The 576,716-nt window shown below is 45.0% G+C and overlaps 2 protein-coding genes and 1 non-coding gene across 9 annotated transcripts; 1 reads left to right on the top strand and 2 right to left on the bottom strand.

The window, feature by feature from the left end:
- Window positions 1-40,878: 40,878 nt before the first annotated feature.
- RAD51 (RAD51 recombinase) lies at window positions 40,879-135,179 on the bottom strand. 5 transcript variants are annotated; one of them, XM_077464898.1, is made up of 11 exons: window positions 135,031-135,163; window positions 123,367-123,506; window positions 105,426-105,515; window positions 101,411-101,548; window positions 94,152-94,269; window positions 93,957-94,048; window positions 80,497-80,591; window positions 72,304-72,417; window positions 67,256-67,385; window positions 42,080-42,201; window positions 40,879-41,967 (listed from the first exon to the last, which is right to left on the bottom strand). In XM_077464898.1, exons 3-11 carry the CDS (start codon window positions 105,498-105,500, stop codon window positions 41,844-41,846), a joined length of 1,008 nt encoding a protein of 335 aa, XP_077321024.1. In that variant the 5' UTR covers window positions 105,501-105,515; window positions 123,367-123,506; window positions 135,031-135,163; the 3' UTR covers window positions 40,879-41,843. The 5 variants fall into 5 exon arrangements, with proteins under 5 accessions (XP_077321024.1, XP_077321022.1, XP_077321026.1 ...); XM_077464896.1 differs by lacking the exon at window positions 123,367-123,506 and having other exon boundaries at window positions 135,031-135,179; XM_077464900.1 differs by lacking the exons at window positions 123,367-123,506; window positions 135,031-135,163 and adding an exon at window positions 134,888-135,013.
- A 95,262-nt stretch (window positions 135,180-230,441) lies between these two features.
- On the bottom strand, window positions 230,442-230,523 carry TRNAS-GCU (transfer RNA serine (anticodon GCU)). The gene has a single exon. It is a non-coding gene; the product is annotated as a tRNA-Ser (tRNA).
- Window positions 230,524-230,807: 284 nt separating this feature from the next.
- KNL1 (kinetochore scaffold 1) lies at window positions 230,808-519,077 on the top strand. 3 transcript variants are annotated; one of them, XM_077464894.1, is made up of 27 exons: window positions 230,809-230,901; window positions 267,369-267,415; window positions 283,574-283,613; window positions 298,296-298,355; window positions 305,020-305,081; window positions 326,323-326,375; window positions 363,801-363,831; window positions 384,070-384,104; window positions 384,235-384,287; window positions 390,122-396,040; window positions 397,376-397,423; window positions 397,581-397,719; window positions 401,747-401,802; window positions 411,430-411,528; window positions 417,770-417,885; window positions 418,055-418,145; window positions 418,235-418,351; window positions 438,441-438,528; window positions 439,332-439,403; window positions 439,594-439,633; window positions 440,064-440,165; window positions 456,891-456,991; window positions 469,900-469,965; window positions 500,078-500,187; window positions 503,584-503,702; window positions 510,064-510,186; window positions 517,089-519,077. In XM_077464894.1, exons 2-27 carry the CDS (start codon window positions 267,387-267,389, stop codon window positions 517,183-517,185), a joined length of 7,866 nt encoding a protein of 2,621 aa, XP_077321020.1. In that variant the 5' UTR covers window positions 230,809-230,901; window positions 267,369-267,386; the 3' UTR covers window positions 517,186-519,077. The 3 variants fall into 3 exon arrangements, 2 of the variants coding, with proteins under 2 accessions (XP_077321020.1, XP_077321021.1); XM_077464895.1 differs by lacking the exon at window positions 397,376-397,423; XR_013264900.1 differs by lacking the exons at window positions 500,078-500,187; window positions 517,089-519,077 and having other exon boundaries at window positions 230,808-230,901; window positions 510,064-510,094.
- Window positions 519,078-576,716: the final 57,639 nt, after the last annotated feature.

The following is a 576,716-nucleotide window of genomic DNA, read 5'->3' as shown; positions in this document are numbered from 1 at the left end:
ATTCGAAATTATTTCAACATGATTTGAAATTATTTCAACCGCATTCGATAATATTTTGTGACCCGACTTTAGGGCCATGTATCTCGGGGTCACTTGGTGCTAGAAACTCCAAATTTGGATATGTTGTACTGCTAGTACTATTGTGTTTGTATACCAAATTGAGTTTCTAGCTATAAGTGACCCCGAGATATGTGGCCCCAAAGTCGGGTCGCAAAATGCCATTCTCTGCTGCAGAAAAGTACTTGACTTATTGCCTATATCTATGGGTCACTTGGTGCTAGGAACCTCAACTTGTGGCAGGTGACGTGGCAACTGGCCAATCCACAACTTGGTCATGTGGCACCCGTGGCAGGTCACGTGGCACCCGTGGCCAGTCAAGTGGCACCCGTGGCAGGTCACGTGGCACCCGTGGCCGGTCACGTGGCACCCGTGGCAGGTCACGTGGCACCCGTGGCCGGTCAAGTGGCACCCGTGACCGGTCAAGTGGCACCCGTGGCAGGTCACGTGGCACCCGTGGACGGTCACGTGGCACCCCTGGCAGGTCATGTGGCACCCCTGGCAGGTCACGTGGCACCCGTGGCAGGTCACGTGGCACCCGTGGCCGGTCAAGTGGCACCCGTGGCAGGTCACGTGGCACTCATGACGGACAAGTGTCACTCATGGCCGGTCACTTAGCACTCATGGCCGATCACGTGGCACTTGTGGCAGGTGTTGTCGCAAGTGGACAATACACAACTTGTGGCAGTTGATGTGGCAAGTGGACAATACACAACTTGTGGCAGGTGATGTGGCAAGTGGACAATACACAACTTGTGACAGGTGACGTGGCAAGTGGACAATGACATACAGCATATGTACTTGCCTTAAGATCGACATCCGTGACTTCTTCAATCAGGCATGCTGACAACTTCATTGATGTGATAAATATAAATGAAATAAGATGTGTGTGTTTTTTTGCACTGGTACACTGCAAGTATGAAAAGTTGATGTGACAGATATATATAAGTAAGTAACTAACCATCTTCCAAAATTTCTAATTCAAATAGAAAAAAATATATAATTTAATACAATAAAATAGAAAGAATATACAACCATCTTCTGAAATTCGAATTTCAAATAGAATGAATTAAAAATTTTAAATTAATTAATTTTAAATTTGGATAGAAAAGATTATAATAAAATAGAAAGTTGACTAGAAAACAATAGAATAGAATATATTATATTTTATTCTGTTCTTTTCTATTGTTTTTCTAGTCTATTCTTTTATATTCTATTAAAATCTTTTCTATTCAAATTCATTCTATACGAAATTCGAATGTCTAAAAAAAATTATATATATATATATATATATATATAAATTTTTTTTTTTTCGACATTCGAATTTGGTATAGAATGAATTTGAATTTGAATAGAAAAGATTTTAATAGAATATAAAAGAATAGACTTATTATAAATCTTTTCTATTCAAATTCGAATTCATTCTATACGAAATTCGAATGTCTAAAAAATAAATAAATACATTTTTATATATATATATATATATATATATATATATATATATATATATATATCATTTATTTATTATTATTTTTTTTTTTCACATTCGAATTTCGTATAGAATGAATTCGAATTTGAATATAAAAGATTTCGATAGAATATAAAAATAATATAATATATAATATAATATAATATAAAAAGAATAGACTAGAAAAAGAATAGAACAGAACAGAATAAAATATAATATATTCTATTCTGTTCTATCGTTTTTCTAGTCTATTCTCTTTTTCCATTCTAATCTTTTCTATTCAAATTCAAATTCATTCTATACGAAATTCGAATGTCGGAAAGAAATATATATGTATTATAAAACCACCATCTTCCGAAATGCGAATTTAGTATATAATGATTTCACCAAATCACCAAATTTGGGGTTTCTAGCACCAAGTGACCCTGAGATATGTGGCCCCAAATTCGTGCTTGACATATTGTCCATATCAGAGAATGACATTTTGTGACCCGAATTTGGGGCCACATATCTCGGGGGCCACACTCTAGCTGTAAGTGGCCCCCGAGATACATATCTTGGGGTCACTTGGTGCTAGGAACCCCATAACTTTTGGCAGGTGATGTGGCAAGTGGACAGTCCACAACTTGGTAACGTGGCACCCGTGGCCGGTCAAGTGGCACCCGTGGCAGGTCACGTGGCACTCGTGGCCAGTCAAGTGGCACCCGTGGCAGGTCATGTGGCACTCGTGGCCGGTCACGTGGCACTCATGACCGGACAAGTGTCACTCATGGCCGGTCACTTAGCACTCGTGGCCGATCACGTGGCACTCATGGCAGGTGTTGTGGCAAGTGGACAATACACAACTTGGGGCAGTTGATGTGGCAAGCGGACAATACACAACTTGGGGCAGGTGATGTGGCAAGTGGACAATACACAACTTGTGGCAGGTGACGTGGGAAGTGGACAATACACAACTTGTGGCAGGTGATGTGGAAAGTGGACAATACACAACTTGTGGCAGGTGACGTGGGAAGTGGACAATACACAACTTGTGGCAGGCGATGTGGAAAGCGGACAATACAAAACTTTTGGCAGGTGATGTGGCAAGTGGACAGTCCACAACTTGGTAACGTGGCACCCGTGGCCGGTCAAGTGGCACCCGTGGCAGGTCACGTGGCACTCGTGGCCAGTCACGTGGCACCCGTGGCCGGTCAAGTGGCACTCGTGGCCAGTCAAGTGGCACCCATGGCAGGTCATGTGGCACTCGTGGCCTGTCACGTGGCACTCATGACCGGACAAGTGTCACTCATGGCCGATCACGTGGCACTCATGGCAGTTGATGTGGCAAGTGGACAATACACAACTTGGGGCAGGTGATGTGGCAAGTGGACAATACACAACTTGTGGCAGGTGATGTGGGAAGTGGACAATACACAACTTGTGGCAGGTGATGTGGAAAGTGGACAATACACAACTTGTGTCAGGTGACGTGGGAAGTGGACAATACAAAACTTGTGGCAGGTGATGTGGCAAGTGCACAATACACAACGTGTGGCAGGTGACGTGTCAAGTGGACAATACACAACTTGGTCACATGGCAGGTTACGTGGAACTTGTGACCGGTCATGTGGCACTCGTGGCCGGTCACGTGGCACTCGTGGCAGGTGTCATGGCACTTGTGGCAGGTGTTGTGGCAAGTGGACAATACACAACTTGTGGCAGGTGATGTGGCAAGTGGACAATCCCCAACTTGGAGTTCGGGTTAGGTTTAGGGTTAGGGTTGGGGTTAGGGTTTCCCCTTGAAGAATAAGGCTTGGACTCAGTGATAGAATAAAAATAAATAGAAAAATAGTATTTTAAACTATTCTGTTCAATTGTTTTTCTAGTCTATTCTTTTGTATTCAAATCTTTTCTATTCTAATTCATTCTATAAGAATTTGAATTTCGGAAGATGGTATATATATATATATATATATATATATATTCATTCTATTGTGTTATTATTTTATATTCTATTTTACTGTATTCTTTTTTAGAAATCGATTTATATTTTTTCGATTTTTATTGAAATTTGTTTTCAAATTCGATTCGACTAGAATTGTTTTCGAATTCGATTCAAATTGTTTTCTAATTAAATTTTTCCCAAATTTGAGTCGAATTTCGGCCAAATTCGTTAGCATTGTAATTCGGTAATTCGGATGCATCCGAATGTCTGAATAATGAAAATTCGTCCAAATTTCGAATCAGAACGAAACGAAATGCACATGTCTAATATATATATAAATTGATCAATCCTGCTGATGTACTGACGGCCTATTTAAATTCTTGAGGCCCTAAAATGTCAGGGCAGTACAAATACACCCCAAATGACCCCTTTTTGGAAAGTAGACAGTCCAAGGTATTTAGCAAAAAAAGGCATGGCAGGGTTTTTTAGATTAAATTTTTTGTCAATTTTTTTGTACATCTGGTTAACACAGCAGTACAGAGTTTAATAATATAACAGTTTTTTTTTTTCACAATTTTCTTTTTTTTTTGTAAAGACACAGAGCAGAGCAATATACTGTTACCATAGTAACATTGTACTACTCTAGTGAAGCAATCAGAATTTATTTCTTTTTTGCACACGATTGCAGCATTTTACTGAATGTAACAGAGTCATTGTTTGTTTTGTTGTGATTATTCTAAGCTAAAGCTAGTCACATGATACATAGTTACATAGTCATGTTGAAAAAAAAAAAGACACAAGTCCAACCAAAAAAAATAAAAATACAATCCCACATACACAAACCGACACCCACAGTTGATCCAAAGGAAGGCAAAAACCCCCAGCAAAGCATGCTCCAATTTGCTGCAGCAGGGGAAAAATTCCTTCCTGATCTATGAAGCAATCAGATTTTCCCTGGATCAACGTTACCTATAATTATTTTTACCTAGTTAGTTATAGTGTGTACATTTAGGAAAGAATCCAGGCCTTTTTTAAAGCAAATCGACTGAGCTTGCCAGAACCACCTCTGAAAGGAGTCTATTCCACATTTTCACAGCTCTTACCATGAAGAAACCTTTCCGTATTTGGAGATAAAATCATTTTTCCTCTAGACGTAAAGAGTGCGCCCTAGTCCTCTGATGACCTTAAAGCGAATAACTCAACACCAATTCACAATATAGACCACTTTTGTATTTGTACAGGTTGATCTTATCCCCCTTACTCTCCTCATCCCAAGAAGGAATAGATTCAGTTCCTCCAATCTTTAATCTTTCCTCATAGTTGAGCTCCTCCATGCCTCTTATCAGTTTGGTTGCCCTTCTCTGCACTCTCCAGTTCCCCGATATCCTTTTTGAGAACTGGTGCCCAAAACTGAACTGCATATATTAGGTGAGGTCTTACTAATGATTTGTTATAGTTACTTGGTAAAGACTTTGATCCCTTTTTAAATGGGCACCACATGGGCCCTGCGGAAATCCAGTAGTATAAATACAGTCATTAAGTCCATAAAAATTAGAAAACAATGGCCTTGAAATGACAGAGCTCAATTCTTTTAGGATCCGTGGGTGGATGCCCTCTGGTCCAGGTGCTTTATCCACCTTTATTCTGTCCAAATATTTCTGGACCATATTACTTTTGAACCATTGTATATCATTTGGGGCTGTGTCAATACCACCCCCATTGTGGACATGAGCTCCCCCATGCGCCTTTGTATACACAGAGCCGAAGAAAGTATTTAATAAATTTGCCTTCTTTGTCCCCAGTCACCCACTCTATACACATGGGCTTTGATTGGCCCTGTCTGTACCATGTGATCAAATTGATCAACCACAGCTAGCAACACAATTGTACACAATGGATGGCATGAAAGGAAGCTATCCATTGGGTACAACCATTATGTGACCTGCTGTGATTGGTCACATGGTACTGGAAGTGAGCTGGTACACTAATCAGTCATCAGGTGTGTCCCGTGGACACAGCCGGTGACAGATCACACCGGTTTCTGACAGGATGTCATATGCCGTCCATTCAGGATGGGAAAGCACCCGGTTGTCATTCTGCTATAGACCGGGCAGGAAGGTGTTAAGGGGGCTCTGCCTTGTACTTACAACTTAACCCCTTTTTTTGCTTTGCCCTTCACAATGAGCATATCTCCACAGGGGTCTCCAAAACCTAGGCTCTGAACCTGTAAAGTTACAGGTAAGCCCCACATTTACCCACCAAGATCTGGGTACAGAGGAGTCCACTAATCAAATGAACCACAGTGGCTATGGTACAGCCAAATGAAGAAATCCAGAGAGAGCAAGAGTGTCAATGGAAGACTTCCCTCAGTAGAGACAGGAGGGCCACCATGCAAAGAAACTAATCTGAGGCTAGCTGGGAGTAGTCATATATGAGATGAGCTATAGCCATAGATCTTGATGCCATCACGCATCAGCTGGCTGGCTTGAGCCACGGCTGTTTTGAATTGTTTGTATACCGCTCGTGTTGGATGTCATTGCCGATGGAAAAACTTAATTTTGAATAAAACTTTGAGTACTGCACCATGAACCCTCTCTTTTCTATTCCAATATATACACTTTTGCATGAAGTGTTTCCCTTGGAGGAACCAGGAAAATACCACAGCAGTGCTGAGCGGGAGTAGGAAGGCGGCTTTTGTCATCGCTGATCGCTTCATCTGTTGCCAAATCTACGCCTCCTGTGTGTGCTTGTATGATCTCTATAATTTGAGATCGACCTGATCTGGTAAGTGGCACTGTTTGCTTTGAATGAGGAACAGAACAAAATCGTTAAAACTTTATTGAGGCTCCATAAAGTTGTGTGTTCGGATATAACAACTTACAGCAGTCTATGGACTATATTATATAGGTTTGTTCTTTTTCTGAAATTGTCACTAAGTGTTCAATCACAGTTATATATTTTTAGTTTCAATTGCTACATTGTTGGCAATACATTTATCATGTAAACTTTTGTTCAGGGTCATCTGGCTAGTTTCTTTTGTCATGATTTAAAGAGTAAACAGTTTATTGATAATAAATGGCTTCAGCCAAACACTAACCATAAGTGAAAGAAAGGTTTATCATTCATTCTCTAAAAAAAAAAAAAAAAAAAAGACCAAGAAATCCTAAATTCTTCCAGGGTATGTAAACTTATGAGCACAAGTAAGAGAGTGTGTGTGTGTGTGTGTGTGTGTGTGTATATCATTATATTAGGGCTGTGGAGATGAAATATTAATTCCTCAGTTAATTGATCAAAATTCTTTTGATCGGTACTCACCTCTCCGCTGGCTTCCGGGTCTTCAGGGAGTTCCGTCGGAGATCCGGTGACGCCATGGACAGCGACATCACTGGACTGTTCCCCCTTCCCCAAGTGCCTCTGTCTGCTAATGAAGGGAAGGGGGGAGGAGTCCGGTGACATTGAAGTTCTGATTGAACGTAACACGTGGGGGGGGGGGGAGCTATGAATTACATCACCCGCTGCGGCCCTACGGAACGAACGCTTTATATGCTGTGTTTTTATCATCTTTATGTGAGTAGTTTGTGTTTGAACACAAAAATTTAATCTTATACTTAAGCAGTGAGCACTCAGATCTTTTCTTTCTACCCATGACCTAGCATCCTTGCTGAGATCTAAGGAGACGCGAGAGAAGTTTATGGTCCATGTTAACCCTTTTGATACCTGCTTGCATGACCACCTGTTTGCACAGGGGTCCATGCCATAAGGTGAGAGTGATTATTTAGACCGGAAGTGGAGGGATTCTCACACTACTGTTGAAAAAAAAAAATTACTTAAGTCAGTGCTACAGTTTGAATTTAAAACGTATTTGTGTTAACTGTGAAGTTAAGTCGTAGATTGTAGAAACTAACTAATGTCAGGTGATTGTATATAGTGCATACCACATTTACCACTGACTAATGCAGAGTTGCAATGCAAGGAGATCAGCCAAAAGTAGTTGGCTCTGTATGTGGGTTATAATTAAACAAAATTAGTCAATCGATTAAAAAAAAAACGAATAAACATGAAAATTTTAATCAGTAACAGCCCTACTTTATATATATTTTCTCAAATAATACTTTTAAGTAAGACCAGATTTTAGTTTGTAAAAAGTTGCAGTTCAAAATGTTAATAGTATATTCACCAACCTAACTAAACTTTTGTATTTATTTATTCTCCATTGATGGGAACTGTATTTCATATTCATAACCAAATTGTACACCAGACAAATTAGAGACCATCCCCTAAACCAGTCATAGCGAACCTTGGCACCCCAGATGTTTTGGAACTACATTTCCCATGATGCTCAACTACACTGCAGAGTGCATGAGCATCATGGCAAATGTAGTTCCAAAAACATCTGCGGTGCCAAGGTTCGCCATCACTGCCCTAGACCATAATCCCTCCTATCGCTATCCTTTTCAATTTTAGCTTTGTGTCATCTAGGAGATTGAATGCCTTTCCCAGGTCTGCCGTTTCAAGTATATTGATAATCTCACTAAAACAGTCATGCAGCGACTGAGTCTCTGAAGAGGCATGCCTGGGTGTCTTCTCGTAAGCACATGGCCTTATTTCATCTGTCATGTCAAGGGTAGGGATGAGCTTCGTGTTCGAGTCGAACATACTTTCGACTCGAACATCGGCTGTTCGTCCGTTCGGCGAAGTCCGAACATTTTGGTCCGTTCGCGCCAAATTCGTGTGGCGCTCACGGCCCACAATGCACTGCGATGGCGCAGTGCATTGCTGGCTCATGATTGACCAAGCATGCACTGTGACCCCGCATGCTTGGCCAATCGCAGCGCCAGCAGCGAGGAGAGCCATGATTGGCCACAGGCAGGATGCCTGTGGCCAATCATAGCTCAGGCTGTGTAGTACACGCCCCACACTATATAAGGCCGCCAGCGCGGCGGCCTTGTGTAGTGTGTTGGCGTCTGAAGCAGTGGGTGTTCTGTGTACCTTCAACACAGTACACACCGATTGTTTTCGGCCGATTTTCGATCTTGCTGTTGTGTAGTGGTTGTTGTCTGCGTGCCCTGACCGCAGTATACACCGCTATATTCACCTCACCTATATAGCTAGTGATCTATCTTTTATAATGGAGCTTGCAGTCAGTAGTGTTAGGAGCTTGTGCGTGCTGTCTGCGTGCTCTGTACCCAGTACATACCGCTATATCCACCTACATAGCTGTTCTCTATTTGAGCCCACTTGCCATCTGCAGGAGTTATTGGAAGTTGTGTGTGCCTCCAGTACAGTATACATCTGTATATACCCCTTTATCTCTGGTGTTCTATAATAAAGGCATCTGCAGGAGTTAGTGGGTGTTCTGTGTACCTTCAACACAGTACACACCGATCGTTTTCGGACGATTTTCGATCTTGCTGTTGTGTAGTGGTTGTTGTCTGCATGCCCTGACCGCAGTATACACCGCTCTATTCACCTCACCTATATAGCTAGTGATCTATCTTTTATAATAGAGCTTGCAGTCAGTAGTGTTAGGAGCTTGTGCGTGCTGTCTGCGTGCTCTGTACCCAGTACATACCGCTATATCCACCTACATAGCTCTTCTCTATTTGAGACCACTTGCCCTCTGCAGGAGTTATTGGAAGTTGTGTGTGCCTCCAGCACAGCACAGTATACATCTGTATATACCCCTTTATCTCTGGTGTTCTATAATAAAGGCATCTACAGGAGTTAGTGGGTGTTGTGTGCCTCTAGCACAATATACACTACCCAACTGCTTTTTTACCCAACTCCCTTCAGACCATTACCATGTCTGGAAGGCCAGCAAGGAGAGGCAGACAGGCGCGAGCCGATAAAAGAGGGCAAGCAGGCTCTGTATCTAGAGACAACAGTGCTGGTCGTGGACGCGGTGCATTGTCATCAGCACGTGGCCATGGGACACGCTTGTCCTTCTTTTCGGCAACTGGACATGTTGAGCCACAACATGCCAACGACTTGGTAGAGTGGATGACCAAGCCCTCTTCATCCTCCTCATCCTCTCTCACCCAGTCTCAGGGTACTAGCAAAGCAGCTGCCAACGCATCGTCTTCCCTCCTCTCAATGTCATCATCAGTGACTCCTTCCCTAGACCCACCACGTCCTCCTGAGGAGTCTCCTGAACTCTTTGAGCACAGTGTTGGGTACATGCTCCAGGAGGATGCCCAGTGTTTTGTGGGCTCTGATGATGACACTCAGCTAGAGGAAGGCAGTAGCGTGAGCGCAGAGAGAGGGGATGCTCAAGAAGGACAGCAATCTGGCAGTCATGTTCCACAAGCTGCAGCATACTGCCAGGTTTGCTACAGCGATGAAGAGGGAGGGGATGATGAGGGCACTGACTCCACGTGGGTGCCTGGAAGGAGAGAGGAGGAGGAGGAGGCACATGTCCAACGAGGCAGGATGCCCTCCGGGGGCCAGCTTAGGGGCAGCACACCGACTGAATCACACCGCAGAGCTCCGCCTGTGCAGGGCGCTGCCTCTGCGCGTTATTCTAAAAGTTCTTTGGTGTGGGCCTTTTTTGAGACGAGTGCATCAGATCGCACCGCTGCTATTTGCAACATATGTCTCAAGCGTATCTCGCGTGGCCAAAACATCAGCCGCTTGGGCACCACATGCTTGACCAGACATATGTTGACCTGCCATGCAGCTCGTTGGCAAGCGTACCTCAAAGACCCACACCAAAGAACAAAGCGGACCTCTCCTTGCTCCTCATCAGCTGGCATCTCCAACCCCACTAGACCTTCAGTCCTCTCTGAAACCTGCTCTGAGAGGAATGAAGGTGTAGAATTAGGTGTGTCACAGCCAAGTGCTTCCGGGAACTCTGCTAGCGGTACACCCACGTCCGATTATAGCAGACAAATGTCCCTGCCCCAGCTGCTGGACCGGCGAAAGAAGTTCACTCCCAGCCATCCACATGCCCAGCGGTTGAATGCTAGCTTGGCTAAATTGCTAGCACTTCAACTGCTGCCTTTTCAGTTGGTAGACTCTGCCCCCTTCCGTGAGTTTGTACAATGTGCGGTTCCTCAGTGTCAGGTCCCCAAACGCCACTTTTTCTCACGGAAGGCGATTCCGGCTCTCTACCGGCATGTGGAAGGCAATGTCCTTGCCTCGCTGGACAGGGCGGTCAGCGGTAAGGTGCATATTACCGCTGACTCATGGTCCAGCAGGCATGGACAGGGACGTTACCTGTCTTTCACAGTCCATTGGGTCACTCTTCTGGCAGCTGGGAAAGATGCAGGACAAGGTGCAGTAGTGTTGGAGGTTGTTCCGCCACCACGCCTCCAAAATGCTACTATTGGTTGTGACACACCTTTCTCCTCCACCCCCTCCTCTTCTTCTTCCTCCATGGCCTCTTACAGTGCTCTGTCCTCAGAACCAGCGGTGCTTCGTAGGCGTTTCACGGGCTACGCAAGTACGCAGGCAAAACGATGCCATGCCGTGCTTGCGCTGGTTTGTTTGGGGGACAGGAGCCACACTGGGGCGGATGTTTTGTCAGCTCTGCAGGGGCAGGCCGAGAGGTGGTTGACGCCACGCCAGCTTAAGCCAGGAATGGTGGTTTGTGACAATGGCACCAACCTCCTCTCCGCCCTCCGACAGGGACAACTGACCCATGTGCCCTGTGTAGCTCACGTCCTTAACCTGGTGGTGCAGCGGTTCTTGGGCAGGTACCCCGGCTTACAGGATGTCCTGAAGCAGGCCAGGAAAGTCTGTGTGCATTTCCACCGATCATTTAATGCCTGTGCTCGGCTGGCTGAGCTCCAAAAGGCGTTGAACCTGCCCAAGAACGGCCTTATATGTGACATGTCCACCAGATGGAACTTAACGTTGGCCATGCTGCAGCGGCTGCACACGCAGCAGAGGGCCATCAATGAGTACCTGTGCGACTACAGCACCAGGACAGGGTCAGGGGAGCTCGGTTTTTTCTCACCACGCCAGTGGGGCATGATCAGGGATGCATGCAGTGTCATGTCACCGTTTGAGGAGGCCACAAGGATGGTGAGCAGTGACAGTGCATGCATCAGTGACACTGTACCTCTTGGAGCATACGCTGCGTGGAATAATGGACAGGGCACTTGAGGCAGAACAGAGGCAGGAAGAGGAGGACTTCCTTGCCTCTCAAGGCCCCCTTTATCCAGTCTTCCTGCTGTGCCACCCATCACACAGGAGGAGGAGGAGGATGATTGTGTCAGCATGGTGGTGGAGGCTGGCACTCAGCATCAGCAGCAGTCTTGTAGGGATGATTTACAGTCCCAAGAAACACGTGGACTTGTACGTGGCTGGGAGGAGGTAGCTGCGGATCATGTTGTCCTTAGTGACCCAGAGGACTCCGGACCGAATGCCTCAGCTAACCTACGCTGCATGGCCTCCCTGATCCTGCAAAGCCTGCGGAAGGATCCTTGTATTCTTCGGATCAAGGAGAGGGACCATTACTGGCTGGCCACTCTCCTTGATCCACGGTACAAGGGTAAGGTTGCCGACCTTATCTTGCCATCGCAGAGGGAGCAGAGGATGAGACATCTCCGGGAGGCCTTGCAGAAAGGTCTGTGCAACGCGTTCCCAGAGACTGGGAGGTTACAAACTCCTGGTCCTGGACAACGTGTTGCTGAGGCATCGGTCAGAAGGAGCGGTGGAGAAGGTGGCCGTCTGACTGATGCTTTCAGACAATTTTTTAGTCCGCAGCCCCAAGGTATGATTGGTTCCAGCACCCATCGCCAGCGTCTGATTTACATGGTGCAGGAATACATAGGGGCAAGGTCAGACTTGGACACCTTTCCCACCGAAAATCCTCTGGCTTACTGGGTCTTGAGGATGGATCACTGGCCAGTATGCAATTGAGCTACTGGCCTGTCCTGCATCCAGCGTTCTTTCGGGAATGCACCTTCAGTGCTACTGGTGGCTTTGTTACCGATCACAGGGTGCACCTGTCCACCGAATCAGTTGATCGACTGACCTTCATCAAGATGAATCAGTCTTGGATCACCCACAGCTACCAAGCACCTGAAGCTGATGTAACAGAATAATTTTTTTTGAAATATCACATCCCTTCAAGACTGCCTATGCTGATGCTGAGTGACTGTCCTGTTAGGTTGATTGTCTATCCTCTTCCTCCTCCGCTGATATGTTGGAAGAACATTTCTGGTTCTGGGTGATGCCATCAGCCCAATTTTTCTGCCCCTGTTTAACAGGGGCGTTTAAGTACAATTTTTGATGCAATGCTTTGCAGCAGGGCTAATTCCTGCAATAAAACTAGAGTATATGGAAGAGGTTGCAGTGTGGTGGCACCAGCACCAGTGCCTAAGGCCAAATTTTTCTGCCCCTGTTTAACAGGGACATGTAATTACAATTCTTGATATAATATTTCACAGGAGGGCCCCTTCCTGTGCCCATCCAGAGTAACGGTGAGGACTTATAGTGTTGTGGCACTAGCACCCCAACCCCCAAAGGTCAATTTTTCTACCACTGTTCAACAATGGCATGTAATTACAATTCTTGATATAATCGTTCACAGCAGGACGCTCCAGCGCCCACCAAGAGTCACTTTGAGGGCTTACAATGTTGTAGCAAAACCAACACCTTGTTCCGCCATTTCTGCAGAGCATATAGGGCAGGCCCCTACTTTCAAACATCCAATTTACAAACATCTCCTACTTGCAAATGGAAGGAGACAACAGCAAGTGAGATGAAAAAAGATGGACGACAAAACAAATTATACAGGGGTGATAACCCTTCCCTATGTTTTCCAAAAAGCTTAAAAAAAGTTTTTTTGACTGGAGCTACACTTTAAAAATGTACCAGTTGAAAATTACAAACAGATTCAACTTAACACAACAAACCTACACAGTTCCTGTCTTGTTTGCACCGCCTGTATACTGCTGTTCTGAGTATATAGGGCCTGGGGGCCACACGCATTTCCTTTTTTTAATATGGGTACAGGGTTCCCCTTAATATGCGTACATGACCCAAATAGGCTGGTAATGGGCAGGGAGGGCTACCCATGCCATTTTTCTCAATGATTTTCAACCATATTGCAGGAACCAGATATAACATTAAAACCGCAAGCAGTTTTAAATGGTGTTATTTCCGTTTAATGTCATTTTGTGCAGGGACTGTTCTAAACACGGGAAACATGTGGCACTTCACAGGCATACTACAGACACCCCCCAGGCACCATATTTAAAGGAATATTTAACTTTTTTTTTCACTTTAATCGTCATTAAAATCAGTGCTCCCGCCAAAACGGCCATTTTTAAAAACATTTTAGGCATTGACCCATGTCCCCTGGGGCAGGAGCCAGGTAGGTCCCCAAACCCTTTTTAGGACAGTATCTTGCATATTAGCCGTTAAAATTAGCAATTTTAATTTCGAACGTTCGAGTCCCATAGACTTCAATGGGGTTCTAAAGTTCGTTCGAATTTGGGGTCTGTTCGAAAGTTCTGGTGCGAACCGAACCGGGGGGTGTTCGGCTCATCCCTAGTCAAGGGATTTCTGTCCCCTGCTGTAGCTGCAGTGCAGTTTCTTGATTCAGCTGTGGCAATCAACATTCTGGTCTCTATAATCCTACTTTCTGCATGAATATGACACAGGTAGTATGTGGGTGGTAAATCTGTCCTGTGTATTTCTTTATGCCTAGTGTCACAGAGGCTGGTATTGCTGTCATTTGCAATTTAACTGGCACTGTATTCTGTAAGCTTCTCTCTCCCTGGACTTTGGGTGGGAATCGACAGGGGTGGAGCATTGTGAGCCTGTGCTCCAAGCGCTTTCATGCCCGTGTGAAGTGTGAGCCACCGTTCTGCTCTGCTTCTGAAATGTGTGACCAGCATCCTTGGCTATTGCTAATTTGGGCCACAGTGCCACTACCCTCACCCAGGGGTAAAGACCAATTTCCAGCAATGGCCATTTTTATGCAGCCTGGTTTAGTCTTTTCAAGTACGGCTCAAATTTTACTGGCCCTCCCTAAAGCTCGATTCACACTAATGTGTTTTTTTGATGCATTTTGCAGAAATGCAGGGAAATTTTTTAACATGAGTTCCTATGGAACATGTTCACATCAATGCATTTTTTTGTGCCTCTGTGTTTTTGGAAAGGTCGAGAAATTTTTTCCCCCCGCAAAATGCAGCATTGTGCATGTAATAGAATTCAATGGTCCTGCATCCAAAATGCAAGTAGCCCTTTTTTACAGCGATTTGCGTTTTTTAAATTTATTTTTTGCACAATGTACAGTATATAGCTGGTTGCTAAAGAGGGGGCCGGTAAACCGCCACGTCCTTCACAACTGATGAGACCCTTAAGCAACAACCCCCCAGCCTGCTACTGCAGGCTCAGTACGTCAACAAGCAGTATAACGTAAAAAGAATAGGAGGGGAGGGTGCTGTACCAGTTGGTGAACTACAGAGAAAATGATTTTACAGTGAGTACAAAAAAAAATCCTATTTTCTCTTATGTTCACCGACTGACACAGCTCCTTTCTTATACCATCGGGATGTCCTCAAGCAGTGCCAAAACGAAGGTTGGGAAAAACGCATAAAACTTCACCCACAATGGCATGTGGGAACCAGTATAAAACATTACCCACAAAAACAGTGTGGGAATAGCGAAGAACTTTCTTTTCAAATATACGTTTTTATTAATTTCAAACAATGCCCAACATGGGCACGGACATATCATACAACATAGAAATGGGATACATAAGGGGGAGGGAGGAAAAGGGGAATACATAGTAAATATATTACCGAGAGCAAGGAAGAGGTAGGTACACAGTATACACTTTACGTGGCATACCAATCATAACTCTATGAAAGACCTAATTCAATCTGCCATCTGGTGATTACCGCCTATCTAAGCATAAAATCTTCATTAAGAAGCCAGAAGTGTATTCAAGAGCTAAGTCCGTTCATCTCCCTCATCTCTTGCTCTCGTCAGAACCTCAGTACCCCGGTTAAAGCCCAGTACCAGAGGGCAGAGGCCATCGGGGGTGGGGGAAAGGGACACTAAAGGGGGAAGGTGAGGGGAGGAAAAAAAAGGGGGGGGGGGAGGGGGGATTCTGGTTGATTTAGGACTGCCCTAACCTATATGTAGTCTATAATGCCGACCATATTACAAGGTCATAGCAGAAGAATTTTTTGAAGTATAGCCTCAATACAAAAAAATTATTGTTAATATACAATGTACCATCATCCAGTAGTAATTCGAGAGAAGGAAAGGTAATTTGAAAGTTGTGGGAGTGGGAAGGGAGCTGTACAAATAAATCTCCTTATACCAATTCCCAAACCAAAATACCAAAAAGAAATGTTGGACTATACTGGTACTAAATTGGATACGTAAAGATCAGAAAATATATAATGGAATTTCATATAAATTTTAATACAAAAAATAAAGCAAATTTACATAACACAAGAAGAAAAAAATTATTACAAAGACATATTTAAAAGCTAGTACACCCCAGGTTCGTATGTACAGTTACTCATGGTGGAGTTCCATTCTAGGGGTACAGATGGGGAGTTCCTCGACTAGTTTCGCAGAGTTTTCCGCTTCATCCGGAGGAGGTCTAAAAATTGGATATACATTAAACAATGCGTACCTATTAATAGTTAATATAGTTGTACAGTCGTATGAATATATAGAAGAGAATAAACAAAAATAAATATAAACAAGAATATACAATTGTGTTTACAGAAAGGGGATTATAAGAGAAATTTATTACCTAGGAGGTAAAAAAAATAAATAAAAAAAAACACAAAAGGGGGGAGGGGAGAGGGAGCAAGCATACCAAACATAAAACAGGAGTGGAGTCCACTCCAAAAATTTCCCCCACCGGCAGACATGGGGGATATAGTGCATATGATGGAGAGAGAAAAGAGGGAAACTTATAATAATATTTATGATCCTATAACTCCTGTTTTAGGTATAGAATATGAAGGTCAAAAAAAAAAATGACATAATTTGGTATAAATGTTACGGTAAGTGACGTTGGCCAATGTATGTTTGGGGGTTTTTTGACCCAAAGGGTTAAATATGTGCTTTAGCTAACCACGCTAGCTGTAAAACAGAGAGGGGGGGAGGGGAAAGGGACAAGGAGAGGGGAAAAGAAAATCCAAATAGTATGATGAAATATGTTGTAGAGCTATAAATTAAATTATAAAGCTCATTAGGACTAAAAATATACCTGACAAGGGGGGTATCCCAATGGTATGATCGGTAGTATTAATTAGCCACAGTATTAAAAGAGATTACTGCCAGTAATTACTAGGTATGGAGGTCAAGATATTCCACACCCATCCAAGAATGGTCAACGGGGGTGAGGACTTCTCAAGTTCAGTAGTTCCAAAAGGAAGTAGAATGTTCCTATAAATAAATATATATAGAGGAATTGGGTCTTATATAAAGAGTGCCTCATATAGCCATACATAGTATAGATAAGTGGTAAATTGGGGAATGAAACAGTCTAGCAAATAACCACATACCTGGTAGTCTAGATAGCATAAGTCAAGCTGAGAAACAACAAGTTCCCATCCATCACATGGAATGCAAGCCCAGAACAGCGGTCAATCAAGACCGCTGTTATATGGGATCCCCAACGGATGTGATGTCAGACGCCGCCGCCGTTCACGCCAGTGGGAAGCCCATCGTCACACCGTCAACACCTCCACACTAAACAGGTGGGCGCCAATCAGGCGTCACACCGGAAGTTAGTAATTTCATATATAGTAATTTCATATATAGTTAGCGCTGGAAGTGCGCTGGGGAAGGGCGGAAGGCAGATACACCGATGTCCAGCCCAAAAGAACCAGCAAGCCTAGAAGGAGGGGAAGAGAAAGGAATTAACTCCCCCTCCTGGCCAGGAGGTGTACATGTCCGCCAGGGGGAGAAAGGAGAGAGAACCGAACAACTCCAAGGAAAAGACAAACGATATGGTACAATCATCCAAATAAGGGCAAAAAAAAAATTTTTTTTATTTAAGTAAAAACATCTCCAATAGTACAATTATAATAGAACGAAATACAATAAACATAATAAGACAATATATATACATAATGGATTAAATTTACAATGTTAATACAATATTACAAATTGGCATAAGGGGTTACCAAAGTCATCAGAGAGGACAATGAAGGGGTGAATTTTATGCCACTGGTTTTTTTTTACTGAGACCATTAAAGATTTATACGCACGTAATCTCACGTTTAAATTCATGTTTAGTAAGGATCACACTAATTCCAATTTGGAACGACAACTCACTGAAAGCACTAAACATTTTTCTATAGCGGAATTTAGGGCACTTCGTGACCTTATGCTCCTATATGATGAGGGTAATACGGAGGATTCCCTCCCTTTGCCTCCTTCCTTCCCTCACCTCCCCCACTCACCTGAATCCAACCCTTCTAATGTATCGAATGCTATTCCTAAAAAATTCCGTTTACGCTCACGCCGATTCCCTGACCTTACCACCTGCCCGGCTATTTGGACATTCCTTCAAACTACTATTAAGGACTTAAAAAACAACAGTGGCATAAAATTCACCCCAATTTGGAAACCCCAACAACTTCGGGCACTTAGATCCCTACAGAGACATTCAGACCTAATAGTGAAGCCATCTGACAAAGGAGGGAATATTGTTTTAATGACTCATCATCAAAATAAGAATATGTGTATGACCATTCTGAAAAATAATACTTGGTACTGTCCGATCGAGCAATCAGTTACCACACTTTTCTATCAGGAACTCGTGGACCTTTGCACTGGGGCCCACAATTCGGGCCTCATTGACAAAGAGACCTTTGAGTTCCTGATACCCAAATTCCCCATTGTCCCGACGTTCTATGCCCTCACAAAAATCTTAAATGCCCCCCAGGCAGGCCTATTGTCTCGGGCAGGGGTTCCCTAACAGATAATTCCAGTAAACTTGTTGATGCATACTTAATGCCACATGTACGTAGTCTACCATCCTACATTAAGGATACTACCGACTTGCTACAACACCTCGATGGGATCCAGGTGCCTCCGGACGCCCTCCTCGTGGCGATAGATATCGAGGCTCTTTACTCGAGTATCCCCCACGAGTTGGGCGTCCGGATAACTGGATCCTTCTTGGATGAACAGGACCTTAACACATGGCCATTTAATAAATTCATTTTGTCTTTATTACAATTTATTCTTACCAAAAATGTCTTTTTAGTTGATGCCCAATATTATCTACAGACCCAAGGGGTCGCAATGGGCACATCATGTGCACCCGCATATGCAAATCTTTTTTTAGGAGGTTGGGAGAGATATGTCCACTCTTGTGATCAATTAACTCCTTTTCTAGAAGATGTTTTACTCTGGTACCACTATCTAGATGATCTGTTCCTGGTTTGGACAGGCACTAGGGATAAATTCTTACAATTTATCCAAACCCTAGGTAATAACCAATTTAATTTAAAATTTACATTCCATCTAGATCTTGAAAGAATTTATTTTTTAGATCTTCTAATTTTAAAACATCCTGATGGTACTCTATATACGGATTTATACCGTAAACCTACAGCAGGAAACACGCTCCTTTATGCCACCAGTGCCCATCCGAAACCATTAATACGCAGCATACCTTATGCACAGTATCTGCGTTTACGCAGAAATTGTGCGTTAGATCTAGATTTTAAACTACAAGCTAATGCGCTGCGGGACCGCCTCCTGCTGAGAAGATACTCTAGAACCTGCCTTAGGAAAGCCTTCAACAGAGTAAACCAATATTCTCGCAATACACTTTTACATCACCGACCCAAACCTATTGAGAAGGAGTCTGTTAGATTTATCACCACGTACTCTGGTCACCATTCAAACCTTCGAGACATCCTAAATAGGAATTGGCACCTACTTACTGACCACCATGTACTATCCAAACTGGTCCGCCCTACTCCTGAGTTAGTTTTCCGTAGAGCACGGTCCCTCAGAGACCACTTAACTAAAAGTCATTATACTGCACCATTATCACCGGGACATAACCCCCGAGGTACATTCAGATGTAATGAATGCCCTCGCTGCCCATGGATAAAGGAAGGTTATAAGTTTATATTACCTAATGGTGAAATACTGTATTCACGCACTTTTTCCAATTGTAGTACTAAAGGCATTATCTACATGATGATTTGCCGATGTGGAGCATTCTACATCGGCAAAACAATTTGTGAGCTCAGACAGCGTATTGGTGACCATCTATATGACTCAGGTAATGGGAAGCTAACAACGATTGGGAGACATATCAGCCTTTACCATCGGTTTGACACCTCTGTTGTCCAATTTTTTGTATTGGAGGTGGTTCCCCCCAGCCCTAGGGGCGGTGATTGGGACCGGACTATCCTCCAGAGAGAAACCCTCTGGATTGAGCGTCTTGAGGCCACTCGCCCTCCCGGGTTGAATGAAACCATTTCATACAAATATTTTTTGTAATTTAGAATTTATTAATTTTTTTTCCCTTCATTGTCCTCTCTGATGACTTTGGTAACCCCTTATGCCAATTTGTAATATTGTATTAACATTGTAAATTTAATCCATTATGTATATATATTGTCTTATTATGTTTATTGTATTTCGTTCTATTATAATTGTACTATTGGAGACGTTTTTACTTAAATAAAACTTTTTTTTTGCCCTTATTTGGATGATTGTACCATATCGTTTGTCTTTTCCTTGGGGTTGTTCGGTTCTCTCTCCTTTCTCCCCCTGGCGGACATGTACACCTCCTGGCCAGGAGGGGGAGTTAATTCCTTTCTCTTCCCCCTCCTAGGCTTGCTGGCTCTTTTGGGCTGGACATCGGTGTATCTGATGCCTTCCGCCCTTCCCCAGCGCACTTCCGGTGTGACGCCTGATTGGCGCCCACCTGTTTAGTGTGGAGGTGTTGACGGTGTGACGATGGGCTTCCCGCCGGCGGGAACGGCGGTGGCGTCTGACGTCACATCCGTTGGGGATCCCATATAACAGCGGTCTTGATTGACCGCTGTTCTGGGCTTGCATTCCATGTGATGGATGGGAACTTGTTGTTTCTCAGCTTGACTTATGCTATCTAGACTATCAGGTATGTGGTTATTTGCTAGACTGTTTCATTCCCCAATTTACCACTTATCTATACTATGTATAGCTATATGAGGCACTCTTTATATAAGACCCAATTCCTCTATATATATTTATTTATAGGAACATTCTACTTCCTTTTGGAACTACTGAACTTGAGAAGTCCTCACCCCCGTCGACCATTCTTGGATGGGTGTGGAATATCTTGACCTCCATACCTAGTAATTACTGGCAGTAATCTCTTTTAATACTGTGGCTAATTAATACTACCGATCATACCATAGGGATATCCCCCTTGTCAGGTATATTTTTAGTCCTAATGAGCTTTATAATTTAATTTATAGCTCTACAACATATTTCATCATACTATTTGGATTTTCTTTTCCCCTCTCCTTGTCCCTTTCCCCTCCCCCCTCCCCCCCCCCCTTCTCTGTTTTACAGCTAGCGTGGTTAGCTAAAGCACATATTTAACCCTTCGGGTCAAAAAAAACCCAAACATACATTGGCCAACGTCACTTACCTGATGCACAGTCTCTAGCAGGTAACATTTATACCAAATTATGTCATTTTTTTTTGACCTTCATATTCTATACCTTTTATACTTCATTATAAGATCATAAATATTATTATAAGTTTCCCTCTTTTCTCTCTCCATCATATGCACTATATCCCCCATGTCTGCCGGTGGGGGAAATTTTTGGAGTGGACTCGACTCCTGTTTTATGTTTGGTATGCTTGCTCCCTCTCCCCTCCCCCCCTTTCCCTTTGTGTTTTTTTTTTTTTTTTGTACCTCCTAGGTAATAAATTTCTCTTATAATCCCCTTTCTGTAAACACAATTGTATATTCTTGTTTATATTTATTTTTGTTTATTCTCTTGTATATATTCATACGACTGTACAACTATATTAAAGCGGGATTCCACCCTAAAGTGGAACCTCCGCTGATCGGAACCCCCCCCCCCTCCGGTGTCACAATTGACACCTTTCAGGGGGGAGGGGGGTGGAGATACCTGTCAAAGACAGGTATTTTCACCCACCACCGGGCATAGACTCCCACGGGAGTCTACGCCATTTCCTGCCCTGCCGCGCTGTCTGCTGGGACACACACGGGTCCCAGTGACAGCGCGGAGATTTCCTATTGCGCAGCGCGGCTCACGCATGCGCAGTAGGGAACCGGGAAGTGAAGCCGATTCGCTTCACTTCCTGATTCCCTCACCTAGAATGGCGGCGGCAGCAGCCGAGGCCCGAGCGGTCGATCGGCCTCGGCATCACTGGAACCCGGGACAGGTGAGTGTCCATTTATTAAAAGTCAGCAGCTGTAGTATTTATAGCTGCTGGCTTTTAATATTTTTTTTTTTTGGCAGAATCCCTCTTTAACTATTAATAGGTACGCATTCTTTAATGTATATCCAATTTTTAGACCGGATGAAGCAGAAAACTCTGCGAAACTAGTCGAGGAACTCCCCATCTGTACCCCTAGAATCGAACTCCACCATGAGTAACTCTACATACGAACCTGGGGTGTACTAGCTTTTAAATATAATAGGTCTTTGTGTAATAATTTTTTTCTTCTTGTGTTATGTAAATTTGCTTTATTTTTTGTATTAAAATTTATATGAAATTCCATTATATATTTTCTGATCTTTATGTATCCAATTTAGTACCGGTATAGTCCAACATTTCTTTTTGGCATTTTGGTTTGGGAATTGGTATAAGGAGATTTATTTGTACAGCTCCCTTCCCACTCCCACAACTTTTAAATTACCTTTCCTTCTCTCATATTACAAGGTCCTCAAAGATACTCCTTCGGATGAGAATATGAACTGGTGCCAGAGCGCCCATGTTTTCCTAAATTTTTCCTGCTGTTGCCTCCCCGTGAGCACCAGGTCTTCCAGTTTACTAACATCCTCCACCCTACGAATCCAGGACGCCACCGATGGAAGGGCTTGGCTTTTCCAGTGGAGCGGTATACATGCTCTAGCAGCATTTACTAGGTGACATAGAATGGATTTTTTGTACTTTTTAGTAGACATGGTATTTACGTGCAGGAGGAAGAAGGCCGGGTCATTGGGGACATTGTACTCCTTAAATTTTTGAATAATGGTCCGGACTGTGGACCAAAAGTGAGACAACTTCAAACATGACCAAAATATATGCAACAATGTGCCCTGCTCTTGTCCACATCTCCAACAAAGCGCAGAGGTGTTCGGATAGAAGGAATGTAGAGCCTGAGGGGTTAAGTACCATCTCGTCAGGAGTTTGTAGTTAGTTTCCTGTATATTCGTACAGATGGTAGACTTTAGGGCTAATGTTACAATACTTTGAGTCTGGCTCGGAGTAAATGTACAGTTCAATTCCCTCTCCCATTTTGTCAGGAAGGTCAAATGAGCGTCATCCACGGGTGTTATAAGAAGGTTGTACATTGTGGACAGCGTTCTCTGAAGCACCCCGTTACCAGAGCAGTATTCATCAAAGGCGGTCAACGGTTCGTCAAATCACAGGGGGGATTGGAGAGCTCGAAGAAAGTGTCTAAGTTGGACAGCAGTCCAAAAAGCTAGTTTATAGGGTCCTGATGTGTTACAGAGCGGCTCTATAGACGGCCAGTCCCCATTCGTCCAGAAGTGTAGTACTTGTGTGCACTTGCTATTGGACATGGCCTTCAGAAGTTGGGGGTCCAGCTCTGGCGAGAATTGCCTATAAGAGGATATAGCGGAGAATTAGGCGTGGATAACGACTCTTGAGTAAATCTGTGACCCCACCCGGAGTGTCGTCCCTATCAGGGGATGTCTCTTCATGTGGGCTGGGAGATGTTTATAACAGCAGGCAGCCCCCTGTAGTGGCACCTGCATCTGGGCTTGTTCCAGACGGATCCACAGCTTCAGATCTTGGTGTCAGCACCAGTCTATAATTCTACCGCGATGCACCGCTTGATAGTATTTCTTTACATCCGGAACGGCAAGGCCGCCGTAGAGCTTGGGCATGGAGAGTAAAGTCCGGGCTAGTCTCGGTTTTCTATGTGCCCAAATAAAGCCAGTGAACCGACCGTGATCCTGTCTAAAAAAACATCGTAGGGACCAAAATAGGAAGTGCTTGCAGCAAATATAAAAATTTGGGCAAGATGCACATCTTAAGAAGATTACACCTGCCAAACCAGGAGTGAAGGCCCTTATTCCAGGATTCTAATAGGGTCCTGGTTCTGGCCAGCAGGGGAGGGAAGTTAAGTTTAAAGATGTGACTTAGATTTGCAGGGACAAAAGTCCCCAGGTACGACAGAGCCGTGGAGGTCCATTTAAAATTAAAGCTGGAACGAAGCCCTCGCATGGTCGCTTGCAGCAGTGCTACCCCCATGGCCTCCGATTTAGTGTAGTTAATTTTTAGATTAGAGATCTGCCCGTATTCCTCGAATTCCCGGAGGAGATTTGGGAGGGATATCACGGGATTGGAGAGGGAAAACATCAGGTCGTCCGCATATGCAGAGACCTTGAATTGGGCATCACCCGCAACAATGCCTTGGATATTGGGGTTATTCCTAACTTTACATAGAAAGGGTTCTAAGGAAAGGGCAAAAAGGAAGGGCGACAATGGGCAGCCCTGCCTGGTTCCATTTTTAATTAGCAGGGGCTCCGACAGGATCCCATTCACTTTAATTTGTGCCGTTGGGGCAGCATATAATTGGGCTATCCACCTAATCATTTTCTCACCCAAGCCTATATGTCGGAGGACAGTGAACATATATACCCAGTTAACCCTATCAAAGGCTTTTTCTGCATCTGTATTTAAGAAAACGGAAGGGGTGTGAGTCTGGTTCACGATGTGGATCAAATTCAAATACCTTAGTTGTGCTGTCTCTGGCCTCTCTCGTAGGGATGAAACCCACCTGATCTAGATGGACTAGGGCCTGTAAGTGTCCGGCCAACTGGGTTGCTAATATTTTGGTGAATAGTTTAAGATCAGTGTTCAACGAGATCGGTCTGTAGCTACTACAGGCCATGGGGTCCTTGCCTTCCTTGAGGATGACCGTGATATGGACTCGAGTGGTATCAGTGGCGAAGGTGGCTGTGTTCCTTATGTCATTAAAAAAGGTCACCATATGAGGGCTGAGGGTGGGGAATAGTGTCTTATAATACGGGAGAGTAAAGCCATCCGGTCCAGGTGCTCTCCCAGGTTTAGCCGTATTAGCGCCAACTCCAACTCTTCTGAAGTTATCGGGGCTTCTAACTCAGCTACGCTGTCAGGTGACAATGTAGGGATCTGACTGGAAGTTACATACGCCTCCATCAGAGTTTGTCCTCGCGGTGAGGATGGTAGATTGTAGAGGGTATTGTAAAACTTTTTGAATGCATCCGCTATCTGATGCGGGAGGCCGACATACACGTTCGCCTCTGACCTAATTTGAGGGATATAGGTCTGTGTCTTAATGTCTTTGACCGCCCACGCCAGAATACGCCTGCATTTATTTCCGGATTCATAGGCTACGAGTCTGCATTGTTGTAACGCTGCCTTGGCCTTGTAGCCAAAGGAGGTCATTGACTGGACTCCAAAGAGAGGAAAGTTCAGCCTCCACGGATGGATCCAGGGAGGCTTTGTGTTTCAACTCCAAGACCTGGAGTTTGGCCAGAAGAGAGTCCAATTGTTTCCCGGTTTCCTTTTTGATTCACGAGCAGTGTTTAATCAGAACACCCCGAATAACCGTTTTGTGTGCTTCCCACACTGCCCCCGGGGAGGAGTCAGCTGTTGTGTTCATCTGAAAATAGAAAGTTCCCGATTCACCTCTTCCAGTATCTCCGGTTTCTGTAACAAACTTTCGTGAAGACGCCAGAAGCGTGCCCTCCGGGATGGATTGGCGGACATCTTGTAGATCAACATAGTGGGGGCATGATCCGACCATGTCCTTTGACCTATAGAGGAGGCCTGGACCGCATGCAGTTGTCTATGGGGTATAAGAAAGTAATCAATTCTTGTGTAAATTCTGTGGGGAGAGGAGTAGAACGTATAATCCCGTTCACCCGGGTGTTGTAAGCGCCAGATATCTACCAATTGTGACTCATGGAGACACCTGGTGATGCGTTTACGGGCACTAATAGGTAGGGAGGACGAACCAGCCAAAGTGTCCACCTCCCCCCCGTAGCAGTTGGCCCTCCTGAAAGTCAGTCAATTTAGTCAAAATACGTCGCACAAACGCGCCTTGACCTTCGTTTGGGGCATAGACATTCGCTAGTGTCAACTGCACATCTCCCACTAGACCTTTAAGAAAGACATAACGCCCTTCCGGGTCTATCCTGGAATCCGTAAAAGTCCAGGGTACTTTACAGGAGATGAGGATGGAGGCTCCCCGCGATTTAGTTTTATTAGTGGAGTGGTACGTCAGAGGAAAGAATCTGTTCTTGAGGACTGGCAACCTATCCTCTGTAAAGTGAGTTTCCTGGATATAGGCTATATCAACTTTTGCTCTTTTTAAGTCATGCATCAACATACGGCGTTTCTCTGGAGTGTTAAGACCTTTCGCATTTAAGGAGTATAGCGTTAGGCTGTCCATCCTCAATCAGAAGAAAAATAAAATAAAAAGGGGGGGGGGGGGGGTAAGAGTGGGATAGGGAAGGATTAAAGGCACAGGGGGGGAAAAAAAGGGGGGGGGGGAGGCAGCGGGGCTGAGGCAAGCTTAACTGCCCCCCCAAGCCCAGAATCAAAAACGCTGCCAGGAGAAGTGTTGGAAGGTAGGGTCTGAACAACGGGGGATAAGGGAAGGGTAGAAACTAAAGACAAGCAAAATGCTTGTTTGGCACGCCTCTACCAGAAATGTCCGAGAGCGTGCCAGCCTATGTGGGGAAGCGACCTGGAACAGCCAAGGAGGGGAGCCCCCGACTCCTCATAACCCTTGGAGCTGTACGGGCATGGGCTGCTAGTATCTGTAGGTTCCCCCCCAGCTCGTCTCCCCGACCCCAAGATGGGGTGGCGAGGGGAGGGTAAACGTCAGGAGCCGCCCATTCCGCCCGAGGCCTACGCCCCAGAAACAACCACTCTTGCCCCCACAGTAAGGGGGTCATGTAACACAGGGGGAAACAGCATCGGGGCCAACCGAGGTTATGTCACCGGAAACAAGGAGGATCACAACAAATTGCCCACCAGCCCCCCCGCCCCCAAGTAAAAATTCCGCCCCATGAACTGAAAGGCCCCCTCTCGGTCCCCCAGCGGGCAGGGGGGGGCAAGCAGCTTGGAGCAGTGTGGCGGGTACCAGGCGCAACGCACCCGCATCAGCACACGCCACCCCGCTCAATTGGGTTTACTGCCTGGTGACAACCCCTCTCAGCCATACATGTAGCAGTATCCGGCAAGCTCCAGGTATATAAACATATGGAACCAGAACCCAGCAGAAACTTATATAAAACAGAGGAAAACAATATAACATTAGGGATGCATCTTTAACAACCAGGTATCCAGGGGAACACCTCTGCCAAAGTATCCCCATCCCCCACCAGTCGGGGGGGGGGGGGGGGCAGCCACCCCACCCTGAAGGAGGAGGGGGGGGGAATCACAAGTGGCCCCACCACCACCCCGGGAGGGCAGCCCCCCCCCCCCAGGCAGGGGAGGAGGAGGAACCCCCACCCCGGGCATCCTGCATAAACAGACACAAAGTCGAGGCAACCCCCCAACCCAAACAGTACGTCGGCAGAGCCAGTGTCCGGAGCGTTGCCTCAGTCAGATTCAGCCCGGCAGACTCCGAGGCGCCGGAGGGGCAACATCCCACTGTCAGGGGCAAAGGGGGGGGATGGGCGGAAAGGGGAGAGAACCCACCCTCTCAGGAGTCCATCCCAAGTCAGTAGGCTCCATATACCGGAGCATTATAAACCCCCACCAGGTCCCTCAGGACTCCCCGGGCGAGCCAGTAAATAAACACCTTAGCCCCCCCCCCCCCCCCCAACCCACCACCCCGCAGCGCCCTGCCGCCATTACAAGTTCAGTGTCAAAGCAAAGAGGGTCTCCTCTCCGGACATCAACGTACGGGGCCCAGAGGGGTACAGCAAAGCAGGGCAGAGATCACCAGTATATCAGAATTCAAGTTGTCAAAGTGCTGGAGGCTCATCTCATAACTCACGTGCCCCCTGCGGCGTGGTCGCTCGAGATCCACGGCGACGTCTCTCGGGGGTCTCTGTGGAGCCGACCTCCATGAGGACTGTAGCCTGGATCGCCCCCCCCCGGCAGAGGGAGAAACATCAGCCAGTTTGGGAGACTTACAGGGTCAGCGTCCAAAAATGCGAAAAGAGCCAGGAGATCTGGGGAGCGGAGGTGGAACGACCGCTGATCCTTCTTGAAAATCACTGCTAGGGGGTAACCCCAGCGGTAGGTGACCCCCCTCCGGCGGGCAGCCTCCAGCACAGGGCAGAGCATGGCTCTTCTCTGTAGGGTAGCTCTGGAGACATCAGGCAGGATTTTAACAGATGCCCCATCGAAATCCACATCCCCGGTTTCCCACAATCTGCGTAGGATCAGTTCCTTGTGGGAGTAGTGATGAAGACAGCAGATAACATCCCACAGCCTATTGACGTCCTGCGATTTTGGCCCCAGCGCCCTGTGAATCCTGTCAAATTCCAGGGTCTGCGGCAGCGGTGAGCCCGGTAGCATGCGGAAGATGGCGGTGGCCGTAACGGCCAGGTCCTCTGATCCGGTCGCCTCCTGGAGACCCCGCAAACGGAGTTTATTCCGTCTGTTCCTGTCTTCCATTTCTTCTTGATGGAGCTGAAGCAGGGTAGCGGCATCGATGTGGGCATCCTGGAGTCTCTCCAGCGCACAAACCCTGGATTCCAAATCCGCCACCGAGTTCTCCCTCGCCGCCAGGCGCTCTGTGATGGAGCTCAGTTCGCCTCTCACCTCCTGTAGCTCTTTGCGGTGTTGTGTCTCCAGGCGGCCGATAAGGGATTCGATATCCGTCCAGGTAGGGAGGGCTCTGAGAAGCGCCCACAACTCCCCGTTCCCCTCGGTTCCCGCAGCAGTCATTAGCAGGGGTGCGGAACTCGATTGCAAGGCAGGAGGAATGTCTGAGAGCGAGTCCGAGCCCAGTGAAGCAGCCAGTGAAGACGGGCCACTCTCCAGTGTCTCCTCTCCCTCTGCACGTGCGGCCGCCATCTTTTGCACGGGAGGCAGCCGGGGCTGTGTTAGAAACTGCGTGATCGGCCTGCCGGACTCCCGCAGTCTAGCCTGCCTGGACTTTCCCTTGGTCTTGTGCTTCCTCGTAGACATGCCGCGATCAGGCAATGGGTGTGAGGATCATAGTAGGCTCCGATAGCCAGGAGGAGAACGGGAGCTCGGGAAACACACGTCCTTACTCCGCCATGTACAGGCCACGCCCCCAGCGAAGAACTTTTATACCCACAAAAAAAATTGTGTGGGAATAGCAAGACCAGCTATAACCACAAAAAAACAGAGTGCTCCTCAATCCGGGAGTAACTACCTACAGACCGTGTCAAAACTTGCAGTAACAATGAAACATTCCAATTGCCCTGGTGGAGTGGGCAGTGACCAGAAAAGGGGGCACCTGCCTCTTCGAGGCATAGGCCTGCACTACAATCTGTCTGATCCACCTGGAAATGGTGGCCGACGAGACCGCCAAACCTTTTTTCTGACAAGCCACCGAAACAAGGAGTCTGACTTTCCGAAAGGGAGCCGTAACACCCTCAGAGCCCGGACCATATCCAGGGAATGGAGGGCCACCTCCTTAGGATGTCGGTTTAAGACAGAGAGATGGTAACAATGTCTTCATTGATGTGGAACGCCGAAAACCACCTTCGGCAGAAAAGAAGGTTGTGGACGCAACACCACCTTATCCTTGGGGATAACCAGATAGGGTGACTCGCAAGACAAGGCCACCAGTTCTGAAACCCTCCTGGCTGATGTAATGACCACTAGAAAGACCACTTTCTGGGAAAGGGTCAACAGAGGGATCTCTGATATTTTCAAATAGCGGTTTCTGAAGGTGCCAATAACACCAGGTTCAGGTTCCACGGGGGCAACGGTGGATGCACCAGAGGAACATGTCGGACCCCTTGAACAAAAGTGCTCACTAGAGAGTGAGACACCAGGGTTCGCTGAAAAAAAACAAAAAAAAAACAAAAACAAACGACAGCTAAAGTCGACATTTTTCCTTTAAATGGTGCTTAAAGCCAATTTCTGGTCTACTCCCTGCTGTAAAAACAGCAGGATCCTGGAGATAAAATAGGAGCGTGGACACCAACTCTTCTCCTCACACATGGAGATGTAGGCCTATAGGATAGGATATATCTTCCGTGAAGATTTCCGTGCTCTCAGCATAGTTGGAATCACAGAGTCTGAAAGACCCCCTGGCTCTCTTGTAACGTCAGTTGCCATAGGGCAGTGATGGCGAACCTTGGCACCCCAGATGTTTTAGAACTACATTTCCCATGATGCCCATGCACTCTGCAGTGTAGTTGAGCATCATGGGAAATGTAGTTCCAAAACATCTGGAGTGCCAAGGTTCACCATCACTACCATAGGGTGTCCACCACCAGGCGCACTTGGTCTGCGTACCAGGGACGCTGCAGCCAATCTGGGGCAACCAGTATTACTGGAATGCCCTCGGCCTCTACTCTGCGGAGCAGACGTGGTAACAGTTTCAGCGGAGGAAAGGCATAGATCAGATGGTACTGATCCCAGAGCCACCAGCGCATCTGACGGAACTGCTTAAGGATCTCTTGTCCTGGATACGAATCTCGGCACCTTCCGATTGAGGCAGGAGGCCAGAAGATCCACATCTGGTGTGCCCCATCGCAGGAACAGTAGCCTAAACACCTCCAGATGCAACGCCCATTCTCCTGGGTCCAGCATCTGGCGACTTAGGTAATCCGCCTGCCAGTTCTCCATTCCCGGGATGTAAATGGCCAACAGGGCCGGTACATGTCACTCTGCCCACTGAAGGATGTGAGCGACCTCACATCCTTCAACGGGCCGAGCTGCTTGTTCCTCCTTGGTATATGCCACCACCGTGGCGTTGTCTGACTGGATCCTGATCAGACTCCCTCGAAGTCTTATCGACCATGTGGAGAGGCATAGCCTGATCGCTCGCAGCTCAAGCACATTGATCAGCAGCTTGGACACCCACCTGCGGTTCATCAGCAGTTTTACCGTGGCTCTGAGAGTTCGCAGCTTGTCTGAAGGGAGATAGACTCTTGCTTCCATGAAGTCCAGCAGTAGGCCTAGGTACTCCAAACGCTGAGTCGGTACAATCATCGACTTTTTTAGTTTAACAGCCACCCAATTTCCTGCAGGGTCTGCATGGTGATGACCACATCCCCCTCTAACTCTGAGGCGGAAGATGCTCACAGGAGGAGATCTTCTAGGTAACCCATGATCGCGATCCAGCAACGCCAAAAGAGGAGCCAATACCTTGGGGGCTGATGCCAAACCAAAGGGGAGAACCACAAACTGGTAGTGGGCTTGCCCAACTACAAATCACAGAAATTTCTGATGGCGAAGGCACTGATTCCATTCTTAACCTCTGTACTTTTACAAAGTAATTGAGAGCTTTTAGGTCCAAAATTGGACATATCCTTTCCTTTTTGGGATTACAGATTTGAGTAGAACCCCTGGAAACGTTCCGACTCTGGAACAGGTACTATCACCCCGTAACTCAGCAGGTCCCTTACCGCCCCCAATAGGGCCTCCCGGCGAGTTGGGGGTATGGGTATGCTGGAGGGGAAGAGTGTTTTGTGGCCAAGAGAGGAACGCCATCTTGTAGCCTGAGGAAATCAGATCGCAGACACATTGGTCGGACAGCTGAGAGGCCCACTGGGCTGCAAACTCCCGAAAGCAACCCCCCACCGGTGTTGCAGGCGGTGGGGGGGGGGGGCAAACCTTCATGCGGTAGCCCTTTTGCTTGCAGGCTTGTGGTTCCAGGGATACTTTTGTCCTTCAGGGGTCATCCTGTCAGGCTGGGGATGCTTAGCCAAAGCCTGGGCGGACGAAAAAGCTACTTGTGAGCGGAAAAAGAGGCCCTTGCCTATGGCGTGGCTCCTTAGCCTTCCTGGCCTGTGGCATTTTTAATGTCATCTAATGAGTCTCCAAAGAGCCGCTTTCCAATGAAGGGTAGATCCGTCAGGGCTTTTTTTTTTTTTTTTGGTCAGACCCCCAGCATTTTAGCAAAATCAGGCCCCTCAGCACCACTGCTGACACTGAAGCCCTGGATAACTGAGGATGGGTATCCAGGGCTGCGTCAAAAAACGTACCCTAAGGCCTTGCACTAACTGGTCTGCTAGTTCCGCACAGACAGGAGAAGCCTGTTGCTCCCCCAATTTGCAGTGCAAAAGTTTTGCCCACTCAGTGTCTGTGACAAGTGCAGATGCCAGTACTGGTCGCATTGCTGACACCACAAGCATAAACAAAGAACGAGCCACTGCCTCTGCCTTCCTGTCCGTGGGGTCCTTAAAAGGCAGGAGTCCCCTCTACCGGGATCGTAATTACTTGGTTTAACCTGGATACTGGGGGGTCCATGGCCGGAGGAGCTGACCACTTTTTGAGAAGGCTCTCCTCAAAAAGGGGCAACGCACCTCCATGTATTTGGGGACCAAAAAGGTCCATTGCGGTCGACCCCATTCCTTGCATATGAACTTATCTAAATAAGTCAGATACGGAAACACCTTAGGTGTACGGGCTAGCGTACGGGACCCAAAAGGGACCACTACATCAGCAGAGGGATCTGCTGGCTCCTGAATATTCAAGGTATCAGGCACAGCTGTGATAAGTGCTCCAATAAGCGCTTTATCGCGCACGGCCTCGGACGGGGAATCATCCTCACTGTCCGAACGGTCCTGGTCAGTATCGTCTGAAACAGGAGGCACCAGCCGCAGATAGGCCCAAGTCTGCGTCAGAGCTCTCCCCGGACGGGGGGCATTTTTTACCACCTTTGCGCCCATGCACCGCCTCCATTTTGGCAACAAACTAAGGACCGCCAACAAAGGTTTCAGAGGCACTGCACTGTCTGCAGGCGAGCCGGTTGGAATTCCCTGGATTTCGGGGGAACACACACCAGTTTCTGAAGCCATGCTGACCCTACCCTGTCTGCCACCTGTTGGGGACATAGGACAGTGAGGGCCCCACCCTCCTAACGGCTGCAGACTGAGGAGCCCCTACCGCAGGACTCACCACCCTGACCTACAGACATCCAGGGTGCATCTACCCAGCGCAGTCCCCACCCCAGGTGAGAGTCCCCCCCCGGGGAGCCCCTCTATGGCACACACACCACTCAGCAGCATCCCCCACAAGGAAAGGGGGAGGGAAAATAGGGAGGTGAGGGACCCCTGAATCGACCTCCCAGGGAATGCCCAGCTGCTCAGCCCCACTGAGGCAGGGAGAGCTGTACTTACCAATCTGACTGACACAGACATCAGTAGCTCGGTCATATGTGTGCCCCGGGCCATTACGCCCACCGGCTGCCCCTGGAGCAGGGGGCATGTTGTGGGCGATCCAGCGTGGAGCTCTGGTCTGCACACGCTCACTGGTCAGGCTGGGGAGACTACAAGGATAAAGAGTATCCAGCCTGTCACCCAGCCGGCTGTTGATAGCAGATCACAGGATCTTTCATCTTGTGCAAAAAGCAAACTTCTTCAGAAAAATCCACGGACCAATGGGTTCCTAGGTCCTTCTTCACTAGGCAGAAAAAAAAAACTGAGGCTGCAGTAGCAGGCTGGGGGGTTGTTACCCAAGGGACCGGCCCTTGGGCAGAACTAGAAAGTTATAGTTTTATTATAACATATTAACATGTTCTGCCTAGTCCTCTCCTGAAGGTGGCGCAACAACCCGATGGTATAAGAAAGGAGCCGTGTCAGTTGCCGAACTTAAGAAAAAAAAAATGCTATACAAATGTGTAAATGACACTGGCAGTGAAGGGGTTAACCACTAGGTGGCAGTGTAGGGATTAAGTGTGTCCTAGGGGCATGTTACTAGCTGTGGGGGTGGCTGTGTTTCACAAAACACTGATCTCTGCTCCAATCACAGGGAGCAGAGATCAGTGACCCTGTTGCTAGGCAGAACGGGGAGATGCTTGTTTACTTTAGAATTTCCCCATTCTTCCTCTCCGTGAGACAATCGCGGGTATCCCCACGACGATTGAGTCCACGGGACCCGCAACCCAACTCACGGAACTTCCCGCTGGCGTGCCCCCGCCTCTTACATGGAGCAACATAGAGCAAAGGGAAAATGTATAGGTACGCGATTCTGCCTGTACGTGCCCTTCTGCTGACGTTTAACAGCGTGAAGCGGTTCATTTAGTCATTTTTGCAGTGTCTGGTGTGGATCCAGGTGACCTTTCCTTCAAGTTTTGCACAACTGTACATTAAATAGATTCTGTATTGAGTCTCCAAACATTTCCTTATATATAAAGGTCTCTTAATCCACAAGTCACCTGACTTTAGTTTTAGATCCTTCCAAAGTTTTAGGATCTGGAATTGGAGAGAAAATACATAAATGAGTTTGTCAAAAACCTTAAAGGATCTCTGCGAGATCCGAATGGAGGACTTGAGCTGCTGAAACAATCGAAGCAAAGTGATTAACACTCCCAAACCAAATCCCATAGGGAGAGAGTCCAACATCCCCTTAGGGGCTTGATAAAATATAAGAAAATATTCAGGCAAAAGTCTTTGTTTCTTAATCTACTTTTTCACTACACTGTAGACAGTAGGGAGTGTAAAAATAGAACCAACTTCTAGTAAGGACTCTCCTATAAAAAAAGATTTCCTCTGTACTTACAAACTACTTCTGACAGCACGTTTTACTGTGTGCCTTTGCAGTAGCATTTGCCACTGGACATCCTGAAAACATGTCCATACAGACAAAATGCATACTCTTATAATCCTGACTTGGGCATCTGGATATATCTTTTTGCAATCTCTGAAAGGGATGTTCAGCTTTTGATAACAGGTAAAACAAGAAGTGATAATAAATAAAAAAAAAAAACCCTGGAGAACCCTGGCTCTAGCCCATGCTCATTTACCAAGTTACCCATAACTGCTTGTGCCTGATGACACGGTCCATCTGTCAATCTGTAGAAAAAAAAAACTGACTGGCAGACAAAAAAAAAAAATCAAATTTTTCCAAAAGCCCGTTTCATAATAAGTTACCCCCTGTGGACCACTTGTTCTTCTTGTTCTGGGATACTTAAAGTTGAATTATTAAGGCCAGAACTAGGGTGGAATCTGAGTTTCACAGACCCAGCAAGCGTCCGATGGCTGTAAATGCAGCATCCTTCAACACCTGGTCTGCATCCATGTGTGAATTTTTAATGTCAGTATAGCTAAATGAACTTTGCATGCTTGGTTAGTTTACCTGCCGAAGTTAAATAAAATAAAAAAAAAACTTCTGGCCCTTTAAATGGAACTAAAAGCTCTCTAATTCTCTATGAATATATACTCTTTATAGCTCAGTTTTTGTTAAAACATGGAGCCGTTTGAGATGGGGGGGGAAGGATCCAATGACACTGAATACAAGGTAACCTTCTGGGTGATAAACTGCACACTCAATATGGGTATTGCCATCCTCTATAAAACCAGGATCAAATCTACAAAAAAATTTAATATCTGGGTCTTCAGGGAGTGTCCTGCACTGGGCTTACAGCAGCCAATTCCTACATCAATTTAACCATTTGCCAACCAGCCACCATTATACTGCGGCAGGTCGGCATGATCTTGCGAGCAGTCATAGCTATACGTCGGCTCCTTTATGCAGGATAGGAGGCACGTGCCTGATAAACGGCGGGGGTGGCGAGAGGCAGAACAGGGACGTGTGTGTAAACACACAAATCCCTGCTCAGAGGAGATGCAGATGAGTTCCTAATAGCTAGGAACCACGATCTGTCATCTCTAGTCAGTCCCCTCCCCCTACAGTTAGAACACTGTCAGGGAACACAGTTAACCATGTGATCACCCCTAGTGTTAACCTCTTCCCTGCCAGTGACATTTATACAGTAATCAGTGCATTTTTATAGCACTGATCACTGTATAATTGTCAGTGGTCCCAAAAATATGTCATAAGTGTCCGATGTGCCTGCCATGTTGCGGTCACGAATTTTTTTTATAAAAAAGCAGATAACCACCGTTACTAGTTTAAAAAAAAAAAAGCCATAAATCAATCCCCTATTTTGTAGACGCTATAACTTTTGCGCAAACCAATCAATATACACTTATTGCAATTTATTATCAAAAATATGTAGAATACATATCGGCCTAAACTGAGAAAAAAAAATTAGCTTTTCTTTCCAAAATTGGGGATATTATAGCAAAAAGTACAAAATAGTGTTTTTTCCAAAACTGTCGCTTTTTTTGTTTATAGCGCAAAAAATAAAAACCCGCAGAGATGATCAAATACCAAAAGAAAGCTATTTGTGGGGGGAAAAAAAAAAAAAAAAAAACAGAAAAGGACATCAATTTTGTTTGGGTACAGCATCGCATGACCGTGCAACTGTCAGTTAAAGCGATGTAGTACCGTATCGCAAAAAGTGCTCTGGTCATTGAGCAGCCAAATCTTCCAGGGCTGAAGTGGTTAATACATGTGTTTTTCCTTTGTTTCCAGCCTCCTCCAATAAAGGCAATAAGGTGGCTGGATTAAAATGTACACATTTTCTCATTGTTAGATTTGTACATAAACAAATTCATATTTTGAACCTTTCATTAGACCTTTAGTTAGCTCTACATTTGCTGTGCAGAATATGGGACCATTAAAAATTTGACCAAAACATCTTAATTTGTCTAATTGCACCTTTGCATAAAGCTACAGCTCTGATATATCGGGGTGAACCCTTCCTTACTGGGTCCAGATATATTACAATGGCTTGCTTTCCATCATGCCGTTTGTGTAAGAACTCCAGTTTCATGTTTCAAAAAGACAACTTTTTCCTGGCAATATTATACATTTCTCATTGCTTGCTCTGTTAGTTTCCATCTGACGTTTTCCTGATGTCATAGCATAAGTATTCTGCTTATATCATGGTACTTACAAGAAAAAGGGGCACGTCCTTTCACTATCCACACATTCTGGTTTGGATTTGAAAAATAAAAAGACCAAGTTTCTTTATATGACAGAACAGAAAGCTCTCAGCCAGATAAAAAATAAACCTATAAAACTGGCTGCAGGTGGCATCTATCCTAACACAACAATTTGTGTAGTACACGGTTCAATGTAACCTTAATTTTACCATGTTTGGAAAACAGATTTAAAAATAATTGTGATCACATGGTTTATCATTAACTTAATTAACCTGGCACATTTTCTTATAAATGTTTTGTCAAAAAAAAAAAAAAAATTGGCATGGTGTCCTTCCAGCTTAATCGCTGATCTCTCATCCCAGCAAACATTCTACATTCACACACACACACTAATCTCTCTCTAAAATAGTTAACGTTTCCCTATTTGTACACAACTCATGCATATCATTCTCATTTTCTTTTAACTCTAATATGTCCCTGCTTTAAAGTCAGCTTTCCTTATTTTGTTCTTAGATCCTTTGATCATACAAGCTAGAGTGTGTGACGTATGGGATGCAGATGGGCAGCCATAGTGCTCATCTCCCCTCTCTGACAACATATAAAGTATTCGGTTTTAACTTTTTTCTAGTTGTAGTGCCTGACCCCAAATTCATCCCACAACTAATCAAAATGCCCCCGTCTGTCTAGTGTTGTCACCCTTGATCCATCCTGCTCACATTAGATAGCCGTTTCCTCTGCATGATTCTTAGTCCCTGTGGACTTTGGTAATCCAGTTACCCATTGTGGATCCCTGTCCACTATAACCATTAATCTAGGGGCTCAGTATAGGCAGAACTGCACCTTCGATTCATTTTTTATAGCACTGCTCTTGCGCTGGTCATTTTTTTTTTAGGGTCTCTTACCCTTCATTCTCACTTAATTTAAAAGCGTATAATGGCTGGCCAAGACTTTTCTCTACTTGAGCCTATATACTCTTGCCTCTACTACTTTAACAGATGTGTATACTATATTTACGTACAGCACTATTCTTCCCTTTATCTAGAACACTCCGATGGACAGTAGACATGGACAACATAACCACCAATCAATACAGTTTAAGGGGAGTAAAATAGGTACCCTTTAGCCCAAAAATGCCTTACTGATCAAGGAAGTGTGATAACTCAAATGTAATCAAAAGGCTTACCTCAGCTGGCTGATTATCAGAAATTCCCAGATCAACTCAAGCTTGTTTTGGATTCTTGGGGTTACCTGTAAATCCCCTCCTAGGCAAAGCTCCCCATCTGACATGGGATTTTATAGCTAGGCAACACCTATCCTCATATTGATTAGCATTTCCAAATTATTAATAAGTCCTGCAGTAGGGAACAGTTATCTGGAAAGATGCGGAGTGTATCTTTTGTGTCTGTTCCCTACTGCAGTAGTTTTTTGGAATAGGAGTTGCCCATCTATATATTTCCTAGTCAGATTTTTAGTGGCATTTGCGTAGTAATGGCTTTCTTCTGGCGACTCGACAATGCAGCCCATCTTTCTTTAAGTGCCTACTTATTGTGCATCTTGAAACAGCCACACCACATGTTTTCAGAGAGTCCTGTATTACTATTCAAAGTTATTTGTGGGTTTTTCTTTGCATCCTGCACAATTCTCCTGGCAGTTTTGCCTGAAATTTTAGTTTGTCTACCTGACCGTGGTTTGGTTTCAACAGAACCCCTAATTCTGGGAAAGGGTAGTTGAACAGTATAAAACAGGAAATGGATATAAATAGATAGCCAATGAATTGAGAATGAACACATATATATACACAAACACACACACACACATTGCCGCATGTCAGTCCTGACTTTGGGGGCAATTTCAGAGACTACTGTGCTGGTTGTTGCACAGAGGTCTATACAAATCACACCCAAAGTTGCCAACAGTAGTACAGAAACTAGTACTGGTTTGAAATTCAATATGGTGTACAGTGGAACAGAAATTCCCCTCCTGGACACCATGCTGAAAATCAACCAGATGAAAATTGATATAGTGATCTCCATGTTAAAAGTACCAATTGCAACCAATTGTTACATTTTGACAGTTTTCACCCTCAAACTGTTTTCAATTCTATTCCTAAGAGCCAACTTATGAGGGTTCAGAGAATAGTTAGTGATCCACAACGTTGTGAAGAAAGATTGAAAGAAATGGAAGCTAAATTAACAGAAATGATCCCGAAGCGTCAGTAAAAGCGAATGTGTAACTCTAAATAAGATTAAAATAAAAACACACTAAGAATACCTTTTGTTACACAATTTCACCCATTTTTACATATGGTCTTTAATATAATTAAGAAACACTGGAATTCATTAAGGGAACGTTATCTCACTGTAGAAGAGTTCTACAATTTACAATTACCTTCATATAGAAAGGGTAGGCCTTTGAGAGATCGATTAGTAAGATACGATCAATTTTCTGCTCTTATTCCCAGGATAACTTTTCTGGAACCAAAATATTTGGGATAATTTCCATGTCTATCATGTATCCAATGCAATTCAATGATAAAGGGAAAAAGCATATTGCATCCACACAAAGGCGTTGACATCCCAATCAAGGGCTACTAAACCTGGCAATCATCATACGTGATTTATGCCATAAAATGTCCTTGTGGATTATTACGTATTGGTGAAACAACCCAAAAACTTTAAAAGATTGTAAAGCCAGACATACTCAATTAGAGATAAATTAATGCAATTAACACTAGCTAGACACTTTACAGAAGGGGCATACAAGTTCCCTGTTAAAACACATGGTGTTGAAGGCATTAACAAAAATAGGAGAGAAGGCGATTGTGAACTAAATTTTAAGAAAATGGGAGGCTCATTGGATAAATTTTCTTAATACCATCACTGCAAAAGGCTTTGATCAAAACGTTAGATGTGTTCTGATCTGAGGAAGGGTGTAAGCATGTGAGCCTGAAACTGAAATCTTTGAGCTGTAACTTCACAAAAAAAGTGCAGCAATCCTCTGGAAAAATAAATTATATACACACACACATTATATATATATATATATATATATATATATATATATATATATATATATATATATATATATATATATATATATATATATATATATATAATTATAATTATTCAGGATTTATATAGCGCCAGCAGTTTGCCCTCATATTGTAAAGCGCTGCGCAGACCGTACACTTACAATACAAATACAGGCGGGATAAGAGGGCCCTGCTCGTTAGAGCTTACAATATATACACACACACACACAGGTTGCTGCACAGATGTCGGCACAAATTTCACCCTGAAGTTGCCAAAAGTAGTACAGAAACTACTTTTGGGTATCAGTGCGGCAACGCAAAGTCTGCAGGCACTTTGACATGTCAAATCACTGCAATGTGAACCTAGGCTTAGAAAAGTTTTAGGCCAGGTCAAGTTCAACTCAAAATCCATCCACCTGCTTTAGTTACTGAAATTATAATTTGCAACTGCAGTGTTTACCTACATGACTTACTGGTGAATATTGGCAATAAGGAAGCTTTAAAGGCTGTACCAGAACTTGCAGGACCTGAATAGAGCTTTCTACCAACCATAAGGTTAGTTGGAAGGTGCTTACAAAAGTAAAGGTGCATTTTACTTAAATTCATAACATTTATCAATTGTTAGAAATGATGGTTTCAGAAGGATGTTTTCTGTTAAATTTAGCCCAAACAGAAAAACTGTTACACTGACATGTGCCCTACAGTAAATTTGCAGCTATAGACAATTGCATCAAGATCAGAAAATCACTTTCTATAAAGTTGATAATTTGAGGCACCACCTAGTGGTTATACCAATTTATCTTTCTTTTTTACTGTTAAAGCAGAACTAAACCCTTCTATCATTTAGCATCTATTTCCACAAACAGCATGCATTACAGTGCAGCTGCTGATTATGCGTTGTGAAAACCGATGCAGTGTGTAGTTTAAGGTTTACTTTTTCGTATCTTTATTGAAAGGTCACAAAATTATATTTAATTCAAGCTTTGTTGTGTACTGCATTGGCAACACACTGCTACTTTTCCTCAGTGCATACGATTTCTGCATAGTGGTTTGAACTGAAAACATCAGGCAAATTACCGTGTGTATGTTGGGACTGTGTTGGACAAGTTTTCTCTGCAAATATAGTATAAATGGGGGGCCTTACAAGCTGAAGACAGAATCTTAGTAAACATTTTGATATGTAGTTACCATGGTGCTGCAGAAGTGATCAGCTATGACACCAGCCATTTAGGGGGTCAAAAGTTCACCCAAGAGCCCACATAACTGTCACAGCTAATGGTTTTGTTCCTCTTTAAAAAGAAAAAAAAAATATAGAACAATGATCAATGCAAAAGTATGAAATTATTATTCTATTTATTCCATTTTATCAATATATACATTTACACATCAAATCTAAAACAAAAGAAAAAAAACTTTTTACAACATCATATAAAGAGGGATGTCACCTGAAAATTCTTATGTACAGATTTAGATTCTGTTGCCGAAAGAGGTTGTTGCTCGCAACAGTTAATTTTTTTGTAGTTTACATTATAAATTAGAACGATTTTAGGTGATCTAGCATGCAGAAACCGCCACGCACTGTATTCGACTCCAATGTATAAGGTGAATATTATACTGGCTTCAGCTCAGATCGTACGATTAAGCCCAATGGGATGGGATGTGAGCTGCAGCCACTTGTTCATTCACCTTATGCTGGAGTTGAATACAGTGTGTGGCGGTATCTGCATGCTATATTACATTACATTACATTTTGGAGAAGCGCTCCATTTTTACCAGTACCTGAATATAGAGTGTAAACTTAGGAGACTGATACTTGGAGGCGCTGATCTCTTATGGCGTTTGTTAAACTGTTTTAAGCGATTGTGTATTGCTCGTGGATTTAATAGCTTGCCCTGAAAATGTAACTATTTGTGCAAATAAAGTATCATGTACACTATCCTCGCTAGTCACTATGGGTGGGTATTGAGGTTTTAACTCCATTACTATTGTAGACAGTGTATTGAAAGAGGAGATCAAGAAAAATAAGTCCAAGTAATGCAAGTGACGTGAAAACAATTAATGTACAGTAAATTCTGTTTTGTGCCTGTACTTTGTTCTGTGAGCAAGATCAAAGATTCACAAAAAAAAAAAAAAAAACCACACAATTCATGTCAGTTGAAATGTTACACACTTGGTTTTAGGGACATTAACTATACAATGCATATTTTCTTCAATGGCAGTTATCTTGATATCCCATCCTCTGTACATTCCTTTCTGCAGTATGAGCAAGCCGTGTTGCATTTATATGGTATTTGTGAACATTCAGTCCTTGGCATCACCCACTCCATCTGCATTGATTGCAAACATTGCCTCAGCCTCAGGCAGACATGGAGAGTCATAGATCTTACAGATTCTGGTCTCTCCTCTACCCTTCCGTAAGTACAGTCTAAAAAAACAAAAAAAAAAAAAAACACGAAAAGTTATATTTATTGTGCGCAACACCACTAGGAATATAATAGCTATAAAATAAAACAATGCAACTTTTGCTTATGTCATACCTCGTTGTAGATGCATGTGCAATAATATTTCCTCCAATGGGCTTTTTAGGATCAGCAGCAAACATGGCGGCTCCATCCACCTGTGCTACAACCTGGTTTGTAATCACAACAGCCACTCCAAACTTTGAGAGAAAACAACATTTGTTACGCAATAAAACCCCTTTGCATTATATTATATTATACACACATGCATATATACACACACTGCGATTCTGTACTTGCCAAATATTCTGCAGAATTCTCCCTCCCCAAAGTCGGGCTGCAGCCATTTTAACTGGGAAGCTGCTGCCTGTTCACTTCCTGAATTTATACACACAGCTCTGCAGCTTTCATTGGCCCTCTTATGACTCACGCCCCCCCCCCCCTCCCTTCCTGGCAAACTCTCATATGAGAGCGTGAGAGAGCGCTGTGCATGTTGTCATAAGCCTAGGTTAATGACACGAAACAGGAAGTGGGCTGTATAAGGAATTTACTGGCAGGAAAAAAAATGTTTTACTATCCAAAGTTAAAACAAGGGCAGAAGATTTAATAGATGGAAAAAAAATGACTGAAGATCCGCTTTAATGTCTAGTGCTATATGCAGATGCCTAAAGTTTAACATGCAATTCAACATTGCACAGATCAGTAGAGAAACGGTAACCACACAATCTCCCTTGAAATTCCACACTTTGGTCTCCGATGCCCATCATAGTTGATAGGTGGATTCATGTTGTGGCCATACAGCGCTGAGGTTTAGAAATATATGCAGAGACCGAAAAAAAGACTTGGGCCGATTTACATTTTGACTGAAGATTCTAATTTTGTTAATATAGTCTGGATTCCCCCACAATCTTACATTTCTAAAGATACACAGCAGAAAGCAGACCTATTTTCCTATGACAGGTTTTATTGTAGGGAAGGAATGGATCTTAAGTGGTAAAAAAAAAAAAGAAAAAAAAAAAAAGGTTTTTTTTTTACACTTTCATGCATTGTACCTCTATGTGCCTGAGCCCAATCCAGAGCGGTGCATGAGAGCAGCAGCTCTCGCTCTCCTTATATGCTTAGTGAGACAGCAACAGGAGCCATTGGCTCCTGCTACTGTCAATTACAGTCAGTGAGGGGGCAGGGCCAAGCCACGCTCTTTGTGGTCACATAGTGTGTGGCTCAGGCTTGCTATAGAAGGGGCACTCAGTCGGGGGGGGGGGGGGGGCGGAGTCAGGAGCATCTGCAGGAGGTCCCCAGAAGAGAATTGTACAAAACCATTGCACAGAGCAGGCAAGTATAACCGGTTTCTTTAAATAATAATAAAAAAAAACTATCCTAAAGGATAGATTGTACTTTTTGTACATTTTCTTCAACAACTATTTTACAAGAGGGGGAAAAAAACAAAAAAATAAACACACAGCAAAATAATTGCTATGCTGACAATCTATGAATGGAGGGACAGATGAGAACAGTGAACCATTCTCTGTAAATCAATGCAGTTTAAGTAACACTGTACTATAGATAACCAAACCACCAATAAGTACAGCTTGTTGAAATCCGATCACTGATTGGATTATTTGCTAGGAGTTGGTATACTTACTATATTAAATAGGCTTGTTTGTGTTCAAAATACTGGATAGAGGTTTTCCAACCCAGTCAACAAGCAAGGAACTTGTGGAAAACTTTGGCGGACCCAATTTCTTGTACAGTAATTAAGCTCAAGCTGGAACAAAAACTGCAACAACCAACACACAGGCAAATGGGGACTTTAGAAAATATTGTCCATAATATTTATACACCAGGTCAGAAGTTTTAGGCTAGCAAGTGCACAGTATTTTAGTAACTGTAGAAGTTTTCTACTTTGATCATACAAAAAAAAGGCTCAATTTACAAAGCCAGCACACCAGAGTAAGAAGTTTAACTTTTACACAACAGGTCATACTTACCTGCTCTGTGCAATGGTTTTGCAGAAGAGGGAGAGGGGAGAGAAGCACCAAGCAAGCTCTTGGTGTAGTACCGTTTTAATAAGTGAAAAGTAAAAATATAAAAATTAGCCACTCACAGAGATGCAGAGCAAGTAGAAAGCTCAGAACATCAACGGGGGTGGGAGGGTATCGCGCACGCCTATCAGTCCATGCAGAAATATTTGGACTGGGCTATGAAAAATAGCTGCTATTCTGCAGCCTATTGCCTAAAAGATGTATAGATGTAGGTTTAAGCGCATGTTTGCACAGGTATATGGATTTGTAGATTGATATTCATAGTAGCATAGATCTCCTTTGTTTTTAGCCACTAAAAAAGTTATTTTGTTGGTTGCTGTCGCATTAAGAATAGGCACCCTCATTTTGATTTTGGTTTGATACCACACTTCAAGTAAATATTAGAGGCCGGGGGCGTGGCCTGGCCGCCATGGTGTAAGGAGCGGTGAACGGGAGCTCCGCTTGCCCAACATCCGAAATGTAATATCCTGGGGCTTACACTACCGCAGATAAACGCTGTCCCCCACCCGCAAACGGACTTGCACCTGAGGGGAACATGTCTCCACCCAAAACTAAGCCAGCCCCCCCCCCCCCCCCAGACCCGGATGCCAGAGTGCTTGAGGACATTTCAGATTGCAAAAGCGCACTTATGGGCAAGATAGAGGAGGTAAAGATAGATGTTTCCCTGCTGAGCCAGGATCTCCAAAAACTCCAGGAAAGAGTGACAGAAGCGGAGACCCGCATTAGCCACATGGAGGATGAGGTGCCGCCATTGCAGGTGACCACAGAACGTTTACAGCATCAACTCTCCACGGTGATGGCCACGCAGGACAACATGGAAAATTGCCTCAGATGCTGCAACCTGCGATTTGTTGGTCTCCCTGAGGGTGAGGAGGGCTCATTCCTGGAAAAGCTACATTTGGCCACGTGGAATTCTCCACCTCATTCATAGTGGAAAGGTCACACAGGCTGGCCGCCAAGCCGCCTCCTCAGGGAGCTCCGCCACAGACATTGATAGCTAAAATGCTAAATTACCGTGATCACGACATAGTGCTCCGTCCCACCAGACTAGAGGTCGACCGATATATCGGCCGATATTTGCAGTTTTTTTAATTAATCGGCATCGGCCGATTGTGCTGATAAAAAGCCGATTTAGAACTGCAGCAGGACTTTGAAATGACTTCTGTAATAGAAGTCAGTATAAGGCTTCATGCACACGAGACGCAGATGCAAACGCTGCTGGACACATGTTAAAACTGGCGTTTAGAAACGCGCGTTTTGCCGCGATTTTTACCGCGATTTAGCGGCGTTTACGTCTAGAAGCGTTTAGTTAAGCTAACATCATAGACCCTCCCCAGCTCAAAAAAACAGTATTAACTATTTCAGCAATTTTGTGAGACCAGAGTGAGTAGCAGCAGCTGTGAGAGCTGCAGTGTACTTGTATTTAGCGTGTCACTTGCCACGGCACCTGCCACAAGTTGTGGATTGTCCACTTGCCACATCACCTGCCACGTCACTTGCCACGTCATCTGCCACAAGTTGTGGATTGTCCACTTGCCACGTGACTTGCCACATCACCTGCCACGTCACTTGCCACGTCACCTGCCACAAGTTTTGGATTGTCCACTTGCCACGTCACTTGCCACAAGTTGGGGATTGTCCACTTGCCACATCACCTGCCACGTCACCTACCACAAGTTGTGGATTGTCAACCTGCCACGTCACCTGCCACAAGTTTTGGATTGTCCACTTGTCAGGTCACTTGCCACGTCACCTGCCACAAGTTGTGGATTGTCACCTTGCCGCGTCACTTGCCACAAGTTGTGTATTGTCACCTTGCCGCGTCACTTGCCACAAGTTGTGTATTGTCACCTTGCCGCGTCACTTGCCACAAGTTGTGTATTGTCACCTTGCCGCGTCACTTGCCACAAGTTGTGGATCGTCAGCTGCCACGTCACTTGCCACAAGTTGTGGATAGTCTACTTGCCACGTCACTTGCCACATCACCTGCCACAAGTTGTGGATTGTCCACTTGCCACGTCACCTGCCACAAGTTGTGGATTGTCCACTTGCCACGTCACCTGCCACAAGTTGTGGATTGTCCACTTGCCACGTCACCTGCCACAAGTTGTGGATTGTCCACTTGCCACGTCACCTGCCACAAGTTGTGGATTGTCCACTTGCCACGTCACCAGCCACATCACCTGCCACAAGTTGTGGATTTCCACTTCCCACGTGACTTGCCACGTCACCTGTCACAAGTTGTGGATTGTCCACTTGCCACCTGCCATGTCACTTGCCACAAGCTGTGGATTGTCCACTTGCCACATCACTTGCCACCTGCCATGTCACTTGCCACAAGATGTGGATTGTCCACTTGTCGCATCATCTGCCACATCACTTGCCACATCACCTGCCACAAGTTATGGATTGTCCACTTGCCACGTCACTTGCCACATCACCTGCCACGTCACTTGCCACAAGATGTGGATTGTCCACTTGCCACGTCACCAGCCACGTCACCTGCCACAAGTTGTGGATTGTCACCTGCCACAAGTTGTGGATTGTCCACTTGCCACGTCACTTGCCACATCACCTGCCACAAGTTGTGGATTGTCCACTTGCCACGTCACCTGCCACAAGTTGTGGATTGTCCACTTGCCACGTCACCTGCCACAAGTTGTGGATTGTCCACTTGCCACGTCACCTGCCACAAGTTGTGGATTGTCCACTTGCCACGTCACCTGCCACAAGTTGTGGATTGTCCACTTGCCACGTCACCTGCCACAAGTTGTGGATTGTCCACTTGCCACGTCACCTGCCACAAGTTGTGGATTGTCCACTTGCCACGTCACCAGCCACGTCACCTGCCACAAGTTGTGGATTTCCACTTCCCACGTGACTTGCCACGTCACCTGTCACAAGTTGTGGATTGTCCACTTGCCACATCACTTGCCACCTGCCATGTCACTTGCCACAAGATGTGGATTGTCCACTTGTCGCATCATCTGCCACATCACCTGCCACAAGATGTGGATTGTCACCTGCCACAAGTTGTGGATTGTCACCTGCCACAAGTTGTGGATTGTCACCTGCCACAAGTTGTGGATTGTCACCTGCCACAAGTTGTGGATTGTCACCTGCCACAAGTTGTGGATTGTCCACTTGCCACAAGTTGTGTATTGTCACCTTGCCGCGTCACTTGCCACAAGTTGTGGATAGTCTACTTGCCACGTCACTTGCCACATCACCTGCCACAAGTTGTGGATTGTCCACTTGCCACGTCACCTGCCACAAGTTGTGGATTGTCCACTTGCCACGTCACCTGCCACAAGTTGTGGATTGTCCACTTGCCACGTCACCTGCCACAAGTTGTGGATTGTCCACTTGCCACGTCACCTGCCACAAGTTGTGGATTGTCCACTTGCCACGTCACCTGCCACAAGTTGTGGATTGTCCACTTGCCACGTCACCAGCCACATCACCTGCCACAAGTTGTGGATTTCCACTTCCCACGTGACTTGCCACGTCACCTGTCACAAGTTGTGGATTGTCCACTTGCCACAAGCTGTGGATTGTCCACTTGCCACCTGCCATGTCACTTGCCACAAGCTGTGGATTGTCCACTTGCCACATCACTTGCCACCTGCCATGTCACTTGCCACAAGATGTGGATTGTCCACTTGTCGCATCATCTGCCACATCACTTGCCACATCACCTGCCACAAGTTATGGATTGTCCACTTGCCACGTCACTTGCCACATCACCTGCCACAAGTTGTGGATTGTCACCTGCCACAAGTTGTGGATTGTCCACTTGCCACATCACCTGCCACAAGTTGTGGATTGTCCACTTGCCACGTCACCTGCCACAAGTTGTGGATTGTCCACTTGCCACGTCACCTGCCACAAGTTGTGGATTGTCCACTTGCCACGTCACCTGCCACAAGTTGTGGATTGTCCACTTGCCACGTCACCTGCCACAAGTTGTGGATTGTCCACTTGCCACGTCACCTGCCACAAGTTGTGGATTGTCCACTTGCCACGTCACCTGCCACAAGTTGTGGATTGTCCACTTGCCACGTCACCTGCCACAAGTTGTGGATTGTCCACTTGCCACGTCACCAGCCACGTCACCTGCCACAAGTTGTGGATTTCCACTTCCCACGTGACTTGCCACGTCACCTGTCACAAGTTGTGGATTGTCCACTTGCCACATCACTTGCCACCTGCCACATCACCTGCCACAAGATGTGGATTGTCACCTGCCACAAGTTGTGGATTGTCACCTGCCACAAGTTGTGGATTGTCACCTGCCACAAGTTGTGGATTGTCACCTGCCACAAGTTGTGGATTGTCACCTGCCACAAGTTGTGGATTGTCCACTTGCCACGTCACCTGCCACAAGTTGTGGATTGTCCACTTGCCACGTCACCTGCCACAAGTTGTGGATTGTCCACTTGCCACGTCACCTGCCACAAGTTGTGGATTGTCCACTTGCCACGTCACCTGCCACAAGTTGTGGATTGTCCACTTGCCACGTCACCTGCCACAAGTTGTGGATTGTCCACTTGCCACGTCACCTGCCACAAGTTGTGGATTGTCCACTTGCCACGTCACCTGCCACAAGTTGTGGATTGTCCACTTGCCACGTCACCTGCCACAAGTTGTGGATTGTCCACTTGCCACGTCACCTGCCACAAGTTGTGGATTGTCCACTTGCCACGTCACCTGCCACAAGTTGTGGATTGTCCACTTGCCACGTCACCTGCCACAAGTTGTGGATTGTCCACTTGCCACGTCACCTGCCACAAGTTGTGGATTGTCCACTTGCCACGTCACCTGCCACAAGTTGTGGATTGTCCACTTGCCACAAGTTGTTGATTATCCACTCGCCACGTCACTTGCCACGTCCCCTGCCACAAGTTGTTGATTTTCCACTTGCCGCGTCACCTGCCACGTCACCTGCCACAAGTTGTGGATTCTCCACTTGCCACATCACTTGGCACTTGCCACGTCACCTGCCACAAGTTGTGGATTGTCCACTTGCCACGTCACCTGCCACAAGTTGTGGATTGTCCACTTGCCACAAGTTGTTGATTATCCACTCGCCACGTCACTTGCCACGTCCCCTGCCACAAGTTGTTGATTTTCCACTTGCCGCGTCACCTGCCACAAGTTGTGGATTGTCCACTTGCCACGTCACCTGCCACAAGTTGTGGATTGTCCACTTGCCACAAGTTGTTGATTATCCACTCGCCACGTCACTTGCCACGTCCCCTGCCACAAGTTGTTGATTTTCCACTTGCCGCGTCACCTGCCACGTCACCTGCCACAAGTTGTGGATTGTCCACTTGCCACGTCACCTGCCACAAGTTGTGGATTGTCCACTTGCCACAAGTTGTTGATTATCCACTCGCCACGTCACTTGCCACGTCCCCTGCCACAAGTTGTTGATTTTCCACTTGCCGCGTCACCTGCCACGTCACCTGCCGCGTCACCTGCCACAAGTTGTGGATTCTCCACTTGCCACATCACTTGGCACATGCCATGTCACTTGCCACAAGTTATGGATTGTCCACTTGCCACCTGCCATGTCACTTGCCACAAGTTGTGGATTGTCCACTTGCAATTGCAATTGTTTAAAATATTTTTCTAATGGTTTTTCATCATTTGCAATAATTTTTGATATTTTTAATGTAAAAAAAAAAAAGGTCACCTTTAAAAACGCATATAAACGCAAACGCGGCTAAACGCGGTAGCGGCGTTTTACCGCGTTTTGCGTCTGAAACGTGGAAATTTTTGCTTCTGAACGCATTTTTTTGCTTCTGGAAAAACGAGATTAAAAGCAACTGCATAAAAACAGAAAAAAACGAGACTGTGTGCATGGACACATAGAACAACATTGAATGAGTTCAGGGGCAGTTGAAAAAACTGTCCAACTGCATCTGAACGCGCGTTTAACTGCGTCTCGTGTGCATGAGGCCTAAGTTGCCTGAGTCGTCATAGAAACGTCTTCCTCCTCTGGGCAGGCTGCCAAGAAAAGAACAGAAAGATACAATGTTTACACTTCAATGAATGAAGTAATCTCTGTGTGTAGAAGTTCTCAGTTTAACCATTTAAAGACTAAATCTTTTCTGACACTTGTTGCTTACAAGTAAAAATCCTGTATTTTCTGCCAGAAAATCACTTAGACCCCCCAAAAATTATATACTTTTTTAGCAGAGATCCTAGGGAATAAAATAGCGGTTGTTGCAATGTTTTATGTCACACGGCATTTGCACAGAGGTCTTTCAAATGCATTTTTTTGGGGAAAAAAATACACTATTTAAAAAATAAAAATAAAATAAAAACAGTAAAGTTAGCCCATTTTTTTTTCGTCCAAAAGTTTTGACTACCTGTTTTTATTTAATATATAGGTTTTTTTTTTTTATCTAAATCATACATACAAGTAAACTGATTGGAGGTTTGTTTTGTTTAATAAATGTTTAAATGTAAGACATTTTCTGTATCACTTATGAAGGCTGCTTTCACACTGGAGCGGGCAGGCGTTGATGGTTAAACGCAAGTTTTAGCGGCTCTTTACCATCATTTTAGCGGTGCTATTTGGCTGCTAGTGGGGCACATCTAACCCAGCTAGCGGCCAAGGAAGAGGTTAAATGCGCCCGTGAAGCACTGCTGCCAAATCGCATTGCATGCACTTCGGCAGTGGTGCCCATTCATATCAATGGGCAGGAGTGGTGGAGGAGCGGTATACACCACTCCAAACGTGCTGCTTGCAGGACTTTTTTTTAAGATCCTGCCAGCGCATCGCTTCAGTGTGAAAGCACTGTCTTTCACACAGACTGCAGGGGAGCCATTTTGCAGGCACTTTACAGGCGCCATTTTTAGCCCAAAAGCACCTGAAAAACGCCCCAGTGGGAAAGGTGTGTTTAGATCAAGGGGGATTAAAAATAAAATAAAAAAGGAAAAAAATAAATAAAATCGGCCTAACATAATCGGCCCAAAAAAATAAAAATAAAAATAAATCGGCATCATATAATCGGCTATCGGCCGCCATGATTTCTAAATATCGGTATCGGCATCGGCCAGAGAAAAACCCATATCGGTCGACCTCTACACCAGACTAAAAGGAAATATCCCATATGGAAATCGCGTGATTAGAGTCTTCCCAGACTTTTCGGCGAAGGTCCAAAAGAAGAGGGCCCTCTTCACTGAAGCCAACACAACAAAGACACACAGACAACTGAGGATCTGCAACTACTCCTACGCCATGCTTTTCTCGGCCAGACTGTGTGGTTGGCAAAGACCGGGTATACTTTGACACCCCCGATGCTGCACTTATGTGGATGGAAAACAGAACGGCTCCTAACCGTGAACCCGCCTGAAGACATGCCTGCGAATCACTTGACAGGTAACATCTACAGTGATCCCTGAACTGGTCCCCTCAAACATATCCTTGGGCTCATCCCGACCTCTCTCATGAGGTACTGTGTCCCCCTTACCCCTATGACTTTATATGCCCCAATTCCCTGTGGCCACACAACTGGTGCAAACCTTTCTCTCATCTATGGTTATCACCCACGAATACCCCCCTCCAGGAACATCCTGCCCTGACTCTGATGTACATACTGGAACACAGCCCCGTGCTATATATTCAGCATGGCAAGCCGATGTACACCATGACCCCCGGGATAGGTAACCGACTGCTTTCAAACAGACACGTCCCCTATGGAAGAAATCCTGAGCACCCAAACCTGGAGTCTAACTCCCCATGCTAATGCTGGTTTTACAGCGAATAATCACCTCCCTAGTTATATGGCTCATAAGAAGCCTCGTTTTACTACGCATTGATTGCACTGTTTACTTCAATGCACAAGCGTGGTTTCTCTGGTTTATCAGATCTCGGTGTGCTAGGGCAGCCCTGGGCTTGCAGTGGTGCCAAGTCAGCCATTCCAGAGTGTTATTAAAGTGTTTTTTACTTTCTATAGTTTCCCAGTTATATATGGTGTTTACACCTGAAGAGTGATGTCAGTGTGCTGTATTGGGTACATGTTTCATATGGATATCTGTTGCTACTATATTATGGTGGACCGCACTGCTCAGGGCATGCCTGCTTCTCCAAGGCACCGGGGGGGGGGGCAAGCTGCGTACGAGTTGTGATGTACCACGGGGTAATATGTACAGATACCGGCTATGACTAGTGCGACATGTATTACCTGGAATGTACGGGGAATCCGAGCTAAACCCAATTGCAATGCAGTGTTGTCCCACCTCAAACAAAAAGCGGATATTATGGTTCTAGTGGAAACCCACCTTACAGGCCAACTTATGCTCACACTGAAGAAACTGTGGGTGGGCTGGGTATACCAAGCCCCGCATACCATCCAGAGGAGTTGCCATATTAGTGGCCAAACAGACGCAATTTACCCTGCTGCTGCTCAAATATGACCCACAAGGCAGATATTTATTCTTGCACCCTAAAGTATATGGCCTGGAGATATTAGTTATGGCAATATACATCCCCCCCACCCTTTCAATTCGCTGTGTTGAATGAAGGGTTGGCGTTCATGGCCCAATTTCCCAAAATCCCCACTATCTGGCTAGGTGACTTGAATAATATCAATAGAGACCTTGACAGACTCACGACTGACCCCTCCGATGCTCCTACCCAATCACTAACTAGATTTGGCCGATTTCTCGGTGCACTGGCCCTTGTAGACACTGTTTCCCATTGGAATGGAGGTTCTCCTGCATTTCCACTACAAACACAATGTCGCATATAGACCTCATTCCGATCTCCCAGATCCTCCTTCCCAATTTAGGGAGTGTAGGTTTCAATCCCTGTGTTATGTCAAACCAGGCCCCATATTGGATTGAACTCCAACCCAACACCCCACACACATCCTACTCCTGGAAACTCAACCCATTTTGGTTGAAGGTAGTCCCCGTCTTGGATATAGCTGGCAGCGAGTGGGAATATTTTCAGACAAACAAGGACACCGCACCGGTAGAATTAATTTGGAATTGGTTCAAGTCTCATGCCTGGATGTACTTATCTCACATTTCCAGATATCATGAGTGCAGAGAGGGGGCTGGACGACTGTTGGCCTATTTGGCTCACATGGACCATAATCCTCCAACAGTGGTCACTCTTCGAGCCTCGGATGGGTCCTTACTATCTGACCTCAAGGAGGTTGCTCGGGAGTTCAGAACCTTCTTCGCCAATTTATACTCCTCTACCGGCAATGACCACGGGGAAGTGATGACTACACTCTTTTTTTTTTGCCACCTCAGTTTATTCGGGAGACTCAATTCACTTTTAGGTTCATCTATATCTCCTCCCACATTACACATCATTGTGGCTTATTTATTTAAATGTATTCTATTAAATAGAGTTGATTTACCAGTAAACAGCCAAGATATCGAGTCTCTCTGCCTACGGCTCTTCTTAGTCTAACCACCATAGTTATTTATCTTGTTCTACACCTAGGTGTTTTAATCTACCCGCTTCTCCCCTCCCCCGCCCCCCCTCCTCTCAAACCCACCCCCACCCCTCATCGCATATAGAAAAAAAACACACTAAACAACAGGGAGGAGAAAAGAAAGGAAGAAAGGGAAAAAAAGAAGAATGTACAGACTACGAGACACACAATCTTTCTCGGCTACCTATAAGGGAATCCCCAATTTCATCAATCCATCGCTCCATATCCTTTCAAACTTCTTACTATTACCCTGTTTAGTATAGAAAACCCTTTCATTTCTAATTATTTTCCCTATATTTGTCAGCCATGTTTCAGGTAATGGACTAGAATGTGACTGCCAGTTTTGAGCAATTAGCCTCCTTGCCTGAAAAAGGCATCTAGTAACTGGTGTAAATAAGTTTTTATATCCCTCCGGTATAGCCAACAAGCAGGTCCTCACTGTTGCATCCAATGTCAAGCTAAAGATTTCATTTATGTGCTCTATTACCCATGTCCAGTATCTAAAAAGCTTCGGGCACCTCCAAAACATATGGATGAAGTCTCCAACCTGACCACATCTAGGACACTGATCATTATCTCTCCACCCCATTTTAAACATTTTCCTAGGTGTATAATATACCCAGTGAAAAAAGAAGAGTTGGGAGGCTTTTTGTGCCGGAGAAATAGAGACCTTGGTTCCCTGATCCATTATCCACTCCCAGTCAGGTATGGACGCTGGTCCCACGTCCCTCTCCCATTTCCTGTTACTTTTGGTCATACCGCTTCGATCTAACAATATATCCCCCAACCTAGTATATATAAATGAAATCAAGCCTTTAAGCGTATCTCGAGACATGATTTGAGATATCACCGGGATCTGGATCAGCTGCATCTCCTGCGATCTAAATTGGGCCTGAATTGCGTGTCTGACCTGGAGATATTTATAAAATGAGTGGTTTGATAAAGAGAATTCAGATCTTAAGTCAGCAAATGACCTAATAAGTGAACCCTGAACCATTTGCGCTAGCTTATGTATCCCTTGAGTTTCCCATTCCTTAAATCTTTCAACTTTAAATAGCTCATCTAAATTCCTATTATCCCATAGGGGAGCCAACACGGATACCTTCTGGTATCGCAATAAGGCCTTGACTGTTTTCCAGAGTTTAGTAACCTGAGTAGTTGTTGGGCAGTGCATATTAAACGAATTTGCCTCTAACGCCTCCATAAGCGTATTGTGTGGACATCCTAGCATTAATAGCTTGTGGCAGGGATTAGCTTCATTTATTGCTATTGCTCCAGCTAAATGCTGCAACTGGGCCGCTAAGTAATAGAGTCTAGGATATGGAATCGCCAACCCCCCTTCTTCCAACGGCAGTTGCAAAGTCCGTAAGCTAATCCTCGATGGACCCTTTTTCCATATAAGAAGTCTAAATAAGGATTCTATTTTCTTAAACCATCCTTCCCCAATCCATAATGGTGAGTTATGAAGGAAGTACAGAATTTGAGGGAGCCATACCATCTTAACCAAATTGCAGCGGCCCGCCATCGAGAGGGGGGGACTACTCCAAATATCGGCCTTTTGTTTTAACTTTACTAGGAGGGAAGATAATCTATAAGAGTTTACATCCCTAGTAATCCATACCCCTAGATATTTAAACTTCTCAACCTGTTTCAAATTCAGAATATCCTGGGGAGCGCAAATAAACCCCCGTTCCAGTGGCAGCAGAGCGGATTTATCCCAATTAATGGTTAATCCTGATATAAGACCAAATTCTCTAATCATCTTCATTGCCACTTTCAATGAGGTTTGAGCATCCCCCAGGAAAAGCAAAATATCATCGGCAAACAATGCAATTTTTTCCTCTACCTGTCCTCTCCTAAATCCCTGTATATCAGGGCTAGCTTTAATGGCGATGGCCAATGGCTCCACCGCCAAAACAAACAATAAGGGGGAGAGGGGGCACCCCTGCCTCGTTCCAACAGAAACGTCTCAGAGAGCTCATTATTAATTTTAATTTTCGCTCTTGGGTCTGTATAAAGCAATTTTATCCATTTAAGAAAGTTTGGTCCAAACCCAAATCTAATAAGCACTTTAAATAGATATATTCATTCGAGGCTATCAAATGCTTTGGCTGCATCCAGAGTCAAAACTGCTCTGGAGCTTCCATTGTCTACTGGAATCTGGGCATTCAGAAACAGTCTACGGATATCGATACTAGTAGATCTATTCGGGATAAAAGCCGACTGGTCGGGGTGAATGAGCTTATGGATACTTCTTTTTAGGCGTGTTGCAAGCACCTTTGCTAATATTTTAACATCTGATCCCAAAAGCGAGATCGGGCGATATGAGGCCGGGTCCATAGGATCCTTATCCTCTTTAGGGATAACCACTATAGTGGCTTCCAACATCGAGGAAGGCAAGGCTCCACACTCCAAGGACTGCCTCAATGTCTCCAATAATTGTGGCAGCAGGACCTCCCCATATCTCTTGTAGACCTCGATTGGTAATCCATCGGGTCCTGGTGCTTTTAAATTAGGCATCTCTGCCACCGCTCTTTGGAGTTCCTCGATAGTAATTGGGGCCTCCAATGCTGCTAAGTCTTCTGCTGTTACTGTTGGCATATTCAGATTCCCCAGAAAGGCAGCCATAGCTCCCCCTTCACTCCCCCCTTGGGATTTATATAGTGAGCTATAGTAATGATAAAATGTGTTAATAGAGGATGGTTCAGAAGTAGTCTCTCCCTCTGGGGTCCTAATTGATAATATCACTGAGGGGGCCGTATTCACTTTAACCAGCAATGACAGCATTTGCCCCACTCTCTCTCCCTCCCCAAAATTTGCTTGTTTCTGCAATATACGTCTATTGTCCGTCTTATGCCTAATGATTGTCTTAAATTCTTGCTGTTTATCATGCCAAGCCTTCTGTGTAATAGGATTCGGATTTATAATATACTGTTTCTGTCTCTAATACCGCCTTAGTAGCTTCCTCTGTTTTTTCATCTCGGCCCTGTTTCTAGCGATTTATTGAATAAAAAGACCTCTTAAAAAGGCCTTTAAAAAGTGCCAAACGACCCCCACTGATGCTGTGCCCATATTAACATTAATGAACTCTTAACACGGTTGTCACCCGATCCGTATCCTTCATTAGTTCCAACCATACGGGGTCCATTTTCCATTGGCCAGAATATTGTTTCTTACCTACACAAAGTGTCAGTATTAGGGGGGAATGGTCCGAGACTCCTCTCGGGCCATATTCTACCTCGTCCACTGGTAACATCGCACTGCTATTCACCAGAGCCATGTCAAGTCTTGATAATGTAGAGAAAGTTGCTGAGTAACAAGAATATTGTCGCTCCCGCGGGTACCGAGTGCGCCACGCATCGCATAGGCCAGCTTCATGTAGGAAGCGAGCTAACCTCGTTGCATCTTTCACCGTTGATGTATTTACAGTTGGGAACCTATCCAAGGATTTATGCAAAACTTCGTTAAAGTCCCCTACTGCTATCACAGGGATATCAGGTTTATCTATTACAAAGGCTAATAACTCATATAAAATCTCCAATTTAAATGGAAGAGGGACATATATGTTGGCTATCACGTAGGGATTATTTTCAATTTGGCAATATAAGAAAATGTACCTACCCTCTACATCTATACAGCTATTATAGCAAGAGAACCGAACCACCCTATCAACAAGGATGCTAACCCCTCTTGCATAGGTTGAGAATACGGAATGAAACTGGGTCTGGAGTTTCCGACCTTGTAGACACCGAATCGTATCACCCGTTAAGCGAGTCTCCTGGAGGCATAATAATCCGGGTCCTTTACCCTCTAAAGCTGACAAGACCACTTTTCTTTTGGTCGGATCTCCCAGGCGCCGCACATTCCACGATACTATACAATTCTTTTCACCTGCATCACTACTTAACCTATAAATTGGGCAGTTTTGAAAAAGACAGTAAAAAAAAGGTGAAAAAAGTGTATAAATATATTAATACCAAAAAAAACCTTCCCCTTTTTTCCCCTTTTACATACGTGTGCTCTATATAGTGCATAATATTTTCTCCCATCCCCTTCCAAGTAGTGCATCTCCAAATTTGTGTATCCTTGTATTATTTTTGTTATTCCCTTACCCCACCCTCCCTTCCCAACTCTCCCACCCAAATTTGTGTCCTTGTGTTTGTTATTATTCCCTTTCCCCACCTTCCCATCTCATCTCTCCCACCTCCCCTTTTACCAAACTCCCTCTCCCACCTCCCTCTCCCACCCCCCTCGCCCCATAGGGCTACCCCCTAGGGGTACATTTGTGGCCTTCTTACAACACTCCCACCACTCACCCATACCAATCCTACTGAGTGCTCTCACCCAGAATCTTCAACCACTCATGGGAACCCTTTGTCCCCCCACTACAAATACCTACTTGTACTCCACACACCCTTACTGCTCAACCCCTGCCCCCCACCTACATTGTGCACAATACCAATGTAAAAATTTACAACAAACTTACCCCCTATTCCTATCCACCCCCCCCAAAAAAATATATACCCCCGAATCCCTTGAAATCCACCTAACTGCCCTGTAATGTGTATTTATAGGTCTTTTTACTTTCATCTAACCATTGGGATGCTTCCTCTGGCGTGTTGAAAAAAAACGTCTTTCCTAATGCAGTCACCCTTAGGCGGGCTGGATAGAGGAGTGCATACTCTAACTTTAATTTAACCATTTCTCGTTTGACTGCTATAAATTCAGCTCTTTTCTGAAGGTCAGGGGAAAAAAAAAAAAAATCAGGATACAAAGAAACCCTAGCTCCCTTAAACCTAATGTCTCCCCTCATTCTGGCCTCTCGCAGTAGGGACACTTTATCCTGGTAATTAAGGATCTTGAGCATTATAGGCCTAGGGCGCTCCCCCATATGGTGGGTTTTTACCGGGGTACGATGTGCCCGTTCTATTGCAAATATCGGGGTAAATGTTGCCGCCCCAAAGAGTTCTCGGAACCACCCCTCAAGAAAACCTATCAAATTAGTCCCCTCACAGTGTTCAGGGAGACCTAGCACCCTGATATTGTTTCTTCGATTTCTATTCTCCATCTCGTCGAGTTTATCCGCTTGTGTAGTAGCTGTTTTTTTAAGTGAATCAATTTCCAGCCTCACCTCATCCTCCATCGCACCCATGCGTTCCTCGAGCTCGGTAGTTCTTGGTATAGTCCTATTCAATTCCTGTCTCAGACAATAGTTCCTCCTTTATATATCTTAACTGTTCATCAAAATTGGATATCGAGTTTTTACATTCCTTAAATGCGTTCAAAATGTCTTAATGTGGGCTCCTCATCCAAATTGCTCGGCATCGGTACATGGGAACTACTTAGCTTTGTTTCCAGATTTATTGTTGCTATTGGTAGTTTTCCTCCACCCCCCTCCCTTATTGCCCCCCAATTTAGCAGCTGGTAAAGTGGGGTTGGCCAGAGACTGGCCTTGACTCCTATCAGCAGAAGAGTTTTTGGTGTCTATGTAAATTTCCCTGCTGAGAGCTTGATTTGCTGGGTGAGGCTGGGCCAGAATGGGCATAACGCTCCAATTTTGCCGCTGCCGACATCTGATTGGTTTTGTCCTTAGCGGCACGGGTGATTTGTTGACCCTCTGCGGGTATTTGCTCCTCAGGGGATCTTTTTCTTGACATGATTAAATTAGATGGCCACAAACGAGCCCACCTTGCAAATCAACTTCCACTTATCAACTGATCAAGCAGGGAAAAAATAATAACACGTTCTTAGAAAAAAAAAAAAAAAAAAAAAAAAAAAAGGGGGGGGGGGGGGAGACAGACCTCTGACCTCCAGCCCCAGCAATGACCCCGCAACAGATTCAGTGCTATAGCAAAATATTAGTATTTGTGTATATCAGCATATATTCAAAATACAGCAGTTCCAATCAGTAATTCGCTTCAAAAGTAATTAGGAACAAAAAGGACCAGAAAGGAAAAGGAGCACTTATCTTGGTTGCTGATTCATAGCCACATAGCGTTCCACAGGTCCATGCAGGGCATCCAAGTTATCCAGATCTTTCTCTCTCTCCCCCAGAAAATCAAACAAGCAGTGCTGTCAGTGTAGATTTCAATTCACTGCCTCTCGTCTCACCAGCCACTCTGACAACTAGTCTGAAGGGAAAGCAGAGAGCAGCAAGCGAAGGGGGAAGAGCGGGGGAGAGGGAGCTCTACACAGGAGTCCCCTCTCACCTACACACCGCGCACCAGCCAACCCGCCGCCCAGAGCCTAAGGTGACGGGCACGCCAGACGTGTCCGCGCACCAAGCTCGAACGGAGCGGAGGGAGAAGCTCCACAGCGTCACGGGAATCCAGGAGCCGCTCGAGATCTCGCAAGATCCCCAGCGAGACTCTCGGCCCCTGCTCCGATAGCCTGGCACGGACAGCAACAGTCCCCGTGCTCCAGCAAAAACCACTCGGACTTGAAGGTAACAAACCACAACAGTTCAGTTTAAACAGTCAAGCATTTGAACGATATGTGCCTAAGCATAAGAGCCTGAAAGCCATACAGGCGCTGTATACTGAGGGGCCTTAGGCAGCATCAGGTAACCCAGGGGGGGATCAGAACGAGGACATCAGAACAGGCAGGGCAACGAGGGGCAGAGCAGCGCCATGCTCTCACTCCTCACACACATCCACTCCCATCAACATCCGGCCACACCCCTCCCCATAACCTACACTACACTCCTTAGTAACACAGATCTACCCACGCTCACACAGCCCCAAGTTGAGATGTTAGACACACCTATCACTAAGGAAGAAATGGTGAAAGCAATGTCCCTACTTAACCCATCCAAAGCGCCTGGCTCAGATGGCCTCCCCACTCGAATTCTACACTGCTTACACTGAGATTCTAGTCCCCAAACTCCATGAACTTTTTGCCCACATATTCAAATCTGGATTACCACCTTCTGAGTGAAGCTCATATTGTGCTTATCCCCAAACCTGGTAAAAATTTAGAACTTCCCGAATCGTATCGACCAATATCCCTACTCCAAGGTGATATCAAGATCCTGGCGCTACGTTTAAACACAGTGATCCTCAATTTAATCCACCAGGACCAAACGGGATTTATGCCCGCCAAGAACACTGCCTACAACCTGCTGAGGCTTTACATGAACATGCAGGCCAGCCATGACCATGTAGGATCCAGAGTTGTTGCGTCTCGACGCTGCAAAGGCCTTCAATTCAGTCGAGTGGAACTACTTATGGTCATGTCTGGCTAGATTCGGACCCAAACTTATTAGATGGATCCGCCTCCTATATCAAAATCCTAGCGCCAGGATCCTGGTCAATGGACAGAAATCGGAACCCTTCTCTCTGGCTAGGGGCACAAGCCAGGGCTGCCCCTTATCTCCCCTTCTATACGCCCTTGCAATAGAGCCTCTTGGGTCTGTGCTTAGAACGCACCCGGATATTCAGGGCCTACGGTGTGGGGATTTAGAGGAGAGAATCATCTTATACGCAGATGACATGTTAATGTTCCTAGCAGATCCTGGACCCTCCCTCAATGTAGCTCTAGAAATCATCCAAACTTTTAGCTATTATTCCGGATTAAAGATCAATTGGGACAAATCCCAAATTTTACCTATAGAGATAGATGTCCCCTCAGCTCACCAGGCCTCTACCCCACTATTTAGAGTAAGCTCCATGAAGTATCTTGGAATCAGTCACTAGATTTCCTGAAGATATCAAACTCAACATAGAACCCCTAATAACTAATCTAAAAGCCAAAATAGTAACATGGGCCAAACTGCCTTTGGGTGTAATGGGGCGGATAAATCTAGTAAAAATGATCGTTCTCCCCGGGCTCCTATATGTTCTATGGCACTCCCTGATCTACCACTCAAATTATTTAAATCCATTGAGGCTATTCTCAACTCCTCTGTTTGGGGCGCATCCCAACAAACTCTCCTGGCAAGCCTTGAAGAACCCCATTGAATTGGGAGGGGCTGCTCTCCCCGACTTTAACCTGTACTATCTGGCAGCCCAATTATCTCACTTCTACATAGAGAAAACTGACAAACTTTGTTACATGTCACTGGTCTGTTTCCCTGGCCCCCCCGGACTCACCCACCCATTCCAAATTATCTTCCAAGACCCTATTAATACATATGTGCTCAGTAACCGAAGAGGGTTACTATACCACCACTGCAAGATTTGAGAGGTGACGAAACAAACTAAAACTGCCCAGTACACATTCCCACACACCCCCCTATGGAAAACCCCGGTCTGCAGGAACTACAAAATATACCCGACTACACTGTGTGGCTGGGTCACGGGGTGAGATATCTGACACCTATGATGGTAGTATCCTGAAATCCTTTCAACAGTTCAAAGATGACTTCTCGCTTCCCAACTCTATGCATTTTCGCTATCTCCAGCTCCGCAACGCTCTCCGGGCACAATTCCCGGACACAACCCCCAACACAGAATGTTTAAATATTTATATTTTGGTGGGACAAGAACCTCACAAATTAATCTCAGCGCTATACAAGTCCCTTCTTCATCCATCAGCAGTGATACTTGCAGATAAACTGAAAGACCGATGGGTGGGCTGGAGGAAGACACAGACGAATGGGAAGAGGCACTAGACACATGCATGAAGACTATCTGACCGCCTGACAACTTTATATAGTGCACAGAACATACCCGACCCGGATCCGCCTGGCTAAATACAAATCTAGCTATAATCCCTTATACCCCAGGTACAGCAGCCCCTCTGGTACGTTCTTTTACATACTACGGTCCTGCCCTGTAATACAGGACTACTGGTCACATATTGTGCAATTTATCCACGATGAAATGGGATCACCTCTAACATTATGCCCCAAACAATGCCTTTTGGGGATATTCCCAGACCTGACTCCGATAAATTTCATAAAATATTCCTTCAAGAATCGCTCTTTAAATCGCTAGACTGCTTATTGCCAGGAAATGGCTTCAGATCATGCAACCATCAATCCAGGAGTGGAAAGTAGGGTTTTCAATAGGGTTTTTCCCATACAAGATATATGCCCACAGAGGTTGCCCTGCTAAATATGGCAAAATCTGGGATGCCTGACTGGGGAATGCTGCCACTTGCAACACACTACCTGACTGAAATCTTGTATAACTCTACATACTATGTTTTAGCTCTTCTCTTAAACTCCTAGGCCCAAGCAACTGCACTGTGGCAAACATGTTAAATGACTGCACCCAGTGGCAGCCCGCCCATAAGGGGCACCTGGGTGCCGCCCCCGCAGGCAGTAAAAAGAAAAATATTTTAAAAATAAAAAAAATGAAATTTAAACATGACCCTTTAAATAATTTTTTTTTTTTTAAATGTCCTTATGTGCACTGCGTCCCGGCGCCGGGCGCAGTGCAATATGGGAAGCGCTACGTCAATGCAATCACAAGATTGCAGACGAGGCGCTTCATTTGGCCAAAAAAATAAATAAAAAAAAACTTGCTCTGTGGCGTGGTCAAGCACGCCACAGCTTCCGGGCGGGCGGGTGAGTGCAGCGCAGACTCATATCCAATGAGCAGCGCTTCCGACGTCACTCATGGAAGTGACGTTGGCACTCATCCGCTCAGTCCAGCGGCGGAAGGAGGCGAATGAAGTGATGTTCGGCGGCGCTGACTGCAGCCCAAAACCCCCCTTGCTTATCAACCTCAACATTCAGTGAGCAGACGGCAGGACCTCCCCCCCCCCCATCCCCCGCTGCAACTAGATTCATTGTGTTCGTCTGTTTGTGCCGCTTATCAAGGGGGGTGGGGTGGTGGCAGGACAGAAGCAGGATGGCAGCACCCCCCCATAATTCCTAACTTAAGCAGTTACATTTAGCAGAAAATGGCCAGTTATAAAATAAATGGACATAGATTAGATATATTACAAAAATGTGCTGGTACTCTGGGAGTGATGGCTGTTAACAAGCTCTAGAGATAACCTGGCATCAGAAGATAAATTTCAATACCTGTCTTCCCATACGATTTCATTTATTTAACACATTTTATGCATGTTATTTACCCCTTAACAACGTGACTGAAGATGGACCAAATTTTCCCCACCTGCTGCCCATTCACACCTGTACCTTGTAACACTAACAAGTTTTGCAAAAGGTGAAAAAAAGGAAAAGTAAAAAATTTTGCAGACTGGTATTACCCATAAGTCAGTTGGACAGCAGCACACATCCCCCCGCTTATGGAATGTATTCACTTTTTTGGAGGTTGGACAGCAGCACAACACCCCCCATCCCCACTTATGAAATTCATTCATTTTTTGGGTGGTTGGATGGCAGTATGATCTCAGAGAATTCATACCGGTGACTGATGCTCGCAGTATGTAGTCATACCTCTGGCCCATGACTGTAGTATGATCTCATATTACTGTATGGGACGTGCAGAGCGCCCCGTGTATGGGACGTGCAGAGCGCCCCGTGTATGGGACGTGCAGAGCGCCCCGTGTATGGGACGTGCAGAGCGCCCCGTGTATGGGACGTGCAGCCTGATATATGATGTGCAGAGCGCTGTGTATAATGTGCAGCCTGGCATATGATGTGGATTATATAAGGGGTGTGACTTATGCGAAGTGGGAGGGGCCAGTCGTGGAGGGGTGGGGTCTTGCGCGCCGCCCCCCCCCCCCCCCATCCTAAAACTTCACCAGCCGCCACTGACTGCACCATGTTTGAACCAGTAGAGGAACGTTCATGACCTAATAAGATATGCAGGAAGTTATTGCGCTTATGTACCCTAACCGCCACATCACAAGTTAGGATATGTATCATTTTATGCTTTGCTGATGTATACCGTGTAAACTGTCTTTGCTCTTCTCAATAACCACTTTGTTACTTTTAAAACAAAAAAAAAATTAGAGGCCAGGTTTGGACCTTAATTGGATGATTAATTGGTATGACCAGATATTTGTCTCGATATTGACAGTTCATACATTTTCATCGTAGCCTGGTCTCTCCACGTCCTCTGTGGCCGCATGGTGCCTCCCTCCCCTGGGAGTGTGGACGGTTTCTAAATGTCTTTTTCACTACTCGGCACCGCAATAACCCCCACAAAAATCCTATTGTTCCATATATTTATTAGAAAACTGAACAGACTGATGACATTAGGTAAATGGATCACAAGCCCATGCAGGGAGATGATAGTATGCCAGTGAGGTACTGTGATGGGTTCCATAGAGGACTGCTAAGCTTAATGGAATAAATGGCTGCTTCCAAGCCTGCAGCTCCCGGGGAGGTGAGCCCCAATGGATGCCAAATCTATAGCATACCGAGAAATGACATCTGCAGTCAGGGTTCATAACTTCTCGCCAGGGGAAACCCCAGGAGCAGGCAGAGCTGCTCCACTATGGGGACCGTACTGTGCGGGCAACCGAGGATGCCCATCAATCCGGCATCCATTGGGTTCACAGCCTAACCCCAGGAGTACATAGTTACATAGTTAGTCAAGTTGAAAAAAGACACAAGTCCATCCAGTTCAACCTTAAAAAAATAAAAAAATAAAAAAAAATAATAATCGCACAATCCAGATACCCAATTTTATGCCCACAATTGATCCAGAGGAAGGCGGAAAAAACCCAGCAGAGCATGCTCCAATTTGCTACAGCAAGGGAAAAAAATTCCTTCCTGATCCCCCAATAGGCGAAAGGATTTTCCCTGGATCAACTTTACCTATGTTAGTACCTAGTTATATTATGTACCATCAGGAAAGTATCCAAGCCTTTCTTAAAGCAATCTACTGAACTGGCCAGAACCACCTCTGGCGGGAGTCTATTCCACATTTTCACAGCTCTAACTGTGAAGAAACCTTTCCGTACTTGAAGATGAAATCTCTTTTCCTCTAGACGTAAAGAGTGCCCCCGTGTCCTCTGGGTTGACCGTACAGAGAACAACTCAACACCAAGTTCACTATATGGACCCCTAATGTATTTGAACATGTTGATCATATCCCCCCTTAATCTCCTCTTCTCAAGAGTGAATAAATTTAGTTCCTCTAATCTCTCCTCATAGCTGAGTTCCTCCATGCCTCTTATCAGTTTGGTTGCCCTTCTCTGCACTTTCTCCAGTTCCCCGATATCCTTTTTGAGAACTGGTGCCCAAAACTGAACGGCATATTCCAGGTGAGGTCTTACTAATGATTTGAACAGGGGCAAAATTATATCTCTTTCTCTGGAGTCCATACCTCTCTTAATACAAGAAAGGACTTTGCTCGCTTTGCAAACAGCAGCTTGGCATTGCATGTTGTTATTGAGCTTATGGTCTACCAAAACCCCCAGATCCTTCTCCGCTATGGATTCCCCAGTTGTACTCCCCCTAGCATGTATGATGCATGCATATTCTTAGGCCCCAAGTGCATAACTTTACATTTATCAACATTAAACCTCATCTGCCACATAGTCGCCCAATTAGACAGTGTATTGAGGTCGGCTTGTAAATTGGAGACATCCTGTAAAGACGTTATTCCACTGCATATCTTGGTGTCATCTGCAAAGACAGAAATATTACTTTTGATCCCAGACCCAATATTTATAAAGATGTTAAAAAGTAAGGGTCCCAACACTGAACCTTGGGGTACACCACTGATAACCTTAGACCATTCAGAGTAAGAGTCATTAACCACTACTCTGAATTCTGTCTTCTGGCCAATTTTCTATCCATTTACAAACTGATATTTCCAAACCAGTAGACTTTACCTTACACATGAGCCTTGTGTGGGGAACTGTATCAAATGCTTTTGCAAAATCCAAGTATACCACGTCCACCGCCACCCCTCTGTCCAAGGTTTTACTTACCTCCTCATAAAAAGAAATCAGATTTGTCTGACAACTTCTGTCTTTCATGAATCCATGTTGTCTGTTGCTTAAAGTGTTTTTGTTCAGCAAGAACTCGTCGATGTGGTCTTTTATTAAACGCTCCAGTATCTTCCCAGCTATAGAAGTTAAGCTAACAGGTCTATAGTTACTTGGTAAAGACTTTGATCCCTTTTTAAATATAGGGAGTAGCTCAAGGGTTATTGGCAGCTATTCATTCCACCAGGCTCAGCAGAGTCAACTATGGAACCCGCAAGTCTCAGTGCCTCACTGGCACTCTGCCATCTCCCTACATGGGCTTGTGAGCCATTTATCTAATGCCATCAATCTGTTCAGTTTTCCAATAAATGACTGCTGCTTGGAACGTCTAATCTGTCGCTACCCACTTACTGGAACAGCGCTCCCTCTGCTGAATTTTGGGAGTTCTAAACTGCCCACTAGATGGCGCTTCTATACACACACATATACGCATTGGGGACATTACATGCAATTTGGACAGGAATGTTCCTGTTTGCATGCAATTCTTTGCAGTGCAATTTGCGCCCATTGGTTTTGTATTGATACAAATCGCACTGGAAAGTATTGGTTTCGGTAGCATTTGGGCGAGTACCGATAATCGTTCAAATGCCTGGTATTCAGCACCCATACTAGCATCAGTGCATCCCTATTTGAAATCAGACATTCAACAAAATCAAAACATCTAATATTTTTATTGAGTTATTTGTAATTTATGAGGACAAGGCGTTTTTTTCCCCATTCAATTACTGCACGTGTCAAATTTACTGCATTTTCTTGAAAGTCATTTGTTTATTCTTTGAATTTGCTGAATCTGCCTTCAGAGTCAGTTCATTCTGTTGCTGAATCACACAAAACCTACTGCACATTCAAGATGTTTGCCTTGCTTAAAATTCTCAAATTAGAGTACAAACCTCATCAGCAAGTCTTAGTAGCATTCTCAAAAAGCGGGCCAAATGCATCTGTCTCGCTGAAAGTTCACCTCTTCCTGAATAATCCGTCCTATATAAAGCAGTAGCACTGTCCACGATGAGAAGTGCATACCTAGAAAAATAAAGACGATAAGAAAAATAAACACACAAAAAACAAAACTAAAAACTAAACATTTAGGGCAGGTTTACACTGCACTGGTGCGGCCCTGGTGCCAAATAAAAGCACAGCTAAGGTATGGGTTGTGTGGGTTAGCTGTGCTTTATCATAGACTTCCATGATGTCTTGCTGTTTTAGTGCGATTTCAGAAAGCGCACCAAAGATGCAGCAAGCGGAAGTTTGTGCGCTTTCTGAAACTACACCAAAATATCAAGACCTTGTAGAAGCCTATAGGAAAGCACAGCTACCTGCATGAAAAATGCAGGTTAGCTGTGCTTCAGCAAAGAATGTGAAGCTTATAACAAAAAAAAAAAAAAAAAAAAAAAAAAAAAAAAAAAAAAAAAAAAGAAGAAACCCCCCCCCCCCCCCCCATGGTTGGCATGGTTGCGACTGTCGATTTACCTGTCAATGACGTAGGCGGAGATTTTATGTGAAAAAACACATGTTTTAAGCTATCAGTTCCGAGACCAGCAACACCAGAGCACTTCAATCCAAACATTTGGGCACTGAACCAAGCAAATTCATAGCCTGGACAGTGCATTTCTTTGGTAGCAAATCTTAATAATAAGGAGTATGGACAACCACCGCAATCTGAGAACATGCTTTACCCACTTGTTTACACCTCCACAGCAGGTTTAAATTTAAGTAAAGGGGATGAAGTACAGGTCCTGAAAAAAAATAAAAAAAAATAAATAAAATAAAAAGTCCTACAAAATTTTGTTGCTGGCCTTTCAGAAAAGCACCTGTCGAAAACCCTGGTCCTGTCTGAAACTCCTGATGGATCTAACAGCGGGCACTACAAAGTGCCCCAATCCACACAAGTCCCTCCCCAGTGCCTTATCTGAGGTCTTTCACTTTATTATGGAGGCATGTGAACTGGGACAAAAGTGTCATTCATCCCATCCTAAGCATAATTCATGAGGAGATCTCCAACTCACAGAAACCTCCCCTACACAACACCCCATGTCCACAGATACAATCATTACTGCCCTCATTCAACCCTGCTAGTATTAATGAGGTTGCTAAACTTTTATCTAACATTCAACCACCAGTCCCCCGGATCCTGCTCCCTCGCAAATACGCTCATCCTTGGACTCGATTTGACACCAACTCACATCTTCAACCTCTCCCTCTTGTGGCATCTTCCCAAAAGCTCTACAACATGTGCTAGTCACCCCCACTTAAGCCCTCACTGGACCACAACAATTTTAAACAACCTACGTCCCACATCCTAAAGCCCCATACACACAAATTTTCTGCTGATTTTTTCCTTCAGATTTACCAAAACCATATAATATATGAGGTCAAACCTTAGGAGCTTACATTTGTATGCAATCAGGCAGGCCCTTGCACTACATGGTTTTGGTAAATCTGAAGACAAAAATTAGCAGAAAATCTAATAGTGTGTATGGGACTTTACTCGCCGCCTCCTCCAAACTTCTTGAAAGACTGGTCTACAACCGACTGAGTGAACATCTGACCAGGAACAAATGTCTTGATCCTCTTCGGTCCAGATTTCGCCCTCAACGCTCCACGGAAACTGCTCTACTCAAACAACCTACTAATGGCTAAAACCAGTGGACACTATTCTGTACTACTTCTCCTGAATCTCTCTGCTGCCTTTGACAGTGGACCACCCCCTCCTCAAAGTCCATTCCTTTGGAGTGATACTGTACTCTCCGCTGGTTCTCACCCTACCTATCCTACCGCTCCTCGCGCCTGACAAAAATAGTTCTAGCTAAATTTAAAAAAGTAGATGCATGCCATCATTTCACTGAGCTCTGGACAAGGCACTACAAATGGAAGTCATTTTTTCTAAGTGAAACTCCAATCTTTTCCAGGTTAAATGCAATTAAACAAAATCACTAATTTCATCCTCAAGTAGGATCTGCGTGCTTGAACACGTCATCAGTTCCAGTGTTGTAAAAAATATGAAAAAGCAGTGGGCCAATCATAGGAGAAAACCATTTTTCTCTGGTCTCTGTATACATTGTGTGCACATTAGTCAAATATTTGAGGATTAGTCTCATTATTGAACTAGTGCTCTTGCACAATGCAAAAGGTTAAACCTCAAACTTGAATATTTAAAGAAAAAAAAAGTGAGGTTTTGGCTCTTAGAATATCTGTGTGTGCACAATTATTGGACAAGTATTAGTTTACAGAATTATGCAACTAAAAAAAGACTAGAATTTTTCCCATGTCACTTTTTTGTAATGTTAACCACTTAAGCCCCAGGCCATTTTGCTGGCCAAACACCAGAGCACTTTCTGCGATTCGGCACTGCATTGCTTTAACAATTGCACTTTTGTGCGACGTGGTTCCCAAACAAAAACTGACGTCCTTTTTTCCCTACAAATAGAGCTTTTTGGTAGCATTTGATCACCTCTGTGGTTATTTTTTGCATTAAACAAAAAAATAGCGACAATTTTGAAAAACACAAATTTTTGCTGTTCGTATAATATACCTTAAATATATATATAAAACTTTTTTTCCTTAGTTTAGGCAGATACGTCTTATTCTACATATTTCTGGAAAAAAAAAAAAAAAAAAATAATCGCAATAAGAGTTTATTGATTGGTTTAGTTATAGTGTCTACAATATAAGGGATAGTTTTATGGCATTTTTATTTATTTATTTTACTAGTTATGGCAGCGATCTTTATCGTAACTGCAACATTATGGCTGACACGGACAATTGTGGCCTGATTTTGGAACCACATTTATACAGCGATCAGTGTGATTTTTTTTATTAAATTAAATTTTTTATTAAAATTGCATTGATTACTGTGTAAATGTGACTGGCAGTGAAGGGGTTAACACTAGGTGGTGCTGTAGGGGTTAAGTGTGTCCTAGGGATGTGTCCTAGGGATGGGCTAGCTGTGACAGTGATCATAGCTCCCCATCACAGGGAGCTTGGATAAGTGACACTGTCACTAGGCAGGACGGGGGAGATGCTCGTTTACATTAGGGGCATAAATCTCTTACCCAATTGTGCACACATTGTAATTTTCACAGTTACAAGCAATACATGAATTTTCTGTCCAGTTAGAAAGTCATAGCCGGTTGTAGACTGAAATAGGAGTGGATTTCTTCATATTTCATAAACTGCTTGTCACAATCTATCAATTTTGTTAAAGAAGGGTAGCGTCCACTATTAAAACAGGCAAGGATCTATTCTTTTGGAACTGCACTTTTGGAGGTGGCTCTACAAATGTTAGGGAAACACTGCAAAATACAGGCTACAAAAAAACTTTACTAACCCAGATTTTACCCCAGAGTTCTAGACAGACAAGGCTTGGTGAACACCCGAGAAATGTACCACTTTCTCAAACTTAACATGCGAACGAATTTGCTTTTATAGTCATTTCTTGGAATGTTGACAGTTAAAAATAAACATTTTCCTCAGAGCACCCAGTAATGTAAGCCACACACACACACACACACACACACACACACACACACACACACACACACACACACACACACACACACACACACACACACGGTACCGTGGCACCCTGGTGTGCTGCCTCAAACTTAGGACATGGTTGGGGGGAGCTGGAGACTCAAGTGGAGTTCCCTGTCGCATCAGAATGCCCCCTATTTCACATCAGATTGGGCTAGGTCAAATTTATGCACAACTTAAAAGGGTGCCATGAATAAAAAAATAAAAATAAAAAGGTTAAAATACTCCATTACAGAGGGACGCAGGTACAAGGATCAGAAAACTGCTTCTTAATTTCCCATAAGATGGTTGCATGGTTTGACTCACCCTATAAATTCTGATATCAAAAGCAGCATTGCCAACATGTAGCTGGCAAAACGGAAAAGCAATTATGCTAGCTTAAGATTTCTTCCTTCACTATATTTAATCACTTCCCAACTGGCGCACGCCGATGTACGTCGGCAGAATGGCACGGACAGGCATATAGGTACGTCCAGTTTTAAATGCCGCCCTGCCATCGCAAAGTGTGCCGGTCGGGACCCCCGCGAGTGCGGTCGCGGGTTCCGCGGACTCGATAGTCTCACGGGGCGGCTGAGTGATGAGATGCCATTGCAAACAGCATCTCCCCGTTAATCTCTGCTCCAAAATCAGGCCACAATTGTCCGTGTCAGCCATAATGTTGCAGTTACGATAAAAATCGCTGATCGCCGCCATTACTAGTAAAAAAAAAAAAAAAAATGCCATAAACTATCCCCTATTTTGTAAATGCTATAACTTTTGTGCAAACCAATCAATCGGGTATTGCGTTTTTTTTTTTTACAAAAAATATGTAGAATAAAATAAAAAAGTAAAGTAAAAAAAAAGTAAAAAAAAAAAAGTTTTATATTTTGGGGGGATATTTATTATAACAAAAAGATAATGTGTTTTTCAAAATTGTCGCTCTATTTTTGTTTATAGCGCAAAAATCGCAGAGGTGGTCAAATACCACCAAAACAAAGCTCTATTTGTGGGGGGGGGGGGGGGGGGGGGGGGAAGGACATCAATTTTTATTTGGGAGCCACGTCGCACGGCCACGCAATTGTCAGTTAAAGCGACGCGGTGGCGAATCGTAAAAAGTGGTCCGGTCTGAAAGTGGTTAAACACATGAAACCAGGTTTTCTATGGTGAAAGTCTCCCATGAAAATGTCTGGTTTTAGAACATGGAGAAGCTGGAAATTAGAGTTGATGGCTTCTGTTCAGCTTTGTTGAAATTTTGCAAAAATAAGTGACGAAATCGATAAGACCAACTTCATAAACTGGTAAGAAGTAGAGCCACTATTAGAAAATTAGCAATACATACATTTCAAGCTTTTCCAAGCCACAGATATAGATATGTACATTTGCACGATGTCCTATACATTGCATCAATAGAAACAATGGTTAACTTTACCTGGATTCTGCCATCATGGCAGATGCCTGATATAAAAGCTGGGTTTGATGGTCTGTGTTAAACGCCCGAGCATAAGCCACATTATCAAGAACATCACTGCCGGACAACCCATACCTATTAAGGTAAAAAAAAAATATATATATATATATTATATATAATAATAATAATAATAATAATAATAATAATAATAATAATAATAATAATAAATCACAGGCCGAAACTGTGCAATTTCCTTTAGAGCCCTTTCACACTCAGTGCCCAGGTGTCTGCGGTAATATACCACCATTTTTAGCACTGCTTTACCGTCGCTTTTCAGCCAATAGTAGGGCACTTTTAACCCACGCTAGCGGCCAAAAAAATAAATAAAAAAGGGTTAAAAAGCACCAGCTAAGCACCACTGCAGCGGGCAGAGGCGCTTTAGGAGCAGTGTATGCACTACCTCAAAGAAGCTGCTTGCAGGTTTTTTTTCATGTCCTGCCAGCACACCGCTCCAGTGAGAAAGCCCCATGTCTTTCACATTGGAGTGACAGGAGGCGCTTTACAAACGCTATTTTTAGCACTATAGTGCCTCAGTGGGGAAAAAGGTCTAAATAAAATCAAATATTTATATATAATATACATACTTACAAAAAAACCTTCATGCCTAAGCCTGATCAGACTACTAGTTCTGTGATAACCAGAGACTGAGCTGAAAGTCAATTAAAAGGGGAACTTTCTCATTGAAAGGAAGAGAGCAGCGCCGATCTAAGCGCAATAAAATGAGTTAAAGCTTAGTTTTAAAAATACACTCACATTTGAGCAGTGGTAATCAGGCATTGGTTTTGGTTGTTCTGTCAGCTGTCCTGGATGTTCCCTCGGTTCCAGCTGGGCGCAAGTCATGGATCAGTCCCCGCCTGCTCTGGTACCGTCCGTAGCTAGAGTCAGAGCCGGCACGTCAAAAAGGAATCGTCAGACGCTTGAGAACAGGGGGCGTGGCTTAAGTGCTCTCAGTCAGAGCATGCATACACCATCAGGTATGTGATTCGGCCATCATCGGCACAGTTTATGTAGAGAAAGGGGGTGGGAATCGGCGGGGCCAGGCAATTTGTGTTCAATGAGATTTGTCACAACGCCAATTTGTAAGTATATAACTAATGAGCCTCAACTCATGTTTATCCGCAACACAGAAAAACAAAAAAAGTTAATTACTTCACTCTATTTTATTTTTAACTCATTCCATTCATCTATTTAAATTTTTTTCTGTATTTTGATTTTATTACTAGCTGATTTCAAGATTAAGAAGGGATTGAAAAAAAAAAAAATAAAAAAAAAAAAAAAGATACCACATCCCAGAATTATATGTAAAGCAAAAAAAGGGCTGGGGAATACAAACCCAGGGAATTTTACCGGTATCAGATCAGAAAAATATGCAATCAAATAATAATTGCTAAAAGTATTTATCCAACATACATCAATAGTTAACAAAACGACATACAACCATAAAACCAATAGTGAGGCCGGACATAGTATAGAACATCCCCAGGGTTACCCCACTTTGATACATAAAAGCATGAATGCTAGGCTGCGATTATAATATAGGGGAAGACCCAGCTGTCATGGTGCACGTTGGCACCAATGACAAAGTCAGAGGCAGATGGAGTGTCCTAAAGAATGATTTTAGGGACTTGGGAGCTAAATTGAGGAAAAGGACCTCCAAGGTAGTATTCTCAGGAATACTACCAGTACATCGAGCCACACCAGAAAGGAAGAGGGAGATTAGGGAAGTAAACAAGTGGCTCAAAAGCTAGTGTAGCAAGGAGGGGTTTGGGTTCCTGGAGGACTGGGACAACTTCTCAGTCGATAACCGGTACTATAGAAGGGAGGGACTGCACCTAAATGAGGAGGGTGCAGATCAGCTGGGATTAAGGATGGCCAAAAAGTTAGAGGGCTTTTTAAACTAGGCGATGGGGGGGGGGGGGGGGGGAGGGTTCAGAGATAGTCAGCGTGGAGCATATTTCAATATTAGGGGCATTAGTGGTAGGGAATCCAAAGCACATAAACCCAAGGTAAATATAGTAGCAAGTCCTAGTTGTAATCTTGGAACACCCAAGAGGATAGTATGTGACTGGTCAAAATATATTAATACATTAAAATGTTTGTTCACCAATGCCAGAAATCTGCCAAGCAAAAATAGGCGAGTTGGAAGCTCTGGTGCATCAGGAGAGCTATGATGTAATCGGTATTGCTGAAACTTGGCTTCATTCCTCACATGACTGGGCTATTAATATTCCTGGCTATGCACTCTTTCAGAAAGAGTAAAAAGGAAAGGTGGAGGGGTCTGTCTGTATGTGAGAAGTGATCTCAAAGCGAGTGAGAAAGAGGACCTGGTGGACGGAGAGTGTGAGGAGTCTGAAGCATTATGGGTGGAACTGCATATAGATGTGCGTAGTTCAAAGTTAATCATTGGAGTTTGTTATAGACCACCCAATGTTATTGAGGAGGTGGAGACTCGGCTCCTTGCACAGATAGAAAGGGCTGGGACAGTGATAATAATGGGGGGATTTTAACTACCCAGAAATTGACTGGGGTAATGGCACTGCTGGGACAGTTAAAGGGCAAAAATGTGTAAACCTATTACAGGACAATTTTATGGTCCAGTTTGAGGCCCCAACTAGGAATGATGCTCTGTTGGACCTGGTAATCTCAAACCATGCAGAACGTATTACTAATGTTCAGATAAAGGAACATCATCGGAGGGGGAATCAGTAGGTTAGTGCATCTTTACCAGGGGAACCTTATGAAATCCTTTGAAAAACTTAGGCAGGAATTTGGTATTTCTAACAAAACGTTCTATATATTTGCAATTGAGACATGGGATACAAGCACAGTATGGTACACTTACTATTGAGAGGACGAAGACCTCCCTGCTTCAGGGATTCCTTGATCGAAGGCAAACAAAGGGCCAGATTTCCAGGCTATATATAAAACTTAAGGATAAAGTTTTGAAAGGAGAGGGACCCGACAAGAGCAGAAGGGGATGGGTGGCAGACCTGGGACCGATAAGGCAAGAACAATGGGACGAGATTCTAGCACAGGGGAGCCTGGTGTCTATCTCTCCATCACAGCGTATGTCCCATAAGCTTTTTTTATATAGGGCATATTATACCCCTAAAAGAATGTGGAAAATAAGTAGAAAACCTAACGAGGATTGCCCCAGATACGGACCAGGAGATCTTCTTCATATGGTGTGGAAGTGCCCAAAACTGTATCGGTACTGGATAGAAATTGTACATAGAAACAGGATCTTTAATACCACCCTGAAACCAGAAGGCAAGATTTGTCTATTGGGGATCATGGAAGGGGGTAGAACTTCTGCTGTAACAAAGACATCTATATTAAGATGCCTGTATCAGACCAGACGGTTAATTGCGATGAACTGGCAGGCAAAAAGCCCACCAGTACTACAAGCATGGTTAAATGCCATAAATTCTACAATCTGGTGTGAACGAGCAATGCTTATTAGACAAAATAACATAAAAAAATTTAAGGAGCTATGGAATCCATGGTTGAGGGACATTGGTTACCCCCTGGATGGGACAGCGGAGGATTAGACTTAACGCGCACGCACTCGGTTTGGGTTTGGTGTGGGTTGGGAGCTTCCTCGATGTTCCTTATTTCTGTCCCTGATGTGCCCTGTCATCTCACTGCCGGCTAACCAGAATAGGGTTGGCCGGGGCTAGCAGCACGTGTTCGAAGCATGGCGTTTTGGGGGGGGATGTTTAGCAGGCGGGTCAGGGACAACTAGTATGTCGTGTATGACTCCGCCTGCGTTGCTAGGTAAATTTTTGATGAAAGAATTTGTACTTTTTGAACTGACATATGTTTTTTCCCTTTGTTTGGAAAATCAAGTTTTATGTAAAAACTTGACCACCGTTGTTGTGACCACCGTCCATTTCAGATGTAGGAACGACTTCCCGGACTGAAGTACCGGGGACACCAGATCAGGGAATCCCTGACTAACTGGCTCACCCGAATCTGTTGATCCAGGAACAGAGATTTGTCCCATTTTGTCAAAATCTCCTTCTGCAGGACTCTGGTGTCGAACTGGGCATATGGTACTGCCTCCCGCATGCAGAAGCGTAGCGATGACCACTTGTGGTTCATCAGCAGTTTTACCGCGGCTCTCAGTCTGCAGCTTGTCTGGAGGGAGAAAAACTCTCGCTTCCATGGAGTCCATGCGGTCTGCATGGTGATCGTCACATCCTCCTACAACGCTGAGGCAGAAGATGCTCTCAGGAGGAGATAGTCTAGGTATCCCACGATCGCGAGGGGGCATGGCCTGGCAAACGATGGAGTAAGACGTGTATAGAGTGAGCTCCCGAGCGCCAAGACTCCTGCTACCTATCCTGTGAATAACGCAACAGCCCAGACCCAGCAAACGATACCGTTTACCCGAGTGGACTGTCCGGAAACCATGTCCCCGCCGAAGCAACAAATCGGAGCCGCTGACAAGCTAGCTCAGTTCCGTAGACCGGGCGGGGACCAACAGGCCGAAGATGGCGGACACGTGCGCGGGAGCGGAGCGGCACGCTCCGGACACTGCCAAGGTACTAGATGCTATTGCGGGTCTCCAGGGCACACTGACTGCAAAAATTGACGAGGTAAAGACCGATATCTCCTTTGTTCGGCAGGACATGTCTAAGTTGCGGGACAGGGTCACGGAACCAGAAACTAGAATAGGGGCGGCAGAAGATATCCTCCAACCGTTGAGACACACTGCAGAAGACATGCAGAGGCAAATCCAACTGCTGCACTCACATCCCACGATCGTGGGGGGGCTGATGCCAAACCAAAAGGGAGAGCCACAAACTGGTAGTGCGCTTCATTGACTACAAATCGCAGAAACTGATGCCGGAGCATATGGGTATGTGCAGGTATGTATCCTGGATGTCCAAGGATGCCAGGAACTCCCCTTGATGGAGTGCAGCGACTACTGAGCGAACTGATTCCATTCTGAACCTCTGTACTTTCACAAAGTAATTGAGGGCTTTTAGAGCCAAGATTGAACTTACCCCTTCCTTATTGGGGACTACAAACGGGATTGAGTAGAACCCCTGGAAACGCTCCGATTCCGGAACCATCACCCCACGACTCAGCAGGTCTCTTACAAACCCCAAGAGGGCCTCCCGGCGAGCCGGGAGTACGGTATGCTGGAAGGGAAGAATCTGTTTTGCGGCCAAGAGAGGAACTCTATCTTGTAGTCAGAGGAAATCAGATCGCATATCCATTGGTCGGACGGCCGAGAGGTCCACCAGGCTGCATACTCCCAAAGGCGACCCCCCCCCCCCACCACCCGTGTTGTTGGTGGTGGCAAACCTTCATGCGGTAGCACTTTTGCTCGCAGGCCTGCGGTTCCAGGGACGCTTTGGTCCTTCAGTGGTCGTCCTGTCATGCTGGGGATGTTTGCTCGAAGCTCTGGGTGGACGAAAAAGCAGTTTGTGAGCGGAAAATGAGGGCCTTTGCCTACGGCGTGGCTCCTTAGCCTTCCTGGCCTGTGGGAGTAGAGTACTCTTACCACCTGTGGCATTTTTAATAATGTCATCCAAAGAGCCAGTCGCCAAGAAAAGGAAGATCTGTCAGGGCTTTTTTTGGATGCCTGGTCAGCAGACCAGCATTTTAATCAAGCCAGGTGCCTCAACACCACTGCTGACACTGAAGCGATGGATAACAGGGAAAGAGTATCCAGGACCATGTCACAAATGTACTACAGGCCTTGCACTAGTTGGTCTGCTAGTTCCACGCAGACAGGAAAAGCCCATTCCCCCAGTTCTCGGCGCAACAGTTTTGCTCACTCAGTGTCTGCGACACAAGTGCGGATGCCAGAACTGGTCACATGGTTGACCCCACAACCGTAAACAAGGAACGAGCCACTGCTTCAGCCTTCCTGTCCGTGGGGTCCTTAAATGCAGGAGTCCCCTCTACCGGGATTGTGGTTACTTTGTTTAACCTGCATGGGGGGGGGCAACCGGAGGAGTATTTGGGGACTGAAAAGGTCCGTTGGGGGTCGACCCCATTCCTTGTAAATGAACTTATCAAAATAAGTCAGATGATACGGGAACACCTTAGGTGAATGGGCTGGCTTACGGGACCCAAAAAGGACCGCTACATCAGCAGAGGGATCTGCTGGCTCCTGAATCTTCAGGGTATCATGCACAGCTGGGATAAGTGCTTGTTAGCACCTTTGCGCCCACGCACCGCCTCAATCTTGGCAACGAATGAATTGAGGACCGCCGACAAAGTGTCCAGGGGCACTGTACATTCTGCAGGCGAACCGGTTGCAATTGCCTGGATTTCGGGGTAAGAAACACCAGTTTCTGAAGCCTTTCTGATCCTACCCTGTCTGTCACCTGATGGGGACTTAGGACAGTGATGGTCCCACCCTCCTAACCACTGCTGGCTGAGGGGCTCTTTCCCGCAGGACTCACCACCCTGACTGGTTCTGCGCTGTCCAGCTAGTAGTGCCTGTGTTCCCTGTCAGCTCCCAGGTGCACAGGAGATCACCGTCATCCAGAGCAGCTGCTTATGGCACTGAAACTGATCTACGTGTTCAGGCTCAAAGAAAAATGGCTGCCGAGCGTCCAGTATAAAGGACAAAACAGGGAAAATGGACTCCAGGCTACAGGAGAGCATTCTGCTTCTTGCCCTCACCTAAGATGGCCACTGAACACTGAAATACCATGAGGGACAGTGACAGAACGGCGAGGAACAGCGCTGCAGGGATCAGACACAGCCTCATCAGACACCCCCAGGGAGGGGGGGGGGGAAATAAATAAATAAAAACACACCAGGGCACAGCCAGCCCCTGCACGACACACACCACTCAGCAGGCACATGCAGCATCCCCCACAGGGTGGGGGGGGAGATGGGGAGAAAAGAGAGGGAGGTGAGGAACCCCTGAATCAACCTCCCAGGGAATGCCCAGCCCCACCAAGGCAGGCAGAGCTGTATTTACCAGTCCTGAAGAGCTGAGAGATATTCCATCACAGACTCTCCGATCAGTACGGGGTGGCTGCTGGCCACAGCACACTGATGCAGATATCAGTAGCCCAGTCATGTGTGCCCCGTAGCATTAAAGTTCACAACCACCTCTGGAGCTGAGGTACGTCGTGGCCGACCCCAGTGCGTAGCTCTGGTCTACATACGCTCGCTGGCCAGGCTGGGGAGACTACAAGGATAAGGGTATCCAGCCTGTCACCCAGCCGGCTGTTGATAGATCACAGGATCTTTATTCTTGCGAAAAAAGCAAAGCTTCTGCAGAAAGAAAAAAAAAGAAAAAAATAAAAAAAAATAAACTCGGACCGATGGGCCCGCAGGGTTCCTAGGTCCTTAATCACTAGGCAAAATAAAAATAGGCTGCGTGGCAGGCTGGGTGGGGGGGGGGGGGGGGGGTAGCTACCTAAGGGACCACCCCTTGGGCGGAACTTCAAGTTCTGTGTTTTTCATAACATGTTATGCCTAGTCTTGTCCTAAAAGTGGCGTAACAACCAAATGGCTAAGAGAGGAGCTGTGTCAGTCGGTGAAAAAAATAGGCCCGGTCCTTAACTATAGGTACTTCTATAGCGTTACCAATTTAAGCAGCAGTTTACATATATTATAATTTACATTTGTCCCTACCCTCAAGGAGTTTACAATCTAAGGTCTCAAACTCAGATACATACACGAACTAGGACCAATTAACTACCAGCATGTCTATTCAGTGTGGGAGGAAACCCACTGAGGCACAGGGAAAACATGCAAACTTCAGGCAGGTAGTGCCTCATAGTTGGGATTCAAACCAATCACCCTAGTGCTAACCACTTAGCCACTATATTATTTAAAAAGGTACTTTTATAGCGCCGTCAATTTACGCAGCGTCCCCAACTCACATTCATATACTAGGGCCAATTTAGACAGAAGCCATTTAACATATCAGCATGTCTTTGGAGTGTGGGAGGAAACCTGAATACCCAGAGGAAACCCACGCAGGCACAGGGAGAACATGCAAATTCCAGGCAGGTAGTATCCCTTTTTACTGCCAAGCAAGAGTGCTACCCACTACACCACTTACATTTCTTATCTTAATTACCAAGTTCCCATTTACATATAATTTTCGTACCTGAAAAAAAAAAAGAAAAAAAAAAAAAAAAAAAAAAAAAGGACTAAAGTATACAGTACCTTTCAGCAACAGCAAGCAGCCTTTCCGGTCGAAAAGTGCCCTCTGTGTCTATGTACATGGCTTTCCCTTCACCACCACCTCTGTCAATTGGGAGCTGAAAAACCAGAGGCGTGTACAATATAACCGTAATGATTAAAATACAAATCTCTACAAAATTAAAGAAACTCTTTGAAAACACATGAGATCTCAATGGGGAAAAATATCATGCTGGATATCTATACTGATATGGACTAGGTAAGGTGTTCGGAGCGAAAGGATGCCACATTGTTTGATGGAAATTAAAAATTATCAACCTACAGAGGGCTGAATTCAAAGACACCCCAAAAGTCGAAGTGTAAAAATGATGCAGCAGGCTAGTCCATTTTGCTGAATCTTCTTTGCAGCAAGCCAAAATGGTACACCGTTAGTTTATGGGACATGAACATGAAAAATTGAAAGTGCTCATTTTAAAGGCTTATACGCAAGTTAGTCATAAAAAATGGTTTGGGGACCCAGGTTCTGTCCCAGAGGGAAAAAAAAAAAAAAAAAAAAAAATTTTGGGAGCAGTGATTTTTTTTAATAATGCTTAAAAGTGAAATAAAAATAAAATATTACTTTAAATAGTGTGTGCGCGCCTGTGCGGGGTGTCTATGGTATGCCTGTAAAGTAGCACAGTTTCAGTGTTTAGAACAGTACCACAGCAAAATGACATTTCTGAAAGGAAAAAAAGTCAGTCAGTCAAAAACAGATAGCGGCTGTAATGCAATAATTTGAAAAAAAAAATAAAAAAAAAATAAAAAAAAATACAAAAACTCATGGGTTCAGTCCCTGTGGGTCTGGTATGAATATTAAGGGGAACCCTAAACAATTTTTTTTTAAAAATGGCGTGGGGGTCCCCCCAAAATCCATACCAGGCCCTTCAGGTCTGGTAATTAAGGGGAACCCTGCTCCAAAACAAACAGGACGAGAATGATATTTAAAAGGAATCATTTTCTCTTTAAGCTTTATTAACCACGTTGCGCCCGCTCTAAAGCCAAAAGACAGCTACAGAGTGGACGCTAACTGCCAGGAGGCCGTCCCTTACTTCCCCAATGCACGCCACCGCGGGCACGCATGGGGGAAGTTTTTTGTTGGCCATGTCCCTCGGACACAGCCAATCACAGATCATACTAAATAGCCAATCATAGCGGCCATTTAGCACTCGATGGGCCTGTCCAATGGGAGGTGATCTCATATGTAAACATATGTAATCATCTCTCATCACCAAGTCCTCCCCTCACACAGAGACAGCATGTGAGGAGGGAGAGCTTCCGTGCTGCAGCTGCGTCAGTGAGTATACACGCACACACGCCCACCCGTCCCCAGTGCCACGTATTAGTGCCATCTGTCATCAGTGGCACGTCAGTGTCACGTGTCATTGCCTTGGTGCTCCAGGGCCTTCAAAAGTGTAATAGGTAGTCAACAAGTTAGATGCGTAATTTATGCTCCTAGAACACGTGATGGAGCTCCCTGCATTTTGGGTCTCTAAGTGGCCAGGCTGTGAAAAAGTCCCACACATGTGGTATCGTAATACTCAGGAGGAGCAGCAGAATTTATTTTGGGGCTTCATTTGTGGTATACATGTGCCATGTGAGAGAAAACCTATTACAAATGACAATTTTGTGGGATAAAAAAAATCATTTTGCAAAGAATTGTGGGAAAAAAAAAAACAACACTATGCCTCTTACTAAATACCTTGGAATGTCTACTTTCCAAAAAAAGGGGTCATTTGGGGGGTATTTGTACTTTCCTGGCTTGTTCGGGTCGCAAAAAATGATAGGCCACCAGTACATCAGATGTGATCAATTTTTTATATGATTCGCACCACAGCTTGTAGACTCTCCAACTTTCACAGACTAAATAATATCCACCAATTTGGGTTATTTTTACCAAAGATATTTAGCAGTATAAATTGAGGACAAAAATTTGTTTGGGTACAGTGTTGCATGACTGAGTAATTGTCAAAGTGTGAGCACCGAAAGCTGAAAATTGGTCTGGGCAGGAGGGGTGTTTAAGTGTCCAGTAGGCAAGTGGTTAAAATCACTGCTGCCAAAAAACGTCAGTCCCGTCCCCTGGGGCAGAACCGAGGTCCCTAAACACTTTATGTCAAATTGCATACAAGCCTTCAGAGTGAGCACTTTTGGTTTTTCATGTTAACGTCACAGACTTTAATGGTGTTCCGCGGCAAAGAAGCGAACAGCAGGCTCATCCCTAGTACTCTGTTTATATGGCCCATACATTCTTGTATTCATGCTTCACAAAGTCGGGGCAGGCTCCTAATGAGACAACGGTGGGTGTCCTGGGGTATTTCCTCCCAGATCTGGAGCAGGGCATCACTGAGCTCCTGAACAGACTGAGGTGCAATTTGGCAGCTTCGGATGGACCAAAACAATGTCCCAGAGGTGTTTGATTGGATTTAGGTCAAGTGAGCGTGGGGGCCATTCAATGGTATCAATTAATTTTCCAGGAACTGGCTTCATACTCCCACACGAGACCAGGCATTGCTACGCACCAGGATAAACCTAGGACCCACTGCACCAGCATAGGGTCTGACAATGGGTCCAAGGTTTTCATTCTGATACCTAATGGCAGTCAGGGTGCCATTGTCTAGACTGTAGTCTGTGCATCCCTCCATGGATATGCCTTCCCAGACCATCACTCACCCACCACCAAACCAGTCATGCTGAATGATGTTACAGGCAGCATAAAATTCGCCACAGCTTCTCCAGACCCCTTCACGTCTGTCAAATGTGCTCAGAGTTAACCTGCTCTCTTTTGAGAAGCACAGGACACCAGTGGCGAACCTGCCAATTCTGGGTGTTCAATGGCAAATGCCAATCGAGCTGCACAGTGCTATGGGCAGTGAGCACAGGGCCCACAAGAGGATGTCGACCCTCAGGCTACCCTCATGAAGTCTGATTGTTTGGTCAGAGACATTCACACCAGTGGCCTTGCTGGAGGTCTCTGGCAGTGCTCATCCTAACCTTTTCACAAAAGAGCTACAGCCCAGTCCAGCTCTCAAGAGTAGCTTTCCATTACCTGGAATTTCCTCCATGCTTTTTAAACTGTGCTGGGAGACACAGCAAACCTTCTGGCAATGGCATACTTTTTTTCCAATGGTCGTTGGAAAAAAACAGCCAAGGCTGATATCTGTCCCTTGATGGTGCTTAAGGCCAACTTCTGGTCTACCCCATGCTGTAAGAACAGCAGGATCCTGGAAGCCACCCAATCTCCTCACACATGGAGATATAAGCCTTCAACAAACGATAGTATATCTTCCAAGAATATTTGTGCCCTCGGCCTAGGGGAAATTACCGAGTCCGACAGACTTCGGTTCCTTAGCACCGGGTTTTTAACAGCCATGCCATTAAAAACCAGCAACGGTAAAGCAGGATGGAGTATCGGACCTTGCGATAGGAGGTCTTCTCACATCGGCAACCGCCAAGGAGCATCCTCCACCAGACGTACCAAGTCGGCATACCAAGGATGGCGAGGCCAATCTGGGACAATCCGTATTACTGGAATCCTCTCGGCCTCCACTCTGCGGAGCAGATGTGGTAACAGTTTGAGCAGAGGGAAGGCGCAAGTCAGTACTGCTCCCATGGAGCCACCGTGTCTGACACGTCCGTCCAAGGATCTCTTGTCCCGGACACGAACCTTTGCACCTTTCTATTGAGCCGAGAGGCCAGAAAATTCACATCTGGTGTGCCACACCGCAGGGAAAGAAGCCTTAACACCTCCTGATGCAGTGACCATTCTCCTGGGTCCAGCATCTGGTGACTTAGTGCGCCTGCCAGTTTTCTAATCCCAGGATGTATATGGCCAACAGGGCCGGTACATGTCGCTCAGCCCAATGAGGGATGTGAGCGACCTGCTGTGCTGCAGCCGAGCTTCTTGTTCCTTCTTGATGGTTGACATGCCACCGCCCTGGCATCGTCTGACTGGATTCTGATCGGATGCCTTTGTAGTCTCATCAACCATGTAGAGAGGCATAGCCTGATCCCTCCAAGCTCGAGCACACTGATCGGTAACTGGAATTATTCACTCGAACAGAGGCCCTGGGTCAACCCTCCTCCCAGTACTCCACCCCAGCCAGTCAGGCTTGCGTCCGTTGTGATCACCAACCAAAGAAGAGGCAGGAACGATTTCCCAGACCAAAGGGCCAGAGACCTCAGCCACCAGAGAAGAGAGTCCCTGACTAACTGGCTCACACGAATCTGCAGATCCAGAGATAACGGAGATTTGACCCATTTGGACAATGCAATCCCACGCAACAATGCCAAAATTGGAGTCAATACCTTGGTAAAAACTCGGGGGGCGCTGAAGCCAGCCAAAGGGGAGAGCCAAACTGGTAGTGGTCTTCCGCTACTTCAAATTGCAGAAACCTCTGATGCCTGAGGCATATGGATATATGCAAGTACACGTCCTGGACATCCAGAGACACCAGGGAGTCCCCCTGATGAGGCGCAGAGACTACGGAGCGAACAGATTCCATTCTGAACCTCTATACTTTCACAAAGCAATTGAGGGCTTTTAGGTCCAAGATTGGACGTACCCCTTCATTTTTGGGGACTGCAAACAGATTGGAATAGAATACCTGAAACCTTTCCGTTTTTGGAACAGGTACCATCACCCCACAGCTGAGCAGGTCCCTTGCTGCCCCAAAAAGGGCCTCCTGGCAAGTCGGGAGTAAGAGTATGCTGGAGGGAAAGAGTCTGTTTGGTGGCCAAGAGAGGAACTATCTTGTAGCCCGAAGAAATCAGTTTGCAGACCCATTGGTCGGACAGCTGAGAGGCCCAACAAGCTGCAAACTCCCAAAGGCGACCCCCCACCCATGTGTCAGGCGGGGGCAAACCTTCATGTGGTAGCACTTTTGCTTGCGAGGCCAGGAACGCTTTTGTCCCTCAGCAGTCGCCCTGTTGGACTGGGAGCGTTTATCTGAAGTCCCGGGGGCGAAAAGGCCTCTTTAGAGCGGAAAAAGGAGGGCCCTTGCCTGCGGCGTGGCTCCTTAGCCTTCCTGGGCTGTGGGAGCAACGTGCTCTTTCCACCTGTGACATTCTTAATAATGTCATCCAGCGAGGCTCCAAATAGCCACTTGTCAAGTCCTTTTTAGATGCCTGGTCTGCAGACCAGCATTTCAGCCAGAACAGGCGCTGCAGTACCACTGGTGTATACTGATGCTCTGGAGAGCAAGGGAAGTATATCCAGGGCTGAAGACTGCTGCTTCTCCAATTCACGGTGCAATAGTTTTGCCCACTCAGTAAGGGTGTGCAACACTAATGCCGCAGTCAGTACCGGTCATATTGCTGACCCCACTACCGTAAACATAGACCGGGCCACAGCCTCGGCCCTCCTGTCAGTAGGGCCCTCCCTTCTACCGGGATCATGGTTACTTTGTTTAGCCTGTATACTGGGGGGGTTCACAACCATTTTTGTTAAGGAGGCTCTCCTCAAAAGGGGTAACGCACCGCCATTCTTTTTGGGACCAGACAAGTATTTTCAGGGTATCACACACAGTGGTGACAAGTGCTCCAACTAGCGCTTATTCCTGCGCAGACCTGGACACGGAATCAACCTCTGTCCAATTGGTCCTCGCTAGCATTCTCCGACACATCAGAACAGGGGCCCCCAGTCACTGCGCGGCCCAAGTCTGAATCAGAGCGGGGGGGTGCAGGGGCCGTATATTTAACCCACTTGCACCCACACACCACCTCCACCCCAGCAACTGATGACAAAGCGTCCAAAGGTACTGCACTATTTGCAGACGAGCTGGTTGCAATCGCAGGGGGGGTCTGGGTAAGTAACCTTAGCTTCTGACGCCATGCTGACCCCCCCCTGTCTGCCACCCTTGGGGACATAGGACAAGGTGCTCAATCCCACCCTCCTAGCTGCTAACAGGCTGAGGGGCCCCACCGCAGGACTCACCACCCTGACCGAGTGCTGCGCCGTGCTGCTGCTGATCGCTGTGTCCTGTGTCAGCCCGCAAGTGTCCAGGAACAAAAACCTGTGCTGCTCTGAGTTACAGGAACCAGCACTGGGGAGAAAAACCGCATTGGAGGCTACAAGAAAATGGCCGCTGGACGGTCGTCCTTGCATAGAAAAAAAAAAAAAAAAAAAAGCACAGGGAAAGTGGCTGCCAAACTCGAGAAAATGGCCGCCGACCATGCTTCTCACAGAAAGTACACAGAAAATGGCGGCGATCAGTGCTATGGTGGCAGCACATGCAGAGCCCAAACACCAGCAGAGAGACAGATGACAGCACAGGGACACAGACAGCCAAGCGCAGCCCCCCAATCAAGGATCAGAGCCCCCTGGAGGACCCCCGACCCAGGTACACACCGCACTACAGCCCAGTCAAGTATGATCCCCCACGGGGTGGGGAGGGCAGGGAGCGAGGGACCCCCTAAAATCGACCTTCCAGGGATTGCCCAGCTGCTCTGTCCTGCCGAGACAGGGAGAGCTGTACTTACCGCCTGGACGAGCTGGAAGCATTCCATCACAGACCCACAACGGAGCAGTACATGGCGGCTGCGGGCCACGGCACACGGTGACAAAGACATCCAAAGTCTAGTCATGTGTGTGCCCCGGAGCATGTAGCTCACCGGCCACCCCTGGAGCCTGAGGGGCATGTCGTGGCTGACCCAGCGCGTAGCTAGAGCCTACACACTCTCCATGGCCAGGCTGGGGAGACAAGGAACTAAATTTTACAAAGCCTGTCACCCAGCCGACTGTTGATAGCTCACCGGATCTTAAAATCGTTTTGCAAAAGGCAAACAAAAAAAAAAAAAAAAAAAGGAAAAAAAATCCCAGGACCAATGGTCCCACAGGGAGCCTAGGCCCTTCTTCACTAGGCATAAAAAAAAGGGAGCTGCAGGAAGCAGGCTGAGGGGTTATTGGTTATTGCCAGAGGGATCGCCCCCTGTACTCTCCTGAAGGTGGCATAATAACCCTACAGTCAAGATTAATGGAGCTGTGTCCGTCAATGAACGAAAGGGAAATGGAGGTTTTGGTGCTTCCCCATGGCATAGCTGATCATTGACAGATTCTATGTTGCCTGCAAACTGTTACCCCATCCCACGGATAGACTTAGGCATCTCTCTCGTTTCTGGATATCTGATCCCACCATTGACACTGAAATGGCCAAATTGATCAGGGGATACTGGTTGGTGAACGATGGTACTACTTCCCCAGATAATGTCTGGGACGCATTTAAGGCATATATTAGAGGCCGTTACCAATCCTCCATTTCTAGGGCCCTTAGAAATGCTGCAATTACTCAAGCTGAAACTAAAGCTTGAATGCTCAAGTCCCAATACATTGTTACATCTAATCCCATTACTTGTCAGGACATGCATGTGGCATATCATGAGGTAATGCTTCTTAGGGTAGCCAAAGAAACATCAATAGGCCAAAACACAGCATATTTTTTAGCAGGGGGGAGAAGACAGGTAAGCTTTTGGCTTGGATATCCAAGGAACGGTCAGATGATCAAGGCGCATCAGTGTTGGACCCTGCGGGCATAAAAGCCTGCTTTGCCTCCTGCTACTCAAAATTTTTCTCCTCCAGAGTACAGTATAGCTTTCTAGACCGGGTGACTGTTATCGCCCCTTCAGTAAGAGAACGACTGGATGGCCCGAGTACCCTAGGGAGGTACAAAAGGCGTTAGTCTTCCCTGACTGTAGGGAGCCTATGGGAGCGGATGGTTTTCCCCCAGAGTTCTATAAGCAATATATGGAGGAGGTGGAACCTAGGCTACACAAAATGTTGAATCAAACTTTAAAAAGGAGGGCGATCTGCCACCTTGCATGGCCCAAGCAATTGTGGTGGTGCCAAATCCCAGGAAGGATCCACAGTTGTGTACATCTTACCGACCCATCACTTGGCTTAATACAAAATGCCAAAGTCCTTACTAAGATCCTACTCAAGCAACTTAATGAGGTCACTCACCTTGGGTCCATGAAGACCAAAACTGAAAGGTAAGGGGGATGGACATAGACCTTCAGACTGCACAGTTTTAGCCTCTACATATGATGTTGCCCGATCCAGCGTGGTGGCCTCCCTGGATGCTGAAAAATAGGATTTTTTGTACTAACCGTAAAATCCCTCTTTACTGACCGACACAGCTCCTCTCTAACAAAATGGGTTGTCAGCCCTATCACTGAAGATTACTAGGCAAAGTTGTAACACCACTTGAGAACTTTCAGCTCCGATCAGGGGGCAGTCCCTAGGCTACAACCCCCACAGCCTGCCCTAGCAGACTCAGTACGTCAACAAGCAGTATAACGTAAAGAGAGAAAAAAAAAAAAAAAAAAAGAAGAAGGAGGGGTGGGTGCTGTGTCGGTCTGAATTAGAGAAAAGGATTTTATGGAGAGTACAAAAACACTCACCGACCGACACAGCTCCTCTCTAACAAAATGGGATGTCCCCAAGCAGTGGCAAACGAGGGGTGGGAAAAACAGCATAAAAAACGTCATCCACCATGGCAAGTGGGAACTAGTGAAAATAAACAAAAAAAAAAAAAAAAAAAAAAAAAAAAAAAAAAAAAAAAAAAAAAAAGCAGTGTGAGGAAAAGCCATATAACCGGGTATCCTCAACAGGAGTTATCTCCAAGACCGCCACATTGCGGAAGTAATGCAACAGTGCATAAACATAACAGTACTGCGTTTTTATCGAAGAACCAGGAAAAACGAGCTTGCATGTCCAATTGCAACTACACAGCCGCCTACAAAACTTTGCAGCCAAAACAGGCATCAGCCGACGCACTGACGTCTACATTGTAGACCTTGGTAAACGTATGGATAGACGACCAGGTCACCGCCTTACACACCTGAGCAACCGATGCTTGGTGTCGGAAGGCCCAGGACGTTTCCGCTTGCCCTTGTAGAGTGGGCCGTGACCGGAAAATGTGGCACCTACCCCCTCAAGGCGTAGGCCTGTACTACAATCTGTCTCATCCACCTGGAAAGGGTGGCTGACGAGACCGCAATACACTTCTTTGGACCAGCCACCGAAACAAACAGCGAGTCTGACTTCCGAAAGGGAACCGTGGTAGACAAATACACCTTCAGAGCCCTAACCATGTCGGGAGCATGAAGGGCCACCTCTTTGGGGTGCTTTGGCTTAGGAAAACGATGGTAATACAACGTCCTCATTGATATGAAAAGCCGAAACCACGTTCAGTAGAAAAGATGGTTGCGGACACAACACCACCTTATCCCTGTGGATGACCAGATAAGGCAACTTGCAAGACGAGGCTGCCAATTCTGAAACACTCCTGGCCGAGGTAAGGGCCACTAGAAAGACCACTTTCTGGGAAAGTGTCAACAGGGGAATCTCCCTGATATTTTCAAACGGCGGTTTTTGAAGCGTCAACACCAGGTTCAAATCCCATGGGGGTAACGGTGGGCGCACCGGAGGGACTACACGTCATACCCCCTGAACGAAGGTACCCCCACTAAGGAGTGCGATGCCAGGGCTCGTTGAAAAAAAGCCAGGGCTGAGATCTGCCCCTTGATGGTGCTCAATGCCAATCTCTGGTCTAATCCTCGCTGAAGAAAAAGGATCCTTGCTATGGAAAAGGAACGCGGATGCCAACCATTCTCCTCACACATGGAGATGTAAGCCTTCCAGGTACGATGGTATATATCTTCCTAGAAGAAGATTTCCATGCCCTCAACATAGTTGGACTCACGGAGTCCGACAGACCCCGGTTCTTCAACACCTGGCTCTCAACAGCCATGATGTTAAAGCCAGCGATGGTCAAGCAGGATTGAAAAAAATAAAAATAAAGTCCTCTCGCAACGGCAATCGCCAGGGAGCGCCTGCCACCAGATGCTCCAGATCTGCTTACCAGGGACGCTGAGGCCAATCCGGGGCCACCAGTATCACAGGGAGCCCCTCGGCTTACACTCTGCAAAGCAGACGTGGCAACAACTTCAGTGGAGGAAAGGCGTCAATCAGCTGATACTGATCCCACGGGGCCACCAGTGCATCTGCCCACGGATCCCTCGTCCTGGACACGAATCTTGGCACCTTCCGATAGAGACAGGAGGCCAATAGATCCACATCCGGTGTTCCCCACTTCAGGCAAAGAGGCCTGAAAGTCTCCGGATGCAATGCCCATTCTCCTGGGTCCAGGATCTGCCGACTCAGATAGTCCGCCTGCCAGTTGTCCACACCCGGGATGTAAATGGCCGACAGGGCCGGAACGTGTCGCTCTGCCCATCGAAGTATGTGAGCGACCTGAGCAGCGGCTGCACTTCTTGTTCCCCATTGGTGATTTATGTATGCCACCGCCATGGCGTTGTCTGGCTGAATCCTGATCGGACACCCTTGAAGACTCACGACCATGTGTGGAGACACAGCCTGATCGCTCTCAACTCGAGCAGATTGATCGGCAACTTGGATTCTACCATCGACCAGAGGCCCTTAGTCGACTGAACCCCCATCACTCCACCACAGCCGGATAGACTGGCGTCCATAGTGACCACCGTCCACTTCAGAGGAAAGAACGATTTTCCAGACTGAATCACCGGGGACCTCAACCACCAGAGCAGAGAGTATCTGACTGGTTGGGACACCTGGATCTGTCGCTCCAGGGACAACTGAGACTTGTCCCATTTTAACAAGATATCCTTCTGCAGTACTCTGGTGTGGAAGTGGGCGTAAGGTACTGCCTCAAAAAGGAGGCTACCATGAGCCCCAGTACTCGCATGCAAAACCGGAGCAACGACCACTTGCGGTTCATCAGCCGTTTCACCGCAGAGTCTGCAATTTGTCTGAAGGGAGAACAACTCTTGCTTCCCTGGAGTCCAACAGCAAACCTAGGTACTCCAGACACTGGGTCGGCACAATCACCGACTTCTTTAGGTTCAACAGCCACCCAAATTCTTGCAGGGTCTGCATGATGATCGCCACATCATCCTCCAATTCTGAGGCGGAAGATGCTCTCAGGAAGAGATCGTCCAGGTAGCACACGATCGCAATCCCACGTTTTAGCAACGAGCCACAAATTGGTAATGGGCTTCCCCGACTGCAAAACGCAGAAACTTTTGATGCAGAAGGCATATGGGTATGTGCAGGTACGCATCCTGGATGTCCAAGGACGCCAGGGAGTCCCCTTGATGGAGTGCAGCGAGTACTGAGCGAACTGATTCCATCCTGAACCTCTGCACTTTTACAAAGTGATTAAGGGCTTTCAAGTCCAAGATTGGACATACCGCTTCCTTCTTGGGAACCACAAAAAGATTTGAGTAGAATCCCTGGAAGAGTTCTAGCTCCGGAAAAGGTACAATCACCCCTCGATTCAGCAAGTCCCTTACAGCCCCCAACAGGGTCCCCCCGGCGACCCGGGAATACGGGTATGCTGGAGGGGAAGAATCTGTTTGGCGGCCAAGAGAGGAACTCTCCCTTGTAGCCTGTGGAAATCAGATCACAGACCCATTCCCGAAGGCGATCCCCCACTCGAGACATGGGTGTGGGCAAACCTTCATGCGGTAGCACTTTTGTTCACAGGCTTGCGGTTCCAGGGCCATTTTTGAATGTCCGTGGGCATACTGTCGGGCTGGGAATGTTCTGTCAAGGCACCGGGCGGATGAAAAAGTTTGTGAGCGGAAAAAAAAAGGCTCTTGCCTGCGGCGTGGCTCCTTAGCCTTCCTGGCCTGTGGGAGTAGAGTACTCTTACCACCAGTGGCATTTTCAATAATGTCATCTAACGAGGCTCCAAAGAGCCGGTCGCCAAGGAAGGGAAGATCCGTCAGGGCTTTCTTACACGCCTGGTCAGCAGACCAGCATTTTAGCCAAATCAGGCGCCTCAGCACCACAGCTGACACTGAAGCCCTGGATAAAAGAGGGAGAGTATCCAGGGCCGCGTCACAGACGTACTTAAGGCCTTGCACTAGTTGGTCTGCTAGTTGCAAGCTTTTTAGCACCTTTCTTCCCAGACTACACAAGCATCCAGCGGGACTAAGCTGCAGGACCCAGGCACCCAGTACAACTAAACCCCCAGGTGAGAGCCCAGGAAAACACACACACACACAGACAGCTCAGCACATGTACAGCCCCCCCCCCCCCGTGAGGGAAAGGAGGGGAGCCCCCGAATCGACCTCCCAAGGCAGGGAGAGCTGTACTTACCAGTCCTGAAGAGCTAGTTGACTAACATTCCATGGTAGTCAACTCCTGATCAGTACAGGGAAGACTACTGGACCGGCATACTGACGCAGACATCAGCAGCCCGGTCATATGAATGCCCCAGAGCATAAAGCTCACCGACCACCTCTGGAGCTGAGGTATGTCGTGGCCTGCCGAGCCGTAGCTGCGACCTGCACATGCTCGATTGTTGGACTGGGGAGACTACAAGGATAAGTGAACCAGCCTGTCACCCAGCCGGCTGTTGATAGAAGATCACAGGATCATTCATCTTGGAGCAAAAAGCCAAGCTTCTGCATCAAAAAAAACATGGGACTATGGACCTGCAGGGTTCCTAGGTCTATCTCCTTCACTAGGCAAGAAAAAACTGAGTCTGCTAGGGCAGGGGCTGTGGGGGTTGTAGCCTAGGGACTGCCCTTTGGGCGGAACTCAAAGTTCTGAAGTGTTGAGTTACAACTTTGCCTAGTAATCTCCAGCGATAGGGCTGACAACCCATTTTGTTACAGAGAGGAGCTGTGTCGGTCGGTGAATATAAGAGAAAAGCTTTTTATTCTGTGGAACAGGGATACTTGTGGGAGGTCCTGCACCGGTTTGGTTTTGGGCCTACATTTCCTGGGTTCGGGCTGTGTACAGATCTTCAACGGCCAGGGTGCCTAGAGGAAATGCTCTCTGCTTATTTTTCTCTCCATAGGGGGTTGCCCTCTCTCCCGGGGCTCTTCAACTTGGCAATTGAACCCATGGCTATTTTGCTAGGGTCCGCAGCAGAGGTACAGGTTATAACTATAGGTTCCCTCCAGAAAAGGTCTTGTATGCCAACGACACCCTACTCTACCACAGGGACTGTTAGTTACAGTTAGGTTTGGAAAGTAGTCGGGTGTGTGCATCAACAGGGGAAAATCCATTCTCAATGCAGCATTTTATGCTAGAAAGGCCATACTCCTACAATGGAATCAGTAACAGCCACCCACTAGACAGCTTTGGAAGTCTTTAGTGAATGCAGCTGTACTGCTCTATAATACACATAAAAAAAAAAAAAATAAATAAAAAGGCTCAGAAGATTGGAACTGGCAGTTTTCTGACTTTGGGGGGTGATTCTGCATCAACGGAACGATTTTCCATTGTATGAGTGGCGGGAGAGGTGACCATCTTTTCAGGTAAGAAATGTTATTTTTAAATTGTATACTGGCGACAGGGACACTTTAAAATTAGCACTATAAATATTGTATATATGTAAAAAAACAAAAAACACAAACAAAAAAAAGCCAAACCGTTATACAGCTTTGAGTGCACTTACCTGACAGGTCACTGCCAACGTGTGGCACAACTGAGTCTTTCCTGTGCGGAACTCCCCAAACATCTCTGTAATGGACCCCGTTTCAATACCCCCTGGTTTAAAAAAAATTATAAACATTAGTACACAACACAACACGCTTAGTTATAGAAAATGATAGAACATAAATTACTCCATTCAAGGGGAAAATGTGTGAACCTTGTAGTAACTTGTCCAGCTCCTTAGAGCCTGTTGTAATCTGTATTATTTCAGAACGTCTCTGATGGAATTCTGTTGCTGTAGTAAATCCCATAGGAACAAGTTTAGCAGCTTCTGCCTTCAGAGAGAAAAAAAAAAAAAAAAAGCACAATTGTATTTACAACATGCCAGAAATGTTTTATAGGAAGTTTGAAATCAGTATTGAATAGGTTTAGTCAGCAAAAAGACTAGCTTTAAAGTTACCTTGTCAGGGGATGGCAAAACCTTTAAACAGCAAAACTATGCAACAGAAGACCTCTTCCCTGTGAGGTGCTTCACTTTCTTGAAAAGCTCCAGGAACCACTACTATCTGGCACTTAGGGGCTGTGTCAGACAGCATGGCCAGTGTCATTCCTTCCTCTAAATCCTACAATCACTACTGTGTAGTGTTCTGTAGTCACGCAAGGGGTCTGTGGGAAGAACCAAAGAGTTCCAAGAGGAGCACTATCCAACATACAGAAAGTAATGGGTAGCAGTACCACTTGGAGCTCCTCAAGACTACACAGTTTCAACATTCCACCCAATAGAGAACACAAGCAGAACACAAATGGTATTGCTGCTCGAAAAGGTCTTCCATCTGGGGCGTGGCCAGCGTGCGAGCTGCATGGAAGCTTGGTGAGAGCTCCGTGACACGAGTGGGCATAACAGCGACGATAGCCAGCGAATATAGGTGCTTCCGACAAAGGCAGACTGCGGAAGATCTCCTCAGCACAGCGGAGATGTCCAGAAAGAGAAAGGACGAACGGCGACCGAAAAAAAAAATCGACGGCATTCTTTCCCCCGCTGGCGGAGGGAGGGGGGAGGAGGAAAGATGGCGCCGACACTCGCACAGCAGCAGCAGCGGCCTCCACAGGGAGAGCACACTACACAGACATGCCGGACGCTGCCCCAGATGAGACAACACGAACGGAACATCAGGAGATCTCTCCAGAGGAGGATTCCCCCAGCCCCTCTGGTTCAAGCCCTGCAAAAGCACACCTCAAGCTGGACTTCACAAACCAGGAGGTAAGCCATAAAACGCTTCCCCTAGGCCCTAAGGGAACAGCCATATCTCCTATAGCTGCATTCCCCACTACAAACCAGCCCATCCTGGATACTCAAATTGAAGGTGATGCTATTAACCCTGCATGCCTCGCTTCATACAGATATCCTACAACTAACAAAGCAATTCTCCAGGTAAGTAAGCTCCCTAGGAGACAGAGTGCACAATATTGAGAACTCTATGGGAGACATGACCAACACTATTAATGAGTTAGTAGACGCTCATGATGAAAATGTTTAAGAAAGAGCATGGCTTAAATCTAAAAATCGCAGATTTAGAAGACCGCTCACGGAGGAACAACCTCAAAATCAGAGGTATCCCCGAAAATATACAGCAGTCTGATCTTAAAAACATATGCCACTGAGGTCTTTAACCTGCTACATCAGCCATAGAGCTCACAATAGATCGTATCCACTGGATACCGAAACCGTCGTTCCTCCCTCCACAGATACCGTGTGACGTCCTACTCAGGGAACACTTTTACCACGTTAAAGAACAAATCCTTTACAAAGCGAAGCATCTAGGTCAGCTTCCACATCCATATAACACAATCCAGATTTATGCCGACTTGTCTAAACATACCCTCGATATGAGAAGACAGCTCTCCACGATTACGAAAGCTCTGTGTAATCATAAAATTGATTACAGATGGAAGCAACCATCCAAGTTACTAGTACAGAAGAATAACACCTCCCACATAATAACCTCTGTAGAACAGGGCCTTGGCCTACTTCACACATGGGGTATTATCCCCGAACCACCTCCACCCGTCGGAGCTAGGAAGACTCTGGAGAGACTCAAACCACAGTGGCACTAAAATACACTGATTAGCTCCGGAAACACTGAATTACTGCCTGTAGGACACTGAATTCATCACCTACCCACCATGTCATGAGACCTCAAGTCTTTGGAACAGTTGGCCGTTGAACTTATACCCCACTCTGATGTTGCAGTGTACATTGGAGTATATACCACTGCAAGTTGAGTTTGTTGTTGGGTTCTATTTTGGTTTGTGTTTTTTCTTTCCCCGTTATCTTTTGCACAGCTCACAGCATCCAACATGGTATGCATTTAGTGACTTCACAGCATCCAAACAAATGCTTTCCGGACACCAACTTTGTGAAAATTCATCTTAACTCCAGACAGCAGAATGTCCACATGGAACAACATGGTGTGACGACAACCTCTTCCTTGATGTCTATGCGATCTTAGTGAGTATTACATTTTATCACCTTATTATTGCCTTACCATGGAGTATAAAAAATACTCTCTAAACACCAATGGTCTTAACCACCCAGCAAAAAGTGCGTCAATGTGGCAACTGGCTAAAACCCAGCTCTGTCAAATCTTGTGCAATACAAGAAACCCATTACAAAAAACGGGAGCTACTCCCACATGTAAACATAAGGACTTTACTCATATATTTTAACCGCCCTTAGGCCAGAAGAAGAAGAGGAGTACTTGTTGCCATACACCAAATCGGTAAACTTTCAATTACATGACTATTGTTGATACAAATGGAAGATACCTCCTCATTTTAACTTGTACCATTGACAATACGCTTACTACCCTGGTGAGTGTTTATGCGCCTAATAAAAAAGACAGTCTTTCTGAACAACCTGCTAAGGAAAATTAGCAAATGCCAGAAGGGTGCCTTAATAATTTGCGGAGACTTTAATACAGTGCATGAACAAGAACTGGACACTTCTAATCCAAAAACTAGAACTCTGCTGTTAAATTTTTTTTGAATAAAAGCGATCTCTATGATGTATGGAGATGCCATCATCCTGGAGATCACGAGTATACGTATCATTCCCAGGTGCATAACACCTATACTCGAATTATATTCTCACTGACAAGTGGTTATTGAAACGTGTGGGGGAGTCTGACATGGCGCCCATAACCTGGGCTGACCATGCCCCAATTAGTTTGACTATTCTACCCAGACATTCACAAGCGACTCACTCCTTATGGAGAACTAACGCATATCTTATTAAAATGCCTACATATGCTACCTCCATACAAAACCAGATAACAGAATTCTTAAAACATAATGTGGGCTCGGTGTCAGACTCCGCTACCCTATGGAATACACATAAGGCATTCGGCAGGGGGATCCTCATTCAATTAAATGCTCAGGCTAGGAAAAATAAAAAAAACACGACTCCTTGAGAAACTTACTGCTGAAATTAAAATGCTAGACTCCCAAAACCAGTCCCATCCAACACAGCAACTGAAAAATAAACTACAAATATTGCGACAGGAACTTAGAACGACCTTATTAGTTACATATGAAAAGCATCTTCGAAAACTTAAAGCCAAATATTACCACACTAGTAACAAAGCAGGGAACAACATGTCACTGCAGATTAAAGGCCGATATACCAAATCCAAGATTCCATACATACATCACCCTACCAAAGAAAAATTACAAGATCCCCAAGCCATAGCGAACGCATTTAGCTGTTATTACAGTTCCCTTTATAATCTTAAGGAAAATTTACAAACACCCACCCCAAAGATGATAAAGGACTTGGTAGACACTATTAATCTCCCATCATTAGATACAAATCAGATCTCCGACCTCAAAGCCCCATTCCCAGTAGACGAAATTGCTAGAACCATAGATTCACTGCCTAACAATAAATCTCCGGGACCAGACGGACTAATAGGAGAATATTATAAATTACTCCGTGATGTACTAGCCCCTCAATTGTGTCCACTTTTTAACGAAGCCGCCTCCAAGTCAGAGTTTCCAGCAGAGATGCTACAGGCCCTGGTCATAACACTACCAAAAGCAGGTAAAGACCCCAATGTTCCCCAAAACTTTAGACCAATTTCATTATTGAACATTGATATCAAAATATATGCTAAAGCAATAGCGAATCGACTGATTACTTTACTTACATGCCAGATCTCATTCACAAAGATCAATCAGGCTTCACCAAGGGAAGGCAATCCTCAGACGCGACAAGACGTCTAATTGATGTTATACACTTCACTGAGCAACATCAAACGCTTTCTCTGCTCCTTTCTTTGGATGCGGAGAAGGCGTTTGATAGGGTCCATTGGGGATACTTACAAAACAGTACTACTGAATTTTGGTTTTCATGGTAACATTTTATCCGCTATTCTAGCGCTGTATAAACACCCTTTGGCAAGAGTATATACAAACGATATGTTGGCTAGGCCCTTTGGCATCTCGAATGGAACAAGACAAGGATGCCCCTTGTCCCCTTTAATATTTAATTTGGCCATTGAACCTCTAGCAGAACCGTACCGACGTGAAACTCTGGTATAAAAATTGGATTCCCCATCTGGGAATTACCCTCACTAAAAAGACAAAACACTTATTTAATGCAAACTTTCTCCCTTTCAAGAAACATTTTGAAACAGACCTAACATCACTCAGTAAATTCGAATTTACATGGGCTGGCCGCCAAGCAGCTTTCAAAATGATGACTTTACCAAAATGATTATACCAACTCAGATCTCTTCCAATCTGCATTCCCAAATACTACTTCAGCTCCCTGCAAAGCACTCTAGGAAAGTATTTATGGAATGGCAAAAAACCTGTTGCGCATACCATACACTAATCAAACATAGAAACATAAGGGGGGGGGGGGGGGATCAGCAATACCAGATCTACGGGACCATTATGATGCAACTATTGACCCAAACGCAGGAATGGTTTTTACCTACTCCCAAAACACTGTGGGGGGAAATTGAGAGGGAAATCACACAACAACCCAATATGCAATTCTGGTTGCTTGGTAGAAAATTTAGATCGACCACTCCAGTTCAATACCCACCGACAGTGAAAGTGACAGCAAAAATTTGGCAGAGACTCACTAACTACAAGTGGGACAAAACTCCAACCACAATGTTGAATCCACCTATAAAAAAAAAAAGTGTTAACATTAATTCCTGACCTGTGCATGAACGGATGGAACTTAGATCGTGACATCAAAATTGGATCCCTCTTTAAACGGGGCTCAATAAAACCCTTTTCACAATTATGTAATGATTTGAAGCTTCCGGACTCTGCGCAATTTACATACATTCAAATAGCTCACTGTCTACATCATAACCCCCAACTCAGAGCTCTAGTCACGGTTAAAATATGGTCCTTCCTCAACAACCATACCACCTCAAAGAAAGGAGTAGCAATAATATACCCAATCCTGGGGGAGAAAAACTTACCCAGCAAACTACCCATTTTTCTTAAATGGGAACAAGATTTGAGGGAGGATTTCTCACTTAAGCAATGGATGGCCTCACTACAAAATATATACCAGGCTACAGCCTGTGCTACACTGTGGGAATTGACCCAGAAAATAACTCAAAGAAGATTCCTAACCCCGCCCATCTTAGCAAAATTCAATGGGAACACTTCATCAGTTTGCTGGAGGAACTGTACCCAGATAGGGACTTTATTCCATATTATTTGGGACTGCCCACTCCTACATAAATTATTGGCAGGCAATATCCCAATTGATTGCATCAGTCACAGCATCTTTCACCAGAACTAGCCATCCTGAATATAAATATACATACCATTCCCAAAAAATATCACAAAGTGGTAACACATACTTTTAGCTGCCAGACTATCCATAACTAGGAAATGGAAAACCGACACTCTCCCTACCCTGAAGGAAGTTATTGAGTTAACCCAACTGCATTATACATATGAACTGATAGTCACAAACAAGTCTCTCTATCTTAAAGAACAACAATTATGGGACCCATGGAATAAATGGTACAAGAATTACACTTCCACAAATTAAACATTGCCGTTAATTGAAAACCGAGGATCGTATAGTCAAAAAGGTATGCAATTCCATGTGAGCATTAGTGTATCCCATAGAGTACCACTCATTTGGTAGAGTAAACAAATCACGTGTGTCATGGAAAGCAACAGAATTGCTTCACAATAGAGGGAAGAATACATCATACGTGTATTACTTTATAATTGGTTGTGGAGTAAGAATTGACTATTACTTTACAAGAGAACGCTACCCTATCTAATTTACCCTTACTTATGCGCTGACCCAGACACCCCAGGACACAGCTAGATCCCTACGAGGGGTGTCTTGGGGGGTCATGGATCGGCACAATCGACATCGCTACCTAGAATCCTAGCACTAACCAGCACCCAGAAGGTAATTTGTAATCTCGGCGATACTTACTCTTGTACTAGTCCCTCTTTTGCAAAAACTATTGGATGCTTGTGATTATACTATGCTGTGTAAAATTTGTTACTATATTTTATTTTTATGTAACCCCTGTTTTAATTATATATGCAAAAATTCAATAAACACATTTGAAAGAAAAAGGTCTTCCATCCAACAGGCTCGCTTTAAAATGAACCTGTCGTGCGGGAGATTGCATTTCTAAGCTTACTTTTACAAATGTTGGTTGCTTGACCAACAGGCTGGCCCTCCTCAATACTATGAACTGGAAAAAACACGCACCTATGGACTTTCCCGATCTGCATACCTGTTCAAGGTCAGTGGCTAGGACAGTATTGAAACCAGTGGGTCACAGACAGGCATCTACAATGTTCAGGGGGTCAGCAATGGCAGCATCAACATTTCTCTCATAAGTGTAGTGAATTCATAGTGGAGCACATAGCTCAAGACTGCAAAAGGACATTGTTTCTGTCTCAACAGGGCAGCTTCATACATACAGATTTTCTAATGGTCAAATAAAAACATTGTGGGGCTGGGTACAGACATTAAAGTGTTGTCAAGTCACACTGCACAATAAGATACAAAATAGAGATGATTTAACCAAATCAGAGATGTGTAGCAGCAGTGAATGAGCGTGCTATGTGACTGAAGGAGATCAAAGCTGCAGAAAAGGAAAATAAACTAAAGCCCTTAAATAATTATAGGTAGGGAGCATATTTGTTGTAAATGTGTGTAGCAGGACCAGGAAGCTACAACCATAGCACTGCTGCATCAAAGATATGCTGAAAACATCCAATACATACTGCATATTGGGAATATCACTACCACTGCCATGTTACATTATATGGAAATGGGCAAACATTTTAGCATCAGTCATCCTTTTAAACCAATTGCTGCCCTATCCAATCTATTATATATTGTCCGATTAAGGGTTAATGTCCTGTAACAAAGCATCTATAAACGTAGGAGGATGGTGTCTAACTTACTAGAATTTTGTCAGCTTTGGCCTCACTAATGCCTTTAATATTAAGAAGTTCCTTCTTTGGTGCATAAGCAACTGCTTCTACTGTATGGAATCCAGCTTCTTCCAGTTTCTTCACATCATTTGCATTGATGCCACATTGCTTAACAGAAAAACAGAGACAAACTCATAAAATTTAGTTACAGTCGTGGTTCTTTAATGTGAAATTCAGTTGAATAAATGCTTTAAGCTGTGGATAGACAGGGCTGTGAAGAAACTGCCCTGTTCCAATGGCTGAGACAGAGCCAAAGTACATAACACCAAATTCTAACTTACCTATGGAAAAAAAAATGGCAAAGGACAATGAAAATATAGTGAAAAATGGTGAGCAAATTTTGCTGGGTGAAGCAGTCCAGGCTGTTCTATAAAGCTACACAGCAGAACAAAAAGAACTTGCTTCCTGGCAATACTTCACCATTTCTAACCACCCATTTATGGTATGCCAACATATAAACAAGCTATATAGAACAATAAAAAAAAAAAAAATAAAATAAACTGTTACATATCCATTTTGTCGCGGCCGTCAACATTTTTTCAGAGTAACAAAATTTGAAATTAAATATTGTAGAATTCTGTGCCAAGATGGTCATACATATTACACCTCTGTAGCAGGAGGGACTTGTCCGTGGGGGGCAGATACCTGTCAAAAACAGGTATCTGCTCCCAGTTCTGTGTAAGGAACCACGGCAGCCATCATTTGCATCTCCTCCTTCCCCTCCCCCATCTCTGCTGCTTTCTGGGACACACACACACACAGGTCCCAGAAGACAGTGGCACCATTCAGGAAGCACAGCATGACCAACACATGCACAGTAAGAAACAGGCTGTGAAACCGCAAAGCTTCACTTCCTGTTCTCCTTAGTAAAGTGCCGACGCCTGCACCAGGAGGTCAATGGACGGGTCGGCTTCAGGTGCGGACATAGTTTACTCCCTGTCCTTATATTAAAAAGGCAGCAGCTGCAATATTTGACTTATGCCAACTTAATTTTTTTTTCTCCCCCAGGCTGGAACTCCCTTTAACTACTTAAGGTCCGCCTCCTGTATATATACACACACACACACATGCCGGTACTTTGAAGAGGGAAATCTCGGTAACGGCAGCAGCTGCTGCCACAACGGAGATATCCATCTTTACAGGAGGCGGTCCTGTTTACGATAATGGTGGTCTCCGCGGCGGGTTCACTGCGAGATCACCGTTATCGGCAGTAGGAAAGGTGTCACACCCCCCCCCCGACGCTCTCCCGTGCCCTCCACCGCTTACCGGAGCCATCAGTAGCGAACGGGTCCTTTCCTGTGCTGGGTATGGAGACAAGTGAGGCTAAGGTGGATCCCACTCATCTCTATACCATAGGAGGGCGGAAGCGACGTCAAAACGTCACTTACGCCCATACACGTCTGCAGAATGGCACGGGCAGGCATATTGGCGTACAGGTACGTCCAATCTTCAATGCCGCATTGGCGGTGGCGCGCTCGCGTGCTGGTCGGGACCCCCGTGAGTCCGGTTGCGGGTCCCGTGGACTCGATCACCGCAGGCATACCCGCGATCGTCTCATGGGGCGGCTGAACGAGGAAATGCTGTTGTAAAAAGCATTTCCCCGTTCTGCCTAGCAACTAATGACTCTGATCTCTGCTCCATGTGATTGGAGCAGAGAACAGTGTTCACTAAATTAAAGCCCAGCCCCCAACAGTTAGTAACACACCCCTAGAAACACTTAACCCCTACACTGCCACCCACTGGTTAATCCCTTCACTGCCAGTGTCATTTACACAGGAATCACTGCATTTATATAGCAGCGATTGCTGTATAAAATGACAATGGTCTAAAAAATGTGTAAAAAAAAAATCTCTGATGTGTCCGCAGGCACAATAAAAAAAATAATAATAAAAATGCCATAAATCTATCCCCCATTTTGTAAACGCTATAACTTTTGCACAAACCAATCGCTTATTGTGATTTTTTTTTCCCAAAAATATGTAGAATACGTATCTGCCTAAACTGAGGGAAATTTTTTTTTTTATATATATATTTTTGGGGGATATTTATTATAACAAAAAGTAAAAAATTTATGCGCTCTATTTTTGTTTATAGCGCAAAAAATAAAAACCGCAGGGGTGATCAAACACCACCAAAAGAAAGCTCTATTTGTGGGAAAAAAAAAAAAAAAAAAAAAAAAAGGACATTTTGTTTGGGAGCCACGACCGCGCAATTGTCAGTTAAAGCGACGCAGTGACGAATCGCAAAAAGTGGTCTGGTCTTTGACCATCAAAATGGTCCGGGGCTGAAGTGGTTAAAGGAACATTTTTTCAAATTCCTTTTTTTATTGCATTTAAGTCCAAATATGAGATCTGAGGACTTTTTGACCCCAGATCTCATTTAAGAGGTTTACATTCCTTGTAATAGGAATAAAAAAGTGATTTTTTTTTTTAGTGTAAAAAAAATAAAAATTATATGTGTGTGTGTATTTTTTTTTTTTTTAAAACAGCCCATCCAAACGAGCTCACATGCAGAATATGTGGAGTAGCGCCCACATATGAAAACGGTAGTCAAACCACACATGTGAGGTATCACTGTGATCGGTAGATCGAGAACAAGAATTCTAACCCTAGACATCCTCTAACGCAAAATAGGCAACCTGTAGAATTTTTTAAATGTTGCTTATGGAGATTTGAGGGTAAAAAAGGTTGGACGCCATTTCACGAGCGGGTGCAATTTTGAAGCATGACATGTTCGGTATTCTTTTTTCTTGGCGTAACATCTTTCACAATATAAAAAGTTGGGGTAATTTTACTGTGCGTGTATATGTGCGTGTATATGTGTGTGTACAGGGGGAAAATCACAATTAATTTGGGTACGTTGCATGACCACACAATTCTCATTCAAAGTGTGACAGTGCTGAAAGCTGAAAATTGGCCTGGGCAGGAAGGGGGTGAAAATGCCCAGTATGGAAGTGGTTAAAGAGATGCATTTTCCATGCATTTTTCTCTTCTTTTTTTTTTTCATCGATGAGTGTGAAATGTCCCTTGTATCTGGCCTTCCACAGAACATGAAAATGCAATTATTTTAGTAAAAATAAAACTGATAAATTCCTTTTCTCATCAGCAGTATAAAAAGAGAGAATCTCTTATCAGTGTCTGGCCAAGCACTGGTTAAAGACAAGCGGAGCTTCACATTAATGTGCAATATATGTTGCCTGCTAAAGAACGTTTTTTATTAAGTTGTTATGGGTAAAGGTCTGCATTAAGAAAAAAAAATTATATCTCTATCTATTTTCTTCTCACTATAGAGTTATATTAAGGATCGATCCAGTCAGGTAAAAATTACATACATACATATTGGGTGTATACATATACACATTTGAGTTTGGTTGAGGACACAAAAATGAGTTGGCATGTCCAGCTTTCCAAGAATGTAACTTTTTTTAAATTGGTAAATCTATGGGTTTAGTTGTGCTTGAGGGTTTACTGCTGGGGTTTTGGGCTTCAACAAAATGGCAGCCTCTTGCTGCCCCCGTCAACGAAGGAGCAGTTGTCACCAGGACAGGAAAAAGGCATATAGAAATGTTTTAGCTGGAATTGGGCCTTTAAAATAAAAATAAAAAAAAAGGACCTATGAACTAGACCACGCATGCTTGCAAGCGAAAACATCAATATGACTTACGCAAGCACACGTTTTCAGATGAGATTCTATTCCATTAAAAAAATTAAATAAAAACCACCACACAACGTATCTTAACACCAGAAGACTATAGAAGGCCCTCTCGCAACAAACCAGAACTGAAAATATTTTAAATGTCAATTCAAAGTGCAGAAAAAGTTTGTGCTACGGATGTGAATGCGCTATAAGGGTATACTGAGCACACGGGCAACATTCTAATGCCCTCAGAAGTAATATTTTAGAGAGTTTTAGAGAGTTGCAGGGTTGCCCTTTAACCACCATGAAGACTGAATTGTAGAATGGTTTGACGCTATGCATACTTTACCTCAAGCCTGGATATGGGCTGAGGCCCAAAGGCTTCCTCTTCAGCAGATGCTTCATATTGTGCTTGCATGGCCATTTTTCTTAAATGAAACTGGAAGGAAATATTAAATAAGGTTAAAAACTTAAAATGTCAGTAAAATTTTTAGACCTTTATACAACTTAAAGTGAGCGACATCAAAAAGTCCATACAAAAGTCCTTAACCACATAAGCCCTGGACCATTTTGCTGGCCAAAGACCAGACCACTTTTTTTGCGAATCGGCACTGCGACACTAACTGACAATTGCGTGGTCATGTAACGTGGCTCAAACAAAATTGATGTCCTTTTTCCCCACAAATAGGAGCTTTCTTTTGGTGGTATTTGATCACCCTTGCGGTTTTTATTTTTGCGCTATAAAACAAAAAAAGCGACAATTTTGAAAAAAACAAAACAAACTGCATTTACTTTGTTATAATATCCCCCAAAAATATATTAAAAAAACCAAACATTTTTCCTCAGTTTAGGCCGCAGCAATCAGCGATATCTATTGTGAATGTAACATGGCAGACAGATCGGACATTTGACACATTTTTGGGACCACTGTCATTTATAAAGCAATCAGTGCTATACAAATGCATCGATTCCTGTGTAAATGACACTGGGTTAACCACTAGGTGGCAGTGTAGCGGTTAAGTGTGTCCTAGGGGCGTGGCTGTGTTTTACACATCACTGATCTCTGCTCCCTGTGATTAGAGCAGAGATCAGTGTCACTGTTGCTAGGCAGAACAGGGAGATGCTGGTTTACTTTAGCATTTCCCCGTTCGATCGCGGGTCTCGTGGACTTGATCGCCGTGGGGAGACCCATGATCGTCGGACTCTCAAATCAGCATGTCCAATAACAGATCTCAAATGTAAAACATGAGATCATCTCATTGCCGGCTCTCACACAGACCACAAGTAAGGAGGGAGAGCGACCTGTGGTGCGGCGTGAGTGAACACTACATAAAACACAGTAAATACAGTGCCCAAAATACCCATCAGTGCCACGTGCCATCTGTCACTAATACTGCATATTAGTGCCATCTGCATCACGTGCCATGAGTCATTGCCCTGGTGCTCCAGGGCCTTCAAAATGTGTAATAGGTAGAACAACAAGTTAGATGTGCAATTTATGCTCCTAGAACACCTGATGGCGCTCCCTGCATGTTGGGCCTCTATGTGGCTAGGCTGTGAAAAAGTGACATGTGGTATCACCATACTCGGGAGGAGTATCAGAATGTATTTTGGGGTCTCATTTGTGGTATACACATGCCATGTGAGAGAAATACCCTAATACAATGACATTTTTTTTTTGGGGGGGGGGGGGGGTCTTAATTTTGCAATTAAGAATTGTGGGGGGGGGGGGGGGGGGATTACATTAAAAACCTCACCGTGCATCTTACTAAACACATTGGAATGTCTACATAAAAAAAAAAAAAAAATAATAATAAAGGGGTCATGGGGGCAGGGCGGGGGGGGTATTTGTACTTTTCTCGGTCGGGTTGCAATGAGATGGATCATCAGTACATCAGGTGTGATCAATTTTTTATGATTTGCACCATAGTTTGTAGACCAGCTTTTACACAGACCAAATAAAAGCCACCAATTTGGGTTAGTTTTATCAAACATATGTAGCATTACAAGTCGCGGCCAAAATTTAACATTTTGCTAATTATTTTTTCTTCATAATCACAGAAACAAAGAAAAATGCTTTTTTTCCCCCCAAAATTTTCGGTGCTTTTTCATTTATAGCGCAAAAAATAATAAAAACCCGTAGGTAATCAAATACCAAAAGAAAAAAAAACTTTTTTTTCCCCATACAAAGACAAAATAAATGAACCCTGATACAGCATTACATGACTGAGCAATTGTCAGTGTGAGAACACTGAAAGCTTAAAATTGGCCTGGGCAGGAGGGGGGTTGAAGGGCCCAGTAGGCAAGTGGTTACGGTTTTATACTTATAACAGCTGCAATAGTGCATAGACTTATCCATGGAGCGCTGGGATCAATTGCACTTGGTTTGGGGTGCCAATGCTCGCGGCTGACAGCAGTTGCGATGACTTAAAACATGTAACCTGTAGAATTTTAACGGTAAAATTTGTCGCCATTCCACGAGCGAGTGCAATTTTAAAGCGTGACATGTTGGGAACCAATTTACTTGGCGTAAAATTATCTTTCACAATACAAAAAAATAAAAATTGGGCTAACTACTGTTGTCTTATTTATTTTTTTATTCAAAAAGGTATTTTTTCCGCCCAAAAACTGCGCTTATAAGACCGCTGCACTAATACGGTATGACAGAAAGTATAGCAATGACCGCCATTTTTTATTCTCTAGGATGTTAGAAAAGAAATATATGTTTAATGTTTGGGGGTTCTAAGTAATTTTCTAGCAAAAAAAAGACAGTTTTTAACTTTATAAAACAAATCTCAAAGTGGTTAATGCCAATGGTCACAAAAATGTCAAAATTGTTTGTGTCCGCCATAATCTCGCAGTCATGATATAATAAAAAAAACACCCTGCTATAAATCTATCCCTTATTTTGTAGACGCTATAACTTATGCTCAAACCAATCAATATAAGCTTATTGCAATTTTTTTTTAACCAAAAATATGTAGAAGAATACAATCTGCCTAAATTGAGCATTTTTTTTTTTTTAAACCAAAAGGGATATTATATAATATTTTTACTTTGCTATATTTAGTTGTTATACAAAATAGCACATAATATAAAACCTGCAAGGGGGGAATAAAAATAAAAAGAGGACATCAATTTTGTTTGGGTGCAACGTCACACGACCGTGCAAAGCGACAGTGCCGAATCTCAAAAAGTGCTCTGGTCAGGAAGGGGGTAAAATTTTCTGGGGCTGAAGTGGTTAAGGGGGGGGGGGGTGTACAGTCTCCAGGTTTTTCACCTTAATGCATTCTATGTCAATGGACGCAGCTGCGGGACTCACGAGCACACCTGCATGGGTGCCCCCAGGGAAAGGGGCCCCCCGTGGATGCACCCGATCAGGAGGAGCCAGGAGCGCGGCAGGGTACCCCAGAAGAAGAGGATCGGGGCTGCTGTGTGCAAAGCCCTTGCACAGAGCAGGCAAGTATAACATGTTTGTTTTTTTAAATTGCAATTACTTTAAGACTTGCATAGAAAGGCAAACAAAAGCCACAAGCTCTCAATCACAGGTGGCAGCACAAACAAATGTCCAATCTTATAAAACATTGTGAAAGTTATATAGTGATAAAGACCTCCTGCAGGCAACACTGATATGGGGACCTCGGCGTTAACTGCTTGTGGTACATTAGTGTGAAATAAAACAAAGTACAGTAAAACCTTGGATTGTGAGAATTTGTTCCAGAAACATGCTTGTGTTGGAATTGAACATAATACATCTAAAGTTTCTACATATCTGTTGGTACAACCAAGTCACCAAACACAATCTGCATAGCAGAATGAGTTCTATTCAGTCCACCTGGTGTGCACGAAGCTTCAAAGAGACTTAGGACAATGACGGCGCCGGTCTGTCTGCAAGGACAAAAAGGGACCTAATGAGCGGGAGGGGCGTCCGAGATCGAATCACAAGATGTGAACCCAGTCGGAGCAGTTGCAATTCATGGGCAAACAGACGCCCCAGAGACGCTGATTGGTCCACAGGCAAAGGAGGGTGGGCAATGGGGTGTGGTGTGGCTGAGGTGTTTTTATCAAAAAGGGTTTCATAAAAGAAAGCTGCCTCTCATTTCCATAATGAGGCTCAGCCGCAAAGATCTGATAAGTATTGCTTGTATTGTATGTTATGTATTCTTGTAACTTCTATTGATACCTTATGCAAGCTTTCTTATTTCCTTGGGAAATAAATTAGATTTGATTGATCCTAGACCGTGTATTTGGTTTCATAGATAATTGTTATAGTATTGTGACATTAACGATAGCATGTGCTCAGAGTATAGATAGACTAACTAATCTATAGGGACTAGACAAAGTAATACATAACTGATAATAATAATAATAATAATAGGTGGTATTGATCAGTTACTTCAGCTTGTAATCCAAAGTACTTGTATAATCAAAGCAAAAATGCCCCTATAAGAAATAATGGAAACTCAGATGATTAGTTACACAACCATTTATTCATAAGTCCTTCAGTTTATAGTCCATATAAAAAGCTGAGTTAAACTTACTGGGAGAGCAAATGCATTAACCACCAGATAAAAAGGCAGTCCTCCAGGCCCCATGTCAGTATTAAACAACCATAGGATGTCCCTGTAAAAACATATGCACAATACACAACTTCAAAACCAAACTGGGTGGGAATCCAACTGTCCTGGAAGACTCAGAAAAGGAGTTACCGGTAAGTCTAACTCCGCTTTTCTCTAAGCATCTTCCAGGACAGCCATGAAACGATGAGCCAGAACTTGCCAGTCTAAGGAGGGACAACTACCTAAAGGACCCTACGACCAAACGCCTGCTCCGGAGCAGATAGGTGATCCGGGTGATAATGTTTAAAGAGGAAGTAAACCCTAATGGGTTTACTTCCTCTTTTTTTTCCCTGCAAAGGTAAAGCATAATGGACTACTATGCATCGCATAGTAGCTCATTATGTGTCACTTACCTGACACAGGAGCCAGCGAAGTCGCCGCTGATCCCTGTAGTCCGCCGCATCCATGTTGCTGGTGGCGTCTCGCAGCTCCGACGAATCACAGCGGCGAAGCCGCGATGACGTCACTCCCGCGCATGCGCACGGGAGTCGCGTCTCGTAGCTCCGCCGCTGCCACTCGGCGAAGCCGCGATGACGTCACTCCCGCGCATGCGCACGGGAGTCGACAAATTAGGCAAATCCATTCATGGATTTGCCGCATTTAGTGCGCCTGCGCGCCGCTGTCTACGGCGCATGCGCTGTAGACAGCGGTGCCCATTTTCGGGCAAATATCTCCTAAACCATATAGGTTTAGGAGATATTGCTTGGACCTACAGGTAAGCCTTAATCTAGGCTTACCTGTAGGTCCAAGTTGTTTGGAAGGGTTTACTTCCTCTTTAATGAAGGTCAAAAAAAAAAATTGGACCATGTGGCAGCTCTGCAAAATTTGTTCCATTGAGGCTTCAGCCCTCTTAGCCCAAGACGCAGACAAGCCACTTGTTGAATGATCAGTGACAAAAAGGCAGAGGAACTTCTCTAATTTTGTAAGTTTCAGAAATAGATAAAAAAAAAAAAAAGAGGATAAACAAGGCGTCTGTTTTTATAAAAAGGTCTTTGTGACCTCAAGGTAGACAAGATGAATTCTTCTCACGTCTAAAAAAAAAAAAAAAAAAAAAAAATGTCCTTTCTTGGTTACCCATTGTCGAGTTACAAAAAGTATGGCTGTACAATGTCCTGGGATCTGTAAAATGTACTGGCCACTTAAGAAAATCCTGGATCAGTTTTCAAAACAACTCTATCATCAAAAATTGTGAGGAAAGACTCCCTTACAGAAAGGGCATTTAACTCACTTACCCTATGAGCTGAGGTAATTGCCACAAGGAAAATAGTTTTAAAAAAAAAAGTAACTTAAATATCCTCTAGGGGCTCAAAATGGAATTCTACCAGAGTTTGAAGCACCAAGGACAGGTCCCAGGTTGGACAACTTGTAACCACCACTGGCCTGGACCTAGAAATGAATTTAAAGAACCTAACTAGTTGGATTTTCCAAGAGCGAATTGGAAAAAAAAAAAACAAAAAAACACTGTTAGCTGCCGTCTGTACCTTTAAAGTACTAACTGAAAGACCTTTGTCGCACGCTGTGGAAAAAATTCCAAAATTGAAGTTACATCACGAGTTCAATTTCTTCCAGACCTTGGAATATATGGCTCTAGTGACTGGTTTTCTGCAATTTACCAGAGTCTTTCTGACTTTGTCAGAGAACCCCAGGGCGCTTAGTATCTTTTCTTCAGATACCAGGCGGTCAAGTTCAAGGAAACCACCTGTGGGTGAGACACTGGACCCTGCAATAAGAAGTCTTGTCTCTTCAGAAGACTCAGTGGAGGCTCTGAGACCAGAGTTTTACACGGAAAACCATGGCCACTTGGGCCAAAAAGGGGCTATTAGAATAAGATCTCTCTTCTAGAAGAAACTTCCTGCCGATCAGGCCAATTACGGAAGGCATAACAGAGGCCAAATAGTCGCCAGAGCATCAATCCCCAAAGATTGATCTGCTGTATTCAGAGGAAAAAAAAACTGTTTTGTAATTGTTGCAATTCGCGAACAGGTCCGATTCAGGACATCCGTCGGTGAGACCCGTAAAAATATCAGTATGAAGAGACCAATTTTCTCAACATAACTAGTAGCGGCTGAGATAATCTGCCAGACAGTTGTATCCCCTTCAGGTGCACTGCTGTAATTGAGGCTAGATTCCCTACTGCCCATGATAAAATCTCCTAGGCGATAGAATTATCAGACTCCTCGTACCTCCCTGTTGGAGGAGGTACGCAACCGTAGCAATATTGTTGGATAGAATCTGGAGATTGTGACCTCCGATTTCCGTCTGAAATGCCTGCAAGGCTCTCTGAACTGCTAGAAGCTCTGATTTGATTAAGCTCTTGCTTCCCTTGAGGACCATTCTCCCTGCGCCATTGTGTTACCGAGATGGGCTCCTCATCCCCAGGAACTTTCATCCATTGAGATACTCTGGGATATAGGAATGGACCTTGGTAGACCTCGTTAAGTGAAGGTGTGTCCACCACAAGCTTCTTTTTACAATGGAGGGTAACAAGACACTTGATTCCAGGGAACTTGTGTCTCCGACCCAGGTCCTTAGCAGAAACAGCTGTAATGGGCATTGATGAAATCTTGGCCAGGGAGCTGCAGGAGGTCATCAGACCCACTGCTCTTGAAACCTCTCTCAGCGATACTGACCCATTGGTCTCCATGTCTGACATTTGCATCATTCTTGAGACCTTTTCCTGCGGGTGAAAAACTTTGGTCTACTGAGCAAAATTTGTAGACCAGATATGTCACTTTTGAGCAGGAATTAAGGCAGACGACTTTGTTTATTAACCAGCCTAGAGATTGAAGGAAGTCCTGTACGGTCTGGAGATCAGCTAATAACTTTTGGTACGACTCTGCCACCACTAGAAAGTCATCCAGGTAAGGGATAATAGTTATTGCCTTTAAACCTTAGTGGAGCCAGCACCTCCCCCAACACTTTTGTAAATCTGCATGGGGCTGAGGCCAGACTGAAGGAGAGGGCTTGAAAATGGAGTGTTGAATCTCTGTTTCCCAACTTGACCGCTAGTCTCAAGAATCTTTGAAAGGCTGGATCAAAACGGATGGGCAGATAGGCATCCCTCAAATCCAAAGTGGCCATGAAGCAGTTTGGGTAAAGCAGGTTTTTGATTGAGAACACCGTCTCCATAAGAAAGTGCTTGTACCTGATCGAACAGAGACTGGAGGTTCAGGATAAGCCAATATTTTCCAGACAACTTTCTGATGTCAAATATATAGGAATAAAATCCCTTGCCCTGATCTGACCGGGAAACCGGGATCAGGACCTTTGGATCTATCAAGTCTCAAATTTGGAGACCCAGGGGCCTGTAGCAATTGGTCACTAGGTCCAGGATGAACTGACTTGAGGCGACTGATGGCCCCTGTGGGAGAAAAGCCCTCAATCTTCCTCCCACTGGGAGACAGGAGTCACTGTGGTTTGGCAGGTTGTTGGAGGGATAAACAAGACACCCCTTCTACCTCTGCTCTTATGCCCCATCCAATGCTTTTTGGGCCTATTGTCCCTTTCTCTAGGACCTTGCTGCCTACTACGAAAAAAACCTGGCTTTCCCTTATCCTCTAGAAAGGCCTTCTTTCTATCGGCTGTGCATTCCAGTGCCTCTTGCAGACCTGAGCCAAAAAGATGATTGCCTGTTAAAGCGGAAGTAAACCCATCTATAAAATGGTTTCATTTCCGGCACGTGCCGGAAATGTAACACTTCCATTGGTTGTGCTCTCAACCAAACTGTCAAACCATCCAATGGCTGGTGTCATAACTGATCACATGTGCAGCATCATGGCAGTTGTAGATTAAACAGAGGCCAAGATGGCAGCTTCCTTGGCTGAAAAAGATAGGAGGGTTGACTTACACTTTAAGGGAAGACCACATAGGCATAACTTTGAGGCAGCGTTACCTGACCAGGTTTTAAGTCATAGGTTTATTCTGCCCGAATTCACTAAGGCCGAGGCCCTAGCTGTTATTCTTACCAACTCTGAGGAAGAATCAGCCAAAAACCCCACTGCACGAAAGAGGAGGAGAGGGAAAGATTTCAGAATCTGTTCTCTAGGAGGTACCTGCCAACAAGTGTTTGTATTTTTGTGTCAACCATACTTGATAGTAGCAAGAAGGGAACTATGTACGGGAAAAATTCTAGCGCTTTTTTTTTTTTTTTTTATAAAACCAGGCACAGGTTTATTGATCATTTGAAAAATCCAAAAACAGTATATAAAGACACATGGCTCACACAGGAGATAAACACTGTCGAGGGTTTACCCCTAGTACAGGAAGAACATGCACTGTGAGGAGCAGAATAGCATAACAATATCAACAGCTCACCTACCCTGACAGAAGCCTATCACCTTACACCCCTAGGCACATAATCAGAAACCCATAACGTAACCAGTCTAATCTATACATGTTTCCATGGTGTCCAGCCACCTATCCCACACATTATATTTGGCAGGGCAGCCGCAGTGCCTATATACTAATTTTATGTATGGCAATTTACTGTACATTTCTATGATCCATTCTTGGACTAAAGGAGGAGCCGGGCGCATCCAATATTTCGCTATCAGTTTCCTCGCAATAAATAGCGTTTAGTGTAGAAACGTTGCCAGGTATGCATCAAGATTAATGTCCGGAAACATACCCAGCACACACTTTTGGGTCCAGTTGGAGGGGTGATCCCATATGATCGTTTAAGAAGTTGATTTGTGATTATTTGTGCCCAATATGATTGGATCTCAGGGCATGCCCATATTAAGTGATAAAGTGTTCCAGTGGGACTGGGGCACATAGGACTGTAAACGGGTCGGAATTTAGCCAACCTGGCAGGGGTAAGATATGATTTATGGATTATGTACAATTGCGTGAGACGATCAGGCAATTTCAATGATACTTGCTTAATATTCTCCAACATCTCGTCCAAATCCGACCCCTCCAGCAGACCCAAATCCTCCTCCTATCTGACCTTGGCTCTCTCAGAAATCTGCATCATCGCCCGAGACCTTAATAAATTATACATATTTGAGATCAATTGAGCCAGGTTGTCACCCAATATTAAATCAATCATGGACAATGTTTGGACGTTTGGGAGCCTTCAGCAAACTGGGATCTAAGTCAGTGTTGTAGCTGCAAGTATCAGAATTGCATATAGTGGGGCAGGTCAAACTCCGGCTGCAACGAGAAAAAAAACACGTATTCCAAGTAGAGATGTGTGTGTAGATATATAATACCCCTAGAGGCCCACAGTTCAACCTCAGGGATACCCAGTAGCTCCTGCAGCTGGGGATTGCACCACAGGGGGGTATGCGAGTGGTGGAAGTCTGCGCCGACAACTCCCAGTGCCATCCTCCAAATGTTTCTGTGGTAGGATAAAAGTTGAGTATGGGCGTCTCCCGCCCTCCCCACCCCGAAAAAGCATCTGAATGGGATTATGAGTGTGGAGACCCTCCCCTCTACCCACCAGGGTCTGATCTCTCCCCATCCGATCTGTGCAGGTGATGAAAATGCGAAAGTTGTGCCGCCATATAATAAGTACGGAAGTCTGGGAGGGCTGCCCCCCCCCTGAACAGGGCGGATTCTTAAAGGTATTCCAAGCCAGCTTATGTCTAGATGAGCCCCAAATAAACGTGTTAAGAATATTGTCTAGCAATTTAAAAATCCAGAGTGGGATCATAACCGGGAAGTGCCAAAGCACATAAAGGATCTTGGGCAACAAAATCATTTTAGACAGATTAACCCTGCCCATAACCCCAATAGGGAGACCAGGCCTGGGTATGTGCTTTTAAAAATAAAAACAGGGGTTCGATATTATGTAGGATGTAGTCCCGAGGTTCCCTTGTAATCCGTATCCCCAAATACTGGATCTCGGACACCCTGGATAGTGGGGGAGGGAGGTCGCGCAACGGTCAGACACGTCCAGGGGCAAAATCTGCGATTTGGACCAGTTTATTCGTAAGCCCGAGTGGTTGCCAAACTCCTCTATCACCTCCAGGGCAGTTTGCAGCGATGGTCCTTCATCCTCCAAATACAAAAGAGTATCGTCCGCATACATACTCACCGATTCCACCAGGGAGCCATTGCGAAGGCCGACCACTCCCAGGTGTTGCCGGAGCCTGGCTGCCAGGGGTTCTGCCGCAAGGGCGTACAAAAAAAAGAGGGGGAAAGCGGGCATCCCTGGTGGGTTCCCCGCCCAAAGGGGAAGGGGTCCAACACCCAGCCGTTAACTGCGACCCTAGCCATCGGCTGATAGAGTAATGTAACCCATTTAAAAAAAATTGGGACCAAAACCGAATCGTCCCGGACATTCCCAAAGGTAACCCCACTCGATGGAGTGGAAGGCCCTGGCCGCATCCAAGGACACCACTGCCCTCGAACCCGAGTGGTGCCCTGCCTGAATGTTCATATATAAGCGAAGGATATTCATGGCTGTATTTTTCCCTGGCATAAACCCCGTTTGATCGGGGTGGATAAGTGACAAGATTATTTTGTTAAGTCTGGTGGCCAAAATTTTAGCTAGGATTTTACTATCAGCCTGAAGTAGGGAAATGGGGCGATAAGTCTCAGGGAAGTGGGGGTCTTTACCCGGTTTGGGCAACACTATAATGGTGGCTTGTCGTAGAGTTTCGGGAAGGGCCTCCGATTCAAATATATAATTATATAAAAACTCAATAGTTCCAGTACCAATATGTTAGAGTATTGGGCGTAGAAGTCTAAAGGAATGCCGTCCTGTGCAGGGGCCTTAGCTGAGGCCAAAGAGGCTATCGCCAAGGCAACCTCATCCGTATTCAAGGGGGCCTCAAGGTCCCTGACCTGTTCTATTGACAGCCGGTGAAGGGGAATCCCCCCCCAGGTAAGTCTCGGTCTCCGTCCTTGGTGTGTTCACCCGGGAGGCAAAAATTCTAGTGTTTTTTCTTATGCAAACCTTTGTACATAAACGTCATGTTAGAAAAAAAAAAAAAAAAAAATTGTACCTTTTCTTCTATATCAAGTGTCGTGAACATAGCCTTTAAACACTTAAGCCTGTTTCTGAGATTTGTCGTTTTTAAAACAGTTTTTCCCAAGTGTTCTTCCAGGACAGCCCTTGAGAGATGGAGCTCCTCCCATCGACACAGGAAACACATTGCCACAGTTCAAAAGGTGGTCCCACAGGTCCCTGGTCAGTCGTGTGCGTTTCCTCCGTCGGAGGAACATGTTGCCAGGAACCTGGAGGCCCCTCTCAGGGGCTGCCTGAGAACCTGTAAGCCATAAGGGACCGGGTCCTGTTTTTTGGCTGCAGTAGGGTCCATACATAATTTTTTGTGGCTCGGGTACCGTCCAGCTGAATCGGAGCAGACCCGTTACCCTCCTCCTTCCAGCGCCGAGGTGGCCAGGGGCAGAATGACGCCGGTTTCCCCCAGGAGCGGTGAGTGGAACTTTCCATCTCAGCTCTTTGCCGAGCGTCATTTCTGGCAGAACCGCGTCATTACTGCGTGCCGAGACTTCCGGTTCTCTAGGGCACAAGGAGGAGAGGGAGAGCCAGCGCTGTGCCTGTGAAGTCCCGACCAGCGTCCAGCGATAGAGGACTAGCGGCGGGATCCGGAGCGGCAGAGGGGGACCATGGAGGCTATTCCCCAGGACACTCCGGTGGAGGCAGGCACCAGCCAATCCCAGGTAGGCAGCTGGGCATGCTATTACTCTGGTGGTTTAAGGAGTGGTGGTGTTTGTAGGCTGGGATCTATAGTGCCCCACGGTGGTTAACTCACAGTTAAGGATGTATGCAGTTGGTGGTGATTCTAAGGAGGGACATGGAGCTGACGCTAAAAAATTCTTTGGTTTTCTTATTTTCAGGCTAAAGAGCTACCAAAGGAAGACAAGGCAGGCCCCAAAAAGTGCCCTAATTGTGGGAATAGGTTGTCCTCTGGCTCTAACAAGGCCCTATGCAAGCAATGCATTGCAAGCTTGCTTAAATCTGAGGCAGATTCCCCCTTAGCTAAATTTTTGGGCTCCTTTAAAGAGCAAATGGCGTCGACTTTTAAGTCCCTCTGGGAGTTAATCACCGATGTAGGCTCAGCTGCCTCCACTAATAGAACTGCAATTTCCTCCTCACCATGCTTTACAACACCCAGCTCAGGGGAGCCCCGTATGGTCAGGGAGCCTAGCTCCACGTTGATTAGCCCCGATTCCTCTGACAGATTCTGATTAAGGAAGAGGATCAAGCAACATCTAAAGCCTCAAAGTATAGACTGTCTCTTGAGGAAGTAGATGAGCTAATGGGCGCTATGATACGCTGGAAATTGAGGAGGAAGAAACTCAGTTATCCAGACATGATAAGATGTATGAGGCTCTGGGGAAAAAGAAAGCAAGGGTTTTTCCGATATATAAAGTGCTTTCTGACCTTGTCCTTAAAATGGAAGTAAACCCTTCCAAACAACTTTGACCTACAGGTAAGCCTAGATTAAGGCTTACCTGTAGGTCCAAGTAATATCTCCTAAACCTATATGGTTTAGGAGATATTTGCCCGAAAATGGGCACCGCTGTCTACGGCGCATGCGCCGTAGTCAGCGGCGCGCAGGCGCACTAAATGCGGCAAGTCCAAGAATGGATTTGCCAAATTTGTCTACTCCCGTGCGCATGCGCGGGAGTGACGTCATCGCGGCTCCGGCGAATGGCAGCGTCGGAGCTCCGAGACGCGACTCCCGTGCGCATGCGCGGGAGTGATGTCATCGCGGCTTCTCCGCTGTCATTCGTCGGAGCTGCGAGAGACGCCACAACCAAGATGGATGCGGCGGACTACAGGTAACAGCGGCGACTTCGCTGGCTCCTGTGTCAGGTAAGTGACACATAATGAGCTACTATGCGATGCATAGTAGTCCATTATGCTTTACCTTTGCAGGGAAAAAAAGAGGAAGTAAACCCATCAGGGTTTACTTCCTCTTTAAGGAGTGTTCTGAACTGAATAAAAAGGTTTTCTTTCCTAAATTCCCTTAAGAGAAGGTTCCCTTTTGATGAGAGCCCAGAGGCGGTCTGGAATAAAAATCCTAAACAAGACGCCCCTCTGTCCAAAGTCTCAAAGCAGGCTGATCTGGCCTTTGAGGATATGGGCCATTTGAAAGATCCAATGGACAGGAGAACAGACATTGTCTTAAAGAGGGCCTGGGATGCCTCTATAGCAGGCTTAAAACCAGCTCTAGCCACTTCTTGTGTAGCTAGAAACCTGGAGTTCTGATTGTCACAACTACAGGAACATCTAAAAGCAGGCACTCCTAGGGGGGAGCTTTTGAAATCCTTCCCTATGCTTTTTAAGGCCACTAGTTTCATCTGACGCCTCCACGGACTCTGTAAAATTTACGGCTAAGTCGGCAGCACTTTCAGTGGCAGCAAGGTCAGTATGGATGAAAACTTGGGGGGGGGGGGGGGGGGAGACACGGTGTCTAAAACCCGCCTGTGCAGCGTGCCTTTTACAGGAGACTTAGTCTTCGGGCCTGAGTTAGATTCCGCCTTAGAAAGGACGGGGGATAAAAAGAAAACCTTTCCCGCAAAAAAGAAACATTTTCAAAGAAAGATTTTTTTGTCCCTTTAACCACTTGCCGACCAGCGCACGACGATGTACTTCAACAGAATGGCACGGGCAGGCAAATTGGCGTACATGTACGTCCCTTTAAATTTGCCGCCCTGCCATCGGGAGTGCGCCGCCGGCGGCGCGCTCCTGTGCTGGTCGGGACCACCGTGAGTCCTTTCGCGGGACCCGATCGCCGCGGGCATACCCGCGATCGTCTCACGGAGCTGCCAAATGAAGAAATGCCGTTGTAAACAGCATTTCTCCATTCTGCCTAGCAACTAGTGACGCTGATCTCTGCTCCATGTGATTGAAGCAGAGATCAGTGTTCACTAAATGAAAGCCCAACCCCCCCCACAGTTAGTAACACACCCCTAGGAACACTTAACCCCTACACTGCCACCCACTGGTTAACCCCTTCACTGCCAGTGTCATTTACACAGGAATCACTGCATTTATATATCAGGGATTACTGTATAAATGACAATGGTCCCAAAAGTGTAAAAAATGTCCGATGGGTCCCCTACAATGTCGCAGTCACAATAAAAAAAAAAAAAAAAAACGCTAATCGCCACCATTACTAGTAAAATAAATAAAAAATTAATAAAAAGGCTATAAAACTATCCCTATTTTGTAAACACTAACTTTTGCGCAAACCAATCAATAATCGCTTATTGCGATTTTTTTGACCAAAAATATGTAGAAGAATACGTATAGGCCTATACTGAGGCAAAAAAAAATTTTTTTTATATATTTTTGGGGGATACTTATTCTAACAAAAAGTAAAAAATAATGTGTTTTTTTTCAAAATTGTCGCTCTATTTTTGTTTATAGCACAAAAAATAAAAACCGCAGGGGTGATCAAATACCACCAAAAGAAAGCTCTATTTGTGGGGAAAAAAAGGACGTCAATTTTGTTTGGGAGCCACGTCGCACGACCGCGCAATTGTCAGTTAAAGCGACGCAGTGCCGAATCGCAAAAAGTGGTCTGGTCTGAAAGTGGTTAAAGAACCCTCTAAATCAGAGAAGAATTCAACCCCCAAAAAGCATTGGTCAGGACATAAGGGGAAAGGGGCATACTTTTTAGCCGCCCCAATCAGGACCCCAAACCCCAGTGACGTCAGGGTTCCTGTGGGAGGAAGATTAAGCAAAATTTCTTCCACAGTGGGAAGAGACAACCTCGAACGAGTTTGTCTTAAATATAATAAAAAGGGGTCACGCGCTGGAATTCCACAGCAGCCCTCCCTCAAAGTTTTTGGTGACAAAACTTCCAAGTCACTCAGAAAAGGCCAGGGCCTTACCCTTACTGATAAGGGAAATGGTGGATCAAGAAGTATTGCCACCAGTCCCTATTCAGGAACAAGGGGACGGTTTTTATGCACACATTTTTGTGGTAAAAAAGGCGTCAGGGAGGTTCAGACTAATTATGAACCTCCGACCACTGAATCGCTCCATCCGTTACAAGAGATTTCGGATGGAGTCCATTTATTCCATAAAGAATCTTCTCCAGAAAGATATTTATGGCTACCCTGGATCTAAGGGATGCTTATCTGCATATTCCAATAAGGGAGGAATGCCAAAAATTCCTTCGGATGGCAGTGCAGATAGACACAAAAATTTACCACTTTCAGTGCAGAGCGCTCCCCTTCGGTCTATCATCCTCCCCGAGAATCTTTACCAAGGTTCTCGGAGAGGCACTAGTTCCATTGAGGCTTCAATCAGTCTCGATTATACCCTATCTAGACTACCTGCTTTTAACAGATGACTCTCCGAGTGTGCTTTCTCAGGATCTGGAGTTAACTCAACTCAGCCTGAGTCGATTAAGGTGGATTGTCAGTCAGGAGAAATCCAAGACAACCCCAACACAGGAGATCCTGTATTTAGGTTACTGGATCAAGTCCGTAGATCAGAAAATTATACTGTCGGAAGAAAAGATTTTGAATCTGTGGCAGAGAACATCTTTTCTTCAGTGCAGCCGCAAATGTACGGTGAGCGAAGTAATGTCTGTCTTAGGTCTTATGACGGCAGCCATTCCAGCCGTACAATGGGCCAGGTTCCACCAGAGAGACCTTCAGGGATTTCTGTTGGAACAATTGAAGGGCAGAGATCTGGAGGAGGTATCGATCCCCTCAAAAATAAAATGCTTCCTCTGGGGGTGGAAGGACAGGGAGAACCTAAACAAAGGGGTTCATTGGGTCCTTTCTATCACTTCAACAATGACAACGGATGCGAGCAGCTGGGGCTGGGTAGCCCACCTCGGCTCGAGCTGGGTCCAGGACAAGTGGACCCCGGAAGAGAAATGTTTTTCCTCCAATTGGAAGGAGCTAACAGCAATCCTGAGAGCTATCTTAGCCTTTCAGCCCACAATACAGGGTCACCATCTACAAGTCCATTCGGACAACATGACAGCTGTAGCATATATAAACAAACAAGGAGGTACCAGAAGTCCTCGTTTTGATGTTGGTAGCCAGACGCATTTTCCAGTGGGCAGAAGCCAATCTGGAATCCATTTCTGCAGTACACCTGAAAGGGGAGCTGAACAGCACGGCGGACTTCGAGTCGACAAAAAGTTTCGAACCAAGAATGGTCCTTGCACCCAGAGGCATTCAATCTTATAACAACTCACTGGGGAGAGCCAGAAGTAAACCTTTTTGCGAGCAAAGAATGCAAAGGTTCCCAATTTTTGCTCGCTAAACCCAGGAGATCAGCCCCTGGCAGTAGATGCCTTGCAAACTCCATGGACTTTCAGTCTGGCGTATGCATTTCCCCCTATTCATCTCATTCCGAGAGTCCTAGCAAGATTCCTCACTGAGAAAACCGGTTTGATTCTAGTAGCACCGTTCTGGCCCAGGAGACCATGGTTCACAACGTTGCTACAATTGACAGACTGTCCGCCTCCAAGGCTTCCCTGCAGACAGGACCTCCTGTCGCAGGGACCTCTTTATCATCCACAGGTGGCCACGCTGAGGCTTTCAGCGTGGTTACTGAGGAAATCTTAAGGAGTAAGGGCCTAACAGATGAGTTAATTGCAACATTACTACAGAGTCGCAAACCAGTCACGAGGGCCATTTACAAAAAAGTCTGGAGAAAATTTAATAGCTGGCTGAATAGCCGTGACATAAATACAGCTAATATTCTACAGTTTTTACAGGAAGGTGTAAACAAAGGGTTAACCCCAAGTACTATTAACATACAGATAGCTGCCTTAAGTGTGTATCTAAATGAACACTTACAGGAAAATCCTTTTGTCGCTAGGTTCTGTAAGGCAGTGGCTAGACGTAAGCAGGTCAGAGTCAACAGAGTCCCATCCTGGGATTTAGCAGTTGTGCTAAAAGCTTTCTTGGGGTCACCCTTTGAGCCCATCTCAGAGGCCTCCCTAAGGCTTATTACATTTAAGACAGTACTCCTGGTGGCAATCACTTCAGCCCATCAGTGAAATCCAAGCCCTTTCCATCAGGGAACCATTTCTACAGATCCTAGAAGACAGAGTCATTCTAAAGACAGACCCTGGGTTCTTACCAAAGGTAGCATCTAGCTTCCATAGGTCACAAGATATTGTCCTCCCCTCATTTTGCCAAAATGCAGCAAATGAGAAAGAACGTTTTCATTTATTGGATGTGAGGTGGTGTATTCTAGAATACCTAAAAGTAACAATTCCATTCAGAATCTGACTCCCTTTGTGTCCTTTTTTCCGGGCAGCGTAGGGGGCAAAAAGCTTCAAAAGTAACCATAGCTAGATGGATTAGGCTAGCTATAACAGAGGGGTATAAGGCCTTGAATAGAGATCCTCCTGAGGGTGTGAAAGCTCACTCCACAAGAGCGTTGTCTGCATCCTAGGCAGAAAGAGCTGGTGCCACCCCGGAGCAGGCATGTAAAGCAGCCACATAGTCAAGCTTTTCCACCTTTACAAGGCATTACCGCCTGGACCTATTGTCTAGTCATGATCAGGCCTTTGGGAGTTAAGTCCTCCAGGCCGTGCCCCCCCCCCCCCCCCCCCCAATCTGGCAAGTACTTAGGGATCCTCTCAAGGGTTGTCCTGGAAGAACACTTGGGAAAACTGGATTTAGTACTTACCGGTAACTGCTTTTCCGGTGGTCTTCCAGGACAGCACGATCCCACCCTTTATTTGATTAGTGATGTACTAATGTTATTACCTGTTATGGTTTATATGTTTTGCAGTTCCATCCTTCGGTTCTTGGTGAATGACTGACCAGGGACCGCCTTTTGAAATGTGGCAATGTGTTTCCTGTCGATGGGAGGAGCTCCATCTCTCAAGGGCTGTCCTGGTAGACCACTGGAAAAGGAGTTACCGGTAAGTACTAACTCCAGTTTTATTGCTAGAAAATTTACTAGCAATAACCCCCAAACATTATACATTTTTTTTTCCAACACCCTAGAGAATAAAATGGCAGTCGTTGCAATACTTTGTCACACCGTATTTGCGCAGTGGTCTTAAAAGCGCATTTATTTTGAGAAAAAAAAAAAAACTGGACAGGACCATATCTTTAAGTGACTGATGTACTGGAAAACACTTAGGCTTACGCCCTTGAAGACCCCTATACATTCTATCCTGAACCGGTTGAGATTTTTGTGGTGGCTCAATCTGTTCAGAAGTAAAAACTGCTTTCAACAGTTCTTCAATGTCTTTAACTAGAAATGGGTATCTAGCCGTATTAAAATGTTACCTCCATCTCTGACACGGATTCCTCGTCAGATGAGGAATCCGAGTTCTCCCCTCCTCTGTATCAGAGACCGCATGGGAACTAACGGTCTCTGACACCAAAGGGGTAGAGATCTTGAAGAGACCTAAGAAACCTGGGGTACTGTCCACTGCTACAGACGTGGAAGGGCCCAGCCCAGCAAACCTATTATTATAGGCTTGAAAGGAGGAAACTACCTCCTTCATGGAAACCATGAATTTGTTTAGGTTAGAAGCAACCCCTGACACTGAAGAAATACATGTCTCACATAACAGTTTCCTACAGCTATCAGGAAGCTTGGATCTACAATTTCCACAGGTTTGTCAACATAGGGGAAAAAAAAATAAAAAAAAATAAAAATAAAAACCACACACACACACTAAGAAAGGCATACAAAATAACAATTTCTAAAACATTTGCCCCTGGATATACAATCTCATTACAGCGGAGAAGTACTAACCTTAGGGGTAACAGGACCCGATTGCAGCCGCTGGATCAGACAGAGCGGGTGCACCGTCTACATGTGTGTCCTTAACCTCCATGATGAGAAGGACCACATAGGAGAGCGTTGTAATGAGCTTGGACGCTGTCCGTTTGCTATACGGCCAGCAAAACATCGCCAGCACCTTGTGTTCCTGAGCCAATCCTTTTCAAACATGAAGAGGCTCTGTATCCGGAAGTGTGACATCACTTCCGGTTCTGGCGGCGAGACAGGACGTGCACTCACCACCATCTTGGCACACCCAAAATGGTGAAAAGGACACACGGAATCGCTCTCTGGGTGTACCAAGGTAGATCAGAATGCTGGAAGTTGCAGAAGATTCCCTAATGCAAGTAACCAACAGAAAAACAGGGGGAACCCTTCTCAGACTGCTTAAAAAGCAGAAAATACTGCAGACATGGCCACAACCGGTTTGAGTAATCTGAAAAAGGGGGTCCGCTAACCACAGTAACCAGACCAAACGAAAGAAACATGACGGTGCGTACTCCTGGAGGTCTGGAAACACAAAACAACTGAGCGTCAGGGGAAAGGGAGGGGCCTTTTCGATTGTGTCCGATTTGTGTTTCCTGTAATAGGTGGAGCCAATCATCTCTCGAGTAGCTGTCCTGGAAGATGGGGGGGGGGGGGGGGGAATACATTTTTCAAGCAGCGAACACATACATAAAATGGTATGCGTGCCACACATTAGGTATTGCCGCGACCATTATAGCGAAAGCAATAATTGTAGTACTAGACTGCCTTTTTTACTTTAACCACTTAACCAGCCCATAGCCGAATGATGGCTACAGGGCGGTTGTTTAAGCCCCTGGGGCACGCACTCGAGAGCATCCATGACCACAGAGTCTTGCATCACGGTAAACGGCCGCTCATCGCGACCATTTACCACGTGATCGCTCAGTCAAACGACGGAGTGATCACTTGTAAACAAACCGGCGTCATGTTATGACGCCAGTTCCTCCCTCCCCCTCTCTGTACAGTGGAGGGGGAAGAGATCGGTGTCAGCAGCGCTGTGGGCTTCATTTGCAGTGCTCACATCGCTGCTCACCGAAATTTAACCGCTCAATAGCCCGCCGATACTCTGAGATACCCAGCCATAGACATTTCAATACCCACCCCCCACCTCCCGCCGGTGCTTCTACCGACTCGCCAATACGATCAAGGCCAGAATCTTTTTATTTCAGGCTTCCCAGCCTAGAGGTGAGATGCGGGGTCTTATTGACCCCATATCTCACTGTAAAGGAGGACCTGTCATGCCATATTCCTATTACAAGGGATGTTTACATTCCTTGTAATAGGAATAAAAGTGATCAAAAAATGTATTTTTGGGCGGAAAAAAAAGTCGAACTAAAATAAAGTAAAAATGAACAAAAAAAATAAATAAAAAAATTTAAAGCACCCCTGTCCCTATGTGCTTACATGCAGAAGCAAACGCATACGTAAGTCCCGCCCACATATGAAAACTGTGTTCAAACCACACATGTGAGGTATCACTGCGAACGTTAGAGCAATAATTCTAGCCCTAGACCTCCTCTAACTCAAAACTTGTAACCAGTAAAAAAAAAATTTAAAAAGTAAAGCATCACCTATGGGGATTTTTAAGTAGCGACGTTTGGGCCATTCCACGAGCGTGTGCAATATTGAAGAGTGACATGTTAGGTATCTATTTACTCGGCGTAACTTCTTTCACATTATGCAAAAATTGGGCTAACTGTACGACCACCATTGTATTCTCCAGGGTGTTTGCTAAAAAAAAAAAAAATAGAACCCCAAAACATTATATATGTAATTTTATAGCAAATAAATGATGATTTTTACATGTAGGAGAGAAATGTCAGAATTGTCCTGGGTGCTCCAGAACACCTGATTGTGCTCCCTGCATGTTGGGCCTCTGTATGTGGCCACACTGTAAAAGTCTCACACGTGGTATCGCTGTACTGGGGAGTAATAGCAGAATGTGTTTTGGGGTGTAATTTGTGGTATGCATATGCTGTGTGTGAGAAATAAACTGATATAACAATTTTGTGAAAAAATAAATAAATAAATCTTGATTTTGCAAAGAATTGCGGGAAAAAAATGACAACTTCAAAAAACTCATCATGCCTCTTACTAAATACCTTGGAATGTCTTCTTTCCAAAAAGGGGTCATTTGTACTTTTTTGGCATGTTAGGGTCTCAAGAATTCAAATAGGCCGTCAGTACTTCAGGTGTGATCAATTTTCAGATATTAGCACCATAGCTTGTGGACTCTATAACTTTCACAAAGACCAAATATCCACCAATTTGTACTTATTTTTACCAAAGATATGTAGTAGTATACATTTTGGCCAAAATTTCTGAAGAAAAATTACTAATCTGCTAAATTTTATAACAAACGAAGAAAAATTCATTTTTTTTTTTTTAACAGAATTTTCGGTCTTTTATAGCACAAAAAAAAATATTTAAAAACTGAGCGGTGATTAAATACCACCAAAAGAAAGCCATTTGTGTGAAAAAAAAAAAAAAAAAAAAAAAAAAATAAAAAGACAAAATTGTCATATAGGTCCAGTGTTGCATGACTGAGTATTTGTCATTCAAAACGTGAGAGCATCGAAAGCTGAAAATTGGTCTGGTTATTAAGGGTGTGTAAGTGCCCAGTGGTCAAGTGGTTAATCTATGGAGCTTTTTTAAGCACCTTAGAGTTTGTCGCCATGCCACAATTTTAAAAGCATGACATGTTAACCATTTACTCAGCATATCATCTTTTATATTTCTTCCAAAAGGAGGAAAAAAAAAAAAAAAAAAAAAAGTGATTGCAAAACCGCTGTGCAAATATTATGACATTCAAAAAAAATTGCAAAGACCGCCATTTTATTCCCTAGGGCCTTAGAGAAGGGGGAGAAAAAAAACAAAACAAAAAAAATCCACACACTGTAAGTGGCAAACTTATAAAATCTGCAGGGGATCAAAGAAATAAAAGGAGATTAGAGCTGCTTGATTAATCTAAGTATCGAAAATCGGGATCTTTTTCCCTTCCCGATCTTCAAAACAGCATGTCACGATCTAAGGCTTCATGCACACGAGACGCAGATACACTCTGCTGAACACGTTTTTAAAAGCTGAAACCGGTGTTTAAAAACGCGCGTTTTTCCGCGATTTAGCGGCGTTTTACCGCGTTTGCGCCTAGAAGCATTAAGTTAAGCTAACATCATAGACCCTCCCCAGCTCAAAAAACAGTATTATTAACTAATTTTGTGAGACCAGAGTGAGTAGCAGCCGCTGTGAGAGCTGCAGTGTACTTGTATTTAGCGTGTCACTTGCCACGTCACCTGCCACCAAAAGTGGATTGTCCACCTGCCACCAAAAGTGGATTGTCCACCTGCCACCAAAAGTGGATTGTCCACCTGCCACCAAAAGTGGATTGTCCACCTGCCACCAAAAGTGGATTGTCCACCTGCCACGTCACCTGCCACCAAAAGTGGATTGTCCACTTGCCACGTCACCTGCCACCAAAAGTGGATTGTCCACTTGCCACGTCACCTGCCACCAAAAGTGGATTGTCCACTTGCCACGTCACCTGCCACCAAAAGTGGATTGTCCACTTGCCACGTCACCTGCCACCAAAAGTGGATTGTCCACTTGCCACGTCACCTGCCACCAAAAGTGGATTGTCCACTTGCCACGTCACCTGCCACCAAAAGTGGATTGTCCACTTGCCACGTCACCTGCCACCAAAAGTGGATTGTCCACTTGCCACGTCACCTGCCACCAAAAGTGGATTGTCCACTTGCCACGTCACCTGCCACCAAAAGTGGATTGTCCACTTGCCACGTCACCTGCCACCAAAAGTGGATTGTCCACTTGCCACGTCACCTGCCACCAAAAGTGGATTGTCCACTTGCCACGTCACCTGCCACCAAAAGTGGATTGTCCACTTGCCACGTCACCTGCCAAAAGTGGATTGTCCACTTGCCACGTCACCTGCCAAAAGTGGATTGTCCACTTGCCACGTCACCTGCCAAAAGTGGATTGTCCACTTGCCACGTCACCTGCCAAAAGTGGATTGTCCACTTGCCACGTCACCTGCCAAAAGTGGATTGTCCACTTGCCACAAGTTATGGATTGTCCACTTGCCACGTCACCTGCCACAAGTGGTGGATTTTCCACTTGCCACGTCACCTGCCAGGTCACCTGCCAGGTCACTTGCCACGTCACCTGCCACAAGTGGATTGTCCACTTGCCACATCACCTGCCACAAGTTATGGATTGTCCACTTTCCACATCACTTGCCACTTCACCTGCCACAAGTTGTGGATTGTCCACTTGCCATGTCACTTACCACCTGCCATGTCACTTGTCACAAGTTGTGGATTGTCCACTTGCAATTGCAATTGTTTAAAATATTTTTCTAATGGTTTTTCATCATTTGCAATCATTTTTGAGATTTTTAATGTAAAAAAAAAAAGGTCACCTTTAAAAACGCTTATAAACGAAAACGCGGTAAAACGCGGTAGCGGCATTTTACGTCTGAAACGTGGAAGCTTTTGCGTCTGAACCCATTTTTTTGCTTCTGGAAAAACGAGGTTAAATGCAACTGCATAAAAACAGCAAAAAACGAGACTGTGTGCATGGACACATAGGATAACATTGAATGAGTTCAGGAGCAGTTGAAAAAAAGTGTCCAACTGCCTCTGAACACGCGTTTAACTGCGTCTCGTGTGCATGAGGCCTAACAAGTGCAGAGGGTTCTCAAACTCAAAAATAAATCCAGGCAGCCTGCCAAGTTTTATTACAACATCGAATAGTATGTAGAAACAAAAGTATCTTTTCATTCTTTTATCAAAAGGAAAAAACTCTGGCAAATAGATGAGGAAACTAACCATTTAAAGAGGAAGTAAACCCTGATGAGTTTACTTCCTCTTTCATTCCCTGCAAAGGTAAAGCATAATGGACTACTATGCATCGTATAGTAGTCCATTATGTGTCACTTACCTGACACAGGAGCCAGCGAAGTCACCGCTGTCCCCTGTAGTCCGCTGCATCCATCTTCTTGGTGGGGGTCTCGCAGCTCGTCAGCTGTCATTCGGCTTAGCCGCAATGACGTCACTGCCACGCATGCGCACGGGAGCCGACACGCGTGGCAGCTCCGTCGTTGAGAATGCCGCGCTCAGTGCGCCTGCGCTCCGCTGTCTACGGTGCATGCGCCGTAGACAGTGGTGCCTGTTTTCGGGCAAATATCTCCTAAACCATATAGGTTTAGGAGAGATTTCTTGGACCTACAGGTAATCTAGGCTTACCTGTAGGTCAAAGTGGTTTGTAAGGGTTTACAACCACTTTAAAGACCAAACCTTTTCTGACATTTGTTGCTTACAAATAAAAAAAATCTTTTTCTGCTAGAAAATTATATATCTATATTTTTTTTTAGCAGAAAACCTAGAGAATAAAATGGTGGTTATTGCAATATTTTATGTTACACCATATTTGCACAGGGGGTTTTTTTTTTGTTTTTTTTATGTGAATCATGTTACACTGCGAGAATCATGATCTTTATTCTAAGAAATAAAAAAAAAATTCAAAAAAATACATGATTCCCATTTTAGCCAGAATCATGCAGCTCTACAGAATATCAACCAAAAAAAAAAACCAAATTATGATACAAATGTTATAAAGCGAGTTGCAGTTTAGTAAAAAGCATTTGAACCTAAGTAAAACATGACTTAGTACTTGGTAAAGAAACCCTTGTTGACAAGCACAGAGGTAAGACGTAGCTGGTTTGCACACATCTTACATATCTTCTCAAAATCCTTAAAGAGGAGGGCCACAAAAAAAAAAAAAAAAAAAAAAAAATTTATATATTCATATATACATACATATAAAAAAAATTTTTTTTTTTTCTGCAGCTGCCAACTTTTAATAAATTGACACTTACACTAGGTCTGTCCGGGTATCCGTATGTTTTCACATATTACTCAAAAAGAAGAGAATGACTACCATAATGTAGTATATTAGAAAGTAGTAGCAAGTAAATTTATTTAAAAGTTGCACTTACAATTTCGTAAAAACAAACTGCATGTAAACAATGCCGGTCGGCATATACAGACGGAGCCTTTCTTCCTCAACAAACAGCGTGGTGACGTTACTGCGTACCATCCCAAGTTTCAGCTCCCTCCATAAATTTTCTATAGGATTTAAGTCTGGAGACTGGCTGGGTCACGCCACTACCTTAACGCGCTTCTTCTTGAGCCACTCCTTTGTTGCCTTGGCGCTATGTTTTGGGTAAAAATCATGCTGGAAGACCCATCTTCGGTGTTCTGGCTGAGGCAAGAAGGTTCTCATCCAAGATTTTACAATCCATGGCCCCTCAAAGCAGCCTGTACCTTTAGCAGCCACAAAGCATAAGTGCTTGACTGTAGGTATGGTGTTCTTAAGGTCATAGTGAGCATTTTTTCTTCCTCCAAACAGGGCCAGTCAACTTAAAGAGGAAGTAAACCCTGATGGGTTTACTTCCTCTGATTCCCTGCAAAGGTAAAGCATAATGAACTACGTCACTTACCTGACACAGGAGCCAGCGAAGTCACCGCTGGCCCCTGTAGTTCTGAGCGTCCATCTTCTTGGTGGGTCTCGCTGCTCCGGCGCTGTGATTCGGCCGGAGCAGAGATGACGTCACTCCCGCGTATGCGCACAGGAACCAATACTCGCGGCATATCGCCGCGATCTGCGGCTTACCCAGTGCGCCGCTGTCTACAGCGCAGGTAAATATCTCCTAAATCGTATAGGTTTAGGAGATATTTCTTGGACCTACAGGTAAGCCTTAATCTAGGCTTACCTATAGGTCAAAGTGGTTTGTAAGGGTTTACAACCACTTTAATGCCAAAGAGCTCAATTTTAGTCTCATCTGACTACAGCATTTTCACCCAATCCTTCCCCAAATCATTTAGACGTTCATTGGCGAACTTCAGACGTACTTGTGCCTCCTTGGGGAGGGGGACCTTGCAGGCTCTGCAGGATTTCAATTCATGGTGGCATATTGTGTTACCAGTGGTTTGGCGACTGTGGTTTCAACTGCCTTGAGATCATTCACAAGCTCTTCCCATGTAGTTCTGAGTTGATAGTACCTCACCTCTCTCATTAACATCCTCACACCATGAGGCGAAACCTTGCATGGAACTCCAGACCGAGATCTAGTAATGGTTATTTTGAATTCCTTTCGTTTGCAGATAATTGCTGATGGTCTTGTAGCCCAGAATTATTTTTGGTTGGTAGGGGGGATCAAATATTTATTTTACTCACTGAACTGGAACTCAAATTTTAAAACATTAGTATCATCTGTTTTTTACATTTTCGGTTGATATTCTATCATTTAAAATCCCACCTATGATAAAAATTATAGACCCTTCATTTCTTTGTAAGTGGGCAAATGTACCAAATCTGCAAGGGTTTCCAAGTAACTTTCTTGCAAAAAAAAAAAATACTGATTTCTAAAAGTAAACAAAAAGTGTCAGAACAGGCCTGTTCAAGTGGTTGATGCAATAATTCACCGTGAATTACTTTTAAGACCTGTGAAGCTAAGCAGCAGCTTTCAGTTCAGTGGGTGATACTGCCGCCTCTTAAATGCCCACTACACTTTTTGCCAAACAACAATTTTCTTAGGAACAAATGCCCAGCCACACTGATTTTAAAGAGGCAAGTTCGACAGGTGTTGCTGCCTGTCAACTAAACAAGTCATGTTGAATTTGCTATGCCTGTAACAAAACATTGCAGCATGTCTACAGCCCCTTTCAGTCATGTTATCCTTTAGGTGGGTGGAAAAAACACAGCGAAACTGCCTGTTTTTGCCATCTATGTGAAAGGTCTTACAGTGAGGGTTAGAATATCATTTTCACAGGTTGCTAAAGAGATCATGGTTGTCCTGCTGCTGGCTCTGCCAAGTGGTGATGCATCCAGAACAATGCAGGCCCCATTGGATGAAACCACAGTTCAGAGAATTCCTAGCAACCCTGGTTAAGAATGGCTGGTCTAAGGGCCCAGTTACAGCACCTGCGGTGCAGGAAACGCATGTATCTGCATGCATTTCCTGCACTGAATGGGATCACAATCCTGTCTGCAGATGTGCATGTGTGCCATGGTTATTAGCACCCCTGCTCAGCGTTTCCATAGCCAATGCACTTGGCCAGTGATGCAATGTTCGCTGGCCACCTGTGATTGCTCCTGAGAGACTGAATCTTTTTGTGTACATTGACAGATCCCTGTTCTAGGGGGATAGCAAGATTTCTGTTCTTGATCACTAGGAACAGACAATCTCTCTCCTCTAGTCAGTAGACTTCACCCACAGTTATAAACACCTCCCTAGGGAAACTTAACCCCCTGATTACCCCCTAGTGTAACCCCTTACCTGTCAGTGCCATTTATACAGTGATCAGTGTCTTTTATTAGCTCAGATCACTGTCCCAAAAAGTGTCAAAAGGGTCCGATATGTCTGCCTCCATTCCGCTAAAAATTGCTGAACACCACCTTTACTGGTAAAAAAAATAAATAATCATAAATCTTTCCCCTATTTTGATTAAATATCAAAAGAAAGCTCTATTTGTGGGAAAAAAAGTGCATAAATTTTGTGTGTGTACAGTGCCGCATGACAGTGCAATTGTCAGGTAAAGCGACAAGTGACACATCGCAAAAAATGGCCTGGTCAATAAGGGGGGTAAATCCTTCTGGGGCTGAAGTGGTTAAAGAAGAAATATTATCCTGCGCTACCTATTCTGGCATGTGTAATATAGGTCAAATTTTAGCGGATCGCTGTAGGCAACCAAATCGAAGAAGTCACTTGACCACATGTGATGTCTCCACCCAATGTGCGTCGTCACGGTCACTTGACTTAAATACGGTGGCGCTGCCATTACCGGACATGATGCAGGAGCCTCCAAGCCCCACTGTTAATACGAAATGATGTGATATAATTCATGTATTAATTATTATGTACATATAAGGAAATAGGTGCAGCCACATTTGTTTTTTTTTAGATCCTGTGTTTGGTAGCCCATTGAAATGAATTGCCACCTTATCCCTTTAAACCCAAAGACATTACACAGGTTCTGAGGCCAATTTAATGCAGAAAAGGCACAGAGTTTAATTTCCACCTTAATCCGCCACAAAACCAATGTAATTGATATGTGCAGTGGTTTAAAGGGATGAGGTGGCAACCCTATGTGAACCAGCCCTAAAACCAAGAGTGCTTCATATTTTTATTTTTTAACCACTTCAATACCAGGCACTTAGACACCTTCCCGCCCAAGCCAATTTTCAGCGCTGTCCCAATTTGAATGACAATTACACGGCCATGCTACACTGTACCCAAACATTTTTTAGAATTTTGTTCCCACAAATAGAGCTTTCCTTTGGTGTTATTTGATCTCCGCTGCAATTTTTTTTTTCCACAAAAAATAAACAAAATTTTTGAACAAAACAAAAACGTTTGTTACTTTTTTTGGAAATGGGTAGGTTTTATTCTTCAATGATGGGCACAGATAAGGCTGCACTGGTGGGTCATAGGGAGCACTCATGGGTGGCATTGCTTGGCATCCCTGTTTATAATTGGCCACAAAGGTGCCAGTCAGTGCCCATTCGTGGGCACTGATTAGCATATGTTTTTACATATGGATGGTCATGGGGGATGTACCTGGCCATCCAAATGCTGGGGGCTTCCCTGGTGGTCTAGTTTGGGCATCGGTGGGGGGAGGGGCTGCGCTGATAATCAGCGCAGACCTCCCTGTCAGGAGACCGCTGGTCGGTTCTCCTGTACTCACGTCTGTCAGATGCGAGCGAAGAAAAGCCGATCAACAGCTCTTCCTGTTAAAATTGTGATCAGCCGTGATTGGACACGACTGATCACGTGGTAAAGAGCCTCCGCAAGAGGCTCTTTACAGAGATCGGTGTAGTGGTGTGATAGACTGACAGCACCACTGGTCGCCATGATGCCCCCATGGGGGCGTTGCAGCGGTTATCCTAAAATACATCATATGACGCCCAGTCAGGATAACAACCATCACCCGGCCATCATTCTGCTATAGGCCAGGGAGCTCATTTACAGTTATGGTTGGGAGTGGTAAAACAAGGCAATTTTTTTTTTTAAGTCACCCCTTCCCCCAAACATTACCCATTTAGCTACAAAGACAGCAGACAGGGGTGTACACCTGTAAGGGCGCTTTGCTTCGCAATGGGCAACTACAGACTGCCAAATGCATTGCATGCAGCTTCGGAGCAACATTTAGGTGGCTTAAAACACCTATCAAACCATGCAGAGAGTACAGGAGCCAAAAGCACTCTGCTCTATCAGCCTAGAACTGACCATCCGGCCACGGTGCTAATGGAGTCCAAACAAGCAGGTTTAGAGGCTCAGAGTAGATTGTAACCCTCCTTGGCAGCTCTATACACACTCCACACCCTCGGGCCGGAGCTCACTTACCTCTGGTTACCTATACCCGGCCCGCTGCGTGCGCTCACCTGTCGGCGCCCAGGAAACTCTATCGGTGCGGGAAACACCTTCCGTCACCACACATATAGTGGTGCGACTCTACCGCCCAGACACAGAGTCCGCTGAATGACGGGGAAAAGCGGACTGTCCTGGAATATTACAGCACACTCACTGTCACTCCCGATGTGTCCTCCCCCTCCACACACCGACCCGTCCCTATCGTCCTCTTCAGTAGACACGAATCAGCTGCACTTCGGCTATTACGAATATCCCGCCAAACCAGGCATGACACGTCACACGCCCCACCCCCAGAACTCACTTCCGGCGCAGAGTAGGAGCGTATATGCATCGAACTCCTTGCTGTGACGCTGTAGTGTCATATTTTGCTGCCTATCACAGGATGCGGCGGAAGTGACGTTGCCGCCAGAAATTGCGTACTGCGCATGCGCGATGCGTTCCAAACACTCGCGCCGTGCGTTCCAACATAGTTTCGGCAATACAGTTCAGCGAAACCATCACATAATGTTACGGAAGTGATGTTACACACAACACAAACACTGGGCCGTGCGTTACAACACTAATACTTCCCTTGTTACCTAGTATCATTTTTTACCAACCATGCTGAGCTACGTGCCGTGTTAGGTTTTGCATTGCTGGGACATGTAGTGCCTATCCTGAGCTACATGCTTCAATGTTCAGTGTCCTCATCCCTATCCCCGAGCTTCAATGTTCAGTGTCCTCATCCTTATCCCCGAGCTTCAATGTTCAGTGTCCTCATCCCTATCCCCGAGCTTCAATATTCAGTGTCCTCATCCCTATCCCCGAGCTTCAATGTTCAGTGTCCTCATCCTTATCCCCTTGCTTCAATGTTCAGTGCCTCATCCCTATCCGCGAGCTTCAATGTTCAGTGTCCTCATCCTTATCCCCCTGCTTCAATGTTCAGTGCCTCATCCCTATCCCTGAGCTTCAATGTTCAGTGTCCTCATCCTTATCCCCGAGCTTCAATGTTCAGTGTCCTCATCCCTATCCGCGAGCTTCAATGTTCAGTGTCCTCATCCCTATCCCCGGGCTTCAATGTTCAGTGTCCTCATCCTTATCCCTGTGCTTCAATGTTCAGTGTCCTCATCCTTATCCCTGTGCTTCAATGTTCAGTGTCCTCATCCCTATCCCTGTGCTTCAATGTTCAATGTCCTCATCCTTATCCCTGTGCTTCAATGTTCAGTGCCTCATCCTTATCCCCGAGCTTCAATGTTCAGTGTCCTCATCCCTATCCCCCTGCTTCAATGGTCAGTGTCCTCATCCTTATCCCCGTGCTTCAATGTTCAGTGCCTCATCCTTATCCCCGAGCTTCAATGTTCAGTGTCCTCATCCCTATCCGCGAGCTTCAATGTTCAGTGTCCTCATCCCTATCCCCCTGCTTCAATGTTCAGTGTCCTCATCCTTATCCCCGTGCTTCAATGTTCAGTGTCCTCATCCTTATCCCTGTGCTTCAATGTTCAGTGTCCTCATCCCTATCCCTGTGCTTCAATGTTCAGTGTCCTCATCCTTATCCCTGTGCTTCAATGTTCAGTGCCTCATCCTTATCCCCGAGCTTCAATGTTCAGTGTCCTCATCCTTATCCCCGAGCTTCAATGTTCAGTGTCCTCATCCCTATCCGCGAGCTTCAATGTTCAGTGTCCTCATCCCTATCCCTCTGCTTCAATGTTCAGTGTCCTCATCCTTATCCCCGTGCTTCAATGTTCAGTGTCCTCATCCTTATCCCTGTGCTTCAATATTCAGTGTCCTCATCCTTATCCCCCTGCTTCGATGAGGACACTGAACATTGAAGCATGGGGATCAGGATGAGGACACTGAACATTGAAGCTCACGGATAGGGATGAGGACACTGAACATTGAAGCATGGGGATAAGGATGAGGACAGTGAACATTGAAGCCCGGGGATAGGGATGAGGACACTGAACATTGAAGCTCGGGGATAGGGATGAGGACACTGAACATTGAAGCACAGGGATAAGGGTGAGGACACTGAACAATGAAGCTCTGGGATAAGGATGAGGACACTGAACATTGAAGCTCGGGGATAAGGATGAGGCACTGAACATTGAAGCATGGGGATAAGGATGAGGACACTAAACATTGAAACAGGGGGATAGGGATGAGGACACTGAACATTGAAGCTCGCGGATAGGGATGAGGACACTAGACATTGAAGCTCGAGGATAAGGATGAGGACACTGAACATTGAAGCTCGGGGATAAAGATGAGGACACTGAACATTGAAGCACAGGGATAGGGATGAGGACACTGAACATTGAAGCTCGCGGATAGGGATGAGGACACTGAACATTGAAGCTCAGGCATAAGGATGAGGACACTGAACATTGAAGCAGGGGGATATGGATGAGGACACTGAACATTGAAGCATGGGGATAAGGATGAGGACACTGAACATTGAAGCACGGGGATAAGGATGAGGACACTGAACATTGAAGCAGGGGGATAGGGATGAGGACACTGAACATTGAAGCTCGGGGATAAGGATGAGGACATTGAACATTGAAGCACAGGAATAAGGATGAGGACACTGAACATTGAAGCACAGGGATAAGGATGAGGACACTGAACATTGAAGCAGGGGGATAAGGATGAGGACACTGAACATTGAAGCAGGGGGATAGGGATGAGGACACTGAACATTGAAGCTCGGGGATAAGGATGAGGACACTGAACATTGAAGCTCGGGGATAAGGATGAGGCACTGAACATTGAAGCACGGGGATAAGGATGAGGACACTGAACATTGAAGCAGGGGGATAGGGATGAGGACACTGAACATTGAAGCTCGCGGATAGGGATGAGGACACTGAACATTGAAGCTCGGGGATAAGGATGAAGACACTGAACATTGAAGCTCGGGGATAAGGATGAGGACACTGAACATTGAAGCACAGGGATAGGGATGAGGACACTGAACATTGAAGCAGGGGGATAGGGATGAGGACACTGAACATTAAAGCTCGCGGATAGGGATGAGGACACTGAACATTGAAGCTCGGGGATAAGGATGAGGACACTGAACATTGAAGCTCGAGGCTAAGGATGAGGACACTGAACATTGAAGCTCGGGGATAGGGATGAGGACACTGAACATTGAAGCTCGGGGATAAGGATGAGGACACTGAATATTGAAGCTCGGGGATAAGGATGAGGCACTGAACATTGAAGCACGGGGATAAGGATGAGGACACTGAACATTGAAACAGGGGGATAGGGATGAGGACACTGAACATTGAAGCTCACGGATAGGGATGAGGACACTGAACATTGAAGCTCGGGGATAAGGATGAAGACACTGAACATTGAAGCTCGGGGATAAGGATGAGGACACTGAACATTGAAGCACAGGGATAGGGATGAGGACACTGAACATTGAAGCAGGGGGATAGGGATGAGGACACTGAACATTAAAGCTCGCGGATAGGGATGAGGACACTGAACATTGAAGCTCGGGGATAAGGATGAGGACACTGAACATTGAAGCTCGGGGCTAAGGATGAGGACACTGAACATTGAAGCTCGGGGATAGGGATGAGGACACTGAACATTGAAGCTCGGGGATAAGGATGAGGACACTGAACATTGAAGCTCGGGGATAGGGATGAGGACACTGAACTTTGAAGCATGTAGCTCAGGATAGGCACTACAAGTCCCAGCAATGCAAAACCTAACACGGCACGTAGCTCAGCATGGTTGGTAAAAAATGATACTAAGTAACAAGGGAAGTATTAGTGTTGTAACGCACGGCCCAGTGTTTGTGTTGTGTGTAACATCACTTCCGTAACATTATGTGATGGTTTCGCTGAACTGTATTGCCGAAACTATGTTGGAACGCACGGCGCGAGTGTTTGGAACGCATCGCGCATGCGCAGTACGCAATTTCTGGCGGCAACGTCACTTCCACAGCATCCTGTGATAGGCAGCAAAATATGACACTACAACGGTCTGGATTGTGCTCTCTGTGGTGATGTGTGTTATTTCTAGAGATCGTATGTACTGCCCAGGAGCATGATGGGAAATGAGGAGCTAAACGTATCCACACCAAACAAACAATATCACATGTTGCAGCACTCTAGTCCTTACTTATAGTGACTGCATTGGTTTTCTCTTCACTTGCTCCTGGCTAGGTTCACATGAATGGAGAACTCATGCATAATTGTGCACATTGCTAATTTTCACAGAAAAGCCCGCTCTTCAGCAGACACATGCAGTGTTCCTAATTCATGGGAAAAAAATGTTTTATTTTTGTTTGCTGGAAAACTACTTTAAGCGGTAGTAAAGACGTTGAGTTTTTTTTCTACACCTGTAAGGGAAAAGGCATAATGAGCTAGTATGCACCGCATACTAGCTCATTAGCAAATACTTACCTTAGAACGAGATTTCAGTATCTCACCCAGGCAACGCAAAGGGAGCTGACATGTTCCCTCTGCATGTCTTCCGGTATTGCGGCTCTGGCACTGTGGGTGGCCAGAGACACAGTGTCATCACTCCCATCCGGGAGACTTCTTCCCAGCAGGGTCTGGCGTCCGCCGGACTTTCAACCAAGAATCCCTGGAGCGCATGTGCCAATGAAGTCAGAGACTTATTGCGAGGGGAATAGCTCCTAAACCGTACAGGTAGAACTCTTCTAGCCACAGTTGTATCCCTGCAATCTGCAATCTGACAGAAGTCTATCAGTATAGGGCTAGTTATTCCCTCTATAAAGGTTCGATTCAATGCTTTTCCTGTTCTTTCCAAATACAAAGGTTCCTCTGCTCTTCCATAACATATAACCCCTCTTATGGATGCCTCTCCAAGTGTCACCAGTAACCCAAGGATAATCGCTGCCCCTTTTATCCTAATCAGCTACAGAGTTCCAGCGCATAGGGTAGGGGAGTTGGAAGGGGAGGGAGACTTCACAGGTTTGAGACAAGTCCCACCTTGTGTGAGACCTTCCCTTTGTAGCCGGATTTTCTGAACCTCTTCCTCCAACTGACCCTATTCTGCCTTTAAAACCTTTTTGTAATGGGATTGGCAAATCCAGGTAGACCTCTCTGCAATCCTTATCGCAGTAGGGGTAGTTAGGAAGACTTTGAAAGGACCATCCCACCTTGGGGGGTACCACTGCTTTTTCTTATTACTTTTTGTTAAGACCCAATCTCCCACATGCACCTTTTCATCTTCTTGAATTGGACCTTCTAGGACAGAACCAAAATCTTTAGTACGTCTTTGTCTTAACAACCTAGACATGTATTCTGCTAATGTGTGCTCAGATAGCTCAGTAGGTGTTTCATTTGGTTGTAAGGGTATCTTATATGGCCTTCCATGTATCATTTCAGATGTTCTTAAACCTTCTTTTGTGGGTTTGATATGCATACTGGCCACAGGTACTAGTAGGCAGTACATCTAATTTTTACCTGTTTCTTCCATAGCTTTTCTCTGTTTTTTAGAATGCCATTATATCTTTCCACCAATCCAGCTGATTGGGGATGATGGGCACAATGGTTTTTCACTTGAATTCCCATCACTTCTGTCAAATGTTGTATAGTTTTATTTACAAAATGGGGTCCATTGTCACTGTCTGTGTATCTGCACTTCCTGTCGGGAATATCTCCACCCATTTGGTCACATTTGTCTAATTCAATAAAATCCATGCAAATGTGTTGGAATGGATCTAGCAGTGTGGGGAACTTCCCTTTCCATGGTCTTATGCCTCCCTGAGCACAGTATCTTGAACATATAATGCATTGAGAGCAAAAAGTTTTTTTTAGTAGTTAGTGAAGCCATAGGCTGTACATACCTTATTTAACATCTCAGTCATGCCCCTGTTTGAAACATGTGTTACTCCATGTGTCAATACTGCTGCATACCTAAATAGGGATTTTGGCAATACCGGTTTTCAATCAGGTAACATGTAGATGTTATCTATTATTTTGCAACCTTTTGTTTTCCAATATTATTTCTCCCTCGGAGTGCTTGTGTGTGCTTGCAATTTGCAGATTGCAAGCTCTTTTGGTAACTGTATTGCATCTAGGAGTTCTAGAATGAAGTCCGTGTGTAAAAATGTTTTACCACTGGAGGTGACAATCCCCCTGTTTTTCCATTGTTGTGCAAAAACATGTACTGTTGAAAAGGCATATTGACTGTCGGTGTATATGGTTACAGATTTTCCTTTTGACAGTATGCATGCTGTTGTCAGTGCTACAAGTTCTGCTACTTGTGCTGAATAATGTTTTGGTAATGGCCTAGCTTCCAAAATGTCATCCTGTGTCATTACTGCATATCCAGTTGTATGTGTGCCATCTGGATTTTTCTTACTGGAGCCATCAACAAAAAGTGTCATGTCAGGATTAGATAACGGTACATGTTTCAAAGCACTTTGTGGCAGTACCTTTTCTGCCATGGCAGCAGTACAGTCATGTTTATGACCATCAGTAGGAAGTGGTAGTAGTGTGGATGGGTTTAATGTAGTACACCTCTTTATTGTTAACCTCCCTGGTGGTATGATTCGTTCTGGTTTTAGGTGCTGAAAGTGGTACAATTATTTTGCATGGATATTTGGCGTTTTATATTGTAGTCCTGTAATTCTTAGGAATAACTCTCTTAAATCTGTTCAAACCAGAGTCTAGCAGACATCCCGGGTATGATAAAGTTTATAATATAATAAATAATAATACAAATTATTCAATAATGTAATCAAATCCTAAAACACTGAAAAAGGGACACTTTCTGGTTGCTATGGACAATCTCCAAATTCCAGCCATAAAAAACAGTATTTATAATATAAAAGTGCATGCAGGGCACTGCACAGACCACTAGGGACAAAGGGGGTGTGTATTTTTTTATACAGTACTGTAATCTTACAGATTACAGTACTGTGTGTGTTTTGTGTACTTTTACTTTTTTGAATTTGGTGCCGATCTCCGCTCCTGTGCGCCATAACGTCGCAGGGAACGGAGCTCGGCGGCATTCGGCACTGTGTGAATCGAGCGGAGGACAGCTCGATCACACAGTGCGGAGGACAACGCTGGATCCAGGGGACAAGGTAAGTAACTTCTCCGTGTCCTCCCTGTATCCAGCGATGCGATCCCGAGTCTGGCTTGGGATTACCGCTTATGATAGTAAAATCCCAACCCGAGCCAGACTCGGGATCACCGCCAGGGAGGTTAAGTGAGGTTGTGTCAAAAGTATTCTCATACAGGAAAGGTGTCCTGCTGGGCTCAAATGTGATATCTTTTGTTGTAAAAGGATAACCGATACTGCATGTGGTACTTTAAGTGTCAGCGGGTGATATAGCATTATAGATGCTGAGGCCTTAACTGCTTCAGCTGCAGCTACCATTGCCTGTTAGGGATGAGCCGAACACCCCGTGGTTCGGTTCACATCAGAACTTTCGAATGGATCCCAAATTCATATGAACTTTAGAACCCCATTGAAGTCTATGGGACTCGAACGTTCGAAATAAAAAGTTATAATTTTAATGGCTAATATGAAAGATACTGTCCTAAAAAGGGTTTGGGGACCTGGCTCCTGCCCCAGGGGACATGGGTCAATGCCTAAAATGTTTTTAAAAATGGCCGTTTTGGCGGGAGCACTGATTTTAATGACGATTAAAGTGAAAAAAAAAGTGAAATATTCCTTTAAATATCGTGCCTGGGGGTGTCTATAGTATGCCTGTGAAGTGCCACGTGTTTCCCGTGTTTAGAACATTCCCTGCACAAAATGACCTTTAACGGAAAAAAAGTAATTTAAAACTGCTTGCGTTTTTAATGTAATATCTGGTTCCGGCAATATGGATGAAAATCATTGAGAAAAATGGCATGGATAGCCCCCCCCCCCCCCGCCCATTACCAGCCCCTTTGGGTCTTGTACGGATATTAAGGGGAACCCCGTACCCATATTAAAAAAAGGAAAGACGTGGGGCCCCCAGGCCCTATATACTCAGAACAGCAGTATACAGGCGGTGCAAACAAGACAGGGACTGTGTAGGTTTGTTGTGTTAAGTAGAATCTGTTTGTAATTTTGAACTGGTACATTTTTAAAGTGTAGCTCCAATCAAAAAATCTATTTTTAAGCTTTTTGGAAAACATAGGGAAGTGTTATCACCCCTGTATAATTTGTTTTTCCGTCCGTCTTTTTTCATCTCACTTCCTGTTGTCTCCTTCCGTTTGCAAGTAGGAGACGTTTGTAAGTTGGATGTTTGAAAGTAGGGGCCTGCCCTATATGCTCTGCAGAAATGGCGGAACAAGGTGTTGGTGTTGCCACAACATTGTAAGCCCTCAAAGTGACTCTTGGTGGGGGGCTCTGGAGCGCCCTGCTGTGAACGATTATATCAAGAATTGTAATTACATGCCATTGTTGAACAGTGGTAGAAAAATTGGGCCTTTGGTGGTTGTGGTGCTGGTGCCACAACACTAAGTCCTCACAGTTACTCTCGGTGGGCACAGGAATGGGCCCTGCTGTGAAATATTATATCAAGAATTGTAATTACATGCCCCTGTTAAACAGGGGCTGAAAAATTGGGCCTTAGGCACTGGTGCCACGACACTGCAACCTCTCCCATATACTCTAGTTGTAGTGCAGGAATGAGCCGGCTGCAAAGCATTGCATCAAAAATTGTAATTAAATGCCCCTGTCAAACAGGGGCTGAAAAATTGGGCCTTAGGCACTGGTGCTGGTGCCACGACTTTGCAACCTCTCCCATATACTCTAGTTGTAGTGCAGGAATGAGGCCTGCTGCAAAGCATTGCATCAAATATTGTAATTAAATGCCCCTGTTAAATAGGGGCTGAAAAATTGGGCTGGTGGCACTGGTGCTATGACACTGCAACCTCTCCCATATACTCTAGTTGTAGTGCAGGAATGAGCCCTGCTGCAAAGCATTGCATCAAAAATTGTAATTAAATGCCCCTGTTAAACAGGGGCTGAAAAATTGGGCTGGTGCCACGACATTGCAACCTCTCCCATATACTCTAGTTGTGGTGCAGGAATGAGCCCTGTTGCAAAGCATTGCATCAAAAATTGTAATTAAACGCCCCTGTTAAACAGGGGCTGAAAAATTGGGCTGGTGGCATCACCCAGAACCAAAAATGTTCTTCCAACATATCAGCAGAGGAGGAAGAGGATAGACAATCAACATAACAGGACAATCACTCAGCATCAGCATAGGCAGTCTTGAAGGGATGTGATATTTAAAAAGAAAAATATTCAGTTACATCAGCTTCAGGTGCTTGGTAGCTGTGGGTGATCCAAGACTGATTCATCTTTATGAAGGTCAGTCGATCAACTGAGTCGGTGGACAGGCGCACCCTGTGATCGGTAACAAAGCCACCAGCAGCACTGAAGGTGCGTTCCGAAAGAAAGCTGGATGCAGGACAGGCCAGTAGCTCAATTGCATACTGTGCAAGCTCTGGCCAGTGATCCATCCTCAAGATCCAGTAAGCCAGAGGATTTTCGGTGGGAAAGGTGTCCAAGTCTGACCTTGCCCCTAGGTATTCCTGCAACATGTAAATCAGACGCTGGTGATGGTTGCTGGAACCGATCATACCTTGGGGCTGCGGACTAAAAAATTGTCTGAACTCATCGGTCAGACGGCCACCTTCTCCACTGCTCGTTCTTTTTTTTTTTTTTTTTATGCCACGTCAGCAAATCCTCTAGAGAGACTTAAATCAACTTTGCGTTCATCACTGTCTCTTTTTTTTTTAGTCTTCACATCATTGTAGCATTATCTTTAGTTTTTTCTTGTTTTTTTTTATTTTTATATAAATTTATTTCTTATTAGCTACAAATAATTTATTCACATTCCTCTTATAATTATTTTACCCCCTAACCTTCCCTCCCTCCCTAACCCCAAAATGTCAGTAATTTTTCTCTTTCAGTGTCTTCTTCTCTTAAGGCTGGGTTCACACTGCTGCGGGGGGAGATCCGGATGTGATTCGCACCGCAAATCACATCCGATCTCCGTAGCGATGCGAGTTCAGCCATACAGATAGTATGGCTGAATTCGCATCGCTCCCGCAGCAAACTCGCACGGGACCCTTTTTTGGGTCCGCAACAGAATCGGATCGCATGGGGGTTCTAGCCACTACAGTGGTGTAGTGGCTAGCACTCTCACCTAGCAGTAAAAAACGTCGCTGGTTCAAATCCCGACCACGACACTACCTGCCTGGAGTTTGCATGTTCTCCCTGTGCCTGCGTGGGTTTCCTCTGGGTACTCCAGTTTCCTCCCACACTCCAAAGACATGCAGATAGGTTAATTGGCTTCTGTCCAAAATTGGCCTTAGTATATGAATGGGGACCTTAGATTGTGGGCTCCTTGAGGGTAGGGACCATTGTGAGTGTGCAATGTACAGGGATAGGGGTAGACACTCACTTAGGTTGAACTGGATGGACTGGTGTCTTTATTCAACCTTACTAACTATGAAACTATGAATACGGCATGGGAGATCCTTGGTTTTTTATTATTCCAAATATATTTGCTCATTAGGGATTTCAACTTTAGAAAGTAACTGGGAGGTATTGCGATCGGCATCATCTGAAATTTATATAAAATTTTTGGGAGAATAAACTTTTTAAACACATTTATTTGTCCCAACCAGGATAGTGGTCTATTGGCTACCCTTCTGAGTTCAGATTTAATTTCATTTAATAATGGGATGTAATTTAATTGGTAAATCTTTTCCAAGGAGCGTGCCAATTTTATTCCTAATTATTTCAACTCTTTCCCCCACGTAAATTTACATTGCTCTTGGATCAGTTGTACTTCTTGTTTACTAACATTTATGTTAAGAATTTCAGATTTCATTTGATTAATTGAAAAATTTGAGTTTCCCGTAATAATCCAGGGCCTCAATTAACTCAGGCATTGAGTTTTTAGGTTTACTGATATAAAACAATACGTTGTTCGCATATGCTGCAAGTTTATGCACCTCCTGTCACGCAGTGATTCCTGCAATTTCTGGGTTGTTTCGGATCGTCGAGAGCAAAGGTTCCAGCGACAGCACAAAAAGAAGGGGTGACAGTGGGCAGCCTTGTCTAGTCCCGTTTTCCATCTCAAAGGGAGGGGAGGGTGACCCATTTATCTTTATAGTTGCTGTAGGATGGTGATACAGTGTTTTAATCCATTGGGCCATCCTTGGTCCAAAACCCATTTTTTAAATTGTCTGAAAAATAAATCCCCAGTCAACCCTGTCGAAGACCTTCTGAGCATCCGTCGACAGTAGTAAGGCCGGGGGTCCCGTCTCCTCCCTTTGAGATAGCAACAATAGGGTTCTCACAACCCTGCAACAAGCACCAACCAGATTGTAGGAGAAACAAAACATACATCTTATGTCTGACATACAACAGCTAAATGTCCCATCTGCCGCACATATTATCATCATACACACGGGAGGTCAAGGACAACAGCCCCGAGGGTCGGGGTCTCAGGCATCGTCTGAGGGGGGGGGGGGGGGCAGGCCCATCTTTAGTGTGTAGAGTAAGCCTCAACTGGAGCAGCTATCAGAGCTCCGCAGCCACCTGTCCCAAATCTTAGAAAACTTCTCTGGGCAACCTCGGTTAGAATAGATAACCTTTTTATATGGTAAAACATTGTTCACAGCCCTCTTCCACTTCTGGACCGTAGGGGAAGTAGGTCTGAGCCACAGCAGGGCTATCTGCAACCTAGCAATAAAAAGGGTCTCCTGTAAAAATGTCCTAAAGTGTTTGTCCTCCTCAGGAAGAGGAACAAGGCCAAGAATACACTGCCGTGGGCATAACGTGAGAGGGGAGTCCATGTTATCATGGAGGAACTTAATCACTTGTGCCCAGTATCTCTGAACAGGCGGGTAAGACCAAATGAGATGATAAAAGGAGCTGTTAGCATCTCCACATCTGGGGCATGTGGGGTCAACGTCCAACTTAAATTTGGACAGGCGAGCGGGGGTGAGATATGTGCAGTGGAGCATATAGAGATGAGTCAGCCTATCCGACATTTTGGGAGAAACCACCATGGACACTGTTAGTATGTCTCCCCATTGGTCATCCTCCATACTCCCAACATCTGCCTCCCAACGTGCTTTCAGCTGGTAAACTATTCGTGGCCTGAGGGGTAATAAGGAGTTTATAGAAACAAGATATCAGTTTCCCTGAGGCCGCGTACACACGGGCGGACTGTTCGCCCAACTTTGTTTGTCAAACAGTTTCGGCAAACAGTCCGCTCAAAATTAGCATGGACGGACATGGCCACACACGGCACTTTTTGAGCGGACTGTTTCAGCGAACTGTTTGACAAACAGTTCGCTCAACTTTTGAAATGAACGGACTCGCCCACGTAAGGCGGAGGCAAATCCGCCCATTTCGAGCGCGTGTACAGGTAGGCGGGGCCCGCGAAGGAGACGTCGCGGGCTCCGCCGCCTGGAATGGACTTAAAGGGGAACCCCAACGCCGAAAAAAATCGGCGTGGGGTCCCCCCAAAAGTCCACAACAGACCCTTGTCCGAGCACGCTACCCGGCCGGCCAGGAAAGGGGGGCGAGCGAGCGCGCCCCCCCTCCTGTGCCGTACCAGGCCGCGTGCCCTCAACATGGGGGGGTGCCTTGGGGAAGGGGGGGCCGCGCGGCCCCCCCACCCCAAAGCACCTTGTCCCCATGTTGATGAGGACAAGGGCCTCTTCCCGACAACCCTGGCCGTTGGTTGTCGGGGTCTGCGGGCGGGGGGCTTATCGGAATCCGGGAGCCCCCTTTAAGAAGGGGGCCCCGGATACCGGCCCCCCACCCTATGTGAATGAGTATGGGGTACAATGTACCCCTACCCATTCACCTGTGAAATAAAGTACAAAAAAAACACAACACAGAGAAAAAATATTTTATTGCACAGCTCCGGGGGTCTTCCGTCTTCGGGGGTCTTCTCGCCGGACTCCTCCGCTATCTTCGTGTAGCTCTTTTACTAGCGGAGGAGCCCGGCTTTCTTCCTCCCCGCCGCCGGCCTCTTCTCCCGACTTCGGGGGTCTTGTCCCCCTCTTCGGTTCTTCTGCCGGGCCACCGCGCCTTCTTATAGCTCTTTTACAGGCGGTGGCCCGGTCTTCTGTCGCCGCTGCCTTCCGTTCTTCTGTCGCCGCCTTCGGTTCTTCTGCCGGGCCACCGCGCCTTCTTGTAGCTCTTTTACAGGCGGTGGCCCGGTCTTCTGTCGCCGCTGTCGCTGTCGCCGTCGCCGCCTTCCGTTCTTGTTATTCTTCTTGTTCTTCTTCTTCTTCCCCAGGAGATGTTGACACGTCGCTCTCTCCGGCCGGAATGCCAGAGCCGCGCTGTGCGGTCACTTATATAGTGACAATGGGGCGGTGTCACATGGTATATGTCACATGGGTTGGTCACATGGGTTGATGTCACATGGGGACTATGACATCGTAAGGGGGCGGGGTCACCATGTGACCAACCCATGTGACATATACCATGTGACACCGCCCCATTGTCACTATATAAGTGACCGCACAGCGCGGCTCTGGCATTCCGGCCGGAGAGAGCGACGTGTCAACATCTCCTGGGGAAGAAGAAGAAGAACAAGAAGAAGAAGAAGAACGGAAGGTGGCGACGGCGACAGCGACAGCGGCGACAGAAGACCGGGCCACCGCCTGTAAAAGAGCTACAAGAAGGCGCGGTGGCCCGGCAGAAGAACCGAAGGCGGCGACAGAAGAACGGAAGGCTGCGGCGATAGAAGACCGGGCCACCGCCTGCAAAAGAGCTACAAGAAGGCGCGGTGGCCCGGCAGAAGAACCGAAGAGGGGGACAAGACCCCCGAAGTCGGGAGAAGAGGCCGGCGGCGGGGAGGAAGAAAGCCGGGCTCCTCCGCTAGTAAAAGAGCTACACGAAGATAGCGGAGGAGTCCGGCGAGAAGACCCCCGAAGACGGAAGACCCCCGGAGCTGTGCAATAAAATATTTTTTCTCTGTGTTGTGTTTTTTTTTGTACTTTATTTCACAGGTGAATGGGTAGGGGTACATTGTACCCCATACTCATTCACATAGGGTGGGGGGCCGGTATCCGGGGGCCCCCTTCTTAAAGGGGGCTCCCGGATTCCGATAAGCCCCCCGCCCGCAGACCCCGACAACCAACGGCCAGGGTTGTCGGGAAGAGGCCCTTGTCCTCATCAACATGGGGACAAGGTGCTTTGGGGTGGGGGGGCCGCGCGGCCCCCCCTTCCCCAAGGCACCCCCCCATGTTGAGGGCACGCGGCCTGGTACGGCTCAGGAGGGGGGGCGCGCTCGCTCGCCCCCCTTTCCTGGCCGGCCGGGTAGCGTGCTCGGACAAGGGTCTGTTGTGGACTTTGGGGGAACCCCCACGCCGATTTTTTTCGGCGTTGGGGTTCCCCTTTAAGCCCATTCCAGGCGGCGGAGCCCGCGACGTCTCCGTCGCGGGCCCCGTCTACCTTCACACGCGCTCGAAATGAGCAGACTTTCCTCCGAGCGGGAACAGTTTGCTCATTTCGAAAGTAGCCTACACACGGGCGGACTGTTCGCTCAAACACAGTTTCAGCGGACAGTTTTTCGGAATTTCCGAAAGACTTTGTCCGTCAAACTGTCCGCTGAAACTGTCCGCTGAAAGCCCACACACGAGCGGACTGTCCGCCCAAACACTGTTCAGCGGACAAGGTTGGGCGAACAGTCCGCCCGTGTGTACGCGGCCTGAGTCATCCCCAAGCACCAGATCCGTTAGGGCCGTGGAGTCCAGAAGTGGAGAGGAGCACCCAAATTGAGTCTGAGCTGCGTGACGGACCTGCAGATAACGGAATAGCTTATGGTTGGGAAGGTCATATTCCTCCTTAAGCACCTGAAATGTCTTTATGCCCTGAGCTCCGTATAACTGAGACAGATATACTATCCCCCTACATATCCAAACCTTGTAATCCGGGACACTCAGCAGCTCGGGTAGGGAAGGATTCTCCCACAGAGGTGTATGAGTGTGTAGGATGGGAGCCTCAGTTAACTTCTGCGCCCCCCCGCCAAATTCTGCTATGGTGAAGGAGCATGGGTCGACCAGCCCCCAATCGTGAAAGGCCCCTATGATTGCAAAATAAGATCTGGAAGGGGTGCGCCACCACTGTGCACACTAGGATTGAGTATCGAACCCTATCACAGGTATTGATATAATAAAAGTGGGATAGCTGGGAAGCCATATAGTAGGCTGCCAGGTCAGGTAATGCCGCCCCTTCCAGATGTGCAGGACATTTGAGAGTCTGCCAGGCCAATTTATGCCTGGAAGAGCCCCAAATGAATGAGTTTAGGATCGATTCCATGTCTCGGAATATATGAGCTGGGATAGATATTGGAGCGTGCCAGAAAATATAAAGTAGTTTGGGGAGGAGGATCATTTTCACAAGTCCCAACCGACCCATGACCCCAAGAGGAAGCCTAGACCAGACCTGAGTCCTATATTTTAAAAAGGCAAATAGTGGTTTGACATTCAAGCGGACGTAGTCCGCAAGGGAACGAGAACACTGTATTCCCAGATACTTAATCCGGTCCGTACGCACAAGGGGAAGCGCCGTCTGCGACGACGTGGGGGCAGTCGCATCTATGGGGAGAATTTGGGATTTAGACCAGTTAATGCGGAGCCCCGAAAAATTACCGAATCTTTGTATCAATTCCAAAACCGCTGTTAATGAAGAGCCCACATCTTCTAGGTACAACAGCATGTCATCAGCGTAGAGGCTGAGAACCTCCGACAACCGACCCCTGCAGAGGCCCCGGATATCTGGGTGTGCTCTGATGGCAATGGCCAGAGGCTCCACAGCCAGCGCGTACAACATAGGTGAGATAGGGCATCCCTGGCGCGTACTGCGTGATAATGGAAAGGGATCAGAGATCTGTCCATTCACCAGTATGCGAGCAGTGGAGGCCTGATAAAGGAGCTGAATCCAGCGCACAAATCTAGGGCCAAAGCCAAACCTACGCAGGCACTCCCACTCCACTGAGTCCAACGCCTTAGCGGAGTCCAAACTAACCACTTCTCTGGCACCAGGGTTATCATGTGGGGCCTGTAGGTTCATAAAGAGCCTCCGCGGGTTAAACGCCATATTTTTCTTAGGCATAAAGCCAGTCTGGTCTGTGTGAATAAGGTGGAGGATTACTTTGTTAAGTCTAAGGGCAAGAATTTTGGTTAATATTTTAATATCTAATTGCAATATAGATATTGGGCGGTACGATTCGGGGCATAGGGGATCTTTGTCCGGTTTCGGGATTAGAATGATCAGGGCTTCACTCATGGTACGGGGAAGTGAACTGGTTTCAAATACATGGGAATAGAGCATGTGTAAATTTGGGACCAACACCTCCTGAAACTGGGAGTAAAATTCCCGAGGGAGGCCGTCGGAGCCCGGGGCCTTGGCCGGCGCCAAACATGCCATGGCCTCGGCAATACATTCCTCAGTAATGGGGGCATCAAGAAGCTCAACCTGAGAGGCCGTGAGAACGGGGAATTCCACCTCATTCAACAGGGCCCGCAGCTGTTCCGGAGAGCCATTGGCTCCCGAAGCATAGAGATCCTTATAGAAGTTTCGGAATTCCCGAGCTACCTCCACTGGGTCAGACAATTTCTCCCCCGTGGCAGAAGTCAATTGAACCACCACTGGGGGACTATGGTCCAAACGGGCCATGTATGCCAGTATCCTCCCTGCCCTCTCTCCATACTCATATGTTTTCTGCTTACTATAAAAAATAGTTTTGCCAGATTTTTCATAATGTAGGTGGTCAGTAAGTCTAGAATGTAGGCGCAGCCTGGCAGAGTTCGAGGGCGTGGGATCCGCCACAAACTCCTTTTCCAGCTCCTCCAGCGTCTCCTCAGCCCGCTGTATAACCAGCCGCGAGGAGGCCCTGTGGCGGTTAATGCGAGTTGACAGCATCATGGGAGCATGTAACTTAAAAGCCTACCAAACCGACCCAAACGAGGCCGTAGCCACATTAGTCTGGAAATAGTAGGCCCACTCCCGCTGAACGGCATCCAGATCGGGAAGGACCGTCAGCCAAAACGTATTCAGCCTCCACAGGCGAGCAACGGGGACAGTAGGTAGGTCAATACAGGCCCAGTAGGGCGAGTGCTCTGATAGGGTCCTGGCTCCAATAAATACGGGAGCAGGGTAGGGGAGAGCAGGATCATATCTATACGGGACATGGCATGGCGAGCAGGTGTAAAGCAGGAATACGCTTTGTGGGTGGGGTGTTTATATCTCCATGTATCCGTCAAGGCCAGCTCAGATAGGAACCTTCCGAATCTAGTGCCCGAGGGGCAGGGCAGGTGCGTATCAGACTGGGTAACCCTATCTAGAGTGGGATCGATCACTGAATTGAAATCACCCACCCATATGGTAGGCAGCTTAGGGTGCTGCAGCATGAATTCGACCCCCTCCCGAAGGGCCCCAAATTGAAAAGGGGGGGTATATAGAAGGCCAACAGGAGGAACTCCAGCCCCCCCACCGTAACATGCAAGAAGAGATATCCCCCACGCCTGTCAGACTTCAAGCTGTGTAGGTGGAACTGGGTATGCTTAGCCACCAATACGGCGACCCCCCTGGAATTATTCGTGTAGGGAGCATGGTACATCCATCCCACCCACGGCCTCTTAAGGGACATCTGTAACTGCCCTGTCATGTGAGTTTCAACCAACACAACAATGTCTGCATGCATCTGCTTAATACCTGACAGGACAGCCACACGTTTCTGCCTGGCCCCCAGTTCCCGCACATTCCAGGTGACCAGTTTAAGGGTACCCATCTCTATCTGTGTACTTTATACAACACAGGTGGATCATCTGTGGGCCACCCAAAGTGGAAGCCCGCATACCCGTCTGCATATAGGGAACCAGCCACCCCCACCCCCCCCCTCTTCCCAGAACCTCTCCCGAACCAGATAAAACAGGACAGATAAAATAGTCCAGCAGATCAGCAGTCAGACACAATAAGAAAAAATGTAAAAACAGACATATAAGGCAAATGATGGTGAAAAATAAACTAAGCCAAACAGCTAAACAGTGCACGGAAACGGTGCCTACTCGGGACCGGCAAGACAACCCGAGCTCCACGCTTTCCTCCTTTACCGCGTGGGCCGAGGCCGGCCAGGGAAACTCAGCTTGAACAGTCAGTGATGCGCGCCTCCGGCCACAGCAGACATTTTGGAAGGCACATGAGGACAGGTAAGGATGAAGGCCGGACGCACCCAACACCAACAAGGGGGACGAACAAAAGTTAACTGTGCTGCACAGCCAGGTAGAGACACACAGCATCGAACACCAACAAAAATCGGGGTTCAGGAACCCGGCTGCAAAAACCATCCACAAAAAGAAGGGGACCAAAACAAAGTGCAAAAATAAAGTTAAAATTAAAAAGGGAAGGATGAAGTTATAAACGTAGGGCACTTGGCAGGGAGTGGACAGTCAGCACCAAGAGTCAAGGTTGCCATACAGGGCTAGTCACAGGAGGAGAGGGAGAGGGACAACTGCCAGAAGTTACTCGCATAACGAATAGTATCCATCTCCCACAATGTCCGGTGAGTACAGGGCAGCACAGGGAGCAAAAGTACCTTAGAAGTAGCGGGTTCAGGCTCGGGCATCAGCAGGGGCCTGGTCCAGCCAGGAGAGTACCGCGGTGGGATCCTCAAAGAAGTGTTTTTTTGCCGTCTCGGATAACCAGGAGCCTCGCAGGGAACAGCATCGCGTAGACCAAGTGGCGAGCACGGAGCCGGCGCTTCACCTCAGAGAATTGCGCCCTCTTCCTCTGGACTTCGGCGGAGAAATCTGGAAACACTGCAATGCACTGGTTCTCATAAGGGATATTACCCTTCTGCCGGGTGAGGCGCAAGACCACATCTCGGTCCCGGTAGTTCAGCATTTTTGCTATAAAGGTACGAGGTGGAGCGCCCGCCGGCGTGGGTTTGGAGGCCAAGCGGTGAGCGTGCTCCACTGCGAAGGTAAAGGAGAAGGCCTCCCTCCCAAGGTGGCAATCAGCAGGCGCTCAAGGAATGCGGGGGGGTCCGATCTTTCGGCCCTCCCTGGCAGCCCCATGAACTGAAGGTTACACCGGCGTAGCCTGTTTTCGATGTCGTCTTGTTTGCTCAGCACAGCATTCAACTGGTGCTGCAGCCGTTCGGTGGTTACTTGAAGGGGTGGAATGTCATCTTCTACCTGCCCAATCCTGCGTTCCGTCTCACCAACTCGTTCCCGCAATTTGTGTAGGTCCTGTCGGATAAGGGATATGTCAACCTTAACTTCCTCTATTCTGGAGGTAAGAGTAGTGCGACAGAGTGTAACGGCCTCAAGGATACGAGCAGTATCATCTGATGGTGGGGTATCCTCACTCGGCCCCGACGCGGCACCATCTTCCTCCACAAGGTCCGGGCCGTCCGCCCGGAATTTGCCAAGCTTCGCTAACGCGCTCTGGGGTCTCTTGGTCGGCGACATGCCCAAAAGGTGTATGTTGACAGAATATGTTTTCCATGATATCCCTTAGCTCCTCTTTGTTATTTTCTGGGACAGACCGTACTCTCAAATTTTGTCTTCTATTTCTATTTTCTTGATCTTCAAGTCGGTAAAGAATTTTCCTCTGATTTTGGTATACTATTTTAACTTGCTCCTGCACTTTGCTTAGGTCCTGAGCTTGTGTATTGATTCTTTCTTCTACTACCTCCACTCTTGTTAATAAATACCCCAGGTCGCTTCTCAACATGCTTATATCCGATTGAATAGCATTCTCTAGCTTCAGGAGCATCTCCCTCATCATCCCTTTTGTTGTCACCTGATCATCAACACTTTGATCTTCACTTTTACTTAATTCCAGTTCACTCTCCGTTGTCAATTCATCCCTAGATTGATCCGAGATTTCCCCTTTTTTTATCCATCCCCTTTTTCTTCTCGGGTTTAGGGGGCAGCTTTTCCATCCCTCCACCCCTCGGACTGGCTCCTTGGGTCATGTATTGATTTATAGTGCTTTCCGTAGTTATATTTTTTGGGGTCTTAGGGCCGCCGCCCTTGGCGGTTTGTTTTGAGGATTTACTCATGGTGTCTTTCTTTACCTCTCTTGATCGTTTCCCCAGTTTGTTGGTCTTCTCGTCTCCCAACTACTCAACAGGGGACTCTCACAAGATTTCCCTTTTTACTTTCCTACGCGGCAAATTATAATACTCCCCTTTGAGCGGCCCCCTTCTTTCTTGTTATCTTATTTTACTGGCCCTTAGAATTTTTATTTTTAAATAGTATATTTTTAACCATCCAGCTTCCTTCAAGAAGAATATTTTTTTCTGTTTATTTATCAGGGGCGTATCTTATTATACAGTTTCTTCACTTCTTATTTTATGGGATGAAAACCAGTGTTTTTATATATCTTCAGTATTTATTGCAGGTGATCGCCAGCTTAGTTGTTCCCTTCAGGGTATCCTTATGATATCCGGATCATCAAAAGTTTTATACGTCGCCTATTTCGCTAGTATATCTCGCAAGCAAACTCCTCAACCACTATGCGAGTCTGTGATATAGCATTCATTAACTTAATCCTGCTTTGCCAAGTTTGTAGTATAGCCAGCTATCTCTTCACATCATCTATAATATCTATCCGAGGTTTACAGTTTTCCACTCAGACCTTAACCTCATGTGAGAATCCACAGTAGTATTCAGCTTGTGGTCATCTAGACCTTTCTGCAAGGCCTCCCCGGAGATGTCTCATCCTCTGCTCCCTCTGCGATGGCAACCTTACCCTTGTACCGTGGATCAAGGAGAGTGGCCGGCCAGTAATGGTCCCTCTCCTTGATCCGAAGAATACGACACAGGCTTTGCAGGATCAGGGAGGCCATGCAGCGTAGGTTAGCTGAGGCATTCGGTCCGGAGTCCTCTGGGTCACTAAGGACAACATGATCCGCAGCTACCTCCTCCCAGCCACGTACAAGTCCACGGGGTTTATTGGGACTGTAAATCATCCCTACAAGACTGCTGCTGAGTGCCTGCCAGCCTCCTCCTCCTCCTCCTCCTCCTCCTCCTCGCCACTTATATAGGGACAAGGGGCGGTGTCACATGGGCTGATGTCACATAGGTTGGTCACATGGGGACTGTGACATCGTAAGGGGGCAGGGTCACCATGTGACACCAACCCATGTGACATAAAGCCATGTGACACCGCCCCTTGTCCCTATATAAGTGGCCGCGCAGCGCGTCCCTGGCATTGTGGCCGGAGAGAGCGTCGAGTCAACATCTCCAGGAGAAGAAGAAGAACGGAAGGCGGCAGCGGCAACAGAAGACCGCCTGTAAAAGAGCTATAAGAAGGCGCGGTGGCCCGGCAGAAGAACCGAAGAGGGGGACAAGACCCCCGAAGTCGGGAGAAGAGGCCGGCGGCGAGGAAGAAAGCCGGACTCCTCTGCTAGCAAAAGAGCTACAAGAAGATAGCGGAGGAGTCCGGCGAGAAGACCCCCGAAGACGGAAGACCCCCCGGAGCTGTGCAATAAAGTATTTTATCTCGTGTGTTGTGTTTTTTTTTGTACTTTTATTTTACAGGTGAATGGGTAGGGGTACATTATACTCCATACTCATTCACATAGGGTGGGGGGCCGGTATCCGGGGGCCCCCTTATTAAAGGGGGCTCCCGGATTCCGATAAGCCTCCGCCCGCAGACCCCGACAACCAACGGCCAGGGTTGTCGGGAAGAGGCCCTTGTCCTCATCAACATGGGGACAAGGTGCTTTGGGGTGGGAGGGCCGCGCGGCCCCCCCTTCCCCAAGGCACCCCCCATGTTGAGGGCACGCGGCCTGGTACGGCTAAGGAGGGGGGGTGCTCGCTCGCCCCCCTTTCCTGGCCGGCCGGGTAGCGTGCTCGGACAAGGGTCTGTTGTGGACTTGGGGGGACCCCCACGACGATTTTTTTCGGCGTTGGGGTTCCCCTTTAAGTCCATACCAGGTGGCGGGGCCAGCGACGTCTCCTTCGCGGGCCCCGCCTACCTGGAGACGCGCTCAAAATGAGCGGACTGTCCTCCGCGTGTGTGGGCGAGTCCGTTCATTTCGAAAGTACGGCGGACTTAGTACGGCGGACTTAGTACTCCGTATTAGTCCGCTGAAAAAGTGCCGTGTGTGGGCAAGTAGCCCGTTCGAAAATTCCGAGTGTGTACGCGGCTTTAGATATACCCGTCTTATGTTTATGCCAGTAGACCTACCGGGTATAAATCCTGATTGGTCAGGCTGAACAAGTTTATGTACAGCTGTTTAGTCTAGCCGTCAAGACCTTTGCCAAAATGTTTTGTATCCGAGTTTAATAAAGGGATGGGTCTATATGAGGCTGGGTTAAGTGGATCTTTATTTTCTTTAGGAATCACTATTGTGGACTAGGGATGAGCCGAACACCCCCCGGTTCGGTTCGCACCAGAACTTGCGAACGACCCCCTCGTTCGGTACGAACGTTAGAACCCCATTGAAGTCTATGGGACTCGAACGTTCGAATTGGAAAGTGCTCATTTTAACGGCTAATATGCAAGATAGTGTCCTAAAAAGGGTTTGGCGACCTGCCTCCTGCCTCAGGGGACATGGGTCACTGCAAAAAAAAGTTTTAAAAACTACCGTTTTGGCGGGAGCACTGATTTTAATGACGATTAAAGTGAAAAAAAAAAGTGAAATATTCCTTTAAATATGGTGCCTGCGGGGTGTCTGTAGTATGCCTGTGAAGTGCCACGTGTTTCCCGTGTTTAGAACAGTCCCTGCACAAAATTACATTAAACGGAAATAACACCATTTAAAACTGCTTGCGGTTTTAATGTTATATCTGGTTCCTGCAATATGGTTGAAAATCATTGAGAAACATGGCATGGGTAGCCCTCCCTGCCCATTACCAGCCTATTTGGGTCTTGTACGCATATTAAGGGGAACCCCGTACCCATATTAAAAAAAAGGAAATGCGTGTGGCCCCCAGGCCCTATATACTCAGAACAGCAGTATACAGGCGGTGCAAACAAGACAGGGACTGTGTAGGTTTGTTGTGTTAAGTTGAATCTGTTTGTCATTTTCAACCGGTACATTTTTAAAGTGTAGCTCCAGTCAAAAAAACTATCTTTAAGCTTTTTGGAAAACATAGGGAAGGGTTATCACCCCTGTATAATTTGTTTTGTCGTCCATCTTTTTTCATCTCACTTGCTGCTGTCTCCTTGCGTTTGCAAGTAGGAGATGTTTGTAAGTTGGATGTTTGAAAGTAGGGGCCTGCCCTATATTATAGCGGTATGTACTGGGTACAGAGCACGCAGACAGCACGCACTATCTCCTAACACTACTGACTGCAAGCTCTATTATTAACCACTTGTTAGCCCAATGTTTGCATAAAGTGAAAGATGAAGTTATGCTGAGTAAATAGATATCAAACATGTCACTCTTCAAAATTGCACATGCCCGTGGAATGGCGCCAAACGTCGCTACTTAAAAAATCCCCATAGGCGACGCTTTAAATATTTTTTTACTGGTTACATGTTTTGAGTTGCAGAGGAGGTCTAGGACTAGAATTATTGCTCTCGCTCTAACATTCTCGGCGATACCTCACATGTGTGGCACATGCGAGCACATGGGGACATGGGCGCTTTAATTTTTATTTTATTTTTTTGTTGTTCATTTTACTTTATTTATTTTAGTTTGACATTTTTTTCCCCAAAAATATATTTTTGATCACTTTTATTCCTATTACAAGAAATGTAAACATCCCTTGTAATAGGAATATGGGGTGACAGGTCCTCTTTACAGTGAAATCTGGGGGGTCAATATGACCCCACATCTCACCTCTAGGCTGGGAAGCCTGAAATAAAAAATAAAAAAAAGATTCTGGCTTTGATCGTACTGGCGAGTTGGTAGAAGCACCGGAGGGCGGTGAGGGGTGGGGGGCGTCTATGGCTGGGTATTTCAGGGTATCACCGAGTATGGCTGGGTATCTCTGAGTATGGCTGGGTATGGCAATTTATGGCAGGGTATTACAGAGTATTGGCGGGGTATTGGCGGGGTACTACAGAGTAATAGCAGGGTACTGCAGAGTATTGGGGGTACTGCAGAGTAATGGCGGGTACTGCAGAGTATTGGGGGGTACTGCAGAGTAATGGGGGTTACTGCAGAGTAATGGGGGGTACTGCAGAGTAATGGCAGGGTACTGCACTGCAGAGTAATGGCGGGGTACTGCACTGCAGAGTAATGGCGGGGTACTGCAGAGTAATGGCGGGGTACTGCAGAGTAATGGCAGGGTACTGCACTGCAGAGTAATGGCAGGGTACTGCACTGCAGAGTAATGGCGGGGTACTGCACTGCAGAGTAATGGCGGGGTACTGCAGAGTAATGGCGGGGTACTGCAGAGTAATGGCAGGGTACTGCAGAGTATGCACTGGTATTGCAGAGTATTGGCAGGGAATTGAGTGGTTAAATTCGGTGAGCAGCGATGTGGGCACTGCAGATGCAGCCCACATCGCTGCTGACACCGATCTCTTTCCCCTCCGCTGTACCGATCGGTACAGAAAGGGGAGGGAGGAACAGGCGTCATAACATGACGCCGGTTTGTTTCCAAGTGATCACTCCGTCATTTGACGGAGCAATCACGTGGTAAACGGCCGCTATGAGCGGCCGTTTACCGTGATGCGCCGGGTCCTATGGACCCGGCGGTCACGAATGCTCTCGAGTGCGCACACCTCGGGGCACGCGAGAGCAGAATTCTGGGAGGCCGTTAATTAACGGCCTCTCTGAGTTAAACAACCGCCCTGAAGCCGTTAATCGGCAATGGGCAGTTGTTAAGTGGTTAAAGCTAGATCACTAGCTATATAGGTGAGGTGAATATAGTGGTGTATACTGCAGTCAGGGCACAGACAACAACCACTACACAGCAGCAAGATAGGAAATCAGCCAAAAACGATTGGTGTGTACTGTGTTGAAGGTACACAGAACACCCACTGCTTCAGATGCAAAGTAACACACTACAGGAGGCCGCCTTAAAGGCGGCCTTATATAGTGTGGGGCGTGCACTACACAGCCTGAGCTATGATTGGCCACAGGCAGGATGCCTGTGGCCAATCATGGCTCTCCTCGCTGCCGGCGCTGCGATTGGCCAAGCATGCGGGGTCACAGTGCATGCTTGGCCAATCATCGGGCAGCAATGCACTGCGCCAACGCAGTGCATTGTGGTCCGCGCGCGCGTCACTCGAATTTTGACGCGAACGGCCAAAACGTTCGGAATTCGCCGAACGGCCGAACAGCCAATGTTCGAGTCGAACGTACGTTCGAGTCGAACGTACGTTCGACTCGAACACGAAGCTCATCCCTATTGTGGACTCCATCATAGATAAGGGGAGCTCTCCCTTCATGGCCGACCAGTTAAAAACCTTCAACAATTCAGGAAGAAGCACCCCTCCATAATGTCAGTAAATTTCAATAGGCAGGCCATCCGGTCCTAGGGACTTCTGTCCCGCCATTTCCTGAACAGTCTGCTGTATCTCCGCTAATGTGACAGGACTGTCAAGTGCAGCCCTATCCTCAGAGAGACAAGAGATCGTCAGGTCTCTAAAAAAAAAAAAAAAAAAAAAAAATTTCTTCCCCCTTTTTCCTCCTGCTTGTATAGTTTCTCATAGTCATTTCTAAAACTGTCCACTATGTCCGTAGTATATGTGGATGTCCTACCCTCACCAGTGGTAATCATCGGTACCACCAATGATGGTGAATTTGTTCTAAGCGGGCCAACATCTGGCCAACGCTTTCCCCTTTTCCAAAAGCCATGTTTATTCTCTGCTTTTCCTAACCGTATTAAACGATAGTGTCTCTGTTCAAGCCCTGAAATTCCCAGGTGTCGGGTCGTTGATATATCGTTCTTCTGTTAATGACACTTTTTCTGATGCCAGGTCTTCCCCTTCTTTTGATTGTTTTATTTTTGCTGGATCAGTAAGCCTCAGAGGAAGGCCTTGAGTGTATCCCAGACTACCCCCTGGGGGGCTGTGCCAGTGTTCAACTCTACGCATTCTCTTAGGGCCGTTAATACCGCCTGTGGTTCTCCCATGAGTTCCAACCAGGAAGGACTGATTCTCCATTCCCGATGGCGACTTCCCTCCCCTACTTCCAGTGAGGCTGTCACTGGGGAGTGGTCCGAAAGGCCTCTTGGCATATAATTTAGGTTATTTATCATAGTAATCACCTCATCATTGCCAAGTGTCATATCAATCCTTGATAGTGTAGAGTGTGTACTGGAGAAGCAAGAGTAGCTCCAGTATTTGGGATTTCATATTCACCAAATATCCTTCAGGCCCATCTCTCCCATAAACTGGGACAGTCGGACATCCGTTAACCCTCCCCATTGTATCCCATGGGGGAGCCTGTCTGCTGTCTGGTCAATGACCATGTTGAAATCTTCTACTACCAAAACAAGAAGACTTGGCTTGTCCAGCACAAACTCCACTAAATCAAGTAGGATCTCAGTATTAAAAGGAGGTGGTATATACACATTAGCCAATACAAGTATTCTATTCTCTATCTTATAATGTACAAACATGTAACACCCTTGTTCGTCAATCCTGCTTTGCATACAGTTAAACGTGACGCCTGTATTAATCAGAATACTTACTCCACTAGAAAGAGATGTGGACCTAGTGAAACTCTCCCCATCCCAGTTGGGGTATAGAAATATTAGTGAGGTGTGTCTCCTGCAGGCATAGAATTGTGGCCCCATAAATTTTTGCCATTTACAACACTGCAGCTTTTTTTCCCCTGGGTCTCCTATGCCTCTGACATTCCAGGAGCATAAAGTAATATTTTTTCTCTTTAGCAGTGTATCTTTAGTCATTAGTGCTAAAATGTTCTTGTTAGTTTTGTGACTGTGTAATATTCCTTTACTTATTAGTGCGTGCCATCTATTATTCATAATTTTTACTTGTGATATCTTACTGTTTGAGTGCAATTTGTGGAAATCATTTTTGTCTTTAGTGTATATCTTACATTCTTCCCTAAACCTTTCAAACGTACTATGCCATACATACAAGACAAACCAGTCACACCCTCCACTTCTCTTGTTTTCGTCACTCATCACCTCACTCAGTTTGGCCAGGGGCCTTCTATTGTGACCTATCCATACACACCTCCCTTTAAATATTGTCATTAAGAATTTAGTGCTATCTCTTCCCCACTCCCTAACTCCCCCCCCCCCCTAAAAAAAACACACATATGTAATATACAGTAGAAGAAAACCTTTTGCTGCACCCCTTGATAGAGGGGGTACTGTGCTCTTTGTTCTCCTCCTTTCATACACCTCACTCCCACCTCCACCCCCCCCCCCCCTCCCTCAAGAGAGAGGAAGGAGGAGAAGCAAAAGAAAAAACCCACACAAGGCAAACAAAGAGGAAAACACAAATTATTAAAAATCACTTCTCTCTCCTCCTCCCTTTCCCTAGTGATATATTGTGATGTGTTCACTCATGTTGAGAAGTAAAGCAATGCAGCAATCCTAGTCCTCTAGAGTCTCTCATTATGGGATGTCAGCCACTCCTCCACCCCCTCAGGAGTGTAAAAAAATATAGTCCCCCCCCCCCCCCCAAAAAAGCAGTTACTCTTAGTTTAGCTGGGTATAGTAGTGCATATGTTAAATTAGCATGATGTAGCCTGCGTTTTACTTCCACAAATTTAGCTCCCTTCTTTTGGAGGTCTGGTGAAAAGTGGTGATAAATAGACACCCTAGAGCCATTATGAAGTATTTTGCCCATTTCTCTTGCTTTCTGTGTTATAGTCACTTTGTGTTTATAGTATAGTAGTTTTGCCAAGAGGGGACTTGGAGGAGCTCCAGGTTGGGAGGGCCTAGCAGGAACTCTATGCACTCTCTCTATTGCAAGAAATGATGAAAAGGGCTCCTGCCCAAATGTGTCTCTAAGCCATTATTCTTGGAAAGTGGCAGTGTCTGCACCCTCACTGTGTTCTGGGAGGCCTACTATGCGTATATTTTTTCTTCTTATCCTATTATTCATTTTGTTTTCTTGTTTGAGCAGCTGTTCTTGTTACTCTCATCTCCCGTTTAAGGGGGGCCAGATCGTCCTCCACCAGGCCCACTCTCCCCTCCAGGGCTGTGGTCCTCTCCTGGACTTTAAGTCATGCCTGACAAAGGAGAGCTCATTCTGAATTGTTTTAAGTTGGACAGTAATTTCGTTCAGGGAAGCTCTACCGGAAATAACCGCTGCAGCACCACTGTTAATGTTGGCTCAGAATCTACTGAAACACCAGTCCCAGACGATACTCCCAGGGCCACCTCCACTACCTGACTCTGGGACCTCCTCACTGGATCACTCACTTCCATTTGCATTGGAGCTTGACTCTGCCCTTGGCTTTTTTTTCTTACCCCTGTAGCCCCAGTCTGCCAGTTTGCCTGGGCCTATTGACTGTAGGGTATTTTTGGGGGGAGTCTGGCCTGGTGCCTGGCCTGGATTATGAGCATGTTTCTCAAGTTTTGCTACTGCTTGGCTTATTTGGCTTGCCTTTGTAGGACGCTGTGATGGCATGATATTTTACTCAAAAGCTGAGGATGAGAAGTGTACAGCTGTTTCAGTCCCTCCGCTTGTCTGTACTGGCCCTAACTGGGGTAGTACAGCAGGTATTTGATTGAGTTAGTTCAATAACAGTGTAGGGAGGGAAGGGCAGTTAGATCAATAATACAGTCCATAAATCCCACCTCCTTCCTTCACATGTACCCCACACAATGCAGATTTCCCCCTTTGCCTTTCCTCTTATATATACATAGAGAAAAATATTGGTTATTTCTCACCCATCCAGAGGGTCCGTTCCAGCGAAAGGGTTATTCACTTCCTGCTATCCCAAGCTGAAAATGTAGGAATAAGGTGATAGATGGAAGGACATCCAGGTAAAGCTTTTGAGATTGTCCCCAGAGCTTGCTTTTAATTGCCTGCCCTCTGTTTAAACAGGGATGGGGGGGGACCCTCAAGATCCTGGTAGTCTCCCCAGCCTGGCCATCGGACGTGAGCAGACCTTTAGCTACGCTCTGCCCCGTCTGATCCAGGGGCGGCCAGTGAGCTATATGTTCCGGGGCACACATATGACCAGGGTACTGCTGTCCGTGTCAGTGTGCCGTGGCCGACAGCCACCCTGTACTGCTCGGGTGATGGGTCTGTCTGTGGAATGCATCCAGAAATCCCTACAGGAGGGGTAAGTATGGTTCTACCTGTCTCTGCAGGATGGAGCAGCTGGGCATTCCCTGGGAGGTTGACTTGGGGGTCTCTCACTCTCCCTTTCTTCTCTCCCTGTTCCTTCCCTCCTCCCCATGCTATGGGTGGCTGTGTGACTGGGTACATGTGGGTGCGGTGCACGTACCTGGCCAGGGGTTCTCCAGGTCCTGACGGGGCTGCGTGGGGTGTTGGGGGTCCACTCATCCTCTTCCCTGTTTCTTGGCCATGGTGGACTGTTTTGTTGTGTATGCCATGTAGGGAGGCCGCCTCGCAGACCGTGGCCATTTTTCTGTAGCCACAGCCAGTTTTTTCCCTTTGGCCATTTTCTGGAAGCCATTTTCCCAGCTCCCTCAGATGTTCTTTGCTGAGGTGGCCGGTGGCCATTTTCTAGTAGCCTCAGCTTGTTTTGCCTCTAGAGCTGGGTGTTTGTTTCCTTCTAGTACAGCATGCTTTTTACACAGAACATTTCGTGGCTGACACAGGGGAGAGCGGGCGGGAGCAGCACAGCGCAGTGCCTAAGTCAGGGGGGTGAGTCCTGTGGGGGGCTCCTCAGTCTGTGGCAGCTAGGAGTGTGAACATTTTGTGTGACTTGCCTTAGGTACCTAAGTGGTGACAGGTGAGTGTGGGTCAGCATGGTGTCAGAAGCTGTCGCTTCTTCCCCAGACATCCCTGTTATGGTAACCGGTTCCCTTGCACCTGCGGTGCCTATGAACGCTCTGTCGGCGGTCCTGGAGGCCTTTGTTACCAGGGTGGTAGTGGCATGCGGGCACAAGGGGGGTAAAAAAATGCCCCACCCCCCCACCGTCTTCTGGGGAAAGCTCTGATTCAGACTTGGGTCCCCCTGTGGCAGGCGGCCCATGTCAGAGGATGCGGACCAGGACCGTTCAGATAGTGAGACTGACTCTGTGTCCTGGTTATCGCAAGAAAAAGCTTTTGAAGGAGCACTTATCACAGCAGTGCGGGATACCCTAAAGATGGAGGATACGGCAGGGGCATCTACAGAGGTGACAGTCCCTTTTGGGTCCCAGAAGCCGGCCGCATGGCTAAAGTGTTTCCTTACCCAACTTATTTTGATAAGTTTATTTACAAGGCGTAGGGAAGACCGCAGTGTGCCTTTTCAGTCCCGAAACATATGGCGCTGTGTTACCCCTTTGAGGAGAGTTTCCTGAAGAAATGGACATCTCCAATTGTTGACCACCCCGGTATCCAGATTAAGTACGGTTACCACGATTCCGATGGAAGGGACCCCTGCTTTCAAGGACCCTGCCGACAGGAGGGCCTAGGCGATGGCCGGTCCATGTTTACGGTGGTGGGGTCAGCATTACGCCCAGTGTTAGCCACGGCCCTGGTGTCACAGAAGCTTACTGAGTGGGCTAAATTTTTGCACCGTGAGTTAGAGAAGCAACAGGCTTCCCTGGTCTGCGTGGAGCTGGTGGACCAGTTGGTGCAGGGCCTTAAGTATGTCTGTGATGCGACCTTAGATACAGCCCCCTTGCTCTCTATAGCCTTAAGATCAGCAGTAGTGCTACGTCGCCTGATTTGGCTGAAATGCTGGTCTGCGGACCAAGCATCTAAGAAACCACTGGCGGATTTTCCCTTCCAGGGAGAGAGGCTGGAAAGAATGGGTTGAGCCTTGTGCGCTGCTAAAAACTAAATGCTATAGAGACTGACACTCCCCACACCATCCCACAATGTGATTGAATGAAAACCTGTGGTGGCGGCCGGTATGACAGCAGAAGGACAAGCAGGGGCCACAAGAAAATGGCGGCGGCCGCCGCAATATAAGTCAATGTTGAATGTCAGCCAGTCAGATATCCCAGAGGAAGTCACGAGGATAGTGACGAAACCGGTCGGATTTTGACTGCCTGACGCACAGAAAGGAGGCTTTATATAGTATTTAAGCCCTTAAGGTGAGGGCACACCTGACGGGGGAGGAGAGCACAATTTGCATGAAGTCACTTGGCACTTTAACCACTTGCCTACTGGGCACTTAAACACCCCTCCTGCCCAGACCAATTTTCACCTTTCGGTGCTTTCACACTTTGAATGACACTCAGTCATGCAACACTGTACCTAAATACATTTTTGGTCCTTTTTTTCCCCCACAAATAGAGCTTTCTTTTGGTGGTATTTGATCACCTCTGGGTTTTTTATTTTTTTTCGCTATAAATGAAAAAATAATGAAAATTTGGAAAAAAACACATTTTTCTTTTTCTGTGATAAAATTTAGCAAATTATAAATTTTTCTTAATAAATTTTGGCCACAATTTATACTGCTACATATCTTTGGCAAAAATAACCCAAATTAGTGGATATTATTTTGTTTTTGTGAAAGTTAGAGAGTCTACAAGCTGTGGTGCGAATCACACAAAATTGATCTGATGTATTGGTGGCATATCTAATTTCTTGTGACCCGAACAAGCCAGGAAAGTACAAACATCCCCCAAATTACCTCTTTTTTGAAAGTAGACATTCCGAGGTATTTAGTAAGAGGAATGGTGAGCTTTTTCATGTTGTCATTTTTTCCCACAATTCTTTGCAAAATGTAGATTTTTTATTTAAATTTTTTCCACAAAATTGTCATTGTAATAGGTTATTTCTCTCACGTGGCATGTGTATACCACAAATAATGCCCCAAAATAAATTCTGCTACTCCTCCTGTGTATTTCGATACCACATGTGTGGGACTTTTTCACAGCCTGGCCACATAGAGAGGCCCAACATGCAGGGAGCACCATCACATGTTCTAGGAGCATAAATTGGACATCTAACTTGTTGACTACCTATTACACTTTTGAAGGCCCTGGAGCACCAGGACAATGACACGTGGCACTGATGACAGATGCCACTAATACGTGGCACTGATGACATGTGACACTGACAGATGGCACTAATATGTTGCACAGATGACACGTGGCACTGATGACAGATGGAACTAATACGCGGCACCGATGACACGTGACACTGATAACAGATGGCACTGATACCTGCCATTGATGACACGTGACACTGATAGCAGATGGCACTGATACGTGGCACTGAAGACTGATGGCACTAATATGTGGCACTGATGACATGTGACACTGATATGGCACTGATGACAGATGGCACTATGTGGCACTGATGACAGATGGCACTTATACGTGGCACTGATGACAGATGGCACTGGGGGCAGATGGCAGTGGGGACAGATGGGCACTGTATTTTTATTTTATTTTTTACACTGACCGCTGCAGAGATGCAGCGGTTCATCTCTCCCTCCTCACACGCTGTCTGTGTGAGGAGGGAAAGCCGGCGATGAGAGATGATCTCATTTGTTTACATATGAGATCATCTCTCATTGGGCACGCCGATCACGCTGTAAACGGCCGCTGTGATTGTCCGTTTACAGCGATCTGTGACTGGCTGTGTCCGGGGGACACGGCCAGCAAAGAACTTCCCCGATGCGTGCCCACGGCGGCGCACAGAGGGGAAGTTGAAGGGAGGACCAGCGTCCGCACTGTAGCCGTCTTTTGGCTATAGCACGGGCGCAAAGTGGTTAAATATAGACTGTTTTGTTTTTATTTTATTTTATTTTCAATTTAACATTTGATGGACTTGCATGAAATGCATTATATTGATTTATTAAATATAATGCACCGCTGAGGACATCAATGACGAAACAGGTACGACGGAGCCACACACACTGGTGGTGAACAGTGCCACCATTGGACACCACTAGGACCTGATAGTTGTTTTTATAATTGGTCTTCACTAACTGTTTGTTTTTGCTGGCCGCAATATTTTTAATCTTTTTTTGCAATTTGTATTTTTAATTGTGTATTTTTTGTACAAAAATTTTTTGCAGATTTTTTTTGATTAATTTGTGGATTTTTTAATAAATTAATCTTGGTGATAAAAAATACTGCACCATGGGAGCTGCTTTTTGTTCTTTCTGAGGATCCATCATATCGCCAGAAGCCATAATTCTAAAGGGGATTACCCTGCGCATAAAGAATATGGAGCAGTGAAAGGAGGAGGTCGAGCTGAACGGAGACAACCGGATACTGAGGGACTACATGCACTTGACCCCTTTGGGGTGCAGGGATTTGGTGAGTGGGGACCCAAGTGGGTGAGCACGGAAGTCACTGGATTACCTTGACCAAGCACTAAAGTCACCTTTAGCCTGTTTGATTACCATCGATCTACCTCATAGTTCCTGTGAATTGACACATATTGACTGAGCACATTATATATATATATATATATATATATATATATATATATATATATATATATATATATATATATATATATATACAGCTGAAAGCTTCATGTGGCACATATAAAATAGTTTTTGTGCACTTTGTACTTTATGGACACGAGACATATGGTTTTGCACTAACTTTGGACATTATTGATGTTGGATGTTGCTCCTAATTTTTCTCTTATACATACAGTGGACTCGTTGGTTGATAGAGGAGCCTCCTTATTAAGTATTTGCACGTATATATACAATTTTTGATATTTTGGATACTTTTATTTTAATTTTATTTTTTAGTTTATATATTATTATTTTTTATTTACCTTCCATTCGTGCAATTCATCTCTATACTCTGTAATTGCCTGATATAATATTATGCGGTAGTGTGAACATATAGGACGGCATGTTCAATCCTAGCCTATTTAGAGAGTATGGTGTGCACTAATACAGGGTAAATTTCATGTACATTATTTGATGTCCATTTTGGACAATATAACCTAATATATCTAATTCTGTGTGAGGGGACACTCACTGTATGTTTTTCCTTGTGTTTTTCAACATTAGAGGAGACATAGTGTGACTCTGTCTCCCCTTTACCCAGAGGGTTTTTTCCTCTGAATGTTATATTTTCTGGAGAATAGTTGGTTTTGGAGACCCCTTTAATTCCGATATAGCTTACAAAGCATGAGGTAGCGCCCTGGGCCCTATTCTTTTTATATATAATAATATATATAATAATTGATTTATTCACGTTATATTATTTGGAACTCACAGAGCAGGTGCGCTTTTTTCCTATATATTTGGCACTGGATATATATATTCATATATTTATATTTTCATATTTTTATATCATCAGATTCTATATAATTTTATATTGATATATTTGCATTTCATTTGATTAGAACTTTATTGGGACAGGAATATATTTATAATACTAGTAGGTTGTATCGTAGTTCAGCCATTCTGCAAAGCACAGCGTGACACATTTATATTGCATTTGCACAGATATATATATATAATAACATATTTGGAGCCTCGCTGGATGACATTATTAAGAATGTTACTGGGGGTAAGATGTTACTGGGGGTACGTTGCTCCCACAGTCCAGGAAGGGTAAGGAGCCATGCCGTAGGCAAGGGCCCTCCTTTTCCACTCGGAAGCGGATTTTTCGTCTGCCCTGGTTGGCAGGTAAGCGTTCCCAGTCCGACAAGGTGCCCACTAAGGGACTAAAACATCCCTGGTTTCGCAAGCTGAACAAGCCTGCGAGCAAATCTGTTACCGCTGACTCTCGGGTAGGGGGTCGCCTTCGGGAGTTTGCATCTTGGTGGACCTTCCTACTTTCCGACTAGTGGGTCTGCGAACTGGTTTCATCAGGATACAAGACAGATTTTTTTCCTCCAACCTTCGTCTTCTTCTGGCTCGTCGGGAAGCCCTGTTCGGGGCAGTACAGGACCTGCTACAACATGGATGATAGTGCCCGTACCGACACCAAAAAGGTTTCAGGGATTCTACTCCAATCTGTTTGTAGTCATAAAGAACAAAGGAGTCCGTCCGGTCCTGGATCTCAAGGCCCTCAACAGCTTTGTGAAAGTTCAAAGGTTCAGGATGGATCCGTGCTCGCTGCACTCCATGAGGGGGATTATCTGGCATACCTGGATATCAAGGACACATAATTGCATATCCCCATATGCATCAAGCATCAGAGGGTTTTGCGATTTGTGGTTGGGGACGAGCACTACCAATTTGTAGCTCTCCCTTTTGGCGTGGCATCAGCACCAAGGGTCTTCACCAAGGTACTAGCCCCAATTCTGTCCTTGCTAAGGCAATGAGGGATCGCAATCATGGGTTACCTGGATGACCTTATTCTGAGGGTAGCTTCAGCCTCAGAATTAAGGGAGGATGTGGCAATCGCCATGCAAACTCTTTGGGAGTTTGGTTGGGTTCTGAACCTCCAGAAGTCTGTGTTCTTGCCCACTCTATGCCTGGAGTACCTGGGCTTGCTTCTGGACTCCTCAGAGGCGAGAGTCTTTCTCCCTTCAGACAAGCTGCAGACTCTTCAAGCTGCAGTGAAGTTGTTGGTGTCCCGCAGATGGTCATCGCTGCGTTTTTGCATGCGAGTCCTGGGTCTCATGGTAGCCATTTTCGAGGTGGTACCGTATGCTCAATTCCACACTCAAGCTTTACAGAAGGAGATCCTGTCCAAATGGGACAAATCTCAATTGTCCCTGGAGTGTCAAATTCAGGTGAGCCAGCTAGTCAGGGATTCCCTGCTCTGGTGGCTGAGGTCTCCGGGTCTTCGGTCCGGGAAGCCGTTCCTTCCTCTTCATTGGATGGTGATCACAATGGACACCAGCCTGACTGTTAGGAGGGAGTTTGGGGCGTACAGTCAGCTCAGGGTCGCAGGACCCAGGAAGAATCCTGCCTGCCGATCAATGTGCTGGAGTTTCAGGCGATCAGGCAGTGCCTCTCCACATGATCTATTCTGACTCCGATTGTTGTGAAGCGATCTATCCCTTGTGAGACTGGCCTGTATAAGCAGATATAATCACTGAAGACAATCCTTATCAGATAGCTTGAACTCAACATTACCGATTTCCATCCACAGATGCTTTATTCTGAACATTAGATTACAGCAGATGACAGGATACAAACAGATGAACAGGTTGTGGTATTGTGCTGTCAAAAGATAATTGTCTGTAGCTTACAATGTAGAATACATGTGCTCTGCTACATGAGGCTAGTTACTCCATTGATGACACAGGAAGTACAAAACACGGGAAGAAGGGTGGAGCATTGCATACAAAGGAAGTATGTCATAACATAAGGGAAAATAACTTGAGAACAAAAGTGCATTACCACAAAAGGTCACTAGATGGCAGCATGTAAACTAAACTTAAACGTTCATAGAAAATGGTTAGGAAAACAATATATATATATAAATTCTATACCCCGTTGGGGCAGCACACTCCCCACCTGGCATGGTAAATTCCACTATATACATCAGAATGGTAGTGATGCAACTGCTGTTATTTCAACAGTGTAATTTGCAACTGCTGTTATTTCAACAGTAATTTGCTGGATGTCTTGAAGACCTGAAAGACATAAAAGAACATGCATGTAATGCAATAACAATAACTTTTAATTTAAAACTTCAAGATATGTCAACTAAAGTTCAAGACCCTTTGTTCTTGAAATCACAGGTAGGATCCAGCAGCGTAGGCAAACAAGTTCATTCTCCAAAGGGCAAGAGCAAAATAAGTTCAGTGATAGATCTTATGAAAGTCTTTACAGTCCTTTGTCATGAAACTTTCACCTCCACTTTATGTACTTTACCGTCATCACTAGGAACGCTTTTTACAATAAGTCCCATGGGCCATTCGATCCCTTCAGCTTGCTGGTCCTTAAGCAGAACAAGATCTCCAACTTGTATGCTAGGGTTCAGCCGTTGCCATTTCCTGCGTCTTTGTAGAGTAGACAGATACTCCATCTTCTGATTCCAAAAGCAGTTGGCAAGGTCTTGTACTCATTTCCACTGGTCATAGCACAGATTTCCTGTTTTAAAGTTTCCAGGTAGAACAGGAACAGACCCAAGCTTCTGGGTAAGAAGAGTAGCTGGGGTAAGGATAGTTGGGGTCTCTGGATCTTTGTCAGGTTCTAGAAGACTGAAGACATCAGCTGTGGTTTCTTTTAGATGATCCAGCAGGAATTCAGGCCCTGTTAACCAAGAAGAATTTGCAAAGACACTTGCAGACACTGGCCTGGTGGCATGATCTGCAGGATTAATTTCAGATGGAACATAATGCCATTGTTCAGGTTTAGATGATTTCCTGATTCTCTCTTTACACAGTTGCTGACATAGATATAGAAACATTTAGTCTGGTTGTATATGTAGCCCAGAACAACTTTGCTGTCTGTGTAGAATCTGACGTCTTATATCTGAATGTCTAGCTCACGCAGTATGAAATCTGCTATTTCTACAGCTAGCACAGTCCCACAAAGTTTGACCCTGGGAATCATGTGTTCAGGCTTAGGTGCTAACTTAGCTTTCCCAAACAGAAACCCTATGTGGGCTTGATTAGAAGAATCTCTTACCTTGAGGTAAGCGACAGCTGCTATGGCCTTAGTAGAGGCATCTGAGAAGATGTGAAGGTCTTTACTCTGACTTGTGGTATACGGATTCCATCTAAGGTATGTTGAGATTGTTTCCAGGACTCCCACTTTGAACGCTGGTTTGGTAGTGGAGCATCCCAAACTTTAATAGTCTAAGAACTGTCTAAGTAAGGATTTACCTTGATTTACCTTGATTTACCTTGGTGATGCCCGTTCCCTGTCATTGTGAGCGGAGGACTCGGCGAGGCAACATCTGAAGAAGAAGAAGAGAAGAACAGAAGAACGGAAGGCGGCGGCGGCGACAGAAGACCGGGCCACCGCCTGTAAAAGAGCTATAAGAAGGCGCGGTGGCCCGGCAGAAGAACCGAAGAGGGGGACAAGACCCCCGAAGTCGGAAGAAGAGGCCGGCGGCGAGGAAGAAAGCCGCACTCCTCCGCTAGCAAAAGAGCTACAAGAAGATAGCGGAGGAGTCCGGCGAGAAGACCCCCGAAGACGGAAGACCCCCGGAGCTGTGCAACAAAGTATTTTATCTCGTGTGTTGTGTTTTTTTTGTACTTTTATTTTACAGGTGAATGGGTAGGGGTACATTGTACCCCATACTCATTCACATAGGGTGGGGGGGCGGTATCCGGGGGCCCCCTTATTAAAGGGGGCTCCCGGATTCCGATAAGCCCCCCGCCCGCAGACCCCGACAACCAACGGCCAGGGTTGTCGGGAAGAGGCCCTTGTCCTCATCAACATGGGGACAAGGTGCTTTGGGGTGGGGGGGCCGCGCGGCCCCCCTTCCCCAAGGCACCCCCCATGTTGAGGGCACGCGGCCTGGTACGGCTCAGGAGGGGGGCGCTCGCTCGCCCCTCCTTTCCTGGCCGGCCGGGTAGCGTGCTCGGACAAGGGTCTGTTGTGGACTTTGGGGGGACCCCCACGCCGATTTTTTTCGGTGTTGGGGTTCCCCTTTAAGTCCATACCAGGTGGCGGGGCCAGCGACGTCTCCTTCGTGGGCCCCGCCTACCTGGAGACGCGCTCGAAATGAGCGGACTTTCCTCCGCGTGTGTGGGCGAGTCCGTTCATTTCAAAAGTAGGGCGGATAGTACGGCGGACTTAGTACGCCGTATTAGTCCGCTGAAAAAGTGCCGTGTGAGGGCAAGTAGCCCGTTCAGAAAGTCCGACGGACATTCTGGCGGGAAGTCTGCCAGACTAAGTACGTTGGACAGACGGCTACGTGTGTACGCAGCTTTTGAAGTGGTGGAGCTGGTTCGGCGTGATTGTTGTCAAAGATCCTTTTCATAAAAGCGATGAAGTGGTCCTTCATTTCAGGCCTGTTCTTTAGTGTTCGTTGAAACGAGTTGAATATGGATAGAGCCTGTTCATGATTGTTTGGGAATTTAACCCTTTCACCACGAAGAGGTAATGGTGCAACCCAGCTGTTAGACTCATCCTGGAAGAATTCTTTGTCCATTATTTTGATGAACTCTCTGACTTCGACTGACAAGGATATTTTGTTGTCATTGCTTGTAGTACAAAACATTGTGGTACCTAGGTTATCATCACAAAGGTTAGGAGTGACATCTGGTACTTGGATGATGTCGAGAGGCTTCTCTTTTACTTTGTAATGGCGAGGGCACTGTTTGAAGTGGGATGCACGTCCGTTTCCTAACATGTAAGTTTTGAAGGAGTGGATCTCGGATCACGTACACATTCTATCCAAGCATACGCTGCCCACGATTACCCAGCCTAGATCAAGTTTTTGTGCGTAAGGGGCATCATCAGGTCCATTGCACTGCTTGCGTACTTTGTGTACTCTGAGAATGTCTCTTCCTAGCAAGATCAAGATTTCAGCATTCATGTCCTTCGCAGGAATTTCATTAACAAGGTGCTTCAAGTTAGGATGGTGATATGCAGCCTCTGGAGTAGGGATTTCTTCCCTTTCATCTGGTATCTAATCACACTCGACTAATGTTGGTAGGGGTATGCCCTCTCCCTTATTGATATGAGAGACCATGAACCCATTGGCCCTAGTACTGAAGGTCTCTTTACGACCAGAACAGGTTCTGAGAGTATACATGATGCGTGTCCCTCTATACCAAAGATCTCAAAGAATTTAGGCTTAACCAGGGATCTGTTGCTCTGTTCATATATTATGGCATACATCCTGATAGCTTCCTCGGGTCGGCCCTTTGGGTATACCTTGACTAGGCATATCTTAGCCCAGCATTTGTGATCTAAGCCTTCCCCACAGACTTCTGTGCATGAAGAAGAAACGTTAGCTGTGGCTGGAGCATGACTTTGTTGCTCCCTGCCATCACTTGAGACAGTTGCTGTCTCAGATAGTCTATCTTTCAGGATCTATGCTATGCAATCTCATTGTTATTATATCACATAATTATTATTCACAGTTGTATTTATACTGCATTGGGTATTGCATATCGCACGCAATGTTGTTTACACTTATCTCACAATAAGTGTGAGATTTTTCTTCCTTTAGCACGGGTTGTTTATATTTACCTAAAAATAGTTTTTAGTTTATTGTGTTTACTTTTTCAGCACTACATTTTTTGTTTCACATTTACTGTAACTTTGTTTGTGTTAGCTGCTAGTCTTATTAGAGTAGCGCAGTGTTTTTCTTTTTTGCTACAAAGATGTTAAATCGCCAAGCAGAGATAGAAGCTCAGAGCAAAGCTCGTCAAGCAGAGCTGGATGTTCAAAGAAAAACTCTTGCGCAAAAGTTATAGCGTCTACAAACTAGAATCTGGAATTTACACAGCTTTTAATTTATGACTGCCTATCTCATTTCTTGAGGTGCTAAAATGGCAGGGCAGTACAAACCCCCCCAAATGACCCCATTTTGGAAAGTAGAAACCCATTGAATTTTTTTTTTTTTGTCCCAAGTGATTGAATAATGACAAAAAAAAAAGTTTACAAAAAGTTGTCACTAAATGATATATTGCTCACACATGCCATAGTTATATGTGGAATTACACCCCAAAATATATTCTGCTGCTTCTTCTGAGTATGGGGATACCACATATGTGGGACTTTTTGGGAGTCTAGCCGCGTACAGGACCCCGAAAACCAATCACTGCCTTCAGGATTTCTAAGCGTGCAAATTTTTGATTTAACTCCTCACTACCTATCACAGTTTCGAAGGCCATAAAATGCCAAAATAACACAAAACCCCCCCAAATGACCCCATTTTAGAAAGTAGACATCCCAAGGAAATTGCTGAGGGGCATGTTGAGCCCATTGATTTTTTTTTTTTTTTTGTCCCAAGTGATTGAATAATGACACAAAAAAAAAAAAAAGTTTACTAAAAGTTGTCACTAAATGATATATTGCTCACACATGCCATAGTTATATGTGGAATTACACCCCAAAATATATTCTGCTGCTTCTCCTGAGTACGGGGATACCACATATGTGGGACTTTTTGGGAGCCTAGCTGCGTACGGCACCCCGAAAACCAATCACTGCCTTCAGGATTTCTAAGGGTGCAAATCTTTAATTTCACTCCTCACTACCTATCACAGTTTCGAAGGCCATAAAATGCCAAAATAGCACAACCCCCCCCCCCCCAAATGACCCCATTTTGGAAAGTAGACACCCCAAGCTATTTACTGAGAGGCATGTTGAGTCCATGAAATATTTTATATTTTGCCACAAGTTGCAGGAATATTACAATTTTTTTTTTTTTTTTTTGCACAAAGTTGTCACTAAATTATATATTGCTCACACATGCTAAGGGCATATGTGAAATTATACCCCAAAATAAATTCTGCTGCTTCTCCCGAGTACGGGGATACCACATGTGGGGGACTTTTTGGGAGCCTAGCCACGTACGGGACCCCGAAAACCAAGCACTGCCTTCCGGATTTAAATATAAAACGCTACCAGAAAAAAACTGTTAGCGATCGCAGGAATCAGGCCTAACTCGGCGAACGCTGCAGTTATGTGTTTTGTAAGTGACAGTGATCGATCGATACTGCACTTGGGTGGGCTGGGCGGAGGGGCAAAACAGGTGCCAGCAGGTATCTGGGCTGATTTCGCTAACAATGCATTTTTTTTGGAACCCAAAACTGCTGGGGACGCTAGTATAGATCTGATCAGATCAGATATTGATCTGTTCAGATTCTATACCACTACGGGAGGTTTATGCTTTGCGCATGGGTGTTAGCGGTACTGGCACTAACCTAGCGCTGCCTGGGGCGACGCAGACCCTGACCCTAAAACCTAGTTGATATCACCCGCCGGGTGATCAGGGGGTTAAACCTTTATTGGGTAATAAATGGTGTGTGCCCTGATACTATAAAAAGCAAACTAACTAACCAGAGTCACCCGTAACACTTATACGGTGATCACTGGTGAAAGGGTTAACTAGGAGCAATCAGGGGGTTCAAATTTTTATTAGGTAGTATATAGGGGTCCCTGGCGCTATATAAAAACCTGACAGGGAACCTAAATAACTAACTGGCTAACCAGCGTCACCAGTGACACTTATACGGTGATCGCTGGTGAAAGGGTTAACTAGGAGCAATCAGGGGGTTAAAACCATTATTGGGTAGTATATGGGGGTACCTAGCGCTATAAAAACCTGGCGGTGAACCTAAAAAAATAACTAGCTACCTAGCGACACTAGTGACACTAATGCAGCAATCAGAAAAATGATTGCTTAGTGACACTGGCAAAAGGGGGTGAAAGGGTTAACTAGGGGCAATCAGGGGGTTAAAACCATTATTGGGTAGTATATCGGGGTACCTAGCGCTATAAAAACATGGCGTGAACCTAAAAAAATAACTAGATACCTAACGGCACCAGTGACACTAATGCAGCGATCAGAAAAACGATTGCTTAGTGATACTGGCAAAAGGGGGTGAAAGGGTTAACTAGGGGCAATCAGGGGGTTAAAACCATTATTGGGTAGTATATCGGGGTACCTAGCGCTATAAAAACCTGGCGGTGAACCTAAAAAAATAACTAGCTACTTAGCGGCACCAGTGACACTAATGCAGCAATCAGAAAAACAATTGCTTAGTGACACTGGCAAAAGGGGGTGAAAGGGTTGACTCTAGGGGCAATCAGGGGGTTAAACCTTTATGGGGGGGTAGGGGGCTACCCTGGACCTAACTGCCCTGACAGTTTTTACTGTCACAACTGACACTGAATGCAGTGATCAGTAAATAAATGATCACTGCAATCAGTGACACTGTGACTGGGAGGGGGGGCGGGGGGGATCGGGGGGGGGTTTGTGTGCCTATGTGTGCCTACATGTCAGTGTAGTGTTGGTGCACACTTACTTTCACTGTTCTCCTCGTAGTCCGGTCAAAAAAACCGCCCCGAGGAGAATGACGACTTCCTCCCTGCCTTTGGTTACTATACACAGCGGGGGAAGCTTCTCATTCGCCAGGAGCGATCGAGAGGGGATGGCTCATCCCGGATCGCTCCTGCAGCGAAACGGACCGCCGCATCCAGCGGGAGGGGGTCCGATCGGACCCCCCACCCGCTGGAAGGCGAGCACGTACATGTACGTGCTTGTGCCTGTCGGTGCCATTGCACCGACGTACATTGCCATGCGGTGGTCCTTAAGTGGTTAAGCTACACTTAGATCGTTTTTTTATTATTACATTTTTTTGGATGGAATTCTTCACCTGCTTACCACACCTGGAGTGAAAATGGTTGTGTATTGATCTGTAGTCGGCTGCACCCGATTGACCGGATTTGAAAATCTCCTCGTGGATACGCGGAAAGTCAAGCAATAAGGCTTATGCATACCCCTGATGACAATTTGCGCTTCTGACCATCTGAGATTTCAGAGGTCCATCCCAGCTGGTAAGAGTTTATTCCTACTGGTGAAAGGAATTGTCACATACAAGCCAAAAGCTGTTTCTCCACGTGGTGTCGTCTTCTTATATATTTTTCTGTTTACAGACAAGAATAATATATATATAGACTTTTGTATGTTGCGCTGCACCATTTGTATAATTTAATGTGCCATTAAGGTGTTTTTGTGTTTTGCTCCTTGAGGTGTACAGCTTGCAATTTTTTTTCTTTTGAAACATGTGAGTGTTGATTGTTCTTTTTTATTTAAAAGATTTAGTGCATCAGCCTGGTCAGTTCTGCTGAAGAGTCCTCTATATGACAGTCCTGCAAGAAGGCTTTGTATTTTGCAAACAGCCGCTGTTGGCGTTCGTATGTGGCAGAAAAGTGATCTATAGAGTCTTAGTTCGGCTGGTTGATTATTCAAGTGTGACAAAACTGACATGCAGTGTGATGTTCTGTCCCATAAGTCTGACAGATTGCTGGAGAACTCACCTCTAGTGGTTTCATAGTTTTCTCTGAGTTTCTCTGTAGGTTTTATTGTACATTTGGGTCTTACACTCTGGCAATATCTGCAGTTTCTGCTCCCTGTATATCTGTGGGTTCAGAGGCAGGATGAATCTGCGTTGGTTCAGCCACAGAAGGGTGCTCAGAGCCTTGTCTGGACATTTTTCAGGCTTTTGCAAGAAATGGTACTGTCTCCTTAAGAAGATGAAGAGCAGCTTAGACAGGAGGGGGTAACACAGTTCAATGTAGAGAAATGGTTTTTAACATTCACATGAGGTGCAGTAAACTTGTGCGACCATGTGCTTCACAAGATGGCGGATGGCACTGAGCTTGATTTCAGATCAGGCGCACACATATATACAGCAGGCTGTGGGAATTCTATACATTTTTTGACTATTCTGACTCTGATTGTTGTGAAGCGATTTATCCCTTGTGAGACCTCTATGACTGGCCTGTATAACCAGATATAATCACTGAGGACAATCCTTATCAGATAGCTTGAACTCACCAATACCGATTTCCATCCACAGATGCTTTATTCTGAACATCAGATTACAGCAAATGATGGGATACAAACAGATGAACAGGTTGTGGTATTGTGCGGTCAAAAGATAATTGTCTGTAGCTTACAATGTAGAATACATGTGCTCTGCTACATGAGGCTAGTTACTCCATTGATGACACAGGAAGTACAAAACACAGGAAGAAGGGTGGAGCATTACATACAAAGGAAGTATGTCATAACATAAGGGGAGATAACTTGAGAACACAAGTGCATTACCCCAAAAGGTCACTAGATGGCAGCATGTAAACTAAACTTAAACGCCCATAGAAAATGGTTAGGAAAACAATATATATATATATATATATATATATATATATATATATATAAATAAATTCTATGCCCCGTTGGGGCAGCACATGATCACGGAGGCTGCAGGGGCATCCGGTCAGGATCCAGTTGGACACCGTCATGGTGGTGGCGTATGTCAATCATCAAGGAAGAACAAGGAGCTCGGCTGCAGCACTGGTGGTCGCTCACATCCTGAGGTGGGCAGAGTGGCACTTTTGCCCGTGTATATTCCGGGCATAGAGAACTGGCAAGCGGACTACCTAAGTCGTCATATTTTGGATCAAGGGGAATGATCGCTGCATCCGGATGTATTTCAGCTCCTTTGCCTAATGTGAGGCATGCAAGATGTGGATCTCCTGATCTCTCGACTCAATCAGAAGGTACAGAGGTTTGTGGCCAGGTCAAAAGATCCCTGGGCGGATGCGGCAGACACATTGGTGACTCCATGGGGACATTATCGGCTGATTTATGCCTCCCCCCCACTCAAACTTCTACCATGTCTGCTACGCAGAGTGGAGGCCGAGGGGATTCCGGTGATTCTGATTGCCCCAGATTGGCCTCAGCGACCGTGGTACGCTGGTATAGTACGAATGGTAGCGGATGTTCCTTGGCAGCTGCCGATGCAGGAGAACCTTCTGTCGCAAGGTCAATACTTCATCCTGCTTTACCGTCATTGGTTTTAATGGCATGGCTGTGGAAAGCCAGGTGCTAAGGAACCAAGGTCTGTCGGATTCTGTAATCTCCACTATGCTGAGGGCACAGAGGTCGTCTTCTCTGAAGATTTATCATCATACGTGGAAGGCCTACATCTCCATGTGTGAGGAGATGGGGTGGCGTCCACGCACATAATCAGTTTCCAGCATCCTGCTGTGTTTGCAGTAAACAGTGGATCAGAAACTTACCTTAAGCACCATTAAGGGGCAGATATCAGCTTTGGCTGTCTTTTTTCAGAGAACCTTGGCTATTCATTCATTGGTGAGTACATTTGTTCAGGGGGTTGGACATGTGGCCCCTCCGGTTCGACCACCGCTGCCTCCTTGGGATTTGAATCTGGTGCTTCAGAAACTGCCATTTGAAAACAATAGGGAGTTCCCCTTATTGACACTCTCTCAGAAAGTAGTCTTTCTAGTGGCTATTACATCTACCAGGAGGGTTTCTGAGTTGGAGGCCTTGTCATGCAAGTCTCCCTGCTTCACAAGGATAAGGCAGTGCTGCACCTGCAGCCTTCGTTTCTTCCAAAGGTTGTTTCAGCCTTTCATCTAAATGAGGACATTCCATTGAGGAGCTCTGGTTGTTATGGGTGGAATTATTCTCTTGCTATTTCCACCCCTCGTTTTTTTGACACTGCTTGGGGACATCCCTAAGGTCAAGATGAAGATGCTGTGTCTATCAATGAATCAAAGAGAAAATAGGATTTGTATACACACAGTAAAATTCTTTTCTCTGAAGTTCATTGACGAACACAGCACCCACCCCTCCTATTTATGTTTGTACTGCTTTTGACGAACTGAGCTGCTGGATGCAGTGTGAGGGGTTATAGCCAGTAGGACCGCCCCCTGGGCGGTACTGTGCAGTTTTGCTGTTTTTAACATGTTCTGCCTATTCCTCTCCTAAAGGGGGGATATAACCCTAAGGTCAAGATGAAGATGCTGTGTCCTTCAATGAACTTCAGAAAAAAGGATTTTACGGTGAGCACAAAAATCCTATTTTTACATCTATATTTTATGGCTCAACACCATTATGAGTGTTTGAAAATTGTGATAACTAGAATTTGTAATGTGCTAACTGGTTAAAATGAAACGGCCAGCCTATTTCCAAAAAAAGACAAAGCACCAATTAGATAAGCCTCTTTGTTTTCTCTAACTAAAAGTGATATTAAAAGTGTGTCAGGAGCAACAAGCCTGTTCTTTCTTTTTGGGAATCCTCTCCAAGCAAGAATTTTTGTTTTTGTTCAAATCGTACTCACATTCCGTACTTGTCATATTCTTAAGATTCACAAAAAAGTCGAAAAACCTCCAGGCTGTACAGTCATTGCAAGAATGTTCAGTCTTGCCATCCCGCTGTCATAATACATTGTTTTCTTGCAAACCATCAGCTAAACTACTAGGCCTTGTCTGTCAATAGAAAACAGACTACGGTTATCTTTGGATGTAAATTCTTCTAAACCTGCGATTCTAACGATTTAGGTGTTCAGGTTGTACAATATTTCATTTATAAACATATAGACCTAGACCCTACATATTACAACTTTCTTCTAGAGTCTATTCAGTTTGCTCTGACTCACAATTTTTTGGTTTACTGATGTCAATTGCCTGAATGGCTGCACATGTAGCAGCTATAGGGGTGGGGTTTGCTCAATGCTAGGCCTAGCTGTTTATGGGGTATTGAGAGGAGCAGTTCCATCTGGTCCTATAACCCTATCATATTAAACCTGGCTCTCTATATGAGCTATGTAGGTGATCTTCTAAACATCTGGAGGTTTTTTTTTTCCCTCTATTGTTACAGTAATCCATTTTGACATCCAGTTCACCTATGTTACAGACCAAGATCAATATTACATCTACATTATGGCCAAGGCCATATTTTACGTTAAACACGCTTTACAGGAATAAAGTGTTTGTTACCTCAAAACTTCATATTCCTGATATGTGCCTGCTGTACCATGTACTTATATGAGAAAATATCCTGTTCTCTTTGTATTGCTTAATTTGTGTGATTGAAATCCCTGGTGTTCCTTCCAGTCCCTCTTCTTTCTGATTAAAATTAAAACACTAATTAACCACTTAAGGACCAGGCCTCTTTTTCGGACTTGGTGTTTCCATGTTTAAAACAGTTTTTTTTGCTAGAAAATTACTTAGAACCCCCAAACATTTTATATTGTTTTTTTTCTAACACCCTAGAGCAGGGATGTCCAAACTTTTTTCAAAGAGGGCCAGATTTGATGAACTGAACATGCGCGAGGGCCGACCATTTTGCCTGACATTCTTTGAACCATTAAAATTCGGTCTAAGCGTGTCCATCCGAGCACTAATACACGGCCCAACAAGAATTCTCTTGCTTTTGTGGCTGTGTGTGGTGAAGAGATGAACTCAAGTGTATTATTTGGATACACCATATTTATTGACGTATAACACGCACCTTCACTTTAAGAGGGAAGCTTCAGGAAAAAAAACCTTAAAATTTTAAATAAAGAACTGTGAAGCAAAACAAGGGTCAGTGTCTATCTGCAGACCCACAATTGCTAGGAATGCAGCGCTTACCATTGCTAGGAATGCAGCGCCCACCATTGCCAGGGATGCACCCACCATTGCCAGGGAATGCACCCACCATTGCCAGGGAATTTCACCCACCATTGCCAGGAATTTCACCCACCATTGCCAGGAATGCAGCCACCATTTGCTAGGAATTCACTCACCATTGCTAGGAATGCAGCGCCCACCATTGCCAGGGAATTCACCCACCATTGCCAGGGAATTCACTCACCATTGCCGGGAATGCTGCCACCATTGCCGGGAATGCTGCCACCATTGCCGGGAATGCTGCCACCATTGCCAGGAATGCAGCCACCATTGCCAGGGATTCACCCACCATTGCCGGGAATGCAGCCACCATTGCTGGGAATGCAGCCACCATTGCCGGGAATGCAGCCACCATTGCCAGGAATGCAGCCACCATTGCCAGGGATTCACCCACCATTGCCGGGAATGCAGCCACCATTGCTGGGAATGCAGCCACCATTGCCGGGAATGCAGCCACCATTGCCGGGAATGCAGCCACCATTGCCAGGGATTCACCCGCCATTGCTGGGAATTCACTCACCATTGCTGGGAATGCAGCCACCATTGCCGGGAATGCACTCACCATTGCCGGGAATGCAGCCACCATTGCTGGGAATGCAGCCACCATTGCCGGGAATGCAGCCACCATTGCCGGGAATGCAGCCACCATTTCCGGGAATGCAGCCACCATTGCCGGGAATGCAGCCACCATTGCCAGGAATGCAGCCACCATTGCCAGGTATTTCACCCACCATTGCCGGGAATGCAGCCACCATTGCCGGGAATGCAGCCACCATTGCCAGGGATTCACCCGCCATTGCTAGGAATTCACTCACCATTGCTGGGAATGCAGCCACCATTGCCAGGAATGCAGCCACCATTGCCGGGAATGCAGCCACCATTGCCAGGGATTCACCCACCATTGCCAGGAATTCACTCACCATTCCTGGGAATGCAGCCACCATTGCCAGGAATGCACTCACCATTGCCGGGAATGCTGCCACCATTGCCAGGAATGCAGCCACCATTGCCAGGAATGCAGCCACCATTGCCAGGAATGCAGCCACCATTGCCAGGAATTTCACCCACCATTGCCAGGAATTTCACCCACCATTGCCAGGAATTTCACCCACCATTGCCAGGAATGCAGCCACCATTGCCGGGAATGCTGCCACCATTGCCAGGAATGCAGCCACTATTGCCAGGAATGCAGCCACTATTGCCAGGAATGCAGCCACCATTGCCAGGTATTTCACCCACCATTGCCGGGAATGCAGCCACCATTGCCAGGGATTCACCCGCCATTGCTAGGAATTCACTCACCATTGCTGGGAATGCAGCCACCATTGCCGGGAATGCAGCCACCATTGGCGGGAATGCAGCCACCATTGCCAGGAATGCAGGCACCATTGCCAGGAATGCACCCACCATTGCCAGAAATTCACTCACCATTGCCGGGAATGCAGCCACCATTGCCAGGAATTTCACCCACCATTGCCAGGAATTTCACCCACCATTGCCAGGAATGCAGCCACCATTGCTAGGAATTCACTCACCATTGCCAGGAATGCAGCTACCATTACCATCAGTGCAGCCATGGAGGGCAGGACGAGCGCCAAAGACATCTTACAGGAGAATCTCCTGTTTACACAACGGCCTCTTTAAGAGAAAGTCCCGCCTCCTTTGATGGACAGTACAGTCATCCAATGGCAGAGACGGGACTTCCTATTACAGCTGCCGTGTAAACAGGAAATTCTCCTCCTGTGTGCACAGCACTCATCCCGTCTCCTCCCTCCGAGGCAGCCGGACTATATATCTTTTGTGGCCCCGGCGCTGGGAGATCGCCGGGGGCCACAAAAGATATATGTGTTTAAACAACCAGGCGGGCCGTTCAAAACCAGACCGCGGGCCGCGATTGGCCCGCGGGCCGGACTTTGGACATGCCTGCCCTAGAGAATAAAATGGCGGTCATTGAAATACTTTTTTTCACACCGTATTTGCGCAGCGGTCTTAGAAGCGCACTTTTTTTGGAAAAAATTCACTTTTTTGAATAAAAAAATAAGACAACAGTAAAATTAGCCCAATTTTTTTTTATACTGTGAAAGATAATGGTATGCCGAGTAAATTGATACCCAACATGTCACGCTTCAAAATTGCGCCCGCTCGTGGAATGGCGTCAAACTTTTAGCCTCAAAAATCTCCATAAGCGATATTTAAAAAATTCTACAGGTTGCATTTTTTGCGTTACAGAGGAGGTCTAGGGCTAGAATTATTGCTCTCGCTCTACCGATCGCGGCGATACCTCACATATGTGGTTTGACCACCGTTTTCATATGCGGGCGCTACTCACGTATGCGCTCGCTTCTGTGCGCAAGCTCGTCGTAACGGGGTGTTTTTAAATTTTTTTTTTTTTTCTTATTTATTTTAATTTATTTTATTTATTTTTACACTTTTTAAAAAAAATAAAATAAAATGGATCACTTTTATTCCTATTACAAGGAATGTAAACATTCCTTGTAATAGAAAAAAGCATGACAGGTCCTCTTAAATATGAGATCTGGGGTCAAAAGGTCCTCAGATCTCATATTTGGGCTAAAATGCAACAAAAAAAAAAAAAAAAATCTGACATTTAAAAAAAAAAAATATACCTTTAAGAGGTATGGGCGGAAGTGACGTTTTGACGTCGCTTCCGCCCTCCTATGGTATAGAGACGAGTGGGGGCCATCTTAGCCTCACTTGTCTCTATGCCCAGCAGACTGAAGGACCCGATCGCCTCCGCCGCTACCGACGGCTCCGGTAAGCGGCGGAAGGTGCGGGAGGGCGGCGGGAGGGGGGGTGGCACCTCTCCCGCCACCGATAGCGGTGATCTCGCGGCGAATCCGCCGCGGAGACCACCGTTATCGTACAGCCGACCGCCGCCTGAAGAGATGGACACCTCGGTTGTGGCAGCAGCTGCTGCCGTTACCGAGATATCCCTCTTCAAAAAATGGACGTACATCGTCGTGCGGCGGTCGGCAAGTGGTTAAGAGAGCACATCGTGGTCCGCTCTCTAGCTATGCTAGGAACTCTGTGTGCTCTCCTCCATTGATCAGACTTGTCCTGACACACCTCCGCTGCACAGCCATTCACTGGAATGTTCAATGGGCTGCTGCTTCTCCTCCCCAGCTCTTATGCAGCTGAGAACAGAGAGAATGTGAATATTTATTTGTAGCGCCGGTACTCCTAATGAGTACGCGCTATGTTTGCAAATTTAGTTTTTGCCCAAAACTGTAGTTGAGTTTTGGGGTTAATCGTGCTAAATTGAGCTTGGCATCCGTTTGGCTGGGCTGTATTATGGTTCTGCCTGATCATAGGTGGGGTTTGCACATGTGAGAGGCCTTAGAACGCAGTCTGGTTGGACGCATTAGGTACCAGTCTCTCTCTCTGAGCCAATCAGTGGGAGTTTGTCTCGCTATGTGTTCCGGGAGAGGGTACTTAAGGTGCTGAAGTCACGTGGTTCTGGGTTCCGGTCTAGAAGTTGTTGCTGACTCCGTTGTCCTGGTCCTCCTGACCAGCCCCCAGAGGCCCTCATGGCCTGGGGTGCAGATCCATCAGTTTTCGAGCCTCGGAACTGGCTAATCTGAGGTGCAGTAACTGGAAGGAGGATTCTAAGGTGTTTCCGGTGCCGTCTCGGGGTTTGAAGAGGCCCAGCAGCTCTACATGTGACCAGGGGAGGACTCTTCAGTAAGAGAGCCACGCACAAGGCTGGCTGCTCAGTAAGAGCCTGGAAGCTGAGCTGCCATGGACTTTGATTGAATCCACATTTCTTATGGTATCGCCGGACAGGCTCAAAGATTATGGTACAGTAAGAAAAGTTCCTACTTCTATCCTGGTTACAACTAAGTTCTTTAACCAAGTCTGTGTGAGAGACTTTGCAAAGCTAGAATTACCTGGTGGCTGCTAAATCCAAGCTCAAGGATTTATCCAACATGTAAAGAGTCCAGTTGTGAGTGGCTATTCCCTGGATTATGTACAGAGAGAGACTTTTATTGAAGTCAGCAGTTCTGAGCACCTGAGCTAAACTTTATCCTGATACCCTCTATTCTCAACTTAGAGACTGAGTTTGTTCAACTGTGTTATGCAAAATAAAAATCCTAACAAGGAATTCAAGTGACTATAAAAAAAACATTACCAGCACCCTTTTTTTAAATATGTAGCACTTACCCCTGAAGGAGCGGCTGAATTTTTCTGGGCTTACGGATTACCTCCACCAGCTCGTACTCGTCCTTGTCTAGGGGTTCCCAGGGTTGATAACCCAATGGGTTATCAACCCTGGGAACCCCTAGACAAGGACGAGTACGAGCTGGTGGAGGTAATGGGTTATCAACCCTGGGAACCCCTAGACAAGGACGAGTACGAGCTGGTGGAGGTAATCCGTAAGCCCAGAAAAATTCAGCCGCTCCTTCGGGGGTAAGTGCTACATATTTAAAAAAAGGGTGCTGGTAGTGTTTTTTTTTAATACAAAAATGTTTTGCACTAAATGGTTTGTTTTACAAGGTGATTGTTTACAATCACTTTTATTCCTATTTTCAGCTGCCACTGTCCCTGCCACTGTGATGGAAGCCAATTTTGCAGTTCTACAAAACCTGTTCTAATGACCATGATTACATCTCTGAGTCAGATGCCATTAGACAAATTTACATAGAATGGTTACCAGGAATCTGTTCCTATTTCTGCCTTTAAAATGCCCTTCACTCTATAGTAGTTTGGAAGGAAGCATCAGGTTTTTGTACACAGTATAATACCAAAGCTAACTGCATTAGTGGCATTTTAGATGAGAACTGTGATATTCTCAAGAGACCTGAATCTTATATGACCAGACGAACAAAAGGTTTTCTATAACAATAGTTTTCCTCCTTATGATCTTAATAAGGTTTTATGAATGCATATTTTATTATAAATTGTTTATTTTTTTACCCTAGATGGTCTCTCTGTATTACTATGGTTTTTCTAGCATTCTGTAGAATAGGAGCTCTAAAGACATCTAGTACCTCCTTTTTATTTTTCCAGTTTTATTGTTTCCTATTGCATTATGGTTAATGATTAATTTATAGTTATGTACACTTTTGAACCATATAAGTTAGTTTACTGTGTATCTAAGGTGGGTGGATCACTAGCGCCAGGCACATGAGCACATGTGCCACATCTGCTGGTGAGTGCCTTGGGTGTACTGAAGCTGTGCCCACCCTTATCTCATTTCAGCATATCACTTATATGCAGCCATTGTTAGCTTCTCTCCCTGTCAGACCTGTAGAACTTGGCTATGTGCTACAGGTCTGACAGGTGGCCAGCAGGAATAGAAGTGACATGTTGAAGAAAAGAAAATGTGGGTTGTCAAGGGGTTGGGACCACCAGCAGTTGCAGCTCAATGCAAAGGTCTGCTGAGTATGTTTCAGGGAGGGAAGGGTGATTTGTGCTGGGGTGGGTTACTTTTTGGAAGGATTAGAATTTCTCTCTGTCCATTACTTACTTTTGACCTCTACAGCCTGTGTTACTTACTCCTGACCCTGCACTCTGTTACTAACTTCTTACCCCTGCACTTTGTGTATTATGCACTCCTGACCTCTGTACTTTTTGTGGTACGCTCTCCTGACCCCTGCCCTCTGTGCATTACTTACTTTTGACCACTGCCTACTGTGCGTTTTCTGCTATACATTGTCAGAGTTCTAGACCTGAAGTTCTAAACCTTTGAGCTAATCTTTGCATTTTTTTAATACATGTGCAGTTTGAATTGCTCTGAATTGATATAAACATGGGGTCAAACCTTTTACTTTTTATTTTATTTATTTTCTATTTATTTATTACTTTTTTCTTTTTTTTTGCATTGTTTAATGTTTAATTTTCAGTCTTTATATATATTTATTCTTACCCCATTCAAATTACTATCATTACTTTTTATTTCTCATTTTTTCCTATCCAGGTGTTGTTCTGGGTAAAACTATAAAAGTCCCAGTTTATATGGAAAAAAAATCTTCTTCCCCCAATAGGGGACTGCAGACCTGTTTTCACACCACTCCTGCAGGATCTCTACAACACTTTATTGAATAGAGATAGACTGGGGTATATACCTCGAGCATTGGCGGAGTCAAATATACCCATATGGTCCTGTACAATTGTTTGTTCTTTTATCAAATGGTGCCCAGCGGCTATTGTTATATATGTTAACAGTATTGTAAGTATTTTGAAATTGTGTCTGTTTAACTATTTTTTTGTACCCGTCACCACCTGTTTAGATACTATATAACTGTGCTACCCTGTTCCTTGCCATTTATAAGATTCTACAGAAACATTGTATCCTCACACCCCTGAAGAAGGACATGCTTTTCCAAGCTCTGAAATGCGTAGGGTGTTTCTGTTCAAATGAATGATACGACATAGCATCAATACTGGTTGTATATATACCTGTTGGTGTACTTTCTAATGTATACTGTATATTCAATTACCTTTTGTTGGTTTTATGTAATAAAATAATTTGTATACTATTATAATTTGTACGTGCCTTAAAAGTCCACCCTCAGGGGACCCCCTCTTCTTTGTTGTGATGTTTTAGGATGTGGCACAACAAATTTACGTGACCCTGTCATACCCTCTCTTTTGTTTAAACATAATTTTAGACCTGAATTTTGGACATCTAAAGATATTAATGTATAGAAGTGATCCATCCACCCCACAAACTAGCAAGAGAAGGTTCATCATAAGGCACATCTATGCATATCACTGCATTGTAGTAGACTTTAACCACTTCCGGACCGCCCACCATGGATATACGTCGATACTTTGTTGTTAAAAATCGTTGTTATGGCAGCAGATAGCTGCCATAACCCTGGTATTTTTCTCCACAGTGGGCAACTGGCTTTCAGATAAATGTGGTCTCTGTGGCGGATTTGCCGTGAGATAACGTTTCTCCTTTTTTTCTTTTATTGCATTTTAGTGTAAATATGAGGTCTGAGGTCTTTTTGACCCCAGATCTCATATTTAAGAGGTCCTGCCATGTTTACATTCCTCCCTCGTGTGCAGAAGCGAACGCATACGTAAGTCACACCTGCATATGAAAACGGTGTTCAAACTACTCATGTGAGTTATCGCCATGATCGTTATGCCCTGTACACACAGTCGGACTTTCCGATGGAAAATGTGCGATCGGATCGTGTTGTCGAACAATCCGATCGTGTGTGGGCTCCATCTGACTTTTTCCATCGGAATTTCCGACACACAAAGTTTGAGATCTGGATCTAAAACTTTCCGACAACAAAATCCGATCGTTTAAATTGTGATCATGTGTAGACAATTCCGACTGACAAAGTGCCATGCATGCTCAGAATAAATTACGAGATGAAAGCTATTGGCTACTGCCCTCTTTATAGTCCCGTTTTACGTTGCTTATGTCACCTCGTTCTGAACGATCAGATTTTCTGACAACTTTGTGCGACCGTGTGTATGCAAGACAAGTTTGGGGCAAAATCCGTCTGAAAAGATCCGATGGATTTTGACGTCGTAAAGTTTGGGGTTCTAAGTAATTTTCTTTTTTTTTCTTCTCACAATCAAAATTTTTTTATTGTTCAAGAAAGTTGAAAACATTAATACAATAAAGGTATAACAAGTATATGAGAGAGAAACTGGTTTTGCATTGTTACAATATATATTGCTGATTGGTAGTTATATTGATATGATATAATCGTTGAGTGTACTAAGAAGGAAAAGAAGAGGGTGGGGGGGGGGGGGGAGTTTAGGAGAAATAATAAAGGGTGGAGAAGAGAAAAAAAAAACCCCAGTTGATAATAACAATAATAGGGGTAAGGGAGGAAGGTGAGATAGGAGCCTAGGTTAGGGGGGACCGAAGAGCAAGACAGTCATTTAGTGTATAAATATATACTTATACAGCATACCTGGTAGTTATAGAGCTACAAGTCAGAAAGAGACACCCCAGATTCAGTGAGATATATTAAGGGGGTAGTGGTTAACTGCTTTATCAGAAATGTTAAAGACAACTTCAATCTATTCAAAGATAAGAGCCTTTATGCTTCATGTAAGGGTACTTGGTACTCGTTTGAGAGGGTGAAGAGTAACCAGGGTGGCCAGGTTTCATGGAAGCTATTGCTGCTTTACCATTCATTGCTAGTATTTCTTCCATCCTATACATGTACTGTACTCTGTCTGCCCAGTCCCTGATTGTTGGGACCCGGGTGGTTTTCCAGTGAAAGGGAATTAAGCTTTTAGCTGCCGTAATTAAGTGTCTGCATAAGGACTTCTTATATTTACTTATCGTATAAGTATTGATATGTAATATGCAGTTGCATCTAAGATCATTGTTGTGTCGGTTATGCCGCGTACACACGATCAAACAATCCGGTGGAAAAGTCCGGGAAACTCAAGTCCGCCAAACAATCCCCCCGTGTGTAGCCTCCGGCATACTTTTTTGACCCGAAAGTACGGCGGACTTAGAATGCCGTGTTGCACACCAATCTGCCCGCCGTACTCGCATTTCGGCGGACAATCCGGCCGTGTGTGCCAGTCCGCCGTACTTTTGAAATGAGCGGACTTTTCCCGCCCGGAGAAAAGTCCGCTCATTTCGAGCGGGTCTCCAGGTAGGCGGGGCCCGTGAAGGAGACGTCGCTGGCCCCGCCGCCTGGTATGGACTTAAAGGGGAACCCCAACGCCGAAAAAAATCGGCGTGGGGGTCCCCCCCAAGTCCACAACAGACCCTTGTCCGAGCACGCTACCCGGCCGGCCAGGAAAGGGGGGCGAGCGAGCGCCCCCCCTCCTGAGCCGTACCAGGCCGCGTGCCCTCAACATGGGGGGTGCCTTGGAGAAGGGGGGCCGCGCGCCCCCCCCACCCCAAAGCACCTTGTCCCCATGTTGATGAGGACAAGGGCCTCTTCCCGACAACCCTGGCCGTTGGTTGTCGGGGTCTGCGGGCGGGGGGCTTATCGGAATCCGGGAGCCCCCTTTAATAAGGGGGCCACAATGCCAGGGACGCGCTGCGCTGCCACTTATATAGGGACAAGGGGCGGTGTCACATGGCTTTATGTCACATGGTGACCCCGCCCCCTTACGATGTCACAGTCCCCATGTGACATCAACCCATGTGACCAACCCATGTGACATAAAGCCAAGTGACACCGCCCCTTGCCCCTATATAAGTGGCAGCGCAGCGCGTCCCTGGCATTGCGGCCGGAGAGATCGTCGAGTCAACATCTCCTGGAGAAGAAGAAGAAGAAGAAGAAGAAGAACGGAAGGCGGCTGCGGCGGCGGCGACAGAAGACTGGACCACCGCCTGTAAAAGAGCTATAAGAAGGCGCGGTGGCCCGGCAGAAGAACCGAAGAGGGGGACAAGACCCCTGAAGTCGGAAGAAGAGGCCGACGGCGAGGAAGAAAGCTGGACTCCTCCGCTAGCAAAAGAGCTACAAGAAGATAGCGGAGGAGTCCGGCGAGAAGACCCCCGAAGACGGAAGACCCCCGGAGCTGTGCAATAAAGTATTTTATCTCGTGAGTTGTTTTTTTTGTACTTTTATTTTACAGGTGAATGGGTAGGGGTACATTGTACCCCATACTCATTCACATAGGGTGGGGGGCCGGTATCCGGGGGCCCCCTTATTAAAGGGGGCTCCCAGATTCCGATAAGCCCCCTGCCCCGCAGACCCCGACAACCAACGGCCAGGGTTGTCGGGAAGAGGCCCTTGTCCTCATCAACATGGGGACAAGGTGCTTTGGGGTGGGGGGGCCGCGTGGCCCCCCCTTCCCCAAGGCACCCCCCATGTTGAGGGCACACAGCCTGGTACGGCTCAGGAGGGGGGGCGCTCGCCCCCCCTTTCCTGGCCGGCCAGGTAGCGTGCTCGGACAAGGGTCTGTTGTGGACTTGGGGGGGACCCCCACGCCGTTTTTTTTCGGCGTTGGGGTTCCCCTTTAAGTCCATACCAGGCGGCGGAGCCAGCGACGTCTCCTTCGCGGACCCCGCCTACCTGGAGACGCGCTCGAAATGAGCGGACTTTCCTCTGCGTGTGTGGACGAGTCCGTTCATTTCAAAAGTAGGGCGGATTGTGCGGCGGACTTAGTATGCCGTATTAGTCCGCTCAAAAAGTGCCGTGTGTGGGCAAGTAGCCCGTTCGGAAAGTCCGACAGACAGTCTGGCGGGAAGTCCGCCAGACTAAGTACGTCGGACAGACGGCTACGTGTGTACGCGGCTTTAGGCCAAGAAAACCTTGGGGGATAAAATGCTGATAAAGTAAAAATGGCACTGTACGTGGGTCCAAGGACCCACCAAAAGGTCGGTAGTTGGTCAGGACCATGGTCCTAAGCAAGTGCCGACTCTGTGGGGGCACAGTAATCCACCGGACCCATTTGGCTTATTTAAGTATTTTAAACAATAAGAATACGAAAAATTAGCACTTAATAAAAAAACAAAATATATTAGATACAAACTGTTAATTAAAAATAACTTTCCAGCTCAGACAAGAAATTGGTTTAAGCCAGTCCCTTGCCCCCGGGACAGGCCAGGGAGGACCTGGATATAAGTTAACAACTCAGATGCAAATGTACAATATCACGTGAGGCTGATATCATCCCTGATAACCAAGAGGGGCAAGGTCACATGGCCCATAATAGGCACCAAGTGGACCCATTCCCTAATAAGTAACAGTTGGCTATGAACAAAACGGAGATATCTGCCAGCTCTTCAATTGCGGTTACCCCTCCCCAAGGACTGCCATCCATCAAATTGGGCATCCCAGGGTGGCATACCCGCACTTGATATTGCCAACCACATTTAAATGTAAAACAACATTCAAGTATTCAATTGAATTGTGACCTAAAAATAAAACATAAATAATACCAACAGTATGGTTCTAAAGAGCCTCTCTGTAACTGTGTGGAGACAGAACCAGTCTCAGCAAACGCAGCCCAAACAGACTACAGTGGACAGGAACAAAAAATTCAGTCCCAGGTTGAAATTAAAACCCAGAGTTCAGGGAAATTCAGTTCCTCAGCCATTGGGGATATCCTGAAAGTGTTGAGCTTGAAGAGAATGAAGGGCCTGGGAGCCTTGTTGAGATGCCTGGGATGGCTGGTGGTGAGGCTGAGAAAACCGTGGGTGGGAGGACGAAGAGGATGGGCAAGCTTGAGTTGATGGAAGATCCAAGTGTAGTTCCTGAATGTGACGTCTCAGATCAGGTAAGGAAGATGCTTGCAATTGGCGACCTTGATGGGAAAAAGAAAGCTTAAAAGGCAATCCCCATCTGTATTTGATGCCATGGGTTTGCAGGATTTGTAGATATGGCTTAAAGTTTCTTCGCTTTGCGATTGTAACTGGAGACAGATCTTCAAACAAGTGAAGAGAATGGTTTTGAAAAGAAAAGTCAGGACGTCCCTTGGGATATTTTTTTAACCCTTTTAATGCCTAAGCCTATTTCTGACATTTGTTGCTTACAAGTTAAAATCCGTTTTGGTTGCTAGAAAATTACTTAAAACCCCCAAACATTATATATATATATATATATATATATATATATACATTTTAATAAAATGGCGATTGTTGCAATATTTTATGTCGCACTGTATTTGCACAGCGGTCTTTCACAATTTTGTGGGAAAAATACACTTTCATGAATTAAAAAGACAAACTAAACGGTAAAGTTAGCCCAATTTTTTTGTATAATGTGAAAGATGATGTTACGCTGAGTAAATAGATACCTAAAGTGTAATGCTCTGAAATTGCGCACACTGGTGGAATGGCGACAAACTACGGTACCTAAAAATCTCCATTGGCGGCCCCTTACACCAGAGTTCCTCCTTAAATCATGCTCTGCAGCATTTTCCTTTACATCTGAATTCCTTTGCAAGGGGGAATCCTGCAGACTCTGATGTAAAGGGGAATGCAGAAACTATGATGTTGGAGGGGGATATGGTTAGAATCTGGTGACTAGATACCACCTTCCACAGAGTGAATACACTAAGGTGGGGGGGGGGGGGTTACTAATATAAGGGGAAACCTTTATATCAGTGCCCGCTTACTTTATTGTATTCACTCCCCCGTTACATCAGTGGCCCCCCCAATCAGACTTGCGTGATGGCGCTGTCACTGACCTCTTCTCATGTGCACCGTGCAGGGCTCCGTTAGACAGCTTCAGGTTGGTGGCTCTGGTTTTATTCTATAGTTTCATCTCCACAGTCCACACACATATGACCCCTCCCGTAATCCCCATCCTGGCGGCGCTCTCACTCTTGATTCCTCTCCATACTCCCCATCAGAGACTGCAGACATGATAAAAAACAAGAGATAGTCAGAGATTGCAGACATGATACAGAGATAGAGGCTGCGGACAGGATGCAGGAGGTGGTTAGAGGCTACCGACATGTTACAAGAGGTGGTCGGTACATGCGCACATGATGTAGGAGGTGGTCAGAGTATGCACACAGAGAGGTTAGTCGTGTAGTAGAAACACACAGAGGGGTCAGTTGTGTAGTAGGAGCACATCCATGTATCCATGTAGGGGGAGCACACAGTGGGGTGAAGTCCTGATAAGAGCTGTCACAGGAGGGCCCTTACACAGGACACATGGCATGCAGGGCGGTGAGGTTGGCACACTCAGGGTGATCAGGCAGGGTGGAGAGGTTGGCACACACAGGGGGAGAAGGTGGGCCCTGTCCCCAGGAGAGAAGGGGGTCCCTGTCCCTAAGGGAGAAGGCTGTCCTTGTCCCCAGGGGAAACGGGGTCCTTGTCCAAAGGGGAGAATGGAGTCCCAGTCCCCAGGGGAGAAGGGAGTCTTTGCCCACAGGGGAGAAGGGGTCCCAGTCCCCAGGGGAGAAGGGGGTCCCTGTCCCCAGGAGGGAAGGGATCCTTGTCCCCAGGGGAGATAGGATGCCAGTCCCCAGGAGAGAAGGGGTCCTTGTTGCCAGGGGATAAAGAGGTCCCTGTCCCGGGTAAGATAGGGTCCCTGTCCCCAAGAGAGAAGGGGGTCCCTGTCCTCGGGAGAGAAGGGTGTCCCTGTCCCCAGGGGAGAAGGGGTTCCCTGTCCCCAGGTGAGATATGGTCCCTGTCCCCAGGAGAGAAGAGGGTCCCTGTCCTTAGGGGAGAAGGCTGTCCCTGTCCCCAGGAGAGAAGGGGTCCTTGTTCCCAAGGTAGTTAGGATGCCAGTCTCCAGGGGAGAAGGGGGTCCCAATCCCCAGGGGAGATAGGATGCCAGTCCCCAGGGGAGAAGAGGGTCCCAGTCCCCAGGGGAGATTGGATGCTAGTCCCCATGGGAGAAAGGGGTCCTTCTCCCTAGGGGAGAAGGGGTCCCTTTCCTCAGGGGAGAAGGAGGTCCCAGTCCCCAAGAGAGATGGGGTCCCGTTTCTCAGGGGAGAAAGGGGTCTCAGTCCCCAAGAGAGATGGGATCCTTGTCCCCAGGGGAGAAGGTGGTCCCAGTCCCTAGGGGAGATAGGATGCCAGTTCCCAGGGGAGAAGTGGTTCCCTGTCCCCAGGGGAGAAGGGGTCCTTGTCCCCAGGGGAGAATGGGTTCCTGTCCCCAGGAAGGAATGGGTCCTTGTCTCCAAGAGAGAAGGAGTCCTTGTCCTTAGGGGAGAAGGGGGTCCCAGCCCCCAGGAGAGGAGGGGTCCCTGTCCCCAGGAGAGAAGGGGCCCCAGGAGAGATAGGATGCCAGTCCTCAGGGTAGAAGGGGGTCCCTGTCCTCAAAGGGAGAAGGGGGTCCCTGTCCTCAGGGGAGAGGGTGTCCCTGTCCTAGGGGGAGATGAGCGTCACTGTACTCGGGAGAGAAGGGTGTCTCTGTCCTCGGGGGAGAAGTGTGTCCCTCTCCTCAGGGAAGAAGGGGGTCCCTGTCCCCAGGAGAGAAGGGGATCCCTGTCCTTAGGGGAGAAGGCTGTCCCTGCCCCCAGGGGAGACGGCGGTCCCTGTCCCCAGGAGAGAAGGGGTCCTTGTCCCCAGGGGTGAAGGGGGTCCTAGTCCACAGGTGAGAAGGCAGTCCCTGTCCACAGGGGAGAAGGGGTCCAGGTCCCCAGGGGAGAAGTGGGTCCTGTCCCCAGGAGAGAAGGGGACCTTGTCCCCAGCGGAGATAGGATGCCAGTCCCCAGGGGAGAAGAGAGTCCCTGTCCCCAGGAGAGAAGGGGTCCTTGTCCCCAGGGGAGATAGGATGCCAGTGTCCAGGGGAGAAGAGGGTCCCAGTCCCCAGGGGAGATAGGATGCCAGTCCCCGGGGGAGAAGGGGGTCCCTGTCCCCAGGGGAGAAGGGGGTCCCTGTCCCCAGGGGAGAATAGGTCCTTGTCCCCAGGGGAGAAAGGATGCCAGTCCTCAGGGTAGAAGGGTGTCCCTGTCCTCAGGGGAGAAGGGGGTCCCAGTCCCCAGGAGAGAAGGGGGTCCCTGTCCCCAGGAAGGAAGGGGCCCTTGTCCCCAGGAGAGAAGGGGTCCTTGTCCCCAGGGGAGAAGATAGTCCCAGTCCTCAGTAGAGAAGGGGGTCCCGGTCCTCAGTAGAGAAGGGGTCCCTGTCCCCTGGAAAGAAGAGGCCCCAGGGAGATAGGATGCTGGTCCTCAGGGTAGAAGGGGGTCCCTGTCCTCCAGGGGAGAAGGGGGTCCCAGCCCCCAGGAGAGAAGGGGTCCCTGTCCCCAGGAGAGAAGGGGCCCCAGGAGAGATATTATAGAAACATTTTGCATGCTATTAATGCCACTATTTTGTCTATAATTGTATAATGTATGGCCAGCCTTACTGTGGACGGCGCTGTCCGTTGGAAGATCGCCCCCCCCTCTTTCCCTCGCCATTGGGCCAATTGTAAAGCACAGCGCAATTTGAACATGCGCAGTAGGGAACCAACTGTGAAGCCAAAAGGCTTCACTCCTGGTTTCCCTTAGTGGAGGCGGCAGCACCCGACAGCCGAACTGAAAATCAGCTGGGGTGCCAGCATCACGGGCTTCCTGGACAGGTAAGTGTCCATATATTAAAAGTCAGCAGCTACAGTATTTGTAGCTGCTGACTTAACGAGGAGTTTCGCCTGCGGAAAAATGTTTTTAAGTGCTAATTTAAGGAGAATAAGTATCAATAATTGGTGTCAGTGGGAACAAAGGAACCCAGGCCCTGCATTAGTGTTGAGTAGTTAACTTACCCCTTCATATGCTTCTGCCCTGCCTCTCTCCTCTGGCAGGCCAGAGTTTAGCAGCGATTGTTGGGAAAATTAGTCTGCCCTCGCAGCAGTGTTGCCAACCGCCCGTAGATTTACGAGCAGCCTGTAAATATAAGCCCATTTTGTGGGGGGGCCCGTAAATGTCCATTACGGGCAGTGGTGCCCGTAAAAAAGATGGCTGTGAGCCGACCATGTAATTGCGCATGCACAGTTCCGAAGCTCTGGGAAACTGCCACATACACACGACCGGACTTTCTGTGTAGAATAGGTCCGACTGAATAATTTGTGTGTGGCATAGTCCGATCTTTTTTCTTGAAAAAATTCGCGACGGACCTAAAAAAAGAACATGTTTCAAATCTGTCCGATGGACTCAATGCCTATGGAAAAAACTGTTTGTCTGTATGCTGGTCTGATGGACCAAATATGACGCAAGGGCAGCTATTGGCTACTGGCTATTGAACTTCCTTTTCTAGTCCTGTCGTTAGTCATCAAGTTCAAAACGAACGTGATGATGTAAAGTCCGTTTGTTCGGAAGTCCATCGTAACACCGTCGAAAGTCCGTGGTCGTCTGTATACAGCATTACCCACTCGGCTGGCGGCACATGCTCAGTAAGGTAATGGGACCGTCTGGTGCCATTTTTGAGTCCACTCATTCCTAGCTGTGACACAGCGACCGTCGATGCGCCTCCTGCACTCACCGCCATAGAAGAAGAAGAGGGGAGTGAGGAGGAGAGGACGACATTAAGATAGTGAACCTGTAAGATTGGCTGCAGAAGTTCTAACAACAGTGGGATTCAGGACAGAGGAGGAAAGGGCCAGGAAGATTGGCTGCAGAAGCTCTAACAATGGTTACACTGGTGAGCGGGAGCAAAGAGGTTCTGCAGCAGTGACACTTCAGTTATAGCTGCATCTATAACCCAGCCTAAAGTAAACCTGTTAAAGACTGGCTGTAGAAACACTTACTAATTCCTGACACTGTTAAGAGAAAGCAAAGAAGTTCTGCAGCAGTGCCGCTTCTGTCTTTGCTAGAACTGTAACCCAAATCTAAAAATGAACCTGTAAAAGACTGCAGAGACACTTATTAATGCCTTACACTGAGGAACAAAGAAGTTCTGCAGCAGTGCCACTTCTGTTTTTACTAGATCTGTATACAGTGGGGTCAGAGGATGACAGACTGAGACATGGCATTACTGGAGGGTGAAGGCATGACATGCAGGGCACTGATGCGCTGCCCTGTGGAGAGGTGAAAGGGGCACAGGAGCAGGACACACTGATGTGGAGAGTGTAATATGATGGTGGACAGAGGGGGAGGCTACTGTGGGGGTGAGGACACTATCATGTCTACATCCTCTGTCACCTCCTGTAGTATGTCCGCAGCCTCTGTCCACCTCCTGTGGTATGTCTGCAGCCTCTGTCTACCTTCTATAGTATGTCTGCAGCCTCTTTCCACCTCCTGTAGTATGTCCGCAGCCTCTTTCCACCTCCTGTACTATGTCCGCTGCCTCTGACCATCTCTTGTATCATGTCTGCAGTCTCTGAGGGCGATCCTAGAAATGAGTCAAGAGTAGAAGTGCCACCGGGATGGGGGTCACGGGAGAAGACAGACATGTATGGACTGTGGAGAGGAGACTATACAATAAAACCAGAGCCGCCAAGCTGCTGGAGCCGCCTGACTGAGCCCTGCACGGTGCACCTGAGAAGAGGTCAGTGACAGCGCTGCCAGGCCAGTCTGAGGGGGGTTACTAATGTAGGGGCGAGTAAATACAATAATGTAAGGGGGCACTGATATAAAGGTCCCTCCTATATTAGTACCCCCCATCTTAGTGTATTCACTCTGCAGAAGATGGTCTCTAGTCACTAGAGTTCCCCTTAGGCCGCGTACACACGCGCGGACTGTTCGCCCAACTTTGTCCGCTGAACAGTGTTTGGGCGGACAGTCCGCTCGTGTGTGGGCTTTCAGCGGACAGTTTCAGCGGACAGTTTGACGAACAAGGTTTTTCGGAAATTCCGTAAAACTGTCCGCTGAAACCTTGTTTGAGCGAACAGTCCGCCCGTGTGTAGGCTTGTTCGTCAAACTAAGTTCCGCGCATGCTCAGAAAGGATTTACACGCCGAAAGTTATAATGCAGTGTATAGGACGTCGTATTTTTCGTCCCGTCGTACGTGCCGTTCACGTCATCGCGCACGGTTTCAGCAAACTGTTCGTTCGTCGTGTGTGGGCATGTCCGTCCATGCTAATTTTGAGCGGACTGTTTGCCGAAACTGTTTGACGGACAAAGTTGGGCGAACAGTCCCCGCGTGTGTACGCGGCCTTACATCGTGATCTGCAGCGTTCCCCTTTACATAAGTTCCCTTTCACTGTAAGGGGGGATCCCGCAGACTCTGTAAGGGGAACTCTGTGCTGGCTGGGTTATAGTAACCTGACCTTCATGTTAATGGAGAAATATGTTTTTTGACTTTTGTTTAACATGAACACTTTGCTAATACCGTAGCACTAGCTATGTGTTTATAATTCAAATATTGATATGTGAACTGTTTAGCACTGAAAACTGTAATTGTAGGTACTTTTTTTTTGCAGTGCCAGTAAAAAATTTGGCTTTGTCAGGAAATTTCAAGATTATTTTGCTAGTACAAAATTGGTACCGTTTGTAAATTTTGGCGTCCTGCCAGTGAATTTTACTTCGGGGGTTTGGCAACACTGACTCGCAGTGCCAGTTTTAAGTGGAACTGTAAAAAAAAAAAAAAAAAGCCCAGTGTTCAATTTCAGCATCTGCCAAAACTACCAATCTGCTTAGCCATTTGTGCGGGACCACCCACAATCTTCTTTCAATGCATGGGAGTGACATCATCGTTTAAGTGAATCTGTCACCAAAAAAGTTCCACCTAAGCACTTAAAATGTGCCTGCTAATTAACATATGGCTTTAGGAGCCTTCCAAAGCATATGGGATGCTGCAGTCTGCCCAGAAGATGCTAACCCTGAATACTGCCACTGTGGGCCAAAAATGTCAGCCATAAGCCTGAGTTAGGGATTAGTTTAGGCAAAGAGACTGTTGCCTTTGACTGTCATGCCAGATTGCTGTGTGCACCAGTTTTAGAAAATCTCTTTCATAGCCAAATAATTAATACAAATCAGGTGTAATAAAAACAGTAATACAGCTCTTACATAGGGTTCTTACATAGTTACATAGTTAGTCAGGTTGAAAAAAGACACAAGTCCATCCAGTTCAACCAGTGTTGGCAGGTGTTGCTGGAAGGTCATCTCCTGGAGGTGTGTGTCTTTTCCCCAGTTGTCAGAGAAATAGGGTAAGTAGAAATCCCCGGGTGGGGGAGTACAGAGAATCCCAGCTAGTGACTAGGAGACATTGAGCAGTCAGACATCACCAGTGACATTGGTCCCATCGTGGCTATAGGAAAGCACTCTCCTCCTTTTGCCTTGCTAAGCTTGGTTAATATTCCATGTTGCTAGCACACAGCACATACACTTTCCCATCCTGGGCTGTTCTCACCTTGTGCTCCTCCATTCAGGAAATGGCTCACAGCTTCTCCCCAGCCAATGGGAACAGAGGAGTGTGGACTGTGTAAGCCAAAGTACTGGAGCATAGCTGTAGGACCCTAGGGCAGATCGGAGCTGGATTTTGTGGAGGATATGATAATATGACAGGGAAGCTGCTGGGCCCCCTGGAGATAGGGGTGGGGTTGCGATTGTGACCCCTACAACCCCTTATACTACGCCCATGGATCTATCAGCCACCTATCCTACACAAACACCACAATGAGAGTGATAATCTTTGGCTAATTATACACAGTTAACTCTAACCTTATGATCTGTACAGGGCTTTTAACCACTTCAGCCCGGAAGGATTTACCCCCTTCCTGATCAGAGCATTTTTTGCGATTCGGCACTGCGTCGTTTTAACTGACAATTGCACAGTCATGCGATGTGGCTCTCAAACAAAATTGGTGACATTTTTCCCCACAAATAGAGCTTTCCTTTGGTCGTATTTGATCACCTCTGCGGTTTACATTTTTTGCGCTATACACAAAAAAGCACCAATTTTGAAAAAAAGCGCATCATTTTTTAACTTTTTGCTATAATAAATATCCCCCAAAAATATATTAAAAAAATGTTTTCCCTCAGTTTAGGCTGATACGTATTCTTCTACATATTTTTGGTAAAAAAATTGCAATAAGCGTTTATTGATTGGTTTGAGCAAAAGTTATAGTGTCTACAAAATAGGGGATAGTTTTATGGCATTTTTATTAGTGTAGCGCGTGCTCTTCAGGAGCCCTGCGCTACACTAATAAAAATGCCATAAAACTATCCCCTATTTTGTAGACGCTATAACTTTTGCTCAAACCAATCAATAAACGCTTATTGTGATTTTTTTGTTTTTCAAAGATAAAAACTTTACCCAAACTACAGTTTGGTTTGGGGCTATTTGTCTAAATTTGACTTCTGTGTCAGTCTGACTGGACTGTGAGATGTTCAGCCTAGCCACAGGGGGCACTGTCTCTGGTGGCAGGCGTAGAACTATGGTCTGGTCAGGGGCTTAAGCTACTCTTTTTTTCTGAGCCAGGTCAGTGGGAGTGGCCCTCTCGCCATGCCCTCTGGGAGAGGGTATTTAATATGCGGACGTCACGTGGTTCGGTGTTTCTGTCCAGTATGAAGTTCTGATTACATGGTCCTGGTCCTCCTGACCAGCCCCCAGGAAGGCTATGGCCTGAGGTGTGGTTCCACCTGACTTTATTGCCTCGGGGCTGGCTAGCCCAAGGCATGGAAACTAGAGAAGGATTCTGAGGTGGATGGGTGCCGTCTCCTTTTCGGGAGAGACACATTTAACTTCGAGCATTCCAGGGGAGGACTCTTAAGAAGAACACCCCGTACGAGGGTGTTCTTAAGAGCCTGGAAGGGCCAAAGTAACCAAGAGAATCCGGTCTTGTGGCTATCGCCAAGTAGGCTGAAAGTTCCAGGTATCCTACAAGTGTTCTATAGCTTAGTTTCCTACATGTTCTGCAACAATGTCGGTGTTAAAGACTTTGTTCCTGAGTAAGCACCTTGTTGGCTGCTAGGCCTTGTGAGAGAGGGACTGTCCAACCTGAGTGTTCATCCAGCTGCGAATGGCTATTCTCTGGATGCAATAAAAGTAAGCAAGTTCCTTAACGTTTATAGACTTTGACATTGGGAGTACCTGAATTCCTTTCCAACCCTCTGATCCCAAGTTAAAGACTGTTCAATGGTTGAAGTTTGCAAATAAAATAAATTTCAAGTAGATCTATTGTCAGTCTCAAGTTACTGGGTCATCTACCACGGGACATCCCCTAGATGTGCAACAAGAAGAAGCGGAAGGTAATGGTAAGCCCTAAAGATAAAATTGCATTGATTACTGTAAAAATGTCACTGGCAGTGAAGGGATTAACCACTAGGTGGCAGTGTAGGGGTTAAGTGTTCCTAGGGGCGTGTTTCTAACTGTATGGGGGCATGGCTGTGTGTGACACCACACTGATCGCTGCTCCCAATGACAGGGAGCAGACGATCAGTGTGCTGTCACTAGGCAGAGACGGGCAGATGCTGTTTACATCGGCATCTTCCTGTTCTTGAGCTCCGTGACACGATCGCGGGTATCCCCGCGGCCATGGTCACGGAGCTCTCGGCAGGCGTGCGCGCGCGGCGGGAAATTCAAAGTAACGTATGGGTACGTTACTTTGCCCAGCCGTGCCATTCTGCTGACGTATATTTACAGGAGCCGGTCAGGAACCGGTTAAAATGTTGCCTAAACTGTTGTGTTACTATCATGTGTAGCGCTGGCGCTGAAGAGCATGCGCTATGTGTTTTTGAAATTTAATGTTAAATCTAAACCGCAGTTTGGTTTGGGCCTGATTGTTCCAAATTTTGACCTCAGCATCAGTCTGACTAGACTACAGGGTATTCTGCCTGGCCATGGGGAGCGCTGTCACTTCTGGCAGGCATGCTAACACAGTCTGGTTGGGTGCTTTAAGGTTACTTTCTCTCTGAGTCAGCCCAGTGGGAGTGTCACTCTTGCTGTGCCTTCTGGGAGAGGGTACTTAAGATGCGGATGTCACATGTTTGAAATTCCCATCCAGAAGTATATTCTGACTACATGGTCCTGATCCTCCTGACCAGCCCCCAGGATGCCTATGGCCTGGGGTGCGGATCCTCCTGGCTTTAGGTGTCGAGCCTGGTCGGAGGTGGTCTGGTGCCGTCTCAGGTTGTGGAGAGGCCCAGCAACTTCAAAGTTACCCAGGGGAGCCATGGAGGGGGGAGGAGCTGCTGACTAAGATGGCTCCAGGCGTTGTCTTCCCTGGCAGCGGCCAAGGCTCCGGGACACGACGGTCTACCGTTGGATTTTTACGCAACATACTCCGAAGTTCTGGCCCCTGAGCTATTGAATTTATATACTTATTTATTTGAGTCCGTTTCCCTTCCAGATACGCTACGCCAAGCGACGATTATAGTCATTCCAAAGCCGGGTAAAGACCCACATCGCCTAGATTCGTTTTGCCCGATTTCCCTGCTGCAGGTGGACATAAAGATTTTGGCCAAGATCCTCGCGTCCCGATTGTGCTCCCACATTTTGTCCCTTATCCACCCGGATCAAACCGGTTTCATGCCTGGTAAAAATACGGCCATGAATATTCGCAGACTCCACATGAACTTACAAGCCACTCATGACAATGGAGGTACTAGGGCCGTGGTGGTGTTGGACGCGGCCAAGGCATTTGATTCGGTGGAGTGGGGATATCTGTGGGAGTGCCTTCGACGTTTCGGGTTTGGGCCCAAGTTTCTGCAATGGGTCCAGATATTGTATTTTTCCCCGGAGGCGCGCGTGGCGGTGAATGGTTGCCTGTCCGAGCCTTTCCCTTTGGGGCGTGGGACCAGGCAGGGGTGCCCCCTGTCACCGCTCCTGTACGCCTTAGCGGTAGAACCACTAGCTATTTCCCTTAGGTCCAGCGTACATGTTGGGGGTCTCAAGGCGGGGCCCATAACGGAAACGGTAAGCATGTACGCGGATGATATGCTTCTGTACCTTGAAGATGAGGGGCCCTCCCTGAGAGCGGCCCTGGGTATTATTGAAGAGTTTGGTAGACACTCGGGCCTCACCATTAATTGGGCAAAATCGCTGATTCTCCCCATTGACCTCTCTCCGCCGGAGAGGGACACGTCGTCCCTTCCGTTACGTAGAGTGGCCACTATCCAGTATTTGGGGGTTCAGATCACCAGGGATCCCTCCGATTATATAACCCTTAATATAGAACCACTGATCTTATATTTAAAATCCAAAACCCAGTCTTGGGCTAGACTCCCCCTAGGTGTCATGGGACGGATAAATTTAATCAAGATGATTCTCCTCCCCAAATTCCTCTACAAATTCTGGCAGGCTCCCACCCTTATCCCCCTTAAATATTTTAAAACTATAGACACAATTTTAAATTCATTTATCTGGGGCTCTGGCAGGCATAAATTAGCCTGGAATACTCTTAAAAACCCTACGGATATGGGAGGAGCTGCGCTCCCCGACTTTCGTGCCTACTACGTAGCTGCTCAGCTCTCTCACTTTTTTCACCTTCACAGGATGGACGCTCCCAGGTACCAGTCGCTGCTTTGTGGGGGGTCTCCTGGCTGCGCCCATTCCCCCCTACAGGTCTTGTTTAGGGGGAGGGAGTCTAATAGGAGGGGGAGGAAATATGCTCCGCTACTGCTACAGCACAGGCGGATCTGGGGTATCGCACAAAAGATGCTGGGAGCAGACTGGGTGCATTCACATACACCCCTGTGGTACAACTCCCAATTGAGGGAGCTTCGGGGGCTGCCGGGTGCGGACCTCTGGGCCTCCCGGGGGGTGATATACCTATACCAGGTCGTCTCCCCACGGGGGGTGCGTGGTTTCCAGGCACTGCAGAGAGAGTTTGAACTCCCCGCCCATATGCTATTTCGTTATGCACAGTTATCCCATGCCCTTCGGGCTCAATTCGGGGAGGGATTCCCGGATCCACAGGAATTATCGGTAGTAGGTGTTATAGTGGGAGAGGAGCCCACGAAATTAATTTCGACCCTATACAACTCCATTAGAAGACGGTCGGTGGCTGCACTTACGGAGAGTACGAGATACCGATGGGAGGAGGATGTGGGCCCGATCTCGGGGGAGGAGTGGGAGGAGATCTTGAATAAGGTTAAGCAAGTTTCCCCTAGGGTGACAGACATGTTGACCCAATTATATATCCTCCACAAGTCCTACCTTACGCCTGCCAGGATCTGTAGATACAGGCCCTCCCTGGGGCCGGGGTGTCCGCGCTGTGGGTGTCTCCCGTGCTCCTTCTACCATTTAATATGGTCCTGCCCTGATATCCAGGCCTTCTGGCTACAGGTGGTACATTTTCTACACGACCAAATGGGCTCCCCCCTTCTGATGGACCCTAAGGTTTGTTTGTTGGGCCTGGAGCTGGGCGCCCCGGAGGCACCCTCCGATGCGACTTTTACCCAGGAAACGTTGTTCAGTGCGAGGAAACTAATTGCCAAGTTGTGGATGCGGCCCGAGACTCCGACATTCGGGGCTTGGGTAGCTGAGGTTAACTCTAACTTACCGCTGAAAAAAGTTATTTACACACATAGGGGGTGCCCTGGCAAATTTAATAAGATTTGGGATCGCTGGCTTAATGACCCGGATACTTGTGGGAGTTGAGTTCACGGCTGGGTTGAGACTCCCCTTGGGGAGATATACAAACTATAAGATCTCATGTGCTGTCATGTTCCACCTCCTGCTATTTAATTCACTGAATTTTGCAACTCCAATATTGACGCATGTATATCTGACTTTGTTTACATAGCTATGCTCTGGATATCTTGTTGTGATAGTACGGCATCTAGGCGTTCTTGCCGTTGGCTGTTGAATGTACCACTGACTGTAGTTCATTTCTTCCCTGTAAACTGTACCATTTCCCAATAAACTTGTTTTTAAAAAAAAAAAAAAAGATGGCTCCTTGAGGCAGGCATGCTGCTACAGCTGGTGTTTCCCTTCCCTTAGAGCTGAGGAGGAAAGGAGTGAGGCTATGCTTTGCCGAGACTGCTTGACTCGATAAAGCGAGAAAATAAAACTGCAGTTACGGATAGCGAACAGCTGACTCTGACAAGCTCTATCCTCCCCCAAAGTAGTTTCTTCGTTACTTACATAACCCGAGGAGGAGAGAGGCGGCGGAAAGCCCGTGGGGTGCCGTAGGGTGCGGCTGAGGAGAAGGAGGAATGGGAGTTGATCGGAGTGAAGGTCGTGGTGACGGCCGCTAAGGTTGGATGGGACCGGAAACCTGAGATCCTCCAATCGGAAACCTCGAGAAGCTTGGTGGCAGTGTACGGCAGAGATCGGGAAACCTCAGAAATCATCAGGGGACCTCGGGGAAAGCGTAGAGAGTCAGTGATGGGCGAATGTGTGAAGAGGACCGTTTGTTGAGCTGTTACATTACAGGCATTGCTTGGGGTTGTTTGTAGCCCGGCAGAGATACAATTAGAGAAAAAGAAACTAAACCAAGAGATTCACCTTGAGCCGGTCTGCATTTGGAGCCCAAACATCCCGATGGACAGTGGAGGGGGTGAGTGATCAGTGTGCACGGGAGAGGTTGCAAAAAATATAAAATATATAAAAGCTATTTTTTCTTTTTTTTGTGGCGGACAGTAATAAAGCATTAAGAAGGAAAAGATAAGCTGGAGATTTAGGAAATAAGGATTTAGGGGCCTGACTACTAGTTACAACTGTGTAAAAACACTTGACAATATCCTATGAACTCTTATTTATCATATATATTTTTAGTAACTGAAAATTAAATAACGATAGGTGACTTTATCTTGCGAGGTATGAATTTTTATATATCATATATTCTTGGACTGTTAAAGAGGACAGTACACATTGAATGAACTCTGTGATTGGGTGCGGAAGGATTTGTGATCTGGGATGCCCAAAAGTAAGAAAGGTTCTGGAGGGTGATGATAGAAACTGAAAAGGAAATTGTATAGGATTGTAATAGACTGAAAACCTTACTAATAAAAGAAAAGAAAGGTAGAAGATAGATATGGCACCAAAAAGGGGGAATAAAACGCCGCATATCAGTGAGAATAAAAAAAAAGGGAGGGTACGAGTAAAAGCACCACAGGGGCTCAAGCAACGCAAACAACGGATATAAAATAATTTTTTCAGCAATTACAACCATATTCACAACCACGATCTCAACCACAATCACCTCAGACAACACGAAAGCTACAGATATTTCAAGAGGGTTCAAATTTGGGTGAATCATCTTTAACATCTGGGATATCAGGGGAGGAATCAGAAAGCCACCCTATATATATATATAGCTCCCCAAATAGCTCTCCAATAGACACTATGGAAATACCAATAGAAAAAAAAAAGAAGGAGAAGGATAAAGATAAATGGGACATGAAAACATATACATCCTCCCTACCCACTAGGGGAGATATGGATCAATATATCCAAAGACTGTAAAAATTATATAAAACAGAAATTCAAGAGAAAAAAACAGTCATTATAGAAACACAAGAAAAGGTAAAAAGTATGGATATAAGAGTGAGTAGCATTGAAAAAGAACTGAAGCAGGTAAAGGAGAAAATACAAGAGCAAGATGAAGAATTAAAGCAAGCAATAAAAGCGATTGATGAACAAGAACACAGGAGTAGAAGGAATAATATAAGAATAAGAGGATTAAAAGAGAGTGTGAGCACAGATGAACTAGTACCAGTAGTACAAAAGATATTTCAAGAAATAATACAGGAACCAAATAGAAACGGAAATAACAATTGATAGAATACATCGAGCTATGGGTCCAAAAAAAGTAGATTCCGGTAGGCCTGGAGATGTAATATGAAAATTGCACTATGCTCAAATGAAGGATACAATTATGACAGCTGTACGGAAAAATAATCATATACAATATGAAGGGGTACAATTATTATTCTTTCAAGATCTGTCCAAATATACGCTGGACCGGAGAAGAGCAATAAGGGGAGAGTAATTTGCAATATTTTATGTTAAATAAGTGGGATGGTAATCACTTGATATGGAGAGATATTAACCACTTCAGCTCCGGACCAATAAACACCTTAAGGACAAGAGGTCTTTTTCCAATTTCGCACTGCGCTGCTTTAACTGGTAATTGCGCGGTCATGCAATATTGCACCCAAACGAAATTTGCGTCCTTTTCTTCCCACAAATAGAGCTTTCTTTTGATGGTATTTGATTGCCTCTGCGATTTTTTTTTTTGCGATATAAATGGAAAAAGAGCGAAAATTTTGAAAAAAAAAGATATTTTCTTCTTTTTGTTATAAGAAAAATCGAATAAACTAAATTTTAGTCATACATTGAGGGCAAAATTTATTCAGCCACATGTCTTTAGTAAAAAAAATGTCAATAAGCGTATATTTTTTGGTTTGCGCAAAAGTTATAGCGTCTACAAACTAGAGTACATTTTCTGGAATTTACACAGCTTTTAATTTATGACTGCCTATCTCATTTCTTGAGGTGCTAAAATGGCAGGGCAGTACAAACCCCCCCAAATGACCCCATTTTGGAAAGTAGACACCCCAAGGAAATTGCTGATGGGTATGTTGAGCCCATTGAATATTTATTTTTTTTGTCCTAAGGGATTGAATAATGACAAAAAAAAAAAAATTTTACAAAAAGTTGTCACTAAATGATATATTGCTCACACATGCCATGGTTATATGTGGAATTGCACCCCAAAGTATATTCCGCTACTTCTCCTGAGTATGGGGATACCACATGTGTGGGACTTTTTGGGAGTCTAGTCGCGCACGGCACCCCGAAAACCAATCACCACCTTCAGGATTTCTAAGGGTGCAAATTTTTGATTTAACTCCTCACTACCTATCACAGTTTCGAAGGCCATAAAATGCCAAAATAGCACAAAACCCCCCAAAATGACCCAATTTTGGAAAGAAGACACCCCAAGCTATTTACTGAGAGGCATGTTGAGTCCATGGAATATTTTATATTTTGCCACAAGTTGCGGGAATATTACAAACTTTTTTTTTTTAAGTTGTCACTAAATGATATATTGCTCACACATGCTATGGGCATATGTGAAATGACACCCCAAAATACATTCTGCTGCTTCTCCTGAGTATGGGGATACCACATGTGTGGGACATTTTGAGAGCCTAGCCACGTACGGGACCCCGAAATCCAAGCACCGCCTTCAGGATTTCTAAGGGCATACATTTTTTATTTTACTCCTCACTACCTATCACTACCTATCACAGTTTTGAAGGCCATAAAATGCCAAGATGGCACAAAACCCCTCCAAATGACCCCATTTTGGAAAGTAGACACCCCAAGCTATTTACTGAGAGGCATGTTGAGTCCATGGGATCAGGCCTGACTCTGCGATCGCTGCAGTTATGTGTTTAGTGTTTTGTAAGTGACAGTGATCGATCGATACTGCACTTGGGTGGGCTGGGCAGAGGGGCAAAACGCAGGTGCTAGCAGGTATCTGGGCTGATCCCGCTAACAATGCGTTTTTTTGGAACCCTGAACTGCTGGGGACGCTAGTATAGATCTGATCAGATCAGATATTGATCTGTTCAGATTCTATACCACTATGGGAGGTGTATGCTTTGCGTGTGGGTGTTAGCGGTACTGGCACTAACCTAGCGCTGCCTGGGGCGACGCAGACCCTGACCCTAAAACCTAATTGATATCACCCGCCGGGTGATCAGGGGGTTAAACCTTTATTGGGTAATAAATGGTGGGTGCCCTGATGCTATAAAAAGCAAACTAACCAGAGTCACCCGTAACACTTATACGGTGATCAGTGGTGAAAGGGTTAACTAGGGGCAATCAGGGGGTTCAAATTTTTATTAGGTAGTATATGGGGGTCCCTGGCGCTATATAAAAACCTGGCGGTGAACCTAAAAAAATAACTAGCTACCTAGCGACAGTAGCGACACTGATGCAGCGATCAGAAAAATTATCGCTTAGTGACACTGGCAAAAGGGGGTGAAAGGGTTAACTAGGGGCAATCAGGATGTTAAAACCATTATTGGGTAGTATATCGGGGTACCTAGCGATATAAAAACCTGGCGGTGAACCTAAAAAATAACTAGCTACCTAGCGACAGTAGCGACACTGATGCAGCGATCAGAAAAATGATCGCTTAGTGACACTGGCAAAAGGGGGTGAAAGGGTTAACTAGGGGCAATCAGGATGTTAAAACCATTATTGGGTAGTATATCGGGGTACCTAGCGCTATAAAAACCTAGCGGTGAACCTAAAAAAATAACTAGCTACCTAGCGACAGTAGCGACACTGATGCAGCGATCAGAAAAATGATCGCTTAGTGACACTGGCAAAAGGGGGTGAAAGGGTTAACTAGGGGCAATCAGGATGTTAAAACCATTATTGGGTAGTATATCGGGGTACCTAGCGCTATAAAAACCTGGCGGTGAACCTAAAAAAATAACTAGCTACCTAGCGACAGTAGCGACACTGATGCAGCGATTAGAAAAATGATCGCTTAGTGACACTGGCAAAAGGGGGTGAAAGGGTTAACTAGGGGCAATCAGGATGTTAAAACCATTATTGGGTAGTATATCGGGGTACCTAGCGATATAAAAACCTGGCGGTGAACCTAAAAAAATAACTAGCTACCTAGCGACAGTAGCGACACTAATGCAGCGATCAGAAAAATGATCGCTTAGTGACAGTGGCAAAAGGGGGTGAAAGGGTTAACTAGGGGCAATCAGGATGTTAAAACCATTATTGGGTAGTATATCGGGGTACCTAGCGCTATAAAAACCTGGCGGTGAACCTAAAAAAATAACTAGCTACCTAGTGACAGTAGCGACACTGATGCAGCGATCAGAAAAATGATCGCTTAGTCACAGTGGCAAAAGGGGGTGAAAGGGTTAACTAGGGGCAATCAGGATGTTAAAACCATTATTGGGTAGTATATCGGGGTACCTAGCGATATAAAAACCTGGCGGTGAACCTAAAAAAATAACTAGCTACCTAGCAACACTAGCGACACTGATGCAGCGATCAGAAAAATTATCGCTTAGTGACACTGGCAAAAGGGGGTGAAAGGGTTAACTCTAGGGGCAATCAGGGGGTTAAATCTTTATTGGGGGGTGATATGTGGCTACCCTGGACCTAACACTAACTGCCCTGACAGTTTTTACTTTTACAACTGACACTGAATGCATTGATCAGTAAAGAAATGATCAATGCAATGTCAAAAAGACCGCCCCGAGGAGAATGACATCACTTCCTCCTTCCTGTGTAAACAATACACAGTGGGAGGAAGTTCGTCATTGGCCAGGAGCGATCCAGAGGGGGTGGCCAGAAACCAACGGCCATCCCCTCATCACGGATCGCTGCTGGAGGGAAACGGACCGCCGTATCCAGCGGGAGGGGGTCCGATCGGACCCCCCACCCGCTGGAAGGCAGGCACGTACATCTACGTGCTTGTGCCTGCCTGTGCCATTCTGATGACGTATAATGGCAATACGGCGGTCCTTAAGTGGTTAAGGATGAAACTCACATAAATATGTGATGGATAGGTGGAATGGCACGGTATGTAATGTATAAGTAAAATGAGGGTAAATTTTATGGAATATCCCTAGTTACACTAATTTTACAAATAAGAAAAACACATAATTATTTAATATTAAGGATATAAAGACACTAAAAAGAAAAAAATTATTTATTTATTTTATTTTTTATTTTATTTTTTGTAGGTAAACGGAACTTCACTAGCTACACTGATTTTATAAATAGTAAAACACGTAATTATTTAATATTAATGATTTTTTTTTCTTCTCTCTATGGTTGAAGAAGGAGGAAATCCGGTAATAATATAAAAGTAATAGGGAAAGTAGAAGGAAGGTAAGGGAAGAAAGAGAAGAAATAATGAAATAGATAAGGTAGCAGGAGAAAGCCGAGAGGTAGTAGATCTGCATCAGCAGCTTCAGATCCCCCTCAGTAGGGATCTTGCTTTTAGTAAGGTAGACTTATTGAAGTCATTAGATAGAGGATAAGTGGTGTGGAAAGGAAGGGGTAGTGTGTGTTGAGAGTGGAAGTAACAGAGAGAAGGGTTTAGGGTTGGGTTTAAGGGTGTGATAGATTGAGGGATTGGGGGCTGGGGGGGGGGGTGGGGAGGGGAGCTGTGTGGGTGTTGGTTTTTGGTTGGGTTGTTGTGTGGGGTTTTTTTTTCTTCTTTCTCTTCCCTCCCTCCCCTGCTCTAGTCTCCTGGATCTTCCCCTTTGGAATTGGAATATTTTTGTGGATTATTTATTCCTCTATTGAGATATGGGAGGGGTAAAATTTTGTTCCTTCAATGTAAGAGGCCTTAATTCCCCCTCTAAAAGAAATCAAATATTAAACTATCTCCATAAACAAAAGATAGATATTGTTTTATTTCAAGAAACTCATTTTCGTTCAGATCACATACCAAAAATAAATAATAGGAATTATAGATACTGGATACACGATACTTTTTCATATTCTAAATCAAAAGGAGTATCGATTGCATTCCACAGGGACCTACCATATCAAATAATACAAGAATACAAAGGGAAAGATGGCAGATCCCTAATAATAAGGGTAATGCTATATGGTAAAAAGTTTACAATAATTAACCTTTATTTACCTAATTATGAGCAAATTGAGGCTGGAGTGAGGGCCTTGGGGGACGCAATGGAGAAAGCTGAAGGAACAGTAGTTCTGGGTGGAGATATGAATTTTATAATGGATGTAACATTTGACACGACTAATACTCAAACTTATAGGAAAAATAATAAAATAAAGGAGTTTAAAAATTTATTGGGAAAATATCATTTGACTGATATTTGGAGGGCTCAGCACCAAATGGAAAAGAACTTTACTTATTACTCAAATAGTCATAATTCTTATCACAGACTGGATTTTTTTTTGTAAATCAAAGTGCGTACTGAGGGGAATATTTGTCAAGCACGGATCAATCGTGAAAAAGAGCAAAGGAAATCTCAATTATTGTCAGAGATTGAAAAATTGGAAAGGATACATAAGCAGAGTTTGGACTCAGCAGATCGAATAAAATTAAAGGATAAACAAATGGAATTACGAGAGGTGTTTGACGAAGAATCCCTTCGGATTAGAGATAAAAATAGAGTACAGATGTATCAATATGGAAATAAATCTGGGAAAATACTGGCTAGATCATTAAAAGAGCAGCAACCATTAAGTGCGATAGCAAAAATCATGAAACCAAATGGGGAGATGACTTATGACCCAGTAGAAATGTCTAAAACCTTTCACACGTATTACTCTAAGTTATATAATATAGAAGAACAACAAGAGCATAAAAATGGAAAGATAGAACCGATATGTAAATATATAAGAGAAACAGCCCAAGTTCCCTAAAGAAATAATAGAAGAGTTGGAGGAAGAAATATCAACGGAAGAGATTCAACAAGCTATCACAGAGCTGGCGTTAGGGAAAAGCCCAGGTCCAGATGGATACACTGCTAGATTTTATAAAGTATTTAAAAACTTAATAATACCCATTTTAAAAAAGACATATAACTCTATATCCAAAACACAAACATTCGTACCACAAAGTACAGAAGCTCATATTATATTAATACCAAAACCCGAGAAGGATCGTACACTATGTAAGAACTATAGACCTATATCTTTGACAAATATAGATATAATAATTTACTCAAAGATCATATCTAAAAGATTAACATCTATTATACCAGAATACATAAATTTGGAGCAGACGGGATTTATGAAAGGGAGAGAAACAAGGGATAATATTATTAAAACCTGTACGCTGATGGAATATGCTCAGAGAAGTGCCATCCCAGCATGCCTTTTAACCATAGATGCTGAGAAGGCATTTGATAGGGTGTGATGGTGCTTCTTGGAAGAAGCATTAAAACAGACAGGATTGGGGCCAAAAATGTTTGGAAGGATTGTAGCACTATATACTAATTCAAGAGCTAAAGTTAGGACAAATGGAATACTATCAGAGTATATAAAAATAACAAATGGAATGCGACAGGGATGCCCTTTATCCCCATTGTTGTATATAATAGTGATGGAACATCTCATGAAAGCCATAAGAGAAAATTAGGATATCAAAGGGATAAAGATTAAGGATAAGGAGTATAAAATGGCTGCATATGCAGATGACCTACTATTATATATAACAAATCCAATAATAACAATTTCCGAATTTAATGAAAGAATTTGATAGATTTGGGGAATTGAGTAATTTTAAGGTAAATTATGACAAATCCGAAATGCTGAATATTACGTTAGAAGAAATAACACAAAAATTATTGCAAAAGGATTTTCCATTTAAGTGGAAACAAGAAAAGGTTAAATATTTAGGAATATATATCCCAAAAGACCTAAAGAAATTACAAGAATTGAATTATAATACGACATTTCATAGGATAAAGAAGATATTGCAAAAATATGATAAGATAACTTATTCATGCTTAGGAAAAATAAACATAGTAAAAATGGAAATATTGCCAATATTGTTGTATGTTTTTCAAACGATACCAATAATACCTCCAAAAAAACTCATGAGGGAATTGAGGAAAATGGTGGGAAGTTTTATTTGGTCTCATAAAATCGCGAGAGTAAGCAGAGAAACATTAATTTGATAAAAAAAATGGAGGATTAGCATTACCGGTCCGGACTTTACAAAATATTTACAAGCAGCATCACTGATGAGAATAATAGACTGGCAGCATAATAAGGATAATAAACAATGGGTTAGCCTAGAAGAAGATATTGTAGGGATAAAAATTAAATTTCTGCCATGGATAAAACCTAATATAAGACCAAAGGAAAATGAACTACCAATTTTTGTAAAGGCCACATTAAAAGTATGGGATGATATATTAAAAGAAGGTAAACTGTCCACTATGATAGGACCTATGACCCCATTGTTTTCCAACCCAGAATTTATGCCTACATTGAAAGATACAAAGTTCCTAAAATGGAATAAATGGGAGCATGAACGGGTAATACAGATTTTAGAAGAGGGAAATCTGCCAAGTTTTCAAAATCTGGGGCAGGAATTTAAAAATAAATGGCTACAATATCTTCAGCTCAGGACATTTGTAGAACCAATGGAGACAGAAATAAATAGACAAATGACTAAATTCGAACAAATAGTTATAGATAAAAAAAAAAAATGTCAAAAATATTATCTAAAATATACAATTTATTGCTTCCCTCAGGAGATATTAAGGAAATCAAGGGAATAAAAAAGTGGGAGGAAGAAATGGAAAACTCATTAATGGAGAAAGGATAGAAAAAAATATTTGGACAAATACATAAGCTGTCAACAGCAACTAAATATCAAGAAAAGAATTATAAGATAGCATTAAGATGGTATAGAAGTCCAGTGATAATGAATATGATAAATAAAGGGAATACTGAAAATTGTTGGAGATGTAAGACAGAAAGAGGGACTTTAGAACATATATGGTATAGTTGTGATAAGGTAAGAGGGTTTTGGAATAGGATAATGGAAATATATCAGAAAGTGGTGGGAACAGAAATTAATATGGATATAAGGACTGTTTTATTCTCTCTTACACCAAATTTAATAAAACATGGATAGCTAGAGCTATTAAACCATATGACTACGGCAGCAAAGGCAGTGATAGCACGTAAATGGAGAGAAGAAGACAGTCCAATGGTGATGGATTGGGTGTGTGAAATGAACGAAATATATTATATGGAAAAGCAGATAAGAGAGGAAGGTTATAAAAAAAATCAATTATCAAGACTATGCAAAAAATGGGAGGAATTTCGGACCTCGAGGAGTTTGAAGGATTATTTGTAAATAGAGGAAAAAAAAAAGAAGGGGAGGAGACGGAGGGGAGGGGGAAGGGGAAGGGAACATGGATTATGGATGTTGTAGTTGCTGGGAATGGAAATGTATGTTTGATTATTGTAATATGATGTATGTTTTGAAAAAATGTATAAAAAGTAATTTGAAACAAAGTTATCCAGAGGAGGACTCTTCGGGAGAAGGCCACGCAAGGGTTGGCTTCTCAAAAAGAGCCTGGTAAAGCTGAAGGACCTAAGCGAATCCAATCTGGTGCAGTATCGCCGGACCGGCTGCAAGATACTGGTAACACATGAGCGTTCTACAAGTTTTCAAGTTTTCTTACACGTGTTCTACAACAAAGTCAGTGGCAGAGACTTATTCCTACATGTTTTATAACAAAGTCTGTGGCAGAGACTTGTTTCTGACTCAAGCACCCTGTTGGCTGCTAGGCCTGGTGAGAGAAGTACTATTCAATTAGAGCCCATTCACACAGGGGCAACTCCTGATCCGACTTCAGGTCGCCCCTAGTCGCCTCAGGTCGCCTCAGGTCGGACAACATTTAAAAAGCAATGTAAGTGAATGAGAGCCGTCTTAATGCACACTACTGAAGTCGCTCCGACTTCAGAAAAGGTTCCTGTACTACTTCTATCCGACTTGTAGGCGACTGGTACCCATTGATTTCAATGGAGATCGCCTCCAAGTCGGATCTCCGTTTATACGGAGGCGACTTTGACAGAATTATCAGCTCTCAAGAGGGAACTCCACGGCAAATTTCTGAAAAAAATTTGGCGTGGGTTCCCCCTCCGAGAGCATACCAATCCCTTAGGTCTGGTATGGATTCCAAGGGGAACCCCCTACGCCGAAAAAACGGCGTGGGGGTCCCCCCCAGATCCACACCAGACCCTTATCCGAGCACGCTACCCGGCCGGCCAGGAAAGGGGGTGGGGACGAGCGGGCGGCCCCCCCCCTCCTGAGCCGTACCAGGCCGCGTGCCCTCAACATGGGGGGGTGCCTTGGGGGAGGGGGGGCGTGCGGCCCCCCCACCCCAAAGCACCTTGTCCCCATGTCGATGAGGACAAGGGCCTCTTCCCGACAACCCTGGCCGTTGGTTGTCGGGGTCTGCGGGCGGGGGGCTTATCGGAATCCGGGAGCCCCCTTTAATAAGGGGGCCCCCGGATACCGGCCCCCCACCCTATGTGAATGAGTATGGGGTACAATGTACCCCTACCCATTCACCTGTGGAAAAAAAGTACAAAAAAAAAACACAACACAGGGAAAAAATATTTTATTGCACAGCTCCGGGGGTCTTCCGTCTTCGGGGGTCTTCTCGCCGGACTCCTCCGCTATCTTCTTGTAGCTCTTTTACTAGCGGAGGAGTCCGGCTTTCTTCCTCCCCGCCGCCGGCCTCTTCTCCCGACTTCGGGGGTCTTGATCCCCTCTTCGGTTCTTCTGCCGGGCCACCGCGCCTTCTTATAGCTCTTTTACAGGCGGTGGCCCGGTCTTCTGTCGTCGCCGCCGCCGCCGCCTTCCGTTCTTCTTCTTCTCCAGGAGATGTTGACACGACGCTCTCTCCGGTCGGAATGCCAGAGCCGCCCTGCGCTGCCACTTATATAGGGACAATGGGGCGGTGTCACATGGGTTGATGTCACATGGGTTGGTCACATGGGTTGATGTCACATGGTGACCCCGCCCCTTACCATGTGACATCAACCCATGTGACCAACCCATGTGACATCAACCCATGTGACACCGCCCCATTGTCCCTATATAAGTGGCAGCGCAGGGCGGCTCTGGCATTCCGGCCGGAGAGAGCGTCGTGTCAACATCTCCTGGAGAAGAAGAAGAAGAAGAACGGAAGGCGGCGGCGGCGGCGACGACAGAAGACCGGGCCACCGCCTGTAAAAGAGCTATAAGAAGGCGCGGTGGCCCGGCAGAAGAACCGAAGAGGGGGACAAGACCCCCGAAGTCGGGAGAAGAGGCCGGCGGCGGGGAGGAAGAAAGCCGGACTCCTCCGCTAGTAAAAGAGCTACAAGAAGATAGCGGAGGAGTCCGGCGAGAAGACCCCCGAAGACGGAAGACCCCCGGAGCTGTGCAATAAAATATTTTTTCCCTGTGTTGTGTTTTTTTTTTGTACTTTTTTTCCACAGGTGAATGGGTAGGGGTACATTGTACCCCATACTCATTCACATAGGGTGGGGGGCCGGTATCCGGGGGCCCCCTTATTAAAGGGGGCTCCCGGATTCCGATAAGCCCCCCGCCCGCAGACCCCGACAACCAACGGCCAGGGTTGTCGGGAAGAGGCCCTTGTCCTCATCGACATGGGGACAAGGTGCTTTGGGGTGGGGGGGCCGCACGCCCCCCCTCCCCCAAGGCACCCCCCCATGTTGAGGGCACGCGGCCTGGTACGGCTCAGGAGGGGGGGGGCCGCCCGCTCGTCCCCACCCCCTTTCCTGGCCGGCCGGGTAGCGTGCTCGGATAAGGGTCTGGTGTGGATCTGGGGGGGACCCCCACGCCGTTTTTTCGGCGTAGGGGGTTCCCCTTGGAATCCATACCAGACCTAAGGGCCTGGTATGCTCTCGGAGGGGGAACCCACGCCAAATTTTTTTCAGAAATTTGCCGTGGAGTTCCCCCTTGAGCTCATTCTCTGCTTGGCCTCGGCAAAAGTCGCCTGGCCTGGGGCGACTTGTAAGTCGTCCCAAGTCGGGCTTGAAGTCATCACAAGTCGTTTTGAAGTCGTCCCAAGTCGCGCTGTGATCTTAACTCAAGTCGTGTCCAAGTTGCCTGACTCAAGTCGCCTACAAGTCGTGTTGCCCCTGTGTGAATGGGCTCTTAGAGTGAAGATCCAGCTGTGAATGGCTATTCTCTGGATTTATTCAAAGTAAAAGAGTTCTTCTATATTATCTTTGACGCTAAGAGAACCTGGACTTTTCACCTAAACCCTCTGATCCTATGTTGAAAAGACTGTGTTACCAACTGTTTTTTTGCAAATAAAAATCCATTTAAGTGGATCTGTTGTCAGTCTCTGCAGTTTTTGGGCCAGCTACCACACGAAACCCCTAGAAGCATATGAGGTGAGGAAGGTAACGGAAAGCCCATTAAAATCAGCCGCTCCTTCGGGGGTCAGTGCTACAATGTGACATAAAAAATTAAAACTACCACTTTTCTGTTCTCTAGGGCATCTGCTTTCAGAAAATATTAAATGTTTTAAAGGTTTTTTTTTTAAGAGTCAAAAAATGTTCAAACAGAAGATCAAACAGGTTACAGCACGTGTCCAACATGGACCAAATCAAACACACATTGAAGACGAATTTTATACCAAAAAAAAAGAAAAGTCAGACAATCTGTACATCATTACAGAACTTAATATCAGTGACACAGGGTTTCCACCCATAAACCTCCATTGAAGCTGGCTAATGAGTCATTCTCCCACTTATCCCAACTCCTCTCAGGGGTGTAACTGTCTACTCGGTCCATGGTTGCTACACCTTTTTACATTTTTGTGGACAGTTCCTATTAAGGTATGTTCATTTGTACAGGGTAAGTACGGCATTAATTGACTTCTCCTATGATCCAATCGTGGGGGGAGAGGGAACATTCCAGCGCAACACAATCTCTCTCTGCATAGAAGAAGAGGTAGGTCAGCAGTAGCTTTGTGTGCCTAGGCGTTTGGTCATCGTCCTGAATACCCAATAGTACTAATTCTGGGGACAAGCGGAGGCTCAGCTGAAGGCGACCATTGACGGGCTCCATTACTTACGTCCAATATTTAACTATTTTCTGACAGCTCCAAAACATATGGAGGTATGTTCCTATACTGCTCCGACACCAGGGGCCTGTAGAGTCTCTGAGGAGGTATAGTAGACCCTGTGTAAAAATTTTACTTGTATCAGACTTACTCTAGAGGATATCAGTAAGGCGGCGCTATCCACCAGGCAGTCCCTCCAGTCTTCTTTGTCTAGTTCAGGTATGTCTGCCTTCCATTGGTCCCAAAGTCTATCCACCTTAGTGCAGTCAGTCTTTAGTAGGTCCAAGTACAGGGCTGATAGGGGTTTTTCTAGTCTCTCTTGAGCCAGCACCTGTTCAATAGAGTCCATCTCCAATTTAATTGGAACAGGGAACTGGGTCCTGATGCCATGGCGCAGTTGGATGTACCTAAAGTACATCCACCCGGGCAGGTGATGTGTAGTTTGGAGAGTCGTGAATGGTAACAGGACCCCAGCCGCCATAATGCCACCGAGAGTCTTAACCCCATATCTGGCCCAAATCATCGGGTCTGGCACTGTCCTGATGTGTGAAAGGTTAGGATTCCCCCAAAGGGGACATTAGGAGGACCAACTCTGAAGTCCGACAAGCCCTTGCCTAGCCGCCGTCCAGACCTTAAGGGTTGTTTTAGTAGGTAGTGGGAGGTTGTCATAGGCCCGGTGTCCTCTATACACCAGGTTGCACAGCTCCCGCAATGAGCCAAGAATCGCTGCTTCCAGACACACTGCAGCATTACTCTTGGAAAGGACATACTACCACCGGACTGTGACCAGCACAGCCGCGCAGAAGTAAGTTCGATAGTCCGGCATCGCCAAGCCCCCACAGCGGACAGGAAGTATTAGGGTGGATCTGGCTAGTCTGGCTAGTCATTTGTCTGGGGGCAGCACCCCCCCAGACAAATGAGCCCACGCACCTATCCACCTCCGTGAAGAAGGATTTGGGTATCCAGGTAGGACTGTTATGAAACACATACAAAAATGTCAGAAGAAACAGCATCTTCAGCAAATTTATGCGTCTCATAAGGTTCAGAGGCAGGGAAGCCCATGAGGCGCACCTGGTCCGCAGTTGGATCGTGACCGGGCGTAGATTTAGTTCCCCCGAAGCTTGTCAGCTCTCTCCTGACCTGGATACCCAAGTACTTGAATTGGTCAACCCATAGAAGAGGTATGTCCAAACCATGGTCCCGGGCCCCCAGTCTAGGGGAAAGATATTTGATTTGGACCAGTTAATGCGTATACCCGAAAATTTCCCAAATGTATCAAATATTTCTAGGGCTGCTGTCAACGAGTCTCCTGCGTCCTGCAGATATTGTAGGGTATCGTCTGCATACAAAGAGATTTTTTCTTCTAGGGAACCTACCCTCAATCCCACCACCCTCTCCGAATTCCTAATTAGGAATGCTAGGGGTTCAAGTGCGAGTGCGAACAGGGCTGGGGACAAAGGACACCCCTGGCATGTTCCCCTTTGCAACGGGAATGAAGCAGATATCCTGTCATTAGTCCGGATGCGCGCCCGGGGCGCCCGATAGAGCATACGGACCCACCTGAGGAATCGGGGCCGGAATCCGAACCAGCCCAGCACCTCCCACAAGAAGGCCCACTCCACCGAGTCAAACGCCTTTTCGGCGTCCAGTGAGACGATGACTCGCTTACTACTATTTTGGTGTGTAACTGACATATTAAGAAAGAGGCGGTGTTCTGGCGTATAGAGTCCGGGCATCACATAGTGTCCACTCCGTACTGCGCATGCGCAGTATGGAGCAGACGACGCTTCGGAAAATCTCCGAAGCTGAACGGCGCCTGCGCCGTGAGTGGAGGTGGTAGCCCCACCATCCAAGCGGACATAGGGTTGTGAATTTTAGAGGGCCCCTCGCGGGCGAGCTTCGCTCGCCACGCTTCGTGCACGGCCTCGCTGCGCTCGGCTCTTTTTTATTCTAACTCTATGTGCACTTGGATAGTGGGGATAGAACCTGGACTCACGGCGCAGGCGCCGTTCATCCTCGGCAATTTTCGGAATCTGTGTTCCTGTGTACTGCGCATGCGCAGTACGCAGGGGACACTATCTGATGGAGGACGCTATTTGACAAGACAGCGGCAGAGGTTGATGTCGGTGCCTGTTCCGGGAATAAACCCGGTTTGATCCGGGTGAGTCACCTCCCCCAGAACCGTGGACAGCCTATTTGCCAGGATTTTGGCTAAGATCTTGGCGTACAGGTTTAGGAGGGAAATTGGTCGGTAGGAGGAGCTGTCCTCCGGATCTTTCCCTGGCTTAGGTATCAACACCACCACCGCCTCATACATTGACTCGGGGAGTGCCTCAAGCTGGAAAAACTGAGCATAGAGGGACACGAGCCGCGACGCCAACAGGTCATGGTGTTGCGAATAGAACTCCCTGGGCAAGCCATACGCTCTGGGGGTCTTTCCCGCCTGGAGCTGAGAGAGCGCAGTCTGGACCTCCTTCAGTGTGATGCCGGTTTCTAGGGCCGCACACGTCTCGTCACTAAGAGTCGTTAGGGGAATTCCAGTCAGGTAGCCGTACAACTCCTGGGGAAATATTCCACCCTGGTGGAGTACAGGTGCAGGTAGTACTGAGCAAACCTCTGGTTTACATCTTGCGGGTTCCTTACCATTGTCCCATCTGAGTCCCGGACCCCCGCAATGTGAGTGACAGTGAACTGCGCCTTGGCCAACCAGGCCACCAGGCAGCCGCTCTTATTGCCGTATTCAAAAACTTTGTGCGCTGTGTTAAGGAGTGACTTATGCATCCCTTCCACTCTACATATTGATAGCTGTCTTAATGCAAATTGCCATTCCCCATATGTCCCCTGGTCAGGGCGATTCACATAGGCCTCCTCTTTTTGCCTAGCCTCCTCTTCCAACCCCACCAGGGAGCATGTGGCCTTCTTACTGGCAGCCGATATAAGTGCCAAATATTCCCCTCTGGTCCAGACCTTAAAGGCGTCCCACACAACCAGAGGATTAGCACTATCAGCGTTCTCCAACCAGTAATGGCACACTCCCTCCTGCACTGCCTCCTGAACAACTTCATCTTCAATCCATTATCTAGACAACCTCCATAGTCGCTCCCCAGGGGACCCAAAGGATAACTTGAGCAGTAATGGGGTGTGGTCTGAGATCCCCCTGGGCAAGATACCAATGTCTGTGATTCTCCTAAGTAAGGAGTCGGATGCATACATCATATCAATGTGAGACAGGGTTTTAAATGTAGCGGAATGACAAGTAAACTGTTTAGTGGCGGGGTGGGAGTGACGCCAGACATCCGTCAGGGCAAAGTTGCTAGCCCAGTCAGCCAGGCCATGTACCCATCTGGCAACAGAATCAGGCAACAAACAGAGTCTGTCCATGTCCGAGGTGGGTGTTAGGTTAAAATCCCCCATCACCAGGACGTCCTCCACTCCGTACTCAATCACTGCCTGCATTACTTTATATAGTAAGCCTGTATCTGCCGGTGGAGGGAGGTACAGGCCAACTAGAACACAGGGATTATTAGCAATCAATGCATGGAGAATAACATATCTGCCCCCAGGGTCCGTTCTGACACCCAAGAGCTGAAAAGGCAGCTGTTTGTGTACCAGAATGCTAACACCCCTGGAGTAAGTGGAGTATGTCGTGTGATAATGGGACCCCACCCAGGCCTTCTTCAAGCTCAGTATTCGGGAACCAAACAAGTGAGTTTCTTGCAACACACTTATGTGCGGGAAATATTTCTTAATATAATTGAAAACCAGAGACCTCTTATGTGCCGAGTTAAGTCCCCGTACATTCCAGGAGATCACCGAAACCTGAGCCATTGTAGTGTGAGCAAATTAATCTGGATTTTAATGGGGGCTATGTGTGTGGTCACTCCACCTCTCCAGGGGATCAACCAGCCCTCTCGCTCCCCCAACACTGCCCCACACTGCAACCAAAGATGCTATGAATGTATTCATGCCATAAAGGAACAAACAAAAAATTGAATAATAGACTCTTAAACGGGGCTCCACCCTAAAGTGGAACTTCCGCTCATCGGAACCCTGCCCCCCTCCGGTGTCACAGTTGGCACCTTTCAGGGGGGAGGGGGGAACCCATTTTCCTGTCCCGGCGTGCTGTCTGCTGGGACACACACGGGTCCCAGAGACAGCGCGGACCATTCCTATTGAGCTGCGCAACTCGCGCATGCGCAGTAGGGAACCGGGAAGTGAAGCCGCAATGCTTCACTTCCTGATTCTCTCACTTAGAATGGCGGTGGCAGCAGCCAAGAGCCGAGCGATTGATCGGCCTCGGCTGCCGACATCGCTGGACCCTGGGACAGGTGAGTGTCCATTTATTAAAAGTCAGCAGCTGTAGTATTTATAGCTGCTGGCTTTTAATACATTTTTTTTCAGTGAAATCCCTCTTTAACCTTGAAACAATAACCCATGACCAACTTTGAGATCAAAACTTGATCGGCAACGGCCAATTTCCCCCTCCCCCACCCTGCAGCTCGCACCCATAGTAAGACTGCATTATGCCCTATTAACCTGCCCGTAGGCAACCAACTTTCGGGAGGCATGTATTATATCCAAGAATCAGCAGTTTACATCTCCCGAGCTCCCCCAGCAACTTTTGAACAATAGTCATACAATGGGTCTCGAGCCCTGTGGGTGCTAAGAGAGCATCATAGAAGTGAGAGATGCTGCTATAACAGCTTAACCGGTCCTTGGAAATCACCTGGACTGTGCCAGGGGCTCAAACTTATAGCTCCTGTTTTATTAGGAGAGATAGAGGTAGAACTAACTGTAACCTGGCAGGTCAGCGGTCGTGATTCAGTGTAGGAACAAGTTCACTCATCCACACGGGGAGTAAAAACAGCAAATAAAAAGGAAAAAAAAGGACAAAAAAACAAACAAACTGAGTGTTCAACGGAGGTATGCAGCAATCCATGACCTTGTCCTCTGCTTTCAGCTTGTGGTCGGTTTAAAGGTATATCCATACATGTGTGGAGTCAGCCGACCCCGCACCAAGTGGGACAAAGCTGGTCAGTTGTTCAGGCAAATTCAGTAAGATCAATGCACCCCTTAAATCGCGGCCCTCTGAGAAGAAACACAGGACTGGCATAGCAATTCAGCATATCTTCATCCCAAGGGAGGGATAGTTTCAAGCCATTTTGCCGCCTCCTTTGGGCATGTAAAAAACCGGGTCATTTCTCCATCGATCACCCGAAGTTTGGCGGGGAAGAGCACACTATACTTTATGCCCTTAGCACGGAGGCCCGCCTTCACTGCATCGAAAGAGCGCCAGAGCTTCTGTGTCTCAATAGAGAAGTCAGGGAACAGCATCAGGCGGTTGCTCTTGTATGTCAGCTGCCCTGCCGCCCTGGCTGCTCTGCTCATCTCTGTCTCTAAAGTTCAAGAGATGCATAATAAAAGTGTGGGGAGGGGAGCCCTGTGGAGCAGGCTGTGGCGGCAGTCTGTGGGCTCTCTCCACCGCAAAATATGGAGACAGGTGGGTCGCATGGAGTAGGAATCTGAGCAGCTCCTCAACAAATACAGTGGGGTTCTTACCCTCCGCGCCCTCTGCTAGGCCGACGATGCGGATGTTGTTTCGGCGGCATCTATTCTCAGAATCCTTCCTCGGCTCTATGCTCCAGGAGCTTGACCCTGGATTGTAGCGAACGGATGGCACCAGTGTTCTCCCCTACTGCATTCTCCACATGGCCCACATGGTCATCCGGGAGCGAACCTTATCCAAGTCCTGCCGGAGGAGACCTACATCCATCTGTACCTCCTCGATTTTATTGGTCAGAGCCGCCTGGCAGGATGCAATCGCCCACTGACATGTCACAATCGCAGCCATAACCTCAGGGATGCCTGGGGCTGATGTAATCGATCCCTCCTGTGTGTCTGTTTGCGACGCCATGTTGGCATGAGGCGGCCGTTGTGCACTAGGCCTCAGAGGAGCGGGACTAGTCTCCGGCGGAATATCGGGAGGGAATTAAATTTTCTTTCCTCCTTTACCTCAGCCAGGTAGTCTAGACGGCATTCACCGCTGGAGGTGCCAATCTGCAACGCAGGTGAACCGGTGAAAAGAGGTATAGGATTAATGGAGCAGCAGAGCTCTTGAAAGCATGTCTGTTCACTCTACCATCCTGGACACGCCCCCCGTTTTAAAGGTTTAATGTAATCTTCACGCCTAAAATTATTTTTAAACCACTTCTGCACCGCCCACTTTATATATTTGTCATTTGATGTTATATACAGTGGTTATGGCAGCAGCTAGCTGCCATAACCCAAACATTTTTTTAAACAGTGACCAATCTTCTTTCACATAACAGTGGTCCAGGTGGTGGATTCGCCACGGGGTAACTTTTATGGGCAGTGGGTGCCCCCCTCCCGATGCTTCTCAAACGTTTACTCTTCCGCATACCGTAGCCACCGGTAGGGGCAAAAACGATCAAATCCTGTGGTGCGATGGGCAGGAAGTCGAGTGAGGGCAAGATGGCCCCCATATGACTCTATGCCGCTGGAGGACAGGAGCGACGTCTGACGTTGCTTCTGCATAAACGGATAATTTTTTTATTAGAAAATGTAAAATTAAGTTATTATTTATTTATTTTTATGCTTTAACCACTTGCTTACTGGGCACTTAAACCCCCCTCAGTCCCAGACCAATTTTCAGCTTTCAGTGCTGATGCACTTTGAATGACAATTGCGCGGGCATACAACACTGTACCCAAATGAAATTTTTATCATTTTTTTCCCACAAATAGAGCTTTCTTTTGGTGGTATTTAATCACAGCTGGGAGTTTTATTTTTCGCTAAACAAACAAAAAAAGATGCAAAAAAAATAAAAAAAATAAATCATGTTTAATAGTTTGTTCTAAAATTTTGAAAACAGGTCATTTTTCTCCTTCATTGAAGTGCACTGATGAGGCGGCACTGATAGGCTGCACTGGTGGGCACTGATAGGCTGCATTGGTGGGCACTGATAGGCTGCATTGGTGTGCACTGTTAGGCTGCACTGGTGGGCACTGACAGGCATAGTTAAAGGCGGCACTAATAGGCACAGATAAGGCGACACCGATGGGCACAGATAAGGCGGCACTGATGGGCAAAGATGGGCACAGATAAGATGGGTGCCACTAAGGGGCACTGATAGGTACCACTGATAGATGGGACTGATGGGCACTGATAGGTGGCACTGATAGGTGGCTCTGATAGGTGGCACTGCTGGGCACTGATGGGCGGCACTGCTGGGCACTGATGGGCGGCACTGCTGGGCACGGATATGTGGCACTGGGGTGCAGCACCTTTGTTGAGGCAGACTGTGGGCACTGCTGGGTGGCACTGTGGGCACTGCTGGGTGGCACTGCTGGGTGGCACTGTGGGCACTGCTGGGTGGCACTGACAGGGGGGACACATTTTTTATTTAGGCAGGCAAAGCAGGGGGCAGGTGGGCACTGGCAGGGGGCAGGTGGGCACTGGCAGAGCTGGCCGTGATCGGGACTGATGTCCCGATCACGGCCGCCGGTGATTGGCTTTTTTTTTTTCTCCTTGCGCTGTTAGCGCGAGGAGGAATAATAGCTGATTACCCGCTCCGTTATATCACATGATCAGCTGTCATTGGCTGACAGCTGATCACGTGATAAGGGGTCGGGATCGACCCCTTGCACGGATCGGTGATCAGGCGAGTCTCGTAGACTCGCCGATCACAGAGCGTGCCGCGTGCGCCCCTCAGGGGGCGCGCAGGACGCTCGTGCACGGGACTACGTCTATTGACGTAGTCCCAGAAAAGGAGATCCGCGCTGTAGCCGTCATTCGATCTCAAGTGGTTAAATAAGCATAAAATAAAGTGTAAATGTGAGATCAGAGGTCTTTTTGACCCCAGATCTTACAATAAAAAGGCCCTGTCATGCTTATTTATATTACAAGGGATGTTTACATTGCTTGTAATAGTAATAAAAGTGATCAAAACATTTTTTTAAAGGGACAGTGTAAAAAAAAAAAAAAAAGAAAAAAAAAAGTTAAATTAATTAAAAAAATGTAATTCGAGAAAGTGTATTTTTTGCAAAACAATTGAGTTTGAAACACTGCTGCTCAAATACAATGTGACATAAAATATTACAACAATTTGCATTTGATTCTCTAGGGTCTTTGCTAAAAAATATATATATATCTATATATATAGCTATATAATGTTTGGGGGTTCTAAGTAATTTTCTAGAAAAAAAGCAACAAATGTCAGAAAAAGGCCTTGTCCTTAAACACTTGCCGCCCGCCATATAGCAGAATGACGGTGGCAAAGTGGTTTCAATATCCTGACTGGGAATCATATGATGTCCACAGGATATTAAGCCGCTGTGTGCCCCTGGGGGTGGACATCGCAGTGATCGTTGTTGCTGTGTGTCAGTCTGACACACCGCAACTACAATCTCGGTAAAAAGTCTCAGAGGGAGACTCTTTACCATGTGATCAGCCGTGTCCAATCACGGCTGATCACAGTGTAAATAGGAAGAGCTGGCGATCAGCTTTTCCTCACTCACGTCTGTCAGACACGAGTAGATTAGAGCCGATCGGCTGCTCCTCTGACAGGGGTCTGTGCTGATCGATTATCAGTGCAGCCCCCCCGAGGCTGCCCACACTGAACCACCAGGGATGCCACCAGACCACCAGGGATGCCCAGCACCAGGTATGCCACCCTAGACCACCAGGGATGCCAGTCAGTGCCCACAATGGATGCCAATCAGTGCCCACAATGGGCATCACTGATTGGCATGCATTATTGTTTGGCACTGGTTGGCATCCATCAGTATAATACTTTACACTACAATTCCACCTATCAGTGCCCATCCGTGCCACCTATCAGTGCCCATCCGTCAGTGACATATCAGTGCCACCTATCAGTAAGACATATCAGTGCCCATCAATGCCACGTCATCAGTGCCACTTCATTGGTGCCACCTCATCGGTGCCCATCATTGCTGCATTATCAATGCCCGTCAGTGCAGCCCCATAAGTGAAGGAGAAAACGTACTTATAGACAAAGTTTTGTTACTGAAACAAAAAAAACATATTTTTTCAAAATTTTCAGAGAAAAAAAATCCCAGAGGTGATCAAATACCACCAAAAGAAAGCTCTATTGGTGGGAACAAAATGATAAAAATGTTGTTTGGGTACAGTGTAGCATGATCGCGCAATTGTCATTCAAAGTGTAACAGTGATGAAAGCTGAAAATTGGTCTGGGCAACAAGGTGTATAAGTGCCCAGTATTGAAGTGGTTAAAGAGGAAGTAAACCCTGATTGGTTATACTTCCTCTTTTGTTCCCTGCAAAATAAAAGCATAATGGGCTAGTATGTATCGCATGGTAGCCCATTATGTGCCACTTACCTGCAAATGAAGCCTGGGATGTTCCTGCTGGAGGCCGCATCTATCTTCACCCCTCTTCCTTCCAAGGCCATGGACTCCGGCTCTGTGACTGGCCGGAGTGACGTGACGGCCCTTTAGAAACGAGCCTGCTCTTCAGTGTGCATGCGCCGATGACGTCGGCACAAGGGTATATGGTAAATATCTCCCAAACGGTGTAGGTTTAGGTAGGAGATATTTCCAGTACCTACAGGTAAGCCTTCTGGCTTACCTGTAGGTAAAAGTGGTGTAACTAGGTTTACAACCACTTTAACGGGTTAAATATGCTAAGAAGAACAATTGTAAAATGTGACTGGCAGTACAAGGGTTAATAGAAGAAACAAAATACATAAAGATGGTACCTGAACTGAAATTCAATGTAAGGAAAGTTGAATACATTTAAAATCATGAACCAATAGTTAGAAAATAATTTCGACGAGGATGGGATTCGAACCCACGCGTGCAGAGCACAATGGATTAGCAGTCCATCGCCTTAACCACTCGGCCACCTCGTCATCTACAAGCATGTTATTCCTGACTACTCTCCATGCTATTCCTAACTACACTCTAATGCCAACACAAACGTAAACGCTGTGAAGCTCCAGTGTTTGTTATATTTATTGTTCGCACAGCAGATCATGCTAGCCCGACTATATCTGCGCCCCGAGTTATAGTCAGAGTGTACCACCCGCTCTCCGTACTGTACATTCTATACAACGCACAACACAAGTCAGCAACAGCAGAGGATAGGCGGGTCCAGAAGCTTAGCCAATCGGGAGGGGGGAGAAGGCGTGGTGGGTGTGCAGGCGAGTGGCGGTTAAATTTGAAAATGTGTCGGAGTGATTCGGTGTGACCGTCTTCTGCCTGGCCTGAGGTACGGCGCGCGCGGACAGGTAATCCAATGAGAGGCTTTATCACTGTGCTCGGTGTTTGGAGGTGAGGCGCAGTGCGGTCTCTCGGCATGCTCCTTGGTAGACTCTCTGGGACTTGTAGTTCCTCGGGGCCTGCAGGTGTGTGAGGAGCCCCTTGTCCTGTGGGTGGTCAGCCATGTAATCCCTGCTACATGGTGATTTGTCTCTATAGTAACCTCTCCATTGTGTATTGTGGGAATACACGGAGACATTATGAGCTTTATTTTCCCCCATTTCATGTAGATTGAGGCCTACATGACACTTGTGGTCAGTGGGGTTCCCACTGTGTGCACTTACCTCAGGGATGAGCATAGGTGAGTGCTATGACACACAACACAAGTCCTAGTTCCACCAGAACACTGTGTTCCATATCTGTGTACTTTTATTCCGCCATGTTTGCATAATGCACCACATAGGAATGCGCACAAACCTTCATCGCAGATCTCACAGCGAATGGGGCCTATTCAGATCACAATGCACTTAAGAATACGCCTGCAGTCTCTGTTTAATGCATTGTTTTTTTTTTTTTTTTTCCCCTTCAAAGATGGGTTTCCTCTGCACTTCTGTGAGTAACAAAAGGGAAACGATGAGTGCAACCTCCATAGTGGAGTAAACAAAGTGAAAATTTATTAACCATTTGCTTCCAACGTAACTTAGTTATACAGCGGCAGAGCGACTTTCCTGCACTGGATCGCACACCTAGTATGTGATCTTGGACTTCCAGGTAGGGGGGCATATGCCGTGGTTGTCCTGTGATTAGGCACAGCACAAGTCAATCTTTGGGTGCCGGCCAATGGATGTTTGCTGGCACCTGCTGATCAGCTTTGATTAACCGACCACCTACATGCTATTCGATTTTCTGCTGATTTTTGTCTTCGCGTTTACCAAAACCATGTATTGCAAGGGCGTGCCTGATTGCATACTTTTTTTTTATATTTAATAAACATGGCATACTTGCCTCCACTGTGCAGCTCGTTTTGCACAGAGTGGCCGCGATCCTTGTCTTCTGGGGTCTCTCGGCTCCTCGCGCCCCCCCCATTGGACAACCCCTTAGGAGAAACTCTCTCCTGGGGTGTTACTTTGTGGGTGTGCTCCTGAGTTCAGCATTCTTCATCCATAGATGCCGGACTCTGCTCCTGCGGCTGCATCATTGGATTTGATTGACACTAGCAGGAGCCAATGGCTGCTCTGCTATCAATCTATCAACAGCCAAGAACCCCTTAGCCGAGAGACGGCGCGTCCCCGCTGGACAAGTTTGTGGGTTCAGGTAAAGGGGGGGGGGGGGTGGATGATGGGAGGGCCGGTTACAACCCCTTTAAGGTTTGACCTCATATTATATGGTTTTGGTACATCTGAACACAAAAATCTGCAGAAAATCTAATAGTGTGCATGGGACTACACAAAACAGAGCTATGCTATGTAAACAAGGCAGGTTTCTGTTCTGTAAGCAGGGATGTGATGGATTTTCTTTCCTTGCAATGATGAAATCCATCAGATCCCTTTTGACACTATTCACACTTAAGCAGTTTTCTGGCATTTTAGGGCTAGAAATAGCCCCTGTAAAGTGGCATACAAACTGCCTCCCATTCTCTGCAATGGGTGCTTTCACACCTGGGTGGTGCACTTGCAGGACGTTCGGAAAAGTCCTGCAAGCAGCATCTTTGGGGTACACCGCTCCCAAAATGCCCCCGCCCTGCCTGAGTCGTCCACAACATGCCCCATCTAGTCCAGGGCGGCAGGTGAACTATATGCTCTGGGGCACACTCATGACTGGGCTACTGCTGTCCATGTCGCAGTGTGCCATGGCCAACAGCCACCTCGTACTGCTCGGGTCTCGGGTCTGTCTGGAATGCGTCCAGTAGTCCCTGCAGGAGGGGTAAGTATGGTCCCACCTGTCTCAGCAGGATAGAGCAGCTGGGCATTCCCTGGGAGGTTGACTAGGGTGTCTCTCCCTCTCTTCTCTCCCTGTCCCTTACCTCCTCTCCATGCTATGGGCTGGGGGGGGGGTGGCTTTGGGTCCTGGCAGGGGGCTGTGCTGGGTGTTGGGGGTCCGCTCATCCCCTTCCCTGTTTTTGGGCCACGTGGTGTGTTTGCTATGTGGGGAGACTGCCGCGCGCTCCACGGCCATCTTCCTGGAGCTGCTGCCATTTACTGTAACCACAGCCAGTCCCCCCCCCCCCCCCCTCCAGCCATTTCTGCAAGTTCAGTGGTCATTTTCTTGGCACTCTGAGGTGTTTGTTGCTAAGGTGGCCGGAGGACACTTTCTAGTAGCCTCAGATAGTTTTACCTCTAGCTGGATGCTTGTTTCCATCTAGAACAGCACACTTTTCACATACACATTGTGCATGACACAGGGGAGAGCGGACAGCAGCAGCACAGTGTAGTACCTAGGTCAGGGGGGTGAGTCCTGCGGGTGGCCCCTCAGTCTGTGGCAGCTAGGAGGGTAGACCTTTTGTGTGACTTGCCTTGGGTCCCTAAGTGGTGACAGGCGAGTGTGGGTCAGCATGGCTTTGGAAGCTGGCTCTTCTTCCTGAGACACCCCTGTTATTGCAACTGGTTCCCCTGCACCTGCGGTGCCTGTGGATGCTCTGTTGGCAGTTCTGGAGGCTTTTGTTGCTAGGGTGGAAGCGGCGAGTGGGCGCAAGGGGGGGGGGGGGGGGTTAAAATAAAATAAGCCCCCCCCCCCCCCACCGTGTTCTGGGGAAGCATCTGATTCAGACTCAGGTCCTGCTGTGGCAGGCGGCCCCTGTTGAGATGTTTCAGAGGAAGCGGACCAGGACCATTTGGACAGTGAGGATTAGGGCTGCAGCTAACTATTTTCATAATCGATTAGTTGGCTGATTTTCTTGTTTCGATTAATCGGTTAATAACTTAAAAAAAAAAAAAAAAAAAGTGGGTCAAATTGACATTCATTTTCAATCAGTGACGGGAAAATTTAGAAATAATAGAAAACTTCTTAGTCAAAGGAATTTTCAGACAGTGTATGTGGTTTTCGTTCAGATATTGCATTCATTTTAAAAACAAGTGAATATTTCAAACAAAATTCTTTCATTCAGCAAATGTACAAAGATTTTTAGTCTGAATATTCTCATCCGAAAATTGATCTGTGTGACCAGCATAAGGCTCGGTACACGCCTATACAGTTTCTGCAGTGCCTTTTGCTATGCGTTTTTGATTTTTGCGCACCTGATTTTACTGCAATTTGCATTTTTTTATTTATTTATTTTTATTTATTTTTTTGAGCACGTTAAAAAACACAGATTGCTGCAAAAACGCATTACATGCTTTTCTGCAGCTTCTCCATTGACGTATATTGAACCAATACAGCACCATTTCGCGTTAAAAGTCCCTGACCCTTTCAGATGTGAACGTGTCCCATAAGAAACCATGTAAATGATCTGTAGTGCATTTTTGCAAAAAAGCACCAATAAACACATAGTTGTGAACCAGATCTAAGACGTTTAGTAACATAATGGTGTTAAAGAGGGATTCCACCAAAAAAATAAATATTAAAAGCCAGCAGCTATAAATACTACAGCTGCTGACTTTTAATAAATGGACACTTACCTGTCCCGCGTTCCAGCGAGGCCGATCGATCTCTCGGCTGCTGTAGTCGCCATTCTAGCTGAGGGAATCAGGAAGTGAAGCGAATCGGCTTCACTTCCCGGTGCCCTACTGCGCATGCGCGAGCCACGCCGCGCAATAGGAAATCTCCGCGCTGTCACTGGGACCCGTGTGTGTCCCAGCAGACAGCGCGGCAGGGCAGGAAATGGCGTAGACTCCCACGGGAGTCTATGCCCGGAAGTGGGTGTAAATACCTGTCTTTGATAGGTATCTCCACCCCCCCTCCCCCTGAAAGGTGTTAATTGTGACACCGGAGGGGGGGAGGGATCCGATCAGCGGAGGTTCCACTTTAGGGTGGAATCCCGCTTTAAAAACAAAAATTAGCCCTTTATAGTAGAAAAAGCAGATAATCACTACTGTAAGGGGTTAACTTTTTACTGTAGAACAGTGAAAGTAATATTTACAGTAGCGATTTGCTCTTTTTGTACTATAAAGGGCTCATTTTAGTTTTTTGACCCATTATGTTACTGGCCGAATATGAAAATAATCGATTAGTTGTCCATTAATCGATTATTTGTTTCAGCCCTAGTGAGGATGACTCCGTGTCCGGGTCAGCGCAGGAAAAAAGCTCTAGTAGGAGCACTTATCACAGCGGCGCATGATACCCTAAAGATGGGGGATACGGCGGGGGCATCTACAGAGGTGTTGGTCCCTTTCGGGCCCCACAAGCCGGCCCGCGCATCTAAAGTGTTTCCTTACCCAACTTATTTTGATACGTTTATTTACAAGGAGTGGTTGAAACTGCAGCGGGCCTTTTCAGTCCCGAAACGCATGGCGGTGCGTTTACCCCTTTTGAGGAGTGAAGAAATGGACATCTCCGATTGTTGACCCCCCCCCGTTATCCAGGTTAAATAAGGTAACCACGATTCCGGTGGAAGGGACACCTGCTTTCAAGGACCCTGCCGGCAGAAGGGCTGAGGCGGTTGCCTGGTCTATGTTTATGGTGGTGGGGTCAGCATTGCGGCCAGTGTTGGCCATGGCCCTGGTGTCAGACGCTTACTGGATGGGCTAAGTTGTTGCACCGTGAGTTGGAGAAGCAACAGGCTTCATCTGTGTGGAGCTGGTGGACCAGTTGGTGCAGGGCCTTAAGTATATCTGGGATGCGGCCTTGGATATGGCCGCCTGATTTGGCTAAAATGCTGGTCTGCGGACCAGGCATCTAAGAAATCATTGGCGGATTTGCCCTTCCAGGGAGAGAGGCTATTTGGAGCCTCGCTGGATGACATTATTAAGAATGTTACAGGGGGTAAGAGTACATTGCTCCCACAGTCCGGGAAAGGTAAGGAGCCACGGCGTAGGCACGGGCCCTCCTTTTCCACTTGGAAGCAGATTTTTCGTGCGCCCGGGTCGGCAGGTAAGCGTTCCCAGCCCGACAATGTGCCTGCTGAGGGACAAAAGCGTCCCTGGTTTCGCCAGCCAAACAAGTCTGCGAGCAAATCTGTTTCCGCATTAAGGTTTGCTTCTTCCTGACTCCTTGGGGGAGTGGGGGGTCGCCTTTTGGGAGTTTGCAGCCTGGTGGTCTGCGAACTGGTTTCATCTGGATACAAGATGGGGTTTCTTTCTTGTCCACCAAACGGGTCCCCCCCTCCCCCCTCCAACCTTCATCTTCTTCCCGCTCGTCAGGAAACCTTGTTCGGGACAGTACAGGACCTGCTGTTGCGCGGGGTGATAGTGCCTGTACTGACTCCGGAAAGGTTTCAGGAATTCTACTCCAATCTGTTTGTAGTCCCAAAGAAGGAAGGGGTCTGTCTGGTCCTGGATTTCAAGGCCCTCAACCGTTTTGTGACAGTACAAATGTTCAGGATGGAATCAGTTCGCTCAGTGGTCGATACACTCCATCATGGGGATTTTCTGGCATCCCTGGACATCAAGACTTGCGTGTCCCCATAAGGGAGGATGTGGCAATCGCTAAACAAACTATTCGGGAGTTTGGTTGGGTACTGAGAAGAGAATGTTATGGTAGGTATGGCGCTCTTCTTATAGACCAATGGTTACATAGTCAGGTTGAAAAAAAGACACATGTGCATCAAGTTCAACCACAAAAAAATATATATCATATAATCCAATATACCTAATTCTATACCCACAGTTGATCCAGAGGAAGGCAAAAAACCCCAGCAGAGCATGATCCATTTTGCTAAAGCAGGGGAAAAAATTCCTTCCTGATTCCCCCGAGAGGCAATCCTATTTTCCCCGGATCAACTTTACCTATAAATGTTAGTACCCAGTTATATTATGTACACTTAGGAAATAATCCAGGCCCTTCTTAAAGCAATTCGCTGAGCTGGCCAGAACCACCTCTGCAGGGAGTCTATTCCACATTTTCACAGCTCTTACTGTGAAGAAACCTTTCCGTATTTGGAGATGAAATCTCTTCTCCTCTAGACGTAAAGAGTGCCCCCTTGTCCTCTTTGTTGACTGTAAAGTGAATAACTCAACAACAAGTTCACCATATGGACCCCTTATATATTTGTACATGTTGATCATATCCCCCCTTAACCACTACAGCCCCGGACCAATAAACACCTTAAGGACCAGAGGTCTTTTTCCAATTTTGCACTGCGCTGCTTTAACTGGTAATTGCGCAGTCATGCAATATTGCACCCAAATGAAATTTGCGTCCTTTTCTTCCCACAAATAGAGCTTTCTTTTGATGGTATTTGCCTCTGCGATTTTTATTTTTTGCGATATAAATGGAAAGCGAGCGAAAATTTTGAAAAAAAAAAAGATATTTTCTTCGTTTTGTTATAAGAAAAATCGAATAAACTAAATTTTAGTCATACATTGAGGGCAAAATTTATTCAGCCACATGTCTTTAGTAAAAAAAAATGTCAATAGGCATATATTTTTTGGTTTGCGCAAAAGTTATAGCGTCTACAAACTAGAGTACATTTTCTGGAATTTACACAGCTTTTAATTTATGACTGCCTATCTCATTTCTTGAGGTGCTAAAATGGCAGGGCAGTACAACCCCCCCCCCCCCCCCCCCCCAAATGACCCCATTTTGGAAAGTAGACACCCCAAGGAAATTGCTGATGGGTATGTTGAGCCCATTGAATATTTTTTTTTTTTTTTTTTTTTTGTCCTAAGGGATTGAATAATGACAAAAAAAAATAAAAATGTGTCACTAAATGATATATTGCTCACACATGCCATGGTTATATGTGGAATTGCCCCCCAAAATATATTCTGCTGCTTCTCCCGAGTACGGGGATACCACATGTGGGGGACTTTTTGGGAGCCTAGCCACGTACGGGACCCTGAAAACCAAGCACTGCCTTCCGGATTTAAATATAAAATGCTACCAAAAAAACTGTTAGCGATCGCAGGGATCAGGCCTGACTCTGCGATCGCTGCAGTTATGTGTTTAGTGTTTTGTAAGTGACAGTGATCGATCGATACTGCACTTGGGTGGGCTGGGCAGAGGGGCAAAACGCAGGTGCTAGCAGGTATCTGGGCTGATCCCGCTAACAATGCGTTTTTTTTTTTTTTTTTGGAACCCTGAACTGCTGGGGACGCTAGTATAGATCTGATCAGATATTGATCTGTTCAGATTCTATACCACTACAGGAGGTTTATGCTTTGCGTGTGGGTGTTAGCGGTACTGGCACTAACCTAGCGCTGCCTGGGGTGACGCAGACCCTGACCCTAAAACCTAATTGATATCACCCGCCGGGTGATCAGGGGGTTAAACCTTTATTGGGTAATAAATGGTGGGTGCCCTGATGCTATAAAAAGCAAACTAACCAGAGTCACCCGTAACACTTATACGGTGATCAGTGGTGAAAGGGTTAACTAGGGGCAATCAGGGGGTTCAAATTTTTATTGGGTAGTATTTGGGGGTCCCTGGCGCTATATAAAAACCTGATGGGGAACCTAAATAACTAACTGGCTAACCAGCGTCACCAGTGTCACTTATACTGTGATCGCTGGTGAAAGAAAGGGTTAACTAGGGGCAATCAGGGGGTTAAAACCATTATTGGGTAGTATATCGGGGTACCCAGCGCTATAAAAACCTGGCGGTGAACCTAAAAAAAAAATAATAGCTACCTAGTGACACTGATGCAGCGATCAGAAAAATGATCGCTTGGTGACACTGGCAAAAGGGGGTGAAAGGGATAACTCTAGGGGCAATCAGGGGGTTAAATCTTTATTGGGGGGTGATAGGGGGCTACCCTGGACCTAACACTAACTGCCCTGACAGTTTTAACTGTTAGAACTGACACTGAATGCATTGATCAGTAAAGAAATGATCAATGCAATCAGTGACACTGTGACTGGGGGGGGGGGGGGGGGAGATCGGGGGGCGATCGGGGGTGGGGGGTGGTTTGTGTGCCTGTGTGTACCTACATGTCAATGTAGTGTTGGTGCACACTTACTTTTAGTCTTCTCCTTGTAGTCCGGTCAAAAAGACCGCCCCGAGGAGAATGACATCACTTCCTCCTTCCTGTGTAAACAATACACAGTGGGAGGAAGTTCGTCATTGGCCAGGAGCGATCCAGGGGGGGTGGCCAACGGCCATCCCCTCATCACGGACCGCTTCTGCAGCGAACCGGACCGCCCTATCCAGCGGGAGGGGGTCCGATCGGACCCCCACCCGCTGGAAGGCAGGCACGTACATGTACGTGCTTGTGCCTGCCTGTGCCATTGTGATGACGTACAATGGCAATACGGCGGTCCTTAAGTGGTTATCAAGAGTGAATAAATCCAGTTCCTCTAATCTTTCCTCATAGCTGAGCTCCTCCATGCCTCTTATCAGTTTGGTTGCCCTTCTCTGCACTTTCTCCAGTTCCCCCGATATCCTTTTTGAGAACTGGTGCCCAAAACTGACAGCATATTCCAAATGAGGTCTTACTAATGATTTGAACAGGGGCAAAATTATATCTCTCTCTGGAGTCCATACCTCTCTTAATACAAGAAAGGACTTTGCTCGCTTTGGAAACTGCAGCTTGGCATTGCATGCTATTATTGAGCTTATGATCTACCAAAACCCCCAGATCCTTCTCCACTATGGATTTGCCCAGTTGTACTCCCCCTAGCATGTATGATGCATGCATATTCTTAGCCCCCAAGTGCATAACTTTACATTTCTCAACATTAAACCTCATCTGTATTGAACGCTTTCGCAAAATCCAAGTATACCACATCCACCACCACCCCTCTGTCCAAGGTTTTACTTACCACCTCATAAAAAGAAATCAGGTTTGTCTGACAACTTCTGTCTTTCATGAATCCATGCTGTCTGTTGCTTTAAAATATTTTTTTCCTGCAAGAACTCGTCTGTGTTCTTTTATTAAAGCGGAGGTACGCCCTAAAGTGGACCTTCCGCTCATTGGAACCCCCCCCTCCGGCGCCACAATTGGCACCTTTCAGGGGGGGAGGGGGGTGCAGGTGCCTGTACAGTACAGGTATCTGCACCCACTTCCGGCTTAGATTCTGCAGAAGGTATGCCCCTTTCTGCAGAATCTACGCCCCTTTCCGAAGGTCCCCCGCTGCCTGCTGGGAAACACATGGATCCCAGAGACAGCGGGAACCATCCTTATTGCACAGCGCGACTCGTGCATGCGCAGTAGGGAACCGGGAAATGAAGCCGAAAGGCTCCACTTCCTGATTTCCATGCCCAAGATGGCGGCGGCAGCACCTGAGAGACGATCGAGAGATCGGCTTCGGGTGCGGACATCGCGGGCGCGCTGGGCGGGTAAGTGTCATTATTTTAAAAGTAAGCAGCTGCAGTATTTGTAGCTGCTGGCTTTTTAAAAAAAATAAAAAAAAATAAAAACAAAACGGCGGACTCCCGCTTTAATCTCTCCAGTATCTTCCCAACTATAGAAGTTAAACTAACAGGTCTATAGTTACTTGGTAATAACTTTGTTCCCTTTTTTAAATATAGGTACCACATTGGCCCTGTGCCAATACAGTGGTACTATTCCTGTCATTAATGAGTCCCTAAAAATTAGATACAATGGCTTTGAAATTACAGAGCTCAATTATTTTAGGATCCGTGGGTGGATGCCATCAGGTCCAGGTGCTTTATCCATCTTTATTCTGTCCAAATATTTCTGGACCATATCAGTTTTGAGCCATTGTGGATTTGGGGCCGTGTCACTACCACCCCTATTATGGACATGAGCTCCCCCATGCTCCTTTGTATACACAGAGCTGAAGAAAGTATTTAATAAGTTAGCCTTCTCTTTGTCCCCAGTCACCCACTCCAGATTATTTTGTAAAGGGCCTACATGCTCAGACTTGACCTTTTTACTATTAATATATTTGAAGAATTTTTTGCTGTTTGTCCTATCTTTTGCAATCTGTCTTTCATTTTGAATTTTTGCATCCTTGACATCCTTTTTACATATTCTGTTATAACATTTAAATGACACTAGCATATAAAATATATATATATATATATATAATTTATTTATTTTTACTTTGTCCGTGAGCCACATCGGTTTTATTTTTAGCCTTTTAAACTTATTGCCCATTGGAATATACTTTGCCGTGAGATCACAAACAGTCTTTTTGAAGAATTCCCATTTCTGTTCTGTGCCCATTGATGCCAATATTCTCTCCCAGTCTAGGTCCTGGAGAGCAGCCCTCATCTTTGGAAAATTTGCTCTCTTGAAATTAAGAGGGTTTTTTTTTTTTTTTTTTTTTTTTTTTTTTTCATCTTCCCCGTATATGATTTTTGCTTACATCAAATGAAATCGTGGTATGAAATCATATGGTCACTGCTACCCAGGTGTTCCTTTATCTGGACATTAGTAATACGTTCTGCATGGTTTGAGATTACTAGGTCCAACAGAGCATCATTCCTAGTTGGGGCCTCTATAAACTGGACCATAAAATTGTCCTGCAATAGGTTTATAAATTTTTGCCCTTTAACTGCCCCAGCAGTGCCATTACTCCAGTCAATTTCTGGGTAGTTAAAACCCCCCATTATTATCACTGTCCCAGCCCTTGCAGCCCTTTCTATCTGTGCAAGGAGCTGAGTCTCCACCTCCTCATTAACATTGGGTGGTCTATAACAAACTCCAATGATTAACTTTGAACTATGCACATCTGTATGCAGTTCCACCCATAATGCTTCAGACTCATCACACTCTCTGTCCACCAGGTCCTCTTTCTCACTCGCTTTGAGATCATTTCTCACGTGCAGACAGACCCCTCCACCTTTCCTTTTTACTGTCTTTCTGAAAGAGTGCATAGCCAGGAATATTAATAGTCCAGTCATGTAAGGAATGAAGCCAAGTTTCAGCAATACTGATTACATCTCCTGATGCACCAGAGCTTCCAACTTGCCTATTTTGCTTGGCAGTCTTCTGGCATTGGTGAGCAAACATTTTAATGCATTAACATATTATGACCGGTCCCATACTATCCTCTTGGGTGTTCCAAGATTACAACTAGGACTTGCTACTATATTTACCTTGGGTTTATGTGCTTTGGTTACCCTGCCACTAATGCCTCTAATATTACCCTCTGGAATATGCTCCACGCTGACTATCTCTAGCTCTGGACGCCCCCCCCCCCGTTGCTTAGTTTAGAAAACCCCTCCTAACTTTTTGGCCATCCTTAATCCCAACTGATATGCACCCTCCTCATTTAAGTGCAGTCCGTCCCTTCTATAGTACCGGTTATCGACTGAGTTGTCCCAGTCCTCCAGGAACCCAAACCCCTCCTTACTACACCAGCTCTTGAGCCACTTATTTACTTCCCTAATCTCCCTCTTCCTTTCTGGTGTGGCTCGATGTACCAGTAGTATTCCTGAGAATACTACCTTGGAGGTCTTTTTCCTCAATTTAGCTCCCAAGTCCCTAAAATCATTCTTTTAGGACACTCCACCTGCCTCTGACTTTGTCATTGGTGCCAACGTGCACCATGACAGCTGAGTCTTCCCCCAGCCCCTCCCAGTAATCTGTCCACCAGATCCGTGATGTGCCGAACCCGAGCGCCCAGCAGACAACCTACAGTTTGGCACTTCAGGTTGTTGTTAGATTGGCCTGTCTGTCCTCCTAAGAACTGAGTCCCCTACCACCAGAATCTTTCCTTTCCCTTCTGTTGCCCCGACCCCACTCTCACTGGAGGAGTTCTTCCCCTGGCAGCTAGGAGAATCCCTCAGCTCCAGCAGTGCTGGTCCCTGACTGGGATCACCAATGGGTGGTGTTGTGTTTATCCCCTCTGCAGGCTATAACATCATCTATGGAAGAGGGAACATCTCATTTCTTGGATAAGCCCACTAAAAAACAGACTTGATCAAATTGGAAATATGTATATTGGTGTGTGTTTGGTCCCCAGCCTGTGCTTAACTGCTGAGCTTGAGTTTACTACTGATTGCTTCCCTCCGTTTTCAAGGTGTGAGGCTCTCAATTGCCCCTCCTGGATTAATATTGGTGACAAATTGAGGCCAAGCTAAATTAAAATGCTTGTGTTCTACACTCTGTAGTGTGTTTAGTGAATGAATTTGATCAATTGGATCAGAAGTTTATATAATCTAAACAAATAAGTTAATTTAATACGAACAATCTTTTTTTTTTTTTTTTTTTTTTTTTTACAATCGTGTTATTTTAAATCTTCTTGGATACTTAACATGCCCCAATCCAAATATCTAAAATAAAAATAAATGTGAAATAAAGTGCTTGAGTGAAAATGATAGATATCTCTAATCTATCACCACGTGGCTGGTGCTTTATATGATAAATAAAGTGACTTGTGCTCAAAAAAATGTGTCCCGTAATAAAACGGCTTTTTTTCAGGAAAAAGTATATGCGAAGAATCAATGGTGCTCAGTGCTGGGGTCCTTAACAGTGCTCTTATTACAAATTCACTTACCAGAGCGCCTCACCCCTCTGGGGCTATCTCGCGTTCACAGTGTGGCAATCTGTGGCTCCAGGACTTCTATATGATGGTACTAACATTTATTTATGGTCACCATATAAGAAAAAGAAGGGGATGCCCATAGTGTAAATCAGTTTAATTTTTTTTTGAATTTATTGAGATAAATTATGTACTCACATTTAAGTGAACAATTACAGGTGAAAAAGGCCATAAACACGCTATAGCCTCAGACCCGAAGTGACACAATGCCCTTTCTACGTGTTTCGTTATCAGACGTTGACTGGAACCTCTGCCAAACACACATGAATATATAATTCAGAGCCAATCTCACTTCGGCGTGGGGCAAATTGGGGATAAATATTCCCAATTTGATCAAGTCTGTTTTTAGTGGGCTTATCCAAATTATCCAACAAAATTATCTGTGCCCTCTTCCATAGATAATGTTATAACCTGCAGAGGGTATGACACAACACCATTGGTCTATAAGAACAGTGCCATACCTACCATAACAGAAGTCGGTGTTGGTGCCAACTCAACGCCTGGAGTACCTGGGCCTGCTTCTGGACTCCTGCAGGTGGTCATCGCTAATTTTTTTATTTTTTTCTTGCGAGTCCTGGGTCTCATGGTAGCCACTTTCAAGGTGGCACTGTATGCTCAATTCCACACTCGAGTCTTGCAACAGGAGATCCTGTCCAAATGGGACAAATCTCCGTTGTCCATGGATTGTCAAATTCGGGTGAGCCAGCTAGTCAGGGATTCCCTGCTCTGGTGGCTGAGGTCTCCGGCCCTTCGGTTTGGGAAGTCGTTCCTTACTCTTCATTGGTCGGTGATCACAACAGACAGCAGCCTGACCGGTTGTGGGGGGGGGGGGATTTGGGGTGTGCTGTCAGCCCAGGGTCTCTGGACCCAGGAACTTTCCGCCTGTCTATCAACGTGCTAGAACTTCGGGCAATCCGGCGGTGCCTCCACATGGTCAGACTGCAGGGGCATCCAGTTGGGCAACGCCACAGCGGTGGCATATGTTGACCATCAAGGAGGGACAAGGACTCTGCTGCAGCACTGGAGGTCACTCGCATCCTGCGGTGGCAGAGCGGCACGTGCCGGCTTTGTCGGCCATGTACGTTCCGAACGTCGAAAAACTGGCAAGCGGACTACCTAAGCTGTCAGATGCTGGACCAAGGAAAATGGTTGCTACATACAGATGTATTTTGGCTCCTTTGCCTAAGGTGGGGCACGCCAGATGTGAATCTCCTGGCATCTCCACTCAATCGGAAGGTACAGAGGTTTGCGGCCAGGTCAAAGGATCCCTGGCTGGACGCAGCAGACGCGTTGGTGGCTCCATGGGCATTATCGGCTGCTTTATGCTCCCCCCCCCCCCCCCCACTCAAACTTCTATCGCGTCTGCTTCGCTGAGAGGGGGATTCCGTTAATTTTGATTGGCCTTTGTCGGCATACCACGGACGCATAGTACGAATGATGGCAGATAATTCTTGGCGGCTGCCGATGTGAGAGGAACTTCTTTCGCAAGGCCCAATACTTCATCCTGCTTTAACGGCATGGCTGTTGAAAGCAGGTGCTAAGGGACCGAGGTCTGTTGGATTCTGTAATCTCCACTATGTTGAGGGCAGGGAAGTCATCTTCTCGGTAGATTTATCGTGCGTGGAAAGCCTACATCTCCATGTTTGAGGAGATGGGGTGGTGTCCACGCACATACTCAGTTTCCAGCATCCTGCTGTTTTTGCAGTGAACCGTGGATCAGAAACTTGCCTTATGCACCATTTAAGGGGCAGATATCAGCTTTGGCTGTCGCGTTTTTTTTTTTTTTTTTTTTTTTTTTTCCATTCATTGGTGAGTAAGTACATTTTTGTTCAGGGGGTTCAACATATGGCCCCTCCGGTTCGACCACCGCTACCTCTGTGGGATTTGAATCTGGTGCTCTCGGTGCCTCAAACCGCTGTTTTGATAAACATTAGGGAGATCACCTTATTGACACTCTCTCAGAAAGTAGTCTTTCTAGTGGCTATTACTTCTGCTAGGAGGGTTTCTGAGTTGGCAGCCTTGTCATGCAAGTCTCCCTACTTTATTCTCCACAAGGATAAAGTGGTGCTGCATCCACAGCCTTTGTTTCTGCCTAAGGTTGTTTCGGCCTTTCATTTATATGAGGACATTGTGCTTCCGTCCTTATGTCCTCGGCTGTTGCAGCCCAAAGAGGTGGCTCTGCAGATGTATCTGTCTGCTACAGCTCCTTCTTTTTTTTTTTTTTTTTTTTTTTTTTTTTTTTTTTCAGAGGTCGGATACTCTGTTTGTATCGGTGGCTGGTCCGAAGAAGGGTCTGGCAGTCTCGTCGGTCACCATTTCTTGGTGGATCAGATTGTGGTTCAGGCTTACGCCATAACTGGGCGGGCGTCTCCCATTCCTGTCACTGTACATTCTACCAGGGCAGTTGGTGCCTCTTAGGCTTTCTGACATCTAGTGTCTGTTTCTCTGGCGTGTAAGGCGGCGACCTGGTTGTCTGGTCACTAAATTTTACAAGGTTGACGGGCGTGCATCCTCAGATGCTTCGGCTGCAAGGTTTTGCAGGCGGCTGTTTAAGGTTGCAACTCCTCCATTGCAGAGCTCTGGTTGTTATGGGTGGTGTTATTTTCATGCTTTTCCCACTGCTTGGGGACGTCCCTAAGGTGAAGATGCTGTGCCCGTCAATGAATGAAAGAGAATGGGATTTTTTTGTACCTGCCATAACTTACTTTTCTCTGAAGTTCATTGACGGACACTGCACCCACCCCTCCTATTATTTGTTTTGTACTGCTTTTGACGAACTGAGCTGCTAAATAGTGAGGGGTTATAGCCAGTAGGACTGCCCCTGGGCGGTACTGTGCAAGTGTTGATGTTTTTAACACTTTCTGCCTAGTCCTCTCCTCCTAAAGGGGTGATTTATTACCCTAAGGTCAATATGAAGATGCTGTGTCAGTAAATGGACTTCAGAGAGATGGATTTTACAGTGAGTACAAAACCTCCTTTCCTTTATTCCCCCCCCCCCCCCAATATATTATACGATATACCTTTTTAACCTTGATGGTAGGGTTTGTGTGGCATCTCAATATTTTGTTTTCAAGTTGGAGCGTAGTAGATGTGTATTTCTGTGGTATGTGCGATATTCTGAGTTAACTAGGTTGTATTCTATTTGTAAGGACCTGAAGGTTTTTGGAGTTGGACCTATTAAAAAAAAAAAAAAAAAAAAAAAATTTTCACCCAGCTTGAGACGGTTAAAGTGGTAGTAAACTCCCCTATCATTTTCAGCCAAGGCAGCTGCCATCTTTGCCTCTGTTTAATCTTCAACTGCTATGGTGCTGCACATGTTGTTCGTTATGACACCATCCATTGGCTGGTTTGATAGTTTGGCTGAGAGCACAGCCAATGTGCAGTTGGCATTCCCGGCATGCCCCCCCCCCCCCCCCTTTATTTTTTTTTTTTTTTATTTTTTTTTATTTTTTTTCACTGTTTAAATCGATAGCTTTACTTCCACCTTAAGTCGGCTATGATGTGTGTCAAGCTATAAGTAGGCATTGATAGCGTGGAGGTAATGGAGTCCTGAGATGGAGTGTTTAACAAAGCTCTCAAGGCATAAAGTGATGGTGGGAGAAAGTGCTGCCTATCTAGGGGTGTATTGTTGGCTAGCAAGAAGAAAGAGATAAAGATGGCCACCCTTTTTTAAGTTGTATATTTTCCAATTCTTTCCATCTGCTATTGGGGCTTTGGGGAACCATATTTTAATTTGCGCCAATATTAAGGGAGAGTAGTAGTCTTTAAGTACTACTGAAGCCCACTCCTCCTGCCTTCCTAATGTTGATTAATTTGGAGAATGCACAGCTCGCCCTTTTTCCTTGCCAAAGATATCTGTTGATCATAGATTGGGCTTTAATAAAGAAGATGTTAGGTGTTGGGATAGGGATGGTCCTAAATGGATATAGAAATTGTGGCAGCCGTAATGTTTTAAAGGCTGCAGGTCTCCCGGACCAGGATAATTCTGTTTTTGCTAGATCTTGGAGTTTGGGGTGTAGTTCATCTAAAGAATATGGAGTAATTTTTGTTTTGAACAATTTCTCTCTTGGGTGTTAACGTGATGCCTAAGTAATTTTATACTGGTGGTGGTCCATGGGTATAATTGTTCCATCTTGCATCTAGTTTTAGGAGGTATATTGATGCCAAGGAATGTGACTTAGTGTCGTTTACTTTGTAGTAAGATATACAGTTAAACACTTTGAGTGTTTGCTGTATCGAGGCTAATGAGGTCTCTACGTCTGTGATCATGAGTATAACATGGCGCACACCATCAGTCTATTTGCTGACTGAGTTTGTTAAACCTATGTCCTGTAATTTGAGGGTGGTTGTGTAATGTAACTCGCCAGAGGTTCCATGAGGAGGTTGAAAAATTAACGGTGAAAGTGGGCACCCCACCCATTTGTAGTATTAAATGGAGTGGAAAGTGCCCCTGACGTGTAAACCTGGGCAGAGTGCTCGGAATATAATGCCATAATTGCAGAAAATATGGTGCCTTGGAATTCAAACTTAAATATCCTGGCGAGATATCCCCAATGTGTCCAATCAAACGCCTTCTCTGCATCCAAAGCTAGGAGCAGAGAAGGCGTTCCTTCAGATTTGCGTGGTGGATTATATTAATTGGGCACCTAATGGCATCAGTGGCTTGATGTCTTGGTGCGATCAGTTTGGCATATAGTTTCAGGTCATTAAGTAATGAGATCAGCCTGAAATTCTGTGTAAGAGATGGTTCCTTCTCTGGTTTGGGCTGGGTGATTACAAGCGCTTTCAACATTTCTGATGGAAAGAAGGAAGAGGCAGCTGCAGCGTTGAAAGTTTTGGTTAGGTGGGGTGTAAGGATGTACTTGAATGTTTTTGTATTCTCCTATGTATCCCTCAGGACCTGAGGACTTGTTTAGTGGTAGCATATCTATAGCATGAGACACTTCTGGTTTGTGAAGGGAGAATTAAGGTGCTGTAGTTCTGTTGGGGTTAACTGAGGGAGAGACCCTTTCTTCAGAATGCCCTGTATAGCCTCGGGGGTTGGTTAAATGGTATTTGGATTATCTGCCAAATTGTATAGAGATCCATAATAATGGCTAAATGTGTTGGCAACTTTTTGTGGGTGTTGAGGTTTTATCTTTTAGTGATTAGGTGTTTGGATGTATGGCATCTTGGTTTTGTACCTGCAGCCCTGTAAGCATTGTGCTAGGAGTTTCCCTGCCCTGTTACCATTTACATAATAGTTCATATTTTAGATGTCTAGTAGACTTTTCATAATTTCCTAATAGCAATTGAAGATCATAACGGCGTTTGGGATAATTGTTTAGAAATTGAGGGTGTGGGTTTTTATTACTGATTTTCCAAGTTGTGAATTTTGTTTGAGATCCTGTATTTGCTGTGGGTGCTGCCTCTTCCTTCCTGCCCCCAGTTTTTAATAAAGATACCCCTCATGAGGGGCGTGGCCTGAAGCTGCATGCCATAGGACACATCTAGAGAGCTCCGGCTGCCTAGTATCCTAACCTTATCTTAATGGACCGATTTTATTTTTTTTGACCCACTTGAGGGCACTTCTTGCTGCCCCCTCTCAGTGTCTACCCTGTGGGCATGTCGCTGACAAAGGGAGCCCAGGGCGCGATAGCGAAGCTTGGCAAATTCCGGGCGGATGGCCCAGACTTAGTGGAGGAAGATGGCGCCGTGTTGGGACCGAGCGAGGATAATCCGCCTTCGGATGATGCCGCTCGTATCCTGGAGGCCGTTACTCTATGCTGCACTACTCTTACCTCCAGAATAGAGGAGGTTAAGGTTGACCTTTCCCTTATCCAGCAGGACCTACACAAACTATGGGAAAGGGTCGGCGAGACGGAAAGCAGGATTGGGCAGGTGGAAGATGACATCCCACCCCTCCAAGTAACCACCGAACGGCTGCAGCATCAGTTGACTGTTGCACTGAGCAAACAGGACGACATCGAAAATAGGCTGCGCCGGTGTAACCTCCTGTTCGTGGGGCTCCCAGAAAGGGCCGAGGGATCGGACCCCCCCCTGCATTCCTCGAGCGCCTGCTGATTGCCACCTTTTGTTAGAGAGGCTTTCTCCACTTTCGCAGTGGAGTGAGCTCACCGCTTAGCCTCCAAGCCCCCGCGGGCGCCCCGCAACTTCATAGCAAAGATGCTGAACTACCGAGACCGGGATGTGGTCTTGCGCCTCACCCGGGAGAAGGGCAATATCCCGTACGAGAACCAGCGCAACGCATTCTTTCTGGATTTCTCCGCCGAAGTCCAGAGGAAGAGGGCGCAGTTGTCTGAAGTGAAGCGCCGGCTCCATGCTCGTCACCTGGGCTATGCGATGCTGTTCCCTGCCAGGCTGCAGGTTATTCGAGACGGCAAAACACACTTCTTTGAAGATCCCACCGCGGTACTCTCCTGGCTGGACCAGAACCCGGATGATGCCCGAGCCTGAACCTGCTACCTCCAAGGTACCTTTGATCCTTATTAGATATGGGTTTTTCTCTGGCCGATGCCGATATTTAGAAATCATGGCGGCCGATAGCCGATATACGATGCGCATATATATATATATATATATATATATATATATATATATATACACACACACATACATTTTTTTTTTTTTTTTTTTAAATCTAACACACCTTTCCCACTGGGACATTTTTCAGGCACTTTTGGGCTAAAAATAGCGCCTGTAAAGTGCCTGCAAAACGGCTCCCCTGCAGTCTGTGTGAAAGACAGTGCTTTCACACAGGGGCGACACGATTTGCAGCGTGACTCACAGACGCGACCTGCACACGACTTCAGCAGCGACTTGCAAAACGACGACTGTATAGAAGTCAATGCAAGTCGCCTGAAGTCGCCCCAAAAATAGTACAGGAACTTTTTTCTAAGTCGGAGCGACTTGAGTCGCTCCTATTAGAACGGTTCCACAGTACAGAACGGAGCGCGCTTGTCAGGTGACTAAGTAAATGGTAAAGAGCCGCTAAAACTTGCAGCGTTTTACCATCAATGCCTGCCCGCTCCAGTGTGAAAGCAGCCTTCATAAGTGATGCAGAAAATTTCTTACATTTAAACATTTATTAAACAAAACAAACCTTCAATCAGTTTACTTGTATGTATGATTTAGATTTAAAAAAGAAAAACGGTAGCCAAAAAAAATGGGCTAACTTTACTGTGTGTGGTTTTTTTTTTTTCCCCCAAAAAAATGCATTTGAAAGACCTCTGTGCAAATGCCGTGTGACATAAAATATTGCAACAACCGCTATTTTATTCCCTAGGATCTCTGCTAAAAATATATATATAATTTTTGGGGGGTCTAAGTGATTTGGCAGAAAATACAGGATTTTTACTTGTAAGCAACAAGTGTCAGAAAAGATTTAGTCTTTAAATGGTTAAACTGAGAACTCCTACACACTGAGATGATTTCATTCAAGTGTAAACATTGTATCTTTTTGTTCTTTTCTTGGCAGACTGCCCAGAGAGGAGGAAAGTCGTTTCTATGATGACTCAGGCAACTTACACTGGCTTCTATTACAGAAGTCTTTCCAAGTCGTGCTGTTCTATATCGGCCTTTTTATCAGCACAATCGGCCGATGCCGATTAATTAAAAAAACGGCAAATATCGGTCGACCTCTAATCCTTATGCTGCCTCATGCCCAACGGACATACGCTATACGCTAACGGGTTTGCAGGTTTCAACTTTGGGTGGCCCACAGATGATCCGCCTGTTATGCATAATGTACACTGTTAGAGATGGGTACCCTTAAACTGGTTACCTGAAATGTGTGGGGACTGGGGGCCAGGCAGAAACGTGTGGCTGTTCTGTCATGTATTAAGCAGATGCGTGCAGACATTGTTGTGTTGGTTGAAACTCACATGACAGGGCAGCTACAGATGTCCCTCAAGAGGCTGTGGGTGGGCTGGACGTATCATGCTCCCTACACAAACAACTCCAGGGGGGTCGCTGTCCTAGTGGCTAAGAATACCAAGTTCCACCTACATAGTCTGAGATCGGACAGGCGGGGGAATACCTCTTTTTGCATGTCACGGTGGGGGGGTCTGGAGTTCCTCCTTTTGGCCTTCTATATACCCCCCCTTTCCACTTTGAGGCCCTTCGAGAAGGAGTCGAGTATATGTTGCAGCACCCCCACGCTGCCTACCATATGGGTGGGTGATTTCAATTCAGTGATTGATCCCACCCTAGATAGGGTCACCCAGTCTGATGTGCACCTGCCCCGCCCCTCACTGACTAGATTCGGTAGATTCCTATCTGACCTTGCCTTGACGGATACATGGAGATATAAACACCCTACCCAAAAAGCGTATTCCTGCTTTACACCAGCACGCAATGCCATGTCCCGTATAGATATGATCCTGCTTTCCCCTACTCTGCTTCCGTATCAACGGGACATGGGTTTTGGGGTCAGGACCCTATCAGACCACTCGCCCTATTGGGCCTGTATTGGTCTACCCTCTGCCCCCGTTGCTCGCCTGTGGAGGCTGAATCAGTTTTGGCTGATGGTTCTTCCTGATCTGGATGCTGTCCAGAGGGAGTGGGCCTACTATTTCCAGACCAATGCGGGTTCGGCCTCGTTCGGCTCGGTGTGGGAGGCTTTTAAGTTACATGCCCGCATGATGTTGTCAACTCGTATTAGCTGCCACAGGGCCTCCTCACAGCTGGTTGTACAAAGGGCTGAGTAGACGCTGGGGGAGCTGGAAAGGGAGTTTGTGGCGGACCCCACGCCCCCAAATTCTGCCAGGCTGCACCTACATTCTAGACTTACAGACCACTTTACATTACGAAAGATCTGGCAAAACCATCTTTTTTAGCAAGCAAAAAACTTATGAATATGGAGAGAGGGCGGGGAGGATACTAGCCTACATGGCCCGTTTGGATCACAATCCCCCGGTGCTTGTTCAATTCATCTCTGCCACGGGGGCGAAGCTGTCTGACTCAGTGGAGGTAGCCCGGGAATTCCGACGTTTCTATGCTGATCTCTAGGCTTCGGGAGCCAGTGGCTCTCTGGAACAGCTGCGGGCCTTGTTGGATGAGGTAGAATTCCCCATTCTCACGGACTCCCAGGTTGAACTCCTCGATGCCCCTATCACTGAGGAATGTATAGCTGAGGCCATAGCGTGCTTGGTGCCGGCCAAAGCCCCGGGCTCAGATGGCCTCCCTCTGGAATTTTATTCCCAGTTTCAGGAGGTTTTGTGCTTCCTAAACTCCACATGCTCTATTCCCATGTTTTTGATACTGGATTCCTTCCCCGTACTATGAGCGAGGCCCTGATCATCCTCATCCCAAAACCAGACAAAGATCCCATTTGCCCCGAATCTTGCCGCCCAATTTCCCTATTGCAATTGGATATTAAAATATTAGCTAAAATTCTCGCCCTTAGACTTAATAAAGTAATCCTTCACCTTATTCACACAGACCAGACTGGCTTTATGCCTAAAAAAAAAAAAAAAAAAAAAAAAAAAAATCAGCGTTTAACCCGAGGCTCTTTATGAACCTACAGGCCCTTCATGATAACCCTGGGGCCAGAGTAGTGGTTAGTTTGGACGCTGCTAAGGCGTTCGATTCAGTGGAGTGGGAGTGCCTGCGCAGATTATGCTTCGGCCCTAGGTTTGTGCGCTGGATTCAGCTTCTCTATCAAGCCTCCACTGCCCGTATACTGGTGAATGGACAGATCTCTGATCCCTTTCCATTATCACGCGGTACGCGACAGGGCTGCCCTATCTCGCCTATGTTGTACGCGCTGGCTGTGGAGCTTCTGGCTATTGCCATCAGAGCGCGCCCGGATATTCGGGGGCCCCTGTAGGGGGCGGATGTCGGAGGTTCTCAGCCTATACGCTGACGACATGCTGTTGTACTTAGAAGATGCTGGCCCTTCATTGACAGCGGTTTTGGCATTGATACAAAGATTCGGTAATTTCTCGGGGCTCCGCATTAACTAGTCTAAATCCCAAATTCTCCCCATAGATGTGACTGCCCCCACGTCGACGCAAGCGGCGCTCCCCCTTGTGCGTACGGACCGGATTAAGTATCTGGTAATACAGTGCTCCCGCTCCCTTGTGGACTACATCCGCTTGAATGTAGAACCGCTTTTTTCCCTTTTTGAAACACTGGACCCAGGTCTGGTCTAGACTTCCTCTTGGGGTCATGGGACGTCTGGAACTTGTAAAGATGATTCTCCTCCCCAAGCTGCTCTATATTTTCTGCCACGCTCCAATATATATCCCAGCCCATATATTCCGTGACATGGAATCGATCCTAAACTTATTTGGGGCTCTTCCAGGCATAAATTGGCCTGGCAGACTCTCAAATGTCCTGCCCGTTTGGGGGGGAGCAGGGTTGCCTGACCTAGCAACCTATTATGTGGCTTCCCAGCTATCCCACTTTTACTACATCAATACTTATGATAGGCTGCGATACTCCACTCTAGTGTGTGCAGCGGTCACGGATGTGGTGGCACACTCCTTCCAGATTTTATTTTGCAATCATAGGGGGCACGCGGAGGCTGGGCAACTCATGCTTATACATTATAGCAGAATTTGGCGTGGGGCGCAGAAGCTGACCTGAAGCTCCCATCCTGCACGCTCATACACTTCTGTGGGAGAATCCTTCCTTACCCGAGCTGCTGAGTGTGCTGGATTACAAGTAGAGGTCGACCGATATGGGTTTTTCTCTGGCCGATGCCGATATTTAGAAATCATGGCGGCCGATAGCCGATATATGATGCCGATATGTTAGGCCGATTTTATTTTATTTATTTTTAATCCCCCTTGATCTAACACACCTTTCCCACTGGGGCATTTTTCAGGCGCTTTTGGGCTAAAAATAGCACCTGTAAAGTGCCTGCAAAATGGCTCCCCTGCAGTCTATGTGAAAGACAGAGTGCTTTCACACTGAGGCGATGCGCTGGCAGGATCTTAAAAAAAAAAAGTCCTGCAAGCAGCACGTTTGGAGTGGTGTATACCGCTCCTCCACCACTCCTGCCCATTGATATGAATGGGCACCACTGCCGAAGCGCATGCAATGCGATTTGGCAGCGGTGCTTCATGGGCGCATTTAACCTCTTCCTTGGCCGCTAGCTGGGTTATATGTGCCCCACTAGCAGCCAAATAGCACCGCAAAAATGATGGTAAAGAGCCGCTAAAACTTGCGTTTTACCATCAACGTCTGCCCGCTCCAGTGTGAAAGCAGCCTTCATAAGTGATACAGAAAATTTCTTACACTTAAAGCGGAGGTCCACCCTAAAATGGACCTTCCGCTCATTGGAACCCTCCCCCCCTCCGGCGCCACAATTGGCACCTTTCAGGGGGGAGGGGGGTGCAGTTACCTGGATAATCCAGGTAACTGCACCCACTTCCGGGCTAGCTCTCTGCGGAAAGGGGCGTACATTACGCCCCTTTCCGCAAGTGCCCGCCCCCTTCCGCAAGTGCCCCGCTGCCTGCTGGGAAACGCACAGATCCCAGAGGCAGCGGGGACCGTCCTCATTGCGCAGCGCGGCTCACGCATGCGCAGTAGGGAACCGGGAAATTAAGCCGAAAGGCTCCATTTCCTGATTCCCATACCCAAGATGGCGGCGGCGGCAGCACTCGAGTGACGACCTAGAGATCGGCTTCGGGTGCCGACATCGCGGGCGCGCTGGACAGCTAAGTGTCATTATTTTAAAAGTCAGCAGCTGCAGTATTTGTAGCGGCTGGCTTTAAAAAAAAAATAAAAAATAAAAAAAACGTGGAGTCCTGGCGGACTCCCGCTTTAAACATTTATTAAACAAAACAAACCTCCAATCAGTTTACTTGTATGTATGATCTAGATTAAAAAAAACAAAAAAACCTATATATTAAATAAAAAACAGGTAGTCAAAACTTTTGGACAAAAAAAAAAAATGGGCTAACTTTACTGTTTTTATTTTATTTTTATTTTTTAAATGGTGTATTTTTTTCCCAAAAAAATGCATTTGAAAGACCTCTGTGCAAATGCCGTGTGACATAAAATATTGCAACAACCGCTATTTTATTCCCTAGGATCTCTGCTAAAAAAAATATATATATTTGTTTGGGGTTTAAGTGATTTTCTGGCAGAAAATACAGGATTTTTACTTGTAAGCAACAAGTGTCAGAAAAGATTTAGTCTTTAAATGGTTAAACTGAGAACTTCTACACACAGAGACGACTTAATTCATTCAAGTGTAAACATTGTATCATTTAGTTCTTTTCTTGGCAGTCTGCCCAGAGTGGAGGAAAGTGTTGCTATGACGACTCAGACAACTCACACTGACTTCTTACAGAAGTTATTTCAAAGTCCCGTAGAATCGGCTTTTTATTAACACAATCGGCCGATGCCGATTATTTAAAAAACGGCAAATATCGGCCGATATATCGGTCGACCTCTAATTACAAGGTGTGGATATGTAGGGGAATAGTATATCTGTCTCAGCTATACGGGGCCCATGGCATAAAGATGTTTCAGGTGCTCAAGGCGGAATACGACCTTCCCAACCATATGCTATTCCGATACCTGCAAGTCCGTCATGCAGCTCAGACTCAGTTTGGGCGTTCCTCTCCACCTTTGGACTCCACGGCCTTAACGGACCTGGTGTTTGGGGATAACTCGAGGAAACTGATCTCTTGTTTCTACACACACCTTCTTACCCCTCAGGCCACAACTAGAGCTTACCAGCTGAAAGCACAGTGGGAGGCTGATGTTGGGAGTATGGAGGACGACCAATGGGGAGACATACTGACCGTGTCTACGGTGGAATCTCCTAAACTGTCAGGCTGACACATCTCTATATGCTCCACCACGCATATCTTACCCCGGGCCGCCTGTCCAAATTTAAGTCAGACTTTGATTCCACATGCCCCATATGTGGAGATGCCAACAGTTCATTTTACCATCTCATTTGGTCCTGCCTGTCTGTTCAAAGATACTGGGCACAGGTTGTTAAGTTCCTGCATGATCACATGGGCTCCCCCCTCACACTATGCCCACGACAGTGCATCCTTGGCCTTCTTCCTGAGGAAATACTTTAGGACGTTTTTACAGGAGACCCTCTTCGCTGCTAGGATGCAGATGGCCCTGTTGTGGCTCAGGCCTACTTCCCCCTACGATCCAGCAGTGGAAGAGGGTTGTGAATAATGTCTTACCTTTTTATAAAAAAGTAATCTATTCCAACCGTGGGTGCCCAGAGAAGTTCTGTAAAATATGGGACAGGTGGTTGGGGAGCTCCCATAGCTGCTCGAGTTGAGGTACAATTTATATACTGAGGACGAGCCCGGACCCTCGGAATTTGTTCTTGACCACACTTGTGTATGTTGACATTATGTGCGGCAGATGGTGCATTTAGATTTTGCATGTCAGACATAAGATGTATATTTTTGTTTTTCTTGCACACTGGTGCTTGTTGCACTGGTTTTTGTCCATATGTATAATATCATTCTTGTTTATATACTCCAATAAACTTCACCTTGGTTAAAAAAAGATACCCCTCATGAACGCCTTATGGGCATTCCACAATGTAATATTTATTCACATTAATCACTAAAATATTGCATTAAATGTTGTTCCAATCTAGTTTTTAGTAAGTTTTTCCTGTAAAAGAAGTGGGTTAGCTCTCCAGATGGGAACTGGGTTCAAGGGGAAAATGAGTCACTGATTGTCAGCATTATATAAAAAAAATATTTTTTTTTTTTTTTGTGTGGTTTGAACTGGATGGACGTGTGTGTGTGGGTGTGTGTTTTTTTTTTTTTATTTTTTTTTTTTTTTTTTTTTCCCCCCCAACTGAACTATGTAGCACTACAGACGCGTGATCTGACCACGTAATATCATTTATGGATACTGCTACAGTTCTGGGCAAGGTCCATTGATCTACTAGGAATAGATCATTTTGTGCGTATGACCTGTGTGGTGAAGAAGAAAAAGTGAAGTTGTGTGTTTCTAACACACCCACTTTAGCATCAGGCACGAATAATGGCAAATTCAACAAAAGCATTGCTGCTCAACACTGTGTGTATAAAAACACATTAAAGACATGCATATATAGGGCTGAAACAACTAATCGATTACTATTTTCATAATCTATTAATCGGCCAGTAACATAATGGGTTAAAAAAAAAAAAATCTTTTTTATAGTACAAAAAGAGAAAATAATCGCTACTGTAAATATTACTTTCACTGTTCTACAGTAAAAATAATCACTACTAGAAGGGGTTCATCTGCTTTTTCTACTAATAAAGGGTTAATTTTAGTTTTTTAGTTTTTTTCTATCTAATCTTCTATGGGACACGTTTACATCTGAAAGGGTCAGGGACTTTTAACACATAATGGTGCTTTATTGGTTCAATATATTTCAATGATTTGTGTTTTTAATCTGCCCGCAAAAATGCAAATTGCAGTAAAATCACGTGCTCGTAAATCAAAAGGCACTGCAGAAACAGATCAAAAGCAAACTGCATAGGTGTATACTGAGCCTTATGTTGGTCACACAGATCAATTTTCGGATAAGAATATTCAGACAAATCTTTGTACATTTGCTGAATGAAAGAATTTTTGTTTGAAATTTTCACTTCGAATGTAATATCTGAACGAAAACCACATACCGTATATACTCGAGTATAAGCCGAGATTTTCAGCCTCTTTTTTGAGGCTGAAAGTGCCCCCCTCGGCTTATACTCGAGTCATCGCTGTCTGCCCGCTCGATCAGCGTGTCGAGCAGACAGACAGCGGCCATTCTATGATTCAAAAGCCGCGCCTCCGGCTCCGCCTTCGCCTGTGATAGGCGGAACACTGAATTTCCCAGCAGCCTGTGTTCCGCCTATCACGGGCGTCGTCTCATCCTCGTACTACGGACGAGGATGATACGACGTCCGTGATAGGCGGAACACAGCCTGCTGGGAAATTCAGTGTTCCGCCTATCACAGGCGAAGGCGGAGCCGGAGGCGCGGCTTTTGAATTTTACAATGGCCGCCGACGAAGAGGGCACGGGACGAAGGCACGGCACGGCACGGGACGGGACGGGACGGGACGAAGGCAAGGCACGACACGGGACGGAGGCTCGGGACAAAGGCTCGGGACACAGGTAGGCTGGACACACACACACACACACACACACACACACACACACACACACACACGGATGGAGACACACACACACGGATGGATGGAGACACACACACACACACACACACACACACACACACACACACACGGATGGATGGATACACACACACACAGGGATGGATGGATGGATGGAGACACACACACACAGGGATGGATGGAGACACACACACACACACACGGGGATGGATGGATGGATGGAGACACACACACGGGGATGGATGGATGGATGGATGGAGACACACACACACGGGGATGGATGGATGGATGGATGGAGACACACACACACAGGGATGGATGGATGGATGGACACACACACACACAGGGATGGATGGACGGACACACAGGGATGGACGGACACACAGGGATGGACGGACACACAGGGATGGACGGACACACAGGGATGGACGGACACACACACAGGGATGGACAGGCATGTCTCACCCTCGGCTTATACACGAGTCAATAAGTTTGCCAGTTTTTTTGGGGGTAAATTGGGGGCCTTGGCTTATATTCGGGTCGGCCTATACTCGAGTATATACGGTACACTGTCTGAAAAGTCCCTTGACTGACTAAAGTTTTTTGTATTATTATTTCAAAATTTTCCCGTCACTGTGGTTGAAAATGAATGTCAATTTGACTTTAGGGCATGAGACATGAAAATGCCATAGAAATTCTGCCTAACACTTTGCAAAAGATGCATTCACAAGGCATTAGGTGGTAACCTTACTACTTAACCACATAATGCCTTCAGAATGCAACTTTTGCAAAGTGTTAGGCAGAATTTATATGGCATTATGCCCATTGACCTAAAGTGGTGTTTATAAAGCAACACCACAAAAATGCTGGTCAACGTACAATAACACTATGTAATTGTAATCATTGTAGAGTGTTGATTGAGCAGTATTTTTGTGGTGTGTTAACTGTAATGTAAAACATACCTGAGGAGGTAACAGTTTTCAAGGAATGAAGGAACCAAGCCCAACAAAAGCACTGCTCAACACTGTGCAAAAATAATGGCCAATACACCTGAAGGCAGCCATGAGCCATCTCAACATAAATACACTAATACAGCCAAATAAGAACAGTGCATGAGTGCAAAAGGTTGGGGGGCCTGTGTTACGTACTCCATTGCAATGGAGGAAGGTTAGCATATCGACATGCTCTGAAGTTAGGGGTTATTTTATTTTATTTTTTTTTGTCTCACAAAAAAAAGCAACTGAGAAAAGCCTTTCAGATGGGGTTGATGTTGCACTCTTTGCCAGCATGGTCAAGATGGGAAACCTCTTCATTTTCCTTCCACCATTTCAGCGGATTTTCTTACTTTTGAAATGAAATTTATGTGTATCTCATTCCTCACAACTTCACTGTGGGTTTCTTGATCTTGGATGTGACCAGTCATGTCATCCTCGCCATTACGGTGGTGGTCATCTGAATCTGAAGAACCAAGCAAAGTGTCTAATAGAGACACTTGCCTCTTCTCAGAAAATTTCATGTCTGCACTGGCTGACTGTTGTTCCTCACATCGATGTTGCGTTTGCTCTTCCTCCATATCATCTTTTCACTTCAAGAGCAAGAGCTTGGACCTTGAGGTGAACTTTTAAACTATCCTCTGGCAGGAATTTTAGTTTGCGGAATCTGGGGTCCAGGGCTGCTGTAATAAGACATATATTTTCTCCACCATCATCTCTGAATTTAGTTTGCCACTCCCATCTTGATGTCCTCTCCTGTTAAGCAACACTCTGGAAAGCTTTGACTGCCGCTGTCTCGCAAATTGTGCTCTGTATGGATTTCTGGAGGCCCTTTACCAGAGGAGGTAGAGCGGAAGCAGTCACATAGGACTCTCCTCAAGAAAACAGTAGCACACTGAAAAGGCTTCAGGACTTCCACTTCCTCAAGTATGCTCCACTGATCATGTTTTAAATCCAGGAAGCGCTATCCTCGTGGTGTGACATCAGGATCGGAAAGAGTTGGTCACAGGCCACCTCTGTTCAAGTAGGCGGCTGATCATGTGTAAAGTACTGTTCCATCTTACGGATACATCATTTATTAGTGCATGCTCAGGGGTACCCATTTGTTTCTGCTTTGCTTTAACTACTTAAGGACCGCCGTATTGCCAATGTACGTCATTACAATGGCACAGGCAGGCACAAGCATGTACGTGCCTGCCTTCCAGCGGGTGGGGGGTCCGATCGGACCCCCTCCCGCTGGATATGGCGGTCCGTTTCCCTCCAGCAGCGATCCGTGATGAGGGGGATGGCCGTTGGTTTCTGGCCACCCCCTCTCGATCGCTCCTGGCCAATGACGAACTTCCTCCCACTGTGTATTGTTTACACAGGAAGGAGGAAGTGATGTCATTCTCCTCGGGGCGGTCTTTTTGACCGGACTACGAGGAGAAGACTAAAAGTAAGTGCACCAAAACACTACACTGACACATAGGTACACAAACCCCTCCCCCCCTCCCAGTCACAGTGTCACTGATTGCATTGATCATTTCTTTACTGATCAATGCATTCAGTGTCAGTTCTAACAGTTAAAACTGTCAGGGCAGTTAGTGTTAGGTCCAGGGTAGCCCCGTATCACCCCCCAATAAAGATTTAACCCCCTGATTGCCCCTAGAGTTATCCCTTTCACCCCCTTTTGCCAGTGTCACCAAGCGATCATTTTTCTGATCGCTGCATCAGTGTCACTAGGTAGCTAGTTATTTTTTTAGGTTCACCGCCATGTTTTTATAGCGCTAGGTACCCCGATATACTACCCAATAATCATCAGGGCACCCTCCATTTATTACCCAATAAAGGTTTAACCCCCTGATCACCCGGCGGGTGATATCAATTAGGTTTTAGGGTCAGGGTCTGCGTCGCCCCAGGCAGCGCTAGGTTAGTGCCAGTACCGCTAACACCCACACGCAAAGCATAAACCTCCTGTAGTGGTATAGAATCTGAACAGATCAATATCTGATCAGATCTATACTAGCGTCCCCAGCAGTTCAGGGTTCCAAAAAAAAAAAAAAAACGCATTGTTAGCGGGATCAGCCCAGATACCTGCTAGCACCTGCGTTTTGCCCCTCTGCCCAGCCCACCCAAGTGCAGTATCGATCGATCACTGTCACTTACAAAACACTAAACACATAACTGCAGCGATCGCAGAGTCAGGCCTGATCCCTGCGATCGCTAACAGTTTTTTTGGTAGCATTTTATATTTAAATCCGGAAGGCAGTGCTTGGTTTTCGGGGTCCCGTACGTGGCTAGGCTCCCAAAAAGTCCCCCACATGTGGTATCCCCGTACTCGGGAGAAGCAGCAGAATTTATTTTGGGGTGTAATTTGACTTCTGCCCATAGCATGTGTGAGCAATATATCATTTAGTGACAACTTTGTGCAAAAAAAAAAAAAAAGTTTGTAATATTCCCGCAACTTGTGGAAAAATATAAAATATTCCATGGACTCAACATGCCTCTCAGTAAATAGCTTGGGGTGTCTACCATCCAAAATGGGGTCATTTTGGGGGGTTTTGTGCTATTTTGGCATTTTATGGCCTTCGAAACTGTGATAGGTAGTGAGGAGTTGAATCAAAAATTTGCACCCTTAGAAATCCTGAAGGTGGTGATTGGTTTTCGGGGTGCCGTGCACGACTACACTCCCAAAAAGTCCCACACATGTGGTATCCCCGTACTCGGGAGAAGCAGCAGAATGTATTTTGGGGTGCAATTCCACATATAACCATGGCATGTGTGAGCAATATATCATTTAGTGACAACTTTTTGTAAAAAAATTTTTTAGATTTATTTTTGTCATTATTCAATCCCTTAGGACAAAAAAAATAAATATTCAATGGGCTCAACATACCCATCAGCAATTTCCTTGGGGTGTCTACTTTCCAAAATGGGGTCATTTGGGGGGTTGTACTGCCCTGCCATTTTAGCACCTCAAGAAATTAGATAGGCAGTCATAAATTAAAAGCTGTGTAAATTCCAGAAAATGTACTCTAGTTTGTAGACACTATAACTTTTGCGCAAACCAAAAAATATACGCTTATTGACTTTTTTTTTTTTACTAAAGACATGTGGCTGAATAAATTTTGCCCTCAATGTATGACTAAAATTTAGTTTATTCGATTTTTCTTATAACAAAAAGAAAATATCTTTTTTTTTTCAAAATTTTCGCTCTTTTTCCATTTATATCGCAAAAAAAAAAAATATCGCAGAGGCAATCAAATACCATCAAAAGAAAGCTCTATTTGTGGGAAGAAAAGGATGCAAATTTCGTTTGGGTGCAATATTGCATGACCGCGCAATTACCAGTTAAAGCAGCGCAGTGCGAAATTGGAAAAAGACCTCTGGTCCTTAAGGTGTTTATTGGTCCGGGGCTGAAGTGGTTAAGCTTTTTAGTGGCCAGCTCACTTTTTTTTTTTTTTTTTTTTTTTTTTTTTATTTATTTAATGTTCCACAAGGCACTTTGCAGCCTTCAGGGTCTTGCTGATCTGGGGATCCCTCAGGGCATGGTTGACAACTAACTGCAATGTATGACCAGCATACATGCCATGCTTTTCTTCCAAAATACGCAGAGCAGCGACATTTGCAGCATTACCATGGATAACTACATTTACATTGGCCATGGATATCTCAAACTTTTCAGCTGCTTTTCCACCCAGGTAGCAATGTTTTCAGCTGTGTGCCAATCTTCAAGTGTCATAGTGGTTAGATTGTACGATGTAAGATTCCAGTCTTCTTTGATGAAGTGACATGTGACACCCAAGTATGCATCTGTGGCAATGCTGGTCCGTGCGTCTGTGGTGAAGAGCTATTTCTGATTTTACATCTTTGAGTGAATCTTTCAAAATTCTCCTCCATATTTCTTCTCCATCAGCTTAGTGAAATGGGACCTGGAGGGAAGTGTGTATCCTGGGTAAAACGTGTTGATCATCTCACGAAGTCCTTGACAGTCTACAATAGAAAAAGGTCTCGTATCTTTTACAATCATGTTGAGTATGCTATTGGTATATGCAACGGCCATTTGGAGTGTGCAAACAGTGACATCCTTTTTATGAAAGAAGAACTTCTGTACACAGCTTTGCCTCTTCCTTAAGAAAAAAACAACAAAAAAACACACACCCAATAATAAACATTTAGGAACCTGAACCAAGTTTAACCAACATGAATGCTCAATGCTAATAATGTACTTGTACTGTTTATTTCAAAGAGGGTAGGGTAGTAAATGTCTGCAATAAATTAATATTATTGTTGCTGCTCTGCATATTTTGAAAGAAAAGCATGGCATCTCTTCTCTCAGGTGTGCTGATCATACATTGCAGTTAGTTGTCAATGTCAACCATGCCCTAAGGCGGTGGTCATCAACCTTGTCCTCAGGGCCCACTAACAGGCCAGGTTTGCAAGATAACTGAAATGCACCACAGGTGATACCCTTTGCTGCTCAGTTATTGCGTATTCTAGTCTGCATCTCCCCAAGGTAATACATAAAACCTGGCCTGTTAGTGGGCCTTGAGGACAGGGTTGATGACCACTGCCCTAAGGGATCCCCAGATCAGCAAGACACTGAGGGCTGCAGTGCAAAGTGCCTTGTGAAACATAAAAAAAAAAAAAAAAAAAAAAGAGATGGCCACTACAAAAAAGCAATTAGCACAGCAACAAATATGGGTACCCCTGAGCATGCACTAGTAATGATGTATCATCCGTAATTATTTACTAGCAGCATATATTAATTGACCACAACACAATTTGTATTGTAATAATTACTCCCATTGTCTCCCAAAATGGGGGGAAAAAAATACTACTTACAAAGATGGCTTGTTCATTTTGAGGTCGTAGAGCCCCAGGATGTTTTCTTCTGAGGTGCTCGTGCATTGCAGTAGTGCTGCCTTGGTACGCCATTTTGGTTTTGCAGAGGGAACAATGGACCATTTTATTTGGCCTCTGTTTAAAGAATTTCATACTTTTTTTTTTTTTTTTTTTTTTTTTTTTTTGAAGTCATGGTCTGGCTTTTCGTGCTGCATCTGAACTTTCCATTCTCCCCCCCCCCCCCCCATTACCAGGAGGAGCAGCCGCCGCCACCATTACCGGCCTTTACCCATGAGATGAGCGTGACGCGTCAACATCTTTCACGCACGACTACGTATTTTTGTAGTGTGTGTGTGTGTTCTATCTTCTATCCAGCGTGACTCCTCCAGAATTCATTTGGCCTGACAGACTGAATAACTTGCGCTGGGTGTGACGTCAGCTCGCCGCCGCTGGGTGTACCAATATGGCCGCCAGCTCCACGGATCGCATGGTGCGGACCAACTAATCGATAATGAAAATCATTGTCAATGATTTTCATTATCGATTGATCGTTTCAGCCCTACCAATTAACCACTTGCTGCCCAAGCCAATTCTGCCATTTCCATCATACGTGTAAAAAGCTTCCTTTTTAAAAAATTCTAGATACCATATTTATTGGTGTATAACACGCACATTTAGTATAAGATGGAAGTGTCGTGAATTATAATTTTTTTTTTTTTTTTTTTGGGTACTAAAAAATAGCAAAATAAGGGTCATTGCCATCAATGCAGCAGCCTGATCGATGCCCATCTGCAACCTAAAAGGGACAGGGAAGGGGCAAGACGAGTGCTGACAGATTACATACAGTGAGAATCTCCTATGATGGACACAACAGTGGTCCAATGGCAGCCCACAAGATGGGACTTACTATTTCCGAGACCGTCAAGTAAACAGGAGAGTCTCGCTGCATGTCCTGTGGATGACACCCAAATCTACCTCTCCATCTGTCTCCTCACGCATCACCAACTTACTAACAGATATATCGGCCTGGATGTCACATCACTTCCTCAAACTCAACCTATTCCCCACCCCCCAATGCCAAGGTCCTAGCTGTAATCCTAGACTTTTTTTTTTTTTTTGTCTGGAAAATCAGAACAGTGTGTACGGCTTAACAGTAACTTGTAAAGCCATCCACAAACTGGCCCCCAGCTACATCTCTAACCTGGTCTCAAAATAGTAACCAAATTGTCCTCTTTGCTCCTCCGAAGACCTCCTGCTCTCTAGCTCCCTTGTCACCTCATCCCATGCTACCCTTCAGCAATTCATCCAAAAGCCTCTCCCATCCTCTGGAATGCTCTAGCCCAACCTGTGTAACGATCTCCTACTTTGTCTACGTTCAGAAAATCCCTGACAGAACATCTTTTCAGAGAAGCCTATTTGGCCCCCACTTAACTGTACATGTATTTTATCCATCAGCACATCCTCCCCCCCCCCCCCCCCCTCCTCCCACGGTTATTACCTCTTGTATCTCTTGACCTTCCCTCTTAGTTTGTAACCTCTAACTAGCTGGGCACTCTGATTCCTATTGTATTGTATTTGTACTGTCTACACAGTGATTTACAACTTGAGGGTAAGCCTATATAAATCCTGAATAATACCATGTAAGATGATTTGAGATGACTAAAGATGCCCTAAAATTGCATGCACCCATGCAATGACGACAAACTACAGTATCAACATTTCCATATGTGAAGCTTTAAAAGTCTTTACCGATTTTAATAGTTTAGAGTTGCACAGGAGGTCTGGGTCTAGAATTATCACTCTCGCAATGACATATGGCAAAACCTCACGTGTGGTGCAAACTGTTTTTAGGAGTGTGTGCGGGATCAACTTATGCATTGGCCTTTGTGTGTGAGCACTGTGGGACGGGGGGCACTTTAATTTTTTTATTTTTTTTGCTCAACTTTATTGCTATCACAAGGAATGAACTATATCCCTTGTGTTAGGCCCCTTTCACACATGCGGACATTATGTCCGTATTTCATCCATCCGTTTGCGGAGGAAATACGGACATGCATCCCTATGGGATAGTGGGTGTCTGCGGATGAACATCTGCAGACACCCGCTATTGTCAGCCTCTGCAATTGTCAAATTCTGCAGACTGAGGAAAATTCTATTTTTCTATCTGTCTGCAGAGCGGATGGGATGAACATGGACAGATGGTCCGTGCTCATCCGATTTCACCCCCCCCCCCCCCATAGGAGAGCTGACAGGGTGGTCCCTGCACAGTGTGCGGAGACCGCCCTGTCCGCTGCCGGCTCAGTAGGGACAACTGAGCGCTCCCCGCTGACGGGGTGGATCATTACTGATCTGTCCCGTGTGAAAGGGGCCTTAGGGCTTTGAAAGGTTTTCTTTATGGAGAGATCTGTGCTCTCTCCTCTGGCCTCAAAAATATATCTTTAGAGATCAGATTCTGTTTGGAAGTGGTTAATGGCTTGTAAACGATAAACCAAAACCAGAAGTGACAAAATGCTCATCGGTTCCAGTTTCAAAGACCATGCAGATTGGGGATCTTCTGTTCCTCCTTCACCTCTATGGACAGCCGGCGAAACTGCTGTTTTTCAGTCCTGGGCTCCTGGTCTGCCACATGTATTAGCAATGCTGTGGCTCTATAGCTGCTCAGGATCTTAAATTATTCAGCATCGCTGGATGGGTGGGAAAAAAAATATACCAGGGGAAATAACTGCAGCCATGACCCCAGAATAACCACTTTACAGAAACTATCCCACAAATCACTTTTGTATTGCTTTCCTCTGCCTGCTTGTAGACTTCTGTTGAATTTAGTGAAAGCTATTGTACACAAGACAGCTATGACCTGCATTACTGCTTAATATGGACTAAGTAACTCTCACTAGGATCATCAGTCATGTGTCCAAATTTCTATTTGCCCATTTTAGATATGCGTTCAATTGGACACATCATTTTGTTTTAGGATTGAAAAGACAGGTCCAGATTATTAATAATATCTCATTGTTTTCTCATTAGGACATTGGTGTATTCGACATGGAGAACAAAACTATTCTTCCTGACAAGTAAGTGCACACACGTTTTCGGCAGGTTTTTAAATAAATTGTTCTCTTATTAAGCCTAGGTTCACACTGATGCAACTTGACATGTCAAATCACATGCAAAACATGTGGCAATTGTTGGCTCTGCACCGATTCCTAAAAGTAGTTTCTGTACTACTTTTGGCGACTTCGGGTGCAAGTTCAATAGCTGTCTGTACAGGAAATCGCCCCCGAAGTTGGACTGACATGCAGGTATGAAATCGTGCGAGTTCAGCTGAACTCATACCAGTTTAATCCCACAGCAGCGTGAACCTGGGCTGAATGTTTCACAGCTGGGTTTTTACAAATCACTGATGGAATTGACTAAGCCCTCGTTCACACTAATGTGATTTGACAGTTCAAAATTGCATGTCGTGTTTTTCTTTCTTTTTCTTTCCTTTTTTGTTTTTTCATATATATATATATATATATATATATATATATATATATATATATATATATATATATATATATATATATATATATATATATATATATATATATATATATATATATATATATTCATGACTCTGAAAGGGTTCTGCTTTTCTGTGATTTCCTTTGTAACTTGTATTGACTGCTGTTGCATTTAATTCACGAGACTCGCAATCGAAGACCTAAAGCGCACTAAAATGCAGCTTTGAGGTTGTGCTGAAGTGGCCAGTTCACTTAGTCAAGTGTGTTTTTTGATGCAGAGAGAGTATGGTTTCCAATGGCATAGTTCACACCAGTGCAGTCAGTTGCAAACCATCCGCCTGCTCAGTGAGGTTTAGCGGACAGGTTCCCAGCTGAGCAGGCTGGTTCTTGGCGGAGTCCGTCCCATGTGAAAGGGCCCAATGCTGATGCCACTTCTCAGATAACAAAGCTGAAATTGCTGCAGTCTAGTACAGAAAACTTTTTTTCCAAAGTTGCACTGTATGGAGTCCCATTGAAAATAATGGGATTTCCCTTGTCATGAAGTAGGGGAAAAACACAATGCAACTTGTCATAAATCTAATAATATACTAAAATATATACTTGCCTGCTCTGTTGCAGTGGATTTGCATAGAGCATCCTGGATCCCCCTCCTCGGGTCCATCTTCTGTGATCCTGGCCTCTCTCTCCTGTTGAGTGCCCCCACAGCAAGCAGCTTCCTATGGGGGCACCCAAGCCGAGTCACAGCTCCCCTGTGTCCATTCAGCCCTGCCTTCTCTGCTGATTGACTAGCTGACTTTGATCTCAGCGAGAGCAAATGGCACCACTGCTGTGTCTCTCGGATGGCCGAGACACTCGTGGACATCGCTGGACAGAGAGGGCTTTTTTATCTTCATGCAAAGAATGCCTTTACAACCTCCTTTAACCTTTTTGGACCCCTTTTAACACCCAGGATCCCCAAACGGAGGAACTGTGGGAGGAAGATGAATCCCCCCTCAGGGGACCGTGAACAGGCTGATTCCTCTTCCGAGGAGTCAAGTGGGGAAGGATCTTCAGCTTCACATACTGAGAAGTTGCTGGTACATGTTTTTACTGTAATGGTCCGTGCCACATTTAAAATACTGTTAGTGCCCCTCAGGCCTAAAATATATCTAAATGTATTTAATACACCTCATATCAACTGGTGTGGGTTAAACTAAACCAATCCCTTAATTATTAATCCAAAAAATTTGTAATTTTCTATCTGAACCCCAACAAAGGGGTATGTATCATGGAGGAAAAACAAATTTCCCCTAATATTTCAACATGAAGTGAATAATCTATATATACCAATTATATGTGAACAATATACAAATTAGTGCAAAATTAATTCCAAAATTTGTGAAAACCTATGAAAAGAATTCCCCATACATGGGAAGTGTATCAGCTTAAAGACCCAATTAATTATAATAAAACTAAAAACAGAACAAAAGAACCACAGGATAAAAAAAACAAAGAAACGTGAAAAACCTAGACCAGTTTTAACCATTTGCTTACTGGGCACTTAAACACCCTTCCTGCCCAGACCAATTTTCAGCTTTCGGTGCTCTCAAAATTTGAATGACAATTACTCAGTCATGCAACACTGTACCCAAATGAATTTTTTGTCCTTTTTTTTTTTTTTTTTTCCCACAAATAGAGCTTTCTTTTGGTGGTATTTGATCACCCCTGGGGTTTTTATTTTTTGCGCTATAAATGAAAAAAGACCGAAAATTTTGAAAAAAAAAACGCATATTTCTTTTTTTCTGTGACAGAATTATGCAAATTATACATTTTTTTTTTTTCTTTATAAATTTTGGCCACAATTTATACTGCTACATATCTTTGGTAAAAATAACCCAAATTAGTGGATATTATTTGGTCTTTGTGAAAGTTAGAGAGTCTACAAGGTGTGGTGCGAATCCCACAAAATTTATCACATCTGATGTACTGGTGGCCTATCTCGCTTCTTGTGACCCGAACAAGTCAGGAAAGTACAAATACCCCCCAAATGACCCCTTTTTGGAAAGTAGTCATTCCAAGGTATTTAGTAAGAGGCATAGTGAGCTTTTTGATGTTGTCATTTTTTTCCCACAATTCTTTGCATAATTAAGATTTTTCATTTTTTTTTTCCACAAAATTGTCATTGTAATAGGTTATTTCTCTCACATGGCATGTGTATACCACAAATGACACCCCCCAAAAAATTCTGCTACTCCTCCTGAGTATTACAATACCACATGTGTGGGACTTTTTCACAGCCTGGCCACATAGAGATGCAGGTAGCGCCATCATGTGTTCTAGGAACATAAATTACACATCTAACTTGTTGACTATTTATTACTTTTGAAGCACCAGGACAATGACACGTGGCACTGGGGGCGGGTGGCACTGGGGGCGGGTGGCACTGGGGGCGGGTGGCACTGGGGGCGGGTGGCACTGGGGGCGGGTGGCACTGGGGGCGGGTGGCACTGGGGGCGGGTGGCACTGGGGGCGGGTGGCACTGGGGGCGGGTGGCACTGGGGGCGGGTGGCACTGGGGGCGGGTGGCACTGGGGGCGGGTGGCACTGGGGGCAGGTGGCACTGGGGTGGGTGGCACTGACGACGGGTGGCACTGGGGTGGATGGCACTGACGACAGGTGGCACTGACGACAGGTGGCACTGACGACAGGTGGCACTGACGACAGGTGGCACTGACGTGGATGGCACTGGGGGCAGGTGGCACTGGGGTGGATGGCACTGGGGGCAGGTGGCACTGGGGTGGATGGCACTGGGGGCAGGTGGCACTGACGACAGGTGGCACTGGGGTGGAGGATGGCACTGCTGGGGGGAGGATGGCACTTTTTATTTTATTTTTTACTTGAGGCAGAACGGCTGCCGCTGCAGCCGTTCATCTCTCCCCTCTCACACTGTCTGTGCGAGGAGGGAGAGCGGCGCTGAGAGATGATCTCATATGTTTACATATGAGATCATCTCCCATTGGACACGCCAATCACGCTGTAAACGGCCGCTGTGATTGGCCGTTTACAGCGATCTGTGTTTGCCTGCCCCGGGGGACACGGCGAACACAGAACTTCCGCGATGCGCACCCGCGGCGGCGCACATTGTGGAAGTAAACATCAGGACGTCCAGGGACGACCACCCGGACGAACGCGCCTGCTCAACGGCCGTCATTCGGCTATAGGGCGGGTGCGAGGTGGTTAAATAACAAAAATAGTCCACAATAATTCTTCTGTCAAGTGTCCACAAATGTGCAAATTTTCTGCTTCAGGAGAAAAGGAGGTGACTTTTGTGATCATGAATGCTTATTGGTGACTTCCGTGCTCATTCCCTCTCATGGGTCCCCACTCGCCAAATCCACGCACCCCCTAATGGGTTATATAAGCATGTAGGTTCTATTCCACTTTACTATTGGGGATTCCACCGCTCGGCTTTGTCTTCCAAGTTCTTCCACAGGATTTGTACGTTTATAAAGGAAAAAACAATCTTTTATCAGGTGGTAGTTCCTCAAAAGGGAAAGAAACCAACTCTCATGGTGTAGTATGTCGGGTATCCAGAAAACTTTTTGTTGGGGGGGGGGGGGGGGGGGGGGGGGGCGGGCGGGAAACAGGCTATTGCTACATTATATTATACTCTTTACAGGGCTATATTGAAAATAGTGGGAGGACTATAGCCACTAATTTTAAAAATTATTATGTTTTATTGCAAAAATAATAAAAACTTATAATAAAAGTTTTTTTTTTTAAATCAAAAAAGTTATTTACAGATATAAGAAACAATACAAAAAAAAAAAATCTCACAAATCCATCATGTATAGCCTATTGTAAAGCTATTACGGAATGAATTCAAAAATAAAATAAAACTTGGTAAAAAATTATGAATTATAATTTATAAAATCCTTGGCGCCTTAGCGCTAAAAGAAGGTCACCAGCTTGCTAAATCGAAACAGACCCCCTCGAGCGAGCGGCGTGCGTTCCAGCTGCGCTCCAATGTGTCAGGCGAGCCGGAAGTGACGTAGTGTGCGTAATGACGCTGTACGCGTTTCGTCAGATGTCTTCAGCAGCGATACTATGCGCACACACACACACTAGCGTCTTTGAAGGCGGCCATCCCTCCCACTCCCGGACACCAGCCAATCCACAGCCAGGGTGGGGGCACTGTTTTTCTCCACCTCCTTCCTAAACTTAAAATAATAACATTACTGTGGGCAGGACGAGTTTGTTTAAGTAACTAAGTAAGAAAGAGAAGAAGAAGAACTTAATAGGAAAAGGTGTATATATAATTAAAGCAAAAAGTGGAGTTCAATGAAGACGAAATGAAAATCTTGGATCTGGGATTAAAATATGCTCTGGAAAAACATTTGGACAAATTTGAGACCTACATAGATTTAAAAAAAATTATGAGGAAATTAAACTTGAAAAAGCATTTTGCAGCCAATATAGAAAATAAAAGACCAATATCGGTTTATACACAAACAGAATTGAAAAACAAGTCCGTGCTCAATCCAAATACAACGGGTAACCAATGTATGGCGGCGTTCAGCAAGATGGTAGAAAATGACCTGAGGAAACTTAAGGATCATAGTAAGAAGAAATCAAACAAAATATGGAAAACGATAAAAAAGCTAGGGGATAATGAAGTAGTGATAAGGCCCGCAGATAAAGGGGGTGGCCTAGTAATCTTGGATAAAAAAGCTTACCAAGAAGAAATGGAAAACCTATTGAAGACAGAAAACGCATATAAGAAACTACGTGGTAATCTTAAACTTGGATATGAAGAGAAGTTGAAAGTCTATGTAAGAAAAGGGCAACAAATGGGCATCCTTAACCACTTTCAGACCGGACCATTTTGCTGGTAAATGACCAGAGGTCTTTTTACACTTTGGCACTGCGCTGCTTTAACTGGTAATTGCGCGGTCATGCAATGTTGTACCCAAACAAAATTTGCGTCCTTTTCTTCCCACAAATAGAGCTTTCTTTTGATGGTATTTGATTGCCTCTGCGATTTTTATTTTTTGCGATATAAACGTAAAAAGACCGCAAATTTTGAAAAAAAATGATATTTTCTACTTTTTGTTATTAGAAAAATCCAATAAACTCAATTTTAGTCATACATTTAGGCCAAAATGTATTCAGCCACATGTCTTTGGTAAAAAAAAAGTCAATAATTGTATATTTATTGGTTTGCGCAAAAGTTGTCACATCTACAAACTAAGGTACGTTTTCTGCAATTTACGCAGCTTTTAGTTTACGACTGCCTATCTCATTTCTTGAGGTGCTAAAATGGCAGGGCAGTACAAAACCCCCCCAAATGACCCCATTTTGGAAAGTAGACCCCCTAAGGAAATTGATAAGAGGCATGTTGAGCCCATTGAATATTTTATTTTTTTGCCTCAAGCGATTGAATAATGACAAAAAAAAAAATTTTTTTTTTTTTTACACAAAGTTGTCACTAAATGATATATTGCTCACACATGCTATGGGCGTATGTGAAATAACACCCCAAAATAAATTCTGCTGCTTCTCCTGAGTACGGGGATACCACATATGTGGGACTTTTTGGGAGCCTAGCCGCGTACGGGGCCCCGAAAACCAAGCACCGCCTTCAGGCTTTCTAAGGGCGTACATTTGAGTTCACTTCTCACTACCTATTACAGTTTTGAAGGCCATAAAATGCCAAGATGGCACAAAACCCCCACAAATGACCCCATTTTAGAAAGTAGACACCCCAAGCTATTTGCTGAGAGGCATGTTGAGTTCATGGAATATTTTATATTTTGCCACAAGTTGCGGGAAAATTACAAACTTTTTTTTTTTTTTTTTTTTTTTTTCACAAAGTTGTCACTAAATGATATATTGCTCACGCATGCCATGGGCATATGTGAAATGACACCCCAAAATAAATTCTGCTGCTTCTCCTGAGTACGGGGATACCACATATGTGGGACTTTTTGGGAGCCTAGCCGCGTACGGGGCCCCGAAAACCAAGCACCGCCTTCAGGCTTTCTAAGGGCGTTACAGTTTTGAAGGCCATAAAATGCCAAGATGGCACAAACCCCCCCCAAATGACCCCATTTTGGAAAGTAGACACCCCTAAATTTAGGGGTACACTAGTGAGACTAGGTAATAAATGGCGGGTGCCCTGAAACTATAAAAAAATAACTAACCAACCAGCGTCACCTGTAACAGTTATATGGTGATCACTGGTGAAAGGGTTAACTAGGGGGCAATCAGGGGGCTTTATGCGGTAGTATATGGGGGTCCCTGGCGCTATAAAAAGCTGCGGCGAACCTAAATACCTACCTGCCTAACTAGCGTCACCTGTGACACTAATACAGCGATCAGAAAAACGATCGCTTATTAGGCTGGGTTCACACTGGAGCGATGCGGGAACGCCACGAATGCGCGGCGGGTTCCCGCATCGCATGCCTCCCGGCGGCAGTTCACACTGCCCTATGCGAACTGCTGGGAGTGTCAGTGAAATGTTACTGACACCCCCAGATCAGTTCGCATATCGCAGTGCGATCTGCAAACTCGGATCGCATGGTGTGAACACCCATGCGATCCGATTCTGCTGCGGGCCAAAAAAAGGGTCCCGTGCGAATTTGCGGCGGGTGTGGCGGGTGCGGCGAATGGCTGAACTCGAATCGCACAGAGATCGGATGTGATTTGCACTGCAGTGCGGTGCGAATCACATCCGTTCTCATAAACCGCTGCAATGTGAACCCAGCCTTAGTGACACTGGCGACGGGGGGTGATCACGGGGTTAAACCTTTATTGGGGGGGTTAGGGGGGTACCTTAGAACTAAAGGGGGCTAACCCTAACTGCCCTAACAGTTATTAGTCACAAATGACACCCGCCGGGTGATCAGGGGGTTAAACCTTTATTAGGTAATAAATGGCGGGTGCCCTGAAACTATAAAAAATAACTAACCAACCAGCGTCACCTGTAACAGTTATATGGTGATCACTGGTGAAAGGGTTAACTAGGGGGCAATCAGGGGGCTTTATGCGGTAGTATATGGGGGTCCCCGGCGCTATAAAAAGCTGCGGCGAACCTAAATACCTACCTGCCTAACTAGCGTCACCTGTGACACTAATACGGCGATCAGAAAAATGATCGCTTATTAGGCTGGGTTCACACTGGAGCGATGCGGAAACGCCGCAAATCCGCGGCGGGTTCCCGCATCGCATGCCTCCCGGCGGCAGTTCACACTGCCCTATGCGAACTGCTGGGAGTGTCAGTGAAATGTTACTGACACCCCCAGATCAGTTCGCATATCGCAGTGCGATCTGCAAACTCGGATCGCATGGTGTGAACACCCATGCGATCCGATTCTGCTGCGAGCCAAAAAAGGGTCCCGTGCGAATTTGCGGTGGGTGCGGCGGGTGTGGCGGGTGCGGCGGGTGCGGTGAATGGCTGAACTCGAATCGCACAGAGATCGGATGTGATTTGCACTGCAGTGCGGTGCGAATCACATTCGTTCTCATAAACCGCTGCAATGTGAACCCAGCCTTAGTGACACTGGCGACGGGGGGTGATCACGGGGTTAAACCTTTATTGGGGGGGTTAGGGGGGTACATTAGAACTAAAGGGGGCTAACTCTAACTGCCCTAACAGTTATTACAGTCACAAATGACACCAATGCAAAAAAAAAAAAAAAAAAAAAAAAAAAAAAAATGACATTGGTGTCACTGTGACTGGGGGGCAGGGGTAATTGGGGGGGGGTGATCGGGGGGTAAAGGGGGGGTGTGAGTGTGCCTGGCATGTTCTACTGTGTGTGTAGAGTGTTGGTGCAACTCACCGATCCGCTCTCCTCCGTGTCGGAACGAAAAATACCGACACGGAGGAGAGAATACATCACTTCCTCTCCTGTGTTTACATTACAGGAGAGGAAGTGATGTCACGGGGGATTCCTATTCGTCGGGAGCGATCGCGAGGGGGTGGCCATGAACGAATGGCCGTCCCCTCGTCCGGGATCGCTCCCGCACGAATACCGACCGCCGCAGGCACCGGGCGGGGGCCCGATCGGGCCCCCGACCCGCGGGAGGCAAGGGACGTACATGTACGCCAATATGCCTGCCCGTGCCATGCTATCGACGTACATCGTCGTGCGGCGGTCGGCAACTGGTTAATGATAAAGAAGCTGAATATCTGGTGTCAAATTCTACGAAAACACCTGTTATGTATTATAACCCCAAAATACATAAAAGATTAAATAAACCACCAGGAAGACCAATCATAAGCGCTATCAATTCCGTTTTTTAAGATTAGGAGAGTACCTAGATACCTTCTTGAAACCGCTGGTGCTGAAGGGAAAATCCTACTTGAGAGACAGTGCCCAGCTTATAGAACAATTGAGCAATATTAAAGGCACAGAAAAGTATCTACTAGCAACCATAGATGTAAATTCATTATACACTAGTATCGCGCAGGAGGATGGTTTAACAGGAGTGGAAAAAGCCCTATATGAGCATACGAATATGAAACGAGAACAAGTGCAGTATATTGTTGAGGGCTTAAGGATGGCCATGGCCTGTAACTACTTTTGGTATGGACATCATTATTATGTACAGACCATAGGAGTAACCATGGGTGCACGTTATGCACCAAGTGTTGCCGACCTTCTTATGAATATGTGGGAAGAAGAGCACATATATTTGAAGAACATACCCCAGATAAAACTCTTCCGGCGATACATCAATGATCTTGTGATCCTATGGGATGGTACTCCAGAAACATTTGAGAGATTTCTTGTAAGCCTGAACAATAAATATGGCTTAACCTTTAGTGGGAAATACAATGAGCAGAAAATAGAGTTTCTGGACTTAGACATTTTCAAAAAAGAGGATGGCCTTCATACTAAAACTTTTTTTAAAGAGACAGATAAGAATAGCTATATTCCAACTTCGAGCTGTCATCATCCAAAATGGAAAGCAAATATCCCAAAGGGGCAACTTCTAAGGATACGGAGGAATTGTAACTCAGAGGATTTTTCTTTCCAAGCAGACAAGCTAGTTGCACAATTTGTGGAAAAGGGATACAAATATGAATCTCTAGTTAAGATTAAAAATGAAGTTGGAAGTATAAATGGGAACACCCTAATAAAGAAATCTAAGAAGGAAAAGTGGGAATTTGATCTGGCATTTATCACTGGATACAATACACAATACCATGTAATAGAAAAAATAGTGAAAAGATACTGGCCTATTCTTCAAGAGGACAAAGTTCTATCAGCGATCCTCCCAAAAAAAACTAAATTCATCTATAGGAGAGCCTCCACATTACGTAATCTTTTAGCACATAACGTGATTGATGGCCCTAAACCTACTAAATTTTTAGAAGAACTGAAAGGCTTCTACAAATGCAACAAATGTCTGGCTTGCAGGGTTAGTAAACCCCAACCCCGAAGGAAGAAGACTTTTAGATCTAAAATAGATCATACAGAATACAAAATTAGAGAACTTATTACGTGCCGGAGTATACACGTGACATATGTGCTGGAATGTCCCTGCAATCTACAATGTGGGCAGAACCACCAGACCATTGTACATACGAATAAGGGAACATATTAAGAACATCAGAAAGGGGTTCCCCAATCATAATGTATCAAGGCACTTTGATTTATTTCATCAACGAGACCCCTCGAATTTAGTGTTCTATGGAATTGATTGTATAAAACAAAATTGGAGGGGAGGGAATATGACCACCTTAATTTCACAGAACGAGACTAGCTGGATATATAGATTAAATACTTTAGCCCCAAAAGGGCTGAATATTGACACAGATCTTAACTGTTTCATAGCAAACCCATAAAAGGAATGGGGGATGTATTGTATATAAAAATGTCTCTTAAGCTGGCTGTGATGAGAAAATCTTCCCCGAGTTGGGGCTTCTATGTATGAGTCAAATTCCCAAAGGAGCTTTACAAGATAGTATCTGGTTCGTCTAAATGGTGAAAATCACCCCTTTAGACCTTTTTACAAGGTAATATCTGAGTTGGACAAGTTCAAATTAAAATTAACAGCAGATGTGGTTCAACACTGATAGTTGTTAAAGGCAATAAGTTTTAAGCATATTATGGGACACTAGGTAAATGTAAAATACAGGACCTAAAATTGTAAGTGAGGCAGGATATGAAGATAATGACCCTGCAAGAACATCAGGATATTTTACCTGCCCCTCATGCCTAACATGTATAATTATTTATAAAACATTTTTTCCATTGGAGTTTTACAGGGTAATATCTGGTTCAGGGAAATAAGAACTAATACCCTTGAGGCTTCAAAGGACACTAAGTGAGCATTTAGATTAACCATGTGAGCCCCATAATAAATAAGAGGGATAGATAAAACACAAATAAAAAAATATTCATTAGAAATAGGTGTGTAGTACGGGAAACGTATATAATGTTAATGAGAATATGACAAAAATAGAAAGTAGTTTGTAAGTGTTCTAACCCTTTGAGCCTCTTTTATTGTTTTCTATTTTGCTGTAAAAAGTTAAATACGGTAAACACATAAAGAATGAATTTATTTTTATGACATCTCTAAATAGTTTATACGTTCAAATAATGTGATCTAGGAGTTACTTAACCACCTTCAGACCGGACCATTTTGCTGGTAAATGACCAGAGGTCTTTTTACAATTTGGCACTGCGCTGCTTTAACTGGTAATTGCGCGGTCATGCAATGTTGTACCCAAACAAAATTTGCGTCCTTTTCTTCCCACAAATAGAGCTTTCTTTTGATGGTATTTGATTGCCTCTGCGATTTTTATTTTTTGCGATATAAACGTAAAAAGACCGCAAATTTTGAAAAAAATGATATTTTCTACTTTTTGTTATTAGAAAAATCCAATAAACTCAATTTTAGTCATACATTTAGGCCAAAATGTATTCAGCCACATGTCTTTGTTAAAAAAAAAGTCAATAATTGTATATTTATTGGTTTGCGCAAAAGTTGTCACATCTACAAACTAAGGTACGTTTTCTGGAATTTACGCAGCTTTTAGTTTACGACTGCCTATCTCATTTCTTGAGGTGCTAAAATGGCAGGGCAGTACAAAACCCCCCCAAATGACCCCATTTTGGAAAGTAGACACCCTAAGGAAATTGATAAGTGGCATGTTGAGCCCATTGAATATTTTATTTTTTTGCCTCAAGCGATTGAATAATGACAAAAAAAAATTTTTTTTTTTTTATTTTTTTATTTTTTTTTTTAACACAAAGTTGTCACTAAATGATATATATTGCTCACACATGCTATGGGCATATGTGAAATGACACCCCAAAATAAATTCTGCTGCTTCTCCTGAGTACGGGGATACCACATATGTGGGACTTTTTGGGAGCCTAGCCGCGTACGGGGCCCCGAAAGCCAAGAACCGCCTTCAGGTTTTCTAAGGGCGTAAATATTTGACTTCACTCCTCACTACCTATTACAGTTTTGAAGGCCATAAAATGCCAAGATGGCACAAACCCCCCCAAATGACCCCATTTTGGAAAGTAGACACCCCTAAATTTAGGGGTACACTAGTGAGACTAGGTAATAAATGGCAGGTGCCCTGAAACTATAAAAAAAATAACTAACCAACCAGCGTCACCTGTAACAGTTATATGGTGATCACTGGTGAAAGGGTTAACTAGGGGGCAATCGGGGGGCTTTATGCGGTAGTATATGGGGGTCCCTGGCGCTATAAAAAGCTGCGGCGAACCTAAATACCTGCCTAACTAGCGTCACCTGTGACACTAATACAGTGATCAGAAAAACGATCGCTTATTAGGCTGGGTTCACACTGGAGCGATGCGGGAACGCCACGAATGCGCGGCGGGTTCCCGCATCACATGCCTCCCGGCGGCAGTTCACACTGCCCTATGCAAACTGCTGGGAGTGTCAGTGAAATGTTAATGACACCCCCAGATCAGTTTGCATATCGCAGTGCGATCTGCAAACTCGGATCGCATGGTGTGAACACCCATGCGATCCGATTCTGCTGCGGACCAAAAAAAGGGTCCCGTGCGAGTTTGCGGCGGGTGCGACACGAATTCAGCCATACTATCTGTATGGCTGAACTCGAATCGCACAGAGATCGGATGTGATTTGCACTGCAGTGCGGTGCGAATCACATTCGTTCTCATAAACCGCTGCAATGTGAACCCAGCCTTAGTGACACTGGCGACGGTGGGTGATCACGGGGTTAAACCTTTATTGGGGGGGTTAGGGGGGCACATTAGAACTAAAGGGGGCTAACCCTAACTGCCCTAACAGTTATTAGTCACAAATGACACCAATGCAAAAAAAAAAAAAAAAGCAATTGGTGTCACTGTGACTGGGGGGGAGGGGTAATTGGGGGGTGATCGGGGGTAAAAGGGGGGTGTGAGTGTGCCTGGCATGTTCTACTGTATGTGGGGTGTGTTGGTGCAACTCACCGAACCTCTCTCCTCGGTGCCGGAACGAAAAATACCGACACGGAGGAGAGAATACATCACTTCCTCTCCTGTGTTTACATTACAGGAGAGGAAGTGATGTCACCGGACATTTTCATTCGCCGGGAGCGATCGAGAGGGGGTGGCCATGAATGAATGGCCGTCCCCTCGTCCGGGATCGCTCCCGAACGAATACCGACCGCCGCAGGCACCGGGCGGGGGCCCGATCGGGCCCCCGACCGGCGGGCAGGCAAGGACGTACATGTAAGCCCTTATGCCTGCCCGTGCCATTCTGCCGACGTACATCGGCGTGCGGCGGTCGGCAAGTGGTTAAACAAACTCGTCCTGCCCGCAGTAATGTTATTGTTTTAAGTTTAGGAAGGAGGTGGAGAAAAACCGTGCCCCCCACCCTGGCTGTGGATTGGCTGGTGTCCGGGAGTGGGAGGGATGGCCGCCTTCAAATACGCTAGTGTGTGTGTGTGTGTGTGTGTGTGTGTGTGTGTGTGTGCGTAGTATCGCTGCTGAAGACGTCTCTGACGAAACGCGTACAGCGTCATTACGCAACACTACGTCGCTTCCTGCTCGCCTGACCCATTGGAACGCACGCCGCTCGCTCGAGGGGGTCTGTTTTGATTTAGCAAGCTGGTGACTTTCTTTCTTTTAGCGCTAAGGCGCCAAGGATTTTATAAATTATAATTCATCATTTTTTACTAAGTTTTATTTTATTTTTGAATTCATTCCGTAATAGCCTTAACATCTTGGTTAAGCAGCTCCCATGGGGATAGAACACATCTAGATAGTGGCACTCTGGAGGATATGGAGTCTAGTTCCCCATTGAATAAGGAGTGAAACTGCTTTACAATAGGCTATACATGATGGATTTGTGAGATTTTTTTTTTTTTTTGTATTGTTTGTTAGATCTGTAAAACTTTTTGATTATAATTTTTTTTTTTTTTTTTTTTTTTTGCAATAAAACATAATTTTTTTAATTGGTGGCTATAGTCCTCCCACTATTTTCAATATAGCACTGTAAAGAGTATAATATAATGTGGCAATAGCCTGTTTCCCCCCCCCCCAACAAAGTTTTTTTTTTTTTTTTTCTGGATACCCGACATACTACACCATGAGAGTTGGTTTCTTTCCCTTTTGAGGAACTACCACCGGATACAAGATTGGTTTTTCCTTTTATAACGTACAAATCCTGTGGAAGAACTTGGAAGACAAAGCCGAGCGGTGGAATCCCCAATAGTAAAGTGGAATAGAACCTACATGCTTATAACCCATTAGGGCAGTGTTTCTCAAATCCAGTCCTCAGGCCCCCCCAACAGGTCATGTTTTCAGGATTTCCCTCAGATGAAATAGCTGTGGTAATTGCTAAGGCAGTGAAACTGATCAAATCACCTGTGAAAAATAATGGAAAACCTGAAAACATGACCTGTTGGGGGGGGGGGGGAGGGGGGCGGCTCAGGACTGGATTTGAGAAACACTGCATTAGGGGGTGCGTGGATCTGGTGAGTGGGGACCCATGAGGGGGAATGAGCACGGAAGTCACCAATAAGCATTCATGATCACAAGTCACCTCCTTTTTCTCCTGAAGCAGAAAATTTGCACATTTGTGGACACTTGACAGAAGAATTATTGTGGACTATTTTTGTTTTTTAAAACTGGTCTAGGTTTTTCACGTTTCTTTGTTTTTTTTTTTTATCCTGTGGTTCTTTTGTTCTGTTTTTAGTTTTATTATAATTGGGTCTTTAAGCTGATACACTTCCCATGTATGGGGAATAATTTTCATAGGTTTTCACTAATTTTGGAATTAATTTTGCACTAATTTGTATATTGTTCACATATAATTGGTATATATAGATTATTCACTTCATGTTGAAATATTAGGGGAAATTAGTTTTTCCTCCATTATACATACCCCTTTGTTGGGGTTCAGATAGAAAATCACTAATTTTTTGGATTAATCATTAAGGGATTGGTTTCGTTTAACCCACACCAGTTGATATGAGGTGTATTAAATACATTTAGTTATATTTTAGGCCTGAGGGCCACTAACGGTATTTTTAATAATCTTAATATTTTGAATATATAGATTGTAGCGCCAGTAGCCCACATTAATTATTCATCTTATAACACGGTCTTTTGATCAAAGCCCGTGTATTTAGGGAGGCAGCAACCCCTTGATAAAAATAAAAATGAATAAACAAAAAAACTTTTTGGTAGTGCGATAGCACGTATTTATCTTCCTATCTATTGTGTTATTTTCCATAAGCGCGGCTGTTTTCTACATAATCGTGCCACATTTAAGCTACCTTTTTTTAATGGAGTCGGTTGAAGAGCCCACTTCCTGTTTGGTTTCACTAAAGCCTCCTCAAGCCTTGCGTGCCTTTCCTGTCCATTCATTACTAGAAAAGCTTATGTATTCTCAGTGGAATCGCCCAGCTAAGCACTCCTATTTTTTGCACACTCTGCACTGCCAAAAGCAATGTTGCCTTATTCATAGCATACTCTTTCTAGACAACCACATGCTTTGTTTTCTCTGCACATTATATACAATACTCCACCCTGTACACGGTGTTGTAGGTATTAAGCTGACCATAGACAGACAGTTCAAATCTACCTGCTGAACCAGTCAAGCTTCAAACCGTGTAGTGGTAGGCTGATTATAGTCAAGTTCATCAATCTGTGTGTGTGTGTGTATATTTCCAGTGGCTATAGCTGCTAGCAGTAGTCACTGTGTTCTCCGGGCAGGGATGGTTGCAGGAAAGAAAATCACTCAATCTATGGACGGCTTTACACTGTATACCTCTAATCATATAATTGCCAGGCTCTTGAAAAATGATTGCCTCCAGGTGCTCTAATGTGCAGCCCAATGCAGTGCATCTCTTGTGAGCCAGTAAGCAGTAGTACTTTGTAAAGCAAACAGTGTTTGCCAGACCTGGTGATTGGGGTTTTGACATGAGGGACTGGTCACGTATATTTTATTTTTTTGTCTTGTGGGAATTTACTGTATATAGTTTAACTTGTATTCAGATTTTCCTTTTTTTTTTTTTTTTTTTTTTTTTTTTTTTCCTGTCTTTTCAAACTGTTGCAAAACCCTGTCTTACAGCTTAAGGGGTAGTGGTTGGGGTACAGTAAATACAAAGCTCTAACGCATGTTTTACTGTTCCCCCTACCCCACAAGTGTAATGGACATATTGTCAGTTTTTGATATTGTTTTTTGCTTTAATGCAAAAGAAAATCTCTGTAGATTGTAATTTTTATTTTTATTTCTTTTTAAGTGACCTAACTGAACGAAGAAGTCGGAGACGAATTTCCTCGGTAATTATACTGTTAGACGCTTAGTCCTTTTACTCTTCCTGTGGTGTGTCTATAAATGGACTAAGATTATTTTCAAACATTTCACTTTGAGTACCCAACATTTTATCACAAATTGCACAGGAGCGATTTAATATGGACTTGAATTTATGATCTCTCTTCAAAAAAGGCCAGCAATCAGTTTAATTATGGCCCTGGGACATCCTTAAGCCTCATACACATGATCAGGCTTTGTACCAACTTTCCCGTGGACTTTTGTACAAAGGGCATTGGCTGTAAGTTTGTGTTGCATACACACGATCAGACTTTTGGCAACAAACATGAACGTAGTGACGTTTCAACGTACCGATGACGCTTCAAAAGAGGATGTTTAATTACTCCAACGCCACCTTTGGTCAACTTCTGTATTGTCTGATCTTTTGCATTAGTTCTGAGCATGCGTGTTTGTACTTTGTACAAAAGTCCGATGGTTTTGTGTACACACTATCGGACTTATGTCCGTTTTGCACAGCCAACAAGTCTATTAAAAAGTTTGTCAGATGGAGTGTACACACGGTTGGCTGTTGCTCCAAAAGGGCTAATTTGCATGTTTGTTGTCAAAAAGTCAGATTGTGTGTGTGTGTGTGTGTGTGTGTGTGTGTGTGTGTGTGTGTGTGTACGGGCCTTAAGAGTAAGGTTTTGTATATACGGGATGGTTTAATCACCAGAAGGGTAAAGAAAACATCAGCGGTGTACCCCCCTTGTAATAGCCATGACCGTAACCCCACCCCTGAAGGAGGTCCTGAAATGTGCTCCAATATCACTGAAGATTACTAGGCAAAGTTGTAACATAACACTTCAGAACTTTTATTTTGCCTAGTGAAGGAGATGCACCTAGGAACCCTGCAGGCCCATAAATCCTTAATTTTTTTTTTTGTATGCATAAGCTTGGCATTTTGCGCAAGATGAATTATTCAGGCTGGTTCACTTATCCTTGTAGTCTCCCCAGTCCGGCCATCGAGCATGTGCAGGTCGCAGCTACGGCTCGGCAGGCCACAACATACCTCAGCTCCAGAGGTGGTTGGTGAGCTTTATGTTCCGAGGCATACATATGACCGGGCTACTGATGTCTGCTTCACAGTATGCTGGGCCAGTAGTCTTCCCTGTACCGATCAGGAGTTTACTACCATGGGATGTCCCCCAGCTCTTCAGGACTGGTAAGTAAAGCTCTCCCTGGAGCAGCTGAACATTCCCTGGGATGTCGATTCGGGGGGCCCCTCTCCTCTCCCCGGTTCCTAACTCCCCTTCTCCCATGATGCTGAGCGTCACGTGTGTGTGTGCCCTGGGCTCTCACCTGGGGGTTTAGCTGTACTGAGGTGTCTGGGTCCTGCAGCTTGGTCCTGCAGCTTGGTCCTGCAGCTTGGTCCCGCTGGATGTCTGTGGTCTGCCCCTGTGTTGGTGCAGCGCTGTCTGCCACATGTTTTCCCTAGCCTTTCATAGCGCTGAGCGGCGCCAATTTTAAGTATGGGCAAGGGTCAGACATGCTTCTGGCTGCAAGCGGCTATTTTCCTAGTGATTCTCTATTCGAACACTGGCGGCCATTTTCTTGTAGCCAGACCGAGGTTTTTTTTGTGCTCTATCAGCAGTCCCTGTGCCCTCAGCTTGTTTAGTCATCACAGAGCGCTGGGAGGTTTATCCTGTGATTCTGGACACGTGTCAGATTGCTCACCGATCGTGCGACCGGCCGGCCACCGATACAGGTTTGCTATCTCTGCATCTGGGAGCTGGGGATCGACAGGCACTGCTGTAATACAGCGTGGAACTGCTCAGGGGGGTGAGTCCAGTGGGTTAGAGCCCCTCAGTCAGCGGCAGCAGGAGGGTGCGACTGTCACTGTCCCAAGTCCCCCTTCAGGTGGCAGACAGGGTAGGGTCAGCATGGCTTCAGAAACATTGTTTTTTTCTTTCCCCAAAATCCAGGCAATTGCAACCAGGTCAACTGCGGATTGCGCAGTCCCTGTGGACACCCTTACGGCGGTCCTCAATTTGCTTGTTGCCAAGATAGAGGCGGTACGTGGGAAGAAAGGTGCTAAAAAGCGGCCCCTGGGCCCCCCCCCCCCCATCCTCTGGGGAGAGCTCTGACGCAGACTCGAGTCCTGCTGAGGCCGGTAACCCCTGCTCTGTCTTGTCAGACCGCTCTGACAGTGAGCATGAGTCCCCATCTGGGTCCGTGCGCGACAAAATGCAAGTTGGAGCACTTATCACAGCTGTGCGTGATACCCTGAAGATTCAGGAGCCAGCAGATCCCTCTGCTGATGTACCGGTCCCTTTTGGGTCCCGCAAGCCAGCATGTTCACCTAAGGTGTTCCCGTATCTGACTTATCTTAAGTTCAATTACAAGGAATGGGGTCACCTGCAACAGACCTTTTGCGCCCCCAAATACATGGCTGTGCGTTACCCCTTTTGAGGAAAGCCTTCTCAAAGTGGTCGGCTCCTCTGGTCGTGGACTACTTTATTTAACCTGGATACTGGGGGGCAGTATCCAGGTTAAATAAAGTAACCACGATCCTGGTTGAGGAGACTCCTGCATGCAAGGATCCCACAGACAGGAAGGCCGAGGCGGTGACTCGTTCCTTGTTTATGGGGTCAGCAGTGCGACCTGTACTGGCATCCGCACTGGTGTCGCAGACACTGACTGAGTGGGCAAAACTTTTGCACCGCGAATTGGGAGAGAAACAGGCCTCCCCTGTCTGCGTAGAACTAGCAGACAAACTAGTGCAAGGCCTTAAGTACGTCTGTGATGTGGCCCTGGATACTCTCCCTCTGTTATCCAGGGCTTCATTGTCAGCAGTGGTGCTGAGGCGCCTGATTTGGCTAAAATGCTGGCATCCAAGAAAACCCTGACGGATCTTCCTTTCCTTGGCGACCGGCTCTTTGGAGCCTCGTTGGATAACATTATTAAAAATGCCACTGGTGGTAAGAGTACTCTACTCCCACATGCTAAGGAGCCACGCCGCAGGCAAGAGCCTTCTTTTTCCGCTCACAAACTGCTTTTTCGTCCGGACGGTGCTTCGACAAAACGTCCCCAGCCCGACAGGATGCCCAGGGACCGTCAAAAATGTCCCTTGTCCTGCAAGCCTGTGAACAAAAGTGCTACCGCATGAAGGTTTTCCCCCACCCATGTCTCGGGTGGGGGGGTCGTCTTCGGGAGTTTGCAGCCCGGTGGTCCTCCCGGTTGTCCGACCAATGGGTCTGCGATCTGATTTCCACAGGCTACAAGATAGAGTTCCTCTCTTGGCCGCTAAACAGATTCTTCCCCTCCAGCATACCCGTGTCCCCGGGAGGCCCTGTTGGGGGCTGTAAGGGACTTGCTGAATCGAGGGGTGATTGTACTTGTTCCGGAGTTGGCGCGCTTCCAGGGATTCTACTCACATCTGTTTGGACGTACCCCTTCCTTCTTGGGAACCACAATCTTGGACTTGAAAGCCCTCAATCACTTTGTAAAAGTGCAGAGGTTCAGGATGAAATCCATTCGCTAAGTAGTCGCATGGAATCCATCAAGGGGACTCCCTGGCATCCTTAGACATCCAGGATGCCTACTTGCACATACCCATATGCCTTCGGCATCAAAAGTTTCTGCGATTTGCAGTTGGGGAATCCCATTGCCAATTTGTGGCTCTTCCTTTTGGTCTGGCGTCGCCCTACCCCGAGTCTTTACCAAGGTATTGGCTCCAGTATTGGCGTTGCTGAGATGACGTGGGATCACGATCGTTGGCTACATGGACAATCTCCTCCTGAGAGCATATTCCGCTTCAGAGTTAGAGGAGGATGTGGCGATCACCATACAGACCCTGCAAGTTTTTGGGTGACTGTTGAACCTAAAGTCTTTGATTGTGCCGACCCAGCGTCTAGAGTATCTAGGTTTGCTGTTGGACTCCAGGGAAGCAAGAGTTTTTTTTTTTTTTTTTTTTTTTCTCCCTTCAGACAAATTGCAGACTTTCAGGTCCGTAGTGAAAACTGCTGATGAACTGCAAGTGGCTGTAGCTTCGGTTTTGCATTGCGAGTACTGGGGCTCATGGTAGCCTCCTTTTGAGGCAGTACCTTACGCCCAGTTCCACACCAGAGTACTGCAGAAGGAGATCTTGTTAAAATGGGACATGTCCAAATGGTGACCTGTTTCCCCCCTACTTCCCCCTCACTTATCTCCCTGTGTCTGTTCCTTCCTTTCACTGTTTTAGTTTTATGTACCATTTTTGGTGGGAAACGGGGTCTCTACCCTTGCTGGCACAGTGTGATCCCATTGGGGTGCTAGTGAGTGCGGGATTCCTTCTTCCTGATTATCTCTCTAGCTTCAGTATATCCGTCATTTGCCTTATTATTGCTATTGCTTTATTATTGTTATGTTATGCTATGTTACTCCACTCTTTCATGTTGGTGGTTTACTATTTGGCGGATACTAGCTCTACACATATCCTACTTGGCTGTATTTGTATGTTCTTTCATATGTAAACTCAATAAAAACTATTGAAACTAAAATGGGACAAGTCTCAGTTGTCACTGGATTGACAGATCCAGGTGAGCCAACCAGTCAGGGACTCTCTGATCGGGTGGTTGAGGTCCCCGGTGATTCAGTCCGGAAAATCGTTCCTTCCTCTGAAGTGGACGGTGGTCACTACGGATGCCAGTCTATCCGGCTGGGGTGGAATGATGGGGGTTCAGTTGACTCGGGGCCTCTGGTCGACGTTAAAATCCAAGTTGGCGCTCAATCTGCTCGAATTGAGAGCGACCATGCTTTGTCTCCACACATGGTCAGTGAGGCTTCAAGGGCGTCCTCCACGGTGGTGGCATACATAAATCACCAAGGGGGAACAAGAGGCGCAGCTGCTGCTCAGGAGGTCGCTCACCTACTTCGGTGGGCAGAGCGACACGTTCCGGCCCTGTCGGCCATTTACATCCCGGGTGTGGACAACTGGCAGGCGGACTATCTGAGTCGGCAGATGCTGAACCCAGGAAAATGGGCATTGCATCCGGAGGTGTTCAGGCTGCTGTGCCTGAAGTGGGGAACACCAGATGTGGATCTACTGGCCTCCCGTCTCAATCGAAAGGTGCCAAGATTCGTGTCCAGGACAAGAGATCCGTGGGCAGACGCCCTGAGGGGATTCCAGTAATACTGATTGCCCCAGATTAGGTCTGCGTACCAGGGACGCTGGAGCCAGTGTGCCTGTTGGCAGACACCCCCTGGTGACTGCCAGTACGATAAGACCTTCTGTCTCGAGGTCTGATTCTCCATCCTGCTTTACCATCGCTGGTTTTAACAGCATGGCTATTGAGAGCCAGGTGTTGAGGAACCGGGGTCTTTCTGACTCAGTGATTCCAACTATGCTGAGAGCGCGGAGTAGACCTGAAATTGGTGTGAAGCAAAGGACAAATATCTGCTTTGGCTGTCCTTCTTCTTTTTTTTTTTTTTTTTTTTTTTTTTTTTACGTCCACCGTTACCCCCGTGGGATCTGAACCTGATGTTATCGGCGAGTCAAAAACTGTCATTAGAAAATATCAGAGAGATCCCTCTTTCCCAGAAAATGGTCTTTCTGGTGGCCATTACTTTGACCAGGAGTGTTTCGGAACTGGCGCCCTTGTCTTGGAAGTCGCCCTATCTGGTTATCCACAAGGATAAGTCACTGTTTTGTCCGCAACCTTTTCTGCCAAAGGTGGTTTCGGTGTTCCACATTAATGAAGACATTGTGTTACTATCTCTGTGTCCTAAATCGACACATCCTAAAGAGGTGGCCCTCGTATATTAGTCTGCTACGGCTCCCTTCCGGTAGTCAGACTCCTTGTTTGTTTCAGTGGCTGGTCCGAAAAAAGGCATGGTGATCTCATCAGCCACCACTTCCAGGTGGATCAGACCGATTGTAGTACAGGCCTACGCCTTGAAGGGACAGGTGCCCCTTTTTCCGATCATGGCCCACTCCTTGAGGGCAATCGGAACGTCTTGGGCCTTCCGACATCAAGCGTCTGTCGCTCAAGTGTGTAAAACGGCGACCTGGTCGTCTGTTCACAACATACAAAATTCTACAAGGTAGATGTCGGTGCATCGGATGATGCCTGTTTTGGCTGCAAAGTTTTGCAAGCGGCTGTATAATTGCAATTGCACCTTCAGTTTTTCCTGTTTGTTTTTTTTACCCCCCAAAAAAAAACAGTACTTTTTAAGTAAATGCACTGTTGCATTTGTTACCGCGGTTCTGATGCAGTTTGGGGGTATTGACTCCCAGTTGAGGAGCCCCCTGTTTTTTTTTTTTTTTTTTTTTTTTTTTTACTAGTTCCCACATGCCATGGTGGGTGACGTGTTTTATGCTGTTTTCCTACCCCTCGTTTTGGCACTGTTTGGAGATGTCCCAATGGTCTAAGAGGAGCTGTGTCAGTCGGTGAACGTAAGAGAAAATAGGATTTTTTTTTTTTTTTTTGTACTTGGCATAAAATCCTTTTCTCTGTAGTTCACCGACTGACACAGCACCCGCCCCTCCTATTTTTCTCTACGTTACACTGCTTGACGTACTGAAGCTGCAATGCAGGCTGTGGGGTTGTTACCTAAGGGACCTCCCCTTGGGCGGAACTAGAGTTCTAGTTTTATTATTACATGTTATGCCTAGTCCTCTCCTGAAGGTGGCGTAATGGCCTAAGAGAGGAGCTGTGTCAGTCGAACTACAGAGAAAAGGATTTTACGGTGAGTACATAAAAAAAAAAAATCCTTTTTCCATAATGACATGGTGACTACTAACTAGGGTGTCTGAGTGAGCGGGATTACTTGTAGGTGATTTCTGGATATGGTTTAATGAATTTTCCCACTCTTTGGTCGGCTACCAGCAAGTACCAAAATGTATTATAAATATTCCGTACCTTGGTGTGTTGGTTGTATTTAGTGATAATGCGTGTTGATGTGGATGATTTATCCCACATAGGCTTATACAGTAATCCATGTCGATTCAGTTTCTTAACCCTATTGAATGCTTTCTTTAGGCATGTTTTGCTGTAGCCTCTAGCTAAAAGGCAATCAAGCAATGAGTTGGCCTCCCTATGAAAATCTGCTTCCTGTGCACAATTGCGTTTCAATCTTAGAAATTGACTGTATAGAATACTCTTAATCGGTTTCTCAGGATATGAACTTCTGGCATGTAGCAGACAAGCCGACGGTTTCCTATAGAGTGGAACAAATCAGTCCTGTTTCATTGGTGAATATTTCTACATCCAATAAAGTGATTCTCGATTGGTTATAGCTATGTGTAAATTTCAAATAAGAGTTCACTGGTAAACCAGCCAAAAACCTGATCAGGCTTTATTTTGATCCTGCCCAAATCATGAAAACGTAATCTATGTATCGATGCCATGACATAATCCGACCAATCTTGAAAAAAGGTCTCGTTTCCACCCCCCTCAGGTTTGCATAAGAGGGGGCACATTTTGCCCCCATAGGAACACCCTGCACCTGGAGGTAGTGGGAACCTTTGAACATTAAAATATTGTCAGGTAAAACAAAATCCAACATTGCAATAATAAACTCGTTATGTCCATGAGTCCAAATCTTGCTCATTCAGAAACTCCCTCAACACCTCTATCATGCGGTATGGAATTATAGAGAGCCTCCATATCAATCACAACCAACAATCTTGAGGTAACTGAAGTCCATCCAAGATCTTCAGTAATTCAATGGTATCCTTGACGTAAGAGAAGACCCTTCACGTGGGGATAAAAATATTCGTCGACCAATTGACTTTTTCAGTCAGTGTTCCACAGCCTGAGATTATTGGTTGGCCGGCCGGCAGGGTTTGTGAGGCTTTTGTGTACCTTGGGTAGCGCATAAAGGTTGGAGTGGAGAAAACCGTAACCTCCAAAAACGTTAATGTATTAAGATCTATAGTGTTCCTATGATAGGCCTTAATCAATATCTCTATTGCTTCCTGTAGTACTCAACATGAGCATTCGAGACCGATCTATACCAATTGGTATACTGAATGATGTCTAGGCACATTCTCTCATTTGTCTATATCCATTAAAACAAGGTTTCCACCCTTATCGGATGGTTTAACCACAATTTTTTTGTTAGTACTCAAACTTGGTGCCTTTTTCAATTCTTTAGACAGATTCGATGGAGGGCCTGTCTGCCAATTGGATGACTCAATTTCTTTAGTGACCTGAATCACAAAGGCCCATATATTAGAATTAACTTGCAGTACAGGAAGGGACCTTGACTTTGGTCTGTTTGACTTTGGGGCATCAAAGCTAACTCCTGATGGAAGGCTCAACAAGGAAGAGCTCGGAGCCCGGGACTGGGTTGAATTCAACCCATCTGGATTGAATACCCAGCCCTCTTCCTCTGGGTTGCTCTTGTCCCACAGGTCTTGTAAAGCTCTTAGGTCCTCAAGTCATACCAACCAAGTTGGGGTTCTGAGAGCCCGAACCCTGGATTGTTAGCCTCTTTTTCATAGAGAACCTTCAACATTTAGTTGTTTGGCGAGAAATGTAAAGCCTTAATCATTTAAACGTATCCGCGTCTTCATCTGGACAAAGTCAAACCTAGTTGTAACACTCTCTGTATTCATCTTCTGATGGTGAGTAAGATGACACGATATCAAATTTGTCCCAGTTCTCACAATCCACAGAACTGGGGCAAATCATTTTAAACAGAGTTGCTGTTCTCATAGGGGAGTCAATAGCATTAGTATTGAAAAGTGTTGTGGTGTTCCAACGTTGGCTGAGATGGAGATCCAGCCAACGTTGAAACTGAGTTAATGTGCTTAACTGGTGTAGTTGGTGTCATTTGTGGGTTAAGTACATTACTTGAAACGAGTACTGGGTTTGTGCGATTTTGCAACCATTTGTGATAGTGTGCGTTTATCCTTATTGTGATTGTGCCAATCTGGAGCGCCCCTGTGAACGTGTGTGTGTGTGTGTGTGTGTGTGTGTGTGTGTTGTGGTGCAGCCAGGAGGACCGGTGAGTGAGGCACGGTCAGGAGGATTGGGGAGGCACACCTGAAGGGACTGGGAGCTTGCAGTCTGAGATCGGTGCAGGACCAGAAGTGTGGACTGTGGCAACTGGGCAGTGGAAAGATGCAGCTGCAGCCAGGAGGGCTGGCAGGGCCTGAAGGGGGCTAACTGGGACCAGTAGCCATAGTTAGGGCAGCTAGCACAAGGACTTTTATACTACAATTTTGGAGGCTGTGGTCCCAGCCTGCAAAGGGCAATTGCTGAGGCCTGGCTCAGTCAGTGTCGGGCCTAACCAACAAATCGTACAAGCTGTTCCTGGGGAAACCAAGTGATGTGCTGGAGGTGACTAGATGTAAAAGTCTGCAGCAAGTGATGTGCTGGTAGCGTGAGGACTGATGCTCTTCAAGAAAGTTTGTGTAGAAGGAAGCTAAATGAGTATGTATATAGTTGTCCCAAAAAAAAGTTCACTGACTGCTTTATTATGTCCTAGAGTGCCTGAGCGTGAATGCTGGGCAGGGTGATTGACTCACCTCAATTCTCAGCAGCCCCTGCAGGGGTACTGATAATAACCGTAGAGTTGGGATCATTAACAACTAATCTCTGATTTTTGTAATTTTAGCCAGTTTTCTATCCCACTTACAAACTGCTCTTTCCACGCCTATAGACTTTACCTTGCACATTAGCCGTGTGTGGGGGACTGTGTCAAATGATTTTGCAAAATTCAAGTATACCACTTCTGCAGTCACCCCTCTATCCAAGGTTTTACTTTCCACCTCATAAAAAGAAATCTGGTGTGTTTTTGACAACTTTTTTTTTATGAATCCATACGGTCTGCTTTTGTTTCTTAAAATATTTTTTTTTACCAGCAAGAACTCATCTATGTGGTCTTTTTTATTAAGTCTCGCATATCTTCCCGATCTATAGAAATTAAACTAACAGGTCTATAGTTACTTGGTAAAGACTTTGATCCCTTTTTAAATATAGACTTCACATTGGCATGATGCCAATCCGGTGGTACTATTTCAGTCATTGCAGTCACTAAAAATTAAACTTTCTTTAATCGTACATCACGGGACACAGGGAGCCATAGTCAACACTATGTGGGTTATAGGCCACCATCAAGTGCTGGACACTGGCACACCCTAAACAGGAAGATACATAAATTTCTCCCCTCCCCCCCCCCGGAGTATCAGGTTGTTTGTTTTTTATTTATTTATTTTTTTGCCAGTTTCTAAGGTGTTGGTCATGAGGAAAGATGTGATGTGCTGGAGCAATTCTTGCTGGGACTAGCTATGCCGCCAGATCCAGTCAAAGTGTCTTTTGGGCCAAATTGAATGGTACCCTGGCCTTGTGTCCGAAGAGAAATGAGGTTTTGCCCGTAACGCTTCTCTTTTTAGAGAGCTGGACCCCGGGGTCCAGTACTCCTGGTATTTTCAGCCATAAAATTTTACTGACGGGGTGCTATTATGGGTCCAGGAGCGTGGGTTCCCAGAGGGTCCCCAGTTCCTGAAGGTTTAATGGAACCCGTGGTTTTACTGCAGAAAACGATGCTGCGGGAAAGGTAAGTGGAGTTTTTCGAAGGAATTATTTTTACCTTTTTCTTATGTAAGGTCTCCTTTTTACTTTTAAAAAAAAATGTCATGCCTAAGAGTCACCACTGGGGGCTGTATAGAGCACGTACCTTCTCATGCTTTCCTCAAAGATGACGCTGTGTCAGGAAGCAGCAGGCAGACCTCCAGTAAGTTGAGGGGGAGAATTTCTTCCACCAGACACCCCCCACCTGGACAAAGCCGCCCCCCCCCCCCCCCCTCTGCCTGGGAAGGGGAAAGCTAAAAACGTTCGGCATGCCGCTCAGTTTTCATACTGCACGGCGGCTTGTCTAGGTCTCCTCCTGGCCATCCCTCCATCACACAAGCTGATCCCGTTGGATCGGTGGCCCACACTCGCGCGGGAAAGCTCTTTTGAAAGGGTGGGGCTTGGCGTGGCGCTGGCATCCTCCAACGTCCGGAGTGGTTTTTAAAAAGCTCTGTTTTTTTGCTGCTGCAAGATGTCGGAGGGACACAAGAGCAAAGAGGGGCATGTAAAAGGTTTGGTGACAAAGGCATTCCTATTGACACACTTACTATTCGCATCAGGCTGAGCAATAATGGCAGCGGTGGTTGCTGGACTATTTGCTCAAGCAGTGGATGCACTCCTTCTGGTAGTACCTCTGCTTTTGTGCATCAGGCTATGGTTGGAAGGAGGGGAAAAACTCCAAAAGAGGGCTAAAGGGATCTCCCTCAAGCTCTGAAAGCCTAAAACTCCTCTCTATAATGGTATCCTCCCCTGAGAGGGGGTGGCTGGTCAGTGAGCCTTCAGGGGCCATGGAATGTTTGCAACTGTTCATAACGTTACAGCCCCTGCCTATATTTCTTAAAAGGTTTTTTCTCAGCCATGATAGGATGGGAAAAAGGTTAGCGGTTTTAATTGCATCCTAGATTGATATAAAATGCGACCGGTTCCATTTCATTACCCAAGGACCCTCAAACTGAGGCTCTGGGGGTGGAAGAAGATGTTTTCTCTCAGAGGACCGTGAACAGGCTGATTCCTCTTCTGAGAGATCATATGCAGAAAGATGAGCTTCACATTGTGGGTGCAATTTCTTACTGAGTTGGTCTGCTCCACATTTTGTGCTACCCTTAACTGAGTGTCCATTCTTGTTTTGGGTTTGCTAAAGCCTCCTCAAAGCTGTGCATGCCTTTCCTGTCCATTTGTTGTTGGGGAAAGTTTTTGTATTCTGAGTGGGATCACCCAGATAAGCATCTTTTGCCGCCTAAAGTTTTTCACCATTTTTTCTATGGAGGGGAAAAAAAACGTACTAAAGTTGGAAGATACCAAAAATTTACGCTGCTGTATCTTAAGTTTGACTTGTCTGGCAGACAATGCTCAGATGCTTATGGATCCAACGGATAAAGAGTTGGAATTCCTATTAAGCACTTCAGCCCCGGAAGAATTTACCCCCTAACTGAACCAGAGCACTTTAACTGACAATTGTGCGGTCGTGCGTTGCATCCAGACAAAATTAACGTCGTGTTTTTATTTATTTATTTATTTATTTTTTTTTCTCTTATATTCACTGACTGACACAGCTCCTCTTTAGCCATTGGGTTGTTAGGCCACCTTTAGGAGAAGACTAGGCATAACCTGTTATGAAAAACACAGAACTTTTAAGTTCTGCCCAAGGGGTGGTCCTTTAGGTAACAACCCCCCCAGCCAGCCATGCAGTCTCAGTTTTTATTTTGCCTAGTGAAGGAGAAGGATCTAAGAACCCTGGGGGCCCATCGGTCAGTTTGTGTTTGTGTTTGTGTGTTTTTTTTTTTTTTTTTTTTTTTGTGCAAGACAGCAGATCCTGTGATCTGTAATCAACAGCTGGCTCGGTGACAGGCTGGATACCCTTATCCTTGGAGTCTCCCCAGCTTGGCCAGCAAGCGTGTGCAGGCCAGAGCTATGCGCTGGGTCAGCCACGACATACCTTGGCTCCAGAGGTGGTCGATGAGCTTTAATGCTCCGGGGCACACCTATGACCAGGCTACTGGTGTCTGTGTCAGTGTGCTGTGGCCAGCAGCCACTCCGTACTGATTGGAGAGTGGGTCTTTAATGGAATGTCTCCCAGCTCTGCAGGACTGGTAAGTACGGGGGGGGGGGGGGGCTTTCACCGGGGTGGCTTCTGCGCTGGCTGGCTGTGCCCTGGTGTGTGTGTGTGTGTGTGTGGGGGGGGGGGGGGGTTCCCTCTCCCTGGGGTGTCTGGTGAGGTTGTCTGTGATCCTTGCAGTGCTGTTCACTGCCATTTCTCACTGTCCCTCATGGTATTCAGTGTTCAGCGTCCATCTTGGGTGAGGGCAAAGAGCATGCTCTCCTGTAGCTCGGCAGCCATTTTCCCTGTGATTATACCTTGCGTATCGGCAGTTTTTCATTCTAGTGATAGAAAATTGGCAGGCAGTCTATTTCAGTCACCAGCAGTTGTTCCCGGGAGATTGGCTTCTTCACCCCAATATCTTTCTGACAATAGGTCAAACATGGGGGATCCCAGACGCAGATCTGTTTTGCACCCAGGTTCAATGGAGAGATCGACATCTTTAAGAACAAAGGATCCGCTAGCGTATGGAACAGGTGCCTTGGTGTTCCCATGGAATAAGTTTTACTGATTTTATGTATTTGCCTCCTTTTCTGCATGCGTCCACAACGTCTTTGCAGGATCAAGCAGGAAGGGAAGTTATTGATTCTTGTGGTCCAGAAGATCTTGGTATGCAGAGATCATAGGGCCTACCACCACTTCCAGACCTTCTCTGGCAAGGTCCGGTATTCCATCTTTCCCTACAAGCACCAAATTTAACGGTTTGGCTATTGACTATGAAGAAGCGTGGGCTGTAATGTTCAGTAGTATCTACATTAGTTAATGCAAGGAAGCCAGCCTCCATATATGTCTCCTGGTGTGAAACCAGGGGTTGGCACCCCAGGAAATGGGTCATAGGTATATTCTTTGACTTTCTGCAGATGGGGTGAGAAATAAAGCTGGCCCTGAGTATTTTCTAAGGACATGTCTCGGTCTTATCTGTATTATTTTAACGACACTTGCTTCGCATTCTTGGTTCGTAACTTTATTCAGGGGATAACCCTTGGGACTTGAATTTAGTTTTGTCTGCATTACAAAAACAGCTAATCTTTCAAGCTTATGGCTTGGAGGATTCCACCCTCTCAAATTAAAAAGCACTTCTGTAGGGCTGTTAGTTCTCCGTGGGCAGTGCATCACTAAACCTCCATGACTCAAATCTGCAAGACTGCAACTTGGTCTTTAATCCATACATTTGCCCGATTCTCTCCAGTGGATGTAAAGAGACATGAGGATATTGCATTTGGGCGTAGTGTGCTGCGGGCAGGAGTATAACTCTGGTCTCGTGTTGTCTCCCTCCCCCTCTGTTGGCATTGCTATGGGACATCCCACATAGTAACTACTATGGCGCTGTGTCTCATGATGTCCGATTAAAGAAAATGGTATTTTAAAAACGGTTTACCTGTAAAATCCTTTTCTTTTGAAGTAAACCATGGGACACAGAGGTCCCTCCCCTCTTTCTGGTGTATATATGTATTGCTTTGCTACAAAACTTAAGTACTCCTGTTTTATGGGAGGGGTTATATAGGGAGGCAACTTCCTGTTTAGGTTGCGTTAGTGTCCAGCACCTGAAGGTGACCTTTAACCCACAGTGATTACCATGGCTTTGTGTCCCATGATGTACTTCAAAAGAAAAAGATTTTACAGGTAAGCTGTTATAAAAATCCTATTGTGGCTTTGTAATGACAGCGCTCAATTCTTTAAGGATCTGTGGGTAGATGACATTTTTGGTTATGCAGCTTGAGCCACCAGGTGCTACGTGCAGGAAGCCCTACTAAGTGTTTGTGGACACCTTGGCTGCACAGACATGGCAGAGCTCATCCTAATTTGACTGGCATACAGGTAAGCAGCCCCAAACAGATGGTGTGCATTCACAACCACTCGCTTGCACACCTGTACAATTAGGACACGTAGCTGTGAACGTTTGGGGCTGTTCACCTGCACCTGGCGGCTCAAGCTGCATCAAAAAACCTTCCATTTACAATCTATAGACCTCAGCACTTTTATGCATGACGATGTGTATACTACACTTTGTGCGAAATTTTTGTTTTTTTATATGTTTTTTTTGTTTCTTGTAGATCCTGAAAGCACCTAGAAGTCCCCTCAGAGACCTGGGAATTGGCAATGAGCTTTATCAGGTGAGATCAGCATCCATTAACCTTAGCGGAGTGAAATCCTGTAATTTTTGGTCTGTATTTTGCAACTCCCTCCCAGTTCTCTCCAGGAACACACATAGAGGGGAGCATGACTACCACCTGGGGAAAAATATGCAATAGGCAAAGGTTTCAACAGGCGGGCCCCCAGCACAGTCCATCAGTATCTGTGTTTCCTCAACCGAGTAGAAGTGTACTTTTGAACTCTGCTTGGGGGGGGGGGGGGGGGGGGTGCATTTTATTCCTGAATATGTATTTGCAGTGTTAAATATAAATGACCAGTTTTATATGGTTGGGGAGCAAAATATCTAAACCACTTTGGGCAAACTTTGTATTGGGGGAAAAAAAAAAATGACCTAAAACACGGTTTTGCAAATTTTCATGTAGGATTGTATTATAATTTTATGCACAAGAATCCCTTGTCATGATGCAAGCTACCTGCCCTTGCTGCCACAAAGATATTTAGAGCGGTTCACTCTGGTGCAATACGAAAGCTGCTTCGATATGACTTTGCCCTGTGACTTTGGGTTGACTTCCATGTGACTTTAATGTACGGGATCCGACTTTGAGATGAGTGTGGCTTGCCCTTTGACCAAAAAAAAACAATTCCTGTGGCTCTGGTATGGATGAAACCTCAGGTCACATGTTTGTTTAAAAAAATAAAAAAAATTCTCTCGGGACCCATACATGCCATGTGATCTAGAATTTTTTTTTGAGCATAGGGGTTTGTCCCAGCGAAATATGACAAGGTGTGGAAAATTTTTAGGGCCTCTTGCACACTGCAGCTTGAAAACTCCAGTACAGCCTCCCTTTTTTAGCTCTGTGAAATAAAAAATATAGCCCATTAATTGTAATGTGCCTATGCACACAGGCGCTTAACCACTTGCAGACCGGACCATTTTGCTGGTCAAAGACCAGACCACTTTTTGCGATTTGGCACTGCGTCGCTTTAACTGACAATTGCGCAGTCGTGCGACGTGGCTCCCAAACAAAATTGACGACGTCTTTTTTTCCCACAAATAGAGCTTTCTTTTGGTGGTATTTGATCACCCCTGCAGTTTTTATTTTTTGCGCTATAAACAAAAATAGAGCGACTATTTTGAAAAAAACGCATTATTTTTTACTTTTTGTTATAATAAATATCCCCCAAAAATATATAAAAAAACATTTTTTTTCCCCTCAGTTTAGGCCAATACGCATTTTTCTACATATTTTTGGTAAAAAAAATCGCAATAAGTTTTTGTAACTAGTAATGGCGGCGATCAGCGATTTTTATTGTGACTGCGACATTGTGGGGGACCCATCGGACATTTTTGGGCCCATTGTCATTTATACAGTAATCACTGCTATATAAATGCAGTGATTCCTGTGTAAATGACACTGGCAGTGAAAGGGTTAACCAGTGGGTGGCAGTGTAGGGGTTAAGTGTTCCTAGGGGTGTGTTACTAACTGTGGGGGGGTTGGGGCTTTCATTTAGTGTACACTGATCTCTGCTCCAATCACATGGAGCAGAGATCAGCGTCACTAGTTGCTAGGCAGAATGGAAAAATGTTGTTTATACAGCATTTCCTCCATTCGGCCGCTCCGTGAGACAATCGCGGGGATGCCCGCGGCGATCGAGTCCGCGGGTCCCGCGACCGGACTCACGGGGGTCCCGACCAGCGCGGGAGCGCGCCGCCAGCGGCGCGCTCCCGATGGCAGGGCGGCATAGATTATTGGACGTACATGTACGCCAATATGCCTGCCCGTGCCATTCTGTCGACGTACATCGCCGTGCGCTGGTCGGGAAGTGGTTAAGTTTGATACCTACCCACGCATAGACTACCTGATCACCTAGGGACAGCCTGCTTATGACCTTGGACCTGACCAAAGGGTATTGCCATTTGTAATGCCAGAGTGGCCTTTCCAGTATCAAATGATTTATTTATTAATTTTTTTTGGGGGGGGGGGGGGGAGTTTAAATGCTCCGGTCAGGTTTCAACGAGTGATGGGTAAGACCCTTTGGTCCAATCAAGCCTGTTCTGCTGAATAACTGGTTGACAGACATAGTGAGGATTGGGACTCTCACTTACCAAAGGTTCAGGATGTGTTGGCTTCCATCTGGAAAGCCAGGTTTACAGCCAAGCCAAAAGTACTATTGGGCTAGAGGAGGCCAAGTTTCTGGAATATACCATTGGGAGAGATATCTAATCAAGCCCCCAGGTAAACAAAGTTGAGGCTATTCAGAGTTGGCCACGCCCCACCAACAAGAAGCTTGTCAGTGCTTTTTAAAGAATCATTGGCTAATATTGCTTCTTTATTCCCCGTTTTGCCTAACGGGCTGCTCCCCTTATTAGTATACCAAAAGTGAAGGAGTATGTCATGATAAAATAAATTCCGTTGGCATGGACCATAGGCTGAGTACATGGATTGAAAACTGGCTATAAGGGTGAGTTCAGAGCGTGGTTATAAATGGGGAGTACTCAAAATTGTCATGGGTGGGTAGTGGGGTCCCCCAGGGTCCTGTGCTGGGACCATTCCTATTTAATTTGTTCATAAATTACCTGGGGGATAGGGTAAACTGTTCAATCTCTGTATTTGCAGACGATACTAAGCTAAGCAAGGCAATAACTTCTCTGCAGGATGTGGAAACCTTGCAAAAAGATCTGAACAAATTAATGGGGTGGGCAACTACATGGCAAATGAGGTTCAATGTAGAAAAATGTAAAATTATGCATTTGGGTGGCAAAAATAGGAATGAAATATATACACTGGGGTAAGAACGTCTGGGGGAATCTAGGATGGAAATGGTCTTAGTAGATAGGCTCAGCAATGGTATGCAATTCCAAGTTGCTGCTAACAAAGCAAACAGAATATTGGCATGCATTTAAAAAAGGAGGATCAACTCCAGAGATAAACTGATAATTCTCCTGCTCTACAAGACTCTGGTCTGACTACACCTGGAGTATGCTGTCCAGTTCTGGGCACCAGTCCTCAGAAAGGATGTACTGGAAATGGAGCAAGTACAAAGAAGGGCAACAAAGCTGATAAAGGGTCTGGAGGATATTGGTTATGCGGAAAGGTTGCAAGCACTGAACTTATTCTCTCTGGAGAAGACTCTTGAGAGGGGATATGATTTCAATATACAAATACCATGCTGGTGACCCCCACAATAGGGATAAAACCTTTTTGCAAAAGGGAGTTTAACAAGACTCGTGGCCACTCATTAAAATTAGAAGAAAAGAGGTTTAACCTTAAACTACGTAGAGGGTTCTTTACTGTAAGAGCGGCAAGGATGTGAAATTCCCTTCCACTGGCGGTGGTCTCAGCGAGGGGCATTGATAGTTTCAAGAAACTATTAGATAAGCACCTGAACGACCGCAACATACAGGGGGATATACAATGTAATACTGACATATAATCACACACATAGGTTGGACTTGATGAACTTGTGTCTTTTTTTTTTTTTCAACCTCCCCAACTATGTAACTGTGACCCCTGAAGCAGAAGCAGCTTTTGAGGCCCTAAAGCGGGCCTTCTGTAGTCAGCCAGTGTGGTACTTGCTTGACTTTTTAAGGGACTTTGTGGTCCAGACTAATGCATCAGATGTTGGATTAGGAGCTGTGTTGTCTCAGGTTTTCAAGGGGGAAGAACACCCCATTCACCTCAGATTCTCAATGATGGCATCATTTTCAGGTGTGTGGTGGTTTTTACCCAAGGGGGGAAAAAAGGGCTTTAGGTTCTCTCCGGTACTATGCCTTGGGTAGGCAATTTGAACTGGTAACAGACCAGACCATGCTCCATTAACGTTGATGGCACAGAACAAAGACCAATGGGAGGCTAAAGTGGTTCCTGGCCCTTTAGGAATTCACTTTTTTCATTAAAACACGGTCTTTGTTAGAATGGCAAATGCATGGGCTTTTTCCCAAGTGTGCACATGCCTGGCAACTTGTGTCTGCACCCTTGGATTGAAACTAGACAGGGGTGGGGAGGGTGTTTGATATGTAGGGCCATAACTTATCGATTAATCGCCAGCTGATTAGTTGGCCTTCATACAGAATTCGTTACTCGTTTACATATCAGGAAATGCAGTAAAGCACACATAGAGCTCAGTACACCATCCATTCATATCAATAGGTGCCTGTGAATGTGTGAGGAGCAATGCTTCATGGGACATCTAGTCCTGGGCAGGAAGTGAGTGGCTCAAAAGGCAGAAAGTGTTTTTATTTTTATTTTTTAAACCTTGCTATAGGGGCACTCTGTATTATACTTTTGCAGCTTGCTATTGGGGCACTCTGAAGCAAGGAGCCAGAGGTGTCGATGAGGGACCCCAGAAGAGGATAATCAGGGCTGCTCTGTGCAAAACCATTACAGAGCAGGTAAGTATAACATGTTTGTTTAAAAAATATATATATATTATATTATATTAATCACTTTAAAGACTCAGGGAAGATCATCAGCTGAACCCAGAGAAGGTGGAGGCTGATAGACTGGAGGTAATGGAAGGCATTACAATTAAAGTAAACTTTTTACCAGTATTGTGCATTATTTTGAAAAATAATCATCTATGAAAACATTATATAAAAATATATTTGATACAAGTAATATGTATTGTTACTTTCACCGTTTTCACAGTATAATTGAACACCTTTATAGCAGTGATTCCTGCAAACATGCAGTGCAGAAACGGACCAAATACAAACTGCATATGTGTACTGAACCTTATGCTGGCGACACACGTATTGATTTTCAGACGAGAATATTCGTTACAAAAAACATTTTGTACATTCACTGAATGAAAGAATGTAGTTTCTATTTTTCTCTTGCTTTTAACATTCAGTTTTAAAATGAATGTAATTACTGAAAGAAAACCACATGCACTGTTTAAAAATTCCTTTGATCAAGACATTTTCTATTCTGCTCCTTCAAATTTTCCTGTAACTGGTTGAAAACTAACATTGATTTTACCCCACTAACGATTAGAAAATCGAATGAACGTTGTTGAAATGACCAAGTATGGCTAACTTAAGTGGCAGTAGGCGCAGGTAGCTTTTACCAAGCCACATTGCCTATGATAAGGGAGTCGCATACATAATATAGTACAGTTCTGTCTGAAAAGCCACCATACAGTCTCATTCTATTTTCTTTAACCACTTGCTGACCGCTGCATGCCGATATGTCGGCACAATGGCAGCGGTGAGCAAATGGACATACCTGTACGTTAAAGTAAATATGGAAAATGTGCAGCGCTAACTAAATATTCAACATCAAAAGTAAAATTGACATGTGAAAAACTTAGTAACAAAAGTGGAAATATATAGAGGGATAGAGATGTATATCTCGGGTAACGGGTCCTGGTGCGTTCCATAATGTGGAATCCAATAAGTAAATGACAGTCACAGAAATCTTGAGTGAACATCCAAATGTGGCATAAGTGACATAGAAAATCCACCACTAAAAGCACCAGTCGCTTACCCGAAAGCGTGGACTTGTATACACCTGTTGAGTGAAACAGGCTTTGAAAGATGACCAGAATATTCAGGCTCACTGAATGGACAAGACCTCCAAAACTATCGTTTTCAAGACGTTGGCTACAGCGGGTTAATGGTACATGAGCAGATGGGCCCAACCAAGAGGATGAAAAAAGGAGAAAGATGGGGGGTGTGTTTTTTTTTTTTTTTTTTTTTTTTTTTTTTTTTTTTTTTTTCACTAAGCATTCATTCTTCCCAACAATTTCATCTGTAGACTACCATTTCTGTTGGAAAATGCTAGTTGCCTGCTTACCATAATGGTGCTTTGGCTTAAAGGGCAAGTATGACATTTGGTAGAAAGGGAAAAAAACTATACACATCTTCATCTGTGTGATGCTGCAACTGTCCCAAGTCAGCAAACTGAGCGATCGCTCTGATTGGAAGGCAGAAACTGTCTGTGCTGCCCTTCCATTGTTCACTGTAGTGTCAGGGAGGGGGTGCAGCTGGCTGCGGTCATCGGCTGCAATCTGAAAGGTGGAGCCAGCTGTCAATCAGGCAGCCAGGTGGATCCTGACAATGTCAGGTTCCTTCCAGAGCCTGAAGTGGCTTGGCTCTGCCTCATCAGCTGATAGCGGGCAGCAGCCCACTATTGGCTGATGCTGGGTCACAGGAGAGCAAAAGTGCACTCCTGTGACCCACAAGAGAAGCATGATCAAAATGTGTGGTGTTTGCCCCCCCTTCCCCCTCATACTTTTCTTTTAAATCCTTTGGAACCCCCAGACTTGTATGTTAAATATAAGGCATAAAGTGATTCGCTACTAAACATACTTAGACATAATGCTGTATGCTCTGGAATTCTTGGGTTTAGTTTGTGTGACACCCCATGTTCCCCAGGCCTTATAACATTTTTGGAGAATTTCCCTTTTTTTGTATACAAGTTTCCTATTGGGTAACATTTTTGGGTGGATACCCACCTACAGTGTCAAAGGATTCAGTAGAATTTATTGTATGGCAATTAGTTTTTTTAGCTAAAACCAAGCGTTCTCTTCAAGCAGCATGCGAGTGTAGTCTTCAGCCTACCTATTTATTTTTCTCTTCTCTCTGCATCTACTGAGTAGTGAATATTGAAAAAAATGTCAAAGCATGTAGGGTGCAGAAGTTTTTCCTTTTAATCAAAATGTGTTTTTTTTCCCAAACAGGAGCCGACCATTGAAAAGCGGAGAAAAAGCTCTCGGCGAGTGAGTTTTGCAGAGACAATAAGGTAATGGCAGAAATGTGTGCAAATGCCCCATCATTAAGGCTACTTTCATACCGAATCAAAAAGGGCTGGCAACTCAGAAAGTTCTTTATTGGTTACATGGGTACACAGGTACAGGCTGTATCTGATGCGTTTCGGCTAAAGTCTTCATCGAAGCATAAATGTTTGATTTCAAAACTGATATTTATAACAAAGTAAGCACTCCAAATTGGGTGGGCGCATCCTGATCAGAAGCAATTAAACACATGGAGAGAAGAGAGGAAGAAGCACAGCAGGCATATGGAGGACATATCCTGAACAAATAAAGCATGTTCAAAGTGGTACAATGAAAGTATCAAACAATGGGATCATGCTAGAAAAAAATTTGTCCATCCCATCATTCAAGCCATACGGTTTTCTAGTATTGAAAGTATGGATCCACCACACTTCACGCTTAAGCAAAATACGATAAGTGTCACCTTTTTCTTGTGGTGTGTGTGTTGTTTTTTTTTTTTTTTTTTTTTTTTTTAACCTGTTCAGCACCAAAAAAAAAAGGAAAATATCCATTACCATGATGAAAGTCTCGGAAATGTTTTGACACATTTGAGATTTTTAGCATTAATATTAGTACTGTCATTTACATGTTCCGAGATTCTAACAGGCTGTATAGTACACCCAACATATTGCAGGCACTGCACTGAATAACACAAACCACCAATTTAGAATTGGTTAATACTTCTGTTTAATGGTATATGATTTCTTAGTAGAAAAGGAAAAATCTGAAGTGCTTTTTTAATGTCTGACACTGCCTGCAGGTATTATGGCCACACATGTAAGAACCTACAGTGGAGAGCCAGGTCTGTGGTTTGTTTGTCTTGAGAGCAAAACTGGGTGACAGCATGCTACCCAGACTGGGGGCCCTTCTACTAAAGAAATGATACCCCCCCCCCCCCAGATGGCACTATGCAGATCCTTATCAGCATATAGGATGAGAAGGTGTTCTTTAACTGCTTGCCACCTGCCCACTGTCAAATGACGGCAAGGTGGTGCAGCTCTTGTTCTGGGACGCTGTCGTATGATGCGTGCCCAAGACGGCCGTTATCACACGCAGAGCCACGATTGCGCTGTGTTGCTAGGATACGGTGTGACCCCAATCTGTGTAGAGCTGCGTCCGCGGCTCCGTAACCATGTGAGATCAGCTGTGTCTAATCAGTCGTTCGCATGTAAACACGGAGATGCCGGTAATCTGCTCTCCTCGCCTCACACTGACAGTGTGAGGAGAGCCGATCAGCGGCATCTCCTCACAGGGTGACGTCTAGGGATGTAATGAGGGCACCGATCATCCGTGCCCTGATTACAATAAAGAATAAAGTGTAACAATACAGTGCCCACCAATGCAAGCAATCGGTGTCCACAAGTCGATGCCCATTAGGCATGTCAGTCAGTGCTGCCCATCAGTGTTGCCCATCTGTACCGCCTATCCATGCCACCTATCAGTGCACATAAGTGCAGCATATTAGTGTCTCCTCATCAGTCAGTGCCCCCCAGTTCAGCCTCATCAGTGCCCATTGGTGCCGCCTCATCAGCGCACATCAGTTAAGGTGAAAAAATACTTGAATACAAAATTTACTAGGAGAAAAAAGTAAATAACTTTTTTTTTTTTTTTCCTCCCCAAAATTTTTGGTTTAATTTTTTTGTGTTTTTTTTTGTTTTTTTTTGTGAAAACAAACAAAAAAAACACGGCAGTGATTAAATGCTCCATTTGTGTGAAGAAAATGATAAAAAAAATGTGTTTTTGGGTACAGTGTAGCACAACTGCGCAATTGTCATTCAAAGTGCAGCAGCGCTGATAGCTGAAAAATGGCTTGGGCAGTAAGGGGGGGGGGGGGGGTTAGTGCCTGGTAGGCAAGTGGTTAAGAATCGCAACAGTTTTTTGTATTCTAAATAAAATGTAGTGACAAAATTAACTTTATTTATATTGAGATCATTGCGCTGTTTATATGCACTACTATTCTGACTCCTCTCCACCCGAACTCTGTGAAACACTATATTTTTACTTCTGGCTATTGTTTGTGTACTGTAGCCCCTTTCTTTGAGTCCTTTTTGAATCGCTGTACATTCTTGAAAACAATCTTTGTCGGTAGAGTAGTTCTTCTGGCCCTGATTACCAGTGGGCAAAGACTTAATGGTATGACTGGGGTGATATCTATCGGCCAATAAAAGGGAATTCCCTGCACAGGGCTTCCTAAAAGTTCTGGAAGTCACTGTGTTGCTATCCAAGTGCCCCATCAAGGTCAAATCCAAATAGTCTATTTGGGTTGGGTGGTACACACGGGCCAACTAAAAATTTAGAAAGTTAGTATTAATATATTTCATAAAATCACCAATGGCATCACCCGATCTATGCCATACTACAATCAGGTCATCAATGAATCTACTATACCAGACGATATTATTTTTAAATGGATTCTTCCCACCAGCCCATGTAGAGATTCGCCAAAATGGGGGAAAATTTGGCCCCCATAGATGCACCCCGACTCTGACTGTAGTATTGTTCATCAAACAAAGAAGTTGTCAGGAAGAATTCTACTGCTCTACAAATAAACTCGTGTACATTAGGACTGTAGATTACTGTAACATTAAAGATGGTGTTTGATGGCTGGCAGTTCTAGGGAGTGAGGAATGCAGGAATACAAAGATCTAACATCTATAGCAGTGATGGCGAACCTTGGCACCCCAGATGTTTTGGAACTACATTTCCCATGATGCTCAGCTACACTTCTGAGTGCATGAGCATCATGGGGAAATGTAGTTCCAAAACATCTGGAGTGCCAAGGTTCGCCATCACTGATCTATAGTGATCCAGATGCATTCTGTAGACCAAAAAATTTCCTGGGCAGGGGCGCTTTAGGAGCAATGTGCACACCACACCTACAGCGCTGCAAACATGCCTCTTGCGGGACTTGATGATCCGGTGACCCGCTCCAGTGTCCTGAGTGTGCCGGATGCATGTGCACCGCCGAAATTTGCGCTGGCCAAGAGGAATTCTCTGCCGCACCAGCAGTGACACTTAATAGCAGATCCCCGCCTAATGTCCTTTCTGGTGGCGAAAGCAGGGGGGAGGAGACAGGGCAGAAGCTAGCATTTATTTCCACTTCCGGTCTGGTGCACTGGCACCGGGAGTCCGGAAGCAGTGTGTGAAGCCACAAGTGGAGCACTGCACACCCGCTATGGAGGACACGGCGTCTGCAACGTTGGGCACAGGCACCAGCAAGGCTTGGGTAGAGGGCAGCGGATTAAGGCTGCCCATTTCCTTTACCTGGGGTTTCCAGTCTTTTTTTTTTTTTTTTGGCCCTGGTGGTGTTTTCCTGTCTGGGGACAGGAGGCTGTATTTATTTTATTTATTTTTCCCTAGCCCACCTTGTTGTGTTATCCGTGAGCAGAGATTGGGCCTCCCTAAGTTTGCCCTGTGGTTTTTGTCTTTTTTTTTTTTCTCCCTCAGGCCAAAAGCTCTGACCTGGAGAAAAAGATGCCCCTTGTGCAAAGTCAAGATGAGGGAAAATTGGAAAAAAGCCCTATGCAGTACTTGCATTACTATGGTCAAAGAGGAATCTGCTTCCATTTGATGACTTGGTTGCCTCAGTAAAGAAGGAACTACCGTATATACTCGAGTATAGGCCGACCCGAATATAAGCCGAGGCCCCCAATTTACCCCCAAAAAAACTGGCAAACTTATTGACTCGTGTATAAGCCGAGGGTGAGACATGCCTGTCCATCCCTGTGTGTGTGTCCGTCCATCCCTGTGTGTGTGTCCGTCCATCCCTGTGTGTCCGTCCATCCCTGTGTGTCCGTCCATCCCTGTGTGTCCGTCCATCCCTGTGTGTCCGTCCATCCCTGTGTGTCCGTCCATCCATCCCTGTGTGTGTGTGTGTGTCCATCCATCCATCCATCCATCCCTGTGTGTGTGTGTGTCCATCCATCCATCCATCCATCCCTGTGTGTGTGTGTGTGTGTCTCCATCCATCCATCCATCCATCCCTGTGTGTGTGTGTGTGTGTGTGTATCCATCCATCCATCCATCCATCCATCCCTGTGTGTGTGTGTGTGTGTGTGTGTGTGTATCCATCCATCCCTGTGTGTGTGTGTGTGTGTGTGTATCCATCCATCCCTGTGTGTGTGTGTGTGTGTGTGTGTATCCATCCATCCCTGTGTGTGTGTGTGTGTGTGTATCCATCCATCCCTGTGTGTGTGTGTCCAGCCTACCTGTGTCCCGAGCCTTTGTCCCGTGCCTCCGTCCCGTCCCGTGCCTTGCCTCCTTGCCTCCGTCCCGTGCCGTGCCTTGCCTCCGTCCCGTGTCGTGCCTTGCCTTGCCTCCGTCCCGTCCCGTCCCGTGCCGTGCCTTGCCTTGCCTCCGTCCCGTGCCCTCTTCGTCGGCGCCTCGGCGGCCATTGTAAAATTCAAAAGCCGCGCCTCCGCCTTCGCCTGTGATAGGCGGAACACTGAATTTCCCAGCAGCCTGTGTTCCGCCTATCACGGACATCGTATCATCCTCGTCCGTAGTACGAGGATGATACGATGTCCGTGATAGGCGGAACACAGGCTGCTGGGAAATTCAGTGTTCCGCCTATCACAGGCGAAGGCGGAGCCGGAGGCGCGGCTTTTGAATTATAGAATGGCCGCTGTCTGTCTGCTCGACACGCTGATCGAGCGGGCAGACAGCGATGACTCGAGTATAAGCCGAGGGGGGCACTTTCAGCCTCAAAAAAGAGGCTGAAAATCTCGGCTTATACTCGAGTATATACGGTATATGCCACGATTCAGACATTCCATGACTTTGGTTGGTCCGTCGGCTAGTCAGCCTTCCACATCAGAGTGAGTCTTCCCAGGGTTCACTTTCTGTCCCGGTGTTGGAGACTGTCTGAAGGTCCTACTAGGTGAAGACCATCCCCCTGCACTTTCCATTGACAATTCGGAAAGGGGAGAAGGGTGAAGGCGCTGAAGTGGCCCCCTCCAAGTTTAAGCTATCCTGAAAGAAGTTAGTTACATAGTAAGTAAGGTTGAATAAAGGCACTAGTCCATCCAGTTCAACCTGAGTGAGTGTGTCTAAAATTATCCCTATCCCTGTACATTGGATCGCATTAAGGTACTTGTATAGTGCCATCAATTTACACATACATCGCAAACTCGCATTAAGTTGATGGGCTTCTTAGAGCCATGTGTTACTTTTGGCCTAAGTGAAGAAAAAAGGAATGAATGATGCAGGACCGCATGTACACTGGTCTAAGTGAGCCTAAAGTTTGGACTTTTCCAGTTTATTCTGTCATTTCGGATGCCATTAAAGGATGGCAGGAACCAGAGGAAAATTTTTATTTATTTTTTCTTCACAAGAGATTCTTTCCATTTGAGGAAGACCCCTCTGTGGTATAGAAGAAGGTCCCCAGGTTAGATGCTGCCTTCTCCCAGGTTTCTAGATCCACTGACCTGGCCTTTGTAGACATAGGGGTCCTAAGGGATCCAACAGATAAGCGAATGGATCTTACTGAAGAGATCTTGGCAGTCGGTCATGAGCCATTTAAAGCTAGCCGTGGCCACGACATGCGTAGCCTGGAATATTGGGTTAATCACCTAAAGGCTTGTATAGTAGCAGATTCACCCCAACAGGAAATTTTGTATTCTTTCTCTACCTTGTCGTCTGCGGTAGCCTATCTAGCGTATGCTTCAGCTGAAGGAATTAGCATGTCGACTAGATCTGCAGCCCTAACGACTGCGGCAAGAAGAAGATTATGGCTGAAGACTTGGCCAGGTGATGCGGTATCAGAGTAAACTCTGTGGGATTCCCTTTTCAGGTGACCTTTTCTTTGGTCCTGAGCTGAATACTATTCTAGATGGGACTGCCGATGGGAAGCTTTTCCCGATAAAGAAGCAACCCCTGAATGGCTTTTTTCAACCTCAAAGGGTTTGGGAGCAGGACAAGTCTCAGGGGAGGAGGAATTGTTCCACGCTAAAAGCAAGGGTGGAATCCTTTTCCATTCTCCTACGCAAGCCAAAAAAACACTGACTAGACCCTGCAGGTAGGTGGAAGGCTGCAAAGTTTCCTTCCGCAGTGATCAGCCATTACATCAAATCAATTTTATACTGGCTTCTTCTTCTCCCTTCTCCCTTCTCCCTTCTCCCTTCTCCCTTCTCCCTTCTCCCTTCTCCCTTCTCCCTTCTCCCTTCTCCCTTCTCCCTTCTCCCTTCTCCCTTCTCCCTTCTCCCTTCTCCCTTCTCCCTTCTCCCTTCTCCCTTCTCCCTTCTCCCTTCTCCCTTCTCCCTTCTCCCTTCTCCCTTCTCCCTTCTCCCTTCTCCCTTCTCCCTTCTCCCTTCTCCCTTCAAGATTTTCTTGTGACGAATACCCCAAAGAATCCAGTAAATGCTCTGGCAATGAAGTCCTTGTTAAAGCAACTCGTGTAGCAGAGTGTAGTGATTCAAGAATTGCCACCAGAAGAGCTGCTACAGTGTTTTTATTCCCACATTTTTCTTGATAAGAAAACCAACAGGGAAATTCCGATTGATCCTCAATTTAAAATCTCTTAACAAATCTGTCATGTACAGAAGGTTCAGGATGGACTCGATATTTTTTTCATTCAGAAATCTGCTGACCCCATAATGTTACATGGCATAAATAGATTGGGTTATGCAGGTATGCATGCCTTAAATCTAATTCCATTCCCAGAAGTATCTCAGGTTGGCGGTAAAGATATATAAGGCATGATTCAGTATCTGCAGTTCAGGGCCTTGCTGTTTGGGCTGTCATCCTCATCTCAGATCTTTACCAAGGTGATGGCAGAAGCCCCAGCTCCACTTCGTCTTTAGGACAGGGATTCCCTATTTTAGACCTACTATTCTTCGGGAGATTGGGGGGGTGGGGGGGCCACCTAGAGTTGGACTTGGCCCAAGGAAGTTGGTCCAAGAACGAGGCGACAACTGGTGACTGACAACGCCATGGCTGTGGTTTCTCTAAACCGACGCGGGCACAAACAGCAGGTCCTTACAGGCACTGGCAATGGTTCTTCTGTGGGTGGAGAGGCACTTGCTTTCCCTGTCAGCAATCCACCTAAAGGGGACCCTGAACAGAGGGGCAGCTTTCCTGAGCAGGCACCCAATTCAGGAGGCAGAGTGGTCTCTGAATCAGGAGGTCTTTGCAACAATTTCCAGTATGTGGGGACAGCCAGAGGTGGACCTGTTTGCCTCAAAAGGGAATTCACAGGTTCCTCAATTTCCCTAAACAATCTTGACGGATGACTAGGGACGGACACTCTGGTGCATCCATGGGGCTTTCACATAGTTGCATAGTAGGTGAGGTGGAAGAAAGACAAGGCCATCAAGTCCAACCTATGTGTGTGATTATATGTTAGTATTACATTGTATATCCCTTTGTTGTGGTCATTCAGGTGCTTATCTAATAGTTTCTTGAAACTAACTATCAATGCCCCTCCCTGAGACCACCGCCTGTGCAAGGGCATTCCACATCCTTGCCACCCTTACAGTAAAGAACCCTCTACGTAGTTTAAGGTTAAACCTCTTTTCTTCTAATTTTAATGAGTGGCCACAAGTCTTGTTAAACTCCCTTTTGCGAAAAAGTTTTATCCCCATTGTGGGGTCACCAGTATGGAATTTGTATATTGAAATCCTATCCCCTCTCAAGCGTCTCTTCTCCTCCAGAGAGAATAAGTTCAGTGCTAGCAACCTTTCCTCATAACTAATATCCTCCAGACCCTTTATCGACTTTGTTGCCCTTTTTTGTACTCGCTCCATTTCCAGTACATCCTTCGTGAGGACTGGTGCCCAGAACTGGACAGCATACTTCAGGTGCAACCGGACCAGAGTCTCGTAGAGTGGGAGAATTATCGTTTTTATCTCTGGAGTTGATGCCCATTTTAATGCATGCTAATATTCTGTTTGCTTTGTTAGCAGCAGCTTGGCATTGCATGCCATTGCTGCGTCTGTCATCTACTAGAACCTCAGGTCCTTTTCCATCCTAGATTCCCCAAGAGGTTCTCCCCCCAGTGTATAGATTGCATTCCTATTTTTGCCACCCAAATGCATTAATTGAAATTTTTCTACATTGAACCTTATTTGCCATGTAGTTGCCCACCCCATTAGTTCACATCTTTTTTGCAAGGTTATTTCCCTGCTTAGCTTAGTATCGTCCGCAAATACAGAAATTAAACTGTTTACCCCATCCTCTAGGTTGTTTATGAACAAATTAAATAGGATTGGTCCCAGCACAGAACCCTGGGGAACCCCACTACCCACCCCTGACCATTCCGAGTACTCCCCATTTATCACCACCCTCTGAACTCGCCCTTGTAGCCAGTTTTCAATCCATGTACTCGCCTTATGCTCCATACCAAGGGACCTTATTTTGTACAGTACACAATGGGGGAACGGTGTCAATTTATTTCGCAAAATCCAGATACACCACGTCTATGGCCCTTCCTTTAGCTGGCAGCTCACCTCCTCATATAAGGTTAGTAGATTGGTTTGGCAAGAACAATTCTTCATGAATCCATGCTGATTAATGCTGATACCATTCTCATTGCTAAAATCTTTTATATAGTCCCTTATCCCCTCCAAGAGTTTACATACTATTGTTAGGCTAACTGATCTGTAGTTCCCGGGATGTATTTTGGGCCCTTTTTAAATATTGGCGCTACATTGGCTTTTCTCCAATCATCTGGTACCATGCCAGTCAGTAGACTGTCGGCAAAAATTAAAAACAATAGTCTGGCAATTACTTGACTGAGTACCCTCAGGTGCAAACCATCTGGTCATCTGGCCATTTGGTCCCGATGATTTATTAATGTTAAGTTTCCCAAGTCTAATTTTAATTCTGTCTTCTGTTTAACCATGGAGGTGTTGCCTGTGATGTGTATTGAGGATAAACACTGCAGTTTTGGTTACTGATGCCCCCCGGTTGCCATCTCCCCATCCTTTGTAACCAGATGTCCTTCTGCATTCTTTATTGGGACAATATGGTCTGGCCTCCCTTTTTTACAATTTACATAAAGCATTTCTTGGGATTTTATTTTTTTTGCTCTCCTCCGCTATGTGTCTTTCATGTTCTATTTTAGCCGTTCTTATTGCACCCTTACATTTCTTGTTGCCCTGTTTATAAAGTCTGAATGCTGATGATCCCTCAATCTTGTATTTTTTTGAAGGCCTTCTCCTTTGCTAAGCCCCCACCCCCTTCCAGTTAATCCCACAGATATTAAGGAAGATCCAACAAGAGAAGGTACCAGTCATCCTAATTACTCCATTTTGGCCGAAGAGGGCCTGGTTCTCAACCGTTCTGGGAATGGTGACCAAGCCTTGCTAGCATCTACCTCTCAGGCAGGATCTGTTAATCCAAGGTCCAGTAAACCAACCAGAAGTGGCCAGCCTGTCTCTCGCAGCCTGGTATCTGAAGAGCAGCGCCTAAAGAGCAAGGGGTTTTCAGACCGTTTAGTTACAACTTTACTATCAAGCAGGAATAAAGTAACGAGATCCATCTATACGAAGGTCTGGAAGGTCTATAAATCGTGGTGCAATTCATCTGCTCAAGACCCAGGGAGCCTTGTTTCCATCTTAAGTTCTTGCAAGATGAAGCAGATAAGGGACTAGCGGTCAGTAACTTGACGGTACAGGTTGCTGCACTAGCAATGTTGTTAGAAAATCTGTGGCCTCTGAGCCACTTGTGGTCGTTTTTTTTTTTTTTTTTCTTTTCTTAGAGATCTTACAAGATCTATATCGGCACCGGTCAAAGGTTTCCCTAAATGGGATCTGACGATAGTCCTGCAATCCTTAGCAAAGAGACAATTTGAACCTCCTGGAAGAAGCATGTCCGATGTCTCACTCTTAAAACCGGGTTTTTGATCGCCATTCTGCACACAGGATCGGTGAGCTACATGCTTTGTCAATTACCTGTCAGTATTTCCGGAGAGTTGTACTTGGGACAGACCCAAAGTTCTTACCCAAGGTAGCTTCAGTAAGTAATCGTTCACAAGACATTGTGTTCCCAACCCTCTGTGCAAACCCATCAGGGGAGAAGGAGAACTTTTTACAGATGTTATGTAACCTGGGGGGACAGGTAGCAGGTACAAAAGCTTCCTGGGATAATCATGGCTTTCAGGCACAGATACCAGAACGAAAGAAAGAAGAAAAGTAGTGACAAACAGTGAAGTGTTTAATGGTGATAGTTACAAGTCAATAGAGGTGCTGTACAGTGTTCAAAACAAAACACAGAACAAAATAGCCAAACAAAATCCTAGCCGTGTCTCGGCTCTAACTATACATTATGCAGGCCCTAACTACCAGGCTGAGCAAGCCTAACGCTTATCGGTTTCTACATAAACTGCTTAACAGCTTTTTACCAACCTTGTTGCTCACAGACCAGTGTTTTCTGTTTGCCAGGCAGAGAGCAAAGGCTGTCTGCTCAGGTGAGCTTACCAACTGGATCATGGCTCAGATTCCTGAATGTGTACGCGAGGAGCCTGGGAGACATATAAAGCCTGAACAGGACTTTTCCTGGCTCTCTGGGATGCTCTTCTACAGTTCGATGTCAAAAGGATTTTGTTAGGTTATCTAGAAATAACAAAGGATGTTTAGGTGTACAGACCTTTATTTGTTCTGGGCAACAAGAAAGGTTGCAGGTTTCTAAAGTTTCTTTTACTCCCACAGTGGGCACATGCTGGGCGGCAAATTCAAAGGGATGTACAGGTACGCCCTTTTGCCTGCCCATGCCATTCTCCCGAAATTGGCGTGCTGCGGTCAGCAAGTTAAATACCACCAAGCGAAAGCTCTATTTCTGTGAACAAAATTATTAAAATTTAGTTTGGGGACAGTGTTGCCTGACCGCGCTATTGTCATTGAAAGCGTGACAGCACTGAAAGCTAAAAATTGGCCTGGGCAGGGAGGGAGGGGGTAAAAGTTTTGTCCTAAAGTGGTTAAAGAAACCTGATGTCCTGGACCTAGACCGTCTTTCTGTAGCTTATCAGCAGCTAGTTGAGAAAGATTCCCCAGATACTTTCTCTGGTCCTAGCTTTATCTCATGGTTATTCTTAGCAGTAAGACTATTTTCATGATCCTCTCTCCATGACTATGTACACCTCACTTTACCCTGGAGAGTTAACGGTGCTCAAGGGTTAGGCAGATCTGGCAGAACTCTTGTGCCATGCCCCTGAGTCACCTTTGGATGTTAGAGACGATTTTGTTCTTCATCCTTATTTTCTACTGTAACCTTTTTTTCACCGGTGTGTTGCTGAGGTATAATTTCCATCCCTGACTAATCTTGTGGCGATTCATCTGTTTCTCTCTACCCCTTTCTGGGCTGACTTTTTGGGAATTTACCTGTGAGTTCTTTACGGGCTCATGCACACTGCAGCTAAACAGCTGCTTTTTTACAAGCACTTGAGCTTTTATTTCTGCCTATAACAGCTTGCAGATGCTTGTTGCTCATGATTTTTTTTTTTTTTTTTTTTTTTTTTTTTTATATTGAGCTCTTTGAGGCTTTTTTTGAGCATAAGGCCTTATGCACACAGGGCATTAGAAAATAAAAAGAAAATAAAAAGCTGCAAAGCCACTACCAACGCCAGGAAAAATGTGCTTTTAGTACCATTAATGCACATTTAGCAGCATTTCTCTGCCTCTATTCAAAATCCATCGTGATGATCCAACTTGCAGTGTGGCTTGTGCATGGAGGTTCTCAAAGGGGAACCCTCCCCAAAATCATAAACTGGCATAGGGGTCCCTTCAGCCTGGTATGAATTTTAAGGGGAGCCCCCATGCCCAAAAAGTGGCGTGGGGTCCCCCCAAAATCCATACCTGGTCCTTAGCCAAGCACGCAGGTCCGGAAGGGGGGGTGCTCTAAGGCAGGGGGGCCCTGCGCATCCCTCCCCAAAGCACCTTGTCCCCATGTTGAGGACAAGGGCCTCTTTCCCACTACTCAAATGAGGTTTAATGTAAAATAATGCATTTGGGTGGAAAAAATATGAAGGCAATCTCAATACTAGAGGGAGAACCTCTCTGGGAATCTAGGATGGAAATGGACCTAGTAGATGGGCTCAGCAATGGCATGCAAGTAGAATATTGGCATGCATTAAAGGGGATCTACTCCAGAAATAAAATGATTCTCACACTCTACAAGACTTTGGGCTGGCCGCACCTAGAGTATGCTGTCCAGTTCTGGGCACCAGTCCTCAGGAAGGATGTACTGGAAATGGCACGCGTACAAAGAAAGCTAATTAAGGGTCTGGAGGATATTGGTTATGAGGAAAGGTTGCGAGCAGTGAACTTATTCTCTCTGGAGAAAAGATGCTTGAGAGGGGATATAATTTAAATTTTACAAATACCGTACTGGTGACCCCACAATGGGTATAAAACTTTGCAGCTGAAGGGAGTTTAACGAGACACGTGGCCACTCATTAAAATTAGAAGAAGAGGATTAACCTTAAACTATGTAGAGGGTTTTTTTTACTGTAAGAGCGGCAGGGATGTGGAATTCCCTTCCACAGGTGGTGGTCTTAGCGGGGAGCATCAATAGTTTAAAAAAATGATTAGATAAGCACCTGAACGACCACAACATACAGGGATATACAATGTAATACTGACTTGTAATCACACACCTAGGTTAGACTTGATGAGCTTGTATCCTTTTTATTTTTTATTTTATTTTTTCCCCAACCTCACTTACCATGTAACTATGTAACCCTGGCCGGTGGTTTCAAGGTCTGTTGGTGGGGGGCTTATTGAAATCTGTAAGCCCCCTTTTCAATGGGAACCCAGATCCTGCCCCCACCCTGTGTGAGTATGGGGGTACATTCACCCAAAAAAATGTCAAAATAAAAGCCGCTCTGGCGTCTCTTCTGATTTCGTCTCCCTCTGGCGATGTTTTCATCCTCCGGTTCTTATGTCTTCTTCCGCTGCCGGTTCTCCTCTCTGTGGTCTTCTCACCTGTTCTTCCTCCCGACGTTTTCTCAACACTCTTCCGCCCTAGGGTGGGGCCACCCGGTGACCTACTAGAGGCCCAACCCTTGTGATGTTACCGCTCAGGCATAATGAGGTGATGACACCACAAGGGGCAGGACCTTTGGATGACATCACTGGGTGCCCTCGCCCCATGGTTATATAAGTAATGGCACACGGTGGACCCAGCATTAGGCCACTTTCACACTGAGGTGCTTTACAGGCGCTGTAGCAAAAAAATGGGCTCATACGCAAAACATTTTCACGTTTTCAGATGCCAAATGTGGCAAAACGCCAGCACTGCGTTTTGACGCATTTTTAGTTTATAAGCTTTTTAAAGGTGCCCCCCCCCCCTTTTTTTTTTTTTTTTTTTTTTTTTTTTTTTTTTTATATACATTAAAAATCTCATATGTCAAATGATTAAAAAAATTTGAATGGTTTTTCAACAATTGCGCAATCCACAACTTGTGGCAAGTGACACGCTAAATACTCACTCTGGTCTCACAAAATGGCTGAAATAGTTAATACATGCTTTTTGAGCTTGGGGAGGGTCTTATGTTCACTAAACGCTTCTAGACACAAACACCGTAAAACAAGGCATGCAATCGCAGCAAAACGGTCGTTTCTAAACACCAGTTTCAGCTTTTAAAAACGTGTTCAGCAGAGTTTACACCGGCATCTTGTGTACATGGGGCCTAAAGTGGTTGTAAACCCTTACAAACCACTTTGACCTACAGGTAAGCCTAGATTAAGGCTTACCTGTAGGTCCAAGAAATATCTCCTAAACCTATACGGTTTAGGAGATATTTGCCTGAAGACAGGCACCGCTGTCTACGGCGCATGCGCCGTAGACAGCGACGCGCAGGCGCACTGAGCGCGGCATTTCCAACAATGGATCTGCCGCGCGTGTCTGCTCCCAATGCGCGGGAGTGACGTCATCGCGCCTCCGCCGAATGACAGCGGCGGCGCTGCGAGACGCCACCAGCAAGATGGATGCGGCGGACTACAGGGGACAGCGGCGACTTCGCTGGCTCCTGTGTCAGGTAAGTGACACATAATGGGCTACTATGCGATGCATAGTAGTCCACTGTGCTTTGCCTTTGCAGGGAATGAATGAGGAAGTAAACTCATCAGGGTTTACTTCCTCTTAAGGCCTCATGTACACTGCTGCTGGTAAATGGACATTTAGGAGCAGTTGGGCTTTTATTTATTTATTTTTTTCTTTCAGCTGCCCGAACTCTCCTCTGTTATCTTATCAGCACATGTACACAGGATCGTTTAGTTTCTAGGCATTTGACTTTAGAAGCCTTTTTTGAAATGCAAAAAGGTTCAGACAGATTTGGATGTTCAGAACAGCTGCCGTCGTCCTCCCTCCACACTCAGCGGCGCTGCGCTAAGTGTGTGAAACTGACGAGCTACGGGGGAGAGGAGGATCTGTCAGATTTCAGCTTGATGTCGGGGTGGGCGGGACCCAGCCGCTATCAAACGCCAGCCAATGGGATCTGGGCGGGCTGCTACGTGTATGCGGCCCCGCTCCTTTTAAGCAGCCCAATCGCTGGCTGGTGTTTGGTAGCTGCTGAGTCCCCCCCACCCAGCCGGGCCCCGGCTGGGTCCCACCCATTCCGACATTACACTCAATTCTGACAGCTCCTCTGTTACATTTCAGTAACAGAGTGCTGTGTGAAACCTGCCAGTGTCAGTGCCACTTGCTAGTGCCAACCAGTGCCACTGCCAATTAATGCCACCTACCAGTGTCACCGTCAGTCAGTGCCACCTGTCAACACCAATCGGTGCCATCTGCCAGTGACAACTAGTGCCATCACCAACCAGGGCCACCTGCCCGTTCCAAACCAGGGCCACCTGTTGCCAGCCTTACTCTTTCTGGTCAGCCCATAACCCTGATGTAACAGCGTTTCATTGGAGTTATTGACTGGGTGCTCCATTGTGAGTTAGGGATAGGGGGTAAAAAGGAGTGGCCTTACCCTGGGAGCTGACAATCCATACCACTCGAAAAAAACTAAAAAGCTGCCTAACTTTTTTTAGCTGGCTCCTAAATTCAAAGCAAATTTGTCAACCCCTGATATAATATTATATTATATTATAGTGTGTATAATCTCTATTAGGCCTGTTACTGATTCAAATTTTCGTGTTCGCTGAATTTTTTTTTTTTTTTTCTTTTTTATTATTTAATTATAACGCACATACAGATCCAACTACTTTTTGCTGATCTCCTTGCATTGCAACTCTGCATTAGTCAGTGGTAAATGTGGTATACACTATCACCCGACACTAGTTTCCACAATCCCATGACTTCACAGTTCACACAAATACGTTTTTTAAATTCAAACTGTAGCACAGACGTGAGTAATTTTTTACACAGTAGCATGCAATCCCTCCACTTCCGGTCTAACTCACCACTGGCATGGACTCCTGTGCATACATGTGGTTATGCAAGTGGGTATCAAAAGGGTTAACACGGGCCATAAACTTCTCGCCTCTCCTTAGATCTCAGCAAGGATGTCAGGTCATGGGTAGAAAGAAAAGATCTATGTACTCACCGCTTAAGTATAAGATTTTATTTTTGTTTTCAAATACAAACTAATCTCACATAAAGATGCTAAAAACACAGCATATAAAGCCGACAATTGTGTTGCTTTCGTAGGGCAGCAGCGGGTGATGTCTTGCATAGCTCCTCCCCCCTACACGTTACGTTCAATCAGAACTTCAGTGTCCGACTCCTCCCCCCTTCCCTTTGCTAGCAGACAGAGGCACTTGAGAAAGGGGGAGGAATCTGGTGACGTCTATGTCTGTGACATCACCATATCTCCGGAACTTCCTAAAGACCTGGAACCTGGCAGAGAGGGGAGTACCGATCAAAAGAATTTTGATCGATCAAAAAAGTTAGCTATTAATAGAGGAATTAATCTTTCATTTCCACAGCCTATCTATATAGCTCTATCTATATCTCTCTAGTACAGGATGCCATGGTTGTGTCCTGGGCGGTTGCTATATACCACCAGTATTTGGGTTGTGGTCCCTTTAAGGGAGTCGCGGTAGTGTTCAGGGGGTCACCCAGAATGAGAGGAATTCCAGGAATAGTCAACCAGGAGAGGACTGACTCGCAGTCCTCTCTTAATAGAGCGCTATTTGGGACCAATAGTTTTGGGAGGCTCTGAAGTGATATTTGGGTAGGAAAGGGCCTCCACCCCTGACCACAGGGATTCAGCACACAGGGGCTTAAATGCCTCCAGGAAACCGCTCATAAGGAGTAGTGAGGAGGAATAGGTGGTTACACCTGTCATGATGAGCTGTGTATCTGTTTTGTGCTGCTAAAGTTTCAACAAGGACTTTAAACTCTGGGGTGAAGACTTGGCCACAAACTGTATGTGCCTTTGCTTTAATTTTCTTTGTGCTGAAGATGAGCAGACTTTGTTTTATATTTTTGTGCTGAATGAAGGTTTTATTTTTGATTTGCTTACAAATAAAGCCTTTTTGTTTGAACGGTTTATGCACTTGGTCCCGTGGAGCTATTTATCCCCAAAGTTTACAATACATATACAGAAGAAACATGTCTTTATAATTACATGGATTAACCCTTGCAGGATATCACCGGGTGGAGCGGATACCTAGGGGTCTATGGGTGAGGTTAATCCCCACACTATTTAATGACCATGAAGAATTTAAAAGCACATTTTATGCAGATTTTGAAAAAATTCTTCTGATTTGATGACACTTACTATTTATTATATACATAAAGAATTGGCTATGCTATCTGACCAATTAATCAAGGTGGAACAGGACTTGAAAGCCTCAGTGACATATGATGAATTTGGTAAATGTAAAGTCTTGGTGGATGAAATCATTAAGAAATATAGAGCTGATTTGGAAGTCAGAAAAAGAAACCAGTTTGATCGAGACGTCGAGAATTATGAAAGAAAACGAGTTTATCGTTGGTCTAGATCCTACAGCCAACGTGGTCGGCCCGACTATGGAGGCACTAGGAGAGAGGTGTCAGACAACTCGTCGGCTAACACTGACAGATACTTCATCCAATTTTTTTATCACAAGGCCAGAGAGGGGGATATCCTCGTATGCAAACTATGTCCAGGCTGAACAGAGAGGGGGATATCCTCGTATGCAAACTATGTCCAGGCTGAACAGAGAGGGGATACCTGGTCAGGATAATCACCGTAAACCACAAGGCACTCTAGGTCGATCCCAGGATCCCTAGTCTATAACATCTCACGGCATGTTCTCTCATGGATTGATAAATCGTGGTGTCTCCTTCTGTCCTAAAAGCCATCTTGATTCATTTTTACTTGATCAAGACTTATACCATTTATTCTGTAATAGCAGATGGACGGTTCATTTAAGTTCAGGTTCAGATAATGCTTTGATTTGTAAATCTTTGGGTTTAAAAGTAAATCGGTACCCCATACTACCTATGCCCCTGTCAAAACTTTTGTGAAAGAGGTCACTCTGGAAATAAAGGAATCTCTCATAAATGATAACGGAGATCATGTGTCGAATAACTTGGCATTGATGCGGTGATGGACTTGATTAGAGGATGTAACAACTATTCAGACGTGCACATTTCTTTGATAGTATGATTTGGAATAATTTGTCAAACTACTTCCTGTTTTAAGGATCATTTCTTTGTGAAAGGCGTTGCAATGGGTTTGAATGTTGCCCTGCCATATGCTTGTACATTTATAGGAATAAAACGTTTCGAGGCGCACTGGTGAGATCAGAATATAGACTAAGAGAACATGCATCTAAAATGACGTGTCTTGGTAAGAAAAGGAAAGGGTGCTTTCTCTGCTTGAATTGCATCCAATGCAAACTTATACTAAAAGGTAACCATTATGTCCATCCTGAAAATGGGGATAAGGTTGCAATTGAGGTATTTTTTACATGCCAATCCTCCTACACGATCTGTATTCTGACCTACCCTTGTAAATTGCTTTGTCGGTGAAACTACCCAGAACATTTAAGATTGAATCGCACAGCATCGCAGCACCATAAGATTGAAACAACCAGGGTTGCCAGTATCAAGACTTTTTTCTAAAAAAAAAAAGACACCAGGACTCGGACCTGAGGTTTATGGTGCTTGAGGAGATTCCCCCCTGATAAGAGAGGGGGCGATAGAGTTCTGAGACTCAAGCAGCGAGAGGTTTGGTGGCTCAATAGATTACGATCCCTCCCTCCAGATGGAGTTAATGGGGATTATGATTTGTACCTATTTTTATGATGACTTGGTTAGCGATTTTTATAGCATTTTCTATTTTCAGATAGTTGCATCTTGACAATATGGGAGAGATGGGATTTTACTATCATAAGAAGGATGAAAGTGTCATGAAGTCGTGGATTACATGTTGATTGCATTTTTATGCATTATTAATGAAATATTTGCCACATATAATGATGCGTAATTAGGTCTTTATAAGCTGAAATATTGTATGTATCTTTCTATTTAGGCTTGTGTAGGCATTTGTTAGACTATATATATATTTTTTTTTCTTGACACAATGTTTAACAATGATAATTTTTTTGTGTCAAAACCACTTTTGTGGTAATAGGTAGGAAACGAGCATTAATTGGTATGGGGTTAATTCTCTCCATGCGCTTTCTATTTTGTATATATGTATATATGTGTGTGTGTGTGTGTGTGTGTGTGTGTGTGTGTGTGTGTGTATATATATATATATATATATATATATATATATATATATATATATATATATATATATATATATATATATATATATATATATGTATATGTGTGTGTATATATGTGTATGTATATGTGTGTATATATATATATATATATATATATATATATATATATATATAATATATTTGTTCAGGGGAGGTTAACCACTTCCCAACCACCCGCCACAGTTATGCTACGGCAGGTTGCCTCCCCTGGGTCAGCCGTCATTGCTGTACATTGGCTGCTTTAAGGGCACTAGGGGGTGCGAGTGACTGAGCCGATGTGTATACACGGCGGTCACGATGTCCACTGGGTACCCGCGATCGCTTCACACAGGCAGAACTGAGGTCTGTCAATTTTAAACATATCTCCATTGTGTCAGGTGAGAGGAGCCATATCCGTTCCTACTAAGTATGAACAACGATCAGTCTCCTACCCCAGTTAGAAACACTCCCTAGGACACAGTTAACCCCCTTGATCGCCCCCTAGTGTTAACCCCTTCCCTGCCAAAGACATTATACAGTAATCGGTAGCTATTTTTAGCTCTGATCGCTGTAAGTGTCACTGGTCCCAAAAATGTTAGGCTCCACAAATCCATTTCCCCCTTTTTATAAAAAAAATAAATAAAAAATTGGGATATTATAGGTGGAAAAAAGCTGCGCTACTAATAAAATATCTGGAATAACAGCAGCTGGCATCAACCATCTTGGTTAAATTGTAACAAAAATGGAAAAAATATAATGCAGTGCTAATGACAAATTTCATGAAACCATATCACAGTAGTATGTATGGAAAAAACTTAGGGTTAGAAAAACATCACAACAGTGAATATGTGCAGTGACAAAATACAAATGGCCCCAAGAAGAGGAGGCAGACTAAGCTTCGGCACGACCTCTAAGAGCCTGTATGGTGCAAAAAAGCTAATTTCAATAGTGCCTGGGAACCCTGTGGTTTGTGAGACCAACATATGTTGTCCAAATGGTAATATTATACAATTGTAAAAATAGTCCTTGAATACATATACAAGGTGAACTTGCTCCCTTATGTGGGGTGTAGTCCTATTACAAAAGTATGGAGTACTGCTTCTTTAAAATGCTGCTACACCAGAAAGCCTGTATTCATCCATACGTCACCAATGACAATCCATATGCAGGTAATACAGATAAGGTACGCTTACCCCAAGAGATGGACACACACTATACATCGGTGAGTCAAATAAGCATTTGGATCACCTCGTCCCGTAGACCCTGCATCGGAGGCGCTGACAGTATGGAGACGTACTTTGGCCACATTCCAAACGGACAAGCGATGAATGGCTGATATCACAATCACTTCCAAAGATAGCCAAACCCATGAGGCAGTCGAAGCTCTGGAACACTGGATGTATGTAAATCTCGGTAGTATGCAATGGCAGATTTACAATCATATAAAATAGAGAAAAGAAGGAAAAGCTTCCACATTAATCATGAATCAGATTGTAAAAAAAAAAAAGTCCTTTCTTAAAAATTTTTTTTATAAAACCCATCTGGTAAGTCCATAAAAGAATCACAACGAAAACCTATGGTAACAAGAATAGTGACTCAAAAACCCGACATGTTTCGGACCATAGTCCTTCTACTGGGGCATCTGTTATTATAGCAAAAAGTAAAAAATATTTTTTCAAAATTGTCGCTTTGTTTTTTTTTGTTTTTTTATAGCGCAAAAATAAAAATTGCAAAGGTGATCAAATGCCACCAAAAGAGCTCAATTTGAGGGGGGAAAAAGTTTGTTTTGGTACAACGTCTCACAATTGTCCGTTAAAACGGTTCCGTATCGCAAAAAATGGCCTGGCCATTAATTGGCCAAATCTTCTGGGGCTGAAGTGGTTAAACAACGTCCCATGTACATGAAGCCCAAGGCTGGCCATACGTTATACAATTTTTATTTATATATATATATATATATATATATATATATATATATATATATATATATATATATATATACATATTATTATTTTTTTTTTTTTTACCTTCAACTATGTAGTGCAAGGGCCTGCCTGATTGCATACAAATTTTAAGTGTTTAGGTTTGACCTCCATAATAATTTTTTGGTAAATCTAAAGGAAAATTGTATAATGTATGGCCAGGGTGGTGGTGGGAATTTGTTCTCTCTAATCAGTTAATTATGCTACACCGGTTTTGGTGGGTTTCAGTGTTCCTTTCATTGGAGTAGTGGAGAAAAGCATAGAAAAAAAAAAGTAGCAACCTTACCCCTTGGCACCTGTTTTCTGTACTGGATTAATTGAGGATGAATCACTTTTTAGTAAAGCAGCTGGCGGTTATTCTGTTATTTTTGTAATATTTCATTAAACTGGAGTCTTGTAAAAAAAAAAAAAAAAAATATATATATATATATATATATATATATATATATATATATATATATATATATATATATATATATATATATATATATATATATATATATATATATATATAGGCATTGCAAGGTTAGCTTGGGCTTTGTAAAAATTGTATTAAAACGAATCTGAAGAAAACACTCACAAAATGTTTTTCATTTCTACAGAGTTTTCACACCTGAACTAAAACCAGTTGGCTCTGGCGATGCCGACAGTGGAGGTAATAATTTTGTCTTTTTTGCAATCTGTGTGTGTTGGGGTGTTTTTTTTGTTTGTTTGTTTGTAAGGGTTTAAAAAAAAAAAAAAAAAAGGAAAACTATAGTGTGCACAGTACAGTAATCCATAAGATTCACTCAGTGTTTGTTGACATGTATTTTGTTGCGCAGTGTCTAAAAAAAAAATAATAACTTTATCGTCAGTTAGGCAATTTAAGAATTCTAAGATATCGGCGTTAGGAGGTTGAAACAACCACAAAAAACTTTAGGCTGGGTTCACACTAGCCACGGCTCACAGCCTTGGGTCTGGTGCGTGTCAAGTGTTTCAGGCACAAATCCGGTCCAAATTTTTGGCTGAATTTGCACCTGAAACTGAGCAGAAGACGCACGGGATACTGCCTTTGAGAGAGCGGGTCACACTTTCTTGTCATACGAATTGGAAGCAGGGAAACCCGCATCCAGTTCGCATCAATGTGAACCCAGCCTTAATCCAGTTTAACTCTGCCTCCAACCATCATGCCCTGCCTACACCCATTACAATTTGAAGGAACCAAGTTTTTTCTGATCTGTCAACGGGGATGTTAGCTTGGCGACGGAAACTGAAACCTCTTCTAGACGCGTTGAGGGTGGCAAACCTAAAGTATAGCTGGTGATTTCCATCAATGTTAATTGTCCATAATGAAGGGAGCACTGTCCGAATGAGATGCCTGGAGGATCTCCAAGAATTCTGTAAAAACTTTAACATACCCGTCCCGAATATACCAAATTAATGGAAGGAGCGAATAAGAATGAGTGGACAAGGGGGGGGAGGTCTATAGCATTGTTTGGTATGGGTCATTGCAATGTTTTTGTTTTTGCGACCGAAATTTAGTTTGGCTCGTGGTTTCACCCCCTAGAGAGTGAAAAGGAAAATTTTGGGATAAGCCTCGGGTTGGAGGGGACTAAGGAGTTTGGAGAACATGGGAGGAAACAACATGCACACACCACCCCCCCTCTCTCTTCGAGATGAGGGGGAGGGGTTAGATTGGAGACGATGTCTTGAGACCCACCCTTGGGAGTTGGTGGCAAAGCTGGGATCAATGCAGATTCCCATATGTGGGCACAGAGCCGACCTACAGCGGGAGGGAGGTGTAGGGGGGGGGGGGGGTGGAGGGAGGGATGCACCAAATAAGGCGAATAGTCTCACAAGATTTTAAGGTAATGTTTTTCTCCTTTCCTTTTATGGAATATATCTTGATAAAAATTAGAGTAGTTGATGGACTTAAACATTTTGACATATAATGTGAAGGGTTTGAATTCCTGGATCAAGAGACATAAGTTTCTTAGAGCTATTAAACATTGCCAGGCAGATATTGTGTTTCTACAAGAGACACATCTGACTCGGGAAACTAATATTTAAAATATTCTCAACAGATTTCCCTACTTGGCACTATAGCGACTCCCCTATAAGTAGGGCAAAGGGGTCGCAGTAGGTTTCTCAAAGGAAAATAAATTTAAGGTCACTGACAGATCCAGAAGGCCGTTTTTTTAATGTTAAAAGGCAGATTGGGAGGACGTATATACACTCTAGCGAACCTTTATTGCCCAAATAAAATCTGATTCGTTTCCTGAAGCAGATGTTGACTAGACTGGAAAAGTTCAAGGTGGGGGAGCTCATCCTTGCGGGGACCTAAACTTTGGCCTTGACCTAGACAGTATGTCCCTGGCGCAGGTGATGAGTAGAACACAATTAAATGAGAAGTTAAACTTCAGGCTCAAATTATTGATATTTGGCAGGTGAAACATGCTAAAACTAAAGATTATACCTTCTCCCCTGTGCATGGGACTTGCTCTAGACTAGACTACATATTTGTAGATCATAGAACAGTGATGGCGAACCTTGGCACCCCAGATGTTTTGGAACTAAATTTCCCATGATGCTCATGCACTCTGCAGTGTAGTTGAGCATCATGGGAAATGTAGTTCCAAAACATCTGGAGTGCCAAGGTTCGCCATCACTGTCATAGAATGAATGAGTGAGAGATGTGACCATAGAAACAATGTCGCTTTCTGATCATGCTACGGTCTCAAAGTTGGGGATCCCGGATATCCAAAAAGTGCCGTTCACCTGGCAATTGAACGAGAGCGTGTTACAAGAAAAAGAGCTGGGTGAAGTTCGGAAAGAAATGGAATTCTATTTCTCAACGAACGACACTGGAGATGCTTCGCCCCCAGCCCTTTGGGAGTCGCATAAGGTTTATATCAGAGGCATCCTCATCTCCATCGGGGCAAGGAAGAAAAGGGAAAAAGAAAAAAAATATTAGAACCTATTTGAAGAAATTTCCAGACTAGAGCAAGTACATAAAAATCTAGGATGCCAAGTCTACCATGCCTTAATCAATAAGAGGTGATCTCAATGACCTCATGGAGTACGAATCTAGAAGGGAGGTAAATAGAATTAAGTGAGACAAATATTTTTGGGGGGAGAAATCAAGTAGCCACCTGTGTAAAACGCTGAAGGAAAAAAAGGGAAATTTAATTGAGAAAATAAAAGGTAAATCAGGAGAGATGGTATATTCCACAAAGGAGCTAGTGCAGGAGTTCGAAAAATATTAGAGTACATTATGCAGTGAAGGAAAGGGAGCAGCCTGCACAAGAGGAGGAAGAAATCATGTGAGAATTCCTAGATAACAAGAGACTAAAGTCACTATCGGATAGCGTCAGGGGCAGCATGGAGGGACCAATATCGGAGGAAGAAATCTACGAAGCCCTGAAGAAATCACCCTCGGACAAAAGCCCGGGACCAGATGGTTTCATGATGTCCTACTATAAAAGGTACAAAGAATAAATTAGGAATAGAATGTGTCATGGGAAGGGATGCGTTGATGGCATCGATAAGTTAACCTAAAAAAGAAAGGACAGTAATCTCTATTCAGGCTATAGACCAATCTCCTTATTGGACACCGATACTAAATTATTTGCAAGTGTACTGGCCAATAGACTTAAGGATAAGATGCCAATACAGGCGGCCAGGATTGGAGGAGACCCCAGTCTATTCCTGTCGATAGATGCCGAAAAGGCATTTGACAGGATAGACTGGGGATACATGCTGAAATCTCTTGAAGCCATGAGATTGGGCCCCAGAATGGTCCGCTGGATAAGAATATTATACGGAGACCACCAGATGACAGTAAAAGTAAATGGCGTTTCTTCGCATATATTCTCAATGAAAAACTGCACTAGGCAGGGGTGCCCACTCTACCCCTTGTTTTTCAGCTTGTCCCTGGAACCTTTACTGGCATATATCGGGGGCAGCGTAGACATCAGAGGGATTAGAGTGGGAGAGGAGGAGCACAAGCTAGCAGCTTTTGCTGACTGTGCTCTTCTTTATAACAAGGCCCAGGACAACGATTCCCATTCTGTTAAGTCTTAAAAAAAATTTGGGGGAAATCTCATTTTAAATTTTTTAATAAATTGGAGATTTTAAATATCAATATAAAGAAAGTAGAGGAAGAAAAGCTCTTAAAAGAATTCCATTTCCCATGAAAGAAGGATATTTAATACTTAGGAGTAAGATTAACTGATACCTTAAGGAAAATTTATATGATAAACTACATACCACTTTTACCACTGTGCTTTGTCATGGTTTGGGCGAATAAACACCGTAAAAATGATCCCTAAAATGTGTTATAAATTTCAGATGCTCAGATTTTCTGTTTTTCCTGGTTTTTCGATTAAATACACGGTACGGTTATGTTAATGCACTGTTGCATTACTTCCGCAGTTTGGTGCGGTTTTGGGTGATCACTCCTGTTGAGGATACACTTATTTTTGTGGTGGTTTTTCCACTCTGTTTTTTGTGGGTAAAGTTTCACTAGTTCCCACTTGCCATGGTGGATGAAGTTTTTATGCTGTTTTTCCCCACCCCTCGTTTGGCACTGCTTGGGGACGTCCCAATGGCTAAGAGAGAAGCTGTGTCGGTCAGTGAATATAAGAGAAAATTTGATTTTTTTTGTACTTGCAGTAAAATACTCTTCTCTGTAATTCACCAACCAACACAGCACCCGCCCCTCCTTTTATCTTTACGTTATACTGCTTGTTGACGTACTGAGGTCTATCTGCAGACGGAAGGGTTGTTATCCAAGGGACCTTGGGCGGAACTAAGAGTTCTCAGTGTTACAACTAATGCCTAGTATTCTGCTAGTGATAAGGCTAACAACCCAGTGGCTAAGAGAGGAGCTGTGTCAGTTGGTAAATTACAGAGAAAAGGATTTTACGGTGAGTACAAAAAATCCTATTTTCCCACAAAGAATTTGTCCCTCTGAAGGACAAACGAGAACACAGGCTAAAAAGCCAAAAAAAAACTATTCTAGGACTGCAACTGCAACAGTTGGCCGATTGTAGTTTTGATTGGTTAGTAACCTTAAAGATTGTGGTGTACAATTTAGTTCACTTGTAAAGTTTTAAAAAAAAAGGCAATTTATTCTAAAATATCCTTTATGCAGGGGAGCAAAATCTCTAATCCACTCTGAGAATGAGAAGAGATGCTGTAAATACTATTAGTAGAGACATATACTGTATATACTATTAGATGATATATACTGTATATACTAAAAAAAAGATGTATACTATTTAAAGCTTGAATCTGGTAAATATCATCAGATAAAAGCATTTTTTTTAAATTTTTTGCATTAAAAAAAAAAAGTCCCTGGCCCTTTCCAAACATGCTGCAGCTGAAAAAAAGCTTAGATGCGAACGTGTCCCATAGGAAACCATGCAAATGAACTGCACCAAAAAAACACACAGATTTGAACCAGGCCTAAGACGTTTAGTTGCATAATGGGGTTAAAAAAACAAAAATTAGCCCTTTATTGTACAAAAAAACAGATAATCACTACTGTAGGGGTTTAATTTTTTTTACTGTAGAGCTGTGAAAGTAATATTTACAGTTGCGATTATTTGCTCTTTTTGTACTATAAAGAGCAAATTTTTTTTTTTTAAAACCCCATTATGTTAGTGGCCGATTAATTGATTATGAAAATAGTAATCGATTTAATTTCATAATTGATTATTTGTTTCAGCCCTACACTGGTCTACCCAGAAAGGTAGGTAAAAAACAAACGTGGTTTTAAACCCTCCTGGCAAAAAATCCCAAACCACAGGGATGCAAGATGCTAAGTGGGAGGAAAATTGGAGGATTTCCTTCCACAGTGGGGAAAAAAAACTAACCTCCAACAGTTTTGTCAGAGGAGTGATCGAGAGAGGATATGCCCTTAGTTCAACCTAAGACCTCCCACAAGAGTATTCATTACTCAGTTATCCAGGGACCAAGCAAAAGCTCAGGCATTACCTTAACTCATAGGGGAATTGGTAGACCAAAAAGTCCTAATAGCAGTCCCCAAACAGGAAGAAGGAAAGTGTTTTTACTCGCACGCGTTTTTGGTGCGGAAACCTTCAGGCAAATTGCCTGATCTTCAACCTAAAGCCCTTGAACAGTCATACAGTACAAAAAAAATCCGAATGGAGTCAATCTGTCAGTAATCTGCTTCAAAAAGATTTTCACGCCAAAAATAGACCTAAACTACGCCTATCTGCACTTTCTCATCAGGGAAAGCTCCCAAAGAATTTTCCGCATAGTAATATGGATAGGAAAAAGGTCTATCATTTTGAAAGCTGAGCCTTACCCTTTGGCCTCACCTTATCTCTGAGGATCTTTGCCAAGATCTTGGCAGAAGCCCTGGCACCACTAAGACTGCAAGCCATAACAATTATTGCATACTTGGATGACTTGCTGTTCATCGCGCCAACAAAAGAGAAACTACTAAAAGATCAAATGGTTGCACAACAGTGGTTATCCCAGCTAGGCTGGATCAACTGCGAGAAATCAAATCTATCTCCCTTGCAAGAAATCTTGTTCCTAGGTTACACGATCAGTTCAAAAGAACAAAAAATACCCCCGCAAGAAAAGGTTGATTGCATGGGACAACGGATAGCACAAATAGACAAATCTCCCAGATACTATAAGAGACATGTCAGTTTTAGGCCTTGACATCCTCCATCCCGGCAGTCAAATGGGCCAGGATTCACCAAAGACCATTCCAATCCATACTTCTACAATATTTGTGGGGAAAAGACTTTGAGGACAAGGTGGACCTCCCAGAAAAAACAAAGAAAGTCTTTTGGTGGAGAAACCAAATCTATCTACAAGAGGGACTGCTATGGACCTTCCCGATTGCACGCATATTGACTACAGATGCCAGCAGTCAGCGATTTGGGGGGGGGGGTGCATTTAGAGGGGCAATGGGCGCAGGTTACTTGTACTCAACTAGAGAAACACTCGTCCAACTACAATTAACTCAAAGCTGTAGCCAGAGGAATCTCAGCATTCCAAAGTCAGCTCAGAGGCCAACATACACAGGTCAGATCGGACAATACAACCTCGGTAGTGTACCTAAACAACCAGAAGTCCTATGTTGATGAGTTATAGCACAGGAAATATTCTCCTGGGCAGAGGAAAATCTGGAATCCCTTTTGGCAATCCATCTCAAAGGAGTGTGCAGAACAACCTAGCTGCTTTTTTGAGCAGACAGTTAATCTCACAAGAAGAATGGTCACTAGACCCAACAGTGTTTGTGGAAATAGTTTCCAAGTGGGGTCTTCCAGAGATCAACTTATTTGCCAACTAAGCAAATGCCAAACTACAATTTTTTTATTTTTTTTTGTTTTGTTTCTCGCTCAACCTAAGAGATCAGCCAGTGGCAGTCGATGCACTCCACAGTGCATGGACTTTCAGGCTGTTACTCCTTCCCACCTCTATCTGGTCCCAAGAGTCCTCTCCAAATTCGGGACAGCACAGACATCCTTTATCCTAATAGCTGCTTTTTGGCCAAAGAAGGCATGGTTTTCACTTCTGCTATCATTAGCGGATCGACCACCTTGGATGTTACCTTTCAGTTGGAACCTGCTATCTCAGGGCTCAGTACTGTATCCCAATCCAGTCATGTTCAACTTAACGGCATGGTATCTGAAACAGAGATCATGAAGTCTAAGGGTCTATCAAACGGAGTGATAAACTCTGCCACAAAGTCGCAAACCAGTTACAAGGGCCAAATATCTTAAAATCTGGAGGAAGTTTAACCTCTGGCTAACAGAGGACGGAAAAAGAGAATATGATTCTCCAATAATTCTAGAGTTCCTGCAGGAAGGCATTGATAAAAACTTGTCCTTTAAGCACAAATAAGGTACAGATTGCAGACCTATCAGTCAGCAGCATTCCCTACAACAGGACCCATAGGTTTTGCAAGGCAGTCTCTAGACCAGTGCCTTGTTGTTAAAATGTTGACATGGGACTTGTCTATCATGTTAAAAGCAGTCATTAAGGAGCCTTTTGAGCCATTATCAAGGGCATCCTTAAGACTGATAAACCTTTTTAAAACAGTTTTTCTTAGCGCTATGACATCTGCTCACAGAGTCAGCGACCTACAGGCTCTGTAAATTAGAGAGCCCTTTATGCAGATATTGCAGGCTAGGGTAATTCTTAGGACTGGCCAAGCATTTATCCCCAAGGTTACTTTAGCTTTCACAGAAGTCAGGCTATAGTGTTACCCTCCTTTTATAGTAAACCATAGAATCGCAAAGGGCAACTACATCGACTGGATGACAGGTGATGTCTCATAGGCTATTTGGAAGCTACCAAGAGCTTCAGAACATCAGAGGCCATGTTTATCCTCTTTTCAGGAAATCGCAAAGTTAAGCCAGCTTTTAACCACTTAAGCCCCAGACCAATTTGCAGCCAAAGGACCAGGCCCCTTTTTGCGATTCGGCACTGCTTCACTTTGACAATTGCACGGTCGTGCGATGTGGCTTCCAAACAAAATTGGTCCTGGTCCCGGTCTGTGGAGATGTTCTGGCTGTAGGCAGGCAGCACTGTTCTGGATTTGTCCTGTCACCGCATGGTGCTGTCCGACGGCCATCTTGACTGTGAGAAATGCAGGTTCCCCTTTGTGAGCCTCAGCAGCCATCTTCTATAGGATTTTCCTATTGGTTGCATTGGCGGCCATTTTCTTGAAGCCCGAACACTCTTTTCTCCGCAGTTCTCTTGTGACAGCTTTACATGTGCTCACATGCTGTTTCCTGTGTCCACTGTGTATACAGGACACTGGATGGCTTTTCCCTGAACGGTGGTGTAAGCTCTGCAGAACGTTTCACCGGTATTAGACAGCTGCCGCCGACAGTTTCTTCACTCTGCAACTGGGTAACCTCCTAGGGACTGCAGGCACGGCTAGTAGCATTCATGGAACGCCCCAGGGTGGTGAGTCTGGTGCTAAGTACCCCCCCCCCCCAACATGCAGCGGCAGCAGGAGGGTGGGACCTTCACTGTCCTAAGTCCCCTTGCAGGTGGCAGACAGGCTAGGGTCAGCATGGCTTCGGAAACTGGTGTTTCTTCCCCCAAAATCCAGGCTATTGCAACCGGGTCACCTGCGGATAGTGTGGTGCCCATGGACACCCTGACAGTGGTCCTTAACTCCTTTGTTGCTAAAATAGAGGCGGTGCGTACAAGGAAAGGTGCACGTAAGAGGCCCCTGCCCCTCCCCCCCTCTGGGGAGAGCTCTGATGCAGACTCTGTCCCTGCTGCGGCTGGTGACCCCTGCTCTGACCTATCAGACGTGGCTCACCAGGACCGTTCAGACAGTGAGGATAATTCCCCGTCCGGGTCCGTGTGCGTCAAAGCACTTGTTGGAGCACTTATCACAGCTGTGCATGATACCCTGAAGATCCAGGAGCCAGCGGATCCCTCTGCTGATGTACCGATCCCTTTTGGTCCCGCAAGCCAGCACGTTCACCTAAGGTGTTCCCGTATTTGACTTATTTTGACAAATTCATCTACAGGGAATGAGGTCGCCCGCAAAGGACCTTTTCGGTCCCCAACAACATGGCGGTGCGTTACCCCTTTGAGGAAAGCCTGCTCAAAAAGTGGTCTGCTCCTCCGGTCGTGGACCCCCCAGTATCCAAGTTAAATAAAGTAACCACAATCCCGGTTGAGGGGACTCCTGCATTCAAGGATCCCACAGACAGGAAGGCCGACGCAGTGGCTTGTTCCTTGTTTACGGTTGTGGGGTCAGCCGTGCGACCTGTACTGGCATCCACACTGGTGTCGCAGACGCCGACTGAGTGGTCAAAACTTTTGCACTGCGAATTGGGAGAGCAGAATGCCTCCCCTGTCTGCGTGGAACTAGCAGACCAACTAGTGCAAGGCCTTCAGTACGTTTGTGACGTGGCCCTGGATACTCTCCCTCTGTTGTCCAGGGCTTCAGTGTCAGCTGTGGTGCCTAATTTGGCTAAAATGCTGGTCTGCTGACCAGGCATCCAAGAAAGCTCCAGGAGGGACCCATGCTGGATTTAAAGAAACCTCCACAATCAGATCCATCCTCGCCACTGAGGCCATAGGATGGTACCTGGACCTCGATGCAAGAACAAGGTTTTGCCTGTAATGCTTCTCTGAGCTGGACCCTAGGAACCAGGACTCTTTTTGGTCTTGCTACATTTCCTAAAGTTGTCCTAAGGGGTGCTATACAAGGCCCAAAGAAACTGAACCTCTTTTAAAAGGGCCCCAGTCTTTAAGCGTGTTTAAACGCAGCCCGCCGTGATGGGTGAAAGTTGGAATGTGTCTGTTAAATCAGCAGTATCCTGCAGCGAGGACAAGGTAAGGGAAGAAGCTTTGCTTTTTCCTTCAATATACCTTGTATGCCTTTATAAATGTCTCCTCTATAAGGAGTAACTTACACTACCTATGATGTCTTAGTGCAGCTCTGTCTCAGAACATGTGTGGTCCCAGCAGCAGAGTGAGTTCTTACTTAAATAGATCTTGTGGGATTTGGTAAAAAATACAGCAGTTGCTAATACAGAGATGTGTATAAACTTCTATATGGTCGGTGGCTGGTTGACGCAGCTGTATTGTTTAATCACAACCCAGCACTTCCACCTAGTAACTTTGGCAAATGCCCTATGCTTCTGTGGTTTAAAAAAAACTATAAATCTGCTGACAGAACCCCTCCCCCCTTGTAGAGGTGTATAGTACGTTCACCTTACTTTGTGTTGGCCGTTCGGGTCCCCTAATAAGGGGGCCCCCGGATCCCGGCCCCCCAACCTATGTGAATGAGTATGGGGTACAATGTACCCCTACTGATTCACCTGTGGGGGAAAAAAAGTAAAAAAAAACACAACACACAAGGGTTAAAATAGTTTATTGCACAGCTTCGGGGGTCTTCTTGTCGGACTCCTCCGCTATCTTCTGCTCTTTTTGCTAGCTCTTTCACTAGCTGAGGAGCCCGGCTTTCTTCTTCGCCGCCGCCCTCTTCTGACTTCGGGGGTCTTGTCACCCTCTTTGGGGGTCTTGTCTCCCTCTATGGTTCTTCTTTCTGGGCCACAGCGCCGCCTTCTAGCTCTTTTGCAAGCAGTGGCCCGGTCTTCTGTCGCAGTCTTCTGTTCTTCTCTTCTGGAGATGTTGCCTCTTCGCTGTCTCGCTGGTCCCGGCTACCTGGAGACGCGCTCAAAATGAGCGGACTTTCCTCCACGTGTGTGGGCGTGTCCGTTCATTTCAAAAGTACGGCGGATAGTCTGGCGGACTTAGTCCGCCGCAAAAGTACCGTGTGTGGGCAGGTAGCTCGTTCGAAAAGTCCGACGGACAGTCCACCAGACTAAGTCCGACGGATAGTCTGCTACGTGTGTACGCAGCATTACAGAGTTAGTTGAAGGGCCAGTCTCTTCCTTGGGTTCTTTGAAGCCTTTACAGCCTTTTGAATGCGTTTCCCGTCCACGCATTACTAAGAAAGCTTATTTATACCGAATGGGATCATCCGGTTAAGCATTTTTTCCCTTCCAAAGAGACTCGTAAAGCTCTATCCTATGGAAGAAAGATTCACTAAAAGATGGAAAGTTCCAGCAGTTGACGTTGCGATTTCCAATGTGGGGGGGGGGACGGTGGACAATGCGCTTATGCTTAAAGATCCAACAGATAAGAAGTTGGAAGGTCTGTTTAAAAATCCTTTTTTTTTCTTAGCAGGTACTGTTGCTCAGCCTGCAATTGCAGCTATAGGCATCTGTCAGTCCTTAAAGGACCAATTCACAGATGCTCTCAGATGAGCTCCCTGCACAACAAGCGCAGGAACTGGCCGAGCTACCTAAAGCATTATGCTTTGCTGTAGACGCTATGAAGGAATCTATTCACCAGGCGTAACACCTTGCGTTTGTACTTGTACTTGTACATATGCGAAGGACCCTTTGGTTAAAGGGTTGGTCAGCTGAGACGCCTTGTAAGAACCTTCTAACTAGTTTCCCCTTTAAGGGAGAACGATTATTTGACAATGGTTTGGATAAATACATTCAAACAATTTCCAGCGGAAATGGTACTCTTTTGCCAGTTAAAAGAAAATATAAGAGTCTTTCATTTAAACTGATTTCAGCCTCTGCCATCAGACCAGGCATGAAGGAAGACCTGGGGCTACAAGTCTGCAAAGCAGAATACAAGACCTCCTTATGAAGAGGCATCTCCCCTCACCAAGGTGGGGGGCGGGGGGGGGGGGGATGGGAAGACTTCTGATCTACTCAGAAGTCTGGCAAAGGGAGATTCAGGACAAATGGACTCTCTCCACAGTGTCTCTAGCATACGAGCTAGAGCTTTGAGAGTTTCCACCATCTCGTTTTCTGAGATCAAACGTTCCCAAGGATCCAGGGAAAAGGCAATCCCTGTTGAAAGACATTATGTGCTCTACAAACTATTACTACCTTGTCTCTTCCCATACTTATCTAATTTATAAAACCCTACTAAGCACACTGATATAAAGTTACTTATGAAAACACACACATTGCTGCTAGTAAAACATTATCTTATTTATTTCCCATTAAATTAGGAAAGCTAACATAAAGTAATAAAAGGACATTACAATATCACGCAGCTTACATTCAGAACATACAATACAATAATATGAAAGATACTTATCACACGGTCCTCTGCGAGGCTTTGCTGCATCAGCTAGGCTCAGACCAGGACAGGGCCTTCACCATGAGGTTTAGGCCGGAGCCATCTCCCAAAGTAGGCCGAGTCACCACATGGCAGGGTCTCACAGCAAACAGGAAAACATTGTCTGTGTGTGAGCCTTTTCATACAAACATACACACCCACTCGTAGCCACCCCCATTTGCCTTCCATCCAATAGATTTCGCCAAGAGGCATTCCTTCACATGTATGTCCATTCTTCAGGAAGCATGCTGTATTGTCCACTATTGATCAGTGTTTTCAACGATGAGCCACCCAGCTTGATTTTACTCCCTTTGAAGCCTGCAACCACACACACATCACAGCAGGGGGGGTCCGAGTCCAGCTATTGTTCTTCTGATTACAAAGCTTTCATGTGCTTCATTCATTTGAGGCTAAGTGGCTACCTCAACAATGAACAGATAACATAAGTATTATATGAATTCAATCCAACACCTGTTGTAAGCATTAAACCGATTATTGGCTCAAGGGGTGATCAGACAGATTCCCAAACAAGAGCAAGGTTTGAGATTTTACTCAAACATAGTTATGGGGCCAAAGCCAAATGGGGATATCAGACCAAGTCTAGATCTATGTAATCTAAATCGGTTCCCGAAAATCCGCTCCATTTCCACGGAGTCAATCAAGTCAGTCGTTTCCATCCTGCAAGGAGAAAAACTTCTGGTGTCCATCGACATCAGAGATGCATAGCTGCTTGTCCATATATTTCCTCCTCACCAGAGGTTTATGCGGTTCAAAGTAGAACAGAAGCATTTTCAATTAATAGCCTTACCCTTCGGGCTTGCTACAGCACCTCGGGTATTAACTAAGGTTTTCGCCCCCCCTCTAGTCAGTTTAAGGGCACAGGGCATAGCTGTCTTGGCTTACTTAGACAATCTATTGTTAATAGACCAGGCAGTGGCTAGCCATCACAAGCAGTTACCTGGAAGGTTTGGGTTGGATTCTCAACCTAAAGAAATCCTCCTTAAAGCCACTAAGAAGGCTGGAGTATCTGGGCCTGATCATAGACACAGCCCAGAAAAGGGGTGTTCTTGCCTCCCGCAAGGATTAGCTCCATACAGGAGCTGGTGAGGATGATCAGGTTGATGAGAAATCCTTCAATTCACCTTTTGCATGAGGTTGTTAGGGAAGATGGTAGCTTCATTCGAAGCAGTTCCCTATCCTTAATTCCATTTGAAACTGACAGCAGTATTCTGTCTGCTTTTTTTTTTTAATTTTTTTTTTTAGTTCAAATCTTTTTTTATTTTATTTAAATTCACGTTAACAAATACAAACAAAAGACAAAAGTATACAATAATTTCTCATACATACAAATATCCCTTCCCTCCCCCACCCATGCCCCTCTTATCGACCCTCTCCACCTCCACTTCCCCCATCCAATGATATTAAATACACGTCTATATCAACAACATATCGAAAAATATAAATTAAACAATCTACTCTTTCCTTTCTCCCTCCCACCTCCCCACCCCAAGTTCATTCTCTCCTTCATCCATAAATCTTACATCCCTTTCACTCTTGCTCACCTCTCACACCACCTTCTCCATATTTTAACAAACTTCCCATAGTTGCTTCTTTTCCTATATATGTATTCCTCTTTCTCTATCGTATCTTTAACTATTTCCATCCATTCCTTTACTGTGGGTGCTTCTTTCCTCTGCCATTTATACGCAATTCATTTTCTCCCTTGAAAAAGGCATCTGATTACAGCTATATGGATATCCCCCAGAACCTCCTCCTTTTCTTTCAGTCCCATTATACAAATTTTAGCTTCAACTTCTAGTAATAACCCAAACACTTGGTTTATTTTTCCTATTACTCCTTTCCAATATCTGTATAATCTTGGGCATCGCCAAATCATATGTATTAAATCCCCTCTCCGGTCTCCACATCTTGGGCATTCTGCATCCCGCCTACTCCCGAACCTAAACAACTTAAGAGGAGTATAATATACCCTATGTATTAAATACAATTGAGATATAATATGTGATGGAGATAATGAAACTTTCGCTCCCAGCGCCAAAACCCTCTCCCACTGTTCAACTGATATTGGGCCCACATCTCTCTCCCACTTTGCTCTTTTTATATTCTCTATCTCTCCCTCTTGTTCTGTTCTCTTTAACTGCCCATAAATATCTGAGATGACTCCTTTCGATGTATTACTATTTATAATTCTCCTGAGTACAGGCATCCTACTCCACTCCAAAATCCTTCCTCTGAATTGTACCTCCAACGCATGTTTAATTTGTATGTAATTGAAGGTGTGGGCAGGTAGCCCATATTCATCCCTTAGTTCCTGGAATGTTTTCAACCTCCCGTCCTTATACAGTTGCGCTAATAAGTGGATGCCCCTCCGTTCCCATTCTACTAGTCTCCCCATTTTTTTAATTTCCACAAAATTTTTATTTTCCCATATTGGAGAAAATTCCATGTATCCATTATATCCCAACATTGCTTTTACCTCCTCCCAACATTTTACCATCAGTTGAACTGTAGGGCATCTGGACCTAAATGAGTCAGCCTCTACTGCTTCCACAACTGTATCATGCGGGGTATCACTCGCTAGGGGGCAGCCTCTCTTCTCCTCTGCTACTGCTAGATTACCACCTTTCATATTCTGTAGTTGGCCAGCCAAAAAATATCTTATATTGGGTAGTGCCAACCCTCCCAGTTCCCTTGGTCTCTGTAATACTTGTAGACTAATAATTGCCACTCCATTCTTCCATATTACTTCTCTAAACAAACTTTCCATTTTCTTAAACCAATATTTTGGAATCCAAACTGGTGAATTTTGAATTGGATACAATATTTGAGGCATCCACACCATCTTAATTAAATTACACCTTCCGGCTACTGACAAGGGGAGGTTTTTCCATACTCTAATTTTCCGCTTTAATTTTGACATAAGTGGGACTAAATTCCCTGTTATATACTGCCTCGGATCTGGTGTCACATTCACTCCCAAATACTTAATTTGCTTAACTATTTTGATTTGGGATACCTGTCCTGGCAATGGAATATCTAAAGGGTCCACTGGAAGGAGAACAGATTTTTCCCAATTAATTTCAAGTCCAGAGAAATATCCAAATTCTTTCATCAATGTCATTGCCGCTACCAATGAGGGCCCCGTGTCCCCCAGAAACAGCAGCACATCGTCTGCATACATAGCGACCTTTTCCTCTTCATTCCCCCTTTTTAAAACCCTGGATATCCTGCGCCTCTCTCAAGGCTATGGCCAGTGGTTCCACCGAGAGGGCGAAAAGCAGGGGTGACAGAGGGCACCCCTGTCTTGTCCCCCTCTCCAGATCGAACCCCTCTAAGCATTCTCCATTTATCCTCACTTTCGCCCTCGGTCCTGTATACAGCACTCTTATCCATTGCATGAACCTCGGCCCAAATTGGAATTCCGCTAACACCTTCCTCAAATAATGCCATTCCAGGCTATCAAAGGCTTTCTTCGCATCTAAGGACATAACTGCTCTATTCCCCTCATTTACTGAAGGAATCTGTATATTTAAGTAGGCACGCCTCACATTCATATTTGTGGACCTCCCTGGGATAAACCCAGTTTGGTCCTGATGTACTAATTTAGTAATTATATTTTTTACTCTTGTTGCAAGTACTTTTGCCATTATCTTTACGTCTGAGCACAGTAACGATATAGCCCTATATGATGCGGTCTCCAATTGTTTTTTCCCTTTTTTTGCCAACACCACCACTGTGGCCTCCCTCATTGATAGCGGCAACTGCCCCACTTCAAAGGCTCCATTGAACACCTGCAGGAGGGCAGGTAAAAGGGTGTCCGCAAATTTTTTTATAAATCTCTATCGGCAGTCCATCTGGACCTGGGGCTTTCTGGTTTGTCATTTCTGCTGTTACTTTTTGCAACTCCTCCAAGGTCAATGGAGCTTCCAGGCCCTCCCTATCTTCCTCCGATAATCTGGGTAATGTAATGTTATTTTCCCAAAAAATTCCTGCATCTCCCCTTCTACATTGGGATTTGAAACTTTATATAGTTCCTCGTAATATTTTTTAAACTCTTCCACTATCTCAGAGGTTGACTTCCTTATACCGCCCTCCCTATCCCAAATCGCCGGTATTATTGGGGAGGAACTATTTGATTTAGCTATTAACGATAAAACCCTCCCCACTTGTTCCCCTTCTCCAAAGAGGGCCTGCTTCTGGAACTGCCTTTTCTTCTCCTCTTTCTCCGATATAAGTCTTTTATAGTCTGCCTGATTCTCCTCCCACTCGCTATAACTCTCTTCTGAAGGGGCCCTAACATACCTTTCCTCTGACCTCCTTACCTTCTCTTTTGCTTCTATTTCCTTAACTATCCCCTTTTTCTTAATCTGAGATATCTTTTTTTATTAATTCCCCCCTTAGGAAGGCTTTCAGGGTATCCCACATTATTCACAAGGACGTGGATCCTACATTTATACTCAAAATTTTTTTTAAATTCGCTTTTACCCCCTCCATATTATCCATTAATTCCAACCAGAATGGATTTATTTTCCATTCCCTTCTACTGCAACCTCTACCTATTATTACAAGCGTCACAGGTGAATGGTCTGAAATTCCCCTTGGTTCATACTCCACCTCCTCCACCATCCCCAGCGCTTCATTACATAACACCATGTCGATCCTGGACAAGGTGGAGTATGTCCTGGAGTGGCAAGAATACTGCTTCCTTAAGGGATTCCACCTCCTCCATATGTCAACAAAACCTGTTTCTACACAAAATTGGAATAGCAACCCATTGGGTCCCTCCCTACCACCTGCCTTCTGTGGAAACCTATCTATTTTTTGGTCCATTGTCATATTAAAGTCCCCTGCTATTATAACCGGGATTCCAGGCTTGTCTATTATAAACTTCCAACAGTTCGTTTAATATTTCTGCATTAAATGGCGGTGGAATATACACACTAGCAATCACACATACTTTATCTTCTATCCCACAAAAGAGGAAAACATATCTCCCTTTATCATCTATGGTGCTCTGCCTGCAGGTTAGTCCCGACCCAGGATCTATCAGGACACTCAATCCCCTTGAATAAGAAGTGTATGTGGAATGATATTGTATCCTGTACTTCCTATGTCTTAACACACTAATTGTATCTCGATCTAGGTGGGTCTCCTGCAAACAGAGCATCCCATAGTTATCCATATTACCCATAGAAAATACCGCCCGCCTCTTCAACTGTTCCTTCACCCCACGCACATTCCAAGAACAAATTTTAACTCTTTTAGTGAAATTCCCTACTTTACTACTTGATTCCATATTTTTAAACCCAATATCACAGTATCAAACTTCTATTTTCCATTCTGTGTACTTTCTTTATATTTTAACACATGTTCTCCCCCTACTATTTTCCAGTGCTCCCTAATCATATCTCCCACACGTTTTATTCCTAAATTCACTATATTCGATACACACATTTTTAACCCATTTTGTGAAATTTAACAATTTATTACTTTGTACCTCCATCAATCTCATTTTCTTGTGTCCTTTTCATTAACCACCATATTTATTTTTATTTCTATTACAAACATCATCTCTGTGCTTTAATATTTTCCGTGCAAACGGCAATCCTTTACCATACCTTCCTATACCCATCCTTAACCTTTCACCCTCCTTTCTCACACTATCATTCATCCATCCAAACACACCATCCACTCTCCATCCCCCCCCATCCCTTTTCTCTTTCCCTTACCCCACTTGGGGCCCTTCTATGGGGCTTCCAAAGTGACCGTTCTTTCCTCCCAGGGTGATTTAACCTTTCCGCCTACCCACCCTCCCACCCTCCCACCCCACTCATTACTGTGTTTATACATCAAAAATATTCCCCATTGCAGCCGAAAGAAAAAAAAAAAAATTTAAAGGGGAAGAGGGGAGAGGCGAAAAAGCAAAGTAGAAGCATTCCCCTTTAGTCCAAATCGCAATCCGGAATCAATGATCATTTTCTTTCTATTTTCATATTATGTCATTCCCCTCTGTTGAAACTGACACTCATTTTTCTCCAACCACAGCTTGGCTTCTTCTGGACTAGTAAAGAATACCGTTTCCCCCAATGCTGATACTCTTAACCTTGCCGGATAAAGTAGTGCGTAGTTCACTTTAAGATTTTTCAATTTCCTTTTGCACTCTATAAATTTAGCTCTCTGTCTTTGCAGCTCATGGGGAAAAATCCGGATATAGTGAGATCTTCATCCCTTTATATTCAAGATTGCTCAATTCTCTTGCTCTTTGAAGGATAGCTATTTTATCTCTATAAGACAGTAGTTGGATAATTATAGGTCTGGGCTGGCTTCTTCCCGCCATAGTCCTAAACGGAATTCTATACGCCCTTTCAATTACAAAAAATCTTGACAGCTTCTCACTCCCTACTTTATCCTTTATCCAAATTTCCATGAATTTGTTAAGACTGTTGCCTTCACTTTTCTCAGGGAGACCTAAAACCCTAATATTTTTTTCTGCGTATAATATTGTCCATATTGTCCATTTTGTCCATACACACATTTAAATGGCCCTTCATCATTTTGCATCTCCTGTTTCACCGGAAACAAGTCATCCTCCACCTGGCTGACTCTCCCCTCCAGGTCTGTAATACGGACCGCAGCTTTCTGTATCTCATTTTTTTTAAGTTCAACACATCTTCTCTTATCTGTTTTAATTGATCTGATACCTCATCCAGCGATAATTTACATGTATTAACCGCAGATGAGATTTCTTTTAAAGATGGTTCTTTTCCTTTTACAGATATTCCTCCTTCTACACCCATATCAATGTCCTGTCCAATACCCTTCTCTATGGAGGGATTACCCACGGACTCCTGTACTTCCAGTGTTCCACTTGCTACAGCTATGGTGTCTAGTTGGGCTGCTATATTTGCTGTTTTATTTATGCTTTTCACAAATGTTTCTGTCCCCAAGCCCTGGCTCTTCCTTCCAACCGTTTGCACTGCCATTGTGGTCTGCTGCCGCCCCTCTCCCACTTGCACAGTCTTTTTGGGTGTTTGATTTGGTGTCTGATTGGGTGTATGAGCATATCGCTCGAGTTTAGAGGCTGCGGCTGCCGCAGCAGCGCCTGTTAGCCCAGATGAGTGACCAGCCTTCTCCTTTGAACTGCGCAATGTTTGTGTCCCATTGTGTGTGGCCGCCTCCTCCGCCCCCCTTTTCCTCGTCATACCTTATGGTCTGATGTATCTTCCGGGGGGGGGGGGGGGGTGTCGCTCTATCCCTCCTCCCGCTCTACTCCCTCTCTCACCGGGATTTCTACGCGGGATCGATGGTTGCCCGGGGGAGAGCTATCTGCGGCGGCCACCACACTCCTCCACCGCTCGTCCGCTGTTCCACTCTCTGCCGACCGACCGCTCCACTACGTTGCGTAGTCTCAACGTCTCGGCGTCCCGGCTTCTCCTTCCCTCCTCCTCCTCCACACTACCTCGGCTGCATCAGATGCTGGAGCGGGCGGGAGGACTGAGCCCGCCTCGACCTCTCACCCTGACATCCGGTCACGCCCCCTGCATCTACAGCGGCTATATCCTTGATTGATATATTTCAGCCAGTATTCTGTCTGCTTGGAACAAAACGATTCAAGCTTTGGACTTGCCAATGTGGCTGTCCCCATGAGTGTCCCAAAGCCTCAGTTTGTGGTTACTATCTTGGAACCTGCTGAAGGGAAAGTTCTTCTTCAGATCAATTATCTGGAAGGTAGTAACGACAGATGCCAGCCTTTCAGGGGGAGGAGGAGCCTTGCCCATCGACATCCTAGAGATTCCGTCAGTGTATCTGGCTCTAGAAGCCTGGACCTCCAGGTTAAAGAATTGTCCTGCCAGGATTCAGTCTGACAATGTGACGGCTGTGGCATATATCAATCGCAAGGGGTCACCAAGAGTCTCTCAGCTCAGAGAGGTGAACCAGATTCTAACTTGGACAGAAGAGAATGTCCCATGCCTATTGCTTGCTATGCATTCTTTAGTCCAGGGTTTCATGCAAGGAAGTGCTGCAGATTAATCCGCCAGTTAAATCACTCTTAAGCCCTTGGGACTTAAATTTTAGTTTTGTCAGTGTTACAAAAACAGCCATTCAAACTGTTGCAGCATGTTCCCTTAGTCCTTCTGACTAGGAAGCTGATATTTTTGTTTGCTAGATCCTCAGCAAGGAGGATTTCAGAATTGGCTGCTCTTTCTTGTAAGGAGTCATATTTGATTATTCATGGGGACAGAGTGGTGTTATGCCCTCATCCAGGTTTTTGTCAAGTGGTTTCAGGCTTTCATCTGAATGAAGATATTGTCCTGCCAGGGTTTTTTTTTTTTTTTTTTCCCAAGACCTTGTTCCAGGGAAGAAAGGTCACTACATTGTCTTGATGTAGTGAGAGCAATGAAAATGTAGTTAAGAAAACTGCTCTGTTTCATAAGACTGATGTCTTATTTCTTCTGCCAGAGGGTCCTAAGAAGGGACAGGCAGCATCAAAATCCACTGTCGCTAAGTACATTTGGCAAGTTATAATTCAAACTTATGATTTAAAGGGAAAGAGTCCCCTTTTCAAGTTAAGGCACACTAGGCGTCCAGGCCTCCAGGTCTCAAATCTGCAAGGCCGCAACTTGGCCTTCAGTACATACATTTACAAGTGCATGTAAGATGGAATGAGGATATCTCCTTCGGGCGCAGTGTGCTGCAGGCAACAGTATAAGTCCTCAGGTCTGGGGGTTACCCTACGGGTTGTGTCTCCCTCCCCTCAAGTAGCATTGCTATGGGACATCCCACCAAGTAATTACGTGAGACTCTGTGTCCTATGATGTACGATAAATAAAATAGGATTTTTAAAATGGCTTACCTGTAAAATCCTTTTCTTGGGGTACATCATAGGACACCGAGGTCCCGCCCCTCTGTTTTATGGGGTGAGAGTATATTACTTGTATTGCTTGGCTACAAAAACTGAGTGCTCCTGGAAGGAGGAGGGGTTATATAGGGGAGTCAACTTCCTGTATTGGTTATACCGGTGTCAACACCTGAAAGTAGGCCTATAACCCACCAAGTAATTAATTTCATATTATGTCATTCCCCTCTGTTGAAACTGACACTCATTTTTCTCCAACCACAGCTTGGCTTCTTCTGGACTAGTAAAGAATACCGTTTCCCCCAATGCTGATACTCTTAACCTTGCCGGATAAAGTAGTGCGTAGTTCACTTTAAGATTTTTCAATTTCCTTTTGCACTCTATAAATTTAGCTCTCTGTCTTTGCAGCTCATGGGGAAAAATCCGGATATAGTGAGATCTTCATCCCTTTATATTCAAGATTGCTCAATTCTCTTGCTCTTTGAAGGATAGCTATTTTATCTCTATAAGACAGTAGTTGGATAATTATAGGTCTGGGCTGGCTTCTTCCCGCCATAGTCCTAAACGGAATTCTATACGCCCTTTCAATTACAAAAAATCTTGACAGCTTCTCACTCCCTACTTTATCCTTTATCCAAATTTCCATGAATTTGTTAAGACTGTTGCCTTCACTTTTCTCAGGGAGACCTAAAACCCTAATATTTTTTTCTGCGTATAATATTGTCCATATTGTCCATTTTGTCCATACACACATTTAAATGGCCCTTCATCATTTTGCATCTCCTGTTTCACCGGAAACAAGTCATCCTCCACCTGGCTGACTCTCCCCTCCAGGTCTGTAATACGGACCGCAGCTTTCTGTATCTCATTTTTTTAAGTTCAACACATCTTCTCTTATCTGTTTTAATTGATCTGATACCTCATCCAGCGATAATTTACATGTATTAACCGCAGATGAGATTTCTTTTAAAGATGGTTCTTTTCCTTTTACAGATATTCCTCCTTCTACACCCATATCAATGTCCTGTCCAATACCCTTCTCTATGGAGGGATTACCCACGGACTCCTGTACTTCCAGTGTTCCACTTGCTACAGCTATGGTGTCTAGTTGGGCTGCTATATTTGCTGTTTTATTTATGCTTTTCACAAATGTTTCTGTCCCCAAGCCCTGGCTCTTCCTTCCAACCGTTTGCACTGCCATTGTGGTCTGCTGCCGCCCCTCTCCCACTTGCACAGTCTTTTTGGGTGTTTGATTTGGTGTCTGATTGGGTGTATGAGCATATCGCTCGAGTTTAGAGGCTGCGGCTGCCGCAGCAGCGCCTGTTAGCCCAGATGAGTGACCAGCCTTCTCCTTTGAACTGCGCAATGTTTGTGTCCCATTGTGTGTGGCCGCCTCCTCCGCCCCCCTTTTCCTCGTCATACCTTATGGTCTGATGTATCTTCCGGGGGGGGGGGGGTGTCGCTCTATCCCTCCTCCCGCTCTACTCCCTCTCTCACCGGGATTTCTACGCGGGATCGATGGTTGCCCGGGGGAGAGCTATCTGCGGCGGCCACCACACTCCTCCACCGCTCGTCCGCTGTTCCACTCTCTGCCGACCGACCGCTCCACTACGTTGCGTAGTCTCAACGTCTCGGCGTCCCGGCTTCTCCTTCCCTCCTCCTCCTCCACACTACCTCGGCTGCATCAGATGCTGGAGCGGGCGGGAGGACTGAGCCCGCCTCGACCTCTCACCCTGACATCCGGTCACGCCCCCTGCATCTACAGCGGCTATATCCTTGATTGATATATTTCAGCCAGTATTCTGTCTGCTTGGAACAAAACGATTCAAGCTTTGGACTTGCCAATGTGGCTGTCCCCATGAGTGTCCCAAAGCCTCAGTTGGTGGTTACTATCTTGGAACCTGCTGAAGGGAAAGTTCTTCTTCAGATCAATTATCTGGAAGGTAGTAACGACAGATGCCAGCCTTTCAGGGGGAGGAGGAGCCTTGCCCATCGACATCCTAGAGATTCCGTCAGTGTATCTGGCTCTAGAAGCCTGGACCTCCAGGTTAAAGAATTGTCCTGCCAGGATTCAGTCTGACAATGTGACGGCTGTGGCATATATCAATCGCAAGGGGTCACCAAGAGTCTCTCAGCTCAGAGAGGTGAACCAGATTCTAACTTGGACAGAAGAGAATGTCCCATGCCTATTGCTTGCTATGCATTCTTTAGTCCAGGGTTTCATGCAAGGAAGTGCTGCAGATTAATCCGCCAGTTAAATCACTCTTAAGCCCTTGGGACTTAAATTTTAGTTTTGTCAGTGTTACAAAAACAGCCATTCAAACTGTTGCAGCATGTTCCCTTAGTCCTTCTGACTAGGAAGCTGATATTTTTGTTTGCTAGATCCTCAGCAAGGAGGATTTCAGAATTGGCTGCTCTTTCTTGTAAGGAGTCATATTTGATTATTCATGGGGACAGAGTGGTGTTATGCCCTCATCCAGGTTTTTGTCAAGTGGTTTCAGGCTTTCATCTGAATGAAGATATTGTCCTGCCAGGGTTTTTTTTTTTTTTTTTTCCCAAGACCTTGTTCCAGGGAAGATAGGTCACTACATTGTCTTGATGTAGTGAGAGCAATGAAAATGTAGTTAAGAAAACTGCTCTGTTTCATAAGACTGATGTCTTATTTCTTCTGCCAGAGGGTCCTAAGAAGGGACAGGCAGCATCAAAATCCACTGTCGCTAAGTACATTTGGCAAGTTATAATTCAAACTTATGATTTAAAGGGAAAGAGTCCCCTTTTCAAGTTAAGGCACACTAGGCGTCCAGGCCTCCAGGTCTCAAATCTGCAAGGCCGCAACTTGGCCTTCAGTACATACATTTACAAGTGCATGTAAGATGGAATGAGGATATCTCCTTCGGGCGCAGTGTGCTGCAGGCAACAGTATAAGTCCTCAGGTCTGGGGGTTACCCTACGGGTTGTGTCTCCCTCCCCTCAAGTAGCATTGCTATGGGACATCCCACCAAGTAATTACGTGAGACTCTGTGTCCTATGATGTACGATAAATAAAATAGGATTTTTAAAATGGCTTACCTGTAAAATCCTTTTCTTGGGGTACATCATAGGACACCGAGGTCCCGCCCCTCTGTTTTATGGGGTGAGAGTATATTACTTGTATTGCTTGGCTACAAAAACTGAGTGCTCCTGGAAGGAGGAGGGGTTATATAGGGGAGTCAACTTCCTGTATTGGTTATACCGGTGTCAACACCTGAAAGTAGGCCTATAACCCACCAAGTAATTAATTTCATATTATGTCATTCCCCTCTGTTGAAACTGACACTCATTTTTCTCCAACCACAGCTTGGCTTCTTCTGGACTAGTAAAGAATACCGTTTCCCCCAATGCTGATACTCTTAACCTTGCCGGATAAAGTAGTGCGTAGTTCACTTTAAGATTTTTCAATTTCCTTTTGCACTCTATAAATTTAGCTCTCTGTCTTTGCAGCTCATGGGGAAAAATCCGGATATAGTGAGATCTTCATCCCTTTATATTCAAGATTGCTCAATTCTCTTGCTCTTTGAAGGATAGCTATTTTATCTCTATAAGACAGTAGTTGGATAATTATAGGTCTGGGCTGGCTTCTTCCCGCCATAGTCCTAAACGGAATTCTATACGCCCTTTCAATTACAAAAAATCTTGACAGCTTCTCACTCCCTACTTTATCCTTTATCCAAATTTCCATGAATTTGTTAAGACTGTTGCCTTCACTTTTCTCAGGGAGACCTAAAACCCTAATATTTTTTTCTGCGTATAATATTGTCCATATTGTCCATTTTGTCCATACACACATTTAAATGGCCCTTCATCATTTTGCATCTCCTGTTTCACCGGAAACAAGTCATCCTCCACCTGGCTGACTCTCCCCTCCAGGTCTGTAATACGGACCGCAGCTTTCTGTATCTCATTTTTTTAAGTTCAACACATCTTCTCTTATCTGTTTTAATTGATCTGATACCTCATCCAGCGATAATTTACATGTATTAACCGCAGATGAGATTTCTTTTAAAGATGGTTCTTTTCCTTTTACAGATATTCCTCCTTCTACACCCATATCAATGTCCTGTCCAATACCCTTCTCTATGGAGGGATTACCCACGGACTCCTGTACTTCCAGTGTTCCACTTGCTACAGCTATGGTGTCTAGTTGGGCTGCTATATTTGCTGTTTTATTTATGCTTTTCACAAATGTTTCTGTCCCCAAGCCCTGGCTCTTCCTTCCAACCGTTTGCACTGCCATTGTGGTCTGCTGCCGCCCCTCTCCCACTTGCACAGTCTTTTTGGGTGTTTGATTTGGTGTCTGATTGGGTGTATGAGCATATCGCTCGAGTTTAGAGGCTGCGGCTGCCGCAGCAGCGCCTGTTAGCCCAGATGAGTGACCAGCCTTCTCCTTTGAACTGCGCAATGTTTGTGTCCCATTGTGTGTGGCCGCCTCCTCCGCCCCCCTTTTCCTCGTCATACCTTATGGTCTGATGTATCTTCCGGGGGGGGGGGGGTGTCGCTCTATCCCTCCTCCCGCTCTACTCCCTCTCTCACCGGGATTTCTACGCGGGATCGATGGTTGCCCGGGGGAGAGCTATCTGCGGCGGCCACCACACTCCTCCACCGCTCGTCCGCTGTTCCACTCTCTGCCGACCGACCGCTCCACTACGTTGCGTAGTCTCAACGTCTCGGCGTCCCGGCTTCTCCTTCCCTCCTCCTCCTCCACACTACCTCGGCTGCATCAGATGCTGGAGCGGGCGGGAGGACTGAGCCCGCCTCGACCTCTCACCCTGACATCCGGTCACGCCCCCTGCATCTACAGCGGCTATATCCTTGATTGATATATTTCAGCCAGTATTCTGTCTGCTTGGAACAAAACGATTCAAGCTTTGGACTTGCCAATGTGGCTGTCCCCATGAGTGTCCCAAAGCCTCAGTTGGTGGTTACTATCTTGGAACCTGCTGAAGGGAAAGTTCTTCTTCAGATCAATTATCTGGAAGGTAGTAACGACAGATGCCAGCCTTTCAGGGGGAGGAGGAGCCTTGCCCATCGACATCCTAGAGATTCCGTCAGTGTATCTGGCTCTAGAAGCCTGGACCTCCAGGTTAAAGAATTGTCCTGCCAGGATTCAGTCTGACAATGTGACGGCTGTGGCATATATCAATCGCAAGGGGTCACCAAGAGTCTCTCAGCTCAGAGAGGTGAACCAGATTCTAACTTGGACAGAAGAGAATGTCCCATGCCTATTGCTTGCTATGCATTCTTTAGTCCAGGGTTTCATGCAAGGAAGTGCTGCAGATTAATCCGCCAGTTAAATCACTCTTAAGCCCTTGGGACTTAAATTTTAGTTTTGTCAGTGTTACAAAAACAGCCATTCAAACTGTTGCAGCATGTTCCCTTAGTCCTTCTGACTAGGAAGCTGATATTTTTGTTTGCTAGATCCTCAGCAAGGAGGATTTCAGAATTGGCTGCTCTTTCTTGTAAGGAGTCATATTTGATTATTCATGGGGACAGAGTGGTGTTATGCCCTCATCCAGGTTTTTGTCAAGTGGTTTCAGGCTTTCATCTGAATGAAGATATTGTCCTGCCAGGGTTTTTTTTTTTTTTTTTTTTCCCAAGACCTTGTTCCAGGGAAGAAAGGTCACTACATTGTCTTGATGTAGTGAGAGCAATGAAAATGTAGTTAAGAAAACTGCTCTGTTTCATAAGACTGATGTCTTATTTCTTCTGCCAGAGGGTCCTAAGAAGGGACAGGCAGCATCAAAATCCACTGTCGCTAAGTACATTTGGCAAGTTATAATTCAAACTTATGATTTAAAGGGAAAGAGTCCCCTTTTCAAGTTAAGGCACACTAGGCGTCCAGGCCTCCAGGTCTCAAATCTGCAAGGCCGCAACTTGGCCTTCAGTACATACATTTACAAGTGCATGTAAGATGGAATGAGGATATCTCCTTCGGGCGCAGTGTGCTGCAGGCAACAGTATAAGTCCTCAGGTCTGGGGGTTACCCTACGGGTTGTGTCTCCCTCCCCTCAAGTAGCATTGCTATGGGACATCCCACCAAGTAATTACGTGAGACTCTGTGTCCTATGATGTACGATAAATAAAATAGGATTTTTAAAATGGCTTACCTGTAAAATCCTTTTCTTGGGGTACATCATAGGACACCGAGGTCCCGCCCCTCTGTTTTATGGGGTGAGAGTATATTACTTGTATTGCTTGGCTACAAAAACTGAGTGCTCCTGGAAGGAGGAGGGGTTATATAGGGGAGTCAACTTCCTGTATTGGTTATACCGGTGTCAACACCTGAAAGTAGGCCTATAACCCACCAAGTAATTACTTGAGACTGTGTCCTATGATGTACTCCAAGAAAAGGATTTTACAGGTAAGCCGTTTTTAATAATCCTATTTTTTTTCCCCCTCAGACAAATTGCTGACTCTCAGATCTGCGGTCAATCTACTGATGAGCTGCAAGTGAGCGTTGCTCCGCTATTGCATGCGAGTACTGGGGCTCAAGGTGGCCTCCTTCGAGGCAGTGCCTTAAGCCCAGTTCCACACCAGAGTCCTGCAGAAGGATTTTGACAAAATGGGACAAATCTGTTTGTCCCTGGATTGGCAGATCCAGGTGAGCCAGCCAGTCGGCGACTCCCTGATCTGGTGGTTGAGGTCCCCGGTGATTCAGTCCGGAAAAATCGTTCCTTCCTCTGAAATTGACAGTGATCACTATGGAGGCATAGTTTAGGCCGATACGTATTCTTCTACATATTTTTTGGTAAAAAAAAAAAATTCACAATTAGCGATTGGTTTGTGCAAAAGTTATAGCGTTTACAAAATGGGGGATAGTTTTATAGCATTTTTTATTAAATTTTTTTTTTTTTTTTTTACTAGTAATGACAGCGATCGGCGATTTTAGTTTTTTTTTTATTTATTTTTTGGGACTATTGTCATTTATCCAGCTATTTAAATGCACTGATTCCTGTGTAAATGACACTGGCAGTGAAGGAGTTAACCACTAGGAGGCAGTGTAGGTGTTGTGTGGCCTGGCATGTGACATCACTGATCATCCTTCCCTATAAAAGGGATCAGACTATCTGTGACAGCCACACTAGGAAGTAGGAGGAGAGGTTTGTTTACACAGACCTCTTCGTTCTTCAGCTCTGTGACCCGATTGCAGCACACCAGCGGCAATCGGGCCCGCTGGTCCCACGGTCACGGAGCTCTGGACCAGGTCGGGAGCAGGCCGCCGGCGGTGCACTCCCGACCCACGGCTGGCCACTTAAAGAATCACGTACCGGTACAAGATTGTGCCCAGCCATGCCATTCTGCCAGCGTATATCAGCATGAGGCGGTCCTTTAAGCAGTTAATGTGACAATAGCTAGGCGGATAAATATAGCCATCTCTGAAGGGTACAAAACTCTACACTTGGACCCTCCACAAGGCTTGAATGCACAATCCACAAGGGCGTTGGTAACGTCCTGGTTATAAAGAGCCGGCGCTACTCCGGAGCAGATATGCAAGGCTGCCACGTGGTCAAGCATGTCTACGATCATTCGTCACCATCGATTGGATGTTTTTGGTGATTAAGATCAAGCATTTGGGAAGAAAGTTCTCCAAACAGTAGTCCATCCCCCCCCCCCCCCCCCTCTAAAAATTTGAGTACTTCTTCATCCTCTCAAGGGCTGTCCTGGAAGACTATTTGGGGAAAACCGGAGTTAGACTTACCAGTAATTGTTTCCAGGAGTCTTCCAGGACAGCACATTCTCAACCTTTTTATGTATAAAATGAATTTGTATGTACGGTTTAACTATATTTCAACTCCATCCCTCGCTTCTTTGATAAAACTGACAAGATGCCTGAGGGACCGCCTTTAACCACTTCGCGTCCGCTCTATAGCCAAAAGACGGCTACAGAGCGGACGCTAACTGCCGGGAGGACGTCCCTGGACATCCTCCTATTTACTTCCCTAATGCGTGCCGCCGCGGGCGCGCATCAGGGAAGTTCTGTGTGGGCTCCATGTGAGTGTGCAATGTACAGGGATAGGGACAATTGTAGACACTCGGGTTGAACTGGATGGACTGGTGTCTTTATTCAACCTTACTATGTAACTATATTTTGGCCTAAATGTATGTCTAAAATTGAGTTTTGGATTTTTCTTATCACAAAAAGTAGAAAAAAAAAATTCTCAAAATTTTCGGTCTTTTTCCGTTTTTTATCCCGCAAACTGACCACAGTGTCTGGTCTCAGCAGCCATGATACACTGTGGTCAGTTTACAAAGGGGTGGGGAGAAACTGTCAGGATCAGCCAGGTTTTTTTTAGGTGTTACAGGGGTGCAAATAAGACAGGACAAGCATTGTCATAACATGCTTTTAAGGAGCAGGATCCACACAGGTCCCAGAAGACAACCGGGACCAGTGAGGATGTGCAGCGTGACTCATGCATGTGCAGTAGGGAACCAGGCTGTGAATCGCTTCCTGATTCCCTTATCGAAGATGGCAGCGCCTCCACCCAAGAGTCGAGGGACAGATCGGCATCGGGTAAGGACATCGCAGGTGCACTGGACAGGTAAGTGTCCATATTTTAAGTCAGCAGTTGCAGCATTTGTAGCTGCTGACTTAAAAGAAAATAATAATTGGAGGAACTCTGCTTTAACAAACGCTTTAAGGGGGGATATGATCATCATGTACAAATACATAAGGGGTCCATATGTTAACCTGGTGTTGTGTTATTCACTTTAAGCTCATCAGAGGACAAGGGGGTACGCTATACGTCTAGAGAAAAAAAAGATTTTGATCTCCAATTACGGGAATGTTTCTTCACAGTAAGAGCTGTGACAATGTGGAATAGACTCCCTCAAGTCAAGAGCTGGGTCTGGCCAGCTCAGTAGAATGCTTTAACCACTTGGTGGATGTAAACCCAAACCATATATTATTTTTTTTTTTTTTAAGACTCATCTGTTACAGCAGATGTCATGTCCTCTGTGCCCAGTCTTGCCACAGAGAGTTAATCCAGCTCTGAGCAATACTTTTATCTTTTTTTCAGTAAGATAGGCATTTTGTGTACTTCACATCCCCACCTTTCTTCTTCATTTGCTCCAGGAGTGGCTGCTCCACACCTCAGCATGACTGGGTATGCTGAAGTCATGTGGTGACTTTCCTGGGTTTTTACAGGATGTTGGCAATTGTGGGACATAATCCATGAGACCAGCAGAAGTTCAGTGTAAGAAATATCGATGCTTGGCCAAGGAGTTTAGAGGCGGGCGAGGAGTCTGACATCACGACTCAGCCCACCGAGCCCCACCCACAGAACCCTGAGTATTGCAGGGCTCCAACAGCTAAACAGAAGATGTTTGACAGGTAGGGATACATGCAGGAGGCATATATATACTTATAGATGAGCACTATGGAAGTCATAGAAATTATAAGTGGGTTTACATCCACTTTAAGGACCGGAAGGATTTACCCCCTTCCTGACCAGACCATTTTTTGCGATATGGCACCACGTTACTTTAGCTGACAATTGCGCGGGTGTGTGACGATTTACCCAAATACAATTGATGTCCGCCCCCCCCCCCCCCCCAAAAATAGAGCTTTCTTTTGGTGGTATTTGATTATATCTGCATTTTTTTTGTTTTTTGCGCTATAAACAGAGCGTCAATTTCTCCATCTGTTTGGTGGGCCAATATGTACAAACGTATTTTTGGTAAAAAATAAAATGAAAAATAAGCTTATATTGGTTTGCACAAAGTTATAGCGTCTACAAAATATGGATAGATTTATTGCATTTTTATTTATTTTATTTTTTACTAGTAATGACAGACTGATGCTTTTTTGGGAGCCAGTGACACGAATAGTGATCAGTGCAAAAATTATGAACTGACCTTGTATTAATGACACTGGTGGTTGACATCATGGGCGATCAAGGCATTCCCTGGGTGTGTTTACTAACTGTATGGGGGATGGGCTACCTGGGATAACACACAGATCCATCTTCCTGCATAGAAAGACCAGATCTGTTTCATCCCCCATCAGAACGGCAGATCCCCGTTCTATCGCTGTGGGGAACAATCGCGGGCGGACACTGAGTCTGCTTGACCCGCTGATTGGCATGTGCCCGCACAGGGCCGTGAACGAGTCCAACTTACACCTATGGCGAAGGATAACTGCGGTGGCTGATTGTCAACAGGTTAAAGGCCTGGATTCTTTCCAAAATGTAAATAATATAACTGGGTGATAACATTTATAGGAAAATATAATACGGCACACTCTGAATATGACTAGTAAACAAACGCATATTGTGTTGAATGGGAATGAACATAGAGTATAAATAGTATACATAGTATTAATGACCACAATGGGCTGTTGCAGTCAGTAATGTCCATGAAGTATAAGGAAAAATAATTAAAATCGTTAAAATAATTAAAAAGAATTAAAAAGAAACTGTCCACTGTTCCGAGTAGAAATGTAAAAAGTTCTCTGAAAGACAAATGCAAGAGGAACGGCGCCTTCTAAGTGCAGTAAAACGTTGATTTTTAAAAATGTTATTAAAATTGAATACACTCACAAAAGTGGTTCATAGATGGGCATTGTAATTATTTCAACATCCAGTTTAGTCGCCATTAGCTGTAAATCTGGCAGAGGGATAGATGATGTGGATGGTCCCAGGCCCGGAAATACCGCTGGATACGATGTTTCCGGTGGTTGCGGAGCGCAAACACTAGGTACCAGCACTGGCGGGGATCAGCATCACTTCTGGGTTAGCGGGGAGAAGCTCGCGTTCGGGACATGTCCCTTCAGGCTTTATGGCGGCCATCTTAGATAAGGTCCTTTTATAACCCCTAGGTCACTTATTGTTACCATAGCAGCATAAGAAATTGGGAGTAGCAGCATAAACGGGAAGTAAATAAGGTCCCTTAATACCCCCTAGGTCATGTGATTGTTACCATAGCAGCATAAGAAACGGGAAGTAACAAGAGGAGCTCTATATATAATACACAACGTTAATGGTAATGAGTATAGAGTGATGGGGGGTGGGGGGGGGGAGTATACATGCATGAGAATAAACATAGCTAAGATATGGATTGTTGGAATGGTAAAAAAAAAAATGGTAAAAAATGTAAAAATTTGAATAAGAAAACAATAAGAGAATTACGGATTTGATGGACTATAGGTATTACCATTTAATGCAAATGTTAACTAGGACATATCTAGTTTAATTTTAGTTTGAGGAAATTATACATTGGATTATGGGGACATTTTAGATGTGTTTGAATATTAATATTATAAGAGATAAATTATATAATTCGTATTTCAAAACTTGTTTGTTGTATTACAAAATAATGTAAAGAGCGGAAAAAGGGTGGTAAAAATGGGGGCGGGGGGGGTGGTGGTAAAAAAAAAGATACTATAACTAAGTGCATAGAATATAAATTATATTATTATTCTGAATGTGTATAATTTATAACAGAGTATTTCAATGGTTTCATTCAACCCTCCAGGGGATAAAGTGTCCAAAAAAATTGCAATAATTCTCCCTCTCAGTTTTTTTTTTGTTTTTTTTTATAGCCATCAATTGGAGGGAGGGTTTTGGGTATGGCAGGGGTGTCCAAACTACGGCCCTCCAGTTGTTCAGGAACTACAATCCCCATCATGCCTAGTCATGTCTTTGAATGCCAGAGTTTTACAATGCCTCATGGGATGTGTAGTTCTGCAACAGCTGGATGGCCGTAGTTTGGACACCCCTGGGGTATGGATTCCAGCACCCACACTCGTAGACCTGTAGTGGATTGTTCATGAACTTCAAGTCGGGGCACACTGAATTAGGCAGGGACAAACACAATCAGATTTCGGTGTTCCCCAATCTGCTTGCGTAAAGTCGGGATAGTGCGGCCGACATGTAGAAGGCCACAAGGACAGGTGAGGCAATAAATCACGAATTCGGAGGCACAGGTAAAAAAATCAGGTATTTGATGTAGTTTGCCATTGTGTAAGAAGTCTTTCAGTGTGTGCGTTTTATATAAGGACATGTAAAGCATAGAGGCTTCTTACACTGGTACATTCCTCTAATATTGAAAAAGGATGTGAGAGCTGTACTAGTGGTAGAACAAGGGGGTTTCAGCTTGCTGGGTGCTAGTTGAGCCTTAATGTTTTTGGCTCTCCTGTAGGTGATATGGGGGCGATCAGTAACAGTTTTGAGGTAAGGATCTTCTTTCAAAATTGGCCAGTGTCTGTGAAAGATACTTTCCATGTTTTTGAATTTATTGTGGAACTGTGTGATAAACCTAATGGAACGGGGATTGTTGGAGGATGGTAGCTCTTGACACTATCATCTTTGTGGAGATGGTGCTTAAAGGCTTCATCTATGGTGTCTTCTGGGTATCCCTTTTCTTTGAACTTAGTTTTGAGTAGCTGACTGTGGGTGATGTAATCTTGTTCGCGGGTGCAATTATGTTTCAATCTACAGAACTGGCTTTTAGGGATGTTGTTGATCCAACAAGGGTGGTGACAACTCGTGAAATGTAAATGGGAATTTCCAGCAGAAGGTTTGATATAATTCTGTGCACAGATGGTAGTTCCCTGATGGAACAGTTGAAGATATAGAAAGGAGAGCTTGTCACTATCGGTAACTGAGGTGAAGGACAATCCCATGGTGTCATTGCAGTATTGCGGGAACTCTGGGATGAGGGTTTCAGGGCCATCCCAGATGATCACCACGTCGTCAATATAACGACCAAAAAGGACCACATGGGAAGCGTGGGGCTTGTTGGAATGGATGAATTTATCCTCCCCACAACCCCATCGTTAGGTTAGCGTAACTAGGGGCAAACTTTGCCCCCATGGCCATGCCTTTGGTTTGGATATAGAACTGGCTGTTAAACTCAAAATAGTTGTGTGTGAGGCAGAATTACAGTATCTCCAACAGGAGTTCTGCCTGACGTTGATTTAGCTGGGAATCGGAGTCAAGGTAATGTTTTACGCCTGTAGACCCACTGTGTGGGGGATGGAGTTATAGAGCGATACCACATCAAGTAATAGCCAACGGTACGCTGGTTCCCAAGTGTAATGTTGTAATGTCTCAAGTAGATGTATGCAGTCTTTGATATGAGGGGAGATTCCTAACGAGGGGTTGAACAAAACAATCCAAGTAGATGGAGAAATAACTGGTGATGCTCTCATGGCAGCCACAATTGTACAAACAAGTATTTGTAAATCGCTATTGTGTCCCCTCCAGTGTCTCTTCTCCAGAGAGAATAAATTTGGTGCTTGTTGGCGCTCCTCGTAGTTGAGGTCCTCCAGTCCCTTTATTAAATCAGTTGCCCTTTTCACCCTCTCCAGCTCTAGCACATCCCTTCTGAGGACTGGTGACTAGATCTGGATGGAATACACCAGATGTGGCTGGACCAGAGTTTTATAAACTTGACAAGATTGTATTTTGCTCTCTGGAGTATATATCCCCCTTTTTATGCATGCTTTTATTCTGCCAGCTTTGGTAGCTGCAGCTTGTCATTGCGTACTATTGAAGTCTATCTTCCGCTAGGACCCGCAGATCTTTCTCCATCCTCCACGTAGTTTGTGTTTTTATGTTCTTAGCCCCCATCATTTTACATTTCTCAACATTTAACCTCATTTGCTATGTAGTTGCCCACTCCATTATTTTGTTCAGGTCTTTATGTAAAATTTCTATATTCTGCTGTGAAGTTATTTCCCTGCTGTGGCAGGTATGATGGCCGGCATTGCTGACATACAGTGATATCGGAGCAACCAGCCATTGTACAAGATCGCCTAGACAGTGGTTTTATGTTCGCATGTCATGCTTGACTTGCTCTGGTGACCGTGTATTTGTGTGTGGTGTGTTGTGTGTTTGTTTTTGTTTTTTTTTTTTTTTTACAATCTAACACTGTTTTTCAAGGCTTCATTCATGAAACCTTGCTTAGTACTGTGATAAAAAGGAGAAAAACTAGGTGCCAGGTCAGTGTAAGTAAAACCAACAATGCTTTTTGGGCTCGTGCCTCCAAAAAGCCGAAGGTGGACACACCCGATAAAGGAACCACCACCCACACTAGCTGGGACCTGCTAGATAGGCAAGCAGAAGCCCTACAGCGTCACCGGCTCACAAACACAGGACACACAAGGTGTGGAGGTCGCAGGTCGCAACACGTTTCCGAGGCCCCGCCTCCTTCATATTTCAGTAGCCTGAAGAGGTGGGGCCTCGGAAATGCATTGCGACCCACCCCCTCCACACCTTGAGTGTCCTGTTTTTTCTGAAGTTCCTAGAGGCATGTGAGAGTCAGGATGCTGGTGGGCCTTCTGCTCCTCCTATGCAGCGGGTCCCGGCTAGCCAGCAGCCCTCCAGTTCACCCTGTCTACCATCCTGGATCATCACCCATGATACCACAGCACCTCTACATGCAGTTTGCAAGCTTCTTGGATATTGAAATAAAGTTTTGTTGGTTTTACTTGCACTGACCTGGTGCCCTGTTTTTCTCCTTTTTATCTGTTTCCGAGAGAATCCCAAACCTCCAGGAGCTGCTGGCTTGTATGTATCCTGTCCAGTCACCACCTGCTGCCTTTTTACCCTATTGATCTGAGTCGCATTGTGGTTCTTGCCTATTTATGGACTAGTTGAACGTGAATCGTTGTCTATTACTTTTCATGTTCTGTTTTAAATATTTCATATTTTTTATTGTTCAATCTAAATTCTTATATATACAGATTCCATCTTAAAGTGGTTGTAAACCCTTACAAACCACTTTGACCTACAGGTAAGCCTAAATTAAGGCTTACCTGTAGGTCCAAGAAATATCTCCTAAACCTATATGGTTTAGGAGATATTTGCCCGAAAACAGGCACCGTTGTCTACGGCGCATGCGCCATAGACAGCGGCGCGCAGGCGCACTGAGCGCGGCATTCTCAACGACGGAGCTGCCGCGCGTGTCGGCTCCCGTGCGCATGCGCGTGAGTGATGTAATCTCGGCTTCGCCGAATGACAGCGGCGGAGCTGCGAGACCCCACCGAGAAAATGGATGCGCTGGACTACAGGGGACAGCGGTGACTTCGCTGGCTCCTGTGTCAGGTAAGTGACACATAATGGACTACTATGCGATGCATAGTAGTCCATTATGCTTTGCCTTTGCAGGGAATGAAAGAGGAAGTAAACTCATCAGGGTTTACTTCCTATTTAAGTCAGTGAGCACCCTTTCACTTTTTTCAGTAGGTGAATTATTTGCATTTTGCTTACTACTGTGATGCTGTGATTCACAGCTATCACATGGTACAGGGATCTATGTTTGGCCTTGGTACCATGTGACCAATCACCATGATCCTCACTGTAGTAAGCAAGGCATCATGAATGACAGCCTTACTATTGTAACCGTGATCTGTAAACACAGCCGGTTACAGATCATGTCACTGCACAAGGCACCGTTCTGGGAGGATGTACGGATATATCCTTCCAGAACTAGAGGGCATCCACCCCAGCCATTTGTGTACAAAGGTCTAGCAGGAAATGGAAATTGGAGGTCAGCTGCCAGCCCATTTGACTAACTTAAAGGGGTTGTAAAGGTAAATGTTTTTTCACCTTAATGCATTCTACCCATTAAGGTGAAAAAACATCTCGCACTGCCGGCGCCCCCAGTCCCCCCGTTTTTACTTACCTAATGCCTTGAAAATCCCACACTCGCCCCCTCCGTCCTCTTCGCCGCTCAGCCTGGCTGCTGATTGGCTGGAGTGGATGGATTGAAAGCAGCGCAGCCATTGGCTCGCGCTGCTGTCAATGACATCCAATGGCGCAGCGTGCCGGGCGTGGGGCAGTGTGATACAGCGAGCGGCTATAGCCACCGGCTGGATCACAGGAGCGTGCCCGCAGGTGCTTCTCACCATGCGAGGGAGCTCGCATGAACGTGAGAAGTACCTGCGGGAGGAAGCCGAGACAGCCGCTGAGGGACCCCAGAAGAGCAGGTTCGGGGGCCACTCTGTCCAAAACGAGCTGCACAGTGGAGGTAAGTATAAACATGTTTGTTATTTTAAAAAATAAAACATTTTACTTTACAATCCCTTTTAAGCACAAGCTAGCTCTCCTAGCTCATGATAAATGAAAGGCTCTCAGCAGTCTTGAATGACAAAATAAAGGTCTTTGAAAAAGTCTTGGGCCCGTGGATCATTTATTTGACTGGAGATCACTGTAGGGCTCCGATCTGAGGAGCGTTCGAGCGTCACGGACCCCCCCCCCCCCCCCTTCCTTTTTTCTCCTCACTTTTAATTTCCTTTGTTTAATGATGAGCTTGTTGAGTACCATCTAAGTGCCAATAAAAAGGTACCCAATGTTCTTTCGCCTACAGACTAACATCTGGTACTCTGCAATTGTAGAGTGTTAAATATTTTGCTTTTCTTTTTTTTTTTTTGTATACCTAATGTGAAAATACTAATAAAACCATTGAAAGGGGAAAAAAAAAACAGATCTGTTGAAAGGCTGACTGTATATTGTCAACTTGTGTATTTGAGTTTTTGTAACCTAGCATTTATTTTTTTAAATAATTATTTTGCAGGTGTTGGAACAGCTAGGCCGTTCTGTAATGAGTAAGTATAATGGCAAAATATATTTTTTTCTCCTCCTTTCAATAACTTTTGTAAACTATCCATTATTTTTTATTTTTTTAAATAACAAAGTGCCTGTACTTGCCTGTCCTTTTTAGCTCTTGCGCTGCGTGCCTTCTCGCTCTCATAGCAGTAGAGGAGGGTCCCCATTAATGATGTATTAAATGTCTTGATACATTATATTGCTTAAGATCAAGTATTTTGTTAAATCTCTGGAGGGTACTGACATAAATGCAACATTACCAAATCTGACAATGTGTAACCAATTCTGCTAATATCAAATTATCATAAGTGCCCTATCTTTGAAAATGATATGGAATTATACTGGTAATACTCTGCTCATGTAATTTGTCAATATTGTTATAGCCATGGTACCCATGTTTTTGGTTGCAAACCCAGGGTGTACCCCCTGTACGTTTAAAAAATTACAAATAAAAGAATATGCAAAAAGAAAAGTCCGCACCAAGGTTTGGAAACTGATGAAATTTCCCTTTTTTTAGATGTGGAGAGTAGACAGCGCCCAGAAAGATTAGATGAGGTTGCCAGGGAGGCACAAATCGAAGAAACTATCAACCCTAGAATACACTGAATTCTGAAAATGGCCAAGGGTAGGGGTTGGTAGAAAAAGAGCACATCGGTCTGAGACCGGCAGCTCTCCTGTTTGGTACTAGTGAAGCCCAGTGCAGTGATCTGGCCATGGGTTACACATGAGTTGAGGTAACGTTTGTTCACACATCAGAATTTTCCAAAATATTTTAGAGTTGGGTTATAAAACTGCAAGAGTATACAGCCATAACCTTCTAAATGAAACAAACTAGAATATCATGTGCTAAAAAGAGAACACTAGGATCTTTAGGCATTTTGTTTTGTTTAGGAAAAATGTGCCTCTACAAGTAAGCATGCCTATAGCTGATTTTTGACTGATCTAGCCAGTTCTGATGGGGGCCCTTCATATGTTGATCGGTACATCTCAAGCTTTTCCTAACAGAAGTATTTTAAAAGTTGCTTACTCTGCTGATTATTTTATCCCCAAGATGTGCCCATTTTTTTATTTTTTTTAAGATGTCTTTTTGCCCACCCTTTCCCATAGGCATAAACTTTCAGACTTACAAGCTAAATGTGCATGTTTATGGAAACCTCTTCATCAGTCCAGTACAGGCAGTCCATGGGTTACGAACAGGTTAGAGACTGCCGGTAAGTTAAGCTGAAAATGTTCGTAAGTCGGATCCGCAGAACGGCAGAGACATCATTTTACGATGTTCTGTGAAGTAGCTGCGCGTGCGCAAACATCGTTTTCCGATGCTAAAAAGTGGCCGTGCAGAACATCAGACGTCCCATTTGTAAGTAGGAGTCATTCACAAGTCGGACGTTCGTAACTCTGGGACTGCCTGTAGTACCTTTTTTGTCTAATTTCCTTGTGATCCCTTTGAGCACATTCACAAATGGAGGACTGAGGAAAAAGGGTAATGGTTTAAAGCGGGAGTCCCGCAAATGTGTTTGTTTTTTAAGTCGGCAGCCACAAATACTGCAGCTGCTGACTTTTTTAAAATAAGGACACTCACCTGTCCCAGGGTCCAGCGATTTCTTGAACCCGAGGCCCCGGTCCATCCCTCGGTCCTCGGATGCTCCCACCACCATCTTCGGTAAGGGAATCAGGAAATTAAGCCTTGCGGCTTCACTTCGGTTTCCTACTGCACATGCATGAGTCGCGCAGCACAATCCGAATGGTCCCTGCTGTCTCTCGGACCCATATGTGTCCCAGCAGACATCACGGCAGGACAAGAGGCTTAGACTCCCATGGGAGTCTATGCCTAGAAGTGGATGCAAATACCTGTCTTAGGCAGGTATCTGTACCCCCCCCCCCCCGAAAGGTGCCAAATGTGACACCGGAGGTGGGGAGGGTTCCCGAAAAGCAAAGGTTCAATTTTTGTGTTAACCTCTGCTTTAAAGGCAACATCACATGACTGGATTTTATGCATTGGAGCTGGTTAGATAAGGGTATCTGCCAAGGAGGCATTTCACAGTTGCTGCTGCTGGAGATCTGACAAATGGCTGCAGAAGCAGGTAAGTATAGTGTGTGTGTGTGTGTGTGTGTGTGTGTTTGTGTGTGTGTGTGTGTGTGTGTGTGTGTGTGTGTGTATATATATATATACATTGTGTGTATGTAGCACTAACCCCCAAAGGAGCTGCTGGTTATTTTTGTGCTTGCTGTTCCCTTCCGTTCTCCTTGTTGCACATCTAGGGGATGTCCTGTGGTAGATGGCCCAGTAACTTGAGACTGACAATAGAGCCACTTGAATGGCTTTTATTTGCAAAACTCAGACAACTGAACAGTCTTTCAACTTGGGATCAGAGGGTTGCAAAGGAAGTTCAGGTACTCTTGGTGTCAAAGTAAAAAAAAACTTTGAACTTGCTTACTTTGACTGCATCCAGGGAATAGCCATTCGCAACTGGATGATCACTCGGGTTGGACAGTCCCTCTCTCACAAGGCCTAGCAGCCAACAAAGTGCTTACTCAGGAACACGTCTCTGCCGCAGACGACGTTTTACAAATGTACAAGATAATGTCTCTGCCACAGACGTTGCAGAACCCGTAGGAAAACTAAGCTTGAGAACAATTGTGGGGATACCTGGATCTCTCAGCCTGCTTATTGATATCAACAAGACTGGATTCTCTCGGTTACTTCAGCCCTTCTAGGCTCTAAGAAAACGAACCCGTACGTGGTGTTCTTCTGAAGAGTCCTCCCCTGGAATGCTTGAAGTATACTGTGTCTCTCCCGAACCGGAGACAGCACCAAACCACCTCAGAATCCTTCCTTTAGTTTCCTTGCCTCGGGCTAGCCAGCCCCGAGACATTAAAGTTGGGTGGATCTGCACCCCACCCCATAGCCTTCCTGGGGGCTGGTCAGGAGGACCAGGACCATGAAGCCAGCATATCATTCTGGACCGGAAGCCCCAAAGCATGTGATGTCCGCATCTTAAATACCCTCTCCCAGAAAGCACAGAAAGAGCGCTACTCCCACTGGGCGGGCTCCGAGAGAGTAACTTAAGCAGCTGACCAGACCATGGTGTATGCATTTGTATGTATGATAATATAATATAATTTACATTATTTTTTTTTATTTTTTTTATTAAAAATATTATTTAGGTACAAGCTTATGGGGCATATTCTATGATAGCAGCTGTTCATATAGGAGTTCTTTTCAGGAGTGGTAGCTCACAAGGTTTCTTTAATTTAGGAAAGTGTAGTGATTCTCGCTTTACAAGGTTAGATAAATTAGGCTTAGGATGTGACAGAGTAGGTTTAATATTGCTTAGGTTTTGACTGGACTTTCACTTAACAGTATACCTACAGACACAAACCCTCCGAGTATGGTGTTTGTCTCTAAAGCTGGGCAAAGATGGATCAAAACGTGTCTGGTTCAACAAAGACCGGCTGAATTTCCATCTAACAACTACTCTTGAACAGAACTTGAAAAAAAATTCTCATTCAACCATTGAAAGACCGAGCCCTCTTTATTCAGAACCATAGGGTTATATCCCCCCCACCCCCTACAGGAGTAGGACATGGGACAATAGGCAGAAAAGTCTTGCAAGGTCACATATGACCCGGGTCTCGGTTTGAGGTGCAGTGTCGCTCATGGCCAACAGCCCCCCCAATGGTGGTGAGGAGGTTCTGTCTGCAGTTGTGCCCTCCTAGTATGGTGCGTAAATGTCATCCTCTCCCCTTAGGGGCTTTTTGTGGCCGGTCTTGTGGGTCCCCACTGTCCCTGCAACCCCTTTTCCTTGCCCTGGAGGTCCCTTGGTAACCCCCCTTTCCCCCACCCCCCATCATATGGGGTAGGGGGACAGGGTTGAGTGCTGGGGGTGTGCACCGCCTAGGTGTTGTGCTTACCGGGGGAGGGGGGGCACTGGATCTGGTGTCCGGATCCTCCCTCTCCCTCTCCCTCGGAGGCTACAGGGTTCTCCTGCATCTGTGGTAGTTTCGTGTAGCGCGGCCATTTTGCCATAACTGGTGTCCTTTTCCCTCTTGCCTGATGGCTTCCTATGGCTGGCGGCCATGATGTGGTGGATTTTGGCTCAGGCATCAGCAGCCATTACTTTGTAGCCCAGGCTGGGCTACACAGCGGCCCTGAGCGGCAATGTGGATATCACTGTTCAGACTCTGGCAGATTTTGGGTGGCTGATAATTTATCAAGTCTGCATGGATTCCAGTTCAGAAAATGGGTGTATATGGGCCTGACTCTGCTCTGGCCAGAGTAGTCCTTCCGCAGGGCAAAGTCCAGCATTTACAGGCAGCAGCCCGCTTGCTGTTGTCCAGCACGTGGGTCTCCCTGTGGACTTTCATGCGGGTACTGGGTCTGATGTCTACGTTCAAGTCGGTCCCGTTCGCTCAGTTCCATACGAGACCCGTGCAAAGGGTGATCTTGTTAAATGGGACAAATGTTCTGAGTCTCTAGACAGTCAGATTCGAGTCAAGGAACCAAAGGGTCCCTGATCTGGTGGCTTCGTCCCCCAGCTCTTTGGCAGGGAAAATCTTTCTCCTGCTGTACTGGACGGTGGTCACCACCGCTCCTAGTCCGGGTGGGGAGGAGTACTGGGCCTGACCTTGGCTCGGTCACTGGATGCTGGAGGAATCCAGACTACTAGTGCTTTGGGGTTCAGACCCCAAAGCACTCTCCCCATGTTAAGGGCATGTGGCCTGGTATGATTCAGGTGGAGGGGGGGCTGCTCCCCCTCCCCCCTTCCTGTGGCTTGCCAGGTTGCATGCTCAGCTAAGGGCCTGCTACGGATTTTGAGGGGGGGGCGGGGACCTATGCAGTGTTTTTTATTTTTATTTTAGTTCGGGGTTCCCTTTTCATATTCATTCCAGAACCAAAGGACCTGGTAATGGGTTGTGGGGGTGCCGGGCCCATCCTGTGTTTTTTTTATTTTTTTTATTTTTTTTTCCTCTAGTTTTTATCTATATTGCCAAAGTCATTACAGCCACGATCGGTTTTAAATTACTTGTTTCCTTTTTAGAATTGTCATTTTACTGTGGTATTGTCTTATGTTTTTTTTCAAAACTTTGAGAGAAAAAAAAAAAAAGACAAAGGGGGAGTGGATAAGTATATGCATGGTACAGAAAATGGTATAGGCCAACATGGTCAAAACAGTAGAACGTACATGAGCACAACAGGTTATCAGCGTAATATAGGGTTGAGCACCCAACCGGAGTCAACATATAATGCAAGGGAAGGGAGAGAGAGCATAACAGACAAACAAAAAAGGAGGGGGGGGGGGGGTAAGGAATGGGCAGATCAGCATTTCAAGTACGATTCACAGTTTTCCAACCATCTGTTCCAGACCTGCTCATGTTTAAGAGGACAGCCTCTATGTACATCAACTTCTTGTATGGGAGGGTGTCGTTAATCTTTTTTCCAGCACTGGACTGTGGGGGAGGGCCTGCATCCAATTACGAGCAATCGCCTTTCTCGCCAAGAATAGGGTCTCGTGTAAAAAAGGTGCGATGGGGTTTGTCAGCATCTAATTCTGGCAGCAGGCCAAGCAGGCACATCTTCGGTTCTAAGGTAGCAGGAGAGCCCATCTGATCGTGGAGGAAGCGTATCGCCTGTATCCAGTATGGTTGGGCAGGACCAGAAAAGGTGGTAGAAAGAACCTGGGGCGTGATCGCATAGGCTGCATCCTGGGATGTACATGGATCTGAAGCGTGCTAACCTCTGGGGAGTCAGATATGTCCTGTGTATAATATATAGCTGTGTGAGGCGGTCCCATAGTCTGGGAGAAACTAACGTCCCCAAAGACTTCATCCCTTTCCTCATCCTCAATTACCCCAATGCCCACCTCCCATCTAGTCTTAGCAGCGTAAGCTAATGCCACAGCGTCAGGGAGACGGGTGGCGGAGTAAAGGGTAGAAATTAATTTGGCTGGCTCAGTTCCTGTAATTATGTTTACTATAGAGGGGACTGTCCGAGATGGGTTGGAGGCAGCAAATTGAGTTTGTATGGCATGTCAAAGTTGCAAGTACCTGAAAAGAAGATAGTTGGGAAGAGAGAGCTCATCCTTCAGCATCTGGAATGTTTTGAGCCCTGTGTTGGTCTTAATTTGGTTAAGGTACAGGATCCCATGAGGTATCCAAACCGCGGGGTCTGGAATGGACAGTAGTTCAGACAGGTGTGTATTAAACCAGAGATGGGTATGAGAGTGACTCTTCGGGGTCCCTAGTTTTTGTAGTGCCATCCGCCATATCTTCCGGTGATGTGACAGCAGGTCTACTTTGTGTTGGCAGGGACATCTTGGCAATGGGGGCCTGAGGACTGACTGATGTGGGGCATGGACTGGGTCGTTGTAGTATTTACAGAGTAGTAGTTGGTATCTTGGTAGTTCGTTCCATCATTTTGATAAGAAGTGGGACAATTGGGAGGCAAGGTAGTAGTCCTGAAAATCTGGAAGAGCAGCTCCTCCCAATGTCACTGGGTTCTTCAGAACCCGCCAAGATAATTTGTCTGCTATGGCCCCATACAAACGAATTAAGAATTGATTGAAGTGTTTTGAAATTTTTTTGTGGTGTGTGTGTGTGTATATACAGGGGGGCATGCCACACCAAGTAGAGTGTCTTTGGGAGGAGAATAATTTTGACTAGACTGATACGTCCCATAACACCCAGGGGTAGTCTGGCCCAAGTTTGTGTCTTGGTCTTGATCAGGGTGTACAGGGGTTCAATATTCAGGGGTGCATAGTCTTTCAGTGATCTAGTAACTTGCACTCCAAGGTACTTAATCAAAGAAACCCTAGGAAGAGTCAAAGGGGGGGACGTGGGCACGGGGGGGGGGGGGGATGATCAAGGGGAAGGATCTGGGACTTAGACCAATTAATACGCAGCCCCGAGTGGCTACCAACGCATTCTATGAAATGAAGGGCTGCAACGAGAGGGACCCGAGTCGGCTAAGTATAGGAGCATATCGTCGGCGTACATCCCAATCTTTTTCTCCATACTCCCTATCCTAAGGGTGCGGATGCTGGTGTCTGCATGAATCATAATGGCCAGTGGATCCACAGCCAATGCATACAGCATGGGGGGGGAAAGGGGGCAGCCCTGTCGGGTCCCTCTCTCCAGCGGAAATTGGTCAGAGAGCCAGCCGTTTACAAACACCTTGGCCCTTGGGGATTGATACAGGAGTTGAACCCAGGTAGTTCCACTCCACGGAGTCTAAGGCCTTGGCGGCATCTAAGGCCACCACAACCCTCGAGCCGACTTCATCATGGGACCCCTGAATGTTCATATGTAGGCGGCGAATGTTCATAGCGGTGTTTTTTTCTGCCATAAAGCCAGTCTGGTCAGGGTGAATCAGTGAGAGAATGACCTGGTTAAGACAGGAGGCGAGAATCTTGGCCAGTATTTTAATGTCAACCTGTAGTAGGGAAATGGGTCTATACGATTCTGGATATTTGGGGTCCTTGCCAGGCTTGGGAATTACTACAATTTGGGCTTCTCGCATGGAAGGAGGTAGGATTCCCGAGGCAAATATGGATTTATACAGGTCATGGAGTTTGGGAGTTAAAATTTCAGAATAGGTGGCGTAAAATTCAAGTGGCAAGCCGTCCAATCCTGGTGCTTTAGAAGCGGCCAGGCAGAAGATGGCTTCAGAAATATCCTCCTTAGTGATGGGAGCCTCTAATAGTTCACGTTGGGTGTCTGACAGTTTAGAAAATTTAACTCTTGCTAAGTAGTCTCTGGTAGCTTGGGGTGTATGGGTGACCCGGGAGGTGTGAAGTGTGCGATAGAATCTTGCAAACTCCTCCGCCACTCGTTGTGGATTCGTAATATCGTTCCCCTGGCTGTCCGTCAATGACACCACCACCGGGGGACACAAATCTAAATGAGCAAGGTACGCAAGCAGTTTGCCAGATCTTTCTTCGTATTCAAATATCCTATGCCTACAGAAGAAGATGCACTGCTTGGCCCACTCAATATGTAATTGACCTGTCGTGACTGAACCTTGAGATTATTGGGATTGCTGAGCGAGGGGTCTCGGTGAAACGCCTCCTCCAGCACCCGTAGGTGTTCCGTAGCCTGTTGGACAACCAGGTGTGATGACCGCTTGAGTCTGTCAATACGCGTGGAGAGCAGGGAGCGGGCATGAAGCTTAAATGTCTCCCACACTATATCGTACGTGGCTGAGTCCCCATTTGCTGTGAAATAATATTGCAATTCCGTGGGGATATCATCCTGGTCCTGCAAAGCTGTCAGCCAAAATGGGTTCAGCTGCCAAGGATGAGGGGGAGAGGCCTTCAAGAGTTGCACCGTAATCCAGTATGGGGCATGATCTGAGAGAATTCTCGGAGCAAAGCCCACATCTCCCCAATTTAGATTTCGGGGTCCTTGAGATGAAAATAGTCGATTCGCGACATTGTGTTATGGCTGGCCGAGAAACACAAAAAGACCTTAGCGTACGGATGTTTGTGACGCCAAGTGTCTACTAGAGCAAAGTCGGTCAAAATGTGGTGCAGTCTGGTATGGGCCGGCGGGTCAATAGGGGGGTCCGACGTGCCCATTCGGTCTAGAGCGGGTGTGAGGATCATATTAAAGTCCCCCATCCACACCACTGGTGTAGAGGGGTATTGCGTCATGAAGGCAAGACCCTCCTTAATTACAACTGATTTGTACGGAGGGGGGACATAGCAGGCTAATATAAGGATAGGGGATCCATTAATAGTGGCGTGTATAAATACATATCTGCCCTGCCAGTCCGTTTTGGAGTAGCACCAGGTCAAACGGCACTCTTTTAGCAATAGGAACCGATGCACCTCTGGAGTGTTGTGTGGGTGGCATGATATGCCCAGCCTATCCAGGGCTTTTTAAGGGAGGATTGAAGATGGCCCGTAACGTGGGTTTCAACAAGTTTGACAATGTTAGCACGCTGGGACTTGAGGAATGGCTGGACGGCTGTGCATTTAATCTTATTACGCATACCTTTAACATTCCATGTAAGGAACTTTAGAGAACTCCTGGGGGGTATAGGGTGTATATAGTAGACCGCAGTTGAACCAGAGCCGGCAGAGCAGACATAGCCACAGCGTGTAACATAAACACAGGAACGGCCAATGGCAATAGTGCATCTAAGATAATAATAGTACCTGTAGCATAAGCACTTGTAGTCCTGGTGGTGTAAAAAAAACAAAAAAATAACCACAACACGCCCCCCCCCCCCCCCACCCAGTCCAGCGCCACCCTAACTCGGCATGGACATTGTACCCCATAACCAGGTAGCAACGGGGGACATCCAACGTTTGGGATCCATTGGAGACAAGGGACTTAATTTCATAATTTCAGAGTAGCATAGATACCCATATTAAAGAGAAGGAAAAAAAATAAATAAACCCAAACCGCAAACAGTCAAGCAAATGAGGGATGAAAAAGCACACACAGATCCTGGGGGGGGGGGGGGGGGCGACTTCTTCTCTGAGAAGTGCATGGGGAGTAGAAGCCATGCAGGTGTAGCACCATTACGGCTGTGCAGATAGGAGCTCCGCCTGCCGTCAGGATGGTATAAAAAAAGAGGTAGAAGAATTGTTAATGTTGATCTACTGTCTTCAGTGGACATTGCTCAAGCATAGGGGAAACCGGGGGTCTTGAGTTAGTAGGGCACCCGGAGACAGTAGGCATGTTGCGAGGACCATCGCATGGTAGAAAGAAAGGGATTTGCAGGTCTGTCCCCTGCCCCTGAAGAAAATATACATATGTGGTATGCCCATCCAGGGGCTAGTCATTAGAGCAGCAGACGATATCGTAGGCGCAGGGGGGAAGAAAGGAGAAATACTCATATCTTACTGATAGGATGGTATGCTCAGTCCCGGCGCTCCCTCTGATCAATCCAAGTGGATGCTAGCGCAGGGTCCTCAAAAAAGTGGGTTCGGCCCTCGTATTCCACGCAAAGCTTCGCAGGATACAGCATAGCGTACTTGAGGTGGAGCACTCAAAGGCGTCGTTTGACATCCTAAAACCTGGACCTGGACCGCTGGCGTTGTACCTCGTTGGAGAAATCCGGAAATACGGCCACATGCCTGTTAGTATGGGGGATGTTCCCCCTCTCCCTGGTCAGATGAAGGATTTTGTCGCGGTCACTGAAATTAAAAAATTTCGCTATCAGGGTGCGCAGGGGGGCCCCCTGGGGAGGAGGACGAGCGGGAATGTGATGAGCTCTCTCGACCGCAAACATCCGAGAATGCCTCTCTTCTGAAGGTCGTTGCCCTCACTGTCTCAGGGAGGCCAATAAAGCGGAGATTGCATCTCCGGAGACGATTCTCCATGTCGTCCTGTTTTGCGCTAATCTGCTGCAGCTGGCGGCGCACCTCGTCAGTGGTGTGTTGCAGAGGGTGTAGGAATGTCTTCTGCTCTACTAATGTGGGTCTCCGTCTCTGCCACGCGGTTCCGCAGGGCAGAGAGATCCTGCCGGATTAAGGACACATCAATTTTAACCTCCTCAATTTTGGTAGTAAGCGTGCTCTGGCACAGAGCATTAGCGTCCAGAACTTTATTAGTGGCCGTCATAGAATGTTGTGCATCTGAGGAGGCGCCAGCGCCACCTCCGGCCTGCTGGTCCGCTTCAAGGCGGCGGTACCTGGCAAGCTTGTCAGCAGCCTCTGAACTTTTTAGGTGGAGACATGTTCCAGAGACGGCCCGGGGTGCAGCAATATGGCCGCTGCCTGTCAGGCCAGACCTTTAATGTCATCCCCCCCATCCCCCCCCCCCCCCCCGCAGCCGCTGTAGAGTGACACAATAGAAGCTATAGATGGCGGCCAGGTACCTGTAAGGGCCGGTGACTGTAGCAAAAGACAACCAGCTTGGGGTAATCGGGGAGATGAGCAGAGCCTGTCCAGCTGCAGTGAGTGGAGCAAGATGGCCACCGCTCCAAGGCCCGGGTTAGCTCCAGAGGCCACCCCGCCAGCCACTGCGGGGTAGTTAGACACTGTGCGGGAGTCCACATGTGACCTGGGGGCAGTAGTAAGGAGCTGTTGGTCCAGGGGCAATTGGGCAGGTCAAGGAGGGCTGTGCTGGCCACCAGGAGGTGTAGCAAAATGACCGCCGCTCCGGGAGCCAGGCCGGAGCTGCAGACTGTCCCACCAGCTACCACAGGGCAAGCATGGGCCACAGGGGATCCAGTGGCCGCAGCAGACAGAAACGTTTTTTTATATGTTTAGGCAGGCCAGGGATACTCACGGGGGCCTCCGGTGGGTGCAGCAAGATGGCCACCGCTAGGCCGAAGCCAAGGCCTGTCCTAAAAGCAGCCCCCGGGCGGGGATATCCTCCGGGAGCGGCCCAAGCAGCTTCCAAAACGGGCAGGGGGCACCAGGGGTCCCGCGGTGGGGAGAGGCAGATCCGCCGAAGATCAAAGAAAGGATATGCAGGATATTCAAGGAGTACGGACGAACGGGGCACCCACTACATGCGTCCTACTCTATTACACTCCAGGCCACGCCCCCCTGGTATTGCCCTTTTACAGGCATACTATAGACCCCCCAAACCCCCTCCCCCCGCACAATATTTAAAGGAATATTTTATTTTTGATTGTTTCACTTTAAGCACTTTAAAAATCACTGCTCCCAAAAAAAATCTGTTTTTTTTAAAACTTTTTTTGCATTGATGCATGTCCCCTGGGGCAGGACCCGGGTCCCCAAACCTTTTTTTAATAATTTTCATATAAGCCTTTAAAAATCTTTTCATGTGGCAACACTGAAGAAATGGCACTTTGCAACAATGTAAAGCAGTGAGTGTATAGCTTGTATAAGATTGTAAATTTGCTGCCCCCCCAAATATCGCAACACACAGCCATTCATTTCTTAACCGCTGGCAACAAAAGTGAGTACACCCCTAAGTGAAAAATGTCCAAATTGGGCCCAAAGTGTCTATAGTGACGCACAGCTGTGGGGTTGCGTATATTTCGTGCAAAAGTTAAAGCGTCTACATATTATGCGATTAAAAAAAAAATTCTACTAGTAATGGCGGTGATCAGCAATTTGTAGCTGGACTGTGATATTGTCGCAGACAGTCGAGACACTGACACTTTTGACACACTTTGGGGGGCGGTGGCACTAATAGTGTTCAATGCTAAAAAAAATGCACTAATCAGTTTAACAATAATTGATAAATATAGAATTGTGCTAAAATGTCAAAAATATTAAACTAGATATGGAGGGCCAAATGTCCATTAACCAGTCCACCAATGTTTGATAGTAAATCTTGAATTCTTGGTGTTGGTCTCCACTATCCATCACCTTGTGCAAAAATGCCTCCACCAAAAGCTGAAAACCCTGCTTACCAGCTCCTGTAGACCCCTCCTTATAAGGGGTCACTCTGTGCTTATGACTTACAAACCAGCCTGGGCTTGTCTCCAGGAGGGTTAAGTATGGTTCCACCTGTTTCACCAGGATGGAGCAGCTGGGTATTCCCTGGGAGGTTGACTAGGGGGTCTCTCCCTCTCTTCTCTCCCTGTCCCCACTCCCCATGCTGATGGATCGCTGCGTGACTGGGCATAGGGGGTGCGGTGCATGTACCTGGCTGGGGGGGGGGGGCTCTGGCTCCTGGCAGGGTGCTGGGCGGTTATTGGTCCACTTGTCTTTGTTATCTGTGTGTTGCCATGTGGGGGACTGGCTGCCACGCGACCCACGGCCAGTTTCCTGGCGTTCTCAGACAACGTTTGCTTAGGCGTCTGGTGGGAATTTTATAGTAGCCTCCGTTTTGTTTTACCCTAGCGCTGGGTGGCTGGTTCATTCTGAAACAGCACAAAACTAACACAGACCACCTCGTGGCTGGCACAGGGGAGAGCAGATGGCGGCAGCACAGCGCAGTACCTGGGTCAAGGTGACGAGTCCTGTGGGGGGGCCCCTCAGTCTGTGGCACCTAGGAGGGTGGGCATTTTGTGTGGCTTGCCTTAGGTTCCTAGTGGTGACTGGCAAGAGTGGGTTAGCATGGCATCAGAAGCTGGCACTTCTTCCCCAGACATCTGTTATTGCAACTGGTTCCTTTGCACCTGCGGTGCCTATGGATGCTTTGTCTGAGGTCCTGAAGTCCCTTGTTGCTAGGATGGAAGTGGCCTGCGGGCACAAGGGGTCTAAAAAAAACACCCCCTCCACCCACCATCTTCTGGGGGAAAGCTCTGATGCAGACTCGGGTCCCGATGTAGCAGGCGGCCCTTGTTCTGACGTTTCAAAGGATGCGGACCAGGACTGTTCGAACAGTGAGGATGACTCCGTGTCCGCGCAGGAAAAAGCGCTAGTAGGAGTACCTATCACAGCGGTGTGGGATACCCTAAAGATAGAAGATACGACGTGGGCATCTACAGAGGTGTCTGCCCCTTTTGGGTCCCACAAGCCGGCCCGCACTAAGGTGTTTCCCTACCCAACTTATTTAGATAAGTTTATTTACAAGGAGTGGTGAAGCCTTTTCGGGCCCGAGACGGATGGTAATGCGTTACCCCTTCCTTTTTTGAGGAGAGTTTCCTGAAGAAATTGACATCTCCAGTCGTTAACCCCCCCCCCCCCCTCCCACGATTCCGGTGGAAGGGACCCTGCTTTCAAGGACCTTGCCTTGTGGTCCATATTTACGGTGGTGGGGTCAGCATTGCGGCCAGTGTTGGCCACAGCCCTGGTGTTGGACGCTTACTGAAAGTTGGTGCAATGCGAAATGGAAAAGCAACAGGTTTTCCCGGTCTGCGTGGAACTGGCAGACCAGTTGGTGCAAGGCCTTAAATGTGTCTGTGATGCGGCCTTGGGTACGGCCCCTTGCTTTCTAGATTCTCAGTATCGGCCTCAGTGACGGTGCTACATCGCCTGATTTGGCTAAAATGCTGGTCTGCGGACCAGGCATATAAGAAAGCACTGACGGATTTGCAGTTGCAGGGGGATAGGCTATTTGGAGCCTTGCTGGATGACCTTATTAAGAATGTTACTGGGGGAAACAGTACTTTGCTCCCACAGTCCAGAAAGGGTAAGGAGCCACACCGTAGGCAGTTAAGTGGTCCCAGACTGACAAGGTGCCCGATGAGGGACAAAAGCGTTCCTAGTTTCGCAAGCCTGCAAGCAAATCAGTTGCTGCATGAAGGTTTGCTCCCGCCTGACTCTCGGGTGGGGGGGGGGGGTCGCCTTCGGGAGTTTGCAGCCCGGTAGACCTCCCTCCTTTCCCACTAGTGGATCTGCGAACTGGTTTCATCAGGCTACAAGATGGTGTTTTTCTTGTCCGCCAAGCAGATTTTTTTTTTTTTCCCCCGCTCCAACCTTCTTCTGGCTTGTCGGGAGGCCCTGTTCGGGGCAGTACAGGACCTGCTTATGTGTGGGTTGATAGTACCTGTGCCGACGCCGAAAAAGGTTTCAGGGAATCTACTCCAATCTGTTTCTAGTCCCAAAGAAGGAAGGGGGTCCGTTTGGTCCTAAATCTCAAGGCCCTCAACGGCTTTGTGAAACGCTTTGTTCCGTGGTTGCAGCACTCCAGGGGGATTTTCTTGGCATCCTTGGACATCAAGGACGCATACTTGCATGTCCCCATATGCATCAGGAATCGGAGGTTTCTACAATTTGTGGTCAGAGACGAGCACTATAAATTTGTAGCTCTCCCTTTTGGCCTAGCGATGGCACCAAGGGTCTTCAGCCAGGTGCTAGCCCCAATTCTGGCACTGCTAAGGCAACGAGAGATCATAATCGTGGGTTACCTGGATGACCTCCTTCTGAGTGCAGCTTTCACCTCAGAATTAAGGAAGGATGTGGCGTTCACCATACGGACTCTTCGGGAGTTTGGTTGGGTGTTGAACCTCCAGAGTTTGTGCCGTCTCAATACCTGGAGTACCTGGGCTTGATTCTGGACTCCTCAGAGGCATGAGTCTTTCTCCCTTCAAACAAGCTGCAGAATCTTCAAGCTGCGGTGAAGTTATTGGTGTCCCGCAGGTGGTCGTTACTGCATTTTTGCATGTGTGTTCTCGGTCTCATGGTAGCCATTGTCGAGGCGGTACCGTATGCTCAATTCCACACTCGAGTCTTGCAGAAAGAGATCCTGTCCAAATGGGACAAATCTCCGACAATCTCTTCCCTGTTCTGGTGGCTGAGGTCTCCGGCCCTTCGGTCTGGGAAGTCATTCCTTCAGCTTCATTGGAAGATGATCACAACGGACGGCAGCCTGACTGGCTGGGGGGAGTTTGGGGTGTACTGTCAGCCCAGGATCGCTAGACGCAAGAATAATTATGCCTCCCGATCAATGTGCTGGAGCTTCAGGCGGTGCCTCTCCACATGGTCAGAGGCTACAGGGGCATCCGGGTCAGGATCCAGTCGGACAATGCCACGGCGGTGACGTATGTCAACCATCAAGGAGCTCGGCTGCAGCACTGGAGGGGGTCTCACATCCTGCGGTGGCAGAGTGGTGTGTCCTGGCTCTGTCGGCTGCATACATTCGGGGTGTAGAAAACTGGCAGGCATACTACCCAAGTCCTCAGCTGCTAGACCAGGAGGAATGGTCACAGCATCCGGATGTATTTTGGCTCCTTTGCCTAAGGTGGGGCACACCAGATGTGGCTCTCTTGGCCTCTCAACTCAATCTGAAGGTACAGACGTTTGTGGCCAGGTCAAAAGATCCCTGGACAGACAGGGCAAATGCTGTGGCTTCATTATCGACTGATTTTTGCACCCCCCTACTCTGCCTCCACTCTGCGTAGCAGACATGGTAGAAGTCAGAGGGGACGCTGATTCTGATTGCCCCAGATTGGCCTCGACGTCCTTGGTACGCTGACATAGTACGAATGGTGGCGGATGTTCATTGGCCGATGCAAGAGGACCTTCTGTGGCAAGGTCCATTCCTTCATCCTGCTTTACTGTCGGTGGTTTTAATGGCATGACTGTTGAAAGCCCAGGGGCTAAGGGACCGAGGTCTGGCGGATTTGGTAATCTCCACTATGGGGCATGGAAGTCCTCTTCTTGCAGATTTATCATCGTGGCGTCTGCGTACATATTCAGTTTAAAGGATCCCGCTGTTTTTGCAGCGAGGAGTGGATCAGAAACTTGCATTAAGCACCATTAAGGGGGCCGATATCGGCTTTGGCTGTGTGTTTTTGTTTTTTTGTTTTTTTTTTCCCAGTGACCATTCGTGACTCATTTTATTGGGGAGTAAATTTTGTTCGGGGGGGTTCGACATGTGGCCCCTCCGGTTCGATCACCGCTGCCCTGTGGGATCTGAATCTGGTGCTCTAGGTGCTTCCGAAACTGCTGTTTGAAAACATTTGGGAGATCCCCTTAGCGACTCTCTCAGAAGTAGTCTTTCTAGTGGCTCTTACATCTGCCAGGAGGGTTTCTGAGTTGGCAGCCTTGTCATGCAAGTCTCTCTACTTGATCCTTGACAAGGATAAGGCGGTGCTGGGTCCGCAGCCTTCATTTCTTCCAAAGTTTGTTTCGGACTTTTATCTAAATGAGGACATTGTGCTTCCGTCCTTATGTCCGCAGCCGTCACAAACCAAAAAGGGTTGCTTTTTGCATTCTTTGGACATGGTCTGGACTCTGCGGATGTATCTGCTACAGCTCCTTTCCGGAGGTCCGGTCTGCTGCTTGTATGGGTGGCTGGTCTGAAGAAGGGCCTGGTGGTCTTGTCTGCCACCATTTCTTGGTTAGAAATAAGAAATATATAGAAGAGCGCCAAGTCAGTAAAAGGTGCATTTATTTAATATAATCAATAAAAAGTCTCACTTACATCCATGATTAATATTATCCTCCGTTTGATAGTCAAATCACTGTTCCCTTTTGCTGGTGCTGTTACTGGATACAGACATGCAACAATCCTCCTCCACAGCGCACTAGGGGGAAGCTCCGCTGTGTTCTGTGATACAGAGACACAGGCTCGTAGACAGCGTGAGAACTGGTATCTATACCTATACCTGCACTTGAGAAAGGAGCGCGCATGCTCAGAAACGTGTCGTGCTCTTGGGTATCCCCCGGCTGATGTCACACACTGTCTACGAGCCTGTTTGTATCTCTGTGTATCACAGAACACAGCGGAGCTCTCCTAGTGCGCTGTGGAGGAGGATTGTTGCATGTTTGTATCCAGTAACAGCACCAGCGAAAGGGAACAGTGATTTGACTATCAAACGGAGAATAACAATAATCATGTATGTAAGTGAGACTTTTTATTGATTATATTAAATAAATGCACCTTTTACTGACTTGACGCTCTTCTATATATTTCTTATTGGTATCCTATTCTGAGATTACTTCACTCTAAAGAGGCAGCTGCCGCTGGTAATTGTGCACATACATCCCCTACCCTCTAAGGACAGCAAGCAACCTTTTTGGATTCTCAGCAAATTCCAAGTACTGTTTTTTAAAAAACTTTAAAAAAAAAAACACATTTTCCTTGATAAAAAAGTTTTGGTTTTGATTTTAATGAACGATACAGACTGAACCGAAAAGGACACACCAGTATCTTTTTAAAGCGCTAGTATCTTGTTGTTTCTTACCATTTCTCAGTTGGTCAGACAGATCGTAGTTCAGGCTTATGCCATAAGGGGGCGGGCGCCCCCCTGTCCTGTCACAGTACATTCGACCAGGGCAATCGGTGCCTCCTGGGCTTTCCGACAGAGTCCATCTCCCAAGTGTGTAAGGTGGCCACCTGGTCGTCTGTTCACACTTTCATTAAAATTTACAAGGCTGATGTGAGCGCATCTTCGGATGCTTGCTTCGGCTGCAAGGTTTTGCAGGGGGCTCTTTAAGGTTTTAACTCCTTTGTTGAGGAGTTCAGGTTGTTAGGGGTGGAGTTTATTTTCTTGCTGTTCCCACTCCTCCTCGTGGTGTGGGTTTTATTTATTTTTTTTCACTGCTTGGGGATGTCCCTAAGGTCAAGATTAAAGATGCGGTGTCCATCAATGAATGAAAGAGAAAATAGTTTTTTTGTACTCGCCGTAAAATCCTTTTCTCTGTAGTTCATTGACGGACACAGCACCCCCCTCCCCTTCCCCCTATTTATGTTTGTACTGTTTTTTGATGAACTGAGCTGCTGGAAACAGAGTGAGGGGTTATAGCCAGTAGGTCCACCCCTGAGCGGTACTGTGCAGTTTTGCTGTTTTTTACATGTTCTGCCTAGTCCCCTCCTGAAGGTGGCAATATAACCGTAAGGTCAATATTAAAGGTACTGTGTCAGTCAATGAGCTTCAGAGAAGTATTTTACGGTGAGTACAAAAATCCTTTTTTTTTTTTTTTTTTTTTTTTTTTTTTTTCCTCGTTCATTGATGGATATAACTTTTTTTGTTTTCTCTACATTCAGGTTTTGTAACTCCACCTACCAGGAGTAGGACACTAGGCAGGAAAGAGCTTGGCACTTCCTATGGGCAGTCCTCTGTGCACAAAACGCCTTTCTAACTCCATAGGCTAGCAGTTCTTCCGCATGGTGTTCAGTAGTATGGACCTAGTTCCCCGCTGGTATTGCCTCCCCCACTTTGGTGAGGTGGATCTCTCACGGGAGGCTTACCTAAACTCTCCACTGTTCTGGTAAGTAGCCACCCCCTCACTGGGGGATCAATTCTGTGGGTGCCCACCCCCATCTTTTTCCCCCAGGCCTCTGACATCACTCACCTTTTTGGTGGAATGGCTCAGCCACCCCTCCCCCTCCCCCTTGCTACTGGGGGTGTCTGGGACAGCTGTACAGGCTGGCATGCATTTTCCTGTAGTCAGAACTACCATTTTAATGGGGCCTCGGCTGCCGTTTTGTATTCTGCAGGGGCTGTCATTTTGATGTGGACCCCTGGCATAGCCTTGCATGGGAGCCAGCTGGGAATGAACGGATGGCTATCTTGCTTAGACTACAGTGCTGGGGCTGATATATCAGGGGTGGTATAGGGGCACACATGATGCATTGGCAGCTCTGACATTCTCCCTGATGAGAACATCCTGGGGTACCTCTCCTCCTCACTGTGCCTGGCGGATCAGGGGACAGTTTTATTCTCCCAATTCCCTTGGTGGGTTCTGTCTGGCAGTGTCTTGCAGGGCTGTGGACCCTTCCAGGAGGACGCTGGCCCATCTGGTTTTTCTGGTTCTTCAGTCCCCATAGACACTGTCAATGCTCCTGGAGTCGTCAGTCTCCCAGGTGATGGCAGTATTTGGTCACAAAGAGAGCAAAATACGTCCTTGGATTCCTCCTGAGTCGGATCCTGCCATCATGGGTTCTGTGCCCGCATGCTCCAGTGAGGCATTCCCTGAGTTCTTGGATAGTGAGGATGAATCCTCTGCCCTAGTTTCTGCACAGGAAAAGGGGCGTGGCGGCTTTGACTGCCTCTGCAAGAGACGCTTAAAAATTGAGGACTCCGCCGTGATGACGGAAGTAATATTTGTGCCTTATTTGGTAAACACAAGCTGACTGGGTTCATAAAGGTTTTTCATTTCCCTACATATTTTGACTTGTCTCTGTTCTCTCAGCTCCCCTAGCAGACTGTCCAGTCAGCAGCTATCCGCTATGCCCCCCCACGCATGCTCTCTAGAGTGCTGAGCTGTGAAGGGGCATGAAGTGCCCATCTCAGGCTCTCAGCGGCTCGTTGAGACTGGCATCAGTCCTGGTGGATCCAGACTTTGTCGCATTGATATGGGTCAGCAGAGAGCTGGCTTCAGCTCACTCTGCTGAAAACAGGTCACAGGAGTGCAAAACGAATTGCACTTCTGTGACCCATAGGGGAAGCCCTTGCAAACTAACTTTGGCTGGCTGGATTTCTCTTTTTTTTTTTTTTTTTTTTTTTGCCTTTGTGCCGGTTCAAAAGTTTAAGGAGTCCATTTTATCAGTGGTGACCTATCAGGTGGATTTCCTGGCTTCCATAGATATCAAGGAAGCTTTCCTGTTCATCCACATCTGCGAGGGGCATCCGTGTTTCCCTGCTTTGCAATCAGGGACATGTTTGTAGTGTTTCCCTTTGGTCTAGCCTATGCTCCTTAGGTTTTTACTAAAGTTCTGGCCCCAGTCCTTGCCTTGCTGACACAACGGGGCATTTGTTTGATTGGGTACCTAGACTGTTTTCTTTTGGCCTTATCTTAATATATTCAGCTTTAATATTTGTGTTTGAAGGTTTCACAGCTACCATACATTTCAATTGAAGTTTTGAGGTAAAAATTAGATAAAATGGTTACAAAGAACACACGCAACTTTTGTAAAGTGTCATAAAACTTTTTTTTTTTGTTTTCCTCACATTATGCTATGTCTCTATTTTACAGGAATGAAAGAACAGATGGTAAATGTCCCATAACTGGTAAGATGTGTGTGGTGTGTTTTATTTTTTTTCTTTTTTTTTTTTTTTTTTCTTTCTCTCTTTCCTTTTACTGGATTTAATGAAAAGATCTGTGAATCACCAAAGATTATTTTCTGTACGATGGTTTCAGGAATGGATAGATTGCTTCATGGGCCTCTTCAAGCTCCAGCTCACCAAGCAGAGGTATGTGAGGTATTTTCTTGGTATTCCTCTACCCTTCCAGGTTTTAGAACTGTAGCGAAACTTGTGCAGTTCATTATGCTGTTTTTGTGTATTTGTTACATTTAAAAAAAAAAAATTTCCTTAAGAGGGCTTTCACACTGCGCTGCCCATAGCACTGGAGGTAAAACGGCCCAACTTTTTAGCGGCGTTTTACCGTCGGATTGGCGGCGCATTTCGGCTGCTAGCGGGGGTCTTTTAAGGGGCAATACGCCGCATTCATTTCAATGGGGAGGAGCGGTAAACACACCGCTCCAAAGAAGCTGCTGGCAGGACTTTTCCTGACGTCCTGCCAGTGCACCGCTCCAGTGTGAAAGCCCTCGGACAATGTTGCAGCAGTTTGAGGGTGGATTGCAGGCGCGATTTCTAATGCTATAGCGCCTGCAAAACGCCCTCGGCGTGAAAGGGGTCTAAGTGTCGGTTCACACTGAGGCAGCGCGACTTGCAGTGCGACTGCCTAAGGCGACCTGGACATGACGTCAATGCAAGCCGCCTCAAGTCGCCCCCAAAGTCGTACAGGAACCTTTTTCTACGTCGGAGCAACTTGTGTTGCTCCGATTAGAACGGTTCCATTGTACAGAATGGGACGCGACTTGTCAGGCGGCTAAGTTGCCTGACAAGTCGTACCAGTGTGAACCGACCCTTAAAGCTAGGTTTACCCTAGTCTAGAAATTTTTTATTTATTTTTTCTCGGGATCCTGCAGAACATTGATGCATTATGGGTGCATATCACACAGCTTTCTGCCCATAACACTGATCGAACTGTAATTTTCAGAGCTGTAGTAAGTCTTATTGAGAACTGTAAGCCATCCGCTGTGGTAAAAGATGGGAGGACTTGTAGTTTGCTTGTTTACAGTGATCTGTGAATGAATATCGTGTCAATTTAAAATATTAGCACGACTGCAAGGCGAAGCACCCTTGCTCTGTCACTCAGGGGAGGTGGGTTTCGTAGAAACATGTTACACCCAAAATATGGGTGTAACATGTTGCTAAAGGTGAACTTAAAGTATAACCTATAGGATATTTTATTAATTTTGGAAAGGTTATAACACTTCGTTTTTTGGGGGGTTTTGTTTTATTTGTCATGTGTCCCATTGCAGAGTTTTCTCCCTTCTGTATCATAACTAAGCAGCAAGTAAAAAACCCTGCAAATTAAGGCAATGCCTTGGGGTCCCCTAGGTCACTAGAACTAGTATCCCTGTTGGAAGATTACTCCTCTTACTATTCAGGGGACAACCCAGAGCGGTATTAACTCCAGAGAGATCTCGTTTTACCCCTGTACAAATCATTAGTAAGGCTGGAATATGCAGCTCAGTTTTATGCACTAAAAAAGGATATCTGCGGAAATGGAGAGAGTGCAGAGAAGGGCAACCAAATTGATAAGAGGCCTGGAGAAGCCTGGTTATGAGGAAAGGTTAGAGGATCTGAATTTGAAGAGGAGATTAAAGTCCAGCCTGAGGTCACTTGGCTGGTCTTCTCCTAGAGGTCACAGGAGTGCAATTCGAAGGCTCCCAGAAAAGATGAAGCTGTCATAGCTGCAAAGGGTGGGTCATCTCAATATTGAACACTATGGACTAAGACTGGGATGCCATTAAAATGAATGGGTGTTCCAATACTTTTGACAAGTATGTGTATATATTTTATATTATATTTCTAAATTTAGGGGTGGACTGCTATTGTGTTTTGTTTTTTCAGGGCCAATACCGATTCTTAGGCTGCCTTTCAGGCCGATATCTGGTTATGGTATTCTGTAGATTTAATCTTTTTTTTTTTTTTTTTTTTTTTTTTTTTTTATCTGTACGCTGTCCTGAAAAAATATATATTTCTGTCATAAAGAATGTAAACATCCCTTGTGACAGGTACTCTTTGAGGGATTTCGGGTCTATAAGATTCCAAACCCCTCCTCTGCAGTTGAAAGTGCTCAAAACTTCAAGATTGGCGTTTTTTGAATACTTTCTATTCTTTAAAACTGATGCGTTTAGGATGCCAGTAATGCGGAATTGACGTCATGACATTGCTTCCTGTTACTGGACCTGAGAACCCAAACAAAGCCAACCTGGGTCTTTGGCCAGCGAGCAGGCGTGCTGGATGGTTGCTCGGGCCTCCCGGTGGGGAGGTCCCCACCCGCTGCTTGTAATAACAACTGAGCAGCATCGGCTGTTATTACAAGAAAGCCAACCTTCCGCTCTAAAGAGTGGTACCGGAATGACCTTGCTGCTGCATACATCACTCCAGTACAACCCCTTGAAGCAATATTGGTAACATCTGTGAGTTTGTGACCAATTATCGACTCTCATCTCACAAAAATGAGTACACCCCTCACATTTTTGTAAATATTTTATTATATTTTCCATATGACAACACTGAAGAATTGACACTTTGCTACAATGTAAAGTAGTGAGTGTACAGCTTGTATAAAAGTGTAAATTTGCTGTCCCCTCAAAAAAACTCAACACATTAATGTCTAAACCACTGGCAACAAACCTTAGTACAAACATGTGAAAATGTCCACATTGGGCTCAAATTGTCAATATTTTGTGTGGCCACCATTGTTTTCCAGCACTGCCTTAACCCTCTTGGGCATGGAGTTCACAAGAGCTTCACAGGTTGCCACTGGAGTCCTCTTCCACTCCCCCATGACATCAGAGCTGGTAAACATTAGAGACTTTGCTCTCCTCCACTTTCCGTTTTAAAGTATGCCCCACAGACGCTTAATAGGGTTTAGGTCTAGAGACCTACTTGGCCAGTCCATCACCTTTTTACCCTCAGCGTCTTAAAGGGCTTGTAAAGTTAAACATTTTTCCACCTTAAAGTGGAAGTAAACCCATCGATTTAAACAGTTTAAAAAAAAAAAGGGGGCATGCCGGGAATGCTAACTGCACATTGGCTGTGCTCTCGGCCAAACTATCAAACCATCCAATGGCTGGTGTCATAACGAATCACATGTGCAGCACCATAGCAGTTGAAGATTAAACAGAGGCAAAGATGGCAGCTTCCTTGGCTGAAAACGATAGGGGAGTTTACTTTAATGACTTCTATGCATTAAGGTGAAAAAACAGCCGCCGCCATCCCCCCGTTGGCTCGCTCTTCTGTCAATCACATCCAATGACGCGGCGAGCCAGGGGGCGGGCCGAGTGATAGTGAGCGGCTACAGCCGCCTCCTGTATCACGGGAGCATGCCTGCAAGCACTCCACACCATGAGAGGGAGCTTGCATGAAGTTATGGAGTCCTTGCAGAGAGTAGCTGAGACAGCTGCCGAGGGACCCCAGAAGAGCAGGTTCGGGGCCACTCTGCAAAACGAGCTGCACAGTGAAGGTAAGTATAACGTTTGCTTAAAAGAAAATAAAAAATTGCCTTTAGTGATCCTTTAAGCATGGCAGTGGTCGTCTTGGAGGTGTTTGGGGTTATGTTGGAATACTGCCCTGCGGCCCAGTCTGCGTAGGGAGGGCGATCATGCTCTGCTTCAGTATGTTACAGTACATGTTGGCATTCATGGTTCCTGCAATGAACTATAGCGCCCCAGACCATGACCCTTCCACCACCATGCTTGACTGTAGCCAAGACGCACTTGTCTTTGTAATCCTCACCTGGTTGTCGCCACACACGCTTGACGACACCATCTGAACCAAATGGGTATATCTTGGTCTCATCTGACCACAGGGCATAGTCTCAGTAATCCATGTCCTTAGTTTACTGGTCTTCAGCAAACTGTTTGCGGGCTTTTTTGTGCATCATCTTTTAGAAGAGGCTTCCTTCTGGGATGATAGCCACACAGACCAATTTGATGAGGTGTGCGGCCTATGGTCTCAGTACTGACAGGCTGACTCCACCCCTTCAACCTCAGCAGCAATGCTGGCAGCAATTGTAGGTATATTTCCCAAAGACAACCTCTGGGTATGATGCTGAGCATGTGCATCAACTTCTTTGTTTGACCATGGCAAGGCCTTTTTTGAGTGGAACCTGTCCTTTTTAATCCGCTGTATGGTCTTGGCCAGCCTAGGCCATCTTTATATAGAGCAGCAATTTTTTTTTCAGATCCACAGAGTTCTTTGGCATGAAGTGCCATGTTGAACTTCAAGTGACCAGTATGAGAAAGTGAGAGCAACACCAAATTTAACGCTCCTGCTCCCCATTCACACTTGAGACATTGTAAAGCTAACAAGTCACATGACACCAGGGAGGGAAACTGGCTAATTGGGCCCAATTTGGCCATTTTCACTTAGCCGTGTACTCACTTTTGTTGCCAGTGGTTCAGAAATTAATGGTGTGCGCTATTTTGAGGGGACAGCAAATTTACAATGTTATACTATATAAAGCTGTAAGGGAAACAAAAAGGATACCAAAAGGTACCAACAGGTTGGACTTTTAAGGCATGGAAACAAATGAGAAAGTAACAAAAAGATAGTTTATTAATTAAAATTACATAGTATCTTAACGGTGTTCAAAATAGATAAAAATCATATAAAGCGATACATTTTGTACATTGAGCTCTTGTACGTCACATCTGTGCGTTTCGCTATACAGGCTTCCTCAGAACACAGAAAAAGGTTCAAAGACGTAATAAGAAAAAGCCAAATAAATCTCACTATCTTTGAGTGGGCTACGCCTCAAGTACAAATCCCGGCAACCGGGACAAGTCCAAATATATGGGGAAAGTCTGCCAAGCTGTGATAGGATAAACAGCACATGGCACGTTCAAGAAAATAATTAATTGCATGTACACAGCGTCTGGCTGTCTCCCAGGGGCATGTCTATTTGTCTCATCTCACACACATCATCTTATAGCTGTTGATTATGCTGACTAGGGTATATGACCTGTTATCAGTATCTGCTAAGCTCCACTTAAATGGAAATCGTGGCTTTATGGGCTGCTCTTGTTGCAATGTGGAATGAGACTGTATCCCCCTTCTATAAGCAACTATTAATAATTTTCCTGAACGTGCCACGTGCTGTTTATCCTATCACAGCTCCCCATATATTTGGACTTGTCCCGGTTGCCGTGATATTTGTACTTGAGGAGTAGCGCACTTGAAGCTGGTGAGATTTATTCTGCTCTTTCTTGTTACATCTTTGAACCTTTTTCCGTGTCCTGAGGAAGCCTGTACGACGAAACGCGTAGACGCGACTCACAAGGGCTCAATGTACAAAATTTATAATTTTATATGATTTTTATCTATTTTGAACACTGATACTATGTATTTTTCATTAATAAACTATCTTTTTGTTACTTTCTCATTTGTTTCCATGGCTTACAAGTCCGACCTGTTGGTACCTTTTTGGTAGACTTTTTGTTTCCCTTCAAAGATATATATGGATGTGGCATTTTCGGTGCTCCTCCCTTTTTTCCTATTTCTTATATAAAGCTGTAAACTCACTACTTTACATAGTAGCAAAGTGTAATTTCTTTAGTGTTGTCACATGGAAAGATAAAATAAATGTACGTATGCATCTCACAAGTTAATACACCCCTCATGTTTTTGCAAATATTTTTATTCTCTTTTTTTTATTTTTTTTTTTATGTGATGACACTTTTCTACAATGTATAATAGTGAGTGTACAGCTTGAATAACAGTGTAAATTTGCTGTCCCCTCAAAATAACTCAACACATGGCCATTAATGTCTAAACCGCTGGCAACAAAAGTGAGAGCACCATTAATTGAAAATGTGTACACACACAGTGTGATGATGCTGCTTTTTGCCTTTTTTTTATTCAAGTGTTGTGTAGGGTAACCGTTTATTTTTTATTCTAACCATGCCACTTCCATTTTTATAATTTTTTGTTTTTCTTTTATACAGTGGAATAATACTAACTGCAATAAAGAGCAAACTATTTATTTCTCATCTGACAATATGGATATGACGGCAAGCAACACAGTAGCTATTGATGGACTTATTGAAGAAAAACCAAGGAAAATAGATACCAGTTTATTTCTAGCAAGTTTAAGAGCCCCAATGAGTGAGGATTCTAGCCATTTTGATAGCAAATTTTTAGCAGCTGGTGAAAAGCTTTGGGAGTTTCAGCCTTCCGCTACTTCATCTACTCAGTCAAAAATAAAGTTTGGTGACTTTTTGGCATGTTTGGGAAATGAACGCACAACATCTTCAAATATAGGAGTGGACAAAGAAAATATTTTTCCTTTTGTTTCTAAAGAAAACCTGTTCTCCACAAAGACCACACTTCCATTTTTTAATACTAATGAAAATACAGGAAACTTTACCTGTGTGTTCAAGGACCAAGAAGATGGGCTTGATTTAACAAAATGCCACACTACAAATATTACGTCTTTCCTTCCAACAGTCAACCATCAACTGACAAATTTAAGCTCAGGAAACCCTTCAACATCTTATTCCAGCACTCGTAATAAACTAGAGTTTAGCCTTTTTCAAGGAGCCAGTGTTGAACCACCAAGGTCTGTTTCCATTGAGCAAACACTGCTTTGTGAAGATGACATGGATATGACGTTTAGTCATACAACTCGCATACAAGGTGTTTTAAAAGAAAATGCCCCATCTAACCAAACAAACACATACGTTGCATGCAATAATCAAAAGACCATTATTTTTACTGATGAAAATGAAATGGAACTTACTGAAAATGATTCAGTTTTCTTTAATAACACTTTTAAAAAAGATGGGCAATCTGTTAAGAGAGACAGTAATGTTTTCTTTTGTAATCAAGATACAGTAGGTCCAGAAGATATGAATATGACCAGGAGCCATACAGTAGCTATTGATGGGCCAGCAATATGTGAAATCTTTAGTAAAGATGGGACTGGTGACACTGTTCAGTCTGGAAAAAGACAGCGAAGTTTTGGATTATTGTTGCCCTTTCAGATGGCTTCTTCCAGCTCTAAAAGTTGTGTAAATGGGCAACAAGTCTTGGCTCAGTTGAACCCTTTATCTTTAAAGTCAGGCGACATTGGGCAAAACAAAACCATTATAGGCAACACTGTTGCTGAAACAAAATGTGGCAAAGAGAAAGTAACATTTCGAAATCAATGTTCAATTTCAAAAGAAAATGACCCACTTCCTTTCACTGAGAAAACCATTTTGTTTGCATGTGAGCAGGATGATATGGAGATGACCAAATCTCATACTGTTGCCATTGACCGTAATGCACATGATATTACAAGTAATGCTTGCTTTCCAAACCCAAATCTGAACCCAATAAAATGTCATCTTTTATCAAGGTCATCTTCTGGCTTTAACAAAACTGTTTTCTTTTCACGTGATAGTGATGACATGGATCTCACACAAAGTCATACAGTGCTGATTGATCAGAAGTCTTTAGTGAGAAATAATTTATCAAATGGTACACAAAATTGCGTTTTAAATGCTACTGATCAGACCAAACGCGCTCAAAAGGACATGGAAATTACTGCGGCTGAAAATGATTGCCTACGAATTAGGTCTGCATTAACTGCAGCAGAAAACAAGACAGTGGTAGTTACAGGTGAGCAACAAAATATGGACATTACACAATTGCATGCGGTTTCTATTGATGGTGATGCCTGGTGCAAAGAATTCAAGCTGAATACCGGCAATGACAAAGATAAAGAACATGACTGTGTTTCAACTAAGGAAATAAATACAGTGCTTGGATCTAATAGAGACAGCAAAAATGTATCGATGCAGGCTTCTGTAGATGACCAAATGACATCACTGAGCAATCCGTGTCTTGGATTTAATGGCAGTTGTGCCGACCCTGCTGATGTACTGTCTGGGAAGTTAGGTGATCATGTATACAGAACCATTCAAGATAATACCATGGTTTTCCCCTCTGACCAGGATGATATGGAGTTGACCAAATCTCACACCATTGCCATTGATAGTAAAATTATGTCTTTGTCGGACAGTACCCATAAGCTAAAACCAATTCTTAAAGACAAAAAATCAAATGGTGGTTCAAGGTTGTCTACCATACACAACAGAACAGTTTTCTTTTCAACTGTTGGCGATGACATGGAGCTGACCCAAAGCCATACAACTTGCATTAATCAAAATCATGTCACCATTGCAAAAGAAAAACTATTTTCAAATGCTGTTAATCAGACTAGACATGTGTTGGATGACATGGAAATGACAATGGTTGAAACTGCTGGATTACAGATAGATCCTACCATGAATGAATCTAACAATAACAAGACAGTGGTATTTACAAGTGACCAACAGGATATGGATATCACACAATCGCACACTGTTGCCATTGATGGTGACGCCCTGTCAAAAACATTGCAATCTGATACCTGCCTTGACATTAACAAAAGGGAGAACTACATTTTGGCTGTGCCCAGATGTCTGCCTGATAAAGACTTTGTGCTTGAATCTAAGAATGATTGTGGGAGTGTTGGCACAATGGACTTGGTTAAAGAGTATACCCTGGTGTCGTCGAGCAAATCGGAGTTAAGTTTTTCAGGCAGTCATATAAATATCACTAATATGTCTTGCCAGCAATCGGCTGGTCCATTAAAAGGCAACGCTGGTGTTTTTATATCTAAGCAAGATGACATGGATATGACTTGTGGAAACACTGTCGCTATTAAAAGGATTTTACTGCCTGGTGACTCTACAAATAAAGCTATTACCCATGCCCCTTGTCCTGATGAAACTGTTGTACTTGAGGATGACATGGAATATACAAAAAGCCACACCGCAGTCATTGATGGGATAAACAAACATGAGTTACAAAGTCAGTCTGGTATTTTGAAAACTATGGCAATTTCTGCTGATGACATGGATATCACAAAGTCAAATACAGTTTTCATCAATAGTGTGGTAACAGATGAAAGGCCCAAAGATGACCAGCAAAATAAATATAAAAATACCTTTATGAAATTAACTGGGCCTTCCGATCTAATTCCAGATGACCTAAAGATAACCGTTTATTCTAAACGGCTTATACCTGATGAGGCAAAGGCTGTTGAAAAAGTATCTACAATGTCTGCCTTTTCCAAAGACAAAATATTCAATTCACTAGACCAGGAAGACATGGATTTGACCCGCACAAATACTATAGCTATTGAAAACAAGGTTTTGGGTGAGGTAGAGAAATTGCAGACTACACATTTAAGCAAAACACAAATCTGCTTTGCTGATATGGACATTACAAAGTCAAATACAGTGTTTATTGATCATATACCTGCAAGAATAGATGTGGTTAGGTCTACAGATAATCTAGCTTCACATAAGCCCATTGTTTTGCATGGTGGAACTGAACCTCTGGCTGGTCAAACTGAATTAAAAGATATAATTAGTGAAGAGGTAACAAACAATGCAAGGGTACAAATAAATGAAAACCGTTTGCTATGTGAACCTTCAAAGAATAGGCTTTTAATGAAGAAAAACACATCAGGAGATGAAGAGAATCTAGTGGAACTCCCCAATAAACATTTTGTAAACGACCTGCCTTGTGAACAAATTGAATTAGACCTTTCTAGTCAAAGCTATGTTTTCACTGGCACTTCAAAGAGAGAAATTATACCTTCCCACCAAAAATCTTTTTGTATCTTTGATGAAACTGTCCAAGTATGTAACATGTCGGAGACAACTGCAAACATTGATCTCGTAATTGGTAACAACGATGAACACCCTAGTAAGGGTTTATTTAATCAAACATGTAACCAAGGTGAAATGGAAATAACAAAGTGTCATACCACTGCCATTGAAAGTAAAATGGGTGCAACTCCTTCAAATTGTCCTGTGGAGAGTCATGCTCCTGTACATAAGGCCACATCTCTGTTTTCCAAGGATATGCCTGTGAATTTTACAGTTAATACAGATGCAGAATTGTTAAAGAGTGACACTTTTACTAGAAATAAAGGACCCCATCAAACACACATGTATGAATGTGTGCTCCCGTGTGAACAAGGAACTATGGAAAGCACCAAAGCTCCCATTGCTGTTGCAAAAGTCAACTCTGAGGAAAATTGCTGTGAAAACTCAAATGAAAGCAACCGTGAAAATATACAGGTTGTAAAGTTTGTAGAAATGTCAAACCTACCGTCTGCAACATCACAAAATGGTGAAAACAATTTAAACCCGCCCATCAATACAACTGAGAAAAAGGGATCCAAGCAAAATAATTTTACCGAATTATTACCAAGTGAGACACCAGTTTCATCAGAGGGAATGGAATTCCCCCAGTTTGATTCAATGGTAGCTGATGGTTTATTTGAGCAAGGAAAAAAAACTACCTTTGCTGCTATTGAAAAAACATACTTTTTGTCAGATCCATCGCCGTTCCTAATAACAAGCCACACTGCGTTTATTGGCCAGGAATCCAAAGACATTGACCAAGGTACATGTAGCGATGAAATTAAAAGACCTAGCAGTACAGTGTCTCTTGCTTCCGATAATTGTGTAGGCATTGTTTCAGACCACAAGAATGCAAATACAAAAATGGATATGGCTTTAGATGACAAATATATTAAACTTGATGGCAATGCATTACCAGATCGCAGTGCTCCATCTATTAGTACAGAAACGATACCGCTGCATACACAGATTGCAGGTGACCATAAACCTATAAATGCTTTTACACAGATTTGTGACTTGAGTTTTTCTTCTGAAACGGGTGCCAATTCTGCATCTCAGAAGCAGGAAATGGTACCTGGGAATCTCTGTAGTGAACAATCTGAGGTGTGTGAGAACTATCCAGGTGCAGTTAAAGACTACCAGGTGACAAAAAATCACAGATTATCAAAAAGGGTATCATTCTGCTTTTCTGAAAAGGATAGAGTTGGCGAGTCTGTTGTAGAGCCAAATACTGAAATTACTTTGCAAAACAGGAAAAAAATGATTAATGCCCCAAATAACCAATCTAATAGCAGCCAACACAACCCTGGAAAAATAAATGAACAAACTGGGAATATATCTGTCAAGTTTGATTTTACAGACAAAGTATTAATTGGTAGTTCACCAAAGAGTAACAAATATTTAAACTGTGCCACTGCCGAAAGTATTGCGTTTTCCTCAGAAAAACATGAAAGTGATCAAGTGGCTAATAATGTTCAAGAGGCTGTGTCTTTATTTGAACCATCACAGAAAGATAAAAGGCGTAGAAGTATTGCAGATATCCAACTGAAAATAAGAAGTTTAACAGACAAGTCAAAGAACAAGCCAAGCAATCATACTGCACCTGTCTTTTGCTTTGAGTTGTCCACACTACCTCAGACTCTAAATCCTACGAGTGGAGGTTGTATACCTGAACAGACTTTGCTCAATGAGCAGGTGTCCATCAAAGACATCCAAGCTGAAAATAAACCCATAGGGAAAGGCAGTGGACCAATAAAAGAAACTGGTTTGCAAAACAGACTGTCTGTTAGCATGCTTCAACCAAAGTTACCGAGTAAAAGGCATTCTAGCACCTGCAACCTTCAAGAGTTGGCTCCTTCCATTTCCAAGCCACCAACCCAAACTTCCAGAACATCAATGAGTCTTAAAGCTTTCATGGATGGTGACACTGGTCACTGTATAGATGAAGAGATGCTTCCTGCTTGCTTAGATGACCAAGATGGTAATAGTCTGTTCCAGTATGAGGTGCCAGAAGGTGCTTGGGAAGAGTTGTGTGAAAAGGAAGCTTTGCACGAAAACTTGAATGACTGTTTATCTAAGGACTCTGTAAATGGTCACAAAAGAGCCAGAGACCCTGAAGATGATAGAAAATTACATAGAGAAAAGAGGGTCAGAAGGGATGATGACACACAAAATACACAGGTGGGTTTGACAATTGCACATGTAATTCAAAAAAAAATAATTGTTCTTTGGAGTTAAAAGTAGAGTTGGTTCTGGGGCCATGCCCTAAATATTGACGTAGCATAGCATTTCTTTACTAACCAATTGCATCTCGTAGACAAATATTCATGATGTACTTATTCATTGTTTTGGTTTATTCTTCCCAGCAATGGAGTAGATTTACTAAAGGCAAATACTATGTGCACTGCAAGTGCAGTTTCTCTAGATCTGAGGGGAACCTGCAAGGAAGAAAAACAGTATTTTTGATTGGATGATAGAAATCCAGCAGCGTTTCCCCCTCATTGCAGAGCCTCTCCCTAGATCTAGATCAAATGCACTTGCAGTGCACTCTATATTTTGCCTTTGGTAAATAAACATTAACCACTTCAGCCCCGGACCATTTTGCTGGCTTAAGACCAGACAACTTTTTGCGATTTGGCACTGCATCGCTTTAACTGACAATTGCGTGGTCGTGCGACATGGCTCCCAAACAAAATTGACTTCCTTTTTTTCCCACAAATAGAGCTTTCTTTTGGTGGTATTTGATCACCCCTGCAGTTTTTATTTTTTGCGCTATAAACAAAAATAGAGCGACAATTTTGAAAAAAACACATTATTTTTTACTTTGTTATAATAAATATCCCCCAAAAATATATATAAAAAAATTTCCCTCAGTTTAGGCCGATACGTATTCTTCGCAAGAAGCAATTATGGATTGGTTTGCGCAAAAGTTTATAGCGTTTACAAAATAGGGGATAGTTTTCTGGCATTTTTATGTTTGTGTGTTTTTTTTTTTTTTTTTAGCTAGTAATGGCGGCGATCAGCGATTTTTATTGTGACTGCAACATGGCGGACACATCGGACATTTTTGACACGTTTTTTGGACCATTGTCATTTATAAAGCAATCGCTGCTATACAAATGCACTGATTCCTGTGTAAATGGCAGTGAAGGGGTTAACCAATGGGTGGCATTGTAGGGGGTAAAGTGTTCCTAGGGGCGTGTTACTAACTGTTGGGGGCTGGGCTTTCTTTTAGTGAACACTGATCTCTGCTCCAATCACATGGAGCAGACATCAGCGTCACTTGTTGCTGGGCAGAACTGGGAGATGCTGTTGTTCACCCGTCCCGTGAGACTATCGCGGTATGCCCATTTGCCTGCCCGTGCCATTCTGCCAACGTACATCGGTGTGTACCGGTCGAGAAGTGGTTAATTTCTGCTTTTTGTGTAGGTACAAAATGTTTGGTTTTTGCAATTAGGGGTAAAGTCCTTAATGAAGACTTTTTACACTTTCTAACTTTTTTTTCTGCTGAGATAGTATCCTTATTTGACACAGGAGGCATCAATGGAACAGAGGTTAATTACGGTAAGTGAGCCTCTTTGTAGAGACAGACCTCAATTTAACACCTGGCTGAAGTTGTAACTCTCTCATGCTCCATGTAATTGGTCTTTATCACTTGGTGTCTGTTAAAGTCTGCTTATCTGCATTATTTTTTGCATATAACTATCCTTATATTTTCTAGACATCTGTTGGTTTTAAGAGTCAAGAAGAATGCTCTAGAAATGATTTTTCATCTCATACAAGCAAAACTATGGAACAGACTTACTGCAGCAGTAGTTCCCATGATTCAAGAGGAGAAGGGATGTCTGTTGAGCTAAACAGTGAGTATTTATCTGGTTGTATTGTGCTTTTCTGCTTACAAAAATAAAATAAACTTTTTAAAGTAGTGTCTATATGTGCATGGATGTTTAGTCCTTAACATCTGATTTGTTTTGAAGAAATACAATCTCTCCATACAATAAAGGGGATCTATAGTGTTTTTACATGTACTTATTTTTATGTTTCGAGTTACAAATAAAGAAAAAAAAATTAATTCCCCGACTATGTATCCTATAAGACTAAACTATTCTCATGGATGTACCATGGTAGTTGCAATTTATTTTTCCATGTCTCAATTCAGACCCCATATTTTCAGTGTAAAAATACGCTAAAGCTACTTTTAGCAAATTTAACATACCCTGGCAATGTGTGGAAGTAATTGGGCGACTTTACATTTGCTTGAGTTGCTTCCACCAGAAAGCCAGTCTGCTTTACAGTCGGGAGTGTGATCAAAAGCACCAGACACTTTTTATAAACGGCACTGATAGACATCGGGATAAAGGAGAACTAAACCCACCAATTTAATGGTTTCTCAAATGTGTAGCATGCAAGGTGATCCTCTGGGGATAACTATAACAGTTGCCAGTGTGCTTAAAGCGGAACTAAAGTCCATAATGCTTCTGCTCCAATGATCTAAGGCGGTCCTACGACAGCATCTTCGGACTCCCTCCCTGGTGTCGGGTCTTTGGGCTTTTTGATTAGCCAGCGCGGATAACCTAAACCTTCAGCAATTTGCAAGAGTTCAATTACCCTGGCACACAGCCATCTACACAAGACCGCTAGCAGGGCTGTGTTAACAGGCATTTCACAATAAATTGCATATTAAATGCTGCATTTGTTTTTGGGTTTTTTTGTTCTTTTTTTATACGTGATTTAATGTGTTTTTACAGATTGTTATTGCAGACGAGCTGCAGTGGGGACTGAAACATGATTTTCCAGTGACATTCATATCCCTGCTAAATGTGATAGAGCTCATTTCGCCACCTACTGACTAAAAGTAAAAAAAAAAAAAAAATCACCATGAATGTTGCACTGCTCCAGACACTAGGCTCCGAACCATCTGACGCGCACCTGCCTTGGGTAAACCCACCCCTTGTCACATCATTTACTACCACACCACCACCACCCCCCAGTTTACTGAAGCAGTGTGGTAGATGTGGGGTTTTTAATGTCAACCCCCCCCCCCCCCCCTTAAAGTTGTGTTTTTTTGGGTGAATGGGTAGGGTTACTAACCCATACTTATTCACTGGGGGGGCCTGAATCTGAGGGCCCCCTTGTTCAATGGGGAATAAGGTGCTTTGGGGGGGGGGGGGGCACGTGGCCTGGTATGGTTCAGAAGGTAGGTGCTCGGTCATCTTTCCCTGTCCTCTACACCCCCTTACTAGCCTGGTACAGAGAGAGATTGAGAAAAAATAGACCTGGAAAAAACACGGATAAAAAATATACTTTTTATTAAACAAACATAAAAACAGAATTAAAGAAAAGTTAGTTTAGGAAACAATCAAATCTATGTCTCCAAGACATTGGTCTTCATTAGGGGTGTACTGGTGATAACCCCAAGTATTGTCATGACTGCTAATTACAAAGTGTTAATTTCATGAAGCTTGACTCGTTTCGTGGGGAACCACTTCTTCAGGAGCTTGTATATAATTTCTCTGACAGTTATGTAAGATTAAACCCAGTCGCCTTAGCTCTCCCATAATGTTCTGAATATATTTGTAGAGGATTCTCTTATATGTATAATCAGTAGGGGCAGACATAGAACCTCTAGGTGGTATCTGAGAAGCACATCGGTGCCACAGATATTAGATAAGTCGACCATATACAGTGGAGCGCTCTTCAGTGCTATATAGGATGTCCATTGATGGCATACACTTCTGCAGTTGTGTATAAACACTCCCTAGGTAGTATCTGAGAAGCACATCAGTGCCGCAAGGATAACATCACAAATAAGTCGACAATATGTAGTGGATCGCTCTTCAGTGCTATATAGGGGTGGCCATAGACTAAATGTCCATTGATAGCCTACACTAATGCGGTTGTGTATAAACACACTAGGGTGTGTGATAACGCACCACAAGCCAGACCCCAGGAGCACATAAAGGATGAGAGATGCTGCTACTGGCCTGGTATAGCGATTTGGGGAGGACCTCATGACAGTGTGTTTGTTTTTTTGTTGTTTTGTTTTTTTGTTTTGTTTTTTTGTTTACATTCCCCGCTGACTGCAGATGAGTCCTGGTTGGTAGTTAGTTGCCGGTGGAAGGCAGCTCCTTAAAGAGGAAGTAAACTTCCCCTGCAGACATTTACCAATAGGTAAGCCTTTAATAAGGCTTAACTATATGTAGTGAAAATATCTGCTAAACGTGTACGGTTTAGGAGATATTTACATTGAATGCAGCCAGTGACATCACCGGCGCATGCATTCTGAAATAACGGCCACAGGTAGTGCAGTTCCTTCCGAGCCCAGTGCCTTGAACCCAGAAGTGACAGAGAAGATGTCTGTGTGCGTGGACCGCTGCAACAGCTTCGTTCTAAGGGAAGAATTTCATAATGCCTACTAGCGCATTATGCCTTTTTGTCTTGCAGGGTTTTTTTTTTTGTTGAGGTTTACAACCTCTTTAACTAGCTAGTTAAGTACAACGTGGCTAGACCACCCACTTATTTAACAAATGTTTTTAACTTTATTTTTTATTGAATTGATGGGTTTATACAGTTTCATAGTTAGTAAGGTTGAATAAAGACACCAGTCCATCCAGTTCAACCTGAGTGAGTGTCTACCCCTATCCCTGTACATTGTACACTCAAATTGGTACCTACACTCAAGGAGCCCACAATCCAAGGTCCCTATTCATATACTAGGGCCGATTTTGGACAGAAGCCAATTAACCTACCTGCATGTCTTTGGAGTGTGGGTGGAAACCAGAGTACCTGGAGGAAACCCACGCAGTCACTGGGAGAACATGCAACCTCCAGGCAGGTAGTGTCGTGGTTGGGATTTGAACCAGCGACCCTTTTTCCTGCTAGGTGAGAGTGCTAACCACTACACCACTGTGCCGCCCAGTATTGCAGAGTATTTGTTGCAGTAAGTACAGTTTTTAAACTTGTAGTGAATTTACCTTTTTCATGTAACGTAGTATGAGATATTTGAGTTAAATGTGTCATGTGACCCACATCTCATTTCATGCAATATCTTTTTGTGAATTAACCCCTTACTAAATGTGCTCATTTTCGTTTAGAGATTTTGTTAAATGGTTTTACTGTGACTGACTGAGCGCTGACACTGATCATTTCCCATTCCTGTGATATATAGTACAGCATTCGCACAATGATAAATCCAGGGAAACCTTTGCAGTGGTAAAGGCCATTAAGAGATGGTAGATGGATAAGTGTGACCTAGCTGCTTCACATGTCACACATCTGTCCATCTATGGCAGAACTTTCTAAGATGCAGGACAGGATCTTTTTGTTCACTTGGTACATCTGATGACAGTCTACAACATAAAGCTGGCCACAGACTGATCAAAGTGTGGCTCATTCAGCAGGGACTGTCCCAAATTTCAATAGTGTGGCCATCCTCATTTGACAGAAGTTGAGCCTTGCATCAACATCTGAATGAACACGTTATAGAACTTTTGTTGTGTGACTGCAGCTTCTGATTGGTATTCAGTTCTGGGTGTAGCTGTCAGAATACAATGTCCCGATTGGGGGCAATTCCTCCATCCACCTCAATTGTGTGCATGGAGGAATCTGTTAGATGAATGGGGGGGGGGGGGGGGGACACTATGCTAAACTCTATTGCACTGATCAGATCACAGAAAGGTAACATGACTTGCATTTTTAAAATGCAAGTAAAATACCATCTTTGTTTGCCAATCATTTTCTGCGCATAAGTTGTTTGGTTTTGGTTATTTACATTTTAATTCCTCTTAATGATGCACAAGTGCCACAAGATGGATGGGATTTCTTGACTAATATGCTTTTTTTTTTCTTCAATAAATTGTGACCAGTAGTCTTATTCTGTTTGCACAGGTCAGCAATACAGTCAGATGGACTCTCAGTTACCATGCGATAAGGGATATGGGCAGGTAAGTGATGAGATGCATTGAAATTGTATGCAAATAATGTTACTATGGCTGATCTTTTGTTTTGTTTATACATTTAAGACTGATGGTTGGTTTGGCAGTCATGCGATATCAACTAGTATTGTTAGAGAATTAAGTACACACTATGAAAAAATTGAAAGAAAAAAATTCCATATATGGGCACAATTGTTCAATTTTCGAATAGTGTGTACACAACTTTTGACGTCTGTTTTCCCATTTTCCGAAGTGACAGACTTCAAAATCATTTTTGTACATGAACAGTACTAATTATTTTCTTTTAATGTGTTTGATTTTTGCACAAGTATCATTGAAGAATTGATTTACAGTTAGTTTCATCCACCTTTTCAACCTGCTGTGTAACACACATGGAGGAGAACCTGATTTACTGGTGTACTGGGCCTTAAAGTTAAAGGGGTTGTAAAGGTTTGTGTTCACCTTTTAATGTATCTCTCTCCCCCCCCCCCCCCCCCCAATTTACTTACCTGAGCCTGTTCACCTGCTGTGCAAGTCTCACGGCATCCTCTTCTCCACGGAGTGTGGCCATTGATTGGATAGATGGCAGCGCAGCCATTGGCTCGCGCTGATGTTAATCACATCCAATGACGCGGCTGCTGGGGGGCGGTGGGACTGAGTCATACACTGTATATGGACGCAGCATGTATGACTGAGTGCGCCCACATGCTAACACCCTCGGGATAGCTTCTCAGAGGGGGGTTAGCTATTAGACGGGGGGGACCGAAAAACAGCCGCCCGAGGGATCACAGAACAGGAGGATTGGGGCTACTCTGTGCAAAACGAACTGCACAGTGGAGGCACGTTCTTCAGAGCTGAAGAACGGGGAGATTCTAATGTAAACAAGCATCTCCCCGTTCTGCCTAGTGACACTGTCTTTGATCGTAGCTCCCTGTGATCTGGAGCTATGATCAGTGAAGTGTCATTTGTAGCCAAGCCCCCTAACAGAATCACTCCCTAGCCCCCAGTGGTTAACCACTTCCCTGCCAGTGTAATTTTTACAGTAATCAATGCAATTTTATAGCACTGATCGCTGTAAAAATGACAATGGTGTCAGAATTGTCTGATGTGTCCGCCATAATGTCGCAGTCATGATAAAAATTGCAGATCATTGCCATTACTAGTAAAAAAAATAAATAATAATAATTAATAAAAATACCATAAAACGAACCCCTATTTTGTAGACGCTATCCCTTTTTTTTACGCAAACCAAGCAATAAACGTTTATTGCGTTTTTTTTGGGGGGGGTTTTACCCAAAATATGTAGAATACATAGCCTAAACTGAGGAAAAAATAATTTTTTTATATATTTTTTGGGTGGTATTTATTATAGCAAAAGGTAAAAAATGCGTTTTTCAAAATTGTCGCTCTGCATTTATTTTTTGCGCTATAAACAAAAATAGAGGTGATCAAATACCACAAAGAAAGCTCTATTTATAGGGGGAAAAAAAGGACATCAATTTTGTTTGGGAGCCACGTCGCTCGACCACGCAATTGTCAGTTAAATCGAAGCAATGCCGAATCGCAAAAAGTGCTCTGGTCTTTGGCCAACAAAATGATCCGGGGCTTAAGTGGTTAAAGTTGACCTAAAACTCAGTCAACATTTGCTGCCGTTCAAAGAACCTCTAAAGATGTTAACCACTTAAGCCCCGGACCAATTGTCAGCCTAAGGACCAGAGGTCTTTTTACAATTTCGCACTGCACTGCTTTAACTGGTAATTGCACAGTCATGCAACGTTGTACCCAAACGAAATTTGCGTCCGTTTCTTCCCACAAATAGAGCTTTCTTTTGATGGTATTTGATTGCCTCTGCGATTTTTATTTTTTACGATATAAAAGGAAAAATTTTGAAAAAAAAAAAAAAGATATATTCTACCTTTTGTTATAAGAAAAATCGAATAAACTAAATTCTAGTCATACATTTAGGCCAAAATGTTTTCAGCCACATGTCTTTAGTAAAAAAAAAAAAAGAGTACATTTTCTGGAATTTACACAACTTTTAATTTGACTGCCTATCTCATTTCTTGAGGTTCTAAAATGGCAGGGCAGTACAAACCCCCCCCCCCCCAAATGACCCCATTTTGGAAAGCAGACACCCCAAGGAAATTGCTGAGGGGCATGTTGAGCCCATTGATTATTATTATTTTTTTTTTGTCCCAAGTGATTGAATAATGACACAAAAATAAGCCGCGTACGGCACCCCGAAAGCCAATCACTGCCTTCAGGATTTCTAAGGGTGCAAATTTTTGATTTCACTCCTCACTACCTATCAGTTTCGAAGGAGGCCATAAAATGCCAAAATAGCACAACCCCCCCCCCCCCCCCCCAAATGACCCCATTTTGGAAAGTAGACACCCCAAGCTATTTACTGAGAGGCATGTTGAGTTCATTAAATATTTCATATTTTGCCACAAGTTGCGGCAATATTACAAACTTTTTTTTTTTGCACAAAGTTGTCACTAAATGATATGCTATGGGCATATGTGAAATTATACCCCAAAATAAATTCTGCTTCTTCTCCTGAGTACGGGGATACCACATGTGGGGGACTTATTGGGAGCCTTGCCGCGTACGGGACCCCGAAAACCAAGCACCGACTTCAGGATTTAAATATAAAACGCTACCAAAAAAAACTGTTAGCGATCGCAGGGATCAGGCCTGACTCTGCGAACGCTGCAGTTATGTGTTTAGTGTTTTGTAAGTGACAGCGATCGATCGATTGATCGATACTGCACTTGGGTGGGCTGGGCAGAGGGGCAAAACGGTGGGCTGATCCCGCTAACAATGCGTTTTTTTTGGAACCCTAAACTGCTGGGGACGCTAGTATAGATCTGATCATATCAGATATTGATCTGTTCAGATACTATACCACTACGGGAGGTGTATGCTTTGCGCATGGGTGTTAGCGGTACTGGCACTAACCTAGCGCTGCCTGGGGGCGACGCAGACCCTGACCCTAAAACCTAATTGATATCACCCGCCGGGTGATCAGGGGGTAAACCTTTATTGGGTAATAAATGGTGGGTGCCCTGATGTGGGTGCCCTTTATTAGGTAGTATATGGGGGTACCTAACGCTATAAAAACCTGGCGGGGAACATAACAAATAACTAGCTACCTAGCAGCACCAGTGACACTAATGCAGCGATCAGAAAAACGATTGCTTAGTGACACTGGCAAAAGGGGGTGAAAGGGTTACCTGGGGGCAATCGGGGGGTTAAAACCTTTATTAGGTAGTATATGGGGGTCCCGGGCCCTATATAAAAACCTGACGGGGAACCTAAAATAACTAACTGGCTATCCAGCATCACCAGTGACACTTATACGGTGATCGCTGGTGAAAGGGTTAACTCTAGGGGCAATCAGGGGGTAAAACCTTTATTGGGTAGTATATGGGGGTACCTAACGCTATAAAAACCTGGCGGTGAACCTAAAAAAAATAACTAGCTACCTAGCGGCACCAGTGACACTAATGCAGCGATCAGAAAAACGATCGCTTAGTGACACTGGCAAAAGGGGGTGAAAGGGTTAACTCTAGGGGCAATCAGGGGGTTAAATCTTTATTGGGGGGGTAGGGGGCTACCCTGGACCTAACACTAACTGCCCTGGCACTTTTTACTGTCACAACTGACACTAAATACAGTGATCCGTAAATAAATTATCACTGCAATCAGTGACACTGTGACTGGGAGGGGGGGTTGATTTGTGTGCCTATGTGTACCTACATGTCGGTGTAGTGTTGGTGCACTTACTATTGTGTTCTCCTCGCAGTCCGGTCAAAAAGACCGCCCCGAGGAGAATGACATCACTTCCTCCCTGCCTGTGTTTACACTACACAGGCAGGGGAAGCTTCTCATTCACCAGGAGCGATCGAGACGGGATGGCCAGAAACCAACGGCCATCCCCTCATCCCGTATCGCTTCTGAAGCGAAATGGACCGCCGCAGCCAACGGGAGGGGGTCCGATCAGACCCCCTACCCGCTGGAAGGCAAGCACGTAAATGTACGTGCTTGTGCCTGTCGGTGCCATTGTGCCTGTCGGTGCCATTGTGCCGACGTACATTGACAGGCGGCGGTCCTTAAGTGGTTAATAAATGCCCTAAAAAAAATTACTTTTTTTTTTTTCTTTAACCACCTCAATACAGTGCACTTACACCCCCTTCCTCACCAGACCAATTTTCAGCTTTCAGCGCTCTCACAGTTTGAATGACAATTACTCAGTCATGCAACACTGTACCCATATGAAACTTGCGTCCTTTTTTCCACACAAATAGAGCTTTCTTTTAGTGGTATTTAATCACTAGTGGGTTTATTTTTTGTGCTATAAATAAAACGTACATTTTGTGGGGAAAAAAAATGCCTTTTTCTTTGTCATAAATTTTTGCGAATTGGTAATCTTTCTTAAATTTTGGCCAAAATTTATACTGCTACATATCTTTGGTAAAAGTAACCCACATTAGTGTATATTTGGTCTTTGTGAAAGTTATAGAGTCTACAAACTATGGTGCCAATCACTGAAAATTGATCACATCTGATCAGCCCTTCAGTACATCGGGTGCATCTCATTTCTTGAAACACTAACAAGTCAGGAAAGTACAAATACCCCCCCAAATGACCCCTTTTTAGAAAGTAGACATTCCAAGGTATTAAGTAGCATGGTGAGTTTTTTTAAGTTGTAATTTTTTCCCACAATTCATTGCAAAATGAAGATTTTTTTTTTTTTTTTTTTTACAAACTTGTCATATTATCAGGTTATTTCTGACACACAGCATATGCATACAACAAATTACACCCCAAAATACATTCTGCTACTCTTCCCAAATATGGCGATACCACATGTGTGAGACTTTTACACAGCCTCGCCACATACAGAGCACCAACATTGAAGTAGTACCTTCAGATGTTCTTCGAGCAAAAATGGCGCATCTCATTTCTCAACCACTTATTACACTTTTGAAGGCACTGGAGTACCAGGACAATGGAATTTCCCATAAAATTACACCATTTTGGAAAGCAAACACCCCAACGTATAATCTGTGAGGTGTAATGAGTCTTTTGAACGGTTCATTTTTTTCCAGAAGTTTTTGTAAAATGTGGAAAATAAACTTTTTTTTTTTTTTTTTTTTTTTTACACAAAGTTGTCAATATATAAGATAATTCTAACACCTAGCATGTATATAGCAAAAATTACACCCCAAAACACATTCTGCTACTCCTGAGTATGGCGATACCACATGTGTAGGACTTTTACACATCCTGGTCACATAGAGAGTCCGAACATTGAAGTAGTACCTTCAGGCGTTCTAGGAGTATAAATGACACATCTCATTTCATTCCTACCTATCACACTTTTGAAGGTCCTAGAGCACCAGGACAGTGCAATTACCCATAAAATGACCCCATTTTGGAAAGCAAACACCCCAACGTATGTATATTCTGAGGCATGGGCTGCAAATGGGTACTCGGGTACTCTGATGGCCTGGTGACTGGTACTCAGGTACTCTGATGGGCTAGTGTATGTAAGGGCTCCTGCGCTGTATATGAAAATGGGAAAAAATATTCTATCGGACTGGGTGCTCCGAACACTGAGTTACACTCTCATATAGATATAAAATTGGTAAAAAAATTGAGGTTGCGCTCCCACAAACAAGCAAAAAAGAGGGGGAGAAATAAAAATGTATCCCGCACAAATATATCCTTGTTTGAATGGTGTAAAGAAAAGGAAACTTATCCCAAAGTTTTAGGTAAAGTGCTCAGGTGCATGGTATGTCGGTCTAAAATTAAAAAATATCATACATAAATTAATAGACCAAGAAAGCAAGCAATTAATGTGTAAACGACAAAGTATCACTCGTGCTGTGATATAAAGCCAGTGATCAAACAGATAAAGTGCTGATGTGCATATAGTATCACTTACAGCAAATCAATAATAAACAATATAATATTATTCAAAGTGACCAGTATGATAGTCCAATTGTGGGTAGTACAGTGAGGGTGTCACAAAATGATGAAAGTATACAGTGAAGTTGTGCATTCACAGTGCAAAACTCTCTCCACTTAGTTGATAACCACATGTTCACTAGTCACACCAGTTAATTACCTTACTGCTGTAAGGTATATAGCCTCTGAGGAAAAAACACTGGGGATCAGGGAGAGGACTTCAAACTCCTATATCATCACCACCGTCCATATAGTTACTCCATGGATGAAACCAGCATGAGTACTCAAAGGATAGATATAAAACCCGCCATGGTGTAGTAGATTTAAAGGTCATTAATTTTATTAAAAGAATTAAAACTACTCGCAAACTATCAGGAATAGGTCGCACAGTAAACAGACTACGAGCGTACCGCTCGGGTGTAGGCGTCACTTCCGGTATCCTACGCGTTGCAGTTGAAGTCACGGGAAGTGACGTAACACGCAGGATACCGGAAGTTATGCCTACACCCGAGCGGTACATGGTGGCGGTGACTAGTGAACACGTGGATATCGCCTAAGTGGAGAGAGTTTTGCACTGTGAATGCACAACTTCACTGTATACCTTCATCGTTTTGTGACCCCCCCTCGCTGTACTACCCACCATTGGACTATCATACTGGTCACTTTGAATAATATTGTTATTGATTTGCTATAAGTGATATTATGCATATCAGCACTTTATCTGTTTGATCACTGGGCTTTATATCACAGCACGAGTGATACTTTGTCGTTTACACATTAATTGCTTGCTTTCTTGGTCTATTTATGTATGATATTTTTTAATTTTAGACCGACATGCCATGCACCTGAGCACTTTACCTAAAACTTTGGGATAAGTTTCCTTTTCTTTACACCATTCAAGGATATATTTGTGCGGGATAAAAAAAAGTTTTTTCCCCTTTTTTGCTCATTTGTGGGAGCGCAACATCAATTTTTTAACAATTTTACGCTGATGGGCTGTACAGGTACTCTGGTAATCCGATGGGCTGTGGCTGGTACGCTGGTGGCCTGTGGCTGGTACGCTGGTGGCCTGTGGCTGGTACGCTGGTGGCCTGTGGCTGGTACTCTGGTGGCCTGTGAGTGACAGGTACTATGAGGGGTGGTGACAGGTCCTCTTTATTGGGGGGGCGTAATCAGTGTTATTGGCTTACACTGTAAGCGGTAGCAAGATGTTACCGCAATCTCCTCCTCGCACACGATTGGTGTGTGAGGAGGAGAACCCGATAACATCTCGTTACCGCGGTTTGTTTACATTTTAGTGATCGGCTGTGGAACGATCAGACGATCACGTGGGTAAACAGCCGACCAATGGCTGTTTACCAGCATCGTGACGAGCAGTGTTCCCGGGAACACTCCGCAACCGACGTGCAGCGAGCTTGCGATCGCAAGCACGCGCCGTGCACAGTGGGGGTGCGACCATCTGTGATTGGCTGTGACTTCATCACAGCCGATGACGTGGTAAACAGCCATACCCAATGGCTGTTCACCCCCTACGGGGGAGAGTGGTGTCTCCGTGACACGCCGCTACTGAAGAAACAGGAATGCGCACGCACGATTCCCTGTTTAAACGGGAGGACGTCATATATGTTGCCTTCCCGCCACAATAGGTGCGCCGCCTGGCCGTCATTTGACGGCCGGCAGTCGGGAACTAGTTAATGTCTCTTGAAAATAGTAGTGTATTTGTTAGCATGGGACTATGACTAAGCACTGCTGAGTCTAAAGCCTTGCACTTGTGTACCTGCATAGTGAGATCTAAGACATTGTTGCCTGTGACCAATCATCTCAAGTGTAAAATTTGCTGCCATCCCTGTTGTGCTGCTCCCTGTTCTCCTCGCTGCAGCAAAAGCTGTACCTGATGACCTATAGTGCAAGGATCACTGTTTTCTGCTCTATTGTGTGGATAGCTATTATCTGCACCCCTCCTACATCCTAAACCACAAGTCATTAGTGGGTCAGTAATGGCAAAAACAAAGCTTGCCAAGGTGGTCATTGCCACAAACATGTTTAGATTAAGTTTGTAATGAGAAAAATAAGCTGTAGGAATCCCAGGAGTAATATTGGTAACTAGCCCTTTTCCTTCTATTTGCCATTTTTTTTTTTTTTATTGTAATTTTTATTGAGAGAATTTTTTTTTACAGAAAATGAAAAGATACAGAACTGACAATATTCAAAGAAAATCTGGAGCATACCTTATTGGAGAGACTGATATAACCTCATGGTGACTACAGATATACAGTAGCAATGGAAGGATAAAAATAGATAACTAAAAGAAAACAAAGCAAAATAAAATGCAGAAAGGAAATAAACAGAAAAGTATTACGTAAAACCTTATTAAAATAAAAAGGCTGAGAGACAACACATATGTCGTAATGCAGGGGTTGGGGTCTTGAGCAGGTGCTTCAATAACGTGACTAATATCTGACAAAAGAGGGCTACATACCACTATAAATTTCCTCAGGAGGTAAGGTAAGCTTCAAATGGCCGTTGGGCCAGCAGAAACAGACTTGAAGTACCCGACAAGATACACAACATCGGGGAGCGAGAAGGTCAGGGAACACTAGGGGACGGACACCGACCGGGTGGCTAGGGGTACCAAGGGCACCTGTGGGAGCCCAAAAATCGAGGCATCCCAGGGGCTATTTGCCATTTTAAGCACGTCTTCTGCAGTTCATATCCTTTTTATGTGCTTATCTGAATTTCGTTAACCAAGTTTGTGTGACCTGTCATTCATTGTAATCGTTACACGCACAGCTTGTAACCTCCTGCCTAAATGACATGCTAGAGTTCAGTGCTTTAGAAAATGGGAAATACATGCAGAAAGTTCTTGCTAAATTTGATTACTAGCAACCTCTGTTCTTGGCTGCTGATGTTATGTCAGTCACTGAGTTACTCCACCTATGCAGGGGCTCTGTGCACAGAAAGTGTGTTAGTCTCTGAACAATGACTTTAATTATGGATTTAACATAAAATGCATCTGTCAGGTAAGTGGATTACACATGGGCCTATCGTAGTACTAAAGATAGATTTATGCCCAAAGTGGGGTTTCAAGCTCATCTTTCAGCTATAGCTGAAAAGTAAAAATTAAACAAAAAAATCATACATGGCGGCACAGTGGTGTAGTGGGTAGCACTTTCACCTAGCAGTAAGAAGGGTCACTGGTTCAAATCCCAACCATGACACTACCTGCCTGGAGTTTGCATGTTCTCCCTGTGCCTGCGTGGGCTTACTCCGGGTACTTCGGTTTCCCCCCACACTCCAAAGACATGCAGGTAGGTTAATTGGATCCTGTCTAAATTGTCCCTAGTATGTATGAATGTGAGTTAGGGACCTTAGATTGTAAGCTCCTTGAGGGTAGGGACTGATGTGAATGTACAATGTATATGTAAAGCGGTGCGTAAATTGATGGCGCTATAGAAGTAACTGAAATAAATACATGTCAGTCTTTTAACTGTGCAGATAAGTCCGGGAGCTCAGGTTTTGCATGCTGTGGAGTATTTCCATAGTATAGTCAGGTGTTCATAGTTTTCAGTTATTTTATGTTTCTTTGATCACATCTGTCAATGGTTTGCAAAGGCAAGGAGGTTCATGCAATAAACTTTGCTTACATATTTTCATCCACAGAAATTCCAGGATGGGACTATTACAGTTAAGGAATTCTTTATGCTACTTGGAATCCGTGCTCTCATCCAAAAGCCAAGATGCAGTGAGCTTCCAGTTAATGTAAGTTTTATTTTTCTACCTTATATCTTTATCTACCTTTTTATTTTTCCTTCACTTTTCGTGGGATTTCTTCTCCCTTCCTATTTGGGACAGGAAATATCCCCTATGGGACACAGATGACAAAAGAAACTGACGGGTTATAACCCACCCTTTCTCTATACAAAATGAAAAATAATTTTGCCTTTAGTTACACTTTAACTGATGATGCTTCACTGATCCCAGACAGGTTAGTTTATTCTTTGAATCATGTTTGTTGATCCAGGTTTGCAACATTTGCTCCCTCAGGATTCTAAGGCCCCTCCTGGTGTTATTTGCTGTGCTCGCCTTACCCTTGTGTTCTATAAAGAAAAAAGAGAAGAGAGGGGCCAACAGTGCTGGGAGATACCAACTCCGGGGACTTTTACCAGTATCAAATCCAAAAAATGATATAACAATTATCAAAGATAAAAACAATTTTATGTTGTGTTATAACTATATAACCATAATAAATGATCATATAAGGTACAGCGTGGACACGCCACAGAGTTAACCAAATGTATACGTAAAAACAAAAGCCAGGCTGAGCTGCAATTTTCAAGCCAGGCTGAGCTGCGATTTTTTATTTTTATTTTATTTTTTCTTCTACATGTTTCGCTCAAATTTGAGCTTCTTCAGGAAATAAGGCAGCTAGTAATCATAGCTAAAATAATCAAATGCAAAAGAAAAAAACATATTTAGTACAGAGAAATTATTCAAAACAATGCTCAATCATATCTTTCTAGTTACAATGTGTTGTATTAATTATTGTTCACATAATGCAGAAATCACAATCAAAATATCAAACCATCATTTAATTATCTCACCAATTTGCCAGGATTTCACGAGATTTGTGGTAGATTCACAAGATACAGGTTTTTTTAAAGTTTAATTAAGGTATCACGTTAATAGAAATGGCCACCAACGACGACGCCTCACTGTATTAAGGTCTGCAGAGAGGAACATTATTTTATATTTTTTCACTGAAATGGCAATCAAGAAATAATGTAAATAAAACTCACAGGTATGGCCAGTTATAACATGCATATACCGCATAGGTAAAAATATTACCTGGAGAGAACAATGTAGTAGAATCAATGAGTAACTTTGAAAACGTAGCCAAACTGAGGAATAACCATGAGTGAAGTCAGAGGTTCAGGGTAATCAACAGGCGAGCTCTATATAATAGTCTCTCTTATGGTGACAATCAAAGTACAGCATGTCATTAATGAGCATGGTCATACCTGTTGGGTTAAGCCAATCAAATATTCCAAATGGGACCGTGATTAACGTTCTGCTCCCGTCAATTGCCACCCAGCAGCTGACAGGGAAGCGGAATTTTATGTCCTCTCCAGCTCGGCGGTGTCTGACATCACCGCCGAGCTGCGGGCGAAAAAAGGAAAGGGGGGAAAAAGGAAGCTCCGTACCAGCCCAATTAGACTCAATTATACTACCGCGCATGCGCAGACAACGCAACTCGCGTCAGCAGCGACATTGCGGCTATTTTAAGAAATCCGTTTGCCAGTACTCTACAGAGTTATGTGAGCACTTTGTATAAAGGGCAACGGGCATGTACGGATGACGCAACTTACGTCATCTGTGACAATGCAGCCATTTTGGAAATTCTATACACCAGTATAAACAAGACCTGAGTAAATTCAGTAGTAAAAAATGTATGATGGACTACATATCTTCATGATGCTAATCCTAAGTGTCTGATGATAAATAGTTAGACAATGGGCATCTATATGAAGCCAAACTCCCCTAAAGGTATGGGACAAAAATGGTCTGAATGCCTGATTGATTCACAGAGCCAAACCGCAGTAATGTCCCCCGGGTGCCCGATCAGACCAATCTCTTAAAGGGGACGTGTCGTGTATTCAAATGTGGCCATGGGTAGAATAGAAAAACATCAATGGTTTTATTAATTAATAAATAAAATTTATTAAAAAATTAAACCTGGCAATTATGGTGATGGGAAGAAAAAAAAAAACCTTTTTAACTTATTAAATATTTGTCAAAAACGGGTTTATAGAAAAGGCTTGAAGCTGAAGGCTTCATTTAAGCCATGTGGTTCAGTTGCTTTCAGATCAAAAATCCAGCAAGCTTCACGATGCAACAAAATTTGATTATAATCACGCCCTCTATCCCCAGGTGCCACATGTTCCAATCAATAGAAGTGCATTTTACTGTCATCAAAATTATGGAACAGTCTGAAATGATGACTGATGGGAGTTTCCATCTTTTTGGCTTGCACCAGGGATACATGATTTGTTTGTTGCCTAACAAACGAGTCTTTAGACCTACATTTTCAGTAACCTGCCAATCTGTGGGACTTGTTTACATTATGATTTGTCAATGTAATGCCTATTATGTGGGGAAAAACTAAACGTCCATTTTTTTTTCACTGCATCAGGGATCATGTATCCCTGGTGCAAGCCAAAAAGATGGAAACTCCGATCAGTCATCATTTTGGACTGTTGCATAATTTTGATGACAGTAAAATGCACTTCTATGCATTGGAACATGTGGCACCTGGGGATAGAGGGCATGATTATAATCATATTATGTTGCAGCGTGAAGCTTGCTGGATTTTGATCTGAAAGCAACTGAACCGCCTGGCTTAAATGAAGCCTTCAGCTTCAAGCCTTTTCTATAAACCCATTTTTGACAGATATTAAGTTTTAAAAGGTTTTTTTTTTTTTTTTTTCTTCTGCCTATCACCATAATTGCCAGGGTTCATTTTTTAATTAATTTTATTTATTAATTAATAAAACAATTGATGTTTTTCTATTCTACCCATGGCCACATTTGAAGACTCGACACGTCCCCTTTAAGAGATTGGTCTGATCGGGGCGCCCGGGGGACATTACTGCAGTTTGGCTCTGTGAATCAATCAGGCATTCAGACCAGTTTTGTCCCATACCTTTTAGGGGAGTTTGGCTTCATATAGATTCCCATTGTCTCACTATTTATCATCAGACACTTAGGATTAGCATCATGAAGATATGTAGTCCATCATACATATTTTTTACTACTGAATTTACTCAGTCTTGTTTATACTGGTGTATAGAATTTCCAAAATGGCCGCATTGTCACCGATGGTGTAATTTGCGTCATCCGTACATGCGCGTTGCCCTTTATACAATGTGCTCACATAATTCTGTAGAGTACTGGCAAACAGATTTCTTAAAATGGCCGCAATGTCGCTGCTGACGCGAGTTGCTTTGTCTGCGCATGTGCGGTAGTATAATTCCCTGTCCGTTGCTGGATGGCAATTGACGGGAGCGGAACGTTACTCACGGTCCCATTTGAAATATTTGATTGGCTTAACCTAACAGGTATGACCATGCTTATTAAGGACATGCTGTACTTATCACCATAAGAGACTCTCTTATATAGAGCTCACCTGTTGATTACTTTCTATTTGGCTGTTCATTCATATTGTGTTACTTTAAAGTGGTTGTAAATCCTTACAAACCACTTTGACCTACAGGTAAGCCTAGATTAAGGCTTACCTGTAGGTCCAAGCAATATCTCCTAAACCTATATGGTTTAGGAGATATTTGCCCGAAAACGGGCACCGCTGTCTACGGCGCATGCGCCGTAGACAGCGGCGCGCAGGTGCACTGAGCGCGGCAGTTCCAAAAATGGAGCTGCCGCATTTGTCGGCTCCCATGCGCATGCGCGGGAGTGGCGTCATCGCGGCTTCGCCGAATGACAGTGGCGGAGCTGCGAGACGCCACCAGCAAGATGGATGCGGTGGACTACAGGGGACAGCGGCGACTTCGCTGGCTCCTGTGTCAGGTAAGTGACACATAATGGACTACTATGCGATGCATAGTAGTCCATTATGCTTTACCTTTGCAGGGAAAAAAGAGGAAGTAAACTCATCAGGGTTTACTTCCTCTTTAAGTGTAGATGCCCCGTAATCCCTTTGGGCTAAATTGACCCTGAACCTCTCTGACTTCACTCATGGTTATTCCTCAGTTTGGCTAAGTTTTCATAGCTACTCATTGATTCTACTACATCGTTCTCTCCAGGTAATATTTTTACCTATGCGGTATATGCATGTTATAACTGGCCATACCTGTGAGTTTTATTTTTACATTATTTCTTGATTGCTATTTCAGTGAAAAAATATAAAATAATGTTCCTCTCTGCAGACCTTAATACGGTGAGGCGTCGTCATTGGTGGCCATTTCTATTAACGTGATACCTTAATTAAACTTTAAGAAAACCTGTATCTTGTGAATCTACCAAAAATCTCATGAAATCCTGGCAAATTGGTGAGATAAATAATTAAATGATGGTTTGATATTTTGATTGTGATTTCTGCATTATGTGAACAATAATTAATACAACACATTGTAACTAGAAAGCTATGTTATATGTTTTTTCTTTTGTATTTGATTATTTTAGCTATGATTACTAGCTGCCTTATTTCCTGAAGAAGCTCGAATTCAAGCAAAACATGTAGAAAATTGCAGCTCAGCCTGGCTTGAAAATTGCAGCTCAGCCTGGCTTTTGTTTTTTACGTATAAATTTGGGTAACTCTGTGGTGTGTCCACGCTGTACCTTATGTGATCATTTATTATGGTTATATAGTTATGTTGTGCTTATCTATGTAAGATGTACACAAATAAAATTGTTTTTATCTTTGATAATTGTTATATAATTTTTTGGATTTGATACCGGTAAAAGTCCCCGGGGTTGGCATCTCCCAGCCCTGTTGTTTGGCCCCTCTCTTCTCTTTTTTTGCTTTCTATATAATTTTGGGATGTGGTATCCTTGTGATTCAATCCCTCCTTCTTGATCTCTAATTAGTCTTGTGTTCTATCACTTGCATATTGTCCTCCCTCCTTCAGGCAGTATAACTTCAGGGTTGCTATCCTTATGTCTGTCCGTTCTGCCCCGCCCCAGGGGATCAATTAATTAAGGTCATCCTGTTAATACCTTTCTAGACTAGTTGTCTGAATAGGGACCTCTTTTCCTTGAACCCTAATGCCCCGTACACACGGGCCAAATTCAATAAAAAAACATCTGAGAGAAGTCTGCTGTTTGGCCAGTTTCTGTTGGACGAGCCTGCTGGAAAACCAGCAGCCAACCAGCTCCCGATCAGTGGATCATTGGTACAGCAGCTCTGACCAGAGCTTAATTGGTTTTATTTTTTATTTTATTTATTTTTTCATTCTACCCACTGGGTTGAATGGAAAAAACTGTGTACTATTGACTTATTTGCCCAAGGTGTTCTCTAGGACAGATTCCTGGGACTTGTCCCAGTATTCTGTGTTTTATTTATTTTCTGTTGACCGCATAATTTTTGTTCAATTTTTTTCCTCTTCAAGTACATGAGATTGTAACCATTGGCAGTGATTTTTCTGTCCTGCTATGAAGCTCCAGGTTGAGAAGTCTGAGTTCCCAATGTCCTGGCTGTTAGTAAATTACTGGGTCTCTTGATGGACGTGAAAGATAATGATTTGTATACTTGCAAGGTTTTTCTTTTAGTTTGAGGGACATAAATCCCACCTCTGAGTCTTTTTTTTTTTTTTGCTGACCTTTTTATACTGCTTTCTCAAAAAGCTGCAGAATGCTGGCTAGAGGAGGAGCTGTATGAGATCTGACTTGCATTTTTTCCTGTTTGCCAGTGTCACCTCCTGTAGGTAACGGTATAAGCTGTTTCAAATTTCCTCTGTCCCCCCCCAATGGACTTGAAGAAAAAGGTTTTACTTCAGGGTTCATTCACACTAGATGCTCTGAATGCAATCCCTATGCATGACAGCAAAAATACAATGATTCTCAAAGTGCAGCTTAAACCTGTGCATTGCAGCACTGAAAAAACTACAGCACAATAAACGCAACACATGTAAAACACATGAAAACACCAATGTTGTAACCTCCTGTTGCTAATGGTAAAACTTAACTGATTCCCTGTGTCCCCTAATGAACTTCAAGAAATATTTTTTTCTTTAAGTACAAAAAAATGCAACATTTCCAGAGCATTAGGTCTATTTTAAATGAATGGTCTGCTTTTAAGATAAGGCACAATGTGTATGAGGTAATGTACCACAGAGATGTAAAGAAATCATCCATAAGACCAAGAATTTTTTTTTTTTTTTTTTATTTCTTGGGAATCTAATTTTTTACTATTCACTCTCTGTATACACTTGTTTGTGCTGCAATTATGTCAATTACTAAGGTTTTCATTTTGCTTCCTTTGATACAGCGTGGAAACGATGAAACTTTATCTGCTACAGACTTGATGCTAGATCTGTTCATTTATCAACCTAAACTTCAAGTATATGAGGAGGAATGCCATACCTTGTACCAAACAACTGAAGAGTATGTTTGTTTGTTTTTTTGTTTGTTTTTTTTTTTGTTTGTTTTTTCCCTTTCTCGTGTGGGTGTTTTTTGTGGATGTCTTTGTTTTTCTTTGTGGGGTTCTATATTTTATTTATTTTTATTTTTTTTAAGAAAATACTAGGGTAATTTGGTTGTTAAATCTTTTTAGATTGAAGTTGTATACAGATATGCAAGATAAGCCTCTAACCGAAGTTAGTAGCTTGCTGTGGGAAGAAATGAGGATGTGCTCGGAAAATGAGGTACTAAATATGTTATGTTACCTTGATACGTTTACTTTGCTCCTGAGAGTTTAGATCAAATGGTTAAATATTTGTTTTATTTCCGATAGCTGATGCTCTTTGGCACGACACTTAAAAATCGGAAGTCTATGTACGCCAAGAAAAGCAAGATTTTAGCACATGAAGCAAAAGTGTCTATTTACAGCAAATTGCTTCATAAAGCTCAGGTAAATGTTATTCTTTTATAAATTCTTTCTCTTCTTTGTGTATGTATGAGTGTCTATTTGCCTGGCAATCTATTTATATTCCTGTTCCCACCCATTGTAGGTTCCTTGATTTCTCTCACTGTTCTTGAAGCTCAACTTTACCAAAACGATCATGTACTAGCTTGCTAAAATCTGACTGCATTGGGTTACACAAAATGTAGTTTTATTAAAATTATTTTTTATTTATTTAGATTAGCTACATTTATTGGAGCGCCTCAGCAGTTCAATGATCGTATTACCTAGGCTGTTAACCCTTTGCAGCCTGGCCATCTGTTTCATTTTCACAAATACAGAATTAAAGTAGTTGTAAACCTCACACAAAATTTGATCAAAGCACATATTTCTATAGTGTTTTACAGTGTAATTTCTCTGCTGTCTAGTTCCTTAAGCCTGGTACATACCATTAGTAGTTTTATTCATTCAACCCAGTGGGTTGAACAAAAAAAAAAACGGACAGCTTTTGTCAGAGCTGCTGTACGAACAATCTGAAAATAGTAAAGCTATCTCCCCTGCTGTGCTATTGTGTTCTGACAGGGGGACAGCCCCTCTCCCCCCACCACAACACTCCGGTCAGTGGTCTCAGCCATTGGCTGCTGGTTTTCCAGCATGCTTGTTGGAACAGCTGCTTATACACAGGTAGCTGGATGACATTTAGGAGGGATAGAGGGAAGAGCGCTAAGGAGGCCAGTCCTGAGTTGGTACACCCACAACAAATAGGCCAAGTTGCATGATGTTGGAGATATCAGCTCAAGGGTGGCAGTGCCAGTCCCATAGCTGCCAGGGGAGCGACTGCTCTGGTAAGGAGGGGGGCATGGATAGAGGAAAGGTTAGATGTGAACTTGTAGTAGGGGATTCAATTTAGGAGGACAGCGAGGGCTCTCTGTCACAAAGACCTTGGTCACCGAACAGTATGTTAGGCGCTCTGGTTCGGCACATCATGGATTGGATGGACAGATTATTGGGTGGAGCTGGGGAGGACCCATCTGTCATGGTGCACATTGGCACCAATGACAAAGTAAAAGGAAGATGGAGAGTCCTAAAAAATTATTTCAGGGACTTTGGGTATAGATTGAAGAAAAGGACCTCCAAGGTGGTTTTCTCAAACACTATCTGTGCCTCGAGTCACACCAGAGTGGCAGAAGGAGCTTGAGGAACTGAAGTAGGAAGTAGGGGGTTTCACGTTCCAGCAGAACTGGGCTGACTTCTCAGTCAGTTACGGGCTCTTTAGTAAGGGCGAGCTGCACCTTAAAGAGGTTGTAAAACCTCCTGTGATGCAGCAGAACCCCCCTTTTCTTTATCGTACATCATAGGACACAGAGCCTTAAGTATTTACTTAGTGGGTTATAGGTACCTTCGGGTGTTGACACTGGCACACCCAATACAGGAAGTTGACTCCCCTATATAACCCCTCCTCGTTCCAGGAGTACCTCAGTTTTTTCACCAGTGTCTAAAGGTGTTGGCACAAGTGAAGATCTGCTCCGTGGAGTTCCAGGAGGGATCCATGCTGGATTTAAAAAGCCTCCACAACCGGATCCTTCCCACCACTGCGGGTCCAGGATGGTACCCGGGCCTTGCATAGAAGAACAAGGTTTTGCCTGTAACGCTCCTCTTTGAGGAGTGGACCTTAGGAACCAGGGCTCTTTTTGGTCTTGCTACATTACCTAAAGCTGTCCTGAGGGGTGCTATACATGGTCCAAAGGAGTGGAACCCCTATTAAAAGGGCCCTAGTCTTTGAAGGTTTAACCACGCTGCCCGCCGTTATGTGATGGGTGAAGTTTGGATATGTCTGTTTACAGCAGCGAGGAAAAGGTAAGAGAAAAGCATAGGAACTGCAAAGTCCACCTATGACTTTTCTTTCAATTATATTGTAATATGCCTTAAAAATTCCTCTAAAGGGAGTAAGTTTATAGATCATGTTTAAATCTGTGCTAATACAACGTGTGTCTCATCAGCTGGAGGGGGGGGGGGGGGGTCTCCTCTCCCCCTAAATGGGGAAACTGAGTTTATAGGGATACATGTTATCTTTTAAACAAGCATAAATCTGAAAGGCTGTGTAAATCCCCCCCCCCCCCCCCATGCCTCCACTCTGAGGTGACTCTTGCTACTAAAGCACAGGAAAGGACGTGGCTCATAGACAATCAGGCTCACACTTGAAAAAGCTTATACTCTGGGAAACAGTGTCTATCAGAGCAGCTGAAGCAAGGCTGCCACAGGACACAGATGTGCTGGTGCACGTGAGGGGTTTACACATGCATTTGCTGGACAGGAAAAAACGTATTGTTTAGCATTTAGGTCATTCTATGCTACCACTGTTTTTCCTACTATTGTTCAAATAAATAGAACAGTTCATAGAGTACCTTTTGCTTTTTGTGCGTTGCACTATGACTTCAAGGCTCACTACTAAGGCACCAAAACCACCCCCAGGTGCTGGGAACTCCAGACATGCCTCCATATTGTCATCATCTCCAGAGATACCTGACATGGCAAGCCAGGGTGAGTCATTGGAAGCAATTGGTGGTGCAACTGTTTATCACACTACAGTCCCTGTATACGTGACTGAAGATGCATTTTCCTCTGCCCTGCAGTGTTTAGAAGGAAGATTAACGGCTTTAATCACATCCTCCATTAAAGTGGATAAGAAGCGTGTTAGATCCCTCTCTCCTATTCCAAACTCATTACCAGGGGAACAGTGGGGACAGGATTAGGTATTGCCCTCAAACGATCGGGGAAAAACAAACCGATTACACCACTGCGGAGGAGAAACAGTTTCAGCTTCACGCGTTTTCAGCTTCACGCGTTTTCAGCTTCACGCGTTTTCAGCTTCACGCGTTTTCAGCTTCACAATCTGAGGTACAAATCCTTACGGACGTGGTTCGTTCCACTTTCATGCTACCCTTAACAGTCAGCTGAAAGTCTGGTTTCTTCTTTGGGTTCCTTAAAAACCTTCACAACCAGTGCTTGCGTTTCCAGTCTACACATTACTAGAGAAGCTTATTTATACCGAATGTAATCATCCAGATAAGCATTTTCTCCCTCCAAAGATTCTCAGCTCTCTATCCTATGGAGGAAAAATGAACGAAAAAAAATGTAAAGTTCCAGCAGTAGATGCTGCGATTTCCAGTGTGAATAAAAGTTTAACTTGTCCAGTGGACAATGCACAAATGCTAAAGGATCCAACAGATAAAGTTAGCATTCCTGTTAAAATCCTCTTTCTTTAGCAGGTATAGTTGCTCAGCCTGCAATTGCAGCTAAAGGTATCTGTCAGTCCTTGAAAGACCAGTTCCGAGGCACTTAACGAGCTCCCTGCACAATAGGCCAGTGAGTTTACCAAAAGCATTGTTTTGCCATAGATGCTATAAAGGATTCTATTTACCAGGCTTCTCGCCTTGCACGTGTGCTAGTACACATGCGTGGCACCCTTTGGCTAAAGGGTGGGTCTGCCGAAGCACCCTGAAAAAACCTACTGTCTAGTTTCCCATTTCATGGGGCACGACTATTTGGCGAGGATAAATACATCCAGACGATTTCCAGTGGGGAAAAAAGTACTTTTGCCAGTCAAAAGAAAGTATAAACTGCCTTCATAAACGTCCTTCATTTAAACTAGGTATGCACCAAAATTTCGGTCGCTGAAACATATCGGCCGAAATTGCCAAAAGAGAAAAACAACCGATAATGGAGCCGGAAATGGGGCGTGGCCTGGGCAGGGGGCGGGGCCCCCGCCCCTGGTGCCACCCATCATGAAAAGCTATAGTGCAGGAGAGCTGACTCCACCACCTGTTTGATCACAGCACGGGAACATCGCAGCTTTCATTTCAATAGCTGTGCCGTCACGTACAGCCCCTCCCCCTTGTCCGGGCACTTTGATAGACAGATCACCCGCAGGATTGGACGGATGATCTGTCAAAGTGCCCGGACAAGGGGGAGGGGCTGTACGTGGTGGTGCGCGGCCAGGAACACACAGCTATTGAACTCAAAACTGATGTTCCCGGCACTGTGATCAAACAGGCGACGGAGGTGGCTCTCCTCTCTTCCCTTCACAGGTTGGCTGCAAACGGGGGGACACTGGCTGCAACGAGCTCTTGTATCATGTGTGCAGTTTCTGACCATCTCTTGTACCACGTCCCCAGTCTCTGACCATCTCTTGTACCACGTCCCCAGTCTCTGACCATCTCCTGTACCACGTCCCCAGTCTCTGACCATCTCCTGTACCACGTCCCCAGTCTCTGACCATCTCCTGTACCACGTCCCCAGTCTCTGACCATCTCCTGTATAAAAATATTTTTTTTTAAAATATGTTTCGGTATCGGTGCTGTTTCGGTTTTCGGCCTAGTGTATTTTTCGGTATCGGTTTCGGCACCAAAAAAACCCATTCGGTGCACCCCTAATTTAAACACTTTCTCTCCTGTGCCACGCACATCTGCCTCTAGTCAGTGGCAACTGCTTCTACCATCGGATTCCAGAGGAAAATCACAGGGTCAGGCCCAGGCTGAAAGGAAGACCTGGAGCTGCAACACTACAAAGCATAATACTAATGCCACGTACACAGGATCAGATTATCCGGCGGACTTGGTCTGGCGGACAATTCGCCCGTGTGTGGGCTCCGGCGGAATTTTTTCCCAAAAGTCCGGCGGACTTAGAAAGTAGTTTTGACTCAAAAATCCGGCCGTGTGTGTGCTAGTCCGCCGGACTTTTGAAATGAACGAACTTTCCCGCACAGGGAGGAAAGTCCTTTGATTTTGAATGCGGCTCCAGGTAGCCGGGACTAGCGAAGGAGGTCAATGTTGGCGGCGAGATTGACATGCCGCTGGCCCCGTCACCTGGAATGGACTTAAAGGGGAAGCCCAAGCCGGAAAAACGCGCCCTCAACATGGGGTCCTGTGCCCTGCGGCCCCCCACCCCGAAGCACCTTGTCCCCATGTTTGAGGACAAGGGCCTCTTCCCGACAACCCTGGCCGTTGTTTTTTGGGGTCTGCGGGCGGGGTGCTTTTCGGAATCCGGGGGCCCCCGGATACCGGCCCCCCACCCCGTGCAATAAATCATTTTAAACCCTTGTGTTGTGGTTTTTTCTTTTTTTAATTTTTTTTTTTTTTTACCAGGTGAATGGGTAGGGGTACATTGTACCCCATACTTATTCACATAGGGTGGGGGGCCGGTATCTGGGGGGCCCCCTTATTAAAGGGGGCTCCCAGATTCTGATAAGCCCCCTGCCCGCAGACCCTGACAACCAACAGCCAGGGTTGTCGGGAAGAGGCGCTTGGCTAAAGCACCCTCCATGTTGAGGGCACGCGGCCTGGTACGGCTCAGGAGGGGGGGGGGGGGCGCTCGCTCATCCCCACCCCCTTTCCTGACCGGCCGTGCTGTGTGCTCGGATAAGGGTCTGATATGGACCTTGGGGGTGGGGGGGGGACTCCCACGCCGTTTTTTTTCAGCGTAGGGCTTCCCCATTAAGTCCATACCAGGTGACGGGGCCAGTGACGTGTCAATCTCGCCGCCAAAGGCGGTGACATTGACCTCTTTCGCTAGTCCCGGCTACCTGGAGCCGCATTCAAAATGAACGGACTTTCCTCCGTGTGTGGGCAAGTCCGTTCATTTTCAAAAGTACCTAGTCCGTCGAAAGTCCGGTTGTGTGTGGGCAGGTCCGCTCGTTCAAAAAGTCTGGCGGACCTCCGCTTCAAAGTCCGGCGGTTTGTCCGCCGGGCAGTCTGATCATGTGTACGCGGCATAAGACCTCTTCATGAAGAGGAGACTCCCCTTACCAAGGTGGGGGGATGACTTTTGCATTTTGCTGAAGACTGGCAGAGGGAAGCTCGGGACAGATGGACTTTCTCCACAGTGACTCTAGGATACAAAACTAGAGTTTCGGGAGTATCCACCATCTCACTTTCTGACCTCAAACGTTCCCAAGGATCCAGGGAAAAGACAATACCTGTTTTAAGCATTAGACCATTTATTGACTCAAGGGGTAATCCTACAGATCCCCACAGAAGAACAAGGTTTAGATTTCTATTCCAACCGGTTTACGGTACCAAAACTGAATAGATGTCAGGCCCATTCTGAATCTAAAAAATCTAAATCGGTTCCTAAAAATTCACTCATTTCAAATGGAGTCGATCAGGTCAGTAGTCTCCATCTTACAAGGCGGAGAACTTCTGGCGTCCATTGATATCAGGAACGCATATATGCATGTTCCTATATTTCCCGTTCACCAAAGGTGAGTTGCGATTTTTGAAGTGGAACAACGGCACTTTCAGTTCGCGGCCTTACCCTTCAGGCTAGCCACAGCACCACGGGTATTCCCAAAATACTGGCCCCACCTCTAGCCAGGTTGAGGGCATAGAGCATAAGTGTTGTCGTACCTAGACAATCTATTGTTAATAGACCAGTCAGTGACTCGCTTAAGGCAAAGTATACGCATTACAACCAGTTACCTGAGAAGTGTTCCTTTAAAACCAGTAAGTAGGCTGGATTACTTAGGCCTGATCATAGATACAGCCCAGAAAAGGGTGTTCTTGCCTCCAGCAAAGATCTGCTCCGTACAAGAGCTGCTAAGGATGGTCAGGTTGAAAACAAATCCTTCAATTTGCCTTTGCATGATGTTGTTGGGAAAGATGGTAGCTTCATTTGAAGCAGTCCCCTATGCCCAGTTCCATTCAAGATTTGTTCCAAGCAGAGGGGATTCTGTTTTGTAATAGACGATCCAAGCTTTGGACTTGCCAATGTGGCTGTCCCCAAGTGTGTCTCCAAGCCTCAAGTTGGTGTTAACGAAGCCAGACTTTGCTGAAGGGGAAATCCTTTAGACCAATAATCTGAAAAGTAGTAACGACGGATGCCAGCCTCTCAGGCTGAGGAGCGGTACTAGAGGAGACGACTGTCCAGGGACAGTGGTCAAAACTCGAAAGAGCCCTGCCCATCAACATCTGAGATTCGGGCATTGTATTTAGCTCTGAAAACCTTGTCCAGTCCGGATTCAAGCCAACAATGCCATGGCTGTGGCCTGTATCAGTCAGCAAGGGGGCAACAAGAGTCTCTCAGCTCAGAGAGAGAGAGAGGTAAACCATATCCTAACTTGGGCAGAAAGGAATGTCCCACCCCTATCGGCAGTTTTCATTCCGGGAGTAGAAAATTGGCAGGCGGACTATCTAAGCAGCTATTCCCAGGGGAATTGTCTCTTCACCCCAAAGTATTTTGGGCTGTTTGCCAAAGATGGGGGACACAGGACATAGATCTTCTAGCATCCATATATAATATGAAGTTGGTCAACTTTGTGTCCAGAACAAGGGATCCACTTGCAGAACAGATGCGCTGTTAACTACGCTCCCCCCCCCCCCCCCCCCCCCCCGATTCCATTGCTGCCTCAACGATTTTGCAGGATCAAGCGGGAAAGAGACAGTAATTCTGGTAGCACCAGCATGGCCCAGAAGTTCATGTATGTAGATCGTAAAGATGAGTGGAGGTTGCTTGGCCTCTCCCACTGAGGCCAGACCTGCTATCGCAGGGGCTGATATTCCATCCTACTTTACGAGCGGTTAAATTAACGACTTGGCTATTAAAACCCACATTCTGAAGAAGCCTGGGCTTTCCAGGGCTGTTATCTCAACTTTAATCAATGCAAGGAAACCAGTTTCCAGAGCTGTATATTATAGAGTTTAGAAAGCTTACATTTCCTGGTGTGAATCCAAGGGTATGCACCCTTGGAGATATGTTGTAGGCAGAATCCTTGCCTTTCTGCAATTGGGCGTAGAGGTGAAGTTGGCCCTAAGTACTATTAAAGAGGAAGTAAACCCTGATGAGTTTACTTCCTCTTTCATTCCCTGCAAAGGCAAAGCATAATGGACTACTATGCATCACATAGTAGCCCATTATGTGTCACTTACCTGACACAGGAGCCAGCGAAGTCGCCGCTGTCCCCTGTAGTCCGCCGCATCCATCTTGTTGGTGGAGTCTTGCAGCTCCGCCGCTGTCATTCGGAGAAGCCGCGATGACATCACTCCCGCGCATGCGCACAGGAGCCGACACGCGCGGCAGCTCCGTCGCTGAGAATGCCGCGCTCAGTGCGCCTGCGCGCCGCTGTCTACGGCGCATGCGCCGTAGACAGCGGTGCCCGTTTTCGGGCAAATATCTCCTAAACCATATAGGTTTAGAAGATATTGCTTGGACATACAGGTAAGCCTTAATCTAGGCTTACCTGTAGGTCACAGTGGTTTGTAAGGGTTTACAACCACTTTAAGGGCCAAGTCTCAGCTTTATCGGTTTTATTTCAGACTGCTTGCATTCTACGCCTTCTTTAGTCCGGGGTTTTATGCAAGGGGTGATGCTGATTAATCCGCCAGTTAAATCACCTTTAACCCCTTGGGACTTGAATTTAATTTTGTCAGTGTTGCAAAAACCGCCATTTGAACTGTTACAGCATATTCCCTAAGGGCCGGTTCACACTGCAGGCGCGGCGAGGCGTCTCCGACTTGCCTCGCCGCGACCTGCGGCGACCTCAGCGGCGACTTGCAGAGGACTTCTGTATAGAAGTCAATGCAAGTCGCCCAGAAGTAGTACAGGAACCTTTTTTCTGAGTCGGAGCGACTCGAGTCGCTCCTCTCAGAACGGTTCCATTGTACAGAACGGGGGCGACTTGCGGGAGCGAGGCGAGTCGTGTCGCCTCGCATCGCCCGCTGTGTGAACCGGCCCTTAGTCCTTCTGACTAGGAAGCTGGTATTTTTGTTTGCGATATCCTCAGCAAAGAGGGTTTCAGAATTAGTTGCTCTTTCTTGTAAAGAGCCATATTTGATTATTCATGAGGACAGAGTGATGTTACACCCTCATCCAGGCTTTTTGTCAAAAGTGGTTTCAGGCTTTTATCTAAATGAAGATATTGTCCTGCCATAGTTTTTCCCAAAAACCATGTTTCAGGGAAGAAAAGTCACTAAATTATCTTGATGTAGTGAGAGCAGTGAAAATCTATTTAAAGAAAACTGCTCAGATTCGCAAGACTGATGTCTTATTTTGCAAGAGGGTCCTAAAAAAGGACAGGCAGCGTCGAAATCCACTGTTGCTAAGTGGATTCGGTAAGTTATAATTCAAACTTATGATTTAAGTGGTAATATTTACCCTATTCAAGTTAAGGCGCACTCTACCAGAGCGGTTAGTGCTTCTTGGGCAGTGCGTCACCAGGCATCCTTTGCTCAGATCTGTAAGGCTGCAACTTGGTCTTCGGTCAATACGTTCACAAAATTTTACCAAGTGGATTTAAGAAGGAATGAGGATATAGCCTTCGGTCGCAGTGTGCTGCAGGCAGCAGTGTAAGTCCTCAAGGTCTAGGGGTGCCCTACAGGTTACGTTTCCCTCCCCTTGGGTAGCATTGCTATGGGACGTCCCACTAAGTAAATACTTAAGGCTCTGTGTCCTATGATGTACGGTAAAGATAATAGGATTTTTATACCAGCCTACCTGTAAAATGCTTTTCTTGAATCCTTTTTTTTTTTTTTTTGGTTTCTTTTTTTTTTTTTTTTTACATCATAGGACACAGAGGTCCCGCCCCTCTTCTTTTATGGGGGTTTAAGTATATTGCTTGGCTACAAAAACAAAGGTACTCCTGGAAAGAAGGGTTATATAGGGGAGTCAACTTCCTGTACTGGGTGTGTAACACCTGAAGGTAGCTATAACCCACTAAATAAATACTTAAGGCTCTGTCCTATGATGTACTCCAAGAAAAGGATTTTACAGGTAAGCTGTTATAAAAATCCTATTTTACTTGCCTGAACCCAGTCTTTCCAGCGACGGTGACTAGCATATCAGCTCCAGCCAGTGTCTCGGGTCCTGATTGGCTATATTGATTGCAGCGCAGCCATTGGCTCCTGCTGCTGTCAATCAAATCCAGTGATGGGGCGGGGCCAAGTCTTGCTGTCTGTGTCAATAGACGCAGTGGCAGGACAAGGAGCGTGCCTAGAAGGAGAGCGGCTCTCCAGCGGGGCACTTGGAAGAGGAGGAGCCAGGAGTGCTGCTGAAGGACCCCAGAAGAGGAGGCTCGGGGCCACTCTGTGCAAAACCAACTGCACAGAGGAAGTATGACATGTATGTTTTTTATTTTCTTTTTTTAAAGGTTCGCTAATGGGGAGGGTGAAGCTCTACTGGGAAGAAATATGGCCACAAAGTTGGATCGGCTTTTCAACTAGTTGGGGGGTTCAGAGGGAGTGATAACTGGCAGTGAGCAGAGGGCAATAGTGGAGTCAGTAGTGATATTATATTATAGCCGTAACATTTTAATCCCGGAATGAATAAATGGACAAATCCAAAACCTAGCCTGAGAAAACATGAGAAACGTAATATGCACTCATACAACACTGAGTGGCGTATACACAAATGTCAGGAACCTAACTAACACAGTGAATGACCTGGAGCTTTTCCTTGTATCGGAAGGTAGAAGAGCGGGAGGGGTGTCGTATATGAAGGGGACGGGGTGGTGGTGGAATCCATGTGATTAGAACGCAAAAGAGAAGTAGTAAATGGGGAAATTAATAGTTGGGGCATATGTTACAGGCCTCCCAACTTGAAGGAGGAGCTGGACTTATCACAGATAGAAAGGGCAAGGAAATGTCATCATAATGGTGTACTTCAATTATACTGACTATTTAGAAGGGACAGCTCACTCAGTAAAGGACCGTCATTTCATGAATTTCTTACAGAACAACTTCATGTCTTGGTGAATTGTTTCATTATTTGTTTATTTCATTGCTAGATTTATTAATTACGAACGATCCAAGTCTGATCTCAGATGTGGCAATACGGTACAACTTGGGCTCTAGTGATCACAGGATGATCATATTTAGTGTAAATTATAGGAAAAGGAAGGCACAAGGGTAGCACAAGAACTATAAATTTCAAACAAGCAAACGTTTCTGTACTGTGTTCAATACTACAAGACCTCTATTGGGGCCAAATCTTAACAACGTTTAACAGAAGAAAAATGGGTATGCTTTAGGAACATATATTAAACAATGGTATCACACAGTGCATTTCAATGGGTAATAAATATAGAGTGAAGGTTAAGCCTGGGTGGCTAAACTGTAACGTAAAAAGTATTTTTGAAGAGAAAAAAAATACTACTACAAGGAATGCAATAACAAGTGCAAGAATGAAATCGGATAGCTAAAAAGTCTGAGAAACGCATAGCAGAGGAGAGTAAAAAAAACAATCCCAAGGAGTTTTTTTCGTTAATATTTAAAAATCTAGATCTAAGCACGTTGCCCACATAAGACGATGATGGGAGGATGGATACTGAGGACAGAGATGGAAACACTACTAAATGCTTTCTTCTGAGTTTTTTTTTTTAGAGGGAAGGGAGGGGCATATCAACTGCAACAGGATTGTTAATAACACATCACAGTGCTTACCCTTGAGGCTAACAGTCCAGAGTCGAGGAAAGACTAGATAAGCTTAACACGTATAAATTACCAGGACCAGATGGTTTACAACCGAGAGTCCTCAAAGAACTTGGTCAAGTTTTAGCTAGACCATAATTCCTAGCATTTGCAGACGGTATATGGACTGAAATTGTAGCAGCCAATTGGAGAAGAGCCAATGTGGTACCAATATTCAAAAAAGGGCAGATACATATTCCTGAAAACTATAGGCCAGTCAGCCCAACTTCAGTAGCAGGTAAATTATTGGAGGGGATTATGAGGGACTATATCCAAGAATTTGCTGAAGGAAATCGTATCATTCGTAGTAATTGGCATGAGTTTATGAAGGGTGGTTCTTGCCAGACAAATCTAACATTCTACGAAAGTAAGTGAGCTGCCATCTAGTGGGGGGGGGGGGGGACAGAGAATCTGTGGATGTGGTGTATCTGGATTTTGCAAAAGCATTTGATACAGTTCTCCATAAATGCTTAGTCTACAAGCTGAGGTCGTTGGACATGTACTATAAGGTTTGTTTTTGGATAAAAACTGGATACAGGGGTGTGTCCAAAGGGTAGTGATAAAAAATGTGTACTCGGACATGTTTGGCGTATTAAGTGGGGTACCCAAAGGCTCTGTCTTGGGACCAATTTTGTTTAATTCATAAATGATGTAGAGGATGGGATAAATCGCTCAAGCTCAGTTTTTGCCGACAACACATGCAGGACAATAACTTCACATCAGGATATATAAATTATACAGAAAGATCTGAACAAAATTGGGTGGGCAACTACATGGCAAATGAGGTTTTATGTGGAGAAATGTAAGATATTGCACTTGGGGGGCTAAAAACTTAAAAGCAAACTACTTGCTGGGGGGAGAACCTCAAGATCTGGGGGTCCTAGTAGAAGACAGACTGAGCAATAGCATGCAATGTCAAACTGCAGCTACCACAGCTGGCGGAATATCAGCATGCATAAAAAAGGGGATAAACTCCAAAAAAAAATATAATCCTGCCACTTTATAAAACTCTGGTCCAGCTTAAATATGAAAATTCTTCCTTATGTTGGAGCACTCTCATCCTAGGCGATTAGTGCCTCTTGGGTGGTGCATCATCAGGCCTTTATGACTCAGATCTGTAAGGCCGCGACTTGGTCTTTGGTTCATACGTTTATCAGAATTTATCAAATCAATATTCAGGTCATGAGGATACTGCCTTTGGGCACAGTATACTGCAGTATGAGTCCTCTAGCCTTCTGTTTTTGTCTCCCTCCCTTCAGTTGCCATTGCTATGGGACATCCCATATAGTAACTACTATGGCTCTGTGTCCCCTGATGTAAGAAAAGAAAACAGGATTTTTAAAACTGCTTACCTGTAAAATCCTTTTCTTTGATGTACATCAATGGATGCAGAGGTCCCTCCCTTCTTGGTATATACTTGTATTGCTTGACTACAAAATTGAGGACTCCCAGTAGTGGATGGGGTTATACACATCTTGCCTTAGGGGCGTGCCAGTGTCCATCACCCATCGATGGTCCATATAACCCACATAGTAACTACCATGGCTCTGTGTCCCCTGATGTACATCAAAGAAAAGCATTTTACAGGTAGGCTGTTTTAAAAATTGTTTTTCACAGAAACTCTCCATCCAATCTGACAGAGCTTGAGCTATTTTGCAAAGAAGAATGGGCAAAAATGTCACTCTAGATGTGCAAAGCTGGCAGAGATATACCTAAAGACTTGAAGCTGTAATTGCAGTGAAAGGTGGTTCTTCAAAGTATTGACTCTGTGGCGTGCATTTGTATTCAGCCCCCCTATTTTCACACATTTGTAAAACATTTTGAAAACCATTTTATTTTCCTTCCACTTCACAATTATTTGCCAGTTTGTTGGTCGATCACATAAAATCCCAACAAAATACATTTTTAATTGGAACATGACAAAATGTGAAAAATTTCAAGGGGTATTAATAATTTCTCAAGGCACTGTATGCTGTCACGTCCTCCAGATCATAGGCTATACAGTACCAGCGTTGTATACAAAACAATCTAGTATATGGTGAATATTTGATGGAACTGTGAAATCACTGTGATAACAAATACTAATAAATCCATGTGTCACTCTTCCTTCCCCACATAGACTACACACTCACTAGAGGGAATATAAACCATGCAATATACAGCCCACTTTAGTAGATCGATGGATTCAGGCAGTGTCTCCAAAATCCTCTTAGCCCAGGACTCTTATCTCTTAGGGTACACACAGCTGTTCACACTACCCAATGATACCGATAGACAAAGATAAGGTATCGTGTAGTCTTTTTAAGCTGCTTAAAAAAAAAAAAAAAAAAAAAACACAGTACCAGCCAGATACAAATAAATACAGAGGCGGCTCTAGACTTTGTGAGGCCTTAGGCAAAAATTAGACATGAGGCCCCACTCACGCCCATAAAGGGAAGAATAATTAAAGCAATAAAAATGTAATACTACATTGGAATGTACAGTGTAAAATTAACTGATGGTAATCCATCCATGGCCAGTCCTCAAGGATTCCAGTATGGTATTGGATCATATCACACCGGCGAGCTCACCCAGACCGTCCTTCCCTTTCCAAGGCTGTGCTCTGCTCTCAGCTGGGTGTGTCTTGTCAGCAGGCCACCATTTGTGAGTGGCACAAAGATAACATTGACAGCTCAAGGTGGCAGCTCTCGCCACCAGTGGCATAGCATGGGTTGTCAGCGCCTGGGGCAAGGCAAGTAATTTACGCCCCTCTAACCCATGGACTTTTAGCTCTGGTCTGGTCACATGATCCCCTGTGTCAGTCATTAGTGGCTGCAGGGGAGAGGAGAGAGCGCTTGGCAATGGATGGTAAAGCCTGGAGCGGTGACATTATGCAAATCTTTACCAGCCACTGTTGTAGAATGCTTGGGCCTGCCCTCTCCACCCTACTGGTAAAGGAGGCCATCCATCAAAGTGATATGCCAATAACAACCTTTGGAGCCTTACCACTTCCTCTGGCTAGTCTAGATCTGTATATGATAGTTTTTGGGGGCTCATGTCTCCTGAATGTTCCCCCAGGTAGGTAACAGGAATGCAACACCTATAGGGCCTTTTTTATGCCCTGAGATAGTTTGGACGGCTTAAAGGGCAAGTTCACCTTTTCCCAAAAAATTAAAAGCTGAACTAACTCTAAGTATCCTGGCCACCCCTCTGGATCTCACTGTTCATAGTGCCCATGAGACCCCAGGCTTCTGGTGTAGAGGGCAGTGGTCTTTACACAGTACATGACCCTGGAGGGGGGAGAGGACAGAGGAAAGGGGTGTAGGGAAAAGACAAAAGGAGGGGGAGAGAGAACATGGTGAGGGAATGGGGAGAAAGGGCGGGGGGCCGAGAAGGGAGAGAGGACAGAGGGAAGGGGGAGAGGAGAGAGAGAGAGAGGGGGGGACAGGATAGAGAGAGGGGGGAGAAGAGAGGACAGAGGGAGGACGAGCGGATAGAGAGAAGGTGGGAGAGGACAAAGGGGAAGGAAAGAGAGGGGGAGGGAGTCAGAAAGGGCAGAGAGAATGGGGGGGGGACAAAGAGGGAGGCAAGGGAGAGAGGAAGGAGGGGGTAGAGGAGAGTGTGGACAGGGGGAGGGAGGCAGAAAGGACAGAGGGGACGAAAATGGGGAGGGAGGAGAGAAGACATAGGGGGAATGATAAAGAGAGGGAGGGGGAGAGAGGAGGGGGGAGGGAGGAGAGGAGAGAAAGTGAGGGGTGATGGAAATGGGGGGGGGGGGGGGGGGGGGGGGGAGGGGGGATAGGAGGGTTAGAGGGCACAGGGAGGGGATAGAGGGGAGGGTAGGTAGGAGAAGAGGGGGAGGGGCTGACGTGATAATTAGGATAGGTTGGCAGTGTTGTACTGTTGGATCGTAGACAGTGGAAGACTGTCCATTAGGGGCTCATGGGTGCCGCCCTCCCTATCTATGTGCCCGGCCCCCTGATCCACATACAGGGCGCTGAAAAAATGGATTCCCATGATTAGAGCTGGAGGCTCTAATAGGCTTCAAAAAAAGGTGATGTTGGGGTGCAGAGCATTGCGCTCCAAGCCCACCCAGTTGTCCTCCCGGGCAATCAGGAAGCAGGCCATGAGACCCGTCACTCGATTGGCCGAATGAAGCTGAGATCCGATCGGCCGACAGGAGGAGGAGGGAGGAGACACTGGGGAACAGGGGGGAAGAGAAGCTCACTATATGGGGTAAGTGCGGGCCCTGACTGACTAACCTGACTAACGGGGGCGGTGGCGGGTGCCGCCCCTGAACTTGGGGGGCCCACTGTGCCATCTGCGACCTGACGGGGCTGGCGGGGGGTGGATTGTTTGCCAGCCCCCACCCCCCCAAGAAAACACCGGCCCCCACGGATTGCAGATAAAAATCAGGGTGTTCTGAGCTCCTCCTCCTGCCATCCAGACACATGTGCTCTCACCTACACTTCAAGTGGGACTTATATACCATACTTTCACCCCCAGCCCCACAATAAGTGCTCCTTCGTAGACATGCTGGAGATTGTAGTCCCATTGTCCCGCCCAGCCTCCACCTCTATCACACACAGCCCTCTACTCACTGTGCGTGTACTTCTTCCAGGGCTCTAGAGTCCCGCTATCGCTGCCCGCAGGTCCTGCTGTCTGCATCAGCAGTATGATGTGATGTGTCGGGCAGAGAAGAAAACTCTGCCTGACACGAGGCTTTGGCCGAGATGAGGCTGCAGGGGAGCAATTCAGGAACCATGGTGCCTTGTATCGGTGTCCGTCCAGCGCGGAAGGGTGGGGGGCGGATCTTTAGAGCTTTCATCTGCTGGACGGACACAGATGCAGGGCATGGTTCCTGTAATTATTCCCCCGCTGCAGCGATTCCCCCTCACTGCTCAGTGCAGGCAGGCAGCGCTGCTAGTAGTGTCCCGACTCCCGCAGCCGGCTGTGGCATCAGACCCAGGGACATCACGGGTCCACCAGCTGCCCAAGTTACGGCAGTGCTCCCCTTTCTTCAGTAGGCTAATTGTGCGGTCGCGAGGCCCCTGTGAGCGCGAGGCCTTAAGCGATCGCCTAATTTGCCTAATTAACCACTTGAGATCCGCGCTATAGCCAAATGACGGCTACAGCGCGGATCTCCTTTTCCGGGACGACGTCAATAGACGTAGTCCCGTGTACGAGCGGCCTGAGGGGCGCGCGCGGCGCGCTCTGTGATCGGCGAGTCCCATGAGACTCGCCTGATCACCGATCCGTGCAAGGGGTCGATCCCGACCCCTTATCACGTGATCAGCTGTCAGCCAATGACAGCTGATCATGTGATATAACGGAGCCGGTAATCGGCTAGTATTCCTCCTCGCGCTGACAGCGCGAGGAGAAAAAAAAGCCGATCACCGGCGCCCGTGATCGGGACATCAGTCCCGATCACAGCCAGCAATGCAAGCGACCACCTGCCCCCTGCAGTGCCATCCTGAATAAAAGTGCCCCCCCGTCAGTGCCACCCAGCAGTGCCCACAGTGCCACCCACAGTGCCCACAATCTGCCTCAAAGGTGCTGCACCCCAGTGCCGCCCATCAGTCCCATCTATCAGTGGTACCTATCAGTGCCACTTATCCGTGCCACCCATCCGTGCCGCCTTATCTGTGCCCATCAGTGCCGCCTTATCTGTGCCCATCAGTGCCGCCTTATCTGTGCCTATTAGTGCCGCCTTAACTATGCCTATCAGTGCCCACCAGTGCAGCCCATCAGTGCCCACCAATGCAGCCCATCAGTGCCCACCAATGCAGCCCATCAGTTCCGCCTAATCAGCGCACTTCAATGAAGGAGAAAAATGACCCGTTTGCAAAATTTTATAACAAACTATTAAAACATGATTTTTTTTTTTTGTCATCTTTTTTTGTTTGTTTAGCAAAAAATAAAACTCCGAGCTGTAACTAAATACCACCAAAAGAAAGCTCTATTTGTGGGAAAAAAATGATAAAAATTTCATTTGGGTACAGTGTTGTATGCCCACGCAATTGTCATTCAAAGTGCATCAGCGCTGAAAGCTGAAAATTGGTCTGGGACTGAGGGGGGTTTAAGTGCCCACTAAGCAAGTGGTTAGAGAGCCGCCTCTGAATACAAGGTAAGATGGCGCTTGTAACTCTCATGCAAACCCCACTGCAGGTAGTGCAAGGCACGGTGTAGTGACGTCGTGTCGCATCATTTTAGGTCTCTGATTTTGCTGTCTTTTTGAAACGTACACTGGCCACGCCCTTTTTTTTTTTTTTTTTTTATTCTTGCAATTTGGGCTTATTCACACTTGCTCCAAAATACTGATGCTTATCAAACGTGCCTAAAGGCATTAATGTACGTTAACAAATGTGGTTGAGCGTTTATTGAGCATTAAAAATGGGCCCTCCATAACATTTGAAGCGCGGTTGACAATCGGTTTTTGGCTTGTTAAAACTGCATCGCAAGCGCCAACAGTGGCTGGTTAAGGAGCGGGCCAGGAAGCAGACGCATCCTTAACCGATGAGTCATCGGCTGTCAGCGGGCTTCCCCCAAAGCACCTTGTTCCCATGTTGATGGGACAAGGGCCTCTTCCCCCACAACCCTGGGCCATGGTTGTGGGAGTGTGCGTGCACAGGACCCCCAGATCCCCCCCAATGTGAATGAATATGGGCTACATCACACCCCTACCCCTTTACCATAAGTCTGAGTTAACAATTTTGTCATTTTAAGTCTCAACAGCGATAAGGTGGTTTGCAACCTCCTTTCCTTCCAATGGTGGTTTCTTATATTCCTCTGAATGAGGACAATGTCCTGCCCTTTCTGCATCCATGTCCATTGAACTGCACTCCTTTGACGTGGTCAGGGCAGTTAACGTGTACCTGTCTGCCAAGGCTCCCTTTCAAAGGTCAGATTTTCTTGTTTGTGCAGTCTACCAGGGCGATTCATGCCTCTTGGGTGTTCCAACATCCGGCATCTATGTCTTAATTTTTCAAGGCAGCTACCTAATTGTCTGTGCATACCTTTACCAAACTTTACAAGGTTGATGTTTTTGCATCTTTGGATGCCTATGTTGCCCACAAAGATTTGCAGGTGGCTGTTTGATTTTCCTGGTGTCCCCTGTGGAGGTTTTTTTAGTTTGTGTGGTTGCCTGTTTCTGTGATATGGCTCCTTTGGTGTTTTCCCACCCCCTCTCTCTGAGATGCTGCTTTGGGATGTCCCAGTGGTCAAGAATGAAGAGAAGCTGTGTCAGTCAATGAATGCAAGAGAAAAGGGAATTTCTATGAAATTCCTTTCTCTGAGTTCATTGACTGACACAGCACCAACCCTTCCCTTTTTTTTTTTTTTTTTCCTGTACTGCTTTGGAACTAACTGGCTTACCTATAGCAGAGAAGGGGGTTTATGCCAGCTAGGATTGCCCATAAGCGGGGTTCTGTGTTTTTTCTGCCTAGTGTCCTGCTCCTGTAGGTGGCTCTATGAACTCAGAGGAATGTATTTTACGGTGGTTAAAAAAAATAAAAAATCTAGCATTGCATAGAAAGTATAGTTGCTTTTCATATGCAATGCACCTGTGCAGTTCCTGTAGCCATTCTGCTATCTTGGATAGAGAAGTTGCAATCCATTGAACAGCAAGCATGCTACAAGCAGCAAAGTGTGAATATTAGTCTAGGATAAGTCAAAGTGTCCCAGAGTAGATGTCAAGGGATCTACACTTGAAGAACCTGTCACAACTTATGGGTAGACCTCAGTCCAGTATAGTTTAGGTTTGGGTCAATACCATAATTGATGTATCAAGTCTCCATAAGGTTGATTACACTTGCTGCAAAAGAAGTTTTTATAAGAAAAAAAACAATTCAAGCAAACAGTTATTTAAATGTTAGTATCGCTGCTTATAGTGCAATTTTTTATTTTTACCAAAACCAACAAGCAAAAACAAAAGGAAGAAGGGAAAGGAATAGCGGGGAGGAAGGACAAAAAAAGCGGGGGGGTTAAATGCCAATGCACTGTGTTCAATTCCAGGCCTGGGATTACAAATAACAAGAATATTGCAACACATCTATCCAAATATTATGCTTTATATCATCTGACAACTTTGTCATTGGAATACTATAATATATCAAAAGAAGTTTTGATGTAAACCAATGCTATACAGAAAATGTGATGTACGATATGCCCTATGTAAAATGTGTAAGCTGATTTGAGTGAGAAAGGACTGCTTGTAAAACCCCCTCCCAGACTTCACCAGGCATAACTAACTCTTGCTCCCATTTTCTATCCACAAGGAGCTGGATGTCTCGATTTTGATAGAAATTGTAAATGAGTCTCAGAAAAAAAGCCCCTTTCATATCCTTTGGCTTAAAATTCAAATGACAGGGTATTTTTAATCGAGTAACTGATCCATTTTGAGCCAAAAAGGCATGTCTGACTGAGATGAAGGTATTATTAGAAAGCCCTCTCATCTAAAGACCATTCCACTTGCAGTTGTTAAAATTATTTAAAATATTAACACGCACAAGAAATTGTCAGAATGCCTGTCGCATAATAAAATATTTAAATGTGAAATCTTCTGGGAGGTTTCATATTCAGCCAGCAATTGTAGCTTTCCAATTTTGTCATAGATTGGATTACTCTCTAGTTTCTGATATTCATAGTTTATATCTTATTTGCAGGTTCAGGTGGTAGAGCTACAGTCAAGTATAACAGAGACTGCTAAGCTAATTGAAGAAGTTGATGATTGTATATCCAGCTTACAAATTGGTATGTGTTTCCACTTATGTTCAAGTAAATTGTAACACTGGAATTTTAAGTTTAGATGCCTTCACGTAAGTTTAGTTTAAGATGTTGTTAAAGGTGTATTCCTCCTGGAATTAATTGGCCATAGTAATGTGTAATATATTAAAAAGGAATTCAGAAAGAGGAACCATAATGTTAAGCTCTGGGGAGGGAACAAATGCCTAAATTTTTGGAATGTGACACCAAATTTGCATGAATGTTTTTCTCAATAGTAATACCCAATGCTGATTTTGTTTTAAAGTGGAAGTCCGTAATACATTTCCTTCAACGGTTTTACATCCCCCTCCATCACTGTGATCTGTCCTGGGCTGCAGTTTTCACTGGCTGGCTCAGGGTGACATCGCTCATATTGATACACAGAATCTGTGCTAGAACGTAAACTAGCTGAACTTGCACAGCTCAGTGTACATACTAAAAGAAGACTGCAAGCAGGCAGTTGGGTTAATTTTATTGCAGAAGAAATATTATTTAAACCATTATGAGAGCCTGTCTGCTGGCAGTCTTTAAAATTGAGACTTTAGGTCTTCTGTAGGTTGGATTCAAACTTGTGCGGTGTTTGCGGGTGCAGGAATTCTTCTGAAACCACCCACAGCCAAAAAGTATTAAGAATAACCTAACTTTAGAACCACTAATTATAATGTCTAATACTTTTATTTCACGTAATCTAATTCTTTAGTGTGCTTGCATATATTTTTAAAGATGTGTATTTGTTGTCCAGTCGCATGAACAGTTATAAATTAAAAAAACAATGTTTGTTCTCTTTAAAGAAACTGCCAGACTGGAGCAGGGATTCAAAAATAACTCGACAAACATCCCGGGTGGTAATGCAATGCAGTTTGGTAAGTAAATTCTAGTTTTCTGAAAAACCTGGCTGGCTTACAAAGCAACACTGTCCATTCTACCTGCACCTAAAACAACTTCTTCCTCATCTGTGAGCTTTTATTTATTGTAGCTGTGAGAGAGTGTATGTTTGAGCTAGTTTGTATACAGTAATGCAATTTTTTTGCTCACTATATTTTTTGTTTGCAGAGTTAGAAAATATGATCTCTCTGGAACAGATTGCTATCCGGTAAGACAGTTAAAAAAAAAAAAAAAAATATATATATATATATATATATATATATATATATATATACATACATAGATGCATGTATGCATTTTAGTACTTTAAAACCTGTTTCTAATGAGTGGCTACATTATCATATTCGGGATTTAGATAGTTTCTATAGATTTACATGGTTTACAAGGGGAGTAGAGAAGTGGGTGTTGTTTTTTATTTGCTTTGATCCTAAATTTTGTCCTTTTGTAATATAAAATATGACGTATTGTAATGCTTCTGTTAACTAGAAATTTTGCTCCTTTACTACTTATACTAGTCCAACAGTCGTACATGAACTAGATAGAATAATTTACTGTCTAATGATGATTTTTTCTTTAGAAAATCACTTTTGAAAAGAGGGTAAGAGCAGTTAAAACTACTAATATATTTGACTTTGTAGGGAAAAGTCACACTTGGAAAATCAAAAGGAAAAGGTCTTGACACACCTTGGTTGCTTGCAGGACGAAGCACGAGGCCTTGACAAACGTTTGCAGGAACCTTGGTAAGCATGGCCCTTTTGTTTTCTTGCATATCCTGGAATAATTCCAACCATTAATTATTTTTTTTGGATGAAGGCGAAGTTAGGCCATAAATGGGCATATTCATTGTGTGTTCTTCAACATGCCTTTTCAAAACCCAATCTGATGTGCTATTGCCATTTTTCCATATGTGCCTGCGTATGACTTAGTCAGAATATTTTCAAATATCTTCTGGAATAAATGCCGCACAAGTTAGATGGCTGTTTAAATAATAACCTTCCCTTGTTTAAAGTGGTTATAAACCTCAGACGTTAATTATGAACAAAACATATGCTTCTTCAGTGTGTACATGTCTTAATTCTGAGCACTAAGTGTCATTTCTGCCTGCTGCATCGCTCCTCTGCTATCAGCAAGAGTCATTTCTGATAAGTTTTCCTGACACCAAGAGGTAGAAGGGTGACAGGGAGGGACCGCTAGCATACAGCCGGTGATTGACCGCCTCAGCTCAGCACCTGGATGAAGTGGGAGGAGGGTTGTTGCCCATGCCCTCCAGTCAGCCCTCTGTACCGAGCTCTACAGAATTTAACTTGCTTTGCGGAAGCTTAGACAAGTTGTATAAATTCTGGACTCTGAAGGGCTGTAGAGAAGAATGTACTACAGATAAACGGGTACAACCCATTTCAAATCTCAGGTCACACATATGAGAATAGATGAATCCCTTACTATTTTTTGCTTTTCTTAATTCTTCCTCTCTGCTTATTTGGCTTTTGTTGGATATCACCTCGTTATACATGTCCATTCCACATGATATTGGGCTTAACCAGTGGCGTAGTGGTCATCACTCTTGCCTAGCAGTAAAAAGGGTCGCTGGTTCGAATCCCAACCACGACACTACCTGCCTTGAGTTTGCATGTTCTCCCTGTGCCTGCGTGGGTTTCCTCTGGGTACTCCAGTTTCCTCTCATACTCCAAAGACATGCAGGTAGGTTAATTGTCTTCTGTCCAAAATTGGCCCTAGTATATGAATGGGGACCTTGGATTGTGGGCTCCTTGAGGATAGGGACCGATGTGAGTGCAATGTACAGGGATAGGGACAATTGTAGACACACACTCAGATTGTGTGACAACGTGATCAGCTCTGACCAATCACAGCTGATCATCGCGAGAACCAGGAAGTGCTAGTAAACGGCATTCCTCGGTTCACGTTGACAGGGAGAGCCAATCAGCAGCTCTCCCTGTCAGAGAAGGGTGTCTGTGCTCATAATCAGCACATTGATTATCGGCACAGCCCCATCAGATGTGCCAATCAGTGACCTGCAGTGCCCCGATAATAAAGTCTGCCATTGCCTATCACAGTGACAATCAGTGCCTAGAATTGATAACTGTCAGTACATTCCCAATCTGTGCCATCTATTAGTGTCCCTCAATGCTGCATATCAGTGCCACCTATCGGTGCCCATCAATTCTACATATCCGTGCCGAATCATCAGAGACCATCAGTGAAGGAGAAAACAAAATGTTCTAACCAACACTTTTTTTTTTTTTTTTTAAATGTCGGTCTTTTTTAGTTTGCATAAGTATAGCAAAAAATAAACGCAGCAAAAGAAAGCTCTTTGTGGGAAGAAAATTATAAAAATGGAGTTTGGGTACAGTGTTGTATGATCGCGCAATTGTCACTCAAAGTGCGACAGCGCTGAAAATTGTCCTGGGTAGAAAGAGGCGAAAGTGCCTGGTATTCAAGTGGTTAAAGCTGTCAATTTTTTCCTTTCAAATCACTCTCAAATACATCATAAATAAGCTGGTTTACTATATATTTTTTTTGTTTTTAATATATTTTTTTTTGCCATATATGTTTATGAGAATTTGATTTTATTTTTTATTTTTTTATTCCAAAATAAACAAAAAACTTAAGTGCAGTCACAGAATACATGTAGACTCCCAACCATGTAACATCTATGGTGTACATTTCAAAGCCATATCACTTCACTACAGCCAATATCCCTACACATGGGGTGATCCCACAGATGATTATTAGGATCGATTCATAATATCTACATATCTGTACATGTGGAAACTCCACCCAGCATGTTCTAATTTAACACAACCTTTCAACATTCATGCTAACCTAACCATCCACCTGAATACTATAATAGTGTATTATGCAACAGCTACACTAACTGAACTCTTAACTAAACTAGTCGATCGTAAGACTAGAGACTATCTTTCTCAAGATACAAGGGATACATTATGCACGATAAAGGTGTTATCAGCACTGTAGCAATCTATAAGAAACCAGCGAGAAGGAAGCTAAACCTGGTACTGACAACCAAGTCTCCTAAAGTTTGTAAAATGTATTAGGTGTTTATTTCAATAAATCTGTTTTCTCAGTAGAGCATTGTTAACCTGAAGACGCCACTCCTCCATATGTGGGAGGGCTTGGAGAAAGCCATCTCGAAGCAATAGTTTTACGTGCTATGATATAATCTATTAGGTACTATAGCATCACGTGGAACTGTCTCCTCATCCAGGTCGCCTAAAAGGCATATATTAGGCTCTAGGTCTATGCGTGTTTGGTAGGCAACGTTGATTGTTTTCACTAGGCCTCACCTGTATATAACCAGTTTTGGGCACTTCCATAACATATTGGTTTAATTTTAGATGCATCATGGTTCTTCCTTATAATTGAATATAAATTGAATATCATTTTATTTTTATTTTTTTTTACATTTTTGAGAACTAGTTTTACCTACACACAAAAGGCACTATCGCCGAGGTAAATTTTGCCCCCAACCCAAGAACATTGTTTTTCAGGAGGTACATAGATGACTTAAGCCTCATACCCGCGATCAGATTGTTGGCCATCAAAGTGTCACTTTTGTCCAAAGGGCATGTGCTAGGAACTTGTCTTGCATTCAAACGGTACACAATTGTCAATCCAATTGTGTGTACGAGGTATTATATAGGACAGCCATCAGTCCACCGTTGCAGATTTTGTCACCCACTGCAGTTACAAGAATTCTGGTCTGTCTTTCACATATGTAACGGATACCAAATATTCGTTTTTCCTAGACATCGAGTTAGGTTATATTGATCTCACCATCACATCAAAAAACCACTTCAAAAGTTCAGCAAGTAATTTGTATATCCAATTTAAGTTCTGCCACTACACTAGGTGGAAAAGAAATATTCCCTGGAAAAAGTTGCTGTCCAATCACGATCCAGCATCTGTCTGCTTTATTACCCAATTTCATTCAAAATAAAGACACATGGAAAACTTGAAGAGCCAGGGGTGTTCCAGGAAATTTGCCAATGTTGGGAATGGCCAGAACTTGACCTATTGGCATGCAGGTTCAACAACAAGCTACAGCAATTTGTGTCCCGAACAAGGGGTCCTCTGGCAATCGGAGCAGATGCTCTGATAGTTCCATGGAGCCAGTACTCCTGGTTTATGCTTTCCCTCTGATCCCTCTCCTTCCACATTTGTTGGGCAGGATTTGGAGAGAGAGGGTTCCAGTCATTCTGGTGGCACCACCCTGGCCCAGAAGGCCCTCGTTTCCGGAGATTGTGAGACTGACAATAGATGGGCCATGGACGCTTCTACGTTGCCCCAAACGAACTGTGTCGAGATCCTATATTCCACCCCAATTTATAGTCTCTAAATTTGACGGCATGACTATTAAAGCCAGGGTGCTGAAGGACCAACGGCATCTCGGGACCAGTAGTGTCTGCCCTAGTGAATGCTAGAACCACGACAGGGTCGTATTACGACCGGTTTCATCCTTTTTGCCAAAAGTGGTGTCAGCCTTTTAAATCGGGACATTATTTTGCCATCATTTATTTTTTTTTTTTCTCCACCTCGTTCGATGGAAGAGAGAACTGCATTCATTGGACGTTGTCTGGGCAGTTAATGTTTATTTGTCTAGTTCTGCGGGGTTTTCGAGGATCAGACTCCTTTTTTTTTTTTCTTTTACCAAAAGGACCCAAGAAGGGGCAGGCAGCTTCCAAGGCTTTTATTGCCAATTGGGTCCGTCAATTGATTGTTTAGGCCTACGGTCTAAAACATAAAGCTCCTCCCTTTGGGGTGAGAGCTGATTCTACCAGGGGTGTAGGGACCTCCTGGGCTTTTTCGCCATCAGGTATCTGTGGCTCAGATTTGTAAGGCTGCTACCTGGTCTTCAGTGAATACGTTCACAACATTTTATCAAGTGGATGTTCGAGCAGCCGAGGATTCGGCTTTCGGCTGCAGTGTACTGCCGGCTGCTATACAAGTTCTGATGGCTATTTGGCAGTGTGTCCCTCCCCTCAAGGCTATTGCTTCGGGGCATCCCAGCAGGTAATGTATATTACCCTGACTGTGTCCCATGATAAAAGAAAATAGGATTTTTTTGTCATGCTTACCTGTAAAATACGTTTCCTTGAGTACATCATGGGACACAGAGGTCTCTCCCTTTTGAGGATTCATGCTTGCTACAAAACCTGAAGTACTTCCTGTATGGAAGGGGTTGTATAGGGGATCATTTCCTGTCTAAAGACCTTTTGATCTGCCAGTGTCCCTTCAACTGGAGTATAACCCAGCAGGTAATGAATATTAGCCTGACTGTGTGTCCTATAATGTATTCAAAAATAATAATTTTTACAGGTAAGCATGACGAAAAATCTTTTTTTTTTTTGTCACAAGTGATTGAAAAGTGACAAAAAATAATTTACACAAAGTTGTCACTAAATGATGTATTGCTCAAACATGCCATGGGTATATGTGAAATTACACCCCAAATACATTCTGCTGCTTCTCCTGAATACGGGGATACCACCTGTGGGACTTTTTGGCAGTCTAGCCGCGTACAGGACCCTGAAAACCAATCGCCACCTTCAAGCTTTCTAAAGGTATACATTTTTTTATTTCACTCACTACCTATCACAGTTTGAGGCCATGAAATGTCCAGATAGCACAAACTCTCCCCCCCCCCCCCCCCCCCAAATGACCCCATTTTGGAAAGTAGGCACCCCAAGCTATTTGCTGAAAAGCGTGTTGAGTATTTTGCAGATCTCGTTTTTTGTCTCCAAGTCTTGAAAAAATGTCTTTCTTTGAGGGACGCAGCACCTTTAATCATGACCTTAGGGTTGTATCGCCACCTTCAGGAAAAGAGTAGGCAGAACATGTAAAAACAGCAAAACTGCACAGTACAACCCAGGGTGCTGTCCTGCTGGCTATAACCCCTCACTCTGCTTCCAGCAGCTCAATTTTTTCTGCCTAGTATTGGAGAAGAACCTGGCTCCCTGTGAGGACCGATGGTCCTCGGAATCTTTTATTTTTGCTGATTTTTGATTCCTGTGATCTACAATCAACAGCCTTGCTGGTTGACGGGCTGGATAATATAGATCCTGGTAGTTTGCAGACCTTAGCTATGCGCTGGGTCGGCCACGACATGGCCTGTCTGGTCCAGAGGCAGCCAAGGAGCATTATGCTGTCCGTGGAATACGTCCAGCAGTCTCTGCAGGAGGGTTAAGTATGGTTCCAACTGTCTTGGCAGGATGGTTGACTGGGAGGTGGACTAGGGGGGTCTCTCACACTCCCTTTCCCTGCTACCCATTCTAAGGGGCTGCTGTGCGACTGGCCATAGGGGATGCGGGTCTCTGGGTCCTGGCAGGGAGCTGCACTGGGCGGTCTGCTAGTTTTCTCCCCGTTTTTAGGCTGTTTTTGGAGTGTCTGTGGGGACTACCTGCCGTGGGAACCTCGGCCATATTCTTGTAGCCACACCCAGTTTTTTAACCGCGGTCATTTTCCCGGCGTTCTCAGACGTTTTTCTTTTTCATTCATTGAAGGACACAGCTCCATTAATCTTGACCATAGGGTTATTACACCACCTTCAGGAGAGGACTAGGCAGAACATGTAATGCATGTGAAAAAACAGAACTGTACAGTTCCCTCCAGGGGGCAGTCCCTCTGGTAATAACCCCTCAGCCTGCTTCCTGCAGCTCAGTTTTTTTCTGCCTAGTGAAGAAAGACCTAGGCTCCCTGCTGGGACCATCGCTTCTGGATTTTTGCCTTTTGCACAAGATTTGAATATCCTGTGATCTCCTCCCTTTCTAATCTCCCTGTCCCTCCCCCCGATTCCTGAGCCAAGGGGTCCTCCGGGGGGCTCTGATCCTTGATTGGGGGATGTGCTGGATGCAGTCTGTGGGCTCTGAATGTGCAGCCGCCATAGTGCTGACTGCCACCATTATCTGTGTACAGTAGTTTGGACATTTTCTGTTCTGGACACTGGCATCTGTAACAGCACGGCACAACGCTTGGGGTGGGGAGTCCTACGGTGGGGCCCCCTTAGTTTGCAGCAATTAGGAGGGTGGGATTAAGCGCATTGTCCTAAGTCCCCAAGGGTGGCAGACAGGATGGGTCAGCATGTCGTAAGAAACTGGCGTTTCTTCCCCAGACCTCCCTGCAATTGCAACCGGCTTGTCTATAAACAGTGCAGTGACTTTGGACGCTTTGTTGGCGGTCCTTAAAACGTTCGTTACCAGGTTGGAGGCGGTGTGCGGGCGCAAAGGCAGTAAAAAGCAGCCCCTGCCCCCGTCCTCCGGGGAGAGTCCTGACTCACTCGGGCCCTGCAGTGACTGGCGGCCCCTGTTCTGATGTGTCAAAGGACGTAGACCAGGACCGATTGGACAGTGAGGATGACTCTGTGTCCGGGTCTGCACAAGTCAAAGCGCTAGTTGGAGCATACCCTGAAAATACAGGATGCAGCAGGATCCTCTTCTGAGGTAGAGGTCCCGTAAGCCAGCCCGAACACCTAAGGTGTTTCCATATCTGACTTATTTCCATAAGTTTATATACAAGGAATGGGGTAGCCCGCAACGGCCATTTTCGGTCCCAAAAAGAATGACGGTGCGCTACCCCTTTGAGGAGAGCCTTAAAAAATGGTTGGCTCCCCCGGTCATGGATCCCCCAGTATCCAGGTTAAATAAAGTAACCACTAACCCGGTAGAAGGGACTCCTGCATTTAAGGACCTACCAACAGAAAGGTTGAGGCAGTGGCCCGGTCCATGTTTACGGTAGTGGAGTAATCGATACGACTGGTACTGGCCACAGGATTGGTGTCGCAGACGCTTACTGAGTGGGCAAAACTATTGCACCGTGAATTGGAGAAGCAGCAGTCTTCTCCTGTCTGCGTGGATCTAGCAGACCAGTTAGTGCACGACCTTTAAATATGTTTTTGACGCGGCCCTGGATATGCTTCCCTTGCTCTCCAGAGCATCAGTATCAGCAGTGGTGCTGCGGCGCCTGATCTGGCTGAAATGCTGATCTGCGCACCAGGCATCTAAAAAAATAAATAAAAATAAAAAAGCCTTGATGGATTTACCCTTCCTTGGTGAGCGGCTGTTTGTAGAATCGCTGGTTGATGTTAAGAATATCACAGGTGGGAAGAGCACTTTGCTCCCACAGTCCAGGAAGGGTAAGGAGCCACGCTGCAGGCAAGGGCCCTCAATTTCCACTCAAGAGGCTTTTTCGTCTGCCGGGGACTTGAGCAAAATGCTCCTAGTCTGACAGGGCGATTACTGAGGGACAGAAGCATCCCTGGACTCGCAAAAGTGCTACCACATGAAGGTTTTCCCCCACCCGACACGCAGGTGGGGGGGGGGGGGTCGCCTTCGAGAGTTTGCAGTCCGGTGGTCCTCTCGGCTGTTTGACCAATGGGTCTGCGAACTGATTTCATCAGGCTACAAGAGTTCATCTCTTGACCACCAAACGGATTTTTCCCATCCATCATACCCTTACTCCCGGCTTGCCAGGAGGCCCTATTTGGGGCAGTAGGGGACCTGCTCAGATGTAGGGTGATGGTACCTGTTCCAGAAACAGGTTTCAGGGATTCTATTGTTTGTAGTCCCCCAAAAAAAGGCATACATCCAATCTTGGACCTAAAAGCCCTCAATTGCTTTGTGAAAGTACAGAGGTTCAGAATGGAATCAGTTCGCTCCATAGTCGCTGCATTGCATCAGGGGGACTCCATGGCGTCTCTGGATATCCAGGACGCGTACCTGCACATACCCATATGCTTCAGGCATTAGAGGTTTCCGCGATTTGCAGTTTGTGGTTCTCCCCTTTGGCTTGGCTTCAGCACTCCGAGTCTTTACCAAGGTATTGGCTCCAATTCTGGTGTTGTTGCGAAAACGTGGGATTGCAATTGTGGATTACCTAGACGATCTTAGAGCAGCTTCCGCCTCAGAATTAAGGGAGGATGTGGCGATCACCATGCAAACCCTGCAGGAATTTGGATGGGTGCTGAACTTCAAAGTCGGTACTTGTGCGATTCAACACCTGGAGTACCTAGGCTTACTGCTGGACTCCGTGGAAGCAAGAGTGTTTCTCTCTTCAGACAAACTGCAGACTCTGAGCCGCGGTGAAGCTGTTGATGAAATGCCGGTGGTCTAAGCTGCGCTTATGCATGCGGGTCCTGGGCCTCATGGTGGCCTCCTTCGAGGTGGTACCATACGCCCAATTTCATACCAGAGTCTTGCAGAAGGAGATTTTGGCAAAATGGGACAAATCTCCATTATCCTTGGATTGGCAGATTCGGGTGAGCCAGTTAAGGACTCTCTTTGGTTGAGATCTCCAGCCCTTCAGTCCGGGAAATCGTTCCTTCCTCTTCATTGGACAGTGATCATGATGGATGCCAGCCTGACCGGCCTGGGGTGGAGTACTGGGAGTACAGTCGACCCAGGGCCTCCGGCAACTGGGATTCCTCCCTCGGCCAATTAATGTGCTTGAACTTCGAGCGATCAGGCTATGCCTCTCCACATGGTCGATGAGACTACAAGGACGGCCGATCAGGATCAAGTAAGACAACGCCACGGCATTGGCATATGTCAACCATCAAGGAGGAACAAGAAGCTTGGCTGCAGCACGGGAGGTCACTCACATCCTTTGGTGGGCAGAGTGGCACGTGTCGGCCATATACATCCCGGGAGTAGAAAATTGGCAGGCGGACTATCTAAGTCACCAGATGCTTGACCCAGGAGCATGGTCACTGCATCAGGAGGTGTTCAGGCTTCTTGGCTGTGGTGGTGCACACCAGATGTGGATCTCCTGGCCTCTCGACTCAATCGAAAGGTGCAGAGGTTCGTGTCCAGAACAGATCCCTGGGTGGACGTGTGAGACGCGTTGGTGGCTCCATGGGAGCAGTAACGGCTGATTTTCTCATTCTCTAGTGAGCACTTTTATTCAAGGGGTCCGGCATGTAGATCCACTGGTGCGTCCACCTTTACACCTGTAGGATCTGAACCTGGTACTATCGGTGCTTCAGAAACCGCCGTTTGAGAACATCAGAGAAATTCCCTTGTTGACTCTCAGAAAGTGGTCTTCCTAGTGGCCATTACACCGGCCAGAAGGGTTTTGGAACTGGTGGCCTTGTCTTGAAAGTCACCCTATCTGGATATCCATAAGGATAAGGTGGTGTTGCTTCAGTAACCTTTTCTGTCGAAGGTGGTTTCGGTGTTTTTCATCAATGAAGACATTGTGTTACCGTCTGTGTCCTAAACGGACACATCCTCAGGAGGTGGCCCTTCATTCCCTGGACGTGGTCCGGGCTCTAAGGCTATATTTTTCTGCCACCGCTCTCTTTCAGAAGTCGCTCTGTTAGTTTCGGTAGCTGGTCTGAAAAAAGGTATGGCGGTCCCGTCGGTCACCATTTCTAGGTGGATCAGACAGATCTTGGTACAGGCCTGCGCCTTGAAGGGGCAGGTGCCCCCCTTTCCTGTCATGGCCCATTCCACCAGGGCAATTGGAACCTCTTGGGCTTTCCGACATCAAGCATCAGTCTCTCAAGTGTGTAAGGCAGTGACTTGGTCATCCGTTCACACTTTTACCAAATTCTACAAAGTGGATGTAAGCACATCGTCTGATGCCTGTTTTGGCCGCAAAGTTTTGCAGGCGGCTGTGTAATGTTGCAATTCTGCACTCTTTACTCTGGTTTTAATTTTTTTTTTTTTTTTTTATAGTTACTTTTGAGTACAATGCACTGTTGCATTGTTGAACGCAAAGGCCTGATGCGGTTAGATAAGGTGGTGCTTTCCCCTGTTAGGGAGCACTTCTGGTTGTGGGTGAAGTTTTTATGCTGTTCCCACCCCTTGTTATGACACTGCTTGGGGATGTCCCCATGGCCAAGATTAATGGAGCTGTGTCAGTGAAGGAAAGAGAAAATAGGATTTTTGTACTAACCGTAAAATCCTTTTCCCTAAAGTTCACTGACTGACACAGCACCCTCGCTGTTTACGTCATACTGCTTGTTGACATACTTAGCTGCAGGAAGCAGGCTGAGGGGTTATTACTGGAGGGACCGCCCCCTGGTCGGAACTGTAAAGTTGTTGTGTTTTTTTCACACGTGTAACAACCCTATGGTCAAGATTAATGGAGCTATGTCAGTCAGTGAACTTCAGAGAGAAGGATTTCAAGGAGTACAAAAAAAAATCCAGAAGTTTTTGTAAACTGCTGGAAAAAATTAGCATATATTTTTTTTTTTTTTTTTAACAGTTGTCCATTTATAAGATATTTCCAACACATAGCATGTACATAGCAAAACTGACACCCCAAAATACATTCTGCTACTCCTGAGTATGGCGATACCAAATGTGCGAGACTTTTACACAGCCTGGCCACATACAGAGGCCTAACATTGAAATAGCACCGTCAAGCGTTCTACATGCATAAATTGCACATCTAATTTCTCAACCACCTATTACATTTTGGAAGTTTTTAGAAAACGTGAAAAAAAATTAAAATACGTTTTGGATTTAAAAAAAAAAAAAAAAAAAGTTGTCAATTTATGAGATATTTCCAACACCTACCATCTACATAGCAAAACTGACACCCCAAAATACATTTACTCCTGAGTTTGGCAATACCACATGTGTGAGACTTTTACACAGCCTGGCCACATACTGAGGCCCAACATCCAAGTAGCACTGTCAGGTCTTGTAGGAGCATAAATTACACAAATTCCTGCCAACCTATCACATTTTTGAAGGCCCTTCATAATTCTAACACATAGCATATACTGTACATACCAATTAAAAACCAAAACACATTTTGCTGAGCAAAGAGTAAAGAAAAGATTACCTGTGGTTTTAGTAGTGCAGTGGTCCACAGAGGAGAGCATCGGTCCAGGCAGCCGGTGGGAACGTGGACAGCGACAGCAAACTAGGCAGCAGGAATAGTCAGTGCAGGTAGAGATGTCAGCACAGCCAAAGCATTGGTCCAGATAGCAGGCAGGGATGTGGTCAGCAGCAAAATGATCGTCCATGCAGCAGGCAGGAATACTGTCCATAGTTAGTACATGCAGCAGGCAGAGGTATGGTCAGCCCAGCCAGAGTATTTGTCCAGGGAGCAAGCTTAGGGCATCAGTCAGGAAAGACTGGGGACAGGTAGGCTTCTCCCACCCAAATCGCTTTGAAGCCTCCAGACAACCAGACCCTGTTCTGGGAACACAGAAAACCAAAAACGGTTTTTCTGAACTCCGAACACTATTCTAGAGCCCCTCACATATGCGAGACCCCTGTGTAGCAGGGTAAAAGATCAGTCCAAGGGACAGGCAAAAACGTGGTCAACAGGTCAAGGTCGGTGCAGGTAAAAGGCAGAAATAGACGGTAGGCAGAGGCATAGTCGATACAGTCCAAGGTCAGTTCATGTGAAAGGCAGAAATATGGCGGATAAACAATTCAGAGGGTAGGCAGAGGTATAGCCAAGAAACGGGCCAGGGTCTGTTCACATGGAAGACAATGATATGGTTGGTTGAAGCAGGGAAATATTCATGACAAATATTGAAAACTGGGAAATGGCAGTAATAGAAATATGGGCTAATAGTTTTCCAGTGTGATATCGCTTGACGCATTCTCCGATGCAAAGGCCAGGTTGGGAGGGACAGTCGGGACAATGGAAGCTGGTATCTTTCCTAATTCATCTTTTGGTGCACACCCGACACTTTTTTTGGTGTCTTCTTCCGGATCCTGATGGTGGAATATGGTCTGGAAAATTACGCTCATGTAGTCTGCTGACAGAATCGGAGGGAATACTTGTTGGTAGATCAGGGAAGTGATGATGTCTTCAATAAACTTTATGAAGGTGGTGGTTGGTTGTTGATTTTTGGTAGATGATGAAAGAATTTAAAAGGGCCAAATGGAAAAAAAATTGCGAAAGATTGTTGAAAGAGAGGGCTGCAACATTTGATTGCTTAAATCCAGCCCCACCCCCCAATAAATGTATTAGATTCGTTCATACAGGTAGGCTTGTGAACGGGACCGTGTATGCAAAGTTCAACCAAGGTGTCATCGTGGATGGTGGCTATGATGTATGTCTTTCCTATCCCTCCACTTCACTGCCAACACTTCCTCAAGCTTTGCGATTTCCCCCCTTTTGAATGGTTGTGGTGACAAGACACTGTGGGAAGCCCTTTCGGATTTTCCTTGTTGTACCACAGGCCACAGTTTAAATTTTTTTTGGTACAGGTGGCGGAGAAGGGGCAAACTGGTGTAATAGTTGTCCATGTAAATATGATACCCCTTTTGGAGGAGTGGAAATGCCAACTCCCAAACTATTTATTTTCTCTTATATTCACCGACTGACACTGCTCCTCTCTTAGCCATTGGGCTGTTACGCCACCTTTTAGGAGAAGACTAGGCAAAACGTTATGAAAAACACAGAACTTTTAGTTCCGCCTAAGGTGCAGTCCCTTAGATAACAACCCCCCCAGCCTGCCATGCAACCATCAGTGTTATTTTGCCTAGTGAAGAAGGACCTAGGAACCCTGACGGTCCCATCGGTTCGTGTTGGTGTTTTTTTTTTTTTTTTTTTTTTTTTTTTTTCTGCAGTAGCTTTGCTTTTTGCGCAAGATGAAAGATCCTGCGATCTGCTATCAACAGCCGGCTGGGTGACAGGCTGGATTCCCTTATCCTTGTAGTCTCCCCAGCCTGGCCAACGAGTGAGTGCAGACCAGAGCTCCGTGCTGGTTCGGCCACGACGTACCTTGGCTCCAGAGGTGGTCGGTGAGCTTTTATGCTCCGGGGCGCACATATGACCGGGCTACTGATGTCTGCATCAGTGTGCCAAGGTCAGCAGCCACCCCGTACTAATCGGAGAGTGGGTCTGTGATGGAAGGTCTCTCAGCTCTTCAGGACTGGTAAGTACAGCTCTCCATGCCTTGGTGGGGCTGGGCATTCCCTGGGAGGTCAATGATCCCAGTAGAGGGGACTTCTGCATTTAAGGATCCCACGGACAGGAAGGCCGAGGCAGTGGCTCGTTCCTTGTTTACGGTTGGGGGGTCAACCATGCGACCAGTACTGGCATCAGCACTTGTGTCACAGACACTGAGTGGGCAGAACTTTTGTAATACGAATTGGGAGAACAGGCTTCTCCTGTCTGCGTGGAACTAGCAGACCAACTAGTGCAAGACGCGGCCCAGGATCCTCTTCCCCTGTTATCCAAGGCTTCATTATCAGCAGTGGTGCTGAGGCGCCTGATTTGGTTAAAATGCTGGTCTGCTGATCAGGCATCCAAGAAAGCCCTGACACATCTTCCCATCCTTGGCGACTGGCTCTTTAGAGCCTCTTTAGATGGCATTATTAAAAATGCCACAGGTGGTAAGAGTACACTACTCCCACAGGCCAGGAAGGCTAAGGAGCCACACCGTAGGCAAGGTCCCTCATTTTCTGCTCACAAACGGCTTTTTACTTATGTTCACCGACTGACACAGCTCCCCTCTGTAACAAATGGGTTGTTAGCCTTCTCACTAGGAGAATACTAGGCATAGTTGTAATACAACATTCAGAACTCTTAGTTCCGCCCAGGGGGAGGTCTCTTGTTTAACAACCCTCCCATCTGCAGACGTACCTCAGTTGCTGCATGTGGCTGCTGAGTGGTGTATGTGTGCATATACAGGGGATCTGTGGGGTCTCACCTGAGATGGGGGCTGGCTGGCTAGAGGGGTCCTGGGTCCTTTGTGTTAAGCTCCCGGAAGGTGCCTGTGAGGGTCTGCTGTGATCTGGTGCGGCGCTGTGTCTCTGGTATCATTCTTTCTTTCTGTACCTCATGGAGCTGCTGGTGGCCATTTTAGGTGTGAGCAAGGGCAGCATGCCTTCCTGGGCTTCAGCAACCATTTTCCAAGTGATCTCCTATTCAGGAGACTGGCGGCCATTTTCTGGAACCCTGAACACGTTTTTCAGTTTTTTCTAGCAGCAGCATGACTCATGTGCTCTCACAGCCATTTTCCCTGTATTTCCTGTCTGCGTACTGGATGCTGTGCAGCCATTTTATTGAAGCCTGAGCACCTTTCTAGAACGTTTTTGGCGTTCATTCTGGCGCCTGCCACCAACACAGCTTTTGTTTCCTCTGCACTTGGGAGCACTCAGGGACTACAGGCACTACTTGTGAACAGCGCAGAACTCCTCAGGGTGGTGCGTCCGGCGGGAAAGAGCCCCTCAGTCAGTGGCAGCAAGGAGGGTGGGACCGTCACTGTCCTAAGTCCCCTTTGGGTGGCAGATGGGGTAGGGTCAGCATGGCTTCAGAAACTGGTGTTTCTTCCCCCGAAATCCAGGCAATTGCAACTGTGCAGTGCCCATGGACACCCTGACGGCAGTCCTCAATTCGTTTGTTGCCAAGATGGAGGCGGTGCGTGGGAAGAAGGGTGCATTAAAGAGGCCACTGCCGCCCCAGCCCCCCTATTCCCCCCCCCCCCCCCCCCGGTCCTCGAGAGCTCTGACGCAGACTCGGGTCCTGCTGAGGCTGGTGACCCCCTGCTCTGTCTTGTCAGACGACGCTGACCAGGACCGTTCGGACAGTGAGCATGAGTCCCTGTCCAGGTGTGACAAAGGGCTTTTTGGAGCTGGAGAGTGCTCGAGGTAGATCTGTTTGCCTCAAAGGCCAATGTGAAACTGCCAAGGTTCTTCTCCCTGGATCCCACAGATGGCAACATCAGAATGGACACGTTCAATCAAAGCTGGGCACACCAGCTGTGTTATGCATTCTTTCTGACCGCTCTAATACCAAAGTTGAGCCAAAGCATCAGGGAAGAAAGGGCAACAGCGATACTCGTAGCACCTCACTGGCCCCAGAGAACATGGTTCGGTCACTCGAAGAAACTGTCTTCAGCCACACCTTTATACAGCAAGACCTACCAGGCCTCCTATCACGAGGGCCAGTCAATCACCCGAATCACAAACTCGTGAAGCTTTCGGCTTGGTTACTGAGAGGGTGAGGCTGCAAAAAAAAGTCTGACAGTGTGATTGACCCCATTCTAGCCAGCAGAAGGACCCCATAACTAGAGTGAGAAGGAAGTTTGTCTCCTGGTGCGGGATCAAACCGGATTCCAACAGAGAATCATCCCAGTGATTTGGGATTTCCTGAAGGAGGGAGCCGACTTGAACCTCTCTCAAAGCATGCTTAAGGTACAAGTGGCAGCACTCTCCCCCTGCCTAGTCACCAGATTAGCAGAGGACCCCTTTAGAGATTCCTGATTTTGTTAAATAGAGCCAGACCCACTAAAGTCGGCAGAATTGACATGGGACCTCCCCACAGTGCTCAGAGGATTCCTCTCTCCATCATTCAAACCACTGGAGGAGTGCTCAGATAAAAATCTTGCACTAAAAACTGCACTCTTAGTGGCCCTAGCATCAGCCAAGGGGAGTGGGTGAAAGTCTTAAGGTTCTTTACATGGTGGAACCCTACTGACTGATCCAGACAGATAAAATAGTCCTCTCGCCAAACCAATTTCTTCAACCAAAAGTCTCTTTAACCTTTCACAGGATGCAGAATGTGAATATAAAAAAATACACACTAAATCGAGCCTCTCTTAAAAAAAAAAAAAAAAAAACCCTATAAAGGAACCATCCAGTTTGCTCCAGGAGGGGACAAATTCCCTCCTGATCCTCAGAAGACAATCTGATAATCCCTGGATCAACAATCTCTGGTGTTTGTTTCCTATAAATTTTAATATCCAGTTATGCTTTGTTCATTTAGATATGCATCCAGCTCTTTTTAGAACCATCTCCTGAGCTGACCAGCACTAGGTCTTGAGGGCTGTTTGCCACATAGATTTTATTTTTAGCCTTTTAAACTGATTGCCCATGGAAATATATTTTTCCAGTGTGTTCACATTGTTGATTTGAACAATTCCCACTTCTGAGTCCATTGATGCCAATATTAAGTCTTGGCGAGTTTCAAAAAATTACTATCTTAAAGTTGTGTTTTAAACTTTTCAGTATGTGCTTGTTTACAGCTAACATTAAGGGAAATCATGTTATGGTCACTGCTACCCAAATGTTCTTTTAATATAAACATTGCTAATAAGTTCTGCATGGTTTGATATGTCCAGCAGAGGTAGTGGTACACATGTTGTCAATGCAGTACAGCAGCCAAATGCAACCTATTCAAGTGAATGGAGCCAGTGGGCAAAAGGTACCCAGGAGGTGACATATTGCCTCCCAGCTAGTTAAATGCCCTCTGAAAGCGACTCACCTTTTTACAGAGCGTCTAAAGTTAACAGCTGAGTTCTCTTGATGCTAATGAGGTTATTAATAAAGAGCTCGAGCCCAATGGACAGACAAGCATGTTGGCAGTGAAAGACTTGACTGATCTCCATTTTAAGTGCTACTCAAGTTTGAAGTGCAAAATGTTAGTGTGAAATTATGTATTGCAAATTCTTTAAACGATTTACCTGATGTGTGTTTGTTTTTTTGTTGTGTTTTTATTTTATTTTTATTTTTTAGCTTTGCAGAATGGGATATGGTTAATTGGACAGACACAAAAGCAACATTTGTTTTTCTGCATGATTCCTTGGAACTTACAGTCCTATTCGGAGAGGAGATTGGTAAGTGATGTATTGAAACCACAAAAAATGCTTTGCTCTTGGGTGATTTGGCAAGATTACTAGGTTGTTAAAACTGGGCATCTCTTTACTGTTGGCATATAACTACCTCCCATAGCTCGCTCAAATCCTCTCGATGGAGGTCTTGACATGGAGTAGATATGTTAAAAAATAAAAAAAAACCTGCATTAGGAGCAAGGAACAACCAATAATGTAAACCTGCCAGTGTCAGATCATGATGGTGGCAAGTGTAAAATATTGACCCTTGACAAAGTTCCATTAATGTAAGTTGAACAAATTGACCCATTTTATTTGTGCAGTGCAGGACATAGGATCTAAGTAAGCAACCTGCTTTCACAAGAAGATATAGCCTTCCAAAACCAGCAAATACTTGAGCCAAGGCCACTGCATGTTGATGGGGCACCTCAACTACTTAAAGTTGGGGGAGCCCTTTGATCCCACATGCCTTAAAATGCCTTAATATCTGGGGTCAGAACGTTGTTTCTATGGACTACAAAATTTAGTTTTCCAGTATAACATTTATACCACGTCATGCTGTCCAACTCTTCTACTTCCCCTTTCAAGATGGTTGGATCTGCTTTTGGCTGTCCAAATGGCTTTTGAGCCAATTGGTCGTTACCTCTCTACCAGCAGGAAATGTCCACGTAAACCTTTGTACAGTTCCAAAACTGAATGGAGCATGGTCTATTCTGGATTTGATGTTTCTCAAATTGTTCTAATGAGTTCAGAGGTTTTGCATGGAAAATGCCAGCTCAGTCAGATATCTCTGGTACCAGTCTACACATTTTCCATATTGCTTCATCAGCCGGGATTTCACCAAACTGCCCGCCCAGTTTTTGCTGTGTTCCATTTTCTGGGGATCCACATTGTGTGGCACCTGTGTGATCCCCTTTGAAAGTATGAGCTTTTCCAGTTTTTGTTACTCAACACCATATAGGTTCTGCAGGGATTCAATTGAAACGTTAACCTGCAGAAGTAGTCTGTGGTCCCAGCTCGCAGATTGGTGTATACAGGTCTGCTGCTGCACAAAAATTTGTCCAGAACCGATCTGCCTTGGAACAAACCTCTGTCCCTTTGTTTTCCATTCCAACTTCTTTGTGGCCAGAGGGAATTCCAAGGTTTGTACTTGCATATATGTGTCTTGGGTCTAATGGTAGCCTCCTATGAGCCAGTGCTATATGCCCCCTTTTTATCTCCAGACCGTTGCAAATCTACATTCTGGCCACGAGGGACAGATGGACTTATCCCTTGCACCACACAGTGCGTCTGAACCCCAAAGCTATAATCTCCCTGATGTGGTGGATTTCCAATCCAGCACTTTAGTTAGGGACTGCTTTTCCACCACAGTTGTAGAAGGGTCACATGACTGATATCAAGCCTTGGAGCAGTCCTGCACCTTATCGATGCATGCGATTTGTTAATCGGAGGTGGCTTGCCAGCCAATCAATGTTCTGAAACAAAAATGTGCAGTTAGACAAGGCCATGGCTGTGGCTTACGTCCATCATGGAGGCACCAAAAGTCATGCTTTAAGGGAAGCAAACTTGATCCCCTCTTGGGCAGAACTACATTCTTGTCCTGTCCACCGTTCACATTCCAGGCGTGGAAAAGTGGCAGACGGACTTTTTTGGACATCAGCATTTGGATCTAGGGGAATATTTGGAGGTCTTTCAAGCTCTTTGCCACAGGTAGGGAACAACAGATGTTAACCTTCTGATGTCCAGATTCAAGAACAAATTAGACAGAATCTGGAACTTTCGGTCCGCAGATACAACACTCTGGTAATGCTGTGGGATCAGTTCAATCTTGTCTATGCCTCTGTTAATACCCCCGGCACCCCAACACCCCCCCCCCCCTTCGCTTTTCCTGTGTCTATTTCACAGTCGAGGAGGTGGGCGTCCTCGTACCAAATTGGCCATGTGGGGCAGTGAAGAGTCCCATACGTATTGTTTGCTATAGTCTGCCAAGAGGGATTGTACCCTGAACGGCGTCCAAGTGCGGGGATGGCCTGTAATACACCCGGACAGCTCTGAATCCTGTAAGCAGTGGGGATGATTTACTAAAGGCAAATATACTGTGCACTGCAAGTGCAGTTGCTCCAGAGCTTGGTAAATGATATAAAATGTTTACTTTACAAAGATTACCCAATCACATGGCAAGAAAAGTAAAAAAATAAAAATAAAACCTGCATCTTTGCTTGCACATGATTGATCTAAATCAGCAGAGCTTCTCCTCATTTACTGAGATCGAGCAAATGCACTAGTAGTGCACAGTATATGTGCCTTTAGTAAATCAACCCCAGTCACTCCATGGTACATTGTACCAGGTGACAGGGTATAACCACTTGCAGACCGGACCATTTTGCTGGTCAAAGACCAGACCACTTTTTGCGATTCGGCGCTGCGTCGCTTTAACTGACAATTGCGCGGCCGTGCGACGTGGCTCCCAAACAAAATTGACGTCCTTTTTTTCCCACAAATAGAGCTTTCTTTTGGTGGTATTTGATCACCTCTGCGATTTTATTTTTATTTTTTGCGCTATAAACAAAAATAGAGCGACAATTTTGAAAAAAACGCATTATTTTCTTACTTTTTGTTATAATAAATATCCCCCAAAAATATATAAAAAAACATTTTTTTCCCTCAGTTTAGGCCGATACGTATTCTTCTACATATTTTTGGTAAAAAAAATCGCAATAAGCGATTATTGATTGGTATGCGCAAAAGTTATAGCGTTTACAAAATAGGGATAGTTTTATAGCATTTTTATTAATAATTTTTTATTATTTTTTTTTTTTACTAGTAATGGCGGCGATCTGCGATTTTTATTGTGACTGCGACATTGTGGGGGACCCATCGGACATTTTTGACACATTTTTGTGACCATTGTCATTTATACAGTAATCACTGCTATATAAATGCAGTGATTCCTGTGTAAATGACACTGGCAGTGAAAGGGTTAACCAGTGGGTGGCAGTGTAGGGGTTAAGTGTTCCTAGGGGTGTGTTACTAACTGTAGGGGGGTTGGGCTTTCATTTAGTGTACACTGATCTCTGCTCCAATCACATGGAGCAGAGATCAGCGTCACTAGTTGCTAGGCAGAATAGAGAAATGTTGTTTATACAGCATTTCCTCCATTCGGCCGCTCCGTGAGACGATCGCGGGGATGCCCGTGGCGATAGAGTCCACGGGTCCCGCGACCGGACTCACGGGGGTCCCGACCAGCGTGGGAGCGCGCCAGCGCACTCCCGATGGCAGGGCGGAATCGAATATTGGACGTACCTGTACGCCAATATGCCTGCCCGTGCCATTCTGTCGACGTACATCGTCGTGCGCTGGTCGGGAAGTGGATAATACACATCATGTTTCCACTTTGTGAGACTCTATCCCCAACAGTATGTTGTGGTGCACAATCTGGCTTCTCTCAGCCGATGGCTCTCACTCCTGTATTTGAGCCAATAAGAAGGGAGATGGCCCCTGCTCTCGTGCACATCTCTGGATCGAGATCAGGCTTCAGTAAGGATTAAAGTTATTCTAAAGTCTCCTTTTTTGTTTTTATAGAAAAAAACAAAGTGGATTTGCACAGAGCAGCCCAGATCTTTCTTTTCTCGGGTCCCTCTTCGGAGCTCCTGGCCCCTCCCTTCTGTTGAGTGCTACCACAGCAAGCAGCTTGCTATAGGGGCATCAAAGCCGAGCCGCAAGTCCAGGTGTCCATTCAGGCACTGAGGCCCTTTCTCTCCTCATTGACTGACTTTGGCAGCAGGAGCCACTGGCACCGTGCTGCTCTCTCAGCCAATGAGGGAAGTCCCCATCAGCCGAGCCAATCCTACACTGCTGCATCTACAGGGAGCTCAGGTAAGTAGTGGGGGGGGTCTGCTGCGCACCGAAGGTTTTTGCATTCAATGCATTAAGATCTAAAACCTTCTGCCTTTTACAAGCACTTTAAGTATGCGGGGAGTGAAAGCTGCATGCAGAAGGTCGTCTTTACCTAAATGCAGAGAGTGCATTAAGGTGGAAACTTTTTAAAAGGAGAAGTCTGACTGAGGATGTGGTTGCCATCATCCCTAATTATACAGAATACACAATTTTCAAGGCAACCATTCAAATTAAAGGTTCAGATTTTTTCTTTTATTTAAGAGAAAGCTACAAATATTTCTTTGGATAAAAATGGTATGATCCAAAACATACAAAAGCAGTATAAGCAATAAGTGGGTACTTTTTTATTTATTTTTCTGGTTTTCGGTTTATACGTTTTATGTTGTACTGTACATTTAGGCCTCATCTGATGCCTATTTCATCTGTAAGGCGTCATATACACACTGCCTGCTTGGACTGTCGGCCACGGGAATACGCAAAACTATTTTGCAGCGGTTTCCTGCGGCCGGTGGTCATAACGTTCCAATTCTGAATGGTGGTTGAAATAATATTGGACCCGTGTATGGGGCCTATTTATTGAAACGTGTGTGTAAACCCTTACAACACACTTTGACCTACAGGTAAGCCTAGATTAAGGCTTACCTGTAGGTCCAAAAATATCTCCTAAACCTATACGGTTTAGGAGATATTTGTCCGAAGACAGGCACCGCTGTCTACGGCGCAGGCGCACTGAGCGCGGCATCGTCAACGACGAAGATGCCGCGCGTGTTGGCTCCCATGCGCGGGAGTGACGTTATCGCGGCTTTGCCGAATGACAGCGGTGGAGCTGCGAGACCCCAGATGATGACCCCCAGAAGATGGATGCGCCGGACTACAGGGGACAGCGGTGACTTTGCTGGCTCCTGTGTCAGGTAAGTGACACATAATGGACTACTATGCGATGCATATTAGTCCATTATGCTTTGCCTTTGCAGGGAATGAAAGAGGAAGTAAACCCATTAGGCCGCGTACACACGCGCGGACTGTTCGCCCAACTTTGTCCGTCCAACAGTTTCAGCAAACAGTCCGCTCAAAATTAGCATGGACGGACATGCCCACACACGACGAACGAACAGTTTGCTGAAACCGTGCGCGATGACGTGAACAGCACGTACGACGGGACGAAAAATACGACGTCCTATACACTGCATTATAGCTTTCGGCGTGAAAATCCTTTCTGAGCATGCGCGCAACTTTGTTTGACGAACAAGCCTACACACGAGCGGGCTGTTCGCTGAAACAAGGTTTCAGCGGACAGTTTTTCGGAATTTCCGAAAAACCTTGTCCGTCCAACTGTCCGCTGAAACTGTCCGCTGAAAGCCCACACACGAGCGGACTGTCTGCCCAAACACTGTTCAGCGGACAAAGTTGGGCGAACAGTCCGCCCGTGTGTACGCGGCCTTAGGGTTTACATCCTCTTTAAGATGGAATAAATCCACTTGTGAAAAATACAATAAAGGTGTGGCTCTTAGATGCAAATAGTAATAAAGTGAATAGTAACAAAGTAAAAATTATCTTAAATAAAATATAGCAGTCCAGTGTGATAAAATCACAACATGTTAAAATCTTCCAATGCAGAGTTCCAAAATCTTTCACCACTTCACTACACCTCAAAAAGGTGTATGTGCACTTACCAGAGGTGTTTGACCCTTTTTTACAGGTAGGTCACAAAGCACTTGTTGCTCTCTGAAGCAAAGGACCCCCTGGGTATATGCGAGTGGTTCCTCCAATTTTTGTAGTCACTTATATGTAAGATGATTAGATGGGAGATAAATGTAAAGTATCATAGTGCAGTATGTTTATTTAAAAGCTTGGTAATAGAGTAGATTACACTCACGTTTGTTGGTGCCTGGATGCCAGCACCTACATATGCAGCGTGTATGGGAATAAAGTAACACCGCTGCTACCAGCAAAAAGCCGTCTCTCACTCTGGTTTTCGGCCCAGACGTGATGTCGCACAGGACCTAGAATGGACGGTCTCAAGCTCCGATGTAAATTTTGCCTCCAAAATGGCACCTTCAGGAAGTGATTTGCGGCCATTTCTGGCAGAAGGTTTTAGATCTTAATGCATTCTATGCATTAAGATCTAAAACCTTCTGTGCGCAGCAGCCCCCCTACTACTTACCTGAGCTCCCTGTAGATCCAGCAGAAGATTTTAGATCTTAATGCATAGAATGCAAAAACCTTCAGTGCGCAGCAGCCCCCTTACTGCTTACTTGAGTTCCCTGTAGATCCAGCGGTGTAGGATTGACTCATCTAATGGGGACTTGCCACCTCATTGGCTGAGACAGCAGCACAGTGCCATTGGCTCCTCCTGCCAAAGTCAGTCAATGAGGAGAGAAAGGGGGCAGGGCCAGGCTGAGCCTTCTTGGCTCAATGGACACCTGGACTTGCGGCTCGGCTTCGATGCCCCTATATGCCGTTTCTGAAAGGATATTAATAACTGATCATTTCGATTGGTAAGTTTCCACTAAAATAAAGAGCAGGCAAATCAACTGTCTATAGGCTAATGAATTTAACTATCCCTTCATGCTGGTTGTTGCTCCCCTAACAGCAGCTCCTAAATTCTGGTAAAAGCCCATGTGTACGTTGACACAGACTTTTATGGAGTTGAGTTTAGGAGCTTTGGCAAGAAAAATACACGTTAAAAGCATTGTATATAGTTGTATACTAGGTGAGGTTGGGGGAAAAAAAAAAGTCCAAGTCGAACCTGTGTGTGTGTGATATGTCAGTATTGCATTGTATAGCCCTGTATATTGTGGTCGTTCAGGTACCTAGCTAAACGTTTTTTTTTTTTTTGTTTTTTTTTTATAATTATCGATGCTCACTGCTGAAACCACTGCCTGTGGAAGAGAATTCCACATCCTTACTGCTCTGAGTAAAGAACCCTCTATGCAGTTAAGTTAAACTGCTTCTCTTCTAATTTTAGTGAATGGCTGTGTGTCTTTTTAAAATAACCTTTCCTCGTAACTAAGGTCCTCCAGTCCCTGGCTAGCTTTGTTGCCCTTCTCTGGACTCTCTCCAGTTCCAGCACATCCTTCCTGAGGACGGGTGCCTGGAACTGGATGGCATACTCCAGGTGCAGCCGGACCAGTCTAGTCTTGTAGAGTGAGAGAATTATCATTTTATCTCTGGAGTTAATCCCCCTTTTAATGAATGCCAATATTCTGTTAGCTTTGCTTGCAGCAAATTGGCATTGCTGAGCCAGCCATCTACTTGCACCCCCGGGTCCTTTTCCATCCTAGATTCCCCCAGAGGTTCTCCCCCCCTAGTGAGTAGATTGCATTCATATTTTTGCCTCCCAAATGGATTATTTCACATTTTTCTACATTAAACCTCATTTTCCATGTAGCTGCCCACCCCATTAACCACTTTACCACTGGGCACTTAAACACCCTTCATAACCAGACCAATTTTCAGCCTTCGCTGCTCTCACATTTTGAATGACAATTACTCAGTCATGCAACACTGTACCCATATGAAATTTTTGTCCTTTTTTTTTCACACAAATAGAGCTTTCTTTTGGTGATATTTAATCACCGCTGGGTTTTTCATTTTTTTTTTGTGCTATAAAAGAAAAAAGACCGAAAATTCTGTAAAAAATTATTTTTTCTTAGTTTCTGTTATAAAATTTAGCAGATTAGTAATTTCTCTTTATAAATTTTGGCCAAAATTTATACTACTACATATCTTTGGTAAAAAGAAGTACAAATTGGTGGATATTATTTGGTCTTTGTGAAAGTTAGGGTCTACAAGCTATGGTGCCAATATCTGAAAATTGATCACACCTGAAGGACTGACGGCCTTTCTCATTTCTTGAGACCCTAACATGCCATAAAATGACAAATACCCCCCAAATGACCCATTTTTGGAAAGAAGACATTCCAAAGTGTTTAGTAAGAGGCATGATGAGTTATTTGAAGTCGTCATTTTTTCCTAAAATTCTTTGCAAAATCAAGATTTTTTTTTTTTCACAAAATTGTCATATTCCCAGGTTATTTCTCACACACAGCATATGCATACCACAAATTACACCCCAAAACACATTCTGCTATTACTCCCGAGTACGGCGATACCACATGTGAGACTTTTACACAGCATGGCCACATACAGAGGCCCAACATGCAGGGAGCACCATCAGGTGTTCTGGAGCACCCAGGCCAATTCTGACATTTCTCTCCTACATGTAAAAATCATCATTTATTTGCTCGAAAATTACATAGAACCCCGAAACAACATGTTTTTTTTAAGCAAAGACCCTACAGAATACAATGGTGGTCGTTGCAACTTTTTATCACACACGGTATTCGCGTAGCAATTTTTCGAACGCATTATTTATTTATTTTTTTTGGAAAAAAGTTTTGTGCTTAAAAACAAAACCGTAAAGTTAGCCCAATTTTGCATAATGTGAAAGATGATGTTACGCTGAGTAAATAGATACCGAACATGTCACTCTTCAAAATTGCACACGCTCTTGGAATGGCGCCAAACGTAGCTACTTAAAAATCCCCACAGGCGACGCTTTACATTTTTTTTTACTGGTTACATTTTTTGAGTTACAGAGGAGGTCTAGGGCCAAAATTATTGCTCTCGCTCTACCGTTTGCAGCGATACCACTCACATGTGTGGTTTGAACACGTTTTCATATGTGGGCGGGACTTGCGTATGTGTTCGCTTCTGCATGCGAGCACATGGGGACAGGGTCGCTTTAAAAACATTTTTGTTCATTTTAGTTATTTTAGTTTGATGTTTTTTTCCCCAAAAATTAATTTTTTTGATCACTTTTATTCCTATTACAAGGAATGTAAACATCCCTTGTAATAGGAATATGGCATGAAAGGTCCTCTTTACAGTGAGATATGGGGTCATTAAGACCCCGCATCTCACCTCTAGACTGGGAAGCCTGAAATAAAAAAAAGATTCTGGCTTTGATCGTATTGGTGAGTCGGTAAAAGCACCGGAGGGCGGCGGGAGGGGGAGGACGTCCCCTCTCACCTCCTGTAAGAACTATCAAGCAGCGGAACAGTCACTATGATTGTTCTTATGGTGCAGGGAATTGCTGGCTGAAAAAGCTGATATCTGAATGCCAGTAGCTACAGGCATCATTCAGATATTCCCACACAAAGTCAAGGACATCATATGACGGCCGGTGGGCAGGAAGTGTTTTTTTTAACATAGTTGTCCATTTATACAATATTTTAACACATAGCATGTACATACCAAAAATGACACCCCAAAATAGATTCTCCTACTCCTGAGTACGGCGATACCACATGTGTGAGACTTCCACAGCCTGGCCACATACAGAGGCCGAGTACAGCCAAGCATGGCCGAGTATGGCAGACTATTGAGTATTGGCAGGGTATTGCAGAGTATTGAGGGGTTCATTTTCGGTGAGCAGCGATGTGGGCATTGCAGATCCAGCCTATAGCCCTGCTGACACCGATCTCTTCCCCCTCTGCTGTATCGATCGGTACAGAGAGGAGGGAGGAACATGATGCCGGTTTGTTTACAAGTGATCGCTCTGCCATTTGACAGAGCGATCACGTGGTAAACGGCCGGCGGTCACGGATGCTCTCAAATGCGCGGCCAAGGGGGCACGTGCGTGAGAGGAATTCTGGGAGGGCGTCATATGACAGCCTCTCAGAGTTAAACAACCGCCCTGTAGCTGTCATTCGGCTATGGGCCGGTTGTTAAGTGGTTAATTTGTTCACATCTTGCAAGGTTTCCACATCCTGCGTAAAAATTATTGCCCTGCTTAGCATTGTCTGCAAATACAGAGATTTAAGCTGTTTATCCCATCCTCCAGGTTATTTGTGAATAGATTGGTCGCTGGGCAGAACCCTGGGGGACCCCGCTTTCCACACCAGACCATTCCGAGTACTCACCATTGATCACTACACTCGGAACTCTCCCTTTTAGCCAGTTTTCAATCCATGTACTCCATGCAGACAGACCTTAGTTTGTACAGTAAACGTTTATGGGGAACTGTATCAAATGCCTTTGCAAAATTCAGATACACCGTGTCTACGGACCTTCCTTTATCTAGATGGCAGCTTATCTCCTCATAGATGGTTATTAGGTTGGTTTGGCAAGAACGATTTGTCATGAATACATGCTCATTGCTGCTAATGATACCTTTTTCAATACTAAAATCTTGTATAATAGTACCTTATCCCCTCCAAGAGCTTGGATACTATTGATGATAGGCCAACTTGTCTGTAATTCCCAGGCATGTATCCTGTCCCTTTTTTAACCATTGGAGCTACATTGGCTTTTCTTCAATCTGCTGGTACCATTCCAGTAAGTAAACTGTAATAATTGGGAACAATGGTCTGGCACTTGACGGAGTTCCTTAAGGACCCTTGGGTGCCGTCCATCTGGTACTGGTGACTTATTAATGTTGTATTTTTCAAGCCTGTTTCTAATTCTATCCTCTGTTAGCCATGAGGTTGCTTCCTGTGACGTGACAGGAACAATAAACATTGCAGTTTTGGTTACTGAAGCCCCCCATTTCCCTCGTAAAAACTGAGAAGAATAAATTCAATACCTTTGCCATCGCACCATCCTTAGTAACCAGATTCCCTTTATCATTCTTTATAGGACCAATACGATCTGACCTCCCTTTCTTGCTATTTATATACTTAATTTCTTTATTTTTTTATTTATTTTTTTACTCTCCTCCGCTATGTGCCTTTCGCGTTCTATCTTAGCCTCCCTGATTGCACCCTTACATTTCTTGTTGTATTCTTTGTAAAGTTGGAATGCTGGTGATAATCCCTCAGCCTTGTAATTTTTTTAAGGCCTTCTCCTTTGCTTTTATATGCATTTTTATGTTAAGCAACCCAGGACTTTTTTATTAACTCTTTTTTAAATTTATTTTCCATTGGGAAGTTCTGGCTAATACCCTTATTTACTATGCTCTTAAAGCATACCCATTTTTACTCTGTTCTTTTGTTCCTAAGATTTCATCCCTTTTAGTATCTTCTACCAAGCATCATAGTTTAGGGAAGTTGGCCCTTTTGAAATTCAGTGTCTTTGTATTCCCCTTGTTTCCTATTTGTGTGATTTATACTGAAACTAATTGACCTGTGATCGCCGTTTCCTAAATTGTTTTCTGTTTTTCACATCCATGATCAGGTCTGTATTGTTGGTAATCAGTAGCGCTAGTAATGCTTTGTTTCTTGTGGGTGTTTTTTACCATCTTACCTCTTGTCCTGCAAGATCTTTAGGAAATGGCACACTTTAGATGCCTAAGGGACTTCAAGCCACTCTGATTTCTGTCAAGTCCCCTCTAAGACTAATTGTTCTATGGGCCTGTTAGCATTTGCTGTATTGCCTACCTTTATTTGTACTGCTTTTGGCCAATCTCATGGTCTAGATCAGGGGTCTCCAAACTATGGCCCTCCAGTTGTAAAGGAACTACAATTCCCATCCTGCCTAGTCATGTGAGATTTACAATGCCTCATGGGACATGTAGTTCCACAACAGCTGGAGGGCCGTAGTATGGAGATCCCTGTTCTATATTAAACAACCCATGTCCATTACAGTACAGGACATAGGTCCCTCTCCTCTATTTTCTTATGTTCCATGCTTATTATCCATTGCTGACAAAACTAATGCATGTTCTAAAAGTGCCCAATCTTCTGAAGGCCTATGTATAACATATATAACATATCTAATATATAACCAATGTTAGACTAAAGATCCTGTGTCCTGTACCGTACTCCAAAAAAAGGGATTTAAGTCCCCTTTCACACTGGTGCCTCCGTAAAGTAGAATTTGCTTGCACAGCAGGGCTCTCCCCACTAAGCAGCCAGATGACTGCTCCGCTATGCAGAACGGACACAGTCCAACTCTCTCCTGTATGAAGGATTCAAATGGAAACGGACCGTTTGTCCAATTCCATCCAATCCACCAGGTGGGGCATAGGGCCACTATCCGTCTGTTTTTAAGCGGGCAGGATCGGGTGGTGGCGGGTGTCGGTGGACATGTCAGCGGACATGTCTCTGCTGACATCCGCGGGTCCATAAAAGACTGGAGGGTCCGATCAGGTCCGTCTGAAAAACTGATCTGATCGCCCATGTGAAAAGGGGTCTAACATTTTTTTTTTTTTTATGTACACCTGCACAATTTATAATGTTTGCAATTAGACCAGTGCAAACACCCAAACCTGATTTGGTTAGATTTATAGTGACTTTTTATGTCTTTGAAATGTATGGTGCATTAGTGACCAATGTATGAAACATTATGGGCTTACCTATGAATGTGGTTACATATAGTTACATAGTTAGTCAGGTTGAAAAAAGACACAAGTTCAACCACAATAAAATAAAATATATATATATATATATATATATATAATATCATACCAGCCCATATACCCACAGTTGATCCAGAGGAAGGCAAAAAACCCCAGCAGAGCATGATCCATTTTGCTAAAGCAGGGGAAAAAATTCCTTCCTGATCCCCAGAGAGGCAATCGGATTTTCCCCGGATCAACTTTACCTATAAATGTTAGTACCCAGTTATATTATGTACACTTAGGAAATAATCCAGGCCTTTCTTAAAGCAATCCACTGAACTGGCCAGAACCACCTCCGCAGGGAGTCTATTCCACATTTTCACAGCTCTTACTGTGAAGAAACCTCTCTGTATTTGGAGATGAAATCTCTTTTCCTCTAGACGTAAAGAGTGCCCCCTTGTCCTCTTTGTTGACTGTAAAGTGAATAACTCGACACAGAGTTCCCTATATGGACCCCTTATATATTTGTACATGTTGATTTATATCCTCCCTTAATCTCCTCTTATCAAGAGTGAATAAATTAAATTCCTCTAATCTTTCCTCATAGCAGAGTTCCTCCATGCCTCTTATCAGTTTGGTTGTTTATCTGATCTGTCCTGAAACTAAGCTAAAGAATATGGCTTAGAACAGAATTGTAATCTCACTTGTGATCATATTTTATGTGCTTTAACAGATGGGGAAAAATGTAATCGCCTCTGCAGGAGAATTTCTAGGATAATTTTAATGTCTCAGCTAAACGGTGAGTAAAACCTTTCTTTATTACAATATAGTCCCTATTTGCCTATTGAAGGACACAGGAAATCTTTACCTTTTTGGGCTATATTCCACCTTCAGAAGTCTTGGACACTGGCAAACGAACTGTAGGCCAGCACAGGATAATACCACCTACTACCAGTATGCCCCAGGTTAGTGCAACTGTACTAGGAGAATGGTAATCTGTGCCAACACTGACCTTTTTTTTGCTAGCTTTTTTTTTTTTTTTTTTTTTTTTCAATCGAGAAGCCTACATAGCCGCTGGAGCTTTGCCTCTTTTACTGCAGCTTTCCAGACTGGTCATTCTCAACCTAGTTTTGGGTATACCTGATCCGAGGTGTGTGGTTATAGCCTGTAAATGGCTTTTGGGCACTATGATGCCCATTGGGTTCTCCAGACTAGGTTTTGGAAAAGTTAGTTGTAGCGTACCACCCCCCCCCCCATCCATTTCTCACCTTCTACCCGCTGTCAGGGATTTGTTAGTACCAAAGTCCTTGCCTTGTACCCAAAGTCTATATGTTGCCTTACCACAACATAACTGCTCTGATTTTACGCATGGGAGCAGAGAAGGGGGAATTGGAAAGTCTGCTGTACCAGGTGGCTCCAGCTCACATTCTACAAAATGGTATGTGGGCTGCTTACCACACCCCTTCCGAAGGTGCAAACATCTGTAGCCTGGAACTATGTAATCCTCTGGTTTTAAAGCCCGTTTTGGCTTTGGAGTCCTCTTTGGTGTAGTTTTGGCTGGGTCCCCTCCCCTATTGGCTGTGTTTACCACAGTCATGCAAGATCTTATGACCCAAATTACCCAGTTATTTGGCCATCATTAGAGGCTGCAAATGCTTACATGCCCTCCACTTCAGATTCTGTATCGGAGTTGCCCTCGACCTCTGAGCCATCTGCTGAAAAGACATTCTGATTTTCTCCAGAAATTCAAACTGATGAGCTTACCCCTGAAACATTGCAGTCTACTGCTATTAAGTGTTTTTTTTTTTTTTTTTTGTTTGTTTTTTTTTTTTTAAGACCCCAAAATGTTTTCCTTTTTCCTTTGCAACAGCTTTTAAAACTACTTCTGTGAGGAGAGTGGAAACATCCTGACATTGTTTGTCCCCCTAAATAATTCGTAGGCTTTTATCTTCTTTTAATTGCCTCAAACCTTTTGTGCAGAAGTTTTCTGTTCCCACTGTGCATCCAGCAGTATTCTGCCGTACAGAGTGCTTACTATGCCAGAAGAAACACTTGTCATTATCAATGCAACTGAAAAACCGTTGAAAACCCTTTCTAGAGCTCTGGTCTCACTGGCAGTTTCTGTTTCTGTTATATTCACTGACCGACACAGCTCCTCTCTGTAACAAATGGGTTGTTAGCCTTATCACTAGGAGAATACTAGGCATAGTTGTAAAGCACTCAGAACTCTTAGTTCCGCCCAGGGGGGCAGTCCCTGAGGCTACAATCCCCCACTCGGCAAAGCAGCATCAGTTTTACTTTGCCTAGTAAAGGAGTAGGACCTAGGAACCCTGCGGGCCCATCGGTCCGTGTTGTGGTTTTTTTTTGTTTTGTTTTTTTACGCAGAAGCTTGGATTTTTGCACAAGATGAATGATCCCATGATCTACTATCAACAGCCGGCTGGTTGACAGGCTGGATACCCTTATCCTTGTAGTCTCCCCAGTCTGGCCATCGAGTGTGTGCAGGTTGAAGTTACGGCTCGGCAGGCCACGACATACCTCAGCTCCAGAGGTGGTCGTGAGCTTTATGCTCCAGGGCATACATATGACTGGGCTACTGATGTCTGCGTCACAGTATGCTAAGGCCAGTAGCTACCCTGTACCGATCAGGTGTAGATCTACAATGGAATGTCTCCCAGCTTCAGGACTGGTAAGTACAGCTCTCCTTGCCCAGGTGGGGTCGAGCAGCTGGGCATTCCCTGGGAGGTCGATTTGGGGTCCCTCACCTCCCTCTCTTCTCTCCCCTGTCCCCATCTTCCCTCCCCCTCACGGGGGGGGGGGGGATAATGCATGTGGTACTGAGCAGTGTGTAGGATCCCTGAGGGCTCTCACCATGGATAGGGGACTGGCTGGCTGGTGGTGCCTGGATCCTGTGTGCTTTGCTCCTGGGAGGTGCCTGTGAGGGTCTGGCTGTGTCTTCGGTGCAGCGCTGTGTCTCTGCCATGTTTCAGTCTCTGTCCCTCCTGGAAGCTTGCCGGTGGCCATTTTAGGTGTGGGCAAGGACAGTAGATCTTCTGGGCTTCAAGCTGCCATTTTCCCAGTGCTTCCCTATTCAGGACACTGGTGGCTATTTTCTAGAAGCCTGAGCACGTTCAGTGTTCTGCAAGCAGCTACATGTGCTTTCAGCTTCCTGTCTGTTTTACTGGACGCTGGGCGGCCGTTTTTATGTAGTCTGAGCACGTTTTTCAGATGGTTTTAACGATCATTCTTACGGCCTGCCACCGACAGTTTGTATTCCTCTGCACCTGGGAGCACTAGGGGTCTACAGGCACTGCTGTGAACAGCGCAGAACTCCTCAGGGTGGTGAGTCTGGAGGGTTAGAGCCCCTCAGTCGACGGCAGCAAGGAGGGTGGGACTGTCACTGTCCTAAGTCCCCTTCGGATGGCAGATAGGGTAGGGTCAGCATGGCTTCAGAAACTGGTGTTTCTTCCCCCGAAACCCAGGCAATTGCAACCAGGTCACCTGCGAACTGTGCAGTCCCCATGGACAACCTGACGGCGGTTCTCGATTCGTTCATTGCTAAGATGGAGGCGGTGCGTGGGAAGAAAGGTGCTAAAAAGTGGCCCCTGTCCTCTGGGGAGAGCTCTGACGCAGACTCGGGTCCTGCTGAGGCTGGTAACCCCTGCTCTGTATTGTCAGACGATGCTGACCAGGACCGTTCAGATCGTGAGGATGAGTCCGGGTCCGACAAAGCACTTGTTGGAGCACTTATCACAGCTGTGCGTGATACCCTGAAGATTCAGGAGCCAGCGGATCCCTCTGCTGATGTACCGCTCCCTTTTGGGTCCCCGAGTCCAGCACGTTCACCCAAGGTGTTCCGTATCTGTCTTATTTTGACAAGTTCATTTAAAAGGAATGGGGTCACCCACAACGGACCTTTTCGGTCCCCAAATACATGGCGGTGCGTTACCCCTTTGAGGAAAGCCTTCTCAAAAAGTGGCCGGCTCCTCCGGTGGTGGACCCCCCAGTATCCAGATTAAATAAAGTAACCATGATCCCGGTTGAGAGGACTCCTGCATTCCAGAATCCCACGGACAGGAAGGCCGAGGCAGTGGCTTGTTCCTTGTTTACGGTTGTGGGGTCAACCGTGCGACCTCTAGTGGTGTCGCAGACACTGTCTGAGTGGGCAAAACGCTTGCACCGCGAATTGGGTGAGCAACAGGCTTCCCCTGTCTGCGTGGAACTAGCTGACCAACTAGTGCAAGGCCTTAAGCACGTCTGTGATGGCGGCTTTGTCGTCCTTTTTTTTTTTTTTTTTTTTTCCCCAACATATATCTTTTATTTTTCAAGAGCAAGGAACAGAAAAAGAACAGGGTATCGGCATAGAAAACATGGTACCATGTTCATCCTTTGAACTTTAATTCTCACAAAGTACCTGACATATTGATAGTAATGACTTTCGTGGTATAACATTTCAAACTTTTTGTCAATTTAACATTTGTAAGTGTAATTTAGCTGAGGTGAAAATTAAACAACTGCTGTTATCACCATTCTTAACTATTTTGGTAACTGGTCGAACACCAAATTTCGTTTATCCGAATATTTCCGGGAAATGTCTCACCGACCAAGAAAATTGATGTATATAGATTCCATGGAAAATGGAGTAAGAAATACAATAGAAGAAAGGCGAGAGGAAAAAAAAAACAGAAAAACAAAAAAAGGGGGGAGGGGAATGGGAGGGTAAGAAGTATCAAGAGGGGATGAGGATGGGGGGGGGGGTTAGGATATGAGGGTGATGGACCCAGGTTTGCTGTGTGCAGTCTTCTGTGTTATATCGCTCAAGTGGCTAGCATTGCTATCCCCTCAGCCGAGTACATGAACATAGTCCAGGATAAACATGCCTGAGAGTGGTGTTCTTGTTTGTTTTGCGCTGTGAGGACGAGGTCCTCCAGTCTCCTGATCTCCTCAACTCTGCATAGCCACATCCCTATAGTTGGAGGTAACCTTTGCTTCCAGAAAGTCATGGAATGCAGGATTTAGCCGCGTTCAATAAATGTTGTACTATCGACTTTTGGTATTTCCAGATCGGGATTGTAGTGGCATGTAACAGAATGAAAGCTGGGTCATCACTGATCGGATAGTCCGTGAATTTTTGAATATTCGTTAGGACAGTCGTCCAGAAATTAAGTAGCGGGCAAGACCAGAAGATGTGGAGGATTGTCCCTTTATCTGTTTGGCACCTCCAACATTTATCTGATGTAGTCATGAAAATTTGATGTAGTCTGTTAGGGGGTTTAATACCATCTAGTCAGGATCTTGTAGTTAAGTTCTTGTGTTTTTGTGCAAATGGATGTTTTCAGGGAGAACCTGATAAGTTTGTTTTTGAGTGCTAGTAAACTGACGTTGCAGGTCTTCTTCCCATTTTTGTATGAACGTCAGATCAGGTTGTTCTGGGGGGGGAATAGTTGAGCAGAGCATAAGTTTTAGGTACCCCGGGCATGTCTCCACCATCTCAGCAATATTCCTCAAAAGGTCAGGCATGTGTTGGGTAAGTCTGTTGGTCAAAACGTTCGTAAATAGTTTTAGGTGGCAACCGTCTTTTTTTTTTTTTTACCGAAAGTGGTCCCGGCTTTTCATATCAATGAGGACATTATATTAATATATCTGTGTCCTAAGCCGAAACACCAAGGAGGTTGCCCTTCACACTCTTGACGTGGTTAGGGCTCTGAAGGTGTATTTGTCTGCCACGGCTCCTTTTTGAAAGTCAGACTCACTGTTTTTTTTCGGTGGCTGGTCCAAAGAAAGGCATGGCGGTCTCGTCGGCCACCATTTCCAGGTGGATCAGACAGATTGTAGTACAAGCCTACGCCTTGAAGGGGTAGGTGCCCCCCTTTCCGGCCACGCCCCACTCCACAAGGGCAATCGGAATGTCTTGGGCCTGCCGACACAATTTCCAGGTGTGTAAAGCGGCGACCTGGTCGTCTGTCCACACATTTACCAAGTTCTACAAGGTAGACGTCAGTGCATCGGCTGATGCTTGTTTTGGCTGAAAAGTTCCCCCGAAATACAGGCAATTGCAACCGGGTCACCTGCAGACTACGCAGTGCCCATGGACACCCTGACGGCGGTCCTCAATTCGTTCGTTGCCAAGATGGAGGCGGTGCGTGGGAAGAAAGGTGCATTAAAGCGCCCCCCCTCTGGGGAGAGCTCTGACGCAGACTTGGGTCCTGCTGAGGCTGGTGACCCCTGCTCTGTATTGTCAGACTACGCTGACCAGGACAGTGAGGATGATTCCTCGTCCAGTCGCTTGTTGGCGCACTTATCACAGATGTGCGTGATACCCTGAAGATTCAGGAGCCAGCAGATCCCTCTGCTGATGTTCCGGTCCGTTTTGGGTCCTGCAAGCCAGCATGTTCACCTAAGGTGTGCCCGTATCTGACTTATCTTAAGTTCATTTACAAGGAATGGGGTCGTCCGCAACGGACCTTTTCGGTCCCCAAATACATGGCTGTGCGTTACCCTTTTGAGGAGAGCCTTCTCAAAAAATGGTCGGCTCCTCTGGTTGTGAACCCCTCAGTATCCAGGTTAAACAAAGTAACCACGATCCCGGTTGAGGGGACTCCTGCATTCAAGGATCCCACGGACAGAAAGGCCGAGGCAGTGGCTCATTCTTGTTTACGGTTGTGGGGTCAGCCGTGTGACCAGTACTGGCATCCACACTTGTGTCGCAGACACTGAGTGGGCAAAACTTTTGCACTGCAAATTTGGAGATCAACAGGCTTCTCCTGTCTGTGTGGAACTAGCTGACCAACTAGTGCAAGGCCTTAAGTACGTCTGTGACGCGGCCCTGGATACTCTCCCTCTGTTATCCAGGGCTTCAGTGTCAGCTGTGGTGCTGAGGTGACTGATTGGCTAAAATGCTGGTCTGCTGACCAGGCATCCAAAAAAGCCCTGACTGATCTTCCCTTCCTTGGCAACCGGCTCTTTGGAGCCTCGTTAGATGACATTATTAAAAATGCCACCGATGGTAAGAGTACTTTACTCCCACAGGCCAGGAAGGCTAAGGAGCCACACTGTAGGCAAGGGCCCTCTTTTTCTGCTCACAAACTGCTTTTTCTTCCGCCCGGAGCTTCGACAAAGCGCCCCCAGCCCGGCAGAACGACCACGGACGGACAAAACCGTCCCTGGAACCACAAGCCTGCGAATAAAGTGCTACTGCATGAAGGTTTGCTCCCACCCATGTCTCGGGTGGGGGGGGGGGTCGCCTTCGGGAGTTTGCAGTCCGGTGGTCCTTTCAGTTATCCGAACAATGGGTCTGCGATCTGATTTCCTCAGGTTACAAGATAGTTTCTCTCTTGGCCGCCAAACAGATTCTTCCCCTCCAGCATACCCGTATCCCGGATCGCCGGAAGGCCCTCTTGGGGGCAGTAAGGGACCTGCTGAGTTGCGGGGGGCTTGTACCGGTTTGGGAATCGGAACGTTTCCAGGGATTTTACTCAAATCTTTTTGTAGTTCCCAAGAAGAAAGGGGTACGTCCAATCATGGACCTAAAAGCCCTCAATCGCTTTTTAAAAGTGCAGAGGTTCAGAATGGGATCAGTTCGCTCAGTAGTCGCTGCACTCCATCAAGGGGACTCCCTGGCGTCCTTGGACATCCAAGATGCGTACCTGCACATAACCATATGCCTTCGGCATCAAAAGTTTCTGTGGTTTGCAGTCGGGGAAGCCCACTACCAGTTTGTGGCTCTTCCTTTTGGTCTGGCATCAGCCCCCCATGTCTTTACCAAGGTATTGGCTGCAGTTTTGGCGTTGCTGCAGCAACGTGGGATACCTAGACTATCTCCTGAGGGCATCTTCCACCTCAGAGGAGGATGTGGCCATCACCATGCAGACCCTGCAAGAATTTGGGTGGCTGTTGAACCTAAAGAAGTCGGTGATTGTACCCACCCAGGGTCTGAAGTACCTAGGCTTGCTACTGGACTCCATGGAAGCGAGAGTTTTTCTCCCTTCAGACAAACTGCAGACTCTCAGATCTGCGGTAACACTGCTTATGAACAGCAAGTGGTCGTCGCTCTGTTTTTGTATGCGAGTCCTGAGTCTCATGGTACCCTCCTTCGAGGCAGTACCTTATGCCCAGTTCTACACCAGAGTCCTGCAGAAGGAGATTTTGTCAAAATGGGACAAATCTCAGTTGTCCCTGGATCATCAGATCCGGGTGAGCCAGTCAGACTCCCTGATCTGGTGGCTGAGGTCCCCGGTGATTCAGTCCAGGAAATCATTCCTGCCTCTGAGGTGGACAGTGATCACAACAGACGCCAGCCTATCCGGCTGGGGTGGTGTGATGGGGGTTCAGTTGGCTCAGGGCCTCTGGTTGATGGAAGAACTTGCCGATCCACCTGCTTGAATTGAGAGCGAGCGGGCTATGCCTCTCCACATGGTTGATGAGAATTCAGGGGCGTCCGAACAGGATCCAGTCAGACAATGCCACGGCTGTGGCATACGTCAATCACCAAAGGGGAACAAGAAGCTCAGCCTCTGCACAGGAGGTTGCTCACATACTTCGTGGGCAGAGCGACACGTGTCAGCCATTTACATCCCAGGAGTGGAGAACTGTCAGGCGGACTATCTGAGTCGCCAGGTGCTGTACCCAGAAGAATGGGCGTTGCATCCGGAGATTTTCAGGTTACTTTGCCTGAAGTGGGGCACACCAGACGTGGATCTGCTGGCCTCCCATTTCAAACGGAAGGTGCCAAGATTCGTGTCCAGGACAAGAGATCCATGGGCAGAAGCGTTGGACGCGCTGGTGGCTCCGTGGGATCAGTACCAGCTGATCTACGCCTTTCCTCCACTGAAACTGTTACCACACCTGCTTCGCAGGGTGGAAGCCGAGGGGATTCCAGTAATACTGGTTGCTCCAGATTGGCCTCAGCATCCTTGGTACGCAGACCTGGTGCGTCTGGTGGCTGACGCTCCCTGGCAACTGCCATTGTGAGAAGACCTTCTGTCTCAAGGTCCTATTCTCCATCCTGCTTTACCATTGCTGGCTTTAACAGCATGGCTATTAAGAGCCAGGTGTTGAGGAATCGGGTCTGTCGGACTCGGTGATCCCAACTATGTTGAGAGCACGAAAATCTTCTTGGTAGATATATCATCATACCTGAAATGCCTACATCTCCATGTGTGAGGAGAAAGGATGGCATCCACGCTGCTTTTCTATATCCAGGATCCTGCTGTTTCTTCAGCAAGGAGTAGACCAAAAATTGGCGTTAAGCACCATTAAGGGGCAAATTTCAGCCTTGGCTGTCCTTCTTTTTTATTTTTTTTATTATTATTTTTTTATTTTTTTTGTGACCCCCTGGCGTCTCGCTCATTAGTGAGTACCTTCGTTCAGGGAGTACAACATGTAATCCTTCCGGTGCGTCCAGCATTACCCCCATGAGATTTGAACCTGGTGTTATTGGCGCTTCACAAACCGCTGTTTAAAAATACCAGGGAGATTCCCCTGTTGACCCTTTCCCAGAAAGTGGTCTTTCTAGTGGCCATCACATCGGCCAGGAGCGTTTCGGAACTGGCGGCCTCGTCTTGCAAGTCTCCCTATCTGGTTATCGACAAGGATAAGGTGGTGTTGCGTCCGCAACAGTCTTTTCTACCAAAAGTGGTCTCGGCTTTTCATATTAATGAGGACATTGTATTACCATCTCTCTGTCCTAAGCCAAAACACCCTAAGGAGGTGGCCCTTCGCGCTCTGAACGTGGTACGGGCTCTGAAGGTGTATTTGTCTACCACTGCTCCCTTTCAGAAGTCAGATTCGCTGTTTGTTTCGGTGGGTGGTCCCAAGAAAGGCATAGCGGTCTCGCATTTCCAGGTGGATCAGACAGATTGTAGTACAAGCCTACGCCTTGAAGGGGCAGGTGCCCCCCTTTCTGGTCACGGCCCACTTCATAAGGGCGATTGGAACGTCTTGGGCCTTCTGACACCAAGCGTCTGTCGCTCAGGTGTGTAAGGCGGCGACCTGGTCATCTGTCCACACGTTTACAAAGTTCTACAAGGTAGACGTCAGTGCATCGGCTGATGCCTGTTTTGGCCGCAAAATTTTTCAGGCGGCTGTATAGTTGCAATTGAATAGCAATATATTCCCATTTTTCTTTAAAAACACAGTACCATTAAGTTAATGCGCTGTTGCAATACATTCCGCAGTTTTTTTGTTTTTTTTTTTGTGCGGTTTTGGGTAGTCACTCCTGTTGAGTGTACCCTGGTTTGGTGGTGGATTTCTCCACGCACTGTTTTTTGTGGGTAAAGTTTCACTAGTTCCCACTTGCCACTGTGGATGAAGTTTTTGTGCTGTTTTCCCACCCCTCGTTTGGCACTGCTTGGGGACGTCCCAATGGCTAAGAGAGGAGCTGTGTCGGTCAGTGAATATAAGAGAAAATAGGATTTTTTGTACTCGCCGTAAAATTATTTTCTCTGTAATAAACCGACCGACACAGCAACCACCCCTCCTTTTTATCTTTACGTTATACTGTTTGTTGACATACTGATGACTGCATGGCAAGGTGGGGGGTTGTTGCCCAAGGGACCACCCCCTGGGCGGAACTAAGTGTTCTGAGTGCTGTATTGCAACTAATGCCTAGTACCCTGTTTCCCCTAAAATAAGACCTAGTGTTTGTGATTGTCGGTGATGGCTGCAATAAGCCCTACCCCCCCAAATAAGCCCTAGTTAAAGTCCTTGTAGGTCTTCTTTTCAGGGTAGGGCTTATTTTTGAGGAAACAGGGTAGGGCTTATTTGGGTGGTAGGGCTTATATTGCAGCCAACACCGACATTCAGGCTAGGTCTTGTTTTAGGGGAAACAGGGTATCTCCTAGTAATGGGGCATAACAACCCAATGGCTAAGAGGAGCTGTCGGTCGGTGAATTACAGAGAAAAGGAGTACAAAAAATCCTATTTTTTTTTCATCAGATCCTGGCTGTGACCTTGCTTTGTTTATACCCTGTTTGATCAAAATTCCTTAAAGAGAACGAATCCATGCTCTGGTTGATGCATTGATAAAAGAATCTGTGAAGCACATGGCCATAGTGTTAAATCTCACCCCTGATGGGTTGCTTCTGCCTCATTTCATACACTTCACATTGCAGTTCATATTCATTGGGAACGTTATTCTGAAGTGCAAAAACCGTGTGTCTGGGCCAGGTCCACTTGGGATCAGCAGCTGATATGATTAAGGACATTACTGCTGGTAATATTACCTATTTTCAATGAAGGATATATAAGGAACTGACTAAGGCTGCATCTGCATGTGCATTTGGTCATGCTGAAGATTCTGGTGGCAAGAATCTGTGGCTGTCACTAGCGAGGAATCGGATTCTGCCATTTCAACCCTATTTCAGCGACCATCGGCCTCTCATGATCTTGAACAAGACCTTTTGTGCAGGTGGTCTACAGTGTAGTTTTCAAGGTTGGTAAGGCTGCCGCTTGGTCATCTTCTTACAAATTTTCCAAGTTTTACCAGTTAATTGTGCCCTCATGCTTTGAGTACAGGGTCCTTCCAGCAAATCTTTGAGCTAGCAGTAAGCTCCAACTCTGTTCTCATTCTTGTTTGTATTTGCTTGCCATGTTGCCGAAATTTCAGGTGGACTGTTTTTGAATGTCCCAAAGGTGTAAGATTTAGTTTGTCCCTCAATGAACGAGAAAGGCAAATAGGATTTTTGTACATTTAGTGAAATCTTTTTCTTGAAGTCCTTGGAGGAACACAGTTCCCATCCTTCTGGGTTAATGATCATGCTATTTGTACTGCTTTGGTACAAAACAGAGGAATGATATTGGTAGTAGAGCGGGGCTATGCTGTGATTGTCTACAGGTTTTTTGCCAGTGTCCAGTCCTTCTGTACTCCTCAGTATAACTTGAAAGTTAGACTTCCTGTATCCCTCAATAAACTCCAATCAAAAGGGTTTTACAATGAGTACTACCTGCTACAAAAGATTCTGGCTGAAATATTTTATTGGATTAGCAAAGAGGAGTTATGGTTCAGGTCACTTCTTATTGCAAGTACTGAACAACTTGACACCGTTTCAGCATATAAATCCAGTGACTTCTAAATAACTGAAATTTTAACACTCTGAGCAATTTCAGATTGATTTATATGTCTATACAAAAATTATTCTGACATGATGCATTCAATTAATATCCAGGAGCTTTTGCACTTTTATCTGGAACATTTTTGCTGTCAGAATTTGTAAGTACATTGCTGTTGCTAATTAGGGTTACATAATACATTATAACCGTTTGATTTTGCTTCAGATACAAAGCAAAATGTTCTTTTTATATCCGTATGGTTTAATCGGCTGCAACCAGAATATTTGTTCCCCTCGTATGCTTAGTCATTACAAAATCCTGTGATTTTGGTTACAGTTTAACCACTTAAGGACCGAGCCTCTTTTTCAGATTCTGTGTTTACATGTTTAAAACCGTGTTTTTTTTTTTTGGCTAGAAAATTACTTGGAACTCCCAAACATTATATATTGTTTTTTTTCTAACACCCTAGAGCAGGGATGTGCAAACTTTTTTCAAAGAGGGCCAGATTTGATGAAGTGAACATGCGCGAGGGCCGACAATTTTTGCCTGACATTCTTTGAACCATTAAAATTCTGTCTAAGTGTGTTCGTCCAAGCACTAATACACTTTCCCACAAGAATTCTCCTGCCTTTGTGGCTATGCGTGGTGAATATTTGAACTCAAGTGTATTATTTGGATACACCGTATTTATTGGTGTATAACACGCACCTTCACTTTAAGAGGGAAGCTTCAGGAAATAAAAACTTAAAATTTTAAATTAAGAACTGTGAAGCAAAATAAGGGTCGGTGTCCATCTGCAAACCCACCATTGCCGGGAATGCAGCAGCCACCATTGCCGGGAATGCAGCAGCCACCATTGCCGGGAATGCAGCAGCCACCATTGCCGGGAATGCAGCAGCCACCATTGCCGGGAATGCAGCAGCCACCATTGCCATCAGTGCAGCCATGGAGGGCAGGACGAGCGCCAAAGACATCTTACAGGAGAATCTCCTGTTTACACAACGGCCTCTTTAAGAGAAAGTCCCGCCTCCTTTGATGGACAGCACAGTCGTCCAATGGCAGAGACGGGACTTCCTATTACAGAGTGTGTGCACAGCACTCGTCCCGCCTCCTCCCTCTGACGCAGCCGGACTATATATCTTTTGTGGCCCCGGCGCTGGGAGATCGCCGGGGGCCACAAAAGATATATATGTTTAAATAACCAGGCGGGCCGTTCAAAACCCGACCACGGGCCGGACTTTGGACATGCCTGCCCTAGAGAATAAAATGGCAGTTATTGCAATACTTTTTTTTTCACACCGTATTTGAGCAGAGGTCTTACAATCGCACTTTTTTTGGAAAAAAAATTCACTTTTTTGAATCAAAAAAATAAGACACCAGTAAAATTAGCCCAAATGTTTTATATTGTGAAAGATAATGTTACGCCGAGTAAATTGATACCCAACATGTCACGCTTCAAAAATGCGCCCACTCGTGGAATGGCGTCAAACTTTTACCCTCAAAAATCTCCATAAGCGTCATTTTAAAAAATTCTACAGGTTGCATGATTTGCGTTTAGAGGAGGTCTGGGCTATAATTGCTCTCGCTCTATCGATCGTGGTGATACCTCATGTGTGGTTTGACTGCTGTTTTCATATGCGGGCGCTACTCACATATGCATTCGCTTCTGCGCGCGAGCTCGTCGGGACGGGGTGTTTTTTAAAAAAAAAGTTCTTATTTATTTTACTTGATTTTATTTATTTTTACACTGTTTTAAAAAAAACAAAAATGAATCTTTTATTCCTATTAAAAGGAATGTAAACATCCCTTGTAATTGAAAAAAGCATGACAGGTCCTCTTAAATATGATATCTGGGGTCAAAAAGTCCTCAGATCTCATATTTGGACTTAAATGCAATAATAAATAAGTCATTTGAAAAAATGACTTTGAAAAAATATGCCTTTAAGAGGTATGGGTGGAAATGCAGTTTTGACGTCGCTTCCACTGTGCTATGGTATAGAGATGGGTGGGGCCATCTTTGCCTCGCTTGTCTCCATACCAAGGAACGTGAAAGGACCCGGTCGCCTCCGCCACTACCGACGGCTCCGGTAAGCGACGGGAGGGGTGGTGGCACCTCTCCCGCCGACGGTGATCTAGCAGTGAACCCGCCGCAGAGACCATGATTATCGTAATCACGGCCAGCGCCTGAAGAGATGGATATCTTGGTTGTGGCAGCAGCTGCTGCCGTTCCCGAGATATCCCTCTTCAAATAATGGATGTACATCATCATGCGCCAGTCATAAAGTGGTTAAATTAATTGAAGCTCCACTTATCTGTTGTGCAACAATTGTAACTTTTCGGTGAGGTACGTCTGAAGTCCGGACTCCTCCCAGTCTCCCTTACTGGCTATGGCAGCGGCAGCCCCCGAGAGCCATTTGAAACATCGGCTGGGGTGCCGACATCGCTGGATTCCTGGAAAAGGTAATTGTCCTATTAAAAGACAGCCGCTACTGTATGTGCAGTTGCTGACTTTAAATTTTTTGCACGGGGCAGAACTCCGCTTTAAGGCCTAAGTGTAGGCAAAATATACATAAACAGCACAAGGGACATAATTTACAGTCAGTTGGATGTCTCCTGTGCTGATTCCTGTTAGTAGAAATCCTCCTCAGGCAATACTTTCTCCCCCCACCACTATAATCTTCGAGTGCAACAGGGGTTAATAGAACTATGGGGCTTTCCAAGGTTCTTATCAAGAGATCTCGACTTTGCCTGCCCTTACCTCCCAGCTGCTCCATTCATAGAAGTGGTACAACAGCTTATGTGAAAACCATATAGAAGAATGGGGGACGAGAAGATGATTGATTGGCCCCACCCCTCCATTCTTAAATCCTTTTTCATCCATGGAAGTTGTAGTCCAGGTTCTCTGACTGGAGCAACTGGGCAGAAAGACATAATTGGGCTCTTTGAGAGCTTGTGACAGCCCCTTAGTTCTATTAAAGAGAGAGTAAACCCGTTGAAGTTTTTTTTTTTTTTTTTTTTTTTTTTTTAACTTGCAAAGGAAAAGGCATAATGAGCTAATATGCACCGCATACTAGCTCATTATGAAATGCTTACCTTAGAATGAGGCCCCGACATCTGGCCCGATCCACGCCGAGGGAGCTGACATGTTCCTTCGGCGTGTCTTCCAGGTATCGCGGCTCCGGTGCTGTGAGTGCCCGCGATGTCATCACTCCTGCGCATGCTCATGGGAGATTTCTTTCCGGCAGGGTCCTGCATCTGCCGGACTTTCAGCCGAGAATCCCCTGTGCGCATGCGCCGCTGCAGTCAGCGGCGCATTGCGAGGGGAATATCTCCTAAACCGTACAGGTTTAGGATATTTTCTTTTTTTTTACCTACAGGTAAGCCTGTAGGTCAAAGTTAAAAAAAAAAGACTATACGACCACTTTAACCTTTGTTACACCAGAAGATTGGTAGGCAGTGTTCATTTTGACGTCCATTTTCAATTTACTTTTAGTCAGTCTTTTGACTAAAATGCCATTTTTAAGTTTTAGTCATACTTCAGTCAACTAAAATCTCCAGTACATTTTAGTCAACTAAAGTCTAAGGTGTTTCGTTAAATTGTAATGCGTTACATAGTAGGTGAGGTTATAAAAGACACAAGTCCAACCTACTTTACATAGTAAGGTTGAATATAGACACCAGACCATCCAGTTCAACCTGAGTATCGACCATTGTCCCTATCCATGTACATTGCACACTCACATCGGTCCCTACCCTCAAATAGCACACAAATCCAAGGTCCCCATTCATATACTAGGGCCAATTTGGACAGAGGCCAATTAACCTACCTGCATGTCTTTTGGAGTGTAGGAGGAAACCCGAGTACCCGGAGGAAACCCACGCAGGCACAGGGAGAACATGCAAACTCCAGGCAGGTAGTGTCGTGGGTTGGGATTCGAACCAGCGACCCTTTTTACTGCTAGGCGAGAGTGCTAACCACTACACCACTGTGCCGTGTGTGATTATATGTCTGTAATACATGGTAACATCCGGATAAACAATATTTTCCTCCTAAGAAATTCTCCACACTTTTTATCCTATGGAAGAGGATTTCTATAAGAAATGGGGGCGGGGGGTTCCAGCAATTGATGTTGCAATCGCCTCAGTGAACAAGAGTCTCACATGTCAGATGGATAATCCGCTAAAGTTAAAAGATCCAATAGATAAAAAGTTGTAAGTTCTTTCTAAAAGCAATATGTCTTTAGCAAGTTCAGTAGCGCAGCCGATTCTTGCAGCAATTGGTGTATCTCAGTCCATTAAGGTAAAGTTTGTGGAGATGCTTAAAATTCTGTCTGAAGCGCCTGCTGATCACAGTAGATGCTATGAAAGATTCTATCATTCAAACCTCACGGCTTATGTATTCTCGCAGAGTTCTGTGGCTGAAAAATTGGTCAGCTGAAGCATCGTGTAAAAAGCTCTTAGCCAGTTACCCCTTTCATGGTGAACGGCTATTTGGAGCCTATCTGGATAAATGCCTCCAAAGGATCTCTAATGGGAAAAGGTCTCTTTTTACCAGTAAAGAAGTTGTTCAAGCATTTCTCCTTTAAGCGTGCTTCCTCACATGTGCCAGGGGCATCAGACTCTAGGCAGTCTCGACAGCCTCAACCGTCAGATGCAAGGGGGAGACCCCAAGGGCAGCACCAGGGTCAGAAAAGATTTTGGGGCAGAAAGCCCACAAAGCAGAATGCTAAAGCCTCCTTATGAAGGGGCGCCCCCACTTGCTTTGGTGGAGGGAAGGCTCCTTCAATTCTCAGAGATCTGGCAGGAACAATGTCAAGACAGATGGGTGGCTTCTTCAGTTTCTCTAGGTTACAAACTAAAGTTCAGAGAATTTCCATCTCCTCTTTTTCGAAGATCAAATGTTCCCTGGGATCCAGAGAAAAACTTTCTAGCTCTGGATCTATTATCCCAGTTAGTCATATCAGAGGTTCCCTTAGAGGAAGAGGGCCCAGGTTTTTATTCATCCTTTTTACAGTTCCAAAACCAAACGGAGGTAAGACCCATTCTAGATCTCAAAGATTTGAATCGGCACTTAAACATCCGATCCTTTCACATGGTGTCAATCCGAACGGTTGTTTCCATCCTGCAAGGAGGGGAGTTTTTGGCTTCAATCGATATCAAGGATGCCTATCTCCACGTGCCAATATTTCCCGCTCAACAGAAATTTCTGCGCTTCGAAATGGAAAATCATCATTTTCTCAAATCGCCTTTCAGGACAACCCCGGAGAGAGAGTGTAGCTCCACCTTGTCATTAGGAAACGCATGCCCACTTTAAAAACACCTCCTCTTCCTCCATGGCTTCAGTTATTGTGTTTCCTCCTTGGAGGAAGCATGTGCCTGAACCAGGGGAGAGCTACACTCTCTGCAGGGGAGTAAGGCTTACCTTTCGTTACAGGTTGTTTCTTCTTTTGACCCCCAGCAGCATCTCCAGTGGGGGAGGACTCCTGGAGCTCCTGGTCCCGCCGTCTCACGGGAGTAAGGACCCTCGGAGTGCCGGCGTCGGGTGCCCGGTGTCCGCTGATTTAGCACAGGGAGGGCTCTGTTGCTGGCGGAGGTCGCTGCAGGTCAGCGGCGTGGCTCCATTTTCGGCGCCGGGTCCCGGGCGGCGACAGCGTCGTTTACGGTGACGCGCAGGCACTCTGAGGGGGCGTGGCGCCGTGGTTCAAGTGCCTGGAACGCAGGGATCATGGGGCGGGTCAGGTGACCGTGTGCTTCCGGCCGGCCCTGATGACGCGGCGGCCGGGAAAATTTTAAAAAATGACGGAGCTGTTTGTGATAGCTGCCTTACTCAAGCGATGGAGTGTAAGCCAGCTATGGCGGAGACGGGCGCCCCTAGCACCGGTCCAGCCCAGGTACGTAAGGTGCGCTGGCACCCTCCGCTTCACTGTTGGGCTATGTCTTTGTCTGTTCCCCCCCCTCTTGGGGGCCTGTCGCTGCAGGTCAGAGGTGACTTCGCTCGGACCTTTTGCAGCCTGGTTCTGGGGTCTCACTAGTGGTCTGTTTGGTAGTGGGTCTCTGCACTGGCTTGGTGTTAAGCAACTGGTTGTTGTGAGCTTTTAGTGAGTTAAACCTGCATGTCGTTTCAGGAAAAATCACTAGGAAAAGCTAGACCAGGTCAGAGAAAATGTCCTTCTTGCAAGACCCCCCTCAGAGATTCATGGCAGAAGGCAATGTGCAGAAATTGTATCAGAGAATTGGTGGAAGAGGAAACATCCCAGCAATATAAGGATTTGTTTTCTTCGGTTAAAGAGCTGACAAACTCCTTGAGTTCAGTCAGGTCCATCCTGATACAAAACCCTCCCGCACAGACCGAGCCTCAGAACTTACCGCCCAGCCCCAGGGCGTCGTCGTCCAGACAGGTGGATACCGAGGATTCTGGAGACGAAGGGGGTAGTACTCTCATCTCCTTCAGGGATTCTGAGGAGGAGGAAGAGGAAGAAGATAGCAGGGGCTCTAAATACAAGCTATCACTAGAGGAAGTAGATGACATTCTTAAAGCAATCTACACTACTCAAGAAAAAGTACAACTGTCAATTCATGACAAAATGTACCAGGGGTTGGACGAAACAAAACGGAGAGTTTTTCCAGTCCACAGGGTCCTCTCAGATTCGGTGAGAAAAGAGTGGAAGGACCCAGAAAAAGCCCCTTTCTTCTCTAAAGCTCTCAAAAGAAGGTTTCCCTTCGAAGATAGACTCAGAGGTTTGGAACAAAAAGCCCAGAGTCGATGCAGCTTTCTCGCAGGTATCCAGACGAACGGATCTAGCCTTTGAGGATATGGGGATCCTTAAAGACCCAATGGACAAAAAAGCTGACTCCATCCTTAAAAAGGCTTTGGGATGCTGCGTCAGTCAGTCTAAAACCAGCTATGGCAGCTACGGTTGTGGCCAGGAATCTGGAATGTTGGGTAGAGAAGCTGAAGAGCCATATTGAAGCGGGGACACCCCGCAAGGATCTCTTAGAGTCCTTTCCACTGATCCTGAATGCAGTCAAATATATGGCGGATGCATCAGCAGAATCGGTTAAACTGGCCGCTAGGTCTTCGGCTCTTGTAAATTCAGCCAGGAGAGCAGTTTGGCTGAAAACATGGTCTGGGGACACTGCTTTTAAGGTCAAACTGTGTGGTCTACCCTTCTCGGGTGACTTGCTCTTTGGACCCGATTTAGAGTCTGTGCTGGATAGGACAGCCGATAAAAAGAAGGCTTTTCCAGCTAAGAAAAAGCAGGTTGCCAAAAAGAATTTTCGTGCTTTTCAGCAGTCCCATAAAAAAGACCAGGATCGCAAGAGCAGATGGGGTTCACAGAAGGGCAAAGGCAAGGGTGGAGTCCTCTTTAGATCTCCCCCAGAGTAGTCCCCTAAGAGCAAGTGACAATATCTCCCCAGTGGGGGGGGGACTGTCAGCTTTTCGCGAACAATGGGACAGGCTGTCTCCAAATCTGTTCGTGAAGAATATTGTCGATCAGGGGTACAGGTTGGAATTTTCAGAACCACCCCCGAGCAGGTTTTATGTGACAACATTGCCAAGGGATCAGGAGAAGGCCTCTGCAATGAAGCTTTTGTTACAGGAGCTGATACATCAAGAGGTTCTGATTCAAGTCCCAGTAAACCAGCAGGGCAGGGATTTTTACTCACATATTTTTCTGGTGAAAAAACCCTCAGGGAAGTACCGTTTAATCCTGAATCTGAAAGCTCTGAACAGGTTCATTTGGTACAAACCTTTCAGGATGGATACAATTTTCTCCATCACAAAGTTGTTGACCCCAGAATGCTTCATGGCATCCCTGGATCTAAGGGATGCCTACCTTCATATACCCATTCATCAGGCATCGCAGCAGTTCCTGCGCCTGGCATTAAAGGTGGGGAGTTCGGTATGGCACCTCCAATTCAGGGCTCTGCCATTCGGACTCTTGTCCTCTCCCAGGGTCTTTACGAAGATTATGGCAGAGGCTTTGGAGCCCCTGAAGTTGAAGGGGATTCCAGTCGTCCCTTATCTGGACGACCTTTTTGTTTTTTGCAGACTCCAGGGAGCAGGTCCTAGTCCATCTCCAGAGGGCCCAGTCTCACCTCGAGGGCCTGGGATGGCTTCTAAATCTAGAGAAGTCAATCCTGACCCCCTCACAGGAAATGAAATTTCTGGGGTATACGTTAAATTCGATTCTCCAGAAAGTTTTCCTGCCGCTGGAAAAACAGGAAAAGTTGCAGCTAGCTGTACAGCGGATACAGAGCAACCAGACAGTCTCAGTCAGGACGGCTATGGCAGTTCTGGGCCTGCTTATGGCAGCAATCCCGGCTGTTCAGTGGGCCAGGTTCCATTCCAGACCCCTTCAGAGGGAGGTTCTGTCAAGCTGGTCCCATCAGGATCCTTTGGAAAAACAGCTAAAAATTTCGTCAAGGACGAAAAGGGCTCTTTGGTGGTGGAGAGACCAGGCAAACCTCTCAAGGGGCCTGGTGTGGACCTTTCCTGTGGACAAGCGCCTTACTACAGACACAAGTGCCTGGGGCTGGGGAGCCCACCTGGATGGTCAGACATCTCAGGGGGTCTGGTCCAAACAGGAAGCTCAAAGATCATCCAAATGGAGGGAGTTGAAGGCGATCTTTCTGGGACTAGTGGCCTTTTAGCAGAGTTTGAGAGGCCACCATGTCCAGGTGTTGTCAGACAACACAACAGCGGTTACCTACATTATGAAGCAAGGGGGAACCAGAAGCAGGAGCTTGATGGAGCTGGCCAATCTGTTGTTAGCTTGGGCAGAGCAGAACACAGCCTCACTATCGGCAGTGCATCTGAAGGGCTCTCAGAATTTGTTTGCGGACCTCCTAAGCAGGCGCAAATTGCTAGAGGCAGAATGGAGTCTGAATCAGGAAGTGTTCCTGATGATCTCCGAGGCCTGGGGGGTTCCACAGGTAGACCTTTTTGCCAGCCAGCAGAACTCAAAGGTGGACAGATTCTTTTCTCTTCACCGAGGAGATGCAGCAATAGGGTTGGATGCATTTGCTCACCCCTGGCATTACCAGCTGTGCTACGCCTTTCCCCCCTTTCCTCTAATTCCACTAGTACTGAGGAAATTCAGGGAAGAAGGGACAGACTTAATACTAGTCACTCCTTTTTGGCCAAAAAGGCCTTGGTTCGCGGGTCTTCGAAACCTAGCCTCGAAGCCCCCATGGAGGTTACCACTCAGAAAAGATTTGTTATCCCAGGGGACAGTAAATCATCCAGAGGTGGAACTTCTACAGCTAACCGCCTGGTTTCTGAGGAGGACCTATTAAAAGCCAAAGGTCTTTCAGATAAAGTAGTAAAGACCCTGCTGTCTAGCAGGAAGGCAGTTACACAGGCAATTTACATGAAAGTCTGGAAAAAGTTCAACTCCTGGTGTAGTTCTAGAGAACTCAAGGTCAAGAGCACGGTGTCCGTATTGGAGTTTCTCCATGAGGGAATGGAGAAGGGTCTCGCAGCCAGTACCCTGAAGACTCAGGTGGCTGCCTTATCAGTTTTCTTTGAAAAGACTTTATCTAAAGAAACTTTAATTTCTAGATTTTTTAGGGCTCTTGCTCGAAGTAGACCAGTAGCCCTTAAAGACTTTCCCAGTTGGGATTTGTCTACAGTTTTACAGGGTCTCTCGGGAGCACCGTTTTGAACCCTTACAAGAAGCTTCTTTACAGAAGGTGGTTTTAAAAACAATCTTTTTGGTGGCCATCACCTCGGCCAGGAGAGTCAGCGAGCTCCAAGCTCTAGCTATTACAGAACCCTTCCTTAGAGTTTATCAGGACAGGGTGGTACTGAGGACGGATCCAGCATTCCTACTGAAAGTATCCTCAGCTTTCCATCGATCGCAGGAAATAGTGTTACCTACATTCTCTGCAACCCCCGCGAATGCAGGAGAGGAAGTTTTTCACACATTGGATGTGAGAAGGTGTCTATTACAGTTTCTGAAAATGACTAAAGATTTTAGAAAATCGAACGCCCTTTTTGTGATATTTTCTGGATCACGCAAGGGGGAGAAAGCTTCTAAAAGTACGCTGGGTAGGTGGCTTAAGTTGGCTATAACAGAAGCCTATAAAGCAAAAGGAGAAATACCTCCCTCAGGTATTGCTGCCCACTCTACTAGATCCACGGCAGTTTCCTGGGCTGAAAGGGCCGGTGCAACGCCTGAACAAATCTGCAAGGCTGCCACTTGGTCCAGTTATTCGACATTTCTCCGGCACTACCGGTTAGATCTACTGTCTGCAGCAGATCAGGCCTTCGGCAGGAAGGTACTGCAGGAAGTAGTCCCGCCCTAGGGTAAGTTTCTCGGTTATCCTCTCCGGGGTTGTCCTGAAAGGCGATTTGAGAAAGACTAAGTTAGACTTACCGGTGACGGTATTTCTAAGAGCCTTTCAGGACAACCGTTACTTCCCTCCCTAGGTTATGCTTAGTAAATGTATTAAGTTCTACCATGGTGTTGTGCTTTCTGTGCTTTGTTTTCCAGTGTCGGAAGGCCATAATAACTGAAGCCATGGAGGAAGAGGAGGTGTTTTTAAAGTGGGCATGTGTTTCCTAATGACAAGGTGGAGCTACACTCTCTCTCCGGGGTTGTCCTGAAAGGCTCTTAGAAATACCGTCACCGGTAAGTCTAACTTAGTCTTTCAGTTTGTGGCCCTGCCATTCAGTCTAGCCACAGCACCACGGGTGTTCTCAAAGATTCTGGCACCTCCTTTAGCCAGATTGAGGGCTCAAGGCAATAACGGTCCTAGCCTATTTAGATCTACTTTTTAATAGATCATTCACTCTCGGGTCTAAACCAGAATCTGATCACAGCTGTAAACTACCTGGAATCTCTGGGTTGGATACTCAACCTAGAAAAATCTTCCTTTAAACCATCAAGAAGATTACAGTACTTGGGGCTGGTAATAGATACTGTACAGAAGAAGGTATTATTACCCCAGACAACAATCGGTTCCATTATAGGACTAATTCATCTTGTCAAAGCAAAGAAAAATCCTTTCGGCTGTGTATGAGATTGTTGTGGAAAATGGTGGACTCCTTTTGAGGCTGTCCCTTACGCACAGTTTCACTCAAGACTGCTTCAAAGCATCATACCATCGGTCTGGAACAAAAAGATTCAGGCCTTGGTTTTTCCAGTACACTTGACTCCCGACCTACGACAGAGCCTAAATTGGTTGATATCCAGCAACCTCCAAAAGGCAAAATCTTTTCTACCAGTATCCTGGAAAGTGGTGACAACAGATGCCAGCCTTCTAGGCTGGGGAGCAGTCCTGGAAGAAGATTGTCCAGGGGAGATGGTCCAAGTTAGAGAGGACCTTGCCTATCAACATTTTGGAGATTTGGACAGGATTGTCCTGTCAGGATTCAGTCCCACAATGCCACAGCTGTGGCTTGGATCATTCACCAGGGGGGCACCAGAAGTGGTGCAGCTCAATAAGAGGTGAATCATGTTCTAGCTTGGGCAGAACACAACATTCCTTGCCTATCAGCAATATTCATTCCAGGAATAGAGAATTGGCAGGCGGACTACTTGAGTCCTCAACAATTATTTCCGGGGGAAATGGTCTCTTCACCCCGACATCTTCCTAGCGATATGTCAGAGACGGGGTATTTCGGACATGGACCAGTTTGCGTCCAGATTCAACAACAAAGTCAACAACTTTGTGTCAAACGAGGGATCCACTAGCATGCGGAACAGAAGCATTTGTCTTCCCATGGGATCAGTTTTCACTGATCTATGCATTTCCTCCAGTTCTGCTACTTCCGTGTCTTCTCCGCAGGATCAAGCAGGAATGAAAGGAGGTAATTCTGTTGACCCCAGCGTGGCCCAGAAGATATTGGTTTGGCCCAGGAGATCATAAAGATGGCGATAGGAGTCCCTTGGACTCTGCAATTATGGCCAGACCTTCTAGCACAAGGTCCAGAATTCCATCTTACCTTAGACGCTAAATTTAACGGTTTGACTATTGAGTCCCACATTTTAAAGGATCGTGGGTTGTCTCCTTCGGTAGTGTCTACCTCGATTAATGCCAGGGAGCCGGCATCCAGAATCATTTACTATAAAGACTATAAAGTCTGCAAAGCGTATGTTTCTTGGTATGGATCTAGGGCTTGGCACCCCAGGAAATATATCATGGGTAGGATCCTTGATTTCCTGCAAATGGGATTAGAAATGAAGCTGCCCTTGAGTACTATCAAGGGCCAGATCTTGGCCTTGTCAGTATTTTTTCAACGGCCTTTTGCTTCCTGCTCTCTGGTGCATAGCTTTGTTTAGGGGGTAACACGGATTAATCCCCCCTATCAAGGCACCTCTAAAGCCTTGGGATTTAAATTTGATCTTGTCGGCATTGTAGAATCAGCCATTTGAGCCTTTACGAGAAATTCCCTTGGTTCTTTTGACAAGAAAGATAATCTTTCTGGTTGCCATTTCTTCTGCTAGAAGAGTATCGGAACTAGTTGCTCTGTCTTGTAAAAAGCCATATTTGATCATGCATAAGGATAATATTGTTTTGGTAGGAATTCAGGATGAGGACGTAAAAGTGGTAACAGGTTTTCTTTTAAACCAAGATATTTTTCTTCCTTCTTCCCAGAGCCTCAATCTAGGGAAGAAAAGGCACTAAATTTCCTTGATGTAATAAAATATTTAAAGGCAACCACTCAGGTTTGAAAAACAGATGTTTTATTTGTGCTGCCAGAAGGTCTAAAAAAAGAGGCAGGCAGCATCAAAATCTACTATTTCCAAATGAATTTGTCAAGTGATTGTTCAAGCTTACAGTTTAAAGAAGAAAATTCCTCCGTTTTCCTGTTAAAGCACACTCAACCAGGGGCGGTGCAATTAGTGCCTCTTGGGAGGTGCATCATCAGAGTCACCTATCAGTGGCCCTATAACCACATAGTAACTAGTAACTACTATGGCTCTGTGTCCCCTGATGTACATCAAGGAAAAGGATTTTACAGGTAAGCTGTTTTAAAAATCCTGTTTTTAACATTTTCTGCCTAGTCCTCTCCTAAAGCGGCGATATAAGACTAAGGTCAGGAAGAGCTGCTGTGTCCGTCGATGAACTTCAGAGAAAATTTTTACGGTGAGTACAAAAATCCTATTTTTCAGTTTGTACCTCTGCTTTTCGGTCTAGCTACTGCACCTTGAGTATTTACAAAGGTTCTGGCCTCTCCTCTAACCAGATTAAGGGCCTAAGCTATATAACGATTATATCTTCCCTAGACGATCTGCTCTTGATAGATCAGTCGGCATCCCGCTTAGACCAAAGTATGGTCAAAACATTCAGCTACCTGGGATACCCAAGTTAAATTCTCAACCTAGAGAAAGATCAGTGCCATAAAGGAACTGATTCAGATGGTCAAAGCAAAAAATTATCCTTTGATTCGGCTTTGCATGAGGTTGTTGGGAAAGATGACTTTAATCGAAGCCATTCATTATGCTCGGTTCCATTTGACACTGCTGTTAAACAGTATTTGCTTGGAAAAAGAAGGTCCAGGCTTTAGATTTTCCAATGTGTCTGACTCCAAAGGTGCGCCAGAGCCCCAAGTTGTGGTTGATAACCAAAAGTCTGCAAAGAGAAATTCCTTCCTACCAGTTACCTGGAAAGTGGTAACATACGCCAACTTTTTTTAGGATGGGGAGCAGTCCTGGAAGAGGCAACTGTCCAAGAGAAGTGGTCCAGATCAAAAATGACCTTGCCCATTAACATTCTAGAGATTCGGGAGAGCGATTGGCCCTGAGGGCCTGAACGTTTAGTTTACGGAGCTGTCATGTCAGGATCCAATCCAACAATGCCACAGCAGTAGCCTATATCAATCACCAAGGGGGCACAAGAAGGCCCAGAGAGAAGTGAATCCTATCCTATCTTCGGCAGAAAAAAATGTACCTTGCCTATTGGCAGTTTTTCATTCTAGGAATAGAAAAAAAAATCTATTTGAAACGCCAGCAGTTCCCAGGAGAATGGTTCCTTCACCCCCGATATCTTTCTGACAATAAGCCAAAAATGGGGCATCCTGGACGTAGATCTGTTTGCGTCCAGGTTTAACAAAGAGATCGACAACCTTGTGTTAAGAACAAAGGATCTGCTAGCATGCGGAACAGAGGGGCCTTGGTGTTCCCGTGGAATCAGTTTTACTGATTTATGCATTGCCTCCTTTTTCTGCCTGTATCCATGACTTCTTCGCAGGAAGGGAAGTCAGTGATTCTTGTGGTCCCGGCATGGTCCAGAAGATCTTGGTATGCAGAGATCCTAAGGATGGCAGTAGGGGTCCCATGGACCCTACCACTATGTCCAGACCTTCTTTCGCAAGGTCCAGTATTCCATCTTGCCTTCAAACGCTAAATTTAACGGTTTGGCTTTTAAGACCCACATTCTGAAGGAGCGTGGGCTGTCAGGTTCAGTGATATCTGCCTTGGTTAATGTAAGGAAGCTGGCCTCCATAATCCTATTATGGAGTCTGAAAAGCATTTGTCTCCTGGTATGAAACTAGGGGTTGACACCCCAGGAAGGAGGTCATGGGTAGAATCCTTGACTTTCTGCAGATGGGGTTAGAAATAAAACTGGCCTTGGGTACTTTCAAAGGACAGGTCTTGGCCTTATCTGTATTTCAATGACCACTTGCTTCGCATTCTCTGGTTCTTGGCTTTATTCAGGGGGTAATGCGGCTTAATCCTCCGGTTAGGTCGCCCCTGAACCCTTGGAACATATTCCCTTGGTCCTTTTTGACAAGGAAACTAGTCTTTCTGGTAACCATATCTTCTGCAAGAAGGGTATCAGAGTTGGCGGCTCTTTCTTGTAAAGAGCCATATTATTCACAAGGATAAGGTAGTATTGTGTCCTCCTCATCAACTTTTTACTGAAGGTAGTATCAGGTTTTTATCTAAACCAGGATATTGTTCTACCTTTGTTTTTTGTTTTTCCAGAACCCTGTTTTATGGAACACAAATCGCTACATTCTCTTGATGTGGTGAGAGTAGTCAGTCTACTTAAAGGCGACTGATCAGATTAGGAAAACTGATGTTTTGATTTGTGTTGCCTGAAGGTCTTAAGAGGACAGGCAGCTATGAAATCTACTATTTATAAATGGATTCGACTACCATCATTCAAGCTTAGTTTGAAGAGGTAGATTCCTCCTTCTCAAATCAAAGCGCACTCATCTGGGCTGTTAGTGCTTCTTGGGCAGTGCATCACAAAGCCTCCATGCCTCAAATCTGCAAGGCCGCAACTTGGTCTTCAAACCATACATTTTACCAGATTCTATCAGGTGGATGTAAAAAGATATGAGGATGTTGCTTTTGGGCGCAGTGTACTGCAGACAGCAGTAAAAGTTCTCTGATCTCATGGTTCCCTACTTTTGTAGTGTCTCCCTCCCCTCAATTGCTCTGGGACATCCCACATAGTAGTTATGATGGCACTGTGTCCCGTGATGTACGATTAAAGAAAATAGGATTTTTATAACGGCTTACCTGTAAAACCCTTTTCTTTTGAAGTACATCACGAGACAGAGGTCCCGCCCCTCTTTCTAGTATACACGTGTATTGCTTTGCAACAAAACTGAGATACGCCTGGTATGGGAGGGGTTATATAGGAAGGCAACTTCCTGTTTAAGGTGTGCCAGTATTGGCACCAAAAGGTGTCCTATAACCCACATAGTAATTACTATGGCGCTGTGTCCTGTGATGTACTTCAAAAGAAAAGGATTTTATAGGTAAGCAGTTTTTTTATTTTTTTTTAACCCTGCCTGGATTTTCCCTGCATCCTTATGAGCCTGGTCCACTTCCAACTTAACTAGACTAAATAAATTGACATCTTCCACCTCAATCAAATCATTCCCGACGTTATGTGAAGACCATGGATATTTTTGGGATATAAATACAGTTTGTATACTAGATAGATCTCGCTGTGTATTTATTTTTTATTTGAGCGCTATGCATACTTTATTAAGATTGGTGGTTATTCCTTGCGTAATTTTAACTTTTCTTCCTCATCCCATATTTTGATCTTTCTCCAACATTTTTCAAGAACAAATTTTTCTTAATTGTTATAATTAAGAAGTAAGCATAGAGTATATATAATCTTGTATTGTATTTTGGAGCCATTACCAATATTGTACTTTATGATGTTACTACTTGTTGCATCTGAACATGATTGTATTACTATAATTGTTAAAATCTAATAAAACTAGTTTGACAAGGAACTGGGGTGCAGACAAATGGCAGCAGGTGTTCTGAATGGATGTGTCAAAATATTAAATATTTGGCTGTAGTAGGATGCAGTTTGTTTGCCAAAGGGCTTTAGAGGGGTCTAATGAGTGTCCGCAGGCAACAATGAAGCATGGTTCTTTGCTTTTAGTCTGCAAATGGAGTTTGAGATTTGGTCAGGATTAACCCTTGCATGACTAAGCCTATTTTTGGAATTTGGTGTTTACAAGTTAAAATCCATATTTTTTGCTAGAAAATTACTTGGAACCCCCTAACACAGAGTCTCTGCTAAAAATATATATATGTATGTATATATGTATGTGTATATATATATATATATACATACATACATACATACATACATACATACATACATACATACATACATACATACATATATACATATATTTTTAGCAGAGACTCTAGAGAATAAAATGGCGATTGTTGCAATATTTGATGTCACACGGTATTTGCGCAGCGGTGTTTTAAACGCAACTTTTTGGGAAAAGGGACACTTTCATGAATTAAAAAAAAAAAACTGTAAAATTAGCCCAATTTTTTTGTGTAATGTGAAAGATAATGTTACGCCGAGTAAATAGATACCAAACATGTCACACTTTATAATTGCGCGCACTTGTGGATTGACGACAAAGTACGGTACCTAAAAATCTCAATGGGCGACGCTTTAAATTTTTTTTACGGTTACCAGGTTAGCGTTACAGAAGAGGTCTAGTGCTAGAATTATTGCTCTCGCTCTGACGATCGCGGCGATACCTCACATGTGTGATTTGAACACCGTTTACATACGCGGGCGCGACTTCCGTATGCGTTTTCTTTGCTTCGCATTTATTTTAAAATGACTAAATTTGTTTGTTTTTTTAAAATAAAAAATTGATCACTTTTATTGCTGTCACAAGGAATGTAAACATTCCTTGTGACAGTAATAGGTGTTGACAGGTACTCTTTATGGAGGGATCGGGGGTCTAAAAGACCTCCCACCCCTCCTTTACACTTCAATGTATTCAGATCGCCGAAAACGGCGATTCTGAATACCGGATATTTTTTTAAAACCGGCGACATTGGCAGCCGAGTAAACGGGAAGTGACGTCATGACGTCGCTTCCGTGTTTACGATGAGGAGACTGGAACGAAGCCGATTACGGCTTCGTTACAGTTCCTCCCCAGCAGCCGGAGGCAGCGGAATTTGAATCGGTGCTCCCGATCGAGCGCGAGCACCGGTAACAGCAGCGGGAGGGGGGGGACGTCCCCTCCTGCTCCTCCGGCATAACAGCCGAGCGACTTTTAGCCGCATCAGTTGTTACGCCTGGATAGCCAATCGCCTGCTGAAAAAACTGTACCGGGATGATGCCTGCAGGTGCGGGCATCATTCCGGTATATCCCCCGGAAGCCGAGTACGCACATCTGCGTACGCTCGGCGGGAAGGGGTTAATAATGTCCTCAATGCTGAGGAATACAAGCAGATTCATCCATGCCATACCATCAGGGAGACGTGTGATTTGGCCCCAAATTTATTCTGCAGGAGGACAACTATCCCAAACATAAAGCCAATGTAATTAAGAACTATCTTCAGTATAATGAAGTGATGGTTTGGCTTCTAGAGAGCCCTGATCTCAAAATCGGATCTGTCTGATAATGGAGAGAAAGTTTTGAGGCAGCCTTTATCCACAGAAGGGCTGTTAGTTTTCCAAGATATTTGGAACAACCTACCTGTTGAGTTCCTTCAAAAACTGTGCAAGTGCACCTAGAAGAATTGATGCTATTTTGAAGGCAAAGGATGGTCACATCAAATATTGATTTGCACTACTCTTCTGTTGATTTACTTTCTATTTTGTTAAGTGATGAAAATAAGCTATTAACACTTCTATTTCCGGAAGCATTCCTAATCTTAATTTACAGCATTTTTTCACACCTGCCTAAAATTTCTGCACTAATATTGTGTGACATAAGAAAAATTTCAACTACCGTAATTTTATTCTCCAGGGTCTCTGTTTTCAGAAAATGTTTGGACGTTTTCTAACTAATCTTCATGCCTTAAATGTGCATTTTAAGGCATGTGCACAAAAAAAAAGTGACAGCAAAAAGGGCAACTCTGGACTAACATAATCGAATGGGTACTGTTTTACCTGGTAAGCTCTTTTTTGTGAGTTTACCCACTTCTGCCACTTTACATGAGCAGGCAGGTTGAGACACAGCTTTAACAAAACAGTCCCCTCTTTTCCACCAGCCTTCTCATATACTAAATGCAGTTATGTCAAACCATGCTGCCAAAGCAGAGATATTTATCTCACAAGGAGGCCACAATTGCAAATCTTTTTATGACCGTGTAATGGAGTTACAACTTTAGTTCATTAAACCTGATAATTATTTGCTTGACTTGTATTGGATTTTGGAAAGTAGCAAAGTGGTACCAGTGCAGTTCAGCCTGAATGACCACAAGCATGTTGATGCACTGCTGATCTTTGAATCTGATAAACCGCCCCTTCGCTGCCAAAGGGAGTACCGTGACCTTTCTTTGCTAATAGCTCTGCTTTAATTGAACCACAAGTGATTAAATACCTAATATTGATGAGCTTATATATGTTTATAACCCTTTGTATTATGGTGTTGTTTTTTTTTTTTTTTATAGAAGAAGCTGCGCCGCCTTCATCTCTATTAGTCCACAGATTAATTATACAGTTTATACAGAAAAAGGGCTACCTCCATGACACTTGTAAAATGCAAAGCAATGTACCTCAGGTAATGTTACTGTAATTTGTTTTTCCAACCCAAGTTTAGTTTTATTTGTTTTTTTTTATTTATTTGTGGGGGGGGGGGGAGGGTTAAAGAAAGCTTCCTGTAAATTAAGGGACAGTACCAATGAGCCAGTCTTAATGGTAGATGGGATTTCCTAGTTGGTAATTATAAGTGCTTCAGTCTGAACAATGGGTTATACTTCACCTCCAGGAGATGCTCTGAGAGATGCAATCACTTATTTTTAGTTTTTCTTCAAGACTTCTATCTCTCTTCTATCAAGACTCCTAGTTGCTTGATAGCCACTGCAGCTTCCTTTTTGCATCTTTCTGGATTGGTTGAAACCTCAACTAAACCTTGGGAGGCTAGCCTGAGGCAGTGAGGGGCCAGCCTATAATGCTGCTTCAGGTACTGGATCCTGCATGAGGGGCTCACATTGGCCCATAGTGCAATGTGGGGTAGGATGTTGTACAGGTTCAGAGCTGTTGTCAATCCACCAGTGGAACCATATCCCTAAAGACCCTTTAGAGGTTATGACCACCATGAGAGTGAACACTGTCCAGGATGCCCCTGCGGGGACTACTGTTCCACACCTGGCCCTCATCTGTGAATACCTAAGGGCTTGTCTCTGTTCCCCGGGAGTGGTTGCACAGAAGATTATGATGATCTGGTCACCAATGGCCATTAACCCTGCTGCTCTGCAGTTGGTGTCTGAGTGACCTTTATAGTACTAGTATACGGTTTACAAAGTGGCCTATGGTGAACTAGTAATAGATGACCTTTAATTTCTTCTGTTAGTTGATCTTGAGTAACCCTTGCTGGGCTTCTGGACCTAGTCATTCCAGGCCATTAACAACATCTTCTGTTCTGCAGTTGGTCCATGAGTCACTTTTGCTGCTGTTGACTCACGTGCAGGCTGTTGAGGACAGCATACGGTGTCCTGGTCACTTTGTATAGAGGCCTTGGATGATTGTCTTAGGTTTTAATGACTTCATTTGTCTTTAAAATCCTACATGGAACCAGCCAGGGCAGTTTACCCCCTTTGGCAGCCAGGTCCCTATCTGCATGTCCCCAATTTCCCTTTTTTCCTTGGAAAAATCATAGGTCTTTGGACAGGACCAAGACATTAGCACCTGTTCTTGCTCTGTTTCAACAGTGGGATTTTAGATGGCCTTCTAAAGGAATTGTAGACTCAGGCTTGGGCAGCCAACATTGGACTGTGCAAAGCCCATTAAGATCCAGATTACCTGGAGTATTTGAGTCTAATCCTAGACTCCTTATTTGTTCTTTCCCTGAACAAGCTCCAGGCTCTCCACATCTGGACTCTGCAGGCATTTATGCTCCAGATCATTGTCATTCATCATTCTGTCAGCATGGAACATTGGGACTGCAGTCTTTTGGATTGTCCATTTACCTGTGTCACAACCAGGCTTGCCCTGGTGTTTAGATATTTCCAACAAACAGGTTTGACTTCAGATAACCTGGTCTGTTGATCGGTGTACCAGAACTCTGTAATTTTTGTTTTCTCTAGCACTGGGCCACAGCTTTGGAAGGTCATCCAACCGGAATTTGATCAGTCTGTGAACACTGGAAAAAGTTGGAGTGCTTTAAGTTTGTATTAACCTCTTTACACCAACGTAACATATATGCGGCCTAACTGGACTGGGCTTTTTTCCATGGAGCCACATATATGCGTATCTGTCTCTTGTGTTAGAAGTGCGCCGCACAGAGGCCTGGTTCTTACCAAGACCCCCGGATCCTGTACCAACGATTGGGGACCCCCAACTCCCGATTTTGGGTCACTGGATTGCTGTCGTACCCTCTGGCTACCACACTGATTGGTCACTGTGAATCTCACCCCTGTGTTTCTCTCGCTGTGAATGGAGAGGAGAGATGCATTGTATCTTTCTTCTTGCAGAGAGAAGAAAATTGTGTCAAATTAAACAAAAAAAAATAGATCAAGGTGTTGTTGTTTTTTTGTTTGTTTTATTTTTTATTTTTATTTTCTCCAAATTTGTGTTGGCTGACAGACCAGTGTTCAACAAAGACTAGAAAAATCTAATTTAAACAAATCACCAGAACCTGATGGCCTACACCCAAGAGTTCTCAAAAAACTTGGCACGTGCTAGCTAACCATTATTTCTAATTTTTAAAGGATTAGTTCACCTTTACCAGAAAAACTACCTATGCATATAAAAGGTGTACATAAAAACAAACTGTGCAGCTCTGACTAAATTTGAAAAATGCCCTTGCTATAGGCATATGCCATTTAGGTACTAAGTGAAGTTTAACTGGAAAACGCTCAGGGCTTTGCTAAGTAAAATATAGTAATTACTGCTCACCTCCATCACAGGAGTGAGCGCTTTCTCTGATTCAAACCTCCTCACATGCACTTTCTCTCTCCTGATTCAGTAGCCTTTTCAGGTTTATTTTTAGCAAATACAATGTACAGTGAGATTGACAATGGTAGGGAAAAACACCGTGGTTGAAATGGCTAGAATGGTGTCCTTCAGCCCTTATAGCTCTTTGCAGATGGGACTTTGGGCTGGCAACATTTCCTGGTATTATTGCACTACCTAGGTTGCCGGTAATTGTCGGAGATCATGAGAACCAGTGTGGGGATGTCATCACAAGCATTTCAGATATTTAGCTCAGGCAAAAGGTCAGATGGACTTGCTAGCTGAGGCTCAGCTTATAGCTCTATTGAGGGTGGTAGTTCATGCATTCAGGGCCCTGGTACCCTTTCCTCTGGTTGCCCGAAACGGAATTCTTGCCTTCAGCTGGCAGAATGTCTGGCCTTACTGAAGCCGTATATAGAAGGGGTCTTATTTAGCTGTGCCATTTTTGGCCTCCCTTCCTGAATCAGTCTGATTTTTGCCCAGAAGATGCACACATTATTTGAGGGAGAGGTTACAGTTGAGGAGGATTCTCAGTCTTCCAATTCATTAGATCCGAATGACACACCTGCAACAATGATCTCATCCAAGTTAGGGGGTACCTTTTACTCTGTAATCGCATTGAGATGCATAGAAGGTCTCTGAATTGGCAGACTTATTCTATCCTGTAAGGAGCCTTTCTTGGTGTTACACAGGAACAAAGTTGTATTTTAGGCCTAAGGCCTCCTTCCAAAGGTATTCTCTGCCTTCCAGCCTAACCAGGTATTATCCTTATGTCTTGCTGCAAAACATCCTAAGAATTTTTTTTCTCTAAACAGTTGTAACCTATGAGGGTTTACCTCCCTGCTATGGCCTCCAGTAGGCAATTTTTATTTATTTTTTGCACTTTTGGTGGCAGGGCATTCTGTGCAACAATCGGTCTGAAATTTAGTTTAGCAAAAAATCTTTTTAACATGTCATGAATACATTCAACCCTTTTGACTGAGCTCCAATTGGATTGTTTCAGCTTCTTTTTGATGTATCGCTTGCGGTGAGCAGATGTAAACTACTTGGAGAAGAAGTTGAATACCTAATGAAATGGGGTGCAAAATACAACATTGTGAGGACCGACGTGAAAAGCAATGAGTAAGTGATATTTCTGAAATAGTATGGCATGCCAATAGTATGGCAGGGTGTGAGCCTATACAAGTTAGGTTGTTTGACAGTTGTAACGCACAGTAAAGAAATGCCCCATCACTGTAAATTATATTTAAAGTCCATCTGAGCCAGACAAGTTTGTGGGGGGGGGGGGGGGCTTGTTTTTGTACAATTTCTTAGCATGATGTTAAAAACTTTTAAACAATCGCGGACCTCTCTAGCTGTATGCACATAACTCTCAAAGATCAAATTCTAATTTTAATTACTTCCTAGCAGCTTTCTGTACCTGGTGCTTGTTTACATTAGAAGTAAAGAAAAAATATTTTGGTGCCTTTAGGCTGTATAGACACAGCAAATGGTTACAGCCTACGAATTTCATCAACAAGAATCTGCGGATCCCTGGGGCTGCAGTGACAGGTGTTACAGCCACATAGCCCATACAATGCAATAACAGGCTGACAGTGACTGTAGCTATCTGTGATGGTTAACACAGCCAAGTAATCACTGGCTGTGTGAACAGTTGCTGTCTGCGTCAAACTGTCATTGCATTGTGTGGGCTGAGCAGGCGCGACTCTTCGCACACGCATTCCAGTTGAAAATTCTTGGCCCTGAAATTCTCAGGGTGTGCTCCTTGGCCATGTAAAGAAACCTTATGAACTTTGAAGTTTCATTTTTCTACAATGGCCTGTAGCTAAAATGATGAATGAGGGCTTGTTTTAAAGTGCTTTTACGGTTGGTTTATGTAAAAAATGGGCATAGGATCACTTTAAAACCAAATATGTTTGATAAAGAGTAACTAAAGGCAAAACTCCATCAGATCTTTTATTGCTGTCTGTGCCCCATTATGGAGATTTATCCTCTTATGTTTATTCTACACAGAAGTGAAAGTAAAGGAAATGGGCTAATTTTGGGTCATCACCAGAACAGTGATAGAGGGGAAATGTTCGAACAGAGACACTAGTTCTGGTGACAACTAGGGACTCCTTCATTTTGGAGGGATTGCCTCACACTTCCTGTTTTGCCTAATAATATCTCTCCCAAACAAAAGAAACCTCACAGAGGTTATAAACCCAGACATGTTGCTGGCCAGATCACCAGGTGAAAACAAGGATAAAACCTTGGGGGGGGGGGGGGCTGCATTTTTGGTTTTGGCGTTATTACTGCTTTAATACAGCCTGAATAGAACCTGCTGTGCCTAGTGAATGGACAATGAAGGAGCCAAGAAATTATTAGTATAATGTTTTATATGTCGTAAAATCAGTCTTAATTGTGCCTTTACAGCAAGCGGTTTACAGTTAACTTGGAAAATAAAAGAAAATCCCAAATTTTGGGTTGTCCCTCGAACAGTGACATAGGGCAAATTGTCCATTAGGGACAATAGTTACATAGTAGGTGAGGTTAAAAAACATACAAGTCCAACCTATGTGTGTGATATGTCAGTATTACATTGTATATCCCTGTATGTTGTGGTCGTTCAGGTGCTTATCCAGCAGTTTCTTGAAACTATCAATGGCCCCCGCTGGGACCACCGCCTATGGAAGGGAATTCCACATCCTTGCCACTCTTACAGTAAAGGACCCTCTACCTAGTTTATGGTTAAACCTCTTTTCTTCTAATTTTTTCTGCGAAAAAGTTTTATCCCTATTGTGGGGTCACCAGTATGGTATTTGTATATTGAAATCCTATCCCCTCTCAAGAGTCTCTTCTCCAAAGAGAATACATTCAGTGCTCACAACCTTTCCTCATAACTAATATCCTCCAGACCCTTTATTAGCTTTGTTGCCCCCCTTTGTGCTCCATTTCCAGTACATCCTTCCTGAGGACTGGTGCCCAGAACTGGACAAGCATACTCTTGGTGCGGCCAGACCAGAGTCTTGTAGAATGGGACAATTATAGTTTTATCTCTGGAGTTGATCCCCTTTTTAATGCATGCCAATATTCTGTCTGCTTTGCTGGCAGCAGCTTAGCATTGCCTGCTATTGTTGAGCTGATCATCTACTAGGACCCCCATGTCGGGTGCAAGCCATCTGGTCCCGGTGATTTATTAAAGAGGAAGTAAACCCCTCATTCTCTGCAAAGGTAAAGCATAATGGACTACTATGCATTGCATAGTAGTCCATTATGTGTCACTTACCTGACACAGGAGCCAGCGAAGTCACCGCTGTCCCCTGTAGTTCCGAGCGTCCATCTTCTCTGTGGGTCTCGCCACGGTCATTCGGCGATGATGTCACTCCCGCGTATGCGCACAGGAGCCACCACACACCACATATCGCCGTTGACGGGTGCCGCACTCAGTGCGCCTGCGCGCCGCTGTCTACGGTGCATGCGTTTTTTTTACTGTTTATATATTTAAAGAATTTCTTGTGTTTTTTCTTTTTTTTGCTCTCCTCCTATGTGTCTTTCATGTTCTATCTTGGCCATCCTTATTGCACCCTTACATTTCTTGTTGCATTCCTTATACAGTCTGAATGCTGTTGATCCTGAAACCTTGTTTTTTTTTTTTAAGGCCGCCGCCTTTGCTTTTATATGCATTTTTTAATTGGAGTTAAGCCATCTAGGACTTCTGTTCACTCTTTTCAGTTTATTACCCAATGGGGATGCATTGGCTAATGCCCTTATTTAATATGCTCTTAAAGCAAACCCATCTCTCCTCCGTGTTCTTTGTTCCTAAGATTTTATCCCAATTCATGCCTTCTGGCAAGGTCCATAGTTTAGGGAAGTTGGCTCTTTTGAAATTCAGTGTCTTTGTATTCCCCTTATGTTTCATATATGTGTAATTTATAATGAAGCCAATTGACCTGTGATCGTTGTTACCTAAATTGCCCTGTTTTTCCACATCCGTGATCAGGTCTGTATTGTTGGTAATCAGTAGATCCAGTAACGCTTTATTTCTAGTTGGTACGTCTTCCATCTGACCCATAAAATTGTCCTGCAAGACATTTAGGAACTGGCAAGCCTTAGATGAATGTGCGGTTCCCTCTGCTCAGTCTGTCTGGATAGTTACAATCCCCCATTATGATAACACTTCCCATCCTTGCTGCTAATCCAAATTGTGATAGATCTATCTCCCCTTCCTCCCTCAGCTTAGGGGGCCTATAGCATACGCCCAGTATTTTCACCTTGGCTTCATCCCTTTGGAGCTTTACCCATAAGGATTCCACCTCCTCCCTAGCTCCCTTAGTGATGTCATCTCTCACATTCACGTGTACATTATTCTTGCTATATAGACATACCCCTGCCCCTTTTTTTTTTAGACTCTCTATCCTTGCTTTAAAGGGTATACCCTTGAGTGTTTGCCAGCCAATCATGAGCTGTGAAACCAGGTCTGATATTCCCACAAAATCCAAATCCTCCTCGAACAGTATCTCTAGGTCACCCATCTTGTCCACTAGGCTCCTGGCATTGAACATGCCACGTAGTTTATCCAATCCTCTTATTGGGTGTCCCAAGATTGCTACTAGGACTTTGTTCTGGTAACAACCAGAGACTTCCTGACTTTGGAGGGATTTCCTGTTTTGGCTGTGGGACAAGTGAGGGGACAGCTCCCCATAGGGAAACAGAAGGTATAAATAAAACTGACAGGGGTTGAGATCTTCCCCTGTATACAAAATGAAGAAAGTTTTGCCTTTAATTCTACTTTAACATGAGATGTGAACAGGACCTTAGAAGAACTGTGCATTATGCAGAAGAGTCTGCCACAGACAGCTTGAATGCCAGGTCATTCAGCAAAAATCAGCTGAAATTTGAACTGCGGGTGACCCTATAATCATCCTCTGGTTTAACCAAAGATATTTCAACAGACATTTGTAAAAGGAGACCGGGGAAAAATGATCAGCCAAACAGTAACTATCCAATCAGATGCCATTACTGTTTGGGTATTATGACAGCCCTGGTGTCCTCCATCCATGCTGTTTATCGTAGTTGGAGAAATATTGGGAATTGGCTGATATCAAGATAAATTAAAGTTATTATAGTTGTGTAAAATGTTGTATACAGATACATTTTTGGGGTTAAATGGTGGCTTTAGATACAGTGCCTTGAAAAAGTATTCACATCCCTTGAAATTTTCCACATTTTGTCATGTTACAACCAAAGACATAAATGTTTTTTGGGGATTTTATGTGCTAGACCAATACAAAGTGGCACATAATTGTGAAGTAGAAGGAAAATTATGGTTTTCAACATTTTTACAAATATGTGTAAAGTGTGGCGGTCATTTGTATTCAGCCCCCTTTACTCTGATACCCTGAACTAAAATCTAGTGGAACTGATCAGAAGTCACCTAATTAGTAAATAGTTCATCTGTGTGTAATGTAATCTTACTATAAATACAGCTGTTCTGTGAAGCCCTCATGGTTTGATAAAGAACCTTAGTGAACAAACTGCATCATGAAGGCCACACATCAGACAGGTCGGATAAAGTTGTGGAGAAGTTTAAAGCAGGGTTAGGTTAGAAGAAAATATCCCAAGCTTTGAACATCTCATGGAGCACTGTTCAAGCCATCATTTGAAAATGGAAACCGTATGGCACAACTGAAAACCTACCAAGACTTGGCTGTCTACCTAAACTGACAGGCCGGGCAAGGAGAACATTAATCAGAGAAGCAGCCAAGAGGTCCATGGTAACTCTGGAGGAGCTGCAGAGATCCACAGCTCAGGTGGGAGAATCTGTCCACATGAAAACTATTAGTCACGCACTTCATAAATCTGGCCTTTATAAAAGAGTGGCAAGAAGAAAGCCATTGTTGAAAAAAAGTTATTAGAAGTCGTAGTTGAAGTTTGCGAGAAGCCATGTGGGGGTAACAGCAAACATGTGGAAGAAGGTGCGCTGGTCAGACAAGACCAAATTTTTTGCTTTTTGGCCTAAAGGCAAAATGCTATGTGTGGTGGAAACCTAACAGTGCACATCACCCTGAACACGCCATCCCCACTGTGCGACATGGTGGTGGCAGCATCATGTTGTGGGGATGCTTTTCTTCAGCAGGGACAGGGAAGCTGGTTAGAGTTGATGGGAAGATGGATGGAGTTAAATACATGGCAATCTTAGAAGAAAACCTGTTCGACTCTGCAAAAGATTTGAGACTGGGGTGGAGGTTTGCCCTCCCAGCAGGACAATGACCCTAAACATGTAGCCAGAGCTACAATGGAATGGTTTAGATCAAAGCATATTTATGTGTTAGAATGGCCCAGTCAAAGTCCAGCCCTAAATCCAATTGAGTATCTGAGGCAAGACTTGAAAATTGCTGTTCAGGCGCTCTTCATCCAATCTGACACAGCTTGAGCTATTTTGCAAAGAAGAATGGGCAAAATTTCACACTCCAGATGTGCAAAGCTGGTAGACCTCCCCAAAAAGACTTGCAGCAAAAAGTGGACACAGTATTGATGCGGAGGCTGAATACAAATGCACACCACACTTTCACATATTTGTAAAAAAAAAAAAAAAAATGAAAACCATTGATCATTTACCTTCCACACCACAATTATGTGTCACTTTGTGTTGGTCTGTTGCATAAAATACCAATAAAATGTAAGTTTTTGGTTGTAAAGTGACAAAATGTGGAAAATTTAGAGGGGTATGAATATTTTTTCAAGACACTGTAGGGATACGATCCTCCCAGTTGTTCAGGAACTACAGTTCCCTTGGTCGTGTCTGAGAATGTCAGTTTTACAATTCCTCCATGGGATGTATAGTTCTGTAACAGCTGGAGGGCTGTAGTTTGGAGATCCCTCATCTAGGGAATAGTAAAAGCACTTTACTTTTCTGATCCTCCACAACCCTGCAGACAGTGTCCAACCGATGCTCCAGTGGTGGACTCATGGACCCTGCATTGGGTTGGATAACATCAGGACTTGGTGGAGCAGACACTTTGGTTGACTGGTCTAGCAGCACGGAGGATCAAGTCAAGTAAATCTGCTTTTCCATGCCCACAGACATAAATGAATAGTTGACCCTTGCAGTGTGGGTGCAAGGGAGAATTTTCATTTTACCCAGAGTTGGGTTAAAAGCAGAACAAACAGTGTTAGGGTGGCATAGAGCTGATGATTCCAGGTATAATATTTTAGGATTATTCATTTAATCGGTAAAGATTCCTAGTGTTCCAGTTTAATATCTGGCATAATTTCATAATGAGGATGACATAAACAATTCTGTTTAACTATGAATAAAATCTCTAAAAAAAGAGATGGTACGTTTGTAATCCTCATACTAGATGTATGTCAGGTCGTGGTTTTGTTTCCAAACTTGTTGATTCCTGCAAGTGGTGATCCCCATTACCCTTTTGCCGTTGTGAACCAAATGCATAGGTTATACATCTCCACATACGGGTTTATTTGTTTGTTTTTCTTTTAGAGTGAAGCTTCTATTTTCAAGTACTGCAGCCTTTGCAAAATTTGAACTGAGCATACAGATTTCAGAGATGTATCCAACAGATCCACTGTCCTTTATAGTACTAAATCGCATTGGGAGCATGGAGTAAGTACATTTTTAATTGACGTGTTTATAATGTTTCGAAAGATTCCTAATCTTGAAATTATAAATATTTGCAATGTGTAGCATAGACCTTTGCGATCGTTAAATTGTGATCTCAAATCAACCCCCCCTCACGATCTCTATGCAGAATTTACCAATTCATTCATGTAACAAGTGTAGAAAGTTCTTTGCTCACTCAGCTGTCAAGTTTTTCCCAACATTGTGCTGGCAGAGAACTAGAAACATTGTAACTTTTCATTCTTAGATCAAAGGGATGAACTTAAGTTTAATCGCTTTAAAGACTAAACCTTTTTCTGACATTTGTTTCTTACAAAGTTAAAATCAGTATTTTTCTTATATTGACTGACTGACATAGCTCCTCTCTTAGCCATTGGGTTGTTACGCCCACCTTTAGGAGAATACTAGGCATTACTTGTTATGTAACTTAGGTGTTATGTGCCTTAGGTAACAACCCTCCAGCCTGCCGCCGTGCAGTAATCCGTTTTATTTTGCCTAGTGAAGGAGAATGACCTAGGAACCCTGACAGGCCCATCGGTCCGTGTTTATTTCTGCAGAAGCTTGGCTTTTTGCGCAAGATGATAGATCCTGTGATCTGCTATCAACAGCCCGCTGGGTGACAAGTTGGATACCCTTATCCTTATAGTCTTCCCCAGTCCGGCCATCAAGCGTGTGCAGGTCGCAGCTCCTCGCTAGGCCAGCCACAACGAAACCTCCGCTCCAGAGGTGGTCGGTGAGCTTTTATTGCTCCGGGGGAAAAACGCAAATGACCGGGCTACTGATGTCTGCATCAGTGTGCCAGGCCAGCAGCCACCCTGTACTGATCAGTGAGTGGATCTGTGATGGAATGTCTCTCCAGCTCTTCAGGACTGGTAAGTACAGCTCTCCCTGCCTCGGTGGGGCTGAGCAGCTCGCCGTTCCCTGGGAGGTCGATTCGGGGGTCCCTCTCTTCTCTCCCTGTCCCTTTCCCCCTCCCTGGGGGGATGCTGATCAGTGTGTGCGTGTCTGAAGGGGCTTTCACCTGGGGGGGTGGCGGCGGCTGGCTGTGTCCTGTTTTCCATGCCCCTGGTAGGTGTCTGTGAGGCTGGGCCTGTGTCATGTGCAGCGATGTGTCCACCGCCATTATTCCTCTGTCCCTCCATGGTTCTGCATTCAGCGGCCATTTTAGGTGTGGGCAAGGGAAAGCATACTCTTCTTGGCTTCAGCTGCCATTTTCCCTGTGATTTGTCCTATACAGGATGTTGGCGGCCATCTTCTAGGAGCCTGAACATGTTTTTCCATGTTCTCTAGTGGCAGCATGTGCTCTGTCGGCCATTTCCCCTGTGTTTTATGTCCTTATACTGGATGCTGGGCGGCCATTTTCTTTGAGCCTGAGCACACTACAGAGCGGTTTGAGCACCATTAGCAGCTGCTTCCAACGACACAAGGCTGTTTCCTCTGCACCTGGGAGCCAACAGACTACAGGCACTACCTGCTGGATAGCGCAGAACCCCTCAGGGTCCTGTGGGAAAGAGCCCTTCAGCCAGCAGCAGTAAGGAGGGTGGGACTGTCACTGTCCTAAGTCGGGTTCGGGTGGCAGACAGGGTAGGGTCAGCATGGCTTCAGAAACTGATGTTTCTTCCCCCGAAATCCAGGCAATTACAACCGGGTCACCTGCGGACTGCGCAGTGCCCATGTGCGTGCGTGGGCGCAAAGGTGCTAAAAAGCAGGGAGAGCTCTGACGCAGACTCTGGTCCCGCTGAGACTGGTGAACCCTGCTCTGTCTTGTCAGATGAAGCTGACCAGGACCGTTCGGACAGTAAGAATGAGTCCCCGTCTGGGTCTGTCAGTGACAAGGAGCTTGTTGGAGCACTTATCACAGCTGTGCATGATACCCTGAAGATTCAGGAGCCAGCAGATTCCTCTGCTGAGGTAGCGGTCCCTTTTGGGTCCCATAAGCCAGCCCCTTCACCTAAGGTGTTCCCGTATCTGACTTATTTTGACAAGTAAATTTACAAGGAATGGGGTCAACCACAACGGACCTTTACGGTTCCCAAATACATTGCAGTGCATTACCCCTTTTGAGGAGAGCCGCCTTAAAAAGCGTTGGCTTCTCCGGTCGTGGACCCCCCAGTATCCAGGTTAAACAAAGTAACCACGATCCCGGTAGAGGGGACTCCTGCATTCAAGGATCCCACAGACAGGAAGGCCGAGGCAGTGGCTCGTTCCTTGTTTACGGTTGTGGCGTCAGCTGTGCGACCAGTACTGACATCCGCACTTGTGTCGCAGACACTGAGTGGGCAAAACTGTTGCACCGCGATTTGGGTGAACAGGCTTCCCCTGTCTGCGTGGAATTAGCAGACCAACTTGTGCAAGGCCTTAAGTACGTTTGTGACGTGGCCCTGGATACTCTCCCTCTGTTATCCATGGCTTCAGTGTCAGCAGTGGTGCTGAGGCGCCTGATTTGGTTTAACATGCTGGTCTGCTGACCAGGCATCTAAAAAAAAAAAAAAAAAGCCCTGACTGATCTTCCCTTCCTTGGCGATGGACTCTTTAGAGCCTCTTTGGGTGACAATAAGAATGGCACAGGGTAAGAGTACTCTACTCCCACAGGCCAGGAAGGCTAAGGAGCCACGCCGTAGGCATGGGCCCTCTCTTTCCGCTCAAACAGCTTTTTCGTCCACCCGGAGCTTCGGCTAAGCGGCCCCAGCCTGACGGGAACACCATGGAAGGACAAACGCAAGCCTGCTAACAAAAGTGCTACTGCATGAAGGTTTTCCCCCACCCATGTCTCGGGTGGGGGGTCACCTTCAGGAGTTTGCAGCCCGGTGGTCCTCTAGACTGCCCGACCAATGGGTCTGCGATCTGATTTCCACAGGCTACAAGATAGTTAGTTTCTTTCTTGGCTGCCAAACAGATTCTTCCCCTCCAGCATACCCAGCTCGCCGGGAGGCCCTCCTGGGCGCAGGAAGGGACCTGCTGAATCGCGGGGTGACTGTACCTGTTCTGGAATCTGAGCTTTTCCAGGGGTTCTACTCAAACCTGTTTGCACTTTCGCAAAGTAATTGAGGGCTTTTAGATCCCAAATTGGCTGAACCCCTTCTTTCTTGGGAACTACAGAGGTTCAGAATGCAATCGGTTCGCTCAGTAGTCGCTGCACTCCAAGGGGACTTCCTGGCGCTCTTGGACATCCAAGATGCGTACCTGCACATACCCATATGCCTCTGGCATCAAAAGTTTCTGCGGTTTGCAGTTGGGGAAGCCCACTACCAGTTTGTGGCTCTCCCTTTTGGTTTGGAATCAGCCCCAGGAGTCTTTACCAAGGTATTGACTCCAGTGTTGGCGTTGTTGCGGCAACTTGGGATCGCGATCGTGGGATACCTGGACTATCTCCTCCTGAGAGCTTCTTCTGCCTCAGAGTTGGAGGAGGATGTGGCGACCGCCATGCAGACCCTGCAAGAGTTTGGGTGGCTGTTAAACCTAAAGAAGTCGGTGGTAGTACCGACCCAGCTTTTGGAGTACCTAGGCTTGCTGCTGGACTCCAGGGAAGCGAGATTGTTTCTCCCTTCAGACAAGCTGCAGGCTCTCAGCCGCGGTAAATCTGCTGATGAACTGCAAGTGGTCGTCGCTTCACTTCTGCATGCGAGTCCTGGGACTCATGGTGGCCTCCTTCGAGAGGAGTTCTGCAGAAGGTGGTTTTGTCGAAATGGGACAAATCTCAATTGACCCTGGATTGGCAGATCCAGGTGAGCCAGCTAGTCGGGCATTCACTGATCTGGTGGCTGAGGTCCCCAGTGCTTCAGTCTGGGAAGTCGTTCTTTCCTCTAAAATGGACAGTGATCACAACGGATGCCAGCCTATCTGGCTGGGGTGGAGTGATGGGCGTTCAGTCGGCTCAGGGCCTCTGGTTGACAGAGGAATCCAAACTGCCGATCAATCTGCTCGAGCGGAGGGTGATTAGACTATGCCTCTCCACATGTTCGATGAGCCTACAAGGGCGTCCGATCAGGATCCAGTCGGACAACGCCACTGCGGTGGCGTATGTCAATCACCAAGGAGGAACAAGAAGCTCAGCCGCCACACGGGAGGTCCCTCACATACTTCGGTGGGCAGAGCGACATGTACCAGCCCTGTCGGCCATTTACATCCCAGGAGTGGATAACTGGCAGACGGACTATCTGAGTCACCAGATGCTGGACCCAGGAGAATGGGCATTGCATCCGGAGGTGTTCAGGCTACTGTGTCTGTGGTGGGGCACACCAGACATCGATCTTCTGGCCTCCCGTCTCAATCGGAAGGTGCCGAGGTTTGTGTCCAGGACGAGAGATCCTTGGGCAGACAGGTCAGACGCGCTGGTAGCTCAGTGGGATCAATATCAGCTGATCTATGCCTTTCCTCCATTGAAGCTACTACCACGTCTGCTCTGCAGTGTGGAAGTTGAGCGGATTCCAGTAACTCTGGTCACCCCAGATTGGCCTCAAAGTCCGTGGTACGCAAACCTAGTACGGCTGGTGGCAGATGCACCCTGGCGACTGCCGTCACGAGAGGACCTTCTGTCTCAAGGTCCGATTATTTTTTTTAATTTTTTTTCCATCCTGCTTTGCCATCGCTAGCTTTAACGGCATGGCTATTGAAAGCCAGGTGTCGAGGAACAGGGGTCTGTCAGACTCGTGATCCCCCACTATGTTGAGAGCACGAAAATCCTCTTCCAGGAAGATTTATCATTGTACCTGGAATGGCATCTGCACTCCTTTGCTATATCAAGGATCCTGCTGTTTCTTCAGCAAGGAGTAGACCAGAAGTTGGTGTTAAGCATCATTAAAGGACAAATATCGGCCTTGGTTGTCTTTTTTTTTTTTTTTTTTTCTCCAACGACCCCTGGTGTCTCACTCACTGGGTAGTACCTTTGGTCAAGGGGTGTGACATTTAGTCCCTCTGGTGTGTCCACCGTTACCCCCATGGGATCTGAACCTGGTGTTATCGGCGCTGCAAAAACCATTTGAAAATATCAGGGAAATCCCTCTGTTGACTTTCCCAGAAAGTGGTCTTTCTTGTGGCCATTACTTCGGCCAGGAGGGTTTCAGAACTGGCCGCCTTGTCTTGCAAGTCGCCCTACCTGGTTATCCATAAGGATAAGGTGGTGTTGCGTCTGCAACCATCCTTTTTGCCAAAGGTGGTCTCGACGTTTCACATCAATGAAGACAGTGTTACCATCTCTGTGTCCTAAGGCGGTGGCCCTTCATGCTCTGAACCTGGTTCGGGCTCTGAAGGTGTATTTGTCTGCCACGGCTCCCTTCCGGAAGTCAGACTCATTGTTTATTTCAGTGGCTGATCCAAAGAAAGGCATAGCGGTCTCGTCGGCCACCATTTCCAGGTGGATCAGACAGATTGTAGTACAAGCCTACGCCTTGAAGGGTCAGGTGCCCCCCTTTCCGGTCACGGCCCACTCCACAAGGGCAATCGGAACGTCTTGGGCCTTCCGACACAAAGCGTCTGTCGCTCAAGTCTGTAAAGCGGCGACCTGGTCATCTGTCCACGCGTTTAACAAGTTCTACAAGGTAGACGTCAGTGAAGTGACGGCTGATGCCTGTTTTGGATCCAAAGTTTTGCAGGCGGCCATATAGTTGCAATTGAGTATGCAATAGTTTTCTTTTTTTTCCATAAAAACGTAGTACCGTTAGTTAATGCACTGTTGCATTACAATCTGCGGTTGTGGGTAGTCACTCCTGTTGAGGGTACCCTGGTTTTGTGGTGGATTCTTCCATGCACTGTTGTTTTTTGTGGATAAAGTTTCACTAGTTCCCACTTGCCATGGTGGATGACGTTTTTTTTTATGCTGTTTTTCCCACCCCTCGTTTGGCACTGCTTGGGGACGTCTCAATGGCTCAGAGGAGCTGTGTCGGTTGGTGAATATAAGAGAAAATAGGATTTTGTTTTGTACTTGCTGTAAGATCCTTTTCTCTGTAATTCACTGACCGACACAGCACCCGCCCCTCTTTTTTTCTCTTTACGTTATACTGCTTGTTGACGTACTGATGACTGCATGGCAGGTTGGAGGGTTGTTACCTAAGGGATCGCCCCCTGGACGGAACTGGAAAGTTCTATGTGTTACATAACAAGTAATACCTAGTATTCTCCTAAAGGTGGGCGTAACAACCCAATGGCTAAGAGAGGAGTTGTCGGTCTGTGAATTACAGAGAAAGTACAAAAAAATCATTTTTTTTTTTTTTTGCTAGAAAATTACTTGGGCCCCCTCAAAATAAAAAAAGTATGTATGTGTGTATGTGTATATATATATATATATATATATATATATATATATATAATAAATATATATAATATTGGGCAGCACAGTGGACTGGTGTCTTTATTCAACCTAACTATGAAACACACACACACACACACACACACACACACACACACACACACACACACACACACACACACACACACACACACACACACACACACACACACACACACACACACGTGTATATATATTAGAGAGAGAGATAATATTTAGCAGAGACCCTAGGTAAAAAAAAAAGGCAATAGTTGCAATATTTTTTGACGCATTGTATTTGCGCAGCAGTCTTTCAAGCGCAATTGTTTGGGGAAAAAATATAAACTTCAATTAATTAAAAAAAAAAAAACTAAACAGTAAAGTTAGCCTAATTGTTTTGTATAATGTGAAAGATAAGTAGTTGAGAATCGTGATCCTTATTCGAAGCAAAAAAAATTGTGATTCTCATTTTATAGCCAGAATCGTGCAGCTCTAGTGTAGCAGCAAAGCTAACCTGTCACTTCAGATATGTCTGTAATAAAGCATACCTGAATGCACGTTCAACTGTAAAGTTCTGCTTTTTCCCAACAGTATAGGTAATTTGTGTCATATGCTTCCTTTGCAGCTACAGCAGAGTAGCTGCAGCTATTTCCAAGGTTCCCGTGGGTCTGTGGCTTTTGAAGAGAGCTGTGAAAAGCATCCATGAAAATCTCCTTGTTTAAATCCCAAATCCATGATAAAATGAAGCTAAAGCTCCTAAAAGACAGGCTTGCTTAGAAATGGAGCCCGCAACATGGACTCTCACCTGCATCCAGAATTTTGAGAGGATACGGAATATTTTACAAACTGATGTGTAATTCTGTTGTCTTAAGTGTGTTTAAAATTGAGCTATATTGATATAACAGTAAATCAGTTGGCCAGTGTTTCATATTTTACCTTATTTGTCTTGTCCAGTTTTCTACATTTAAAAAAAACCTTACTGAAACCTGTTAGGAATATACAGTTGTGATATGGTTTGACCCTTTTCTGAATTTCTGCATGAAGTTGCATAATGGGAAAGTATATTTGATAAACAGTGTGCATATTTTACATTACCATTATCTTTTATTGCTTCAAATGATTTTTTAAGCAATAAAAATATTAACTGCCGGTATTGAAAGTTGCCGAAACTAAACATGTTCTATAGCTGCTGATTGGACCTGTTCAGCCTTTTGGTTTGTTTGTTTTCAGGTTATTCATGTATACAAAACCATTTAATTGCATATGTTTATTTTTGTGATGTCTTGCTTTTGATCAGATGGGGTTGAGGTCAAGTCAATCCAAAATATGAAATTTTGCCTTATGAACTGTATTTGTTTACATACTAGCTTATATTCTTTGTTTGGTTTTATATTAGAGATGCTACTGTCTACTTTTTTGATTGGGCTTGGAATTCACTGGTCGCTCAATTTTCTTTTTTTATCGTTAACATTGGTGTTTAATGTTTTACTTTTTCCAAAAGTAAATTTGTGTACTTTACCCAATTACTCAACTCTTGTTCATAAAGCTTTGCTCAATAGCCTTCAGAAAGCTTGTGTGGGGAGGACTGTAGTGTCATTCTGAGGGATATCACGATCCTGAGACTGCAAGGGGACTTGCAAATAGGCACTCCTGCACAGATCCAAAAGGTTTGTGACTTCTCTCTCTTCTGCCTGGGGGTTTAATTACACCCTAATGCTGCAATTTGAAATTTGGGGGTGGGGGCTTTTTAGTGCAATGTATGCTATCATGTCAAGGAATACCCACACATCCTGGCATTTTATCCTGCCAAAACTCTGTTAAGGACAGATAGCAGTATATGGGAGTATTCTAGCAGTGTATCTGGTGTGTGTATGTGTTAGTAAAATTAGCCTGTTAGGACATAGCTGAGGATCAGATCACATTTATGCATAAATGCAAATAATGTTTAAGGCCCCATTCACGTTATGCGATTTGGAATTACAGGTAGAATTGCAGTGATTCTGCCCACAGTTACAAATGTAAAATCTGCATTTGTAAAACCCCAAATGCAATGCGATTCTACTGTCACGCAATAGAATCGTTCAGCAAAATGTTCCCCCTAAAAATTTCCCTAAACGAGCAAGAGCTCCTTGTGGTTGTCCACGCACATAGGGCAGTCCAGTCACTTAAATAGGCTGCCCTATGTGGGACATATGGAATTGCATGAAAATTGCAACACAATAAATTGCGAGAGGGAACTTTCATTCCCGCTATGCAATATGTGAACAGGGCCTAAGTGTTCACAAGCGGTCTTGTGGGTTTGTGTGGTGTGTGTGTGTGTGTGTGTGTGTGTGTGTGTGTGTGTGTGTATAAATATATAGTGTACAGATATAAATATTCATACCTGTTGTAAATATTTGCCATTTTGAAACTTGTTGGCATTTACTTTGAATGTATTTGTTGTTGTTTTTAAATGTATGTATGTTGTCTTTAAATTATATTTAATGCCAGATAATTGTGTTAATGAATAAAAAGGAGAAATACATTTTCTTACATCGTTTAAACAATGGATCACATTGAAACCAGTTTTTTCAACAATTTTTAGCAAATAAAGGTTTAAAATCGCTCAGTTTAACAGCAAATGTATGTTTTTAATTATAATTTTAAAAATGTAGATCTATAGTAAATATGGAGAAATATACAAATATTTTTTATTATCGTTTTGAACCACCGTTGCAATTCCAGGCTGCTTTTTCACATGTGTACCAATCCTTTCTTTTTTTTCGCTGTTTGTTTTTTTTGGTTTTGCATTTGCCTACTGCCAAATGATCAGTCTATGATTTCAATGATAGGTTTATTTTAACAGTAAGAGACAGAATAACCACAAAAAATCCAGAAAAACATATTTCAAAAATTATGAATTGATATGTATTTTAATGAGTGAAATAAGTATTTGACCCCTTCGCAAAATATGACTTGGTGGCAAAGCCCTTGATGCCAATCAGAGGTCAGATATTTCTTGTAGTTTGCCACCAGGTATGTACATATCTCAGGTGGGATTTTGTCCCACTCATCTTTGCAGATCCTCTCCAAGTCATTAAGGTTTTGAGGCTGACGTTTGTCAACTCGAACCTTCAGCTTCCTCCACATATTTTCTATGGGATTAACATCTGGAGACTGGCTAGGACACTACAGGACCTTAATGTGCTTCTTCTTGAACTCCTTTGCTTCCTTGGCCGTGTGTTTTGGGTCATTGTCATGCTGGAATGCCCATCCATGACTTATTTTCTTTTTTTTTTTATTTACTTTTTATTAAATTTCAAGTTTCAAATTACACAACCGCAAAACATGCACATTATACAACTTTACATAGCGTCAATATACAAAGAAGCGGCTCACAAAATTCCAATACATCTACCCCTTTTTCAAACCCACAACCTTCCCTAACCCACCCCCATATGTACACTGCTGGTACCCTACACTGGAGCAGAAAAGAATCTATCAGTTAAACAAGGTAACGGAGATGCCGCCGGGCCCGAAGGGAAGGACGCCTCGCCGACCCCCAAAATACCTAAGCCAGGAAAGGCAGCCCGAAAAAAGGAGCTCCTGCCCACTCTGCTGACTCAGGTTTCAGAGTGGTTTTAAAAGTCCTATTTATCCTCTCGACTATCTCCAGCCAGTATCTAAAGCGTTTTGGACATTTCCATACCATATGGAGGAGATCCCCTGGGGCTTTACACCTAGGGCATTCATCCCTAGATATCTTACCAAATTTCATGACTTATTTTAAATGCCCTGGCTGAGGGGAAGGAGGTTCTCACCCAAGATTTGAAGGTACATGGTCTCGTCCATTGTCCCTTTGATGCGGGGACGTTGTCCCCTTAACAGCAAAACACCCCCAAAGCATAATGTTTCTACCTCCATGTTCAACGGTGGGGATGGTGTTCTTAGGGTCATAGGCAGCATTCCTCCTCCTCCAAAAACAGCGAGTTGAGTTTATGCTAAAGAGCTCAATTTTGGTCTCCTCTGACCACAACACCTTCACTCAGTTCTCCTCTGGATCATCAGATGTTCATTAGCAATCTTCAGACGGGTCTGTACATGTGCTTTCTTGAGCAGGGGAACCTTGTGGGCAATGCAGGATTTCAGTCCTTCAGTGTTGTTTTGGTGACTATAGTCCCAGCTGCCTTGAGATCATTTACTCACTGTTCTGATCATTGAAACTCCACGAGTTGAGATCTTGCATGGAGCCCAGGACAGGGAGAGATGGACTGTTTTGTGTTTCTTCCATTTCTGAATAATCGGACCAACTGTTGTCACCCTCTCACCAAGCTGCTTGGCGATGGTCTTGTAGCCCATCCCAGTTTTGTGTAGTCCTAGTCTTGTCCGAGATCCTTGGACAGCTCTTTGGTCTTTGCCATGGATTTGCGTCGTTGGAATCTGCTTCTGTGGACAGGTGTCCTTTATACAGGTAAAAGGCTGAGATTAAGAGCATTACCTTTAGAAGAGTGCTCCTAATCTCAGCTTGTTGTATAGAATCACCCGGGAGCCATAATTCTTTCTGATTTGATGGGGGATCAAATACTTATTTCATTCATTAAAATGCAAATCAATTGATAACTTTTTCTGGATATATTTGTTAATCTGTCTCACTGTTAAAATAAACATACCATTAAAATTAGACTGATAATTTTTGTCAGTGTGCACATGTACAAAATCAGCAGGGGATCAAATACTTTTTTCCCCTCACTGTACTTGTAGATACATCTAAACCAGGGGTCCGCCAAGGTCTCTTACCCGGCCGTTCAGGCATTAGAACCCCAACAACACGCTGCCCACCTGGAGAGATTCATTCAGCACAGCCCAGCCCCATAGTGTGAAAATAGACCAATCTCAGTCACTGTCCAGGGTGAGGCGAAGACACAAAGCCCACTCCAGTGCTGGAAAGCTTGACATGGATCCGCCTCGTGGCTGCCTGTTGATAGCGGTAAGTCCCCCTGGCGCTCCCTTCTCTAATCCCCATGCACTGGAGAGGCTGGCTGCATTGCTGGGCACTGGTAAGTCTGTTCTGCTGGGCACTGGTGAGGCTGCATTGATCTGCGCCCCCCCCCTGCAGTCTGAGGGACAGTGAACTGGCCCTCTGTTTAAAAAGTTGGAGAACCCCTGTTCTAAATGATTTAGTGGAGTGACTTATCCACCCCTTGATCAAAGAGACCATCAAGTTGACTCCTTTTCAACCCCATTTTCAACAAACCGCTTATGCTGTGCAGTCGTTCAAAAAAAAAAAACCCTCATCTGTAAATGCTCTGTATTTCTTTTTCATACATCATGGGACACAGGCTAATATTACCTGCTGGGCTATACTTCATCATAGGGTGAATGGACACTGCTAGACCAAAGGTCTTCAGACAGAAAGTGATCCCCTATATAACCCCCTCCCCCCATACAGGAAGTACTTTTGTTTTTTACCAGTGTCTGCAAGGTGGATGGCACGGTTTGAGCTCTCTGTGAGATTAGAGATCTGGTGCTATTCCAAAAATTAATCAAGGGATTGACCGATCGGATCCATTTGACACAGGCTTTTATGCTTAAATGGTACCCGAGCTTCACAAAGAAGACTCGAGCTCCTGCAAGGTTTTGCCTGTAATGTGGAAATCCTGGACACTGCAGCGCTAAGGCATTTCCCGCAGGGTGCTGTACAGGTCCAAGGGAGTGGACCCTAAACACGAAAGGGTAGCCAGTCCTTGAAGGTCCAAGTGACAGGAACCTGCCGTGAAGCTTGGGCCCTTGGTTCCTAAGTGGCCCTGCGCCTGGACAGGTAAGTGAAAACACCTTTTATTTTATTATTGTGGGGTGTCACAGTGATTGTTACAATCAGTTAAGCTAGCTAAAGGCTGGACACCTGTGTTCGGTGACCATACGGGGGAGTTCTGGGTTAGCTGTGGGTGTTTGCAAAGTGTGAATACAAAGAAGGGGAAGGCGCACTGACCTAGTGCATTACCATAAAACAGCTTTATTTAAAATTGAATCAAATAGCAAAATGGCTACTCACAAACGAGTATTGATCACAGGCAAAATCAATACAATAAATCCATCGCACCAAACGTTTGGCGACTCCAGACCAGATGTCCGAGGAATTTGATGAGTACCTCTACGGAAATGGCTGAGCCATTTCCGTAGAGGTACTCATCAAATTCCTCGGACATCTGGTCTGGAGTCGCCAAACGTTTGGTGCGATGGATTTATTGTATTGATTTTGCCTGTGATCAATACTCGTTTGTGAGTAGCCATTTTGCTATTTGATTCAATTTTAAATAAAGCTGTTTTATGGTAATGCACTAGGTCAGTGCGCCTTCCCCTTCTTTGTATTCTCTCTTTTTAGTATTTGAACACCCAATGTTCTAAAGGAGGGCTGCAAGACGTAGTGACTACACCATTTTCAAACTGTCTATATCACATCTAAAGACCAAGAAACCAGAGCGCAGGAGAATTTGCTGTTTTTGTACTGTTTGCAAAGTGTACCTTTTTTTTGCTTGTCTGATTTTTACCTGTATGATGGCAAATACAGTAACGCCTACTCGTCGGGATCATACACATGCATGTGCGCACACATAAAACGTTCCGGCGCACACCCAGCTTATTTAAGCTGTGTATGCCAAACGTGGTGCTTCCAGAGGGTATCTGTGGGACACAGAGCAGGCTCTGAATAGACAATTGCAGTGGTTTGTTTCTCCTTACCCGGGTAACACGAGTCAACACGTGTTGCTTGGCAGGCTATATGTGTTTAGCAGGATTGTTGCATAGGGGCTTGGTGAACCCTATTAAAGGGGTCTTCATTTTGAGGTGTTTTAACCTCACCCAAGTACTCTGTTTGCGGCATTAAATGTCTTCCAAAAAGAGGAGTGGGACTAACACCATAGGGAAGGGCACACCTACGTCTTTAGTAGTTCCTGATGAACCTAGTCGTATCCCTAGTGTTTTATCCCCTGAAAGACCAGAGGCTCCCAGGCAATCTGAGCCGCTGAGCCTATCTGGTATTGTGCCTACAGTCAACGCTGCTGCTTCTCCCTTTAGCACTAAGGATGAACTGTCCTAACAGGATTAGAGCACAGGATTGAGTAACAGATCCACCCAGAGTCTCCTCGTCTGGAGAAGGAATAGGTTGAAGATGGGGAAGAGCTTAAAGCTCAGGATTCGTTTGAGTGCCCGGCAGTTAAGTCTGCTTCCGAGTAATTTTGGACAAGAAAAGATCCGCTCGGATGTCTGCCTCTCAGTTGCAGAGGTTTTTGATCCTGACTCTGACTAAAATGGTTTGCTCTGCCTTTAAGTTGCCTCTTTCAGAGGTGACTGAGCTCCCCTGGTTCTCTTTGGGATCTCGGAGACCTTTTCAGGTCGTACAGACTTTCCTGCTACACCCCCTGTTGGAACAGGCAGGGTATGCTGATTGGGAACACCCTGACAGGACTTTTTTGCCTCCTAAAAAGGTTTTCCCTTTAATATCCCATGGATTAAAAGTTGGTTAAACAAATGGAGCATGCCAGCCGTAGATGCAGAAGTCTCTTCCTTAAACAAGAACTTAACTTGTGCAGTAGATAACGCACAGGGCTTGAAAGACCCTGTTGACAGGAAATTGGAGTTGTTATTGAAGGCTTCCCTTTCTTTGGCCAGTTCAGCTATTCAGCCAGCTGTTGCAGCAATTGGTATTTGCCAGTCCGTAAAGGATCAAGTCAAACGGCCGGATAGGCCTAACCAGGAGGTTGATCTGCCTGAAAGTAAGAAAGATATTCCTTGAGCGCTGTTTTTCTTTTGATGCTTTAAAGGATTCAATACAGCAGATTTCTCCTCTGGCTCGCTTATCTGTACATATATGCAGACTTTTATGGTTTAAAGAGGAAGTAAACCCTGATGAGTTTACTTCCTTTTTCATTCCCTGCAAAAGTAAAGCATAATGGACTACTATGCATCGCAAAGTAGTCTATTATGTGTCACTTACCTGACACAGGAGCCAACGAAGTCACCGCTGTCACTTGTAGTTCCGAGCGTCCATCTTCTTTGGTGGGTCTAGCTGCTCCGGCGCTGTGATTCGCCGGAGCAGCGATAACGTCACTCCCATGCATGCGCACGGGAGCCGACACTTGCGGCATATCGCCGCGATCTGCGGCTTACCCAGTGCGCCTGCACCCCGCAGACAGCGGTGGCTGTCTTCAGGTAAATATCTCCTAAACCATATAGGTTTAGGAGATATTTCTTGGACCTACAGGTAAGCCTTAATCTAGGCTTACCTGTAGGTCAGAGTGGTTTGTAAGGGTTTACAACCACTTTAAGAACTGGTCAGCCGAGCTTCCTTGTTAAGTTATTCGCAGATTTCCAGTTTCATGGGGAAAGTTTTTCAGTGATCACTTGGACAACTATATACAAAAGATTTCCAGAGGCAAGAGTTTTCTACTTCCTGTAAATAAAAGCACCAAACGTCCCTAGTTTAAAAACCCAGGAACTGCTTCCTCAAATGTCCGTATTAGGGCGGTTCCGCCGCAAACGGGGTGCTGGGGCTAGCCCGCAAGGCCAGGCCAGAAAAGGCCCTGGGTCCAAAATTCTTCTAAACACAGCACCAAACCCTCCTTTTGAGGGGACACCCCCACCCCCATTGGGTGGGGGGGAAGGCTGCTGCACCTTGCGGACATTTGCAAAACAATTCAGTGGGTCACCTCAATTATATCTCAGTTACAAGCTTGAGTTACGGGGGGGGGGTGCCCCCTCAGGTTTCTGAGATCCAGTGTTCCCTCGTATCCTCCAAAAAGAAACTTATTGCTTCAGGCACTACATCTAGTGCATCAAGGTGTGATTGTAGAGGTTCTGGTATCCGAAAGGGGCACAGGGTTTTACTCAAACCTGTTTGTGGTTCAGAAACCAAACCGGGACACAATGCCCATTTTGGACCTAAGGTTTCTGAACAAGTATCTATTGATACAACCCTTTTGGATGGAGTCTGTCTGCTCGGTAGCAACCTCACTCCAGAGGGAAGACTTTTTAACCTCCATTGATATAAAAGACGTGTACTTACATGTACCTATCTTTCAGCCTCATCAGAGGTTCCTACATTTTGCAGTAGAGGAACGTCCCTTTCAGTTTTTGGCTATACCCTTTGGGCTTGCTACAGCTCCCTGGGTGTTCACAAAGGTCCTAGCACCAGTACTGGGTCTTTAAAGGGCCCAACGGATCCTGGTTCTCAGATATATGGATGACCACCTGCTCAGAGATCACTCCGTACAGGCTCTAGAACAGAGCATAATTTACACAGGGAGGTATATGAAAAATTTCAGATAAGGGGCCCCAGACAACCCTCCATGTATGAGTCTTCTAGGGAGGATGGTATCCTTCGTGGCAGTGCCCTATACCCAGTTCCATTCCAGGCCTTTACAACAACACATTTTGTTGACTTGAAACAGAGGAAGAAAGGCCCTGGATTATCCAATGTGCTTATCTCCTCCGGCATGCTTAAGCCTAAACTGGTGGTTGCAGGATCAGAACCTGCTAAAGGGAAAATCCTTTCTCCCGGTAACTGAGTACTGACTACAGATGCCAGTCTCTCAGGCTGAGGAGCAACCCTAGATGAGCTTACAGCCCAGGGGAAATGGTCAGGGACAGAACAGACCCTGCCCATCAACATCCTATAATTACGGGCAGCACATCTGGCCCTACAATCCTGGACAGTGGAGCTTCAGGACTGCCCTATCAGGGTTCAGTACGACAATGCCATGACAGTGACCTATATAAACCACCAAGGCGGTACCAGGAGTCGTTGAGCTCTGAAGGAGGTGAACTACATACTAGTGATGATAAGTAATAGTTGGTGTTGCGCTCAAAATAAACAGAAAGAGAGACCAATATAGTAGAATAAACTAGCTATAGTGCCTAAACGTCAGTGAATGGTAAATAAATAAACTACGTGCCTTAATAAACTCAAACAGTGTATATATCCACTCTGGTGCAGTACATCAGACTGTGCACCTAACCCAGTGCTAACAGTACCAGATCAAGTGTTATGTGTAAAATCCATAATCAAAAAAGATACAAATAGAAGTAAAACAGCGTGTAGCATAGATAAAAATAAAAAATAATGAAAATAAAAATGAGAATAAATAAAATTAAAATAAATATAAAAATAGGTATAAAAATAGAAATAAAAATAAAAAAGTTAATACTCAAAATATACAAAAGGATAGGACTTGTAAAAACTTAATAGTGCAACTTAGTATAGTGCAATAACATCCAGTGTATCTTAATCAAAGTGCATATAGTGCTGAAGATAATAATCAAAATCCAAACGCACATCCAGAATGTGCTCTAAAGTATAAACGTCCAGAAGGTGCTCTAAAATATCACATCAAATAATGGTTATCTATAGTCATGCAAAATGTGGGTCCATTCAGTGGTAGATAAATCAGTATGCTGCGTGACCAAAAGAAGGGGGCTAATTCCACCGGTGCTCCTGTGAATCTTATGTTCACACACTAGGTGCAATAACTACCTTACCTTACTGCTGTAAGGTAAACAGCATTCCAAAAAGCACTTGCTATCTGCTGGTGTGGGTTCAGTAAATGGTTTACTCTGGACACTCAGTCACCATGTATATGTAGTTATCATAAAGGGAAGAAAGGGGAACACTCCAATGGTGAAGTATGTATTCAAAGTTTCGATTTATTCAATAGGAAAAGTCTTGGGTACTCACATTTAAAAGACATAAAATGCACAGTTTCAAAACACGAACGAGCACGGCGCTCGTACTCCGGACGTCACTTCCGGTGTCCTCACTCTCCAATAGCGTTCCTACGCGTATCGTCATGTGACTTCATCAGGGAATCATGATGAAGTCACATGACGATACGCGTAGGAACGCTATTGGAGAGTGAGGACACCGGAAGTGACGTCCGGAGTACGAGCGCGGTGCTCGTTCGTGTTTTGAAACTGTGCATTTTATGTCTTTTAAATGTGAGTACCCAAGACTTTTCCTATTGAATAAATCGAAACTTTGAATACATACTTCACCATTGGAGTGTTCCCCTTTCTTCCCTTTATGATAACTACATATACATGGTGACTGATTGTCCAGAGTAAACCATTTACTGAACCCACACCAGCAGATAGCAAGTGCTTTTTGGAATGCTGTTTACCTTACAGCAGTAAGGTAAGGTAGTTATTGCACCTAGTGTGTGAACACAAGATTCACAGGAGCACCGGTGGAATTAGCCCCCTTCTTTTGGTCACGCAGCATACTGATTTATCTACCACTGAATGGACCCACATTTTGCATGACTATAGATAACCATTATTTGATGTGATATATTTTAGAGCACCTTCTGGACGTTTATACTTTAGAGCACATTCTGGATGTGCGTTTGGATTTTGATTATTATCTTCAGCACTATATGCACTTTGATTAAGATACACTGGATGTTATTGCACTATACCAAGTTGCACTATTAAGTTTTTACAAGTCCTATGCTTTTGTATATTTTGAGTATTAACTTTTTTATTTTTATTTTTATACCTATTTTTATATTTATTTTAATTTTATTTATTCTCTTTTTTTATTTTCATCATTTTTTATTTTTATCTATGCTACACGCTGTTTTACTTCTATTTTGTATCTTTTTTGATTATGGATTTTACACATAACACTTGATCTGTTACTGTTAGCACTGGGTTAGGTGCACAGTCTGATGTACTGCACCAGAGTGGATATATATACTGTTTGAGTTTATTAAGGCACGTAGTTTATTTATTTACCATTTACTGACGTTTAGGCACTATAGCTAGTTTATTTTACTATATTGGTCTCTCTTTCTGTTTATTTGGAGCGCAACACTAACTATTACTTAACTCTCCCCAAAATAAGTGATGATATCACCCTTGGTGTTTTGCTGCAACCATAGTCTTCATTTTAACTTTAGGGCACGTAGTTTGGCGCGAGAATACCTTATACCTTATACCTTTACTCTGAACTACATACTAGCCTGAGGTGAGGGACATGTGCCAATAATAGCGGCAGTCCATATCCCAGCAGTAGAGAACTGGAAGGCAGAGTATCTCAGCCACCAGCAGATCTGCCTGGGGGAGAATGCTCCCTACATCCAGAGGTGTTCCAGGAAATTTGCAATGTTGGGGAGGGCCAGAGGTCGGCCTACTGGCATCCAGGTTCAACAAGCTACAGCAGTTTGTGTCTCAAACAAGAGATCCTCTGCCAATTGGAGCAGATGCTCTGATAGTTCCACGGAGCCAGTGCGCCTTGGTTTATGCTTTCCCTCCGATCCCTCTCCTTCCACATTTATTGCGCAGGATTTGGAGAGAGGGGATTCCAGTCATTCTGGTGGCAAGGGCCTGGCCCAGAAGGCCCTGATTCCCAGACATGGTAAAACTGACAATATATGGGCCATGGATGCTTCCACATCACCCCGATCTACTGTCTTGAGGTCCTATACTCCACCCCAAAAAATGTTTTTCCTAATTATACATACAGTATATCAAATAAGTTAAATATCTGAAATTTTTTTTTTTCTTTCCTTCTATATATAAATTTAATAAACAAAAAAACATAAACCAAACAAACCTTGCACCTCTCGTATCAAATTCACTTATATAATAACCAAAGCATAATAGGAGCATAAATACAGTCTACTAATTGAATTAAGTTAATCTCCCTAAATATCAGTCGTTAAACTATGGAAGCATCCTCCCTGCAACTTCAGTTTATCTTTCTTTTGCATATTAATTTCTTCTCATCTCTTCCACTTCCTTCCACCTCAGCTCCTTACTCCCAGCTATCTCCATTGCCATTACTCATTGTTACAAGATAAACCAACATAAACTTTACTAGGTTCTATCCAGTAAGACCATATTTTACCAGACTTTTGAGGTGTACCTCTATGCTTATGTTAATTTTTCCTCTTTTAGGTGTATATAATTTTCTTGAGGATCAGCAGATAACCATTTTTGTAGAATAACCTTACGTGCTAAGTATAACAATCTTATCCACATAGTGTACATTTCTGCAAGTAATGCACCATCAGGTATTATTCCCAATAGCGTAAATTTGGGTGTTCCTATTATCTCAGTAAAGCATACTAAATTTAGGGCTGTGAATATTTTTCCCAATAATGAAGAAGCTAAGGACATCGCCAAAGCATGTGGAGAAGAGAACCATTGAATAGAGGGCATCTCGGGCATAACTGTTATATTTTTCCCCAAGCATGGAGTTTTTGTGGGGTATAATGAGCCCTAAATATAATAAAAAGATGAGATAGTCTTTGGGAAGGTGAAAGATATCTAGGGAAGGGTTTCCAGAGCTCGTATCCAGTCCACCTCAGCTAGATCTTCTATGTCATCTTGCCACCGGACAAAGCTATTTTTATGTTTTTCAGTATTCTCTATTTGTAAGTTGGAATAAAGATCTCCTATTAGTCCTCATTTTGTGCAGGCAGTTGCCTTTGTTAATATTTTAGTGTTCATACTGTAATTGGAATTTTAAGCTTTGAGTTTGTAGTGCATGACGTATTTGAAGATATTGATAGAATTTTTTTTTCGTTAACTGATATGGGTCTTTTAATACATCAAAAGGAAGTAAAACATCCCCTTCATATAGCTGGTACAAAATTATTATGCCTGCCTTTTTCCAATCTAAGAATTAAGAGAGTCTGCCCAGTTCATAAACACAAAAGTTATCCCATATGGGCATATGTTCCATATACCCTCTACGCTGAGTGATATTTTGTACTGCTTCCCAAATCCTGTGGATCAAGTAGAAAGTAGGAAATTCCCTTTTATAATAAAAATGGTGAGCTACTATTAATTGGACCAGAGAGTATTTGTTATTTTATTGGGATGCTATTATCGTCTGTGTAGGGTCTTCTATATTCACTACCTCCCAGCCATGCTTGTGTTGTAATTGTGATTTGATAAGGGGGGAATTGCAATATCAAACTTTATCTCTGGGCTGTTGGAATATTTCTAATCTAATTCTGGACCCCCCCCTTCCCCTTCCACAAAGTCCCTAAAAACCGAATCAATAGTCCTAAATCATCGTAACGTCAACCATATGGGAGATCCACACCATTTTCACCAAATTTGCTCTCCCCATCATAGACCATGGACATTTACTCCAAGTTTTACTCTTGTCTAAATTTGGCAATAAGAGGGAGCATAGTCCTATCTGTATATTCTGTAATTTTCGATGTAATTACCACTCCCAAATATTTAAATGATGTAACCAAAGCCAACTGCTGAATCTGGCGCGGATGTCCCTCATACCCAAGGTCCACAAGCATCACTACAGATTTGTCCCAATTAATATTAAATCCTGAAAAGGATCCATACAGCTCTATTAAGGACATAACTGCAGACAAGGATGGGTCCGCATCCCCCAGAAACACTAGAGTATCGTCCTCATATAAGGCTATTTCATCTTCACCTGTAGATCTACCAAATCCCACTATATTTGTAGAGGAGCAGATAGCCTCCACCAGTGGTTTGGTAGCCAGAGCAAAAAGGAGCGAGGATAAAGGACATCCCTGCCTCGTCCCTCTGGACAGCAAAAAAGGGGCCGATACACATCCATTCACCTGTATCCTTGCACTTGAGGAATCGTATAGAAGTTGTATCCATTTAATAAATCTACGACCAAGCCCATAACGTTTTAAGCATTTCCACAGAAAGGGCCATTCTATACTGTTGAATGCTTTAGCTGCGTCGAGTGAAATTATGGCTCTATTTCCCATATTATCTGTTGGAAGATTAGAAATAACTGTTGAATATTGTTTGCTGTGGATCTATTAGGACTAAAGCCTAACTGATCGCAATGGATTTACTTTGAGATGTATCTTGATAGTCTAGTCACCAGTACCTTTGCCAACAACTTAATATCTGATGTTAGTAAGGATATTGGCCGATACGAATCAGGGTTATGCAGATCCTTATTTGGTTTCAATAAGAGTATAATGCTTCATTCATAAAAGCTGGTAGTGAACCCACCTCCATGGCATAATTAAAGGTGTCAAGCAGTTCAGGTAGCAGTATATCCCCATACTTTTTTATATACAGTTGATACTCCAAAATTTGAATATTGTGCAAAAGTTCATTTATTTCACTAATGCAACTTAAAAAGGTGAAACTAATATATGATGGACTCATTACATGCAAAGCAAGATAGTTCAAGACGTGTTTTGTCATAATTGTGATGATTATGACTTACAGCTCAAGAAAATCCCAAATCCACAATCTCAGAAAATTAGACTATTGTGAAAAGGTGCAATATTCTAGGCTAAAAGTGTCCCACTCTAATCAGCTAATTAAGCCATAACACTTGCAAAGGGTTCATCAGCCTTTAAATGGTCTCTCAGTCTGGTTCAGTAGGAATCACAATAATGGGAAAGACTGCTGACCTGGCAGTTGTGCAGAAAACCATCATCGATACCCTCCATAAGGGAACGCCTCAAAAGATGATTGCAAAAGAAGTTGGATGTTTCTGTTTCTTCCCTTTGACAACCAGGGAGAATAAACAGCCCAAAAAAAAGTAATTAAAAGCGGCACACATTACACTTGTTGGGCACACAGTTGCATAGTAGGTGAGGTTGAAAAAAGTCCATGTCAGTATTACATCGTCTATCCCTGTATGTTGTGGTCGTTCGGGTGCTTATCTAATAGTTTAAAAAAACGATTGATGCTCCCAGCTGATATCACACACTCTATGTAGTTTAAGGTTAAACCTCTTTTCTTCTAATTTTAATGAGTGACCATGTATCTTGTTAAACTGCCTTCCGCAAAAAAGTTGTATCCCTATTGTGGGGTCACCAGTGCGATATTTGTAAATTGAAATCGTATCCCCTCTCAAGCGTCTATTCTCCAGAGAGAATAAGTTCAGTACTCGCAACCTTTCCTCATAACTAACATCCTCCAAACCCGTTATTAGCTTTGTAACCCCTTGATGTTAACCCCTTGCCAGCCAGTGTCATTAGTACAGTATTATCACTGTATTAGTGTCACTAGTGATGTCAGTGACCCCCCAAACCAGTGTCTGTTAGCGCCAGATTCCCCACTACACGATCAGTCACACAATCTCGTTGATCATTGCCATTACTAGTATAATGTCTCCTAGCTACGTAAATTCCAGTGTATATATACCATAGTTTGTAGATGCTATAACATTCACACACACCTGTTGCTAAAACTACTCACCTAGGTACAGAGTGAAACTTGTGTGTCTCTGCCAGGTGTTATTTAGGTCCACAGTAGTAGTCTTCCTATGGGGGAGCGAAGTGCTTGAAGATCTTCCTCATGGAGAGGAGGAGGTTGACAATTTATTATGCACAGGCCCTTAAACAATGGATAGATTTGGCATGGCCACAATAGGGTGGGCCTAGCCAGGGCAGACAGGTCTCACGGTCAGCTGGTACTAACCAGTTGTTGCAGGATTAAACCACCATTTCCTCGTTGCACTGCCTGCTCCAGTGTAAGGTGCCATAGCCAACTTGCCCCTTCTTTCATAACTGCACATGCTTGGACTTCCACAAACAAGCATGTGCGATACATCCTAGATTGTTCATATTGACTCCTAGTGCGCACATACAGCTCTTACTACACATGTACTGGAGTCATTTTCAGCTGTCGTGGAGATCAGTGGCCTCACAGGCTCCCTGTCTCTGCACACAGGTGGAAATGCATCTTGATAATAGACCCAGCATTGATCCACCAACAGAACACAGGAGTAATGCAATCAAAACACCAGGGATCATTGGCAATCATTCACCTACAGGGAATTGGACACAGTGTGACCATAGTTACCTATGCAGAAGGGCATGCTTACTCCATGGTGCAGATCCGGGATAGTTAGACATTGTCTTTTCCTACTTTCCTGGGCTTTGTGGTGTTTTTTTTTTGTTTTTCCACAGGAGATCTGAGCACAGGGGCTTCAACTCCTATTCCCTAGTTGGATCTTCTGATTTTGACTCTTGATTGGTGGTGTCTGAGGCACTCCTCCCAAATGTTCTTGCTTAGGGGCAAAAGGGCAACATTTAAAAAAAATTGCGCAGAAGACTATGGCCTGCATTTCCCTCAGTTTCTTCTCAATCCTATGAATCTTCTGTAGGTCAGATTTAGAGAATGAGGACACAGGGCTGATTTTTCCTCCTACTAAGGCTAATAGTTGTGGAGGAAGGTCCTTCAACCTCAGTCTTATTAAACTAAAATGTATAATTTTGGTACTTTATTATTGGGGAAGGCTGCATATGTCCTAAGTTAGTACCTGAGGGCCCTAACGTCACCATCATGGGCTCAAGGAAACAGAAAAAATGATTAATACCTTGGTACATGCATTGTTCAATTATATTTTGTATAGGGCTGGAAACATCCAGAAAGGTTTATGTTCCTCCTAAGCACTTTGTGCAACGTTCAAACACCTGGCTAGTAACCATAAAGTTATTAAGGACAGTCCATCCTTCCAACGCCAGTTCATTTTAATTCCGCCAGCCTAGTTGTAATGTGTGGATGACATGAATTTGGATACCTATGTTAAAAACATTACAGGTGAAAAAAGTGTAGTTCTTCCCAGTAAAAAGAAAACTACCCGCTCAGAAAAACTGGTTTTGTGACTCAAAGGAAGCCATTTCATTCACTACATGCTTCTACATTCAATAATAAACTCCCTTTAGCCAAGACCTAAATCCACTTTGCAATGAAAGGGTGCATCTACTGGGATCAGTGAGGGAATGTTTGCAGGTCTTTGCAAACCTTTTGGTGCCAGGAGTCATGAGTACAGGAAGTCGTTTCCATGGATTGCAAACTAGAATATCAAACCAATTTTTGTTAAAAAAAAAAAAAAAGAATATCAAACCAAGACTACCTCATATTTGGCAGTCAAATGTGCCTGAGTCTAGTCCGTGCAGGGAGGATTTGTTTAAAGCAGTGATAACGATTCCTAAGGGAGAGAGGCATTAGGGGTTCTGTTCAAACCTGTATACCATTCCCATACTGAAGAGTCTAGACCCATTCTGTATCTCAAATCATTAAATCCCTTTCTGAAAATCAGTTTTGGATGGAATCTGCAAGATCATTGATATTGGCCCTTTGGCCTGGACAATTTGTGGCATCAATTGATATCAAGGATGTGTATTTCCTGATCTTTTCTTCCTCGCCATAATTTCCTTCGCTTTACAGTGCTCCAGATTAGCCATGGCATCCCAATTCTTTACAAAGTTCTTGGTGGTGGCTCCCTGTAAGCTCTTACCTTTTTAATAGAAACATTTCAATAGACGGTCCAGACATTACAAGAGTCTGGTTCCTCAATCGGCTCAGTAATACCTGGGATTGTGGTACCGGATACTATTCAGAACAAGTTATTCATGCCACAAGGGAAGCTTTCTTCCTACGATGGCAGACTCTTTGGTCTGCTGCAAATCCCTTGGTAAGAATTTAGGAACCATGGTGTCTTTATTCTGTATGCTCAGTGGCATTCCAGACCTCATCACAACATTCTGTTGGCTTGGAAAAGATCTTCCCTGTTGTTGAAACACCAAATGTGTCTCTCCTCCAGAGCAAGGAACTCCCTGATGTGGTGGATGTCAAGTCCTTTGCTGGAACTGGGGCTTTCTTTTATTGTTGGCCTGGATGGTTCTTACCATGGCTGCCAGCCTGCCTACCTGAGGAGGAGTGCTGGGGACAGCCAAAACGCAGGGAACTTGGACTCTACTTCCATTAACATTCTGGGGCTGATGTGAAGGTCTGCCCACTGTAGAAGGGGAAGACAAAATGGCCAAGGGGCTTCCAGTCAAGATGCCATGTGACAGTGCTGCAGTGGATGCTTATGTAAACCAACAAGGGGGCACAAGACGTCACACCAGTGACAGATTTTAACCTCCATTGGGTGATGGATATTGTCCATTGTGACAATATCTGCCTTGCACATTCCAGGAGTGGAACATTGGCAGGTGGACTTTCTAAGTTGACAGGAACTCTTGCCTGAGAAATGGTTGCTACACCCAAAGGTGTTCAAGGAAATCTTGTTGCTTGAGGACTCCTGACATGGGTCTCTTGTTAAACCTGGACTTCTTCCAGGTTTAACTAGAAACAAGGGATCCTGTAGCTCTGGTGGTAGATGCACTGATGACTTCTTTGGAACAATTTAATCTTAATTTAGATCCTCTCAACTCCACTCTAGTTAAACCCTAATCTGTTTCATACCATTGAGGTGGAAAGGCTACATTGATAGCTCCAAATTGGCCAAGAATAACTTGGACCTTGACCATTCTTTGCATGTTAATGGAACCACCCTGGAGTCTCTCGCTTCATCCAGACTTATTCCAAGGTCCACCACCAGTCTTCGCAGTTGCTGGCTTTGATGGTGTGACTGTTCAGGCCCAGGTAGTAAGAGAAAGGTACCTTTTTGGATAACTTGACTAACAGGCCAGGTTTGCAAGATAACTGAAATACATCACAGGTGATATCATTTGCTGCTCAGTGTTGGCAGTATTCTAGCCTGCATATCCCCAAGGTAATACATAAAACCTGGCCTGTTAGTGGGCCCTGAGGACAGGGTAGATGACCACTGATCTAAGGTATACCATCATACCTGCAGGGTATATTTTCATTTGTGTGGGCAAAGAGACTCTCCATTATTCTATGGGTCCGCTTGCTTGTCTTCTTAAAGTCAGGACTGGATCAAAAAGCTGCCCAAGATGTGGCTTTGGAGTTTTTGTTCCAGCAACCTCCGGCATCCAGATGTACAAGGAATGCAGCTAATATAAATACGGGGGAGCAATCATGGTGGCAAAATAGAATTTGAACACTGCTATAGCAAGTAAAACAAATAGATCAGTACTGAAAAGGTTATGAAACGGGCCTATAATTTATGATCGCCCCAGTCAGAACGTAATGTTCAAAAAACTCATTATGCCTTATAGAATATACGTTGGGTTGTTTACTTTCCAAAATGGGGTCATTTTGTGGACGTTTCCTGGTGCTCCAGGGCCTTCAAAAGTGTAAGAGGTAGTCAAAAAATGAAATGTGTAGTTTATGTCCCTAGAAAGCCTGCTGTGCTCCCTGCATGTTGGGCCTCTGTATGTGGCCAGACTGTGTAAAAGTCTCACACAAGTGATAGCTCCATACTCAAGAGGAGTAGTAAAATGTGTGTTGAGGTGTAATTTGTGGTATGCATATGCTGTGTGAGAGCCTGTTATCATGACAATTCTGTGGAATAAATAAATCTTAATTTTGCAAAGAATTGTGGGTAAAAATTTCAACTTAAAAAAAACTCACAATGCCTCTTACTAAATACATTGAATTGTTTACTTTCCAAAAAGGGGACATTTGGGGGGTATTTGTACTTTTCTGGCTTGTTAATGTCTCAAGAAATGAGAGGCTGTCAGTACATCAGGTGAGATCTATTTTCAGTGATTGGCACCACAGCTTATAGACTCTAACTTTCACATAGAGCAAATATACACAGATTTTGTTTATTTTTACCAAGGTTATGTAGTAGTATAAATTTTGGCCAAAATGTGTAAGAGATCCATTAGAATGCGCCCGGCCCTCACACGTGCGCATTAATGGGCAGATTTCCACACGCACAAATGCGCATCGCAATGCGTGCACACGAGAGAGTGCACCCCTAGCCACAATTGGCGCCAGAGGGCCTATTTAAAGGATGCCCTGACTTCTGAAAAGTGCTAACTGGTCTTCAGCTGTGTCCAGGGCCGGTGCTACCACTAGGCGGATTAGGCAATCGCCTAGGGCGCACTGCCGCTGGCTATTTTACTCCCGCACTGTCTGTCCTCCATAGAGCCATGTCAAGCAGCACCACCAACCCCCGCCCCCCCTCTTCCCAGGTCTCCGCTCTACAGTACAGGGTTACCACACAGTAATCCCTCCTCTCTGCTCTTCTATCATATGAGCAACGAGCGAATGTGTCACATGTCCGTCCAGCAACCCCCAGGGCGCTCTCTGCTGTGTATCACAGTGTCACTGTCAGGCAGCAGCCCCCCTTCTCCTCTCCGTTCTCCCTCTGACACTATCAGACAGTCTGTGACATGTCATGTGACTGTCCCACCGTAGAGCACACAGCAACACTGTCCATTTCCTGTGTGTGTCCAGTCCAGCAGCACAGTCCCCCTTGGCTCTCCCCCCCCCCCCCACACTCTCCTGGCCATCACTACTGGAGCGGAGTACATGGATGGAGGATGCATGATGGGAATTGGATATAGCATAGTGTGGCAGTGGCTCTCTGGGCTTGAGAACAGATGTAGCCTGGGCTGGCTGGAACTGGAAGAGGCATCAGGCACTGCACCGACACAGAACAGAAGCAGCAGGCAGGTACACAGGCAGTACAGCAGAGTTGGTGCAACTGCAAGCGAGGAACAGGTGTTACTGGTGTGCTAAGTAAAAACTGTTGAGTTAATGAGATTGTATATGTGATGACAATGAAATGTAGTTTTAAAATGTGTGTGTATATGTATTATATTGACTGATCTGCCCCCCCCCCCCCCCCCCGCTGTATTTGATGGTCACTGGCGAGGCTGCATTCGATGGTCGCTGGCGAGGCTGTATTTGATGGTCGCTGGCGAGGCTGTATTTGATGGTCGCTGGCGAGGCTGTATTTGATGGTCGCTGGCGAGGCTGCATTTGATGATCGCTGGCGAGGCTGCATTTGATGGTCGCTGGTGAGGCTATATTTGATGGTCGTTGGCAAAGCTGCATTTGATGGTCGCTGGCGAGGCTGCATTTGATGGTCGCTGGCGAGGCTGTATTTGATGGTCGCTGGCGAGGCTGTATTTGATGGTCGCTGGCGAGGCTGCATTTGATGGTCGCTGGCGAGGCTGCATTTGATGGTCGCTGGCGAGGCTGCATTTGATGGTCGCTGGCGAGGCTGCATTTGATGGTCGCTGGCGAGGCTGTATTTGATGGTCGCTGGCAAAGCTGCATTTGATGGTCGCTGGCGAGGCTGCATTTGATGGTCGCTGGTAAGGCTGTATTTGATGGTCGCTGGCAAAGCTGCATTTGATGGTCGCTGGCGAGGCTGCATTTGATGGTCGCTGGCGAGGCTGCATTTGATGGTCGCTGGTGAGGCTGTATTTGATGGTCGCTGGCAAAGCTGCATTTGATGGTCGCTGGCGAGGCTGTATTTGATGGGCGCTGGCGAGGCTGTATTTGATGGTCGCTGGTGAGGCTGTATCTAATGGGCACTGGCGAGGCTGTATTTGATGGTCACTGGCGAAGCTGTATTCAATGGTCGCTGGCAAGGCTGTATTTAATGGTCGCTGGCAAGGCTGTATTTAATGGTCGCTGGCGAGGTTGCATTTAATGGGCGCTGGCGAGGTTGCATTTGATGGGCGCTGGCGAGGCTGCATTTGATGGGCGCTGGCGAGGCTGCATTTGATGGGCGCTGGCGAGGCTGTATTTGATGGTCGCTGGCGAGGCTGCATTTGATGGTCACTGGCGAGGCTGTATTTGATGGTCGCTGGCGAGGCTGCATTTGATGGTCACTGGCGAGGCTGTATTTGATGGTCACTGGCGAGGCTGTATTTGATGGTCGCTGGCGAGGCTGTATTTGATGGTCGCTGGCGAGGCTGCATTTGATGGTCGCTGGTGAGGCTGTATCTCATGGGCACTGGCGAGGCTGTATTTGATGGTCACTGGCGAAGCTGTATTCAATGGTCGCTGGCGAGGCTGTATTTAATGGTCACTGGCAAGGCTGTATTTAATGGTCGCTGGCGAGGTTGCATTTAATGGGCGCTGGCGAGGCTGTATTTGATGGTCGCTGGCGAGGTTGCATTTAATGGGTGCTGGCGAGGCTGCATTTGATGGGCGCTGGCGAGGCTGCATTTGATGGGCGCTGGCGAGGCTGCATTTGATGGGCGCTGGCGAGGCTGCATTTGATGGTTGCTGGCGAGGCTGCATTTGATGGTTGCTGGCGAGGCTGTATTTGATGGTCGCTGGCGAGGCTGTATTTGATGGTCTCTGGCGAGGCTGCATTTGATGGTCGCTGGTGAGGCTGTGAGGGGGGCGGCAAAATTAGGTTTTGCCTAGGGTGTCAAAAATCCTTTCACCAGCGCTGGCTGTGTCCTGATATTCTGAACCCTGTTAAACCTGGCTTGATTCCTGTTGCTGAACCTTGGCTTTCCTCAGCCCTGCTTTTGGACTCTGATTACCGGCTGCTGATCCTGGCTTCCCATCTGACCTTGCTTCTGCTTATGGTCTTGTTACCTCACTGCCTGCCTGTTACTGAACCTGGCTATCCTCATGACCTGTCTCCTGCTTGGCTCAACGCTGTTTCCAAGTATCAGTGCTTGCTGTCCATCCTCTCAGCCTCCCTGGATCCAGTTCCGTACCAGATGCTCTGTAGGGATGAGCCGAACACCCCCCGGTTCGGTTCGCACCAGAACTTGCGAACGACCCCCGCGTTCGGTACGAACGTTAGAACCCCATTGAAGTCTATGGGACTCGAACGTTCGAATTGGAAAGTGCTCATTTTAACGGCTAATATGCAAGATAGTGTCCTAAAAAGGGTTTGGCGACCTGCCTCCTGCCTCAGGGGACATGGGTCACTGCAAAAAAAAGTTTTAAAAACTACCGTTTTGGCGGGAGCACTGATTTTAACCACTTCAGCCTCGGACCAATAAATACCTTAAGGACCAGAGGTCTTTTTGCAATTTCGCACTGCGCTGCTTTAACTGGTAATTGCGCGGTCATGCAATATTGCACCCAAACGAAATTTGCGTCCTTTTCTTGCCACAAATAGAGCTTTCTTTTGATGGTATTTGATTGCCTCTGCGATTTTTTTTTTTGCGATATAAATGGAAAAAGAGCGAAAATTTTGAAAAAAAAAGATATTTTCTTCTTTTTGTTATAAGAAAAATCGAATAAACTAAATTTTAGTCATACATTGAGGGCAAAATTTATTCAGCCACATGTCTTTAGTAAAAAAAATGTCAATAAGCGAATATTTTTTGGTTTGCGCAAAAGTTATAGCGTCTACAAACTAGAGTACATTTTCTGGAATTTACACAGCTTTTAATTTATGACTGCCGATCTCATTTCTTGAGGTGCTAAAATGGCAGGGCAGTACAAATCCCCCCCAAATGACCCCATTTTGGAAAGTAGACACCCCAAGGAAATTGCTGATGGGTATGTTGAGCCCATTGAATATTTATTTTTTTTGTCCTAAGGGATTGAATAATGACAAAAAAAAAAAATATATATTTTTTTTTCAAAAAGTTGTCACTAAATGATATATTGCTCACACATGCCATGGTTATATGTGGAATTGCACCCCAAAATACATTCTGCTGCTTCTCCCGAGTACGGGGATACCACATGTGTGGGACTTTTTGGGAGTCTAGTCGCGCACGGCACCCCGAAAACCAATCACCACCTTCAGGATTTCTAAGGGTGCAAATTTTTGATTTAACTCCTCACTACCTATCACAGTTTCGAAGGCCATAAAATGCCAAAATAGCACAAAACCCCCCCAAATGACCCCATTTTGGAAAGTAGACACCCCAAGCTATTTACTGAGAGGCATGTTGAGTCCATGGAATATTTTATATTTTGCCAAAAGTTGCGGGAATATTACAAACTTTTTTTTTTTTGCACAAAGTTGTCACTAAATGATATATTGCTCACACATGCTATGGGCAGAAGTCAAATTACACCCCAAAATAAATTCTGCTGCTTCTCCCGAGTACGGGGATACCACATGTGGGGGACTTTTTGGGAGCCTAGCCACGTACGGGACCCCGAAAACCAAGCACTGCCTTCCGGATTTGAATATAAAATGCTATAAAAAACAAACTAACCAGAGTCACCCGTAACACTTATACGGTGATCAGTGGTGAAAGGGTTAACTAGGGGCAATCAGGTGGTTCAAATTTTTATTAGGTAGTATATGGGGGTCCCTGGCGCTATATAAAAACCTGACGGGGAACCTAAATAACTAACTGGCTAACCAGCGTCACCAGTGACACTTATACTGTGATCGCTGGTGAAAGGGTTAACTAGCAGCAATCAGGGGGTTAAAACCATTATTGGGTAGTATATCGGGGTACCTAGCGCTATAAAAACCTGGCGGTGAACCTAAAAAAATAACTAGCTACCTAGCGACACTAGCGACACTGATGCAGCGTTCAGAAAAATTATCGCTTAGTGACACTGGCAAAAGGGGGTGAAAGGGTTAACTAGCGGAAATCAGGGGGTTAAAACCATTATTGGGTAGTATATCGGGGTACCTAGCGCTATAAAAACCTGGCGGTGAACCTAAAAAAATAACTAGCTACCTAGCGACTGTAGCGACACTAATGCAGCGATCAGAAAAACGATCGCTTAGTGACACTGGCAAAAGGGGGTGAAAGGGTTAACTAGCGGCAATCAGGGGGTTAAAAACATTATTGGGTAGTATATCGGGGTACCTAGCGATATAAAAACCTGGCGGTGAACCTAAAAAAATAACTAGCTACCTAGCGACACATGCAGCGATCAGAAAAATGATCGCTTAGTGACACTGGCAAAAGGGGGTGAAAGGGTTAACTAGCGGCAATCAGGGGGTTAAAAACATTATTGGGTAGTATATCGGGGTACCTAGCGCTATAAAAACCTGGCGGTGAACCTAAAAAAATAACTAGCTACCTAGCGACTGTAGCGACACTAATGCAGCGATCAGAAAAACGATCGCTTAGTGACACTGGCAAAAGGGGGTGAAAGGGTTAACTAGCGGCAATCAGGGGGTTAAAAACATTATTGGGTAGTATATCGGGGTACCTAGCGATATAAAAACCTGGCGGTGAACCTAAAAAAATAACTAGCTACCTAGCGACACTAGCGACACATGCAGCGATCAGAAAAATGATCGCTTAGTGACACTGGCAAAAGGGGGTGAAAGGGTTAACTCTAGGGGCAATCAGGGGGTTAAATCTTTATTGGGGGGTGATAGGGGGCTACCCTGGACCTAACACTAACTGTCCTGACAGTTTTTACTGTCACAACTGACACTGAATGCATTGATCAGTAAAGAAATGATCAATGCAATCAGTGACACTGTGACTGGGGGGGGGGGGGGGGGGGGATCGGGGGGGGTTTGTGTGCCTGTGTGTACCTACATGTCAGTGTAGTGTTGGTGCACACTTACTTTTACTGTTCTCCTCGTAGTCCGGTCAAAAAGACCGCCCCGAGGAGAATGACATCACTTCCTCCTTCCTGTGTAAACAATACACAGGGGAGGAAGCTTCTCATTGGCCAGGAGCGATCCAGAGGGGGTGGCCGAAAACCAACGGCCATCCCCTCATCACGGAGCGCTCCTGGACCGAATCGGACCGCCGTAACCAGCGGGAGGGGGTCCGATCGGACCCCCCACCCGCTGGAAGGCAATCACGTAGATGTACGTGATTATGCCTGCCTGTGCCATTGTGCTGACGTACAATGGCAATACGGCGGTCCTCAAGTGGTTAATGACGATTAAAGTGAAAAAAAAAAAGTGAAATATTCCTTTAAATATGGTGCCTGCGGGGTGTCTGTAGTATGCCTGTGAAGTGCCACGTGTTTCCCGTGTTTAGAACAGTCCCTGCACAAAATGACATTAAACGGAAATAACACCATTTAAAACTGCTTGCGGTTTTAATGTTATATCTGGTTCCTGCAATATGGTTGAAAATCATTGAGAAACATGGCATGGGTAGCCCTCCCTGCCCATTACCAGCCTATCCGGGTCTTGTACGCATATTAAGGGGAACCCCGTACCCATATTAAAAAAAGGAAATGCGTGTGGCCCCCAGGCCCTATATACTCAGAACAGCAGTATACAGGCGGTGCAAACAAGACAGGGACTGTGTAGGCTTGTTGTGTTAAGTTGAATCTGTTTGTCATTTTCAACCGGTACATTTTTAAAGTGTAGCTCCAGTCAAAAAAACTATCTTTAAGCTTTTTGGAAAACATAGGGAAGGGTTATCACCCCTGTATAATTTGTTTTGTCGTCCATCTTTTTTCATCTCACTTGCTGCTGTCTCCTTGCGTTTGCAAGTAGGAGATGTTTGTAAGTTGGATGTTTGAAAGTAGGGGCCTGCCCTATATTATAGCGGTATGTACTGGGTACAGAGCACGCAGACAGCACGCACTCTCCTAACACTACTGACTGCAAGCTCTATTATTAACCACTTGTTAGCCCAATGTTTGCATAAAGTGAAAGATGAAGTTATGCTGAGTAAATAGATATCAAACATGTCACTCTTCAAAATTGCACATGCCCGTGGAATGGCGCCAAACGTCGCTACTTAAAAAATCCCCATAGGCGACGCTTTAAATATTTTTTTACTGGTTACATGTTTTGAGTTGCAGAGGAGGTCTAGGACTAGAATTATTGCTCTCGCTCTAACATTCTTGGCGATACCTCACATGTGTGGCACATGCGAGCACATGGGGACATGGGCGCTTTAATTTTTATTTTATTTTTTTATTGTTCATTTTACTTTATTTATTTTAGTTTGACATTTTTTTTCCCAAAAATATATTTTTGATCACTTTTATTCCTATTACAAGAAATGTAAACATCCCTTGTAATAGGAATATGGGGTGACAGGTCCTCTTTACAGTGAAATCTGGGGGGTCAATATGACCCCACATCTCACCTCTAGGCTGGGAAGCCTGAAATAAAAAATAAAAAAAAGATTCTGGCTTTGATCGTACTGGCGAGTTGGTAGAAGCACCGGAGGGCGGTGAGGGGTGGGGGGCGTCTATGGCTGGGTATTTCAGGGTATCACCGAGTATGGCTGGGTATGGCAATTTATGGCAGGGTATTACAGAGTATTGGCGGGGTATTGGTGGGGTACTACAGAGTAATAGCAGGGTACTGCACTGCAGAGTAATGGCAGGGTACTGCACTGCAGAGTAATGGCGGGGTACTGCACTGCAGAGTAATGGCGGGGTACTGCACTGCAGAGTAATGGCAGGGTAATGCACTGCAGAGTAATGGCGGGGTACTACAGAGTAATGGCAGGGTACTGCACTGCAGAGTAATGGCAGGGTACTGCACTGCAGAGTAATGGCGGGGTACTACAGAGTAATGGCAGGGTACTGCACTGCAGAGTAATGGCAGGGTACTGCACTGCAGAGTAATGGCGGGGTACTGCACTGCAGAGTAATGGCGGGGTACTGCACTGCAGAGTAATGGCGGGGTACTGCAGAGTAATGGCAGGGTACTGCAGAGTATGCACTGGTATTGCAGAGTATTGGCAGGGAATTGAGGGGTTAAATTCGGTGAGCAGCGATGTGGGCACTGCAGATGCAGCCCACATCGCTGCTGACACCGATCTCTTTCCCCTCCGCTGTACCGATCGGTACAGAAAGGGGAGGGAGGAACAGGCGTCATAACATGACGCCGGTTTGTTTCCAAGTGATCACTCCGTCATTTGACGGAGCAATCACGTGGTAAACGGCCGCTATGAGCGGCCGTTTACCGTGATGCGCCGGGTCCTATGGACCCGGCGGTCACGGATGCTCTCGAGTGCGCACACCTCGGGGCACGCGAGAGCAGAATTCTGGGAGGCCGTTAATTAACGGCCTCTCTGAGTTAAACAACCGCCCTGAAGCCGTTAATCGGCAATGGGCAGTTGTTAAGTGGTTAAAGCTAGATCACTAGCTATATAGGTGAGGTGAATATAGTGGTGTATACTGCAGTCAGGGCACAGACAACAACCACTACACAGCAGCAAGATAGGAAATCAGCCAAAAACGATTGGTGTGTACTGTGTTGAAGGTACACAGAACACCCACTGCTTCAGATGCAAAGTAACACACTACAGGAGGCCGCCTTAAAGGCGGCCTTATATAGTGTGGGGCGTGCACTACACAGCCTGAGCTATGATTGGCCACAGGCAGGATGCCTGTGGCCAATCATGGCTCTCCTCGCTGCCGGCGCTGCGATTGGCCAAGCATGCGGGGTCACAGTGCATGCTTGGCCAATCATCGGGCAGCAATGCACTGCGCCAACACAGTGCATTGTGGTCCGCGCGCGCGTCACTCGAATTTTTACGCGAACGGCCAAAACGTTCGGAATTCGCCGAACGGCCAATGTTCGAGTCGAACGTACGTTCGACTCGAACACGAAGCTCATCCCTAATGCTCTGCCTGCACCTCCAAGCCTGCAACTCCACTTACAAATTCTGCACGCAACACCTACAGGCACTCGTGTTCCTCCTGACCCTAGCCACCATCTGTTCCACCTCCAGTGGGGCTTCGGTTGGAGGTACAAGAGAGGCCGACCTTGTTATTTCAGACTCCTACCAGGTACGTGACAAAATGTATGAAGAAAAATAACTAATTTGCAAAATTTTATAACCAAAACAAAGAAAACTATTTTTTGTTTGTTTTTTTTTTTACAAAATTTTCATTTATTGCGCAAAAAGTAAAAAACCCAATGGTAGTCAAATACCACCAAAAGAAAGCTCTATTTGAGTGAAAAAAAGGACAAAAAATTCATATGGGTAGCACGTTGCCTGACTGAGTGTCATTCAAAATGTGAGAGCAGTGAAAGCTGAAAATTGGTCTGTTTACGAACGGGGTTTAAGTGCCCAGTGGTAAAATGGTTAAAAACTACTAATCCTGTCAAAAAACAATTTTAAAGCTAAACTCCAACTTTCTTTTCACTAGAACTGAATGAGATAATCAGTCCCAGCATAGCTCATACCTCTGTACCATATAGCTGTGTTGTCTGCCGATCCTTTGATATTCTGGGTTTAGTGTTTGCTTTGTACCATGTGATGCTCTGTATAGTCTGATGTAGACTGAGACCCTTCCATAACTACTTCCTCCTGCATCTCTAGCCTCAAACACACCTCTCTGTAGTCTTTGAGACTGTGCAAATAATGTACCTTCCTTCACATACATCCTAATTGGCATTCAATCCCGCCCAGTTAAACCTACAGTGAGTTCAAATCTCGCCTTACAAATCACAGCGTTATTCAAAATTAAATAGGAAACTCCTTCATACACAGTCTGTTCTGAAAGCTAGTTGTACTGCTGGGCAGGATTGAATGAATCACAGTTAGAATTCAAAACTGTCCAGTTAAAAATGTCCACCCAAAGCCCTGCATTTGTGAAGTGATTCATTTACATATGAAGGAAACACTTTCATATTAACCTCCCATAGATCTCTTTCCCTCTGTAGTCTTGCAGTAAGACCCCTTTCACGCTGAGCCTCCCCAGGTGTCAGCGGTAAAGCGTCACTATTTTTAGCTGCGCCATTCGGCCACTAGCAGGGCGATTTTAACCCCGCTAGCGGCCGAAAAGGGGTTAAATCCTCCCACAAAATGCCGCCACGGTGGTGTTTTGCCAGTGGTATAGCAGCGCTGCCCCATTGATTTCAATGGGGAGAAGTGGTGAGTTCACCGCTCATAATGCACTCCAAAGAAGCTGCTAGCAGGACTTTTTCTGACACCCTGCCAGTGCGCAGTTCCAGTGTGAAAGCTCTTGGGCTTTCACACTGGAGTGAATGGAGCCGGTGTTTCAGGGTGCTTTGCAGGCGCTATTTTTAAAGCTATAACGCCTGCAAAGTGCCTTAGTGCAAAAGGGGTCTAAGCCATTATTCTTTGGCATGCTGCAAGACGAGAATAACACATTTACACCTGCTTTGCAGACTGAAGAGTGATCTTTATTTGGATCACTCTTCAGAGAGCAGTTGATAGGTTGGGCGAAGGAGTTGTCTCACCTCCTCATCACCTATTTTAACCCCCTGAATGCTGCAGTGCTGCACTGCAAACATGCATATTGTGCGTAATTGCAGTGTGGCTCCATTCATTAGAATTGGTTGTCTGACCCACCAAGCACAACATGAGACTTAGTGCCAACTACAGCCAGGAAGCAGAGTATTGCATAAATGGCATGAGTTCACCCCAGCCACTGCCCCTTCAGCTAGAGGGGCGGTAGTTGAGGGGCGGTAAAACCAGGGCTTGAGTCCTGCAGGAATGCGTGGGAATGGCATCCCTGCACTTTTTTTTACAGCAGGAACGCCGTTCCCTTTGCAGGACTAGAGCCGCCCGAGCTGATCCTTCACTAAGCGGCATAGTGAAGGACGGTGTCCTCCCCTCCCTCGGTCCTCCTCCTCCAGCAGCCGCAGTTATACTATACAGGACTGTGCTTGCCAATCTGCAGCGCTAGATCCCTGCTGCATTACTGTCATTGGCTTCTAGAACCGCCATTGTCTTAACAACCAATGACCTCACCTGTGCTCACTGCCCTCATCAGCAAATTCCTCTGCCCGGCTTTTGCAGCATGTACACGTTTTTCTACTTTGTGGTGGCTCAGTCACAACTCTGATGGGGAACTCTGGGGACACTCTGATGGGGGGGCTCTCTGATAGTGATACCTGCTCTCTGATGGGAACAGCTGCTCTCTGGTGGAAGGAATAGTCCCCCATCATTGGTGTCAGTGGGAGGAATCATGCCCCATCATCATTGGTGTCATAGGGAGGAATAGTGCCCAGTCAGGGAGGAATAGTGCCCAGTCATTGATGTTGGTTGGAGGGAACAGGGTGTATTTGTGTTAGAAATTCCCTGCGAGGGAAAGATCATCGCCCATTGTGGTGATTATTCTGTTAGTTTGACAAGTTAACTTGTTTTGTTTTTCTAAACTGGCACTTTACAATAAATGTTGCACTGTATTTTTTTGTGAAATATATATGCATATGAGCGTATCCTTTTTTTGGTGGGGGAGTGGATCTTGGGTGGGAGTTCCCAAACTTTTTTTCCCCAGGACTTGACCCCTGGGTAAAACTGTGTTTTTTGTGTGGTTGTGCTGCATTTTAACACCATTAATTTCAACAAGCCATAAGACTGAAATTAGTCTAGTATGGTAGTGATCCCTTGCATTTAAGGCCTCATTCAGACTTTGTGTGAAAGGAATGCATGTTTTTTGCTCACAATAATTATAGTGTGTGACTACACATACTTTACAACAACTAAAGGGAGGGAGGAGCCTGTTGGAGATCTGATCTACCGGTCCTGTGGCTGGCATTGATGCGGCATACAGCTGTTCATCAGCCTGATGAGGGACCTCTTGCTGTCTGCCTGCTGCCTGTAATTGTTTCTCAGGTCCCCACTTGCAGTGCACAAGCCAGTGTAGTAGACGAAAGTGGAGACTGAGTGGGAGATCGAGCTGCTTGTCCAGCGCTGATTCCTTCCGAGATTGCATGTCTGTCTGCTATCTTTGAAGCTGCCTGTTTCTCTCTGGAGCTTTCTAAACCTGTCTGCTGCTACGGGGCTAAGACAGCATTTCGACCTAGCTCAGACTATCGCATGACATCTGTCTGGTGAGCTGTATTGTGAACTTTATGCCTGACTCTATTCCTGACTGGGAATGAACGTGGAATAGTTTAGTCACAGTATAGCGCTCATTTTCCAGGGAATCTTTACAGATCGCCCCAGTAATCTCTAACCTGCTATTCTGTTACAAGCCTATTATCAGCTTATCATTATCTAGTGTATCTAGTATTAGTATGTTTTTTTTGGGTCTTATTTTTTTCTTTGTTCATTACCCGACTGACTTACATTTTATGAGCCTTATGGCTCGATGCTGGGTTGGCTCTTAGAGGTAACTGTAAAAGGTAGCAAAAGGCTCAAGCTTATAAACATTTAAAACCTGACATTTACTGGTGCATGCCCTACAGAGCCTTACACAGCCCTGCATCTTGCTCTATACCAGGGGTCTCAAACTGGCGGCCCTCCAGCTGTGGCAAAACTACAAGTCCCATGAGGCATTGCAAGGCTTGCGGTTACAAGCATGACTCCCACAGGCAGAGGCATGATGGGACTTGTAGTTTTGCAACAGCTGGAGGGCTGCCAGTTTGAGACCCCTGCTCTATACTGTTCTGCCCTGCACAAACCCAGGAGGCTGTATAGGGGTATACAGGTGTATTAGTAAGGATATGTAAAGGCTAAAACGACAAATTGCAGACATTTGGCTGGTTCACACACTTGCTATGCGTTAGACAAGCAGGGGAAAGACAATGACTATATCACGACATCAGCAAGACAAGACAAGGCCCCCTTATATCTGTTTTTTTTTTTTTTTTTTTTTTAATCTACAAGCTGCCAGCAATCCAGACATCTCGCAAGGCCGCTAAGATGGCGACATCACGGGCAGAGTTGGAGGCATCATCACCAACTAGAACTGTAGATAGAGAGAGAAAAAGGTGGGGGACATGGTGCACATTCTAGAAAAATATCTTCCATAATTACCAACCAAAAGGGATATGGAAGATTTGTTTTGGGAAACTAAGGATAGCTATAAAAGGGAAATGGCGGATCTTCGATCTAGCATTCAAAGCTTTTAAGCGCACCTCGAAGAGATAGAAAATTCTGTCATACCAATTTTGAATGTACAGGAATATCCTCAAACGGCAATTTCTGAACACCGTACTCAGATTCAAGCCTTATGGTCCCATGTTGATGACCTAGAGTATCGACATCGGCATAATAACATCCGTGTTAGGGGCATACCCAAAGGAAATAAACACAGACTTACTGCCTACCAGGTGACCAGGATATTCAATACATTATTAGGCAATTTGGCGACAGATTCGATTGATATATAGATCGTATACATCGGATTTTCGTTTATCCCAACCCATCTGCTATATTTTTCTGTGATGTTATATGTCTGGTGCATTTCTTTAAATAAAAGGAAGCCATAACTAAATAAGGCTCAGGAGAAGGGCAAAATAGACTCCGATGGTGCCCAAATTACTCTATATCAAGATCTATCTAAATGGACCTTGGCTAAACATAGAGCCCTCTGCCTGCTTACCAAAGAACTTCAAGAAGCTGAGCTTGTATATAGATGGGGCTTTCCATTTCACCTTCAGACAAAGAAACATAGCCGTTACTTTATTCTGTGCACCCCAGCGGACGGACCTTCCAATATTCATTCAAAATCTCAGGTTAGAGGGGTCGTGACTGGATGGGAATCTGAGAAGACATGAGTGTGCAGAGCTCCTGCCATCCTGTTGATCTATCCTCAACTCTCCTCTATCAGACCTACCTCGCTTCCTGCAAGTCCCCAGACTGTCAGTGCACGTCATAGGCTGTCATCTCGGCTCTCCTCTGCATCTATCTAGGAGGCCTGGGGGTCAGCCCGTGACTCAGACTCAGTGAGTAGCGGCCATCTTGCTCCACCCAGTGACGGTGCCAGCACTCACTCCTGGCCCAATGGGTGAAAATGTAGTGCTAAAGAATAAAGTGTTAATATTAATAAAGTGAGTCCCAAGATTGAATGTAAAAACAATAAGAAAGTTCCACAGAGGTCTGTCCAGCTCAATGGGGATTTTTCCCAAACTGGAACTATGATGGCAACTTGAACCATATGGCATCCATAGGTGGATAGTATCTAAAAAAGAGATCAAGATGGTTACTCATGTAGATCATGTAGCGGAGGAGTGTAACCTCATACACAATGATCTGGACAAGATCAGAGGTCGCTTCTCAGAGCCTGAGATCCAAGTATCAGTAGTGGAAGACTGTACAGAGCAGCATGCAGATCAGCTCTCTGAGCTCCATCACAAGTCAAATTCCTGGTCGCAAATAAAACCGGCTGAGTATTGTCTCCCCGAAGGGGGATAGACCAGCAGACTTTGCGGAAGCCTTCTTTAAGGAGCTTTTGGGCCTCGTTGATGTCTCTCCCACATATGTGGTTGAACGGGCACATAGAGTCCTGACGGGCCGCTACATCTCAGGGGCCCCCCTCGCCCTTTCATGGTACGGTTTTTAAACTTCTGAGACCGCATACTTGTGGAAGCCAAGAAACATCAGCCCTTGCACTATAGCAACGCCTCAGTTATGCGGTTACCTGGTTTTTCTCCATAACTTCAAAGAAAACTCCAGAGGTTTGTCACAGACTAAGTGACCACAATATCAAGTATGGCATGCTCTAGCCAATCCATCTCTGAGTTTAACATGAGGGCACCACCAATTCTTTGACACACGACAGAAGCAGATACCTGGCTCAACATGGTAAGATAATGGTATTTGTCCCCTATCATTGATGCTACAGGGAAGTTTCTGGCAACTTGTTCTCCTGTGTTTGAGAGGTACTGTTCCATCTTGTAATTATATACAAAACCTAAAGATATAGGATGTTTGGCTCCGTATCTTTTTTTGAGGATTCTGAACCAAGATTTTGAACCTGTTGGCACCTCACCTGACGGGGTAGGAGGAGTACAAAATTGCCAGTTTTTTCCTAAAGGGTAGCCTTGCAAACTACCCTCCTCTACTCCTCCCCTGCCCATTAGCTATGTCATTCTCAATGCACAAACTCCTATGCTTAAAGTGGTTGTATAGTCCTTTTTGGGACTTTTACTTACAGGAAAGCCTATAATAAGGCTTACCTGTAGGTAAAAAATATATCTCCTAAACCTGTACGGTTTAGGAGATATTCCCCTCACGATGCGCCGCTGACTGCAGCGGCGCATGCGCACAGGGGATTCCCGGCTGAAAGCCCGGCAGACGACGGACCCTGCCGGGAAGAAATCTCCCGCGCGCATGCACGGGAGTGAAGATATCGTGCCTCCGACCACTCACAGCGCCGGAGCCGCGATACCCGGAAGAAACGCAGAGGGAACATGTCAGCTCCCTCGGCGTGGATCGGACCAAATGTCGGGCCTTCGTTCTAAGGTAAGTATTTCATAATGAGCTAGTATGCGGTGCATACTAGCTCATTATGCCTTTTCCTTTGCAGGTAGGAAAAAAAAAACACATCAGCGGGTATACAACCGCTTTAAGGGAGCTGCCCACAGGTAACTCTACACGTTCGGTACCTAAGAAACACTACGTCCCCTTTGTACCTCCATTTGCTTTCCTCTGTGACAAAGAAGGTTGCTGATGGAGATGTAAAAGTTCAGGTCCCCTGCTTGGACCACACCATTGAAGTGAATTGTATCACTGTTTTGGGACTTAAACTGACCTAGTTACTGTTGGGGAAGTATGGTCAGTAGGGTGTTTAATAGTGAGTTCAATGTAGGATGTTTAATGTGCGCTCCAGGTATATACACATATATATTTGTATACCTTGTGACATTGGATCTTTTGATGTATTCAGGGTCTTTCAAAAATGTATATGCCTTCCATGCTTCAGATGGCTACTCTGTTTCCAGGTGGCTCCCATGTATTGGTCACTTCTGCCCACTTTTAAGTCATGGCTTTAAAACAAATATTGTGGAACGTTAGGAGTCTTAATGACAAATTCAAGAGGGTGTTTCCTGCCCCCAATATTGCTCTTTTTATCGTTCATTTTTATTGGATCACGTGATTCTTTTTGGATATTTTTTATGTAATTTTTTATATGTCATTTGGATTTTTTTTTCAAATAAAACCTTTAATGGTGGAATTTCACTATGAGAGGCATTGTGTGGAACCTTCGAGAGAGAGTTGAAAACCCTGGAGATCTGAGGTGTACCGATCCTGAAGTGGGCAGCGACTATTCCGATGGTGATCCATGACCTGATGTATACGAATGGTGTGTGACGCACATAAGCCTGCATGACACATTTACTATACAGTAGTTTGTGTCCACCATTTTCGGTAAGGGTATCCACCGTTTTCTATAATAATATTTTCTGGCTGTGAACGGAAGGCTATACATAGTTCATACCAACGGAATATCTGGACTCACGTTTCACATTATTTTGTCATAGTTGGACTTTTTTATGCTCATATTGTTTGTTCACTGAAGCACATTTTCTGTATTCCTTACTAGACTGCACAACATGTGATATGTGTGCTGACCTTTTAAGTTTGATTTCACTACCAGATCATTTGGTGATTTATGTCTAGGTTTTTTACATTTTTTGACATTATAGCGCTACATTGTTTGTTATCATTTGGGACTTAAACTGACCTAGTTACTGTTGGGGAAGTATGGTCAGTAGGGTGTTTAATAGTGAGTTCAATGTAGGATGTTTAATGTGCGCTCCGGATATGAACATATATATTTGTATACCCTGTGACATTGGATCTTTTGATGTATTCAGGGTCTTTCAAAAACGTATATTCCTTCCATGCTTCAGATGGCTACTTTGTTTCCAGGTGGCTCCCATGTATTGGTCACTTCTGCCCACTTTTAAGTCATGGCTTTAAAACAAATATTGTGGAAAGTTAGGGGTCTTAATGACGAATTCAAGAGGGCATTAATGTTTGAGTATGTCAATCGTCACAGGCCGCATGTACTGTTTCTCCAGGAAACTCACTTGGTGGGCAGTAAGCTTCTGGCATTAAGCAGGCAGTGGGTCCAACAATCTTTCCATGTTACCTACTCAGGCTATGCAAGGGGGGTGGCGATCCTCCTGAACAAATCTCTAGCATACTAAATTTTACATGTTATCACTGATCCCTCAGGGAGATATTTTATTATTGGAAATTCATGCACTAGTTATTGCTTTTGTGAATGTGTATATCCCCCCTCCCTTTAACCAACAGGTCCTATACACAATATATGCTAAATTTGCCCTTTTCAATTTTTCTCTGTTATACTTCACTGAGGATTTCAATTCCGTAATGGATCCCCAGCTAGACTCCTCTAATCCTTTGTGAGCACATTCCCCAGATTTACTGCAATGGACCAAAGCTCTGGAGTATACAGAACTCTGGTGCTGGAAAAATCCTGAGGCTCGGGCCTATTCATGTTTCTCCGCAGCACATAAATTGGGATCGCGCATTGATGGCAGCACTCACTGCTATCCTATTTACCCTCTGGCCTATCGGATCATGCACCCTAGAGCTCTGCGTCAAACTACGAGATGCGGTCTAATTGCTGGTAGCTCCTAAACAGGTACAAGACCTAAAGGTTTGGGAATTAATCTCTCCCAAGATAGCGCAATATTGGGAAACGAATGAGAGATCAGCCACCTCCCCAATAGCGTGGGACGCTTTTAAGGCGCATATGCATGGAGAATATATCTCCGGTATAAAAGTCTGCTTTATCCTCAGCTAGTTCAGCATCTGGTGGAGACCTTTTCTATTTCCCTGACACCGGACAATTTCGGCCTCCTTAACCACTTAGGGACCAGGCCTCTTTTTCAGATTTGGTGTTTGCACGTTGTTTTTTTTTTTTTTGCTAGAAAATTACTTGCAACCAACACCTTAGAGAATTTTTGCATATTGTGAAAGATAATGTTACGCTGAGTAAATTGATACCCAACATGTCATGCTTCAAAATTGCGCCCGCTCGTAGAATGGCATCAAACTTTTACCCTCAAAAATCTCCATAAGCGACATTTAAAAAATTCTACAGGTTGCATGTTTTGCATTACAGAGGAGGTCTAGGACTAGAATTATTGTTCTCGCTCTACCAATCACGGCGATACCTCACATGTGTGGTTTGACTACCGTTTTCATATACTACTCACGTATGTGTTTGCTTCTGCGTGTGAGCTCGTCGGGACGGGGTGTTTAAAAAAAAAATAAAAAAAATTTTTCTTATTTATTTTACTTGATTTTATTTATTTTTACACTTTAAAAAAAATGGATCACTTTTATTCCTATTACAAGGAATGTAAACATCCCTTGTAATAGAAAAAAGCATGACAGGTCCTCTTAAATATGAGATCTGGGGTCAAAAAGTCCTCAGATCTCATATTTGGATTTAAATGCAATAAAAAAAAAATGACATTGAAAAAGGGTACCTTTTAAGTGGTATGGGCAGAAGTGATGTTTTGACGTTGCTTCTGCCCTCCTATGGTATAGAGTTTTGCTTGTCTCCATACTCAGCCGAGAAAAGGACCCGATCGCCTCCACCACTACCGACGGCTTTGGTAAGCAACAGAGGGCGCGGGAGGGGGGGTGTCACCTCTCCCGCCGCCGATAACGGTGATCTCGCGGCGATCCTGCCGTATGATACCACCATTATCATGCACAGGGCTGCCTCCTGTAAAGAGGGCTATCTCGGTTGTGGCAGCAGCTGCTGTCGTTACCGAGATATCCCTCTTCAAAGTACTGATGTATATGTACATGAGGCGGTCCTTAAGTGGTTAAGCAGAAAAGACGTGAATTGCCTCTACATCTCACCTCCTCCACACATCTGGATGTGTGCTCCTTGGCCGCCAGATTTTTTGAGTTCGGGGACAAGAATGGGAAAATGTTAGACAACTTAGTTGCAGATTTGAATACTCAAACACTGATTTCGGCCATTAACTGTGCAGCTGGTACCCTAACCTCTGAACCCTCTTGTATTTTACAAGAATTTACAAACTACTTTGGTAAATTGTATGAAGACACCCAGACAACGAGCTTTGGGATTTTGAGTGCTATAACTTTGCCCAGACTTGATGATGAGGAAGTAAAATTTTTGGACAATGCCATTACGATTGAGGAAATAGAGGCAGCAATCCATTCTTTCCTGGCTTGGAAAACACCAGGCCCAAATGGTATTCCAGGGGAATGGTACAGGATGTATGCAGCTACCCTAATGCTCAGGCTCCATAAGCTATGCACTGACTGTATAGAAAATATGACATCACCCCCACTATGTACGAAGCTCATGTAGTATTAATTCCTAAGCCAGGTAAAGACAGATCCCACTGTGCCTCATATAGGCCCATATCCATATTAAACTATGATCTCAAAATTCTAACAAATTCTGGCTGCTAGACTAATGCAAATTCTCCCTAACCTGTTGAGCATTGATCAAACCGGCTTTATGCCCGGGAAGTTAAGTGAAATTAATATACGCAAGGTATTTACCCATCTGCAATTGCCATCAGCTGACTCCAATTCCAGAATCATGGCTGCACACGACATTGAGAAGGCCTTCGATTCTGTAGCATGGTCATAAATGCATAAGGTACTAGAGCATATGGCCTTCAGCTAGAGTTTCAGAATTGCGTTAACCACTTGGGTACCGCGCTATTGCAAAATGACGGCAATAGCGCGGACCCACATTTCCGGGACTACGTCTATTGACGTAGTCCTGGTTACGAGCGGCCTGCGCGCCCCCTGAGGGGCGCGCGCGGCGCGCTCTGTGATCGGCGAGTCCGTGAGACTCGCCTGATCACCGATCCGTGTAAGGGGTCGATCCCGACCCCTTATCACGTGATCAGCTGTCAGCCAATGACAGCTGATCATGTGATAAAACGGAGCCGGTAATCGGCTAGTATTCCTCCTCGCGCTGACAGCGCGAGGAGAAAAAAAAAAGCCGATCGCCGGCGGCCGTGTTCGGGACATCAGTCCCGATCACGGCCAGCATATCCAGCGGACACCTGCCCCCTGCCAGTGCCCACCTGCCACCCGCAGTGCCATCCTGAACTAAAGTAAGTGCCCCCCTGTCAGTGCCACCCAGCAGTGCCCATAGTGCCCACAGTGCCACCCAGCAGTGCCCACAGTGCCACCCAGCAGTGCCCACAGTGCCACCCGCAGTGCCACCCGCAGTGCCACCCACAGTGCCACCCAAAATCTGCCTCAAAGGTGCTGCACCCCAGTGCCGCCCATCAGTGCCCAGCAGTGCCGCCCAGCAGTGCCCAGCAGTGCCGCCCATCAGTGCCCAGCAGTGCCACCTATCAGAGCCACCTATCAGTGCCACCTATCAGTGCCCATCAGTCCCATCTATCTGTGGTACCTATCAGTGCCCATCCGTGCCACCCATCCGTGCCACTTATCCGTGCCACCCATCCGTGCCATCTTATCTGTGCCCATCTTTGCCCATCAGTGCCGCCTTATCTGTGCCCATCGGTGCCGCCTTATCTGTGCCTATTAGTGCCGCCTTAACTATGCCTATCAGTGCCCACCAGTGCAGCCTATCAGTGCCCACCAATGCAGCCCATCAGTGCCCACCAATGCAGCCCATCAGTGCCCACCAATGCAGCCTATCAGTGCCGCCTAATCAGCGCACTTCAATGAAGGAGAAAAATGACCCGTTTGCAAAATTTTATAACAAACTATTAAAACATGATTTTTTTTTTTTTTTTTTTTGCATCTTTTTTTGTTTGTTTAGCAAAAAATAAAACTCCGAGCTGTAACTAAATACCACCAAAAGAAAGCTCTATTTGTGGGAAAAAAATGATAAAAATTTCATTTGGGTACAGTGTTGTATGCCCGCGCAATTGTCATTCAAAGTGCATCAGCGCTGAAAGCTGAAAATTGGTCTGGGACTGAGGGGGGTTTAAGTGCCCAGTAAGCAAGTGGTTAAACTACTATACTCTTCCCCTACTGCCTAGATTAAGTTGCGAGGATCGCTCTGTGCCTTTATGGAATGGAAAGTGCACGCACCTGGGATGCCTGCTTTCTTTTCAGCATTATTTGCTATAGTGATGGAGCCAGTGGCAACCACTCTGCAGCGGTTGGAATCCAGGTTAGGAACGTTCGTGTAAAAAATAACCATGTACGCAGACGATCTCATATTATTTAATGATCCCGAATCTTCCCTGAAGGAGGCCTTGCATATCCTCTCAAATTTCTCTAGTAGTTCTGGCCTAAAGATTAACTGGACATAAATTGCAAATTCTACCTATTGACTTGCTGCACGGCTTATGGCTGATCCCACTCTTCCCCTCCTTTTGAACTGACAAGATTAGGTACCTAGGTACTGACATTTTCCTGGACTTGTCGGATTATTGTGCGTTGAACTTGCTACCACTAATACAAAACATGCAATCCAGAATGAAAGCATGGGCTATGTGCCCATGTCCTGTACCCTGCTGTGTGCCCGTGTCCTGTACCCTGCTGTGCAGCTTGTACCCTGCACTGCCATGTACCATGTTGTGTACCTGTGCCCTGTACCATGCTATGTTCCCTGTACCCTGCTATGTGCCCTGTACGATGTTGTATACCCTGCTGTCTGCCCTGTACCCTGCTATGTGCCCTGCTGTGCCTTGTAACATGTTGTGAACCCCGCTGTGCCCTTTACCATGCTGTGTGCCCTATATCCTGCTGTGGGCCCTGGTGTGCCTTGTACCATGTTGTGTACCCTGTTGTGTGCCCTGCACTGTGCTGTGTGCCCTGCATTGTCCTGTACAGTGTTGTGTGTCCTGTGCCCTGCTATGCCTTGTACCATGTTGTGTACCCTGCTGTGCCATTTACCATGCTGTGTGCCCTATACCCTGCTGTGGGCCCTGGTGTGCCTTGTACCATGTTGTCTACTCTTCTGTGGGCCCTGCACCGCCCTTCATCATGTTGTGTGTCCTGTACCCTGCTGTGCCCTGTACCATGTTTTTGGCCCTGTTGTGTGCCCTGTATAATGCTCTGCACCCTGCACCATACTGTGTGCCTTGTGATATGCCCTGTGTGCCCCATGTTCTGCTGTTTACCCTATGGTGTGCACCATGCCCTGCCATGAGCCCCATGATGTTCCCCAAGTTCTGCCGTGTGCCCTATGCCCTGCTGAGTGCCCCGTATTCTGCTGTGTGCCCTATGATGTTCTCTGCTGTGTCCCCCCGTAATTTGCCCTTGTGGTGCACCATAATGTGCCCTGCTGTCCCCCCTGTATTGTGTCCTGAGCTCCTGTGTTCTGTCCTTCTGCCCTCTGTACATTGCTCATCTCAAGTTAAACCCAAACTTGAGCATCTGTGCAGAAGAAAAACAGCACAAGTCTCACATAAAGTAGGTAAGTTCTAATATTTATTTCTATTATTTAATGCTATTTCTTAAAATAATTGTCATATCACAGCTCGCTAATCACAGAAATGTTCTGTGAGCTGTAGACCTGAACGCTATTTTAGGTGTTCCCCCGAGATCTCAAACCTTTTGCCAGAGGTTCCTCGACGGTAAAATGGTTGAGAAACATTGCATTAGAGGGACCCTTATTTCAGAGGGTGCCCGTTTGAAAAAAAACGGTCTATAGAATTATACAAGAAGTCCATACGTTGAAACTCTCCCATGAATGTACTCTTGCGGCTAATCTTTTCCAACAATTGGAAAAGGAACGCAAGGATCTTTTACAGCTACAGATTGGTAGACTGTTAGCTAACTCTATACATACAAAAATTGGACGTACATACATTCCCAAGCTGCGATGCTCTAAAAAGGCAATCATCCGAGGATATTTTCTCTAACGTTTCAGGAGTACTATAAGAATCTTTAGAACATCCCAAACCCCTCCACAAACTTGAGGAATACGGGGGGCTGCAAAAAGCTCTCTAAATACATGTCGAACACAGCCCTGCCTAGATTAGACCAGTTGCTGTTTGCTCATTGAGTTCCCCATTTACTATTGAGGAAATACTGCAAACAGTTAATACACTTCCTTCAGGCAAGAGCCTGGGACCAGATGGCTTTTTAAGCATTTTCTATAAAGTTTCAAGATACTTTAGCTTCCATCATGGGGGTTACATTTTATTCAATCTCTGACTCATTTCTTTTTTCTCTGCAATTACAAGAGGCTCATATTACTCTTAATATTGCTTAACCACTTCAGCCCCGGACCAATTAACAGCCTAAGGACCAGAGGTCTTTTTACAATTTCGCACTGCACTGCTTTAACTGGTAATTGCGCAGTCATGCAATGTTGTACCCAAACGAAATTTGCGTCCTTTTCTTCCCACAAATAGAGCTTTCTTTTGACGGTATTTGATTGCCTCTGCGATTTTTATTTTTTGCAATATAAATGGAAAAAGACCGAAAATTTTGAGAAAAAATGATATTTTCTACTTTTTGTTATAAGAATCGAATAAACTCAATTTCAGTCATACATTTAGGGCAAAATGTATTCAGCCACATGTCTTTAGTAAAAAAAATGTCAATAAGCGTATATTTATTGGTTTGCGCCAAAGTTATAGCGTCTACAAACTAGAGTACATTTTCTGGAATTTACACAGCTTTTAATTTACGACTGCCTATCATTCCTTGAGGTGCTAAAATGGCAGGGCAGTACAAACCCCCCCCCCCCAAATGACCCCATTTTGGAAAGTAAACACCCCAAGGAAGTTGTGGAGAGGCATGTTGAGCCCATTGAATATTTTTTTTTTGTCCCAAGTGATTGAATAATGACACACAAAAAAAAAAAAGTTTACAAAAAGTTGTCACTAAATGATATATTGCTCACACATGCCATAGTTTTATGTGGAATATATTCTGCTGCTTCTCCTGAGTACGGGGATACCACATATGTGGGACTTTTTGGGAGTCTAGCCGCGTATGGCACCCCGAAAACCAATCACTGCCTTCAGGGTTTCTAAGGGTGCAAATTTTTGATTTCACTCCTCACTACCTATCAGTTTCGAAGGCCATAAAATGCCAAAATAGCACAAAACCCCCCCCCCCCAAATGACCCCATTTTGGAAAGTAGACACCCCAAGCTATTTACTGAGAGGCATGTTGAGTCCATGAAATATTTTATATTTTGCCACAAGTTACAGGAATATTAAATTTTTATTTTTTTTTTGCACAAAGTTGTCACTAAATGATATATTGCTCACACATGCTATGGGCATAAGTGAAATTACACTCCAAAATAAATTCTGCAGCTTCTCCCGAGTACGGGGATACCACATGTGGGGGACTTTTTGGGAGCCTAGCTACGTACGGGACCCCGAAAACCAAGCACTGCCTTCCAGATTTAAATAAAAAATGCCACCAAAAAAAACTGTTAACGATCGCAGGGATCAGGCCTGACTCTGCGATCGCTGCAGTTATGTGTTTAGTGTTTTGTAAGTGACAGTGATCGATCGATACTGCACTTGGGTGGGCTGGGCAGAGGGGCAAAACGCAGGTGCCAGCAGGTATCTGGGCTGATCCCGCTAACAATTCGTTTTTTTGGAACCCTAAACTGCTGGGGATGCTAGTATAGATCTGATCAGATCAGATATTGATCTGTTCAGATTCTATACCACTACGGGAGGTTTATGCTTTGCACGTGGGTGTTAGCGGTACTGGCACTAACCTAGCGCTGCCTGGGGAAACGCAGACCCTGACCCTAAAATCTAATTGATATCACTCGCCGGGTGATCAGGGGGTTAAACCTTTATTGGGTATAAATGGTGGGTGCCCTGGTGCTATAAAAAGCAAACTAACCAGAGTCACCCGTAACACTTATACGGTGATCACTGGTGAAAGGGTTAACTAGGGGCAATCAGGGGGTTCAAATTTTTATTAGGTAGTATATGGGGGTCCCTGGCGCTATATAAAAACCTGACGGGGAACCTAAATAACTAACTGGCTAACCAGCGTCACCAGTGACACTTATACTGTGATCGCTGGTGAAAGGGTTAACTAGGGGCAATCAGGGGGTTAAAACCATTATTGGGTAGTATATGGGGGTATCTAGCGCTATAAAAACCTGGCGTGACCCTAAAAAAATAACTAGCTACCTAGCGACACTGGTGACACTAATGCAGCGATCAGAAAAATGATCGCTTAGTGATACTGGCAAAAGGGGGTGAAAGGGTTAACTAGGGGCAATCAGGGGGTTAAAACCATTATTGGGTAGTATATCGGGGTACCTAGCGCTATAAAAACCTGGCAGTGAACCTAAAAAATAACTAGGTACCTAGCGACACTAACAACACTAATGCAGCGATCAGAAAAATGATCGCTTAGTGACACTGGCAAAAGGGGGTGAAAGGGTTAACTAGGGTAAATCAGGGGGTTAAAACCATTATTGGGTAGTATATCGGGGTACCTAGCGCTATAAAAACCTGGCGGTGAACCTAAAAAAATAACTAGCTACCTAGCGACACTAATGCAGCGATCAGAAAAATTATCGCTTAGTGACACTGGAAAAAGGGGGTGAAAGGGTTAACTAGGGCAATCAGGGGGTTAAAACCATTATTGGGTAGTATATCGGGGTACCTAGTGCTATAAAAACCTGGCGGTGTACCTAAAAAAATAACTAGCTACCTAGCGACACTAGCGACACTAATGCAGCGATCAGAAAAATGATCGCTTAGTGACACTGGCAAAAGGGGGTGAAAGGGTTAACTCTAGGGGCAATCAGGGGGTTAAACCTTTATTGGGGGGTGGTAGGGGGCTACCCTGGACCTAACACTAACTGCCCTGACAGTTTTTACTTTTACAACTGACACTGATATATGATCAACTAAATAAATGATCACTGCAATCAGTGACACTGTGACTGGGGGGGGGGGGGGGGGGGGGGGGGGGGGCGATCGAGGGGGTGATCTGGGGGGGGGTTTATGTACCTATGTCTTAGTAGTGTTTGGTGCACTTACTTTTAGTCTTCTCCTCGTAGTCCGGTCAAAAAGATGGCCCCAAGGAGAATGACATCACTTCCTCCCTGCCTGTATATACAATACACAGTGGGAGGAAGCTTCTCATTCGCCAGGAGCGATCGAGAGGGGGTGGCCAGAAACCAACGCCATCCCCTCATCTCGGATCGCTCCTGAAGCGAACTGGACCGCCGTATCCAGCCGGAGGGGGTTCGATCTGACCCCCCACCCGCTGGAAGACAAGCACGTACATGTACGTGCTTGTGCCTGTACGTGCCATTGCAATGACGTACATTGGCAATACGGCGGTCCTTAAGTGGTTAAGCTACCATCCAACATCTTTAATATATGCTAAACTATTGGCGGATAGACTTCAATCGGTTATTCCATCTGCTATTAGTCTTGACCAGGTTGGTTTTGTCCCCACTCATGAAGCACAAGATAATATTATTAAAATAATTTCCCTTATCTCTCATTGTCAATCACGAAAGATCCCTCTTTGACTTCTCTCTGAAGGAAAATTTGGAGTGGAGTGGAACACTGGGCATTTTTTAAAGCAATGTTGGAGCAAATTGGCTCATCCCTGTGTTTTATCCATAAAATAATGGCCCTTTATTCATGCCCAACAGCTTGGATTAGGGTAAATGGTTTACTCTCTGACCCAGTTCCTATATCTAATGGGACCCGTCAAGGATGTCCTCTTTCACTGCTTCTGTATATATTGACAATGGGATACTTGGCGGTTGCTTGGCGTGGATATTGCTAGCTAACAATATAAGATTCATTTATTTGCGGCTGATCTTTTACTCCCTATCGCCAACCCAATAATAGTTTTCCCTTCATTGGTAATGGGAAATTGAACCGCACTCCAGTCGTCTCTGCCGCTTACCGGACCCACCGATAGCGTCGGAGATGATCGCGTTCTCTCCCATGGATTGCCCCTGCTCATCTCCATGGCATGGGAGGGCAGAAGGGATGTCAAGCGTCACTTCCGCCCATAGTGCTGAAAGCAGAAATATTTTTTTTCTAATTTTTTTGTATTGCATTTTGGGGTAAATATGAGATCTGAGGTCTTTTTGACCCCAAATCTCATATTTAAGAGGTTCTTTCATGCTTTTTTTCTATTTCAAGGGATCATTCCTTGTTATAGGAATAAAAGTGGCCCAAAAATATTTTTTGAAAAAAAAACTGTCAAAATAAAAAACAAAAAGTATAATAAATTAGAAAAAAATAAATACATTTTAAAACATCCCATCCCAACGAGTTTGTGCATAGAAGCGAGTGCATATGCGAGTAGCGCCCACATATGAAAACTGTATCCAAACCAGACGTGAAGTATTGTCACGATCATTAGAGTGAGAGCAAGAATTCTAGTCCTAGACCTTCTCTGAACTTAAATTTGGTAAGCTGTAGAAATTTTTAAACATCGACTATGGAGATTTTTAAGGGTAAATGTTTGTTGCCATTCCACAAGCGGGTGCAATATTGAAGCATGACATGTTGGTATCAATTTACTCAGTGTAACATTATCTTTCACAATATGAAAAAAATTGGGCTAACTTTACTGTTGTCTTGGCGAAAAGAAAGAGAAAAAAAAATCAGGCAGAGCAAAAAATTATCAAGGCACCTCATCCCAAAGTGGCTAGATAAAAAGATAAAGGAGGACAGAACGGGATTATTACGGTGCTAGTCACTTATTTTTAAAGAAGACCCCAATAGGGGGGTGCAAAAACACAGATAGTATGACTTATAATAAAAGTAGAAAAAAGATTTTTATTTATTAATTAATTGAACATAGTTCTTTAAAATACAAAACAAATATTCGAGGTAGCAAATAAACCACTTTGATGATTCAGAATTGGGTATCCACATTCAATCGTTCAATTCAATTGAAGTTGCATTTGGCTAATCAGATGGAGTCCCAACATGTTTCGCCTAAACAAAGGCTTCTTCAGGGGAGCCAATAATTGACGTGAAGTGGTTACAACAAATAAAAAATTCACTGTGGACAAAGCAAAACAAAACTGTAAGATGAGTCTCGAAACCTAGTGCAGCCCAACCCTCCATATTGACAATGGATTCGGGAATTAAGACAGAGCTTGTTATTAAAAGATAGGATGAATTTAAAGAGACTTTTTATATAGTTGAAAATATATATGTATACCTACCCCTAACCGGGGGCCCTGCCACGGTAATCGATTAGAGAAGCCTTTTGGACATGGGAAGCGGACCAATTAAGAAATCCCCAACTGGTGGCTGCAGGAGATAAATAAAATGAACAGTTGCCCACTAATATTGAAATATGAGGTCCATTTGGCCCCGAGTAGGGGCTGAGTAGCTAAAAGAAAATATTACATGGGTCTTTAAATACCTACCTGAGCAAATGGATCTTTAATAGGTATCAGACATAGGACTGAGTGCCCATATGAAGGAAGGAAAATACCCTATAGACGATAGAGTTAAAGTGCAGCAACCTAAATATATTAAAAGGGAGTTCTCATTAACTAAATCAAATGTATATGAATTTAACCATAAAGATGAATAAATTTCAACTTTAAAACTACAGGCAAAAACTAAGTTGGTGCCTCTGTCTTAATATAAATGTAGCACTGTGCTCTACCTGATTCAATAGATATCAAAGGAGCTTACCTAATACCAACAAAAATTGAAAGTGCAGGTACTCCACACTGATCCAGTCTGGTACACAGTACAGCTGGAGAGTCTGTTAGTGAGTCAGGTTTGCAACGAGGTCTTGTAACAGATTCAGACCGATCCTATTGGATGTGAATATGAATAGATAGGATTTAAGGCTCAAACATTCAGGATATGGGGAAAAAGATATGGAAGGTGTGGAGCAATCCAAATCAAAAACCCTTAACTAACCTTAGATTGTACTATCCAGGCGACAGCGTCCTTGCAGAGCCAGCACAGGCTCGCAATGTGGGCGTTCCATTTATCCCCCCATTCACTCTGCGTCATGTCACGCACGCCGAGTGAAAGCGGACTGAAAAGCAGCGCTGCGCATGCGCGCCGAGTGGTGGAGCCTACAAACCCCAGGATGCCCAGCGGCGGAGGCTACGTTTCCACGGCAACCCCGACGCCGCTGTGGGCATTCATTAGGCTTGCGGAAGTCACAGCATAAGATTGTTAGCTGTGAAGCAGCGGAATGCTGCAAATAGCCAGACATCCGAGACATGCAGATTGTTGTAGCAGCCTACATATTGACGGGTCAGGCTTCCACACAGCCTGACCCGTGCGTCCATACAGACACCGAACATGGAGAAAAAGGTCCGCTCCCAAATGGTTCACAATCGTGAAGCCGGGTATATAGGGGGGAAAAAAATGAGACCTCCCTTTTAATATATTTAGGTTGTTGCACTTTAACTCTATCGTCTATAGGGTATTTTCCTTCCTTCATATGGGCACTCAGTCCATTTGCTCAGGTAGGTATTTAAAGACCCATGTAATATTTCTTTTAGCTACTCAGCCCTACTCGGGGTCATATATTTCAATATTAGTGGGCAACTGTTCATTTTATTTATCCCCTGCAGCCACCAGTTGGGGATTTTTTAATTGGTCCGCTTCCCATGTCCAAAAGGCTTCTCTAATCGATTGCCGTGGCAGGGCCCCCGGTTAGGGGTAGGTATACATATATATTTTCAACTATATAAAAAGTCTCTTTAAATTCATCCTATCTTTTAATAACAAGCTCTGTCTTAATTCCCGAATCCATTGTCAATATGGAGGGTTTGGGCTGTACTAGGTTTCGAGACTCATCTTACAGTTTTGTTTTGCTTTGTCCACAGTGAATTTTTTATTTGTTGTAACCACTTCACGTTAATTATTGGCTTCCCTGAAGAAGCCTTTGTTTAGGCGAAACATGTTGGGACTCCATCTGATTAGCCAAATGCAACTTCAATTGAATTGAACGATTGAATTTGGATACCCAAACTGAATCAAAGTGGTTTATTTGCTACCTCGAATATTTGTTTTGTATTTTAAAGAACTATGTTCAATTAATTAATAAATAAAAATCTTTTTTCTACTTTTATTATAAGTCATACTATCTGTGTTTTTGCACCCCCCCTATTGGGGTCTTCTTTAAAAATAAGTGACTAGCACCGTAATAATCCCGTTCTGTCCTCCTTTATCTTTTACTGTTGTCTTATTTTTGAATTTATTTTTATTTTTATTTTTTACAAAAAAATTGTGGTTATAGGACCGCTGTGCAAATATGGTGTGACAAAGTATTGCAGGGTGTTAAAAAAAATATATATATATATATATATATATAATGTTTGGGGGTTCTAAGTAATTTTCTAGCAAACAAAAAAAATATTTTAACTTGTAAATAAGTGTAAAAAAGAGGCTGAAGTGGTTAAGTAATTTTAAAATGAATCCTACCAAATCATATTGTTTAGAAATATCACTTCCCGCAGGCACGAGACTCCATTACAAATAAATTTCCATTTCGGTGGGCGCAGCGCTCTATGGAGTTCAAATAACTTTCTACCTTTAAAAATTATATGAGTTAAATTACTGTCTGCTTCTGAATAACATGTAGCAGCATTTTAAGAGATGGTCATCCATGAGTAATTCTTTAAGATCCTCCCTAGATTTCTCTATATTTTTCAAACCATTCCGATTAGGATCCCCCATTTTTTTTCCGATCAGCCTGTTCTATATTAAGTTTATTTGATCGAGAGCTTTTGGAAGACTTCGGTATGATATCGTGGTGACTAGGAGAGACGCTGCCTCACCTAGAACTATACTATAGAGTGGCACTACTTAAAGAGGAAGTAAACCCTGATGGGTTTACTTCCTCTTTCATTCCCTGCAAAGGCAAAGCATAATGGACTACTATGCATCGCATAGTAGCCCATTATGTGTCACTTACCTGACACAGGAGCCAGCGATGTCACCGCTGTCCCCTGTAGTCCGGCGCATCCATCTTTTCGGTGGGGTCTCGCAGCTCCGCCGCTGTCATTCGGCGGAGCCACGATGACGTCACTCCCGCGCATGCGCACGGGAGCCGACACGCGCGGCAGCTCCGTTGTTGGATGCCGCGCTCAGTACGCCTGCGCGCCACTGTCTACGGCGCATGCGCCGTAGACAGCAGTGCCTGTCTTCGGGCAAATATCTCCTAAACCTTATAGGTTTAGGAGATATTTCTTGGACCTACAGGTAAGCCTTAATCTAGGCTTACCTGTAGGTCAAAGTGGTTTGTAAGGGTTTACAACCACTTTAACAGAATATTAGATTGGTTCCATCATGGCCCTCTTAAGCTGTGGGTCACACTTGAGTCAGATTTATCACCAGTACCATTAACCTCTCTTCCATGGTTGCTTTCAATGGACCGCCTGCCTTCTTCACAGATAACACTCCTGCTTTCCTCGCTTTTATTTGTCTGGGATAAGGCTATTGCTTCATATAGCATATCCTTGTAAAACTCTCCGTCCAGCGTTGGACGAGGAGATTGGCTTCACGATTTCCAACTACGACACTTGTATGATGGATTGGGCAAGGAGCAGCTTTGTAGGGATCTTAAGTTTGAGCAGCTGTGTCTTTCTGACTAAAATTTTTTACATACCCTTTCCAAAATATACGGAATCCTGGCTCATGAATTTCCTCACCGTCCTTTATATCCGAGACTGGGAGCAAGATTTAAGTATTAAATAGGCTGCTGAGGAATAGGACAAGGTCTTTTTTATTATATTTAGGTCAACCTTTGCTTCCCACTCGCAAGAAAGAAAACTATAAAATCATAACCAGATGGTACTGTTGCCCAGGACTATTAAATAAAATCAACCCAGCTATACCAGACCTAGGTTGGATATGTGGCGAGCCTGGTGTTATACATGTGGTGGTCTTGCCCAGCAATATAATCATACTGGTCTACCATATACCGTCTAAGCCACTTGATCACGGGCAAGAGCTGACCCCAGAGGTTGCCCTTTTATCTTTCAATGCGGGATCAATTACATCTATCAAAAAGGAAATATTTAGTTTTTTACTGATGGCAGATATTGGAAATCAACAGAAATACCAACGATACGGGAGTGGGTTGCAGAAGTGAACCACACCATGCGCATGGAAAAGATGGTAGCTTCAGCTAATGAAAATTACTCTTTCAGGAAGATATGGATGCAGTTTCTTGAATCTCCTGTACTCTTGTCCTTTGAGTTAACACTTCGGTACCCCTCCATGAATAGCTACACTGGCATGATGTCTTGGGCTAGATAGTATGAATTATTAGTCAGCTAAAAGTTTATGCATAGTGATATATATGTAAAGGTACAGATACAAAAACCTTCCCCCTGTATAATGATAGACTAGGATTGGTGGCTTGGCCGTCTCTCCCGCATTAGATGCCTTTTATTTTCTCACCCCCTCCTCCTTTTTTTTTCTTTCTAGATTCCTCCAACCCCCCCCCCCCCCCCCCCCCAGCACTTCACTCGGCTCTATAATACAGTTCTGACAGGCAGGGAAAGAAGGTGCGGCGCCGGGACTAGGGCACCCACCAGCAATTGTGGGGCATATGCCCTGGGTGCCTGGTGCTCACTCAACAAAGCGGTTTCTCCAAACTAAAACATGCACATTTCCTTACCAGGGGAGCCGCTGAGAGCCATAAATCAGATGGTTGAGGGCGGAGCTGGCCTGAAAATCAGTGTATGCATTGAGATGGGGGAGAGTAGAGATTGCCAACAGCAGGATCCTGGTTACTTCTGCCTGCTCCATCTTTATATCCACTCGCCAAATACAAGCAGGCGAGTGGAAATTTTGAGGGCTGTCTTACATAGTCTGGTTGAAAAGACACACGTCCATCTATCCATTAGAGTTTTTGTATAATAACAATAAGTTTACTAGTTCTCATCTGGATGCACTGAGCAGGCTTGATACTGAGCCATTGAGAGCAGAAAAGAACTGTAAAAATCTGCGTAACAAGGTAATGGAACTTTATAAAGCTGGAAAAAGATATCCAAAGCTTTGAATATGCAAATCCGTACTGTTCAATTACTTGTTAACCACCCTGGCAGTATGATTATTTCAGATTTTAGGTGCTGAAAGCAGTACCATTATTTTGCATGAAAATTTGCCATTTTATATTGTAGGCCTGCGATTCTTAGAAATAACTCACTTAAATCCGTCCAAACAAGAGTCTAGTAAACATCCCGGATATGATAAAGTTTGAAATACGAAAATCATAAATTATAATACATTATATATATAATAACTATAAATATAACAAATAATATAATAATAATAAAAATTATTCAATAATGTAATCAAATCAAAAACACAACGTTGCAGAATTGTCGCTGTCATTACTTTTAGTGTTTGATGAATTTCCCCACAAATCACTATCGCTCAATTCTGCAAGTGATTCTAATTTATTATCACTGTTTTCTAGCTGGTCTAAAAGCACTTTTGACTTAAACTGGCATTTTTTGGTTGCTATGGACAATCTCCAGTTTCCTGGTATAAAGAATAGTATTTATAATATAAAACTGCATGCAGGACACTGGACAAGCCACTAGGGACAAAGGGGATGTGTAATTATTTGATACAGTATACTGTAATCTTATAGATTACAGTACTGTATCTATACTGTGTTTTTTACTTTTTGAATTTGGCGCTAAACTCCATTCCCGTGCGTCACAACACTCACAGGGAACGGAGCACGGCACAGTGACAGATCGAGCGAGACACACGGCGGCTCGCAGATCACAGCAGGGAGACATCACAGGATCCAGGGGACAAGGTAAGTAACCTCTACATGGATCTTGCGATGCAATTCAGAGTCTGGCTCGGGGTTACTGCTTTTGGTACTGAAATCTCTCCCCAAACCAATCTCGGGAATACAGCCAGGGAGGATAAGAAGTGGAAAATTCAGGGATCTCTTGATACCAAGCTAAGGTTAGGTAGATCTAGAAAGACTGCAGCCACAACTACCAGAAGAATTGTTGGGGATACAAAGACCCCATAGGTAACCACGGGAGGAATACAGACTGCTCTGGAAAAAGACAGTGTGGTTCTTTCAAGGATTACAATACTTGAACAAAAATTAACTGCATGGTCGAGATACCAGAAAGAAGCCTTTACTGAGCTAATGCCACAAAAAAGGGCAGTTACAATATCCCTTCACACATCTTGCAGCTTCTGGCATACTGTAATCTGGAGTGACAAGCCCAAAATAGAGCTTTATGGTCACAACCATAAGCACTTTGTTTGGAGAGGGGTCAACAAGGCATACAGCGACAATACCATCCCCACTGTGAAGCAGTGGTGGTGGCTCACTGATCTTTTGGGGGTGTGTGAGCTTTAAAGTCACGTTAAATCTTGGGAAAATTTATGGCAAGATGAATGCAGTATGTTCTCAGAAAACATTGGCAGACAATATGCATTCCCTAAGCACAAGGCTAAGTTGAGCCTCCAGTAATGTCAAAGGAAAAGGTCCATATGACACATCATGAAGCAGATCCATGTGCATGAAGTGAGATGGCAGCCTAAGCCTGTCCTCCAGCCAGGCCAATGCATTTCACACTACTCATTGGAACTTAGTCATGGGGAAAGGAGTTCTGAGCATAAGTGGGTGTTTTATAAAAGCATCATTGGCTGTCATGTGATAGGAATGGTTGACACAGAGGTGCTCAAGCAAGAAAGTGGTTAAAAATAGTCAGACATCAAAGCTGGTCACAAACCATAAGATTGCTTTACAGCATATATATTTATTAGTATGACAGCAGGCAGGTAAAATCGCCTGGTTGCATCCAGGATGGCAAATATGTGTGTCCCAGATTCAGGCTCTATGCCGATTTGTACCACTAGGGGGAAGTGCTGAGTCCTGCAGGGATAGAGGTAATGAACCCAGCTGAATTAAGTTGACTCATTAAGGTCTCTACAAAAACTCCTAGCATGCAAGGGGAGTTTTTCCATCTTGGAACCAGTTTTGTGCCTGTTTAGACTAGGAAGTGTGATGCCTGTGTGGTGAGACAACGCCTGTGTGGCAAGCCTCTTTAACAGGGAGGTGCTGGGGACAGCACAAGGCTGCATCTAGCTGATAGCCAGGGAACCTGTGTGTAGTAAGTGGCCAAGCTGGCAATGACTTATTTTCACGTTTCTTTTATTTTGCTGTTTTTGGAGCATTGTAAATAGTGTAAATAAACCTCACATTTTGTTTTTTCACCTTCACTGTTGTTTGCTGTGCCTAATTGTGTAGTGAACCCATCCAGGGGGTGTCACACACCTGCTGCCAAGCTAACCCCCTCACAATAGGAAAAATTGAATAACAAAACTGCAAAACAATATTGTTGTTCAAGATGACCAATGTAATTATTATTAATAGGTTGTTCATTTAAAATTACCAATGTATTTAGCCACATGAAAAAAGAAACTGATAATGAGGCACTGATTGGCAGCACTGATAGGTGGCACTGATGGACACTGATTAGCAGCACTGGATGGCACTGATTTGCAGCACTAGTAATCACCAAAGGGATTGATGTCCCTCCAACAGAAGCGGGTTAACGGCTTGCTTCTTATGATTACGCTGAGTGTGAAGAAAAAAAGAAGTCGGAAACCAGCTTCTGTTTACTTCCGTGATCAGCTGTCATTGGCTGACAGTTGATTATGTGGTAAAGGGCCCACTGTGATCAGCTGAGTCCCAAGGACTTGGCGATCACAGAGCGTGCCCTGAGAATGGGAGGACTTCTATGTACGCTCTCCTAGCATTTTAAGCCCGCGCTGTAGCAGTCTTCAGGCTATAGCGTGGGAGCAAAGTAGTTAAAGCAGTGTGTGCCATCTATATTATTATGTATGTGATGAGAAATGAATAAATCAATCCTGCCTTGATATGACCAACATAAACATGTATAGTGCATAAAAAGGGGGTTGTATATAGGAGAGAACATAATAAAAGATAAAAAAATAAATGGTGAGATGGAAAGAATGACAAGGGAATGAATTGAAACATTGCAAAGAGGAAAGAACAATTTACTCATAATAGTGGGTAATGTCCTATACAAAATTCAGACCTCTAGGTATACAAGTGTCCAGTTTAAAAACCCAAAGATCTCCATCCTACACAGGAGGGAGAATCATTCGCCACCATGGACAGGTCGATCTATCTGCTCAACCATTTGGACTTTTATGCCGCATACACACGAGTGGAATGTCCAACAGAAAAAGTCCGGGAGCTTTTCATCATATATTCCGATTGTGTGTATACCCCATCGGACTTTTTATATCAAATTCTGACGGACCTAGAAATAGAACATGTTCTAAATATTTCCGATGGAACCAATTCCTGTCGGAAAAAACGCTCATCTGTATGCTGTTCTGATAGACCAAAAACAATGCATGCTCTGAAGCAAGTACGAGCTGGGGAAGCTATTGGCTACTGGCTATTAAACTTCCTTTTTCTAGTCCCGTCGTACATGTACATCACCGCGTTCTTGACGGTCAGACTTTGGTGTGATCGTGTGTACGTGAGACAGTTTCAGCCGAATTCCGTCGGAACTCCATCGGAAAAACCTTCAGAGTTTATTCTGACGGGAAAACCGGTCGTGTGTACAGGGCATACAAATTTGTATATTCTGTTGATGGAGAGAGTTACGATGTCTAGCCAGACCAGTATTTTTGTTGGTTCTGATATCAATTGGCTTAAGGGGAACACAAGGACATTGAATTTCAAAAGAGCCAACATCGCTAAACTACGAACCTTGCTAGAAGATATAAATTGGATAAAAGCTTAGACACAAAGAACACAGAGGAGGGATGGGTTTGCTTTGAAAGCATATTAAATAAGGGCATTAGCCAGTTTAAAAGAGCGAACAAAAGTCCTAGATGGCTTAACTCTAATGTAAAAAATGCATATAAAAGAAAAGGATAAGGCCTTCAAAAAATACAAGGCTGAGGGATCATCATCAGCATTCAGACTTTACAAAGAATGCAACAAGATATGTAAGGGTGCAATTAGGGTGGCTAAGATAGAATACGAAAGACACATAGCGGAGAAGAAGAGCAAAACAAATCCCAAAAAATTCTTTAAATATATGAACAGAAAAAAGGGAGGACAGCCCATATTGGCCTCATAAATAATGAGGAAGGACATTTGGTTACAAAGGATGGGCAGATGGTGCAGGTATTGAATTTATTCTTCTCCTCTTCCCTAAACTACGAACCTTGCTAGAAGGCATAAATTGGGATAAAATCTTAGGAACAAAGAACACGGAGGAGAGATGGGTTTGCTTTAAGAGCATATTAACCCCTTCCCGCCGAGCGTACGCAGATCTGCGTACTCGGCTTCCGGGGGGTATACCGGGATGATGCCCGCACCTGCAGGCATCATCCGGGTACCGTTTTTTCAGCAGGCGATTGGCTTTCCAGCCATAACAACCAATGCGGCTAAAAGCCGCTCGGCTTTTATGCCGGAGGAGCGGGAGGGGACGTCCCCCCTCCCACCGCCTCCCGCCGCTGTTACCGGTGCTCCCGTTCGATTGGGAGAACCGATTCCGTGTGCGACGCCTCCGACCACTGGGGAGGAATTGTAACGAAGCCGTAATCGGCTTCGTTCCAATCTCCTCATAGTAAACACGGAAGCGACGTCATGACATCACTTCCTGTTTACTCGGCTGCCAATGGCGCCGGTTTTAAAAATATATACGGTATTCAGAATCGCCGTTTTTGGCGATCTGAATACATTGAAGTGTAAAGGAGGGGTGGGGGGTCGTTTAGACCCCCAATCCCTCCATAAAGAGTACCTGTCACCACCTATTACTGTCACAAGGGATGTTTACATTCCTTGTGACAGCAATAAAAGTGATCACATTTTTTTTTTAAAAACAATTTAGTCATTTTAAAATAAATAAAAAAATTTAAATTTTAAAGCGCCCGCCATCCCCGTGAGCTCGCGAAGCAAAGAAAACGCATACGGAAGTCGCGCCCGCGTATGTAAACGGTGTTCAAATCCCACATGTGAGGTATCGCCGCAATCGTCAGAGCAAGAGCAATAATTCTAGCACTAGACCTCCTCTGTAACGCTAACCTGGTAACCGTAATTTTTTTTTAAAGCGTCGCCTATTGAGATTTTTAGGTACCGTACTTTGTCGTCAATCCACAAGTGCGTGCGATTATAAAGTGTGACATGTTTGGTATCTATTTACTCAGCGTAACATTATCTTTCACATTATGCAAAAAAATTGGGCTAATTTTACTGTTTTTTTTTAAATTCATGAAAGTGTCCCTTTTCCCAAAAAGTTGCGTTTAAAACACCGCTGCGCAAATACCGTGTGACATAAAATATTGCAACAATCGCCGTTTTATTCTCTAGTCTCTGCTAAAAAAATATATATATAATGTTTGGGGGTTCCAAGTAATTTTCTAGCAAAAAATATGGATTTTAACTTGTAAACACCAAATGTCAAAAATAGGCTTAGTCATGAAAGGGTTAAATAAGGGCATTAGCCAGTGCATCCCATTGAGAAATAAATTTAAAAGAGTGAACAAAAGTTCTGGATGGCTTAACTCTAATGTAAAAATTCATATAAAAGAAAAGGAGAAGGCCTTCAAAAAATACAAGGCTGAGGGATCATCCTCAGCATTCAGACTTGAATATAAAATGTCTGAGTTCGCTGATGACTTATTACTATATATATCCAAACCTAGAACAACCATCCTGATAATCCTGAAGGAGTTAGAGCAGTATGGGAGATTATCTAATTTTAAAATAAATATGACTGAGTCCGAGATTCTAAACTTGACCTTGCCAGAAGCAGAGCAGAGAGCAATCTCAGCTCAACTCCCGTTTAAGTGGTATAAAAGTGAACTGAGTTACTTGGGTATAAAATTGGCAGCTCAAATAGCCGATCTATACGAAGCCAACTACCGTATATACTCGAGTATAGGCCGACCCGAATATAAGCCGAGGCCCCCAATTTACCCCCAAAAAAACTGGCAAACTTATTGACTCGTGTATAAGCCGAGGGTGAGACATGCCTGTCCATCCCTGTGTGTGTGTCCGTCCATCCCTGTGTGTCCGTCCATCCCTGTGTGTCCGTCCATCCCTGTGTGTCCGTCCATCCCTGTGTGTCCGTCCATCCATCCCTGTGTGTGTGTGTGTCCATCCATCCATCCATCCCTGTGTGTGTGTGTCTCCATCCATCCATCCATCCATCCCTGTGTGTGTGTGTCTCCATCCATCCATCCATCCATCCCTGTGTGTGTGTGTCTCCATCCATCCATCCATCCATCCCTGTGTGTGTCTCCATCCATGTGTGTGTGTGTGTGTGTGTGTGTCCAGCCTACCTTTGTCCCGAGCCTCCGTCCCGTGCCTTGCCTCCTTGCCTCCGTCCCGTGCCTTGCCTCCTTGCATCCGTCCCGTGTCGTGCCTTGCCTTGCCTTGCCCCCGTCCCGTCCCGTCCCGTGCCGTGCCGTCCCGTGCCCTCTTCGTCGGCGGCCATTGTAAAGTTCAAAAGCTGCGCCGCCGCCTTCGCCTGTGATAGGCGGAACACTGAATTTCCCAGCAGCCTGTGTTCCGCCTATCACAGACGTCGTATCATCCTCGTCCGTAGTACGAGGATGATACGATGTCCGTGATAGGCGGAACACAGGCTGCTGGGAAATTCAGTGTTCCGCCTATCACAGGCGAAGGCGGAGCCGGAGGCGCGGCTTTTGAATAGAATGGCCGCTGTCTGTCTGCTCGACACGCTGATCGAGCGGGCAGACAGCGATGACTCGAGTATAAGCCGAGGGGGGCACTTTCAGCCTCAAAAAAGAGGCTGAAAATCTCGGCTTATACTCGAGTATATACGGTATATAACTCTTCTCAATAAAATCAAAGAGTAGAATGCAGTAAAAAGCACTCACTTAGACAGGAAAGATAAATGCAATCAAAATATTTATATTATCTATGCTAATTTACACGTTTCTCGTTCAAAAATGTTTATTTTATGTTAAAATAAATTACATGTACAGAATATAAGACAAATTATGTGATACCAGAAATAAAAAGTAGACATATTGAAGTACGGATGATACAAAGCAAAGAAGAATTTCAAGATATTCTCGTGGGAATGACAATAAATGGCCTTATATATTTTAGAATTTGAAAAC

Source organism: Lithobates pipiens, unplaced genomic scaffold (assembly GCF_037356315.1).
Source record: "Lithobates pipiens isolate NorthernLeopardFrog02 unplaced genomic scaffold, aLitPip1_a1.2 Scaffold_30, whole genome shotgun sequence".
In the NCBI taxonomy this organism is placed as follows: domain Eukaryota; kingdom Metazoa; phylum Chordata; class Amphibia; order Anura; family Ranidae; genus Lithobates; species Lithobates pipiens.
This window is presented reverse-complemented; position numbering and strand designations above follow the sequence as displayed.

Excerpts from the sequence above, each read along its gene's own strand:
- RAD51 (XM_077464896.1), bottom strand. The coding sequence starts at position 105,500 with ATGGCCATGCAAGCACAATATGAAGCATCTGCTGAAGAGGAAGCCTTT. Across the intron at positions 72,418-80,496 it reads CTGCTTGCTGTTGCTGAAAG|GTATGGGTTGTCCGGCAGTG; the intron begins GTACTGTATACT and ends TTACCTTAATAG. Across the intron at positions 42,202-67,255 it reads TACTAAGACTTGCTGATGAG|TTTGGAGTGGCTGTTGTGAT; the intron begins GTTTGTACTCTA and ends TTTCTCTCAAAG.
- KNL1 (XM_077464894.1), top strand. The coding sequence starts at position 267,387 with ATGGAGAACAAAACTATTCTTCCTGACAA. Across the intron at positions 396,041-397,375 it reads ATGACACACAAAATACACAG|TATCCTTATTTGACACAGGA; the intron begins GTGGGTTTGACA and ends CTGCTGAGATAG. Across the intron at positions 417,886-418,054 it reads TTGTACCAAACAACTGAAGA|ATTGAAGTTGTATACAGATA; the intron begins GTATGTTTGTTT and ends AAATCTTTTTAG.